The sequence below is a fragment of the Cadophora gregata genome (genome assembly GCF_030347475.1).
Source record: "Cadophora gregata isolate MNR1 chromosome Unknown scaffold_13, whole genome shotgun sequence".
Taxonomy (NCBI): domain Eukaryota; kingdom Fungi; phylum Ascomycota; class Leotiomycetes; order Helotiales; family Ploettnerulaceae; genus Cadophora; species Cadophora gregata.
This window is the reverse complement of record NW_026695936.1, coordinates 723,148-1,245,994: the sequence shown is the minus strand read 5'-3', so window position 1 is coordinate 1,245,994 and position 522,847 is coordinate 723,148. Positions and strand designations below refer to the sequence as shown.

The 522,847-nt window shown below is 46.0% G+C and overlaps 162 protein-coding genes across 172 annotated transcripts; 73 read left to right on the top strand and 89 right to left on the bottom strand.

The window, feature by feature from the left end:
* The first annotated feature begins 13,665 nt into the window (after positions 1–13,665).
* Positions 13,666–17,987, top strand: ONS95_003883 (uncharacterized protein). The gene is made up of 3 exons (XM_058497214.1): positions 13,666–14,647; positions 14,871–15,941; positions 15,989–17,987. Exons 2-3 carry the CDS (start codon positions 15,012–15,014, stop codon positions 17,159–17,161), a joined length of 2,103 nt encoding a protein of 700 aa, XP_058353157.1. The 5' UTR covers positions 13,666–14,647; positions 14,871–15,011; the 3' UTR covers positions 17,162–17,987.
* An 824-nt stretch (positions 17,988–18,811) lies between these two features.
* Positions 18,812–21,820, bottom strand: SOG2 (RAM signaling network component; the record flags this gene model as incomplete). Its single annotated transcript, XM_058497213.1, has 4 exons — positions 18,812–19,309; positions 19,363–21,228; positions 21,276–21,387; positions 21,450–21,820. The coding sequence occupies 4 exons, from the start codon at positions 21,818–21,820 to the stop codon at positions 18,812–18,814; spliced, it is 2,847 nt and encodes a 948-aa protein (XP_058353156.1).
* A 1,270-nt stretch (positions 21,821–23,090) lies between these two features.
* Positions 23,091–25,167, bottom strand: ACH1 (acetyl-CoA hydrolase; the record flags this gene model as incomplete). The annotated part of the gene is made up of 4 exons (XM_058497212.1): positions 23,091–24,143; positions 24,201–24,338; positions 24,666–24,906; positions 25,013–25,167. The coding sequence occupies 4 exons, from the start codon at positions 25,165–25,167 to the stop codon at positions 23,091–23,093; spliced, it is 1,587 nt and encodes a 528-aa protein (XP_058353155.1).
* Positions 25,168–25,859: 692 nt separating this feature from the next.
* On the bottom strand, positions 25,860–26,733 carry ONS95_003880 (uncharacterized protein; the record flags this gene model as incomplete). The annotated part of the gene is made up of 2 exons (XM_058497211.1): positions 25,860–26,384; positions 26,437–26,733. The coding sequence occupies 2 exons, from the start codon at positions 26,731–26,733 to the stop codon at positions 25,860–25,862; spliced, it is 822 nt and encodes a 273-aa protein (XP_058353154.1).
* Positions 26,734–26,946: 213 nt separating this feature from the next.
* On the top strand, positions 26,947–30,132 carry ONS95_003879 (uncharacterized protein). The gene is made up of 3 exons (XM_058497210.1): positions 26,947–27,200; positions 27,256–28,109; positions 28,160–30,132. The coding sequence occupies exons 1-3, from the start codon at positions 27,065–27,067 to the stop codon at positions 29,066–29,068; spliced, it is 1,899 nt and encodes a 632-aa protein (XP_058353153.1). The 5' UTR covers positions 26,947–27,064; the 3' UTR covers positions 29,069–30,132.
* Positions 30,133–30,304: 172 nt separating this feature from the next.
* ONS95_003878 (uncharacterized protein) lies at positions 30,305–33,070 on the top strand. Of its 2 annotated transcripts, XM_058497208.1 has the most exons (11): positions 30,305–30,507; positions 30,578–30,774; positions 30,845–30,960; positions 31,013–31,336; positions 31,386–31,510; positions 31,565–31,704; positions 31,757–31,817; positions 31,887–32,029; positions 32,147–32,263; positions 32,317–32,536; positions 32,637–33,070. In XM_058497208.1, exons 1-10 carry the CDS (start codon positions 30,330–30,332, stop codon positions 32,365–32,367), a joined length of 1,452 nt encoding a protein of 483 aa, XP_058353151.1. In that variant the 5' UTR covers positions 30,305–30,329; the 3' UTR covers positions 32,368–32,536; positions 32,637–33,070. The 2 variants fall into 2 exon arrangements, with proteins under 2 accessions (XP_058353151.1, XP_058353152.1); XM_058497209.1 differs by having other exon boundaries at positions 31,887–33,070.
* Positions 33,071–36,120: 3,050 nt separating this feature from the next.
* On the top strand, positions 36,121–37,843 carry ONS95_003877 (uncharacterized protein; the record flags this gene model as incomplete). Its single annotated transcript, XM_058497207.1, has 2 exons — positions 36,121–36,487; positions 36,561–37,843. The coding sequence occupies 2 exons, from the start codon at positions 36,121–36,123 to the stop codon at positions 37,841–37,843; spliced, it is 1,650 nt and encodes a 549-aa protein (XP_058353150.1).
* Positions 37,844–40,300: 2,457 nt separating this feature from the next.
* On the bottom strand, positions 40,301–42,166 carry ONS95_003876 (uncharacterized protein; the record flags this gene model as incomplete). Its single annotated transcript, XM_058497206.1, has 1 exon — positions 40,301–42,166. The coding sequence occupies one exon, from the start codon at positions 42,164–42,166 to the stop codon at positions 40,301–40,303; it is 1,866 nt and encodes a 621-aa protein (XP_058353149.1).
* Positions 42,167–42,496: 330 nt separating this feature from the next.
* Positions 42,497–43,259, top strand: RSM25 (mitochondrial ribosomal small subunit component; the record flags this gene model as incomplete). Its single annotated transcript, XM_058497205.1, has 2 exons — positions 42,497–42,867; positions 42,920–43,259. 2 exons carry the CDS (start codon positions 42,497–42,499, stop codon positions 43,257–43,259), a joined length of 711 nt encoding a protein of 236 aa, XP_058353148.1.
* A 300-nt stretch (positions 43,260–43,559) lies between these two features.
* ALG14 (UDP-N-acetylglucosamine transferase subunit) lies at positions 43,560–44,405 on the bottom strand (the record flags this gene model as incomplete). The annotated part of the gene is made up of 2 exons (XM_058497204.1): positions 43,560–44,297; positions 44,346–44,405. 2 exons carry the CDS (start codon positions 44,403–44,405, stop codon positions 43,560–43,562), a joined length of 798 nt encoding a protein of 265 aa, XP_058353147.1.
* A 744-nt stretch (positions 44,406–45,149) lies between these two features.
* ONS95_003873 (uncharacterized protein) lies at positions 45,150–46,289 on the bottom strand (the record flags this gene model as incomplete). The annotated part of the gene is made up of 2 exons (XM_058497203.1): positions 45,150–45,703; positions 45,752–46,289. 2 exons carry the CDS (start codon positions 46,287–46,289, stop codon positions 45,150–45,152), a joined length of 1,092 nt encoding a protein of 363 aa, XP_058353146.1.
* A 255-nt stretch (positions 46,290–46,544) lies between these two features.
* ONS95_003872 (uncharacterized protein) lies at positions 46,545–47,546 on the top strand. The gene is made up of 2 exons (XM_058497202.1): positions 46,545–46,881; positions 46,989–47,546. The coding sequence occupies exons 1-2, from the start codon at positions 46,812–46,814 to the stop codon at positions 47,339–47,341; spliced, it is 423 nt and encodes a 140-aa protein (XP_058353145.1). The 5' UTR covers positions 46,545–46,811; the 3' UTR covers positions 47,342–47,546.
* Positions 47,547–48,635: 1,089 nt separating this feature from the next.
* On the bottom strand, positions 48,636–49,920 carry ONS95_003871 (uncharacterized protein; the record flags this gene model as incomplete). The annotated part of the gene is made up of 5 exons (XM_058497201.1): positions 48,636–48,871; positions 49,007–49,064; positions 49,114–49,303; positions 49,357–49,516; positions 49,659–49,920. 5 exons carry the CDS (start codon positions 49,918–49,920, stop codon positions 48,636–48,638), a joined length of 906 nt encoding a protein of 301 aa, XP_058353144.1.
* An 834-nt stretch (positions 49,921–50,754) lies between these two features.
* On the bottom strand, positions 50,755–55,087 carry ONS95_003870 (uncharacterized protein). The gene is made up of 10 exons (XM_058497200.1): positions 54,917–55,087; positions 54,603–54,854; positions 54,127–54,539; positions 53,851–54,064; positions 53,062–53,796; positions 52,807–53,012; positions 52,666–52,758; positions 52,376–52,614; positions 52,200–52,326; positions 50,755–52,147 (listed from the first exon to the last, which is right to left on the bottom strand). Exons 1-10 carry the CDS (start codon positions 54,983–54,985, stop codon positions 51,226–51,228), a joined length of 3,270 nt encoding a protein of 1,089 aa, XP_058353143.1. The 5' UTR covers positions 54,986–55,087; the 3' UTR covers positions 50,755–51,225.
* ONS95_003869 (uncharacterized protein) lies at positions 55,024–57,744 on the top strand. Its single transcript, XM_058497199.1, has 3 exons — positions 55,024–55,764; positions 55,819–56,637; positions 56,685–57,744. Exons 1-3 carry the CDS (start codon positions 55,636–55,638, stop codon positions 57,480–57,482), a joined length of 1,746 nt encoding a protein of 581 aa, XP_058353142.1. The 5' UTR covers positions 55,024–55,635; the 3' UTR covers positions 57,483–57,744.
* Positions 57,745–59,895: 2,151 nt separating this feature from the next.
* On the top strand, positions 59,896–62,682 carry ONS95_003868 (uncharacterized protein). Its single transcript, XM_058497198.1, has 5 exons — positions 59,896–60,169; positions 60,261–60,473; positions 60,580–60,750; positions 61,088–61,413; positions 61,534–62,682. The coding sequence occupies exons 1-5, from the start codon at positions 60,007–60,009 to the stop codon at positions 61,741–61,743; spliced, it is 1,083 nt and encodes a 360-aa protein (XP_058353141.1). The 5' UTR covers positions 59,896–60,006; the 3' UTR covers positions 61,744–62,682.
* Positions 62,683–63,854: 1,172 nt separating this feature from the next.
* On the bottom strand, positions 63,855–66,253 carry ONS95_003867 (uncharacterized protein; the record flags this gene model as incomplete). The annotated part of the gene is made up of 3 exons (XM_058497197.1): positions 63,855–64,386; positions 64,436–65,584; positions 65,766–66,253. The coding sequence occupies 3 exons, from the start codon at positions 66,251–66,253 to the stop codon at positions 63,855–63,857; spliced, it is 2,169 nt and encodes a 722-aa protein (XP_058353140.1).
* An 8,307-nt stretch (positions 66,254–74,560) lies between these two features.
* Positions 74,561–76,257, top strand: YVH1 (tyrosine protein phosphatase yvh1; the record flags this gene model as incomplete). Its single annotated transcript, XM_058497196.1, has 4 exons — positions 74,561–74,607; positions 74,794–75,033; positions 75,324–75,665; positions 75,813–76,257. The coding sequence occupies 4 exons, from the start codon at positions 74,561–74,563 to the stop codon at positions 76,255–76,257; spliced, it is 1,074 nt and encodes a 357-aa protein (XP_058353139.1).
* A 1,898-nt stretch (positions 76,258–78,155) lies between these two features.
* On the bottom strand, positions 78,156–78,805 carry ONS95_003865 (uncharacterized protein; the record flags this gene model as incomplete). The annotated part of the gene is made up of 3 exons (XM_058497195.1): positions 78,156–78,335; positions 78,389–78,640; positions 78,692–78,805. 3 exons carry the CDS (start codon positions 78,803–78,805, stop codon positions 78,156–78,158), a joined length of 546 nt encoding a protein of 181 aa, XP_058353138.1.
* Positions 78,806–81,913: 3,108 nt separating this feature from the next.
* ONS95_003864 (uncharacterized protein) lies at positions 81,914–82,765 on the top strand (the record flags this gene model as incomplete). Its single annotated transcript, XM_058497194.1, has 1 exon — positions 81,914–82,765. The coding sequence occupies one exon, from the start codon at positions 81,914–81,916 to the stop codon at positions 82,757–82,759; it is 846 nt and encodes a 281-aa protein (XP_058353137.1). The 3' UTR covers positions 82,760–82,765.
* Positions 82,766–82,810: 45 nt separating this feature from the next.
* Positions 82,811–83,548, top strand: ONS95_003863 (uncharacterized protein; the record flags this gene model as incomplete). Its single annotated transcript, XM_058497193.1, has 2 exons — positions 82,811–82,978; positions 83,030–83,548. 2 exons carry the CDS (start codon positions 82,811–82,813, stop codon positions 83,546–83,548), a joined length of 687 nt encoding a protein of 228 aa, XP_058353136.1.
* A 367-nt stretch (positions 83,549–83,915) lies between these two features.
* On the bottom strand, positions 83,916–85,485 carry MVD1 (diphosphomevalonate decarboxylase). Its single transcript, XM_058497192.1, has 2 exons — positions 85,335–85,485; positions 83,916–85,279 (listed from the first exon to the last, which is right to left on the bottom strand). The coding sequence occupies exons 1-2, from the start codon at positions 85,394–85,396 to the stop codon at positions 84,166–84,168; spliced, it is 1,176 nt and encodes a 391-aa protein (XP_058353135.1). The 5' UTR covers positions 85,397–85,485; the 3' UTR covers positions 83,916–84,165.
* A 173-nt stretch (positions 85,486–85,658) lies between these two features.
* CYT2 (Cytochrome c1 heme lyase) lies at positions 85,659–86,518 on the top strand (the record flags this gene model as incomplete). The annotated part of the gene is made up of 2 exons (XM_058497191.1): positions 85,659–86,182; positions 86,239–86,518. The coding sequence occupies 2 exons, from the start codon at positions 85,659–85,661 to the stop codon at positions 86,516–86,518; spliced, it is 804 nt and encodes a 267-aa protein (XP_058353134.1).
* A 242-nt stretch (positions 86,519–86,760) lies between these two features.
* Positions 86,761–88,447, bottom strand: ONS95_003860 (uncharacterized protein; the record flags this gene model as incomplete). The annotated part of the gene is made up of 6 exons (XM_058497190.1): positions 86,761–87,540; positions 87,598–87,935; positions 87,986–88,049; positions 88,099–88,111; positions 88,162–88,253; positions 88,325–88,447. 6 exons carry the CDS (start codon positions 88,445–88,447, stop codon positions 86,761–86,763), a joined length of 1,410 nt encoding a protein of 469 aa, XP_058353133.1.
* A 751-nt stretch (positions 88,448–89,198) lies between these two features.
* Positions 89,199–89,676, bottom strand: ONS95_003859 (uncharacterized protein; the record flags this gene model as incomplete). The annotated part of the gene is made up of 2 exons (XM_058497189.1): positions 89,199–89,518; positions 89,583–89,676. The coding sequence occupies 2 exons, from the start codon at positions 89,674–89,676 to the stop codon at positions 89,199–89,201; spliced, it is 414 nt and encodes a 137-aa protein (XP_058353132.1).
* A 1,091-nt stretch (positions 89,677–90,767) lies between these two features.
* Positions 90,768–91,418, bottom strand: ONS95_003858 (uncharacterized protein; the record flags this gene model as incomplete). Its single annotated transcript, XM_058497188.1, has 2 exons — positions 90,768–90,991; positions 91,118–91,418. 2 exons carry the CDS (start codon positions 91,416–91,418, stop codon positions 90,768–90,770), a joined length of 525 nt encoding a protein of 174 aa, XP_058353131.1.
* A 1,692-nt stretch (positions 91,419–93,110) lies between these two features.
* ONS95_003857 (uncharacterized protein) lies at positions 93,111–94,285 on the top strand (the record flags this gene model as incomplete). Its single annotated transcript, XM_058497187.1, has 4 exons — positions 93,111–93,378; positions 93,510–93,636; positions 93,733–93,912; positions 93,958–94,285. The coding sequence occupies 4 exons, from the start codon at positions 93,111–93,113 to the stop codon at positions 94,283–94,285; spliced, it is 903 nt and encodes a 300-aa protein (XP_058353130.1).
* Positions 94,286–94,580: 295 nt separating this feature from the next.
* On the bottom strand, positions 94,581–94,872 carry ONS95_003856 (uncharacterized protein; the record flags this gene model as incomplete). Its single annotated transcript, XM_058497186.1, has 2 exons — positions 94,581–94,627; positions 94,677–94,872. The coding sequence occupies 2 exons, from the start codon at positions 94,870–94,872 to the stop codon at positions 94,581–94,583; spliced, it is 243 nt and encodes an 80-aa protein (XP_058353129.1).
* Positions 94,873–95,190: 318 nt separating this feature from the next.
* Positions 95,191–98,473, top strand: MTR4 (ATP-dependent RNA helicase mtr4; the record flags this gene model as incomplete). Its single annotated transcript, XM_058497185.1, has 2 exons — positions 95,191–98,240; positions 98,293–98,473. 2 exons carry the CDS (start codon positions 95,191–95,193, stop codon positions 98,471–98,473), a joined length of 3,231 nt encoding a protein of 1,076 aa, XP_058353128.1.
* Positions 98,474–101,142: 2,669 nt separating this feature from the next.
* Positions 101,143–104,624, top strand: ONS95_003854 (uncharacterized protein; the record flags this gene model as incomplete). The annotated part of the gene is made up of 3 exons (XM_058497184.1): positions 101,143–101,806; positions 101,928–104,222; positions 104,272–104,624. The coding sequence occupies 3 exons, from the start codon at positions 101,143–101,145 to the stop codon at positions 104,622–104,624; spliced, it is 3,312 nt and encodes a 1,103-aa protein (XP_058353127.1).
* Positions 104,625–106,085: 1,461 nt separating this feature from the next.
* On the top strand, positions 106,086–106,586 carry ONS95_003853 (uncharacterized protein; the record flags this gene model as incomplete). Its single annotated transcript, XM_058497183.1, has 3 exons — positions 106,086–106,153; positions 106,215–106,272; positions 106,326–106,586. The coding sequence occupies 3 exons, from the start codon at positions 106,086–106,088 to the stop codon at positions 106,584–106,586; spliced, it is 387 nt and encodes a 128-aa protein (XP_058353126.1).
* A 701-nt stretch (positions 106,587–107,287) lies between these two features.
* Positions 107,288–108,555, top strand: ONS95_003852 (uncharacterized protein; the record flags this gene model as incomplete). Its single annotated transcript, XM_058497182.1, has 3 exons — positions 107,288–107,868; positions 107,919–108,147; positions 108,256–108,555. 3 exons carry the CDS (start codon positions 107,288–107,290, stop codon positions 108,553–108,555), a joined length of 1,110 nt encoding a protein of 369 aa, XP_058353125.1.
* An 854-nt stretch (positions 108,556–109,409) lies between these two features.
* Positions 109,410–110,003, top strand: ONS95_003851 (uncharacterized protein; the record flags this gene model as incomplete). The annotated part of the gene is made up of 1 exon (XM_058497181.1): positions 109,410–110,003. One exon carries the CDS (start codon positions 109,410–109,412, stop codon positions 110,001–110,003), a length of 594 nt encoding a protein of 197 aa, XP_058353124.1.
* A 987-nt stretch (positions 110,004–110,990) lies between these two features.
* On the bottom strand, positions 110,991–112,990 carry ONS95_003850 (uncharacterized protein). Its single transcript, XM_058497180.1, has 2 exons — positions 112,841–112,990; positions 110,991–112,791 (listed from the first exon to the last, which is right to left on the bottom strand). The coding sequence occupies exons 1-2, from the start codon at positions 112,912–112,914 to the stop codon at positions 111,825–111,827; spliced, it is 1,041 nt and encodes a 346-aa protein (XP_058353123.1). The 5' UTR covers positions 112,915–112,990; the 3' UTR covers positions 110,991–111,824.
* A 121-nt stretch (positions 112,991–113,111) lies between these two features.
* ONS95_003849 (uncharacterized protein) lies at positions 113,112–113,839 on the top strand (the record flags this gene model as incomplete). The annotated part of the gene is made up of 3 exons (XM_058497179.1): positions 113,112–113,261; positions 113,344–113,470; positions 113,521–113,839. The coding sequence occupies exons 1-3, from the start codon at positions 113,159–113,161 to the stop codon at positions 113,837–113,839; spliced, it is 549 nt and encodes a 182-aa protein (XP_058353122.1). The 5' UTR covers positions 113,112–113,158.
* A 143-nt stretch (positions 113,840–113,982) lies between these two features.
* On the bottom strand, positions 113,983–116,072 carry ONS95_003848 (uncharacterized protein; the record flags this gene model as incomplete). The annotated part of the gene is made up of 8 exons (XM_058497178.1): positions 113,983–114,006; positions 114,053–114,626; positions 114,676–114,884; positions 114,930–115,094; positions 115,145–115,197; positions 115,258–115,279; positions 115,557–115,807; positions 115,865–116,072. 8 exons carry the CDS (start codon positions 116,070–116,072, stop codon positions 113,983–113,985), a joined length of 1,506 nt encoding a protein of 501 aa, XP_058353121.1.
* A 104-nt stretch (positions 116,073–116,176) lies between these two features.
* ILV6 (acetolactate synthase, regulatory subunit) lies at positions 116,177–117,709 on the top strand. The gene is made up of 2 exons (XM_058497177.1): positions 116,177–117,250; positions 117,313–117,709. Exons 1-2 carry the CDS (start codon positions 116,463–116,465, stop codon positions 117,491–117,493), a joined length of 969 nt encoding a protein of 322 aa, XP_058353120.1. The 5' UTR covers positions 116,177–116,462; the 3' UTR covers positions 117,494–117,709.
* Positions 117,710–117,863: 154 nt separating this feature from the next.
* On the bottom strand, positions 117,864–120,706 carry ONS95_003846 (uncharacterized protein; the record flags this gene model as incomplete). Its single annotated transcript, XM_058497176.1, has 3 exons — positions 117,864–118,687; positions 118,750–119,709; positions 119,908–120,706. The coding sequence occupies 3 exons, from the start codon at positions 120,704–120,706 to the stop codon at positions 117,864–117,866; spliced, it is 2,583 nt and encodes an 860-aa protein (XP_058353119.1).
* Positions 120,707–121,150: 444 nt separating this feature from the next.
* On the top strand, positions 121,151–122,800 carry ARG3 (ornithine carbamoyltransferase). Its single transcript, XM_058497175.1, has 3 exons — positions 121,151–121,277; positions 121,414–122,486; positions 122,539–122,800. The coding sequence occupies exons 2-3, from the start codon at positions 121,418–121,420 to the stop codon at positions 122,580–122,582; spliced, it is 1,113 nt and encodes a 370-aa protein (XP_058353118.1). The 5' UTR covers positions 121,151–121,277; positions 121,414–121,417; the 3' UTR covers positions 122,583–122,800.
* Positions 122,801–124,375, bottom strand: ONS95_003844 (uncharacterized protein). The gene is made up of 3 exons (XM_058497174.1): positions 123,695–124,375; positions 123,349–123,643; positions 122,801–123,280 (listed from the first exon to the last, which is right to left on the bottom strand). Exons 1-3 carry the CDS (start codon positions 124,223–124,225, stop codon positions 123,084–123,086), a joined length of 1,023 nt encoding a protein of 340 aa, XP_058353117.1. The 5' UTR covers positions 124,226–124,375; the 3' UTR covers positions 122,801–123,083.
* A 1,456-nt stretch (positions 124,376–125,831) lies between these two features.
* ONS95_003843 (uncharacterized protein) lies at positions 125,832–127,775 on the top strand. The gene is made up of 3 exons (XM_058497173.1): positions 125,832–126,041; positions 126,115–126,260; positions 126,331–127,775. Exons 1-3 carry the CDS (start codon positions 125,996–125,998, stop codon positions 127,681–127,683), a joined length of 1,545 nt encoding a protein of 514 aa, XP_058353116.1. The 5' UTR covers positions 125,832–125,995; the 3' UTR covers positions 127,684–127,775.
* A 3,506-nt stretch (positions 127,776–131,281) lies between these two features.
* On the bottom strand, positions 131,282–134,241 carry ONS95_003841 (uncharacterized protein). Its single transcript, XM_058497171.1, has 5 exons — positions 133,903–134,241; positions 133,386–133,847; positions 132,663–133,336; positions 132,526–132,615; positions 131,282–132,475 (listed from the first exon to the last, which is right to left on the bottom strand). The coding sequence occupies exons 1-5, from the start codon at positions 134,072–134,074 to the stop codon at positions 132,380–132,382; spliced, it is 1,494 nt and encodes a 497-aa protein (XP_058353114.1). The 5' UTR covers positions 134,075–134,241; the 3' UTR covers positions 131,282–132,379.
* ONS95_003842 (uncharacterized protein) lies at positions 131,460–132,183 on the top strand (the record flags this gene model as incomplete). Its single annotated transcript, XM_058497172.1, has 3 exons — positions 131,460–131,488; positions 131,581–131,829; positions 131,976–132,183. The coding sequence occupies 3 exons, from the start codon at positions 131,460–131,462 to the stop codon at positions 132,181–132,183; spliced, it is 486 nt and encodes a 161-aa protein (XP_058353115.1).
* Positions 134,242–134,451: 210 nt separating the features above from the next.
* ONS95_003840 (uncharacterized protein) lies at positions 134,452–136,097 on the top strand (the record flags this gene model as incomplete). Its single annotated transcript, XM_058497170.1, has 2 exons — positions 134,452–135,894; positions 135,993–136,097. The coding sequence occupies 2 exons, from the start codon at positions 134,452–134,454 to the stop codon at positions 136,095–136,097; spliced, it is 1,548 nt and encodes a 515-aa protein (XP_058353113.1).
* Positions 136,098–137,740: 1,643 nt separating this feature from the next.
* ONS95_003839 (uncharacterized protein) lies at positions 137,741–139,152 on the bottom strand (the record flags this gene model as incomplete). The annotated part of the gene is made up of 3 exons (XM_058497169.1): positions 137,741–138,032; positions 138,084–138,951; positions 139,101–139,152. 3 exons carry the CDS (start codon positions 139,150–139,152, stop codon positions 137,741–137,743), a joined length of 1,212 nt encoding a protein of 403 aa, XP_058353112.1.
* Positions 139,153–142,056: 2,904 nt separating this feature from the next.
* ONS95_003838 (uncharacterized protein) lies at positions 142,057–143,097 on the bottom strand (the record flags this gene model as incomplete). The annotated part of the gene is made up of 1 exon (XM_058497168.1): positions 142,057–143,097. One exon carries the CDS (start codon positions 143,095–143,097, stop codon positions 142,057–142,059), a length of 1,041 nt encoding a protein of 346 aa, XP_058353111.1.
* A 262-nt stretch (positions 143,098–143,359) lies between these two features.
* Positions 143,360–144,140, top strand: GET1 (GET complex subunit get1; the record flags this gene model as incomplete). The annotated part of the gene is made up of 3 exons (XM_058497167.1): positions 143,360–143,446; positions 143,505–143,691; positions 143,776–144,140. 3 exons carry the CDS (start codon positions 143,360–143,362, stop codon positions 144,138–144,140), a joined length of 639 nt encoding a protein of 212 aa, XP_058353110.1.
* A 563-nt stretch (positions 144,141–144,703) lies between these two features.
* On the top strand, positions 144,704–146,739 carry ONS95_003836 (uncharacterized protein). The gene is made up of 2 exons (XM_058497166.1): positions 144,704–144,827; positions 144,875–146,739. Exons 1-2 carry the CDS (start codon positions 144,808–144,810, stop codon positions 145,926–145,928), a joined length of 1,074 nt encoding a protein of 357 aa, XP_058353109.1. The 5' UTR covers positions 144,704–144,807; the 3' UTR covers positions 145,929–146,739.
* A 421-nt stretch (positions 146,740–147,160) lies between these two features.
* ONS95_003835 (uncharacterized protein) lies at positions 147,161–148,008 on the bottom strand (the record flags this gene model as incomplete). The annotated part of the gene is made up of 2 exons (XM_058497165.1): positions 147,161–147,430; positions 147,481–148,008. The coding sequence occupies 2 exons, from the start codon at positions 148,006–148,008 to the stop codon at positions 147,161–147,163; spliced, it is 798 nt and encodes a 265-aa protein (XP_058353108.1).
* A 702-nt stretch (positions 148,009–148,710) lies between these two features.
* On the bottom strand, positions 148,711–149,196 carry ONS95_003834 (uncharacterized protein; the record flags this gene model as incomplete). Its single annotated transcript, XM_058497164.1, has 1 exon — positions 148,711–149,196. The coding sequence occupies one exon, from the start codon at positions 149,194–149,196 to the stop codon at positions 148,711–148,713; it is 486 nt and encodes a 161-aa protein (XP_058353107.1).
* Positions 149,197–149,776: 580 nt separating this feature from the next.
* ONS95_003833 (uncharacterized protein) lies at positions 149,777–151,303 on the bottom strand (the record flags this gene model as incomplete). The annotated part of the gene is made up of 1 exon (XM_058497163.1): positions 149,777–151,303. The coding sequence occupies one exon, from the start codon at positions 151,301–151,303 to the stop codon at positions 149,777–149,779; it is 1,527 nt and encodes a 508-aa protein (XP_058353106.1).
* Positions 151,304–152,791: 1,488 nt separating this feature from the next.
* ONS95_003832 (uncharacterized protein) lies at positions 152,792–153,013 on the top strand (the record flags this gene model as incomplete). The annotated part of the gene is made up of 1 exon (XM_058497162.1): positions 152,792–153,013. One exon carries the CDS (start codon positions 152,792–152,794, stop codon positions 153,011–153,013), a length of 222 nt encoding a protein of 73 aa, XP_058353105.1.
* Positions 153,014–154,809: 1,796 nt separating this feature from the next.
* On the top strand, positions 154,810–156,863 carry ONS95_003831 (uncharacterized protein; the record flags this gene model as incomplete). The annotated part of the gene is made up of 3 exons (XM_058497161.1): positions 154,810–155,283; positions 155,334–155,415; positions 155,464–156,863. 3 exons carry the CDS (start codon positions 154,810–154,812, stop codon positions 156,861–156,863), a joined length of 1,956 nt encoding a protein of 651 aa, XP_058353104.1.
* Positions 156,864–158,762: 1,899 nt separating this feature from the next.
* ONS95_003830 (uncharacterized protein) lies at positions 158,763–161,269 on the top strand (the record flags this gene model as incomplete). Its single annotated transcript, XM_058497160.1, has 5 exons — positions 158,763–158,934; positions 159,011–159,740; positions 159,794–160,402; positions 160,452–160,833; positions 160,889–161,269. 5 exons carry the CDS (start codon positions 158,763–158,765, stop codon positions 161,267–161,269), a joined length of 2,274 nt encoding a protein of 757 aa, XP_058353103.1.
* Positions 161,270–162,902: 1,633 nt separating this feature from the next.
* ONS95_003829 (uncharacterized protein) lies at positions 162,903–164,487 on the top strand (the record flags this gene model as incomplete). The annotated part of the gene is made up of 3 exons (XM_058497159.1): positions 162,903–163,248; positions 163,343–163,658; positions 163,770–164,487. 3 exons carry the CDS (start codon positions 162,903–162,905, stop codon positions 164,485–164,487), a joined length of 1,380 nt encoding a protein of 459 aa, XP_058353102.1.
* Positions 164,488–165,251: 764 nt separating this feature from the next.
* On the top strand, positions 165,252–166,127 carry ONS95_003828 (uncharacterized protein; the record flags this gene model as incomplete). Its single annotated transcript, XM_058497158.1, has 4 exons — positions 165,252–165,449; positions 165,562–165,666; positions 165,723–165,905; positions 165,963–166,127. 4 exons carry the CDS (start codon positions 165,252–165,254, stop codon positions 166,125–166,127), a joined length of 651 nt encoding a protein of 216 aa, XP_058353101.1.
* Positions 166,128–168,455: 2,328 nt separating this feature from the next.
* ONS95_003827 (uncharacterized protein) lies at positions 168,456–171,746 on the top strand. Its single transcript, XM_058497157.1, has 6 exons — positions 168,456–169,438; positions 169,582–169,811; positions 169,866–169,962; positions 170,032–170,133; positions 170,213–170,513; positions 170,568–171,746. The coding sequence occupies exons 2-6, from the start codon at positions 169,606–169,608 to the stop codon at positions 171,572–171,574; spliced, it is 1,713 nt and encodes a 570-aa protein (XP_058353100.1). The 5' UTR covers positions 168,456–169,438; positions 169,582–169,605; the 3' UTR covers positions 171,575–171,746.
* A 2,930-nt stretch (positions 171,747–174,676) lies between these two features.
* ONS95_003826 (uncharacterized protein) lies at positions 174,677–175,063 on the top strand (the record flags this gene model as incomplete). The annotated part of the gene is made up of 2 exons (XM_058497156.1): positions 174,677–174,803; positions 174,861–175,063. The coding sequence occupies 2 exons, from the start codon at positions 174,677–174,679 to the stop codon at positions 175,061–175,063; spliced, it is 330 nt and encodes a 109-aa protein (XP_058353099.1).
* A 238-nt stretch (positions 175,064–175,301) lies between these two features.
* IML2_2 (Mitochondrial outer membrane protein iml2) lies at positions 175,302–177,897 on the bottom strand. Its single transcript, XM_058497155.1, has 6 exons — positions 177,663–177,897; positions 177,507–177,601; positions 177,388–177,454; positions 176,365–177,334; positions 175,660–176,319; positions 175,302–175,594 (listed from the first exon to the last, which is right to left on the bottom strand). Exons 1-6 carry the CDS (start codon positions 177,856–177,858, stop codon positions 175,525–175,527), a joined length of 2,058 nt encoding a protein of 685 aa, XP_058353098.1. The 5' UTR covers positions 177,859–177,897; the 3' UTR covers positions 175,302–175,524.
* A 257-nt stretch (positions 177,898–178,154) lies between these two features.
* On the bottom strand, positions 178,155–180,877 carry MAP2 (Methionine aminopeptidase 2). Of its 2 annotated transcripts, XM_058497153.1 has the most exons (5): positions 180,518–180,877; positions 179,462–180,468; positions 179,251–179,412; positions 179,116–179,202; positions 178,155–179,063 (listed from the first exon to the last, which is right to left on the bottom strand). In XM_058497153.1, the coding sequence occupies exons 1-5, from the start codon at positions 180,555–180,557 to the stop codon at positions 179,007–179,009; spliced, it is 1,353 nt and encodes a 450-aa protein (XP_058353096.1). In that variant the 5' UTR covers positions 180,558–180,877; the 3' UTR covers positions 178,155–179,006. The 2 variants fall into 2 exon arrangements, with proteins under 2 accessions (XP_058353096.1, XP_058353097.1); XM_058497154.1 differs by having other exon boundaries at positions 179,116–179,412.
* A 26-nt stretch (positions 180,878–180,903) lies between these two features.
* On the top strand, positions 180,904–181,910 carry ONS95_003823 (uncharacterized protein; the record flags this gene model as incomplete). The annotated part of the gene is made up of 2 exons (XM_058497152.1): positions 180,904–181,139; positions 181,289–181,910. The coding sequence occupies exons 1-2, from the start codon at positions 180,985–180,987 to the stop codon at positions 181,908–181,910; spliced, it is 777 nt and encodes a 258-aa protein (XP_058353095.1). The 5' UTR covers positions 180,904–180,984.
* Positions 181,911–182,129: 219 nt separating this feature from the next.
* POR1 (Mitochondrial porin) lies at positions 182,130–183,285 on the bottom strand (the record flags this gene model as incomplete). Its single annotated transcript, XM_058497151.1, has 4 exons — positions 182,130–182,279; positions 182,334–182,987; positions 183,043–183,165; positions 183,241–183,285. 4 exons carry the CDS (start codon positions 183,283–183,285, stop codon positions 182,130–182,132), a joined length of 972 nt encoding a protein of 323 aa, XP_058353094.1.
* A 512-nt stretch (positions 183,286–183,797) lies between these two features.
* On the bottom strand, positions 183,798–185,823 carry ASN1 (asparagine synthetase; the record flags this gene model as incomplete). Its single annotated transcript, XM_058497150.1, has 6 exons — positions 183,798–183,840; positions 183,893–183,997; positions 184,045–184,328; positions 184,382–185,386; positions 185,441–185,625; positions 185,694–185,823. The coding sequence occupies 6 exons, from the start codon at positions 185,821–185,823 to the stop codon at positions 183,798–183,800; spliced, it is 1,752 nt and encodes a 583-aa protein (XP_058353093.1).
* Positions 185,824–186,899: 1,076 nt separating this feature from the next.
* UBC9 (E2 SUMO-conjugating protein ubc9) lies at positions 186,900–187,489 on the bottom strand (the record flags this gene model as incomplete). The annotated part of the gene is made up of 3 exons (XM_058497149.1): positions 186,900–187,153; positions 187,209–187,232; positions 187,294–187,489. The coding sequence occupies 3 exons, from the start codon at positions 187,487–187,489 to the stop codon at positions 186,900–186,902; spliced, it is 474 nt and encodes a 157-aa protein (XP_058353092.1).
* Positions 187,490–187,862: 373 nt separating this feature from the next.
* On the top strand, positions 187,863–189,322 carry PEX19 (Peroxisome chaperone and import receptor). The gene is made up of 3 exons (XM_058497148.1): positions 187,863–188,353; positions 188,409–189,163; positions 189,215–189,322. The coding sequence occupies exons 1-3, from the start codon at positions 188,161–188,163 to the stop codon at positions 189,311–189,313; spliced, it is 1,047 nt and encodes a 348-aa protein (XP_058353091.1). The 5' UTR covers positions 187,863–188,160; the 3' UTR covers positions 189,314–189,322.
* Positions 189,323–189,504: 182 nt separating this feature from the next.
* ONS95_003818 (uncharacterized protein) lies at positions 189,505–190,316 on the bottom strand (the record flags this gene model as incomplete). The annotated part of the gene is made up of 2 exons (XM_058497147.1): positions 189,505–189,815; positions 189,872–190,316. The coding sequence occupies 2 exons, from the start codon at positions 190,314–190,316 to the stop codon at positions 189,505–189,507; spliced, it is 756 nt and encodes a 251-aa protein (XP_058353090.1).
* Positions 190,317–190,948: 632 nt separating this feature from the next.
* ONS95_003817 (uncharacterized protein) lies at positions 190,949–192,532 on the bottom strand (the record flags this gene model as incomplete). Its single annotated transcript, XM_058497146.1, has 6 exons — positions 190,949–191,101; positions 191,149–191,334; positions 191,379–191,592; positions 191,641–191,807; positions 191,878–192,263; positions 192,316–192,532. The coding sequence occupies 6 exons, from the start codon at positions 192,530–192,532 to the stop codon at positions 190,949–190,951; spliced, it is 1,323 nt and encodes a 440-aa protein (XP_058353089.1).
* Positions 192,533–193,078: 546 nt separating this feature from the next.
* ALTA12 (60S acidic ribosomal protein P1) lies at positions 193,079–193,867 on the top strand. Its single transcript, XM_058497145.1, has 5 exons — positions 193,079–193,136; positions 193,206–193,283; positions 193,362–193,439; positions 193,504–193,642; positions 193,701–193,867. Exons 2-5 carry the CDS (start codon positions 193,215–193,217, stop codon positions 193,745–193,747), a joined length of 333 nt encoding a protein of 110 aa, XP_058353088.1. The 5' UTR covers positions 193,079–193,136; positions 193,206–193,214; the 3' UTR covers positions 193,748–193,867.
* Positions 193,868–195,260: 1,393 nt separating this feature from the next.
* On the bottom strand, positions 195,261–195,813 carry ONS95_003815 (uncharacterized protein; the record flags this gene model as incomplete). The annotated part of the gene is made up of 4 exons (XM_058497144.1): positions 195,261–195,302; positions 195,353–195,501; positions 195,589–195,644; positions 195,725–195,813. The coding sequence occupies 4 exons, from the start codon at positions 195,811–195,813 to the stop codon at positions 195,261–195,263; spliced, it is 336 nt and encodes a 111-aa protein (XP_058353087.1).
* Positions 195,814–196,127: 314 nt separating this feature from the next.
* Positions 196,128–198,302, top strand: ONS95_003814 (uncharacterized protein). Its single transcript, XM_058497143.1, has 2 exons — positions 196,128–196,441; positions 196,492–198,302. Exon 2 carries the CDS (start codon positions 196,682–196,684, stop codon positions 197,954–197,956), a length of 1,275 nt encoding a protein of 424 aa, XP_058353086.1. The 5' UTR covers positions 196,128–196,441; positions 196,492–196,681; the 3' UTR covers positions 197,957–198,302.
* A 999-nt stretch (positions 198,303–199,301) lies between these two features.
* Positions 199,302–200,390, bottom strand: ONS95_003813 (uncharacterized protein; the record flags this gene model as incomplete). Its single annotated transcript, XM_058497142.1, has 4 exons — positions 199,302–199,333; positions 199,391–199,735; positions 199,791–200,028; positions 200,079–200,390. The coding sequence occupies 4 exons, from the start codon at positions 200,388–200,390 to the stop codon at positions 199,302–199,304; spliced, it is 927 nt and encodes a 308-aa protein (XP_058353085.1).
* Positions 200,391–201,667: 1,277 nt separating this feature from the next.
* ONS95_003812 (uncharacterized protein) lies at positions 201,668–202,394 on the bottom strand (the record flags this gene model as incomplete). The annotated part of the gene is made up of 5 exons (XM_058497141.1): positions 201,668–201,786; positions 201,857–201,920; positions 202,005–202,131; positions 202,182–202,258; positions 202,305–202,394. The coding sequence occupies 5 exons, from the start codon at positions 202,392–202,394 to the stop codon at positions 201,668–201,670; spliced, it is 477 nt and encodes a 158-aa protein (XP_058353084.1).
* Positions 202,395–204,241: 1,847 nt separating this feature from the next.
* On the top strand, positions 204,242–206,734 carry ONS95_003811 (uncharacterized protein). The gene is made up of 3 exons (XM_058497140.1): positions 204,242–204,324; positions 204,372–204,461; positions 204,516–206,734. Exons 1-3 carry the CDS (start codon positions 204,291–204,293, stop codon positions 205,961–205,963), a joined length of 1,572 nt encoding a protein of 523 aa, XP_058353083.1. The 5' UTR covers positions 204,242–204,290; the 3' UTR covers positions 205,964–206,734.
* A 31-nt stretch (positions 206,735–206,765) lies between these two features.
* Positions 206,766–208,989, bottom strand: ONS95_003810 (uncharacterized protein). Its single transcript, XM_058497139.1, has 3 exons — positions 208,014–208,989; positions 207,804–207,966; positions 206,766–207,753 (listed from the first exon to the last, which is right to left on the bottom strand). The coding sequence occupies exons 1-3, from the start codon at positions 208,857–208,859 to the stop codon at positions 207,152–207,154; spliced, it is 1,611 nt and encodes a 536-aa protein (XP_058353082.1). The 5' UTR covers positions 208,860–208,989; the 3' UTR covers positions 206,766–207,151.
* A 475-nt stretch (positions 208,990–209,464) lies between these two features.
* On the bottom strand, positions 209,465–211,275 carry ONS95_003809 (uncharacterized protein; the record flags this gene model as incomplete). The annotated part of the gene is made up of 4 exons (XM_058497138.1): positions 209,465–209,733; positions 209,806–209,883; positions 209,939–211,046; positions 211,099–211,275. The coding sequence occupies 4 exons, from the start codon at positions 211,273–211,275 to the stop codon at positions 209,465–209,467; spliced, it is 1,632 nt and encodes a 543-aa protein (XP_058353081.1).
* Positions 211,276–215,493: 4,218 nt separating this feature from the next.
* On the bottom strand, positions 215,494–216,691 carry MAG1 (3-methyladenine DNA glycosylase; the record flags this gene model as incomplete). The annotated part of the gene is made up of 3 exons (XM_058497137.1): positions 215,494–215,557; positions 215,605–216,080; positions 216,128–216,691. The coding sequence occupies 3 exons, from the start codon at positions 216,689–216,691 to the stop codon at positions 215,494–215,496; spliced, it is 1,104 nt and encodes a 367-aa protein (XP_058353080.1).
* A 1,027-nt stretch (positions 216,692–217,718) lies between these two features.
* Positions 217,719–218,175, bottom strand: ONS95_003807 (uncharacterized protein; the record flags this gene model as incomplete). Its single annotated transcript, XM_058497136.1, has 2 exons — positions 217,719–217,814; positions 218,070–218,175. Coding segments are annotated over 2 exons (202 nt in total), but the record flags the coding sequence as incomplete, so codon positions are not given.
* Positions 218,176–220,985: 2,810 nt separating this feature from the next.
* QCR7 (Cytochrome b-c1 complex subunit 7) lies at positions 220,986–222,016 on the bottom strand. Its single transcript, XM_058497135.1, has 4 exons — positions 221,822–222,016; positions 221,606–221,714; positions 221,490–221,543; positions 220,986–221,431 (listed from the first exon to the last, which is right to left on the bottom strand). Exons 1-4 carry the CDS (start codon positions 221,935–221,937, stop codon positions 221,339–221,341), a joined length of 372 nt encoding a protein of 123 aa, XP_058353078.1. The 5' UTR covers positions 221,938–222,016; the 3' UTR covers positions 220,986–221,338.
* A 949-nt stretch (positions 222,017–222,965) lies between these two features.
* Positions 222,966–224,228, top strand: ONS95_003805 (uncharacterized protein; the record flags this gene model as incomplete). Its single annotated transcript, XM_058497134.1, has 2 exons — positions 222,966–223,434; positions 223,486–224,228. 2 exons carry the CDS (start codon positions 222,966–222,968, stop codon positions 224,226–224,228), a joined length of 1,212 nt encoding a protein of 403 aa, XP_058353077.1.
* Positions 224,229–224,821: 593 nt separating this feature from the next.
* On the bottom strand, positions 224,822–225,254 carry ONS95_003804 (uncharacterized protein; the record flags this gene model as incomplete). Its single annotated transcript, XM_058497133.1, has 2 exons — positions 224,822–225,127; positions 225,225–225,254. 2 exons carry the CDS (start codon positions 225,252–225,254, stop codon positions 224,822–224,824), a joined length of 336 nt encoding a protein of 111 aa, XP_058353076.1.
* A 437-nt stretch (positions 225,255–225,691) lies between these two features.
* On the top strand, positions 225,692–227,624 carry ONS95_003803 (uncharacterized protein; the record flags this gene model as incomplete). The annotated part of the gene is made up of 3 exons (XM_058497132.1): positions 225,692–226,059; positions 226,129–226,279; positions 226,335–227,624. 3 exons carry the CDS (start codon positions 225,692–225,694, stop codon positions 227,622–227,624), a joined length of 1,809 nt encoding a protein of 602 aa, XP_058353075.1.
* Positions 227,625–229,431: 1,807 nt separating this feature from the next.
* ONS95_003802 (uncharacterized protein) lies at positions 229,432–230,155 on the bottom strand (the record flags this gene model as incomplete). The annotated part of the gene is made up of 3 exons (XM_058497131.1): positions 229,432–229,489; positions 229,545–229,634; positions 229,686–230,155. The coding sequence occupies 3 exons, from the start codon at positions 230,153–230,155 to the stop codon at positions 229,432–229,434; spliced, it is 618 nt and encodes a 205-aa protein (XP_058353074.1).
* Positions 230,156–232,204: 2,049 nt separating this feature from the next.
* Positions 232,205–233,187, bottom strand: RHO1 (GTP-binding protein Rho1; the record flags this gene model as incomplete). The annotated part of the gene is made up of 6 exons (XM_058497130.1): positions 232,205–232,354; positions 232,445–232,579; positions 232,652–232,849; positions 232,975–233,002; positions 233,052–233,076; positions 233,145–233,187. The coding sequence occupies 6 exons, from the start codon at positions 233,185–233,187 to the stop codon at positions 232,205–232,207; spliced, it is 579 nt and encodes a 192-aa protein (XP_058353073.1).
* Positions 233,188–234,837: 1,650 nt separating this feature from the next.
* ONS95_003800 (uncharacterized protein) lies at positions 234,838–236,021 on the top strand (the record flags this gene model as incomplete). Its single annotated transcript, XM_058497129.1, has 2 exons — positions 234,838–235,278; positions 235,356–236,021. 2 exons carry the CDS (start codon positions 234,838–234,840, stop codon positions 236,019–236,021), a joined length of 1,107 nt encoding a protein of 368 aa, XP_058353072.1.
* Positions 236,022–236,182: 161 nt separating this feature from the next.
* ONS95_003799 (uncharacterized protein) lies at positions 236,183–240,322 on the bottom strand (the record flags this gene model as incomplete). Its single annotated transcript, XM_058497128.1, has 5 exons — positions 236,183–237,875; positions 237,923–238,265; positions 238,316–239,104; positions 239,156–240,096; positions 240,144–240,322. 5 exons carry the CDS (start codon positions 240,320–240,322, stop codon positions 236,183–236,185), a joined length of 3,945 nt encoding a protein of 1,314 aa, XP_058353071.1.
* A 74-nt stretch (positions 240,323–240,396) lies between these two features.
* ONS95_003798 (uncharacterized protein) lies at positions 240,397–243,346 on the top strand. The gene is made up of 2 exons (XM_058497127.1): positions 240,397–241,793; positions 242,011–243,346. The coding sequence occupies exon 1, from the start codon at positions 240,602–240,604 to the stop codon at positions 241,742–241,744; it is 1,143 nt and encodes a 380-aa protein (XP_058353069.1). The 5' UTR covers positions 240,397–240,601; the 3' UTR covers positions 241,745–241,793; positions 242,011–243,346.
* ONS95_003797 (uncharacterized protein) lies at positions 242,013–242,396 on the bottom strand (the record flags this gene model as incomplete). The annotated part of the gene is made up of 1 exon (XM_058497126.1): positions 242,013–242,396. One exon carries the CDS (start codon positions 242,394–242,396, stop codon positions 242,013–242,015), a length of 384 nt encoding a protein of 127 aa, XP_058353070.1.
* On the top strand, positions 243,347–245,804 carry ONS95_003796 (uncharacterized protein). 2 transcript variants are annotated; one of them, XM_058497124.1, is made up of 5 exons: positions 243,347–244,274; positions 244,331–244,603; positions 244,666–245,048; positions 245,106–245,218; positions 245,336–245,804. In XM_058497124.1, exons 1-5 carry the CDS (start codon positions 244,079–244,081, stop codon positions 245,394–245,396), a joined length of 1,026 nt encoding a protein of 341 aa, XP_058353067.1. In that variant the 5' UTR covers positions 243,347–244,078; the 3' UTR covers positions 245,397–245,804. The 2 variants fall into 2 exon arrangements, with proteins under 2 accessions (XP_058353067.1, XP_058353068.1); XM_058497125.1 differs by having other exon boundaries at positions 245,106–245,442; positions 245,533–245,804.
* ONS95_003795 (uncharacterized protein) lies at positions 245,805–246,662 on the bottom strand. 2 transcript variants are annotated; one of them, XM_058497123.1, is made up of 2 exons: positions 245,934–246,662; positions 245,805–245,886 (listed from the first exon to the last, which is right to left on the bottom strand). In XM_058497123.1, the coding sequence occupies exons 1-2, from the start codon at positions 246,416–246,418 to the stop codon at positions 245,862–245,864; spliced, it is 510 nt and encodes a 169-aa protein (XP_058353066.1). In that variant the 5' UTR covers positions 246,419–246,662; the 3' UTR covers positions 245,805–245,861. The 2 variants fall into 2 exon arrangements, with proteins under 2 accessions (XP_058353066.1, XP_058353065.1); XM_058497122.1 differs by having other exon boundaries at positions 245,805–246,427; positions 246,523–246,662.
* Positions 246,663–247,186: 524 nt separating this feature from the next.
* Positions 247,187–248,063, bottom strand: ONS95_003794 (uncharacterized protein; the record flags this gene model as incomplete). Its single annotated transcript, XM_058497121.1, has 2 exons — positions 247,187–247,674; positions 247,766–248,063. The coding sequence occupies 2 exons, from the start codon at positions 248,061–248,063 to the stop codon at positions 247,187–247,189; spliced, it is 786 nt and encodes a 261-aa protein (XP_058353064.1).
* A 1,616-nt stretch (positions 248,064–249,679) lies between these two features.
* ONS95_003793 (uncharacterized protein) lies at positions 249,680–250,230 on the bottom strand (the record flags this gene model as incomplete). The annotated part of the gene is made up of 2 exons (XM_058497120.1): positions 249,680–249,944; positions 250,007–250,230. The coding sequence occupies 2 exons, from the start codon at positions 250,228–250,230 to the stop codon at positions 249,680–249,682; spliced, it is 489 nt and encodes a 162-aa protein (XP_058353063.1).
* A 1,993-nt stretch (positions 250,231–252,223) lies between these two features.
* On the top strand, positions 252,224–253,502 carry ONS95_003792 (uncharacterized protein; the record flags this gene model as incomplete). The annotated part of the gene is made up of 2 exons (XM_058497119.1): positions 252,224–252,761; positions 252,832–253,502. The coding sequence occupies 2 exons, from the start codon at positions 252,224–252,226 to the stop codon at positions 253,500–253,502; spliced, it is 1,209 nt and encodes a 402-aa protein (XP_058353062.1).
* A 980-nt stretch (positions 253,503–254,482) lies between these two features.
* Positions 254,483–255,107, bottom strand: ONS95_003791 (uncharacterized protein; the record flags this gene model as incomplete). Its single annotated transcript, XM_058497118.1, has 3 exons — positions 254,483–254,539; positions 254,631–254,816; positions 254,943–255,107. 3 exons carry the CDS (start codon positions 255,105–255,107, stop codon positions 254,483–254,485), a joined length of 408 nt encoding a protein of 135 aa, XP_058353061.1.
* Positions 255,108–255,453: 346 nt separating this feature from the next.
* Positions 255,454–256,344, top strand: ONS95_003790 (uncharacterized protein; the record flags this gene model as incomplete). Its single annotated transcript, XM_058497117.1, has 3 exons — positions 255,454–255,493; positions 255,571–255,636; positions 255,725–256,344. The coding sequence occupies 3 exons, from the start codon at positions 255,454–255,456 to the stop codon at positions 256,342–256,344; spliced, it is 726 nt and encodes a 241-aa protein (XP_058353060.1).
* A 485-nt stretch (positions 256,345–256,829) lies between these two features.
* On the bottom strand, positions 256,830–258,074 carry FOL3 (folylpolyglutamate synthase; the record flags this gene model as incomplete). Its single annotated transcript, XM_058497116.1, has 1 exon — positions 256,830–258,074. The coding sequence occupies one exon, from the start codon at positions 258,072–258,074 to the stop codon at positions 256,830–256,832; it is 1,245 nt and encodes a 414-aa protein (XP_058353059.1).
* Positions 258,075–258,885: 811 nt separating this feature from the next.
* ONS95_003788 (uncharacterized protein) lies at positions 258,886–260,301 on the top strand (the record flags this gene model as incomplete). Its single annotated transcript, XM_058497115.1, has 3 exons — positions 258,886–258,896; positions 258,949–259,570; positions 259,690–260,301. The coding sequence occupies 3 exons, from the start codon at positions 258,886–258,888 to the stop codon at positions 260,299–260,301; spliced, it is 1,245 nt and encodes a 414-aa protein (XP_058353058.1).
* Positions 260,302–261,399: 1,098 nt separating this feature from the next.
* ONS95_003787 (uncharacterized protein) lies at positions 261,400–266,232 on the top strand (the record flags this gene model as incomplete). Its single annotated transcript, XM_058497114.1, has 13 exons — positions 261,400–261,558; positions 261,611–261,745; positions 261,797–261,826; positions 261,882–261,946; positions 261,998–262,436; positions 262,483–262,864; positions 262,935–263,431; positions 263,483–263,980; positions 264,026–264,169; positions 264,217–264,495; positions 264,550–264,754; positions 264,806–265,262; positions 265,326–266,232. The coding sequence occupies 13 exons, from the start codon at positions 261,400–261,402 to the stop codon at positions 266,230–266,232; spliced, it is 4,197 nt and encodes a 1,398-aa protein (XP_058353057.1).
* A 638-nt stretch (positions 266,233–266,870) lies between these two features.
* On the bottom strand, positions 266,871–268,423 carry ONS95_003786 (uncharacterized protein; the record flags this gene model as incomplete). Its single annotated transcript, XM_058497113.1, has 1 exon — positions 266,871–268,423. Exon 1 carries the CDS (start codon positions 268,401–268,403, stop codon positions 266,871–266,873), a length of 1,533 nt encoding a protein of 510 aa, XP_058353056.1. The 5' UTR covers positions 268,404–268,423.
* Positions 268,424–269,526: 1,103 nt separating this feature from the next.
* ONS95_003785 (uncharacterized protein) lies at positions 269,527–270,114 on the bottom strand (the record flags this gene model as incomplete). Its single annotated transcript, XM_058497112.1, has 2 exons — positions 269,527–269,991; positions 270,046–270,114. 2 exons carry the CDS (start codon positions 270,112–270,114, stop codon positions 269,527–269,529), a joined length of 534 nt encoding a protein of 177 aa, XP_058353055.1.
* Positions 270,115–271,056: 942 nt separating this feature from the next.
* Positions 271,057–271,584, bottom strand: ONS95_003784 (uncharacterized protein; the record flags this gene model as incomplete). Its single annotated transcript, XM_058497111.1, has 1 exon — positions 271,057–271,584. The coding sequence occupies one exon, from the start codon at positions 271,582–271,584 to the stop codon at positions 271,057–271,059; it is 528 nt and encodes a 175-aa protein (XP_058353054.1).
* Positions 271,585–272,196: 612 nt separating this feature from the next.
* On the top strand, positions 272,197–274,848 carry RAR1 (putative methionine--tRNA ligase, cytoplasmic protein rar1). The gene is made up of 2 exons (XM_058497110.1): positions 272,197–274,463; positions 274,587–274,848. Exons 1-2 carry the CDS (start codon positions 272,670–272,672, stop codon positions 274,794–274,796), a joined length of 2,004 nt encoding a protein of 667 aa, XP_058353053.1. The 5' UTR covers positions 272,197–272,669; the 3' UTR covers positions 274,797–274,848.
* ONS95_003782 (uncharacterized protein) lies at positions 274,849–276,156 on the bottom strand. The gene is made up of 3 exons (XM_058497109.1): positions 275,933–276,156; positions 275,740–275,883; positions 274,849–275,620 (listed from the first exon to the last, which is right to left on the bottom strand). Exons 1-3 carry the CDS (start codon positions 276,039–276,041, stop codon positions 274,965–274,967), a joined length of 909 nt encoding a protein of 302 aa, XP_058353052.1. The 5' UTR covers positions 276,042–276,156; the 3' UTR covers positions 274,849–274,964.
* Positions 276,157–276,295: 139 nt separating this feature from the next.
* ARD1 (N-terminal acetyltransferase A complex catalytic subunit ard1) lies at positions 276,296–277,502 on the top strand. The gene is made up of 3 exons (XM_058497108.1): positions 276,296–276,417; positions 276,485–276,723; positions 276,792–277,502. Exons 1-3 carry the CDS (start codon positions 276,344–276,346, stop codon positions 277,163–277,165), a joined length of 687 nt encoding a protein of 228 aa, XP_058353051.1. The 5' UTR covers positions 276,296–276,343; the 3' UTR covers positions 277,166–277,502.
* Positions 277,503–279,189: 1,687 nt separating this feature from the next.
* ONS95_003780 (uncharacterized protein) lies at positions 279,190–280,287 on the bottom strand. Of its 2 annotated transcripts, XM_058497107.1 has the most exons (5): positions 280,180–280,287; positions 280,023–280,075; positions 279,628–279,932; positions 279,490–279,556; positions 279,190–279,428 (listed from the first exon to the last, which is right to left on the bottom strand). In XM_058497107.1, the coding sequence occupies exons 2-5, from the start codon at positions 280,057–280,059 to the stop codon at positions 279,361–279,363; spliced, it is 477 nt and encodes a 158-aa protein (XP_058353050.1). In that variant the 5' UTR covers positions 280,060–280,075; positions 280,180–280,287; the 3' UTR covers positions 279,190–279,360. The 2 variants fall into 2 exon arrangements, with proteins under 2 accessions (XP_058353050.1, XP_058353049.1); XM_058497106.1 differs by lacking the exon at positions 280,023–280,075 and having other exon boundaries at positions 279,190–279,556.
* A 654-nt stretch (positions 280,288–280,941) lies between these two features.
* Positions 280,942–282,847, top strand: ONS95_003779 (uncharacterized protein). Its single transcript, XM_058497105.1, has 8 exons — positions 280,942–281,054; positions 281,185–281,269; positions 281,327–281,468; positions 281,522–281,672; positions 281,719–281,872; positions 281,917–281,981; positions 282,029–282,530; positions 282,583–282,847. The coding sequence occupies exons 3-8, from the start codon at positions 281,380–281,382 to the stop codon at positions 282,735–282,737; spliced, it is 1,116 nt and encodes a 371-aa protein (XP_058353048.1). The 5' UTR covers positions 280,942–281,054; positions 281,185–281,269; positions 281,327–281,379; the 3' UTR covers positions 282,738–282,847.
* Positions 282,848–283,071: 224 nt separating this feature from the next.
* Positions 283,072–284,117, bottom strand: ONS95_003778 (uncharacterized protein; the record flags this gene model as incomplete). The annotated part of the gene is made up of 2 exons (XM_058497104.1): positions 283,072–283,252; positions 283,312–284,117. 2 exons carry the CDS (start codon positions 284,115–284,117, stop codon positions 283,072–283,074), a joined length of 987 nt encoding a protein of 328 aa, XP_058353047.1.
* Positions 284,118–284,500: 383 nt separating this feature from the next.
* ONS95_003777 (uncharacterized protein) lies at positions 284,501–286,225 on the top strand. The gene is made up of 2 exons (XM_058497103.1): positions 284,501–285,260; positions 285,343–286,225. Exons 1-2 carry the CDS (start codon positions 284,737–284,739, stop codon positions 285,599–285,601), a joined length of 783 nt encoding a protein of 260 aa, XP_058353046.1. The 5' UTR covers positions 284,501–284,736; the 3' UTR covers positions 285,602–286,225.
* ONS95_003775 (uncharacterized protein) lies at positions 286,226–289,862 on the top strand. Its single transcript, XM_058497101.1, has 2 exons — positions 286,226–287,852; positions 287,917–289,862. The coding sequence occupies exons 1-2, from the start codon at positions 287,705–287,707 to the stop codon at positions 289,248–289,250; spliced, it is 1,482 nt and encodes a 493-aa protein (XP_058353044.1). The 5' UTR covers positions 286,226–287,704; the 3' UTR covers positions 289,251–289,862.
* On the bottom strand, positions 286,323–286,912 carry ONS95_003776 (uncharacterized protein; the record flags this gene model as incomplete). The annotated part of the gene is made up of 3 exons (XM_058497102.1): positions 286,323–286,478; positions 286,620–286,735; positions 286,795–286,912. 3 exons carry the CDS (start codon positions 286,910–286,912, stop codon positions 286,323–286,325), a joined length of 390 nt encoding a protein of 129 aa, XP_058353045.1.
* Positions 289,863–290,059: 197 nt separating the features above from the next.
* On the top strand, positions 290,060–292,720 carry ONS95_003774 (uncharacterized protein; the record flags this gene model as incomplete). The annotated part of the gene is made up of 1 exon (XM_058497100.1): positions 290,060–292,720. The coding sequence occupies one exon, from the start codon at positions 290,060–290,062 to the stop codon at positions 292,718–292,720; it is 2,661 nt and encodes an 886-aa protein (XP_058353043.1).
* A 358-nt stretch (positions 292,721–293,078) lies between these two features.
* On the bottom strand, positions 293,079–294,120 carry MAD2 (Mitotic spindle checkpoint component mad2; the record flags this gene model as incomplete). Its single annotated transcript, XM_058497099.1, has 7 exons — positions 293,079–293,364; positions 293,428–293,501; positions 293,599–293,773; positions 293,824–293,862; positions 293,914–293,939; positions 293,993–294,018; positions 294,066–294,120. The coding sequence occupies 7 exons, from the start codon at positions 294,118–294,120 to the stop codon at positions 293,079–293,081; spliced, it is 681 nt and encodes a 226-aa protein (XP_058353042.1).
* Positions 294,121–294,302: 182 nt separating this feature from the next.
* On the bottom strand, positions 294,303–297,996 carry ONS95_003771 (uncharacterized protein). Its single transcript, XM_058497097.1, has 2 exons — positions 297,857–297,996; positions 294,303–297,763 (listed from the first exon to the last, which is right to left on the bottom strand). Exon 2 carries the CDS (start codon positions 297,632–297,634, stop codon positions 296,774–296,776), a length of 861 nt encoding a protein of 286 aa, XP_058353040.1. The 5' UTR covers positions 297,635–297,763; positions 297,857–297,996; the 3' UTR covers positions 294,303–296,773.
* Positions 294,364–296,337, top strand: GUF1 (Translation factor guf1 mitochondrial; the record flags this gene model as incomplete). The annotated part of the gene is made up of 1 exon (XM_058497098.1): positions 294,364–296,337. The coding sequence occupies one exon, from the start codon at positions 294,364–294,366 to the stop codon at positions 296,335–296,337; it is 1,974 nt and encodes a 657-aa protein (XP_058353041.1).
* A 768-nt stretch (positions 297,997–298,764) lies between the features above and the next one.
* Positions 298,765–307,985, bottom strand: ONS95_003770 (uncharacterized protein; the record flags this gene model as incomplete). The annotated part of the gene is made up of 35 exons (XM_058497096.1): positions 298,765–300,084; positions 300,130–300,213; positions 300,272–300,409; positions 300,462–300,539; positions 300,631–300,729; positions 300,790–300,888; positions 300,942–301,133; positions 301,221–301,388; positions 301,472–301,516; positions 301,611–302,720; positions 302,772–302,885; positions 302,941–303,066; positions 303,228–303,335; positions 303,388–303,738; positions 303,919–303,990; positions 304,073–304,117; positions 304,217–304,261; positions 304,407–304,529; positions 304,586–304,750; positions 304,812–304,871; positions 305,007–305,063; positions 305,153–305,209; positions 305,259–305,300; positions 305,364–305,417; positions 305,481–305,531; positions 305,590–305,640; positions 305,695–305,745; positions 305,814–305,855; positions 305,903–305,944; positions 306,016–306,063; positions 306,144–306,194; positions 306,283–306,330; positions 306,389–306,430; positions 306,478–307,571; positions 307,730–307,985. 35 exons carry the CDS (start codon positions 307,983–307,985, stop codon positions 298,765–298,767), a joined length of 6,528 nt encoding a protein of 2,175 aa, XP_058353039.1.
* A 1,930-nt stretch (positions 307,986–309,915) lies between these two features.
* SNF7 (ESCRT-III subunit protein snf7) lies at positions 309,916–311,081 on the bottom strand. The gene is made up of 3 exons (XM_058497095.1): positions 310,579–311,081; positions 310,258–310,462; positions 309,916–310,198 (listed from the first exon to the last, which is right to left on the bottom strand). The coding sequence occupies exons 1-3, from the start codon at positions 310,760–310,762 to the stop codon at positions 309,940–309,942; spliced, it is 648 nt and encodes a 215-aa protein (XP_058353038.1). The 5' UTR covers positions 310,763–311,081; the 3' UTR covers positions 309,916–309,939.
* Positions 311,082–311,537: 456 nt separating this feature from the next.
* On the top strand, positions 311,538–311,951 carry ONS95_003768 (uncharacterized protein; the record flags this gene model as incomplete). The annotated part of the gene is made up of 1 exon (XM_058497094.1): positions 311,538–311,951. The coding sequence occupies one exon, from the start codon at positions 311,538–311,540 to the stop codon at positions 311,949–311,951; it is 414 nt and encodes a 137-aa protein (XP_058353037.1).
* A 152-nt stretch (positions 311,952–312,103) lies between these two features.
* On the bottom strand, positions 312,104–312,807 carry ONS95_003767 (uncharacterized protein; the record flags this gene model as incomplete). The annotated part of the gene is made up of 3 exons (XM_058497093.1): positions 312,104–312,409; positions 312,538–312,641; positions 312,693–312,807. The coding sequence occupies 3 exons, from the start codon at positions 312,805–312,807 to the stop codon at positions 312,104–312,106; spliced, it is 525 nt and encodes a 174-aa protein (XP_058353036.1).
* A 974-nt stretch (positions 312,808–313,781) lies between these two features.
* Positions 313,782–314,692, bottom strand: ONS95_003766 (uncharacterized protein; the record flags this gene model as incomplete). The annotated part of the gene is made up of 2 exons (XM_058497092.1): positions 313,782–314,217; positions 314,625–314,692. 2 exons carry the CDS (start codon positions 314,690–314,692, stop codon positions 313,782–313,784), a joined length of 504 nt encoding a protein of 167 aa, XP_058353035.1.
* A 2,844-nt stretch (positions 314,693–317,536) lies between these two features.
* On the bottom strand, positions 317,537–322,135 carry ONS95_003765 (uncharacterized protein). The gene has a single exon (XM_058497091.1). It carries the CDS (start codon positions 322,032–322,034, stop codon positions 317,874–317,876), a length of 4,161 nt encoding a protein of 1,386 aa, XP_058353034.1. The 5' UTR covers positions 322,035–322,135; the 3' UTR covers positions 317,537–317,873.
* A 1,846-nt stretch (positions 322,136–323,981) lies between these two features.
* Positions 323,982–329,002, bottom strand: ONS95_003764 (uncharacterized protein; the record flags this gene model as incomplete). Its single annotated transcript, XM_058497090.1, has 9 exons — positions 323,982–324,325; positions 324,378–324,453; positions 324,502–324,750; positions 324,794–325,389; positions 325,460–325,601; positions 325,656–326,770; positions 326,819–327,389; positions 327,464–328,214; positions 328,264–329,002. 9 exons carry the CDS (start codon positions 329,000–329,002, stop codon positions 324,113–324,115), a joined length of 4,452 nt encoding a protein of 1,483 aa, XP_058353033.1. The 3' UTR covers positions 323,982–324,112.
* Positions 329,003–329,084: 82 nt separating this feature from the next.
* Positions 329,085–337,612, top strand: GCN1 (translational activator of GCN4). Its single transcript, XM_058497089.1, has 5 exons — positions 329,085–329,361; positions 329,423–331,512; positions 331,573–335,019; positions 335,126–336,946; positions 336,996–337,612. The coding sequence occupies exons 1-5, from the start codon at positions 329,226–329,228 to the stop codon at positions 337,542–337,544; spliced, it is 8,043 nt and encodes a 2,680-aa protein (XP_058353032.1). The 5' UTR covers positions 329,085–329,225; the 3' UTR covers positions 337,545–337,612.
* An 80-nt stretch (positions 337,613–337,692) lies between these two features.
* ONS95_003762 (uncharacterized protein) lies at positions 337,693–339,053 on the top strand (the record flags this gene model as incomplete). Its single annotated transcript, XM_058497088.1, has 5 exons — positions 337,693–337,700; positions 338,156–338,227; positions 338,357–338,626; positions 338,687–338,837; positions 338,892–339,053. 5 exons carry the CDS (start codon positions 337,693–337,695, stop codon positions 339,051–339,053), a joined length of 663 nt encoding a protein of 220 aa, XP_058353031.1.
* A 940-nt stretch (positions 339,054–339,993) lies between these two features.
* SHM1 (glycine hydroxymethyltransferase shm1) lies at positions 339,994–342,162 on the top strand. The gene is made up of 3 exons (XM_058497087.1): positions 339,994–340,035; positions 340,088–340,660; positions 340,707–342,162. The coding sequence occupies exon 3, from the start codon at positions 340,733–340,735 to the stop codon at positions 341,852–341,854; it is 1,122 nt and encodes a 373-aa protein (XP_058353030.1). The 5' UTR covers positions 339,994–340,035; positions 340,088–340,660; positions 340,707–340,732; the 3' UTR covers positions 341,855–342,162.
* A 1,339-nt stretch (positions 342,163–343,501) lies between these two features.
* Positions 343,502–346,028, top strand: ONS95_003760 (uncharacterized protein). 2 transcript variants are annotated; one of them, XM_058497085.1, is made up of 5 exons: positions 343,502–343,926; positions 344,030–344,333; positions 344,397–344,757; positions 344,816–345,282; positions 345,335–346,028. In XM_058497085.1, the coding sequence occupies exons 1-5, from the start codon at positions 343,637–343,639 to the stop codon at positions 345,404–345,406; spliced, it is 1,494 nt and encodes a 497-aa protein (XP_058353028.1). In that variant the 5' UTR covers positions 343,502–343,636; the 3' UTR covers positions 345,407–346,028. The 2 variants fall into 2 exon arrangements, with proteins under 2 accessions (XP_058353028.1, XP_058353029.1); XM_058497086.1 differs by having other exon boundaries at positions 344,816–345,720.
* A 174-nt stretch (positions 346,029–346,202) lies between these two features.
* ONS95_003759 (uncharacterized protein) lies at positions 346,203–349,250 on the bottom strand. Its single transcript, XM_058497084.1, has one exon. The coding sequence runs from the start codon at positions 348,097–348,099 to the stop codon at positions 346,861–346,863; it is 1,239 nt and encodes a 412-aa protein (XP_058353027.1). The 5' UTR covers positions 348,100–349,250; the 3' UTR covers positions 346,203–346,860.
* Positions 349,251–349,420: 170 nt separating this feature from the next.
* Positions 349,421–351,584, bottom strand: ONS95_003757 (uncharacterized protein). Its single transcript, XM_058497082.1, has 2 exons — positions 350,986–351,584; positions 349,421–350,909 (listed from the first exon to the last, which is right to left on the bottom strand). Exons 1-2 carry the CDS (start codon positions 351,478–351,480, stop codon positions 350,556–350,558), a joined length of 849 nt encoding a protein of 282 aa, XP_058353025.1. The 5' UTR covers positions 351,481–351,584; the 3' UTR covers positions 349,421–350,555.
* ONS95_003758 (uncharacterized protein) lies at positions 349,616–350,518 on the top strand (the record flags this gene model as incomplete). Its single annotated transcript, XM_058497083.1, has 1 exon — positions 349,616–350,518. One exon carries the CDS (start codon positions 349,616–349,618, stop codon positions 350,516–350,518), a length of 903 nt encoding a protein of 300 aa, XP_058353026.1.
* A 426-nt stretch (positions 351,585–352,010) lies between the features above and the next one.
* ONS95_003756 (uncharacterized protein) lies at positions 352,011–353,202 on the top strand. Its single transcript, XM_058497081.1, has 3 exons — positions 352,011–352,156; positions 352,211–352,355; positions 352,423–353,202. The coding sequence occupies exons 1-3, from the start codon at positions 352,127–352,129 to the stop codon at positions 353,034–353,036; spliced, it is 789 nt and encodes a 262-aa protein (XP_058353024.1). The 5' UTR covers positions 352,011–352,126; the 3' UTR covers positions 353,037–353,202.
* Positions 353,203–354,047: 845 nt separating this feature from the next.
* ONS95_003755 (uncharacterized protein) lies at positions 354,048–355,580 on the bottom strand. The gene is made up of 6 exons (XM_058497080.1): positions 355,265–355,580; positions 355,062–355,196; positions 354,893–355,014; positions 354,709–354,815; positions 354,603–354,654; positions 354,048–354,506 (listed from the first exon to the last, which is right to left on the bottom strand). The coding sequence occupies exons 1-6, from the start codon at positions 355,569–355,571 to the stop codon at positions 354,204–354,206; spliced, it is 1,026 nt and encodes a 341-aa protein (XP_058353023.1). The 5' UTR covers positions 355,572–355,580; the 3' UTR covers positions 354,048–354,203.
* Positions 355,581–357,048: 1,468 nt separating this feature from the next.
* ONS95_003754 (uncharacterized protein) lies at positions 357,049–358,049 on the top strand. The gene is made up of 2 exons (XM_058497079.1): positions 357,049–357,204; positions 357,289–358,049. Exons 1-2 carry the CDS (start codon positions 357,137–357,139, stop codon positions 357,785–357,787), a joined length of 567 nt encoding a protein of 188 aa, XP_058353022.1. The 5' UTR covers positions 357,049–357,136; the 3' UTR covers positions 357,788–358,049.
* A 3,724-nt stretch (positions 358,050–361,773) lies between these two features.
* Positions 361,774–362,394, bottom strand: ONS95_003753 (uncharacterized protein; the record flags this gene model as incomplete). The annotated part of the gene is made up of 3 exons (XM_058497078.1): positions 361,774–361,987; positions 362,059–362,123; positions 362,230–362,394. 3 exons carry the CDS (start codon positions 362,392–362,394, stop codon positions 361,774–361,776), a joined length of 444 nt encoding a protein of 147 aa, XP_058353021.1.
* Positions 362,395–368,002: 5,608 nt separating this feature from the next.
* On the top strand, positions 368,003–370,708 carry ONS95_003752 (uncharacterized protein). Of its 2 annotated transcripts, XM_058497076.1 has the most exons (5): positions 368,003–368,198; positions 368,247–368,273; positions 368,333–368,712; positions 368,804–370,072; positions 370,122–370,708. In XM_058497076.1, exons 1-5 carry the CDS (start codon positions 368,065–368,067, stop codon positions 370,565–370,567), a joined length of 2,256 nt encoding a protein of 751 aa, XP_058353019.1. In that variant the 5' UTR covers positions 368,003–368,064; the 3' UTR covers positions 370,568–370,708. The 2 variants fall into 2 exon arrangements, with proteins under 2 accessions (XP_058353019.1, XP_058353020.1); XM_058497077.1 differs by having other exon boundaries at positions 368,003–368,273; positions 368,804–370,708.
* A 3,646-nt stretch (positions 370,709–374,354) lies between these two features.
* On the top strand, positions 374,355–375,576 carry ONS95_003751 (uncharacterized protein; the record flags this gene model as incomplete). Its single annotated transcript, XM_058497075.1, has 4 exons — positions 374,355–374,376; positions 374,430–374,797; positions 374,860–375,344; positions 375,441–375,576. The coding sequence occupies 4 exons, from the start codon at positions 374,355–374,357 to the stop codon at positions 375,574–375,576; spliced, it is 1,011 nt and encodes a 336-aa protein (XP_058353018.1).
* Positions 375,577–376,002: 426 nt separating this feature from the next.
* On the bottom strand, positions 376,003–378,288 carry ONS95_003750 (uncharacterized protein; the record flags this gene model as incomplete). Its single annotated transcript, XM_058497074.1, has 1 exon — positions 376,003–378,288. The coding sequence occupies one exon, from the start codon at positions 378,286–378,288 to the stop codon at positions 376,003–376,005; it is 2,286 nt and encodes a 761-aa protein (XP_058353017.1).
* Positions 378,289–379,073: 785 nt separating this feature from the next.
* Positions 379,074–380,096, bottom strand: ONS95_003749 (uncharacterized protein; the record flags this gene model as incomplete). The annotated part of the gene is made up of 3 exons (XM_058497073.1): positions 379,074–379,224; positions 379,368–379,713; positions 379,766–380,096. 3 exons carry the CDS (start codon positions 380,094–380,096, stop codon positions 379,074–379,076), a joined length of 828 nt encoding a protein of 275 aa, XP_058353016.1.
* A 10,524-nt stretch (positions 380,097–390,620) lies between these two features.
* Positions 390,621–392,691, top strand: ONS95_003748 (uncharacterized protein; the record flags this gene model as incomplete). Its single annotated transcript, XM_058497072.1, has 3 exons — positions 390,621–391,077; positions 391,127–391,259; positions 391,308–392,691. 3 exons carry the CDS (start codon positions 390,621–390,623, stop codon positions 392,689–392,691), a joined length of 1,974 nt encoding a protein of 657 aa, XP_058353015.1.
* ONS95_003747 (uncharacterized protein) lies at positions 391,794–396,880 on the bottom strand. The gene is made up of 2 exons (XM_058497071.1): positions 395,924–396,880; positions 391,794–395,032 (listed from the first exon to the last, which is right to left on the bottom strand). The coding sequence occupies exons 1-2, from the start codon at positions 396,048–396,050 to the stop codon at positions 394,440–394,442; spliced, it is 720 nt and encodes a 239-aa protein (XP_058353014.1). The 5' UTR covers positions 396,051–396,880; the 3' UTR covers positions 391,794–394,439.
* ONS95_003746 (uncharacterized protein) lies at positions 396,881–398,102 on the bottom strand. The gene has a single exon (XM_058497070.1). It carries the CDS (start codon positions 397,724–397,726, stop codon positions 396,917–396,919), a length of 810 nt encoding a protein of 269 aa, XP_058353013.1. The 5' UTR covers positions 397,727–398,102; the 3' UTR covers positions 396,881–396,916.
* Positions 398,103–398,260: 158 nt separating this feature from the next.
* Positions 398,261–400,624, top strand: RFA1 (Replication factor A protein 1). Its single transcript, XM_058497069.1, has 5 exons — positions 398,261–398,387; positions 398,435–398,598; positions 398,649–398,739; positions 398,787–400,226; positions 400,277–400,624. The coding sequence occupies exons 1-5, from the start codon at positions 398,344–398,346 to the stop codon at positions 400,368–400,370; spliced, it is 1,833 nt and encodes a 610-aa protein (XP_058353012.1). The 5' UTR covers positions 398,261–398,343; the 3' UTR covers positions 400,371–400,624.
* Positions 400,625–400,679: 55 nt separating this feature from the next.
* ONS95_003744 (uncharacterized protein) lies at positions 400,680–402,947 on the bottom strand. The gene is made up of 3 exons (XM_058497068.1): positions 402,528–402,947; positions 402,253–402,474; positions 400,680–402,201 (listed from the first exon to the last, which is right to left on the bottom strand). Exons 1-3 carry the CDS (start codon positions 402,696–402,698, stop codon positions 401,119–401,121), a joined length of 1,476 nt encoding a protein of 491 aa, XP_058353011.1. The 5' UTR covers positions 402,699–402,947; the 3' UTR covers positions 400,680–401,118.
* Positions 402,948–403,114: 167 nt separating this feature from the next.
* Positions 403,115–404,636, top strand: ONS95_003743 (uncharacterized protein). The gene is made up of 3 exons (XM_058497067.1): positions 403,115–403,455; positions 403,514–403,675; positions 403,724–404,636. The coding sequence occupies exons 1-3, from the start codon at positions 403,155–403,157 to the stop codon at positions 404,608–404,610; spliced, it is 1,350 nt and encodes a 449-aa protein (XP_058353010.1). The 5' UTR covers positions 403,115–403,154; the 3' UTR covers positions 404,611–404,636.
* A 731-nt stretch (positions 404,637–405,367) lies between these two features.
* ONS95_003742 (uncharacterized protein) lies at positions 405,368–411,150 on the bottom strand. 2 transcript variants are annotated; one of them, XM_058497066.1, is made up of 4 exons: positions 410,689–411,150; positions 410,522–410,584; positions 407,009–410,427; positions 405,368–406,960 (listed from the first exon to the last, which is right to left on the bottom strand). In XM_058497066.1, exons 3-4 carry the CDS (start codon positions 409,302–409,304, stop codon positions 405,942–405,944), a joined length of 3,315 nt encoding a protein of 1,104 aa, XP_058353009.1. In that variant the 5' UTR covers positions 409,305–410,427; positions 410,522–410,584; positions 410,689–411,150; the 3' UTR covers positions 405,368–405,941. The 2 variants fall into 2 exon arrangements, with proteins under 2 accessions (XP_058353009.1, XP_058353008.1); XM_058497065.1 differs by having other exon boundaries at positions 407,009–409,881; positions 409,934–411,150.
* A 2,201-nt stretch (positions 411,151–413,351) lies between these two features.
* ONS95_003741 (uncharacterized protein) lies at positions 413,352–415,647 on the bottom strand (the record flags this gene model as incomplete). The annotated part of the gene is made up of 2 exons (XM_058497064.1): positions 413,352–415,461; positions 415,579–415,647. The coding sequence occupies 2 exons, from the start codon at positions 415,645–415,647 to the stop codon at positions 414,715–414,717; spliced, it is 816 nt and encodes a 271-aa protein (XP_058353007.1). The 3' UTR covers positions 413,352–414,714.
* A 381-nt stretch (positions 415,648–416,028) lies between these two features.
* On the top strand, positions 416,029–417,733 carry ONS95_003740 (uncharacterized protein; the record flags this gene model as incomplete). Its single annotated transcript, XM_058497063.1, has 5 exons — positions 416,029–416,281; positions 416,360–416,827; positions 416,888–417,051; positions 417,260–417,469; positions 417,533–417,733. 5 exons carry the CDS (start codon positions 416,029–416,031, stop codon positions 417,731–417,733), a joined length of 1,296 nt encoding a protein of 431 aa, XP_058353006.1.
* Positions 417,734–423,318: 5,585 nt separating this feature from the next.
* On the bottom strand, positions 423,319–423,858 carry RAS2 (Ras GTPase ras2; the record flags this gene model as incomplete). The annotated part of the gene is made up of 1 exon (XM_058497062.1): positions 423,319–423,858. One exon carries the CDS (start codon positions 423,856–423,858, stop codon positions 423,319–423,321), a length of 540 nt encoding a protein of 179 aa, XP_058353005.1.
* A 4,381-nt stretch (positions 423,859–428,239) lies between these two features.
* Positions 428,240–432,251, top strand: CHS2_1 (Chitin synthase, class 2). 2 transcript variants are annotated; one of them, XM_058497060.1, is made up of 3 exons: positions 428,240–428,924; positions 428,978–430,605; positions 430,655–432,251. In XM_058497060.1, the coding sequence occupies exons 1-3, from the start codon at positions 428,853–428,855 to the stop codon at positions 431,619–431,621; spliced, it is 2,667 nt and encodes an 888-aa protein (XP_058353003.1). In that variant the 5' UTR covers positions 428,240–428,852; the 3' UTR covers positions 431,622–432,251. The 2 variants fall into 2 exon arrangements, with proteins under 2 accessions (XP_058353003.1, XP_058353004.1); XM_058497061.1 differs by having other exon boundaries at positions 428,240–430,605; positions 430,655–431,585; positions 431,643–432,251.
* Positions 432,252–433,118: 867 nt separating this feature from the next.
* TIF34 (translation initiation factor eIF3 subunit) lies at positions 433,119–434,381 on the bottom strand (the record flags this gene model as incomplete). Its single annotated transcript, XM_058497059.1, has 5 exons — positions 433,119–433,261; positions 433,328–433,670; positions 433,721–434,201; positions 434,260–434,282; positions 434,355–434,381. The coding sequence occupies 5 exons, from the start codon at positions 434,379–434,381 to the stop codon at positions 433,119–433,121; spliced, it is 1,017 nt and encodes a 338-aa protein (XP_058353002.1).
* Positions 434,382–435,393: 1,012 nt separating this feature from the next.
* On the top strand, positions 435,394–438,412 carry ADE3 (tetrahydrofolate synthase; the record flags this gene model as incomplete). Its single annotated transcript, XM_058497058.1, has 5 exons — positions 435,394–435,517; positions 435,566–435,586; positions 435,638–435,675; positions 435,729–438,256; positions 438,304–438,412. The coding sequence occupies 5 exons, from the start codon at positions 435,394–435,396 to the stop codon at positions 438,410–438,412; spliced, it is 2,820 nt and encodes a 939-aa protein (XP_058353001.1).
* A 362-nt stretch (positions 438,413–438,774) lies between these two features.
* GRE2_2 (methylglyoxal reductase (NADPH-dependent) gre2) lies at positions 438,775–441,578 on the bottom strand (the record flags this gene model as incomplete). Its single annotated transcript, XM_058497057.1, has 2 exons — positions 439,686–441,578; positions 438,775–439,545 (listed from the first exon to the last, which is right to left on the bottom strand). Exons 1-2 carry the CDS (start codon positions 440,145–440,147, stop codon positions 438,775–438,777), a joined length of 1,233 nt encoding a protein of 410 aa, XP_058353000.1. The 5' UTR covers positions 440,148–441,578.
* Positions 441,579–442,217: 639 nt separating this feature from the next.
* Positions 442,218–444,050, top strand: ONS95_003734 (uncharacterized protein; the record flags this gene model as incomplete). The annotated part of the gene is made up of 2 exons (XM_058497056.1): positions 442,218–442,456; positions 442,521–444,050. 2 exons carry the CDS (start codon positions 442,218–442,220, stop codon positions 443,911–443,913), a joined length of 1,632 nt encoding a protein of 543 aa, XP_058352999.1. The 3' UTR covers positions 443,914–444,050.
* Positions 444,041–445,596, bottom strand: ONS95_003733 (uncharacterized protein; the record flags this gene model as incomplete). Its single annotated transcript, XM_058497055.1, has 2 exons — positions 444,041–445,149; positions 445,257–445,596. The coding sequence occupies 2 exons, from the start codon at positions 445,594–445,596 to the stop codon at positions 444,284–444,286; spliced, it is 1,206 nt and encodes a 401-aa protein (XP_058352998.1). The 3' UTR covers positions 444,041–444,283.
* A 399-nt stretch (positions 445,597–445,995) lies between these two features.
* On the bottom strand, positions 445,996–447,397 carry ILV5 (Bifunctional acetohydroxyacid reductoisomerase; the record flags this gene model as incomplete). The annotated part of the gene is made up of 5 exons (XM_058497054.1): positions 445,996–446,023; positions 446,072–446,739; positions 446,788–447,066; positions 447,119–447,150; positions 447,202–447,397. 5 exons carry the CDS (start codon positions 447,395–447,397, stop codon positions 445,996–445,998), a joined length of 1,203 nt encoding a protein of 400 aa, XP_058352997.1.
* A 548-nt stretch (positions 447,398–447,945) lies between these two features.
* Positions 447,946–448,703, bottom strand: UBC12 (NEDD8-conjugating protein ubc12; the record flags this gene model as incomplete). Its single annotated transcript, XM_058497053.1, has 4 exons — positions 447,946–448,101; positions 448,161–448,450; positions 448,507–448,597; positions 448,683–448,703. The coding sequence occupies 4 exons, from the start codon at positions 448,701–448,703 to the stop codon at positions 447,946–447,948; spliced, it is 558 nt and encodes a 185-aa protein (XP_058352996.1).
* A 1,087-nt stretch (positions 448,704–449,790) lies between these two features.
* Positions 449,791–450,432, bottom strand: ONS95_003730 (uncharacterized protein; the record flags this gene model as incomplete). Its single annotated transcript, XM_058497052.1, has 2 exons — positions 449,791–449,921; positions 449,973–450,432. 2 exons carry the CDS (start codon positions 450,430–450,432, stop codon positions 449,791–449,793), a joined length of 591 nt encoding a protein of 196 aa, XP_058352995.1.
* A 34,185-nt stretch (positions 450,433–484,617) lies between these two features.
* Positions 484,618–484,841, bottom strand: ONS95_003729 (uncharacterized protein; the record flags this gene model as incomplete). The annotated part of the gene is made up of 2 exons (XM_058497051.1): positions 484,618–484,752; positions 484,802–484,841. Coding segments are annotated over 2 exons (175 nt in total), but the record flags the coding sequence as incomplete, so codon positions are not given.
* Positions 484,842–484,905: 64 nt separating this feature from the next.
* On the bottom strand, positions 484,906–486,388 carry ONS95_003728 (uncharacterized protein). The gene is made up of 2 exons (XM_058497050.1): positions 485,751–486,388; positions 484,906–485,696 (listed from the first exon to the last, which is right to left on the bottom strand). The coding sequence occupies exons 1-2, from the start codon at positions 486,334–486,336 to the stop codon at positions 485,215–485,217; spliced, it is 1,068 nt and encodes a 355-aa protein (XP_058352993.1). The 5' UTR covers positions 486,337–486,388; the 3' UTR covers positions 484,906–485,214.
* A 258-nt stretch (positions 486,389–486,646) lies between these two features.
* ONS95_003727 (uncharacterized protein) lies at positions 486,647–487,895 on the bottom strand. 2 transcript variants are annotated; one of them, XM_058497049.1, is made up of 3 exons: positions 487,655–487,895; positions 487,552–487,606; positions 486,647–487,503 (listed from the first exon to the last, which is right to left on the bottom strand). In XM_058497049.1, exons 1-3 carry the CDS (start codon positions 487,675–487,677, stop codon positions 486,751–486,753), a joined length of 831 nt encoding a protein of 276 aa, XP_058352992.1. In that variant the 5' UTR covers positions 487,678–487,895; the 3' UTR covers positions 486,647–486,750. The 2 variants fall into 2 exon arrangements, with proteins under 2 accessions (XP_058352992.1, XP_058352991.1); XM_058497048.1 differs by having other exon boundaries at positions 487,552–487,895.
* Positions 487,896–488,537: 642 nt separating this feature from the next.
* On the top strand, positions 488,538–490,487 carry RFT1 (Oligosaccharide translocation protein rft1). The gene is made up of 3 exons (XM_058497047.1): positions 488,538–489,374; positions 489,422–490,273; positions 490,374–490,487. Exons 1-3 carry the CDS (start codon positions 488,587–488,589, stop codon positions 490,441–490,443), a joined length of 1,710 nt encoding a protein of 569 aa, XP_058352990.1. The 5' UTR covers positions 488,538–488,586; the 3' UTR covers positions 490,444–490,487.
* On the bottom strand, positions 490,485–492,473 carry DBP3 (RNA-dependent ATPase; the record flags this gene model as incomplete). The annotated part of the gene is made up of 3 exons (XM_058497046.1): positions 490,485–490,638; positions 490,688–490,782; positions 490,839–492,473. 3 exons carry the CDS (start codon positions 492,471–492,473, stop codon positions 490,485–490,487), a joined length of 1,884 nt encoding a protein of 627 aa, XP_058352989.1.
* A 479-nt stretch (positions 492,474–492,952) lies between these two features.
* ISU1 (iron-binding protein) lies at positions 492,953–493,604 on the bottom strand (the record flags this gene model as incomplete). Its single annotated transcript, XM_058497045.1, has 2 exons — positions 492,953–493,122; positions 493,175–493,604. The coding sequence occupies 2 exons, from the start codon at positions 493,602–493,604 to the stop codon at positions 492,953–492,955; spliced, it is 600 nt and encodes a 199-aa protein (XP_058352988.1).
* Positions 493,605–493,965: 361 nt separating this feature from the next.
* On the top strand, positions 493,966–496,950 carry ONS95_003723 (uncharacterized protein; the record flags this gene model as incomplete). The annotated part of the gene is made up of 3 exons (XM_058497044.1): positions 493,966–494,517; positions 494,620–496,730; positions 496,806–496,950. Exons 2-3 carry the CDS (start codon positions 494,782–494,784, stop codon positions 496,948–496,950), a joined length of 2,094 nt encoding a protein of 697 aa, XP_058352987.1. The 5' UTR covers positions 493,966–494,517; positions 494,620–494,781.
* Positions 496,951–497,362: 412 nt separating this feature from the next.
* On the bottom strand, positions 497,363–498,855 carry DUG1 (Cys-Gly metallodipeptidase; the record flags this gene model as incomplete). The annotated part of the gene is made up of 2 exons (XM_058497043.1): positions 497,363–497,546; positions 497,606–498,855. The coding sequence occupies 2 exons, from the start codon at positions 498,853–498,855 to the stop codon at positions 497,363–497,365; spliced, it is 1,434 nt and encodes a 477-aa protein (XP_058352986.1).
* Positions 498,856–522,847: the final 23,992 nt, after the last annotated feature.

The window sequence follows — 522,847 nt, the reverse complement described above, 5'->3', positions numbered from 1 at the left end:
ATAAACCGGGGGTTATTCAGGAGGTAGTATATATTCTAACCCTTAGATACTCTTTATAATACACACTTTTAAATACCTTTAAACTAAACCTTGGATTTTAATATATATTAATATATACTTATTATTTATTTACTAGTATAATACTAATACTAATTAGTACTTATCTTATACTATAGAACAGATAAGTTAAATATAATAGAGTTAACTCTTAAGATATAATACTAAATTAATATCAGTGGACTCTTATTAAAACTAAGTAGAGTAAGCCTTATAGAGTAACTAGAGAACTCTTATTAAAATTAAGTAAAGTAAGTTTTATATTACTAAAGAATAATAGCTACTCTCTGATAGTTATTAAGATATTTCCGGGGTTATTTAGTTAGATATTTCTAGGATATAAAAGATATATCTGAAACACTTATAAATCGCTTTTAATATAATAGTAACTCTAATAGACTAAGTTATAGAATAACCTGAAGTAGAAGTTAGAAGTAGTAGAACCTTAACATAAGATAAATATTACGGACCCCTTAGCGCTATAGTTCAGTTAGCACCTATATAATAATAAAACTATCAGTAGTACTATAGGGGTATTAGTACTAATAAGGGAGTAGTACTATCGATAAGGTAGTACTAGCTAGGGAATAATACAGGACAGCGAGTAGTACTACTATATACTCACGCCTCAGTAGTAATAGTTACCTAAATTATAGTAGATAATAGGTCACGTGATAGATCCCTAGATCCCTAGATCCTTTTATAGGAAAACGGATCTAAGGATCTAAGGATCTAGTATCCTAAGGGATCTAAGGCGAACAAAGGTTCTATATAAGACTAGTACGTCTACTATTAGATAGGAGCTTTATACTCAACTTTAAATAGTATTCTAATACTTAGTAACTATTTTCTATCTACGTGATATACCTATCTCTTAATTATTAGAGATCAACTACAGCCTTTTGTATTTACAGCGAGTAAATACCGGACTGTTACACTTTAAGCACTTTCTCGTCAGAGGTACTAACTTACGAAGATAATATATCCTCTATTAAAGGATTATCGAACAACTACTCGGCTCTTACTAAGGTCTTCGACCTAAAGAGTATACCTAAGATCGCCGCCCCGGATCTCTATAATAGAGACCGATCTAAGCTTAGAGTATACCTTACGCAGGTTAAGCTCTATATAGGCTTTAATAGTCACTAGTTCGCTATAGAGACTAATAAAGTCCTTTAGGCTTTATCTTTCCTCCGGGGATCTACTTTTAACTAGATCGAGACCTTCCTCTTAGACTATATTCAGAACCGGACTAAGGATAGAAGAGTCTCTATAGTAATAACTAAGGAATCCTAGAAGATCTTTATAACCTTTAAGAGTTTCGAGTATAGAATTAACCGCGTCTTCAGCGATATCGATTAGAACTATACTACTAAACAGAATATCTAGAACTTAAAGCAGGTTAGGTTAGTAACCACGTATACTACTACCTTCTAGTAATTCACGAATCAGATTAGCTAGAATAATAACGCCCTTCAGGTATAGTATTATAAAAGGTTAAAAGATAGAGTGAAAGATAAGATAGTAAGATTAGACGCGCCTACTAACTTATAAGAACTTATTAAAATAGCTATTAAGATTAATAACTGAAATTATAAGAGGGCACTCGAGAAGAAAGGCTAATACTACTCCGGAACGTATATATACTAAGAAAGAGAAGGTAATAATAAGAAACTATTCTACTCTCGGGAAATAGAACTCGATATAACGTTCCGGAAGCTAAGTTATTAAGGAAAGCTATATAGCGGCGGGCTATCTAAGAAAGTTATAAGCGAGCGACGAGAAAAGAAGCTATACTTTGAGTGTAGCCTCCTTAGTTATATAGCTAGCTCTTATTAATAAAAGAAATCGTAGATAGATAAGAAATATACTAACGTAATAGGACGTGGCTCTTATAATAAACTAACACGATAACTTGCCGCGATATATTAATATATAACTATAGATAAGCTCAAGGAGAATTATATCTACACCTAGTTAGGCGATTCTAATAATAGCGAGCAAGATTCCGCGAGCGTTATAGATTAGCTTAAGTAAACTATTATTAGCACGCCCCCTAAGGACTATATATATTAAGATAATAACAGCTCTAAGCTAGACGATAACATAGAGCTAATACTAAGTGATAGCGAGAAGGAGGCCTAGGAACCTGAGTAGGCTCTAGAACTAGGGCTACTTTAACCTGAACTCTTAGGACTAAGAGTAGGTGAAACTTAGGAAGTTACCTAAAGAGAAGAGAGCCTATATTAGGTTAGCTATAATACTCGCTACTAGACTAATATAGCTACCGGGGTTACTTATTAAGAACTAGGCCTTATTAGCTTAGGGGGTCTACTGTGGGAGGTAAGGTACGAAGTAGTCTACCGGGACTATAAGCGTATTAGATGGAGGATAGCCGGTAGCTAGGAAGGACCGACGACTTTTATATAGCACTTGCTACTCTAGAATACTGTTATTCTTAACACTAGCGCGCTACTAGAGGTAGGCGAGGAATAGGAAATTATAGCTAAGAACCGATATAATAGGACATAGGTCTATATTAATAATAACAGCTGGTACTATTATAAGATATATAACCTAGTAATATACACTAAACTCGGAATAGGGCTTATATATAAGGTTAGTCTAAGCTATAGTAATCGAAGGGTATAGGAAAGTATCCTTGACTATAGCATATATTAGGAATATTTCTATATGTAGCAACTTGCTGCTATTAGAGATAAATATCTTATATTAGAGGTTAAAATCAAGAGAGTTAAGCTTTAGGCGATAGTAGACTCTAGAGTATAAGGGAACTTTATATCTCCTACTGTTATACTTAAGTACTACCTATTAACTGAAGTAAAGGATAAGGGATACTACTTAGTACTAGCGGATAGTAAGGTCGCCTCTAATAGATTAATCGAGGTCTAAACTGCTCTAGTTTATATAGGTATCGCCGGACACTCTGAAATAATCTAATTCGATGTTATTAGGATTAGAAGGTATAATATTATCCTAGGGTTACTATAAATAGAAAAGTATAATCTTATTATTAATTAGTAGATAGGAAAACTTGAGTTTAGTTGTTACTAAGACTACTATTATCTACTAAGAACAGAAGCAGTAAGTATTCGAGAGGTTAGCGCTACCTCTAAGGAAGAGTTCGGATACTAAGATAAGGGTCTACTAATAAAGGATATACTATTAGTATATAAGAAGTTTATAGCACTATTTAAGGAGGAACGAGGTATCGAGGCCTTATTAAAACACTAGGACTATGATTATCGGATCGAGTTAAAACTAGGTACTAAACTGATATTCTAACTACTTAGGGAGTATTTAGCGACAGACTTAATAATAATTAAGTAATATATCGATGAAAACCTAGCGAAAGGATTTATCTAAGAGTCTAAATCTCTATAGAGGAGTAACGTCTTATTCGTAGAAAAGAAAGATAGTAGACGATAAATATATATTAACTACTATCGATTGAATAACGCTATAAAGAAGGATTATTATACACTACTATTAGCTAAGGAGCTATAAGATAGACTCGTTAAAGCTAAGATTTTCACTTAGCTTAACCTCTGAGGAGTGTATAACCTTGTTAAGATAGCTAAGGGAGAAGAAGAAAAGATAGTATTTCACACTCGTTTCGGTTACTACGAGTATATAGTTATACCTTTCAGCTTAACTAACACACTAGCTATATTTTAGCGTCTAATTAATAATATTTTACGGCCTTACTTAGATATAACGTGTATATACTATTTGGATAATATACTAGTCTACTCTAAATTAGAGGAGTAATATATAAAGGATATTATAGCTATTCTCTAGAGGCTAGAGGACGCTTATCTGTTACTTAAACTAGAGAAGTATAACTTCTATATAGACGAGATTATCTTTCTAAGCTATATAGTTACTACTGTAGGATTAGCTATAGATCCTAAAAAGATTAAAGTAATTATTAAGTAGATAAGGCCTATGAATATCAAGGAAGTATAATTATTCCTCGGGTTTACTAACTTCTATAGGCGATTTATTAAGGACTACTTGAAAATCGCTAGGCTACTTACAGAATTAACTTATAAGGATAAGGAATTCTATTGATCCGATAGCGCACGAAAAGCGTTTAAGGTACTTAAAGCGGCTTTTATCATAGAACTAGTACTTACTTCCTTTACCTTTAATAAAGAAATACATATAGAGATAGATTCTTCGGATTACGCTATTAGAGCTATACTTAGCTAGCTAGGCGAGGATAGAAGATAGTAACTAGTTGCTTACTATTCGCGGAAACTATTACTAGTAGAACTTAATTATAATATATATAACAAAGAGTTACTAGTAATTATAGACGTAGTACACGAGTAGAAGGTCTACCTTAAGGGCGCTGCCTATAAAGTATAGATCCTAACGGACTATAAGAATCTTATTTACTTTACGACTACTAAAGAATTGAACTAACACTAGGTTCAATAGTATAAAATACTCTTTACTATAAAACTTCGAATTTCTTATATTAAGGGAACGGAAAACGCTAGGGCCGACGCCCTAAGTAGGAAACCGGAATATCTTATAAATAAAACTTATAAATCTTATATTATACTACAGAAGGATAGTGATTCGCTAATAGTTAATCACTGATAGCTGGCCTTAACAGGCTAGGTCGCTGAGAAAATCTGGAAAAGCTATACTAATAACCTAGTTATAGCTAAACAGAAGAAGTAGCTAGGCGAAGGATTCTCCTTTACTATAGGTAGCACGCTCTTATACTAAAGACGAATTTATATACCTACTAGGGATAGGATTAAATTCGTTACGCACTAGTATAAGCTACCTGCTTATAGATACTAGGGGATAGCTAAGACGCTATCTAAGCTATCCAGGGAATACTATTTCCTAGGAATAAGGAAGGTAGTTAAAGACGTAGTAGCGTTATACGACACATATATCCGGAATAAGGTATCACACTATACTCTGTATAAGCTTATAAAGTCACTAATAACACTACCTCGCTTATAGAAATTAATCGCTTTAGATTTCGTAGTTAAGCTACTACTCTCGAAAGACCTAGTTATAGGAATTGTATATGACTCGATCTATATAATAATAGATAGGTTTATAAAGTATATATATATAGTATTAGTACTTAGAACACAGGACGCGCCTATAATAGCGCAGGTATTCCTTAGAATAATCTTCGTAAGCTACAGAATACTAGATAAGATTATCTTAGATAGAGATAAGCTCTTTACCTTGAAGTTCTAGAAAACTCTTATTACGCTCTTAGGAATAAAGCAGAAAATATCAACTATATTCTATCCTTAGACTAATATATAAATAGAACGAATTAACTAGATAATAGAGACTTATCTTTAGTGTTATATAAACTATAAGTAGGACGACTAGGTATAACTACTTCTACTTGCCTAGTTTATATATAATAGCGCGGATCAAGAGACTATTAGAGTATCGCTGTTCTACGCGAATTATAGGTATAATCCTATAGTATACAACCTACTAATAGCCGGTTAGGGTACCGCGTAAGAAGCTATACTACAGGCAGGTGAGCTTAAATAGCTCTATAAAGAATTGTCAGCTGATATTCTCTTTATCGCGTAGAGATCTACGATCTACTATAATAGAAAGCGTAGTATAGGACTAACGCTTAAGAAGAGGGATAAAGTCTACTTACTTAGAAAGAATATCGTAACTAAAAGACTAAGTTATAAATTAGATTATAAAAAGCTAGGACTATTTAGGATTACTAAAGTCAAGGGACTAGTTAATTATTAACTAGCTCTACTAAAGATAATAAATATCCACCCGGTATTTCATATATCTCTCCTTGAACTAGCACCGCTAGGAGTACTGCCTGCTCCTATTACTGAAATACGACCGATTAATCTGAACGCTGAATATAAAGTAGAAACTATTCTCGACTATTAGTATTTCTATAGTAAACTAAAATATTTAATTAAATAGAAAGGGTACTTATAATTAGAAAACACTTAAGAACCTAAATCTAACTTCTACTACCTTAGGCTTCTACAGGAATTCTATTAAAGAAATTCAAGTTTACCTAGAAGGAAGGGGACCTAAGGTTAAGGACCGAGCCCTTAAAGAAGGACACTAGGTAGGCGTTAGGTTTAAAAGCAGGGAACTAAGAAGTAGGATTATCCTTAACAGGCTTAGAGGGAGGCGTTAGAGAATAAGTAGAGATCACGGTTTTTCCTATCGTGAACTAATATATAAGTCGTTTAGGAGTAAACCTCTTAATATACCCTAAGGTATTATAATCGTAACGCTTTAAGTGAATATACTCGGAGTATTATTTCGAAATAGATAAATCTAAGAAGTAAGTACGGGAAAAGCTATAGCAGAAGGAATAAGGCTTTATAAGTTACGTAGTACGCTCGATATAGAGCGCGAGCTAGATACTCTGTTTTTTCTTTATCTAGGCGATACTCGATTTCTTTATAACACTAGATATAATAGATAAGGAAGATAGTTATTAGCAACTATCGACGTTTCTTAAGGTTATACTTAAGCGTAGGGACTACATTAGGCTAAGAGGGGGATAGTATTATAGACCCCTTAGCGCTATAGTTTAGTTAGCACTTATATGATAATAAAACTATCAGTGGTACTATAGGGGCATTAGTACTAATAAGAGAGCGGTATTATCGATAGAGTAGTACTAGCTAGGGAATAATACAGGATAGCGAGTAGTACTACTATATACTTACGCCTTAGTAGTAATAGTTACCTAGATTATAGTAGATAATAGGTCACGTGATAGATCCCTAGATCCCTGGATCCTCTTATAGGAAAACAGATCTAAGGATCTAAGGATCTAGTATCCTAAGGGATCTAAGGCGAACGAAAGTTCTATATAAGACTAGTATATCTACTATTAGATAAGAGCTTCGTACTTAACTTCAAATAGTATTCTAATACTTAGTAACTATCTTCCGTCTATATAATACACTTACCTCTCGATTATCAGAGATTAACTACAGCTTTCTGTATTTACAGCGAGTAAATACCGGACCGTTACAATTAGTTATAAATATCTCGTAAGTTAGATAGAATTCTAGAATAAGTCTATATACTTTAATACTCGTAAGTATAAATTACTAATATCTTATCGTCTTATTATACTTATAATATAAGAATATCACTAGTTCTAAAATATTACTACTATTCTTATATTATATAAGAAGATATAATAAAGTCAGCTTTATACTATAGTAGTATATATAAAGTTACTTAAGTAAGCAGATACTAAAGTATTTTATATAATACTCTCACTTAGTATAGCTTTATAATAAGTTAATTTACTTTAACTTACTTAGAAATACTAATTACTAATATCTATTAACTAAATACTACTTTATAATAAGCTAACTTACTTTAACTTACTTTTACTTACTAATCGCTAATATATTATTAGCTTATTATAATATAACTAAGGAACCTTACTAGCTTTAATTTTTCGATATTTTCGTTCTAATATATATTCTTACTACTATAGCTATATTATACTCTTATCTTATAGCTAATTAGATAATTATTCTAATCCTTAGAAATACTTAGATTAAATAGATAAGTAGAGCTAATACCTTTAAAGCTTTTATAAAAGAAATAAGACTAGTATAGTTATAAAAGCTATCTCTAGCGTACTAATCTAACTCTTATAGAAAGGATTAAGACTATATATAATATACTACTCTTAAAGCTATATACTATTATAGATACTACTTATAATAAGCTTTTACTATATAATAAAGTTATATCTTTATATTTAAAACGAATATTAAAGTACTTTTCCCTAGACTAAGACTATACCTCTTAAGAAGAGTAAGTATCTACGCTAAGAAAACTGATATTTAATTAAGGAGATATTATCTTAATCGCTTATACTAGCTTTAATAAGAGTATTACCTTCTAAGCTTATTATATACTTACTTATCGCGTTTACTTTTAGCTTATACTATTAAATCGACTTAAAGAGGAATATTTATATAACGTTTAGTAACTTAGAGTTATAAAACCTTACTTTCTTATAAATAAGATAAAATACTATAATAAAGTACTTTTATAATATATTCGGAATAGAGAACACGATTATATCCTACTTTCTCTAAAGTAAGTAGTCTCTAAGGACTTCTATAAGATATTAAAAAGCTTAAGCTTTAATAGTAAAGTAAGTCTTATTACTATTAATAAGCTACACTTTATAAAGTAATAGAAAGATTTCCGAGTAGAATTTACTATATTAAGAGAGCTTAGATCTATACTCTTATAATCGATTATATAGTTCAAGTATATAGCTATATTACCTATAGATTAGATATTATATATTCTTCTTATAGCCGGCTTCCGATAAGTTACTAATACTTTATTAGTGTTTATAACTATAGTAATTCGAATCTTAATTAACTAGAAGGATCTTTCCTTATCTTTCTATCTTATTCTATAAAAGAAGCTTATAGTTTTTAATCGATTATATTACTTAATCGATTAGTCTACTAATAATAGTAACTAATTAAAAACCCCAGAAGAAATACTTAAAACTATCATATTTATTAATAGTATTAAGGATTATAAAGCTTTAACGCGCTAGCTTTAATATTATATTACGCTTAAGACTAAAATATAGCTATTATTACGATATATTAGTAACTCTTCTACTTTAAGTATTACTTAAGTAGTTTAAACGTTCTATTTATAAGTATCTTTATCTAATAAGATATCTTACTATAAGTCTTTTTAAAAGAAGAGATCTATATATTAAATTATAATAGCTATAACTTTAATAGGAACTAGAATAAATATCTTAGATATTTAATAAGTAGTATTATAAAAACTACTTATTAACTCCGGCTTAAATAAGCTATAGTAGTATATAGGATAAGGCGGTTAAGAGAATAGTTATACTAGTAAGATATATATCTTTATACTATACTAAGTTATAGATAGTAAAAGTCGATATCCACTTAAATAAGTACTTATAACCTCTATATTAACCCCTAGTAGTAATAGTAAGAAACTAGTATATTATAAGCTACGTTATATATTACTTAGGTATTATATAGCGATTTATACTTAGTCATGACTATATAATAGTATAATAGTTAATAAAGTACTAGATAATATATACCTAAGTAATATAAAGTCTATCTATAGTACTATAAGTACTATAAGTAATATAATAGAATAGGGACCTACTAATAAAGTAAGTGAGAATAAGATAAGTTCCGAATATAAATAAATAGTTAAACTTTAGATAAAATTAAAGATAAACTAGTAAGATAACTTAGTACTAATATATTATAAAGTATATAATATATTATATCACTAGAAAGTACTATTAAGTTAACTAAGAGAGAACTTACTCTTAAAAGAATAAAGAAATAAACCTATACTAAAGATATACTATATTAGTTATAATCTAAGCCTAGCTCCTTATTTATTAGATCCGCTGCTAGAAAGTCACTTATTATTAACTTTACTTAAGAAAAACTCCTATACTTAGTTTATATACTAAGTACTAATAGAATAAGCTAGTAATTATATAATAGCGTTTAATTTATCTTTCCTAAATAGCTGATTTTATTTCTTAGTAGATATATTTATACTAAACCTAATAAGGATTATACTAGTATTAGTATATAATAGCTATAAGCCTAATCCTATATAAACTAATAAACTTATTATAAAAGAACTAGGAATACTAAGTCTTATTACTTAGCGATTAGGAATATAATATACTATAGAAGGTAAATCTACTTAATAAGCTATTAACTCTTTATATTACTATTAAGAAGCGACTTACTATAAAGAAGGCCTCTAAGCTAGGAGCTTAGGGTATATAAAAGACTCCTAAGTTACTAGGTCCCTAAAGTATACCTACTAAAACTCCCTAGCTACCTCCTAGAGAGCTAACGCTAGTACCTCTAGTAGTACTACAGATACCTATATATATAATACTATTATCTCAGCTACTCTAAGTACTACTATAAACACCTACTTATATAGTACTACTATTTACACTACTAATAAAGCTATCGCTATATAAATAGTCTATTAAGTTAAGTGTTTATTATAACTTAAGTAGAATAGACTAGATACTAAAAGCCTACTAGAACTACCTTTCTACTTTATTACTAGCTTATCCTACTATTCTATTATTACTTAATAGTCCTATTATCTAAGTCCTTCTTTAGTCTTAGTAGTTAAATTAAGAATCTCTTATAGAATAATAAGCACTAGATAATATTATAATACTAACTCCTAAATTATTAGAAGAAATATATTAAAATAAGTATATAATTAAAAGAACTAAGGAATAACTTAGCTTATTAAAGAGATAATAGAAGAAATAATTATAAAGATTATCTAACTAATTAAATACTAAGTTTTAAAAGTATAATAAATAGATTCTATATAGCCTTTAAGGTAGTAGTAAGTAAATAGAAGTAAGTAGACTAATTAGAAGAGATAACTAAAGAGAGAATAAAGGAGACGAGATTTATTTAAGAGTATTTATTCTTAACTCTAAGTAAATAAAAGTAAGTAAGCTAATTAAGAGAGATATAAGTTAGAGGAAGAGAAGGAAGAGGAGGAAAGTAAATAAGTAGTATATTACTTAATATTAAATTTCTTAATAAAACTATAAGTAATTCTCTTTAAACTAAGTTCTAGTTGTTTTAATTACTTATCTAATAATAATATAGTATTTTACTTCTATAAAGTAAGTTAGATTATTAAATAATAAAGAGCTTTCCGGTTAAAAATAAGCGAAATATATATTTTATATCACTTACTTATATATACTTCTACTAACTTAATACTAATTAGTAAAAATCAAGTACTTAGAAGTTCTTTATATCTATTTTATCCTTAGGAAGTAATATACTTAGTAATATATTATATTATTACTAGATAATAAGAGTCTTTCTAACTAAGTTTTATTATAGCCGCGTAAACACTAGTAATACCTTAGCCTTAGTAAGTATACTTCTTCCTAAAGGAATAAGTAGAATATAATATAAATAGTTTTATATAATAAAGAAATATAATATATAAGTCTAGTAATAATTACGAAAGTATTCTAATTAGTATTTATTAAAATATCGCGAAGTAACTAAAAATTAAGAGTTAAATTAGCTGCGCGACTATATAAACTAGTACTATTTTCCTTTAAACGCTCTATAGCTTATAACTATAGATATATAAACCTCTTTCTTAATTAAGTCCTAGCTTAGCGCTAACTAATAAGTAACCTAATAGAAATAGCCTATATAATAAGTAAAAGTAAATAAACTAATAGAAAGATATCTGTACGTTTATAAGTTACGAGCAGAGAAGTAAGCTGATTTACTGAGATAATGCTGCCAGGGTTATCTTGTCCAAATGCAGATAACCACGTTGTATCACGTGGCTATCCCGAAGCTTAACGGTATCAGCGAATCTCGTCAGCCTCACTTTCCCGTGGGTGAGACGACATGTGTTGGGACCAGCTTTGTAACTTGTCTTACATGATGCTCACAAACAGAGTAATCAAAGGCTTGAGCTGCCAATTTTCCGAAGAAAGCCAGGCGCAATTTTGTATGCATTTCAAGAGCCAATAGCTTCAGGATTTGGCAGCGCCATCTGGGACTAGTATCCGATTTTGGTTCCATGCCCGATACAGAGGTTCTTAAGATCCTTGGGGGCAGTAATAAACCGGGCGACAAGCGCCTCAGATGAGGCCGGTCATTTAGTAGGATAGGACTCTTGGAGAATCCAACCAGTAATTCGCAATCGTGGGATGTGAGTATAGTTCCAGAAGTGAGAAGAGGGAGGACAGAAGTACTCAGCTTTGTCGGGTGCAATCGAGGTTTGTTTGACCTGCCAAAACGTCAAAACGGTGTACGAAGTTACCTTGCAGCCATTGTATTCGATAGACGGGATGGATGGTAAATTGAGGTTTCTCATGGCGTCACGAGGCGCTTGAACCCCACGGATCTGAGCAACACGATACTGTATGGTATCTGACCCCCAAAGTTAAAAGTCGCCGAGCTTATCCTGACGGAGCGGGTGTAATAATCTCAAACAGAAAACACTTTGGAAGTACGCCCGGCCAGCCTGGTGCTGGTGTCCGGAAGGTGTGGTCGAGTCTCGTGAAGCTGCATCCGCAAGGGATCGTGCAGAAATCAGCGTGAAGATGCATTTTCTGTTCTGCAGATGTAAGCCAAAGCAGCACAGTCTTCTGTCTCGGAGACTGGTTCGATCAACGTGGAAGATCGCTGCTGTGAGGCGTGAGAATGAATGACTTGAAGCCCACGAAAAGCGTGGAATGACTGCGGAAGACGAGGATATAATTTATATGTTTAGCCAAGGCGAGAAATATGAGGCTGCACCGTTGATAGGCACAGCTCGCCACTTCAGCTTGGGCCTGGACGCCTACAAACATTTCAGCCGGAAGTGTAATTTAGAGTGCAAGGATAAGGTAGGGGGAATGGAATACGTATGCAGCTGTGTCACTTGCTCGGTAGCGATGGGGCTTTCCCATGCTTCTTACTTCGTTAATTCGCCTGGCTTTTGGAGGTCTGGAGTTCGGTCTTCACAGCTGGGATGGACACTCCCGTCAACTTGGCGTAGCCACCCGTCGGCGACGTCGTGTGGTGTGTGGTGCACCAGTCGACTCGCTACAAGTGCTTTAAAGCTCAAGCATCAGGGATGTACTTTGCCTTGTTGCCGTTACTCGCGGAGAGCCGTCGCAAGTTGCTTGTGACTGACTCTTCCTGTCATAGCAACTCAGGCCTCAATGATACTGTTGCAGAGGCCCTTGATGCACTGCACTGCACTGCACTGCACTGCACAGCGCTGCACAGGTCTCCGTGGTCGGTCGGCCAGTCAGTCAGGATCATGATGGTAGGCTTCGTGCTGCCGGCCTTTCCGACGGCATAAATGGAGAGAATGAAGCTCATGCACTCCAGCGAGCCCAGGTATGGTATGTGCGTCGAGTGGATAGCGTTGCGAAATGGGGGGGATGCGGTGAAGCGAACGGTCTTGTGCACAGCAAGGAGCGAGCGAGTGCTGCATTCGAATTGTTGTGAAAGCGAAGGGCTCCAGGGGGGGATGGAGATAGAAAAGAAAAGAAGAAAAAGAAAGCCGAGCTGCGTGGACAGGACTTCTTCGCCTTGTCTTATGTTGTTGTGCTTGCGCGAGAAGGGGAGATGGAATAACTACCCTTCCCATCTCTGTCTCGGCACCTGCATTGCATTGCATTGCATATTGTAGCATAGCGGGCGGCAGGCGGTGGTGGGCAGATATTTCTTTTGGAAGAATCCGTGACCGATGCCCTGACTGGCGACGGCTTTGTTGACTTTTGCATTGCTGACCTGCTTGCCCTGCTTACAAAACCAGTCCAAAAGGTAGGGGAGGCGAAAAGAACTGAATGGCCCACGATGACTGCGTCTGGATGGCACCAGAGGCAAGACCACGTAAACCTACCTGTATTGCCTTTCCATTTCTACTGTACTGCAGCCTGGGGCGGCGAGGGCGAAAGAACGATGGCGGTGGCTACAGTAGATTTATCTTGGAAAAGTAAATTAGTATTAGTATTAGTATTAGTATTAGTATTAGTATTATCTAGGTAATTTACAGTACCATACGAGTGCTCTCCTCTAACTTACTTATCCGCGCCATCCCGCCGCAATGGCTACCAAAAAAGATTTCGGTCATTTTATTCTCGCCCTGCCAGTATCTGCGTCGGCACCTTCATTAGATCTCGCATTCCCCCCTTACATACCTGACTGACATCTTACATCCTTATCCTTTGTTTACTGCCTTGCCTGTGTATTTGTGGCAGCCTTTATTACAGTTTGATGCCCACCAATACCTTACTTGTTTGTACCTTGCTTCACTATATTTATTCATTTATCTATCTATCTATCTATCTATCTATCTATTTACGACTGTTCTTCCTCTGTACTTTTCCGCTCAATAGCCAGCCCGAGTCAGACGAGAACGAGAACAGCCAGCAGCACCGACAGTCCCAGCTCCCGACCCGACCTTCCACGTCGCATGTTGCTCAATCTTGCGGTCTAGAGGGATCATACTGGTCATATCAGATCCATCCATACCTTACGAGCCGGCACATTGGGTGGTCAAGGCTTGCTCGCGCACTCGCCTTCGTCTTCGCCTTCGCCCTCACCTCCCCCCCCTTGTTCCTTCCGCTCCATTCCTCCCTGTCTCACTCTCCCCGTTCCGGTCAGAACATTCGCTCTTACTCGCTCAACTCGTCCAGCCAGCCCTCCTTTGTACATACCAGCCGGCCATTTCCAATCCATACATTTTCCTCTTCTCTTTCTTCTCTTCGTTCACTTCTATTTTCGTCAACTTCCATTGTCCGCCACTCTCACCGAGTCACCTCTTTGGGCGGCCCTTTGTCACTTTCCTTCCTGGCCATTCATTGATTGCACCCGACATCGTAGGCGACGAAACAACTCGCCCTTCCACTCTTTTCTGTACTCGCTGCAGTCAATTGGTTGTAGAACGTAGACAATTATCGGGTTTTGGATAGGGTATCTATCGCGAGACACAATAGGTACGTCGGCTGCCGACTTGCAGAAACACAAACAATCCAGCTTGCTCTCACCACTGGCAACTATCCGTACTGCCTCGAGACATATCTACTCGTAGCTCGAAGGATGCTGTGGTACGGCCGGTGGCTAGCCGCATCTTGAACCCCACGAGGACCATTGAATCCTCTCACAGCCTAGGCTTCTCTTGTTTGCTGGAAAATGTGTACTGATATCAATGGCCTACAGATTCACTCATTTCGCGGAGTTTACGAACTCGAGCAAGATCCGCTTTTGGATACGATCCTAGAACGTACCCACACATATCCCTCGACACAAAATTTGACACAGGGAAAGGTTCCGCAGCTGGACTGGGAGGATATAATAATAATGGCATCAGATGCACACAAGAGGGGCAGGACGAACAGCATCGCAGCGGCGAACGACCATCCAAGTGCTTCATCCAACAACGATGGATCGATGACCTCTCAGCAACCGCAGGATTCGAGGTCCCAAGGCGCCCTCGAGATACATGTCGTTGACGAGAGCTATGACATTACACAAGGGATCAAGTCGGGAGGCAGCCCATCGCCGAGGAATCAGCCCAGTTACGAGCCGAGTCCAGCAGAGAAGAACTCAAGACTGAGCGACCAAAACTATGCTCCTAGCCAAGCAGACAGAAACTCAAGATCAGGTTCCACGAAAATCGCCTCGAAAGCAATGGAGAGGCAGACAAGAGTTGTAACACGCCCCCAGCCGATCTCGATAGAACCGCCAGTCACGAAGGCGACATTGAGTGAGTTAGACGTGACCAAGATCGTAAACAACCCAAAACTGCGTCACGATATCAACTTCGATCCTGAACTCCACTTCCGCCCGAATCTGGATGGTGACAAGGGAAGGAGGAAGACGGAAAAGGCCAACTACTTTTGGGATACGATGCGAGTGCAACTGCAAGCCTTCCTCACAAATCAAGAGCGCTTCGAAAGAGAACTCGGAGACTCAGAATGGTGTTTACCTGCAACCTTGAATGCCATTCGAGGAATCTTGGAGACTCTGGTGCCGCAGCGAGACAAAGCTTCTGTAGAAGAGACTTTCAATGTTGAGCTACTCATGCAGCAATTCCGAATGGGGGTCGCTGATTTGGTCAAGCTTGCGTTGTGGCTATCTCAATTGCTCAAATGCCACTGTGCTCCTATGAGGGACAACTGGGTTGATGACATGGTCACCCAACTTAGTCAGGGAAACCAAACGGGCGATGTTAATCTGTTGGTAGCCGGCATGAAGAACTTACTCGGTGTACTAGAGGCTATGAAACTGGTAAGAAACTTCCCCTGGGTTTAGTATCTCTTAATTGATTTCTTCAGGATGTGGCGAACCATCAGATCCGGTGTCTCAGACCCCTTTTGATCGATGATACGGTTCACTTCGAGCAGAAATTCTTCATGAAAAAAATAGCTTTGGGTAGAGTTGATATTGGTGGTGCCCATTCATGGTTTCGGCGAGCGAGCAGCTTGCCAGAAGCAGTATCGAGCAGCACTTCGATGAATTCACAGACCTGGGATTTCATGAAGGCAATGGTTAATCTCACACTGCCGTCCAAAGCCGAGCTGTTTCCACACACATTTCTGTTTGACGAGGAGCGGTTGATCAAGTTACGCACGGATATGCTTGATATGGTCAACCTCGAGATCTGTTTGCAACTTTACCGCAATCTGGAGGCTCAAAACAGGTCATATCGTGACGATACGCCAACGACATCTGTATCAACACCATGTGATCGAGCCGACTCTCCAGGTGACGATCTAACGTACTCGCAGCCCACAATTCCATCTCTCCATCACTTCGATATGTCTCGATCCAGTCGTCAAGACCACTGTCACTCCCTTCGTCATCCTCTCGGAAGGCAGTCGTGGGTCCCAGATATCGATGGAAGTCGTACCGGCTCATCTGCCTGCAGTCCACGGTCATCACCCTCGTCGACAGCTTCCACTCCTGACACCCTTCCACCTACCCCACTTTATCTTACGCCTGTAACATCAGATTCTGCGTCAACATCCCAACTCCGAAGTTCTCTTCTCGCGATTCTGGCCTCATCGACATCATCTAATAAGTGGGAAGCCCTCTCGCCTGATCTCGCCCTTCAGATTCTACGCCACACCTCTACATCCCTTATTCGCCTTCCACAGTTCGAAACTCGTCTAGCTTTCCACGTCTCCAATCCTCGGTCCAAGCTGTATCAGGATGCGGAAGAAAAGGTTCTGAGAAGCCTTCACACCGATTTGCAGAAGCTTGTTGAAACCTATACGCCTCTTTCAAGTCTCCAAATTTTCGAGGCTGCTACAGCCCCAAGAGTCATTCCCACCAGTGCAGCCGCACCAAGCAATGGCTTTAAAGAAGACATTGCTGAGATGGCCACCCGGATGGCACACATCGGAATCTTGCATTGGAGGGTCTGGGCACCGTTAGCCTACCTTGTTGATCCCGATGCAGAGGAGGAGCAAGCTGCCAATTCTGACCGAGCCAAGAGCGTGCCTTGAAAGCAGCTTACTCAATCTTGTTCAAGAGCGAAAGAGACCTGCGACAGATATTTATTTGAGAGAAGCCAAGCCGAGGACGGTGAAAGCAGCAAATCAACCCACCAACATACTTCATGGAAGTTTTAGGTGCCGCCCTTTCAAACATCATTGATAGGAGACAATCAGGGATGGAATACTTGCAATATGGCCCTAGCCAAGGAGAGAGTGAGAGAACGAGCGTCGAACTGTGAATATGAGAATGGGTGGTGAAACGGAGTATCGGTAAACGGATACCCCACAGCTTTTGACTGGGAATTTCTTTTTTCAACTTCCTCAATTTGCTACTGGTCTCATAATTTCCCCTTTCTGATACCCATACACCGTGCGAACAGTATTGAGCGCGGGAACATGCCCTACTTGTAATACAACACTCTGCTTTTTTCTGCACGGCAATTCATCATTTGGCTCGGTGTGTTTGGGTTCCAAAAACTTGCATGGATATTGATGGATTGGTGTTTTTTGAAAATGGCACGCGCGTGGAGTTTATTTCCCAATTCATCCCTCGATATTGATTGCTTGCAGGGCCTTTAGGTCTGCAATGGAATGGAGCATTCGTCTTGATTTTCATTTGTAATAGCGGGCGGGACTTTCTACTTATTTTAGATGCGAGGTGGTCTCTATGTATTTTACCTTCCGCTCTGGTGTCCCAGGACAATTAGATTTCCGGTGGTGAAGCTCTTTCATCGGCGACGAGTGGGAGGAGCTTTGATATGCTATGCTATGCAAGGTATTTATTCAGCTGAGAAAGAATGAATAACAAACAAATAGTCAGCGATTAAATTTAAAACTGTCTCGCAGTACTTGATGTGAGGACTTCGTGGCTATTGTTGTTTTCGACAGCTCCCGCCCATTGCTCTGAAGATAACTACCCCCCTACCCCCCTTGAGAATCAAGAGGGGAGTCCACAACGTGCAAGAAGGGTGCCGATTTGACTGTCTGGGCTCTCAGACATCCAACGCGTACCTGTTGACCTGGCTTGCTGGCCTTCAGCAGCACAATCAGAAAAGAATTGATAGATGTACAACTAACTTTTCAAGTCCGAAAGGCAAATTCTCCATTGAGGCACGAAAGGAAAGGTAATATCACTTGCAGTTCAATAGACCGAACTCATTTCCACATCTACTCATACAATATTCGTACTTGTTTATCTCCTGCACTTTTGATATCGTATCATAACATCATACATAGGTAGGTACTTTTTCCAGCTCGGCAGCCCAATGGCGAACCTGTCGCCGTCGCTTGCTTTCTCCTTCTCAATCTTGCTCGCAGACAGCTCAACTATAGCAGTTTACAAGTATCCGTTCGATTGATCATCATCTCTATCCCTCTTCCTCTTGGCCCCTTCCTCCTCTTCGCTTCGCTTCGATCCATATCCGAATTCGATCGTCCCTAAGAAGATAACGCCAATGCAATGCCATGGTGATCCACACCCCAAAACTCCGATTTCGTTCCCTTACAAGCATTGATAACATCGCTCGTTTGATTATCGCTAATGACAGTGAAGTATGGTACATACAGACAGGAAAAATCAGATGAAGCAAACATGATGGTGGGTAGTAAAAGATTCAAGCAGCAGGATAGAAAGAAAAAAAAGGATACATGACGTGTTGATTAGAACGCTACTTTGTTATTACCATTAAACCTTGATCCAAATGAGTTCATAGGGCTGAGTATCGACGCAGGTGTCATGGTCCCATCGTTGGAGCCGAACGCTGAGGTCATTGTACCTGTTCGCGATGATGAGACGGAGCTTCCGTTCATAGACAGTAAAGTGTCGGCACGATCGAAAACGTTGCCGTTGAATATACCATTGTACGAAGCGCTTTGGGGTGTCGATGGCACCGTCGCTTGTACAGCAGGGCCAAGTGCTGCACTTTGAGGGGTCATTGGCAGGGGTACTTGAGACGCTGGCGATTGGGTAGAGTAATTGCCATTGGACATGCCGTTGACTTGGGGCGTGGCTAAGAACGCCCAGGGTGATGTCTGAATAAGCTGACTGGTTTCCTTGATTGCCTTTTGAAGTGGCCGAAGAAGAATGATGACATCTGTAGGTAATGCGGCTGAGAGACTTTTGGCCTCCTTCACTTTCATGACGAGGTCTGTGTACGTCTACAAACAGTCAGCTTTCTATCAGGTACACCCAATTCAGAAGATTTTCTTACCTGGATAAACGTATTGCACAGCTCCCAGAACGTATTCTGAGTACGAATTCCCGGATCCTTGAGTCTGATGAGAGATAGTCGGGATTTGAGAGCCTCGGCAGTCTGCAGAGCAGTATTGCATTTCAGGATCAATGCTTGCCAGAACTGTCTTGGCTGGTCTGCTTTGTTTTGTTGAACACCAGCCTCCATTGCCATCACAAAATGACCATTGACGTGGGGTAATGCTCTGATGGTCATCTCTGAGGCATCCTGCAGCCGCAGGAATATTTTCTCGAATATCCTGTCCTCTTCAGTGAAGTCGCCACCAATTCTGCTGCTGGACGTCGTTGACGAAGCAAATGACTCTCCAGAGCGAGGCGTGGCACTAGTCATGGTGGCAGATCTTCCAGTCCCATTAAGGAATGGAGGCGGAGGACCATTCGTGGCAACTCGGAGGTTCGAGTGTTGAACAACAGTTGCACTTCTTATACGTGAGCTTGTCCCTGGCCGTGCCCGTGTTGGAGTAACCGATTTATCTCGTGGCTGGAATCTCATTGTCTCTGTACCTTCTTCCACTTCCGTTACTCTTGAGAGCTGGGACTGGCTCTTCAGAAAATCAACGCCCGCGTTTCGAATCTCTGCAGTACTCCCATAAACAAGCAGGAGAAGTGTGCGAATATAACGAGGATCTCCGTTCTCAAGCAACGTTTCCACGTTTCTTTGAAGGAGACTGCAAACGTGCATGTAAGCACTTACACAAGTCACGCATGCCCGGTGTACATTTTCATTCGATCGTGGAGGTGCGTCTTCGTCTTCTTCGGAATAGGTGATGTAATCCTGAATGTGCCGGTCCAATTCTTCCACGTGTGTTGTTGCATTGTAAAAAACTCTTTCCAAACTTGTGCGCTTGTTTGTGCCGTCCCGGGTAACACCAAGAAGACTTTGAATTAGCGGATGTACTTGGAAAAGTGCATACAAAATCCCTTTCGCGGCTTCGACAACAGGATCAGGTGAAAGCGACTCTCGCTTGCGCTCTGGCAGGCTAGAGAGGCGTCGAACATACGTTGCCCGCTGAATCGAAGAGTCTGCAGGACTTGCTGGACTCCTGGAATTGGCAGCTCCATTCGTGCCATTAGGTCCCTGCATTGCAGATCCATGACTGAGGCCTCTATAATGGCTGTAGCGATTCGTTTTCGTCTCGTCGACAGTATCCAGTTCAGCCGCTTTCTTGGAAACTATACCCATCCTTCTTGAGCGGTCTGACGAACGGTCTCTGGTTGCTTGCAATAAGCTTTCACTGTTACTTCGAAGTCGCTCATTGGCATTCCCAATAGTAAGAGGCATCACGCCTGGTCTGCGAAGCGCCGTATTCTGTTGCGACAGTCCTCTATAGTGTGAACGAGATGGGATGGGTGGTGGTCGCGGTAAGGCTGGCGACCGCAGATCAGGTACGTCCGTTCCGTTGACCTTGATAGGAAATCTACCACTCATAACACGCTTCATCGGCCGAGGGGTCTCTGTTCCTTCACTGGATTCCTCCCCACCAGATTCTGTCTCCGACCGGTCCGATATAGCCTTCTGCCTCAGAAATCTCTTGATTTGTGATGTGACGGCAATGTCATCCATTTCACTTTCCTGGAAACCGCCATTTGGAGGTGTTGTAGCTTGTGGTTGCAACACTTCCTTAGGTGGAAAACGCACGGGATTTCCATCAAGTTTGAGAACTTGAAGTGATGCCATCTCCGCAAGGCAGAGGGGCAAGGCCTCGATTCGATTCTTTTGAACAGACAGGACTTTCAACGAAGTCAACTTTGCTAATTCGGGTGGCAGGATCTTGAGTTTATTGCGGCCAAGATCAAGAATCTCAAGAGAAGTCAATTGGCATATCTGATCTCTTGTTAGTCCTGCTCATGCTATCCCTCACGCGAACCTACAGATTGTGGGAATTCTCGGATGACATTGTTGCGAACATTCAAGTATCGAAGTGAGGTACATTCCGAAAACCTCGAGGGAAACGTGGAGATCATATTGTGCGACAATGCAAGTCTAACACATACAGACGTCAGCGGGTGGCATGGATGAGTTACGTTGGACAAGATAGACCATACCGTTCGAGCTCGTTCTTGATAATATCAACAACCTCCTCAGGGAATCTCTGGATCTGCTTGTGACTCAAATCGATTGTAACCCCTGGCTTCAATTCATTACTGACGCCACTGGCCTCTGCAGCCTTCGTACGGTTCTCCTCGATGGCATTCTTCATTGCCTCTTGGGCGAGTGCCACCACCTGCCCCGCAGATATCGGGATCTGCGAGGAGAGAGAGGAGCTTGATGCCTCATGTCGTACGGTATTATTCGGAATTCTTCGAACGGTGTTGCTCAAGGTAATAGGGACGGCGGGCCGGGGGACTCCATTATCTACCATCGGCCTGCCTGTTGACTGTGTCGCTGCGCCCAACGGTCCAGATGGCCGGTCCATCACGATGCCTTCGCTTTCAAATGGCCCTAATGTTGATTGTAGTCGTGCTTGCGAGTCGGGGCAGGTACTGTTTCAACTCTTCTGCCGCGAAAAGCAAGACAAAACAGCGTGAAGCGCAAACGCTGGCGAATATTAGTCGAGTCGAGTGGGAGGCTGGCGGGTAGCGGTCAGGAGGAACTGGGAGCATCTCTGGGAGTAAGGTTTCGCACCATGGCCGGTCGTCTTGTCTATCCGATGTGGTCGAGGTGTAATTCGGATTCTGGTCTGGTCTGGTCTGGTCTGGTCTGGTCTGGTCTGGAGTACAGTAAGTGATGGAGTGATGTGGGACTGCGAGGGATTGACGAGAGGTTAGGCAGGGTGAGGGGAGGTGAGGTGAGGTGGTCGCGACATCATCCCTGGGAGAAGCCCAAGCCCAAGCAAACCCAAAGCCCACACACAGCCAAACAGCGTGGTGGTCCACGGTCGCTTCTGCTCTGAGGCGGGCGAGGCGGGCACGCTTTAGCCGTTTGCTAGCCAGCTAGCCAGGCCCCTGAGGCCCCGGCAGCCCGCAAAAGATGCAGGTACCTCGGGACCCAATCAACGCGCCGAACACATCACCACCCAGCTGCCAGGGACCAACCGGTCACTGTCTTTGGTGGTCAGCAACCCCGCCGAGCTTTGCTTGTGTTTCTTAGCTGGTCACGAGCTCGAGATACGAGTAGAGTACATCAGACAGAAAGGGGGTTCAAGCATTTACTTACACGATCCTATATTCATTTGGACTCGTTTGTGCCGGCGCCGGGCGAGCTGTTCTCCATTCCTCGTCAGAGTAACATTCAGGAGGGGAAAGCTTGCTAGCGAGTCATATCTAGGGGTACCTAGTAAGGAGACCGAGACGGCAACCTAAGCCTACTGTAGTTGGAATTCGTCAAGAGGGTTTGACTTGGATTTCCATGTGGAAATACGGCTTGGATAGACGGAGACGCTATCTTATCTTGAACTTTCTAAGCAAGAGTCAGTAGATAAGTTGTTAAGCCAATTTATTTTGGAGCAGCCCGATGTCGTAAGAAGGTTTGGCGATATTCCTAGGTGTCAGGTACATCTGCACAGGAAAAGTGCCCCCAGTAGGAGATAGACGAGGAATGGAAGGTGTAAAAGGGCATTGAACATTTGATATCCTATAACAGTTATAGTCTTGAATAACTATATAAATTTCCCTGCTCCACCCAAGCACGATTTATACACTACCCGTCCCATCGCTAGCTATGCACAAATCGAACGTCGCTGTATCTCAACCCCAAGTCTTGAGTTTCTTCATACTACCTTCCTGGTCTAGAGCCTTGTGCATATCAAAGCTATTCCACAAAAGATGAGGCTCATGTCCCCATCCTCTTCGCAAACATTCAAACTCTGCCTTCTTGAAGTAGTCCTCCAAGATGGGTTTGTAGTCAGGATGAGCACATTTCTCAATAATGACCTTGGCCCGCTCCTTCGGACTCAATCCTCGTACATCAGCAAGTCCTTGCTCTGTGACGACCACGTCAAGATCGTGCTCCGTCTGATCCACATGTGTGCACATAGGCACGATACAACTCAATCCGTGAGGATCGGTCTTTGAAGGTCGCGTTGAAGGCGTGTGCATGATACTATACTTGGCTGAGCGCAAGAAGTCTGCTGATCCACCAAGTCCGTTCAGCATGCGAGATCCCATAACGCAAGTGCTGTTTGCGTGGGCGTAGATGTCAACCTCGACGGGGGTGTTCATGCCAATAACACCTAGTCGTCGAATGATTTCGGGGGAATTCGAGACTTGCTGGGATCGCAAGAGGAGCTTGTTGTGATACTGGTCCCAGTTGTCGTAGAAGCGCTTGAAGCCATCAGGCGAGAAGCGGATAGAAGTTGCTGTTGCGAAATCCAATTTCCCGCTGTCGAACAAGTCAAGGAAAGTATCTTGCAACACCTCCGTCCATACTTTCAGATTCTCAAATTTGGATTCAGCGAGTCCACCAATAACTGCATTTGCAATGTTTCCAATTCCGGATTGAAGAGGGAGAAGATTGGGTGGGAGACGGCCCTGCGCAACTTCATGCTCAAGAAATTCGATCAAGTGTCTTGCAATTGCTGCTGACGATGCGTCGGCTGGACTGTTGGGTAATGTCTGATCTTGATAGTCCGACTCGATGATTGCAACAACCTTTTCTGTATCAATAGGTATGGCAGTTGTGCCGATGCGATCTTCTGGAGCCATGATTAAGTACGGTTTTCGGTGTGGTGGGATTTGAGACATGGTGATATCGTGAAGTCCTTCCATGGATGGAATCGCGGTGTTTACCTCGATGATGATCTTGAAATTTGTTAGCACACCAAACAGGACGGAAAGAGAATCCAAAGGTGAACTGACCTTGTCCGCCATTTGAATAAGTTCTGGAGATGCACCGACAGAGGCGCCTGGTACAATGCCACCATCCTCGAGAATTGCTGACGCTTCAACAACAACAACATCCAGCTTGTTGTTTGGCTTATCCTTGGTATAAAATCCCTTTTCATAACGATTAGTATGCCTTCCAAATTTGTGCTTCTTGCGGTAAGGGTCAAGATCCCCAATGTTCCGAGGCATTTGAATGTCTCAGGTGATTCAATACCTGGACAGTCGGTCCACAGAATATTCAGAGGGGGAAATAATTGGACCTTTGAGGACAAATTGTAGGAGTAAACACGTCGAAATATTTCCAGCCAAAAAGAAAATCCTCCACAAAACCTGGCGTCTCCATTGCGCTGCCAATATATGCAACTCTTGCTATGTTTACTTCTCCCGCCAAGTCCAATTAAGTACCTGACACCCAAAATATAAGAATGTAGCACTTACATAGACCAAGTCACTCGGGAACATTGACAAATGCTTGTCAAAGAACTTTATATCTCCGTTGTTGATTCCCTTTGCGATAGCCTTTCCAACCTGATGTGGTGCTCGCCTCTCGATCATGTTCAATTCCGCCCATCGATTCTCGGTCTCGGCTCCAGAACTCGCACCTACAAAGAGGGAGTATTTCAACTTCCCCTGCAAGTTGTTCTTTTCGACGTGGTCTGCGAGCATCGTCGGGATCTTCCTGCAGAAGGGTTAGCCATGTCCAAATGACACTTGCCGAATCTACCGGCTGGAGGGTAGTAGATAGAAAAGCTGCTGAAGATAGAACAGTGGCCTTAGTTACTTACTTAGGATACCCAACACCGGTGAAGCCGGACCACCCAATATATGCGCCATCAGGAAAATGCTTTATCAAATCTTCAGGATGGGCAAGCTTCTTGAGCATAGAAGGCCTTTTGACACGAGACTTCAGCGCAGCTGAAGCTGTTAGTAGACCGGACATGTTGAAAAATGGTGTTCAATTGATCAAGTTAAATGATGAGAAGTAAGGACGAAGCCATGAAACTACAGGAAACGCCAGAAACCAAAAAGTCGTATAATGGTGGAGCATAGCTTTGTTATGTACTTGCATCTCGGCGGGGCCAACTGACATCACAAAACAGTGTTTCGGCCCAGGGGTGTCCATTCTCCGTAATCGCAGATTCTCGGCTATTGACTGGCTGCCGATGAGTTAAGCTGCATCAAGTGGCTGTGATTATCTGATGGGACTGCATCACTAAGATATTTCCTCTTAGTCCATGGCTTGCAGAAGTTGAGGATGTCTGGGAGAGTTTGTAAAGATCTCGCCCCAGCTCGCCTCGGAGCAAAACAATCACCGTCGGCTATTTTAATATACCCGCTACTCAAGTGACAAGCTCCATGCGATGAGTGCTTGTGACTTCTAGGATGAGGTCTCGACAATGAAGAGTCTCAGTAAAGGGTCAAGTGCAACCAAAAACGGAAATAATCCATTCCCTAAGCTCTTATGTTCGGCTGAAAAGTCCACTAAATCGAATCTGGGCCGATTACCCCTCCTCCGCTTGAGTAGTACAATGCTCTTAATGAGTGTAGAACCAGGTATTGAAATGCTCATCATCAAACTCCAAACTCCAGAACAGAATACTGTATATCCCCCAATCAGTGCCCAATACCACGCTATCCTAATGTTGCTGCCAGAATAACAACGGTTAGAATGACAGCCAAAATCAACAGCAAGCAGCATGCTTTCGATCGAGCATTTCTCTGATATCTTGCCGCACTTCTCAACTCCAGATCTGCACCTCGTGTATCCGTTCGTGTGTTCTCTACATTCTCGTGAATGTTATCAAGAAGCTCGCCTTGCTCATTGACGATATGTGCGACATCTCTGAACAACTCATTTAGCTCCGTGACACCCTGCTCAATGACCCGGATCTCCGCCTCTCGCTCCACAATCAATGAGTCCTGGAAGTCGACTTCGTCCTGAGACGCGAGTCTCAATTCTTGCTGAGATTGTTGCTGTTGTTGTCCAAATTGCCCACTTCCTTCAGCACCAGGTGATTGCTGGTCTTCTAATGCGGTCCGCGCCGCTGTTGCCGACGATCGCTGCTTCTCGAGCGCTTGTCGTTGTACTGCTTGGAATTCCGAAAGGTTGTTCTGGAACTCGCGGGCAAGCTTTTGTTGGGTGTATTTTTGAGATGGCTGATGCGAATTTAGAAATACTCTGCTGTTTCTGATGACATGGACTACTTACGCTGACATCCTCCCATGACTGTATAGTCTTCACCCCCTCTCCAACCTCTTTGAATGTATCCTTCGACTCCTCCAAGAGATCATGTACTCTCTCCCTAACTCGCTCTGTATCTCTCTTTGTGCCCAGCAAAGCGACCTCATTGGAAAGCCTTGAAATATTACCAGTCAAAGTAAACAGCTTCGTCATGAGGTCTTGCGACAGCCTCTGGAACTCGGGGTCGTCTGAGTATTGCGGGTCATCTTGCCTGCGCATAGTCGTAGGTTGCGACTCCAGAGAAGATAATTGATCGAACGACATCGTAAGGCGTGTAGTTTGCGAACGCGGAGGTCGATGACGAGGTAGGAGTTTATGTACAGGTTGATCTTCGTTGCCTGTTGATAAGACACGGCTGGTGATAACCTGGTGACGCCTGCGCCTGCTAGCCTTGATTTGGAGGCTTGGCCTTGGCGAGGCTCGCGTTTACAGGTAGCTGTGTTTTTGGAAAACCGAATTCATGTCATGTCAACATACAACCAACAGCTCCTTCGCGACCCACGATGATCTGATAGGACCAATGTTATAGGCCGAGTCAAAGTGTTGCTCACTTCCTTAATGGTAGAAACAAGACATACATCCAACAATTCACAAAATGCCGCCCACAGCGCGAATTCGTCCCTACAAGGACTTTTTGACCCCAGCCTTGCACAAATGGTTTTCGATGGCTTCAGCGATACTATTCGCGCTTTGCTACGTTGAATCTTTCCTCATAGGGGAAAAGAACTCTTGTTAGTCCTTGCTGTTCACACGCTTACAAACATTCCTCTGACTAAATGCTTGTAGTCTTCTGGACGTGGTTCCCGATAGGACGAGCAGGCATACGGGCCCTTCTTCTCTTCATCCCAGGGTTTATGATATTCATTCCTCGCATCGGACAATTACATGTTGGTCTGCGAACATCATACTCCCCATGGGATACCTTCCAGAAGTACGCTACAACATTTGCGGTCCCTCAAACAGTGGGATGGTACCTCGCCTCTGCGTGGTTTTTCAGCGAGGTCTATGTTTGGTCGGCATCAAAGGATCAGGATCTGAATAGGATCAAGCTGATACCCAGGACTGATCGTACAATGCTCAACGAGAAGCCGATCTACATCACCAGCTTCCTGCTATTTCTCGCCGTGGTCCAAGCAGGCTTCCACCTCTTCTACGACTATGACCGTATTGATATGCCTTCTATAAAAACAAAGCCAATAGGAGCCACAAAGGATTCAAATGAAGTTTTCATTCCGCCTGCTTTGAAATTCCAGGAGAAGCTTCCATCCATTGCTATGAGCGCTCTGAAACGCGCCTTTGTTGCCGCTATAGCTTTTCCTGCCATTTATATACTTGATCTGGGACTTCTACCATCGATTCGGCGCATGGCATGGGGCTTCACGAGACAATGGGCAACAATATTCTGGACTCTTTCCAAGTCGACCTCCGTTCCTAGTGTAAAGCCTTTCCATTGGAGTGTGTTGAAGAACTCCATGACCTCAGGCTTTTTCCTGATCATGATGTGGGAAGTTGCAAATGCTGCATTTTCCGCATATGTGGCACAAGAGCCTCTCAAGAACACGCGGCCAATCACATATGAATCTCGAGATCCGAACGGTACCCTGTTAACTGGGCTGAGAGGCAAGAAGCTACAAACTAGAGTGGGTTTTTCAGTGTCGTACTCCTGGATACCTAGCTGACAGTGTATCAGGCCTTTGCGTTCTGGGAGCTTGTTTACATAGGAGAGCGCTTCCAAGGACGTCGTAAAGACATATACAAAGATATTGATAGAGCAGGCGGGTCCACATGGTCGCAAATATTGACAGTATGCCTGGAAGTTATTGGCGGTGTTCAGACGCGAATAGCAGACTATGAGCGACCGCCGAGTACAGCAGCGCCAGATCCTACGCAGAATCCAGAACCTCCGATTACAGGCCTTCCCCGCATGGCGCAGCCTATCAAGCAAGGTGATATCTTCACCAAGCCGAGGCCAAAGAAGCGCGGCATGGGCGAAACAGTTGGTCAGATCGCAAAGAACCATGGGCAGTCACCCGTTAGTCCAATATCACCACGGGCAAAGAAGATGTTGGAAAAGGCAGAGCAGATGGTCGTTCCCAAGGAGCAACAAGACCAAAGCTTCACCGCGCTCTTGAAGGAGTGGGCGCTCAATCTCTTGAAGTATCCAGTCGGCTGGCCATTTCGACAAGATTACAGGAGGAGAATTTCGGCAATCGTGCTGGGTCAGCCATATGGCGATGTCGGTGTTATTGTAGATGCCATTGATGCTCTTACCAGGTTCTCTGTGTGCAGTCTCACGGAGGACGAATATGGTCATGTGCAGAGGGATGTGAAGACCATTATCCAGACGCTGACGACCGCGGTAGTTAAATTGGAGGCTTTGAAGGCCAACTTGGGGTTTCACTGGACGGATGTTGAGAGGAAACAGGAGTGTCCTGAGGTCGATATCGTGCTTAAAGCCTTGAAGAGTGGATTGAACGAGTTGGTGAATGCGTTTGGCGATTATAGTGAGGATCTGAGTTTGAGCCAGAGTGAGATGACGGCGGCTAGGGTTGCAGCTACGCCAGCTCCTAGAAATCTTGAGATGACACAGGCACAGTAGACATGTATGCATAATAAGAAGGAAAAGTTTATATAAAGTTTTTATATCAATGGGACAATTATCCAGCGTTGTCATTGGTATTCAATCTCATTATGAATAGTGAAATATGCTACCCAGTGTAAACATCTGATCGCTCTGACTCGAGGTCCAGGCATGTAAGCCAAGCAAAAAGGATGTTTGATCATTATCAAAGTCCTGAAGTGTGATTTCAGTACCTGACAGAGGTGGTTCTGTAGAATCTTAGGAGCTTGTATGCCCCTGGGGGTTCCAGAACTCGCTGGGATGAGGAAAAAAAACCGCTCTAATGATGAAGACATTTCTGGCACGTCAAAGTTTCAGGCGTGCTTCAAAGCCAAAACAGAGGCACGAAGCTAGACTGCAGAAACTCAGAGTACCAGAAGATGACCTTAAAGAGTATAATCGTCAGTATTGGTGACTGTTGTTGATATTTCGTGGCTTGGAGAAATATGACTGCTGTCAAATATATACATGAAGCATAGGGTGATGCATGCACTTGTGATTCCAATATGTCGGTGGAAGGTATGAAGATCCTGCACAAGAGCAGCTGGGCAGAGTGCTTCCTAGGTCTCAAAATGTTATCACGACAAATTTCAGTGGACGTAAATGGAGAGGAGGTGAGATGATGAGCACCAGTCAGACTACGAAAAGGATGCGAGCCGAATGCCACAAAGTTCCAGCGAGCTGAGAGAGAAATAGACTCATTTGCTGGTTATTTGAAGCCAGTGACAGACAGGTGAATCATGACGGGATGTCACAGAGAATAGTCCCAATATAGACGACCGTGCAATGGCTGTTGGACGGTGTCAAATGCGCAGACGCACTTACAGTGGCTTTGTACTGTGCTGAATCAAACGGCGCCAGACTGGCCACTCATCATCAAGCTTGATGGTATTGTAGGCAATAGCTAAAGGCTTGCAAATGAGGCTTTGGACATCAATTACTTGCCCGGGCCAATCTTAGGAGAATGGGAAGACAGGTTCTAGCACTTGCTAATCGACAAAGGGCCGGATCGTTTGGTGCAGGAAGAAGACACTAGAAGCCATAACAGTATACAATCGTAAGGACCTTCAGTTTCGTGGTTCTTGGAAGGTGAAGTGCTCCGAGGAGGACGCCTTGGATGTCAGGTGAAAGAAACCTGAAGCACGATAACGTGACTTGGCGTTGAAAGGCAAGCACCTGGGCACGTCCCACGCGTTGGACCTTATTTAGGCGACAATCCTGTCTCAACTTTCTCCTACTAATGTCAACAATCCCCAGGAAGAACTCCTATTTCGTCCTGGATACCTTTCTGAAACAAACTCTTCGGAGATATCTTGTCACTATGGCGAGCCCTCCGAGAGCCCCCAAGAGAAAGGTCGACCAAAGCGCCCCCATCTCCCCTCCTCCACTGCGACGGAAGCTCCAGTCTAACACAACACGTGCGTTCCTCAAAAGCTCTGGACCTAGGTGTCATCCATACATACGGCTGAACTGACCGCAATCTTACAGAAACTGCCGTTGCATCATTCTTCACCCCGTCATCCCAAAAGCCACTCGAGAAGATCATATGGCAAGAGCGAGCCCCGAGTGACGATGCACCAGAGAGTCTCATTGTTGGGATTTATGCACAAGCCAAGGACTCTGTAGAAGGCCAAAAGCCTACTGGTGGAGATGTCAAGCGTCGTAAAATTGCAGCGTTCGACTTCGTGAGTCTGACTACTGTCCTTCAAGGGACATGGATGCGGCTCCATTTCTGACGTGTCATGCACTACATAGGACTCAACTCTCATTCAAACTTCATCAGGCAAGAAGTTTGCTACCGATGCCAAGGACTGGAAGTGGTGGCATACTTCTGTCCCAGCCACTCTTCGGAAATTGTACTTGGAAGATGGGTATGTCAAAAGATCATCGCATCTTCCAGGCCGGTCACTAACTATTACACAGTTTCAGAGTTGTGGTAGTCAGCAACCAAGCTGGCATCTCTCTGAAGCCCGATACTAAAGGTCCGAGAACTACTGTGTCCAAACTTGCTACCTTCAAAAACAAAGTCTTGGCCGTTTTCGGCCAGCTGAACATTCCGATAAGCATATATGCAGCTACTGGAAAAGATATCTATCGGAAGCCAAGGACGGGAATGTGGACAGAACTCCTTAACGACTACGATATCGAGTTGGATAGCCTCGACCTTGACAGCTCCATTTTCGTTGGTGATGCTGCAGGCCGTGAAGCGTTGAACGGCCAGCCGAAAGACTTCTCGTGTTCTGATCGGTTAGTCTTCTCCGATGCAACGCGTAGACAAAGTACTAACGCGAAGCAGAAACTTTGCCCATAATGTTGGGATTAGATTCTACACCCCGGAGGAATACTTCCTTGGAGAAGCAACACGCCCATTCACACGGACATTCGACCCCAATGAATATTTGAGATTATCTGCAGGTGAAGGTATACGAAACTTCCATTCCATATTCCACGAATAGCAGACTCATATCCCTCTAGTCCTCGAACCCTACACCAAGAAGAATCCTTGCGATATAGTATTATTCTGTGGCAGCCCAGCGGCAGGAAAGTCGACATTCTACTGGAAGAATCTAGAGCCTCTGGGATACAAGAGAGTCAACCAAGATATTCTTAAATCTGTATGTAACAGAGCATGCACGCGTTCATGAAAATCATCTGATATCTGAGAAGCGAGAAAAGTGTCTCAAGGTCGCCGGAGAGTACCTTAAGGATGGCAAGGCTGTAGCGATTGGTATGTAGCCGCTGCCAGCCCGAGTACCACATTCTGATGTGTGCACTGACTAATAACTGTGATGTATAGACAACACCAATGCAGATCCCGACGTGCGAAAGAAATGGATAGAATTGGCTGCGAAGCATTCTGTCCCAATTCGCTGCGTGTTGTTCACAGCAGGATCTGAGATTTGTGAGCACAACGATGCTGTGCGAGCACTCAACAGCACGGTATGCATATGCCACCCCTATTTCCCAACCAATGGAATTGTCGAGGCTGAACTGTTGTGTTGGCCAATTCTCAAATTAGAATTTAGCACTTGAACCTACTACTAATTGCCAGAGCAGATGAACCCTGAAAAGCGGGCGATTCTTCCCGGTATGGCTTTCAAGAGCTTTGCGATGAGGTATAAACGTCCAGAGTTGAGCGAAGGCTTCCAAGATATCACAGAGGTACCATTCAAGGTATGTTTACTTTAGGCCATTAAATCAGGACAGACAAATGCTGATCCATGCAGTTTCTCGGGAACGAGGTTGAACAACAGACTTGGACTCGACACTGGACTTGACAACCTAGGTATCGTTTGCCTGTCGTTGGACGGAAATGAATGATGCGCATGAAGTTACCATGTGCTCTGCATGCTTGTCAGATAGCTGAATCCGATACGGCCAATCTCAATGGCTCGCAGTGTTACATCCGCAGAAATCCTGTGCAAGGACAGGAATTGACAATTGACGGTATGCTCCCTATCTTTGCCAAGTGGACCCTACTACGAGGTTGTTACAATTCCAGCATTCTCTCGATAGTGCGGCGGCTGAATATGGCGGTTATGAAAAGTTCTGCACTCGTCGAGTAGCATCAAGGTCTCGGCAAATTCAATCCATACACCAACACATTTGATGACATGCATATCGCAAGGAAAACTCGGCAGGAGTTCCCTCGGAGACTTATTAAAGTAAATGCTGCAATGTGCCAATCCTGTGACTAACCAGGGAGCTTGTCAAGGGATCCAAATGCAGCCAGTGAGGAGTATTCTTCGAGATACACATCTGATGATCACATTCTCGCAAGTCCCGAAGGGGATTTACACGTTGTGAGGATTCACAACGTCACTATGAGTCTCGACAATCGTAAAGTAGCTAAGTTAGCTAGTGGAGCTTTCAGCAAAGGTCCATTGATCAATCATCGACATGAGAAGCGCAAGCGAAGGGTAGCAGTCGTAGCAGGTCGAGTAAGAGTTTTCATCTCGCGTTATTTGTTATTGATCGGCATGACTTTTCAAAGCAATAGAGTCATAGATCTGCACATTGACAGATGGGGGATCCACGACCGAGTCGTGATTTAGTGGGTAGGTACTTTTCCAGTCCATCGGTGGGCCCAAGTTTCTACAGGCTGTTCTGGACTTCCCGATCAGCATGTGGGCCGACCGCCAAACTCACGTTGGTGCAGCGCCATGAGAACTCCGGTTCCCCACACGGTTGTACTGTATCGAGGTCGCAGTCACGCTATCGACATGCTCGGACTGACGCTCTGTCAGCCTTTTCGGACAACAGACTTTCGCAGAAACGCTGGTGGGTGTTTGGCTTTTCGTAAACCTTCAAGCTCCTGAGCAGCGCAGCGCAGGGCTGGTCTTTGATTTGAAAGTGTGGAGCGAGGAAATGTCCAGTGCAGCAATGAGGAGAGAATGGAGGGGACCGCCCAACGCAAACTGTGCTTTCTACGAAGTTTGCCATGCCCAAGTAGTACGGTCGGTACTGAACAGTTACAATTCAGGCCATCACGTCATTCCGGATTCGGCATTTTCTAGGTTCTGCAGCACTATCCAATCCAATAATTGCATGTGGGATGTTTCTGTCTGTCTGTCATTTGTCTCTCCGAAGCGTCGCTCACAGGGCAACGGGTGGGGTCAACCTGTATTCCAATTCTGTTCCCTGTTCCCTGTTCCTCAATCCTCAGGCACCTCAGGCTGCGAGGCCCCTTCCTCGCCTTCCAACCTCCATCCAATGAATGGAAGCCGCTCCTGGCAGGTCAGGATGGCCCGGACAAACCTTGCTCCATAGCATAGGCGCAGGCACAGGCACAGGCACAGGCACAGGCACAGGCACAGGCACAGGCACAGGCACCGTCCAATCACGACCTGCCGTCGGAACGTTCAGATGCAGCTTCCGCCGGCCTTGGACCACGGCGAAAAAGGTGTAAAAAGGTGTGCTCGAGGAGGTAGCAGCCTTTCAGGGTTTTCACCACACCCTCTCTCTCTCTCTCTCTCTCTCTCTCTCTCTCAACCCTCAACCCTCCACCCTCCCCGAGGTTCGATGAAGTCATCCCTCGTGCGCTTCATCGCCGTCGCAATCTTGCCCCGTGGCTTCCTCTTGCCGTAGGTACAGTAGTGAACAGTAAGTAATACAGGACTGTAGTGGACATCGTGAGATGTGATCATATTTGGCCAAGGAAAGCCGCGGGAGGCTTTTTCTGTGCGTGTGAAACAGCCAGCGCCTGGTGGCACCAACGCAATTGGGTCGCGAACAGATCGTCGGAACTCTCTCAGCCTCTCAGGCAGGCTCGAGGCAGGTGCAGGTACCCGGCGAATGTCTCAGACAATGCCTGTGCCTGTGCCTGTGCCTGTGCCTGTGCCTGTGCCTGTGCCTGTGCCTGTGCCTGTGCCTGTGCCTGTAACTTTCACGGCTCTTCGTCCTGCAGTGTGCTCATCTCCCTCTCGCTGAGTCGCTGCTCCTCCCCAGCCTTCAGGCTTTGATCGCTCGGGTCTTGACTTTCTTGAATTTCTTCACAGCATCAAGTAGTCATGTGCTCCACTGCCAGCTCCACAGGAAGGTCCACAGCCTGAGGACTGGAACCCCGTCGAAGAATCTACGGCAAATTCCTTCTTTCGGCGCCTCTCCTACTCGGGACTGAAGTCCTTGTTTCTCTCGCTTTTGAGCCCGCCTTTGCTCCGACGCTGGCTGGCTCGGCAGGGCAATGAGGGCATGCAGCACGCGTGGCAGGCTTGTGAAGGGCTCGCTAAGCAGGCCACAACTCTGCCAGCCGTACTCTGTGGTGGCATCATCACACAGCATGAGAGGGAAGCGTGAGGCGCTAGGGCGACGGAATTCAGCCATAAACGGCGCGGATATCGACCAGGGAGCTTATCGACCCGTCGTTTCGTGGTGCAGGGGCCTGTTGGACCTTGGAAGGTCGTCAGCGAAGAAGGAGCCCTTGCTCCCCGAGGCCCTGGCCCTGGCCCTGGCCCTGGCCTTGCTCCCCAGCGCTGGGATTTCTGGAGCTTCTTTCACTGCAGGCTCTTCCTGGGCCATGATCAGAGCAGCACATGGGGGCAAGCGATCTACCCCCGTACGGAGTGAACAGACTCTGCTTTGCAAGAAGGGGACAGAATACTCTGGAGCTGAAGTCGTGATATCTTCCTGGACAGATATGTGCACAACAATTTAGTTCGTGACCTTGCTCAAAGCAGCGTTGGGGGGCGGAAAAGCTCTTTGGCTCCAGCCTCCAGGGACCACTGAACCCAACGATTTGCTTCTTTAGCTCGCTCTCGCCAGCTACAGGGATTCGCGCTGGTCGAGCAGGGGCAAAGTGCCAAGGACATGGATAGAGATGGGAAGGCCAGAGAGGCACCACTGCACCAGAGGCGAGGAGAGAACTCTCGGAGTCTAACCAGCCTAGGTCGACTAGGGGAAGTTCTCCCGTGCTTGGGCTCCCCAATCGATGGACTAAGCTGGGGCAAAGGGGACGGGAGGTGTTCTTGCGGTACCGTGCCGTAGCCCAACGGTTACGGTCGAGGATGGATCACAACAGAGCAGCAGTCGAGTGCTGCACGCACAAAATCAGTGCTCATCCCCCAACCCACTTCCATCTGCCCTTGGCTCCCAGTTCTCTCTTCGCTGTCCCTCTCTTTCTCTCACACTCTCCCTTCCTGTCACGTCGCATCAAGTCGTTCACAGCTTCATTCGCCTTTCGTCCAACGCTGTAGTGGAAACTTGACAATCTGGTGCTGTAAGTGGTGTGGTGCTCCAGCGCAGGCCCTGCCCACCTTGTTTTTACGCGAAGCAAAGTCTGATTGGAGAAAAAAAAGTCCTCGCAGCAGCACATCGACAACGACGCCCATCCAACTTCCTCCTACGTGGACAATTCGAAATCGAGCAACCAATTCCAGCAGGCCGTGACCACGTATACTGCGAACGCTCGCACCAGCACCTGACTCAAATACAAGATACCGGATATTCCACGATGCCTGCACTCGCGTTATAAGGATGCGACTAACCACACCTTTCTTCCAACACCGAAGTCACCAAATCAAAACACAATAATCATGAGCCCCAAGCTTAAGCCACTCCTGCTCCCGCAGCTGGTAGAGGAGCGAAGGAAGAGAGAAAGCATGTCGGACGCAGAAATTGACCTTGCATCTTCATCATTCTACACGCAGAACTCTTCCGCATCCGACATTCCATCTCCAGTAACACCAACATTCTCGACCCGGGGCCATATGCGATACCCCAGCTCCGCCTCCTCAGTTGAGTCTACATTTCACAGCTCGACAACCGACAGCCCGTCCTCACCTACCTTCATTGGGACAAAAGCCAGTAAGCGATCATTACCAGACGTCCAAGAGGAACCTCAGGAGAAAGAAGAGGATTTCGACATGTTCGATGATGAGGATGATCTCTACGATTGTTTGTGTAAGTTGAAACATTGCGGGGTGTCAACAAACATTGTTTTGGTCCGAGAGCTAATGCTTGTCAATAATTTCAGGCGATAATTATCAATGCACCCATCATTCAGGGAACATGGCACAAAGCTCCGTACAATTGTCCGCAAAGGCGGAGTTTGATTATGACCTAGCAGATGGCTTCTTCAGTGACGGAGACTATTCCACAAGTCCGCGAAACAAGAAGCGAAGAGCTGGAGAGTCGCCGCTTACTGGTCTTGCAACAAGATTTGGGACGAGATTTCCCTCCTTTTCACGAAAGTGGAGAATGAGAAAGGGATCAAGCGCCGCTTCAATCAACTCAGAAGCCCAGAGAGATAATGTTGCCTCACGTGGCCCTTCGAGTCGCTCTTCATCAATCTCCAATTCAGCACGACAGGCGATTGACAAGTTATTTGAGGCTCAAATGCCTCCGACCCCAACAAAGAGTGTTCATGACGGACGAGACGAGACCCCAATGTCAATGGCCGCTCCAATTGATATCGAGAAAGCCAATAGAGAGAGTGGAGATCACGAGGAGGGCTTCGCTTCCACGCCACTTCTTCCTCCCTTGATGATGGATGCATCGGCCAACACGAAGCAGATATCGATGCAATCACCACTGCAATCGCCGTCTGTTGCTGATGCCCATGATCCGTTGTCCGGATCCGTCACACCAATTGATGCGATAGCCACCCCACAGTTACCAGGAATACCTTCACCACCACTGAGCACCAAACCATCCGTATCTTCATTCCACCGGAGCACTGTGAGCCGCCCAGGCCATCTCGTACCATCATCTGAAATCCCACCTATTGTCATCGCCGATCCCAACGACGAGTGGGCCAACAAACTCGGCCATGCAAACTTTACCATCTACCCTGAACCCTACATCCCCGAGAGCTTTGACCTCGAAGCTTGTCGACAACTTCGCGCAAACTGGGATCTTGCCCGTTGCAACTACACGAAACATCTCGTCCGAACTGGCGAACACTATGGCGTTACCTCCAAAACGTACAAGCTCACAGAACAGAAGTGGACTGCCATCGACGCGACATGGAGAAACAACAACGAGACCACCATCACCAATACTGTCGAGAGCGGCAGTGATGCCTTTGCAACACTGAAGCACACCACTCTTGGTGACGGAAGCAGCAAAAATATCATGACCAAGATCCCATCACTTAACGACCCTCGAAGCGAAGGCAAATTCCCTCAACTGGGCGACGAAGATATTGTCGGACCCATGGTGCAAGTCGCCGCACAGCTGCAACGCAGCCCTTCTAAGAAAGCGAAGCTCTTCAAATTCTTCGCCGAGAAATTTCCTGTCGGATTAGGGCGTGCCTAGATTGGCGAATTACTTCCGCCTTGCCTCACGGCTACTATTTTCATTTTCGTCTTGGATGCGGAAAAAAAAAGCTTTTGTTGCTGTTGTTCTTGACGACAACTTAACAACAAAACAACCCCTTCACGAATCTTACGGCCATTCTGCTTTTTCTTGCGACAAAGAATTGGACTTCGGAAGAAAGAATTATACCCCTACGCTCCTTAGCACGCCATTCTCGATACACTCCTTGACTTCCTTTTTTCTTGTGGATCCTCGGTTCGTCACGTCAGCGTTACGAATACATACACGTCTGTTTCTCCATTGGAGAGCAGATCGCCTTATTGTCTATTTGATAAATTTTATTTTGTATTGTCTTTTGCTTTTGCTTTTGGTGTTTTGGAATGGAACGGACCGGAATCGCCTGGTGCCTGGCCTAGATTGGCTGGGTTTGGCTCTTAGAAAGGATACTGGGAAAAGATACAGGACCGGCGCTTCAGGGCTTTTGGAGCGAAAGAGAGAAGTGGGAGAGGCAGCGTCAAGGAGGAGAGGAGATGTGTACATATTATTGGTCGGAGGCGGAGAAGGAGATGTGGAAGTCTGGGGAGGTCGAACTGTGAATATGGCGGCTGGTACCTGAGATGCCAATATGGGTCGTAAGGGAGAGCGCAGTCTAGCGTATGAAGTGACGGCAGTGTAAATATGGTGCGTCACTGGATCAGAGTTGACACAGAAGCAGAAGAGAGGCAGAAATATCAAGAATAAATCATTAAAACTCATACATTAGATTCATATGTTGATCTGTCCACCAGTCTTGACTTCGGCCATCGTGGCCCACCTCATCAAGCTTTGAAGAGCCCCAGTACAGCAATGTGCCAACCAACATCACATGATCCCCCTTTCTTCCTCGCTTCCCCTCCAGACTTGTTGCCCTGCACAACTCTCGTTCCCACACCAGCGCTCCTACCTTTCTCCAACCAAAACTCTCATCCATTTCTCCGTCATCCTCCCCAAGTACCTATCTATATGCATCAACAAGCCTGATATCGTTCCCCAACCGCCAACCCCCGACCCCAATACTACCTCGCGAAAATAAGCTTCTCACCAAAGAAAGTCACGACCTGCCCCGTAAACTCCTGTCCTCGCGTCACATGCAAGTTGACCCCAGATGATTTCTCGAAGTTATTTTGAGATCGGACGGAGCTTCCTCAATGTGTTTCTTGGGTGGTAACCCTAGGGGATTGAAGGGGAGATCGAGGGGTTGCGTCTTGGAGAAGCGAGCATTTCAGCGGTTAAGGTTAAGCGACCTACATTCCAAACAAACCCGAATGGCTCCAGTTCCAGATACCATCAGCGATGATTGACTGATGGATAATATCACAGTCCCAGCTAAGCCGACTTATCAAAAAGCGTGACTCTCCTGGGGATCAAAGCCAAAAGGCAGGATATATTAATTGCATCCACCTGAACGCAGGGATTTGGTCATTATGTCCTGGATTTATTCTTAGTTCCATATCAATTCACTCTGGTTGAGGAGAGGAAGTCCATTTTGCATGGTGGTACTGATCGTGACAACAATGAAAGAGCTCTGTTCGCGAGAGCGAGATCAATGAGGTCATAGGTCCCATTTCTGGGGCTCATAAGCTCCTCTGTCCATCCAGAACAGACATCGGGCGTCAGGAGCGTCAGGAGAAGAGTTAACACTGAAGTATAAACAATGTACCAACCCTCCCCCAACCTAAGGGCATCGTCAAGGCCAGAGTTCAAGGCATCAGCATTGGTTCTTGCCTGGACACCTTGGTTGGGAATACCATTTGCGTAGATGACAGTCCTGTTTCCGAGCTTGCCAGGATGCGGCGAGACCGGTATAGAAGGTATCTTGCCTGACATCAGACTTGACTGTGGAGAGACTACTTAATGAGGTCGACTTGTACCGCAGGAGTGAGGGCGAAACAGGAGAAGTCTTGTTCTGGCCAAGAAATATGTGTAGACTGAGCAAGTGTCAGGTACCCTAACAAGAACTTGCCATATCGCAGCAAGGTGTACTAATGATATTTAGGCATAATATCGAAGCTGGAGGATAAAGACTCGTCCATCGTTGTGTTCACTCCCAATGTCTGGTCTCAAACCAGAGACGATCGACGGTGCAAGTGAGGCGACCTTATTCTCGGTCTGGAAACATTTCAATGACAATGAGCTCAAATATGAGAGGAGTCTGTCGCTATAGACGAAAGAGAAAACAGGGTCTTTGAAGCTATTGCACCTTAAAACACGGTTGGACACGATGAAGAATAATCTATGGTGCTCACATCTAATCAGCTCATTTCATAAGTTTTTATTTGCTGAGAAGAGGCAACTGGTATCTTAAGCTACTTCGACAGTGAGACACTTGCCGGTCTATATATCCATACTGTACATTTTAATATACAGCTCATCCACATCTATTCCAACATCCTACTATACAGCAGTTCATACATGATTCTACCCCAAGAACATGTCGCGACGCCTGGCAACAAAGTCTGGGCCATCCAGAATCGATCTCAAATTCCCTAACACAAAGTCGAGCTCTTCTTCGGTAGGATCTGTCCACCTTTCTCTGATCTCCTCCCAAGCAGTCATAGTCCTTGCTTTTCCCGCGCATTTCCCAAACGCCCGTAGAGCCCATGAGATCAGCCATTTGGACAGGTACACGTCTTCGACTTCGTCATCAATGGACTTGAGCAAGGATTTCCAGACAGATTCTAGACGTGCCGCATCCCATTCCGAGTAACGTACACCCCCATGTGTAGAAAAGCCTCTGAAGAGTGCCATGAAAAGCGCCCCATGCAAATCTACTTCGAACATTTTCATTTCGTCAAGGAACCGGGCAGTCATTTGGAGGTCGCCAGCTTTGACAGCGGAATAGTTGAGCAGGATTTGATAGGTGTGTAAATCGGGGGCAACGACGGACTTGCTTTGGAACTTCTCTCGCATGTCCCGGTTGTTCCTAGATAGTTTGCCCAATAGCCTCAACGACAAATTGACCGTTCGTCGCTTTTTCCAATCTTTTTGTGGTAATCTGGGATGCTTTTGCCCGAAGTGCATCTTCTTCATGCGCTCATATATGTTTTCTGCTGCTGCTGGTTCCGATGATCGAATGAGAGCTGATATCATGGCGTTCAAAACTACAGTATCCACGATCTCGCCAGCCTCTACGAGGGCGTTATATGCTGCCCGAGCATCATCTCCATTTTGCTTTAGTCCGTGGAAGAAAATCAGGCTCACGTGGTGGAACCGATCCATGGGGAGGCCGCGGTTTCCCATTTCTTTGTAGATCATCTCAGCTAGGACGAACTTTCCAGCCTTGCACGCTGCATCGAAGAGAACGTTGAAAGTAGCTTCGTTTCCTTTGACGCCTGAGACGTGCTCAACCTCTCTCCACATCTGCAGCGCGGCTTCGACCTCGGTTTCTGTGATCCTGTTCACGTAACTGGCGACAAAAGAAATAGCACTGGTCCATTCCGAGATGAGCAACGGGATAGCGCATCGCTTCATGTCATCGACCACAGATAGATACCTAAGCATAGAGTGCTCATCTTTCTTCTGTACGACTGACAAGTGGTGTAGCATGGCATGCCGTGTTTTGGATGGGAGATACGCAGCACGGGGAGCGGGTAAAGCTCTATACATTCGGAATATCTCCTGGGGATCTTTCTCGTCGACTTCTTTGAGATATTGGTTGAGCTTATCAAGCTTGATGCTTGTCTCCGCATCTGCGGGCCAGGTATAATGCGGAGGAGGCCATTCGTCTTCTGGCTTGTCAGAAACTGTAATATTTGGACCATCGCTGGGTGGATAGCGAGGCGGCGGCTCGAGAACTGGGAGCTGATCCGTATTTTGTGTGTCGCCATACTGATCTATCAATTCCAAAAGCTCTTCTTTGGTTCGGTTTGGTTCTGGAGGTAGCTCTTCAACTGCAACTTTCCCGCTATTAACATCGTCCTCCTCCGGAGCTTCCTCGACACCGTCCTGGGTGTGCCGATGCCTTTGGAATAATACGACATGCAACTCCCGCTTCCTAGAGGGTATCCTTGGTCGATTGGCTGTGAAAAATGTAGTTCGTTGTAGGGGTTTTCGAGGGTTTTTGTGGCAGCTGCCTGCGTCTGCAAGGGAATTGATGAACCATGCTTCCACTCCATTTGATGCGGTGGCAACAGAAGTTCGAAGTTGACGCTGGGTATCTCGAGCCTGAAAATGTGTATACCTCGAAATTTCGATGGGATACAAGAAGGACAGGATTTGTCGCGGAGCTAGCTTGGACAGAATCGGCCTGCTCGTTGTAGGGGAGGAGCTGCAAAAGAGGGACATGAGCGTCCTGACATATTGAATTTATGGTCACCGTCCCTGCACAGGCATTTAAGGTGATTAGAACCGCAAATTCTTGTTCGGTAGGTGTTGGTTGTTAATGGGGGCGACTGGAGGGTCGTTGATGGAATTTGAGAGTCGCGACGGGGAATACTACAATATATTTTTTTGGCGGAACATGCCGGGGTTCTATTGTAAGTCTCAAATACAGTCCTCGTGGTCCGACAATCACCAACCTCAACCCTCACCCAGACATCGTATGTACATCGAATGCCTGCAAGGATCGCTTTCGAATACTGACATTCGGTATAGTTCTTTCACAGGTCTGGTACAATGAGGGGACTCAACTTAAAGCCCTCACGGGTCTACCAAACAGCATCGCAACTGCTTGAGACGGGGAGCATATCTCAAGCACCACCATGGTTCAAAACCATTGGATCAATTCCTCCATCAGAGATCCTCACCCGAACTCAGCCTGTACAGCACCGAGAAACAACCCGCAAGTCCAAGACTCGTAAACCCAGCAAGATGTTCAGACCCCAACCGATCGTGTACGAGGAGGACAAGTTACGGCTAGATTTCTATGGCGATCATCCATGGGAGCTGGCAAGGCCACGAATTGTGTTGGAGAATGATGGAAAGGATGGTCAGAAGTGCGATTGGAGCCAGATACAACAGCCAGGGAGACAGCTGAACGGAGAGAGGTAGGTCGCGATTGACATTCATCGCAATATTCAAGATCTAACAGCATGGAAGTGTGATTCAACGACAGCTCTGGCTTATCAACAACAAAGGGATGAGCAGTAACCAAGCATACGACGTAGCTCGCAAGGAATTCTATGCCCTGCGGCACGAGCAGGAGGTTGAGCGGAAGATACAGCACGAGGAAGCCTTGTGGACCGGAGCGTACTTCGGCAAGGGGGCCATCGAGATCGGTATGGAACTCGAGGATAAGGCATACGAGTCCTGGAAAGCTTGGGCTTTGAAGGAAGTTCAGGCTATGGCTATACAGAGAGACTCGGCATACACTGGAGTTGAGGCAGAAGAAGAGAGCGCTCCGGTTCCGGATGAGGAAGAGCCGGCGGCTCTGACATGATGGATGTTCGATAGATGATGTCTGGGTGATAGAGTGTACAATATCGGCCTGTCCCTGTATATGCAGACTTGTATATGGGGCAAATCGTTCCCTGCTTCGCTAATTTGGGTGATCTGGAAGTCTGATTCTCAGAAATCGATGCCACGATGTTCGTGGACTCGCTGTCTTTTCTGACGACAGTGATTCGGACGAGCTTCTCGGATTCGCGGGCATTGCGTCGGTATTTGAAGACACTTAGGCAATAGAGGAATATCAACGGTTTGTACATGTTTCTTGACAGCTCTGTGTACTGCAGAGAAGCTACTCCACCAGAAATCCCACCCAATCCACCTTCCTTTTCTTCCCATCTCCCTCCCCATTAATCCTCCTCGCCAACGCTTCCCACTGCACCAGAAATCTGTCACAAATACCCATCCTCAGCAGAACCTTTCCACTCAAACTCAGCGTCTTAACTCTCGCCCAACTTTCCACATAAATAGTCTTCATCTTCCCCACTGGTGCCACAGCCACAAACTTTAAAAACATAGCTGCTAATAGCACCATCACTGCCGTAGCTGGTCCATTCGTGATAATCACATCCGGGAACTCAAATGGCGTAGCTTTAGATGTCCGCGCTGTCTCGATCAGTGCGCGCAGACAGCCGATGAAGCACCATAAGGACGAGAATGGCGTGGTGTATAATGCTTGATGGATTTTCCTTGCTCGTGGTACAGTCTTCACATCCCAAGTTCCGGTATTTAGGCTTGTCTCTCCTGCTTTCGTAGGTTCATGGTCCTGCTCATGGTTTTGCTCTCCAAGCTTTTGCTTGGCTTGGATGGTCCGCTCGATTTCCAGTGCTTTTCCAGTTGAGAAACTGTCTCCTGACGATACAATGTAGGTTCGATGTGTGTATCTTCTGGGGTCTATGTCTCTCAGCAGGGACATCATCTCCGCTGTGTGTCCGCCGGAGCCTAAGACCACAACCATGTGCGAAACAGATGGCTTGGTGGGGTTCGAGCGCCGTCGAGAGGTTGAGGGAAGGATGTATAGAAGTCTAAGCTGTGTAGGATTAGCAACTACAGCCTGGGACTGGAACATGATTCTTACAAAGGCTGTAGGGACCAAAATGAGGAGCGCTGCTACTAGCAAGCGCAAGGCTGAGAGCATCGCGACAGGCACTTGATACTTTGTATTGCGCCGTAGGGCCTTTTGGCATGATAAGAAGTTGGCACAAATGAATCAAAGCTCATTGGTACTATGGCAGCGCTCTGAGTTCCGAGACATTGTGATGTGGTAGAGATGTTCGAAGACCTGGAGCTCTTTCGAATTGAAAACTGTCAAGTCTCGGAACTGTCGCTGATAAGAATACCCGATAAGAGCTACAAAGTACTCAATCTGGAGAGGAACTTTATGTAGACTATTTGAAATTAGGTTCTATCTAACAACTAGAAACGTGCTATCCTGTCATTTTTATTAAAATTGTATTCCTATTGGGTCTTCCGGTAGGGGTTGTAGTGGTGGAAAAGTCGCGAGGCTGTGACTTGATAAGGCTGAAACTCGGGAACTTGTCTAACATTAATGATCTTAGTGTGACATTACCAACATCCCATTGAAATCTTCACTTGTTCTATGGAATACATTTAGAAAGTCATGTTGGCCATGTATAAAGCGCTACCTTGATCACAAGCATGAGATGAATGCATTCTCTAAATGAGATTAATGCATTATCTAAATGACGCTACGGAACGACGACCCAGGAAAGCCCATTCATTAATCAATCAAGGACTCGCCTCCCTTCCCATAATGCTTGCTTGAAATGCCCAACGCCATGCTACGTTTTGAATTATAGTTGTCCAAACTTAATACAGAGAAAGAGACGACAGGTAAGAAATGAGTTGGATCGGGATCTATTTAATAACTCCTCGACACTCCCATACTATCCAGCCGCCTACAGCTCTTCATCTCCATCTTCCGCGCCCTAGCCATCATCTCGCCATCCTGGTAGAACCAGCCTTGCGCTTGGTTTACCATGTCCTGTCGAGCGGCTTCTTCTCGCTGGCATTGCAAGTTCAGTTCTTGTACGAAGTGGATTTCTGCTGACTGGTCGAGTTTGGAGAATTGAGATGGTGTGTAACCTTCTACTTCTGTGGGATTTAAGAAATAGTCAACTTTCCATTTCCGTGTATGACGATGCATGGTATGTGGTGGAACAGCGCTGTCGAATCGCATCGATGGGCCTGGAGCTGTTGTTCCAGAGAAAAGTGATGAGAGTAGTGGTAGTACCAGGATGAACAGTAACGGCAGAAGACCCATAAGCGTCTGTTGGAGCGAAGCTGGTGGTGGTTCTGGCGCATTGGGATCTCTCGGTCTTCTTCTCGGTCTTGCTCCTCCAAACTGATGAACCCTGATTCCAGGTCCTCCTCCCATATTGAATACGAAGCCTGGCCCATTGTCGAATCCTCCACCTAGAAAATATCAGTACTATGTCATGACAATCCATTTGTGAAACTTACCACCAAATGGACCGAATCCTCCTCCAAGTCCACCACCACCAAAGAATCTACTGAACATCTCCTCGGGACTTATCTCCTCTTCCCACATGGACCCTCCACCGCCACCACCGCCCCTAGGCGTACCTCTCGAGAAACCAGAAAATGGACTTTGCTGGGGCGCACCCCCTCCAAATCTACTATCCGGATCCCCACCATGCCTATCAAACTTCGCCCTCTTCTCCTTGTCCCCTAAGATCCCAAAAGCCCTACTAACCATCTTAAAGCACTCGTCCGCATGTTCATGGCCATTCTTATCCGGATGTGTCAGCAAACTGATCTTTCTGTACGCCTTCTTGATATCGGTGTCCGTACACGTCGTCTTAACAGCCTCGAGGTTTAAGATGTCGTAAAAGGCCAGTGGGTTGCATTTCCGTATCCGCAAGATCTCGCGCCTATGCTCTTCCTTCACTTCTTTGTCTTGGTTTCCCTGCTTGTGTTCGCGCGATCGCGCAGAGCCATTGGGATTCGCATCAGCGCCGGAGGCAGTTGCTGCGGGCATTGCGCAGCGATGTAATGGTAAGTTCCCAGGACTGGAGAGCTGAGTGAGAAACTGGATGGACGACTTCGGGGGGTACGATGGATTGTTTGTCGTCGTTGGAGGGGATATTTTTTGGGTTATGGCCAGATGCACAGGACTTGGCTGTCCCCATTTGTTGCTTGGTCTTGGGCTGATCGATAAGTACGGTCACATGTTACTTACCCTAGCGAACACAAAAGCAGCCATAAAAACTTTCTAATCTTTAATTGAAAGCATGTTGTACCGAATGAAATCAAAATTTCTCGTGGAGTTATCTTCAAAATGTGCATCCACTTTTGGTTGAGCTTCCGGTTTTCATACATTCCTCTTTTACCTGATCTTCAAGTGCTTCCTGGAGCAAGTCGCAGCGCCGCTTTTCGGACTACCTAGCTCTGAGCCTAACGAGGCTCAATGACGATGTTTAGTTTACTTTCTCCAGCTTGACATTTCTCCCAAGTTCAACAGTCAGAAACCAAACCAATTCAATACACAAAATAGCCCACCATGTCGTCCGAAGTCCCAGACAAAGAAGAGGTCAAAAAGGCTTCTATATCCTACGCAATGGATTGGGGCAGTAAGTCCAGCCTTCTCAGCCTTCTCACTTCCACGCTTTCACTAGCAGCTTCAATTCCCTTTCATTATCTTTCCTCCTCCTCGACCTACTTGACTAACCCCTCGTAGAATCTCCCCTTCCTCCAACTCTCCTTGCGACCCTAATCACCGCCCTCCACGCGCGCCCCTTTCAACCTCTCCCAATGCTCTTCCCGCCCGTTCTCCTCTTCAGCGCCTACCTCAACCTCTCATCCTACCAAGTCGACTCCGCAGGCCTGACAGCCGCCTGGTCCGGTCTGTACCTCCTGCTCGCGAGACGTCGAAAGGTCGCAGGATCGAGCTTTAGCTCGAGGATTGGAAACAAGTTTGGCGCGAGAGGGTTGACGAGGGGTTCGGCGATGATGCTGGCGGGTGCAAATGTGTTGGGGTGTGGTGTTACGTATGTCTTTGGGAGGAGGAGTGCGGAGGGAAGAGCGCCGTAGGTGGAATGTTGAGTTCTGGAAGTATAACTGTTATGCTGGGTCTGCCGTATTGGATCATGCGTAGGGCAGGCAAGGAAGAGTTTTGTATGCTTTGTGTGAAATATCAGACCACATGGTCACGAAAAGAGGAAGGGATGGGGCAAATAAATTTATGGAGAAATGGTTGTATTTGTTAAATGTTGGATGTAAGGATGTGATCACGAGGGATCTTGTAGAAAGCATCGGGCAGGGCAAAGTCAAGGACTGTATTCTTCTTATTTGTACAGAATTATGTTTCTTATTGCTTTATTGCATGACTATACATCCATTATTTCGATATTATGTTAGATTCCCTCCCGAGGATGTCGCTGTAATTTCTTTCCTACCTCTCATGCCAGGACATCAAGATATCCAATTTCATTGAAATATTGAGTCTCCATGCACGGTTAAAAAATGCCCTTACCTGATGAAATACCCACCTTGATCTTCAGCGCTTCGTGACTTTTCCGAAGCTGAATCATGCTATATTAAACAAGTCCAACCAGATGCAAGGACTTGCATCCTTGACTTCAGCCCAGATGCTGAAGTGATGGCAAAATCTTGTGCTCGACTCTGTTTCATTTCTCTTGCCTGTCTATTCGCAAATTCTGCTGGTAGGAGTCTGGCAGCACTGTAAGTATGCTTAGTAGAAGAATTAGCTCCTGTTTGTTGCAAATATATCTTGCTGCATAGTGCATGTTCAGAAATTCTGCAAGTCTTTCATTGAATGTCTTGGAAGTACTGAGTCTGTCCAAAAACAGCTTTGAACAGGCTGACACAGGTCATGTGAATATTCGTCAATGGCCTGAGAAGTGAAAGATGGTGCTGTACTGTGACGAGCGGATAAGGTGCTCCATCCAAGCCAGTGAAGTGTGGCAGCAAGAGTTCTGTATTAGCCACATCATCACCCACACTGTTGGCACACGTTCAAGACGCATGCATACACACGAGCCAAAGCTCAGAAAGCAAGATGTCTTTTTGTACACGAGCGCACTCCCTTCCTGATCCGAAGAGAATTGCCCAAAGTAGTGACAAAAGAAACGAAAAGTTGTCAAGTCTATGCCGCCCGCGGATTCTCTCCACCAACTCCGTGCGTCTTGCAGGACATCCGTTGACCGCCGACGGCTTTCTAATCCCAATGACCTTGGTTCTGTTGGTAACGCCATTAACCTATAGCAAGCGAGCAAGTAAAATTTGTGAAACACCATCACACCATGCTTATGACCTTTCCCAATATGTGTAAGAACTCCGATCCTTTTGCGCGTCAAATCAAAAGTTAGGCGGCCAAGCTCCAACTACTAGCCCAAGACAGACTTCCGATCCAAATTATTAGTACAGTGGCTGCCAGAACGAAGAATCTTAAAAATTTCCGATCTCGGTCGGTGATGCTGCTTGTTGTGGCTGGTCTCGTGAAGAGGTTTTCCAGACTCGAGACTTTATAGCTGGTGATGTAGTTGACATCGCACTCTCGGACCTTGGGCTCCGCATAACCACGATATTCTTCGAGTATGGCTGTTATCATATCAGCTCTGTTCCGGTAGAAGTGTAGTTTTGAGCTTTTGATGCATGAAACTTGCGCTGGAGTCAAGTTCCGGGTATCCAAAGCAAACCTCTTGACGCGGAAATGGGAAAGCAAGCCGCACATACCTTCGACATCCCAGCGAGCAACATGACGAATAACGCCAACAGCACAACCAGTTCGATGCTTGATGCCAATCAGCTTTTGTCTGCACTGTCAACGATGTTGATAATACCTTTCCGTGGTTACAGTGGATGAGAATTGGATGGTTAGCCTCATCGAGGACAACCTCCATGATCGATTGCATAAGCTCCTGGGTGATGTCGACTTTCTTGGTGCCAGGCATATCAATGACCTTGTGTTGGATTTGATTGTTCTTGAGGAAACCCTTGAACTCAGAGGTTAAGTCCTTCTTGACTAGAGAGCTGTCACGAGCATCAGCACGCAGTCCGGCAGGGTTTGCTGGACCTTTACTGACATGACTGTCTTCAAATTCAGGGACTGTAAGTACTGAAAATCTTCCACCATGGGCCAACTGCTCCGGTATATCTTGCCGGTCACAACAACGCCAAAATTGAGCGGGCGGCCGTCTTCCTTTGCCTTGGTGGAGACTTTGGCTGCTTGGAGACTCTCGGTGACTACTTGGATATCAGCAAGGCTGTACGCAGAGTTGATTGTGAGGCTTGGAGTAGGCATAGCCCTAACGGGTTGCTGCAGGTCCAGGCCTGGGCAGACAGATAGGGGAATACCATGCCAGACCACGAGAGAGTCAAAACTTACTATGTAGATCGATATCTTCGGAGTTGATTGGGAATATGTCGAGACTCCGTCCTACGTTGACCATTGTCTGTTGTGTACTCTCACCTCCTGCAATTGGGCTCTTTGACTTGAACTGGTGTGCCGCCTTCTCGATATTGTCCACGCTGCTCTCCCTCGAGCTGGCCGACATTGTAATACTGCTTCTGTCGACGAACTCCTGCTCCTCTACAAAGGTCCTGGTTGATCTTCTCGACATCTCGCTTTTGATCTCAGTCAAACTCATCGTATTCTTGCGCAGACACCCTCCACTTATTGTGATCGATCGGACGTAGCTGTCGTCTTCGAAGCTGGAATTGCGACTGGGGCAGTCCCCTTCCAATGCAGACACCCGCCTGGACAGAATCTCTTAAAGGAGACCGCGGGCAACGCGTTGCATATTGAATTGGATTGAAGGCATGATGGATTGTCTTCTGTCCGCAGGAGGCTGATGGTGTCGAAGGTTGGATGTTGAAGGTCAGAGGTTGTAGAGTGAAAGAGAGAGTGTGAGAGAGCAGGCAGGCAATTATTGAGGATAGGTTTTCCGGAAATCGCCCTTGGTGTGCGATCTCATGGCATGGCTAATTGTCTCTCGGTCCCAGATTTTGAGAAGTGAGGTTGCGGACGTTGGCTCGAAGTCTAAGAGAAGCGGATAGTCACAAGCGTGCAGCCTAGAGCCTCACACCCACACCATACTGACTTGCAGATGCACAATTGCTGGGAGATGGGGAATTTTGCGGATCAAGTCTTGCAGAGGATGAAGGGGAAAGGATTGATTGATTGACAGTGTCAAGTCAATGGGGCTGTTTGGGAGATAGCAAGGATGACTAGGTCTCCACGGTGACAAAGGGACGAACGAGGCTGACGCTGACATCCAAAAGTGGCGATAGAAGCAGGTGGTTTTCGCGAAATTGCCGGGCTTAGCGGAGTGCACGAGTGCAGCTCGAGTGCAGCTGGAGTGCAGCTGCAATTGGTGACGGGACACTGGGGCAGCCTTGCCAGGAGGGTCTCGGGTCACCAGTGTCACTACATCACCATGCATGCAGACCGGTACCTACTTGCTGTATGCAGCAATTATGCAGGTGATTATGCATTCCAGGGTCTGGGTCTCAACAGCAAAAAGAAATGTCATTTGTTTTATTTGTTATTCAAAGCTCTATCCAGGTTATCTTTACACCCGGAGCACTTTGCCACATTTAATCAAAGACTACTTGATCTCCGCAACTTGTGACTCTATATGTGTGGTGTGATTAACAAAGACATCAACCTATTCATGACCCCGAAACTTTGCCTTCCTGGGGATGAGTAGGTCATCGTTCGCAAGTGGACAAGCTGGTCATATCGCAAGCACTGAGGACCTACGCCAAGAAATTCAATTCGCTCAGTTGTCATAATTGCTGCTGTTGGTGGGCATCTGTCCCACCGAGGTGCCCTTTTTGGATGAAGTCATGTCAACCCTCCATTCCAACCACAGCTATGCATAATTGTTTCGAAAGAACGCCGCAACGCACCAACTCCAACATGATGTAACACCCCGAGCACCCATCGTCTATTATTCTGTAGTTTCCATTGCCGTAGTCTCCGGTACTGTGGCTTGGGATGCTTGAAGTCTTGCTGCTCTGGCCGCCTCTCTTGTCTCCGCTCTCCATGCCTCGATTCTGGCCTGCAGCTCAGGCTGGGGAATCACATCCTCGATCCTAAGTGGTGCACGACTGTACGGGTCGTTTGGATCACTGAGAAGGTGACTGCGAATCGTACTGCGGTCCAGGATGGTCCTGCTGACAGGCAACATGACAGGATCCGTCATCAACGTTGCCATCAGTGGATCCATGAACTCTTCAGGAGGCTCGCCCATGTCCTCGTCTTCCTGCTCATCGTTTAATCTTGCAATTCTGAAGCGTTCTTTGAGCTTCTCGAAAGCAGCAATGTCCTCGCCGGATCTGAGGCTGTATCGAGTGATGATGCGTATTGCCGCGTCGAAATTTTCTGGCTTGTAAGAGCGACCATCACGGGCAACCGCCACGATGAAAGCCTCTGAGACTGAAAGATTAAGATAGATGTCGAAAAATTCACCCAAGAGAGTCTTGGGTTGAAAAGCGTACTTCTTAGGTTCATCAACTTTCAAGTTTGCTGACTTTGGTCCAACCAGAGTATCAAGAGTGTAATTAAGCATAGCAGCCACACGATCCACAATTTCTGGCATCGTGAAAGAAGCGCTCAACGTTTTGGTGAACAGTTTCATCATGGACACTGTTTCGTTGGTCAATTGCATGTAAGATTGTGCTTGGCTTTCTGCAGATGCAAGCTCCTCTTCTTTGGTACTTCGCTCCTCAGCGGTCAAACTAGAGTGAGGATTTCTCAGCTCTTGTTGAAGGTCATGGATCTTTGGGAATTTCGTAAGAGCTTCATCCAGGACGTAGGTGACATCATTCAAAAGCAGATTAACGAATCGAAGGAAGAAATCGATATTTGTTCTGGAGATGATTAGAAATAGTCAATTTGAAGTCCGTTTCCGCATTGGCTTACCTGCTTTCCTGAGTTAATCGCTGTTTGTAGACATCATTCGTCCATATGCATTTGATGACTTGGAAGATCTCATAGCGGATATTGAACTTGTCATAGAACTGAGTATGTGCTCCTGTAGACTCAACCTCTGTGGATAACGTCAGTGAAAGATTAATGATGATGTTATTGTTTCTTACCGATGTAGAATTTCATCAAAGCATGGAGCAAATGATCGTTGGCGAATTTTAGGCCAATCAACGAATCTCCCAGGACGCCTTTGGTTCGGTGATAGACGGGCCAGGTACCGTTGAAGAGAAGAGAGACGAGTTTTGCCTTGAGGTATGGGTTCTTGATATAGTCGGAATTGGTCAGGAAAGTGATACAAAGAGCAATGAGCTCATCTCCCACTGCTGAGATCATAACATCGGGGATGTATCTGCAACGAATTAATGAAAAGCTCAATAGCTTAAGAATCGCGAAAACTCACCTGAAGACGAAGTTGAAATTTCCAACAATATCTTCAAGGACGTATTCGGGCAAATACTTAAAAGCATCCGGCTGCTCATCTGGTAAAGGCAATCTTCAATCCATTAGCAATATTCGCTAAGGAGCGATGAGTAAAGCTTACTGAATAGTCTTGTCTGGCGTGTAACTAGAAGACGTTGCAACTCTTAAAAGCCAAACAGTGACAACTCTCATGAACATCAGAGACTTCGCTTGCATGACCTTGTCAAAAAGAACACCTTCAATGGCAAACTTGAGAGACATTGACTTGTCCAGAACGTCATTGAATCTTCTTAGTTGTTCCTCAAATCGGGCCATATTCATTGGTGACTAAACACGTTAGGTTGCTTTCAGACTCCAAATCTTTCACTAAACTCACATTGGCAAATTTTGGTCGCTCTGCTTCCAATTCCGCCACCTTCCCTGTCAAATACTTGATGTCCTTGTCAAGAGACTTGAGCATGCTGTTTGTAGCCTCACTGCCGTAATGGTGTGCAGCAAGAGTTAGGAAGAAGACCTCGGATATGAAATTAGACGTGCCAGAAACCTCAACATCGTAGTACTCATCGGAGGCAGTTTGGTCGGCATTCAGCTTGGTCTCTTCTTTGATATCAACTCGTGGTTTTCGTCTTAGGTACTCAACATCAATTCGGTCAACCTTTGAGAACATGGTATCCATGAAAGGTTCACACAACCCATCGAGAACCACTGTAACATTCATCAAGAAACCGTCTGTAGACAGTTGGGCAGCATCTGGTCGGATAGCTCGGCGTTTATGATTTGAGTTTACGATATACGCAAACCATTGTAATGTCTGGTTCTTTGCTTCAGGGCTAGCACGCACGAGCTGATTGACGATATCAAGCAGATCTCTCTGGTGAGCTTGTAGAGTCAATCTCAACGCATCTTGTGAGTTATGGATATGTCTCTTATCCATGGTCTTTGGTCCGGCAAAGTATTCCTTCGTCACTTCAGGCTGGAGAGGGGAGATCCGGAAGAAGGGACCTAAGATAGTGTGCTTTTCAATACCAGGTGCTGAGGTCGCCATCTGGAACGAGGGGTCCATCGCAATAGCAGTGGCAATCGGCTTAAACTGGCAAAGCCCTTTAAGTGCCTGTAACGACCCGGTTAATTTCCAATCGAGGCTGCAAGAGTTGAGAAGGCTTACATTGACATGTGGCTTGTAGTTGTCGTTCATAGTCATATTTGAGAGCTGCAGACTGATGCCCGAGACTGCCTTTGTGATCATTGGCTTGACGGTTTCATCCTCTTCAAATCTGCTAACTAACTCAGTTAAGAAATCGGGGCAGATACCCATGTCTTCTCCGCCCTCGAATAGTAAATATGGTGTAAGAGAGTCAGTCGCAGGATTTGGGTTACGGCTAAATAGTGCTGTTAGTTTAACAAAAGTTCTGAACTGTATACCATTTTCGGCACCACTGACCCATATAATTCTGGCATTTCTACAGCAAAGATGCAGTAGCTCATGCACAATCTCTTTGCCTCCTTTAATATTGCATCTTTGGCACCCGCATATCCCCTAAGACCCTTGGACGCTTTCACTACTCTCTTCCAGCAAGGAAGTAGGTAATCCAATATCGATTTATTGTTCGGTAATGTCGAACCAGCCTCGAGAAGCGCAGAATCAAGTCGATCTTTCGTCAAAAGGACCGGAACCTCCTCATCTAGCAACTCCTGCCTCAAACTCGGCAAGTAGATGAGCTTATGAGATCCTTCAGTTCGGTGCTCTGGGTCCAATGTAATCCGGAAAATGTTGCTCAAACTTCTATTCTCCCACTGCTCGATAGGCTCGTCGGTCGCTGGGATGGTCGTGGTTCGAGGTGGGGGAGGACTTGTCTGCGAGTCGATTTCAGCCCGCTTTCTCTTTAGAGTTGAAGCAGCCGTATCAGGAGTTCTTACTGTGGATGAAGCGGAAGTCATGTTCGCGGCACGGGCTTGTGCGCCCAATTTCGTGAATGGATTGGGATTATCAGCCGGTTTTGGGGAAGGCACTGCTTTCGCTATCTGAATCTTTTTCGAGACTTGAGTGGACTCAGTCGAAGGAGCGTTTTCCGGTGCAGGAGAAGATGATGACGAGACTCCCATTTTCTCTCCTTCGGCTTTAGGAGTCGGGGCTGGACCTGAAAGCTTCTCCATGCGTCGCTTTCGGATCTGTAATCAACAAAGTTAGCCACTTCGAAGGTCTCCACCCCATCTAAACAACCTTGCCTTACCTGGTCCATCTTCTCCTTATCTGGGGCCTCTGGCACATTCGTAGCAGGAGGTTGGGGATCGTTCTCCATGGTGGGCAAATGTGCAACAATGTTGTGATGCGAAATGGTTAGGGCAATGCGGGTTTATTGTTGGACGGCAGAGTGAAGGTAGGTAGAGTCGTCTGTCGTCCACGACAATGGTAGCCTTACGGGCTGCGGCGTGTTGTGTTGTGACGTTCAAGCGAAGGCGGTGGAAGCGATAAGCTAATCGCCGCGCCGCTGAAGCGACAGGGATTCAGAGGCAGGCAGGCAGGCTGGCAGGCTGGCAGGCTGGACTGGCTGAAGGAGAATTAAAAAGTTGACTGCTTTAAATTAAAGGCAAGCAAGCTTGAGCCCAGGTAAAAGCTTCTCGCTTTTCCAAAAGGCGGTCCAGGTAAAGAGCTGAAGCTGTTACATGCCATTATTAATCAACACGGTCATTTCATTGCAGATCTGCTCTGCATATATCATTCTGCTCTGCCTAAGGTACAACCAGCACGCGAGTGAGGCTGGCTCGAGAAATTCACTCCACTGGCTTGGCTGACTTTCATTGGTGAGGCTGAACTCGACTTGACCTGACCTGACTGGAACCAGCAACAATCCCGTGTCGTTGTCTTTGTTTTGCTCGCATTCATTGTTTCCTCCCGGTTATCCCTCTTGCACTTTTTGTTGGACTTTGTATTGCGGAGCATCATGACCCAATGGCTCCTGTCCGCGGCCGTCGCAAGCAACTCATCTGCTTCTATTGCAACACTCGGTCCGGCATCAGGTACAATGGCAACAGACAATGGGAATGTGCATACTGCGACGCCCAGAACTATCTCGACGAGGTAAGTGCCGTCGTGCATACACGAGTTACGCAGCATACTAAATATCTTCTTCAGAATGGAGATATCACCGATCCACCGGTAGCTACAGAGCTGGCAGCCCCAGCGAATCTGCAATACTCAACGCGCCCAGTTTCCCCCGAGCACCTAGAGCACGATATATTTTGCGCGACATGTCTGAAGAATCAGCACATTGTGGCCACGGCTATTGCTGAATATCCATTCGACACAGATACACGCCGCCCCGGCTACTTGCAAGATGAGCAGGAATTCAATAAATACAAAGCAGGGCTCGAACATCGATTCCCTCAAGTCTGTCGAGATTGCGAGCCTAAAGTCCTTTCGCAGATGCGCCAGGCCGGCAAGACTGCCAAAACAGACCATTTGCGCCGGATGATGGAAAAGTCGAGAGAAGCCAGATCAGCGCCGGCCAAGAGCGCATCGTGGTTTGGAATCGTTTTGTTCTTGACTCGGTTACTCTGGTATATTAGCCTTGGCGGGCAATTGCTCTGGGACACCGCTCACCTCGTGGAATGGGGTCTGATCGAGGACAAGCTGGATGCTCAGCTGTCGTCGTCAGTAGCGCCCATACTACCACTTGTTATGGCATTTGTCAACATCTGCAGCACCAAATCTTGGGCTCGCAATAGTTTGATCTGTGGCTTCGCATCAGCGTGGTGGAATCCGGAGTTCGACCCGGTAACAAAAAATTTCAGGAAGCGTCTCAAGGGTTTCGACATTTGGTATACTCGTCAAACAATAGCGATCGTTCTACGATCGCTCCTCTATTATATCATAGTGAAGAATAAGCTTGGTGGTCAAAGTGCACCACCAACAATATTAGCACACGTCTGCTCTTTGTTTGCAGTTGGATCCGTACGTCAAAGAATACAGTTTCAAAGAGCCATTGCTAACCTTTGCAGTTTTACACAACGGCAAGGAACGCCTTCAAAGTCGACCGGGCACCTCTGTGGAAGAAAACGCCCGAGAAACTGGCCAGCACCGAACCAAGTCAGATTTCAGGTTCTCCGAATTCTCCCAGGGGTATAGAATCTCTGGGAGAACTCCTAGATGAAATTTCACGAGATGCTCGTCCAACGATTTCCGAATCACCCGAGCCAGAGCCCATGACTGGTTCATCTCAACGCTTCAACCTACCTCCAGAATCCCAAGCACGTAACCCAGCGCGCTTTCAAAAATCCAACCCTCAGCAACATAACCCGCAAGTAAGAATACCATACGAAAATGATGAGATGGAATGGTTACCAACCGTACCTCAAACCTCATCCTTCCGCGTTTTCACACCTCCATCACAGCCACAAACGGCTCAAAAATTCAATGAATCGCCTGTCGGCGACAAAGCGTCACCATTTTGGTACAAAGTCCCACCAGCTCCTATTACGCCAGCTCATCGACTTCGCAACCCACCAAACAAGCCAACATTCGTATCCCAACAAGTGAAAGAAAATTTCTTCACTACCAAATCATCAACGAGCTTCAGCATCCATCCAGAGAGAAGCCGTATAGACATGAAGCAGCAGTCGCTTTTTGTTCCTGAAAAGCCGAGCCCAGAAGGAGATTTGCTCTCAGGCATGATGGGTTCGATATCCATAAGTGAGGGAGATGCCCCAAGGAGTAAGGAAGTTTCGCACAGAATTGGCATGGCTTCGTTAGGAGTCGCGGCTGTGGGTCTAGCATCCTGGTGTTTGTACCAGTTTTGAGTTTTCGAAGATCAGGGTACATATTGATTGCATTGTATTGGATGGATACATAATCTGTTGATAGATAATGAATGACGTCTTGACCATGAACTTGTGTTGCGAGGAGTAAAGGGAACTTTGACAGACTTGACAGCCTCTAGACGTAACTGAAATATAATAATAGCCGTGAAGCGAACAGCTTCTGTACACTGTTGACCTACAGAGCTTTCACTAATTTGCTCATTTGCTTTCGCTGCAAGAGTCTGTGCAAGTATCATACCCACCCAGTTGTTCTTATTAAGTAGTCAGGAACCCAATTGGATTTGACTCCATTGGATACAGCACCGTCTTGAGTTCGGTTGCGAGGCAACATTTGAAAGTGTGTACAAAACATCGATGTCATGTGGACACCTAGGTAGGGTGGCATCACAGGTATCGAGGATATTTAGGATGCACTTCGCTTACCTGATACCCATTCCTGGCATCCTGGGCTTACTTGAATGTCCGATGGTGAGTTGAATCAAGGTTGCAATTCTGGCTCGTCTCTTGACTCAGATATGGAGACAACATATCGTTCCAGACTCGATTCGAGTCTTCCACAAATGGAGGAAAGCGAGGCATGTAAGTTCCGTTTCCCACCGAAGAGCCGGCTACCTGGATACACATATTTCTTGCTCTCCTCTCTACTCCCGGTATCTTTGTTGTCTTTCTGTCTAGGAAGAGCGCTGTAACATGACAGTGCACACAAAGGGGTATGCGGCTCCGGGAAACCCAATTTTAGCTGAGAGGTTGTTGGTGGGTGCTTGTCGTCGATGCTCTTCGTGCCTTCCCATTTTAAATTCGTTGTTAAAACATGCTGGTAATAAACGGCACAAGGTTCAATAATCTTCTCAACAATGCGAGAAGTTATGAGGTTACATTGGGTCCGTGGCGCTCTTCAAAGTAGAGCATCTGTGTAGTAGTATTCGTATAGACACTTTAGATCTTTGTGCAATTCACTTTGGGATTGTATTTTGGTACATGTTGTTTACTCGTCGTCCGGGAAGAATGAATGGACAGCTTTATGGACGAATGACTTTATTCTGGAGATATTTAAGCAGGAGTAGATGCTGGTGATCATTGTCAAGATGCCCACAATACTTGAACGAATTATGGCGCTACTCATTGCTGTAGTTACAGCTTTCCCAAAGAAAATCATAGCTTTAAGAAGCTTTATGTTTAGTCAACTTGGTTGATATTCCCTATACCATAGAATCCCATTTAAGTCATCGAGAAGCAGCACGCAACCGCGTTGTTGAGACAGATATTGCCCTCATATTATCGAGGAAGCTGAGTGAAAGAGACATATGCAATAAGCAGGATACAATCAACGGGTGTTTCGAGAACGCGACTGCCAGTCTTCTAACCCCCCGACACGAGGATGAAGGTGCCCCATACAGGCGCGCAATGTCGTCCTTTCTGCAACAATACCTGGGTAGGATGACGAGAAATTGTTTGTGTAACCAAGTAAGCAGATATATCAACATGAACAGCAGCAGGCAGCCGCTCTATGGTCGAGCGGTCTGGGCAAACTGTGTTCATGGTCCGTGGAGATCTCACGGATCATAGTGTGGATCGATGGCGAGTTTGGCAATTCGACAAATAGCAACAAAATCAACAAACGACTTAAAAAGCAAAACCCTTAGAAAAGCAGGGTTTTTCTTTCCCCCTTGTGGGTTTCTTTTGCTTCTCTTACTTACTATTTTGTTTCATATCTCTCTTAAAAAATATTTCAGTACTACGAGTAAGCCCCTAGCGATGAAAGTCAGGGATGAGTAGGCAAAGAGCGTAGAGATCTTGATAAAACACTTAGCCGATCGAGATAGCCTGGAATCACATCAAATGAACATGCTAGCAACCTTCCTACATTCCAGTTCGTGTTACATAGAGTGGAAGGCTTTCGCGCAGCACTTGGTGATAGTGTGGGCTGGAAGTCATCTACATAGACACGAATACTGATACCAGATACAATCTAAACATCCGGTTGGCATCTACCTGTATGTACCTGGATTTTGCAGAAGGCAATTGCATATGGGGGCTTCTCGTTGGAGAACGGATGAATCAGAGCCCGGGCTGAATTTTGGATTGAGGGGTAGTGATCACCTGAACACCAGCTAGTAAATGTTGTAGCTTGAGCATCATTGAATCAGACTGGTTGTCTTTCAAAGTAGATGTTCGAATTTAGACATGTATCCTAATTACCTCATGACAACGAAAGAAAACAAACATTGTTGTCTCGCTTAAGTTGAAACGATATGAAAAGGGGTTCGGTTAAATCTCGCCCGAAAACCGAAGTGGAAGGTGGGGTGGAGACATAGCGAGCGGTAAAAGCAGCACATGCAGAAGACCTGAGGATTTCAAAACCCAGACAAAAGTGGATTCAACTTGACGACTTTTGTCACAGCTTGCACAACTGGAGAACATCACCACAACATTTCAAGCCGCTTCTGCTCTCCTGCATAGCTTACTCCGCCTCTCAGCCTCCAAATCTCGCACATCATTCGCAATGCAGGGGCCATTACAAGTCGAGCAGATTTCCACAGTCACTGCTGACGAGGAATCAGAGATCCCTCGCTATGATCCATCAATCTACTCAACGCCGTTCTCACAATTACCCAACCCAAAGCGGGTATGGCTTGGGTCGCCTTCCTCCCCACTAGAAGGTCTAGGTACATTCACCATGTTTCTCCACTCTCGATATGCGTATTGACTGGTGAACTCCTTCAAATTATATTTTGTAGATACACTGACTTGAATCAGGTCGTCTCTCACTCCTTACTCCAGAAGTTGTGTCCGCAGCGGCAGCTTCTGAGATCAAGACTGGGACACGAGTCGGATTGGGCTGGGACATGACCAAGCTCGAGCACTCTCAATTCGGGAGACAGAAGTGTGGGCATACCATTATTCCACTTACATTTCCCGGCGGAGCTGGGTTTGGTGCTGGTTTTGATGATGTGTACTCCATGAATCCTCGTACGTATTGTCTTTCCACCTTTCAAGCAGAGTATTAGTCTGTTCCACCACAGTAGTATTTTGTACGAGACATCAGCTGTAATATAAACTTCTGACAGTATAACAGAACAAAGTAGCCAGTGGGACGGTTTCCGACACTATTCCCAACCGAGAGAGCCAAAAGGTTCCTCGAACTCCCCAGATAGAGTCTTCTACGGCGGAACTACCAAAGAGGAGATCATGGATACGAGCAACCATCGAATTGGCATTCAACATTGGGCAAGTGAGGGAATCGCTGGTGAGTGTTCAGATTTGTGTAAATCTAAGATTTTGTAGCATTATTTTTTTTTTGGAAATGTTTGTCGGGCTTGCTCCAGGAAAAAGTCCGCCGGAATGTTTCTTGCAAGGATGCGGACATACGTCTACCATTGCGGACTATATGCACATATCCATCTAGAAATTGGACAATTATGAAGTCCCTGGGACCGGGATGGTTCTTCCGTTCCTGTAGACAAGCTTCAGATATACGTCTTCAGATCTACGTAGATCCAAGCTGCTCTGGATCTACTTCAAGCCTGGCGTAGCCCTACAATCAGCCGCAAGCCTAAGTCGAGTACATCAACTGACTATTATAGGCCGCGGGATCCTTCTAGACTATCAACTTTGGGCAGCTTCACAGAGTCCCCGGATAACCTACTCTAACTTTTCCACTCACGCCATCACCTTCACCAACATTGTCGCCATGTGCAAATATTTCAACGTAACACCGCAGAAAGGTGACGTGCTCTTCATCCGCATGGGTGTCATACCCGAATGGGATAACTACACAACGACCCAAAAGCAAGATTATGCTGCACTAAAAGAGCCCGAACACGCAGGTGTAGAAGCCTGTATCGAGGTTCTGGAGTGGCTTTGGGACAGCGGTATCTCAGCTGTGGCTGGGGATGCTATCTCATGGGAGGTACGTTGAACAGACTAGCTCTACACTTTTATCGTCGACGCAGCTGTGCCGCGTTTTGGCGTACGGAACGATTGACATGCCGGAACTATTGATGCTGACAGCAACATCCTACCGGGACAGGTCTTCCCAACTCCTGGCGCCATCTCAATGCACGAATATCTTCTAGCTGGATGGGGTATGCCTATCGGTAAGCACATTTCTCATCTCCGCTTTATTCCCTCCCAGTCTCCCGTTACTCCGCTTCGCTTCCTTCAAAATCTTGTCAACAGTGAGATTGGCGTGCGAGATCGAATCTTTGTATGGAAGGAGCAACGTGGAGAGGAGATATGACTAACTCCTTCTTCTTCTTCTAAAGGCGAGATTTTCGATCTCGAAGCCCTGTCAAAGACATGCCAAGAGCTAAATCGCTATTCCTTCTTCATCACATCAATGCCACTCAACATGCCAGGCGGGGTGAGCAGCCCACCAAACGCTATGGCCATCTTCTAGATAGCATAAGAAGACAACTCTAAACATTTTCAAATATCCGACCTATCAGAACCAATAGATGTTGTATTTGGTAAAATACTTTACCTCCTAGTCATGTTAAAGCTGAATAGCAGTTGGAGTTTCCAATACGATACAGAACCTACATAACGTTTGAGACACGGGACCGGGACCGGGACCGGGACCGGGAAGCGCGGAGTCGGCTCCCACGGTCAGACCAAGGCGTAATCGTAAACTAGTGTGGAGAACCGCATGCAGCGGCAGGTTCGCCATTAGAGTTCAGCCTTGCATGCGAGCATGCAACCAGGTGAGGGGATAGGGGACCAAGCCATTCCGTAATAGGAAAACCTCTGCGAGTTTACCGTAGGGCTGTCGAGGCTGTCAGTCAGAAGTCATCCAGCCGCCAAGAGAAGGGTAAGCTAGCGACATGTAAGTCGTCCGAAGCGGCAACAAAGAGACTTTCTCCTTCCAAGTCATACCCTTCCCGCATAAACTCTATTAGAGCAAAAAGATCCTTCTGGATTTCTGGGTCCACCTGCAGATCTGGTCTTGGCCGGTATTCAGGTCGCTTGACCCCGCGTCGGGTTCTTTTGGGGAACTTGGAAGATGCAGGCGATGCAGGCAGATATTGCCGGTGCATAAACCACGAGGTGGTGGACAAGAGCCCAAGATAGCTGCGCATCTGCTTGCTGTAACCAGCATAGCGAGGGAAGATCTGTCGCCGAAGATCGCGTTCCATCCTTGGTTTGGAGAGCGCCGGCTTGTTAGCGTAGCCTTGTCGTCAAAAGCTGCCTCGGGGGGAGAATGCCGTCCCAACCTTGGATCTTGGACGCACCCTGGTGAAAACAAAACCGGAATTTTTGAAATTCTTAAAAGCAGTGCAAACATGGACATACTGTATGGTCTTGCGAGTCCGCAGATACCTACCCTTGGCAGACCCAAGAGGAGAACACTAGGCGAAGCGAGACTGCTCGCAACTCCAAACAACCGACATACCAAGATCATGATAGGTATCTACGTAAATGAACATGAGAGAATAATATACCTCCGGATGAAGGCAAACTCTTATCCGTGCTATTGCACTAGCGCTCACAAGCCCAAATCGAAGTTCGGATGTATCGTTCCTTGCTTTCGTTTCCTAAGTGCCAAGAGCAACTATCCACTAACTGATTATGCCACTCTTCCAAGACTGACAGAGTTAACACATGACAGAGTATACAGACACGGATCAATAAGTAACTGGACGAGTGATCACTAATATCTTGCCCCTCGCAAAGCGCAGAGGCCAACATCACCGATGGGTCGTAGAAGAGGAAATTTTGTGATTTTGTTTGGGGTCTGCGTGATTGCATCACGTTGGTATCGTATCTCTTTTCATTATTTTTTAGATAAACAGGCAGATTTCTGATCAGTTTGGTCAGTGAGTGCCAGAGGTGCAAGCAAGCCAGCGGCCAGCAGCCAGCAGAAAGTGATACGAGCGAAAACAAACGCAGTAGCCCAGTTGCTGCGTGATGTAAGCTTGTAATTCCTTCCTGAAATCCGCACTCTGACTCCGTATGTCGCACCATCTCAGTCCCATCCCAACCCGTGCCCTTAAACCCCTTCCCTGCTAACAAAAAACGGTGTTTTTTGTCGTGATAAATCATGAACCATGCGCCTATGCAGTCCTGCGATGCAGCCTTTCCTCCATTTCCGTGAAGGTATATAGAATGTGTGGAAATAACGAGAAAATGCGATATGCGATATGCCCAATGCAAGTGTATGTCGTAACATAATATGACAAATGATGCAAGCGATGCATGAGAGCCGTGAACCGGGTATCTTGTGTATGGCCGTTGAAAGACGTCCTCTCTTCTCTTTTGATGGTCCTTGTTTTCGTTCTTTTTTTCCTCTTAAATATTTCCAAATCCATCGAATCCGAAGCATGTGGTGTATGACCTTCTTCACGATTCTTCTCAAATGATTTCATCCTCCTCGCTAATTCTACCTACTCTTGGCCCGGCAGGGCTCACTCGTTCGGGACCTCGGATCGGCTCCGGAAGTGGCTCGTCTTTCATACATGCATTCTCTAGCATATTGGTCCATTTACCGCTAGTGCCTGCGTGACTGTGCTTCAGATGCTGCCTGAAATGATCTGCTCTGAAGAACTTTTTGGCGTGGTTGCACTCGCCGAACTTGTGCATTTCCTGAAGATGGCCGATCCGAATTTCCCAATCCTGGTCATTTGCAATAGCAATCGGTTGTCCTGATATCGAGGGAGACGAGATTCCTGACCGTGGAAAATCTTCTCCACAATAGCCGCATGTGTCAGCTTCGTTAGGCCGATTTGGAGAATTATGGAACGCTGCGGCGTAGCCTGATAACGCTGCACAGGACCAGGAATGGCGCCTAAGATGAAGGGAGTTTTGATGTCGCTCAGCCTCATTTTTATTCTTGAAGCGGTTCCGACAGTATGCACATTCGTACTGCTTTTCTTGCTCGTGTGCACTAAATGCGAGGTCAGCATGTGAAGAAATCTCGGGATGGGATATAATACGTCAGCTCTTCCTGTGAATCAAATTTCTTTGGTTTCTTTGGGCAACATTCGCACATGTAAACACCATGCAGTTTGGGAGGGCTGTCGTGCTTAGAAGTTCCAAGGCTTTCGGATAGTTTCCGAGAGGTCATCAGAGGGCGGGACTCGGACAGGGCCCGATTATGATTTGTTCTTGACAAGGAGCCGCGCGGACTCAGGTTCAATGACAACGAGGTTACATATGGTGAGTCTGACATGTCTGACCCAGCATTTGAAATACCACCAGGAGAAATTCCTCCAGGAGAGAGTCGTCCATAAGAGCTCATGCTCGTGATACTACTTGCAGTCACCGAAAGTGTTGAAGCATACGAGTTATTCCTTGGCGCTGAGGCTGTTGATGACACTGAACCAGAATTCGAGTGGAAACGAGGGCTGGGAGAAGCTCGTGATGCAGACTCTCTCCGTCTGTATAGATCGCTCGCGCTACCGACAGTGTGCAGAGAGTGACCATCGTCACCTGGTGGAGAGGAAGCACGTCTTTTCTGACCAACGGTTGCGCCAGGGGAGTATCCTTCATGGCGGTTAGAGTAGTCGTCAATATGTAGTCGTCTAAAACCAGTATCCTCCATAGGAAAATCATCATGTTCCGGAGTGATCCTCTGATCATAACTCTCCCTAGACCTACTAGTCACTGAAGAGGCGTCATCATTGATATTCATGATAGGAATGCTTCCTGAACACCTTATGTACGGGACGGGAGACCTGTCCGAATCCGCATCGTTTGGCGATCTGTGATCATACGGGCTCTGCATGCTGAATCTTGGGTATGGATTGCCGGGCGAGATGGCAGATGATAGGGGCGTGTCGGCCCATCTACTCAGCGGGCTTTCGACAAGCCCCGGTCTTCCTGGAAGGATCGGAAGTGACAATGGTTTCAATTGAGTAGGATATCTGTGCTCATGCACGCGAGATGTTGGGGATACGTCGTTGACAGACGAGCTGAAGCTGGGTTTTGGGTGTCCTTTGGGAGGTGTTGTGTTGTCAGATCCCCTCCTAGCATCGAGCTTCTGTATTTGGGTTCTATCAAATGCTTGAGCATTACTCTGGTATTTATCGTGGACAGAACTTTGAAAACTCTGAAAGCTTGGTAAGGATTCTTGGTTTCTGGATCTAGAAGAGGATTGTTAATACGGCTATGTCTACTGGGCGCTGGGTAGCCGACAATAGGGTACTCGTTCTGGGCGAGAATTTTCGCGAGACTTCTCAACCTAACCCTAACGGCAATGAAGAAAGGAGTATACACTGCTGGTAGGAATAATCGGATCGTGTTGAAGGAAATCGCAAAACTGACTTATTCGACCACACGCTCGCTCCCAAACTCTCATATCCTTCATCTCTTTGATATTGGCCCTCCCTTGAATCTGATTTTAAAGTCGAGATAGAACTTCCACGGCGTTGGAAATCCGATTGTTCGTCGAGCATCCTGCTTCTACCCATGTCACTACCGGTTCCGCCATGTAAGCTGGAGCCTTGTGGAATAGATGCCGTCGCCTTGCCCCAATCTCTACTGTCGGTATGCGAATTGCCCCATTGCCATGCAATATCAGGCCCATTGTGTCCACCATCTGCAATGTCCGCCAAATGTCGTGGTGGGGGAAGCGGTGGGGGGACGAATTCTCGAGTGTTCGGTATTGACATTGGAATCGAAGACGGTCTTGGAGATGACGCTGAATTGTACGAGCTGGACCTGTTCGACTTTCGATACATCTCAGATGGGTCGTGTATTTGAATCTGAGGGAGGCTTCCCATAGGCCTGGCTCCTCGATGGGGTATCTCCATGTTGAAAGGGATCGCGTTGCTTGCCACTTGCTGAAAAGAATGCACAGTTGTTACCGTAAGCACTCTAGTCCACGAATTCCTACGAAGTTTGCGTCCTCGGGTGGCGGTGGTCTTTCGGGAGATCCGATATGGACGAGGAAATGAAGGCGAACATAGATATCGATTCCAACAAGAAATGTACAGCAAAGAAAGTGAGAATACCGCCGGATAAGTCGAAGAAAGCTATGTCATCGGAGAATTATAAGAAAGAGAAAGACTCGCGAGATCGACCTGTTTTAGGAGATGGAGTCAGATCGGCTTGGAGGGTAGGGCACAATAGTGTGGTCGCGGTCGTTGCTGGAGGAGGGGGAGGAAAGGATGTAGTGTAGCGTATGTTGATTTGGCTCCAGGTGAAGCAAAGCAGGCTGAAAGAGTCTAGTTGACAACTAGTGGGCCATGGGGCCTTCGGACTTTACAAATGTCTTGGAAGGCTGATGGTTGGTGAGACTAGTCGTGTAGTAAAATGGTCCAGCTGGGTAGGGATTTGGAGGCGGCGACTTGCTAATAGCGCTGGTGTGGTGTTGGCCAGGACGGACGACTCAGTGCAATGCTGTGCTGTGCTGAGGGGGAAGAGAAAGGGAGCAGGCTCAGGGAGAGAGCTGGTTTGGAAAGTGGCGTCGAAGATGAAAGCAGATCTGGTACATGAAATCTACTTGAAATAGTACCTGTGGAGCTCGGAGGCATACAGTGGACTGGAACTGGTAGAGTTTCGGCGGAAGGCGGTAGCCAGATGTTGGTTGGCCGTAGGAGGAGGAGGAAGAAAGAAGGATTGGGGAAAGCCCTTGAGGTTTGCGGCTAGGGCTAGCTGACGAGCAGAGGAGAAGAGGTGGCGGCGACAGGACAAGGACAAGGACAAGGACAAGACAGTGACAGTGACAGTGAGCGTCAGCGAGGACAACCCAGCCAGGGCCAGGTCAAACAATGGATCAGAGAATATGTCATGTCATGGGCTGGGTGTCTGAAGGGCCTCGCTGCACGTCTCAGAGAGAGCCCTGTCTGCCGGGACTGGTTCCAAGGCACTACGTATGTCTGTCCATATGTTCGGAGTAGGTAGACAAGGTGGACAAGGAAGACAGGAAATTTAGGTGCCAGAGTCGGTAGGGGACTGATCTCCGGCGGCACATAGGCAGATTAATTGGGCCGTGGATAGGTAGGTACCTTATGAAATTACAACGTCTAGCTGTGTTTTAGCTGGTAGGTCGTTGCACAGCCTTCCGAGTGCCCACTTATTAGACGTTGTGTTTTGATTTATTTGCCCAGCCAAGCCTAGTTGCTCCACCTAGTCCCTACCCACTGTTCATTCCACTCGAACCACACTTAAACCTTGTCTCGTCTCCCTTCCCTTTCCCCTCCATCCTATCGCATCCCTACTTCCATTCCCTGCTCCAGAGATCTCTATCCGCAGAGGCCCGCACCCTTCCTGCCCCTGCCCGACCCATGCCTCGTCGTCTTATTGTTGCCAAGGCTGTAAGGCGAGGAGGTGGGGATCGTCGAAGTCCTTTCAGGTGCGGTGTGAGAAGGACGAGACGAACGAGAGGGAAGAACTCATGAGGAAAGGAGAATAGGCCAGGACAGTTCTTATACTCACTGTCTGTCGCCATGCGCCAAACAGGTCTGGCTCAATGATCACTGCTTGCATATGATGACCGTTGACTTGAGTGGCCGGAGGGCAGGTGATACTTCACGATCCCTCTCCATGCACGCGGATTAGACGGTATTGCATCTTTGGCATGTATAGAATTCGATGTCTGCCACCGCGTAATGCATTCACAGTGATGTTTCCTTTAGTAGGTTTCATCTCATTCGTCCCTCGAATCAGCTTCCCCTTCTTTACTTATATCCAAGCCTTCATGTACGTAGTGCATAGTAATTCTGCGCTTTCGAAGTCCAGAACACACACTTGTTCGCTACGGCGCTCATAAGAGGTCACGAGAATACGAACCCGGCTGTAAGACCCAAGCTTGACACAGAAGCCACAAACTACCTAGGTAGGTTGTCTATTCACAGATCACGACATCATGAATTGGGCGTTTAGGAGTCTGGCCGCTGGTAGATACGTGTTGAAATTCGGCGGCTTCCATCAACAATGGACTCGGCTTCATTCTTGTCCTTCCCCACGCTCTGTCGAGCGGGCCTCACCTTGGGACGGCACTCTGCTCCGTCAGGGGTCTGCCGAGGTGACCAATTATCAAGGCGTTGCTAGCATTCTCATCCAGGCTCTCGCGGGGTTTGAAAGGGGTGGCGGTCAGGGTGTTTGTCATTTACAGGGAACGTCATGCAGGGATTAGCGGGCTCAGTCCCAGTCATTCAATGGTGTTGACCTCAGCCCTACAGTAGCTCCAAGCCAGTTTCTCGTGCCCATCACAAGGCAAGACAAAGCAGCCCCGAAAGGTTGTGAGATCACACAATACCCAGCTCCTCTTCCTCCCAATCCCACTCTGGCCTTTCTGAGGCTCATCCTCGCCTCACCACTACTGTATGTGATTTCTGTACCGGACTTGGCTTTTTTGTGAAAAGAAAAAAACCATGTTTTCATTTCATTGTTTGAGCTTCATTCATTCTTAGTAAGTGCAACAGGACCTGGGATTGCTTGATGAGTGCTGTTACAAGGCAGCTGAGCTGGGACACCGCAGCGCCAAACTGTCCACTCTCTGTGCTCGCCGCTTCCTTGGATACCAGGGCAAAATCTAAAGCAGGCTGCTTTCCCATTGCTTGGATTATGATAAAGTAGTCTCCAGTGGCCGGAAAAAGGAAAGTGAAAAACAAACAGCCGGTCCAATATTTAGAGATCCAGAAAAAGGATAATTTAGCTTATATTGTTAGGTGTGCCTCGAAGTCTCTTATTCTCCAATTGGCTATATTACGATGAACCAATTGACATCTCCGCTACAAATTGCGTCCCGCAGACCATAGACATTTCTCCCAACGAGCCTGGCAGTGATACAGCAGCCAGCGACTCGCCATGTCTCAAGACTGGATCTTCTGCTGCGCCACCACCCAAGGCCTTACATAAATTGAGAAGCTGGAACAACGAGGTCGAGTTGCGAATCAATGGCAAATTTCATCTCCTCCTATCTGTGCCAAGTTGATTCGAACGTTGCGCTCAAAACACCATCAACTCCACTTTGTCTGAGATGATGTGCACGTCCAGGTTCGATGCTACCCCCCAAATTGTGCGGAGATTTCCGGCAGCTTTATTTACGTCAATTGAGTTTATTTTTTTCTCTTCCCCTGGCCATATTGCCAATCTTCCATTCTCAATCCAGTAGTGGACGATGCTGATAGAGAAGAAGTGCCTCTCTGCTGCATGAGGCACAGTCGAGAAGGCCTAAAGTCTACTCGGAGCTTGCCGTGTCTAAACTCCTCATGTCCATAGGGCTACTTGAGAATTGACTCGGCACCCAAAGATCCCGAAGTTTTATTGGACATGGGGACATGGAAGCTACTCTATGTTGCTTCTAGACGTTTGCTATGGCATTGAGCATCAATCGTTCGCTACGGTATATATTTCGGCATATGTTTAGTATTTCAAATTCCCGACGACTTTTCGGACACTGCTACACTAAACATGCATGTCCAGTAGTGTGGATTATCATGGCTTGCAAGTAATCGAGCTGCCTCGGTACTGATCGAACGACTCCCCAACGTCACTTACTCGGGAAGCAACGTCAGCAAATTCTTCACCCCACCAGTAGCCTGAACAAGAAGCTCGATTACTGAAGATTTTACTCGCGCGGCTATGGTTGCGCCGATCCAGGAACTATCTATTGAGATCGAGGCGCCACGAGGCAAGCACTTGACAAGGCACTAGACGGCTTTCTGGAAAGATCAGTTAGTTCGCAGTGGATTCGGTGGCGTGCCCTAACGTTAGGACTGCCGAGAAAGATCGTCACCATCGGATAGAAGGCGAACGCATGGCGATGGCACTGAGGAATTGCGCTAATGACTCGAGGCTACCAAGGTTTGAACTCGATTCCTGACCCCTCGACATCAACGTCCAAAGGATCCCAGCAAGCAAACACGCATCGTGAGGTTCCCTGCCCCCCCCCTCGGTAAGAGGAAAACTCTTGATCAAATGCATGTGCAACGGTGACGGTCGTGGCTCTGAGGTCCCTAGCCAATCATTTTACGGAAGATGGCTGTTGTGGCTGGAGACATTGGTGGCTGGACTTTAACAGTATAATTCTCAGGATCAAGACCGAGCGAGAAAGTAGCGATTGCGTGCATCACTCGTGGGAGATCCTCAATGACTCGAGGTAGAAGCTTCGCTAAGTTACTTCTAAAGCTGTAAGCAAGTTACCTCCCTCCCACTTGTTTGGATGCTCATCACCGTTGATCCAGTAATGGCCTGCCACCGCGATTTAGCTTGCCGTGCCGTAGATGAGATCTGGGTGTAAACGGGAACAGGGGGGCTGGGCTGGTTGCGCAGGGCAGGGCTACACCTCAATAATAATATGCGGTATCTTAGCGCGAGGGACGGCTTCTGGTTGAGCGTGCGGGAAGGAAGTGTCCGCGATGCACACGGACTCTGAGCTCCTCGACGAATCGAGATAAACGTTAAAGGTTAGGTTATGTTAGGCTGGCGAGGTTGGGCCTGAGCCTGAGCCCTAGCCCTGAGCCTTGCCTTGCCTTGCCTTGCCCTCGCCTGCCCTGCCCTGCCCTGCCCTGCCCTTGATGAGTGATCGTCGCTCCTCAGCCCTGAGCGAACACGACAACCCCACCCCACAAATCCACCCTCCACCCAACCTCGGGACCCGGCTAGCGAGCCCTGGACTCCTGGACTCCTGGACTCCTGGAGGCATGGGAAAACCGGGCTTGAGCGGGCTCTTCGCTACTTACTGTCTTCAGCCTTCTTTCTGCCTCGCCTCACTGCGGAAATTAGCTTCTGCCACAAGGGGGAGGGGGAAGGGGGAAGGGGGAATGCAGAGCAGCCATCATGGGCGAACGAGTCGACTTGCTTTATTGATGCCGTATTGTTCGCCATCCCGAGACCTTTTCGGACATTGAGCCCTGATTCAGCCAGCTACAGTAGCAGTGAAAAACAAGCAGATGCACATTACTATTGTTAATACGCACGATTCGTGCCATCCCCTTGAATCTCTTGCCCTACCCGACAACCGCACCAGAAGGGATGCTGTCGGGGGCGTTGCAGCCACCGTGTGAACCGGTCCTCCTTACAAAGCAGTATGTAAGCTGCGCACCAGATACCAGATACTCCTTCAACAATGAAGTGCGCGTCCACCTTGTTGCACGAGGGCCTGGTTCGATCGCCCCCGGCAGAGCCTAAAGTGTATCCTGGTGCCTTGTGCATCGTGCAGCTCAGCTCAATGTACCCCTCCTCAGCTCTTGAGGGGTACAATACTTACGCTGCGTATTCAGCGCAAGATACGTACCTGAGGCGCGAGACAACCGCCATAGACCCCAAAGCCAATCCAATCGCATGATCTTATCAACTGTTACCAGTCTACCGGATACGAGGACTGTCCTTACAGTACTGTCCAAAAGTGTGATCATGCAGATGGGCCAGACAAGCCAGAACTTCAGCTGCCCCCTATTTTGGATTAGGCGAGGACGTGTGGACGACGACGGGACTTGCCTCTGGACCAACACTACTCTCAGAAGCCGACTCGTCTACTCGTCTACTCGCACCTAATCGAACACCAATCCTCAGCCTCCAGCCCAGCCAGGCCGATGCAATGCAAGCGACATGCAGCGATTGCGGGCCGAAGGCATGTATGGTTCGCATCCGAAAGAGCGTCGGGGAGGGTTCTGATTGACTGGAACCTGGTGAACCACTGTGTGCTTCACGGATAGTGGCTGTGATGGACAAGAAGGACCAATGCAAGGCCGAATGCTTCTTTTCGCGGTGCAGCAGGATCTTATTTTGGTCTGCTCATCCCTTGTATGCCGCCTGCGACTAAAAGCTATCTGTCATTCGAACGGCACAACGTAAATTAACTGCAGACGAGAATAGAGTCGGTGAAATGTCTCAAGATTTGACTGCCGCGCGCAAATGCGTGTATTGTAAGGCCCCAAATCTCACCACTCCCAGATTAGTCACTATGTCACGAGCCTGTCCAAAACAAGACGTTCTACCTACCCATATTGCGCATTAGCTAGGGTGCTGCCGGTAGTTCTTGCAAACAGTCCATGATCAAGCTACCAACTGCCAAGAGCCAAGGAGGTGAGAGACACTAGAAAATTTCCTGATTTTACACTTTGTGGCATTTTTAGGGCCCAGTCTCCGCCTCAGGACGCGTCTTCTAAATGATTGCAACTATCGAACCCGTACCAATTGACCAACCAATCTTTTCGCCATCCACTGACAACCAAAAGCCTGTGTCGAGGACTAGTTCGCAAAAAAAAAACACCTTGCAAGATCTGCACCTTCATGGTTGGAAACCAGGATTTCGGCAGGCGTATCGCTGGTCGCTGATAATGTCGAATCAGAGCTATCCGGAGGTAATAACGAGACGAAATTACATCCATAAGCGGACATACTGGCGGACAGATGACATTCGCAATCCTCTCTATTGGGGAGATGTCAATGGGTTAGTCACAAGTGTTTCTGCCGATATCTCGCAGCCTCGGCGGAGAGAATGTTTCTTCACCGTAGAAGGGGCAAACCGCCATGGCGGTTCATACAGCGAATCATCAATCTGCTTAGCCGAGTAAATGACCCGATCACGGTGACAGTCCTTAGTCTTGAGAAGACGTTAGGCCATGGCAAGGCTGACCTCTTAATCGGCTTAGCATCTCCGAGCCGTGTCCTGTTTCACTCCCGGTAGAGGAAAGCCGGCAAAAGGACCTTACCGACTTAGTCAAGCCTGGCCACAGACCAAACCAAACCAAAGACGGCTTGGAATTTCCACTTACCGGCTCTTTGGGAGTCCGTAATTCAGGTCGGCGATTACATGCTGACAAGCAGACTTATGATCACCTCATACCTGGAAAATAATATGTAAACATGCCAAAGGGCCAAGTGATCTCAAGATCCAAAATCTTCTGACCACTTCTTTCAGCCTTGCTGCTGTGTGACCGCGCGAAACGGAATCCGAGTGAATCAGATGCAAACACTAAAAGCAGGTTCAAGGCACTCTGAAAGTTGCATGAGTGCATATGACGGAAGTGAGGCTTTCAGCTGAGAAAGCCACCTGCTCTGCCAATGTTCGGCCGCGTGTGACACAAACTCTCGCTTCCTTGAATGATGAATTGTCGCCACTGGTAAATGCAATAATGGATTGAGAATGTCGGGCTCCTTGACTCGAGTTCTGGTGTAACCTCGTAAAGTGTACCCTTTTTGCTCTCCCGATTGAGCCCGAGAGGAGGGCGTCTTATTTCTCCACAACCGAATACCCTTCAGACGTAACGAAATTATACTTCCAGGCTTCGAGACACTAGTAAACTCTGCGTCAGCCTTGTAAGACATGAATAATGGCTGTTTATCGGGCTATGTAACTTCCCAAGCCAACAACAAGTATCTTCGGTGTATCTTTTCTGCAAAGATCCACTTTCATAATGTATGTGGCCGACCAGCCGTGCAACATGCATGAAAACTACAAAGAACTCCAAGAAAGAAAGACAGGACATGCTCATCGTCCCGTTCCCCACGGTCCACGGATGATTCGGAAATTTCCCATCCATTAATTCACCGACGGTGACGACTCGGATATCAGGAACTGGGTTCAATGGCTAGGACATAGGGACCGAAAGCGGGCCAGGGACGGAGAACAAGGTTGCTTTGGGGAGGTGGATAGAAAGCGTGGAGCAACAGGCATTATTGACACAATGCGGCAGTCAGAGCCCACGGCAGATCACCATGGTTCCATCTTCGCCATCGATCGTGTTTCATGAGATTTGATGCTGCCTCCCCGAAACAACGAGCCGAAGTAATAATTGATAGGTGCCTCAGGCACACATATTCACTAGTCCCTCGGGAAGCAAGCCCTAAATCATCGCCAGTTCAGTCGACAAGGATTTCAAAATCAAAGGCGGGATAAACAAAAGTGCACAAAGGACGTCTGAGATACCATTACGAAAAGTTACAGCTAGTGGCCTTTCATCACCCAATTGTGATAACCCCTTTCGACGACCCCTTTTTCGTAAGCACCAACAGACCGAGGCTGTTTGACCATTGATCAGAAAACTGTGGGTAAGGAGTCAAGGACAAAGGGACGCAACGAGGGCTTTGGCCACCAGGAGCAGTAGCATCAAATTGATACTTCCAAGAAGGCAGGCAAAGTGGATTACATTCCGCCTCCGTCAAACATGGCGCTCTCACGAGTTCCAGGGGACGAGAACCTGTACGTTGGTGGGTAAGTACAGTTTCCAAATTCTGTTTGCCACTTCGCCCTCCTTTTAAACACAAATATTTACTACACGTGACGGGTCCATTCATTTCCTGTTCTGGGCACTATTGCAGGTTCCCAATGCAGCGTACGATCTCCAGCCTTCCGAATCACTATTGAAGACAAGGGCAACATCGCTAATGGAGCTTGCAGCATCTTCACCTTGCGCCGAAAGGCCGCTCTCGAAACCACAGGAATTACTCACATAGTCTCGGTTCTGAAATACGACTTCAAGGACTTCGAGGACTGGGAGAAGTACAAGCATCTGAGTATTGAGGTTGATGATGTCGACGATGAGAATCTGCTTGTAGAATTTGAGAGGACGGGGAAATTCATCGAGGAGGGCTTGAAGAGCGAAAAGGATGGCAAGAAAGGAGCTGTGTTGGTTCATTGGTGAGTGCATTTTGCTTCGGATTATCGGAATTCATTCTCCCTCAAAGTGTTGGATGTGGGAATTGGTCAAGATGACAATTCAGGTTCGGATATATGGAGTACCAAGGAGGGTTCCCAAATTTGCGTAGAATCGGAAGGGGAGAGCCTACGATGATAAATATCATAATTTGATCATTTGCGTGTTGACTCTTGTCATAATTAGCGGAGGAGTAAGATTCTGGGGCAGAGCTGCCTGCCCAAAACATGCCCATTGTTTTCATGCAAGTTGATCTCGCTAACCCTTTTCCCAGCGCGATGGGCAAATCTCGCTCTGTCACGGTCACAATCGCGTATCTCCTTCGCAAATATCCACACCACACAGTCAAGTCTGCTCTTGAATTGATCCGAGAATCTAGACCTATTGCGGAACCCAACGATGGCTTCATGGCCCAGCTCCAGCTCTACAAGGAGATGGGCTGTCCACGTGATATCGAAGCGCACCCAAAATATCAGAGATGGCTCTACGATCAAGAGGTTGGATTGGCTCTTGCAGCTGGCATGGCACCAGAACGAGTTCGCTTTAGAGACGAAGAAGAACTCGTCGAGAGCGAAATTGGGGGGAGAGAGCTTGAGCTACGTTGTAGGAAATGTCGGTATGTATATTCATTCCGCTTTTTGCTGCACGACTACGAGCCTGGCCCAGCACAGTGAAGGCCAGGACGAGGACTATTCAGTGCAAGCAAAACCACATAGTCTTGTTCCGTTCGGCTTTTTTGGGTTGGCTAATGATATCCTTTCAGACGAACACTAGCTACAACTCAATACCTTGTCAACCATCTCCCCACGCCGGGCAAAGCCCAAGCATTGCCAACAGATGGGCCGATATCCTCACTCAACCCGTCTCTACCACCTGCCCCGCTTCACAGTGCGTGTACTCACCACTTCCTGCATCCTGTATCCTGGATGCGGCCTGCCCTTGAGCAGGGTTTGCTCAGCGGCCGCTTGGAGTGTCCGAATCCGAAATGCGGAGGTCAACTCGGGCGCTACGCTTGGCAGGGTATGAGATGTAGCTGCGGGGTATGGGTATGTCCAGCGTTCAGTCTGCAAAAGGGGCGCGTCGACGAAGTCACCAAAAAGAATGACCATGGAACCAGTAAGTCTGGGAATATGGGAGATAAGGCCAAGATAGGGACTGGGCATGGCATTAGGCTACCGCCGGGAATGAAGGGGAAGGAGAATCTATAGGAACTGGAGGGGATGAAAGGCCCAGATTCAAGTGTTGAAGGCTTCACACAAAGTGCATGAACTCTAAGCAGCCTGATTCGTGGCTTCACGGCCTAGCATGGGGTTTCATTGGACTCGTGCAAGTCAGGTAAGCACGTTTCGACCGGAATGCGCCGCAGTCGCCCGATATGGAGCGTATTTGAAGCATTCGATGTCGTCGAAGACGCTCCCAGAGTAGAACACGATAGCTATCAATTCATAGGTGCTCATGCATGGATAAGTACGACCAGCGCACTCGCAGTATGCATCTGCATCAGTCGGAAGCGGCACGGTGAGGCGCACACGAGGAATCACGGTGCGATTTCCTGATTTGATGATCAATCACTCCTCGTGATGGCTTCCATGTCACTCCCGTAAGAACCCTTGGATGATTCGTGGATTGTGAGGAAACGAGGGATCCATACAGCGCAACGTTAACTTGCATGATATAAAACACGGAAAGACCAGACTGCTGGAATTCCAGTCAGCCAAACACGCCGTAAACACGCCGTACATCATGTATGTCCGAGGTGCGATCAGAGTTCTTCCTGCGGGTGGTGTTCGAGTAGCACCGAGACATTATGACTAGATATCTATAGTTGAACCGGACAGTGATGCCAACTCGGATAGTGCTCACTCTCCGAGCCTATAGACTTCATGCTATGCTGACGCAGCAGGATGACAAGAGAAACAGTTGAGATGTGGATTTGATGATTTTAGCAAGAAACAGAAGGAGTCTGTGTTGTGCTTCGATCTTCACTCGCACGCTGCCATTATTGCACACATAATGTACAGAAAAGAAGCATCAGGGTCAATCCAGACGATTGTCAGATTCCCCGTTCGCGACAATACAACTCCACCAAGCATGGATATGTCCTCAAGTCGCTCTACTTGCTAAGCTGCCGTTACCGCTGTATCTGGAAATATCAAGCGAACTTGCTGACAAGTGGGGTTCATTACTGGTTTTCCACTACCCAAGGTCCCGTAAACTTCAGAGAGGGGTACAAAGACTCGAATTGATTCAAGGAAATGTGGCTGATGTCAAGGATGGTAAAGGCTGAAGAGTAAGCACTAGCAGGAAGAGGTGGAGGTGCTCCAAACCGCAAGCGATCTCAACACCCCACCGCTGCCTGCAAGGCTGGAAATACTCACGGGACCCTACCTGTTACTTGAGCTTTAAATCGTTTACTCAACAGAGCTCGTTTAGGTTCTCGTTACTTGAATCCAAGCTGAAAGATCTGGACGAGGCAGCTTGGCACAGATATAGCGTTGCACCATCCACGATGTCGGCCGCCCTCTGAACAACGCGATCCAGCCTGGTGACTGCCGTGTAGGCGATCGATCATCCTTTATTTTTTACCAGGATAAAATACAAGGGTTTATAGACAGAACCTTGCCAAAGCCAATACATCCTTGTCGAATTCTATGCACATGGCAGGACGGACTGGACGGGTCGATCGTCTCAGGGATGTATCTCATCGGCCCTCCTGCTTGTCAATGATATGGAACAATTGCCAGAGTAGTGACGTGTATCAAAGAGTCAGACTACTAGTTGGAGCTCAGACTGAGGAGGTAGGTATTTTTCGTGTTGCGCCAACGAAGTTGATACCAGAAACTTGAACCATTGCGAGTTTGTCGAGCTGACTGTACTGGATCTCACTGAAGATGTTGACCATACTGGTCCGAGCACTAAAGAAGTCGGCATGCCCGATAGAACCAAGGAGTTGGTTTGCTTGGCAACCTATCGAAGCATAAGACCCTCCTTGATAGCCAGCCAGATGTGACTGAGAATAATTATAATCACGTGACTGGTGTCACCACGCCAATACCTAGGGGACAGCGAATCCTTGAATGTTGCATGACATGGCTGCAGAGTCCATTTAAGGAAAGCCTTTCGGGACTTGGGGAAAAAGATTCGGGTTCTGGAGACGTTCCCTGTTGCGCTTCGCAATCTCTGCATTTCTCTTCTTCTCGATTCGCTGCTGGTAAAAAGTTTTCTGCAGAGCAAAGACTCTGTGTTCTTCCTCAGCCGGGCTAGGTGTGGCCTCATCAGATCTCTTCTGCAGATTGCCTCATTAGTAGTCTACCTGACAACAAGAGTGGGCCTTGGCACCTTTTCGTCCGCACTCTTTTCCGTGGCCTTTTTATCGCTGTCCTTATCCTTGTCCTTTTCTTTATCCTTCTCCTTTTCTTTTGCTGATTCCTTCTCCTTCTTCTTTTTCTGCTTCTCATCAAATTCCTGTTTTAACCGTTCAATCTCCGCGTCCATTTCTTTCTTCTTCTTGGCGGCTATTGCGGCCTCGTCAATGATAGGGTTACAGAACCCCTTATCCTTAAGATGACCTGGACAAACGTAGAAGAAATCCTATGCAGAGGTGAGTAACAAACAGAGACATGTCGATTGATGATGACAAACCTTGTTCTCTGAGGCTACAAGAACGCTAGTGCTGGGTTTATAACATATCTCGCATGCTTTCGAGGCGGTATCGGCAACTTTCCGGTGTGTGTATACATTAGCAAACGACGCCATTCTTGGAAACTGTTAAAGACAGGTATGTCCTTCTGATATCGTATGGTGTGCGTTATCTGTCGGTGGACAGGAATTGCAAGATATCCCGGAAGAAGAGTGTTGATGGATGTCGTTGATGAGAGTCATGTGAACAGCCCGTGAGACTGGGGTTACCGCCTTAGCCTGTGTGGATCCCTACAACCAACGGTAAGCGTTGCCAAGTTTAGACGACGCTTCGATGTCAACACCACAAGATCACTCCAGCAATCCGAATCAGCTTCATGGCATTACTACTATAGGCCTTGATCTCCTGAATTGTGAGGCGAGTGGCTTCCATCTAAATCGTCTGGGACAGTCAAATTACAATGAAATGGTAAAAGCTCTATTTCATAACAGTGTTCCGTTCGTTTCTGCACCGTTGACTGATCAGTCATCGACATATTGCATCCCTTATAGAGCTACAAGGTCATCCAAATATGTACATGCTACTGTCCATACGTGAGTGACTTGGTAGCAGTGTCGCTTGACTCATTCCAATTTCCCCCGCAAAAATTGGGACAACAGTAGGCCGGAGAATTTCGATAAGACCTAGTTCTAGCAGCTAGGAAACAGCCTAACTGTACAATCAGTTTGTAAGTATGTATCTAAAGAGTATACAGCATTTCTCTCGAGATGAAACAATATACTTGCCATAGGTGGCGACAGCTATTCGGAGACTTCCCCCAGGTTTGAGCTGAACAAGCATTCGAAGAGAAGGCTCCAACAATTTTTCCACGCTTGTAGAAAGCTACCGAATGGTCTCTGAAAAGAAATTGTCAGTATGCCGAAGCTCTTGCTGGTGTCTACAACTCAGAAATGGATGCTTATATTACGAACAACATCGAGTCTGCAAGCGATCATTGAGATGAAGAAGATATCCTTCTGCGACTTTGAATTGATGAATTCTTCGACGAAGTCAAGTCGGTACTTAGCAAAAATGTGTTCCTCTCAAGCTTACCATATGGAGAGAAAATGGACATGCTTCTACAAAAATTTTGAGACATCGATACCAATAATGAAGAGATGGCGCATAAGGGAGCTATTACGCAGTTGAACACCGTAAAGGTTTGTAAGTTCGCCTAGAACTTAATGGAGATATCTTTCAACCTCATCGACCGCGTCAAAACGGGGTAGAGATCCACCTGAGTCTGGCTTTATATTTTTTCGGTCAAGACCATCGTTCGAAGACGAGGTGCAGCTTTCAAGGAAGAAAATCGGTCCCACGTGCTCTAGACAAAGGACAAAAAGCTCGAGGAGGATGAGGATATTCTGATTCAATTGTGGGAGGCGATAGGAGCTCCTTAGGACAGGTTAAGTAAGGAGGTAAATAGGCTCGAGCTGGACTGGAAGAGTTGAAGAAATGCCTCGAACATGCAGTGGTCAAAGCAAACAATTATTTGATAAATTTTGAAGAATAGGTTAGACAGGCGTTACAGAAAGATATGGTGTTTTAGTTAGAGCTTGAAGTTTATGTGGGAAGTAAGACAGAACCCCGAAGGACAAAGTCACGAAGCCAAACGATGCTCTGTTACATCCAAAGGTTGAATATACTTCACTGAAGGAGTAGAGTACTTCAGCTCCAGCTGTCTCGGATTTCCAGCATTTGGAGTCTCTAGTCTCAGCCGTCACTGAGGATTTTGAGAAGAAGCTACTAATCCGAGAGCTGCAAACACGAGATACAACAACCGGCGAGATATCTGGATGCTCTCATAATAAAGACTAAGTACAAAAAGACGATCTCTACTCTTGAAGGCAGATTAACAGAAATGGAAAAAATACAAGGCGGGTAAATTAACGAGTGTGGGTCCCTACTGCTATCCTTATGTCTTATTCATGGAAAAACTAACAGGATTTCATTTAGAGGCTCAGCTAGCAGAGGAGCGCGAAAGATCGAAAGGGCTCGAACAAAGACTGACACCGTTTATTTGTGGGGGTTGCCAACGCACAGTTTGAACGTTTTACGTTTCGTTGGACGACATCGCACCAGTATAGCCAGAATTTTACAATACATTCTTCTCCATTATTCAGCACCTATGGTGATCAGATATTCATGAAGTCTTGTTGCTGCTTTGCATAAACAACAGGAATAGACGTCTCACCGCTTTCTTATGCTTTACTGGAGGTTAGCATTCATGGGTAGGGTACGATTGTCTGCGTGACATGTTACGATGACTTCGGCAGACACAGGTATTGATAGAACACTAATACCGGTTACCATATGAATATAATCCAGGGAGCGTGCTAGGTGTGACTTGTGGACTTAACGCTGGCATGGTTATTGGAAGTATTGTACCCGGTTCGAGACAATGAATTTTTGGAGAAACAAACAGGCATTAGAGTCTAAAAATGTCTCATGCCTGTGGATACTCGGATAGCTCTGAAAATTGAAAGAAGATATACTATTTTCGTTCACGAAGCCTTCTGTCGACTATTAGCAAATCGTAACTGTACCCGTACATCCTAGTGGGGAAGTACTGGTCGACCATGAAGAATCCTTACGATAGAGCATTGTGGAACAATTGGAAAATGGTGTGTCGTCTCAAAGAAATCGTGAAGATTGGCAGAATTGGAAAGATCGAGAAGCGTGCGGTTGGGAATCCTGGGGAAATATTTTTACATCCCCGAGGAACATGCAGATGAGCGTGGAACGAGTCTTGCGGCAATTACGGGTGAAACCATGTCAACGTAATATAAGGCAATGTTTGACCTGCTCCATACCTTCAGTGTTTGCCTTAGATTGAGATTTGGCGTTTATTGTTTGTTGACTCGCCTAATGCGGCCCCACATAACCCAACCTTCACTCAGGTCCAAGTCCAGAAACCGTCTTCATCTTTGACATGGTTCGCGTTCGCATCACAAAATCGATATTGCAACTTGCCACAGTCGTGTACCACCACGTCTGAAACCCCGATCTTGGCATCGCCAGAGAGACCGTTGGCACCGATCCTTTGGAGTCCAGGTTGTTCAAGATCAGACTACACTCACCTTCAATTCGCACCTGGTGGATAGAATACGTGCGGCAAAAGTTTCACGGCACAAGAAGTCTTGAACCTGTGCGCTTTTGGCGGAGCACTTTCGAGTCCCAAACCAATGCTGCGTCGAAACTCGTCTAAATATGATCAGGCATTGTCAATTTCTGCAGAACAGGCAGCCCAGAACCTCCCTAATCACGTCAAGAGAACGTCTCATTGTGGAACCTGCGAAGAGAAGCCTAGCCATCAACCCGATTCGAGATCGGTGTCGATGGATGATGAGTCGCGCACGAAACTCTACCTAGAGATGATGAGAGAAAGTCTTCTCGACTTTGTTTCTAGGACCCAAAAGGTAGGCCCCATTGAGATCCCACTAGAACATGTAGTGCCTCTCTTTGGTGTTTGCAAGTCAGTCTTTGAGCACACAACCGCTACTCGAGTCGACGCCACGAAAGATTCAGCACATCCTCAGGTCACGGCGCTCAAGAAGCTCGCCGCCATGATGGTCAACAGCCAGCCGGGCCCAGTCATATTGGACTCGGAGGAGGTCTGTTGTGTATCAAAGCTATCCTCATACCTTGAAAATCCTCTGTCACATCTCTCACAACGGGATCCTTCACTTGATACACCACAATTTGTTGCAGTACAGTCTGCCCCAGCAGCAAAAGTCAAAGCCCCGAAGACCAAAAGCATATGCAACACTACATCATCAACTGTATCTGAGAGTATCCACAAGGATAAACTTGTGGACCTTGAAGAGGAGGCAGCCATGAATTCAAGTGAGAATGAAATTATGGATCGCATCACAACCATCTACAAGACATCGTTTCCTGAAACATTTACCAACATTTCGGACGATCTTGACACCGCGAAAGGCAGAGCATTGAAGGGATACGTTGATATTATAGATGATGGTCTCAACACCATGAGGAAAGCGGAGAACACAACCCTGGAACAATTATAGTCGACGCGCAAGAAAGTCCAAAATTTTGAAGCTAAGATTCACGACATTGAAATGAAAGCAGCAGAAGACCTCCGATCCGAACGTGGCTCCTACGCAACACTCAAGAGGAATCTGAGTAGGAGGATCGATGACCTGGAGAGAGACTTAGAAACCACAAAAAAGACTCTCCAGAAGACTGAGGCGAAGATTACCAAGCGAGCCGAGCAGCACTCAACTTATGTCCAAAAATTGTAGAGCCAACTTAAGACCTCTGAATCAAGATATCAACAGGAAATCAAGAACCATGGTTTCACTAAGCCGGATTATGAGTCGACGCTCGAAGAATTGGAGAGTCTCAAGGCTACGGGAAAAAGGACGTCTGATGACCACGATGCTAAATTGCTAGCACAGGGGCAGGAACTAGCCAAGTTGAGGTCTAGTCGAACCAACCCTAAGATTGAGAAGGACAATATTGAGCGAGCCGTTCATAATGCTATGCGCGTAAGGCAGGCTGAAATTGACGATATCAAGGCAGAGTCGAGACAAAAGCAAGCCGAGATCGACAGACTAGAAATTGAGCTTACTGATATGCAAGATGCACTGCAACGACAAGAGTTCGAGCTGGAGGAGAAGCAGATCGAGTTGAATGATGTGTTGGAGCAGCTCGCGGACGACAAGCCTGTACTTGAGCAAAAGAACGAGATCATCAGTACCCTGGCAAGCAATCTTGTAAATACTCGGGGGGCTCTCGATAGACAAAACAGGTGGGACGAACCTTGCCCGGCGTACCATCGTTTGAGAGGCAGATAGCTACTCTAGAGGAGGAGTTGAAGGCAGAACGAGCGAAAACGTCTGCTCTCAAGGAACAAGTTAAACGCATGGGCAAAGCGCTCATCGACATTGGCCGGGCAGCTGTACAGGCAAGCGAGTATCCTATATCTGGCTCTTTCTAGAGCTAGGCCTGCAGTTTTGTGTGCCACTACAGAAGTTGTGGCGAGGTCGTGTGTCAGAATAATATACGTGTGTAGAATTATGGCAAGACATTCGCATAACGTCAACACAGTCAAATAATATTGAGGCAGGACAAGCCGATACTGAATCAGCTATTCATGGCCCCCTGAAGACTGTGAGGGAATAGATTAAGATGCAGATTCTCGGATTGCTTTGAATCAAATTTCGTCAATGTTATTTCTCATTGCTGGTGATTAAACTTCTCAATCGAATTTCAGGTACACTGCCAGGCAAAAGGGAAAAAAAAAACAAATAGAACAGAGAGTCATGAGAGTATTAGCAGATGGGAGTTCATGGCAATGATAGCGAGTAAAATATGACAAATATCAATCCGCAAAGCAAATTCTAAAGCTTTTACGGCTATCTTCGCTCGCAGGATATCATTTCTATTGACAGCAGGTAATTTTCGGGACTTTTCACTTCTGTACTGGCGCACCGGTAGCATCGATCAGAGACTCCTCAGTCCTAATTGGACCCTCACCAACAGAAGTCAAGATGACCCTGCTCACACCATCCTTCAACACCTGTACAGCTCTAGCATCGAGATTGCTTGGATTTTGTGGCTCAATGTCCCGTGTTTTCCAACCATCCAAACCTCCTAAGGCACCGTTCAAGACTCCAGCAACCGCATCCACGTTCTCCTCTTCGTAATAGATAACGGCGTTTGGCCCAGCATCGAAAGTATACGCCGCAATGATCTTTCCAGCATTCTTGTTGATATCCTCCACCACTCTGATAGCCGCTCGACTGACATCATTGAGGTAGAAGATTGGCGGGAAGGTATCCAGACATGTAGCATGGAAACTGTTACTCTCCCTCATCGTGACCTCACCAAAGCTCTGGAAGTCTTTCTCTTTGATTGCCTTCTCCATTAACAGCATGCTTTCTGGTACCACAACCTCCGCTCTGCGTTTGAAGAGTTTCGATGTAGCGACGGTAATCTGCATGCCGGATGTACTACTGACTCCCTTCTTCTCGGCTGAGACCACGAGGATCAAAGCGCGCATCGTGGGCCAATGTGATGCTGGCGCTACCTGGACAGCAAGACTGTCTGATCCGTCATCCTTCTCTCCCATCTGCCACGCTACATATCCGCCAAATAGTGAACGACATGCACTTCCGCTTCCTTGTCTTGCAATTCTGGATAGTTCTGTAGGTGATGCAGGTAACTCATAAAGATTTGCAATTGCTCGCACGAGAGCAGCGAAGCCGGCAGCAGAGGATGCTAGACCTGCAGCGGTAGGGAAATTGTTCTCGGAGACAATACGGAGGGGAAGAGTGGCGATCTTAGCGAGAGAAGAATCGGAAGCTTCGAGGGCTGTGCGGAGGGAGCGCAATTCGCGGAAACATGCTTGTGTTCGTGCACCTGAGACGTCTTGAGTGGAGGAGTTGAGGATGAGGCTGTCTTCTGGGCCGAAAGTAGCAGAGCATGCTGCTGTGGTATGTGTGCGGAGATCAGCTTGAGAAAGTGTTACCGACACAGAGGAGTTGGTCGGGAGGTTAAGTTTTGCATCGCGTTTTCCCCAATACCTGAGTGTTTTGTTAGTGGTGTTGTCAAAAGGAGGGGTTGATGGAGGGGTTTTACTTGACAACAGCGATATTGACTGGGGCAGTTGTGCTGGCTTGATAGATTTTTTGGTCTGCCATTCTGGATTTAAAATTTCTGTCAAGAGCATGAATAAGTGTTGGGACTGATCGAACTCTTGAGAAGTTCTCAAGAGAAGTGAAGCTTGTGGTACTGTATTCGTTTGGCACCAAAGGAGATGGAAATTGGAGGCGGTCTGCACTAACCAATCGGCGATTTGCTTTCCAATGGCCGACATCCAGGGACCAGCCCGGCTCGGATTATATTTTGGTGTGAAAGCATCATCGAGCTGCAGCTTCATTTCCGCAACAGTGACTGTACAAAATGTCAAAAGAAACAGAAACCCAGCCAGAAACATGTCCCGTTGATCCAGCTACCCGTGCGGCATGGCTGAAAAACAATCCCGGAGGCAGACCAGTGGTCTTCCCCGGAATAACTCAAGAAGCCAGTCAAACCAGTGCAGGAAATAGCTGCGACTCCAAAACAATCGACCAAAAACCTCCTCCAAAACGTAGCTTCTTCTCGCGCTTCACGACCCCCGTAGCGCTTCCAGGCGATGCTCCTAAAACCCTCGGACTGGAACGCGAAGTCTCGACCATTCCAAGAGCTTCTCCAGTAAACAATGACGAAGGCGCAAAGCCGGCGAACAGCGAAAAGGAGAGCGGGGTTAGTGAGAGTGGGAACTGGATATATCCTTCTGAGAAGATGTTCTTTGATGCTATGAAGAGGAAAGGTTATGCAAGTGAGGCGAATGACATGAAGACGATTGTGCCGATTCATAATGCGGTTAATGAGAGGGCATGGAAGGAGATCAAGGAATGGGAGAGGCCGTATGGGAGTGAGCAGAAGTATGTTGCAATCTAGATTCTCCTGCGAGATTTTCGGAATTGACTAGTCGGATTAGATGCGGTGGACCAAGACTTCATTCCTTCTTGGGACTTTCCCAGACTTTGAGCCCAAAGGCTCGAGTCAACACCTGGTTGGGATACACAGCTCCATTCGACAGACACGACTGGGTTGTTGACAGGTGTGGCAAAAGAGTGGATTATATTATCGACTTCTATGCTGGGAGGAATGACGGGACGGCGAATGGCAAGCTTAATTTCTTCCTGGATGTAAGGCCCAAGTTGAATACTTGGGAAGGCTGGAAAATGAGAGCATCAAAGATAATAGGCTTGGCTTAATGTATTGTAGATTGGCATTGGCATTGGCATTGGTGCTTATGTGGCGGATTCTGATGGAATCTTCGCTTCGTCGGAATAGTGTATCATAGAGGAGGGAGTGTACGTTTTGTTGTATAGTACAAAGGTCGAAGTGCCGTAATCAACGGACATCAAGCAAATATGATGCACTAGACTGGTAAGAGACAGGACATTTCATGGAGCGTCTCGAACTCATATACTATGTTGATACACTACTAACACCGTTACTGTATCCTCAGATTCTCCGGTCTCCTAATCCTCACTCCGGACATAGTCTCCATGGCACCTGTGTTTAAATCCCAGCCAAGCTCTCCCAGCTTTTTCAAGATATCTCTGTGAATCCTCCTAATGTAAGTGGCAGTATCGTTCAATGCCTCCAGGAGCGGTTTCCCAGCTGGTTTCCCATTCTTCGCAAACCATAACGCAAACATCCATGCAGACAGTATATCACATGTTTCCGCGCCATCTTCCAACACCACCAAGAAGGTTTTCTGAGGCTCGTCATACCAGATGACATAGTTCTCATATTTGAATACCTCAAAGAGCTGAGTGAGGGAAGAGTTCATATCTGTAACTTGGCTGAAGCACTTGATAATCGAACCCAAGTCAACACCAAGCTTGCAATGGCCTAGTACCTCCCGGTTCCACCTCAGAATGCCATCTCGTTCGAAAACACTTTCCTGTAACATAACAGTCTCAGGTACTGGCCAATTAATCTCCTCCAGCATTGGGTACCAAGACTCGCTGGTTTTCAAATTTGCTGGCCCTTGATACTCTGCTGTGGATATCTGCTCTAGGACAATAGAGAAAATGAGATTTGCCCGCTGGCGGTTGATCGTTCGCATACAGACTGCTCTTACTGCGAGGTAATTTGTACCGAGATGAATGGAAAGGAGGAAGATGAGTGCGCTCCAGGTTGCCAATTTAGACGTTATGTGTGAGACGACAATGCTACCAACAAGCATTCCCAGGAGTGATATGACGGTTTCTTGACTAGAGTCTTTCTATTTCCACATCAGCAAACTCCAGAAAGCCTGCAGAAGGAGTCTCTACTAACTTACAGCATTCAACTCTCCCAAATTCCCCTGGGTAGCAAAATGGGCACTGAGCGAAGCCTTCGAACTCCCTGCCGCAACACCACACAACGATCTAAGGACACTAGATAGACTCAAAAGAGCAACTCTAGAAGCTTTTGGAAAAGCTGGCGATAAACAGTCTAGAATCATAGCAGCGTCGTTGAAGATATCTGCCGCAAGTCGATACATCTTGCATTCTGGCTCAAGTGAAGTACCGAGTCTGTGTGCGAAGAGGATAGTGGCTATTCGGCCCATGCTCTCCTGTAGGACAGAGAGGAGGAGAGCGGCAGTAGGTGAGGCGTGAGAGTCTCCGACACCAATTCCTGTTAATATCTTAAGTACGATTTATGAACTTAGGAGTGCGCCATTGTACCTTCGAGAACAGCTCTGGAAGACAGCATTCCAGCAATAGAGCTTGAGAATGCCTGTAATGAGTCCTAGCATGAACTTAGCTCAACCTATCTTCATCCAAACGCTGGAGCTCACATAAAATTGATACCTGTAACAAAATAGGTTAGTATCGTTCATCAATTGAATATTAAAACGTACTCAAGATAATCACCTGTCACACTATGAGGATACCCTGCTGGCAAGAACGCATGGAGCACACTCTTAGCATAGCTGTTCACATTCTTAGGAATCTACGACTCTATTAGCTTCAGAGATCATCCAAAATTCTTGATGAGCCAGACGGATCTCGGAGACCACGTACCACAACATCAATCCGCTCTCCCTTCCCGCTTGGTTGGCTCTTGATATACGTAGCAACTATGTTATTCGCCTGGTCTATCTCTTGAATCTCGAGCAGCGACTGGGATATATGTTTCTGACTCATTTTGGAAGAATTGCGGTGTGTTTTTACGACATCGATTTAGTATTGTGAGTTGGGAGTTGTGAAACTCACATTGCGTTTGCGTTGAATCCATACGAGGCTGAGCTCGGGTATTTGCAGATGGCTTCAAGTCGTGTCCAAGTAGCCCAGCGGAAGCGAGATGTTGATTTGACAACCTTATAGTGGCACAAATCATGTATACTGGAGTGCCGAATGGCAATACAGGCTTGCCAGTCGCCAGGTATTCTGTCTGTAAGATTTTGCCTGACATACAAAAGTAGATGAGCGATCACAGACTGTGCAAAGCGCAAAATTCATCGCAAAAGCGAAACGCAACATTCCAGTCACGGGCGTATACGTCTATGCTACTCCGAAGAGAGCCCACATATGGTGGTGTGAAGGTATTGGAGATTGGATTTTATAGCTTATGTACAGGCCACTGATCTTGCGACAGATAAGTGGCCGATTGACCCCTAGAAAATGAGCCTCCAAAAAAGTCGTCCGATATGTCCACACTCCAAGCGACTGAGCGTTCCTTTTCCCATCACTGCTGCCAATGTCCCTTTCGCACCTGGTCTTTCTTCCAAGCCATTGGGGGATAGTCACATCCCAATATCATGTCTCGCATGCTCATCATCACCTCGTTTCCTCATCCGTGACATGAATTGCATTTTTCTTCGCAGTGCGTAGGGTATGATTGCTTTGCCTTCTCAACAAATCTACCCAATATTCCTCCTTAGCTCGTCATATCAGCTCAGCAGACTAATGTAGCCCCACCAGTCTCAATGGCATCGATTTCGGAGAGGTCAATGGGCTGTCTTCGGAAGCGTGCTGGCAACTCGCTGCGGTCGAAGAACTCGCCCTTTGCAGGAGCTACGGAGCCCAAAGATTGTCCAGAGAGAGACCCGATAGTTCCATCTGCGGCCTTGGAGCGGCCAAGAGGACCATGTTGTTGGGCTTGTTGTCTGTAGGAGGAGAAAGATGCCGAAGAAGACTTTTGGGAGGATGCGAAGTCTGCTGGAAGTTCGTGGGTAGGAGAGGCTGGATGAGCGTGAGGGGTATGGTCGATAGAAGCTGGTGCGTTGTCAGTTCAACAATTTGAAGATTTGAGACCATTAGAGCCTTCGACATAACATACAAGGAATCGAACGCTTTCCCAAGAACTTGATCAAAGGAGTGCGCTCAGCATGTGCAGCTGCCGAGGCCTGCCGGAGACACTTGGTCGCGAACATCTTCAAAGCGAAACTTGCGTCGAACGGTTCTAAGATAGAGCTGACAACTGTTTTCCGGGATCCTGCGGGCAAAGCTGTCCTTCTATTGCGTCGAGATGGTCTTATTGATATTGAGGTTCGGCGTGTTTTTCGAGCGGGACGGAGGCTGGAGCTTTATCTTGTGAACGCGAATGAGCTCCTCCGCCAGTTCTCAACTAGTGCTCGTGCCTCGCTAAAAGGTAAAGGGGAGGCCTGCAGGAATGGGATGGGGAAACAAATTTGACGTGGCACAGCGCAACCAGATTCGTTAGAAGGGGGTTTTTTTTCTTGTTGAAATTGTACTGGCTAGGTATTTCAGGAGATGGGAAAACTTCAGATTTGACCCAGGAAAGGCTGCATGAAGAGATAGAAGCGAGCGGAGGGAAATTCACAATATCGATTAGTGTTTCTTGCTGATAAGCGGCCGTTGCCGTCAGCGAATACGGAGCTCTCCAAAACGCCATCCCTACAACGCGGCCCATGGTGCAGTGCAGTAGTGGGGGAAAGCTTCCTTGCATTCATGGCGTGATAGAAAATTTACATGGGTTTTTCTAGCATCGTTCTGGGAAGTCATCTGGAGCCGCTCCAATAATTGGTTGCTATCTTGCAATGCTGCTGCTGGCAAAGTTTCTCCTCACATGCGGTGACCCATTTTTGCCTTCGTCTCCCACTTAGAAACGGGCGTCTTTCCGAGCTCCACAGGCGTTCGCGGCGAAAAAGGATGTTGTGGAGAGCTGGACGTTGGAGTTGTTGTCGTCTGACTCTGATTTCTCCAGGACACCAACAACTCATCCTTCATTGTCAGCCTTGATACTGACTGTCAGTTGCGGTGGGTCTAGAGACATGCTGAAGCTCGGCGTCTCGGCGTCCAGAGTGGGATGAATTTGAAAAGAAGACTTGGGGTAATATCTGTTGGCATTTGAAATTCTATGCCAACTTATAGACTTCCTAATGAAGAACCCTTCCCCGCATTCAAGTACACCTTCCTACTCACACCTTTCAGACCTCCCAGAATAATAGATACCAGCCCATAACCATCATCTCTCGTTGTTCCACACGCTCAGTCATCCGCTTCAAGAAGCGAAGTCCGCAATTGCGGCATTAAAGTAGCCGTCAATCTTGGCCTTCTGAGCAGTCCCTGTAGCCTTTGTATCACTGGACGAAATGGCAATAAGGGCATCAGAGAAGGTGTCAGTCTTTGTCTTCAAAGTGGCCAGGCTGTTCTGGACAGTGGTTGTAAGTCCATCTGCCGCAAAGCGAGCCTTCTTAGCCCGAATTGCTGTGAGAGAAGCCTCGACTGTCGGCAGATTCGAAGTCAGCACTTTCTTGGTAGATTGATAATGAGGTATTAAGAAAAAATAAATGCAAGTCTGAAAAGTACCAGGCACAACACCAACAGCAATTGATTCAAGAGAAAACTCACCACTAGGAGTCAGTCTGTCAACAGCTGCAACGATGGATTGAGAGTCGGCTGAACTCAGCTGAGGAGTAGCGCGGGCATCCGTGGTTCCTTTGTCAATGGCGGTTCCCAGGTTGCTTTGTGCCGTGAGGATGGGAATTGCTGCCAGAAGACCTCCATTGTAGTTGTTGGCGGCCGTTGTGAGTGTTTGGACGTTCGAATTGATGGCCGAAATATCATTGAGAATCGTAGCAGTGTCTCGCTTTCCAATAGTGAGTGCCGTCACGGCTGTGGCAAGGAAGAGAAAGTTCTTGATGGCGACCATTTCGACTATCTGAGTAGAGTAGTTGAATGACTGAGTTCTATGAAGATGTGTGCGATATATGAGAAACTGAATGTATTGGACATATTGGGGAACGAGAAGTTTTTATATGTGGATGAAGCCTCGGAACAGATCAAGGTCACAAGCACTGGTCGTGCTCTTCTCCCAAGGGAACAAGCATTGACAACATTTCCCCTCTTTCCAAGACGATGGACTCAAACAAATGTAGTATACTGCTCCGATGATTCACCGCCAAAGAGGGGGATCATCAATATCGACAGTCAGATAAACAAGCCAGAACACGGAAATGTTACCCAGGTAGTCAATGTATCCGACAAGTTAAACTCCTTAAAGCTTACACGATGAGGAGGCCTTGTTCGACAGCAGGACCCTGCTTCGAACCCCGCGTTATAATTTGGACGGTAGCATTTTTGGGATTTCCCGGACCAGAGTATACAACAAGTGTTTCTCCGCAAGCCTGTTGACAATAACATAGTGTCTGACTAAACACTAAGGCTACCGTTACTGCCAAGTATTGATGTGCAGATTAAGAACACGGCAGATCTCATTCAAGAGTAAGATCAAATGCAGGAAATACCGATGAAGTACAGCGAGTCTGGGGAAGTTGAAGTGTGGGGAAATTGGCCAAGAAGACGTTAGAAGTGAGGATATTTCAACCTCGGACATTAGCTGCAGCCAAATAGAAGACGCTATTCTGAACATGTGCTAACCAAGGATTCTCCACGTCGCGTGGATAAATACCAGAACGTGGAAAGTAAAACCGAGTAGTACGGTGTAAAGATGCAAGATGGCTGTATGACTGCCGAGGTTGACATGTGGATGTAACCCATGGGAATGACCCATGGCGTTACAATTAGGAACCAGAATACACTTCAAGTGTGACCGTGAAATTTACATAATGTAATAATGTTAGAAAGTAAGAGCTTCCAACAGATTCGCTGTGTGCTGGAGTAGAAATTGTGCTGTGTCAGTACTCGTACCCTCGATAGTGAGACTATAATTTTCTGATTTGTATGCCTACTCTTTTGATCCGAGTAATAAGGTACTCGACAGACGCAAGTGCTTGACCGGTATGAGAAGCTCCGGAGTGGGAAATACCACAGGTCAGTTTGAGCCGGATCAATGCTGCAAGCCTGTGTTGGTTTATCGCAAGGAGAGGGTGTAATGTCGATGTCGTTGATGTCGTTTAACTCGGGTGGAGTTGAGGTGAGGCTTGGCGTCCGATCTGTGCCACTGCCCAATCCCTTCATTGGCTGCAGCTCACACCACCTCAACGTGCCATACTCTTGGAGATTAAGCACAACCAACAGAACATCCTAGCAAAGCTTAGTCAATATCAATCGACAATGAAGCTCTGAGAGATTTCTCATAAATTATAGTATTCACTGTCTTGGAATGATCTGGGGTTGGGTTGTGGTTACAGCCAGGAGGAGTCCCAGTCCTTTACACTTGCTTTGCATCATGTAAGTCAAAGCATATCCAAGATTGATCATATTGAAACTCAACTGCGTACAACATAGCTCTTCTACTTCAAGTCTGCTCTCACAGGGAAGCTAGTAAATTGATCCAATTCTGCGGCTCAGTACAGTTCAAGAGAACTTTTAAGAATATCTCCGTACCTTTCTCTCACTTACGATTCAGGGCAAGCCCTTACGAAAGCGAGACTCTATCAAGATGGAGAAAGTAGATAAATCGAAAAAGGACAAGCAAGGAGCTTCAACAAGGACAGATTTGCCAAATGCTCACGAGCTTTTCCTCACAGCCATCATCCCAAATGAAGAATTCGAAACAACGCTGCGAATTCTCCAAGGCTACTGTGCAATAAGCCCAACCCAAGTTCTGACTCGAAAACTAACTTGGGAGGGCCCTCGTACACGTACGCCAACAGGAATCGACTCAAAATTCATCAAGAATCAGCCTCAGGCAAAGGTACCACATTGGAGTGAGTATGCATTGGGAGGCATTTGTTTCCTTCGAGAAGCCGAGGTCATGATGTCCTACATCCTGGATACTTTCCCCATCTTACTTGTCATGTTCTTCCGAACCCAGAGCTAATTTCTCCTGGCTCTGTAGCTGGTCTATCGGTACAACTCTCGCGGCAGTCGTATATAATGCATCTACTGTATGAAGTCGACCGTCAGTCATTCGGAAGGGCTGAGAGTGATCAGATGTCTGCCTTCCATGCTTCTCCAGCACCATTGTAAGTGGATTTGACAAATCTCTTTCCAACAAGTCAAGCAGAGTTACAAATTTGAGTATCTATAGGGGTCTAACACAATTACTGACATCGAAATAGACTACTGGATCAGCGCATTGGTGTTCTACGATGGAATGACCTCCCAGATCCTACTGAGACTCCAAAATTACCAGGCGGAAGACTCCTTGACCCTAACGCAGTAAAGCCTGTCAACACGCGACTGATGTTCAGTATTGAAAACCAGGGCCTTTGCTCATTTATGAAGATGATCAATCATAGGTTTGTTTAACTCGTCGAATTGCGCTCCAATATTGACACAGACAGATTTGTTCGAGAGGGGATCCAGGAAAGCAACAGATTTGTCCATGGCGATGTAGTCTTTGACTTAACGCGCTATCTGCAATTCCCAGTCGGCGAGAACGATAACCCGTCTACCATCAGAACCGAGTTACCAGACTTCGGTACTCTTACACCATTCGACTCTGAGAACAAGTGGATCTTGACGGCGTCTACTATTGTCACGAGGGGTGACAATCCACAACAGGTGAAGAAGGGAACAGATCAGTTGGTGGCAATCAAGGATGATTTTGAGGGCTGTTTTGATTTCAAGGTACTCGACAGGCATATATTTGACACTAGAGTCAAGTTCTGAGGACTATTTTCCATAAACGATGCTGGCGTTTGGCTGGTAACGGGAATCGGAGTAGCTAGATATCAGATCGACTTTGAATTCTATCCTCATTCCACAGTCACGGCTATGGTTGGAGAATATAAGCGCGATCAACTGAATGTTTTCAGCAAAGGTTAAGGCATATCACATCTCAGCATTCGGTTCGATCACAGAACAGCGGGATGTCCCCTCAAGAATGGATTTCCACATATCCCTTTCGACCCATGATATCTCTATAACCATACATTCTGTTTCCATGTACACATTCCAATCCCTTCTACTGGTTCTTGTATGTCTGCCAGACTGCAAGTCCGAAAGGAGTACCTGTCATATGATTAGCCCCTTCCCCTCCTGCCTTATCTTGGACACCTACCGAACCCGACTGCCATGAAGGACCAGTATCTAAGAGCAAACCACTTCGTCAATGGATTGAATGGGATGTTGGATCGTGGGCCCTCTGGGTAATGGTATGGTGAGGAGAGCTGAACACGGGTGGTTGAGAAAGCTCGCCGAGAGGCGACCATCGAGACCGTGGAGGAAGTTGCGCGGACTGCTGCTCGGGAAAGCATCTAGTTGATGGTCATCAGTATCTTCTATGCCAATTGAGACTGCAGCGGTGTCACCTTGAAGGATTGAGTGGTTGAGTTGTTTGTCTATGGACTTCCGAAAGTGGTTCGACCTTAAGAGATCGAGCTCGTTCGAAGAGAGCCGCTAAATTCCATTGACAGGGATCAACGCCAAGGAAAAACTTCGGCAGTAAAAATAAATGCCTACCTACAAAGGAACGCAACAGTCTTTCAAGTTGGCGGGTGCCATTTATGACACAGATCATATTTCCATGACGAAATTCTCCAATTGTCCACCGCGATACTTCGACTTCGGCCAAGATGGACGACCTCTTCGACGTATTCGATGACAATACTGCAGGCGCAGCAGTTCCAGAACGGCCGAAGAAAGCAAAGGCCAAGAAGGAGCGGGCAAAGAAGAGAACCGCGAGCGGCGAAGTGAAGAAAGTCGCAGAGGATCAAGATGAAGATGCTGAGATGGAAGATGTAGAGCCGGCGGTAGACCCTGTCGAAGAGGAAACCAATGCTCTGATTGAGAAGAAGGATACCAAGAGACGCCGCCGCGAAGAAGAAGCCGAACCAGTTGTTACAGATACATTCCAAACAGAGCAGTCAAGAGAAGTTGCTGCATCAGCAGGCTTGCAAGCCAAAGACGATGGGGCATTGGTGATCCAGCATAATATTCAGCACCAAGTTTCCTTGCCCCCGGACTACGACTATGTCCCCATTTCCCAACACAAATCGCCCGAAACCCCTGCGCGAACATGGCCCTTCGAACTGGATCCTTTCCAGAAAGTTTCTATCGCTTCCATTGAGCGCGGTGAGAGTGTATTGGTATCGGCGCATACCAGTGCGGGAAAGACGGTTGTCGCCGAATATGCCATTGCTCAGAGCTTGAAGAACAACCAGAGAGTAATTTACACGAGTCCTATCAAGGCGCTGAGCAACCAGAAATACCGAGAGTTTGCGGCAGAATTTGGAGATGTGGGACTTATGACCGGAGATGTTACTATCAACCCTACAGCGACTTGCTTGGTCATGACAACAGAGATTCTGAGATCTATGTTGTATCGAGGTTCTGAGATTATGCGAGAGGTGCAATGGGTGATCTTTGACGAAATCCATTACATGCGAGATAAGTCCAGAGGCGTCGTCTGGGAGGAAACAATCATTTTACTACCAGACAAAGTCAGATATGTCTTTCTGTCTGCCACGATTCCCAACGCCATGCAATTCGCAGAGTGGATCACCAAGACGCATCAACAGCCATGTCATATTGTTTATACCGACTTCCGACCCACACCCTTACAACACTACTTCTTCCCCGCTGGCGCTGATGGTATTCATTTGATTGTTGACGAGAAGGGCAATTTCAGAGAGGATAACTTTCAGAAGGCCATGGCAACAATCGAGGACAAGAAAGGCGCCGATCCAGCAGATATTGATGCCAAGCAAAAAGGCAGAGGAAAAAACAAGAAGACCATCAAGGGTGGCAGCAAGGACGAAACAAACGATATTTACAAGATTGTCCGTATGATAATGATGAAGCATTACAATCCTGTCATTGTCTTTAGCTTCAGCAAACGAGAGTGTGAAGCTTATGCCTTAAAGATGGCTTCGATGGCTTTCAATGACGAATCAGAAAAGGCAATGGTACAAAAGGTCTTCGAGAGCGCCATTGAATCTCTATCCGAAGAGGACAAAACACTCCCTCAGATCCAGCATATTCTGCCCCTTCTACGTCGCGGAATTGGTGTTCATCACTCTGGCCTTCTTCCAATTTTGAAGGAGACAATTGAGATCTTGTTCCAAGAGAATTTGATCAAAGTGTTATTTGCAACCGAGACATTCTCCATTGGTCTCAACATGCCTGCGAAGACAGTTGTTTTCACTAGTGTTGAGAAGTTCGACGGCTCTAGCATGCGGTACCTGACTCCGTCAGAATTTGTTCAAATGTCCGGGCGTGCAGGAAGAAGAGGACTTGATGACAGAGGTATCGTCATTATGATGATCAACGACAAGATGGAGCCAGCGACAGCAAAGGAGATCGTTAGAGGAGAACAAGATAAGCTCAACTCCGCTTTCTATCTGGGATATAACATGATCCTGAACTTGATGAGAGTCGAAGGTATTTCCCCTGAGTTTATGTTGGAGCACTGTTTCTATCAATTCCAGAATACGTCAAGTGTGTCTGGGCTAGAGAGAGAGCTTCAAGCAATGCAATTCGAGCGAGACAATCTTGAGATTCCGGACGAAGCTACTATCAAGGAATATTATGACCTGCGACAACAACTCACGTCATATACTAAGGATATGCGCAATGTTATCAACCACCCAAATTACTGCCTGCAATTCATGCAACCTGGGCGTGTTGTTCACATCAAGCACAAAGATCAAGATTTTGGCTGGGGTGCAGTCGTCAAGTTCAACCCAGTCAGAGTGCCCAAGGGCGCTGAAGAGGTGCCTCCACAAGAATCATTCATGCTCGATGTGCTGTTGTTAGTGTCCAGCGAGTCCTCAACAGGTACACAGACTCAAGGTCCTATTCCGGCAGGACTCCAACCACCTTCTGGTGAAGACAAGGGGAAAATGGAGGTTGTTCCGGTACTTCTATCCTGTATCGAGGCTATTGGCCACGTTCGCATCTTCTTGCCAAAGGACCTCAAGCCCACAGATCAACGCAACACGGTTCGGAAATCACTGGACGAAGTCAAGCGCCGCTTCCCAGATGGAATTGCAGTTTTGGACCCAATCGAGAATATGGGAATCACGGATGATTCGTTCAAGAAACTCCTACGAAAGATCGAAGTCCTTGAATCTCGTTTGCTCTCGAATCCACTTCACAACTCTCCTCGTCTCCCTGAATTATACAATCAGTACGCTGCCAAGCTAGCTATTGGTGGTAAAATCAAGGACAGAAAGAAGGCAATCACGTCAGCATTGAGTATCATGCAACTGGATGAGCTGAAATCCCGCAAGCGTGTACTGCGACGTCTTGGCTTCATCAATGATCAAGAAGTTGTTGAACTCAAGGCTCGTGTTGCGTGTGAGATTTCGTCCACTGGTGATGGTCACGAGCTTCTGCTATCCGAACTACTTTTTAATCGCTTCTTCAATGAGTTAAGCCCCGAGGTTTGCGCATCTGTACTTTCATGCTTCATTTTCGAGGAAAAGAGTAAATCTGCCGAGCCACTCAAGGAGGAACTTTCAAAACATTACAGAGAGATCCAGAGCCAGGCCAAGATCATTGCGAAAGTTAGTCAGGAAAGCAAGCTAGCTGTCAACGAGAAGGAGTACGTGGATAGCTTCAAGTGGGAACTCATGGAAGTCGTACTTTTATGGGCACAGGGAAAGTCCTTTGCAGAAATCTGGTACGGCCAACCTGAATAATGGATGACAGCCACAGGCTAACATTGTGAACAGCAAAATGACAGACGTCTATGAAGGATCACTCATTCGTTTATTCCGCCGTCTCGAAGAGCTACTCAGACAGATGGCACAAGCTGGCAAGGTCATGGGATCTGACGAGCTATCGGCAAAGTTCGAGGAAGCACTTTCGAAGATCAGAAGAGATATTGTGGCTGCTCAGAGTCTGTACTTGTAAGTTGCAGGTTATGCCCGATCCGGTCTGCCATTCTTGCAGCGATAATGGTCTGGATAAACGAAAAATATGCATGGTTTGGAGCACGGAGTTTATGTGTGGCAACCGTGGAGGGTACACACAGAGAGGTTTATTTTCAGTATTTCTGAGCGTCTGATGTGTTTGTGTGGTCTCCCAAAGATGAGATCTTTTACAAGCAGACCATAGATGTTTCTCATGGCAAGGACTCACTTGTCTCGCCTGGTTCCATTCCACGATGCTGGAGCCATCTCCGAGTCTGGGCAACCGTCTCGGGGTCCGAGTCATGGTTCTCCGTCTCTCGAGATCTGCCAATGAACTAGATGATGATATTTGACTTTCCACCCGCTCTGCCTGTGGAACCCCGTGCCTCCTAGGCCCATTTCCCGTTGCACAAGATCTCGTCGCAGGGGACGGGTATCTCGATGATGCGTGACAGAAACTCTGTTTCGAAACCTTGATCCTGGCCATGTGCATGACAGATGACGATGTGCGGTGTTTACATTCAGGTACGGAGGTACGGTTGTAGTTTTATGGGGCAGCTGAGACCTGGGTCCAAGTGGCTCGTCCCTTAGTTTGTCAACACTTGCTGCGCTCAACTACCTTACGCGTCTTACTCGTCAACTGCTGAGAGCCGGCATAAAGTTACTTGCTAGATGCTCAGCCGCCCCAAAGAAAATATGAGTGAGAGAAAGGGAGGGACGGGAAGTTAGTTCCGGTAGGGTGCTTGAGACTACGGGGGAATATCTACAGTAAAGTGGGCTGGCTCCATGGATTTCCCATGCAAACAGTCTATTCTGGTATCTAGGAGGCTCGTCTATGATTTCTCCAGCAACAGTTGCAATCTCTGATAAAAGGGATGCAAAGCCAAACACTGTCTTCTCCTCGCCTGGTAATGGGCGGCTGTGCCTGACTGACGGCAGGAGGCATCTTTGACCCCTGATCTAAGCTCAACCGTATGGCAAGTATTCTTCAACGGGCCCACGCCAACACTCGGAGCGGGTCTGATTCTCGTCTCCCTTTCGTTCGCGTCCCAGTTGTCTCGACGCGACTAGCCGTCCTAGGTGGGCGACCTCAGCACTTGGTATAATAAGAGGCCATTTGGTTCGGTTCTTGAAACAAAGCTCTTGTGCTCTTCTGGGTTGGTGCATCGGGGGTGGGGTGGTGAGCTCAACAGAGGCTGCCAGCAACGGCAGACATTATTATTGGCGTTCCATTGGCATTGGCTCTGGCTCTGGCTCTGGCTCCAGCCTATCCCGTCATTACGAGCAGGGCAGGCTCCTCAGTGGCCACAACTTGGGCTCCATTGTGGTGCCTCTCGCGGGGTGTGGAGCATAGGTACCTACCTACCTTACAGTAGGCTAAAGCCCCGAGAAGTCCAGCCCGTCTCCCATCCATACTACTACTCTAGAGTAGGTACCTAAATTCACATCGACTTTGTGACTACTACAGTATGTACCGTACCGTAGGTCCGTAGGTGCCTGATTCTGCATACTTAACTTATCACATTTCGAGTCTGCAGCGCCTGCCCGCACACCACTTCACCCCCCTCCCCCTCCCCCTCCCCCTCCCCCTCCCCCAATCCAATAATGCAGAGATATTAAACTTTACATCCTGGTGGGACTCTCCCACCATCTCTTCCTTTTTACCTTACTTACGAGCTTACCTACCTCACTTACCCTGCCTCCTCAGAGAGTGAATTGCCCCTTTTCTTCTGCCTCGTGCGACATGGGCTGCAATTATCAACCGTACTGTTGAATGCCATATATATTTGGCATTGGCATTGGCATTGGCATCGGCATTGGCACAGACTTCTGATATATTGGCAAGCAACACCTCAAGCCTTTCTGGAATATTGCTTCCCCTCGACTGCTGCATCCGTACTGAGTTCTAAAAGCAGACCATCGCTCGGATCTGCATCCCGATAAGAGCGCGCCAGAAAGTCGAAAGGTCGGCCGGCACAAGACAGGGGCACCCAAGTCTCTCTCTTCTCTGTCTCTTCTTGCGTTGCTCAACATCCAAGGAAAGGAAGAACAACTCCTGCGGCACTTTCGTATCGTACAGAATTTGTCTCTTCGAGATACCACCGCACTCTCCGGGTCTTGTTGACACTTCGGCACAAGGACTGTGTGTCCAGCAATCAATCCTTCCCCAGTCCTGTCATTCGGAGTACGGCAACGGCCTCCAGATACGTGCCATCCCATCCCATCTGGACTCTGGGCTCTGCAGACTTATCAACTTGAGACGGTCCAGCCGAACTTTGCAGTTTGTACCGGGGTTGCTGTGCGATTATTCCTAAATAGTCGGGGATCTGCCAGAACAACGGGGCCTCAGTCCAGATCCGGCATCATCTCAAAATTCCCAATTGTCCCCACCTTACAGCGCCAACGACGTGGAGCCTGAGCTCTCTTCTCCAGACGCCAGACGCCAGACGCCAAATCCTCCTCTTCTCCTCCAAATCTAGCCCATTGAAACGCAGTAGATCTAAGCTGCAGTTCCTGATCAAACGCCGTGGTCATTCGAGGTCATCGAAAATCTCTCGCCATTCCCGCGAGAGTTTTGTCACAAGCCTTTCGATGTCGACCTAAACGGTAAACCACATCTCTTTACGAACAAAGGCCGGCCAATACCCCTCCAACACTAGGTCCACGGCCATGGATCCTTCCTCTGCTCCGCTGGCAGATTATTTTTGGATCGCTGGCATCGATTCCATATCTTACACCGACCCTGTCCTGGGAGGTCCCAACCTGTGGGAGAAAGCTGCCAATGGCGCAGGGCCACCCTCACCAGGAGTCGATGCGACCATCGAGGAAGGCAGCGAAGGAGAAGCAGCTTCCTCTCCACCTCCTCGAGCTACCGCCCGCCATTCTCGCAACAATTCTTGGAACAAACTGGGCAAGGTGCCCAGCGATGTACGGAACTCAATACAGAGTCTAGAGGATATTGGGAACACGCAGAGCAACAGGAGCAGCATTACGATCAAGGCCCCGACTACGAATGGCAACGCCAATGGCAATAGGGACAGCGTGTTGGGCGATTTCGACTTTGACCGGGCGCTGGTCAAGTTTGCAAATGAGAGGGAGAATTTCCTGGACGATTTAAGCTTCAGCGCCGGCGCTCCCATACAGAAACCTCCGCCAATGACAAACCCGAGGGCAGATAGGATTAGAATTGAGGATACACTGGAGACAAATGGATCTGGCTCTGGAATGGGCAGGAGAAGCCCTCTGAGAAGTGTGGGAGGTAGCATTCGACGGAGGATCAGTTTTAGAGATATGAGCAGTATGAAGCGGCAGCCCTCGATGGTTCAGAGAACAAGTAAGTTTGTGATTAGTTCTTGCAGATGCAGAATCTTGGTATAATCGGCTATTGTCAATGTCTTTTGAACATTTCCTACCTTAGAGTTATTCCTAGACCCCTAGACTAATGTATCTTACAGCCTCTGTAAGGACCTCGAGACGCTTGAGTAACTACAATTCCGTCATCCCACCGCCCGAACCTCTCAATGCGGATCCCGAGATGCATCCTCTGAAGCGCCGCTTCGAACCAGTCTTGCTTGACCGGTATCCCCCGAAACATGCTACAGACGAACTGAAGCGGAGGGGCAGATTTCCGGATTACGTGCCAATGTTTGCATTTCCAAATGATATTAACATAGTTTCCGCGGACGAGAGACCTCGCTCAACGTGGCATGGATTTGCAATGACAGGCGACGACAACTCTAAAATTTACGGCATTACGGTCATTGTGTGGATGCCATTGAACCCAGATGCTGCCGAGAACGTTGAGAGAAGATGTGAACAGTGGAGACAGAGTCATATGACGAACGAGGAGAGAGAGCTGGCAGCTAGCTTGGGCGAGCGACTTGCTTCTGAGAGAGCAAATCTGTCACAATTACTTGCCAAACTACCCGGCGTGGCATCTGGATCTCCAGCCAGAGAATCGTTGGAGGAAGAAATCAGTGCTGTGGAAGAGAAGATCGGTCTGATGACTGACATGTTGCGACCTGTCAGACACGGCGCAGCTGCTAAGATTGATGGGCTCACAGATGGCGAGACTGGACTTTGGACACCGCGAGCATATGGAATTTTGGGTCGAGATGCTAGCTTGACCAGCTTTTGGAAAGAGTGGCTCAGAGCCGTCGTTGTTCCCATGACTGACGGAGGCGTCTTGAGAGTTCCACCAAGTTCTCCTAAAGTCGGAAGATGGCAGCCGTTGGAGAGATATGTGGTCAATCTATGCACAGAAGCACTAAGCCCAATATCCAGCAAGACCCAGGTTGAGCTTGCCGTCAGAGAGTTACGGTTATTTGCTCGCAAAGAGGCAGTGAATGAGCTACCCGAGTCGAGGAATACTGATCTCTACGCCTTGTTCAGATCTCTCAGCATTCCAAATATCGTGGCCCTTTTCGAATTTGCGCTGTCAGAGTCAAGAATAATATTCCTTTCGTCACACACTGCCATGTTGCATCTTGCAAGCAAAGCATTGGCCAGTTTGCTGTATCCGCTTAAATGGGCAAGCATATTCATCCCAGTCTTGCCGGCCAGACTGCTGTCTGCCTTAGAAGCACCATGTCCTTACATAGTTGGGATCGAAAGACGATATGAAATCATCGAGCTGCCCGAGGAGGATTATGTTTTGGTCGATCTGGATCAGGACATCATTGAGGCGTCTGGCCCACCTACCACTTTACCTCGGCAACAACGCCGCAAATTGGTGTCACTTCTCCAGCTTGCTGCTCCTCATCATAATCGTTGTGGTGTACCGACCGGGCCTCCACCGTATGCCATCGAGACCTACCCGTACGATGCATTCTCTTCTGAGAACGATGCAATTTACACCCAAAATGCACCTCTAAGCTCTCTTGGAAAGTTTGTTAGTCAAAACTCAGCAACGTTCGGGGACCCAGATCCAGCAACTTCGAAGAGAGCATCCGTCTTCAATGCTTTCTTGCAGTCAAAGAACGACCACAGTCGAGTTGAGAGGCCTACGACAAGTCGATCGAGTAAAACAAGTCCTCCTAATTCAGTCTCACCACTATCTGGTCACTTCCCTGTGCCCACAACCCCTGTTTCCAGAAATGACTCTGCATTCGCCCTGACAGCTACGTTGAGAGAGAAGAGATCAGGTCACTTTGATGGAACCTCTAGACGCAGCTCATCCTTTGGTGTCGACCGTCAACCAACTCTTCGTCGACCGAGCATTCCGTTCAGCAACGGCCACTCTTCAAGTCTTTCGACTTCTGCTTTGTCGATCGATGCTAAGTCAACATACGGATATGCGCCATCAACATATGCCGCCTCCACACTTGCAGCATCTACGATCATGCCAAACATGCTCATGCAGCCGGTACGAAACACCGACACCACGGTGTGGGTTGAGGGACACTATTTTGTATGGCAACGGAATGATACAGCATCGGTTTGTTCGATATGTGATGACAAGCCCGAGGGTGATGGAATTTACAAGTGCAACAGTTGCAGCACAGTCTCTCATGGTCGGTGCTTGGGTCACGTCTCACTAGTCTGCCCATCCGCATTCCATCCTGACAGGGTTCGCGCCTCGTTTGTGAGATGCTTCTCGAGTCTGTTCTATACCTACAGAAAGTATTTGAATAGGCCAACCAAAGATCAAAAAAGCAGCGGCCAGCTCTACGGTTTTGATATGGACGGGTTCATGAAGAGTTTGCCACACGAGCAGCAGGAATACACAGCTATGTTGAAGCAGACGCAAGGTAAGACTCTCACGGCACCAAACCTAGGCATCGCTAACAAGTTCAATAGCATTTAACGAGTTCATCCACGAACGTGAGACAACGCCTCCAAGCTCGCCCAGTATCCAACTCTTCGACAGCATCATTCTCGCCAAGAAATCACGCGGTCGGACTTCGTTCTTCTCGAAAGGGTCCAAGTCTACTTCATTCCTTGAAGATACCTCGGAGCACCTTTGGAGAAGCGCGGCAGTGCCTACACCCAGCGCGAAGTTTCCTGGTGATTACAGAAGCGTGGTGTCACGAATCCCAGCACAGCTGGATGTAGCACTTATGCGAGAGCCGAGAGTCATTCAAGGCGTGCCGAGGATGGATATGCCTGGCAAGCGGGTGGGTCGGAAAGCCGTTCCCAGTCTTCTACGGTAGTTGAGAAGACAAATCGGCAAAGTGAGATGAGAGCCAGTTGAGATATCGACGGCGAATAGAATACGAGGCAACAAAATGTACGATATACCGACTGAGTAATTCAAAAGCATGCAAATCAGGTGTCATAAGGAAAAGGAGTACATAGGAGATTGCTTGCTTGAATGGTTTTCCTTTACATGGGGTTTGGTTTGGGGCTCGAGCGGGCATCATAGATCTCGGGCATATCCATATCCATATCAGGAGGGAGCGGAGGAGTAGGAGTCGTAGTCGTATTGACTGGGTTTGTTCTGATTTTTTGGTTGCGACTTGCTGTTCTGGCTTCACTGTCTCTAGTTGCGATTTGGATCAAGTTAGATGAATCACAGCATGTGCATGGGATGAAGTGACAGGGCATGGCCAATAGAAAGCGATGAAAGACGGAAGAATGATCAGCACCTGAGCCTGCACATGGAGAATTTGGAGTACTGTAATTTGACGAATGTGATGTGAAAGACTGAGTGGACAGGGGAGATAGACTTGTAGAATACTGAATGCAATGTTCTTCTGAATCATTTCATCTTTACGAGCTCATTTCAAAACTATCTTACAGATGGAACTTGAACGCTAATGATTGGAAGCTATTAATTCAAGCTTGGCCCTGTTGACTAAGAAAGTGCATCCAAGAATCTTGTTATTGAGAGGTCCTGAGCTGCTGGGGAGCGGGCAAATGATGAGCTCTGTCTACATTATTCAGCCTTGGTGGATCGCAAAGTCTAGACTCTGTTCTCATAGTAATACACCATCGGTGTAGGTTGAGAGATAAAATTTTCACCTCAAATAAAGATCGTGGGTCTCTCCTTGGGCAGGTAGCCGTAATTGTGATCCCGCAGTCTACGTCGGTCCTCTTCATGCTTTCTCGGGAAGTTGTCACTGTGAAGAAAGCAATGATTGGTCTGTGGGAAGTATTACATTTCTTTTCATTCTTGTTAGCTTCTGGGATTCGCGGCTGGTGAGAGCCCGAGAAGAGATTGCTTGAAGGATTCAACGGTATGCCACTTGAGACCTGGAGTGATTGCTGAAATGGGATTGAGACTGGCCTGTTATAGTAGATCTCTAGCTTCTATCAGTCCATCCACATACATAACTGACAGAATGCCACGAAGTGCTGGGATCAGGAGGAGAGAGTGTGTGGGTGTAAGTGGCTGCCGACAGACCATGAATTTTGATCAACCTCTGAAAGATATGTATTCAGGAGTCGGTATCAAGTACAGCCAGGTATATTTACAGCATGGATCAAAGCACAGATTGTGTGGTGATGTAGTTCTTCAGCTTGAAAAAATGGCACCACAGGATACTTGTACGGACAACGAGAGTGAATCGAAAGCAGATTTGTTGTCAAAACTGTCCCAGATGGAGAACACTTATGTAGTCTCGGAAAGGAGAGAAAATTGCTTATGCTTGCCGCTCTGAAGCAAGTCCACGATGGAGAGCAAGATAGCTACTCATTACACAGAGACTTCAAACACCAGCATTGCCAATCTCTTCACACGGTAAGTTCAGCTCCATTGCCTCTGCCATGATCTCTTAATATCTATACTCATGATATAGTAGCTCAAAGGCCACAAATGCACCTTTAATTCACCTTCCATATCAAAACCACAACAAGACAGTAAGCATTTCCTCAACCAAGACTTCACCTAATACCAGCTAACGCGCAGCCAGATGGACATCAGCACCGCCACCAAAGTTGCCGAAATTCTGGCCGCGTATCACCTGGCACTGTTGGAGATCGACCGGGAGTTGAAAGCCAAGGCAGCGGCGTTAGAGAAGGTGGAGGAGCTCCGGGTCCTCAAGAAGAAGGTCACGAAGGCGATGGTAGTGGTCGCGGGGAGAATCAGGGCGCTGAACGCGTTATTGGTGGAAGATGAGGAAGAGGTCCCTTTTGAGGGCAATGTGTTATTCGTGGTTGAATCGGAGAAGTAAAGGCGAAACAATGACATGGCGAACAGCTTTGTACAAGGAAACGACGTCAGAATCGTGATTTAAACTTCTCAATTCTGCTTCTTGATACTGAAAGTACGAAGAAAACATAATAATATGGCTTAGGGACACCCAAATACAACCAGGTGAATGTATCTTCAAGGTTTCGCGTTGTCACAAAACCAGATCTCGCTTATTCGAAGGCATCAAAATACTCGAAGCGAGGAAGTGGGTTGAACCAGGGAATTTGATTCAAAGAATTTTTGCTGAATGTCTGCTGTTATGAATATATTTTTTCATCTATGGAAAACTATGTGCAGTGGTTCTTGCATACCTAGTCTTTCGTGCCTTCATTGATGCTAACGGGGTTTGTGCTAAAGGGGTTTGTGCAGGAGCGATATGGCCCACTATCGTGACTTCCTTGCCCAGCGACTGCAGAAGCTATTCAAGAACGCGGCGTCGCCCTCTGCTTCTTCTGAAGAGTTCGCTACTCATTCTCTCTCATATCCAATCGTCTACGGAGATATTCGAGTCACATCACACATCGTCTACTTCAGGCTACAACCTATCCATTGCGTGGGTAATACCGTGGACTTATACATTAAGCTTCCAAGTAATTCGTTACATGCTTGCAGGTTCGACACATCTTTCTCACACAAAATATTTTTCACGAATTATAAGCGGAATAGCCATTAGCTCCCAAGATGAAGATTCAGCCACCACCAGAACGCGAGGAAGCTGATTTCACTAAAGATGAACTGGCTGCTCCCACCATTGAAATTACATTCGCTCCACCATCCATCATGGATAACCCTCTTCCCGCGACAGCTGTAAAACTGAGTAAGAGGCTTCTGCAAGAGCAATTGAAATCCGAAGAAGAATGCTCTACGACAACCCCAGCTCAACAGTCTCTCTCCCCAGACTTCCCTGAGATGCCAAGCGACCCTACACCAGACACGATTCTCGAATGGCTTAGTTCACCTCAACATGGATCATCTTGCTCCTCTCCACGACCAAAAGCGTGGCTCCACTCTGCACAGCAATCACAGTTGAACCGTCGCCAACCCAAAGACGACAATCATTGTACACGTCTGCAACATAACAGTTTCCTCTGCGGCAGTGATGCTCAGGCCACAGTGGATCATATCGAACACAGTACGGAGAATCTTGTGGCTGTACCAGAATCTAGGCTGCAGATTTTGGAGGCAAAGATGCGAAGAGCAGAACTTTTGATCCAGATTTCTGATTTGGAGAAGGAGATTCTGAAAACAAGCTTGTGCGAGAAGTGAGTACAATCTGGGGAACTTGCGGAATGACATAGCTAATAACGGGTAGGGATTTCATTACAGAAGAACAAAAGGTCCTCCACGACGACACTGAACTCAAAGAACTGCAGAAGACAACTGATGAGGGCCTTGAATTACTCAAGAGGATCCAATACGAAAACCCCATATGCAAGGATGATCCAAGTGTTTTTCAGGAAGCTTACCATCATTGGGTTGGTCTGCGACAACGCGTGGTGGCATATCTTACCAATCGATCCACAGCTCAACACGAAAATGAGGTCAGTATAGTCTGGTTACAGATATCTCTATGTGCAATGGCTTCTGATATCAGCTGCTTGATATTATCAGACATGATGGTGTACTTGCTGATAATCCCTCGTGAGCAGATCAAGTGGCAGAAGTGTAAGGACCTATATCCAAAGAGGAAAGCTCTTTTGGTAGAAATTGAAGGCGTCGACGCAACCATCTCAAGGCTTGAATGCCCTATCGCTAACGGTACAGAACTCGAAAACAACAGCTCAGAAAAAACAGAGCTAAAACAAGCAGATGTCGACCGCCAAAATTATGTAAGGAGGGATTCAGGGGTTGACATGCCGGATACAGAGACAGCCACATATTTGCCCTCATCGCCAAGCTTGGCCATACTATTCGCCAAGGAGAGCAACAAAATCAACGGTTCGTGCTAGTCTGGATGACCGAACCTAAATAGATCTGAAGGGGTTATCAGACCTAGTTATCTTTCTACAATACCCGAAGTCAATGCCAAAGTTCATGTTGAGGAAGAACAAATTCAATACAACAGCACCTGGGTGCTTAGGAAAATGGCCGAGTAGCATTAGGTATGGTGCGAATGGAAATTATTGAGGATTGAATTGTATTGTTATCAAAGTCATTCATGGACCACAAATCAAGCTGCTAAGCAGGAACCTTCTTGTAGTAAGATCAAGTGTCTCAAGCAGCGCATTAAGCTATTACTGCCCAAGCATATAAATTGCATCGAGCAGACCATCCTCCCACATTTTGTTTCTTAGTGATCGATGTTATCCTTCTACTATGTCTTTAGACACACACATTCAGATGCCTAGTAAGGTGACTATTCACTGAAATGTTCTTCAATTGAAGCTGAAGTAGATACTCTGGTGAATTACTCTTACTCAACTAGCTAGGGTCACCTTGTCTCAATAAGGTGGTATATTCTTCGATAACAGGAAAGTCTCCATGTTTAAGTGATAACCTAACACCGTGAACTCAGTCACTGTTTCGACCGACTGTTCTTCCAAAAGCCATCCTTTGCACCCATCATCCTTTTTGAAGCAACCTTACTCAACGCCTCAACGCCTCTACGCCCGTAACCACAACGTTGTTCACGGTTGTTCTTTATAAGCGCTCTTTCGAGGCTCAGACACGCTCTGTACAGCATCACGACAACCTTTCATCTAAAGACCTGCTAGATTCTCCATGACTTGACCACTATACCAGGTAGTATTCTGTCTGAACCTGCAACTCTTGAAATCAAGTCACTTTCTGAGATGAACACAGCATGAAAATGAAGAAGTTTATCTCCGAAAAGTCAACCCCCACAGTCGCCGTATCATTGCCCAGCTTGGGGGATGGTGGAGGATTCGTCAAGTTCTTGCGCGAAAAAGCTGGATCATTCAGCATGGCGTGCGAAATGCCCAAGAAGAGGTTTTGTGCCGCTGTCAAGATCGAAAGTTCCAACCGCAAGGACGGCTTTCAAGATCAAAATAACCATGAAGCCAGAGGCAAGAGCTGTCTCATAGCCATCGACGACGAGGAGGAAACTCACTCAACGAAGCGCTCTGCTCAAGATAATGGGTTGGACTCTGATACCCAAGCCAAGTCTAGAGGAGTCAAGTCATTTGAGGATGATGAGGAAAAGCTGGATAGAATGCATGAAGAGGCAAAGCTTTGGTATATACTTCAGAAGAGGGAGGAGTTGGTGTCTATGGAGAAGGAGTTTGAGACTCTGAACAAAGATATTCAGGAGTTGATTAAGAAGGAGAAGGAGGAGATTGAAGTTATGGAAGGGTTGATGAGGGAGATTGAGAGGAGAAAGGAGGGCTGTAGAAAGGATAAGGGAATGTATAAGGCGAGTGATGAGGAATTGGAGTAGATAAAGGTGCTGGTTCATTTTCTGACTTTGGGGCTCTTGGAGGTTTCATATCTACTTTACACAATGATCTGATGGAGGAAAAAATTGAACCGACAGCGTTAAGGTAAAGCCTGGCCAAGTCACAAGAAACCAATTTGCAAAATCAGTCACGAATGGAGTAGACTAGAGAATGCACAAGAATTCATGCAAGTGATCAAACAATAAGCCCTAATCAGATATTACCTCGTAATTTAGTCATTAATTCTTGTGGAATACGAATTCTCTCTGGATGGTTGTAGCATCACATCGAGTTTGTGAAGTGGTGACCAGCCAGTAGAACCCACATGACCCTCAACAAAGCATAATCCAGAGACAAATGGTTCCAAAGATCATGAAAAATTTCCAGTATGCCACCGCTGAAGCTTTCTAAAGGGACCTGTTACAAGTACGAGGGTACAAGCTGGCTCCACATCGCGAAACCCGAAACCATAGCTAGCGACCACGCACGCGGCGCTCGCCCTTGCGGAAATCACGCTACTATCTAATGCCTATGTACAACAGAATAATCAGTTTCTTACAACCGTGGGCGGCCACGACGTGGTTCAGGTCAAAGCGAGTTTTTTTAATCGCAAACGAACACTAATCATCGGCGGATCGATTCGGAAAACGTATTCAGGTACGTTTGTATACTGGAACTTCACTCGCATCCGAGAGTTGAGCTTCCAATTGAGTTTTGTAACTTTTTTTTCTATCTTGTTGATTCTCGTGTGGAATTTTTGACCATTTTTCGTAAGGAATTGGCGGTAAGTGAGGCTTCAATTCTTTTGGTATTTTTTTGGTCGGACGGTGCGGGAAGTTGTTTTTGTTGATTCTCGCTTAAATGTCTTGGCGTGACTATCAAAAGTATCGTGGTACTGTTCCAACAAGCACTTACGGCTTGGGCTTGCTGTAGGAAAATTCTACACATGGACTTACCACATTTAGTTCCTCTTCGATATATAAATCCACATTATTTGTTTCTTAATCTAATATCTTGCATATCTACTTTTTGGCGATGGTCAGGCTCCATATTGGCGGAGGCAGCAATGCGCTCGGCGCGATTACCTGTTCTCCGACACGGCTTCTGCAAGAGTGGTGGATACTGTACGATTTAACATGTACGCTGATGCTATTAAGAAGAATCAAGTAACAAAACATTTCTAGAATTACACACGTTCTCAGATACAGTTAATTAGCAGCAAGCAAATGCAGCATATATCAAACACCAGGCAAATTGCATCGCAGAGCGAGTACGAACTCCAACAGCCGATGATGTTTCGTATTCCAAAATGAAAGTCTGAGTACAACTCTGTTTGGTCGGGTAGATGGAAGTGGCACTGCTGACAATGATGAGAATAGCGGATAAGACTGGTGCGGGGAAAACTATCGAGAACCACGGGACGGAGCTGCTTGAAACGTGATCTGGGTAACATTTACTGCATCTGTGCCACTTTGAGGACGTTGGACTGATACATTTGAAGGCAGTTGTACCACGACTTGTAAGTCTCGATTGTGGCATTATGTGAGCTCCCTGTCTGCCTGGACTATGGCCAGAATGCTGTGCAAAGCGACCAATAGATTCAGGTTCAGGTTGGGGTGTGCCTGACTGGTCCCTCGGCTCTTATGTTCCAGTCCTTCTTGGAAGCCTTGCCCTTAATATCCAGCCACCTCTCGCGCGGAGCGAATGACCGAGATGCCTCGGCTTTCATGAGCAGTTGTCCAAGACATGCTGTCGTAGGTATTGAGTTTTGAGTATGAAGGCAGCCATCTTAAAACGGATGATGACGGCGATAGCTGGTAACTTCATTTCAGCCTGGCTCCCAAGGCACCGGTACTCAGAAACCCTCTGTTCCCCATCGTGCCCCTCCAACCTAAGCTCAGAATTCCAAAGATTAGCCTGCCATCCACTGGCTCCGGTCTCTCCTCACCCCCCAGCAACTCCTCCACTAAAAAGCAAACCTGTTGTACATCCCCCGGCATCAGCACTGGTCTCTCCATTTCTTCCCCAGGTCCAACAACTTCCCAATTCAAACCCTGACTTCTAAAGCCCTCTCTTGTCTCCAGTACAACCATATCCAGCGTGATAATCTCCTCGCCACAATTCTCCAACTGCGCTTCTAGCGCCCATTTCCTCCCCTCCTTTTCCCCCGTTCCAGAAGGTAAAGCACCCGTCTTGGTGCGTACCACCATGCACCCTTTGCAGACGAATTGGTATAGTTTGCGGAATGTGCGGATCCGACCACTTGTGGACGTTGTTTCTGAATACGTGACTGTGACGGCTAGGACGTGGGAGCCTTCTTCTTTCAAATCGAAATTGACGACTTTCTGGAGACTCTTTCCAGGTTCGAGATCTACACCGTTGTGGTCCTTGTCTTTCTCAGCTTTCTTCTCTGGATCTTGCTCTTCCACATTCTCTGCTGTATTATTGGATACTGTTGTTTCTGGACCAAGTATGAGTGGTATAGGGACGCCTGAACTGGGGATCTTCATCTCGGCCTCAATCCGTACGTTGGTGATGACCTTGGAGGCTGCGGCGGAGCCCGGGAGGATCTCATTGTTTGCGCAGAGCGTGCAGGAGAATGTTTCACCGACATATGCGCTGCCAAAGGCGGGTGGGAGGGTGAGGAGGGGCGAGAGGATGAATGGCTCTGGCTGAGAGGAGGGATATGCTAGGGAGGCGGAGGGGGTCGGGAAGTTGGATTGTGAGGATTTGGGCGAGGGCGAGGGCGTTGGGAGGGGGTGTTGAATTGAGAGGGAGGGGCGGGAGAGTCTGGTTCAATGTTAGAGAGGCCTTTGATGTACACGAGGGGAATGCTTACCGGAGGACTTTGAGTGAGACGGAATGGGGTTCTTTGACACCGTCAACTGTTGAGCCGCCCCGTTGGTGAGACATGTTTGGGATGTTGTCAACACATATGGTTCTCCGAAATAAACTTTTCAAGATCAGAATGTCTGCAAAAACAGTTCTAATGCCTGCGTTGTAAAGTTCGAGAATAAGTGAGTAGGAGGATCGTCGCTGTAGTCACTAGCTCTTGATTCTGCCGCCCCAAGTGTACACCGCTTTCCCAGTTAGAAAATGTTGTCGCCAAAGCAATCAAGCCATCCTACACAAATCCAATTCGTGCAAGGGTCCAAGTATGGCCAAGACAGAGGATGCAAAGAAGGGGATACAGAATTTGGATGCTGGAATACCGCTAAAGAGGTCTGAGGGGTTGGTTTTAGTGATGGATACGCCAAAAGGTGCGATATGTGACTTTGTTTTTGCATTCCATAGTGTAAAGGTCGTTATGTTGTTGATTTACTTACCATTTTGAGTTTACAGGAAGAGGGGTTTTTGCCAGCAGAGACATTCCCGGAAGAACGGTGCTTGAGGTCTCACCTGTTCTGGTACTGGATCCATTGGAAAATGAAGAGCACATTAGGAAGACGAATCTATACAATTACACGTAGTACGTATCACATGATAGCAAGGGAGGAGAGTTCTGCTAACATATTGCAGTAACTGGCCATACAATCCTCCTGTTGGAGCGAATTCCCAAGGCGCTAACTCTGCCAAATTTCCATCAACGACCCAAGCAGTTATTCTCGGGCTTGGAAGCATGTTCAATCACTCAACGCTTCACCAGAATGTCGGCTGGGACCGAGACGTTAAGAACCTCCTCGTCACGTACATCACACTTCGAGATATCAAGGCTGGAGAAGAGCTGTGCATTTCCTATGGACAACGACTAACGTTCAAGGACAAGGACGAAGAAGAACCCGAGATAAGATCTGAAGATTGGACAGACGCTTTGGCTATAATTGACCTAATTGATTGAGTGCTGCGAGCCTACCATCAGTTTTGTGGGGTACCCTGTTTCCTATTGGGTGAGATATCCTGCCATTTTCCCATCCCTACCATAGCAATGCAAGTATAGAAATCAGAGAGGAGAAAAAAAACATTAGCGTCGATACGGTCAAATTAAATTCCAGGTGGGGGAGGAACCTGTCACTCATCAGAATTTTGTTACATCTGTTGTGGGTGAACATACAGCATTATATCCACTTCCAGGAGCGCCACCAGGAGGGGGTGGTGGGGGTGCCTCAGAAGGTGGTGGTGGAGGAGCAGAGCCAGGAGCACCAGGTGGGCTTTGCTGTTGCTGAGCTGCAGCGACTTGAGCCATGTAGGCCTGATAATACTGTACATATGCGGCATATCCACCATAAGCTGCATATGGGTCCTGACCTGCTTGACCTTGAGCTGCGTAGTATTGAGCATATTGGGCTGCGTAGTCAGCTGCTGCGGTTGGACTTCCAGCACCAGGTGCAGAAGGGGTAGTTGGACTCATAGCACCACCTGAGTTTGGTGCAGGTGAGTTGTTGTAACCACCTCCATAGCCGCCGCCGTTATCACGACCGCCATAGGAATTCTCTCGTCCGCCGTAAGAGTTGGATCGATCAGGAGCACGATCTCCGTAGCCTCGCTCGCCTCCGTACCCAGTGTTACCGCCGTAGCTACGCTGCTGTTGAGGCCGGCTCTTGAACTCTTCATACTGCTCTCTAACGTTCTTCAGCAAGTCTTCACAAAGCTCCTTTGCCTTTTGGACTTCATTGGGATCGGGGCCTCTGTTCAAGTCAGTAGACATCCCAGCAAACAATTTTCCACCAAACTTACGCTACGTGCAGATACATGGGCTCATCACTCTCGGCACCAGTTCCGTGCTCCATGAAACCAGAACCACGTCCCTTGATCTGTACACGACACCGGGTCTCCTGTTGGATATGCTTGACATAAATACCACCATGACCAACAACTTGAGCACGAAGGTTGAAGCCAGGAATGGGTTCAAAGTCAATAGGAATCTTCTCCTCAGGCCATTTGCGCTGTTAAAGTCAGTAAAGTTCCCGTATGGTCCAAGTGGTACACACTCTGCCAAATTCATCTCTCTCGACTTGCTCGGGCTCTCTACGTCTGAAGCGGCGCTCATCAACTAAGTTTGGTAGCTCCTGTTGCATTAGTTCTTCAATCTTCGCCACAGCCTGCTCGAGACCTTGCTTAGATGTGCTCGTGACGTGGAGGTAAAGCGGTGGGTTCTGTGCCTCAAATTAGCAGACTCTCTGTCGATCAGTACAGGGAAGCTCACAGCGGCCGTTGCCATGCTCTTGTCCGGGTAGTAATTTCCACGCGTAGTGACATCTTAAAAAGTCAACATGAGAGCTCTATAAAACGTTAAGTTGATAGGTAGGTGTAGCGTACCGGCTCCGGTCTCTTCTTTGATCTAGATGTCACGCAGCGGGAGTCAGCAGATGCCAATGAGGGGTTTGTAGTAGTGAGTAGTAGTGCTATAGCGCTCGAAGGTAAGCTTGAAACTCCCCAAATACAAAAGTTTGCTTCTCGCAGTATTTTGAACATAGAATACTTTCTCTTTGCCTACTTGCTCGCACTGCTTGAAAAATGAAACGGGAATGAAGGATTCTGTTCGCTTGCAAACTTTGCTATATCGAGGTAGAGAAGAGCCTGATGTATCAGTGGAATATAACACAAGGAGTATTTACCATCTTTTGTGTAGAACCTTTGGTCAGTGTATAGCGGTTGCGCAGGTCATTGACCTCGATATCGCGTATGTAATCGCCGTCTGCAATGTACATCTCACCGTTGACCAGGGCCGCGCTGTTGCCTGATCCAGAAGCAGCTGGAGATGCCGACTTTGGGGTTGGAGTCAAGGTAGATTGAATCGGAGGAACATCGACATGTTGGATACCCTTCTTGGCTTGAATCTGGGCGTTGATTTTCGCAGCAGCAGCAGCTAGAACAAACATGTTAGCAGATGTCGCATAGAGATTCGAGGCTCTGGGCTCCCTACCTGCAGCAGCCGCTGGGTCCGCAGAGGGCTTCTTGGACTCGGGCGCTGGACTACCTGAAGCTCTTCCAAGAGGACTTCTGCTGCGTCTGGACTCGGGCTTCACAGCGGGAGGAGAGCGGGAGCGTCTGTCGAATCTGGAAGGTCTCTTATGCTCGGGTTCCTGATCGAAGCGCGAGCGCTTGGCCGATCTTCTCTCTGTGTCGTCCATCGTGGGTATGGTGTGAGCGACAGTGATGAATGTTGGCTGCGTAAAGAATATTGTTCTGCAAAAGCGTATAACAGGATAGGCCGGCAGGTCCAAATGAGTGAGGCTGGCAGGCTGGTTGATTTTCGTGACAGGGTTCCTCGTTTAGGTATTATAGTGTAAGCTCGGGCCAAGTGCCTGTAAAAACTGGGGTGGCTTCTTAAGCGAATTATTCACTGGAGTTCGCGGTGGGTACTTCCGTACGAGCTGCGACTTCGCTCTCGTCATCTGAACTCTCTTTGCTCGTTTGCTCAACCTGACTCACCGTATTTGAACGTCTCAATTGAGTACTACGGAGGCAGGGAGACTCAATCAGCAACAATCGCAGCCACCAGTGGCCTCGCAACCCTCAGAATGGCTTCGAGAAAAGCCCTCTTCGCACTGCCCACTCGTGCAATTCGCTCCACGAGAACCTCCTCCTCCTCCTCGCTGCTCACCCCCCTCCAACACCACCGCGCCGAGTCAACAGCTTCCTCAACCTCAGCACTCGCCTACAAAGCCCTCCACAGACGAGTCTATCCTCTCCCAACCTCCGACGCACCTCCTTCCTGGTCCGCCCAAGCAGCCGTCTCCAATATCCTTTACGAGACACCTTCACCTTCTAGCGCACCGCCTAAACGCCATATTCTCAATTGTCTCGTGCAGAATGAGCCCGGTGTTCTCTCCCGCGTATCAGGTATCCTCGCCGCGCGCGGCTTCAACATTGACTCCCTCGTCGTCTGCAACACCGAAGTCGAAGACCTGTCCCGCATGACAATCGTGCTGTCCGGTCAAGATGGCGTTGTTGAACAAGCCCGTCGCCAATTGGAAGACCTAGTACCTGTCTGGGCTGTATTGGATTACACGACTGCTCCATTGGTCCAGCGTGAATTGCTGCTGGCGAAGATCAATATTCTGGGTCCTGAGTACTTTGAGGAGTTGATGGCTCATCACAGGGAGATTACGGGTGGTGAGGAGGAGGTTGCAGAGGGAGAGGAATGGGCTCAGAGGAACTCGGAATCAAATGATTTCCACCCCAGCAAGCTGGCCCTGAGTCAGGCGTTGAGGTTAAAGCATGAGCATCTGAAATCCATTACCTACTTCACGCATCAGTTTGGTGGAAAGGTCCTGGATATCAGCACGAATAGCTGCATTGTTGAGGTGTAAGTCTTACTCTCCTCGATTTCCAGCCCATTCAAGTACAAGAATACTAACCCAAGCACAGCTCCGCAAAGCCCACTCGAATCGACTCTTTCATGAAGCTTATCTCCCCCTTCGGCATCCTCGAATCTGCCCGAACAGGTCTCATGGCCCTTCCTCGCTCCCCACTTTACGGCCCCAATGAAGCCGAACTCATCAAAGACGCCGACGAGATCGTCGATGCCAGCGTTCTCCCCCCAGGATAAAGTACTTGCCTTAGAAATGATCTGGATTCTACTCACGTGGATGGATAAGCGACACAAAATCGGTTCTGAACATGGATGGAGTTGGCGTCTATTTTCTACTATCTCTCTTTCTCTCTCTTCCTCGTTTACTGTGCCTGCGATTGTATTTGTTTCAGCAGCTGGTGAGAGAGCAAGGAATTCACACGCACGTGGAGGATAGATTGGTTCAGAGAGAAAGATCTGCTTCTATGTATTCTATACAATCAAGTTCACACCGGTGTCTCCAAAACGCCTGTTTCGTCCCCAATCCTTCCTAGCGCCTGCTTCTTTGCCAAACCCCAAAAGGCCCGTATTTACATTGACTCATAGATCCATTATCATCTTATGCCACTCAAAACCTGACACTAGCACCAATCCCAGACCCTGCATACCATACTGTTTCCTTCCATTGCCCAAGCTTAATCTGCACCGTTCCCTTCGCATCTAGTTTCAATGTCCCTCCAAGCGCATTTTTTAATGCCTCATATCCAACAGAATCAAATGACCAATCAACAGGGAGTTTAGGCGATTCGCTAGATCCAGGAGGTACCTTGAAGGGGAGATCGTAGAGAATTTGGCCCACTGGCTCTGTGTGGTTGTAGAAAGCAGTAGCATTTATGTTTTCGATGAAGATGGTGCTGTATTGAAGTGGTGAAATGAGTGTGAATGTTGCAGTGGAAGACAGTAAATGGAAAGTGGCGTCATCTATGAAATGCGGTTTGTCGCTGTCCGGGCCATTGGTTGAAAGTCTTGGAGTAGGTATCTCTATGTGGAAGTGACTGAGTGCCTCGCCGAGGTCTGGCTGGTGTGGGATGGAGTCTTTATGAGTTTGGAATGTCAAGGTTGTGTTGAATCCAGAAATGTACTGCGAGAGTAGTTCCCGCCCAATATTTGCTGCTTTCTTGCCGCCAAATCTAGTTGGGTCCCAGGTCGCTTGGACGAGAATATTGGTGTTATTACCGGGTTCAACAGTGATGTCGTTTGCTGTAGCGTCCCCAATAATGGAGCCATTGTTAAGTATGTGAATGTTGAAATAAGGTATCTGTGCGCTATATTCCGTAGGGTTTGTGAAGTTTACTCGTGCTTCAAGGTTCAGAGAAGTCCTGCTGGTGCTTAAAACCTTCAAATTACCGACCTGAGGCATGAAGCGTTTTAAATTGCCACCCCTAGAGATCGCTGTGTAAAAATCTCGTCAGCTTCGGTGCGGTCGACCTGACTTAATTAAAACGGTTTCTAACGTTTCACAGGAACGACTCCCTCTGCAGGGAGCTTCTTGATAACAAACTCCCCTAACACAGTGGAAACTTCAACATCGACGAGTGCTACCACCTTGAGCGTGATTCGACTGCCGATGAAGAGCGACATTAGAATATCTGTCAAGACATCGTCGTCGGTGACATTCAATGGTGCATGCTCGATTCGAGATTCGATCCGTAACGCAGCATCCTCTCCATCCTTTGGCTCTATTCTCTCTGATTGTGCCTTTTGCCATTTGTGCAGGTTCAGGACACCGAGCTTCTTACCCTTGTAGAACACATCGGCATTGGCTCGTACACGCGTGACATTGATTCCGAAGTTCATCTCCTTGGGCAATCCGGCGGTCACGACGATAGTGCCTGAGATCTGCGGATCTGCTTCATCGGATCCAGGCTTTGCTGAGGAATCTGGGAGGAAAAATTCCGTGTCTGTAAGAGAAAAATCCTTGATCAGGTTGTCGAAGCTATGGCCAGGGAATGGTACTGGGACCGTAACACTGGAGATGATCTTGGTGATCCATTCAGGTGTATCGGCATCCGGTGAACTTGATCCTCGTACGAAGATCGTGGTGTCGTTGCCATGAATGTATTTTCCAAGTAAAAGGTCTAGCGGTGAGTCACGGGAATGAGGGCATGCCTGTAGAAGAGTCTTTGGGATCTCTCGAACAATTCCGCCGACACCAACCTTAACATCGGAGTATGGCTCAACGTCGATGGTGCCGGTTGTAGCATCAGCAAGTTTGATGTAATTGTCATCGGCGCTGCAGCTTTCAACAAGAATATCAAACCCAAGCGGTGGAATCGTAAGCTTGATAGGGTAGGTATTTGCCAGAGCAAGTGAGACATCCGCAGCCATGCCGCGACGACCACTGGTAGAAATAGGTATTTCCCGGAAGTTCAGGCGGGTAATGTTATACTGAGGAATAGCTGGAAGATCGTTGCCTACTGGATGAATTAGCTCTATGTTCATGTACTTATATGTGCCAAAGAACACGAATGACCCTGGAGGGTCTAACAAACTTGTCAGACTACAGACAAGACCTAGAGTTACAGACTGATGCTCATTAAAACACTCATCAATTCAACCCAATGTTTTCTCTCCAAGGTACAAAGATGCAAAAGAACGGTAGAGTGATTGACCTTCAAATACCAGCGACTCCGAGATGGACTGGGTTCCCAGAGGAAAGATTCCAGACTTCAAACCAACGTTGGCTTTACCCAACACTCTGATTTCTCCCAAACGACCCTCAAGCCAATCATTTGCAACCTGTCGGATCCCCTCGATATTTCCAGGCTCTAAATCAGCGAGGAAATCGATAGCAGTGACATGCCCGTTCCGAATATCAACAACGACAGGTGGTACAGCCGCTGTGCCAATAAGGATATTGCCGTATTCGGGAAGGTAGACTTCGACTTTTGAAGACTCGCTCTCGACTTTACGAGCCACCCAAGTACCGAAGCGTCCGATGTTCCTGACATTCTTGTTCCCAACCCTCGACGCATCCATACGGAAGTTGGCCTGTACACGGGCTCTAACCCCGCTAGCCGTAAACGAGTCTATCGAGAGATTCGTAGGCTCAATGACAAGCGCTTCTTTGGCGTATTCTTGCACCACGGCAGGAGCAAAGAAGGCACCGAGTATGATGGCCACTGCTACCAAGCCCAGAGTGACGATGGCAAAGAAAGTCGGCCACCTGCGATCGCCCTTCGTTGACCTGATAGATGTCCCGCCATTCTGAATCGTGCGTAGTGATCTGGTCGCAGGCGATGGGCGTCTGCTTGATTCGTGGTTTGATTCTCCATCGTATCTTGGAGAGTTGTCTATTTGTGATAATAGAGGGGTATTCTCAAGGGGTTCCCCAGACTGGTGAGAGTGGTTGGAGGTGGGTCGTGAGGAGTCACTGGGTCGCAACAACGGTGACGAGGGATTATCAGACATGGCTGGAGGAGGCGAAACTGTGAGGCTATCCAGATGATGATATTGACGCCCAGCGCCAGTCAAGTGGGTTACAGTATTTGGTTGTATGGTCTATGGTCGTGCCAGAAGGTGGTTGTCGTGTGTTGAGGATGGAGCGCTGAGGCTGAGGATGATGCGTCGGTTCCTATCTTAGCTTGCCACTCATGCCTTGGCGCTGATTGTGAGTTGGTGGTGGGTCGAGGAACCTGGAGAGATTGATATGACGATAAGAGAGAGCGTGTGACTTGGAGGTTGTAAATTGTGTGGAATTATTATTTTACAGCATTATAGGTATAAGTACAAGTACACGGACGATATGTACCAACAGTGAAGGTGTATTTCTACCTATGCTGCCGTGTCGGTTCGTCGCTGGTTCCTGAACCAGCGAAACAGGTGAAGCAATCCGGGGTTGATCATTGGGCGGATCCACACGCTAGAACATGCCTGCATGCATGCCACCATATCTGCAGCCTGGCCTGGCTGTGGTGGGTGGTGGGTGGTGTGGAAAGATTTAAAGACTCACATGAAGTGAGCAAAATTTCAAGTATCTGCAGTAGGTGGGTTTTCCTGCTTCAACTCTCCTCTCTGACTCACGGCGCACAGAAGTATATCTTGCTTTACTTCTGTTTCTACTTGCGTCTCTTTGTTTTCGTCAATTGACGCACAATCTATCCAATTGACTCTGCAAGCAAAATGCCATCCACAGCCCACCTTCGTCCAGCTCGAGCAGCTCTCCAACAGCTCTCAAAAACCGCCTCCAAACGCAATTACTCGCTCGCCCCATCACCAGCAACACCACTCACTTCCCCCTTCGCTCCCCGTCATCTCCTCTCCATCGCAGACCTCACACCTACCGAACTCACCACCCTCGTCCGCAATGCCTCGACCTCCAAAACTGCCATCAAATCCGGGTCAACACCCTCCCATCTCCAAGGCGCCCTCTCCGGCAAGACCGTCGCAATGATGTTCAACAAACGTTCAACACGCACACGAGTTTCGACCGAAGCAGCAGTGACAACAATGGGCGGGCACCCCATGTTCCTAGGGAAAGACGATATTCAGCTCGGCGTAAACGAATCCCTTTACGATACCTCACTCGTCATCTCCAGCATGACATCCTGTATGGTCGCTCGCGTAGGCCCTCACTCCGATGTCGCAGATCTAGCAAAACACTCCTCTGTACCTGTCATCAATGCCCTGTCAGAAGACTACCACCCTCTCCAAACTATCGCCGATTTCCTCACTATCCACGAAGCGTTTCCTTCTTCTTCCAGTGCGAGAGGAGCGTCGAGTCTTGGTTTGGAAGGGCTGAAGATCGCGTGGGTAGGAGACGCAAATAACGTGCTCTTCGACCTCGCAATCGGGGCCCTGAAACTCGGCGTGAACATTTCCGTCGCCGCGCCAGAAGGCTACACAATCCCCTCGCGCATGCGGGATATCATACTCTCTTCTACCCAAGGCGTCTCTTCGCCAGGTAAGTTGTCCGAGACCAACGTGCCAGAAGAAGCTATCAAAGATGCGGATATTCTTGTGACGGATACATGGGTGTCCATGGGACAGGAAGAGGAATCGGCGAAGAGACTGAAGGCTTTTGAGGGATATCAGATTACGAATGAGTTGGCAAAGAGGGGTGGTGCGAAGGAGGGCTGGAAGTTCATGCATTGTTTGCCGAGGCATCCTGAGGAGGTGGCTGATGAGGTATTCTATAGTCCTAGGAGTTTGGTTTTCCCAGAGGCGGAGAATAGGCTCTGGGCTGCTATCTGTAAGTGCCGATATTTTAGGCGAGGACTCTGAGAGGTTGCTGACTGCTTTAGCTGCTCTGGAAGGCTTTGTTGTCAATAAGGGAAAGATTGTGTAAATCGGTACCTTGCACAATCCCGTGCTTGGGAATGGCAGCCTAGCTCTGATCATCAGTCCCGTCTGTATTCAGATGATCGAGACTGACGTTGAGACGACGGTATTTGAAGAACTTTGCGCCTAAGACCGGCCACCTGGACCCTATGTTCGATTAAAATACTAATATAAAAGTCCGGCGTTCAAAACCATGAAGAATGAAATAGAGCGTTACTTTGTTGCAAAGACTTTGTCTCGTTCATTTATAGCTCATGTCAAAAGTAAATCGCCCAACAATCTTGATGCAAGGGAAGTACTTGGGTGCTCGTGTCCATTTTGACCTCTCTTGCGTTGCTGCCATTTTAAAGCAGCCTAGTCTTACACTGGTGTCGTACCGTCAAAAGCAAATAGGTATCCCCAAGCAACGCCCCATGCCCCATTATCCATTGCCATCGTCCTCATCATGGAAAGTTCATACGCTAATATCATATCGTACACCCTCACCCCTCCACATCCCCTCTCCTAACTAATAGTAGCCATCGCCGAACTGACGTCGAACCCAAACCTGATGATACGTACTCATATCACGTTGACCACTCAAACCAAGTTCACCAGCAACATTGACATAGCCTTCCTCGTTGACCTGTCCGCTCTTGCTGATACGCTTGAGGCTATCCTCATCACCTTTCCATGGTGTCCGGCAATAGACACACTTGACCGGACCTGCAGGGTGTCAGTTTAGTATACTCCGCGACTCTGAAGGGCCAGTTTTAGAGCTCGAGAATACTTACCAGGCTTGCTTCTCGCCCATTGTTCGAAGCACTGTCGGTGGATATTGTTCCCACACGCACCCTTGCACCACAGAATCTCCTCGGACTTGTCACTCTCATCGAACTCCATGACGCAGACTGGACAGTCTCCTTCAACTGGCTTTCGAGAACCACCTGTATCGGTAGCAGTTGATGGGGCACTGTCAGATGACTGAGGCGTAACTGGAGCATTGGCAAAGATCTCAATGAGCTCAGTGCTGAGAAGTGCGAGCTGGTACGCTAAGTCCTCACGAGCTCTCAAGACGTTGACCATGACCTAGTGATACTCAGTACGAAACACAGTGGTCGTAACACGGGTTGGACTTACATATATAATATGCTTGCATTGATTTCCGTTTCCCGCATCTGGACAAGTACACCTCGGAACTTTAGAGATAGTAACCTGGTAGATATTGCCCGTAGAACCGGCAATGTCAAACTTCTCCTCGGGACACTCCCCATCCTCACCAACGCCCTTCTCCCGATCGATCAAGAACATCCGCTGCGTAGTCACGCGCTGTAAGCGTTCCAAGTACGAGACTGGAGGTTTGACCCTGAATCGCTTGACGCGCTTCTCTGCTGGCTCTCCACCCTCAGCTTTCTTCTTGCGTTGGCGCTTCGGTTTGGACGTTGATGCGAGACCGGCTTGGGCTTCATTGGCGGCGAGGGCAGAGAAGAAATCAGCTTCCTCTCCTCGTTGGTCCTTGGAAGTGGATGAGGGTGAGGAGTGAGCTTCTTTACGTTTCTTGGGCAATTGATCCTTGGAGGGAGTTTTACTGGCTAAAGAAGAAGTCATATTCGTCGAGGACATTCCAACTGTACTGGATTTGGTCGGTGACATGTACGTGCGAGACGCCATATTGCGGCCAACAATCGAGGCTGGAAAGTAAAATCAATGATCCAGTCAATTGAGTTTTCGAATGATGAACTAGTAGGCTCTGGGCTGATTACGGGCCAGGAATTCTAATCAGTGACCGGCCGTGAATTCAAGTTCGGAGGTGGCGTTGTCTGGTTGATGCTTTGTTTGAGAGAAGGAAGAAGCGAGGTTGAGTGGAGTCGCGCATGCCAAGCTTCAGCTCGACGCCAAATCATCTGATCTGACTAGTCCCAATAAGGCTCTAGCGCATGCCCTCACCAAAACCAAAATTTTCGCTGATCGTCTTCTCTTCTTCTCCAGTCTTAAGGCATTCACCTATACATCCTGTTCTGGCTCATTGTTTCACCGCCTCGCGGTATGCAATGAAGCATGGGGTTTACTCTGTATTCTCCATGTTATCTGTAGCCTCTGTCATATTCACGAATAGCCTAGAGGAAGCGCCTTTTATAATCCTGCTGATGGCTCGAGTTTTCACTCAATGTATCGGTGGGTTCGCTTAGTGCCTACAGAATCCTACCTTGATGGAGTCGATGATTTGTGACGGATTTGTTGGAAGACCGAAAGATTGACGTGAGGCACCTCTTCGTGGCTGTCACGTCCCAATGGTGTTGATGTATTTACCACCATCTCTTTTTGTCTACTCTAGACCACCCGGACCTTCGAAAATACTTCATATTACATTGTCCAAGTGTACCACATTTCATTGCAGTCCGCGCAACCATGCAGCGAGAGGAAATTCCATGTGTCGATTTGTCCAGCAGGAATCTGGGCAATGCTTATCACATTGATTTCCCACCTGGATAGACAATCTTCCAGACTCAATTCGGTGGCCCAATAACTGTGGAGACTTCAACCTCTGCCAGGGATTCAACCTCATCTGGTTTGTTCCAAAAGGCTTGCGATACATGTCTATGAATATTGAATTGTGCTCTGTGCATGGTATTGATCATATCCGCAGCGGCTGGAAACATCATCGGGCCTCTCCTAGCGGGACATTCTCAACGCCTAAGCTTCATTCTGATATTTCGCCTCCGTCAACTTTGTTTGACCCCATTATGAAAAGCTAATGGATAATATTGGAAGCATTCTCTAGTATTCCGATAGTAACCCCTTTGAAAAACAGGGGGCTCTTCACTCAAATGGAACGCAGGAGAGAAACGATGAATGAAGCAAATCAATGGAAGCAGATGAAGACATAAATGCACGATAGCTTAAAATTTTGAGAAACGTATTCATCAAGCTTAACTGTAACTACTCCTTAGTAAGGCGACAGCAACCATTTCTGAAGAGGCCAGCCTATTCTTTAAGCTCCCCGACCATTACGAGCTGCTCCGGCTGCTCGAACTCCAGGTCACTGAGTGACCCGAGGCGCTTTGGGGAGGTGGAACTGTGGAGTAAGATTTCGAACTGATGAATGGAGAATTGTTCGCGTAATAAATCCGTAACAAAGCTTGCATTCAGGAGTGGGTTTCCTTCATTGTAGATTATTGATGAGAGCTATTTATGAAGTCCTGCAGTTGAGAGCTCCACGCCAGACTCGACGTTGAAAGAGAATTGAGGTTCGTGGCCAGGACTGCACTAAGAAGAAACGTGCACCAACCTGTCCTGGGCAGGGATTCAACACGATCTGCGCTAAACCGCAAAGGAGCAATTACGCTTCAGGTCACTTTGGGCTTTGAGAGTTGCTGAGAATACGAGAACCTGCGTTGGGCTTTTCTCCCACCGTCCACAACTAACCAACTCGAATCAACTATGTCTGCTGTAGCTCCCCCGGATCCCTCACAGTCCTCCTCTTCAGGTTCGTTGTCTCATCGCTTCCGAAGCCCCTCGCCCATCTGGTCTGTTGTTACTGATACATTGATTGCATTTAGCCCCCAAGAAGAAGACCAACAAGAAGAAAAAAGCGGGAAAAGGGAAGACGACTGAAGAAACTCTCAAGGTTCCTGGAAATGGGAAGGAAGCTGGCTCGGAAAATGGGGATGTAGAGGGCGATGAGGACTCAGGGCAATCGGCTGCGGTACGGATGACACCTGTTCAATTTACGAATGTCATCAAGAAAGATGTAGAAGTTCTGACTTGATGCGCAGAATACACCTCGCGATGCAGCTTTCTCTGAGAGTACCAAACTGCAAACGAATGGTCACAATCATGATTCGACCAGCAATGGCCACGCCATCGAGCATTCGTCACAGTCGGGCAGTCAAATGGAGCACGGAACATTGGGTGGATCAGATGACAAACAATTAGAGACCTCAGATGCTAGCTTACGATTCGATGCCATGTCGCAGGAACGAGAAGCTCTTCGTCTTGAGGTGGAACAATTGCGGAAGGCGCTGGAGGATATCCAGGGGAAGCATTCTGAAGAGATAGCGACGATCAAGGGACAGCACACAGAAGAAATCTCAAGCATCGAGTCAAAGCACACGGCCGAAGTTTCTACGATTAAGGGTCGGCACGAGGAGGAGGTTTCAACTATTCGAGCCGAACTAGAGGAGACCGAGTCTGCGAAGGATCATGCTGAGACACAGTACCAATCACTCCTAGGGCGCATTAACACTATTAAGTCGAGTTTGGGAGAAAGGTTAAAAGCGGATAAGCAAGAACTCGCCGAAGCGAAGGAGCAGATCGAGGAGCTCGAATCTCAGAACGAGTCCTTGCAGAACAATGTCAAAAGTCTGGAGGGGGATATTAAACGGCTGGAGCAAGAGGCTCACGAAACCTCGAAAGAATTGTCCAGTTTGAGAAATCGGCACAACTTGTCTCAGCAGAATTGGGTCAGTGAACGAGAAGATCTGGTTCAGCAGACCAGGCAGCTGAGAGATGAGGCCGAAGCTGCCAAAGAGGCAATGGGAGATTGGGAGGTTTTTGCAATGGAGGAGAGATCCATGCGAGAAGGGTTGGCGGAGCGAATCAAAGACCTGGAAGAGCAGTTTTCGATCCAGAAAGAATCCTATGAGGAGGCTGTATCTGAACGAGACAGTCGATCGCAAACATTGGAAGGTTTACAGAGAGCCTTACAAGATGTTCAGGAGTCCCGGAAAAGGGAATTGAGAGAGATGGTAGAATCTTACGAAGAGCAGCTCCAAGCTCTCAAGAAGCTTGTCCAGGATTCTGATTCTAGGGCTACGGAAGCCGAGGCATCAAAGGGAGCGCTACAGGCCGAGGTCGACCGTCTGGAACCCTTTGAGAAAGAGATTAAGGAGAAGAATCTTCTCGTCGGTAAATTACGGCACGAAGCAATCATTTTGAATGACCACCTCACGAAGGCCTTGAGGTATCTGAAAAAGGCCAAACCGGAAGATAATATTGATAGGTATGTTCGTATGTTAAGCAAGCTCCCGCCTATGCTTACTTTCTTAGACAAATTGTCACTAACCATTTCTTGCACTTCCTTGCTCTCGACCGGTCTGATCCGAAGAAGTTTCAGATACTGCAATTGATAGCATCATTGCTCAACTGGACCGACGAGCAGAAAGAGCAAGCGGGTCTTGCGAGACCGGGTGGATCGAACAGCAGTTTACGCTTACCCATGTCACCATTCTACCGTACTCCAAGTACGCCCTCTCTCTCCTCAGAATACTTTACTGAGACTCCTACGAACAAGGAGTCGTTGGCAGACCTGTGGACAGGCTTCCTTGAGAGGAGCGCCGAAGAGGGTTCTGCTGCTGGGAGTAGGAGTGGCAGCGTGAGTAGTTCGGTCGTAAGACCAGAGACCAGAGGTGGCGAATCAGGCTCAAGAGGGTAGTCGATGTGAAAAGACGATAGATCTGTTTCCTGTATTATATACATTGCGATGGGCGTTGGGTGCAACAGGCGACTGGCTGGCTGCCTCACAATTCGAATTTCTGCAATGTTATATTTTGAATTAAGAGCATGTTTGCCAGATTGATGTATTTGTCAGAGTTCTTTAGAGTTCAACTACTATAGAGCTGTGCTGACGAGGTTAGCACAACATGCAAGCCAGTGAGAGGAGGCTCCAGTCGGAATTCGCTCTTACCGAAGACTTGCTGTCCGTTCTATGGCGATGACCTGGAGCAAACATATTCGGAGTCGCGTGAACCATTGCCACACTTCATATGCTTTACTTAATCTGTCCAAGACTACGAAGATGTTGTTCCTGCTCATGTGATTGATCCGGAAACTGGTCGTGGCCGAAGAGGAATTGTTCATTGAGGGAATGGTCCTCAAAAATGCCAAAAGAGATCGCCAAGGACAACGAAATGCACGAAATCGACACTGTCACGAATGCCATTACAAGTCTGGATGTCACATTGAAGGCACTCATCCTCAATATGGCACAAGACCCCGGTCGTCGAAGGGTTTGCTCGGTTTATGTTCCGGGGATCAAGCTCGCTGCACAATACCTTGTGAAGGCTACTATTCAGCTTTCTACAGCTTGACTTGATAGCAACTATCCCAGCACACATGATCAGGAAATTAGGTCTGAGATCTGGAACGTGACTATCTTCGTTGGCAAAGATACGGCATTTTTTCAGCTAAAGAGCAAGATCCGCAGCGTTACTCTTGATTCGCAGCCCTCTTCATCACAGAGTGGGTTTACACCACAGCAGCTCAGATTCGACATGTTGACCTTGGGTTTGATGCTCCTCGTTCACGCATAGATGTTGTTGAAAGCGATTTCATGCATGCGAACAATTTGCACTCGCCGATCAGGCTCGAGGATTCTAATCGGGCGCGTGCTTGCATTGCTCACAGCCAGCTTACTGGTTAAGAAGCTCCAGATAGCTCCAAATGATCTGTTTGCAAACTTTTTGAAGGCCATGGACAAACCACACTCAAAGTTACGTGACTGCTCACACTGCTTCGATGGCTCTTCATGGAAATGTTAAAGTGGACAGGGAGACGGGTTTTTTGTTGATACTTGTATGTCTGACTTAGATAGTCGAAGAATACGCTGTACTCCACCGTATCTAGGCGCGATGATTCCTAATTCCAAAAGATAAACAGTAAATCCTCTGGCTCCTAAAAAGAGCTGGGTGGAGAGCAATGACGTTGGGGAATTGAGAATCCTCACCTCCCTTATCATAAATTAATGAAGCTTTTGCTCACAGTGAGCAGTATCTTCTATACTGTGATAAAGGCTGACTGTTAAGTAGTTTTCGTTACAAGCAAGAGCCTAGTGATCTTCCGTCGCGATGTTTTGCTAGACTCGTAATGGTGAGATACAAGGGCCCCACTTTCGCGAAGCGAGTCAAAGAGTCAACAAACAACAAAAACAATCAGAACACGTCAAACTTGGACAGCAAGAACTTATAGAAATTGTAAAACAAGCTCCTACCGCCCCTAAGATGAGAGAAGCCACCTTCTCCGAGATGAAGGGTGTTTTTTTGTGTCGTGATCCACAGGCCGAATTTGCTGGGATTCCTCCAGCGCTGGCAGTGCTGGAGAGGTTGTTAGTTGCATTTCTGCAGCAAGTGCCCCGGTGTTGCATTGTTTCTTGCTGATATTTCACGCAGTCTCACGCGAATTTCGTGTCGATAACATTGTCGATGCTGTAATTCCGCATATTTTGTTACTTATTGGGGAAGAACTTTGCCGGACTTCCAGATCCACCTCAAGACGGGATTCCCACTGTGAACCTCAGCAAACAACCTAACACACCTCGAAATTTCCAATTTTGTGTAGGTGTTGTCGATTTGTACCTTGCGGCAGTTGAAGTATAATTTGTAGTGGCTGGTAATGGATGATGACAGGGCCAATGAGTCGAGTCATAGCCTCTAAGTACCGTCACTTGGATGCACTTCAAATAGTGGATAGATACATATCTCCTGTTCCTGTATGTTTGTCGGTCAGCCTCTGAAGAATAACTCTCCCATTATCTGTCGTGCAATTAACACTTCCGACAGAAATTTACAACACTGGTGAAACCACTGACAACATCACAAACAAACAGATCTGCAAGTAAATGCGCTGGCTGCAAACGAATCTACCATCTTGGGATCTTATTTAAATACAGACCATATCGACTTCCTCTCCGACTTTTCTAACTAAGAAAGTATCAGCAATTTATCAATCCTCACCATTCCAACTACGAGTCTCACCAGTGTCTCCAAACACCAATCCTCACAACCACATACCGACTCGTCATGTGCTGGATCCTGTACAAGATGTGTGAAAGCTTCAGGACTCGATCAGTGAGGGATACTCCAACAATGAAGATGGGTCTTCGTGGCGGGTTTACACAGAAATCGGGAGCGAATCGTCTTCAATCCTGGTTCAGCAAGCTGAAACCCCATTTTCGGAAAGCTGAAGGGCAGGGAATAGTTGGTTCGTAGCTTTCTGTCAATTCTCAAGTTGAGCAAGCGTTAAACAATGACCGGTCATCCAGTGACTGCGCAGGACGAAGTGCCTGGTATGCGAATCACCTTCAATGTGAGCAGCGAGTCGTCGTTGTGACAGGGTCGTGCGGAGATGGCAGGTCTGCTTGGTACATATCGGGGTATTTGGGAGTCTTGGTTAGATCTGGTTAGTTCTCGGACACTCCATTGGCAGCTATCATCAACGGAAAACATTGTAGGAGAGGGGCCGAGCCAATGAGGGGGGTTGAAATAATTGGCTCGTGGCAGGGACTTGGGTTGATGAGAGATGCTTAGGTCACACATTCATGCGCGTGCGCTAAAGTTTTCGATGGATTCTTACTGATTTGAATGCCTCATTGGTGATTACCGGATTTCTCACAACGTTCCGATTGACGTGACTTTGGAACCTACCTACATAGGCAGTCAACTTCAATTAAGCGAGACAGTGGGGCGGATAAACAAATGGCCTGCTTCAAGTCATAATCGAGTTTCGTTGTCTGCACTACCATACCGCTTGTTGCAAAATAGAACGAGCGATGGTGGTTGGCTGCCAGCCATGTCAGTCACAGCTTCTAAAACACGAAATTTGCCAGAAAGGATTGATACCATCACTTGAGCCACCAACCTCTAATTGAGAAATGCAGCGTCATCGGCTGGAATTTAACTTCAGGGTCATGGTACAGTTTCGAACGAGACTCTCAATTATTAGGAGAGCTATATTATTACCAACCTGAAGTACAGAGAGCCAAATGCTCAAACGTTATTTGGATAATTGGCCCGCCTAGTGAAGACATTGAGGCTTGAGCTTGAGATAAGAGCAGTCCGATCATATGAAGTACTAATGCATATTCACACGTTCATGTGATGACATATTCTCAGCTCAACTGCCGAAATCAATGACCCAGAGTTGGAAGACTCGAACTCGGTAAGACCCCGCGCAACGATGCCGTACAATTCAAGTCAACTTCGTCCCAAGACAACGATGAACTAGCGAGGCGAAAGTGCTGATGGTAACAGTTCCTCCACAGCAAATCCAAACAAAAAGCCCAAAGCAGATCGAAACTCTTCCACGCCACCCTGTACCAACAACGATTCCACTCTAAAGTCTAGATCCACATCCACGGCACCGTCATCCACAATAATTGTCGAGCGTCGTACGCCAACGCGAGTCAAGCAGCTCAATAACAAAGACTCCCCTAAGCCGAAGCGAAAGAAGCAGACCTTCCAAAGAAACATCATCCGCGTCATCTGTGTCCACGTCAAAACGTAAGAAAAGTGCGGAGACATCCAGTACTACAAACTCCCGTATCCAAGCCTTCAGTTCCCGTACCGCACATATCAAGTCAACGACCCTAGTACGAGTTCTTTATACGAATCAGTCCCAAGTCACTATTACCGTAATCTAATTCGAGGCTTCTTGAAACCTACACTAATCTGGATGATGCGAACAACAAGGTCGCCAGTCAGTGGGCAGAGGAGCAGTCAACCGGAAATATGGATCACGTCAAGGACGTGGAGGAAGATGGGAGAATTTGGTGGGCAGCTTTGGATAAAGATGCGTTGCGTCTAAAGAAAGTCGAACTTGAGCTTCGCGGCATCAGAGGCAAGAAATACTCCTAGAGATCCTAAGAGTACCATTACATCCACGCAGAATGCTCCCAAAAACTTAGTTCCAGATGTTAGGATGTGGGCAAAGGATATCAACGAGGCTCTGCTTGGTACTGACGAAGATTGTCACTATACGAAGAGCAGGGAAAAAGTGGCGCTATTGCGAAGATAACTTTCTAGATATCGTTGTTTTGGCAAGAGTCAGTGTCTAGTCATAGAGCCCTTGCTCGAACCGCTCTGTCTCATAGAATAGTGCCGAGATAGTGTTCCCATTAAAGATTCGCCCTTCCAGTGCATTAACAGCCTAACTTTGTTAGTACGTAAGCAAAGTATTAAGTGCATATAAGAACTCACCCTCAATGCAGAAAGAGGACTCGTAAACTTGACGAAGACCTTCGGAGAGGTGCCATGCCTGTCGATATAGACGCGTTCCACTCGCCCATACTATTCTCGTCAGTCAAAATCTGCAGGATCTGAATAATCCACCATACCTTATCAGCACATTCGTCCCCAATTTCCTGCATCAGGCCTCCATCTCCAGCGCCTTCAACCTCCTCGTCAAGGTTCATACCATCGACCATGCCCCTCAGAACAATCACCTCCGACATGGGACCAAACTTCCCCACTTCCTCTTCCTTCTCAGGAACATTTTTCTTCCCACCTATAATTTTGCCCCGTCCACCAGGCTCTCTAAACCCACCTCCCTCAGCATCAGACTTTTTCTTTCGCTTCTCGATCTGTACACGAAGAGGATTGACGATTCCGGATTCCTCAGCACCAAGACCTTTGCCCTTGCTCCACCCATACTTAAACATTAATCGTTCTGCAAAGCCTTTCTGACCAGGCCGTAACGATCTTGGGGCATCCTCACTCTCAGCCTCATCGTCATCTGGTTCTTCTGCAAGAGCTTTCTCTAATTCTGCTTCTGAGCTGGGTATGTCGCTTGGAGGTGGTGGAAGGTTGTAACGGACGGGAGCTCGGGATATCGCCCCCGCGGGCAACGATTCGGGAGCTGGAGGAGGAACATCTTCGGGAGGTGGTGGTGGAGGGGGTGCAGGACTGTATGTATCTGAATCCACGTTGCTGTCCGTGCTCTCTTGGGGTTTCTTCAGAGAGTCCATTGGAGGTGGTGCGAAAGAGTAGTTCGGAGGCGGAGCAAATTGATCTAGTCATTTCAGCAAGTCGGACCAGAATCGAAGAAGTCCAGAACTCACTGCTCATCTGTGGACGGTAATCTTCCTCATCACTGTCCTTCTCGCTTGACTTCCTAGCCATCCTATGAGCATACAACCGATCCTTCCACTCCCTAACCTCTCGAATCTTCTCATCACTGTGCTTATACTCCTCGTAATTGTTCGGTCGCGACGGATCATAAATATCATCCCAGTCCTGCACAGCTATATATTCTTCCCTTGGCTTGTTCTTTTTCCTTCGCTTTCCACCTCTTTGTCTCTTCTCCCCTCCATAGAAACCATTCACATCATCATCATCCAGGCCCGTCCAGTCAGCCAAGGTAGTCTTTGCTGCTGGTCGGACTGGGTTTTGGGGAGCAGATGAAGGACTAGAGACGTTGCGTGAACCTGTCGTGTCTCCTGGCACGGATTTGGGAAATGAGGGTTTTGGTTTGGGCTTTTGCGACAACTGTGGTCGTTTGGTCGGTTGGAACCGTAAGGCTGCTATATATATGTGTCAGTACTATTAAAATGAAGACTGTCAAACAGTGCCACTTACCTGAATCTATCTGTGGTTTCTTAGCTGACCCATCATCTGCTGCATCTGCTGGTTTGAAGACAACGGGCCCTTTCGAAATTGTGCCAGGGGTTGTGGATTCCGGGTCTAGCAAATTTGCATAGAGTGAAAGACCACCACTTCGAGGCGTCGGGGTCTGGCTAGGATTCGACATACTGGCCGAATGGCTGAGATGTGAAAGTTGTTTGTTTCGAAGCCGTCAACATGAACTCGAGCTCTCAGCCTCATCCATGAGGCTAGCCGGTGAAATGCAATATTAGTCAGCATGAATTTAAGCTCATCCTTGCTCCTATCTCGGCGATAAGACGCCATACAGACTTCAAACAGCAAGCCCAGGAGGAAATCAGACGTCAGTTGGTCCAGACATCTGCAAGTGCGCAAAGTCTACGTGCAGCACATGCCAATCAGAAGCTAGTTCTTCTCGTCCCAATTGCACTGCTGGAAATTCCAATCGATATAATAATTTCTGAGAAACGCTCTCCAGTCGTTTTCATAACTTAGCATCCTCGGTTCATCAACAAAGAGTTCGCTATGGCTACGACACTTTCCAATTCCTTCTCAGCGGGAGATAATGCTACCGCCATTATCATCCCTTCCAAACCCAATCCTCTCGTCATATCCTATAAGCAACTTTCTGCTGAAATCCTCTCTTTTCAAAAGAAGCTGGCCAAGTTAGGCGTCACTCCTGAAGCTGCTGTCTCGATAGCTCTCCCGAATACCTACGAGTTCATTGTTGCATTCTTAGCCAGCGCGTGGCAGAGGGGCATTGCAGCTCCCCTCAACTCGGCATACAAACAGGAGGAATTCGAGTTCTACATTGACGATTTGAAGTCCGCTGTTGCGCTTGTTCCAAAAGGCTCTTATGCCAAAGATGGACCTGCTGTTCGAGCTGCGAGGAAGTACAGTGCTGCTATTGCAGAGTGCTATTGGAATGGACAAGAAGTAGTGTTGGATGTCAAGGACGAGGGGAAGCTCAAGGGAAAGGGAAACCAGAAACTCGAGACAGCCCAGCCAGACGACATTGCCCTCGTACTCCATACCAGTGGTACCACTGGTCGTCCCAAAGCTGTGCCATTGACACACAAGAATCTCACCCGCACGATGAAAAACATCAAAGCTACCTATGAGCTCACACCTGCCGACAGAACCATGCTCGTCATGCCACTCTTCCACGTCCATGGTCTCCTGGCAGGCTTCCTCGCTCCCCTCTACAGCGGCGGCTCAGTGATCGTGCCTCTCAAGTTCTCTGCCTCCGAATTCTGGGACGACTTCATTACCCATGGTGCCAACTGGTATACCGCGGTCCCAACAATCCACCAGATCCTACTCAAGAACCCTCCTCCACAAACCAAGCCCAAGATCCGTTTCATTCGCTCATGCTCCTCTCCTCTGTCTCCAACCGTCTTCCATCAGCTAGAAGCAGCCTACAATGCCCCGGTTTTGGAAGCATACGCCATGACCGAAGCCGCCCATCAAATGACCTCCAATCCTCTCCCACCAGCAAAGCGCCAACCAGGAAGTGTAGGCATAGGCCAGGGCGTAGAAATCCGCATCATCGACCAAGCCGGCGAAGAAGTTCCTCAAGGTTCAGAAGCAGAGATCTGTATCCGCGGTGAGAACGTCACGAAAGGCTACCTCAACAACCCTGAAGCCAATAAGTCATCTTTCACAGCAGAGGGTTTCTTCCGCACTGGTGACCAGGGCAAGTTGGACAAGGATGGTTATGTCGTCATCACGGGACGGATCAAGGAGTTGATCAATAAAGGAGGCGAGAAGATCTCACCGATTGAGTTGGACAATGTGCTCGCTAGACATCCTAAGGTAGGCGAGGCGGTGAGCTTTGCCATTCCCGATGAGATGTACGGGCAGGAGGTTGCGGTGGCTATTGTGCCGAAAAATGGGGAGAAGATTAATGCGGAGGAGGTGAAGGCGTGGGTTGCTGAGAAGCTGGCTAAGTTCAAGGTCCCGAAGAAGGTATGTCTCCGTTTCCTCCTACCACTGTAACCACTCGGACAGTTCGTTCTTATTTGGAGCTCGGTTACCATTTCGAACTCTTGCTAATTTGATCCTAGGTATATTTCACAGACAACATGCCCAAAACAGCAACAGGAAAGGTGCAGCGCCGAATCGTGGCTGAGATCATGGTGAAGCAAGACACGCCCAAGGCGAAGCTGTAAAGACATCAATTGCACGGCGGCGGTCGAATATTGCTCTGCACGGTGATGATAGTGTAGTCGAGCTGTAAATGAGGAATAGAGAGGATAGATTCCGGCATAGAAAGATATGAGCCCTTTCCAGATACCAGCAGCCGGAAGGGCCATGCTAGATATAGAGTAGATATTTAGATAGATGTGTAGAAAGACAGACAGACAGACAGGTAGAGAGACAACGATGTAGAGCAGGAAGATATTTAGAGATATTTGTAACATCAACGCTTATATCAACACGTCTTCTCCATCTTCTCTCCGAACCTTGTTCTCACATTCAAGAACAGGAAGCTCCGTCTTCTTTGAATTCCATCCACTTCCAAAGCAAGACAGCGAGACAAATGGACAGACATTCGGATAACATAACAAACAATTCACCTCCTCATAGTAACTAACCTACAGAATGAGAAACATGACAAATACAGTTTAAATCTCTCCACCGCCCCCGTCAAGACAATACCTCCTCACACTCGACACCCTTCCTGTTCACGTCTACTTTTACCCTCACTCTCTACTCAACCTAAACTTGAGTCGAGTTTTCTTTCTCGTTGTCACACAAGACCTTCCTCCTCTTCACACTTTCCAGTTATGACGAGCACACAGCACGCAAGCAATCCCACTCTCACTCTCCAATTAACATCAAACATCACACAAACCACCAACTAACCAGCCGCTCCACTCCCACACTCCCCTCCCATCCTTCGCATTCCCCCTCCCGACAACTCCTCCCCTGCAAAACATGAAACAGCCCACCATCAACCTCACACACCCAATTGAAACGAATTGACTTTTTTTTTTTCATTCGTCACCATCTACAGTACTCGTACTCTATTTATTGTCAAACAAGACAGCATCAGATGGAGACTAGGGAGGGGAGGGAGGTTCGGTCCGTCCGTTGGAGAAAGATTGGAGTGCGAGGTAGTGAGGCGAGGTAGGCATGAGTGCTTGGAACGTTCTTAAATAGTTTGACAGGTTGGGATGACCATGAATGATTGTCAATTTTCAAAGAATGAGAAGTTTGGGATATGTCTTCCGAAGTATAGTATCTATTCGAGAGAAAGAGAATGGGAATGAATGCCATGTGAGAATAAATGTGGTGAGAAGGCAGAAAATAGTAATTGTATTACACGAATGACGAGAGCACACAAAAATGATATTGTCACAGGAACCCGATTTCAGAAATGAAAAAATAGTAGCAATACGATCCAGAAGCAATGTACAAGGTGTATGGAATTTGACTGTCCTAATGTCCTCCACTTTACCATCAGCGTCCGTCCAAGTAACACCAGAGATTCCAACCCACTCCTGCAACAACCACCTCACTTAATCGCCCGCCAGCAAGCATACAGCCGATCACGCGGAACGTCCAATAAAGAGGTCGTAAGCACATGAGAAGGATATAGGCCAAGCCGGAGCCAGTAGACCATATTCCCTAAACGCACGTAACCCGAACCGCAACCAGAATGATCCTAATGAAGGTCGCACAAAACGCTCAATGATTGATGACTTGCTTCGTTTTGCTGATGAGTTGTAATTATAAAAAGACAATGAGAACGTGGCAGATTAGGTCTATGGTAAGGCAAACTCAAGAAAAACGCCAACATCCCAATGCTCTACAACATCATTTGCAACAGACCACCGAAGAAGGAAATGCCGACAGCAGCCTGGCTGAAGCCGAAGTTGGTAGCATCACTCTTTGGTGTAGAAGAAGAGCTGGAGCCACCGGTAGTGGAAGAAGATCCGTCCAAGGTCTGGGTGGTAGCGGTGGCGCTCTTGCAGATGAACTTGCCCTGAATGATGCTTCCCTTTCCGCCGGATTGAGACTCGAAGCCGGAGCAGGTGATGGCTTGTTGAGATTGGATGTTGAAACCACCCTTGACATCCTCAAGCTTTGGCAGCTCGGGGCTGTGCACTTGTTAGCTTACGTTCTGATAAGTAATAAGCTGCGATACATACGTAGTGAAGTTTCCGGAGAAATCAATGGCACCTGCAACGGATGTCAAGGCTGGGAAGGCGATGGCGTGCAGAGCAGTGTTGTTGGCGATTTGGTTTGCTCCTCCGACGCTCTTCAAGGCTGGGAAAGTAATGTTGGCGAGCTTGGCATTGGCGACAATGGCCAAACTTCCAACACCAGTTGCAAAGCTTCCGATAGAGGTCAAGTTTGGTGCGGCAATGCTTTCCATGTAGTTTCCGTAGAATCCCATGGATCCGTTGACGGTTGCCAAGGAAGGAATCTTGATGCTAGAGACATTTCGGAAGGTCATATTAGCAGCCCAGATCAGGTTGGGGAAGGTGACAGCCAACTGGTTGCCATTGGCATTGATGTTAACGGCGTTGGTGATGTTTGCAATCTGGGTATCGAATTGCTTCAAGTTGTTGTTATTGTCAATCTGCAGGGTACCAACAGTGTTCAAATTGATACCGCTAAGGGTAGTCAAGAAGGTGTTGCTGATAGTGACACTGTCGGCCTTGGAGAGAGGTCCAGAGAACGACAAGGATGGGAGAGCGGGGAGGGCCTCCCAGTAGATGGTCTTAACGCTGGTCAAGGCATCGAATTGGAGGGTTGAGAGGAAGGTCAAGTTGAAAAGTCTGAACTCTCCGCCGATCGAGGTGATGGAGGAACTTGTCAAGCTGACCAGACCACCAGCGCTCTGAGAGGTCAAGTTTCCTCTGACTTGTTGTGGTCCCTCGATGGCGATCTGGCCGCTGGCGGTGCTACCAAGGACAATGCTTCCAGCGACAGTCGTGCAGCCAGAAAGCAGACTGGCATCGGCTTGGGAGTTGACGGTGACGGTGGGCTGGGAGCAGATGGTTGCAGTTTGGGCTGGAAAAAGATCGAGTCAGTACAAAGGTTCCAATTGTTCCCAAAACATTCGGTCATCGCCTCTTCTTTTTCCGCAGATATCCGTTGAGAGTGAATTGATGATCTGCGAGACCGAGAAGAGTCGAGGGGATTGGTTGTAGATGACTTACCAGCAGCGACACCGAACACGGCGAGGGCCGGGAGAAGCGTTTGGGCGAACATTTTTGATGAAATTATGCTGTTACAAGTACTTTCCAGAGGTCAGCACAGCTCAATTGCACGATGTGATGGGCCGCAGAGTCCGCGTCGATAGAATTGGAGAGGTGGGTGTTGTTGTTGGGGTGATGGCGAAGAATGGACGGATGAAAGCCGCGTGGATGGCTTTCGCGGGTGAATGTGGAGATGGAGATGTGATGTGATGCCGCAGAATTGGTTTTCTTTGATAGGACGAGTTCAGGTTTGGAGAAGGGCAGGCAGGGAAGGGACTGTTTGTCTAACCGGACACTGCTTCCTGCTGTTTTGTGATGCGGCGTTGGGCGGCGGTTTGATGGTGGACCTGGCTGGGAGGGAGGGAGGGAAGGTGACGGAAAGATAAAACACGCAACGTACCTTCTTTTGGGGTTGGGTGGCTCGTGTTTGTTGACTGAAGCAGAACCGAAGAATTCAACGGTAGCTATCTGCTCTTCTCTTTGACGATTGACACAGAACGTTGGAATTAATAGATAGGCCTTAACGAGAGTGGTGAAGAGGAAGAGAACACGGGCAGGCGAGACGTCCAAACTTGTCGAAGAAGTTTCAAGGAGAAGAAGTGGCTTGGAGATGGTGGATGAGTAGAAGACACGAGCAGAGCCAGAGACAGGGACGGAGGCCGGGCCACACTACACCACACTACACCACACCACACCACACCACACCAGCAAGGAGGGCCGATGCGCGAAAGTTAGCTCGCTCGGAGCAGTGCAGGCAGGCAGGCAGGCAGGCCAACAGCAGGGATACCGGGCCAGGGAGAAGCCAGGGTCCGGCCAGTTAAGGGGAAAGGTGGGGTGGGCCGCTGTGCGGCGGGTAGCAGCTATTGGCCCGGTGCCTGTGGTTGCTAGCGAAGGTCAAGCCGGCTAGGCCCAAAGCACTTTCTGGCCAGGATTTCCAAGATTCTCTCCAGCGCAAAAACTGGAGACGCCGAGATGAGATGAGCTCGACTCCTATCAGCAATTTATCAGTGGGTGAGACACCGACACGACACGACACTCGATATTTGCTGTTGAATTGCATCGTCACGATCACCATATCGTCATGTGCATAACCTGCAATCAATCCCGTTGTCAACTTTCTGACTCTGCTTTGCTTCCTGTCATTTCTGCAGATGCAATTGCAGCGGCCGCAGGAGGTTGGGCCAGCCATCTTCAACTACTGGAACGGACTGATGGTGTCTGTCCCAACCACCATCAAGTCAAGTCAAGAGTAGAGTCTTTGAATTTGGCGCAGACGACTGCAGTGGCTCGGTTGAACAAAGCCAGACGCGAGCTCCTGCACGAACTCCTGCTGGGGGGTCAAGACTGCTGTACGCTGCGTAAGATAATGAAACCAGCCTATCTACTGTACTCCGTATAGTACGGGTAAAAAAGCCTGTTGCGAGCATGCGAGGCGAGTTACTATTTGCCCGTTCTGGCTGTATATCTTGGCTGCCGCGACATTTCGAGCTACACACGCCACAAGCCAGCTGGGAAAAAGCTCCAGAGACGTGAATAATTGCCCCAATCGCGCTTCAGTGCTGTGTCCCTGCAACACCTTCACAAGCCCGGGTTCGATGCCCTCGAGACTCGAAGAAGAGGAAAATGCAAGCTGAGATAGGCCCCCTTGACAGCTTGATATCAAGCTAAGGGCAACGTACGATACAACCCCAGGCGTGAATACGAATATTTTGCCTCCTGATATCTCCAGCCAAAATAGCTGCAATGCACGCGCAATTCTTGCTGGCAGGCTCTTGGTCCAAGTCCCAACTTAGGTAGCATAAGGACAAGCGCCATCTACATGGCGTAGAAGCCGTGGAACGAGTGGAAGCCCATCCCAGCACTAACTGCTCTCCCGCGAATCTAGGGTCTTCTATTGGTAAACTCCAACCTCTGTTCTTTTAACTTTTCAACACTTCCAGGCTGGATTGACACCAGGAAATCTTCAACCTGCTTCCAGCCACAAAGAACTCTTGTGTCGCCACATCTCAAGCGGCTCGTGGATCTTCGATACGGCAAGCACATGCCGAATAGAAATCCCACTCACAAAAATGCCACCCCACCATTAGGACGCACCATCAGATTCACGTCTACAGCGCGTCTGGAAATAGATCCTATTTGCAGACCGCGTACCTCCGTACGGACTCCTCCACATATTTTGCCTCCCCACCATCCATGAATCCAGAAAGAGCTTGTTTCTCCTCGATTCCCGAAATACTTCTTTGTCCCCACGCCGAATTTCCGAAGCGAAACAACAAAACAAAGTTCTTGAGAACCATGGCATTACCTCGGTTGGGTGAGATACCTGGGACTGTATCAATATCACGTCTCGAGCTGCCTTCTCCTACAAATGTTGTATTGTCCCCAGATTCATGATACAAATCCAGTACTATGTGTATGGACCGCAAACTCCTTATCAGCATTCATCCAGTACGGCCTCAATGTCTTCAATACTGTCGATGACGATACCTGAGGTCTGTGACACCTCCATCCAAGGATATTTTTATCCCCCTGTCTCTCGCTTCTGCAGTGGACATTGCTCAATCTCAAATCCTGGCCCTGGTAAAGCCACTATTTACCAACAATATTCCGGCCAGGGGTAAAAGATCTCTAATAAATGCTTGGGATCAAGAAGTGGTCTGGATCGCGAGATCTTGATAACCTGCGTACATGTGCCCGGAAAAATTTGGAAATACCATCATGCACCAGTGCCCGTGGCAAATTGTTCTTTGACTTTGCATTGCGTTCATTGTCTTCTGAGCTGGCAAATGACGTGGAATGCCAATACGTTCGCTGATATTGATGTGCATGGACTCCGGAGATTCTCAACTTGAAATTTCGTTAAGTGACATTCTCAGCGGCAAAGGCAATTTGCGTTCCTTTTTGATTATCGTCCGCGTTATCTCTCAACACTTTGTCGGTTTTCTTGGTACCACTTTTTCGCTGCTTCGAGAACAGGTTGACGCTGTGGACGAGCGGCGGAAATGGCTTCGATGGCTTGGAAGAAGCTAATTCTGGTCGACTCGGAACACATTCTTGAAGCAACGACTGTCCGAAGAAATACCCAGACAGACTCATGAGTCCAATTGAACGAGACAGCGAGCCTGAGGATATCTGCACAGACTGTCGAACATAATTCAGTACTCGCGGAGGTGCTGGAAGGCCTAGTGTTGAAGAGACAGAACAGCAAGAACGAGAACCCAGAGGTGTCACTAGGATTCTTGAGGCACCAATTCTTGACAATAGAAGTCATTGTTGAATGACCAGACCAGGAAATTGGACCGTCTGATATACGAGTCGTTGGGCTGTCGAAGACTTGAGCTAGCCAACGCATATGAGACCACGCATAATAATTCCGAGGATGTCTTTCGGCAGCGACCAATACGACAGTTTTGAGGTCTTGCAGAATATCATGCTCCATGTCTAAATCCTTGAATTTCTCGAGGATCCAACGACGATGGCTCCAGAGCGTTGGTGATTTGGTATGGCGATGAAGTCGTGAAGTCAAGTACCCATCCACAAACCGGAGCTCGTTCCTCAGAAGGTGCTCATGCTCACTTCTAGATCCATTCTCATAGTTTATGATGAGCCTCTTCCGTGTATTTGCCGCTGTGAGATGTTCCGGATCCATTAAAAGCATAACAGCAGTAGCATCACGAAGCTCCTTGTCCTTCTCCTCGTGACAGTCTCTCAAGGACTTGAAAGACCTCTGTCGAGCCACAATAAATGCCTGCACTAATTTGATTTTCGTGACGGCAATATTGTTTCCTTCGACCAGAACATTGCATCCAGCTGGTAGTGTGTGGCTTTTGGGTAGAAACTCTATTTCTAGTAATTCCGAGGATTTGGTGGATAGGGCTGAAGCTATGTCATTGTAGACAGCTTGGAGATTGGCTTTTTGTAATGATGCAGCTGTTTCTGGATCCAGAGCTCTTGACATTGTGCGATATGGGATTCTTATGAAAGCAAACTCAAGTTGCTGCGTGAGTTTTGAATCTGGACATTTCGTTGCATCGAAGCTCGGAGCCTTGTGGGCTAGCCTCGCGTGCCGGGCAACTTTGAACACGATTTGGATGAGGCTTCAGAATCACCTTCCGCTCAGAACATCTGAGAATCGCCTTCACGTAAAGCAACGTACAATTCCACCCTCCCCGACAGGCCTTTTATAGGGCTAATATTACGTCTACAGTATATCCCTCAAAATGCCTTCTCTCCTCCTCCTAGTCTTCATCCTCCAACTGGCGATCCATCTGGTGAACACGTTCGGCGCCGCAACCATAAACCGCCTGGTAAGAGCCTACATCACCAGCATAGTACAATACTCGTAATAGTCTAATATTCTAACAGCTATGGAACCTCTTCAACCTCTTCCCGACCCCGACATCCAAGTCCACAGCCGAGCAGAAAAATCTCAAGGCGCAATACTTCAAGATCAAGCAGGAGATGAACGCAACCAGCAGCCAAGACGAATTCGCGAAATGGGCAAAGCTACGCAGACAGCATGATAAAGTCGTCGAACAGCTAGAGAAGAGCAGTTTGTCTCCCTAACTACCTGTTGCCCCTTTCACCAAGCAAGTAACCTTTAGAGCCTCCCAAGACTGACGCACAATACAAACAGAATCCTCCACCGACACAACCAAATCCCAATTCGACAGCGCCGTCTCCACCCTCCGCTGGCTCGGCACGAACGGTCTACGCATGTTTCTCCAATTCTGGTACTCAAAACAAGCCATGTTCTGGATCCCCAAGGGTTGGGTCCCATACTACGCCGAATGGCTTCTGTCGTTCCCGCGCGCGCCGTTGGGAAGTGTCAGTATTCAGGCGTGGGCTTTGGCATGTGGAGCAGTAATTCTGCTGGTTAGTGATGCGATTGTTGCGCTCGTGGCTTTGGTACAGGGTGATGGTGTTAAGGTGCCTAAGGAGGCTATGAAGGTTCCGGGTGAGAAGGCTGGCGCTGCGAGAGGGGAGAAGAAGGAGTTGTAGGTTCGAGGAGGGTCAGGGCATTATTCGATTGATACATATCACGTTCGATTTCCTACAGGAAAAGATACGGACATCGATTGCTTTGCTATGGCAGGCATGATGCAAAAGCATGGGCACAAAACTATGTGAGCGGTATTGAAGAAGGAATGTCTCTCATCAAAAAGACGCAAAAATCCCCATCGCTTGAAAGCTAGGATTCTGCAACACGAGTGAGATGACTCTTGGCAGAGTACTTGGGCTAGATCTGGGCATACTTTTTGACTTTGAGGACCATGGAGAGAGAGTCGCCCAAAGCTTCGAAAGTGCCACTGTGTGAGTGGGATGGATTTTGGTGTTCGAGGATTGAGAGCCTAAGAAATTATAAGGTAGCTCATTGAATAGCTATATACAAACCATTTTGATAAATGCTCGTTCCTTGCACGCGAAATGTGAGTTCAAAGTTTTCAAGTTTTGTGCTTGAGAAAGCTACCTACAGAAATTTGAAAGAGCTTTTTGATGCTCGGATGGAGCTAAGATATGGAAGCTAGCCGAATTGGATGGCGGTGGAGTGCCAAGCCAGGTACTGCCATCTCACGATAGACTCAGATCCTTGAGAGTTGCGACTGTGTCTTGTTGACTTTCACTTTTGTGACTTTCAACGCTGCATAGTTGCTTCCACCTATTCATTATGGCGGTATCCTGGGGGACGTAAGTGATAACTAGTCCAAATCTCGCCATCTGCTAATTCTCCACAGCATCAAGTCTCTCCTCCTCTTCTTCGGCCCAATCCTTCTCCCCAAAGGCATAGCATACTACCGCTCCATACGCGCCGCCCCCTCCATCCACGGTATATCGATTCGACCAGTTCCCCCGCACGTCTTTCGCGCCCTCACAATCCTCTTCGTCACATCGGGCATCTTCCTCCTCAAGACCATCCCCATCTTCAATCCCGAGAACATCTTCACCCTCACGCAATCCCGAATCCAAACCCCCACCGATGTCCTCTTCACACGACTATCCGCCCTGCGCCCATCAGGCCTTACAGAAACAGACAATCTCTTGCGAAGTCGATTAAACAGCCTCGACTCCCGCCTCCTCTTCTTTCAATTCGGACCCTCCGTCCTTGCAGAATGCACATTCTGCAACTCCGACGACCCAAACTCCTACCTCTACTACTCCATGCCCAGTGTCCTCGCGCCGCACATATTCAACCTCTTCGTCCTCGCTCTCGTTACCTCCGGCCTCTTCATCGGTAAAGAAGGCGCCATATGGCGCACCACCGCCACCATAGGCGCAGCCTGTCTAGCTTTGTTCGAAATATACCTCGTGTCTTCGTACAAGCCCCAAGTTAATGCGCGCGCTACTCGCGCGGAAGACCTCGATTTTTTCTTCTGGAAAATGCGAATGTATCGCGGTGTAGGTCTTGCTGCTCTCGATGCGCTGCTTGGCTGGATGTTGTATCTGTCCAGCACGAACCGGGCATTCGTGACGCCGCCTACGACACCCGAACGTATTGAATTATCGACTAGGATACTGGATACTGCGAGGGCGAAGCTGAATGCTACGGGCATTCTCAGGAACACGATTTTGAGAGATGAGGAATTGAGGGGGAGGAATGCGGCGTATTGGGTAAGGGAGGGGCAGGTTATGGGAAGTGTGATGGAGGAGAGGGCTGTTGTGGAAGGGGTCAATAATGCGCTGGAGAATAGGATTGATATGGCCAGGATTTCAGCGGATGCGGAAGGGTATGTGACAGGGATTTTTGCGCCGATACAGGGAGTTGGTGGGATGGATGGTAGTGGAATATGAGGAGTAGGAGATGGAGAGACGCTTTATGGATACATGACTAGATCAATAGACATCTTTTTCTTTTCAGTTCTTGGTCTGGACATATGTGCATAGCGAGGCGTATAAACTCAAATTGTTTCGGTCTATCTGGATCTTCCTTTAGCTCTACCGAACGAGAGTTTTGAGTCCAGATGTTAAGTGCTGGGAAGCCTTACTGAGAGAAAAGTTGACGCTAAATCTCGAATTCCACCTACGATCCAAACGAGAATCGCCCACATAATGACTACAATTTCGGCTGTGTCAGTATTGAAGAACAAAAGAGACTCTGCAGGCCCAAAGCAAGAGCCATAGAAGGAATATCAGCCAGCACTTCACCACCCTTGGACTGTAGTAGAGCTTATGGTGCAGTTGCTTTTTCCCTATCTTCATCTCGATACGTAACTCATTAACGCTTTAACTTTGCTTTCAGTGTTTCGTATCCGAAAGGCACATTCCAAATCTATCTCATCCACACATGCTTGTACTTTGCCTAAATCTCTACCTCCTATATCTGCCCCAATACGCAACTTCCCTTCGCAAAAAGGCAAAAGATAGCGCCGCCAATAACGAACCGAAGCGAATGAAACATATATCTTCAACCGTTTCTAAAAGGGTTTCTAAGGCGGCATTTCTGACCAAAAGAAAGAGGTGTCATTTGAGTTTTGCTTATTTTTTGCGGCGGTTTTGGTTTCGCTCCTACGGGACTTGAGATCAACTTTTTGCCGATGTCTTTCTTTTCCTCTCCTCTTCAATTCTAATGATAGTGGTGCTTCATGACAGCCAAGTGTTACTCTTGACATGGGTTTTCCAAAGAGAAATGAGTACTTTTCAGCAACATGGTGACTTCTTTTCTTGTTTACTCCTTACTTTCACGCTTACTGTGTGCATCACCCTCACTTTGTGTCGAAGCATGACAGGGAAATCGCTGGGATGAACTAGGGCTATCATCGCTTTTAGTCCTCGCATAATTTGAGCACCAAATTACGTGATTCGTTTTGGAGAGACTCGTATGCCAAACCACACGAAGGGGTTGAAAGTATACATGTTTTTTTCTTTTTGATTGTGACCCGGGGCTCAGTAATACAATCACAACATCTTTCTCGTCATGAACCGCTCCATCCATCAATCATTCTAGCATTCCAAGAAGAGAGAGCCCATACTTCTCCACCAGAACCCTATATCTATCCGCAATCCACGCAAGTGCCCAATCCAACTCAACGCTTCTGATCCCATCCCGCAGCTCTCCTCCTAGCAGGTCCGGAAGTACTCCACAACACCGTCATCTCCTCCTCATTTGGCCAGGGAGCAAGCGAATGAGCCATGCTCCTGTATAATGGAGCTCTGGTAACCCATACCATACCCTTTGGATTGGTCTTATGTCTGTAGTATTGCAGACAACCATGTTCGGATATGTATGGTTGGACTTTGCCTCGATTCTCTCCACTACCCCTTTGTGCTTCGTCTTCGTTGAAAAGCTCGATGACCTAGATATATCTTGAGTATGTAGTCTGGAATTCATATATGAGCATCATACCTTGTTGTTTGCATCAACAATGTTCATAAAAACACCCTGGGCTTTGCAATGTGGGAACAAGCTATCATATTGCAACACCACAAATATCTCGGTCATATCCGAAGGAATGGCTCCATTAGATGTGCTCTCTGACTGGCTAGTCACTGTGACTGCTTCCTCAGCATCCGTACTCTTCTTGGTATCCTGGAAATTCGTTACAACGGTCTCATTGCCACTTGTATTCTTCCGACTGGCTTTTGCTCTTGTCGCTTGGCTCCTGGCCCTGCTGGCTTTTGTAGGCTTCCAAAAGTGAGGTGATTCGATTCGTTTCGGAGTCAGGGGATCAGTCTTGGATCTTGTTGGTTTTGGCATGGAGGACTCTCCATCCGTGTCCGATGCACCGTCTACGCTTCTGATAGTATGAATGGGTTCAACGACTTTAGATTCCGATATTTGGCATGGATTCTGACTTGGCCGGAAGGTTATGGCAGGGTCTTCGTTGGACAGCAAGACTTTGATGGATGTTACTTCAGGTCGAGGAAACTCCATTATTTGAAAGTATTTCGAACAGTGTAATGCTTGACCGTCGACATATAATAGTATGGATGGTGTGGGCTGAAGCGAATGGACTGGCTTGGAGGGAATTTGTGAGGTATTATGACTTTTGAATCTTAGCTTTGTCTTTAATTGTTCCGTGGTTGAATAACTTACCTTATCTGACTGTCCGGTCCTAACTATACTAATTATGGGATGTTTGTGCTGTTGATATGGGCAAAGTTTGGAGAGAAATTGGAAGTAAACAACTGTCGCTTGAAGGAGGAGCGCTTAGAGACCATCCCATGTTGGAAGGCGCCAGGTCCGACAGTGTGGAAAGCGACACAGAGTAAAATTTCGAGAGAATGGTGGAGGTGGAGATCCCAAGAATGAACGGAATTTAGGGCATAGTTAAATGCTGTGAAGACTGATATTGGTAGACACCCACGTCTCAATCACAATGAATATACGGCATCGATGAATTCTATGACTTATAATTCGTGCTTAGATTACTAGAAGCAAGTACAAAACCCAAGTTTCTCTTTACGAGACACCCTTTGAACGACTCAGAATCCCTTCATAGCGAATATTGTTTATACTTTGCTTCGTTGGGTCAGCGCGGTCCGAAATCTGCTGCCAATTATAGAAGGATACTCCTACCACACCACGACCACTGATCTCATTTCAGTCTTCGTGCTACCTTAACTCGATCATATCCTACTCGTCCAACTCGTTTTCCTCATCCTCTGCTGGACTCTCACCAGATTCTACATCAGAGTCTTTGTTGAAATCGCGCCATTTACGTTCGGGCTCGGACCCCTCGTCTTTAACCTCTATTCTCGCAATCCCCAACTCAATGCTCTCGCCTTCTCCAGCATCCTGGCAGCTCCAAAAGACACGGCCATCGGGTTCAGCGCCAAATGAGCAATCTAGTACTCCACCATAGCCATTCGCAATCCCCTTCAGTGCATTGTTGGCGTCCTTGATGGAGGCGTAAATGCCATGGATATCTGAAGTCGCATCGCTATACTGCGGAGATGAGTCTATCATCACCACGTAAACATATAGAGGAGTGGCTGTCGACACATTTGAGGCAGAGGTGTCTTTCGAGTCCTCCTCTCGATCTTGCCGTTTCGGCTCAGGTGCTATTGCGTTGTTATCTGCAGCACTGCTTGTTCGTTTATGGGAAATTGTGGAAGCCATTACTGGTTCTTGAGATTCTGATGGAGAAATACCACAGTCTTGTGTGACTGGAAGTTGGAAGAGGTCACTCACTTTGCAGTGATGTTGAACGCCTGCGAGGATATCCAACCCCTGACTGGGGTCAGTTGTCGATCACGAGATTGCGTTTGTCCAGGTACTTACCTACATTAGGTAGGTAACTTTCCACCTGCGTCACTTTCCACTGGCGTCAATTAGTCGAAACATCGCTTGAAAAGGGCTATTCCATTGACAGAGATTATAAACTTTCTTTTACTTTATGCTCAGGACTTTAGCAATTTGTTCTGCATTTTGAGGGGGTGTTCTTACAACATCGATGCTATCGACTTTCTTTCAATTCTCAAACTAGTATAGTCGTCACTCAGTTATCGTGACTCTCCCCTTGATACTTTGCCTTAGTATGTTTCCTTCTGAATTCGCTCTAGTCAAGGCCCATTCTGATAACCGGCAATGGCTTTTATTTTATCACATTGCAACCTGCTCCAACTCCTCAAATGACCGGCTCTTGCCAGTCCCGCGTGCATTGGAACCCGCCAGTACATTTCAGAGAAACACTCCCTCTTTAATCTATTCCGCTATCTAGGAGCACTCTTTTCAGACGAGCCCTCGCTGCTTCCGGATCCCAGTGGATTAATTTCCGCACCTTCATCTCCTCTACCTTGCGCTGTACAAACGGCTCCATTGCTTTCCTAGCTCCTTCGCTTAGAAGATCCAGTCTTGTCTTCCAAAGTTCATTCTGCTCAACGTGATCTACCCTTCGTCCAAAAAATCTCTCATCCAAAAACTTCCAGTAGATGGTATCCAGTGCCCAGCTCTTCCTTGCTGCATAATTCAACCAAAATCGCCCAGTTTCCCAGCTCTCCCTCATGTATGACGACAGAGGTATGTCCGTAAACTTGGAGTCACGGTTTTGATAAGCTTCTCTATTTTCAGCCTCTTTCATGGCGGACAGCCATATCTCAAGTGAAGACTTATACCTCTCCACCCAGTCGTCAATACCGGCATCCCACATCTCCGGAGTGTCAAGTAACAACCACCAGGGAGGATCAAGCACAAACTGTGTGGGTGCAGCATATGTAAACTCCCAGTCAATTACCGAGACAACCTCGTTGCCCTCGTTGATAAGTATATTTCCTGGACGGAAGTCATCACCATAGAGCCTAAACGAGTGTGTGTTCGAGGGGCTTGGCAAGAGAGTGGAAGTTTTGGCTCGTGATAAGGCAGACCAGTTATCCTCCCGGAAGCCGAATAGAGAAAGGCGGCCTTTTTCTGCCAATTGATGGAAAAGGTGTCGTGCAACGTACTTGTTACGACAATCATCTGCTGATTTGACTAAGTCGTTTTGCTGGAATATCAACTGTGCTAGATGGCCCTGCGCTAGATTCAAGTAGTACTCGTCAGACGAACCGAAAGTTTTGTCCTCTGGATAGAAGATAGCGGAAGGAATGTTGGCAAGTTGGAGCATATCGCTCATATTCTGTGTAATGGGTCGTCCACGAACGACGAAAGAACCATCGTCTGCTTCAACCAAGGATCCGATTCGTTTAAATTTGTGGTGTGAGAGTTCCAACACAATACTCGCTACCTTAAGGTAGAGATCTTGGAGTTTCGTGTGCGAAATTTTGGGATCCAAGGCATGAGTAACTGAACGATCAAGTCCGGGTGTAGTTAGGGCATGTGACAAAGTTGATTTATTCTCAACTCGCTCTATGATGAGGAATGGTCCGACATCAGAGGAAGCACTGTAGAAAAATACCCGCGGAGTGGGTATGTGAGTTTTTTGCAGTATGTACTTCATAGTTGCTGCCTCTCGAAGAGTTTTCTCCTCTGGAAACTGGGCTTGACTGATAGAGGGTCGTCGGACTAGAACATCGGGTGAGAAATCTTCGACGTGTATTCGATATAGGTTGTTGAATCCGCCAATGATCATTGGCGAAATCCAGGTTGCTGGCTGTCCAAACTTCTCCGTTACCAATAATTCGAGACGACGGCACAAGGACTTCTTGCTCAGCGCTTTCTTAGCCTCTTCCCATTCTTCGTCGTTTTTATCCCAAGCGAGCTCGTCGAAATCTTGCCTGGCGCAGTCCATCGTATGTAGCGTCTCAGAAACTGTGAGAGACTATGCTGTAGCCAAATTTGTGCTGTAGAACTCCGTGTAGTCCAAAATGGTGAAGTCGGCCAAGACTGTAAGAATGAAAGCTTTTTGCCAAAGTTGCAGAGAGACAAAGCTGAGGACAAGGACTAGAAGTATGGGCCCAAAGGCTGGCTGGCTCGTTGGTCACCAGGATAATTTCCCTTCTGCGACGATGGGATGGACACGAAGTTCAATTGAGATGATCTGAGCCTCTCTCCGTTCCTGATGTTGGTTCAGAATAAACTGGCGGCGGTGGGGTGACTCTAATCTTGAAGTCCTGCATTGAGATTTATCCTGATTGGCCGCGGTACTGGACGAGAATTAATACCCTGTCTCGCCTGTCTGTTGTCTGCAATTCACCTTCTCCGCCTCCAATAACGAAGGCTGCTAAGCGCTCCAACGCGCCTTTTACGATCGCGACTGTACCTATTTCCATCATTATTTGCGCTGGTGTTTCAGACGTTGGCTGGCGGGGCGGGCCTGCAGAACTGGAGACGCTGCTGTGACCAGGGCTTCCCCAACGACTCAATGAGAAGTGCGAAACCGATGATACAATTGAACGTCATAGAATTTCCAGTTTTTATGTATATTCCACAAGGGTGACTGATCCTGATTTATATACTATTATTGGGCTGACGAAATAAATGTTTGCCATAACCTAAATATCCTCTGCTACCTGTATCATTCTATTGTGTCATGTACGCTCCCGGGCTTTATCCCCTCAACTACCGTATCAAACACACTTTTTACAGGCAGTGCACGGCCTGTATCCAGACCCCGGAATTAAGCGAAGAACGCTGAAATTTGAATACCGCGTTGCCTTCAAGGCAGCCTTAGCGCCGCGCTTCAGCGCTGTGCTCCGGAAAGTGTGTTTTCGGCGTTTAAGGCGAGCCAGAGTCCTGTCGCCAGTTTGTTGGTTGATATAATTCACTAGAGTCTCAATACCGAGACGCTCATTTCTCCCTGATTAACTAAACGACTGGCCACAGCGCAATCATGTCCTGGCCTGGAGGCCGAAGCCAGTTTCATGGTCCTATGACATGTACCATGGCGGATCTTCAGCCAACGTATATTTCTGGAATGACGGCGGTTAGGTCTCAGCATAGCCTCAGAACATCATTCGACTACTGGACGTTGCCCTATAAAGTCATTCCAAATGCCACGTTCTATTCCATTCAGATCATCTACTATCTTATTTTCACCGAATATCCAAATCGCCTAAGAAAACAAACGGGGAAATCATACAGCGGATTACTTGCCTTCATCATCCCAGACGCAGACTACCACATTATCTATCATATATCGTCCATTGTTATTCACATTCCAGGAAGGATATCAGACCTCTGCAGGAGGTGATACACCGGTTCACCAGAGTACGAGCATCTATCTCACATCTTATATGACTTGTAACTAACGCCATCAACATGTAGCATCCTTTTCAAAATGACTACAGAGAATAGAGAGAGCAATAATAGTCTGGAAGACGAAATTGCAGCTGAAGATAGGATGGTCGATGCAGGTGTGGCTAGCCAAAATAAACGCCGCAAGAACAAAGAGGAGAGGGAGGAGAGGGAGAGGCAGGAAGAGGAAGACCGGAAAGCAGCGGCAATCCAACAGTCCTTGGATGCTGCTGTTTCTAGCAAGCAGAGACGGAAGAAGCGTTGAGTGAAGTCTGTTGCTATTGATGTGTTTGGTTGCTGTTGAGCTGGACTCGACATACAGAGATGCAATATGAATGGCGAGCGATTTTAGGCAGAGGGAAAAAGTGTATGGATAGAAGATTGTGTGTCCCTCTTTGTACTGGATCTTTATTGCTTGATACTTGAGAATACACGGCGGCTTTCCTTCAAGTTCATTGGGACTTCGATTGCCAAAGTAATAGAATCAATCCTCTTTGGCTCTGAACATGGCAAAATCTCTGGTTATTTCCCCTTTGGCTTGTTCTATTTAGACTGTGAATTCTAGTATTCTCTGTCAATGAACGCAAATTTGAAATGCTGGGCTGGTAAGATATGCTAATTTTGTTGCGTTCAATGCATTGAGACATAATGTCAACCCCCATTCTGAGCTCTCGCGGTGAAAATAGGGAGCTGTTTTGTCGCCGAGCTCAATCCCTACCATAAGGAGAAAAGCTCAGAATAGCACGCCACGAAATGCTTACCTAGACAAATGTCAGGCTGTCCAGAGTATCACTGCAGATCGTTACTCCATATACTCCCTATATCACGCCTCATGCTGTAGAAATGATCAGCGACATGACATTAGGTATCGCAATGCCGGTAAATCTTCAACGCCTTCAAGAAAGACTCGGGCAGAAATGTAGCAGGCAGCGAAGTAAAGAAAAAATTTCGTAAGTACGGATTGTTTTCACCTCCAAGAGCCCGGTCGATGTATTGGACAAGTCATGAAAACATAATAGAGCTGCGGCATGGGTTGGAGACCTTTCTCATGAGCGCACAAGGTAATTAAATGTAGTTTTGTTGGATTGAAATGAAAGGACGCATGCGGACTCCTTACGTATCTCCCCAGGCAATTTGCAACAATTGAACATGATACGATGAAAGATTGAGTTTGGAATTATTCCGAAGATACAAACACTTCCGTCGATCTGCAAGGCCTAGGACGGAGTAATTGTTTACAAACAAAATTGGACTCGGTTGGCTTTGGCGAGAGGCTAGTGACCATCGAAGTCGCGCTCGTAGTCTCAATCACCCAGCCCAGTCAGCGGCTTGACACTTTTATATCCAGTTCTTACACGCCCAAGGAAATAGTCCATCGATACATCATTGAAGCCAGCCTTGACTTATGCAACGCTGTGCAAATAAAAATCTTCCGTTTGTTTCATTAGAATCTGCGCGAAGAAACCAGCTGCCCCTGAATCTCGCCTAATGCAGCGCCGGGGTCCTCCAACGTTTCAACTTGATAACTACCACCCGCAATCCTTAAACTTCCGTCTCCACGATTCCCCAACAGGACCTTCTCATTTCAAGATCTATACCCTGCAGCTCGCATCTAGACGCTTCGAAACATCCAATTTCAGCGATCTCAAGGGGCTATCCCACCGGAATTCAGAAATCACCCTGCATCATTGCTGACTGGGTTGATTTCAACGTAGAGAGTCCTCCGTGACTGGGCAGATTCCATCGAGTCTGCTGTCTCGACCCGGAAATTCCACACGGCCAAGACATGATCTCCCTCATCCATAGGGCAACTCCACCGAGAAGCTCCACAAAGTTTAGGAACGAAATTGATGCTTACTTACATCATTCCAACATGTCGTAGATTGAACGCGGCCACGGTCAGTGACGATATTTCATAAGTCTCTTTCTCCCTGGCCGCGTTGAGATTCCTTCTCTCTCTTCATCCTACCTTTCAGAACTTACTTTCGTTCTCTTCCCTCCAGAAAACATTTTCGGAGCACGTGTGCTCAGTCAGTCCTTACTTTCAACGATATAAGCACAATGCGTTTTTCACTTCTTTCTTCATTCTTTCTGGCTGGTGCCTCAACTGTCCTTGCTGAGCCAAGCATTTCTTCCTTCCCCAACTCGCTGACGCTCTCGACTTCGTTCGATCCTATCATCGCAGCATACTGGACCGGCCTTCCTCACCATCGTCGAACACCGTTCGCTGTCTCTCCTGACGGAAAGTCCGCTTTCCTTGCGTACTTGGACTCGACAAAGAAGAATGTCGTCGTGCAGCAGGTTGATACGACAGCTTTCACCGCTGTTGGTACTGCCGTGACAATTCCAGGCTATGAGGCTGCTGGGTTGGTGGCTCACGATGATGGATTTGCCCTGATGGCAACGATCGATGCGTCTGGAATGACTGATCTCCCAACTAACAACATGCCAATCGTGGCTCTCATCCGGTATAAGAATGGAGCGGAAGCCTGGAGAACACCACTTAACGGACCAGGTGTTCATAAGTCAGAAGGAGTCAGTGATTCTAAGTATGTATAAGTGAAGAAGGAGACTAACTGGACTAGTTGACTGCTACTCCAGACGCGAACGGCGATCTTGTCTACTCTGCAACCGCCAAACTTTACAGCGCCTACTTCGTTGTCACAGGTAATAGTCCTTGTCCAGTCCTACCTTCTCTACTAACACTCCGCCCAGCTTACACTGGTAGCGCGTCTGGTCATTTCGGAGATTCTATCCAGTATGTCAACGATGCTGGTGCCCTTCAAACAATCCCCTCGTCAAGCACATTTGGCTGTTCCCACAACACTGGTATCGGAATCGAGGCTGCCGACGCACCACCTTTTGCTACCATCTGCGCCGAAGACCAGGGATCGATCTGGTTGAACACCGATACCCAGTACATGGCCGGCGTCAAAATTGCGAATGAGAACACCACCAACGGAGTAAGCGGTGAGCCTATGGGAGGCATGTCTGGCTCCTACTCCAACTTGGCCCTCTTCCCTTCAAGTACCAACTATGTCTTCGCCTGGCAATCGCGCGGAGCAGTAGATTTGACGACGAACGCCTGGCTCGGAGCTCCATACACCCAGTGTAGCCCACGTTGGTTAAACCACAACGTCGCCATCTCAACCATGTCAAGCAAGAACAAGCTCACAGGTGCTGAAGCTTCCTCAACGGTCGGTGCGGCTGATGGAGACTCTCAGGTAAACTGGATCACCAAATCAGAGACTGACGACCACCAAAATGTTCACGTGGCTGCCATTTCATCTTCCCTCGCCCTCGTTACCTGGGAAACTCTCACCAGCCCAAAATGTGAACCAGTCCCCCTCAGCTGCAGCGGCACCTACGCTGGAACCTCATTCCAAGTCATCGATAAGACTGGCGCCAAAGTCGGCGCAGCTGTCACTAACACCAAGGTCTTCGTCAGTGGAGACATCGCCAATGTCGGTACGGACAAGGTTTGCTGGCCGTATGTCGATATGACTTGGGATTTGAGCAAGCCAAAGAGTTCCGGAACTCCTGTCACCAAGATGAGCTTCGCATGTGCGAGCATGGGAGGTGGAAGCACCACTGTCTCGAGCTCATCCGCAGCTGTTGTTGCCAGCTCGAGCGCTGCACCGGTTGTAAGTGCAACCAAGGAAGCAGTTATCCCCTCTTCAACCGCCGCCGATACCACCGCAATCGCAACACCAAACTCGAGTCTTGTTCCAGTCGAGCCAACTGCAGAGCCCACTGTCTCAGTGCCAGCTACCTCATCAGCTGATGGTGCTGTCAACACTCCTGCACCTGCAAGCTCTAGCACCGAGTCCGTTGACTTCATCACGGCCACTTTCCCATCTGAGGGACCTACAACTGCCTTCCCAACCAACGTCTTCCCAACAGGTTTCCCAACAGCCTTGTTCCCTACCGATGGCGAGACTGCCCTTCCAACGGCTCTCCCCACTGGATATCCCACAGGGGGATACCCCTCTGGATCATGGTCCAAGTCCAGGAGCAAGCATGGCCACCACCACACGACTTTCTCCACCAAAACGAGGACCGCACCAACAGTTACTCCTTCAGCTGCAGCGGAAGATGATGCCTGTGAGGCATGATGAGTGAATGGCAAACTCGTCTCAGCGAGAAGGAGAGTTGAGGAGCTTGAAGGTTTGAAGATCGAGTGCGGGTTGATGTACACTCTATTCTATTCCTGTACATATATTTTCTGCATATCCTTGCAATTGCGAGCTGGTATCATTTTATGGCTGCTTGCCTAGATATCAATGTATGCCTGTCATGTGATGACATCTTAACGTTCATCTTGACCGCTGGATGTTGACTTGACATCCCCCTTTCCGTCTGTGCTGCAATGTCTTTTGACTTCGTCGCCCAGAAAATGGGGTACCCTCAAAAGAATCATTGCGAGCGGCTTACCCGTACAACAAATTGCACTATCTGCGCTCTTCTCTTCTTTCAATCGGGGCTTGGTCGGAGGTGTGGTACTCATTCGCACGCAGGCAATGGTAAGCTGTCCATTGCCGTCACTGTGGTATATTGAACCCTTCGCTAAGTAGTCGTTTAGTTGTTATTTCTCATATTGCTTGTGTGTAAGTAATGACCGGCTGAATGCCGTTTCTTCCAGTTGTATCTCTTGCAAGCCTTAACGTCCTATCAAAGGACTTATGGACGAGCCTCGGTACAGTCTCCCGCTTCTACACAAAAATCACGTCAACTCAATAGTGCCGTGAGACTCACATTGGTTGGTTGGAGATTTGGATGCTTTCCAGTTTTCTCCAACCCCCGCACTCTCGCAACCAGCATGACTTTAGTTGCATTTGCTGTTTCCTCGAAATGAATCAACAGACAAACAGCCTGCCTGTCTGATACATAGCACTGCCTTTCCCTTTCTCCTTGCTGCTGATCTCTTCCCTTTTTAACGTCCTGGCTGCAGCAAGTCTTCCAAATTCGGTAAGTGCTGACCAATGCGAAGCGAAGCTCGCCTTGTCAGTTGCTTGTGCCGTTTGACAGACTCTTTCAGCCGAAGCTTGCAAACCCAGATAACCATAAAGTAACTAACATCTTACCACCTACAATCACCTCCTACCGCTAACGAGAGGAGAGCAAATCCAATTATGCAAGACTATTGGGTCTGTTGGGCACTCATATTTCAAATCATCGCGATAGCAAGGAGAAAACTGGATCTGTGCCGAGGGAAAACATGCCACCATATCAACGGGTCATGACTCTGTCCGCCCTTATTGGGCGCAGAAACACGACGAGACTGTCTCAAGCCCTCAGCATCCGAGATTCCGTGAAGCGAGGCTCAGCATCTTGGGTGGGGTTTGGACCCGGAGAATAGGGCGAGTAGGGCGAGTAGGGCTCGCTAGGGACTCGAGTAGGCCGTATTGAGCCCGGCGGGGCTTTCACAGCGGGGAGCCCATTGGCCAATTCTTCCCAAGCGGGGAAACTCTGGAAGTCCCTGGCACTGGAAGATCCGGCATGACGAGTTTTCCATCTTCCCATGGGGACATCAGGGAACAGACTGCTCGCTAAGGATTGCCTACACTTAACAATTGGAGACTCAATTATTAACAATGGCGACGCCTATCTTTGCCTGACCCACCTTGCTTTTAATCAACCCTCTCCTCTCTCCCCTCCCCTCCCCTCCCCTCCCCAGCACAACTATCACAGCCCTCCTCGTGGCATTTGCTTCTTTATTTATCCCTTGACCTCCTCTGCGTCATCGCGGCATACTCCTGGCGAGTGGAAGCTTCCATTAGCAGAAGCACCCTTAGCGAGACCTGCCCTTTTCACGCCTCTCAAAGTCAACACACCACAGCAGTTGCAGAGACCGCTCTTGTCTGAACCCCACTGTGCATTGTGCACATTGTTTGATTCGCTTGATCTCTGCCCTTGCTGGAATTGCGTCGGTCTGATGTGTCCTGATACGCTCTATCCTCTCCTACAGGAAGACTATAGTGCTATCCAGCCTCTCTAATAGGACAAGACAAGCAATGGCAACTCCAGCTTCTGTTGCTGCCGTACCAGAATCATCAGATCACTCTTCCAACCACAAGCCAGATTCCAAACGCAAGCGTATCAGGAAGGCATGTGATGATTGCCGAGGGAGGAAGATCAAGTGCGATGGAGAACAGCCCTGTGAGGCTTGCATCAACTACAATCAAGGTATGTGGGCATGTCAGGCTTCCAGTGCAGAGCCTCCACATTTGCTTCCTGCTTCTGTTTTGCTAACCTTGACTAGAATGTACATACAGTACGGACAAAAAGGCCCGGTATGGTGGCCCACTATACGTTGAAGAACTAGAGAAGAAAATAGAGCGGCTTCAATATGCTTTGGTGCAGTTCGTACCTGGCATCAACATCAAACGGGTGCTGGGCTCAGACCATGCCTCTCATGTTTTGCCCACTTTCATTGAGCCGCCAATTGCAAAGCGCCCGACAGAAAGACTCTTAAGAGCCCACTCGAAGGACAAAGAGCTTCTGGACACCATGATTCAAGCAACAGGTCGGCTCGACATTGACGGTATGGGACGTTGTGACTACCATGGAGACTTCTCTGGCCTGGCGTTCCTTGATAGGATCAGTGAGCGTTGCTGTCAGTTGCTCAACCGAGATACGGAAAAAGAGATATCTTCAGCACTATTTCCACCCAGAGGCTACTCGCCTTCCAATGTGGAGCCAGAAACGCCGTTGGAGTCATCAAGGAATGTAGCCTTACCACCCAAGACAGTAGCGACATACTTAACAACCATCGCCATTGGAGACGCATGCTGCCTGTTGAGGTTCATTCACAAACCATCTTTTGACAAGAGACTTGATCGAATTTACGAAATAAGCCCCGATCAGTATACTTCAGAAGACAAAGATTTCATGTCTCTTCTTTATGTAACCCTCGCTCTCGGTGAGCTATATGCTGGAAAGCCAAGTGAGGACGATCAGCCAGCTTCCAGCGAGGTCGATAAAGCCAAAGGGTAAGTGCTTTCGACGTAACCAGTCCTCCTCAAATCTTGCTAAATATTTTCAGGGCCAAATATTTCCGAGCGGGGCAAGTATTGATTGATGCCATGGATTGTCATGATATTACGTCTCTGCAGACCATTCTCTGCATGGTAATCTATTTCCAGTCCTTGGGTTTGATGCACTGTTGTTACTCGTATATATCCGTTGCAATTGCATCTGCTTTCCGTATGGGTCTACATCGGTCACTCGTGCTGAGGTTCTTCGATCCCATCGAGCAGGAGGTCCGAAAGAGGGCGTTCTGGGTGCTGCAAACGATGGACACATATGTCGCAACAATGCTAGGCCTACCAAAAAACATCAGAGCCGAGGACTTTGATCAAGATTTGCCAATAGACATTGACGATGAATTCATTACAGCCGATGGCATTATTCCTATGCCGGACGGCCACACGTCGATCATGGCAGTTGCTAACGCCCATACCAAGCTACTGCTGATCATGGCGAATGTCGTAGCACGTATCTATCCTAATCAAAAGCAGCTCAGTAGAGAGTGCTCCTCCTATCAAGTTGACTATACACGCGTGGTAAACGTTGAAGCCGAATTAGAAGACTGGTTCCGGAACGTGGCGGAACCCCCAACCGTGGCTGCTCCCACGTCACCGAAGGCATTAGGGTGGGTTGTACAATGACTTGTTCTAGAACACGGGCTAACACAAATTCAGGCTGCAGCTCCTCTTGCGCTTGGCTTACGCTCACGTCCAGATGGTCTTGTACCGGCCATTCATACAGCATCTTGTACGGGCTAAGCCAGATGAGGCCCCAGAAATGAGATCTTATGCATGCGCATCGGCGTGTGTCACCGCTTCCATGCAAGTGGTATGGATCGTAGAGCAGATGGACACCCATGGGTTGCTCATTGGAGCATATTGGTTCACTGTCTACATCACGTTCTTCGCAGTCATGTCCCTCTGTATGTTTATACTGGGTAATGCAAGCGACCCGACAGCAAGCGAGGCAATGGCGGCTGCTGTAATGGGCCGGGAGATACTTATCAGGCTATCATCTGAAAGTGCTTCCGCTGCCAGATGCGTCGTGTCTCTTGGGGTAAGATCATCTCAACTCACCTATTTCTTGTCGTAACGATGCTAACCATCAGAAGAATATATTTGACAAGATCTCCTCGGCACATCTTCCAATTCCAGCTACGATAAACGGTAGCCAAGCCATGGACTACTCGATGGGGCCTCCTCCGCATCCAATGGCTCCCCCACACCCGCAAATCGGCAGTGAAGTAGGGCTTGGGATGGGTATGGGTCTGGGGAACCAAATCCCTACATTTGATCAGTCGATCCAATCGCCTCTAACGCTCATGACTGATGTGCCTCTCTCGGCATCTGGTTCCACGATGCCATTGGCAGCCCATGATGGAGGGTTTGGAGGGCAAACTAACTCCTTCCCCGTGTTTCCCCCAGCGTGGCTGGACCAAGCTTGGGCTATTCAGACTCCAAATTCTGACCACATGTCAGGGACTCCCTTTTAGATTTGTTAGCTGGCGTTTGGATTGGGTGCGAAAAGTGTCGTTGCTTGCGGTCCCGGCTTTGACGCATCATCTACCTGTCGCAATTATAGTCGTTTGGCTTTCAGGTTAAAGAGAAGACTTGTAGACCTCTACTCCTGGGCGAGATTTTGTGTGGGGTGTGCTGTATGTCTTGTCTAACTTTCATGGCACGGTGTCCTATTATGGACCAGCTGTGCGAAGTGCTTCTGTCTTTATTTGTGGGCGAAGATAACCGCTGCTGTAGCGGTCATGATCTATTTTACCGAGCTTTGGAAGAGCAAAATCGGAATGAATGAAGAGAACCACAAGCAGGAAACAGTGAGGGAATTCCATCATCTTTATGTCTCCCCAGGAAATTGCTGTCGTGTGTAACTGGGCACGGTGCCGAGAATTCTCACGGTCTAGACCCGAACACTGCATCAACTATATTGGGGCACCAATCAGCATCGCAAAACACATCCGACAGTCCGTGGAGCCTCTTTTCCAGCCTTATATCTCTGCCAAAGGGGCAACCATGCACCTGGAATATGATGTTCCATACTTGGCTTTCGTGCACGGCACTCTTCATCCGAGACAGTGTGACTCTCGCTCTCAACAGAAGAAACCATTGCTCAGCACGCGATATTATTCCAGAAATGTCTCCCGGAGAAACATTAGTGTCATGCGCGGGGTAGCTGGCATCACGACCAAAATAAATGCTAAAAAGCGTTGCATGAATAATGATACCAGATACCATCTGACAAGTTTGACTACTCTGTATCATGTCTTTACAATTCAAAGTCTCCCATGCCTAATACTCTCACGAAATCTAAGAATCTGGAACTATTTATACCACTGACCTCTTTCGACTTCCTCGAATAGCAGATAAAAGGAAATAGCTCGAACAGAGTCCTGTAATACGGCAACTAAATGCAGTACCGCATGGTTCTCACTCGATCCATGGCAATTCTCCTTGATGTTACACCATTCCATGACAGAAAGTGGAATTTTCACCAGGGCAGGAGAAAACGACGTTGAATCCGACCAAACAGATTGTTTTCCTCAAGTGGAGCTTTCAGGTTTCTCGCTTGCTTGTCCAATTACAGGCCTAGAGAGCCTCCTTTCTGCACTTGCATCCGAAGGGTGCCGACTAAGATGCTTAGCGGCATCTGTTATGCATATCCAGATCAGTTGAATTCGGCAAGACGGATGAGACAGCAAAATAAAGAATGAGACAAGGCTCTGAACCCTACATCATAGTTGCTACACCATGGCTTCCTCCTTTTCAGAAAATGGCGAGGAAAATCCCACCAGTAAGAGTCTGTGCCTGGCAACTGCAATTGCGGTGTCTGGACCACCACTCGTATCTGCTCCACAAGTGGGAATACCTCATATCTCCACATCCCCACATCTCCCTTCTTCCAAACCACACTTCTTCTTCACCTTCCTTTGCTTGAAGATGTATTTCTTCCATCACACGACACTCACGTCACTGCCTTGACAGCTTCACCTTTGAGACCTGCATCTGTCGTGACCAAAACCGCACATGCACCGCAGGAGCCACTAGATACAAAAAAGTACTCTCACGTTGGCTATGAACCACATACTCTTCATTCTTTCAACCAACTGACCGACCATGTGGGAACCATCCCTTCCCTCCGACCCTTTCTCCAACAAGCACAGACTCTCATCCTCAGATGACCCAGAATCCCAACACGAACAACAGCCTCGCGGCGTACGTTTCAAAGAGTCAGCACTCAATTCTGAGCTTGAAATCCGATCTTACGAAGAGAGTCACGAGAACGCCTCTCCACCCAATGAAGAAGAGACGAAAGATAGCAGCGATGAGTCTGGGGTGGTGATGGAGAAGGAGAGGTTGAGCGCTACGGATGTGACGTGGAAGGATCGCTTGCAGAAGTTCACGTGGAATTGGTTTACCATGGTTATGGCTACGGGAGGAATAGCGAACGCCATCAACTCGAGTAAGTCATGATCCTAGATTCAAAGCTGATGCGTTGCCACTACGCTACCCACCTTGATATACATACTTAGATCTAACGCGGCATGCTCATTCAGTACCTTTCAAATTCAAAGGCCTCAACACCATCGGCAACATGTTTCTCATCCTGACCATTGTACTCTTCATCACCTGCTGTATTCTCATCACCATCCGATTCTACTCGCGACCGGGCTCATTCAAGCAATCCTTCCTCGAGCCCTCGGAATCACTGTTCATTCCAGCAAGCGTAGTCAGCTGTGGAGTGATGCTCATGGCTTTCGCCAAATACGGTGTACCGAGTAGCGGGAAGTGGTTGCAGACTGGTCTGGAAGTCCTATTTTGGGTGTATGCTGCGATGGCATTCCTTTCAAGTTGTGCTATATATGTGATTCTGTAAGTGTATCGACCAATCCACGTTTACGTAGTTTAAGCGAGGATCCCTAGTTTTCCGAATGTCGGATCAAGCATTTGTTTACACAACACTAACACTCGGTCCTCAACCAGATGGTCAACCCAGCACTTCTCCCTTTGCGACATGACACCTATTTGGGTGTTTCCCGTCTACCCTCTCCTAATCCTCGCCCCAATGGCCGCAGCTCTCATCAACTCCGTCCCCACCCCCGATGACACCCTTCGCATCTCATCCAAAACCATAATCGCAGGCGCCACTACCCTCCAAGGCTGCGGCTTCCTCGTCTCGGCGCTCATCTACAGCGCGTTCCTCTACCGTCTCATGACCAACGGCCTGCCCTCCCGCCGCCAGCTACCTAGCATGTTCGTGTCCGTGGGTCCAGCTGGCTTCACTGCCACTGGCGTGATACAGCTCGGTTCCCTGGCTTCTAAAGCTATCCCTGTGACGAAAGTAGGAGATGCAGCGACTGTGTCTGTAATCATGCGTGTGCTGGCGTATGCTGTCGGGCTGGTGATATGGGGGTTCGCAATCTGGTTCTTCACGCTGAGTGTGTTCGGACAGTGGCGTCTGCTGAGGGATCGTGGACATGGAATTAAATTCCATGTGACGTTCTTCGCGTACGTATTCCCGAATTCGGCACTGGTGAGTGCGACGCATATGGTGGGTCATGCGTTTGAGAATAATGTGGTGGAAATTTTGGGAACGGTCTTGGGCGTGTCGTTGATTGGGGTGTGGATTGTGGTGTTTTCGAAGACGATTTGGGCGATTTGGAACAGGAAATTGTTGTGGCCAACTGACAAGGAGTCGTGAGGCTGTCTCTCGCGAATCGGAAAGGAACTTCGTTCGAAGCTGTGCTTACGAGGTTCGAATACGTATGTGTTCTGAGATCTGACGAGAAATTCGTGCCATGAGAACGTGACAGAAGAAAGCAGGTGGTAAAGGTCAGGTGAAGCATCCGCCGAATGCGTCCGTCATGTAAACATATGTATGCAAGAAAAGATGAATCTGTGAGCATGCAAGAGTGGAGGAGGACTCTGAGGCTGAAAGGAGACTTTTGGCTGTCGCTGAAGAGGTATTCCAGTAACATGACCCACTAAAAGCCACGAAGTAAACTGAATCGAAACAGGCTTGTTACATGCAATTGCAGATTTTCGTGATTCACAGCCGCGGAATCGGTGTAGAGCTGCAAAGACATCTCTGAATGAGGCACTGCTCTCAAACCTCGACTTCAAAACAAAATTTCCTTGTTCTGTGACCCAAGTAATGAAGATTGGCCAAAAATTGAGGTGGATGCTTAGAGAAGTGCGTGATTGTTGACAAATCATAGCGCTCCTGTCCTGAATTCATGCCACTCAAGTCCAGACCTGAAAGCAGAGTCACAGACCCGTGAATCACGACTGTTACTCAAGTCGAGGATCTGATGAATATAACAACAATCGCTTCCAGGATTCCCGAAGGAGTTTCGTTCTTCTAATAATACCATAACAACACGTAACTCAACTCCACTCATTCCCGCCAGAACAATTCCACCTGGCTTTCTAACGATCTCAAGCTTTTTCAAACGATCACCCACAATGAAGAGCTTCATCAACATACCCAGATATGCCCTCGTTACAATCGCAGTCCTCGCCACAAATTTGGTCCTCGCTCTGCCTACTTCTGAGACCGGCTCTAGTCAGAGCCCGGATCTTCCCGACGGGTATACACTCGATCAACTGCACATTACTGGAGAGGTCAACGGCGTCGCTGTCAACTATACTGGTTCTGTCCAGGTCAGTATAGCTGCCCTTAGGTCCTCGTAGAGCCCTTGATTTGAACAACCGAGATGTCTCTCAAATATTGTAATATCCGAAAGTTAGCAATACAGTATTGACTGAGTTGTAGGAAGTCTTTGCGCAACTCGATGCGGAAGACAATAGCTTCAAGCTTTCCGATTTAGCTGGCATCCAGAGACGGACCATTACTGACGACCTCGAGCAATTAGATAAGGTGTGTGGTACCGACCCTGCTTTCGTGGCTTGTTTAGAGGCTGACCGACTAACTAGAGATACCCAACCGATCTACACTGTCTCCCTGTATCTGGCCAGAACTGGCACGGTGCGGACTCAAGAGCTATTTCTGATGGTATCAACTTCCTCAGGGAAGGCTGGCAAACATGTAATGTTGGACCTCGTAAATGCGTGCGAGCTAGTTGTTCATGGAACGCGGCTATTTATGTTTGCAACAATGTAAGTCCAGTAATTCAAAATTAGAAGAAACTTGGACATAAATTGACATTTTCTCAGCAAGATAAAGAGATCCGCCCAACGTGCGATCTCATCGCTGCATTCGCGCAAGTAATGTTGGATAAGTGTCTTATTCGTCGCGGGATTTTTCAGCACAATCTTGTTGGAGGACAATACTGGGATAATGAGAACTGGAATGTAAACATATACAGTGATCGATGTTAAAGACTGGATTATGTGGAGTGGTTATTGAGGCACTCACCATTTACGCGTGAAGTCTGATTCATGGTGTTTGGCAGTTGCGATGGTACTACAGCTAGCGAGTAAATACAAACTTTGGGCTTCCGTTGTGACATTGCAGTAGGATTCCAAAGAGATACTAACCCTCTAACGGAAGGCTGCGTTGGAAGATGGGCCAGACCAACAAGAAGCCGGGGAGATATTTATACCAAGACACTTCTCACCTGACATCTAATCACGTGATATACAGAGAAAAGAATAACTGTATCGCGAGGCTGAACACTTGGAGAAACAGGTGAGACTGAGAGTGAAAAGATGCAAAAAGGTTCAGCGAATGGATGCACAATGCACCGTTTCTCTTTTTGCCGCTGCCCATTAGCGATAAAGAACGCTGCAAGCACTTTTGAAAGCGCGACGGACGGCATTAACAGCAGCAATGAAATTGAGATACAGGTCCTATAACGAGCATAACAAATGAGTTAAGTGCAGATGCAATTATACTGCAAAATCGACCCAGGTGATATGATTGAACGAGGATCGTCAGTAAACGGTGAAGAGCAGCAACCGCATATCGGAAAGGCGTCATCAGCACACACGATAGTGAGCATAAGATACCGAGCTGCTAGGACTGAAGAATACTGCACTGATCGTCCTCACACCCCGAATCGAACGATTCCTATTCGTTGACCTGAGAATTGCTTTGAATCTTCGTAGGCATGCCTCCACTGCGCAGTTTTGCTCCCAAGAACGGGTTGGATTGGCGAGATCTTGGAATCTTGACTTTAAAGCTTCGCAGCGGTCGCAGGCTCGGCTCGATGGGTATTTCCCTAATGACGACGACACTCAAATTTGATGAAAGTGAAATATCCAAACTCACAGGAAATCCTTTCTAATTATCAGCCGTGCTGACAGGGGCAGCTATGAGGCCGTCAATCACTTTCTCTCGTTCGATGCTTGACTAGTCACTAGTAATGAATCAGCAGCTTGAGAGGAACTTGCCACCTGATGTGAAATGGACTAGATAACCTTTAAAATGAAGGACTGGCCTCGCTATAGGGGCGTTTTAGTAGTATTTAGCTGCTCTGGCAGTGTTCTCGTTGCAGGTGTCGGATAAACATGTTGACCTTCAGCTTGAAGCTCCACCGTGCAAAAGCTGGGATTCAAACAGGTATGAATGTGGCCGCACACACAGTGGTCCAAGTCGACCTCCTTTCTTTGGCAGGTCCAAACAAGAGGAATCGCTTTGTCGGCAAACGCATCTATAGGAGTCTGTCGGTTGTGCGAATCTTGAAATTTTGGATGCAACACGGAACATGCGCCCAGGACTTTCTCAGTTTATCCGGGGCTGGAACATCATCGAACTATCGAGGTTGCCAGCGTGCATACGGACATCGTCGTCAGTAACGGCACGCAATTCGAGGAACGAGAATTAACCGCAGACAATGGATGAGGAAGGTCAAGTAGAAACGACTGTGCCGCCTGGGCGGTCTTTCTGACTGCGAGGCTGCGACTTTGTGGCAGATTTGGCGACAGGTGCGAGAGTGATGGGTGCCACACCCGAGATCTGATTTGGAACGATACTTGCTGGGAAGGGAATTGTACGATACATCCCACGCGTCCCGATGAATTGAAGCAGACCTTGGGGAGCGAGTAATGCGCTTTATCAACGTTATCATCCAATTCCAATAGAGATTGGAAGTCATCGGCATATGTCCGGGACCCGAGAATTATTCGAAATGGGCATCGACTCTGCAACAATAATGCAATGTCGTGCTTGTTAAGGACTGACGAGTGGAGAAAATGGAGAAAACAAAAAGTCAATTTGGCTACCAAGACTTGAGATCTTGGGCCCAAGATGTCGCGGGTTTTGTCTTGAAGATAAGGAACTTTCAAGCCAGGCCAGGCTAGGCTGTTGGTGATGGGAAAGCAATTGTCAACTGTGGGTTGGCCGGGGTCGCCGTGCCAGGAGGGGTGCGAGACACGGAGGAGAGGGAGGAAACGCATGCAGTGAGGATTCGGCATACGGTCACCTGACAGATATAAACATACCAAGCCTGTTACAGTTAGCGGCCGCCCGTTTTCACCGCGCTCAGCCGGCACAAGCCACCTCGGGCTGGGAAACGGCCTGGTCGAGCTGGTGTGCAGGCTTGACCTGACTTGATTTTATTTGACTTGACTTGACGTGACGTGACTTGACTTGACGTGACTTGACTTGACGTGACTTGACTTGACCTGACGTGACTTGACTTGACGTGACTTGACTTGACGTGACTTGACTTGACTTGACTCTCCCTTGTTATCAAATGCCCGGCACTCGCCAAGCACGCCAGAAAATCCACATCTCACGAACAAGCTGGGGCAAAGACATGGGCATCGCATCAAGAACATGGGCGCCGACTTCGACAATCTTGACCCCTGCGGCTGGCCTCGCCGCGTGCGCTGATAGGACGCAAAAGGCTCAAATAGGCTTTCTTACGTTTTTCCAATTCTTCTAGCGCCTTGGTACGGCCTTGGGAGACGAGCTCTATGGCGGGGACATGCCATCTTGCGGTCAGCGGGGGCTTTAGCTCTATTGGCACTTGATAAGAGCCTGGGCGCCGAGACATTTGCTCGTGGAGATGTCATTTGGGGCTGCTCGACGATAGCCATCGCAGAATCCTGAATGAGAAGGTGCTAAGACTTTGCACGGGCAGGAGGGGGCATGCCGTGAGGGGGGGAGCCTCTCGAGAGGTAAAGCAGAAAGAAAAGTGCGACAGAGGAGAAAGGAGCTGGCGGGAAAGGAATGCAGTTGTTGAGATGAGAGTGAGTTGCGACTGAGTAGGAGACAAAGTTAAAGCGGGCAAGTCTCTGCAGATGTAAACACAAAATATGATGGAGTTCGGTAAAGACATGACAGAAAGATATTGTCTGCCTAGACCAGTCCCAACTCAGTAAATTCGCCAGTGCCACAGTGCCAGTGCTACTACTCTGGAGTAATTCTACCTACCAGACTCGATCCTCCCGTACAGTTAGCTGCATGGAGCTACACTGCACTCCTGGTAGACCCATTCCCAATTGCCCGTACCGCATTCCGTACCAGGCCACAGGACAAGGCTGACCGCGCTCAAGGGTCCCTACCCTGACTCTCCGGCCTTACTCTACTTAAAGATCAGCTCTCCCCCCGCCATCTTTCTATCTTCTCCCCTCAACCCCTTGCACGTATCACCAAGTCGATTTGGACGTGTTGTTCGCGCGTTCTCTCAAGTCGAAGTTCAGACGTTCAACGCCAACGGATCAATCCGTTCCTACGTCACTAGGTACTTATCCCCTTCACTCGTCCAGACTTCACTTTCTCCTACCTGGTCACACAAGGGCAAACTCAGTCTTCCAATTCGTGTCTTCTAATCGATATAATTTCCCTCAGTTTTGAGACAGAAACGTGGTTCTAACAATATCTCAGTTCGTTCTAGTCGCAGCCGCCACGATGTCGGGAAACGTCAACACATATTCCTCGGAGGGCTCTCCTGAGCGAAAGTACGAAGAGAAGGCCTATGATCCCAATGTCGCAGGAACAGTGGGCGACGATGAGCCGATCGATAACAACCACCATCTTCACCGTAATCTGAGCTCTCGCCAGATTACTATGATTGCAATCGGAGGTGCTATCGGTACTGGTCTCATTATCGGCACGTGAGTGGCACAAGATGCTCCTTCTTGCACAACTGATATTGACAAATACTGCAGTGGAAAGGCTCTCAAACAATCCGGTCCAGCTCCTCTCTTCATCGGCTACACTCTCGTCGGATTTCTCTGCTTCCTGGTCATGGCTGCGCTTGGAGAGGTATGCAGCGTCCCACACATATCCGATGAGGTGCATTGGCTGAGGACCCTGCTAATACGGTTAAAATAGATGGCCGCATGGCTCCCACTCCCATCTGGTTTCACTGGATATGCCACTCGCTTCGTCGACCCTGCTCTTGGATTCTGTTTAGGATGGAACTACTGGTTCAAGGTTCGTAAAAAAACTTCCTCACGCTCAGCTACAAAACTTCAGAAAGAACTTTCAGGAGCGATAGCTAACTTCTGCCTAGTACATCATTGTCACACCAAACAATCTGACTGCTGCATCGCTCGTCCTCCAGTATTGGGTTCCGCGTGACAAGGTCAACCCAGGAGCATTTATCGCCATCTTCTTGGTAGCAATCGTCATCATCAATTACTTCGGTGTCCGCTTCTTCGGAGAGTTTGAATTCTGGCTATCTTCGATCAAGGTCGTTGTTATCCTAGGCTTGATCCTCCTCAGTTTGATCCTTGCCTGTGGCGGAGGTCCACATGATGCCACTGGCTTTCAGTACTGGAAAAATCCCGGAGCTTTCAACACATATGTTTTGGGTAAGCGATTTCCTGATCACTCGCATGGGCTCAAATATTAATCAATAATTCTAGACGGTGCCGCTGGTAGATTTCTCGCTACATGGGCCACTTTTACCACTGCAGTCTTCGCGTATCTTGGAACCGAACTTGTTGGTGTCACTGTTGGAGAAGCATCCAACCCACGCAAAGTCATTCCTCGTGCTATCAAGTTGACATTCTACCGAATTCTCTTGTTCTACGTTGTGCTTGTCTTCCTCCTCGGCATGCTTGTCCCATACAACTCTAAGGAACTTAAGGATGCAATCGCGAAGGGAGGAAACACGGCTACCGCCTCTCCATTCGTCGTCGCCATTAAGCTCGCCGGTATCAAAACCCTGCCAGGTATCCTCAATGCCTGCATCATGCTCTTCGTCTTCTCTGCCGCAAACTCCGATCTCTACATCGCCTCCCGAACCCTCTTCGGACTCGCTCACGAAGGCAAGGCCCCCAAGTTCTTCACTCGCACCGACAGCCGTGGTGTCCCGATCTATGCCTTGGGACTTTCCGTTGCCTTCTGCCTCTTGGCTTTCCTCGGTGTCAATACCGATTCCTACAAAGTCTTCGGCTACTTCGTCAATCTAGTTACCATGTTCGGTCTTCTTACCTGGATCTCGATTCTCATCGCCCACATCTGTTTCGTCAATGCTCGCAAGGCCCAAGGTATTCCAGACACCGCACTCGCATATGTTGCACCTCTCGGCAAATGGGGCTCAGTCGGTGCTCTTGCATTCTCGATCCTGATCGCCTTCTTTAAGGGTTTCGGACTCTTCTGCTGGCGCAGACTCGGTGAGAAGAAGTTCGACACCGATACTTTCGTCACAACCTACCTTGGTATCCCTCTCTACTTCATCATGTTTTTCGGGTACAAGTTCTGGCACAAGACCAAGATCATCAAGTCCGAGGACGTGGATCTTTACAGTGGAAAGGCCAGGATCGATCGTGAGGAACAGGAGTTCCTTGCTGCAGAGATGGAGAAGAAGGGTGGACCCGAGACCAAAGCAGAGAAGATCTATCGCTATACTCTTGGATGGGCATTCTAGATCTTGGATTGGATTGGATGGGACAAGACATGCTCATGTGCTACGCTGTCGTTACATCAATTAAACACTGCTTTTGGAAAATCATAATCTACGAGATAATACATTGAGATGTGAAGATATGAATAGACAAAGCTGCTCTGCATAATCACTATATCCCTAATCCTGAAATGACTTGAGTCTTGTATTGTGACGTGTGTCTTCCCTCATCTCAGGAACCCAACCTGTAACGCTCACTCTTCCTTCAACCGCTTTCTACCCACAGCTTCACTCAGCCTCCCACTCCAACGACTCCCCAGATCGCCCCATCCCCACATCTCAACCCCATCCTAAAATCTCCTCACATAACAGCAGGAGGAAAAAACACGTCAAATCATGTGCACGCTCACAAAAGAAAATCTCTTCGCATTATTATCAAACAGAAAACGCAATTGCGAAACTATTACCCCATAACCTTGGCACCTCCCATCCTCACAAAGTAGCTATTACCCCATCGCCTCAGTATCTTCTCCACAATCTACTAACGAAATAAAGTCACGATCCCCGACCCATTATTATTCTTCAAGCATACGTCGTCCAACTTGAAATTAGACTAAAAGCAGCCACAAGCGACGGCCAGGTTTTCGCTTTCTTAACTACGGCACGGCACAGGACTTAGCTCAGAGGCGCAGAGCTTGAAGGAATTAAGTTACGGAGACATGTCAGTGGCTTGATGGGACGGCTTGATGGCTTTGATGGCTTAACCGAGTTTTCCTTTGGGCCTTTTCAAGACCGGCACAAGGCGGGGGCTAAATTAGTGAGTGGCTTCAGGTGGTGGCTTGACTCGGCACCGACCATTGAGGTGGAAAATGAACATTATTTCCTGGGGTGTGGGGGAGAACTCAATAGGTATAGTTGATGCATGGCTTGTTTAAATTTTTCTTTCACGATGCACTTAACTTTGCATGGTACGATAATGCGAGTGCGGGTATCAGGCCTGGAGATGTCTGGCTGGGGTTTAGTGAAGGAGGATGTACGTAATAATCAGGCTCTGTCTGTGTTTATTGTTCCGGCTGGTTTTCGTGTGGGTTATTGCCATTTTCTTGTTGTTATGGTATGAAAATGGGAGGTGGAGAAAGGAGGTAGCTATTATGTATTTTGCTTCTTGGCTGGTATGTATGGGTGGAGATGCTGGGGTTTGGGGTCTGGGGTGTGGAGAGAGGAGATCTGGGAAGTGGTCTTTTTTGTGGCCCGAAGGAATATTTGTGGAGATGCGGAGAACAGAAGAGAATCGCGTAAAGCAAGAAGAGAAATGTCGGTGAGAAGTTTAAAGTCGAATGCTGGACTCTGGGGAAGTTGGGTTTCCCAAAACTGGTCCGAAACACCAAACTGCGGAAACAGCTCGCCAAAAGCTTTGCTTTATTGACATCAACCCTCAAGAGGGGCGCAAGCAGTTTCACACTACTGAACTGCGATTCTCAAGCACAGCAGCATCTAAAATCACCTGCCATGAACACAGCTTTGATCTCTTCTATTCCTTCCATTCATTCCATATCAGAAGCATCTCTACACATCTATGACCTTTCCTGATATTCCCCGTTCGCTAAGCGAATGTTGACCAATGCTTGTGAGGGGAGTCTCGAGAAAGACAGACGTGGTACACCTCGCTGTTAATCCCTTCTTTCTACAGAAATTCTCCTCCGTATGACAGTACCAATCGAAGTCCCGCAGTCACTAAATGCTCACAATGTTCATAACTTCCATCCCTAGCGAGCCTTTGGTCGATGCCATCATTTACTACGTCGAGTCCACTGAATAAACTACAGAATTTCATTCTTGCCGATAATCTTGCCGACCATTAAGGATCTTATAGAACCTTCCTGGATTGCCTCAGTAAAGTTCGGTGGAGGTGAGATTCTATCAAACTTATACAAACCCTGTTCTACAGATCTAGGTTAGGGCGCTATATACAGTATTGTCAGGACCGATGGCAGCCTCCAGATATCAATTCATATCAGCTAGAATTCTTCTGAGCTGGCACGCAGTGGTCCTCTCAGTCCGTATTATCTGCCCCTCACCTTCACAGTCAGGAAAAGAAAATCCTGCCATGGAATTTTCGATTGTGTGTCCAAATTCTCCTACAAAGAGGCCCGCAGTCATTGTTTTGGACCGCGCCTGTGAGAATATAGACGATGAATCAGTATCGTGACAGAAATTGCAAAATTTTAACGAATAAGTGCGTACTTGTGTAGTGCAGCCGGTCTGGGATACTACTCTCAAACTGAAGTCATATCTCCCCATACAGATGATTGAATAGAGCATCTACCAGTGGAATGGATATTCTTCGTCTTCCATTGCAAGAATCTTATTCCAAAAAATATTGAGCGACTTTCGATTGAGGTTTGTGGGATCGAATTCAAAATGGAGGCTCAGGGTCAGTATGAACTTCCACAAGAAAGCGGAGTTAAAAAAAAAGCCCAGCTGAGATGGTCCTTGGATCTTGTAATTGTTTTGGAGCGTTGACATGATAAGTTTCCTACCATTTCTCTCTCTTAGATTTCGTATTAAAGTAGTAATCTGAGCTTTCCTTACTCCTCTCCCAAACTCCCTGCGATTCTTCCTGTGCTCTCAAGTCAAAGGGCATAAGACGTCTCATACTGAAGCATTGTTCAGAAACTCGCAGAAACACCAAATTGGAGCCCTTTATCCATTCCAAATAGTGAAAGCTAATTGTGGATGTTAATGCCACCCACATTCCAGACTTGCTCTGATGAATTTGGCACGGCTCGCTTATTCCTTGGCAGAAAGTAAACACACAGCACCACTGCTGTTGGGTACCCACATCTCCGCGCCAGGCTCGCAGTCTACAAGTAGTAATTAACCCACGCTGCATATATTCAGAAATCACGTCATCTCCCTTCAGCGTCCTGAACATCACCAACTTCACTACACAGCACTTTCTCACGTAGCTTGACGTGAGCTTACAATGATGGTCAGCCAGAAGAACCTAGTGAAGCTCCAGTCATCACATTCAGAACCGCACGAGCAGCAAAATCCCCCTCGTCTTGATTCATGATGGAGGTAGTACAACATTCGCATATCACTGCCTCGGATCGCTTCAGCGCGATGTCTACGGGATTCACAATCCGAAGTACGAATTTGGTGAAGAATGGGGTAGGGAGGCATGAGAGAGATGGCATCATGATTGAGCTGCGGGAAGATGCTGGTATTGAAAGACCAATAACTATCGGTGGTAAAATTGTCCTTCCTACCTTATTACTACGCAAAAGAAGAAACTGAGTCCTTTCAGTCTGGTGGCTGGACGGTCTTCCATCTATTGAAATCATACATCTGCTCTCGCAATCTACATCGAGCCAAAATTTCAGTATCAAGGAATTGCTACTGATCGATGCTATCTTCCATATTCCATGGAAATCGTTCACTGAAGTTTCCAAGCCCGAGCTAGGAGCCATCCCAAAGCTCGTTCGACTTGCATTGGATGTTAGGGGATAACCAGTCAAAGCCTAGCTTAGAAGTAATCAGTGGCCCTCCTGAGGAAGGTCCGAGTAGGTAAGCAATAGACAGACTCTCCCACACTGCGACTTGGTTACTCTAACGTCATCTACACAAGCGAGCCAGCTTTCACTTAAGTGCTGGGCGTCTCGTTCATCCTCACAGCAAACATTTAAAAGATGCCAAACGAGTAATCGAACAAATATCTATCAAAAATCATGGATGATACAAGATGATTCAAGATATGACGAAGGATATGTTTTTGTGTAAAAAGACTGCTATTGTAGTGAGGCAGATATGCTTTTGCTGGTGATGTTGAGAGCGCTGTAGTTTCCCCTCAACAACACGCTGTTTTAGCGAGTGATGCCATATGCTTCAGGGCATACATCCCTGGCAGATCCCTTGCTACAGGCGCCCCGCAGCGATTGGCATTGTTCAAAGCCCCCTAAATGCTCTGATAATCAAGATCTACTGTCGGTCGAAACATGATTTTTCAATGTCTCTCTAGCAGTCTTGATTTTCACGGACACCCTAATCAAACATAATGTGGTTAGCTTGAGGAGAACCAAACACTGCTCTTCAAGATTCATACTTACCTGGCATCAAGATCGTAGCTCTCCCATGCTGACACGTCATTCAACCACTTCGCACATTCTTTCAGTCTTTCAGTTGACGAAGATCCGTTTTCCCGACCTTCAATCCAACAGATGACAGCCATCTCGTAATGCGCACATGGACAAGTCCAGTCGTCTTTGAGAGGCCCCTTGAAGGCTGCTTTACTGTGACATAAGATCTCATCCTGCAGCAGAGTTCTGGCTGTCAGCAAGTCTCCCATGGTGGTGTAGATATTCGCTCGCAAAAGTGTCTGAATTGCGCGTTCATCGAGAGATTCATCTTCCCAATGAGACATCATGCTCGACCACTCAAGCGCTGAGAGCGAATCTTCCAGTTGTGGTTGTCTCATCCTCCTGTGACCGCCGTAGAAATAGGTTATCTCCTGGATGGGGCTCACACCAACTGCATCTATGAGGTCGATCGACAGCGCAGTGGCTTTGTGTTCCCATTTCTCAATTTTGCGGCGAACGAAGACATCGAATGGAAGCCTTTTGGCCATCAGACGTTGTGTTCCGGCTGCTTCCTTGGACAGATGCAGAAATTCTCTGGCCTTGGTTCTGTTCGTTTCTTTCGCTTTTGGTTCCTTCTCGTTGCAGCGACGATACATTTCTACATGGGCGCAGCCGGCGATGTAGTAATACCTTGAAAGTCAGCATCCGAAGCATCTAATACACTCTGTAACTTACAAAGTATGAGACCAGTTGTTCAAGTCAACACTTAGTATGAAATCACTCGCACACAGTGCATAATCGTGAAGAAACATCGCAGTGAACCCCCTGTCCAGTATCGTCAAAGCCTCAACTTGTTTGAGTGGTCTCTCCACCTGCCGGCTCAGCAAATTGATAGCCTGGGCGAGATTGCGGTTGGCAACCTGCACTCGAGCCTCTTCCAACATCCAGAACTGACTGTGAGGGTATCTCCTGGTCATCAAGACGAGCAAATTCTCGCACCTCTCCTTGGGATATGCTCTGTCGTCCAGAATATCGCAGACTGCTCGAATCGCATTGTAGTAGCTTAAAAGCATCAAGCCAGCCATAGCACCATGTAAGTTGGCGTACTTTGTGGCTTGCCATAATAGGTGAAGACCCTTCTCTTTGTCTCCTCTGAATCCTATAATCCGCAGCGGGAGACTGAAAGCCGGAGGGACTAGCGAGAGCATTAATAGTAGAACACCAAAACACAGGTTTGTGCCCGATTGGATGTATATGTCGCTATTATTGGTGAAAACTTCATCACTAGAAACAAAGCCTGTGCTCGCCAGAGTCATTTTCTTTTCCGAATTGATTTCTGGAACTTGTGTGCCTGTTTCTGGTTCAGAATCTGAAAACCCCCCCGGCATGGCGTATGTGTGTTGAGCATGCACATCCGTCGGAGATACATTCGAAGTTGATCTCCGCTGCCTGAACAAATTGTCTGCATGTACGATGGTCTGCATTGTCATATATGCCTTTCTCAATTTATAGAACCCTTTTATGGCCTCAGGAACTTTCGCGCTCAGGGTCGCGAGTATGGCAATCATGAGTTGGCATTGCGCGTGACAGAGAGCAAATGCAGACCCTGGAGGGTACATCGAGTCGTCAGATGACTGTTGGTTCTTCTTGATGAAATGAAATGCATTTTGAGAGGACTTTTCGGCTTCGTGAAGTACGTCAGATGCTGAAACGGAACGGTTAGCCTATATCCACCAGTGTTCTTTGTAACTCCTGTGCCTCTTTGTGTTACTTTCTCATCTGAACCCAAGGCAACTCGAAGCAAGATTGCTAGACTTAGACCAAGCTAGGGACCCGTGTTAGATTTTGGGCATAATGTAAATATTCAATACACTAACTTTGTGAAAACTCGAGTCTCCGGTGGCCAGTTTGGTTTCCGCCTCGCCAATATCGTCACGTAGCACCTCATCGAGAGAAAGCAAGACATGTCCAACTATAATGAGGTATAAATTAATTCGAATAGGAAGACATAAACAGCTGTAAAGTTTACATACTTTGTTCAGAGACCGTATTGGGGTTGATGTCATTTTTGTTGATCGCAGTTGAGTCTCCCTTCACAATCTTCAGTGCGTATGAAAACATGACGATCTGTCCGACTCGCAATAAACGGGAGAGAATTTCGTAAGGAAGTAGAAACTCCCGAGACCTTTCAGCGGCGCAAAAAGCTGTGCAGGACAGGGATTCTGTCATACATGGGCTTGTCCAACATACTGGGTGTCAGAGGCCGGCCCTGTCATCCGCCCTCGCTTAGGGTCATCGGGCCCTGCGATGGTCAGCGATTTTGGCTGAGGCTTGCCGGCCCTGAGAGGTTAGATGCAGTTCATTATTTTTGTGGATAAGATAAGGAAGTGGCCTAAGGACGGGATGATATGTATAGCTGTGGCTGAGAGTTCTTAGGTGGGGGAAGAAAGTAAACAAAGAAATGACTCGGTAAAGCGAGGATAAACAGCCGTTGAGGACTAACAAGCAATGCTAATGGTGTAGGACATAGAAGACGAAAATATCTATAGTTGGTGAAGCTCGATAATGTGTAACTGATGGTACATGCTTGATTGGTAGGTTCAATATTAGGTCGGGTGTGCCGAGATGCCTACATGTGAGTAGAATGTCTGGATTTAGAATCACAGTTCCTTCTGCAAGATGCCCACGGAAACCAGCAGGCCTTATCTGTGGCATGGAGATGTCCTAGGAGAGCGTGAATGTTAAAGTAGAGGCTGATAGCTATAAGATCCGGTAACTCATAACGGATGAGGTAGGTACGATACAGATGTTATTGCTAGCGAGGAAAGTCTGCAGGTTGTTTCCCCCTCCTTCAGAACCTGCCTACAGCTCGATTCCATTTCACCGCGCCTGCTTCTGCTTTTCCAATGAGCTGTAGTCGCTCCTGGTGATGCAGGTAAAGTTGCAATTGTGCTCATGGTCAAGGTCTGGCTCGCCGAACAAGTCCACGAGGAAAGGTCGTAGAGCAGAAGCACCGAAATGAGAACTAGTGCGAGTATAAGCCCCCCCTCGGAATCAAGACCTCGCGACACTGTTGTTTACTTTCTTGTATTATCATTTTGTCTTTATCCCAACCTTGTCGCCATCAGGTCTTGTCGACTCGGTTCCAAGAGCACATCACACATTCAATTGCAAGATCATCGGATACTGCAATTGGTGCTCAAATTCAACTTCTCGTTCGGAAATCTAGAAGCTATCCATCCATTGATGCACCCGCACATAGATAACCGTTTGTGGTCATGAAAACTCCAATTTGTCACTTTTCAAGCAATCATCAATTCGTCCATCATTCTTAAACTCCCCGTAGATGTCTGTCAATGCTTTTAGTAGTAATACTTTTAGTAGTCGTCGCCTCGACTGATGACTTCCTTTACGTTGGGTCGGAGTACGATGGTCTGCAAATATTGTCAGCAGATATCAGAAAAGACTCCCCAAGGACCATCTTACATGTTCAAACTGCGCCGTGTACGAGCCCTTCTTATCAACAAGAGGTGGGTATGCCTCCACGATACCAGCAGTGACCAAGCTATTCAGCTACAGGATATTAGCATATTACCACTTACCCGAAAAAAGAGCATTTACTCCAAGCAGATACTTCTCCTGACCAAGACGGTCTAGATACCGCCTACAGAAAGGTAGAGTTCCGAAGTTCTTGTTGATGACATTCAACAGCTTGCTCGCAGACTGTACACGTAATGCTACGTTTGGAGCATCTGCTCGTTTGGCATAATGGGAAGTTTCCAGCTACGCAGCGTTAGTCCTCAAATTGACAGATTTCACACACGGCACTTACATCATCTCTAACATAACCATTTCCAGTACTACCAAATGTTTCAATAGCAAACACCTCACCTTCCTCCATCTTCGTCTGATCAGAGCTCTTCACAATCGGCACGCTCTTTCCACCATGGATCTGCCATTGCCGGATATCATGTCCGTTCAAGTTCCGGATACACTTAACAGGGAAAGTCTCGCCATTGATCTCGACCTCGTAGCTCTCCATGGTCTCTTGAATCATACCTCCGATTTCGCCCAGCCGAGCATCGATTCCAGCCTCTCTGATACCGGTGTTGGTTGCTTGTTTCACAGCCTCCAGGAGGTTGTCATACATCGGGTCGAATGACATGGTGAACGCACTGTCCACAATTCGGCCATTGATGTGAACTCCAAAATCAACCTTCATGACATTGTCTTTGCTGAGAACCGTTTTGTTTCCAGCATTGGGGCTGTAATGCGCCGCAATATGGTCCAAGTTGACACCAGTTGGGAAGGCAATACCGCCCTTGATATTGTCTCCCTCTTCTAGGCCAGGATGTCCAGTCAAGGCTCTTACACCATCCTCAATACCCTCAGCAATTTCTGTCAGAGTCTGTCCTGGCTTGATATTCTTCGCTGCCCACTGGCGCACTTGACGATGAATCTCAGCACCCTGTCTATATTCCTGCAAAAAGTCATTGTTCATGCGATCCAGGTGTCTCTTTTCCTCATTGGTTGTCCGGTATAGATTCTCATCTCTGTATTCAACCTCCTCTCCGACCGGGTACTCTCCACTGGGGAACAGATTCGAGAGTAGGACTCGCGGAGGATCCGATTGCTTCGTTGGGAGGCCACCGGCGCCACCAGCCTTCTTTGGCTTCCTCTTCCTTTTGCGCTTCTTCTTTGCCCCTCCCTCTGCTCCGCCTTCCCCAACCGCGCCCCTCTCGTCTTCATCGTCGTCCGAATCCTCCGCTTCGGGGACTTTACCGTTACCGTTGGTTTTTGTGGCGGTCGTTGAGTCTTTGACGGCTTCCGGATCCTTTACTGTGTGGCCATCAGTACAGTCCATGTTGGACAATTCGGGGCGTCCTACGCTTCAAGCTGGCAAGAGCATCAGCAGTTTGCGCGGCCATGGTGTCTTGCAGAGCCAAGCCCAGTTGATTTTCCCTCTGAATGATCCCTGATATGTGTATACAAATCTCCCTGTAGCGTTCTCAATCCCTCAGATACTCAAAGGGAGTGGGAAAAGATTTCGTGCTACCAAATGAAATCTCGAAGTCCAATAGCGGGGTTCTAGGCATTAAACACTGTGGGACACAAAAGGCAATCTTTAGCGGATCGATCAACAGGCTTCCCAAAAATTTGAGGGTGGCACTAGCCATTCTAGTGCCCGCAAATTAGCCCTTCCTAGCCTAGAGCAGATCCGAATATCATGCCGTCACTTGTCTCGTCCCAGCTTCAAGATCAACAGCAGCTCAACACTTCTTCTTTTCCTTTTTCTCTATTCTGCAACCACAGATTTCTCCACGTTTGGTCAGGAAAGTTCATTCGTGATGAGGAATGCCACTCCGCTCGTTTTCCTTCCCGTGCGCCACGCGCTTTGTACAAACTTCACGATCCTTTCATTCGACTGCTGTGAGGAGGAGCGGTAGTCAGCAAAATCACTATGAGACTTTACAGGTGTCGCCAGGAGCTACACCAGCTGAGGTAAAGAAGTACGTTTGATCTTTTCTATGTCTTATTTGGCAATCTACTATACTGCGCCTCTCAGTATTGAAGCTGGCAGCTCAATTGGAATCACATTACGTGCATACGCTCCGCTGTCGGCATAATAACAAAACATCTCATCTAACACAAATTAAAGATCTTTTTACGCCCTCTCCAAAACCCACCACCCAGATCGGAACCCCAATGATCCTGAAGCCTCCTCTCGCTTTGTCGCCATCTCTGACGCCTACGCCACCCTCGGCACGCCAGCAAAGAGACAAGAATACGATCGCTCACTCAATCTGCACTCACCCGACAGCAATTCACACCACCGACCCCATGGCTCTTACCACTCCTCAGGCCCAGCAGGTGGGCGCCCCGCCAGCGGCCTAAGCAGACGCCGTACGCAATTCCAGGGCCCGCCACCAAGTTTCTACCGCTCAGGAGGATGGGGGGCACAGAGCGCAAAGCGCAAGGCAGCACAGGATTCGCATGCCGAGTCGCCGGCCGGGGCAGCGGGCATGGGACATGGCCAGAAGCCTTGGGGGCATGATGAGACGCATGACGTGCCGCATTTTGATCGCGACGGCCATTATCGCACGCAGGAGAACCATAGTCGGAGGTGGCAGAGGAGGAGGGGGATGGAGGATGGGCAGGTTCCGGCGGGGGAGATGCCGAGGAGCATGTTGGCAAACTTCTTTTTCGTGGGGGGAATCATCAGTCTGGGGGTGTTGGTGCCCAGTCTGCTGTTTGAGAATATGAGAAAGAAAGAGAAATGAGGGAATGAAAGCTCGGATTTCATACTGCCGGCAAACTTTGTGGCAAAGGAGGATATCACATAGAAGAAATAGAAGTGGTTGGATATCTCAGATCATTTGTACACGTACAAGCCGTCCGTCTCGCGCAAATTATGCAATGCAAACTCCGCTGAAACAACTGTCTTGTCTCCGTCTATCGTACTGTGTGGCCCAATCCCTAAGTTATCTTTTATGCATAATCTATGCGTCGAAGACGAAGGAGGTACCAATCTTGTGGGTGGCTTGGTCGAGCTTTTGGGTATCAAAGGAGGCTCCGAGACCGAGGGTCACACCAGGGCGGAGGAGGACGTTGTAGGCGACAGCGGCGATACCACGGTCGTTGATCTTGACCTATTTTATATATTTAGCAATGCCCAATTGCGCTTGTAAATTGGGTGTGCTTACCTTGGCGAATGAGACAGGATCCAATCGGTACTTGCTGGCAACCTCAAGACCGACTTGGTTTCCGCTCTTGGAGTCCCAGGTGGCCTTAGCACCGGCCTCAACTTGGGAGTTGACCTTGTGGTAGTAGGCAGCAGAGAAGACACTCAAGTTGTTGGCAGCAGTTACGGAAGCGGTGTATTGAGGAGCAACGTATCCGACAGCAGCAGAGTAGCTGGTGATGGCAGCCTTCTGGACATCGTAACCAGCAGAAGCACCAGCCAAGAAGCCGTCCTGACCGATCACAGCATCGACATTGGCGGTTGGGCCCTTGAGAAGGTCGAAGAATGCGCGGCCGTGGAAGTTTGCTTGCTTGAAGTGCAAGTTGAACTTTGCGCCCTTGTTCTGGGTGGCAGGGAGGAAAGAGCCTAAGAGCTCAGCCTTGAGACCCTTGGCGATCACGTCGTTGAGCTCAATCTTGGTGTCAAGAGCATTGACAGTGTTCCATGTCTGGGTGAGCGTTAAGCCTGTGCGACGATAGAAAAACATTAGCGTTTGTCCTCTTGGACACATGTCTACCAGAAAACCGATGGGATTGAATCGGTGGGGGTATCCGGAATAGACCACAAATCGCTTGAAAAATATACCGGATGGCTTGTCTGCGTACTTGGCCTCAAGCTGTAGTACCAGTCAGTGTGGTCCTCCATCATCTGCTTCAAGGGGCTTCTCGTACGAGCCCGCTGTTCGATCCCTCGTGTGTGGACTTTCCAGTCACTTTGAAGCCGACATTCGATGGAGTGGAGCTCTTCAGCTCAAAGGTAGTGGCGGTAAGGTGATAGAAGTCCTTGGAGAGCAACTGCAGATGGTCAATTTGTGTTTTCGGTATCAAATTCGAGATGGAGCTTTCTGGAGCTCCCGGAGGTACACTTACGTCGTTTGACGACTTGGCAATATCGGAGAAAGCTGGAACAGACATTTTGATGGTAGTGAGAGAGATTGATGGATTGGGGGAAGTGCGATTGATGTTGGAGGAATGGAGTTGGAGATGTTAGCGGTTGGGAGAAGAACTTTGAAGTTGTTGACGGCGGAAATTATGCGCGCACGATTCCACCCGATGATGAGACAAAACGTGGGGTGCTGATTGGGCCGAACTTTCAATGGGCCTGCGATGGAGCACCTGACGAAAAGGGGGCTTGGAAACACGACTTTCTCGATATGCAAAGGTCGACTTGTCATGGATCATCGATTGGAACATTCATGCGTCCAGCACGTTGGCAGTCAGACTTCTATTCCAGATACCGTTACTCTATCTACTACAAACAACTCGTATCAATCTACCTAGTTTCATGCAACTGCAACGCCATCCAGATTGAAAGAAGGAACCCGAGAATGATGCCAGAGGTACCTGGAACTCCCAAAATGATCAACGGCGCAAGGAATTTGACAGATATTATCAGGTTCTGAAGACCAAGGTCCAGCAAGAGATGCTTACTTTGTGGTCTCGTACTTCTGGTTGTGGATGGCAATTGCTCTGGTTCATTTATTAGCATCGATCTTTCAGGAGGGTCACATATTCTCCTTACCTTCCACTAGGATCAGTCTGATCTGACCATGTAGGAGTCCATCGCATGACAGTATCTGCGCAGTATGGCGGGAAATGCTCATCGAACATCGTTCGGTACCAGTAACTAATCTTTGTCAGCGATCATAAACAAGGTATATACTCGGTACGTACGCTTCCTTAGTATCTGGGATATCACTGCCCCATTCTGGCTTTGGGTTCTTCATCATCTCATCAGTAATCGTGGCCTCGGCGGTATCCTTCAGAGCATCAATCCACCCGTAACCAACACCATCACTGAATTGCTCCTTTTGCCTCCACAGAATGTTTTCTGGTAGGTATGGTTGAGCTCCAGGCTCATCAGTTGTATCGAAGGCCTTGCGAATGATGTATTTCTCGATCCTGTCCTTCGTGATCAACTTCTCCTCAGGGTCGATGTTCATAGCAACTTCCAAAAACTATTTGTATGTCAGTACATATCCACCAGAACGACATTTGCTGGATATCTAACCTCCTTATCCAAGAAAGGAACACGAGCCTCAAGACCCCATGCCATAGTTGACTTGTTGGCTCTCAAACAATCAGACAAATGCAAGTTCTTGACTCTGCGAACGCACTCCTGGTGGAAAGCACTCTTGTCAGGCGCGGCATGGAAGTACAAGTATCCACCAAAGATCTCGTCACTTCCCTCACCACTCATCACCATCTTTACACCCATTGCCTTGATCTTTCTCGAGAGCAAGAACATAGGAGTAGAAGCACGGATAGTTGTCACGTCGAAAGTTTCCAAGTGATAGATAACATCTGTGAGGGCGTTCAAGCCCTCCTCGATAGTGAAAGTCATATCATGGTGCTTGGTTCCGAGAAATTTGGCGACCTCCTTCGCTGCCTTGCTATCTGGGGCGTTAGGAAGACCAATTGAGAAAGAGTTGAGTTGTGGCAGGTATGTGACGGTAGAGAGCTTGTCATGATCGTCAATACCAACCAGACCTTCACCCTTGTCCTCGTCTCCTATAGTCTCGCCGTTTCCGTTGGCAGTCTCCATCTGTTTCAGAGCAATGGCCTTCAATCGAAGAGTTTCCCGCTGTGCAATAGAAGCAACCAAACTCGAATCGAGACCTCCCGACAGCAGGACACCATAAGGAACTTCAGCCATCAACCGCTTTCGGACAGCCTTCTCAAACGTCTCGCGAAGCAGCTTCAGGTCGAGTGGTGTAGAAGGAACCTTGGCACCATCCCACCACGAAGGCTGGAAATACCTGGTCGTTTTGTCGGTTTTCGAGTCATAGATGTGTCCTGGAGGGAACGAGATGATCTTGTCGCAAACGGTATGTAGACACTTCAGCTCGGAAGCGAAGAAAACTGCGCCTGGCATCTTGCTCGACCATCCCTGATACAGACTTGTAACTCCAATGGGATCACGCGCAGCGATTGTGCGGTTTTGTGCCTTATCGTAGAGGACGAAAGAGAACATGCCGTCGAGATGCTTGGGCGCATCGAGACCAAACTCCATATACTGGCAGTATATCAGCATATAATCTAACATCTAGAAGTGTGTATGTTCACGTACCAAGGGTATTATGACCTCGCAATCGGAGTGAGTCTTGAAGTGGTATGGGGTCGTCAAGGTTTTCCGAATGACTCTGTGGTTGTAGATCTCACCATTGACAGCGAGGGCAATGGTCTCGTCCTGGTTGGTAAGAGGTTGCGCTCCACTGTCAACACCCACAACACTTAGACGCTCATGAGCAAGGACTGGAAAGTCAGTCAGTCAAGTACTCTGTGACGGCCAAAACAGCCACTCTGTCTTCGAATTGACTCACTGGTGTTGTTGGCCACAAAACTGCCCGACCAATCTGGACCGCGATGGCGGCATTGCTTTACCATCTTCAATGCCGTCGGCTTGAATGCCTTCGCATCGGGAACATGGTGGCAGCCCACGATTCCACACATTTTGGTGGAGTGTTGATGAGGCGGTGGGGGAGACTGGGGTCACAATCCAATTCAGTAGCAATTGATTGACTGTTGGAAGATCGAAAGCAATGTAAGGTTGAAGAAGACCAGAGTGAGTATGATTATATGCGGAGAAATTGTATTGGTCACAGTTGTATAAGTAGTCTGTCCCGAATCCCGATACAAGCAATGGGATTATGACTCCCCTCCCTCGAAATTTATTGATAGTGGTGGGGTGAAATTTAACGCCGATGTTCGGCAGCCTGTCGCATGGTTTGACGTCTGATAAGGCAATGGCAAGGGCATGGTGGGCAGGGCAGGGCAGGGCAGGGGCAATTCATGGTGGGACAATGGAGCCCACTGCAGGGCGAATGCGGGCGGGCACAGGTCATCCACTCCCGAGGCTTGGCTAGCAAACTCAGTGTCATCCCAACCACGAATACTTTCACTGGCAGACGAGGCAAGGTCAGATGGGTGCCCCAACTTTCTGGAAGGCTTTGCTTTCTGCGTTTCTATTTGCCCCCTTTGCGGCACCTCACGAAATGGGGGTCTAGGGAGCAAACAACCAGGTGCGGGTTGTGAACTGTAAGCGACGGCTCAAGGTCAAAACACTCCGTTGCAGCGACGTGGGATGGAGGGGAAAGAAACAGGAGTCAGTCACACAACCAGCACATCAACACATGGCCTGGCTTTAGCTCCAACAGATAGCGACGAAACAACGATAACAATGACAAACCACAATCTCGTAATCCCATATTCATTGTCATAGCTCATCTAATCCCATATCGCAAACCGTCTGGGGAGAAAATCCATGCCGTAAAAAGAAGCCGGTGCCTTATTGTGGTGTCGCGTGTGTAACTCTGCAATCGACTGCAGCTCTTTCCAGCAGCAAGCAGCCTAAAGCCTCAATATCTCAAGTCTGAAAGTCGAACCCCTTGCAAACACCGCCCAACGCCATGCTCGCAATCCCGCCCGCGTTTCATTGTTCCACCCGTACGATGCACTCACTTCAATTCCGCGAAGAGACGGACCAGTTCTTCTGCCCCATGAGACGTTCATTTCCGCACTTTGTTTCTTCAAGGCGCGGGGTGGTCCCTCACAATCTTCTTGATCTTAGCATCATAGCCTGCGCGGTCTTTCTTGAATAAATTATAGGCGTCGGCTTGAGCTGGTGACTCGGGGTTGGGGTCGTTCAGAAGGTCCTGGACACCGAGCAAGATCTGCTTGATGGTAATAGCCGGCTTCCAGCCTTCCTCTTCGTTCAGGATGGATAAGCAAACTGTGCCGGATGGGTAGACGTTGGGGTGGAAGAGGGGAGGAACGAATTTGCCTAAGTTTTGTTAGTACCGTGAATTTAGAAGGTAAGGTGGTGGGGTCAAGTATACACTTTGGAGGCTTCGTTGGATATTCTGTCTTGTATATTAGTCTTCTCTTCTTTTTCTGAGTACACAACGCAGGGAAGAAGCTTACCATCAGGGAAGGTCACACTGAGCTTGAACAAACCACCTTCCCACATCGTCTTCTCCTTGCCGGGTATACCACACTCCCAAACCTTTAGATCAAGAACACCGGCGGCGTTGCGCTGAGGCTTCGCATAGAAACCAAAGGGGTGATCTCTTCTCCATTGCTTTCTCTCCTCTTGGAGTCTGTTCTGGCACAGCGCCATGGTTGAAGGTTCTGCAGTTGTTGTGTGATTTTCGAGGTTGTCGTTTTCGCGGAAACAAGATGAGGCTGAGATATCTTTTTGTCTGTCCGAGTAGCAGATAGTGAATCCGAACTCAAACTCGTGAAAGTTTAGTTGAGACTTCGGATGTGAAGGTTTTAATCTTGATTCAACACAAAAGTTTGTGGAAGTTGGAGACCGAAGTATCTGGATCGGTCGTCGAGTGGATGAGGCTGAGAAAGAGAGAAGGTGCCTTCCTCCTTCGTGGCGGTTCTAGATTTTACTCTGTAATCGCCAAAGATGCGCCTGATTGGAGAAGCGAGGGTCCCTGAGTTTGGAACGTACCTACCTAAGTTTGGGGGGTTGGCGGGTGCGGGCATGAGCCAGGGTGCTTGTTGAATGCCTCGGTCTCAACAGTGATTCACGGCACCCCACGACTTCACCTCTCAATATTTGCTTTATAAGTCTGATCCTCTATTTTTTCCATTTTCAATTTGCCAATTTCCCATTTTCTTTCAAGAGTCTCCCACTTGAGAACAAACACAGTCCAAGTCAGCTTGCAATCCATACTAAGCGGCTCTATCCGCACAAACATCTGGCCCTGTCTCAATCACAAGCTATTCTCAAGGGTTGAACAAAGAACTGCCCGCGCGCATAGACAGCACTATAATACCATGGAGACCAAACCAGGGGATCTTGAAGGTCTCGCAGAGACCTCAAGCAAGGTTATCCAGAAAGAAGCAGGAACTGTGCCAGCCTTAGCATCGAAAGACCCCGCACCAACGACAGCAACACCTTCACAGAAAGATGTCGCATCCACAGAAGAAGTCCCAGACCCGGATGAGGATGATTTGGATGACTTAGATGGTACTGTCTTCAATCTTCTCCCTCTAGACCGATACTTGGCTGATAGTATTTGCAGACATGCTCGACGAATTTACACCTTCCAAACCCGAACCACCCCCCTCAGCAAGCAAGCCCACCAAAGCACCCACAGCCACCGACCCAATCGCAGATGGAATCTCAGATGAAGACTTCGCGCGACAACTGCAAGCCGGGATGGCAGAGCTGATGGGCGAGCTAGAGACTTCTCCAGACATGCAATCACAACTCGAGCAAATGCTCAAGGAACTCGGTGGTGTAGCAGCGCTCGACGCAACTGCCACTGCAGTAGTCTCGTCCTCATCCCCATCTACAGTTACAGCTACGAAAGAAACATCAAGCTCGTCTAAAGCAGCGCCCGCCAAAGCAGGACCAAGCGATGAATCTTTTCAAGAAACGATTAAGAAGACTATGGAGCGCATGCAGAACAGCGGAGATCAAGCTACGGCTGCCGCCGCATCAGACGGTACAGATGATATCCTCGCCCAAATGATGAAAGCCATGGAGTCTGGAGGGCTGGATGGTGAGGGCGGCGAAGAAGAGTTCTCGAAGATGCTGCTGGGTATGATGGAGCAGTTGACAAATAAGGAGATTCTGTATGAGCCAATGAAGGAGCTAGATGACAAGTTCCCAGCATGGATGAAGGAGAATGACGGAAAGGTAGATGCGGCGGATATGAAGAGGTACAAGGAGCAGCAGGTCTACGTTAGCGAGATTGTGAAGAGATTCGAGACGAAGACATATACGGATGATAATTCGAAGGATCGAGAGTATATCGTGGAGAGGATGCAAAAGGTTTGCTGCCCCCAATCTTTCATTTTTTTAACCTTAACTAACATCTTGTAGATGCAAGCAGCTGGCTCTCCACCTCCAGACTTGGTGGGCGATATGGCAGCAGCACAGGAAGCATTTGGAGCTCCTGAAGAAGGCTGTCCGACACAATGAAGAAGCCTTACTACCAAAAAGCCCTTAAAAATCTATCTGTGACCCGAATCTGAACAATGTGATACAGGTAATCCAGGACGTCACAAACACCTGACACCATTGCCTGCCCATCCGTTGGTGAACCAAAAAGTCCCCTAACGCCTACGCTCAAGATGTACAGAATATGAAACCCAAACAATAAAAAACGGAGTCTAACTCATATCCATCATGTCATCGTCTTGGACGTAATCAGGTGGCTGTTGTTGACTCGACGTCCTACTCTCTTGCTCAATCACATCCATGAACAATTGATCGTACTCGTCATCGTCGCTCCCATAAATTGATTGCTGGTCGGCAGGTGCTGAAGTTCGGTTGACTGTATCCATGTCCTCGAAGAGCACACCCAGCGGATTCGAATTTGTCGAGCCATAATTGAAGGCACTCTCCTCAGGGCCCATGCTGCCCAGCATAGCCTCCAACTCCTGCTCTTCACTCATAGCGACCTCTTCAGCCATGACCTCATCTGTGTCAAATTAGCCTCATGCTATCGCAAAATGTTTGACGCTTCACCAAACTCACCTAAACTCATCAGCCTCTCCTCTTCAACATCACCCTCCTCCTCCATGGGCACCTCAATTCCCATCGCTTCTCTCCTCTGCCTCTCCACCCTCCTCCTCTCCTCCGCCACCCAAAGACACCTCAAAATCTCCTCATCGCCGCCTCTCGCCGCCCACTTCTTGTCCTCACTCCCTTCCCTCACCCGCTTCAAGAACAATTTTCGCCTCGTCTCCCTACCCTCATCTCCACTTCCACGTCCGCTCATCAACGGATTGGGTTTCGTCGTGCGCTTGCTGTACGTGCTCTCTCTCTTACTTGGTGGGGGGGAAATCAATGAGCTTGAGTTCGCATTGGTGGTTTTGTTCTTCTGGGTATGTACGGGAGGTGTGGTGAAGATGAGGTTTGTATTGCTGAAGTTGAAGTGCGATGGAGGAGGTGACACCGAATTCTTGCTGGGAGATGACATTATTGCGTCTTGTTGCTGTTGCGCGCGTGCAGACTGGACATTTATATCGCGTGAAGAGAGAGGAGATGGAGTGGTGTTGCGCAGTGGCGAAGAGGAAAGTGGTGATGGTTTGTGTGGCGTGTAATGGTTCGATTGAACATATGTTTTTGGATGTGAAGGGAGCATACTGAACATCTTCGTGGTGGTCGGTTTGATGGATGTAGAAGGCAGAGTTGAGCTCGATAATGTTTGAGGAAGGAGGAAGGCTGGGGCCAGTGGGACGCGCTTGTGGACGCGGCGGCCCGATTTCGTGTAAAGAGGCTAGCTTCTCACAGCGGAGCTCTTGCTTTCAGCATTTCAACTGCCTTGAATCCCACAACTTTCGAATTGTTACGTTCTTTTTGAAACCTTCGACATATAAAAAGGGTTGCTTAGTTTCAGTCGCATTATCGCATTAAGTAACTGTGGCTGCAAAATTGCCTTTCTTACACCCCCAGATCCTTGTCCACACCACCCATATGGTAACATCCAGACCTCAGATAGCCAATTACCAGTTCCGCTGCTATATGTTACAGCTTGCTAATCAATAGCAACCCAGAGAGCAAGTACCATAGCGCCTCCGTTCCCCAAACGCCGTGACTGATTATCGTCGCTCAATCTTCACCTTCAGTCTCGGCTGCAACCCGAAGTTCGTAACTCAATTCAAAGCACTCTGCCAGTAAGTCGTTCACACTTCCTTGGCCTTCTGGAATATCTTTGCCGACTAGAAACTTTCCATCCACTCTCATGTTGTCAATCGAATTGAGCTTGATGGCATCAGTAATATTCAACTTCAGGATCACTGGGATGTCACCTTCATGCTGTAAGGATACAACTCTCGTGGTGAGCTGACTCCTCCCGAGTTTTTCACTTCAATAAGACATCTTCTCAGCGTCTGCAGTTGGTTGTAAACTGGTAGGAGAGCTTCAGAGACTGGCTCTGAGGAGACCATCAGGTAGTAAATGTAAGCATAACTTCGCCTGATGAGGTAGAGAAGCGTCTGACAATGTTAGCGAAGCTCCGTAAACATCCAACAAAACGTACTCTTTGCACGTAAAGTTCGGCAAATACACCATCCGCATCGACGAAATTTCCATCAATGCGGCTCTCGTCAATCTTGTCCAACTGGCGTTGATAGTCGTACAAATCAGTCTCTCGCAAAGACCAGGCTTGTGTGAGTGACAACTTCTCGAGCTTGTTCCGGATATCGATCAGAGTTTGGTACGGTTCGTTGAAGCTTTCTACCATTTTTCCTTTCCTAAAAGTTGTCAGCTGTAATCGGAGAAACAGCTCTCGCAGATATTACCGTTGCAGAACAATTTCCGACCAGAGTAAGCACTTATTCAACAATTCACAGGTCTCTTCATTTCCGATCGGTACTTCTCCACTTGCAGTGACAAATTTACCATCAACTCGCATAGCATCGATTTCCTTCAGTTGAGCTTGCAGTTTCTCGACTTCTGTTGTTGAGAACTAAATTCGGAAGTATTAGCCGACGCCACATCCGATATCCGGTAAGCATAGTAATGAAAGTTCGATGTACCTTGGTCTTTGTGTTTGCCAGGGAAATAGAGCGGAGGATAGAGATGAGCTTTTCGTGAATCGAAAGAAGGTCTCCCCCAAGCCTGTCGAGTCTGTTTTGAAGATCTGTAAGTGTCGCCTGACACAGCTCAACACGATTTGAGAGCAGGGTAATGAAATATGGCGAATATCCCCCTTCGGCATCCTTAACAATCTTCCGTAGCCTCTCCAGAGTATGCGAACAGTGGGTAAGATCCTTCTCCGAGTACAGGTCTACCTCCCTCAAGTGTGCCAGTAATCGTTTTATTGTTGAGGTCAGGGCGTAGGCTGCTGGAGCTTCGTTGTTTCGCCCAATTGTCATGAAGAAGAGGGATAGCAACTGAAAACATCCGTCCAACACCCGGTCAACTAAGCGGTCAATCATTAGCCCTGGAGCGAATGCGCCGGAGATTTTACATGCCTCTATTGTCCTCTTGGGGCTTATCTGCGCGAATCTCATTGAGAATCTTGACTTGCTCCACCACTCTATCGTAGAAGGCCAAAACGTCTGAAGACTTGACGTATGTGGATCTATCTTGCTTCAGGATGGTCAACTCATCTCGAACTTTCATCAAAGAATCGAGAATGGGCTTTTCCCTAGGATCCAGAGGGAGGGGTATCGTCGGTGTATCCGCCATCGTGCCAGACAATGAGGCCGAATTTTTGACGATGAAAATTAGAAAACTATGTCGCAAGTTGAACTGGGTCAGTCGCCAATTGTTCTATTTGAGAGGGTGGTATGTGTTGAGTCTGTAGATTGCTTCTGCACTGTGTTCGAGATATCCATATGACATCTGCCCGCATCCAGGGCGGGGGAAGGTGACAATCAGCGCCCCGCTAAGGCTTATCCATGCTCAGGAAGAGAGCATAAAGCAGCGATGAATTGAAGCTCTTCCCAAGAACCATCTTGATTGTCTCAGCTAGGATGAATGGTTTCCTCTGGGACTCTCTAAAGTAATGTCATAGATGTATATAAATCTGTACAATCTCTCTTTGTTCATTTGGTGTCTGATATAAAGGACTTATAAGCCTACAGCTATATCACGAGCTGTTCCTGGAGGGGGACACTTGACGCCGCTTTTCCTGTCAGGCCACAAGGCACAGATACTAGCGTTTCGCTAAACAACCAATGAATGGCAAACTCCAGCCCACTCTAAGCACACACTGCAAAATCAACCTCAAGAATTTCTTCAAAGTCATTCAACGACGAACAAACACATCCGACAACCCAACCCGCTGTCGGTGAGTCGCATAAGATGGGGACTATTATGCCAGAGGCGCATTTACTAATTATCATTCTCAACTTTATAGAACTTCAAAATGTCGAACGCCGAGCTCGCTGTCTCATACGCCGCGTTGGTCCTCGCCGATGACGGTGTCGATATCACTGTATGGACCCAATTCCCTCCCAAAGCTCGCAGGCTGGAAATCATTGCAAGTAGAAAGGTTATTGATACTGTTTCATAGGCCGACAAGCTACAGACCCTCATCAAGGCTGCTAAGATCGACGATGTTGAGCCAATCTGGACTTCTCTCTTCGCCAAGGTACGAATGGATTTACAATGGCTCCAGAATGTGGGATACAGGTGCTGATATTTTGGAATTACAGGCTCTTGAGGGAAAGGATGTTAAGGACCTTCTGTTGAACGTCGGATCCGGTGGTGGAGCGGCTGCTGCCCCAGCTGCTGGTGGTGCCGCAGGAGGACCTGCCGCTGCTGAGGAGACCAAGGAGGAAGAAAAGGAAGAGGGTACGATATTTCTCCCGGTCTTGGATCATCTGGACGCCCATACTGACGTGTTTTGCAGCCAAGGAGGAGTCAGACGAGGATATGGGTTTCGGTCTTTTCGACTAGAGCGGTTCTCTAATCTTTCTTGTTTCTTGAAATGCATTGCCACGGTTTTTCTCTCGGTGCAACATTTGGCTGGTCGGGTAGGCTTTCATAGATAAAGCAAGCTCTTGAGGATTCCTGAACCTTGGATGTCAATTTTGGTGGTGTGAACGTGTGAAAGTCGTTTAGCTTTGGTTTCTGCGCTGCATTGATGCAGGATTCTGGCTGGTGTGTCTTCACCAAGACGCTTCCGCCTTCTCGACTTTCGGTTATGTGGTCCGGCAGCGCTACGAATGAACAGCAAGGGCGAACGGTCGAGAGGCCTATGCGGAAACTGCATCGTCCAGTTCCTCCAATGCCGTCCATTTCCTACCAGCAATTTTTCCTCATAGCCTGACCTTGTTCCAGAAGTTAGACTTGATAAAGAGTCGTCTGCAAATCCCAATCCACAAGCGCTTTTTTGACTGCGTCCCATCAATTCGTTGGCACGGGATTTTGCTTTGCGAAGACCCTCCCTCCCGCCACACCACTCACTTCCCACTGGAATTCGGTTCAGAAGCAGCTCTTGGTGCGTTCATACTCTGAAAACATATTTTGAACGCCTCAGTATACTTGCGGCAGTGACTTGACTCTCTCGCACCAACAGACTCTTGCCTTTGACCAGCCAATGACCCATTCTAATTGAAGACATCTCGGTGGATTCTAGCCTGATGAAGGTTAAAAGCCAGTTTGATCTCTAGTTGAATCCATGCTTACCATGCTTGGTTGTTGGTTATGTACGAGACGCCAACTGGATTTAGAGCCATCCCCACAAGGCTAAGCGATCATATTCTGCTACCTCCTTTGTTCACTTCAAGAGCCTTCTCAAATTTATGCTAGCAATATATCGCAAAGTCCATATAAGACCAGTGATCCTCCACGAATCATCTCATCAACTCATCAGAAACCAATGACTTCCTTCGTTACGCTTCTATGACTACGGCAGTCGCAATGTGAACTAATCCCTTGTTTCTGCAAAGTCGTTCAGCACTTCAGCAGTAAGAATGGCTCTGCTCTCACGCTATCATCAATAGCAGAGCCTGCCCACCTCCTGTGAGCACCTTGGAGGATATTTTTCTTCAATTTGTGTTCGAGTTGGAGGGAAAGGATTATTCCTGTACTCGGAACTTTAAAATAGTAACCCAGTGCCACGGCGCTGCCTGTAGTGCCTTGAATGTTAATTAGGAAAATGACTTATAACTGTCAAAGACTCTATTCTAGGCATTTTGCAGACCAATCATGTTCTTGAAAGAACTGTTCACTGGAGGGGTTCTATTTTCTGCTGGCACTTTTGTTGCAATGGCCTGGAGTGTAAAGAGAGATCATTGGCTTTGAATGGACTCCTCAATGGAGCTTGCGTTGTCCGCTCGCATTTGCTGGCATGACTTAATGAGATTGAATTGTAATGAAACGTTGATGATCAGTTTAAAATGGCACTAACAGGGCCTTACTGATTTACCATCTGGCGTGTGGTCTAAACTGTGCCAGAATCGCCGTACTATGGATGTCTGAAAGCACACTTGAATGGGTAAATCTGAATCTACAATTATGGTCAATATTTTCTTCTTTTCACGAAACACAAGAGCATACCTTGCTGAAATCCCAAACTTCATTTTTAGCATAAGTATCCGCCTTCAACTTTTCGATGACCTCTTCCTTCGACGAAGCAAGTGCCACCATTGCGCTACCCTGAATCTTCAGTCCGTCACCCTCTTTAGGAACTTCTTCCAATAGAGCTCCTACTACCTGTCAGAAACCATCCACACATTTGTCTTCCGGCCATTAAGTCTCTAATTTATGGTTGGGAAGGGGACAAATGGACTCACCACCCATCTTCCAGAAGCCACTCTCAAGACCCTCTTTCAATCCCTCAAAATGAGCACTAAACACACAAGTCAGCCCCGTTCTCTACCAAAGGCTCATAAAGGGGCTCTCTAGAACCTTGAAAAAAGGTAAACATACGGTCTAACCTCCATGCGCTTAGCCAACTTGCCTGGTTGATCTGGCATGATGACCAGCCATTCGAACTTATCAGAAGCAGAGGAGGCCATTGTTCGGATTTGAGTTATAGAACGAAGTGGACTTCTTTTTAATGAAGTGAATTTATAGGTGCTTCTGAGATTTTGACGAAAGAGCAGACACAGTGACATATTTGGGGTGAGAATGGGGGAGCTCGGGGAGCTTTTGACAGGTGGGGTTGGGTTGTTGGTGGGGTTTCGGGTCTGGAAGGGCGCAAGGGAGAGTGATACGCACACGCCTAGCTGGTCCTCCCCGAGAGTGAAAGTCAATTTGGACGTAGTGTTGTGACGAGAGGTAATGTGGCTTTATTTGCAAAATGCACGTATCTGTCCCAAATCTCTCAAATGTGGGTGATTACCAAATTTTGAGCTGTGCCCAATTGAGAGATGGTCGTCAAGTCACCAGGACTCGGCTCGGCAGGAGTTCTTCGACGGGACCGTGAGTGAAAGCATGTCCTTTTCATGCGTATGCATGCGTTCAGAAAACTCCAAAGATGTATGCCAGAGCAATTACTGCTCATATAAGCTTGATGCAATTCCTTCACAACAGTGATCTGGCGCAAGTGGCTTGTCAATGGGAGAGGACTAGGAGATATTCTATCATGGAACCACCTTCGGTTTAGAGAGAAGTAACCCGATCCCGAGAACATTGCCTTACCAGGTAGAAGAAGCTTACATGGTTGATTGATAAGTACCTAAGTGCAAGTCCAGAATCACGGAGTGTGTCTTATTGGAGGAGACCACCGCTCCTTCCTCTGAAGACCTGTCACTAGTGCAGATATCTGTTACCAGATGTTTGCCAAAAGTGTGACAGTCTTCCGCCACTACATACATAAACTTTACCGATAAACAAACATTCAATTATCTGCTTTTAACCTGCGTCACGCATCAACTATCATCAATGTGGTCTACGAACACCAAATCCCGCAAGCGGAGCAGAAAACATGGAGAACATCCAGTCGAACCTTTGATTACCAAACGGGGCAAATACCCACAATTGACAATTCCAAGACCAACTATCCCAGAGCATCGACGGTCGCTAAGTGGGCGCCCTAAGACTACGGACATATCATGGGGTGGGTATCAGAAATTATCGAAGCGCGACAAACAACATGGCAACCAAGATCTCGAAGAACTGAACTGTATATTCCAAGTCATCAAGAAACCTACATCAGACCGAGAAAGTAGCGAGGGCTCAGAGATACTGGGCAGTTTCCTTTCGTTTCGCGAGGCTCGCAGTTTCACCCAAGATCACCTACGTACGCTCGGTGAAGAAAGTCTCGTTCTTACACAGGAGAGACCACCCAAGGAGAGGGAGGTCGATCAGACTTTGCTGCAGATCGTAGGACCTAACTGGGATATTTCGGTTGCAGCACGTCGTATCTTGGATGAGACAATTGATATTGGGAATCAGCCAGATGTAACTGAACAGTGTCTCCGGACGTTCTGTCCGGGCCAGGAAGCTTCAGCGGAAGATTCCAAGAGTAATGGGGATATCCAGACGGCACGTCCAGGCGACGTTGGGCCTGAAAGAGAATCCGCGAGCGGTAACTGCGTAACAACGGGGCCAGTAGATATGGGTAGTGAAGCAACCACATCCAAATATGTACCAGTATTATCCAAGAGAAGGAGCAAGGATAGTGGATGCGTGTATCCTAATCCTGTGGCCAAAAGACAGAAAAGATATCTCGAGTCAACTGAACCCTCGATCCGAAATACCTCAGAAGCCCTGGATGACAGTGTAGGCGAGGTTGTGGAAGTACAACAAAAGTCTATAGTTTCAGCATTAAGTTCAACAGCGGCCGAAGCCACGGACAGTACCCTCACAACCCCAGTACGGGTCTACGTTGTCAAGGAAGTGTCGTTCGAGAGCTTCAGAGCCAAGGATCAGCGTATCATTGGTCTCTTTACCACACTCACAGACGCCGTCAAGCAGGTTCAAGCCTGTTGGGAAGATTGCGCAGATCAGAGATATTCAAACGTAGAATATCTTGACGGTTATCATGAAGACGGGCGTCTGTGGTGGACTTGTAGAGACGAGGATGGAGACGGCCATGATGTCGATACCGAAATCCATTTGAAATCCCGTGATTCGATGACAGGACCTCACTCGCGAGAAATTTGCAGTAGTACAATTAGTTGTTGGGGGAACAGAGGCGATGTCTCGTGGGAGTGAGAACGCCAGTGAATGGTTACTAAGTTCTGCCCGGGGCTGACCTAGTTGTTGACTAGAATATCATTCTCAAACCGTGTAGCCGCAATGAGGATTCGTTACATGAACTGTAGGTCTCATTGAATGTTTTTACGTGGGATCTTCCAAGAACGAACTGTTTATTCTCCAAATATGTGAATCTGCTACACTGCTGGTTGTATAACAAGCATAGGTAAAATGGATAGAGACAAGCCACCATATCACTACTTGCTAGTTGCCTCGCAAGAGGAGGGTTCTGCTGAAATACAGCAGTATGCTCGGTAATATCCAGTGCTCCAATGGATAAGAGATAGTCACCTGTGAAAAACCCATACAGGTGTCCAAGTAATCCCCAAACAATTTGATTTCAATTTTCGTGTGGCAACAAGTGTGGCTTCTTGGGACTTTCAAACCATTGGCCTCTTCCCGAAGCATACACTATTGCTTTTGCCAATTCTGAAGATTGTGTGAGCCGCCGACAAATTTGGACTTGAAAGTTGTTGAACCTGCCCTTATTAAAAATTTAATCACATTCCTGAATGGATTGCCTCTTTTTCCCCGGCAGCTAGCTTCTCCTTCTGCTTTTGCAATGCCTCCAATTGGAAGTAGATCCCATTCCAGGAACAGCCCACTCAAGGGGTGGGACTACATGTAAGGCTTGGTATCATAGAAATTCTACTAAGATCTCCTACATGAGGAAATACATCGGAAGCGCACGGGTGGCTAGCATTGCCTTGCATCTCCGGTGCTCGGGTTCCCTCCAAGGAAATTTGCAGGCAATGCTTGCGGGTTTGTGCTCGGCCGTGACACCCTTGACACTTGTAGCGGGTCGGGACATGGTCCAAATACGGATGCTGGGCTGTCGTTTGGGATGAGGATCAGATGTGTCATGTGGCAGAGTTCATGCGCTTGAAGTGGATCTGGAACTGGGTAGAGACAAGAGACTGAAAATAGCAAGCTTGCTTGGGGCGAGTCAAGGCGGGAAATCACTTTGAAAGTCAAGCAAGCAAGCAAGCAGATGCGGAAAATGTTCATATACATGTAAACATTGAAGAATAAGTTTGGATATGTCTATAAGTTTGAACCACCCAAATAGAAGAACAAAGAAGGGAAAAATAGAAATCGTTGATATGAACGCCGAGCGGAATGCAATAAAGGTATATCCATTCATCGGACTATTAAAGCGCAATCCTCGCATACGAGCCTGTCATATATATCTCCACGTGAAACTCCGCGTCAAGCCTCTCAACGGCGACGCTGGAAACCGCTTCGTCACTTCTTCTACGGATCGCTCCGTGAAGACACCACCTTGGAGTGAAAATTGCTAAATCTATGCCTCGAGTGCGGACATTGGCATGGCACCTGGTTCTTTCCGTTAGCCATGAAAGGTCGAGGGAATTCTATTAAAGTTGGACTAACCTGCAATACCGCCAAATGCACCGACACCTTGAATGGCAGCGTTGGGGAAGGCAGCAGCGCCGCAGAGGCAAGAGCAAGCGCATGCACCGTTGGCCATTTGACCAGTTCCTCCGACCATAGTTGGGGCATTTGCCGCGGGTGGTGCGGCGGCAGCTGGGGGTGGAGGAGAAGCAGCTGGTGGAGCAGCAGTCGCAGCTGGTTGTCCTCCCACAATGACAGCGGGTGCTCCAGTACCCTTCTGGGCGACGGCCATCTGTTGGAACATAGCTTGGGTCTTGTTTGCCGTGGGGTTGATGGAGAAGGTCATTCCCTTTCCGCAATGGTTGGCTTGACGGCAGTAAAACCCTGGTTTAATGTTAGCTTCCTCGCGTTCGACTGTTGGTAAACTCGGAAAACTTACAGAGTGGAGTGTCAACAGTGACTTGCATAGCCACTTGAGGAGCTGGGCTGATGGTGTTGTTGGGATTGGGCATGAAACCAGTGTCCATTCCACCGGCGAGAGGATCACAAGGGGTGGTGAAAGCTGACTGTGTTGCTGTGTGGTTTTGCGAGTGGAACTCGAAGATAACCATATCTCCAATGTTGGCCTTGATTTGATCCGGTGAGAAGACAAGTCCACCTGCTCCACCAACAGTGACCTATTCGAAAATTAGTTGCTGGCTTTCCCCAAGGCGATTCGTCTTCTTACCAAATGTGTTGCCATAGGTGCTGGTGCTCCAGCAGGAGGGGGCATGGTGGTTGTGACCGTCTGGGTTTGGGCGTTGTTTCCAGCGTTGATCCAGATAATGATGACCTCGGTCACTTGTGCGTTCGAGGAACCGTGGTTGACGACCTGGTTGCCACCCTTTTGAGCACCTTCGCCCTCAGCCTTGGGTGCTTCGTGTTGTGTTCGGACGACCAGCTCTGAGTCGAGTGCCCCTCGTGCAACCAAGTCTGCTTGGAGTGATCCAGCCAACGCCAAAGGCGCGGCGCATAGTGCGGTGATAGCGGAGAATCTCATGATGAATATATTAGATGATGAATTTGTCTAGGCGTCGTAAATAGTAGAAGTATTGCAAAAGATGAAGCCGCACTGCGGAAGAGCTTGAACTATCAAAGTTGGTTTGTCGTGGCCGAAGAAGTGATCGAAAGTGACAGGATATACTATTAGCCAGATGGCGAGGGCCTGCTCGTGAGATGATAGAAAAGCTGGAAGAGGAAATAAGAACTGAGTGAAAGAGTGTGTTCACGGCAAAGTCGAATGAATAAGAGCAGGAAGAAAGCATAGAGATGCTGGGGAGGAAGGGCATTAAATCGAGCATGAAATTGGACCCAAGGACGGCTCGCAATCCTCGTGGGTGGCCGCTGCAGGAGATCCTGGCGCGAAACAGGCCGGAGCGCACCTCGTCCGGACGGACGTGGTGCCATCCAAACGGGCAGCATTGTGCTTGGGACGGATCTGATGTGTGACCCGAGACAAAATTATCTGAAGTGCTGGATGATGGGAGGGGCGAGAGGGGCCAGCGTGGGCACGGATTGCGCAGTGGGGAGGAGGCGACGGAGGCGTCGTCGAGGGGGCAGACCCTCGGACGCGGAGTGTTTTAAACTTCGTTGCAGAAGCGTCTCGGAGCCGCTGGCGACCAGGGTAACCGAGCACGCCAATGTCTCGGAACTTCAGATCAAGGTTAATAAGGTGGATTTCGACGTGATAAGGTTAGAGTGTTCCTGGAGATCAGATTTTTCTCGACTGCCATCTCATCCTCCCAAGCGTTGGCATCCAGGAGTAGGAGAGCGTGGGGCGGGTGCAGCAGCAGAAGAAGAGGAAGAAGAAGCAGAGGGCAAGAGACGTGCTATGCGCAGCCGCTAGAATCGACCAAACAGCCAAGCGAACTGGTCAACATTGGCGGCGATTCCTTTACACAGTCGGCGCGCAATAATGTTGTGGCCGTTGGTCTTGATCCAAAATGGATGTAAAATTCGCTTGTGAAAGCTGTCAAGCTATCAATCATAGATACCTCATCCGGTGTCAAGCGGAGAAGGCTCGGGAAGAGGTCAAACATCAGGCTGAACGCCTAGCGACTGTCGTCTTCGTCCTGAAACGAGGCATCTCTCGTCCCAGAGTCACGCTTTTGTTTCTTCTACACCACTGTCCAGCCTATCCCATGTCCTTTGACACCTGCCAGATACAAAGCGTCGCTCGGACCCGACATTCAGGCTTGCTTGCTTAGCTCTGCCACGATCGGATGGCTAAACTGTCACTGTCACAGAAACTCAGTCCATGCCTGAAGGATCCACCACCTATGATTCATGCTTGGCAAGCTTGTCTCCCTTTGCTGTTTGCTTCCCTTCGTGGAGTCCAGTGTAATATCCCGCGTAGTACCAAGACATAAGCAGATTCTTGAGGTCCTCATCGTGAACTGCATTAAACGACTGGAATTAGCAAATCCCACGGTCCGGAGGAGAGGCTGAGCCGGATGTTTGTCTCACCTTGACCGACTAAATGCTGGGGTAGGGCTGGCGATCTGTTTGAGTGCTCTGGTCGTTCCACAACCTAAAGACATACAAGACTTAGTACTGGGTCTTCGAAGTTTCGACATTCCATATCTTTGACTATTTCTGGTTCGAAAACCCATACCGGAACGTGGTCTTCGTGGGAAGTGATGTCAAGATCAGCTGTTTCTTCGGATGCCTCCTTCTTGGCATGATGATCTTGAGCGGGATGGTTCTTTAAACAACCTGCTTCATAATGCACGTCCTCGTCCCTGGATTAGTTAGTTATTTGTCAAGTCTGGTCCCTTCTGGCTGGACTGACAACCTCTTGCTCGAATTTCTAGCCTCCTTCAAAACTTGCTCGGCACTCTCACCTCGAGCCTTCATACTGTGGTATTTCTGCTTGCGATCAGTTCTGGCCGTGGCTTGGTTCGCATATTCTCACCTTATACTCATCAAGAGCCTCATTCCACGAATCCACTAGAGATGAATCGTCCCAAATCTGAGAGTGTGATGGGTTGCCGTTGGATGCCATGCTTGCTAGTTTGCGGAGTCATTCTATTCTTGTGTTCCAGCTGAGCGTCTGCATCTTTCTAGGAAACCACGAACGTTAGCTCCGTATTAAGCGACTATCGGTCACCAACGTCAAGTGCGGCTTTTCTGTACATTAGGCAGGTCACTGTCGTAATACAAAGATCGTTGACTTGAAAGACTTTACCATAGGGTCAACAAGCCCGCAGGCCAAAAGAAACGGCACAACGTCTGGAAGCATTCACAACATTTACGGCACGTGTCGGTTCATGAGTCATGTCCTGTTGGAAGAAGCCAAAATACTCTGCAAGACAAATGCAGTTTGACAAGAAACCTGGCTACTATCTGGAGATGATATCGTCTTCTTGAAAGTCATTTACCTCACATTGTCCATTTCTTCAGCTGTGTCTATGTCAATTCCACGGGTCTTTCTAAGCTTGTTGATCTTTAATTTTTTGGATTCCTGTACCCAGCGATATCTACACGCTCATGACACTGCCCACCGATATCATCTTTCACCTTAGAGTCCAGAATTGAATATAAGACTCTTCTTCCGCGGCCTTCAGCCTTCCTGGCGCAAAAAGCCTGTGCGAAAGAGCATTGCCCTTGATTAATGCCGGAGTCGGCATTTTGTCGTGTATGCCCCGAAGAATTGCCACAAACATGATAGCAGAATGTTGGTGTGCCGACTGGACAGATCCGAATGTGCTGATTTGGAGCAGAAGTGTCGACGCCATGAATCTTCCACCCAATGCATTCAGGAACGATATGCTGGGTTGAGTCATGAAGACTTTGCCCACAATACCATCGGCTGCAGGGAAGATGGCCACCGTCCAAAATGGTGGCGATGGCACGAACTGCGGGTTGCATGACTGGTGTTGCGAGAAGCTTTGGGCACCTAGAATCTCAGCATGAGAGAAAAGCAGGTCCATACGATCGAGTGCTTGTGCTCATCTTTCCCGTTGCCTTCATCACTGATTCAAGTGAGCTTAGTCACACCAAACGAACAGTAAATCTGATTATTGAGCCAGTTGTCTGACGTTGTTAATGGACGAACCAGCGGGTTTGGTATTGCGAGGAGCAATGACAAGCGCTTGACATTATATCTAATCCGGTATTATCTGTAGATGTTAGCGGAAAGCTGAGGAACTGGCCAATTGGGAAGCTCACCACCTTCTTTAAGAACAGTTGTGACAGAGAGGTTAGGATCATCGATGTCTAGGTTGAACTCTTTTGCTCAGACTGTCTTGTCCAATCAAGTTCAACGCTGGTGTTGGATTTGACGAGAGGGCAGATTGGGAAAGGTATGCAGTAATAAAAATGAACAAGTAAATCAGAGATGTGAGAATGATCTCATATACTCATCTGTCAACTGCGAAATCCTTGATTGAAGTACCAGTTGGCGGCGAGAACGCGAGAAAGTGATGTCAATAGAACGGAATAAATATCATGTTCTGCTTACACGACTTCACTTGGTAAAGTCGCGGCTGGAGAATAACAAGAAGCGGCGGAGTACTTCGAAGACCTACTTGATAGAGGTTCTAAAGGCCTATATGGCCTATGGTCAACACAGCAGCCTGTATTGGAAGGACAGCTTTTTGGATGTCAGCCTAGCAAACATCATAGATAGGATGTCTCCTTTTGTTGATATGACCGTAAGCATAAGTGTAAAGACACAAACAAGTCGAGCGAAATTGGGGTTTCCAATTGTTTGGCTTCAGAAATTGTGTTGAAGGGAAGGGAAGAGGCTAGAGGTTGGTAAGAATGGCGCTACAATCACAAGCTCAGTGGACTCACCGCCTTGGGCGGCAGTACCATTCCGAATTTATTTCCTCTCGAAAAAAGTTTCCACCTTGACCACTTCAACATAACCATTTGCACCATTGAACGACCCCGCACAATGGCAAAGGATATGCAATCAAAGAAGCGCAAGGGTAATTAATCATGTTCCAGAGTCTATCCCGCGCTAATCTATGAAAAGCTTCAGTTCCTGAGGTCGAGGCTGAGAAAGTGAAGAAGGTTAAGAATGCAGTCGCAACTCCCAGTGAGGCGCCAGCGAAGAAGCGCAAAGGTACATATTACTTGTCTAGTTAGAAATGAATGCAACTGCTAACAATTTCATCAGCCACCGAGGATGCTGCGCCTGAAAAAGTGAAGAAGACCAAGACCCCTAAAGACAACTCCGAGGTTAAAGCTCCAACTACCACCACGGTCGCAAAGAAGGCCGTTACTGCTAAGTCTACAAAAGCCACGGCAGTGTCCTCGAAGAAGACTGCAAGCAAAGTGAAGGTCGACAAGCCTGTGGAGCCTGAGATCGTCGCTGATGAGGAGTTGGACTCTGGTCTTGAGGATGAGGACAAAGATATGGATGGAGACTCGGACTCGGAGCCCGATGATCAGACCAAGGCCATGCTCAAAGGTTTCGAGAGCGATGGAGATGACGAGGAGGTCAACGACGGACTCCCCGAGGGCACAGAAGTTCCCATTCGCAAGCAGCTCAGCAAGAAAGAGGAGAAGAGGTTAGCGAAGATTAGAGAGTCCGATGCATCCGACAAGCCTGGCGTGATCTACCTTGGTCGCATTCCCCATGGATTCTACGAGAACGAAATGAGAGCATATTTTGGTCAATTTGGCAAGATTCTTCAGCTCCGTATGTCCCGCAACAAGAAGACCGGTGCTGGAAAGCACTACGGCTGGATCAAGTTCGAGTCTGCTGTTGTCGCAGATATCGTAGCTCGTACTATGGACAATTACTTGATGTTTGGTCACATTCTCAAGGTCAAGCTCATCCCAGATGAGCAAGTCAATGAAGATTGGTTCAAGGGAGCCAATAAGCGATTCAAGAAGGTTCCATGGAACAAGATGCAAGGCCGAAACCTTGAGCAGGGAAAGTCGGAGGAGACCTGGAACTTGAAAGTTGAGAAGGAGACGGAGAAGCGGGAAAAGAGATCTCAGAAGCTGAAGGAGATCGGTTACGAGTTCCAGGCCCCAACGCTTAAAACTGCTACTGGTGTCGCAAAGCCCAAGGCACCTGAAGATCTGACGAACGGAGAGAGCGAGACTAAGGCCATTGAGGCTGCACCTGTTATTGAAGAGACGACCAAGTCATCAAAGAAGGGCAAGAAGGCTAAGGCGATCCAAGCTGGCAATGCTGCACCCATCCCCTCAACCACCAGTAAAGAAGAGAGTCGAGCAGTTACCGTCCCACCAAAGAAGGAAGACGTTGCCGAGTCAATCGATGCCTTAATTTCTGAGGCAACTGAGAAGCCCAAGAAAGGAAAGAAGGTCAAGGTGGTCAAGGCCACTGAGGCTGTTGTTGAGGAGCCTGCCGTTCTCGCCGTCGAAGAGCCCACGGAGCCCAAATCCAAAAAGGTCAAGAAGACAAAGACAATTGAGACTGCTGAGATCACCGAAGTATCTGTCCCTGAGTCTGTTGCCAACATTCCCGAGAAGAAGCTCAAGACCAAGAAGTCAAAGACTTCTCTGGTTGAGACAACTGTCACTCCGGTCGCCGCCCCAGAAGAGACCGCCAAGAAGACGAAGAAGGCCAAGAAGGCGAAAGCGTCTGCTTGATTGTGCTTCTTTTGTCACCTCTACAATTGCGTATTGCAGCGTAGACTTTGCTTTCGAGTTTCGGGTGGCGTAACAGGAGTATCTTGCTGTTAACAACTCGGTGGAACTATCATGAATGGTATGTGCACAAGAATCACACTGTCTAAATATAAACAGAACCCTAGAAACCCCATGAAAGTGAAATATGACACTTCAGTAGTGAATCTTGAGTGAGACAGAAGAAAGTTGTGATGAGCCACGAGCATTTCTGTTGGACACTTTCTCCGAGTATTTACTTTCCACCATTGGTCTAGACTAGAAGACGGTCACAGAAAAAGATCCATATTCTACGTGTGTATGTAGAGTTAGGATTATGATTCGACGGTGAGATTTTACAGCAGCCTCAGCCGCCTAACTATTGGGTCTTAAACATTTTGTGGCATTTTCATCCTCATCCTCATCGATGGGGTATTTCACATCACGCATCTGAGGATCCTCCGAATGTTGCCCCTTTGATATTCTTGCCCACAATCAATCATATATATACTGCATGTAATCAGGGCAAATACTTACTTAGCCGACCAACGTACCTCCTACCAACATGAAAGTACTGCCGCTATCCACAAAACCAGATATTGAATTCTTACTACCTATCATGTGGGCAGACATGTTTTCACAATCGCGGACCTGAAAGAAGCTGGCTTTAAAAAGCTGTTAAAGACATACAGCGGCAAGCGACCAAAGCTCTCCCCACCTTGATTGTCAAACAAGAGACTGAATACTCCTCCAGAATACTTCAATAAAGGTGTTATGGATTAGATAGCGTGAGCCCATGTCGCTTGGTTAGCAGAGGCGAATTACATGATCATTGAACGTAGACTTCATGATAATAAAGAAGCGGATAGTCGATACAACTCCGTCCTAGGATTTTCGTCAATGTCTCGAGAGAATATCAAGGAGAATTCGAGAAGTCATCTGTCGATCTTGCAGCGGAACGGAGCTTTGGCTAAGCTGAAATCGAACAGCTATGTCCACGAATAGTGACGAACAGAGACAATCTTTGACTGGGCAGCAAAAGGGTGTTGGAAATATGTTCAAATGATGATTGTCCCCAAAGATGAAAGAACGGGAGTAGCAAACGCAAACAAACAGGTGTTAACAAGTCGTATCTTCGTATCTTACATTCTATTGTAAATATCGTCCATCTAGCTATTGGCATCGTGCTACACCTCCTTCATTCCGTATCATTTTCATAACGGCCTGAACCAGTGATATACACATCACGGCTCCACCAAACGCCACGCAAGCAACAGCTGGTGCAGTCTTCCAACTCCTCGTACTAAGTTTCAAGTAACACAATGGGGGTAGAATATAAGCGAGAGCACAAGCACTCGTAGCTCCAATCAGCTCAAACACAGCGCCCAAATCGCAGGTGATGAGACTAAGCGTCATGGCGCTGACGACGAGTGAGGTTGAGAATATGAGATGGAGGTTCATGTTGAATGGTTCGCCCGGGAACCAGTAGTTGAACATGACTTCGCGGCAAACGAAGGCCTCCAGCGGGAGTGTGGTGAGCATGTTAAGCCCAAAACAGAGGCGGGCAATGTTCACCATGATGTTGTCGGAAGGGAAGTTGTTGAGTACATTGCCTTGGGTGAGGGAGCCGAAGCTTAGGAAGCCCGCAAGAGCCATGAGTAGACATGCTACCATGGAGATGCTCGTGCTGTAGTGAGTTACACGGGCGAATCTATCTATCGTAGGGGTCTTGAGAGAGCCGTAGATGAGAAGGGAATTATGATGACAGACGAACGCTGTAGAGAAATTAGTGAAATAGAAAATGGTGAGGCGAGGGACAACAAACCGAAAGATATGACCCCGATCGCTTGAAATATCCCGCTGTTGATTGTCAATAGCGGCGTGCTGAAAGACCCTCTTGACTCCTTCGGTACCATGAATCCTTGGGTTACAACTGTAATTAGAATGATGACCATGCTGATCAACGCCAGTGTACTCGCTTTTGCCAACTATAACTGTCAGTTTCCTATTCGCTATGAACTCAATGACATCCTACCTTCGCAATGTCCCGATACAAGCTCAGAGGATAGCTGATGCCCAGTATGAAAATGACAATGACCGCCCGTCTATTCGTCAAAAGCCCCAAAACCGGTATGTCGCCCAAGCCTGGAAACACCGCCGCCAAAACGTGCGGAATTGAATCTCCCACGATTATGCCAAACGCCACCATGCCCCCAAAAGCAAATGCCCATTGTGCAACCGAAATGGCAATCAACCCTGTCCTGCCGAAGCAATGCTCTACCGTGCCTTGGAAGCTATTACTCCCACTCAACTTGCTATTGATTACAATCAATCGTATCGTCCAGTCCACCGTGATTGTGAGCCCAATAAGCAATATGATGCCTGTCAGGAGCCCAGCTTGTTTAAAGGCGTAAGGCTGTCCAATAATTCCCGCGCCTATGATCGAATTCGCCATATTCATGAATGCGGACCGCAGCCCTGATTTCGGTCGCAGACGTTCCCTCTCAGCCCATTCATGCACATCGTCGTCGCCCCAAGGACTTGCTGCGAGAGTGACCGATGGTGCTTCAATGTCGGTAAGCAGAGGGACGAAAGCTTGAGGGCGGGGATCGCGGCGTCCGGAGAGGGGGGTATCGTTGTAGGGAGGGGGCGCGCCATTGCTGTGTACATCTGTATCTAGAGCTGGAGGCAGGTCAAATCGTACACGGTTCGGAGTTCGAGGAGTTCGAGGTTCTGGAGAGCTGTCGCGGCCGGGGTGTACCACTAAGTCTTCGTCGTCGTCAGAGGAGTTGCGGGATAGGAGGCCACGGTCTTCCTCATGCGCTGGATCTGCTGTACTCTCGCCATCCTTACGGGTGGTGTTCGCTTTGGCCTTGGCCATGCTATTATCGAGGAAGCATTATTGTGGTAGGGTGACGTTGGACACAATGGAGCTGATGAGGTCCGAATTCTTGAAGATCCATGCCCTCGCTTATCTGCGGGCCGATGACACTATTTGGGTTCCAATTCAGGGGCAAGACATGTTTACTTTTTGGATCAATCTGTAGCAATGTCACAGAAAAAGGAAATGGGCATTCTTTTTGAGAAAATTCATGCGTGTTCAATTATTATGTACGTGACCGTCGCTAGAATGTACATCGTGGCGTTCAGCCATTTTTGCCAGGTGTGCAGGCCACGCCCCGGGATGCTCGCTCAAGCAAATGCTGCGCTAATAATTACGAATTTGGATAGAAGATCCAGAGGCTTCTCCTATGATATACTGTACACTGGCGGGGCCAGATATTGGTGCCTCCATAAATGTGTGACTTGCTGAATTGCCAAGTCATGTGAAACCGACGAAAGACGGAGAGCCCCAAAGAGAGCGTAGCGGAATATTCTCCTGGCGCTGGGAGAGCCTTGGGTATATGTTGGTGTCTGAAACGATGTCTGCGAAAGAGACCACCGAGTGGTGTGCGTTGGAATTGAGGGTATAGTAACCAAGAGTAATCAGGTTATTAAAGTTACGAGTATGAAGGCAAATATAGCTGGCAGAAGGGTCGAAAGCAGCTGTCTAGCATCTGATTTTGGCGTAGGGGTCGCAGACGTAGTCGACTGTGTTTGGGCAGCAGCAGGATCAGTGCCAGAAGTCTCATGACCGTTGAGTCCCGGAGAAAGTGGAGCTGCGGCACTGGAGCTCACACTGGAAGAATTTGGACTTGTAGTGGAAGCAGATTTTGGGGCAGTGGACGATTCGGTACCAGTGGCAGAAGTGGTTCCTGTAGGGGTCCCGTTAGAAGAAGTCATGGTGGCGCTTGTGCTTCCAGGTCCTGTAGGAGAAGTGGCCATACCAGTAGATGTAGCGGAGGAAAACGATGGCGTTGCCGTGGAAGATACTACAGCAGCTACCGGGTTCTTCTGTGCGAATCCTATCATGACATTAGTCAAAGTTCAAAAAAGTGTTAATGACGCCCTGTCACTTACCAAGTCTATCCTTGTCTGCATCAAAAACACTGTAAACATTCTTCAGAAAAGTGTCTCCTAACAGCCAGTTCCCAGGAGTCACGGCTTGGCCGTAGATATTGCCTGTACATACTCCATTGGCCATAGGTGAGACCCAGTCCTTGGAGTCGACATTATATGTGATAGATCCGAATGTAAACGTCAAAGCGGTTGTAGTAGTGCACGGAACAGTGTAAGTAACATTATTTGTCGTCTCGGCACCAGAAACCAAGGCGTAGAAGACTTTCGCGTCTTCGGGAGGACAGAATATGAAAGAGGTCCCCGTGTCGATGAAAGCTAACTTCCCCTTGATGTTTGCCTGTGTACTTCCCACTCCAACATTGCCTAGCGAAATAGCCCAATCGCCACCAGCATCTTTCGAGACATCGTTGTAGTTCAGACTGCCGCTGTATTTTGAGGTATTTGGTTCTCCAAAATTGATCTCACCAGTGTTGGTTCCGTCCGCGGCTCGGTTTAGGCTGACACCAAAGATGTTCGATTTCAGGCTCTTCGATTCGACTAGGGTCTCGAGGAAGATGGGATAGTCGCCTCTGGACTGTGACAGGCCAAGGATACCATCAATCGGAAAAGAGTTGAAGTCATCAGAGGTCATGTCAGCAACTCCCAAAGTCATAGGGAAGCTCATGCCAGCTAAGGAAATGGTGTCCGTCCCTAATCTTCCACCCACTTGTCCAGAACCATAAGAGATGTTAAACGTCTTGCCAATATCTTTGAATGAAGTTGACGATGTTGGATCGAATGTGTTGTGAACTTTGCAAGGTCCTGAAGTACATGACTTTCCCATCACCCAAGTTGTGGCAGCTCCGGTATCCAGAAGCATGTAGAGAAGAGTTTTACTTGATCCCAAGGTCACCTCAGTGAAGTATGAGAAATCCGTGCCGTCTTGATCGATTGGAGCACTCATCGCTTGTGTGGGAGTGGCGGCTGGCATGATATTGTAGGTATTAGTCCTTTTGGCAACACCATCCCGCTCCAGCATCTCAAAGCGCCGAGCTGGAGTACCACGCTGGTATTTTCTCGTCAACCGCTCAGCGAGGCGTTGTATTTGCATATCATGAGGCAAATCATTCTGTCAAGACATGTTAGTGGTTGCGACAAGAGATGTGTTAAGATATAAGTACCTTTGGTATCCGCTGCACGAGTTTGAGGGTTGCTGCTACCAATCCCCGATCATCCACAGCACGCTCTGCAACGCAAGTATGATCTTCAACACAAAGATAGTCGGGGAACCAAGGGAAGAAAGCTGTTGCCGTAGATGCCAGCGCAATGGCCGTAGCCAGACCTTTAATAACCAACATAGCAAATTCGTTCGGGCGTATCCAACAGATGTATGATCCAAAAGAATAGCTGTATAAATTTCTGATCGATGCCTTTCGCGGAATAACCAGTGCTGAATGATACGGGTCAAAGTAAATAGTCAACAGCTCGTCAATTTGAATTGAGTTCCGGGCAGCTCAGTGAATCGTTTTCTTCCAATATCGTACAGATAGAAGCAAGGACGGAGAAGTTGAACTTCGAGACACCGAGTACCAGACTCTTGATTGTGAGATTAATATTATGATTTAGGCAGCATGGGGGCAATAGAAGATGCAAGCCGAAGACAGTTAAGTCGTCGACAATGCGCAAGTCCTGATTTTGGCGTGTGGAGGAAAGCGGGACTGATAGCTCGAGGATCCGCGAGCCGAAGGGAAACTGGGGACTGGAACGGAACAAAGAGAAAAATACGAGAACTGTATCCGGAAAACTTTTGTCCTTTGGCCAAAGAAATGATACGCACGAGACCAATATATCTGAAGGAAGATGCGGATTAATTAGGAAGAAGGAGGAGGAAGAGGAGGTCGGAAAGTAGAGAGAGTGAGGGAGGACGAAACAGAGCAGGTGGAGAGAGAGACGAGAACGAGGTTGGAGGTCAAGAATCAAGATGGAGGAGTTTCTTGATGATCAGCTTGCGCTTGCACGCATCTGGCCGTGGTCCTATCTGCGTGCAACCTTGGAAGCCCACCAGTGCCCAGTGCCCACCACAAGCTGCAGGGGCCGCTGTTCGGCTTCAACATCCTGGAAGCGTCCCTTGCCTCCTTGCCTCCTGGCCTCCTGGCCTCTCCTGTCCTCTCCTCTCCTGTCCTCTCCTGTCCTCTCCTCTCCTCTCCTCCACTTTTCTGCCGTCGTTGCGGTTGTTGCGGTCGTTGCGGTCCTCTTTGAGCGCCATGCTGGTGATGCTATTCCTCAAATGCGCTGGCGGGAGGTGTGCCCAGGAGCAAGCAGGTCATTCTACTGTATCAGTATCGGTCCGCTTAGCGCAAAAGGGGCTGGGACGGGGACGGGGACGGGTACAGGGACGGCCAGGCGCTCGCTCTCGTTACCGTACAATTGGCCGTGGAACCTTCAATACTTGCACAACCATGCTCAACTCATGGGAGACTCCGTGGAAAGTCTGCTCTTCAGCCGCCAGGATACAGGTACCTCCACACCTTCGGTTCCCTAAAGGACAACGACAATCTGAAAGACGCACTCCAATCACCATGGGCGAGCAAGACATGGCGGTCTTCATTCGAAATTGCCCTGGTCCGTGGCCTCCTTGTAAGAACGCCACTGGGGTCCTGTCCCCTATCACGATCCACACGACGTAATTTGCAGCTTCGTCTGGGGAACCAAGAGTCTTGTCTCTGTTGCTTTGTTCTGTTCTGTTCTGTTCCAAAGATCGTGACGACGTCTGTTCCTCCATTGATTGCACTTAGCTTCCGCAGATGGCTGGCTCCCTTCCTGGCCACAACACCCAGCCATTCCCAACGGATTGTGATCAACTACAGAAAATTCGAGTTGGCGGCTGTCATGTAAAAAGTTAAACTTCCAGCCCTCCCGGAAGGTATCGTCGCGTGCAATGGGTTCAGTTCTCGTATCAACAGATTCAATAGCACAAAGTCCTTGATGCCCTCCTTGCTGCCAACCAACCGGGATATAGATTGCCTGGCGCTCTCAACCCATGCGTGGGCGCCCACGATGTTCTGGACGCCATGTCTAAGGGCAACGCCGTAATATAATAATCTGATGTCTAGAAAATATGTTTCAGAGCTCGGATTCATTTTGCCGTCTGAAGTTGCGCCAAGACGGCGTAATTGGGGTACGCACAAGTTGCGTGGTTGCATATCAGATTCCTGCATAAAGATCGTGGTTGCTTGCACCTCAAGGTTTCGCTTGCGACCTGAATCTTTTTTTTGGAAACGCCACACAATAGCTTTTTCCTTCTGTTGCCGAACGTAGATATATTCTACAGCACCGTGGATTTGCTAAATCATGCAATAGATCAATTGGCATTCCGTTGAATGACTAGTATAGTCAGTGTTTCACCACCAAAATAGTTGCCGTTGACCATATGTGATAAACTCAGACCGTTTGGAGATCTACTCACACTCCATTTCAGGGGGAAATTGTCCGATAGGTCCATCACCCATATCCTAATTGTTCAGAGCCAAGCTCATGGAAATCAACCATAAGAATGTTTGTCAAACCTTTAATCAATCGAAAGAAATGGCAACGTGCAAATCTTGCCTAATGGGCTACACTTGGTACATACTCGAGTAACGAGATGAGCACGTCATCTGGAATGTAGAAAGGAACTAAGAAACCCAATAAGATTGGCTCCTGAACAAGAAAGCAATGTGCATGATGTTCTCTCACGCCGGAGCGTAACACTATTCTCCGAGCACCGAAACTTCAATCTCTTGCTTGTACAGCATCCAACTCATAATCGAACTGAGGCCGGCCCCCATGCCACCCTCAGATACACATTCTTAAATTTCACAAACAGGTGCCCCATCATCCTTCCAAACCGCTCTCCCAACCTTACAATAATCTCAGGAAGTCGCACAACTCCATCAAACCACTCAAGATACGACACGCCATCGTCTCATGCAGTAAAACTCGGAACGCAAACTCATGCTGCCTCGCAACCAGTAGTGTAAAAATCAACAACATCATTCCAATACATGTAAACGAAATGGCTGGCTATGCAGCATGGATCCACCAAAATAGAGCTCCGGAGACGGTTTTCCATTGCGGAGGGCGAGATTAACGTTGCCCCAGAGTGGGTAACATGAGCAGAGGTTGAAACCCCCGATTTGCGTAACTATGATGTCCATGACTGTGGCCAATGTGGTAACGACATCCTTGACGAAGAATGCATTGAAGCAAGAGGTGTGTTGATGTGGACCAAATGGAATGGAATTCAACAGGGCGCTGATGATCTGATGATTTGATGATCCAGGTTACGTAGATGTTAGGGAAAGAGCCACTCGAGGGCCTTTCTCTGTATATCGCCACAGCTTCAGCGTACCTTTAACAATCAAGCTTGATACACCCAACACTCTGTCTCCCAACAGTAGATCAATATCTGGCCGACATGTCGACGTTCGAATCTGAATTGTGGCACCAGGTACGAAATCAAGATGCCAGTAAACGCGCTGTACATTACGATGAAGAGATCCGGAGTCAGGATTCCTGGATGAAGTGTCGACGCGGTAGAGCAGATGTCCTGGACCCATTGCCAGCCAGTAGACAGCTGCGTACCGTTTCCTTGATGTGTTTTCTTGTTCTGCTTCATACTCTCCTGCGTCTCAACTGGTAGCCAGTAGTATATACACCCCTTTTTGTCTCTCTCAATTCAGTACTGGGTCTACCGGTCACTTCTCCCGGTAAGTCCAGAACTATACTTGTGAACTCTTCCTGCAGTTCGCTTTTGAGCCTATTCAAGATTCGGGTGATAGCATTCTCGTTTTGCGAGACTCCAGCAACAAAAGCTAGAAAGACAGCTAGGATTAGTCCAGAAGGACAGGGCGGAGAAAGCAACGCTGTTCATCGTGATAGACACAGATAGCCGCGCCAGAGTAATGTAGCGGAGGCAAACATGGGAGCGAGAGAACCTACACTGTTATATATAGCTGCTCCTCAGAAATTATTCTAATGGAAAGGTCAGCTTTGTGGCAGCCTGGGGAAGTCGCGACCAGAGTTGGTGACATGTATGTTTCCTATTGGCGCTATCAAGAGCGACAATTCGTATAGAAACTCAAGAGGCGTTGTTATCTAGGCGGTTGAATCAGCTCTTGCCCTCACTAGAGGACTCAGACTACGCAGCCTCGTGTAAAAGGCATGCGCAAAGTGCAGGAACAAAAGTGTGCAAAGCTTTGCCGAAACTGCTCCACCATTCTGGACGCTCATTTGTACTAAGTTATAGAGCTGGAACTGAAATCGAGCTGCAGTATGTTCGAAAATTCATTGTGCGGTGATAATAGCGAAGTCTTACTCCACAGTCATTTGATCAGCACAGGAAATGAATTGCTTTTTCGTCAGAAATATTGAGCATTTTGAAATAAGATTTTTGAAATTCTACAAAGCCCAGAAGGCTGCGGGCATGAAATTCGCGAGTAATACATGTCGCCTTTATTTCAACGTACATTTTAGCACTGGGCAGACTTTCTAACACGATTCGTATTGTCGAGACAGGAAGTTCGGCCTTTGGGGCCTTAGCTGCCCAAAGAACTGATATCAACATCTTCCACTCTCCACGAGTAATACATGAGTAGACTCCTACAAATCTGGGTTAGCGTTGTTCCTCTTCTCCACAAAAAACTTACCTATATGGTCTGAACTTCTCGGCCATTTCTTCCATTTCCTTCTCCCCCATATACTTCCATTTACCAGCCTTGCTAGCCTTCAACTTGCTAACATTCCTCCCCGCCAACACAGCCATACCTCGTTGGACACCTAGATCGCCTGTCGAGAAAACATCCATTCGCTTGAGACCGAAGCAGGCAAACATCTCAACACTCCACTTTCCCAGTCCACGAACTTTGATCAACTCCTCTAGAACTTCTTCGTACGAGGCTGTGAAGAGCATAGCGGTAGTGAGCTCGCCTTTATGAAACTTTTCTGCTAGACCAAGAACATACTCGGCTTTTCGTTGGGAGAGGCCAGCCGTTCTGAGTATTTCTATCTTGCTAGAGCAAACTTGGGAAGGAGTGGGAAACTTGTGAAGAGCAACGTCTGGCTCGTTGGTGTTGAAAAGTGCAACAAATTTAGCTTTTATGCTTTTCGCTGCAGCCCCAGAGACCTACGTCGAGTGAGAATGCATTCCCGAAGGCTAATATCAAATCTTACCTGCTGGGAGATAATTCCACTGGTTAAGCTCATAAACGGATCGATTTCCTCAGCTAGACCTTCAGGAGAAAACATGTGACATGGATGCTTTTCAATCACCAGCTTCAACTTCGGCTCGACTTTAATTAGGTGCGCGACGCCTTCGTCAAGAATATTCTCGCTTGTCGTCTTGACCTTGGACGTTTTGGATGGAGATACCTGATCAACAGGCTTATTGGCAAGAACTCGGTGGGTTTCAGGCGTGACAAGCGTTGCGTTGGTGCCGTTCGGAAACGCAAGACGATTGATGGGCGGTGGTGCCATATCTCTTGAAGTCACGGGTGCAGCTAATAATCCTATTGCTGACGGGGTTGGAGTCATAGGAGGTGGAACAGGCAGTGTTGCTCGCTTTCTCTTTGGAGTTGATGGGCCCGAAGTCTGATCATCTGAAGATGGCACTGCCTCTGCTCCAGTATTCTTCCGTTTCCTTGAGGTATTAACCTTCTTCGACGGCTTTTCAGGAACAGAACTCTCCTTGACCTGAAGAGAAGCTGCACTGAGTCGCGCTGACCTTCTGGACGACATTCCGAATGCTCTTTTCGAATGAAGAGACGTCGATACAAAATTCCGTGGTGCGTTCGGGAGGGGTTGTAGCCTAACGGCTGCTGCAAGCAAGAACGCCGTTGTGCTGTAATCCGTTATTTAATGGTGCTGATGAAAGCTAGTCTGTGACAGGCTCGCACACAAATTACAATTTATGAGCTCGATATCCTTTGATGAGATTGAAGCTGAACAATAAGGAGCTTGAATTTCGGAGCAAGAATGAGGTCCCAAGAGACCGTCTTACCCAGGCAGCTCCCGTTCGCTTATCCAAATAGAGTTAGACACTTGAAGCTGCCCCTGAAGCGAATCCAAGCTTGGGAGTGCACTACTAACGGCAGGTGTGGCCGTTGATATTTGGCAAGTCCACCCAATCGTTGGATATCTCGCGGACAGTTGATTCAAATTTGTGAAATATAATAAGGACATTCAAATAGGGCTATGGGGTGATGGTTTGCCAGAAATTGGCAGATTACCGTCCACACGCAAAGGTACGCTCTCCGACAGCGAGAGCGAGGGTCAAGCTAACCTGACTTCATCAACCATCCACCACTAATGTCACCAACCACTCACAACTTGGACAGGGCGATGGCATTAATCCTCAATGTCAACTTTCAACATGCTGGCCGAGGAAGTCAGCAGTGTAGCTGTCGGCGACCATGGTTGACAGCAGTGCAGTAAGTTAAGACAAGCATTCAACACCATTCGTATTAGATAAGCTGTCTGCTCATTGTAGTAGGATTCGCTACCTTGCGGGAAGCACCATGGGACTGTATTTTTCCAAAGGGAATCGAACATCGCGCTACTCACTGGGTTTGAAGCCATGTTGAGCTGCTTTGCTGTCATGACAGCAACTGATGTGTTACACTAGGATTTGAAAGCAGTGTAGAACATAAGAGAAAAGATGCAGCACATGGGAACCTTGGAGGGAATGCATTGTGACTGGATTGCAAATTGACGAACAGGATTGTATGGAAAAGGCAGACAAAGAATTCCGTCACGTATGCTAGAACTAGACTCTGGAAAAGGCAAGAAAGAATGTAAGATGGGATACGGGGATATCGCCACAACCAGGAGTTGTAATATTGACCCACAGGCATGAACTTGGCTGCATACATCTATAAATATATCAGGGCTTTTCCGAAAATGCTCCAGTTTTTATTGCTCTTCTTGTGTACTTGCAAGAATTGGGAACGTTCAAATAGAGCTGCAAAAGAAAGGTTGCAGGTATAAAAGACTAAATTTGAGCATCTCGATGTGACGGGACGAAATGGGTGGAGAATTTGAAATTATTGCCAGGGGTAGATGAAGGCTAAAGCGCGAGACGAGAATTGCAACAAAATAGAGAATACCAACCACTTACCGATAGAGGAATGAAGTACGAAGCAAAGATACCTTCAAGAAACCAACGGTCGGACCAAAAGCTGGGGTGGAAGATAAGATTTTCAGGAAACGTGGAAAAAATCCATCTGATCTTTGATTTTTACACGTGATTTTAGCTAACCCCTTTCCGAACGTAAATGAGACGGAAGCTGGTCAATCGTAGAGATTCCCCAGGAAACACGATGAGACCAGATCTTCAAAGGAGACACAAGTTCTGGATACGAAAGCACTCACTGAGTAACACAACAACAGCGGAAAATGTTTGCGCTTCAAAGCTGCCAACAGACTAAGGGTCCAGTCTTGGTACAAAACATTATCTCGCCCACCTACAAAGCTCGCTAACCCCAACGGCGTGGGTCTTGGCTCCTCTCAAAGCGTGGCCGGCCAGTCCCTGCGTACTGTCTACTCGCGACTTCTTCACTACTCAACCACCCTTCGTCTCTCTCTTCCTCCCTTTCCGCCATTCGCCCACGACCCAGCTCCAGCTTGCACCAGCTCGCACATCTCCTCGACCACTATTTACAGCGGCGTATCCTGCTTTTCGGGTCGAATTGATTGCATACCTTCATTCGGTAGTGCTGCGACCCACGGGGGTTTAGTCGTCATGCTTCTCCCTAAAGGCGGCGTTACGTGGAAGTCTGCGAAGGCTCAACTACCTCCCACAAGAGCGATATGGGTTTTTCTCACACGAACGCGGTTTCTCTTATGTGTCGCGCTGGCGGGGATTTGTTTGTTGCTATGGAGAGGAGTGAGGACATCGGCATCGGAAATGCAAAGGTCAGAGCTCCTTTTCATTACTCCCGCGCTGCTAAGCTATGGGAAATGCTCACGATGGTTCATTACTGATTCGAATGTCGCAGGTTCTACTGTTGGGGGCCCTCGAAACCTCCAATGCAGATGACAGCGAACGAAGCTGTCGATTGGAACGCGCATTTACAAACACCCGTCATATTTAACCACCACGAACCTTTAGTGATAAACGAATCGACCATCAAACATGTTGACCTCAATCCCATCAAGTCCACCCACAAGGCGGCAGCGAACGAAGAACGAGTATTAATCTTGACTCCCCTGCGAGATGCTGCGAGCTATCTCCCTAAATATTTCGATCTCCTATCCGAACTGTCGTATCCCCATCACTTGATAGATCTTGGATTCCTGGTTGGCGACTCTAAGGACGATACTCTTGCGGTCTTGAGCGCTGAATTGGCACGGATACAGAAAACGTCAGATACATTGAGTGATCCGTTCAACAGCGTTTTAATTGTCGAAAAAGACTTTGGTATCGTCACTGCCCAGACCGTCGAGGAAAGACATGGATATGCAGCTCAAGGACCCCGAAGGAAAAACATGGCCAGAGCTCGAAACTACCTTCTGAGCGCAGCATTGAAGCCTACCCACTCCTGGGTTTATTGGCGAGATGTAGACATTGTGGACAGCCCCAAAAAGATCATCGAAGACTTCACTGCCCACAACAGGGATATTCTTGTGCCGAGTATGTGTACTGTTGTCGTGTTGGATGGCTCCGTTAACATGAGTAGATGTATGGTTTCACCGTTACCGAGATGGCAAGGATATCGAGGGACGCTGTAAGTTAAGGTTTGAATCACGCGCAGGAAAGCTGCTAATACCCCGCAGTCGACTATAACTCTTGGATCGAATCAGACAAGGCTCTCAAACTGGCCTCATCACTGGACAAGGACACCATTATTGTTGAAGGTAAGGGTTGATATTACACGATTTTCGGAACATTGCTTTGTCTGACAGTTTTTAGGTTACAAGGAGTTCGATACTGGCCGTACATACATGGCCAAAATGGGAGACTGGCGTTTGAACAAGGACGAGGAACTCAAGCTTGATGGCATTGGAGGAGTCAATATTGTTGTCAAGGCGGATGTTCACAGATCAGGTATGAAGCATCTCGGAATAGCTAGCATCACGCACTGACCCCTTTGTAGGCATTAATTTCCCAGCCTACGCATTCGAGAACCAAGCAGAAACAGAGGGATTCGCAAAGATGGCGAAAAGAGCAGGCTACGAGGTCATCGGCCTACCTAACTACGTGGTATGGCATATAGATACCGATGAGAAGCCAGGCAACGCGTAATGAAAAATGGACATTCATTCATCTCGTTATACGAAGCACAGAGAGATCAGTTTATATCAGATCCTCTCGACCATGTTTTCACGCATATATGGAACGGAGTTCGATGAGAAGAGGGAGCAAGCAAGCACGAAAGCCCGATTTTGGAATCGCCATATCGAAGCGATGTCGACAGTAAAAGGAGAGTAAGGGTGGGTGGAATGGAAAACAAGCCCAGACCGCTTCCGCCCTGGAGTGAATTCTTGTACCGATATTTGCCCCTCTGCCGTGGGATTTCCATATCACGTTGCCCTTTTTTTTTCCTTCTTATTTTTCAAGGGAAGGGAAGGAGTTATATTTTGTCGTCTGTATGGGCTTTTGAGAACATGAGATCGGGTCCTGTCCACATGAAAGACTTGCTGCCTGTGGGATGGAATGATCTGGTCTGGTATGGGCGGCGTGCAGGAAGGCGTGCCTGCAGCTCACAAGGCTGATGCTGCGGCGTGGGATGAAGTTCCCGCGGCACAAATGTAATACGGCAGAACTGTAATAGATTGATTTGATTTTTGATTTGATGCTTGTATTTTGTCTCTTTGCACATGAGAGGTGTGCTGGCTTTGGTGGTTCATGGATCGATCGGTCGATCAATTGAAGCTGCGAGGATGATATGGTGAGATGAAATAGGGACGAGCAGTTGTCGCTGAGAAGGCACTTTTGTATGGATATGGATATATGGGATTGGGTATTAATATAAGAAACCAGGTGGCTCTGCATGGAATGGAGACAATTTTCAGATGAATATCTTGACTTTGAATTTCGCTTTTATTTGAGCCTGGACATCAGCTTGACTGTTCTCGAATCCGCTTATCTTGTTTGATAGGTGAGTATTGGACGTACAATGGACCTGGTGAAAGATCCTGATTCTAGAAATCCTTGGTAGAATTTTGCTTTGGAAAGGTATTGATTATAAGGCCTGTCCGTAATGTACGGAAACATTCTGCAGAGTAGAGTACCAGAACAGTCACAACGCAGGAAACTCGGTTCATAATGCTTCTTGAATTGTTGACCACTGATATACAGGCGCTCGCGTTCCACTTCGTCCCTCTAAACCACCATTCCAATCATTGTACACATCCGCCCTTCCCTTTAACCATGCAGTTCGTCCTCTATCTCCGCTTAATCGACAAATTCTCCAGATCCGCGCGCTCCTGTGCCTCAGCCTCGATTTCCCTGATGATGGGGGACAGGTATGCAATGTCCTAGATCACAAGTATGAGTATAAATAGCTGATATGCAGGGGTGCCATGACATGCGTACCTCTTCGGGCTTGGTGTGTTGCGCCTTGGGGAGAAGATGGTGAGCGAGCGAAGCCTGGCAGAGTCAGTATAGTGCTCTGTCCGTGGTACAATCGCTTGCCCGCGTATCTAACGCACCTGGAACGCTCTTCGGAGGCGGAAAACACGGTCGTAGGCCTCCTTTTGCGGAAGACGCTTGAGGGCAAGAAGCACAGCCTCGGATTCCTCGGGGATCAAATCATCGGCTCTGTAGACACAGCATATCAGCACCTCCTCCAATTCCAAATCCATACAGCTCCTCCATCAATTGAGTCTGTCCGGTTGAGAGCGGGCGTGGCTTGTGGGTGTGCGTACCTCAAGCCGAGCTTCCTGTAGCCGGCGGCGTTGCAGTACCAATTGGACAGCGGCATCATCATCTTCTTTAGCCATGGCCGCTTCACAATGTAGGTTGCGAGAGAGGGTTGAGACATGGTGGCGGGGTGAGGTCGTTAGGTCGATGTCGTGTATTGGGTGAAGCTGGATATCGACTGTCGTTTGAGCCTCGAGAGCTTCCGCATACTTTTCGATTGCCTAGTGTAAGCCGATTTGAGAGTACTTGATTGGCCGAAGTGTTGACTGGGGGCCTTCCTCTCATGTGACTCAGATCAGATGATATCTTGGTCCGTGCACTTTGCGAATGAACGCCGAAGCTTGACCGCTGCAGGTGGACAACAGCAGCAGCAGCCAACGAGGACCCCTGATTGTTACCCCCCACTCTGTCTCGCTGCTCTCACACCTGCATCACTGCAGCCAGAGCCGGTTCCAAGATCACAGCAGAGCAGAGCAGAGCAGAGCAGAGCAACCAAGCTTGCTTTCCCGCACACACGGCATCGCATTTCCTTTCCTGCACTGCACTACCTACAATTAGATAGCGAGCTCAGTACTTCCCATCTTCCCAAACCATCGTGGAGACCCTCGACTGAACCTCATCCTCTTCATTGGTTTCCCCATTCTCCAACTGCCTCCCACTATCAACATTCTCCCTCTCATAAGCGAAATCTCACCCAAGCCCGTTGCTAAAGGGAGCTACTTCCCATACCCACTTCGATTATCACCACCGCCGCCGCCGCCCGAACTCGGTCTCTGTGCCTGCAAAACTCACACCATCCCTCCACTTTCGCCCTCTCCTCTTCAACCTCATCAACAAGTACTCAGGGTCAGTCGTCAATGGCCTTGGACAATCGCTAGCAGTGTCACTGGCGTGCTGCGTGGGATCTTCCCCGCACACCGGGACACGAGATTGGAAACTCCCCAACGCGAAAGGAAGAGGCAAATCCTACAATCCCGACAAGTCAACAGAGGCTTGTGCCTCTCTGCTTGCTTCGCCAGAAGGGAAGCTACCCCCTGCTGGCTTCCTACGGTAGCTGGATTTAGCTGGCTGGCTGGCTAGGTACTTGTCAAGCAAGCAAACCTTGCTATCTATCTTCCCGCCCTCCTTTCCGCGCAAGAAGAACATACAATGTCGCATGAACGCAGCACGCCATCATCTCCCGGATCAGAGGGCTTTGGTACAGTTCCTCCACCGCTGCCGCCATCGGCCAGTCAAACTTTTGCGAGGACGTCCTCGAGCTTTCAAAGAGAGAATGGCACCACACCTTTCGAGCAATGGGCTATGGGAAGGTCTGATGATAGTTTCAGAGCGTTGGCTGGGGCTACTGGGGGCTTCACATCAGGGATAGTGACTTGTCCGTTGGACGTGATTAAGACGAAATTACAAGCACAAGGAGGCTTCAGGCCGCAGACGAATGGAGGCCCTTCACATGTTGTTTACCGAGGCTTGATAGGGACTGGCAAAGTAATCTGGAGAGAAGAGGGGCTGAAAGGGATGTATCGAGGTTTGGGACCAATAATACTGGGGTATTTACCGACTTGGGCTGTTTACTTTACGGTTTATGGAAGATCAAAACTTTTCTTCGCCAATTACGTTGGTATGAAATGCGGCTCTTCCATCTAAGATCATATATACTGACATTCCCCAGACAATACCTACGGCGTCAACTTTTGTTCTTCCCTTGTCGCTGGAGCGTGCTCCACAATGGTTACAAACCCAATATGGGTGATAAAGACTCGATTGATGTCGCAAGTGAGCAGAAAGGCTACGTCGAATGAAGCTCGGCCGCCGTGGCATTACAGGTCCACTTTTGATGCAGCCAGGAAGATGTACCGAACCGAAGGGATTCTGTCATTCTACTCCGGGCTAACTCCTGCGCTGCTCGGGTTGACGCATGTTGCCGTTCAATTTCCGGCATATGAATATCTGAAGACCAAGTTCACTGGACAGGGGATGGGCAAGTCCGTAGAAGGTGATGATAGCGCTCACTGGCTTGGGATATTTTCAGCAAGTGTGCTCAGCAAAGTCATGGCAAGCTCGGCCACTTATCCGCACGAGGTCATCCGGACGAGGTTACAAACTCAACAAAGAACCATGCCTTCTTCAACATCTGAATATGTCGCATTTCGAGGTGGGCTTGAAGGGTCTGAATCTCACGGACCAACCGCGGTCGTTTCAAAAGTCCAGGCGGGTCGCCGATACAAAGGTCTTGTCATGACCTTCAAAACGATATTAAGAGAAGAAGGCTGGCGAGCTTTCTACGCTGGGATGGGGACCAACATGATGCGAGCGGTTCCGGCTGCAACTACCACTATGCTCACATATGAGTTCGTAATGAAGAACTTGAATCACGCCAGAGCCGAAGGGATACAAAAGTCGAGTGCATGGTGAAGATAATTATGGGACAAACAAGGAGTACGGGGATTGAACGATATCTAATAGATCTCTCCCAGACGGCTACTTGGCCGACTACATCTCGAACTTGCAGCGGGGCATTGGGTTCTTATTGCATTTTTTGGATCCTCCTTTCAGAAGTTGGCGTTATGTTGTACCGGGACTCGCTTTGCTCTGGGAACGGGCAAATGCACACATATCCTTTTTGAGTCCGGCATATTTGGGATGGGATGGATGTTTATGTTTGCCTTTGGGAGAATATACAGATGGATACCTTTTGTGGACGATACCTGATCACCGTCACCTGGCTAAGGGAGGTGTTGTAGCTATATTACTTAGGAGATGAGCTAGTCATTTATGGTTTCCAAACTCATTCATACTCTTTAACGCTCCTGTTTGTACGGATTGGCTTGATGTGATGAATGTCAATGCAGCATACCCTATACTGTTAAAAGACAATATATACACTCCTAATGGTCACTTAAGTCCAAGAACTCCATGCAATGCAATCCCAAACCCAAGCCAAACAAAATACTCAGAACCCTCGTCCTCTGCCATGCCATCATTCTTTCTACCCGCTCATCCAACCATCAGCCACCCCTCTTCCTGTCCCTGACTTTCCTCTCCTCCAAGGTCTCCTCCACAGCATTACTCGGCTCATTCCCTACCCTTCTATCTCCCTTCAGCGTTCCCACCAACTCCCCCACTACCGTCTTCCCATCCCCCGGCGCATCCAATTTCCCATGCCTCCGCAGAGTCTCGTTATGCCAGTTGATCTGGCCGCCGTCTGCTTCTCTGTGGCGCTGAGCGTTGCGCTTTGCGGCTTGGATGGATGTACGTGTGTAGACGAAGAGCAGGGTCGCCATAGTGAAGGCGGCGAGGGGCATTGTTAGGCTCTATGAATATTATTAGTACGTGTCATAATACTTAGATTTATATATATGGGAGAGGGAGGAAGGTAGATAGGTCAGAACATGGTGGAGGGGGAGCTACCTTGCCATTGATGTTCCATTTGGAAGACATGGTGATTGTATTCCCTTCGAATGTTTACTGTAAGAAAGGTATGGACTCCAATTCTGATTTCACATATCTTATAGCACGTCAGAAGAATAAGTGTAGCCCCAGGAAAGTCAATTGAAGTGAGGGGAGCGAAGGAGCTTAAAGCTCTGGACTTCCTTCAATGATATCGCAAGGTCATGCGATTGCAGGGATGATCCATGCCACATTTCACCACACGACATCATCAAGTGCGCTGAGGATGGGATCTTCAACTTTTTTTGATGCAACTCAACCCTTTTCTTTCAAACTGAACACGACGTCCGAGCCACGACTTGAATAAATCTACAACGCTATCGCAGATTAATAACAGATACGAATTCGAAATTGCAGCCATAATGCGGGATTGAATCTGACTACGACTCTGGAATCGAATTGGGTTAGCGATTCGCCCCAGTGTTGAGATGAAAGGCTTCAACCTCACGAGCCTGGCAAAGGGGGGCCATGGGAGTAGCTATAATGGACTGAGTGTTTGGACATGTAAGAGATGTCTCTCGCAGACTCAAATCAACAGTACAAGGGCTGGAAGGCAGTTTCAGAATCAGTTCAGAGGATATGCGAAGAGCGGTCCTAAGCCAGGCAGTGGAAGTAGGAACGGAAACGACAATGGATACAGCGGCCGGCCGCGGAGGAAAGTGCAAGTGTTGACTGCTGCTGCGATCAGTGGTGTTGGTGCTTCGACGCTGGCTTTTGGAGATGATGTGAAGCATGCCTTTGGGGCGGTGGAGAGGAGTGGGAGGGTGGCTAGTACGTTGGCGGTGTGTATCAATGAGTGAGTAATTCTGGCTTCGATTATGATCATGAAGAGAGAAAGCATGGGATTAGACTAACATGCGACTAGTTACCGCGTTACGCTGAATCAGAACGAGAAGATGGAGGACGAGCAGGAGAAGAATATCAGTCTGAAGGCTTGTCACCAGCGGTGTGCGGATCGGACGTTGAAAGTGCTGGAGAAGAATGGCAGTATATTTATCAAACTGGGACAGCATCTGGTGAGTTTCGGTTCATTTCTTGGACGAGAAACGAAGTGGACTGACAATTTGGTAGAGCGCAATGAACTATTTGCTTCCTCTCGAATGGACGACTACTTTCATACCCCTGCAAGACAAATGTCCTGTCTCTTCATTCGAATCGATAGAAGCCATGTTTGAGAACGACACAGGCGAGAAACTGTCGGACTACTTCTCGGAGTTTGATCATGAACCAATAGGTGCTGCATCCTTAGCTCAAGTACATCTCGCAACAGTCAAAGAAACAGGTCAGAAAGTCGCGGTTAAAGTCCAACATCCAGCGCTTGCCGAATGGGCAAATCTCGATTTGGCACTCACCAGATTTACATTTTCGACGCTGAAGAAGTGGTTTCCTGAGTACGACCTGGAATGGCTATCGTCAGAAATGGAGATCTCCTTACCACAAGAATTAGACTTCCATCTCGAGGGCCAAAACGCTATGCGGACAAAGGAGTATTTCTCCCATAAGCCTGAACTACCGCTCGTGATCCCAGAAGTCCTTTGGGGCAAGAAGCGCATCCTAGTAATGGAGAACGTTTCAGGTCACCGTCCAGATGATCTCGAGTTTCTGGACGCCAACGGCATCGATCGAGACGAGGTGTCCGCAGCCCTAGCACGCATCTTCAACGAAATGATCTTCGGCACCGATGCACCACTCCACTGTGATCCCCACGGTGGTAATATTGCAATCCGTAAAAACTCTTCCCGACGCGGTCCTTGCAACTTCGACGTCGTCCTGTACGATCACGGCCTCTATCGCGACATACCTCAAGACCTACGACGCTCATACGCAAAGCTCTGGCTAGCAGTCATCGATGCTGATGAGCCTCGCATGCGGAAGTACTCGAAGGAGGTAGCGGGTATCAACGACGAGCAATTCCCACTCTTCGCTTCCGCCATCACAGGCAGAGATTACAGAGTCCTAACGCAAGACGTCTCCATGGCAAGATCAGCTGAGGAGAAGAAGAGTATCAATGATGCTCTCGGCGAAGGCATGTTACAGCAATTGGTCCAACTTCTCGGCCAAGTCCCACGCATTATCCTACTTATTCTCAAGACAAACGATTTGACGCGGAGTCTGGATGAGAATCTACAGACTAGACAGGGACCTGTGAGGACGTTTCTTATTCTAGCGAGATATTGTTCGAGGACTGTATTTGAGGAGCAGGTCGAGCAATTGAAGGAGAGGGGGAGCTTACTGTGGCCGAGGAATCTGTTGGGCTTGCTGAGAGCTTGGGCGGGATATTTCAGAGTAGAGATGAAACTGGAGGTTTTCGAGGCGTGGTTGGCTGTTAAGCGGGGTTGGGGTGTTATTGCTGGGTCGTAGAGAGGAGAAGGTGGTTATGTATATGAGCCTGGGAAAGTGAGAGGGTGAGGATGTAGACACTGGATTCTTGGGAATGGGTTTACTTAGATGGCGTGATACCTGAATAGATAGACGCATAGAGCCATATACGGTACCAGTAACAGAAACACATTTCGAGAGATAATGCCTTGCTAATTACTTACCGTGATTTCATTGTGTCACCTTTGAATTCCTGGGACTGAGCCTACAGAGAGTTTATCCAAATATTTTTGGAAGAGCAGATTGGAAGAAGCAGTAAAAAGAGATATTTTTTGATGAACACCCAAACGATTGGCTTTAGAAAGCCAATCAAATTATCCTGTCCACGATTTTTCATTCACAAGCCGAGCCTGTATTGAGGTAGAGCTTCCCACCATCAGTGTCAGCACCAGCCCATCTAAAATCGAAAGTGAAACCCTCTTCCATCCACCATTCATTCTACGACCTCACTTGGATTCAACAAGCCCAACCGAGCCGAAATCTCACAAAGCTCAACCTCCATCATCTAACAGAATAAGAAGATTCCCACCATCAATCAAGTGGCTGGCTTGCTGGCTGCGAAGTCGTTTGACGAGGTTGTGAAGACGTAGTAGGTTTCCCAGGATTTATTCTGGGGAATTTTGGAACTTCGAAGAGGTATGAGCGGTTGTTAACATTGATTCGTCGGTATTCTCAGGTGATTGTACCTTTTTTGCTCCTTTTTAGAGAATATGGATAGTCTTATTTTCCTGTTTGTGATAATTTTGATGCTGTCGGCGTAGACAGTGAGGAAGTGTTGTAAGTGTTCATATTTTTAGTGTTTATCTTTTGCCGACGTGTTTATTTATGGCGCAGGAAAATAAGCGAGGTGATTGTTCTCTCGAGAGCTTAATAGAGAGAAAGTCATAGAGAGAAAGTCGTGCGCTGCTGATTACGTTTCTACCACTGCGAAAAAGTGATCAAGCATTGAGCAAGGTCAGTACATGGTGTAGTTCAGCTGAGATGTTGTTGAAGTGAGATCGAGAAGACGAGTGAAGAGGCATTGCTGCTATGAGGGTTCTTCATCTTTTGTATTGAAAGACTGTGAACATGACATAACGTCCGCTGGCATATAAATTTAGAGAGATTCTAAGTGTAAGTCCTTGATTACGAGCATTGTGCTGTTGTATTTTCCATCCGAATTGTCCGCCGAATACAAGTAACGAAATCGAGGATGAAAGGTAAGAAATGGAACATTTCACTCGTCCTTCGGATGAGAATATGAGACTTTTCAAACACAAGATCTAGGATCAATAGGGTGATTGAGTCCAATTGATGGCTCAAAATCGAATTCATATGCTGGGGAGGTTAGGAGGGAAGGAGCTAATAACAGTACATACAATGCACTACCGCATCAGTGCATCTAATTCTCGAACGTACATGTTCAATTCAAAGCCGTGTCGCAGATTACACAATCATTCAACGATCTACATGTCACGAATCAAACAGTACTAGGAGACTCAGAGAACCTTCCATTGAGTACGTCTACTAACAGTAACATTGCATTTTCCGTCCGATTTCGAAAGAGGGAAATGAGGACTGAAGGAAGCCGTAACCATCGATAAAGCAAGCCATGGTATCGAAGCGATTACGCACTGCTGAAAGAACAATGTTTCCCTTTCTCAGAAAAGCGTCAATATGCTAGAAGCTCCAGGTGTAAAGTGCAAGCTGGTCCAATCCAGATTCTTCCAACTGTGTTTCTCAGCCTAGAGAATCACGGCAACTCAGACATCTCTCAAAGTCATGGAAGTATGCTGCTCACTTGCATGTCTTAGTTCATCTCGTGATCAACATCAAAATCGCGAGTCTTCAATGGCTCAAGGGGTGGACTGTGCTACTTTCAGCTCTTGTGCTAAGAAAGGAAAGACAATATCTGAAACTTACAACTGAGCGTGGCTTGATGGGCTGTTCTCAAACTTGACCTTCTTGCTTTGTTGATGATTCGATTCCATCATCATCTGGTTGTTACGTATACTTGAAACTTGTCAGTTCTGTTAGGTCAAATCCAGCTAAGAATAGACTCACCCTTCTTCAGCAGTACCATGCGAAGCACCGCTTCCGCTCGCATCACCGAAGCAACTAGCAGCGTTTATATCCGCCCAAGATTTGCTCACATCATCACTGTCATCCTCCATTTTGACCTCAACCTCCTTCTCCTTCTCAATAGCTTTCTCCCTCGCCCGATCCTTCTTCTTTTTCAGGCCCAAAGAGGGACCCTTCTCAAACCCCCACGTCAATCCGTTCTCGCCGTATCCTCTGGAAGCCATGCGGGCACAGCCAACGCCAACAGTGGAACCGGCATGACGGCCCAGGCTGGCAGAATCTTTGCAGAAGCAGCGGGTGGTGTTCGTGACGTGTTGGTGGGTCTTGCTGAACTTGGGGCACGGTGCATTGTCGAGTTGACGGCGAGTGTGTTCGATGTGAGATGCGCAGACGTCGAGGTGAACGCGGACGGCGCGGCAGTTTGAGTAGGATGTGGTAGTTTGGAGACACATGTTGGTTGATGATCAGAGCTGCCAGTGGTGTGTTGTGACGATTTTAGGGGTTTCTGGTACTGCGAGATGGTGAAATTGTGGGAGGGCGTGTAGTGATCGATCATAGATTGAGGAAAGTCATTGATCAAAGTTCGAGGTGAATGAGGCGAATCAGACCCGAGTTCACCTTTTTCCAGGAAATACGACAAGCGCAGAGACAGGTTCAGTTTCTGATCGGGCAAACGGGATTGCATGAAGTCAGAAGCAAAGGCGTTCATACCATTTCAATGGTACCGACACCCACCGCTCCTTGAATGTCGATTAGAGATCGGTGACTGTCAAAACCAACAAGGCAGGTTCAAAACTTCATTAAGCTTGCGAACTCCCTTGAGTCTTAATCTAGGCAATATACTTCTCCACCAAGTCGTAGTTGGCACCTCAGATGATGGATTTTACCACTAGTCAATATCGCAACTACAGCTTGCACCTCAAAATACAGAAAACCCAGCGTTCGAGATCACCAAGATTAAAGTCCTTTATTCATGGACAGCGAGGGCCAGAACGCTGCTATACTGCTATTATCCAGAAGAAAAAAGATTAAGCTTCATCAGAAATCAAGATAGCTGTAGATTCGAGATGTAACAGAGCATATTGCCACCCCCAGCTAAGCGACTGGAGACAATATTTACCATTTTGACAGTGGCGGGCAGCCAGGTTTGACTCAAAAGCTTAGGCTGAGAATCTGCAAGGTGAGATCTCATATATTAGGCTCCTTGGGACTGCGTGATAGCAGGAAGTACAGCTCTGAAGCACCTTGCACCTGAAAGAGATGCCCGCTGGAAGTTGGGCAAGCCAGAGAGATGTGGATAACAGCCTCGCCAGGGACAAAACACGATTCCCATACCCTGTATTAGTTACATAGTAGGAAATTGACTTTGAGACTTCTTAGATGTACGACTGCCTCAAGAGGCCCACATCCATTAGGCGAATTGGAGTCTGCAACGAAAACCTTCAAAGTCATCTGATTCAAAGTGGAAAATGTGTTCGCAAAGCTGAAAGGACATTCAAGCCGGATACCTCTGATGCAATTTCTTGCTATCAACAAAGACCTGACAGACTTATTTGCAAAAGTCACTGGTACAAGATTCTTCGGAAGCAGCCAGAAACGTAGATGACTTGCTAAACCCTCCGTGCGTGGATCAACAAGTGTAGGCAGAACCATATGGATCACAAAGCAAACTCTGGAGGCTTACGAACGCAAAAGTTGATAGAACTTGCACTTCGGGTCTAGTGGATGTGTGTCTGATCAGGCATCCGCCGCCCAGACGAGCAATATATCGATCAACACAAGGACATTGCTCGTAAATATAGCCGAGAGACTAACACTCTAACAGTGTTGAGAATTAGAGCGGTTGCTCTATTTTCATATCTGGGCAGTGTGGTCTTTCGGATGTTCACTTGGGACATTGTGTACAATAACATGGACATCAGAGTCCTTGTAGCTTGGTATTCAAATATCAACACGCTCAAATCACGCAGAAGAACAGGGTCTCAAAAAGCATCTCTGATGGACTACGCCTATTGCTATTACACCGTACAAAAATGCGCATCCAGTCTCCCAGCCTGCCCTTATGACGACGAACCAAAGAAGAGACGCAGCAGCAGGACCACAGCCTTACGTTTCAGAGCCCCACTCTGAACGTAAAGAGAGAAAGGAGAAGAGCACACACAAAGATCTTGCAAGAAACGCATTCCGAGAGACAGAGAAGAAATAGCGCAGCATAGCGAAGAAAAAAGCCCCCATGCCAAGATGTATCCGAACCAAGAGACCTAGAGGCTTTCGAGGACGTGTTGTTGTTGGATGCGTATGATGAGGGTTTGATGAATTGAGTCTGCGCGGTTTATGAGGTATTCCACGAGTATCAAAAAATGATAGATCAAATGCCTGTCGGAAGAGGAGCATTGAACAGTCTTCAGCACGTTGCCACATCCTGAAGCATCCGTATCACCCGAGGAGTCGTACAGTGAAATCCGATCGCATTAGAGAAAGAGAGGTCGATATTGGTAGCTTTACAGGACAATGCACTTCTTCTCCTTCTTCTTCTTGGTCAAGAGTGCGGCACGGGTAGCGTGCTCGAAAACCTCCCGGACACCCTCATTGGTCTTTGCTGAACACTCAAGGTACTTATAGGCTTGAATCTTCTTGCGGGTCTCCTCACCCTGTATCACTGTCAGCATTGTTCCAGATATCCCCAGATCTTGCACTGTCTTTGTGGTCCAAGCTCAGGTCGGATCTGATGTTTATCTTACCTGCTCGGGGGTAACAGGCTTTTGGCTTGTCTTGTGGAGTTCTTCGATGGTCTTCTGGTCGTAACGGAGATCCTTCTTGCATCCAACGAGAATGATTGGGAGTTCTCTGCAGAAATGTACGACTTCGGAAATCCACTATTCCAGGAGCACGTGTCAGCAGGTTCTTATCTCCTTGTCGGGATTTCCCATATTTAGGGGTAACAGTACCTTCTCCTGAACGTTATCGAGGGAGTCGGGGGAGTCGACGGCGAAGCAGATGAGGATGACATGCGAATCTGGGTATGAAAGAGGTCGGAGACGGTCGTAATCTTCCTGTCCAGCCGTATCCCATAGAGCTAGCTCAACGTGCTTTCCATCAACCTCGACATCGGCAACGTAGTTCTCGAAGACGGTTGGGACATAGACCTATATTCCATCCTTATCAGCTCCGCATTCCGCATATGTAATGTCGCTATCGCCATCGGAGTTGTTGATGAGGCCGCGCATAAGGCAGGTTTCGGATAATGTTAGAAGGTCGATTCAAGGCTCACCTCTGGAAATGTACCCTTGGAGAAGACGCTGTGCCCAAGTCAGTTTCTGAGCGCCGAAATCGGGCAGCATAACTTACATCAGGAGACAAGTTTTGCCACAGGCTTTCAAGATTGTCAGAATCAAATCAAACCAAACCAGAGTTAGTAGGATTGGGGAACAGGTTACTTACCTCCGTCACCAACAATGACAAGCTTTCTGCGAATCTCCGCCATTTTGTGAGTGGGTGTTGTGGTAGTGGAGGATCGTTCGAGGCCTGCTGTATGTGTTGGTAGGGGAAGGTAGAATGAGTGGCAGTGGTAGATGAAGTAGAAGTCGTTAGTTGTTGGGAGTTGGAGTTGAAGTTGAAGACGAGGCAATGAGCAGCAGGGTGCGCTAGCGCGGGAAGTTGAGACCTGAGGTTGCGCTGGAGCGAACTGCGGTGGTGGTGCAGTACAGCGGCGCTATTGCTGAATGTCACCAGCCAGCGGTGGACAATGGGCATGGGTATGGGCATGGGCAGTCACGTCGGCGGGGTTCGGATTGCGACGGACAGCTTCTTCACTTATTTTGAAAGTCAAGAGACCAGTCAAAAGGTGCCTATTCCCGGTTCAAAGAAAAGGTGATTCTGCGACCAGCTTTTCTACTTTACTCAAGTTGTATCTGCAGTGTCTGCTTGCTTGTTTGTTTGTTGTTGTTGTTGTTGTTGTTGTTGTTGTTGTTGCTTGTCCAGGTACTACACTCAAGGTTGGCTGCAGTATCTGAGAGTGGTATTAAAGAGGAATAGCCCATAGTACCCCAGTTATGCATTTGATACTCCGTCATTCGCTGCATCCTGCTCTGAAGCTCTAGGTAAGACCTTGTGAATCATCGAAGCCGTTTCGGACATTCACACAGTATCAATGCCTAGTTCATCCGTGTGATGATGTACTTCGTACTCACGTTCGCATTGTTCCCAGTTGACGCTCTATGCCGTTGTTCTTGTTCTCACATGCTTCTCTGCTTTCAAGCCTCCCTATCCGAAGCATGCCTAGGAGCCCAGAAGCAGCCACTATCAAATCCAGCCCAAGTACTGTAGTAGTCCCTCGCCCCTCGCCCGTCGGCCCTGCAAGAACAAGAACGAGACCACCAGAAGCGCACCGCATACCCTTCGTACCAGAATCTGCCGACTACTGCAGTCTGCACCAAGAGCTTCCGCTTCCGAGCCACCAACGGTACGAGCCCCAGAGTCCTTGTACAGCTGAGGACCGCCAGACTTTACATGACTCTAGAGTCTAGACTGCATGGGGATACCACCAATCGACTCCGTGCCGAGTTGACGCAGCATCGTGAGGCGCAGCCTTGGCACGATGAAGACAACGCAAGTCCCATAAATTACTTGGTTGATATCGAGCCAACGGTATCTGAAGAGCGCTGTTGGGTTCACCATGAGTAGGCAGGACTCGTTCCCCAAGTTCCCCATGTCCCCAAGACCATATGCAGGACTCCATGCAACTATTGCACGATATGAAGCTTTATGTCAACTGCCAGGCCTCGGGACAAGTATCCTACCACCTAAATACCTACCTAGCTAGTCTTGAAGGCTTCCTCGGATGTCCAACTCCCACACAAGATTCCTATGTCGCAACTCAGCCCTACCACAATGTTTGCGAACTTAATCCTTCAGCTTCGTAGCACGATCCTCCTGAACTCTCGTAAAACCAGCAAATCCAAACATCTAGCCTATTTACCCCTGAATATGTAGTATCACGTGCCAGATATCCGGATCAACTCTGCTCCCTAGCGCGCCAAGTCCAAATATCAAGCTCTCGATTGATCAAAAAGTTACCCGGTACCACTACACCAGGAACGACAATTGACAGTGCTCTCTCACCCTCTCTGCAACCATGCAGAAGGTATTCCGGCGCACCATACTAGCAGAGAAGCAAGTGGCTCGACGAGCGACGAAGCGAACGCAGAAAAAGCTGAGGGACAAGTGGAGCAACCAGCGAGACCAGAACAATTACCACCGCAAGGATGAGATCAAGACCATAAAGGATGCGAGGCTCGCACGGAGAGAGGATTATGAACTGGGTCCTCTGGCGCCAAGGAGAGATGTGGGAACGAATAAGGATACGTATGGAACTGTGAGCTTGACGCGAATGCATGGTCGGCCTCTGCACGGAAAGGAGAGATCAGACATTTTGGACTTCTGGGGAGGCAAGTTCTTGAATATTCAGGTCGGGGACAGAGTTGTCATTTTGGAGGGACGGGATAAGGGGAAGATCGGAAAGATAAAGGATATCAATACCAAATCTGCAGATTGTACGATTGAGGGATTGAATATGGTTCGTTCACTGTTTCCACCATGAATATTCCAGAAGTCGGCACCTGATTGGACATGTATTGACTATATTGAAAATAGATGGATATCCACCTCCCGGCCTACGCACTCAGCGCCGAAGATCCAGACCAACGCCCCCTCCGCTCCATTGAGCAACCCATCTCCCTTAAATCGGTCCGTCTCGTCACCCCTCTCAAAGACGCTGAAACGGGCGTCGTCCGCGACGTAATTGTCAAAGAGGTCACCCGCAGCAACATCTGGTTCAACAAACGCGGGGGCTGTACATGGACGCGCAAAATCCCTGGCCTCAACATCGCCATTCCTTGGAACAAAACCAAGCCTAAGACCTATGATGACTATGCGGGTGATACGATGCGTCTGGATGTGGAGAGAAAGACGTTCGTGCCGAGTCTTTTGACACCGCCGATGCCAAATACTGTTATCGATGAGTTGAGGAATCGGTACTCGATTTTTAGGACGAGGCATGAGCCAGAATATATCGAGAAGAAGCAGAGGGAGGAGGAGGAGAAGCAGGAGAGGAAGAAATCCGTGAAGAAGATGCGAACGCCTCTGAATGAAGCCAATCGCAAGGCGAGGAAGGAGAGAAAGAAGTTGGGTAAGGGCAAACTTACGCCCGAAATGCTGGAGAAGATTGGGCAAGTGATTGCTAGCAAGAGAAACTTGACCTTAGAGGCCGTAGGTGTGTCCAAGGAGACGACTGAGGCGACCGAGTCAATCACAGCGTGATAGATATATGTATGATATGTAGAAGACTGTACAGCATCTTGGGCATTTGTGGGCGTTGCAAACAAAAACCTCATCCGGTTGATAGGCACTCTAGACTATCTCTTCTTGGTATGAAAATGTATTGAATAAACCAACACTTTTCATATATTGTCAACTACGCTCTAGTTCCCAAGCAGAGACAACTTCTCAAATGCTGCAATGACAGGGGGTTCTTTTCTTTTACCAGCTGCGTCGATACTCTCTTGCAGCACGGCGTCGCCTCCAATAGGGCGATACCCGTTCTCATCCGCTGCAAGCTCAGCAGGTTGCTCAGGCGTCCCAAACACCTCCGGCACACACGCCTTACACATACCAACCACCTCCGCCAGAGCAGCCTCCACAGCTCTTGCCCTTTCCCACATCGCTCTCCTCACCAGACCCGTAACCAACCGGCCCACCTCACCCCTAACACTCTCGACTCTTTCGACCAGTCTCCCCACACTAGCAACCAGATATTCTTCTTCATACACACTCCCCTTCTTGCCCCTTGCTCTCTTCCTCTCTTCTCTTCTTCGATTCTTACTTGTGGCCCTACTCACGCCTGTTCCTGCCGTCCCAATACTCTGTCCCTGGCTCCCTTTCCCCGTATACCTCGTAAACAAGCTCCTATTAGTACTCAAACGCGAACTCGCAGCCACAGATACATCATCCGGCAAATCGCCATCGCCTCCTCGCTCACCCTCGTAGAACGCCAATGGATCAGCGAGGGCCTTAGCGCGAAGTTCACGGATTCGAGGAACTTGTGCTAGAAGCTGTGCTTTGCATTCTGCGAGGAGCTCCGTGGAAGATGCGAAGGCGTCGCTGAGGCCCGGGTCAATTACTTCTTCTAAGAGCGAAGGCTGCTGTTTCTGCGCTATTAGGTGGAGAGCTTCAGAGAAGAAATACCCTTTGCAATAGGCTCGGCAGGCGTTGGGGACGGATGAGAGGTAGTCAAGCTGAATGGTGCCCGCCGCAAAATAGTCTTTGCTTTCTAGCAGAGCGTCATAAAGGGAGGTTGCAAGGTCCGTAAGACTTGACCCCGAGAGAGGTGGTGTTTGGGAGAGTGCGCAAAAAAGAGTTTCACGCCAGGAGGACGGGCCGGATGCGAGGTAGCAGGAGGTGGCTTTTTCGTAGTTGTGGAGAGATTCGTAGGCTAGTGCTGCTTCTTTGAAGGAGGATTTGGTTTCGAGGTAAGAGGCATAGAGGAGGGTGAGAGCAGCGTGTTGGCTTGGGTTGTACCGGTAAAGTGATAGAGCGGCTTGATAGAGTGCATGCTTCTGAGTATATGTCTGGAGTTCAGAGAAGACGTCCAGAGCATGAAGGTGCGTTAGAGCCTTTGCATGGCGGTTTAGATAATCGTCAATACTGAAGCGACGTCGCAAATCAGTCATTTCTTGTAGGTTCTGCATAAATGGCAGGTATTCTCGAGGGTCTTTCTGGGATTGTTGCGCCACCAGAAGCGCCAGATCCAAATTATAGAGCCCAAGGGCATTGTCATAAAGCCTGTTGACATCTGCCAAGAAGCAAATATGCTCGACAGCTTTGTCAGCCATTTGCGAATCATCTTGCATGAGTTTTGCAACAACGAGTAAGCCATCCTCAAGTGCAGGAGGTGACTTGCACACGTTTGCGGTTATGATGTTTTGAAGGTTCGTAGCTGTCTTCGTCTTGAGCACTTCAAGAAATGCATCGCAGACTCGATTAACCTTGGACTTCTTCCCAAATGTTGCCTCCATAGTAACGACGCCATTCGTACCATTGGTGATCGGAAGGCTATTTTGACTTGGTTGGACAACTTTGGTCTCTTTATACATGGTCTTGGTGACATCTTCCTCTCTATTCATCATCAGCTATGTCCAAAAGTCCCCGATCATGAAGCATACCTCAGAGACGATAAGAAGAGATCAATGTATGTAATCTTCTTGACTTGATCAATGAACTGTGGAACACATGCCAAGAACTGATCCGGTGCATGATCATACAGAATGTTCATGTCAACTCTTTGAGTTCTGCAGTGTGTAAAAGCCTTCTTATAATTCTTTTCTTCAATTAGCTTCCGAATACCAGCAACCACCATTGCCCGTGGGAATATTGTCTCGAGATTGCCTCTTGGCATTTGTAGGACGAGATTGAGAGCGGTGGGCATAGCAGTGACAAGCCGAGCTCCGCGTTCAATGCTTCTGCACCTCTCGTCGTTTTCAGGATCATCTGCTGGAACTTCGAGATCTGGCTGTGTGTTAGCAGAGTAAGTTTTGCACAGTGTTTGAAAAATTTACCATCGACTTGGGTGACGTGGACGAACTTAAGGAGGTGCGTGGTGGTTGTAAATATGAGATGTGCCGAGGTAACGAGAAAAGATGTGCAATTCTTGACCAGCAATCGCGAATTAGCATACAAATGCCCGTGAGGAGACATTCCAAATGCAATATCATCCTCGCCGGCCCAGATCTCAACCCAAGGGAGGTACGTTGGGAAGCTGCAACAAGACAGAGAATGATTTCCAAAAGCAAGACTTTGCAAGTCTCCCTTTCTTCCTTGGACGAATGGATGTGCTAGCCCATCTTTCGAGAAACTTGAAAGTGTGAATATTGCGGATGTTAGGTTTGCATTGGAATCCAGCATTTCCATTCTACCAGTTTCATCGTTGAAACCGTAACGATTGATGGAGGGTCCCGTTTCGTCTTTCTGCAGAACAAGTACTTCATTCGTACCAGCGAACGAGATTTGTTGGTATGTAGGTGTGAAAAATTCGGCCTTCTCAAATGTTACTCTTCCTGTTAGCGCAGGCGGGGGAGCGGAGGAGGTAACACTCTTCCACTCAAAGATTGAAATCCCCTTCTGATGCAATACTGCAATCAACGAGGCATCGACGTTGAATGCTACGTCAATAGTGTTCGATGGTACTACAATTTCATGTAATGCCATAGGTGGAGGAACATTGGCAGTCCGGAGAGGGGTGATGTTGACCGAAATGCCATCTATCACAGCTACGATGCCATGATCGTACGGTGGTGCGGCAGAGGAACGAGCTGTAGTGAACATATAGTCGTGCATTCCAAGACCGTCTATTTCGAATCATTAGAGACAGCCACTCCTTTGAGGGGAAATTCACTCACCGGATGACGCTGTCAGAAGTCTCAGAGACTTCTCGGGATGCCATACCAGAGGACCTACAGGAAGCAAAGTATCCGTGTGGATCACTTGTTTCAGATACCAATGGTAGTTACCCATTGTCCACAGCTCTGTATGATCTCCCATAATGACAGCTAGTACTGTTGAATCCGAATTCCAACACAGTCTGATACGTTCTTCTCGCTCGTGTAACTGTTCAGGGCTAAGTCGAAGAGAGAATTGACCGTGTCTAAGTCCATTTCGCTCGAAGAATACCACATCAACTCGCTCCTCCAGTCTTTGAATGCCAGCGATGAGATTTCCCACTGGCCTCCAGCTTAGAGCACCTTCCAAACCATCAACTGGTTCGCTGGCGCTATCCAGTACTCCTTCTCTCGAGTAAACCCGGATAACTCGTCTGCTGCTACCCTCGATAGTCGAGATAGCGAGGTACGCACCGTCTCCTCTCCAACTTATATTGGCTCTTAAATCATCATTTGAGCTCAGAACTCCTTCGTCGATTTTCTCTGGCATTGTTGGATCTCGCATTGCCTTGGCACCCTTTCCCTTGAACTGAGTTTCCTTCTTACCCCAGCCAACCGAGACATGATTCGATGCTTGAAGATCCTCCGAGGTCATAGCAACATCAGTGACTCCCTCGAAGCTCCGGCTCATGAACACCAAGGTCTCCGCCTTTGTGGTAATAGCCAGAAGCTCCTCGTCAGGTGACCATCTTGCAGCAGTGATGCCTTCATCAACAGATCCAACGATCTCAATTCGGTCTTCTCCAGCTTGAGGTTCTTCTCTGACAACCGTAATGTCGCCACCGGCCAGGACTAGACATGCCGTCAAACTGTCCCCGAAATAATGCAGGCTCAAGATTTCATCACAAATGAGATCTGGATTGGGACATGGCGCATCCCAAGAGGTGATAATTGTGTGCTCACTATGACAGAATTAATTGGATTCAAGTTCAGATAATGGATAACATACTGTAAATCGCCCTTTGCTGCCACTCTTACCAATTCGATAAGAGGGTCATTTTCGGTTGGCCCAAAAGCGCAAACAACAGAGTCATTGGCAAGGTCCCACGTCGCAGCTGTCAGAGCCTTTCCTCTGAAATGACTGGGAGGCGCCCATTGATCGAAGCGTGTACTCCTGAGATTGCGCATCTTGTTATGCTCAAGAAATCAAAGTCACGACCTCAATATCATCCTTTTCGGGGTTGGTGCATCTTCATAAAATTCCAGTGGGTCTGGTTCTGGTTTCTCTTCCGTTTTCACAAGTCAAATTTTTGGCGAGGCGAGGCCCGCATGCTTGCTGCCCAGGTCCACTTCTTCCCCGGATTATCACGCTCACTTCGGAATCACCTCACTCTTCACCATTCTTCGTCGACCCACGTCTCCCATTGCTCTTAAGTCGCACCTCTCACATACTCGGTTTGATAAATCATGGATGTGGCATACAATCAGCATTCGCCTCACTCGCGGCACCACAGTCGCTCCCATACCAGTCTTGGTCAACTGACTCTCGCTCCGTTGACTTCGCGACTCCCCCTCTCCGACCCAGACGCCCTCCCAGATTCGACTCATCTCTCCTACATCGAAGGCCGCTCGGCTCCCACCTCTCCCTCGATACTATCTAGGTCATCCTCCCGCGTATCACTGCGCAAGCCTACAAACCTAGCTCTTCCAAAATCGAAATCAAGCACCCATCTTGTTGCCGGTCGAAAACAGCCTCGGTCTGGCGCTACTACACCTGGCGGAACTCGATTGAAGAACGAACTCAACCTGAGCTCGATTTCTGCGAAGGATAGGAATGATTCAGACTGGCTGCTACGAGCTGGAGCCGCTATATCCTCATCAACGAGAGAGTCGAAGGGTCAATCGTGGCTGGTATCTAGGGCGAGCTCTACAAGTTTGACTGGACAGCGAGATGAAGATGAGGAAGAGCTAGAACGAGAGTTGGTAAAAGAGAGAGACCGGTCGAGCAGACGTGCTAGTAGGAGAGGCAGTGTTGTGGCATTCGATGCCGATGATGAGTTCTCTCCAATTACAACACGACGAAGTCTTAGTTTTGGGCCGGCAACTGGTACAGGAAGTCGACCTGCAAGCAGATTCGGTAGCAGAGGGAATAGCAGGCGGGGTAGTAAAGCCCAGCTCTTCACGCCCATAAGCGGTGAACGAGATGGGTACTTCGACCAAGGAGATTTTGCTCGCCAAGACTTCATAAGTGAGCCAGACTTTGTGGATGCTGAGGAAGAAGAGGTGTATGAGATCGAGGAAGAGGCCAGGAAAGATGAAGCCGAGGTTCGAAAACTCGCAAGATCAAGCAGTATGGGTGTCGCCGGCTGGGTTGAGAGGATGCTTGGATGGAGTCTGTTTGCGGTAGAAGAAGATGGTGAGGATGAAGAAACAACAGATGAAAAAGCCGAAGACTCTGAGATATCTTCGAGAGCTTCTAGGCGAACCTTAGATGGAATTGCCGATCCTATTGCCGGAGAAGTACCACCACCCCCTATGAGGGAGGGTGAAGTTGGAGGCTGGCAAGATGCTGCGTGGCTATTGAGTGTTGCGACGAAAGTGCTGCTTTGACAGACCAAACATCCATGACTAGACTAGAGGGTTTTCCAATCTTATAGTGGTATGAGGTCCTATTGTGCAATCCATTACTCATCTCTTTCCTTCTGAGCACCATACCGGCCGCTCCAGCGAGTGGCTTCATATCAGTCAAATCGCTCTAAACGTTACCCTTCTACGACTGTCGTACCCGTCCCATGTTGATATAACTTATCAATACCCATCATCTGATGGAGTATAAAACTTTTCATTGACAAGTTTCTATTTTGACTTCTTTCCAGGCCTAATATCCATACCGCTGGGGTGGCTTCCTGTCCCTAGACCTTCCCATAGGCTCATGATCATCGGAATTTCCTCCGTGCAAGCTCTTGAGCTCACGTTGCCCCACTCTCCTTCTTTTGAGGGTGCTCTGCCTCATTTCTTCCACTACCATATCCGGCTGCTCTGTTTCTGGCTGCACAACCTCAGTGGTCTGTTCATGTCGTTTGGGAGGTTCAGTCTGGTCGAGCTGCGGTCCTTGCCATTCTTCTTGTTCCCGCTCTTGACTCTCAATCTCCTCGTCAAAATAACAATGGCGTACATCAATCCGTGTAATGTGCCCTCTTCGGGATCCACCTCTCCGAGACGAATTCTGTCTCTGATTCCTTTTCCTCGTTCTGATGGTCATTGTTGGTGTTCTAGCTGTTGGTTCGTCAATCAATGGCAGTGCCATATCCTCTTCAAGCGGCCACAGATCACTATATATCATTAGTCTCCTCCATCACACTCACTTTTCAACAACTCACTCGAATGCAGCAAGCCAAGAATCAAGCTGGTGTTGATACGGACCCGCAGGATCAGAAAGAAAATATATCGGTCCCGGGATTCTCTCCCTTCTCTTCGCACCGTGGACAGGATGTTTGAACCACAGCCTCACAGTATTCAACCCCAGTCTCGAGGCATCCCTCCTCCGCCAACCAAGCACCAGACCAGCACCCAGACAAGGAAATGCGATACTCGCCGCCCCAACCTTAAACGCCTCTTCCAAACACCTCCGATAACAATCCACCAACTGCTGTCTTAAAAGCGGGATCGTCGACCTAGTTCTGCCGCGGTAATTGGGTACATTGGTATGGATGATGTGATCACAGTTCAACAGATCAAAACTAGGTGACACAGTAGCTTCGCCGACAGGCAGTCCATTTGGAAACCTATTGCACAACCAATGCAACATCCTTGGGCCACCCCCTTTAGTGATCAGAAGTTTATTTGCAGGAATAGTGGCAGTATTGCAAGTCATGGAAAGGTTTGTAGCATTAACCAGCGCGGCTGCTGGGAAGTTGACCAAGAAGGCTTTGCGAATCTGATATCTGCCATCGGGGCTACTGCAGATGAAAGTCGCCTGCAATTTCCATATGAGGTTCGTAAGATGGTGATTCAGGAGACGATAACTGCATGACGTCTCTTGGAGGCGCTGCCCTCGAACTTTTGGGAGTCACGGTATGGTAAATATTAGTTTCTGCCGTGTGATTTTCCGTGTCGAAAAGCATCGAGCCCTTTGATAATGTTTGCGGGAGACAAAGAATAGTAGAAGAATAATTTGCATTTGGTATTGCAACGACAGAGATAATCGTGAGTCTCCCTTTGTTCGTGAGTAACAACAGTAGTTCCATCATTCCACCTGCTTCATGCACTTGCTACAAAGAGAAGGAACGACCTTCAACGTGTACCACAACCAAAATGGCAAAGTCGGACTTTTTGGTACTGATCTTGAACCAGTGTCAATCATTCCGTGTTATAGAGGCAAAGAATTGTCTAGTCTTTGGACAACTCGGAAGCCATACGCTATCCAATGTCTGCCATGATCTGTTAAATAGCATTACCGCCCAAGTCAAACGTGCGAGGACATATTGGAAGAGGAGAAAGGAGATCAAAACTAGCTGCTCTATGAAATACTCCAATTAGTGCAGCCCCAAGACTTCATCATTACAGAGTAGACATATAAGCTCAAGAGCAGAAAAGACAGAAACCATTCATTTGTAGCTGCGGTAGTCAGAGTTCGGGAGTGGGTTTCTGGTATCTGATGAATATGGAAGGTTTCCACGACACATATCACCAAGACATGGAAGGAATGGTCCAACAAGCCACAACCCACCCCACCTTTGAACTCGATTCGGAATTGCCATCCTTGCTTGATTTACTTTACCTGTTGTTCTGATATTACCCAGGTAAACTCATCCGCAAATTCCTCTGCGGAAGCTAGTTTCTACATACTTAATGAACGAGAACACTTCAAACAATATCCATTTCACAATCCATACTTAGGTCAATCGAGAAACGTCTCCAGCCCGCCACGTGATATCGTTCATCATGGCTGCTAAATCCAATGTGCTGCTTGTAGGCAGTGGAGGGGTTGGGACTATGGCAGCGTATAATCTCGAAGCTGGAGGATTAGCAACAGTTACTGCTGTTCTGCGGTCGAATTTCAAAGCTGTGTCGGAAAATGGTTTCACAATCAACTCGGTAGATCATGGGACGGACATCAAAGGTTGGAAGCCAGCAAACAGTAAATATCCCCTCATCCCAAAGGTCTGGAGCCCAGTAACTAGAACCACGATGCAGTTCTCAATACGGTCCCTACAGTGGGGCAAAATACAAAACCCTACGACTTCATCGTGGTGACGACCAAAAATGTGGCAGATGTCGGCCCAACAGTAGCCGAGATCATAGCTCCTGCAGTGACCGAGGGACACACTACTATTGCTTTACTACAGAACGGTCTTAATATCGAGAAGCCAATCATTGCTGCCTTTCCAAAGAATCCTGTCCTTTCCGGTGTTTCGCTCATCGGAGCCACAGAGACATCTCATTCTCACATATTGCATGACGATCCCGGCAAGTGGGCCTTTCCAAGATGGATTGTTATATCTGCATGTATAGATCTAACAAGATCATAGATGAGCTCATCGTAAGCCCCTACGAGAACCCCAACATTTCCAACGAAGTCTCCATCGCCGCCGCCAAGAAATTCGCCGAAATTTACAGCGCATCAGGCAAAGTAGACTGCGAGTACAACGACAATGTAGGTTTCGTCAGGTGGCGGAAGCTAGTCTACAACGCATGTTACAATTCAGCATGTGCTGTTGTCCGTATGGACACGAGTCGAATGAGGATGTACAAGTTTCCAATTGAAGATGTAGTGAGGCCTCTAATGGTTGAAATAATTGCCATTGCGAAGGCCGCAGGTCATAATCTACCTGAGGGGATTGCGGACAAGATGATCAATGCTGATCCAGAGTTCACTTTCTTCAAGCCGAGCATGCAGCAGGACATCGAGAAGGTAATATCTGAAATGTGCTGTATAAAGCCATGTTGAGCCTTCGCTAACGGAATGTAGGGGAACTTCATCGAGTTCGAGAATATTGTGGGGGAGCCACTGAGGGAGGCAGAGCGATTAGGGGTTGCAGCACCGAACTTGAGAATGATTTATGGGTTGCTCAAGATACTGCAGTAAGGTCGAATTTCCTTGCCTTTTGACTATGCGAGATGCCTCGAGAACGCAGAGGGCTTCATCCGAATTCCTCTCTTGTATGAAAAGGATTGCTGACTTTCGTTCCTCTTGCTTAGATGGAAAAATATGGAGATAAAGGGTCTGGTGAAATTACCCGTCTCGCTGCCAGAATCATGATATTGTCACGACCGCTCAGGACTAGCATGGATATCTGCAGTTATGAGTATGTGTCCCAAAAATTTCTTATCTACTTTCCATGTGTATCTTGAGTGGGTGGTCTCCCGATTATGAAGCATAATTAAATGAGCCACAGTAGAATGTTGGGTCTTCGACTGGCAAATATGAATGATATTCCGGGAGGGTGAGGAAAGAAGGGAGTGTGAATGTTGCAAAACGTGCTCGATTGGCTGTTCTTGATTGCATAACCCTGTGGAGCTCCGCTGATAAACAATAAGCCGTTGCTGCTCGGACTGGCTGTCTCGTCTCACGGCTCACTCATACCGCAGAAAATGGACCTTATAGACCGGATATTGACTTCTTACAAGCAATAAGGCATGTGCACTGGAAATTTGCTGGCCCAGAGGTGTCCTGTGAAAATGATCCATTTCTTATATACAAAGCAAACAACACCGTTCTGCCCCTCTATTGGAATGTTCGACAAGGATATCTGCAACAAGTCAGCTACAATCATAATATCAGTAAAAAACGACTTACTCTTCAGGATAAGCATTTTCCGCCGTCAAGTTGTACTTATCTGCCCCAGCCTTAAGGCTCAACCCACTAGGCAACGGGGGTAATCCATCCTTCCCAAGCGCAGCCAATGTAGCACTCTTGCCCCCCTTCTCAAAGTACTTCGCCAGTCCACCCTCACCCTCCTCCTTAACCTGCACCAAAGCCTGAGTTCCCGCCTCACCAATCAGTTCCTTCTTCGGTGCGCTCGCATTGCCCAAGCTCAAGAGACCAACCACATCGCCCTGCGTAACGAACGACAGCTGTGGATACGAACGCCGGGAGTCGCGCTTCCAGTATGGGTTCTCGGCGATGTCGCCGGCGGGGAGGGTGACGGGGTCTTCGAAGGAGAGGGGGTCATTGGATCCAGGTGGTGGGTTGCGGAAATGTTTGAGAGGGACACCATTGGAGCGCTCGGGGGAGACGGCGAGGACGCGGCGGATACGTTCCCAAATTCCCGTGGACTGCATAGTTTGTTTCTGCGATACTGTTAGCTGGTGTTGAGATAATTTCTGGGGTGCGAAGGTCAAATGGGGCGCTCGCCGTGAGAGCAGGGCAACTGCAAAAAGCTTACTTTGTGGACAGGTATCACCCGCTGGGCAGCTTGCGCTGCCTTTGCGACTGTTGTTGAAGACATTGTGAGCTTCCCTTACGCAACGAGAGATCAATTGGCTCGTTGGGGGTGAGAAGACGCCTAGAAAGTTCAATCAACCGTCGTCGGCGTCGTTCAGGTTCAAGAGCGAAGTGGCTCAATTGCCGATATTCAGCCGACGCAATGTCTTGGCGTTGGGATGAGCGAGTGCTACTTATTCAGCTACTCTCTGCCCTCACAAAATGCTGCAGAATCTCAATTATGGTTTGTTTGGAACTCAAGTACGAGAGATAGAATGGCTGTTGAAAATCAATCCGGTATCTACCGAGTTTCAATGGAAAAAAATATCCATCATTGTCACTTCGAGAAGACACGGTATTCCAGCACTTAATTAGAGAAACGCTGCTCCGGTAGCAAATATTGCCCAGTTTTGTACAACGTTGTGCTAAGTTTCGCTGCTAAATCAACGACATGGCTGTTAAGAACAAAGCAAAAGGTACGCCTGACCCCTAAAAAGCAAAACCAGCCCGCCCCCCGTTCAGCTTCCCATTCCCCCATTCCCCCATTTCCCAATTGCCATGTGAAACTTGGACATACGTGAGTGAGGCAATTAATATATGTCCCATTCATATCCTCGATAATTCGCTCAAGCCACGATTGCCTTGCGCTCATTGCTGTCAAGTTTTGCGGCAGTAGTAGCAACTTCGTCGGCCACATCAGCTTGAGCCTTGTCATCCGTGGAGGCAGTACCATTGACACCATTAGTGGCAACCTCAGACTTTGGCTCAGAAGCAGCTGGAGCAGTGACAATAGCGGGGGCCCCATCACCACCGCCTCCCACTAGCCTCTTTACAACCTCAACCGTGGCCCCAGGACCTCCAGCTTCAGACGCCAAGACTTTCCCCGACTTATCAACCACGAATACACCTCGAGTAGTACCAGCACCTGCCTTCTTCATGCCTATAGCTCCAATGAGGGTCTGGCTGGGATCGCAGAGGAGAGCGTATGGGAGGTTTTGCTTGGTCTTGAATGTAGTATTGGACTTTGGCGAGTCCTTGGAGAGACCGAAAATCGAGAAACCCGTCGCTGTAAGGGGAGCATATTGGTCGCGGAACATGCATGCTTGAGTCGTGCCTGCGAAAATGTCAGTACTGGCAAGTATGTACAGGGTCGATTTGACTCTATTTAGATGTTGCCCGTTTCTGAAGAAGAGACATATACGCACAGCCGGGTGTTGAAGCCTTAGGATAAGTAAATAACACAACACCACCCTTGCTCTCCTCAACAAGTTGCTTTATAGTAGTCTTGATGCCGTCATTGGTCTCAATTTCGCCCCCAAAACCTTCAAGAGTGATGGTATCACCAACTGATGCACCTGTGGCACTGGCGGTCTTGGTCGCTTTTGGGCTCACTGCTTCCTTGACTTTTGCGATGACCTTTGCGACAGGACCCTTCTTTTTGGCGGGAGGAGCTGCAGCAGGTTCAGCAGCAGGTGCCTTGCGCTTTCTCAACTCAGGAGGCATTTTGCGCGCTGTTGAGGTTGCTTGCGACGAGGGAGTTGTGGTGGTGGAATTGAGTATTATGATTGGTGCAGCTGAGACGTCGTCGAGCTTAGAGTGGGGTGAGTGGGTGGATATCCAGTCGAGGCGCGTTAAGTGCTCGCAATGCGATGTGATGGAAGTTGTTGACAGCGAGAAAGGTCAGCAGACAGATCTTTGGATTTGGGAGGAGGAAGGAGGAAGAGGATGTGGAGGAGAGACGTTGGATTATAAGCTGAGCAATCTCCTCATACCCAAAGCTACGCAGGACTAGGTCAGGGGAGATAGCTGGCGCACTGCAGAGCACAGAACAGGGAGGAGTGCACTGTCATGGGCTGGCTTCCGCGCCGAATAGCGCCGCAACTTAGAATAATGTGCCTGGGCCAGACCACAGAACTTAAGCAGCCAGCCACCCCTTAGCAAATGGGAAGCCTGTGTCCCGGCACGAATGGCAGGTTTGTGCACCCATAACACCCCTGGGCGAGCAATCAAGAAGCTGGGGAACCTATGGGCTGCGAGGCAATTAATGGATGTGCGACGATGATTGGCTTGCATGATGGGCTTTTATGGCTGATCGAGTTTCGAGTTGGGCATACATGGTATGAATATGAATATGAATACGCTCTTAATTGCCCAAATGTTCTTCTTCCCGACACGAGCGGCAGATCTCCCGTACCTTGCGCAGCTACAATTCTTAATTTGACAACTCGACTGGACAAGGTCTATTCGGTTCGGATTTTCAAGTTTGCGAGCCAAACAAGCTCTCTAAAGCAAGTGGAAAATAATAGTAGGCGATTATCAGTGGAGCATTGTCCTGTGGCAAATAACAGCACCTAGTTATGTAGGACGTCCAGCGGATGCACAGATATGCCAGCGAGCTGAGATCAATTCTCGTCATTCAGCGACTATGAAAACCCACGACTTGCCTTCTGTCTCGCCGGTATGGCCTTGCGTGTAGACGAAGTCTTTGATTTTTGATATATCGAGGTCAGCTTTTGCTAAGTCGAGGTCGCCAAGGGTAGCAGTACGAGTTATGCACCAACGAAGGGTCAGAGGGGCTACTATGCGCGATCGTTGTGTAGCTACTTAACCTCCTTTCCTTTAACATTGCTGTCGCTGCACGCGTTACATATTTTACAACTAAAGGAGCCTCTTAGCCTCTAGACCCACATTTATACCAGATACCTACCTACATTTGATAAGTTGGACCCGACAAGTGATATACCATTACCTAGGTGGGTGTAGGTACTTCCATTGTAAATTCATGAGATACTCTTTCCCTTCAACCAACAAAAAGACTGCCAGTTATGAAATGCGCATGTCCTTCCCAAGTACAGACACAAAAAAAAGGCAAATAGGTCACAGTAATTGCCACATTATGAACAGGGGAGAGACAGAAGTTGCAGTTGACCAAAATTCCCTACTCCTGCGTCTCCCATATGCTTTCCCCATTTCCCATTCTGTACTGTTGCTTATAATGATCATCCCATGTCCAGTCCCCAGCCCCAGAGGAGCTCGCAGCCATAAAGCTTGTTGTGCCCGATGTCGACGATTCCCCTAAGCTTGGTTCTTAAGTATAAGTACCAGGGTCCAGGGGATAATTACCCGAGCGAGCTGCGCTCTACGTCCAAAGCGCTCTTGCTGGATTTGTTCTTTCTCGACCTTACCCGCAATCCGTCAATTTCCGCGACATCGAATTTGTCATTTCCAGTTCCCAGGCTCTTCAGATAAACGTGAACGCTTTCGCTGCTTGCCACATCTTTAGAGGGTTTGTCGCCGCCAAGTCTGCAGGTGATATGCGCTTTGTCTGGCAGTCGATTCTGCCTCGAAGCTCCGGAATTGGTGGTAAAATTATGAGGTGCGGCACTAAAGATTGGAAAGAACAATTAGTCTGGAGCTAACATTCAAGCAGAGAATGCTTAACTTACATGACTACGGCGCTGGAGCGACCAAGTTGATAGGCAGCAGTGAAAACGAAATGCTCAGTCACAGCTTTGAGCTTCCACTCTTCAACAAGCTGTACTCTGACATCACCATCTAACTTTGCTTGTGCACCGGAACTCCATCTCATCTTAATTATTTTACCATCAGTCGCTGTGATATCTCCCTCAAACTCGTTGTTGTCCAGAGAGTTCCAATAGGATTGAGCCATCTGGCTAGGTCCTGGGGATATGTGAGAGGAGAAAAATATCCGAACAAGCGATCGAGGCAGACCCGGCAGCAAGTAATGTAGAAGATGGGTGGATGGAGGGAGGGTTGACGATGATTTTGGTTACCACAGCTCGAAGGGATTCTGTCTTCTTTTATGGCCAGAGAACGACTGTCGCAAGGACGCCATCTAATCACAGCCTGTCGGTCACACCCTATTTGGAAGCTCCATGGTGAATATAGTCCGGATTCAGCGTCTAGGTCAATAGCGGTCACGCCGCAGACAATTTACCTCCACCACATCGGATACCGTCTAAAGCACTTCTTGAATGAATGACTCCCCTCCCCCTTGCCCCTGTTCAAAAGTCGTCCAAAACACCCTAGTCATCAATCGAGCCAACAATAGTATCCCACTCAACTCTGCAGAACTCATCGCGGCTGAGATCTGAGACTTTGGTCGGGTGGCTTCATGCGGCTCTTGCCTTAGTTCAGCTCATCAGAATTGTCCAATAAGTGGTGGATACTTATCACGGGATAGCGATGTGTTGACCTGAATTCTGCCATCAGTAAATAACCGGCCTCCCATCGGTACCTTGGAGGCAAAGCAGGGGCAAATGGACCGTCCTCTGACGGTTTCAGGACGTTTCTTTGTACAAGAACAGTCTCTGGTCTAGAAAACGTTCCTTAGACCGTCTTAGGGACAGTTCTTATCTCTACCTTTAAGGTAAGAGCCCCGTTGTCTCTCTTTAAAAAGGTCATAGAACTTGAATCCTCTTTACTTTACTTAGATACTTGCTACTTTTTATAGATTTAACTTTTACTTTTAGTGCTTGAAAGTATCTAAATCACCCGATTTAGGAAAAGTTACTTTATAAGGTTAACATGTAAGCTAGGGTAAAGAGTAGTTAAAGGGTAGTAAACAGATTACAAGATTTCAGCTTAAGATAAGGCATCTAGGCGTATCGTCTAGGACTGTTCCTAAACAAAGAAACTGTTCTAAGGCGGTCCGAGGAATGTTTTTAATCAAGGTGTGTTCTTGTACAAAGAATCGTCCTGAAACCGTCATAGCACGGTCCATTTGTACCTGCCTTTGCCTCTAAGGTGGGTGTCCGTCTGGTGGTACGAGCACACGCGCGGGCCATGAAATGGCTCCAGGCCAATGCGACACACGTGATTGCGCAAAGGAATTGGCGCGCGCCTGGTGCTAGAGGTACCTCATATGCAAAGGCAGGGTAAAAGAACGGTCACAGGATTATCTACAAAAAGCATTCTTTTCTATGAATGTTCCACGGATCGCCTCTGGACAGTTTCTTCCTTTAGGGACAGTTCTAGACAGTAACATATTACGACCTGGATGCCTTGCGATCAAGCCCTAACAAACCACTCCGAGCCTGAGCTATAACTTGCACGTTGGCCTAGTAGACTAAACTTTTGCCTCTGATCTCGTGGTAAAGGTACCGAGTATGCAGGTGAAATGAAGTTAATTCGAGTTTTCTGTCTCTATTGAGATAAAACGAATGAGCTTTTACCTTGACATTAGAGGTAGACCAGTTCCGAGACATTCCGAGGAACTTTTTCCTCATCAAGAACTGTTCTTGTATAGAATCATCTTCAAGCCGTCAGGGGACAGTCCATTTGCACCTGCCTGTGCCTCCAAGGTAAGGATAGGACAAGATAGGACAGTGCAGGTTGTAGTAGGCAAGGCAAGGCCGCCCTGACCCAGATTTGCGAGCTGTTCCTTTCGCGGCACTCCTCCGTACTTTAACATTCCTTAGGTATATGCAGGGAACACTCCACCCAATCTGATGTTGCAACCGCCTGCGCCGGCCTCGGCCATTCGACAGCCATTCGTCGTGATGACGGCCAAAAGCGGAATCCATACTTTACCATTCCCGGCTTGGTCTGCCTCTATATATGTGAAAGCCTTCTTTCTCCCCCCCCCCCCCCCCCCCCCCGAGCAAACATTAGCAACTCTCACCACAGACACATGAACCTCGATGGAGCCCGCTATAGACATATCATCCTCCGAGGAGGAGTGGGACAGCGACGAACTTGCGGGGTTTGATGAGATAGAGGAGAACAGCGAGCCCATCGACCAGTATGACACCAAATTATACTATCCTCTGACCATTGGGGATGTTCTTGACGAGAGATACAAAATTGTGCACAAGCTCGGCTGGGGTGGTTGTTCCACTGTGTGGATGGCCCACGACACGAGAGAAAGAAAATATGTGGCTCTCAAAATTCTGACTTCGTCTCGCACTGGACATACTCATGGAGAGTCAGATGCAATTAATGAGTGCCTGCAAGGCGAAAGGAAGTCAAATCTGGTTACGTACCACAGCATGTTTGAGCTTCCTGCCGGCAAAAACTTGCACGTACATCGCGTCCTAGTGTTGCCATTGCTGGGCCCGAATCTTGATCAAACTTGCTCGGAAATGCCAATGTCTACTCATATGCATTATCGCATGTCTGCGGCATGGCAATTGTTAGTGTGTTTGAAGGATCTCCATGAAGCAAAAATAGTGCACCGAGGTAAGCTAGAACCATTCTCTCGTCCCCCTGTGTAAATTGGTGCTAATGCACTTGAGAGATCTGAACCCAGGAGCAGCAATGTGGGGGCTGAAGTGCCTGGACGAGTACGACACGAATGAAATATACAGACGCCTCGGTCAACCAAGACACTTTGGTCTAGGCGGGCTGTGGAAGCAAGGAGACCTTGTGAAGTCAATGACGGTCCCTGAGACGTTGCGTGAGGACAATATCTGTCTCGGTGACTTTGGAATGGCCATTAAAGCTGATACGGCAGTAAATATCAAGATTCAAACGCCTGCCACATTCTGTGCTCCGGAGAGATTTCATGCCACGGACCCAAGCTTCGCTAGCGACATGTGGAGCTACATGTGCATTTTTGCATGGCTTTATCTTGGCTATCATCCTGTTCGCGGTGACGGAGGTGTTTCAGTTATATCTAGTATGGTCAGTATATTTGGCCCATTGCCTGAACGATGGCATGGTGATTTTAAGTATTATGGCGAACAAGGTGATAATGGATGGTATGACCAGAGCAAGGCGCCTGTTGAGCACGAGAGCCTGATGTCCATGGCAGCCTGCAGGCAGCCTCCCGTCAGCACAGAGGAGCAGCAGTTGGTTGTGAGAATTTTTGAGAAGGTGTTTCGCTATGAGCCCACATACCGCTGGACTGCTGTACAGTTGCTGGAGGACATTGATTTCATATGTCTTATGGGACGTTATATTCCTGGATTTGGAGGATGATGATGGGAAAGTCCCTCAGGATTCAACGTTGAAGTAACCTCGACCAATTCTTCTCAAATTCCACAACTCTCCTCTTTAGCAATCTGTATTGATTGCGAACCTCCTCCAGTCTCTCTCATCTTTTTGAACCTCAGATTCTTGGTCGAACCACCATAGAGTAGGACTTATTTTATGAGACGTTTTTTTCAATCATCACTAGCTCAAGGACTTTGCGCAGTCACGTTTCTGCCTCCGGATTCACGAGAAGTCGCAGTTTGTATCACAGGCCCTCAAAACTTATCCACACTCATGTCAACCTACGATCATGGCTATAGCCTCCAAAGCCCCTACTAAGCCTTTTCCGTCCTTAATTATGATACTAGGAACCTCCATATCACTGTGCTGTGAGTTACTACGAAGATCTTACTGACCACCCACAAACGACATGGAACATCACCTCAATCTGACTCTGAAGTCTATGTCACGTCGAGACCTTCACCTGCAGGCAGTAAGTCTGCGAAGTAGACGATACAGACCTTGAATCCCCTCCCATATGTAAAAAAAAACTTGCCTGGCTTGGTACATTACACAACACCCAGAACACTTTCTTCCGAAATTACGGGTGACTAAAGATGTGATTTGGTAAGTGTATTTGGCAACTGGTTTGGGCCGTCTGACGAATCGGGGATAGCTGGTCTTTAATCCTCTCGCGTCGTGGGCACACACTCATACGATGGATAGACTTGAGTAAATCGGTTTAACCCAACACACTCGTTGACGTTAGGAATTTTTGCAAGTTTATTTCATCTGATGTAAGTAGTAGCTCTGTCCTATGGCATGTGTCAATCTGATAAATTGCCAGCTGAAAAAGCATGTGGATGTCGACTCACCCTGCAATCAAGTTTTCATATATAAATCGTATGGTCTTTTGTAATACCATGCGGCTCTACTGGGGTATCAAATGCCGACACCCATAACACTGGGAGTGCCCGAGTTCTCTCTCAGCTAGAAGTCTTTCCTTCATCTTTCTTTCCTACCGCCAGCTTCGTCTCACACCTCTGTGAGAGAAATCAGTCCTCATATTTTCATTTCCCTTCCACAACATATGAAACAAAACGGAGATATCCATCCAAGGACTTAAGTACGTACCTCCAGATAACCTTCCAATGTCTTCCTAAACTCGGGAATGAGACCTTCGGCCTTCAACGCCCTCATAGTGGTTGTCCTTGCCTCATCATATTGTCTATAGAAATACAACTCCTCAATAGCATGAAGGATTGTTTGCGAGACTGGTTTTGAAGGATTGCTTATTGGCAGAGAGAGTGCTTTGTGGATCTATAAGTGGAATGATCAGTCATAATCAGCCCCCAAATACTTCAGCCTCGATTCAGTAAGAATAAATCTTAGTCGGAGTTCACAGTGGACAAAAGGAAGGCAGTGGGCATTTAGACAAGTACATACCTTACCCGTCTCAAGCTTCGGCCGCCATTCCTTCGCCTGCTTTTGAAAATCTTCTTCTGACTGGAAGTCCCGCGGAACTTTCTTCTCTTGCTCAGCAGCAGCCTTTTCGTCTTCGGAGTCGAACTCAATATTGAAAAGCCCTCCACTCTCATCCTCTCCGTCCATCTTGATCCACCTTCAACAGGCAGCTGACCCTCTACTGACTGTTGATTCCCAATGGTCTAACGGAACAGATTCAAAGTTGTCTTATTGAAGTTCCAATTGACAATGCAAGAAAAGCCTATCATCAACGCTCGAGGTGTTCATTGGGCAATGAATTGAGATGTTACCTAGAGGGAGAAATTTCTTATCGATAAGAATGACCCCGCCATCAAGTATTGCCCCACTTGAGCTTCACTTCCAGATTCGTCAAGCTTCACGTAGCTGCACTCTGTTAATTCCAATCCCTAAATTGAACCTCATCATTTCTATTCATCTGCCTAATCATCTCAATCTCCGATCCGAAGCAAGAATGGAAGATCAAGTAAATCATCTCGTGCAACAAACATGGGGTGTGTCACCCCTCTCCCGTCCCACATCTTCGAGGCGGAATCTTCATGAGGTCAACAATGCTAACAAGGTGAAACAGCTAAGTATCAAGCCCTAAGTCCAAATGAAAGATTTCTGATAGCAATCTCTGGCATTCCTGGATCCGGTGATTCTCTCCTTTTACCTCTCCAAAATTCTTTCTCAAAGAGCCAATCACTTTTGACTTATTTTCTAACACTTCCTACCTATCTTAGGCAAAACAACCCTCGCAACAACTGTAACCACCCGTCTCAATGCCTTATCCTCCTCTTCCACTTCCTCTCCAGTCCCAATAGCGACCTACATCCCCATGGACGGCTACCACTACCCTCTTTCCTACCTGCATTCCCTTCCCGACCCAGCCCACGCGCTCGCCCGCCGAGGCGCCCCCTTCACCTTCGACTCAAGCGCCTACCTTTCCCTCATTCAATCCCTCCGTCCCCCTCTCACAGACTCAACACCCACCATCTCCGCCCCCTCCTTCTCACACACCACCAAAGACCCCATAGCAAACGCGATACCTGTCCCAGCTACGAGTAGGATATTGATTTTCGAGGGCAACTATCTGAGTTTGGACAAGGGGCCTTGGAGAGAAGCAGCGGAGCTGATGGATGAGCATTGGTTTGTAGAGGTTGAGGAAGAGGTTGCGGGAAGGAGACTGGTAAAGAGACATGTTAAGAGTGGAGTTGCCGAGAATGAAGAAAGGGCCTGGAAGAGGGCAAGGGAGAATGATTTGCCGAATGGAAGGGAGATTGTGGAGGGGAGGAGGAAAGAAATTGATGAGATTGTTGTTAGTAAAGAGGATGAGAGTTGGAGGGCCGTTGGAGAGGAGTGAGAATTCGTCGTAAAAGAAATAGAGTGTTGTGTTGGTACGTAAACAACCTACGAAGCGTGCGAAGAAGAAGTGCAGACTTCAATTAATAAATTTCTAAGCATAATCAGGGCCATGTACGGCCAACCCAGTTTCATCACGTATGCCACCAATGAGATGTAAAGTTACCTATTTCAGTATTCTCCACAAGAGTCGAGACAATTCGCCCTTTCGGCATTCGATCCATTCCACACTATTTGGCAGGGACGTATCCCCCATCTATCATCAGCTGTTGGTCAGATTAGTCTTGAGTTTCAAGTCCGGTTCTTCATATGAATCAAAGAATGCTTGACAGGAAGACGATCTGTGTGCTGGGAGAAGATCCAAAAGAAGAGATGCCTCTGGAGTCGTATCGATGGGAAGTAGCCAACCGCGTGGCCAACCTGTCGATTGCACCTGCCAGACCGAGCGAAAGACATGAGAAAGTTGGAACCTCTCGGAATATGTATTTAATTTGACGGCCGAGTCTTCACTTCCTTCGCGTTTCGCAGAAGCCGGAGCAGATCAGAAACCAGGTAAAGACTACCAGCTACAACGACAGGGCCTGGTCCAGCGACTGTAGCAGCCCAACGCAATGCTGCTGACAAATCGTCACTAGCATCATACATTTGACCAGATTTCACCCCGAGCTCAAAAGCAGCTTCAATAATCTCATGAGCAGGCAGTGCTTGAACCCACGGCATTCCGTCAACAGGACCAAATTGGACTGCCGCAACGCAGTCTTGCTGTTTCAACAGAGGCTTCAAAATTCCCTCCAATTCCTTTCCCTGCGAAGCTGCGAGAACCCATGTCACCTTCTGTTTATCTCCTCGAAGTTTGCCGTCTACATATGAAGCAAGGACTTCGGCTGATTGGACATTGTGCGCACCATCCAGTAAAGTGGTTCCACTTCGTCCTGTGAGACTTCTAATGTCGATCGTTTGTAGACGACCAGGCCAGTTTATATTCTGTATGGCTGGCAGAAGTCGATGCAAAGGAGACTCTAGCTTGGTGTATGCCAGATGAAAGGCGGTGTATGCACAAGCAAGGTTTTGCCATTGATGAGGTTCATAGTCATCTTGGGACAAGTCGTCTAGAAACGAAGATTCAGTCGAGCTGAGAACTACATCTGTTCCGATCTCTTTTGCGTAATCCTGCACGACTTTTTGTACAGAGGGTGGATTTGTGCTGTCCATGACACAAGGAACTCCTGGCCTCATGATGCCGGCTTTCTCTCGAGCAATTTCTTCAATCGTGTTTCCGAGAAACGATTGATGATCTAAACCGATCTTCGATATGACAGTCACAGCCTTCTTCTCCATCGCATTGGTTGCGTCGAGTCGGCCGCCTAGTCCTACTTCTATCACACCCATCTCGATCTTTTCCTTCGCAAAGACCTCGAAGGCTGTAGCTGTGAGAAGCTCAAACTCTGATGCCCCAATGCTTTCTATTTGATTTCTCTTCAGTACCAAATTTTCTGCCTCTTTGAATACTGATTCCTGAACCGCTTTCTCGTTGATGGTCACGCAATCCCAGCGGTCGATCAGATGAGGCGATGTGAATCGACCACAGCGCACGCCACTTGCATGAAGCATAGCGGATAAGTAAGCACATATGGATCCTTTGCCATTTGTTCCAGCGACGTGGATAGCTTTCCATGGCTGAGGAGTATGTCTAAGCAGACTGCTTATCCGTGCTAAGCCCAGTTCTATCATCTTGATACTGGAAATGTGAAGGCTAGCGAGTGGTGACTCTTAGAGTAACGAAGGAGTCTTCAGCCAGGATCTAGAGTACTCGAGATTTCCGAGTTCGTAATTGTGTCTGCGAGTGGAGATCTGTGCAAATGAGGCTTCCCGTCTCTGATCCTGGGCTACCTCAATTTAGACTGCTGTGTTCTCTTGGTTTCTCTTTTCTCATTCCCCGAAAAAGCGTCAACGCAATGAAGATATGCTTCCTCTAGTGACAAAGATGCTTAAGTCGGACATAGTCTTGGCAGTATACAGATTCGACTTGGCCATCCAGGAGAGAGAGCTTCAGCTTTACCCAGGAGTGTGATCCAAGAGGTTCCAGAGTTGTGCAGGGTCATGAGATAATGATCATGCTGTTCCAGTCGTTAATCGAGTGGTGATATTGACTGAAGAGAGCGGTTTGTTTGGCGAGTCAGGTCTCGGTGGATGTTGTAGTTGAGCTGATCTAAGGTAGCTCGGGTAGCGAATCTTCTCAGCCTCTCAATTATTTTCATTGCCCCTGCTGCCCCCCACGCCCAAAGATTGCCCCACACAGATGACTTGCAGCAGGTGGAAGCGATCTCCAGCCACGCTAACAAACTCGCCCTGCCATTCCCCCCCTTCGCTTCACGAGCGGCGCTTTCGCCTCGCCTTCATCAACATCCAGAACACCACTACCATCACCGCCATATTCAAAACCATCGAAAACTCCATCGAAGTCCACAAAACCGCTGTCGCAAACACTCATTTATAACTACGCCCCATTTTTCCCGTCCTCGTACACCCTCAATCTGTGGAAATGGGACTGCCGTACGTCAAGCCTCCAGCCTCCATGTCGCATACGCTGCTAATCGAATCACAGTTTATTCATCACGCCGGTCGAGCCTGAGGTCTCTTCCAAGGCAGCCGAAAAGATCGCATCAGGCCCAAGGTCATCGATTCGAAGACAGCGAACACTGCGAGGACCACATGCGCGTCTGACATCTGAAGCGCGTAGGCGCAGAATATTGGGCATGATGCCCGAGGCTGAACCTGAAGAATTTGAGGTCTCCGAAGGCCAACAAGCAAATATCTCAGATCTGCCATCCTCAGTCCCCGTCGCGTCGCGAGTTTGGCGCGATGCACTCAGCTTCGAAAGACAACATCCACCGAATTCGGACATCGATGGTCCATTAATGCCACCAGTTCCCGAGTCGAGAGACTATTCCTTTGCCGAAGAACGCCAGAGAGAAATACACAGGCTGCGACAAGTCAGACAAGACCTGCGAAGAATGGCACGCAGGCATCCTGCCCCAACACCGCCATATACCGATAGCGATTTGGCATTTCTAGCCCGAACGGATTCTCCACGATTGTCTTCTTCTATGACCCCAGTCCTATCACCATCCCGCCACACTTCAACCGGAGACTCGTTCTCCCCACCACGCCGTTCCTTCGAGGACGCAGAGTTCAGTTTTACCTCCGTCAGGGGACCTTTTACGGATGTAAGTTTCATTATGAGATGTTTGCTTGTGATTGGAGGATCTTGTTGAAATCCCTACCCAAATATGCTCTTTGCATTTCCATTAGTTTTGTTCCTAAAAGATACTGATTTATCGATTAGTCAATGGGAAGATCATCTGCATCACTCTCGGAGAGAGTACGATCTTTGAACCAAACCGCAAGCAATATTGAGAGATCGCGGCGACTGATTCGTCAGGCGCGCCTGGACGGGCTTGGGGATCGAGACAGAAGCATGAGCCCCGAAGGAGGCGCTGCGTGGGATACTCTCCTTACAAGCATTACACCCGACCCACAGCCACCAAGTGTAGGGTCCTCATTTGCCTCTACATCCGCCGCTGCAGCCGCGACATCATCCTCGGCATCTGGACCGTCTTCCGGTTCAGCCTCAGCCTCTGCCAGCACTTCAATGACAAGTCCCGACCGTGTTGGGGACCATGAATGTGATATATCGGACTCGGAATCAAATACCGAGGACGAAGAGGAAGACATTTACGAACTACAAGAGTTCAATGGAAGCAGAAGAGGTGATCGCTTCTGGAGGACCTATGCTGATGTCGTCACTACGAGAGCAGACAGAGCAGGAAGACAAGATACTGATCTTGGAGGAATGCATAGAATCATCTCCCGGCTGGCCCGAAGAGACGAAATCCCGGACAATTGGTGGACCTCAGCAGGACTGAGCAGAAACCTTCGTCGGGAACCAACGAACTGAAAAGCAGACACCAAAATGGGGAATATCACTAGAAAATTTTCGTTGCGATTTGTTGCATCTCACTGTGTGTGATACCACTTGTTGTACTATAGCTTGTTTGGATTACAGTACTTTCAAAAGCTCCTAGAGCCATTTACTGGGGGACTTGAGATATTCGGACATTCACGGCGTTCATGGTTGGTTACGGTTTGGACTCACAGCAAGAGTCTCAGGCTGGAGTTTATGGGTTCAAGGGTTTTTAGTAATGGGTGGCCAAGGGTTCCGTCCTTTTGATGAAGCTTTCAAATGATTGTATTGTCATTGATGAGAAAATGTAACATGCTCTATTATGGATATATGATCCTAATCCTGCTCAGAATGATTTGCTGTGATCCGATCTCAAACCTGCATGCCAGGGGCGAAATAGAGCTGACAGGGGACCCGCATTATATGTATGGCTGACGTACAGGAAAACTGCTTCAGATGGCTAGCCTTTTGCGAGAACAATAACTTTGTTGATTGGTTACGAACAAGGCAGAGCGCATGGCCCGATGCAGGCGGCAGAAGCAGAAAAGGAGACACGTCTTTGAAGCGGCATCAAGAAGCCCAATGAAGTTGCTCATAGAAAATCGCGATCCAGAATCCTAGACTTTCAGCCTTACGCGAATCCTGGCTCGGCTTGTTTGTCGTTTTGGAACTTGCCAATTTCTCGCTGCGCTCCACAACGGAACTTGTGAACACTGCACTGCACTGCACTGCACTGCACTGCACGAGACTTCCCTTGCCAGAACATTGACACGGGAGCGCTGCGGCAGAGAATGTGGCATTCGCGCCGCCAATATAGCTCGTACCGTCTGCTCATTCCCAGTTCCCATTCTCAACTGGTTGTGAACTTGGCCGTCCATCCTCGCCAGCTTCCGCAGACCAGACCAGGATCCGCCATATACACAAGACAACCTAGGCCATAATCCTCCTTTAACCCCGCGATACCGCGATTCGAAACGAGGACCTGGTCCACAACGCGAGCATCGATGGTTGGGATGAGAGCTTCTATCTGCCAGAGCATTCGACCTCCTCGCTCCCTCCTTTGAAACCCATTCCTGGCCCTCGACATCGGCCATGGTCTCCCATCCTCCCTCTTCGTCGGACCGGCAAGCGAATGGTAGACCAGGGGCTGGCAATGGGCATGGCAAGAGTGAGAGGACACCAGGCACACCGAGAAAAGATGGCGGGGCGGGGAAAGACAAGGCGGTTCAGGACCCAGGGCTGAAAGACTATGTAGGTCAAGAGTGTGGACGTGGGACAGAACAGCTGCTTACACTGTGGACAGCGCTTGGGAGAATGCTTAGGCAAGGGAGCTTTTGGATCCGTCTACAAGGCATTCAATTGGGGAACTGGAGAAGCTGTGGCAGTCAAGCAGATCAAGCTCGGGGACCTGCCAAAGAGCGAATTGCGGATGATCGAGGTAGGAAAGCTCAATTACGTTGGAGCACACGAGTCTGACTTGTGTTTCTAGGCCGAAATCGACCTCCTAAAGAACCTACATGTAAGTGATGGCAGTTCGGGAAAACTAAACAGGGTGGCACACTGACCTGCATTAGCATGACAATATCGTCAAGTATTTAGGTTTCGTTAAGTCGTCTGACTGCCTGAACATTATATTAGAGTAAGCCTTGGCACAACGTCTGTTTTTGATCTGTCGCTGATGTGTTTCTAGGTACTGCGAAAATGGATCGTTGCATTCGATATGCAAAAGTTACGGCAAGTTTCCCGAGAATCTCGTTGGGGTCTACATGGGACAGATACTCCTAGGACTTCAATACCTTCACGACCAGGGTGTTATACATCGAGATATTAAAGGAGCCAATATACTCACAACGAAAGATGGAAAGGTCAAGCTTGCAGATTTCGGAGTTTCTACAAGTACTCTTGCTGGAGCAGACAAGGAAGCACAAGTTGTCGGAACTCCCTATTGGATGGCCCCGGAGATTATCCAATTGTCTGGCGCAACACCTGCTTCTGATATTTGGAGCTTGGGCTGCACAGTCATTGAGCTATTGGAAGGCAAGCCTCCATATCACAAGTTGGCACCTATGCCAGCCCTTTTCGCTATTGTCAACGATGATCACCCGCCATTGCCCGAAGGAGTCTCACCGGTATGTCAATCCAATATGATCCTTCTCAAGTACTGATATCGTGCAGGCCGCTCGAGATTTCCTTATGCAATGTTTTCAGAAAGATCCCAATTTGAGAGTGTCAGCAAGGAAACTCCTCAAGCATGCCTGGATCGTAGGTTCTCGAAGAACTGACGCACCCGTTGCGAAACCGCCCGCCAACTTTAGCGAAGCCGTCGAAGAGGTCAAGCAATGGAATGAAGCCTTGAAATCCCCAACAGGTGCGGGCTCATTTCGTGCATCAACGAGGTCAACCGTTGCAAGCCCTTTACCCACAAGAAGAGACCCTCCTTTACGCAATATCCATAACGATCAACAAGTTGCTGGGTTAATTACTCCTGCAAAAGGCCCACTTTCATTAGCTAAGCCAAAAACTCAAGCGGAGGCATTTCGGTCACCAGAAACCACCGGTATGTGACCTCCAAAAACTCTGTATAATTTATGAGTGCTATGAAATGTGGACATTAACAATATACCTAGCTGATGACAACTGGGATGATGACTTCGCTACTTCAATATCGCCAAGTGCGCTGCATCTACCTCAATTCAAGCCGCACGATAATTTTGGCGGCATGTTTTCTTCTGACCGCCTCAAGGCCTTTGCGTCATTTGACATGACCAATGATGAAAATGATAACTGGGACAATAATTTTGAGGGTGATCTTGTTACAATCAAGGGCCCTCGAAAGGTGGTAGAGCCGGACAGCCACGAGCTTGAAACAATTCGGCCATACCGACTGAAGCCAACTGTGGTCACCCAGGATGTCAAACCTGCAGTGGAATTGAAGCCTCCGTCGAGAAAAACATCTAGGAGCGATCCACCTCGACCTAGATCCCCAGTGAAAGCTCAAGCAGAACATAAGTTTGCTCTCCCGGCCAGACCGGCAGCGATATACAGGGAACAGTCCGTTGAAGACTACTCAGACCTGTTTGTTGATAATGATAGCGTTTTTGATCGGAGACTTAGTATCATCAAGGTAAGGACAGCGTTTCACTGAACATGAATTTTTTGCTTACAAAATCGCAAGGACGATGCTCTATCTCCAAAGCTTTTCCACCCGTCAGATCTGACAAGCCTTCCCCGTTCTGCCCAATCGCTAGTAACGAACATCAATGGAAGCATACGAAGAAAAGCAGCTCCTCGAGCTGAAGACCAAGCGATGAGGCGGACAAGGTCTTCTGTCGAAATTCAGCGATATGCAGAAGACGAAGACGATGAAGATTTCTCGGACATATTTGGCAAGGAAGGTGCCATTGTGGAGAAAGACGACAGTGATAAAGGCTCTGAAGACGGTGTTGGAGCCCTGATGCTGCATTCGAAGCTATCCAATAATTCCTGGCTTGGTGACGAGGACGACGAAGACGACCCATTTGCATCTCTAGAGCAAGGGTTCGACGAGATGGATTTGCAAGCGAACATCGCTAGAGATAAGCATGCACGACTTTGCACGCTAGTGGAAGGCTTAGTGAGCTCCTTGAAGGTCACTGAAGAGCATGATACTATTGCAGACGTATCTGAGCAATTGGTACGTTCTTAGTGCTTTATGGGAAGAGAAAGACTAACGATCTAGCTCGATGTTTTGTACGAATCAGACGATGCAAAGGCTATGATCATCAGTGCCCATGGAATGCTTCCTATTCTGGAGATTCTTGAACCTTGTACTGTAAAGAGCCGCCAAAGTATGATATTGCGACTGCTCAAGGTGGTCAATACAGTAAGGACGACTTCAATTACTCTGGAGTATATGCTAACCCGTAGTAGATCATCCTCAACGACGTTGAGATACAAGAAAATCTCTGCTTCGTCGGTGGCATTCCTATCATCACAAAATTCGCAGCAAGACAATACTCGAACGAGATCAGATTAGAAGCTGCTGCATTTGTACGGCAAATGTACCAAACATCGACTCTGACACTCCAAATGTTCGTCAGTGCCGGTGGTCTAAATGTCCTTGTTGAATTCTTGGATGAGGACTACGATGAAGCACGGGACCTAGTGCTAATTGGTGTGAACGGTATTTGGAACGTCTTCGAATTACAGGTATGTTGTCAAACTAAAGCTCTCGCCACACCTGACAGCGACTGACGAGAATAGGGCCCAACTCCCAAAAACGACTTTTGTCGTATTTTCTCGAGAAGCAAGATTCTATCACCCTTAGCCCTTGTCCTTGATCGCGTTCTCGATGAGGATGATGAGCTTTCCGAACTTGTCGAGGGTCGTATCGTGAACATTTTCTATCTCTTCTCACAGGCGGAGAATTACGTCAAGGAAGTCGTGGCAGATCGTGTCGTCCTGAAGCGTACGCAATTACTCCCCTACACCACTCTCAACACTTGCTAATAGACTTCAGGCGTGTTGAAAGACCTCCGAAGGATGACCCCTGTTCATCAGATTACTATGCTCAAGTTCATCAAGAACTTGTCCATGTTGTCCACCACACTTGATAGTTTACATTCAGCAAATGCTATTGAGCTATTGATTGATCTTCTAGGCTCGAGCATGAAGAAGGACACAGCACATTTCCGCGAGATCTCAAATCAGGTCTTGAACACAATGTACAACCTATGCCGACTGAGCAAGGTGCGGCAGGAGGATGCGGCTATCAACAACATTATCCCGTTACTGCTCAAGATCATGAAGACCAAGAGACCGCCAAAAGAATTCGCACTGCCAATCTTGTGCGATATGGCGCATTCAGGCAAGGTGGGGAGAAAATATCTGTGGCAGAACAAAGGGCTACAATTTTACGTCTCCCTTCTGGAGGATCAATACTGGCAGGTCACGGCTTTAGATGCGATATTCATCTGGTAAGTCACCTAAGTCTTTTCTGAGTACGACTTATGGTTTGCGATATGCTAACTCAGGCATAGGCTGCAAGAAGAGACCGCCAAAGTAGAAAAGTGTCTGCTCGAAGGAAACTTCACAGAAGCCATCGTCCAGTGCTTCAATGCACCAAGAGCGAGTGCATTCGACTACAACCTCCTTGAGCCTTTGCAAAAGCTCCTGCGACTTAGCTCACCGGTAGCTGCTTCGCTTGCACGAACCGATATGTTCTCTGGCATCCTTCAGAAGCTCAACCACAAGAAGGCAGTTGTACGATTAAATTTACTGCGTATCGTTCGCAGCATATGTGATCCGAGCGATGAACAAGCCGAAAATGTTCAAAGTCATGGTCTATTTGAAGCCATCCAACGATTGGCTGAAAATGACAATGCTGTCTTGGTGAGAAACATGGCAAGCGAACTGGTGAAGGCAAACTTGGACAAGGACTCCGAGAGTGGAAGTGGAGGACGACCACGGCCTGGCCAAATGAAGAGGACGTTCACACCCCCATCGCTTTACCACAGCCAATCAACACCAATCACACCAACACATGCAAGCCGTGCATCGCAGTCGTCTTTCATCGAAGGCAATGTTACTCCACGCCGCATAGCTGCACCCTCCGGCAGTAACGAGTCGATACTTTACCGGCCCGCAAGCAGAGATGGGCCAAAGATGACTCGTCGAACTAGCGCCGAGATCGCAAGCGTCGCTTCAATGACTAAGAGCAGATTACCTCGAACATCTATGCTTCGAGGATCAAGATCCTCGCTCGCAACTGTGTCTGTTGGAGGCGACTCTGGATCAGCACTGACAACTGGTAGAAGAGAGAACGCCGCACGCCTTACAAGGGACCAGTCACGTTCTGGAGCGTCGCCAGCACCGGTAGGGACAGCACCACCACTGCAATCAAAACGTAGAACACGACAACCAAGCGGAGATATCAAATGGTCATGACCGTACCAAATACAATGAATGAATTTCATGAAACGAGTCCAGACGAGAATATGGAGATACGACGTGATAGAAGGAAGGGGGTGGAGGGACTGGCATGCGAGGTGGTACACAAATGCATTGGGCGGCGTACAAAGCGGTCTTTCTGCCTGCTGGGGTTCTTTGGTCGCGTTCTGTGGGATGCATAGTTTGCCGGATGGAGAAGTCATTATTTTGATTTGTGGCGGTAGTTCTGGAGCATGGAGCAGGAAGCAATACAGTGCTGAGATTCTACGTCCATGTCGTTGAGATCTGATCTTGGAATTCTGAGTCTTTGTGATAATGTGAGCTGATTTGGCAGTTGCCATTCTTATTATTGTGCACTTTCAGTGTAGCTCCGGTGATCACGGAGCTACTATCCCCACAGGGCATTTTTGCAACCCGCAGATCGGGCATGGTGCCCTTCATGCACTGTTTACTGAAAACTCGCTTAATTAAAGGGGCACATATAGTGTCACGTGGAAAACCTCGGTCGGAATTTTTTGGGAGCTCATGACTGATAGCAAATCGCGGCCAGGGTCTACATGACCCAGCGATACAGTAACAGATGTCTAGACTAGGTAATGCGACAATTATCCCCGCAATAGTCCGCAGACGGTCCTCTATCGTTTCCACCATTTCTTTTTTTTCTTGCTACTCGATCCTGGCTTGGTCCAACTGCAGTATTGCCAATTAGGGTCCTTCCATTTCGGCTGCCCGTCACCGTCCGTAACAATTACCTCTCCCCCAATACCAGTTGGCCTCGTGAAAAGGCTTGGCCAGACAGGGCCAGCCCATTTATCATTCCAATCCTCATCAATGCCTGGAGTGTAAAACCGGCCCTTGTCCTCAACCAACAATTCATGCGTTACCATGTGCCCGCCAGCCCAGCAGCGGTATCCCTCAAGCTTACAACCATCAGGTGCAAGCTCATCTGTCCTGTAAGACCACCAGCCAAATCCTTGTGGACAGACTTCTGTTTTCATGAGATGATTCTTCGCCCATTTCTTCTGGACAGCCTGTTCTGCTGGGCTGAGAGTCTTGAAGCGCAACTGCTTCTCTGCCATGGCTTTGTCATAATCGCTGATTATGGTACTGTAGTTGGCTCGATAATTGGGGTTGTTGACACCTTCTGGTGGTATAACGAGAAGTTTAGGATTAATGCAGCCTTGTGTGAAATCAGGAGGAGGCATTGGCCACCCCGGGTCTACCTGCGTGCCTCGTGTCGGATATGCATGCTGATCTGGTGTCCATCCTTTGGGCATTGTACGACCACCATAATATTCTTGGCCTCCACTTCGTATATTTCGAGAATTTGGCACGACCTGGCCACCAGGAGCGCTTGTATCGTCCCTGAAAGCAGCACTTGGAAGCATACTTCCCCTATAGCCAGAGCTGCCACCAATACCCCGAGTCATGCCAGAATATGGAAGTCTATCACGACGTGGCTGCTGGTCGTTACGACTACTGCCGTCGCTCCTCATAGCTAGCATTGGATGAGGTGGGCCTCCGGGGTATGCGGCAGTATTACCTCTACCAACGACGCCAGGATATAATGGCCCGAACCACGTAACTTTGTGAGACCATAGCTTATTTTTGGAAATTTGGACAGCTTTTGAACCAAAAGTACTACCAGGAGATAAGTTCAGCAAGAACACGCCGTCTTGTCCCTCTGCGAGCAGCTTATGCGTGATCAGATGTGCTCCACCTTGACATCTGTATCCTTCAAATCCCTTCTGGGTCCATGGAGTCCAACGATATCCCTCGGGACAAGAGGAGAGGTGTGTTTGAAGTTTCTCATGTGCCCACCTGTCTTGTTCTTTTTGCTCAGCTAGTGGTAAAGTCGTGTACCTTCTCTGCTTCTCGGCCATTCTGATATCTTCTGGCTTAGTGTATCCTGTTTTGAGTTTTGTATCGTCTCGAAAGTCCGCGGAGGGGAGAATCGATCCGTTTTTTTGGTTGCTTGAGTCGTTGTGTAAGGTGGGTAGGACGTTATGTCCAGCATGAGCGTTACTTCTGTCAGGTAGTATCATTCTTGAGTCGTCGCTGGCAAGCAGCCCATTTTGCTCTCGAGCTAGAGATTGTCCTTGGTGCCTTCCGGGGTTTTTTGGTTGACCAGAGCCTGAATTATGATGATGGCTTCGACGTGAAGACATGAGTTCTATCGTGTTAGTGCTTGCTTTGTAAGCTCAGGTAGGATGGTGAAGAGTTGGTTTGGATTCTACCTGCCTGGAGGGTCTGAGAAGATTTATAGATTCTTCCCGAATAAGAAGTCAAAAAAGAATCACATGAAATTGTCTTCACAATCACATAATTGTAGTCACGAGTAAGGGTGCGTCTGTTTGAGTTTTCAACTGAGTCAACGGTCTTCTATATGGCTACACATACGTCCGATTCCAAATATATCAGGCCTAATTATCTTACTGTATTTAAAAGCTCCGGCTGGAAATTTTGGTCTAATCTCCTCTCAGAGCCCAATATGGCGGGCTATCTTGGAATTGCTCGGGTACAGGATGCTGTGCCGCAGCGTCTCTGATATCTGCCTGCGATTAATCAGGACCAAACCAAGTCCTGAATACCGGAGGTGTGCAGATTTGACTGGACGGCGGGGCTCTAGCATCTGTGGCTCAGCTTGTTGAGCCCTGGGATGGTTTGAGGGATATGGGAATCTTGGAGGTATTTGAAGTCCCGGTGGCCAGCTTAGGAAAGGATCTATTTGTCCTGAAACCGAAGGCGTTGACTATTATCAGAAGGTACAGATGAGATTTTCAAATCTTTCTCGGCGGTTGATTTGGGGATAACGGCGCTGGCTCGCGTGGATTCTAAATCTACACAATCACTATAGTGAGGTGACCAGCTATCAGTCTCTTCCACAATCAGTAGAATGTCGGTTTGATAAGCTGAGCTGTCAAATCATAGGAATGCATCTGTCATTCAAAGCTGACTTTCGAGCTTAACCAATTCACAGCTTTATGATAGGTCAAACTTGGGGAATAAGAGCTCTACTTTTCAAATAGAACTTTAAAACCCCTGACCAAGAAACTCAAGGTTTCATCTGAAATGATTTTGCCATGGAGTGGAGTTGATTTGTAGATCGGTCTGCAGGAACACTCCAGCATTGACTGCAGAGAACCAAGCAGTAAACCTTAAGATCCTCAGGTCGAACTCTCAAAAGTCAAGATCTGTAATGCTGGATAACCTCAAAATAAGTATACTGTCATCTGCATAGCTCAATTCAGACCCGAAGTCCAGGTGAGTGACTACCAGATCCACATCTGTTCAGTTTTCGGTTGAAGAATTATTTTCTTCCGCGTCTTCAGCTTCATGAGCGGGCTCATTTTTCTTCACACTCTTAATGACCTGCCTCATTGCTGCCAGAGTTCCCTCGAGCTCTCGAATCCTCTGGTAGTTCTCTGATGCTTCGAGTCGTGCCTCAAGCTCTTTGACTTTGGCGTCCTTATTTCTCAACTCCTCCCGCAAGCGCTCAATCTGCTCGCTCTTCTTTCCCAACATCTCAGCCTCTAATTTGGACTTCAGCTTTAGAAGCTCTCTTCTGTTGTCATCCTCGAGATCCAGTCTCGCCTCTCGTCGCGCCGTTTTCTTGTATGCATTTGTCAAGCTTTTATGGAACTTCCTGGCTTCTTCTCCAAGGAACTCGGCTTTGATCTCCTCTCGCAGCTTTTGATGCTCTTGCTGGGCGATAAGGAGACCGTAGGATGAGGGTTCGTATCTTTCATGGTCCTTCTGTGACTTTGTTAATTCATGTGTCTTGTACAGTAGGCAGTGAGGTCGACATACAGCGGTCGGTGTTCTGTCTTTGCAGGTTGAGCGTTCACCAAAATCGATGCCTTCGACTTGACGATTCATGTTGAGAGCCGGTGAGAACTTTGGCAGTCTTACTATCAAGCCGTGTTTAGAAATTTTGGACAGGAGGTATTCGGACTAGGTACACTGGAAGTGTTAGATAACCTTGTCACGCGGAGATAGATGTTGTTGTTTCAAGAAATTTCATAGACATGAATTCGCCGAGGAGGCTTAAGAAAGCTTCCGTCCCCATTCACTAGCGCGACAGAGGATGGAGACTGTTCACTTAGCAATACAAAGCCAAGGGATTGAATTACAATGTAAACGAGTGCGTCCTATTCACCTTCGGCATTTGGTAACAAGCAGGTGATCCAATTCAAACGACGAACATTCTTACCAGCCTCCCGAGAGTGGCTTGGAGGACGCCATGTCAAATGCAATTGAATTAGAGACTGCACCGAAGACACTATGTTTTCAAGAGGGCTCATTGGCCGTGACATGATTTGATGCGCAGAGATTCGGCGTGTCAGACCATCGACCAGCCATGAATTCAGCTCTATTCTCTGCCGCATCAAGTGACGGTCAGATCTCCATCTCCAGTAGCAAAAAAAATGTTGTTGAGCCATTCTGACATCTTGACTTCTACTTTACTCGAAAGTGACTTTCCCAAATTATGCATAGCATCACACCAATTGTTGGCGTTCTTGGTACGGCCACGGGAAGCTTCCGTCGAAAGCATGGAATAGAAATCCGCAGGTTGCAGAGTTTTGTCAAGGTACGTTCGCTGCTGTCTTGGGTCCTGGCAAATCTGTAAGTACTTGGCCTGAGACTATTCGTGCCGATAGAAAGAAGGGATGAAGAAGTGATGGATAAGATGAGCCCGACAAGACAGACAAATCAGCTAGGGTCATGCGGGTAAGACGGCTGCGATATTCCATACCATTCTTCACATGAGCAGAGTGACCAACTTGCATTGTCCATGGTATCCAAAACAACTCTCGCAGCTCAAGAATCTCCACCCTGTCTACTGCCTGCCACAGCTACTGCATCTCCTTGGTATCCCCCCACAATTCTTTCAATGATCTTCGCCTTGCCTTGAGCCCTTTTCAGTCGGTCATCGAAGTCAGAAACAGCTTCCTCTGTGTTCTCAGTGGACAGACTTTCGGATTCAGCGAGAGCGTGTAGTACTTTGAGATTTTTTGCAAGTCTTTGATTTAGGGGCAGGGCCTGGAGGTTGGATGGTTGAAAGGCTTGTAGATCAGGTGATTCGGTTGAAATTTGCGCTTGAGGACGCTGGGCTCGTTGGTCGGCATTGATGACATTTTCTGGTGAATGCAACATGCGATTTGCCCAGATGATTGATTTGCCGTGGAGGCGACCACTCTCAGCGTATTTTTCGAACCCTTTTTCAAGCCCAAACGTCCGACCCTCAATTCTCCCTGCCTTGACTCCATCGTCGTATCCTTGCCGAAATCCATCATCGTAGAACTTATCCTCAAGCCCGAGAACCTCGTCGAAAGTAGTGGACTGCATGGTGGATGACTGCATCGCTGAAGCGTGATTGATGATAGTTCTGAATTGCAACAGGATCGGAAATTTATCGGAGTGAAAAGTGATCACACGTGATTTAACCGAATGTATACATTCACCCTCTTCTGGGACAACCAGGATTGAGGTTTGGCTGCAAGACTGATCATACTATCAGTATTGGCATACCTAAGCAGTTTCAGTCATCCCATGATGAAATATGACACACCACCAACCTTGAGCAGGCGACCACTACTGTTAATCTTGAGACAGTCCCTCATTAAAGCTTACGACTAGTACAATGCTAAATATACCCTTTTGCTGTGACATTGTATGTGCTATGTTCATTGCAAGGTTTCACGATACAAAACAGTTACTAAAGGGCGTCTCCACTCTTGAAGGCTAATGGTGTTAATTGACTGTCTCGCGGCGGTCGGTCTCGCTCATGGTTAAGACCTTTTCAGTCTTGCCGAAGTTCCATCAAGTAATCAATCAGTTTAGAGAACCTGAGTAAGCTGCATTTTTTGTTTCGGGGACATGCTAGAAGTTCCAAAGGCATTATCAATAACATCTGGCTACCTGTATGTTTAGATAATAAATACTTTTAATCAGTTTCTACAGCACTCAATAGATTTTGTATTCTACGCGCGGCGTGATACCGACTTAAGTCTGTGTTGCCTGTCGGTACGGGACTCTGGAAAAACCCCGAGATGACACTGGCAATAGAAAAGCAGCTTTGTAACCAATAACGGCTCTAATGAAAAGCAGAAGGAGTGTCCGAGTGTTTAGAGTAATAAGTTACTGCTCATCATCTATGTAAACCTTTATTAGGCAATGAGGAATAACTCGCAAGATTCTACACAGTGCCCTGGCCACAACTTCGAAGGCCGTTATTTTTCGGAATTGGCGAAGTCCCAAATTTGTGCTTCCTGGTGTCAGCCTCGTCATCGCTTACAGTGGTGGTTCAAAACACCGCCACTTGCACTTCAGCCTCGTCTCTTGGCGCGTGAGTCAACCCCACCATCCCACCACAAAGCTTAAAACACCACGCCTACCTCTCGACTCACAGCTCCTCAAACACACCAAACAGCATGGCTACCGCGAGAATTATCTTACCCGAGGAGGGTAAAAACAACATCCTGATCACCAGCGCTTTGCCATATGTTAATAACATTCCTCATCTTGGAAATGTTATTGGTAGTGTGCTCAGCGCAGATGTCTTCTCAAGATTCAGCAAGTTGCGCGACAGACCAACTCTCTTCATCTGTGGAACAGATGAGTATGGTACAGCTACGGAGGCAAGAGCGCGAGAGACTGGACAGACTCCTAAAGAGCTCTGCGATGAATTTCACTTTAAGCACAAGGCGATTTACGACTGGTTCGAGATTGGCTTCGATTACTTTGGCAGGACGACGACGGAGCAGCAGACGGTTATCGCGCAGGACATTTTCATGAAGCTATACAAAAATGGATATCTGGAGGAGCGGACTACTCTACAGCCATACTGCGAACATCACCACTCCTTCCTTGCAGACCGTTTCGTGGAAGGCACCTGCCCGAAATGCCAGTACGATGATGCACGGGGCGACCAATGCGACAAGTGCGGCAGTCTTCTAGATGCTCTCGAACTCATCAACCCTCGATGCAAAGTCGATGGTACTACTCCTGTTCCCAAAGATACCACACACATCTTCATGCGCTTAGACAAAATCCAGGAGGATATTGCGAAGTTCTTTGCACAGTCCAGCGTTGAGGGAGGATGGTCTCCAAATGGTATCAGCATCACGAAGTCATGGCTCGACAAAGGGCTTGAGGGACGGAGTATCACACGAGATCTGAGTTGGGGTACCCCTGTACCACTTCCAGGATACGAAAAGAAGGTCCTGTATGTTTGGTTTGATGCATGCATTGGTTACCCATCGATTACCGCGAACTACACAAAGGACTGGGAGCTGTGGTGGCGTAACCCAGAACAAGTAAAGCTCTTCCAGTTCATGGGCAAAGATAATGTACCATTCCATACAGTCATTTTCCCGGGCTCTCAATTAGGTACCAAGGACAAGTGGACGAAGCTTCACAATATTTCTGTCACAGAATACCTGAACTACGAGCAAGGAAAGTTCTCAAAATCTCGAGGAATTGGTGTTTTCGGTGATGGTGCGAAGGAGACTGGAATACCACCAGCAGTGTGGAGATACTACTTGATCGCAAATCGACCGGAGACTGGAGATACACAATTCGAGTGGAAGGCATTTATCGCAGGAAACAACAGCGAGCTTCTTGCAAATGTTGGCAACTTTGTCAATCGTTTGGTCAAGTTTGTTAATGCAAAGCTTGGTGGTGTCATTCCCGAGTTCTCAGCAGAATACAAGGATGATTCCTTTGACTTCCCCGGCTTCATCGGCGAAGTCAATGCTCTCCTTGCCGAGTACGTCGCTGATATGGAAGCCGTTCACTTGCGATCTGGATTGCGGAAATTCATGGAAATTTCTGCGAAGGGTAACCTTATTCTCGCTGGTCGTCTTGATAATGCCAACTTGGCCAACAGCCCAGAACGAACACACGCCATTATTGGACTCGCCCTCAACCTTGCATACCTTCTTGCATCTCTCTCATCCCCGTTTATGCCATCAACAGGAGCCTCAATCGTTGAACAACTTAATGCTCCTCTCCTTTCTATCCCAGACAAATGGTCCCCAGGTGCTCTCCCAGGTGGTCACAAAATTGGAAAGGCTGCATATCTATTTACTAAAATTCCCGAGGAGAAGGAGGCCGAGTGGCGAGGAAAGTATGGTGGTACACAAGCCTCTCGACAGGCAGAGGAAGATGCCAAGGCAAAGAAGGCAGCTGACAAGGCAAGAGACAAGGAGCGAAAGAAAGCTAAGGTTCGTGACGGTTTGGGACGTTTCTTCTTCATCCTGCGGAGTGTTGTGTTGGAGTATTGGAGCCGATTACCAAAATTCTTCCATCTTCTCAGTCAGAAGATCACCTTGCTAATTCCCTACCAGAAGGAAGCTGCCAAGGCAGCAAGCTCAAACACAGATACTTCCAAGGAGGCTGCCCCAGCGAACGAGACAGGAGAGGGGAAAGGAACGGAAGCGACTAAGGAGACAGAAGCAGCCAAAAAGGCCGAGACAGGAAAGGACAGTGAGGTAGAGTTGCCATTGAGAGGTGTGACTGCGGAGGAGCAGGCACCCCCACCTTCTGCTGCACCATAAAATAAGTACTATAGGATTTCTGGCGTTAGAGAACTGAAGGTCAGTAACTGGTAGCTAAACAATTGCAGTAAAACTTCATTTCAACATGAAACCATTCTATACATCTCTGACATGCGATGTGCTATATATATCTTCTCTGCGCCTCTACATCCTCGAAACTGCCTTTCCTCAGATCGCCATTCTCATTCCTCCATTTGCACAAACCACTTGTCCAGTGCACCACAAACTATCCGGCGTACACAACATGCCAATTACACCAGCAATCTCACCAACATACGCAGGTCTACCACCCGCGTTCTCCGCGTCCGCAACCAGATCTTCATCATCAACCTCTGGTCTGATCGCACTCCCAGGCGTTTGTTGAATGAAGGGCCTCAAATTCTTCTTAAATCCGGGTGTAGTACCAGCCCACATATCCGTCTTTACCGGGCCAGGATTAACAGCATTGACCGTCGCCCTCTCCGCCAACTCCCTTGCCCAAGTTCTCGTCATAGCCTCCAAAGCAGCCTTCGTCCCACCATACACGCTCTGTCCAGTGAATCCCTGCGAACTCGACACTGAGCTCAGATTAACTATCCTGCCGCTTCGATCGTTTGGTAGGTATGGAAGAACGGCTTGGAGAAGTAGTAGGGGGCCGAGAACGTTGATCTTGTATTGCCAGTCAAAATCGGCAATCGTGCATTCGGGGACGGTAAGATTCTTAGAGACGCCGGCGTTGTTGATTAGAATGTCGATTTGGAATTTGCCGGTTTTGGGATGGGCGAAGTGGTTCTTTGCTGTATTTACAATGTGGGCTGGGCCGGTTGGGATGCCCATGTCTGCTTCTGGTGAGAGTTAGTGATGTGTTGAGGCGCCTGACTTGGTAGGTTGACGACGAGTGCTTCGACTTGTTTCAAGATATTAAATGCTTTGAGGGGAGATTTGAAAAGCTCAGAAGACTTACGAATTACCAGACAAGTAACTCCATATTCCTCTGTGAGCAGAGAAGAGAGGTCTGCTGTCGCTTTACTTGAGGAGTCGGAAGTGTAGTTGAGTATCAAATTGGCGCCTTTGGAAGCCAGATTATGGGCAATTGCTTCTCCGATGCCTGTATTAGATTAGAAATATTCTCAAATAAACTACACGGCGTACAGTACCTCTTGATGCTCCTGTCACAATTGCAAGCTTCCCCTCCAGAATCCGAGAACTTACCCCGCCTAAGGTCATAGATCGAGTTCTGGAGTGGGTTGGGCGTGTTTCTGTCATGTTGTAGGTTCTAAAAGTCGGCTTTCAATGGAGATAGTAGAGAAAAGAGAGTCCAGTTCAGATATTCACAGATTTGAGTACTATAGTCCAAAGAAAAGGGAGAAATAAATCTCACGAGGCACATGCAGCTTAACGACCCCGCCATGGGAAGTATCCCCACTAAAATACAGTACTGTACTAGCGCACCAATGGAATCCCAGCACTCCAAGAAATGTTCCGGGCTGCCTGGGTCGGTCTGGATGTCTTGACGTCCACAGCGCAGGGCAGCTGGAGCTCTACTTCAAGACACCACCACCGCGACCATGGATATTCGACTGCTACGGTCCTCGGACATACCGCATGTACAACATGCAAACATCACCAATTTGCCTGAGAAGTATGCCTCCCTCGTCTGGCAATTAATTTTGATTTCTGCAAGAATTGGAAGCTGACGAGCAGGCTAGCTACTTTATGAAGTACTACCTCTACCATGCCCTCTCCTGGCCACAGCTCTCCTACGTCGCCGTCGATGTCTCCCGCCCCCAGAAGTCTCCCTACGACTATCCCCGCATCGTAGGGTACGTGCTTGCAAAGATGGAGGAGGACCCCCCCGATGGAGTTCAACATGGTCACATCACCAGTTTGAGCGTCATGCGAACACATAGACGGTTGGGTATAGCTGAGAAGTTGATGAGACAATCACGTATGTTTATGGAACTCCTACTGTTCCCATACCTGGAAGATCATTGGACGTAGCTGACACATTTCCAGAACGAGCAATGGTCGAAACCTTCCAAGCCCAATACGTCTCCCTCCACGTCCGCGTCTCCAACAAGGCCGCACTCCACCTCTACCGTGATACGCTCTCGTTCCAAATGGAGAAGATAGAAGCCAAGTACTACGCCGACGGCGAGGACGCCTTCAGTATGAAGCTCGACCTCGGCACCCTGCGCGAAGAGCTGGTTGATGAGATGGACAAGGAACTCGATGAAGGCGAGCCTGTGGGTGAGATGGGTAAGGAGGGCGATTTGGTCTTGCTTGATGGGAACAAGGAGGCGCCAAAAGAGGGCAAAAAGAGAAAGGTTAGAGTCGGAAGAGGGCTTGGTGTGGGTGACTTGGTGGAAAGGGATGAGAGCCATAAGTAGGGCAGGATATGCTGGGATGGTTCAACTGATGGGATTTCATGCATATGTGGAGTTCAAAATGTTTGGGCGCATAGACCATGCTATAAAATGGTATTTCGTCGAACCTAGTTGCTTGATTGTCTTGAAGACTGCGATAACATTGACTCTTTGGTGGCTTCATTTGTTTCATGGCGGTTTTTACAACTCCATTTTCTCCCAAACAATGCTTGACCCGCAAACTACTCAAGCGAAGGGAACAACCAAACATGACCGCTTGCGTTGGGCTTTGTGGCGGCTTGTGAATGGGATTGAGCCCGGACCTTTTCTTGTTCACCCTACACTTACTGCCAAATTCTAGCAAACTATTTCCCTACTTGTGCTCTTCAAATCACAAGAAGAAAGCTCTCTCCTCAGATCACACATGTCCATGGATCCGATGAGACCAACTCTCGGTTCTCATGCTAAGCAATGGTAGCAACACTCTGCTCATTGTCATTCTCCGCGTTGCTGTACATTCTTCGTTCTTCTCTGTTCACCGGAAGCTGGGTAAACTATACGCCTCAGACCAGTTTTCAAATATGTCTCGGATCTCAGAAGAACGGATACTTGTTGAAAAACTGGATACCAAAAGCAGTACAGTCAAACACTTCTACAAATGTTTTTCTCTCACTTGCCTTTCACGGTACATTTGGCAATGTAATGAGTTCCCTCCCTGATTCCAGCACAGGACAACGCGCAAATCGCTCGGATGAGAAGTCGGCCATATCATGTCAGCAGAGCTCGATCGTACTTTAGTCTTTTTCTCATTTTATCATCAACTTAATGATTATATTGGTTGTGACAAATTTGCTCCACAGCAAGCTTCTTGAGTTCTACACCATCTGGAAGGAGAAGGATAGGGAAGTGGAGAGTGGATATAGACTGCTCGCTTAACGTCAACAAGCCCTTTCTCTTTCCCCACCAGGGATTGATATCATCAGGTTCCTTTGGTTTTCCCTGAGTCTGTCAGGTGAGTCAAGAGTATGAAAATTCTTACATCCACTGCATGCCACCCTCATCTCTTGAAGTCAATCTCAACCACCACGCCGTCTTTCCAGCTTCAAACGCGTATATAACGAACCGCCTTTCCCACCAGTCTTGCAGGAACCAAACAAGAAGACACTCCGTGACAACGATCCCAGGATCCCAGTCCGCTGCCATTCCCATCTCAAAATACCAAGAATCTACCGATAAGCCTCTGAAGAAGTTGGATGATATCCTCATCTCAATTCTACCCCACTGACTTGACTCTCATCAATACTACAGATCGCTTGGACATTTTCTTCCAATGGAGAGAGGATACCTAGCTACCAATACTTATTTCACTGCCGATTCGCTTACCTACCATCTCCCCAGTCATTGTCAACTCTTTCCTCCTCTGCTCTAACCCTCTTCAGCTATTTCAACACCTCGACCTTACACACTTCCCGCTTCCCGTCTCACTGTCCTCCGAACTACCATCACACAAGTACCAGCATACCTGACATGTAAGGTCGCATTTCTCAACGAAACAAGAACCTCCTCCTTCACACAAACACATTCTGCCGACGACATTGCCAAGGAAATGTTTGATACACAAAAGAAAGGGGGTACGAACGCATGCCTCATTTATTTAAGTATAAAACCCGTTGTATGAACAAAAGAAGGACGTGACAACTGTTAACTGTGAACTGCACGTGATAAAGGAGGATCATTCTGTACATTAAGTCAGTTTTACAAGAAGAGAGAATTAAGCTTTCAAGGTTATCTCTTAAGTTTGAATAACCAGAGGACCCCTCGCTACCTTTCTTTGAGTTGACATTTCAATGAGTGAAAAATGAACGGAGGGCAGCGTGGGACACTGCAGAAAGACCACTTGGTGCAGAAAAATCTTTGTACTCACGAATATTATTCTGTACCAGCTGCATTGCTTACCAGCTCGTGAGTACAGCGGCACTGCAACTCTTCTCTCAAATTAGGCAACATCAATGAAATACAGGGACAATCACTCAAGTAGACACCAGTTTATGCTTCAAAGATTATTCATAAACCATTGCTGTCCAAGGCAAGTGAAAAGCACACCGCTAAGCACTGCCTGATTGGAGTTGAGTTGATACACAGTCGATTATGACTACCCTTCTATCCTTCCTTCCCGTTCGCCATCCTTCCTACATCCCGAACCAACGAATATTTTGCATTTACTCAAATGGGTTGGTGCGAGTTCCCCACCAGGTTAAGAAGAGGGAGAGACCAACTGTCTCAAAAACTAAGAAGGGTTTTGTCAGCCGATAAGCTCTTTCGTCACAGGTCCATTCGAGGGAACTTACTGCGGGCGACGGCACCAACGGCAACGGTATCAAGAGGACGCTTCTCAGTGAAGATTTGTGCAATGAACTAGAAACAGTTAGCTAGGATTCAAACAATGCAAGAAATGTAGGTCATAGAATCCACCGTGAAGGACTTACCGATGGGGCAGAGCTGGCGAAGAAGATCAAAGATCCCAAGTAGGCAGCTCCCTTGTAAGAGAGAGTACCAGTAGCGTTGATCAAAGCACCAACACCATATGACTGGATGGCGCTACCAACGAGGGAAGTTCCGTAAGCAGCAGCGGCAGAGGCGGCCTCCTTTGACTTGACAAACTCCTCCTTTGAGTTGGCAGCTTGGGCGCGGTGGTAGGTGTCACCGAAGACTGGGCCGAGAACTGCGAGCGACGCAGCGTGGTTGAAGATGGTGCCGAGCGCAATGGCGGATGGCTTAACGGGTGGGAGATCTGTGTAGGGAAGGGGTTAGTCCAAGCATCAACAAGCAAACGTGACCATAGCCGGAGGAGACGGTGAAGGTTATTTGAATCGCAACAAACTCGAGACCAAGCGAGAGATCAAGCTGGGGCAGCTCATGTGAGTGCCCCCAAAGCTTTGGAGTCAATTGCAATGCCAAAGTCAATGCCCGCGGTGCAAGCACGAAAGAAAACAAACAATGTCGTCACCATTCGGAGCTCAGGACAGGGCAGTACGTACAGTGGAGAGACATGATGGGTAGAGTGTGTGGTTGATTGAAGAGGTTGATGGGAGGTTCTTCGAGTACTTGGATTGATGCCACGGTGAGATGTGTGGTGTTGATGGAAGAGGAAGAGGAAGATATGAGAGAAGGGCAGAGGTGCAGGAGACAAAGGGTTTTAAGGGAGAGAAGGGCAGCCACGGGTCTAGCTTCGTAAGGGAAGGGCAAGCTCCCAGGGTGAGGGTGAGTTCCGGCAGATGGCAGGGGTGTGTGAATTGGGTGAGGCCTCACGAGGGCGAGGGCAAGCGTGAGGGGTATGACGTGACTGTCAGGAGCTGGCAGCAAGCAGGTCGGTGATTGGGTGGCTGGGCTGGCTGGCCCTCTTCGTTGCTCTTTCCAAGGCAGAGACAAGGATCACGAGGAAGGTGGCTCGGGTGGCCGATTCATGCTTGCCTGCCCTTGTCTGGATGGGTCCAGATGGCTCGATGCTCCTGCGCCAAAATGATGGGATTTCTTCCTTCAGTTCGCCATGCGGGCGCAGGTCTCACATTCGGAGGCGGCAGAGCTCCTCCGGCTTGTAACTAGCTCGCTGAGTTGTGTTCCATGTTTACGCCGAGGTTCTTGCCTCCTTTCTTTTCAAGCGTTGATGATGACGTCGATGCCCCTATTCAGAGATCCAGGGGCTAGCTTTTCAATTTTATCTGGCGTTGGGACCGGACTTCTCTCATGTCAACGGAACTGCCAAACCAGAGCTCGATGATCCACAAGTCGTCGTCAAGGTGGCCCTGGCCCACTCCGCCCTTTGTGGGGTAACGAAATGCCAAAAAGCTCTTACATCATTGTGGCTGAAGCTCCATCTGTGGCAAGTGGGGACCAAACCTTCTTACCTACAGTAGTAAGTACTAAGCAAGTCCGCGATCGAGATTACATTTCACGTGACCAGCACTCCCCCTTTCTCCTTCGGGTTACTTCCTTCCATCTTCAGCCTCGTCCTTCACCGATCCAGCCTTCTCAAATGCCTCTAGGTTCATCGCTCCAATCCAGTCCATCTTCTTGAACCCGGCGTATCGGTAACTATCCCCACGTTTCCCCAGCCAAGGCTTCAAAATTGTTTGACACACTGGGCCAGCTCCTTGACATCCACACGGCTAACTCCTAAGTTGACAGCAACTCGATCCACTTGTACCGCTTTCTAAGAGCAAGTATGGTCTATTAGATCTATGGCCAGAGAAGCAAAATATAACAGCTTGAATCAACCCGCGCATATGCTCGGTAGTCGGAGAAATCTGTGCACGTTGAATTCATTTATGTAAGGCTAATTTTGACACATCCCGGGACCGGATGTTGACTGAGTGTATTAAGTGCATTTGCTTTCATTGCTACAGTCATCGTAGCGTTTATGATCATGATGGGGGAAGCGCCTGCTCCTTCAGAAGAATACACCAAGTACAGTACAGTCACGGGATATTTCCTCCAAGATGACGAAGCTACGGATCCTAAGGGCTTCGATTTCGTGAGTCTTCGCGCTGTCCAATTCAGTTGTAGTCTAATGCTTGCAGACAACTTCAAATTTTGGGTTAAAAGACCGTACTTATCCTGCAGATGCGGATCTAAGTACCAATAGCAAGTTGACACAGTGGCAACGTTTTGCACGTGAGGTATCAAGATTGAATCGCGATAGCAGCTCCAAAATCACCTACAAGCTTCTCTACCGTACGTCTCTCAGTACCAGCCGATGCAACTACTAACCTTTATAGTCGGTCGGCATGGTGAAGGTTACCATAATCTCGCCGAAGCATTCTACGGGACCGAAGCATGGGATGTTCGTACTCCAACTCCTCGTCCCCCGAAAGCCCTAACATCAAGCAGTGTTACTGGTCCCTGCAAGATGGAAATGAAACCAGTACCTGGGCCGACGCACTCCTCACATCCGTTGGCGAAGGCCAAGCCAAAAAGGCCAACGAATTTTGGCGTTCTCAAATCAAAGACCAGAAAATCCCAACCCCAGAATCATATTACACCAGTCCTCTCCTACGCTGCCTAGCAACTGCAAGTATCACATTCTCTGGGTTAGATCTCCCGAAAGAGCATCCATTCATTCCGACCATCAAAGAAAACTTGAGAGAAGTCATTGGTGTGCACACATGTGACAGGAGAAGTAGCAAGACTGTCATTCACAGCCACTACCCTGATTGGCCTTTCGAAGAGGGTTTCGCCGAGGAGGATCCATTATGGAGTGCTAGCTTAAGAGAGACAAACCATGCGATCGATCAGAGGACGTTGACTGCGGTTGAAGAGTTGTTCTCATCGGATAAGAGCACTTATATCAGTATTTCTGCACACTCCGGACAGATTGCTTCTATGTTGAGAGGTGAGTGACTTGCATCAACAAGCGTCGGATCTGAAAAGCTGACTCGACACAGTCCTTGAACATAGAGCCTTTGGGCTTGGGACCGGACAGGCAATTCCTGTGCTGGTGAAGGCGGAGAAACTTCCTGGGGCAGGACCGCCGAAGAAAGATGCTCCGTGGGAGACAGTTTCGACGTGCTCCAAACCTCCACCTGCTCCGACTGCATGAGATTATGATACATACGCAGCTCCCCTTTGAACATAGATTATAGATCAGAGAATTCCGAAGGTTTGGTTTCCCATTGGTCGTATTGTTTTACTTTTGGGGTTAGTCCTCAAGATTGTGACATCTGTGGTCAGCCGCTCTCAGTCTTTATTTGCTCCGCCGCGATATATGTTCCCACTCAACACAAATCATGAGGTACAGCTGTGATATTCACTCGATTGAGCCTATGGTGTTTTGCATAATAATCACCCGACCTTGCCGATCGATGTCGCCTGGTTTCTAATCATTCCTTTGCGAATCCAGCATCTTCATATTCTACAACTGCTTTCATAATACATTACTCTTGTTTGCTTTGAGCTCCAAGACTCTGTAGATATTTGACTTTCTCTAGGGATTGCTTGTATTCAGGGTGATCTTCTCCAAAGGTGTCCCGATCCAACCTCAGCCCTTGCGAAGCAGACATCAAAGCCTCGTCAAGATTCTGCAGGTCAGTGTTAATGCCAACCGCTTGCATGTACCTTGTCAACTAAATCAGCATATGTTCATATCTCACAGCAATCGTATGCTTCAGACTCACAAGCTCGACAGCTCCTTCCCAGCAATCCCTTCCCCCTCAAAGAGCTCAATGAACGCTTTCGTCGCCTCCAGCTGAGCCTCCAAATCCGTCCTATTCCCAGCCGTAGGCCGCTCAGCAAAAGCCTTCAGAGTCTCATGCATAGCAATTCGCCTCTTCTCACCATCCTTCCCTCTCATCCCACCCATATCACAAGCCGGACAAGCACACTCAAACCCATACATCTGACTCAGCTTCTGCACCCTAACATGCCGCTGCGCTCCCGTCTCCAGCAGGTAATTCAAGCTGACCTCCTCATCGGCCCTGATATCCCGCGTAGCATGGACATTGAACTTCCCCAGCAGCTCATTGAAATTCCCCTGCGCGTTCGGCAAGCACGAATGGTTGATCCTAGCCGTCCTGGGGAACAGACACATGCCTAAATGCCGGCCAATATCAAAGGCGTTGCTGCGGAAGATACTCAACGCCTCCACGTGATCTGACAACGAATCCCTCTGGTTTCGCGGCTGCGAGAAAGCTCTCTTTCCAGAGAAGGCGCCAAGGAGTGACGATGCGGTTTTTTTGGCAGTATGTACGAGGACTATAGACCATCTCATGAGATCCAGCTCTCTATTTCGAAAAGCGCTTAATGCCATGAACGAATCTCGGTCTTTAGTGCTGAGCAGCTTGACGTCTGGGTAGAGCGTGCTGGCATCGTGGTTGCGAATGGTGAGGAGTGGCCGTTCAGAGAAGATGCGTGTCCCTCTTGGAATGAGTTTCTTTGCGAAGACGCCGAGGCCTTTGACACCTGCGGAGCGGACGTCTATCATTGATGGCTATGAGATGGTGTCGTGTGTGCTGTTTCCCGATCCATTTTGGAGGTATTGTGTACAAGCACGGAGATTGCGGGAGTTTCACCGGGCCCGCGAGGCGAGTATTTTCGAAATTATGAGATAATGAGATTTCCATGTTTTGCAGCGTTTGAAGTTTGTGAGAGGTTTTGAGATGCTGAGTTGTTTGTATTCTGATATATTTGTTGTGTTAGAAGTATGGTTGGCAGCTTATGAAGTAAACAAAAGGAGCAAGGAAACTCGTTTCGCCTCAGGCGAGAATAGGGGTCCAATGATCGCTTGATGTGATTGGCCAATTATCCCTCGGCAATCCCCAAGGAACGTCTGGTCAGGGATCACTCTCAAAAAACTCAACTCAATTCCAGTGAGTTACTGTAGAAAGTCAACTTAATCTTAAGCACAACGGTTGCTGATCACGTTGATGCAGCTAAGATTCGTTGAAGTCTCTGCTCAAAACGTAAGACCGGTATCGGATTCGGTGGAACCATTAATATTCGTCGATTAACCCCACTTTCGGTGACTCTTCAAATCCGGGGAAGCAATCATTTGATATCTCCATTGGTACTCCCATATTCAAACCGCTCAAAAAAAATCCACAATGGGGGCCTTCTACGAAACCATCCCCAAAAGCCTCATCACCTGGATCCTCGAACAAAAAGTCTTCTGGGCCGCCTCAGCACCCCTCTCCGCCTCAGGACATATCAACGTCTCGCCAAAAGGCGGCCAATACTTCGGGATAACCGACCCGCAAACATTCTGGTATGTGGACCTCACTGGTTCCGGCGTCGAAACACTTTCACATCTTCAGGAGCCCGGAAATGGCCGCATCACCATCCTCTTCAATGCATTCGAAGGTCCGCCTAAGATTGTAAGACTATGGGGATGGGGAGAAGTGCTAGAGTATGGGACAGAGAAGTACTTGGAGTTTGTGAAGAAGAACGAGGTTAAAACTATTGATGGGACGAGGGCTGTGGTGGTTGTTCATATCCATCAAGTCGGGAGCTCGTGTGGGTTTAGCATGCCGTATTATGATTTCAAGGATTTCAGACCGACGCTGAATGAGTTCTTTGAGAAGAGGGTAGCCGCTGAAAAGGCGGGGAAGAAGGACGATGGGATTGAGAAGTGAGTCTTTCGCTCATGTCCTCGCCCTTGCTCAATCCTTTCTTCTCCTAAAATGAAATCGCTGGTATTGACTGAGTTGTAGGTACTGGGCTTACAAGAACTCAGAGAGCATGGACGGACTTCCAGGCATGCGTCGTGGTGTTGAAACGGCAAAGAGGGAGAATGTCAAGCCGATCAAGAAGATGGTTGGGCCTTATGCGCTTGAAGCAAGACCACGATATAACTCTACGCGCTCGGCTGTCTCGCAGATTGTTATTGTGCTTTTGGCTTTCTTCATGGGTGCAGTTGCGCAGTATGGATGGTGGTACCTGAATCCACAGACGAAGATGTGTAAAGCTTGAGTCTTGCGAGCCTCGGGCTGAGTACATAAGAGGATGTGAAGGGGTACAATTTTTTTTCATTTTTTTTTTTGACTCAGGAATATATTATTGCTTAATGTCGTACTAGGGAGATAAACATGGCGTATGGAATCGACAAATACAATGGAAGAGCAGAGTATACTGGCACTATGGTGATAAACGATTGCGCAGGAATTCAGTCAGCATATCGGCATTGGGGAGTGGTCTCCATTTTGAATTTTATACTCCATAAAATCCGCCTCAATTGAATAGCAAGGCCAATACATACCAGCGAAAAAACACAGGCGAAGCTCAGAGCAGACATTTGTTGGAAAAGGTTCTCCTGTCCAAGAGGGTATACATGTATGATCATGATCGCTCTGGTATCTTTGTGTGCAAACAGTCTTTGCTTATAACCCACACAAACGGCTGTGTACAGATGGAACAGGGAACAATCGGAAAAAACGGCCGTTCTGACAAAGCTAGAGCACTACTCAGAGCACCTTCGCTTTGAGATTGAGGTGAATTACGGAGCCAACTTTAGCTTTCTTCATCCCAACGAGTAACTGTGCCTCAGAATAGGGAAGAGAGAATAGAGAGGGGAGCATTATTTGCATTGGTATTACACGCCCTCCACACCCTCAGAGAAATCTCAGCCTAAACCGTACATCATATCATCAATCATCCCCTCATGTCACCATACGTCCCCGAACCTCGAACTGAATTACTTTCCACCAAACCAGGAAGAGATGCCACTCTTGGCCTCTGCTGCCTTGGTCTCAATCTTCTTGTCTGCTGCATCAATCTTCGCACCGGCATCTTTTCGATATTGATCAAATTTGTTCTCGGCTTTGGCTAGCTCTGCCTTACTCTTCTCAACCTGTGGAGGACGATTAGTGATGTTCAGGTGATAGGTGGCTCAATGGATCAAGTAGCTGATGCCAGCGTTCAGGACGCCTTGAGCAGAGAATATTCCCAAGCTCCTTGAAGAGCTTTAGAAGCGAAGTGGCAAAGTACTTACTGCAGAGTCAAGTTTTGCGCCGGCCTCACTTGCCCACTTCTCACCCTCCTTCTGAGCTTCCTTGGTACGTCCTGGGATCTCCGACTTGATCTTTGCAGACGCACGAGACAGATCAGCTGGAACGGAGTCAGTTCAAGGAACTGGAAAGCACAGTACGAGATCGATAGGTACATGCCTTCGACTTGCTTCTCTGCAACCTTTGGGTTTCCACCAGCATTGTACAGGTAATAGCCAACACCACCAGCGGCGGCAAGACCGAGGTAGAGAGGCACTCTAGACTTTGGTTGGGCCATTGTTGATTATTGTGGGAGATGATTTAACGTTTATTGGGAGTGTCGAGAGTTCAGGATGTTGGATTGTGGTGTGAAGGAGAAAGTCGAGACGAAGATGCAGTTGGAGGGCGGAAGAAGAGGAGACAGGGCAACCACCGGCATTGATGTGACGGAGCAGGTGCGTTGCTGATTGGCTGGCGTGGTCGAGGAAGCTCTTCCATGCAGCTTCCCCACACCACAACAGGAAATGCACACCACGTCATAGGGAAGTCACGTCAAAGTTCCCGTGAGGAAGCTACGAGTGGCCCGGATCAACTGATGGCCCGTGGCTTTCAGCTGAAAATCGAATTGGAAATTATTGGGACCTCATGTTTGCCCACTGTGGCTGGTGAGACCCTCTTTCGTGCCTTTCGTGCCATCCTGGGCCCTGGATCCAATTCAAAGTTGGCAGATCATTTTGGTAGCTCGCCCCACGCGTCATCGACTCGCTACTCGTACGTGCGCCTGGGTCAACCTTGAGGCTTTTGGAGATTCTCCCGAGGAAGCCAGATAGCTAAACTAATCGCAAAACAGGAAACCGCTAAAGTAAGTTCATCAGCTAGGAGCGTCTAGCATTAGGCGCCTAGGTGATCGAAACGAAGGGACAACATTGTTACTGTCACTCAATTCGTTAACCGTCACCTGTTTGCATGATTCTACCTACCTAGTTGTGGATCCAGACCGATTTCCCTTTGTTACTGCGCGACAGGAACACAGCATCAACAGCTTCCAGAGCTGGAAGTCCCCTACAGAATGCTGTGATATTGGAAGGCAATGTCGATCCTACACTCTTCGACACGTCGACCCTCGCCCCTGAAGGATACCGACTACGATCATGAAATCAATCTTATCGATCATACGCGGCCAGAAAGCCCAGAGGTAACACGAAGTCGCTCTGCTGGCAGGAGGCCACTTTCTCCAGGTAAGTACCCAAAATGCAGTCCGCAGAGTATACACAGTGAGAATGGTAGACTCATCAATTTTAGGCGTTACTTCAGACTCCTCCTCCCGACGGCATAGCGACGTGCCACTTCGAAAACATACGACTCCACTGCATTTACGGGAGGAACTCACGAAGAGGAAATACTCCAAATACCAGGACCGTCGATTGGGTCAGGGAGAGGGCTCAGATCATGGGGAAGCTGAAAATGATGCCACTGACGAAATAGGCAGTGTGCAGGTAGATGGAGGGGAAGGAGAATCAGAGGAACGTGGCCGGACGAGGGACAATGTTGCAGCAAAAAAATCAAAACAAAGTACCGATTCTGCGATTGACATTCTGTACGAGAACCAACGAGGGGGTTTCTTATGCGGGATGCCCCTCTTCTCGTCCCGTGCCCTGGGGAATCTAGACCCATCACCTTGGACCAACAGTGCTCAAAAGACCAGCGCCACGAATATTACGAATGCACAGGTTCCAGACCCATCATGGGAATGGGCCTGGCCGGAATGGCATATCAATCTCACCGACGAGGTTGATGAGGACGGGTGGGAATACTCCTTCATGTTCTCCAAGAAGTTCTCGTGGCATTCAAAATCATGGTACAGCTCATTTGTTCGTCGGAGAGCCTGGACACGAAAGCGTGTTAGAAAGAGTGCTGGGTATCGAGTCAATGAGGGACACATGCTTAACTCAGACTACTTCACCATTCATCCTGCAGAATTGCGTGGTTCAAGTCGTGGATCAACAACAGACAGCCAGACAAAGCGGTATAGCACCATTTCTATATCGAAACGAGAAATGGAGGAAGGTGTTTCTGTGGAAGAGATCCAGGACATCGGAACATTGCTGAAAGCTCTTCGACTCGCCCGAATTGATCGGGAAAAGACAGAAGCTGTTGAAAGCTTCATCGAGCATGGGGGTGAAGATCTGTACTACTTGCGAGATCATATGCACGAAATCATGGGCATGTTTATATTCCAAGCCTCGCGCAGATTACTTTTGAGCCACCTGCTCCAGATCTTCAACAAAGCATCCGAGGAGAACGAAGCCACTGAAAAGGATCAGGTGGACCCAGCTAAGACGAGACGTCTGGAAAACCTGGAAGCAGCGGTGAAGCACGCTGATGAGGAAGTGAGGAAGCTAGAATTCTGGAGTGATGTCAAAGACATGGCAGAGAAGGGAGAAACTAAGGGCGCAGTGGATGAGAGTCAAGGCTGGGACCAAGGGTGGTCCGGGCTCGACAACAGTGCTCCAAAGGATGTAATATCAGACCAGAAACTCCCTGGGGCTGACAACTGTCACGAAGGCGAAGGGAACGGAACGGCTATTTTAAATGGACAGGTAAATGGAAAAGGAAAAGGCAAGGCAAAGGAATAGGTAGACTTGTGGAGCATGGCGTTTAGGTATGGAAGCCGGAGCATAGCATAAGGTAGCCGAATCTTATTTAAACATCAGAAGCGTTATCTGGGAGGGGAAATGTGATGCTTAAGAGCATGCACTAAATGACAACGACCTTTATCTAAAAGAAAACATACCAAGCGACGACAAAACGAGAGGCTCCTTACAGATGGAGAGAAGTAAAAAAGAAAAGAAAAAAGATAAATAGCAAACCACAGACTGATTGCGATGAGGCGGAAGCTGTTGAAATCCGATCGAGAGGCATCAGTCTGTTAGAAACTCTTAACCTGTAATAGTTCTATAGAGCCACGACCGTGACGTTGAACGTGGATGCTTTACTTGAAGTCTGAAATATTCCTAATAGATTATTACATGCAGCTCTAAATCGGCCTGTCTTAGCTGGAACGGAGGACTTTGAGATGGTTGTTCACCTTTGAGTCCAGTTCATCTAAAGTTGTTTTCAAACGCTTCCCTGCCATAGCTGGTTATCTGCCAGGTTGAAAGAATCGTGTGACTTTAGAGTATTAAAATAATAGATTCCATCATTTGACAGGGAAACTATTCTAAAGAAGTGGTTTTGATTCATTTTATTACCAAAATTAGGGCCGGAGAGCAGGCATATCATACGTCCACAGATCATCCACAAAGTCACGGGCGATGAGAGGAGCCAATCAAGTCCACCGGGTCATCCTCGGCTTCAGACGACGAGTTCCCAAAATATTTTGATGGTTTGCGAGGCTCAACACCAACTGAGCCGACACACGCAGAGAATGCCGACATCATAGCGAATGTCCCTGGGAAGTCGTATTGCAAACCGGGGCAGGGTCGCATTTTCTGCAAGTCTTGTCTCGCCTCCCAGGGAACCTCTATTCTTTCTATACCCGTCGTGGATCAGGAACTCTTCGACTGCGTCCCCATTATCTCAAGATGTCCCCCGTAATGAGCCCGTAGCTCAGCAGAAGCCAATATCGATCCCGAAACATGCTGCTACTCTGAGCGAAGACCAAGCTGTACTGGATAAGCGCTTCAACAGACGAAAAGCTGTATCGTCAGGCGACCAGCAGACCCTCGAAATTAAACGCGTCCCCCCAAAGAGCCGCCCCCCCAATATCTCAACGGAGGACGGAATAGCTTCTTTACAAAGCGAGCAGAGTATTGCGAAGGATGATACGCCTATGTCGAGAACAGAGAAGACGGCTCGAAAAGTGCTCTCACTGAAAGCGATCAACGACGATTCGAAGCTGTCGGCTAGCTCCTCAAGGAAAGCATACCAGACGGACAAGCAAACACAGTTACAAGCTTGGGCTCCGGACTGGCGTGCTGTGCTATCAACTCTGGTCCAGCATACACCGGAACATGGAAAATGGCTCTCAAATGCTTTGGAATTTTCGCTCTCCTCTGAGGATGCACGAAAGCTTCTCCATGGAATTGATGACTACTTTCTAGAAATTGGGGACAAGTATGGTTGTCAGATCAAATTGGGAGCTCGCGAAGATGTCAAAGTGGGAATTACGAGTTTCTCAATCTCTGGGCCTGCGAGTGCTATTAGCAAGTGTGCAGCTGAGTTCTTGAGCATCGCACCTAATACTGCCATCGCACCTTTCAAGGACAATTCCTCTATTGAGGAGGCTCCTGAAGCTCTTAAGGATGGTGAAAGATCGAAAATATATGATAGTGGAGTGCGCATCCGCAATGTCCTAGCAGATCATAATCGTCTACAATATCACCCGTCTGCTCAGGTACGACCAGAAGATATTAAAGAGCCCTCGATATGGACCCAGCAGTCATTCCTCGACTACGTTCGAAGCGTCACAAATTCTCGTATGTGGAGTCATATCAATAGATACGGATTTCGATCGCCGAATCACCATGACACAGTGAAGGCCACCATCCTCCGCGATCTCTTCAAAGATCCAAACGTTAGACCGGCAATTACAAGAGTAGCGTGTCACGAGGTGATGCAGTTTTGGATAACCGGAAACCACATAGAAGATGCCCGGATTCTCTTCGTCCACATGGAAATACTGAAACTTCGAATGGTCCCAGAAACTTTCAACATCCTGCTAGCCGGAGCCGCCAAAGCCGAAGATATACATGCCTTCCACTTCATCCTCAATCTGATGCTGAATCGAGGGATTACTCCAAATGGAAGGACGTGGATCCGTTTCATGAGTGCATTTTCAGATGTACGAATCAAACTCCACATCTTGACAGCTATGCAGAAGAAAGGTCTCCTCAACCACCCCCAAACAATGATAGAAGCAACTACCCAACTTGCCTATCCCGAAATCGAATCGTCACTTGACCAGAACCAAACACAACAGGATTTCATCGCCCACATGGACTCCCGATATGGCAACAAGTGGGTCAATAATAGCAATGCCAATCGAATAATCCATTCTCTCGGAGCCCATGGCCTGATATCTCGCTGCTGGGAATTTCTCCACTTCATGGACTCGCGGCATGTTGTACCCGAGATCTACGCTGTCCATACTATTCTCCACCACTGCAAACAAGCTACCAATCTGGCTGGTGCAGTTGAACTCCTACGCAGCCTTCCGCGGAGTATGAAATTTGAACCAGGCGAAGAAACGTTCCGCATCATGTTTGAATTAGCGTGGCGGATGCGGTCGTACAATGTTGCGAGGGTGGTGTGGCGATATGCCTGCTTGTATGGTGCTACATCCTTCCGGATGAGGCAGCGTGTTTTCCATAGCATGAAGAATGCGAGTGATATTGAGGAGCCCAAGACGAGCCGACATCGATGGGAAAAGTTTGCCGGGCCAGTGATTGTTGGCATCAATCATGTTAGAGAGCATCCTTCGCAACACCTCGAACGAATGATCCTGGAGCTCGAATTGAAAAGGCTGGAACAAAAGGCACTACAGGGCCGTCTGGACACGGGAGATGGATCTGAAGATTTGCATACATCTCAACATACTGCAGTTCTAGTAGAGAACCAGTCAGGCGGCACCACACCGATCACCAAATCGGTCGGGGGCCATCCCACAGAGTCCAGTCACAAAAAGAATGACCAGTCCGACGAACCTTTAACTGAGTCTCCTGACCTGTCCCCTGAAGGATCAAAATACACACCCATCCAACTCGAGGCATACCGCTCTTCCCCCTCATTCCAACGGCATATCCAACAACGCCAACTCCCCAAGATCCTTGCACCATGGGGTCCCTCGCAAGTCGGCCACCGCGTACCGCGCTACAAAATCTCTATCCTGCGAGAGATCATCGAAGCCGAATATGAAATGTTCAAGCACTGGCAGCCTGTGAAGCCGTTTGATGAGATGCTGACTGAGGCATTGGAGCTCGATCGTGCCTGGCAGGCGGAGGAGGGGTATGGGATGAAGCCGTTGGAGTGGTTTTTGGATGGGCGGGCGCTGAAGGTGGAAATCAGAACGAAAAGCAGGCTGTTTAAGAAATTAGAGTGGATATAGTTGGGAAGGGGGGATTGTAGGATAGTGCATATGTGTTGTGGAAATAGCTGTGTACACAAACAGTTGCCGATAATGGTGTAGGATACGTGTAGATATATCTGGTTTATAGCTCATGGTGAGCGTCAAATGTACCAATCTTCAGAACATTTCTTCAGCAATTAGGCTGAATACCAGCAAAGACCATCCATCGTTCCGTCCCTTAATAAAGACGCCGTACCTCCTGAACGAACCAAAATATCGACACAGTCATCAAACAGTACAGAACAGACATAGAAAGAAAGTATGTCTGGCAAAATCGCCCCAGACCCTGATCTCAAGTCGACCCATATCATAACACTTCTCGCTCCAAGACGTCCACTTAATCACCAACCCTATAACTAACCAACGTATCCACCTTATGGTTACTCGTACTAAAGCTCCTTAACTGGACCTTCTCCCCATTGCGAATCTCCTTCGCATCACTATCACCCCACTCCATCGGCACCTCGCTATCCGCATCCGCATACACCAGTACATTGAACGTACATTCGCCGTCGAGCTGTGGAAGGAAGGTCACGGATGCGGTGATCTGTCGAAAAATTGACTGGATCTCGGATTGGATCTCCGCTTCTGTCTTTTCTGGGGGAGGCGTGGGAGAGGATGTGCTGGGAATGTTGAGTTAGAAACTTGACTGAATATTATGGGAGAGGAGAAGGATCTATACGTACTCCGGTGCGGAGTTCTCCTTGTCGACTGCTTTTTTGGAGGATTTCTTCGAGGAGGATTTGTTGAATATTTGAACCTGTACCTCACTCATCAGCCCCTCCTTCTCGAACCTCGTATAATTATTCAACTCGCAAATTCCATCGCAGAGAGAAACTCCAAAGGTAGAAACGTACATCGAACTGCCACCGCTCAACATGTTCTCCAGTGTCTTTACTCGTTATCACAACCACCAGTTTCGAGATCTTGCCCCCCACCATCCATTTATCTAGCTGGCCCATGATCTTCTTGATATACGCTTTCACTTGGTCGTCGGAAGAGACCAGCATTGTAAGGCCATATTTCTTGACTCTGCGGTGATGTTAGGGTGTTGCTTGGGGTGGGAGAGGGGTATAACGAACGGGTTGAAGTCGTCGGCGGGGTAGACACCTCTTTGGAAGCTGTTGAGTTGTTAGTATCTGTAATTTGGCTGCGAAGGTGGCACAACTAACAGAATTGTGTTTATCGAGTATTGGAACTGCCTGCAATCAGTATTTCCATCTGGTACAACTGCTCGAATCTGCCACTTACGAACTCTGCGACGAGTCTCGATGATCCTGACTCAGTTAGGAAATGCTTCAAATCGTCGAGAATTCAGGCGTACCTTTCAAGGAAAGTTTGTGCGTCTTCGCCTTATCTTTTTCTTTTTCACCCGACATTTTGCTTGTGCTCGTGTATGATTGAATTGTTCTTTGCGGTAACGACTGCGATTTCGAAGTTCCCGTCATGGTGAACTATCAATAAATCTAGGGCGTTGCTGCAGCGACCCCCGGCTCGGCAAGCGCCACATCCCCTGCAGGAAGCTCCATAGTATGTCAGTCTCACTAAAAATAATTCTGAAGCTTCAACCATACTCAGTAGAACAGGAACACCACGACTTCAAACCTCGTACCAACAGGCCAATGCAGCGATGTCCATTGCAACTCCTCCGGCTCCCTAGCTCGCTGCGAACACACTATGCCTCCCAATTCCTCACGCAGACTACCCAGCGCGGCTTCAGCACCTCCATCGCGCGATATGCTCAACCGTCCAAACCGACGTCCGACCTCGAGCGCCGTATCCAAGCCATCCCCATATCGCGATTCCGCAATTTTTGTATCGTGGCTCACGTCGACCATGGGAAGAGCACGCTCAGTGACCGATTGCTGGAGCTGACGGGTACCATAGAGCCTGGTGGCAACAAGCAAATTCTGGATAAGCTGGATGTCGAGCGCGAGAGGGGCATTACGGTCAAGGCACAGACTTGTAGCATGTTATACAATCATGAGGGCGAGGATTACTTGCTGCATTTAGTGGACACGCCCGGACATGTGGACTTTAGAGCTGAGGTCTCAAGATCGTATGCTAGCTGTGGAGGAGCGCTATTGCTGGTCGATGCAAGTCAGGGTGTGCAGGCCCAGACGGTGGCCAATTTCTACTTGGCTTTCTCACAAGGACTGGTTCTGGTACCGGTTATCAATAAGGTGGATTTACCGTCTGCGGACTCGCCGAGAGCATTGGAGCAGATGGAGACAGCATTTGAGCTGAAACCTGAGAATGCAGTCCTGGTGTCTGCGAAGACGGGATTGAATGTTGGAGATATCCTGCCGAATGTGATTAGGCAGGTACCTTGTCCGGTTGGGGATCATAAGAAGCCTCTGAGACTGTTGCTGGTAGACTCGTGGTACGACAATTATAAGGGGGTAATTTTGCTTGTGCGGATCTTTGATGGGCAGATTAAGGCCGGTGACCAGGTAGTGTCTTTTGCTACTGGGCTGAAGTATTTTGTTGGTGAGGTGGGGATCATGTATCCTGACCAGACACCGCAGAATGTGATACGTGCTGGTCAAGTGGGATACATATACTTCAACCCCGGTATGAAGAAGAGTCAGGAGGCTTTGAGTGGAGATACGTTCACGACTGTAGGCTCAGAACATCTCGTTGAGCCATACCCGGGATTCGAGGAACCGAAGTCTATGGTGTTCGTCTCGGCTTTCCCTGTTGATCAGAGTGACCATGGGCATCTGGAGGACTCTATCAATCAGATTGTCTTGAATGACAGGAGTGTTACTCTGCAAAAAGAGTCCTCCGAAGCTTTGGGTGCCGGCTGGAGGCTGGGATTTCTGGGTACGCTTCACTGTTCTGTCTTTGAAGACCGTCTACGACAGGAACATGGAGCCAGTATCATTATCACGCCGCCTACTGTACCCTTCAAGGTCATCTGGACTGATGGACGGGAAGAGATCATACAGTCACCAACAAACTTCCCGGACACAGATTCAATGAGCCAGAAGATAGCAGAACTACAGGAACCCTATGTCTCGGCTACAATCACTCTCCCCGAAGAGTACTTGGGTAAAGTGATCGAGCTTTGCGAGGCCAACCGTGGCGAGCAGAAAGAGTTGAATTTCTTTACTGCTACCCAAGTCATTTTGAAATATGACTTGCCCCTCTCACAGCTAGTGGATGATTTCTTCGGCAAGCTGAAGGGCGGCACAAAAGGTTATGCAAGTCTCGACTACGAAGACGCAGGATTTAGACGCAGCAACATCGTCAAAATGCAACTCCTAGTCAACAAGGAACCCGTCGATGCGGTAGCCCGAGTAGTCCATAGCACACAAGTTGAGAGACTGGGACGACTCTGGGTGAAAAAGTTCAAGGAGCACGTTGACAGACAGATGTTTGAGGTCATCATACAAGCCACATCCGGACGTAGGATCGTGGCCAGAGAAACAATTAAGCCGTTCCGGAAAGATGTCTTGCAGAAGCTCCATGCCGCGGATATTGGCCGCAAAAGGAAGTTGCTTGATAAACAAAAGGAAGGCAGGAAGAAGCTGAAAGCTGTTGGAAATATTACGATCGATCATAAGGCTTTCCAGAAATTCTTGGCTAAGTAGTGTAGGATATATGTACAAAATTATGTGGAATATACCCTTGTCATCTTCAGCTATTTGCGAGTCGCCGTTGTGCACATAAACCTACTCTGGCCTGCTCAGCTACTTGCCAATGATCTGACCTCTACCATTTCTTCTACTTGACCTGAATACCTCAGAACCCCAACCTCTGGGGGGTGGCTGGAGAAGCAGTCAGATGTGTCGTATGATGAGATCCAGACTATTCTCTTTTGAACTACTCTGGGGTTTCGAAATGCAGACAGTGGGGAGCTTGACTTGAAAATTATAGAGCGGAAGATGAAAAGGTTCTCTGAGAATTCTCGTGTGGATGCACACTTCGGGAATGAGGAGCATTTCGAGGATAACGTCTCAAGATCATTGCACATTCTCAGGTCTTCAACACAAAGTTTATCTTCATTGTATGGGGCTTTCAATCCATTCAAGAAATCCACACCTCGAAATGGAAGCCTCCATTCTGTAGCCCACAACAGTCTGCCAGCTCCACGTCTTTCCCTTCTCGTGTTGCCATCTTCTGCATTGCACCATGCAGCTTCAGGATGGCCAGCTCAAAATCTTGCGAGAATTCAGGCTGCCCGGTAACTGTCAGATGTCGAAGCCTTGTCAGGCTCCCAATGGATGATTGAGATAAGACGGTTTCACCGCCCGTACCAAAATCATTGAAATGGTATACGAAGAACGAGTGATCATGGTGGCATCGTGGAGCCCAAGGTCGTGCTCCGCCCTCGAATTGGGCGCGTAACTGGAATTCTTCTCGGAGAATTAGATAACGCGGCACTGGGAAAACGAGCTGGCCAGGGTATGTGGGGACGAGATTCAGCGTCAGGCTGGACAACGGTACTTGTGCCGCGATGATCATGTCAAATATTGGTTCCAACAATTGCGTCTCATAAGCTTTGAGGGTGACTTCCAAAATTGACAGACGGTTTAAGAGGGACCGACTTGTCGTGAGGATCAGGGAGCAAAGCTCGGGTCGTGGGAAAGTAATCCGTGGGATTTGGAACAGATAGTTGATCGTCTCTGCAAGAACTTGGTGGCTGGCAAACATGAATCCACGAGATGCATGGTCGAATGGAATCATGTACTTTTCAGGCTTTCCTTCGGCAGATTGAAAACGTTTATTGGAGAACAGGTGTGCATAAATCTCGAGGCGAATTTCGAGCGGCAGGCGAAAGAATCCTGAAATTTGACAAGTGTTCGAGGCCATATCTGACATTGGAATTTGATCCTTCGACTTGTGGGAGAGGCGACTTCTTCGAAAGATTGGAATGATGCTGTCCATCTTTAGGGAAATGTGACTGCCTAGAATTCGAAGTTCTCCTCAAGCTGCTGATGTTCTAGCAAGCTTAGAATCATGTGGCCATGGTCTAAGTGATATAGATCTTGATTCGAGGGCCGGATATGCAAGAGTCTAGTTACGAGGCAGTCAAAGTCAGATTAAGCCGATGGTCCTGTACAAAGAAAACGTCCCCTACACGAAGCCTGAGGAGTACGCGAGACTGACCAAATTAGGCAGGTGGGGTGGTTGCAGTCACATGCTGCAGAAAGAACATTGATCAAGAAGTGGAAGACTAATTACCTAGTACAAGTGCCTACAGTAGAATTCAAACCAAATTCTCGAATAAGTTCAGCAAGTCTAAAAACATATATGATACAATATCGTCAGTGGTTAGCGGAGAATTTGTTAGCTCCATTGTTGGCAGCGGGGCTCGCTTAACCACCGCCACCATAACAACAATAACGACTGCTGGCATTAACGTTCCTCCAATGATGTTGATACCAGTTCTGAGTCCACAAGCTGTGGTAAATGATCAGAAGATGAACATCAGATCGTACTCTGGCGGGGATAAAAAGCAATCCTTGGCAGGTCTGAAGTGCTTTTCTCTCGCGAAGAATGAGATTCAAAGTAACCAATCAAGCAATCGGCCACAGGTTACTCGACGCAATCCGACGCAAAATGCGACACGAGATGCGACCTCATGCCATTCACGGTCACTAATTCAAGTTACAACGTATGTCCATTGCTAACTTGCAAAGTATGATATATTACTTCTAGTGCCACGTATGTTGCGGGACTGTAAGATCTGGGCAGTAGCAAAGTACTGTCCGAAATCTCGAATCACACATTGACCTTGCCCGGAATTCAGATTCACACAGATATCAGATCAGAGGAGCATATGAGATAATACCAATGCTTGAGAGCAGCTAGAACCGGGGACAGCGACTATTTCTCGTATGAATTACACCCAAAATCATTGTATATACTCTACGAAATACATATCGGACATTACACATATCTCATAACACATTGATCATTCGACCAAACTGTTCCATCCTCAGTACCCAAACATAAACCTATATTGTCTAGATTCCAAAACCCATACCCCGTGTATGCCCCACTTAATCATATCATCAGTTGAATACCTTCTTCATCGACGAGAAGAGCGATGTAAGCGCGCCTTTGGGCTTCTCCCTCTCTCGCTCTTTCTCTTTCTCACGCCTGTGGCGATGGCGGTGCACTCTTTCCTTACTTCGAACACCCTCACCATCTCGCGGTTTCTCCACATCCTTACCTTTATCAGCACTACCTTCCGAGGCTTTGACACCACTAGCCTCAGAGGTCTTCTCCAATGCTTCCATCTCAGCCCTCCTCAGTCTGCGCTCTTCACGCCTAAGTCTCCGCTCTTCGTCTTCTTTCTCTTGAAGTTTTCTAGCGTCCTCAGCAACTTGTGCTCGAGCAATGGCCATAGCTTTCTCGGACTCTCTCCTAGATTTCCGAGCCTTCCTCTCTTCTTCTGCCCTGTCATTTTCCTCCTTCTCTCTACGGTGCGATCTTGTGTGATGACTAGTTGTCTCTCGTCGAGAGAGTTTTGGCCGTTCATGATCCATGGAGAACCGAGGTCGGTCAATGATTGGTGCCTTGACCTTCTCTACCACTTCTTTGACATGTGACTTATCAGTAGCAACGAAGGGGCTCTTGACAATGCTTACGCCCTTCAGGCCCATGAGATTTGGCTTTTTGTCACCATCTGCAGCAGATCTACCACTGCTATATCTTCGGGACGATGACATGCGTCTGGGGATAGCTGGTGTTGGATCTTGCTCTTCAATCACGGCGTTCTCGGAAGGACCAGACTTCAACAACTTCGCCTCTGCTTCTCTGAGCTTGGCACGCTTCTCCTCTTTTCGTTTGTCATGGGCGGCTTGCTCCTCAGGAGTTCGATCTTTGCGATGCCGATGAGAACCAGTACTTCCAGTACTCACCCCACTGTCATGACGGGTTGGCTTTGCAGATCTCGGGGATGTCTTGGGAGAAGATGAGGACTTCGGCGCAGGTTCGGTCTCGCGGCGCTTGTGATGTGGTCGTTCCTCACGAGGTACATCTTTGCTAGAGCTACTGTAGTGACCTGATCGCGAATGTCTTGAGGATCGATGTCTACGTTTGTCTTTGTCGGATTTTGGAGAGGACGGCGTCTCCCCGGGCCCTGGCTCCTCTTCAACTCCAGGGAGTTGTTCAGGTTCTTCAACAATGGCTTTGTCGGTTACCGGTTTTTCGTCAGAAAGTACCTCAGCTGCTATGGCTCCGACAGCTATGGCGGCTGCTGCGTCCGCCGCAATAGGCAAGGCATCGTCCAGGGTGGGACTGTCTTTGCCTCCGTCGCCTCCTTCATCGACGACTTCTTTGCTGGCTTCGTCCTGAGGTGGGGATGGATTGTCATTCTCGGGCTCGGCCTGTGATTGTTAGTGAACAATATTTAAGTGGTAAAAGTGGCATACGACTTTGACCTCCTCAATCATTGTCTCTTGTTCAAGTTCTTTCGTTTCACCAGCAGCTGCCTCCTGTTCAACAGCGGATTCATCCTAAGAACAGTTAGTCATCGACGGCTCTCATAAGACCAGAGGTTCTTGGTGTGCATACTAGCTTCGGCACTTCTTCCACAATTTCAGGGGTACTATCAGCCACTTGTGCTGCTTCCTCCTTGGTCTCATCCACATACCCAGAGGTATCAGTAGGCTCTGACTCGGGTTCGGGGACTTTGGACTCTTCCGGCGGTGCCTATGAAAAGGTTATGGAACATAATCAGATCTCTGGAAAGGAGGTGATTTACATCTTGAGCAGGTTCGGGGCTTTCCAAGACAGATTCAGGCTCCTTGGTTTCTTCTAAGGAAGGCTCAGACTGCGGTTCCTATACAAAAGTCAGCTTGAAGTTCTGTTCTCAAACAATGACATGTTTCCTCCATCCAGGCACGGTAGTGAGTGGTGAGGATTAGCCGCACCTCTTTCTCTACTTCATCGACTTCTGGGGAACTGTCCACGACAGCTTTAAGCTCTTCCACGTTATCTCCAAGTAATTCAGCAACGGGCTCTTGTTCCTCCTATGTGAAATTAGTAGTTGACGTAGACTTTGAATATCAATAAGTCATCTTGTAACGTACCTCTTTTGCCACTTCGGCGACATCAGGGGAACTTTCCACCGCAGCTTCGGTCTCCTTGGACTCTTCTTCCGCTGGTATAACAGTAGGTGTTTGTTCCTCCTTAAAAGTGTTAGTTTACGCTCTAAATTGTCTTATCGAAGGCCTTTATATACCTCTTTCATTTCCTCAACGACTTCTGGAACACTTTCAACCGTCTCATCGGTGTCCTTTGTATCTTCAGCAACAGGGAGCTGGCTTTCAGATTCGCCTTCGACCTCTTTGGTATCACTCAGTCCATCGACTGCTTCGGACGGCGGGGGTCCACTCAGGGCACTGTCATCAGGAGTTGCAGCTTCTGGTTCGGCCTGAATGTCAGGTTAGTGGTGCTCAGATAGCAATTGTTCAAGTGAATTGACTTCATGAGTTCGAAATTGAGGGTCACAAAAACATACCTGTTGAGTCTCTTCAGTAGTGGTCTCAGCCTGGCGAACAAAGCTAGTTGGATTCAACACCTTGTGGCATCCCAGGGTGACATCATATTCGCCATAGGGACGATGAGATTTCAAATGCCTTACCACTTTGACCTTTTCAGCAGCTGTTTCAGTAATCTCGGGTTGGAGCTGAATCAAGATATGTTAGCTCAGCTCTATTGTGGCGCAACAAGGCTGCCATGAAGACTTCACCAATGCTATGAGTGTCTTACCTCTTTTGTCTCATCGATAGTCGGCTCACTTGCGTCCAATTCGGGCTGTAAGGGATGTTAGCAAGACTCGTGGTATCGTGGAAGGTAGTATGTCGTATAATTATTCTCAAAGGAACACAGGTAGGTGAATTTGGCTTACCTCCTTGCTTTTTTCAACAACAGTCGTCTCTTTTACATCCTCCATAGCAGCTGAATTGGAAGCATCTTCGGGCTTGCGATCATCCTCTTTCAGGTCATCGGCAACAGTCTCGATGGGAGATGGGGCGACTTTGGTCTCCTCAGCTGATAGCGCAGAGGGCTCGGGAGGACCTTCTTCTTTGGTCTCCTCTGCGATAGTTTCGGAAGGCTCAGAAGGAGTCTCTTCATTTGAACCATCTGCTAAGGTCTCCGAAGACTCGAGAGCCATATCTTCTTTCGATTCGCTCCCTCCGGATACCTCTTCACATGGGTCAGGGGCATCGATAGAAGTCTCCGAAATAACAGGCGTTTCTTGGACATCTTTGGACTCTCCTTCGTGGGTTGCAGTGGCATCACTTGAATCTTCAATTGAAGAAGTCGTCGGCTCGCCAGTCGCCGCTGGCTCATCTTTGGTGTCATCAACAGTTGTCAAAGATTCGTCGGAGGCAGTACTTTCGTCCTTCACTTCGTCGAGCACTACACCCGGCGCTTGCTCCTCACTTTCGGGTTTTTTGGCGGAACTATCAACTAAGGTGGTTTCACTGTCTGCCACAACGGCGTCCGGCGTCGAATCCACGACTGTCTCAGCTTCAGGTGTACTTGCAGGCTCGGCTACTGGCCCACTAGAATCTCCCGACTGCGCGTCTTTCTCTTCGACCTTATTTTCAGAGACAGGATCATCCACAGGCTTGCTTTCGGTCGAGACATCACTGCTTTCCACCTCGGCAGACTTCGGCGACTCAACAACTTCCTTTTCAGCGGCGTTTTCGATTGCTAGTTCCTCTATCTCTTGACTGGACCCAGACGCCTCAGCCTCAGTTGAGGACTTAGCTTCTGATTCGTCTTCGAGGGAGGCGGCGGCTTGACCTGGCTGATCAGTCGAAGCAACTTCGGTTTCTTTGGGATCTTCGTGGCTATTGGTCGAGTCCAAAACTTGATTTTCGGCAGCCAGGTCGAATGGAGCGCTTTCTCGGTCTTCTTTAGTTTCATCAGAGATCGGTAAAGCATCGCCATCATCTGTGGGCTGCTCGGAATCGGCTGGGCTGGCGTCTTCTTCTTCGACCTCCTCAGCCTACGTTAAGTTAGCTTGGGCACCCATCTTAAGAATCGGTCCACAACTTACTGTGCCCTCAGGTCCAGCTGGTAGTGATTCTGGGGTAGACTGAGCTTCGACCTCTTGTATCTCATCGGCGGAAGAGCTTGGTGGCGCCTGTTCTTCATCACCGTTTTCCGTGGCCTATGGGTACGTTAGGATCGTTAGTCACCAGGAAATCGAGTCCCATATATCTTACCTGGACCTCTGGACTAGGAATATCAGGTGTCACTTCTTTGTCATCAGAATTTGGATCCCCGACCTCTGCGACCAAAGGTGTTTCGTCACTTGGCGCTTCGGGCGCTTCGGGCTGAGCATCCTCAGTCTATGTGATGTCAGTTGACAATTTCTTTTATACTTAGGCGACTTCTGAAGAGTATCCCGAGAGCTGTGAGCCAGAATAAAAACAGCCCAAACAGAGAATGGGATGGGACCGGTCTAAAATATACTACTTCAACGGGCCTAGAAGGAAATTCTGGTACATACCACCTCAACTGGAGTTGAATCCACATTTTCTGTGGAAGTTGAACTTGATTCACTGGCCTTCAGCTCATCAGAGGCTGTCGTTTGCTCTTCTGGCTTTGACTCCTCAACCTACACACGTCAGCTGCCAAACTTACCAAATTTATGCAGAACATGAGCGTACAGTAGGTTCCAGGGAGACATCACTGTCTCGTGTGGTTGTAGTCTCCTCAACAATAGGCGCTGACTCCTCTTGAACAGTAGGCTCAGAGACTTCTGGCTCACTAGGCTGTGGCAAAGTCGACACATCCACCTCCTCTTTGTCATCATTTGACGGAGAAGAGTTGGCCCTATCAACAACAGATGCTGTCAAGTCATCCACCTCTTTTACACCCTCACTAGGCTCCGCATTTGGCTCCGAGTGTTTAGGCGACTCGTCTAACGTATCTGCCGAGGATTCATCATTTTTACTATCGGCTTCGGTAGCAACAGTCTCGGCATCTGCCAAAGCTGGCTCTTCTGTCGCTTCTTCAACCTACACGAGAGTCAGTTCCGAGGTGTAGCGAGAAGGGCATTAATGCAATGATCGGAAACATCGAGACTTTTGGGTGATAAACAATATTTTATGGCGGTGGATTAGAGTGACCATCGTAAGTATTGTATTCTAAGTCCACTACCTACTCAGGTGTGGAAAGTGGACCAAGAATTTACTTACTAGTGGAGCTGGGCTGTCTTCAGTCGAAGGCTCTGGCGTTGACTGAGATTCAGGTTCAGACGTCTCCTCAACCTGGCAAAGTCAGTCCAAAGCTTCGAGCAATGTTGCACACCAAGGTAACGAATTTCAAATATACGTCAGAGAAAAGCCTTACCGATGGCGACGACTCTTCTTCCGAAGGCTTTGAGGTCTCGTCGGTCTAGTAATTGGACAAGTTAGTAACATAATTGGCGACATGACCAGGAGGCGCATGACAGGAGACTTGAACTCGAGAGATTTGAACGAGAGACAAGCTTACAATTTCTTCACTTGGCTCTGGCTCGCTGACGGGTCCATCCTCAACCTTCTCAACATTAGTCTCGCTGCTCTGGAAGGCATTCAAATGAGGGCAGGTCCGACAAAGGTCATTCGAGGAGACCTAGCCATGTCGAATTGTCGAGCACAACACCACAATGTCATGTAGAAGAAGAGAGTAGATATTCACTCACAGCGATGGGACCTTCTTCGGCAACTGGTTCAAGTACCTCGACCGCCTGTCTTAATGTCAGTAAATTTTCGTGCCAAAGTACTTGCGAACGACTCGTATTTTCGATCTTCGAGCACAAGGGAAGCTTACAGGCTTAGCAACTGCTTCCTCTTCGGTAGGACTAGGCGCTGGCTCACTCACGCCATCGGGGCTATCAGCTGTCTGTTGTATGTTAGCTGTGAAATTTACTACTTCACAGACAATGATGGCGTTTCCACAAAATTGGCCCCAGCTACTCACAGGTTCTGACTCTGTGGTTGGAGAAGTGGCCTCATCGGAAGCCAGTTGTGAAGAATCTTCTTCCTCCTGAAAGATTTTAGCTCAATATATATGGGTTTACATTTTGTGTAGTTGGAATGTGACTTACCAGTGGTTTCAGCTCCGCCACAGGAACTTCATCGGCAGCAGGATTAGGGTTATCACCATCCTATGACATGTTACTCCCGGTTCATTGTCGGAGGTCATGGTATGACACCGGGATCAGCTCCATATCGGAGCATAGAGCAACTGGCCTCGGGCACAAGTTGCGGAAAGAGGTGGAAACAAATGGAGAGTGACTTACTGCTGCACTAGAATCGGCTTCCGAGGCCTCCTCTATGGCAGCTGGTGTGTCTTCAACCTAAATTGATATTGATCAGTATAAATCACGTCCACGATGATTGATAATAATGAAGTTTACAAGCGGCATGCTGTCTTAGGAACACTCACCACTGGCACTGAACTAGGCTCTTCAGTTATTGGATCGGACACGGGCACTGTCTCTTCCTGTACGGAGATTAGCATCTTCGACGAAATTTTGCTCGAATACACTTACAGTCGACGTGGCATTATCCTCTACGGCCGGCGACTCCTCAGTCTTGACTAGGTCAGCAAAAGCTCTGAGTAGCGTCGCGAAAGAAACATTGGATATGGAACTTACAACTGACACGGCGGCGGCAGTTTCTTCTGTTACAGGAGCTGGTACATCCACGTCCTGGACAGAAGTCAAAATCTTGGTCATAAGCCACGAACCGACCTTGATCCAAACCAGACTTACCTCGGGAACCGAGCTGGACTCCTCAGTGGTAGGGGCAGTCGACTCTTCGGCCTAGACTTTATTAGAGATCAAATTATCATCGAAATCCATATACTCGCTGGACACGTACCACAGCTGCAGGCACCGGTTCCTCTTCTACCTGGGATGGCGTATCATCAACCTATAAACAGTCAACAACAAAACTTGCTTGACGCGATACTCGATCAAGGCATACCACGGGCGCAGGAGCAGTTTCTTCATCAGCATTGGCGGGTGTATCGTCAACCTAGAGACAGCCAGTGTTAGACTATCAGGCGAAAGGACGCCTAGGAAAGGATATCGATCATGACTTACCACTGGTACAATCTCTTCAGTTGTCGTTGTTGTCTCCTCAACCTGTCCAAGTCAGAACACAGAATTTCCTCCGTCAAATTTGAACTTACGGCGGCACTTTCTCCAACAGCTGGAGCTGGCGGCTCTTCGACCTAAGCAAGGTCAGCAAAGTCCGTGTCTTGAGTCTCAGGTAGATTATGGTGTATACCAAGTCAAGACTTACCACTGGTGACAGCGTCTCTTCAACGGCTGGAGCGGGAGTCTCATCTACCTGTGAAACCATCAGCACTAAATTCTAATCTTGAGATTGAATTTTTTTCAAAAACATCCTTGTGAGGCAAGAAAGCTTACCACAGGCTCCGAAATCTTCTCTTCCTCGATATCAGTAGAAGCGGCCTCAACCTAGAAGAGTATTAGCCATCGAAGTTCCGCGATATCTCGCGAGCTGTAGAAGTGAAGTGACAGCAGAAACTTGAAAAACATCACATACTACTGGCTCAGCGACAGTCTCCTCAACTGGAGCCGGGATATCATCAATCTGGTGTCTGGTAAGCATACGTGAATGTCATTTTTTGCGTTTCGAGACTTCAACTTACCACTGGCTCTGGGCTTGCCTCTACAGGAGCCGGTGTCTCGTCCTTCCTGATATTAGATTTATGAAACATGTTGAGCAAGAGGGGCTCACCACTGGCGCTTCACTAGCGGGCTCATCCGAACTTGGTAATGGATCCGATGGTTTGGATTCAACTACGGCCTCTTTCGTCTCGACTTCAGAGCCCTCCAAAGCTGGGGCTGCATCTGGACTCTGCTCAAGCTCTGGTAATGGGCTGGAGTCCGAAGAAGGCGGGCTATCAACGGGACTGGGTTCGCCCTCACCGGGGCTGTTCGGAGGCGACTCATCTGATGGTGGAAGTGTCATATCACTGGCGACGGCTGCCGCTACACCGACCACAGCTAAACCAGCCAAAGCTTTGCCTGCTTTCTCTTTTCCTTTGCCACCTTTCTTGTCCTTCTTCCCCTTGCCGCCCTTCTCTTGCTTTGATTCCTTGACTTCCTTTACTTCCTTCTCGGCAATAGGTTCGGGCTCCCAGGAATGGTCTGCTTTTTTGCCCTTCTTTCCTTTCTTGCCAGATTTCGGTGTCTCTTCTTCAACCTCGATTGGCTTCTCAGGTTCGGGCTCCTTGTCGGCTTGTTTGGACTTTTTGTCCTGCTTCTTGTCTTTCTTAGACTCCTTTCCTTTCTTTCCAGATTTGGGCAAGTTCTCATCAACTTTCTCGACCTCAACGAACTTTTCAGGCTCGGCTTCCTTTTCGAGCTGTTTGGCCTTCTTGTCCTGTTTCTTATCCTTCTTGGTTTCCTTTTTCGATTGTTTGTTATTCTTCCCTTTAGGTTTGAATTCAGGAGCAGGTGGAGCTGTATCGTCAGCGAAACGAACGCTGCTAGGGCTGGTCGGTCGTGATGCATCCGTCGAGCCGGAAACCTCCTTAGGCTCTAAGCTCTGTTCCTGAGCATCATAATCCTGGGTAGGAGGATCAGGGGCAGCTGGCGGCACATTGGAAACGTTTTCAGATCCGTTCTCAATGATCTCCACTGTGACAGGCTGGGTTATGCTGGTTTCCCCAGCAATCGGGGTCCCGCCACCTTCGTCATGTTTTGATTCTCCCCCACCATCCATAGTGCTCTGCCCCTCGCTGTCTCCTTCAAGCCCAGCTGTCATTTCGTGACCAGGATTGTCGTTGTTGTAATCATCTTCTTCTATTGATTCCTCGTCCGAGTCGTCTGAGCAACCACAAATTAGCTTTTTGGTTTCCCATGTGCAACTTCGTTTGAGATTGTTGATCCTTGCTCAATGCTGCAATGCATGTGGATATAAATATTTCCCGAGCACATGGATCACCTAGATCACAATCAAGAGGGACAATCGACTGATAACTCACTTTCCACTTGATATGCAAAAGGGCTACCTTCTTGGCACTTCGCGAGCAACGCAAGGTCTTTCTCTGTGCCAGTAAAGACTTGAGGTTCTCCGTACCTTGCCTGCTGCACTTCAAATCTTTGAGGTGCTTGGAGTTCGTACTTCTGAGTTTGAAGCTCGAATTTTTGGGTTTGTACTTCGTACTGTTCCGTCTGAATCGAAGACGGGTCATGAACTTGCGTCCTGTAAGGACATACTGTGATGGAAGGCTCTTCCATGCTCGAGAGCACACCTCGTTTAGAGACGATCGAGAAGCTTCACTCGGAACGTATTGGGAGTCCCTCTTATTCTCCTTTCGCCATGTCAAAACAATTCTCGGCAATATGCGGGTACCCAATATCGGAGATTTTAAGGTCGAGTTATCGCTGCGCACACAGCGTCGGCCCAAACAAAGTTAAGTGGAAGGTTGGGTTGCAATGAGAAAAAATACGAGAGGAGAGAAGTGATTATCATAAATGAGAAAGACAATGAAGGATCTATCTGATAGAATAGTAGGAATCGAGGAACAGAGAAAGCTTTGCCATTGGCACTTAACACGAACAGTGAGAGAGAGGACTCGACATAATCCGACCCACGTTCGATCGCGGGACACCCCACGAGAGAATTAATCGACAGGCCAAATGATCAATATCGTGCTCGATGTCCATTGGAGCAGAGAAAAGACTGGCGCCACGTCGCATGCTCTTGCACTGATCGGACGCTGCAGCAGTCGACGATATCGCAACACATCCAATGCGGCCCAACGGGCAACGGGGCCAACACACATCACATCAATTGGGTTATCCGGACAGGAAGGCAAAGTTCTCGACTTGCTGGAATTGGCTGCCAGCATGCAAGCCCAGGCTGGCCTGCGGGAGCGGGAGGCAAGGACTGCCCTTTGACGGCCAGGAACCGGCGAGCCAGTAGGAGGCATATCGAAGAATATCCACCCAACAACTGCCTAGCACGATGCAGAGCCATGGTTGTCATGTCCTGTCCCTCCCTCGCAGCGGGTTGCGTGGGTGCACCGTGCAACGTGTTCGCCTTGTATGCCTCGCCGATAGAAGCCAGTGATGCCCGATCGCTCTATGTCATTCGCTGGATGGAGCATTGGAGGCAGAGCGTGGGTTGCATCGACAGAAGCATTCTTCTAATGTTAAGCATCAGTGTGGGGATTTTTTTGGGGACATGGAATGAATCGCAGTCACGGTGCTGTGTTGTCCCGCGACTTTTTCTTTACAGTATGGCATGGCATGCCATGCCAGCATGCTTCAGGGGGTCATTTAGCGAGGTCCTGACGACGCCAAAAAAAAAAACACACCTCCTTTGAGCCGAACTTCTGGCGAGCTTCTGTTACAGCTCTTGGAATCGGTTTTGGATTATGTAATAGTATATTACGATGTGTTATCTAAAGAGGAACAGCGGCAAGGGTACTGTGTGTCTGAAAGTGAGCGGAGGGTTTGTCGCGCTGGCTGCTACTCAGGCCCAGTCAATGTCCTACTGTACATCTTGCTAAATAAACGCAGGAAAGCGACCCGAGTCAGATCAGATCATGGATTCCAACATAACGAGGAAGCCCTCCCTCTCCTCTTCGGTCCGAGTCCGGCCAACGAGTCCAGCCAACGATCTCCCCCAGAGCAACGAAGTCTCTCATTCATCGTTTAAGCTGTCAGAATGCCAACCATAACTTGTTTCAGCAATGGTGGACCATAGCCAGATTCCAATAGAAACTAACTAATCAAAGGCACTGATGTCAGCCTCAACTTAAAAGATCTACTTACCCTCTTTGCCTCGCTCCACCTACATTAGGTCCCGGGTCATGCATCTGGCGGTGTGCCTCACGTGGCACAAACGTCTGGCTGGACACATGTACATAATCAGATGACAATGAGGTTGCTTGTGAATCTTGTCGGTGTAATAAGGTATTCTCGTATTGAAAGATGTACAGCAGCAAATCCAAAACGCCGGCTCCCAAGGTGGGTCAATAATCTGAAAGAACGCAGTTGTGGAATCCCAACGCAATAACCCCAACCCCTCAGCAACATGCAGGTTCCAGATATAACGCAGATGTCGTGCGTTGTGTGAACGAAAAGCGGTGACTGCAGTCTCGTCACAATTACATAGCCATCTCAGCTTGTAGCTTCCGAAGTTCTTCCTCTTCGTCTTCCTCCTCTGCGTGTGCTTTACCTTTGACTAAAAGTGATGTGAGCGAGCGATCCAAAGTATAGGATAGGGTAGCTTACGTTCTCCATTCGCGGCTGCTGGTAATCTATGGACCTCATCCGACACAGGCACAGTTCCAGTCTTCAGCATCTTATTATCAAGTTGCTCTTGCTCCAGCTCAGCAAGCTCGTCGTCCAACTCCGCCTCGTCGATCGGTTCGCCTATGGGAGCGCTGGTGATAGCTTGAGCGATCTCCTCGCCCAAGGCATGCTGCTCTCTCAATTTCTCCCTAGAATCAGAAGGTCAGCATTTTGGTTCCAATTCCCGAGGATTGCCGTTGTAACATACATTGTCTCGTCAACCTTATCGATGTTAAGCTTGCCATGAATTTGTTGCATAGCCTCTCCTGCACGTTCCATAGCAGCAAGAGTCTCCCTATTAATATTCGCCGCCTCGATCGAGTATATTTGCTGCTCCAGTGTCGCTACCTGGGCAGTCGTTTGTTCGAGAGTATGCTCATGTTGCTTCTTTCGTCGAAGCGCAGCCTTTGCAGCTACATGAAAGTATTAGTAGAAGCTCAATACAAGTTCTTTTGATCTTTGGACCAGCTTCGGCTCTATCTTCGCAATCTTCCAGATGGGCCATGCCGCGGCGGGGGCGACTACGTACCGTTCTTGTTCGTGCTCACGTTCTTCCGGGCAATAGCATCCTGTTCATCCATTTGATTCTGCAGATGCCTCTCCCGCTTCTGTAGCATCTCCAGCTGTGATCTTAAACCGAGGATGGCATTCTTTGGCGTATCCTTTCTCTTCTGGGCACTCTGCCCGCCAAACCAACCCCACACTCCAGACATCTTGTATTAGGTAGTTTTGCTGCCCTTAAAATCGGTATCAACGGACCGCCCAGTCCCAAGATACGCTTTTGACTTCTTCTGCTGATACTCGAATGCGGGCAGGGGCTAGGACAGCCCTCTCTGATCCAAATTCGCTATCGGAAGGTTGGAGGTAGTGGGGCAGTCTGGTTAGACAAAGAGGCTTCGCAGAGCGTCGCTGAGAGTAAGAGCACAAGGTTTCGTATCTGAAGTGTCCACGGTTTGGCAAATGATCGAGTTGTTTCGTGACGCGGACCCTAGGTACGATATTTTGTCTTGTTCTCGTTGCCTGTATCATGAGTGACCAGAGATTCGGCGATGACGAGCTAGTCCGCCTATCGCTGATTAAGGCCTAGCGCTAATTATTGGCACGTGGTCGGCAAATCGTGACTTCACTCCCTTTGGGTTGTTACATGCCTACCTCACCTAGCTCTCTCTGAAGAGTTTAGAATAGCTTCACTTTGTCAGAGCGGCCTTGATATGAAAGTATTCTGCTCTATCAAGAAATGGCTGGGGTTCATAATGGGCCAATCGCCACAAAATTGAGCCTACTTTCTGACCTCGGAAGATATTCTCTTGGTTCGAAAGTTCGTTTCTTAGGATGGTAAGCCTTCGTTTATTTCTTAACCCTCTGTCAATTTGGGAGTTTCAAGTTGGCAGTAATGAGATTATGCCTTGATATCGCTCCCCGTATGGAAAATTTGTGGTAGAGCCCAGGCCGTCATTCCCCCAACTCTACGTGGCCAAATCCTACACCATGTATTCATTTTATGCAAGGTCTCAATACCCCAAGATCTTGTATGAATTGGGTTATTTTGAATTGGCTGGGCTCACATTATACAGTGTCACAAATTACTCGACAAAAACAGCAACACTGACGCTGGAACACAACCACCCACTAGGAAATACAATCAAAGCCCAAGTAGATGTCAATCTTCTTGTTACTACATTGAAATCAAACGAGACTCAAATAGGAGAATGGGTCAATGTAATGGGCTACATCACAGGTGGTCAGAAACATAAAGTCGGCGGCGAACAGAATGTGGAGATTGGTGTCCAGGCACTGGTATTGTGGTCTGCTGGACCAATAAACCTTGCGGGGTACGAAAAGAGTCTCGATGAGAAAGCGGTCGATGAGCAGACAGCCCGGAAAGAGCCTAAAGATTGCTAGATTGACATGATATGGAGGAAACTCAATAAATCACATCACAGAAGGAGTTCGACGTCGCATCCCATTCATCTTCTACTCCGACCTTTCCATCACAAGACACCAATCCACCCTACGATCCTCCACACCTTGGACTCTATGCGGCTTCTTGAGCTCTAAGAGCCGCTACCGCAGCTCCCGGCCTTCTCATCTTTCACCAGAGATAGTGGCTCGCTACAATTGACACCACGAACCGATCCTGCTCCTTTCCACCATATCTGGTAACCGATATATGGACCTTGCTTCACCATCTCTTTTGTCTGACAAGCTACAAACTTGTTCTGCCCTTCAAAAGTCCACCTGCCGTCCTTATCGAAACCAAAACCAATCGCGCTAGCACCCTCTGGCACATCATGGCCGTGTGCAGTGGTGAAATAGACAGGAGTAGTTTTGTCTGGGAAGATATATGGGTTCTGCCATCCCTAGGGTACCAAAAAGTCAGCAGCTATTGACTTCAAGTTACCCCAAAACAACCTAGAATCTCGGTTTATGCCAAAATCCAGAGATTTTCAGAGAAAGGGATGGCTTGGCGTTATGATTCAATACTTACAGTGGGCGCTTGATGCCATGATGTGAATGACATCTGGCTTCCCACAATGGGACAGAAAGGCTCTGAATACTGCGCATACTTGGTGAACCCGATCCAAAGAGTTTCTGGGGCAGTCAGTACATGACACTGTCATTTTAGGACAAGTAAATACTGACCATTCGCAAAAGAGACCTCGGACTCTAGTATGTTCAGCAGCGGGGGATATGGCCACACATGGAACTGATATATGTCGAAAACCTGGTCTGTAGCGGTCACTTTCATGGAAGCCATGAGGCCAAAGATCGAAAGAAACATCATCATGTTATTTCGACTCGAATTCCAAATGATTTGTTCTGCAGCAGCCAGCTTCGACTAAAGACTGTCAACTGTATATACTCAGGAAGAGTATCGCTGCATGCCACACCGAATGATTGTCATTGGCAATCACAAGGCCTATCACGTCTGACAAGAAGCAACCTCCCTCCCGTGAGCCGTATCGGTGAGTTTACTGTGCAGCATCATTTGTGACCAACAAATAGTGCTTGAGGTTAGTCTGGAAAAGTAAAACAATACTCCATTTATCGAATCGATAACGTCTGCACCTTCCTAGGTAATTTTCAATTCTGACTTCCTGTTGCTCACTCCCATAAGATCCTGAGTGACAATGCTAATCATTGCTTTTGGTTATGGCCGGCATGTGAACTTTTGGGTCCAATTCTCCGCGTTGTGACCTCGCACGAAGCGCGTATTCAACACTACCACAAGACTGATAAACCTTTCGATTTCTGTATCCCGATCTATAAAGTGGAAGCACAAGGCTCTCGAGAGTGGCGTTTGGGCAGTCCTATATCCGATTCTATTTTTGCCACAGCCTTGCATCATCAGGCTTCTGCCTCACCGGCTTGATGCATCGTGATTTTGCCTTGCCTGAGAATTGAGCCTCTATCAACGACAGCGTTAGATTGCAAAGGCAAATTTCAAGCCGCAAAGCAACGTTAGAGATCTGTTGCCCTTACTCAGCGAGAGGGTTCATTGGGGTGCCTTAAGATGAGCCCTTATTTTGCCCTTTGTGTGAATACTTCTGTATACGGCACGGCAATAAAAGAACAATAACGGCTTCACATGATAAGATAAAGTGGAAAGATGACTGTATACTTGGATTTACAGAACGATTTCAACATTGCTATCTGTCGCAAACCAATTACTAGGAGTAGGATTTCGAAGCTCACACCACGTATGATTCTTACAAGCAATGAACTTGCTGCCTACGTCGTCCTCATTGTCCTCTCCTTCCTCATAGTAGCTGCTACTCCATCTCTGTTGCAAGAATCAACAGTCATGTACAGATTTAAACCACACAGAAGATCAGACTCAGCATTGAACTCCATTGTATCATTTCCACGAACCGAACGTTCTTCCTTCGCCTCTGATTCACCTTCTGTTGTCGCGTCGATCATAGCTATCATAGCTTCGCTCGTCTGACCGTCTTCGTCCTGACCCGGACCCCGAACCTTCTCCTCTGTCTCGTTCACCCGAGTGTCGACGACTCCTAGTGGAGTCGGTGTTTCTCGAGCCTCGTGATACCACGACGGGCTTATGAAGTGGTCGCTTGAGCTGTTTGTCTGATTCTTTCTTCGTTCGAGCTGCTGCTTGTTTATCCCAGACTTCCTTGGACTTGCGACAGATATCATCAATTTGCTCCTAGGTCCAGTCAGTACCCTTGTTTAGGAAACAGTATCGTGGGACTCCATGCATACATCGGTCAAGCATTCACCAGGGGTAGTGATGAGGAATCCGTCTTCACCCTATGGACTGTGTCAGAACGACCGAAGCAAAAGAAGATATTGTGTGTGGTACATCTTGAGTATATGCTCGTACGGTCGACTCAGGGCCCAGATAATATTGAATCTCCGCTGTGATTACTTTCTTGTTGATGTCCACATGAGGTATCCAATATCTATTCTTCTCTGAGGAAGACATGCTTCACATAAAGATAATGGGTAAGAGAAAGCTAACTCTACAAGATCATGGGACGTGTAGTAGTGTACTTCACAAGTCGGAAACATGAAGAGTAACAAGATCTTTGATGCTGGTTTTCTAAGATATACCGATGAGATCGCTTCGAATCTTTATACAGATGACAGCCCCAACCATCAGCGGCAACAGGTAATCTCATCGTTAGACATGGAGGCAAGCCATGCGCACCTGTAAGCACCGAAGGCTAGGCTCCAAGCGCCCACATGCTTCCTAAAATGAGATTCGGCTTGATCCACGTATGCAAAACTGCTGCTCCCTGCATACGTGTGGTTGGGGCATCATGGAAACAATATTCAGCTCCGACAGCCCTGGTGAGGCGAACAACCGAGCGCCTGTGATTCGCCCAGGGATCGTAAGGTCAACACCAATAACCATTGATATCCACGTTCTTGAAGGTCAGTATCGCGACCTGCAGCCGCATTCCAGTGAACAGTGCTCTATAAGAGCGGTGAAACGCTGTCACTGCAGAACTGCAGACGCAGCATGCACTTGGAAAGAAGTGTTGAATCAACAACCCTTTAGAATTCGGGCACAATTGTTGATGCATTTTGAAAGTAATTATCTCCACTGGCTCGAGAACCTTGGATTTTGAAAAGTTGCGAAACAGTTTGGGTCCTTTTCTGGACCTAGACTGGCGATCTCCCCTTTCTATTTCGCCTTGTCCGTGCGGAGCTTCTCAGTGGACGGATGCAGTTTTGTTCGTGCGCAGAGTGTGATACTTATATTTCACAATTCCCAGTCTGAAAACAAGTTTAGTTCTTAGGATCGACATATAACCAGACCTCTTCCCATGTTCCTAGCAGATCTTCGCAAAATGATACAAAAGAGTACCATCAAGCGCGGATACAAGAACCCTCTTCCCAGCCGACCCAGCGGGGTAGTCCTACTGCCTTCATATTTGACTGCCATCCAAGTTTGGTTCGCCTTGACATTCTATCTGCCGAATATTTTCGCAATAGCCAGGACTCAAGTTAGATGCACAAACTCGCCACGGTCAGATCACAGTGGCCATGAATGATTTGTGACACGCGATCGACGCCGACTATGGGAGAGGGATTATTCGAAGGGCAATCAGCTTTTGTAGTAGGCCTCACTTTCTATCTGCTGTCAAAAGACACCACCACCAGATTACGGAAAGATCCACCCCGTGAGGAGACTTGGCTCTCCAGCCCTGGTGACACATTGGACATCAAACAAGCTTTAAGTGCCCTTCCAGTTCTATAGCGACCAGGTAGCTCACATTACCAGGGCTTCCTTCATATCTGAGTAAGCTTCTATGGACTTCAGTGTCGCAGTATAATCCGAAGAGGGTGTACCTTTTTTTGGTTCAGAACGAAGGTTCTCTGGATGCACAGAGCGGAAACTTAGGGCAAATCCCCTCACTGCACAAGGAAAGGAACTCGAACGGTTGAGTTCAAACCTATATGTAATTGCTAACAATCGACGTAGGATCCCTTATCTATTTCCTCTCGGCCCAAAGGGCAAATATCCGTTACCAGCTGCACATGAGGGGGTTCAGCAAATTCTCAGAGCACATGGTCCAACATGACGGTGGCGCAAGGCTGCAAGCGCCTCCACCCACGTTTCTCGGGACAAACAAAATGACGAGACAAATTGGCAATAAAACTAACATGCCGAAAGACCAGCCCATATTGTAAGCATGGCATCTTCGTTGCTATGCAGTCGGGCGTTTGTTTTGTCTCGGTTCCGCCAGCCATCATCCTCTCATCTACCCAAACAACAGATCATTGCCATTGTTCAGAAACGCCTTCCGTAAAGCTCCGGGAAGAATGAATCTTAAGTGCCACATATGGTATATGTATCTCAAAGGCAGGGCGACGGCCAATAAAACTCGAGTCACTCTCTGTGTCATCGGCGATTATTGAGATGACTCCAAACCGACGCCGGCATGGACGTCCTGAAAGTGCACAGACATAACGAAAACATGATGGTAGGTGACGCCCAGCTTGAAATTGTAAAGTTTACTGGCAACAGATGCCCTGTAGCAGGCGCCCGATTGAGGCGGCGAAGCGATATCCTTCTCATATCCTGAAACTGAGGATGTCTAGGCTCCCAAGCTTTTCGCGAGAACTGCTTACTTCAAAGTCGTACACTACTTAGTCTTGTGATCTCCATTTCCTTCGAATCTGCATGTAATAAGCTGAGTTTGACGAGCGATAGGTGTTTATGGAAGGTGGACCACTAAATACAGCCCGGCAGAGTGGCACGAGAAATATTACGCATTGGCCCACTCCATGGTCCATTCATGCATCTCGAACTCGTAGCATATCAAAGCTCCCATTATCCACATCATGACTCGGCAGCAACGGCTGGAGGTATCTTCTTGGGCTGACTGGGGGCAGTAGATTGAGAAGAATGGCCTAGATTCTGCGTTCGAGGCACTTTCGTGTCAGCTAAGTATTCCACTTGACTGAGGGGGCCGAAATGAGGTGGCAGGGCGTCCTTCGTGCCATTAAAGTTAGCATCCGAACGATTCTACATCAGTAAGCCAGGGCTGATCCACAAATTATGCAGAGTCGTAGACATGAAAGGCATCCTCAATGCATTTACAGGCTATGATGCTTCAGCTGCCCCAGCTCATCGACCTTTCACCGCCGAAGCAACAAGAAAGGCAGCAGAAAGAGCACTCGTCTCTCCATCTAACAGTACACGTCGAGGTAGAGGAAAGGCAAAGAGACAAGGCAAGCAAGCGAGCGGCACGACGAAAACAAGAGTCCAATCCGCTTTTGACGCGAGTCCCAGCACCCCACACCAGCAGAATTCAGGAACAGCGAGTGGGAAGAAACTTCCGATACCAGCAGAAACGCATACTTGTCATACTGCACGAACCCGGTTCCGGACCGCGCCGCCGTTCGATACAACGAACGTCTGCAGGCACACTTGCGCACGACGGTCCGGATGTAGAGACTTGGCATCATGGAAGCGATACGTGGTGGACTACGAGGAGAGGGGAACGAATCCCTTGTTTTGAGAACATGTATTCCTAGCGACCGAGACTGGCTAGTAAACTACTCTGTGCTTATCCATAATTACAGATTGGCGTCAGCAAGGTCCTATCAGATACCAGATGTGCCCCGCCTGCCGAAGTCCCTGAGAGCATTGCACCATGGGATATGTAACGCCATTGTTAAACAAATGCAAGCATTGTAGTCGATAATGCCATCCTAACCCATCCTATCTCTATTTTGACGCCAACCAAAAAGCCTCCCTGAAATGCATACATTCCGGTGCCTATCCGTACCCAACCAAAACTCCATATTCATGATTTCGTGACTTCATTCCTCAAAACATGTCCCAACCTATGATCTTGTTTCTGCGGTCTGTGAGCTAGGTGGTGAAGGCTCAGGTACTTGCTCAGTCTTCACCTGCACCGGCTCGTCTATAGCCTCCTTCTTCGATTCGTCAAGCTCGCCGATTTCACTGGGAGGCATCAGCGTGCTGGCCGCATTCGAGGAGGGCCCGTTGGATAGTGGTCCAGGAGATAAAGTCTCATTCGCGAGGTTTGCGGGAGGGACTGGCGAGCCCAAAGAAGCTCGCTGCCGCATTGATGCATTGGAACTAGTCGAGTTGAATCTTCCCAGATTGTTTATTGGCGGTCTGGGCACATGAGGGCCACTCGGACGGTTCTGATTCTGTGTGAAAGCTGGCCTCGTGACCGTAGCGCTTGGCCTTCTGGGCACAGTTGAATTAGCAGGCGGTTGAGGTTGAGCTGCGTCTTCTTGTGTTCCGGTGTGATTCGCTAGTTGGAATGAAGAATTCCGGGCTTGAATTGTGGGCGGAGGTGATCTCTGGTCGCTCTGTGTGCTTGACGCACCAGCGTGTGGAAGAAGTCCAATCTTCTTGAGCATGTCCCGCAAGACCTCCACAATCTGAGCCTCGTCACGAGACCCCGGGGTATCGTCGCTTGTGTGTCCAAGAACCTTACTGACGGCACGATCTACTGCTTCCCTACCGTTAGGTTTTCGAAGCATTTGTGTAGTTAGGACCGTTCTGAACGACTCAACGGCTGACAGGTATTTCTCATTATGCACAGGTTGGGGAGTGCTTGAGCTTGTTTGCTGTACATCCTGAGGCTGTGTCTGGGGTGGTGCCGGCTGCTGCGCTGGCTGCTGAGGCTGCGAGTGGAACGATTGCGAGCTTGGCTGTGCTTGTCTATGCTGAACTTGCGGTTGCTGCGACTGATGCGAGGTAAAGGATTGAGAGAAGTGCTGTGACGGGGGATAGTGAGGATAGCGAGGTTGCTGTGAATGCTCATATCCAACTTGAGGTGCGAGCATACTAGGCGAGCTTGCTCCTTGAGTATGTTGGTTCGTCACAGGTTGAACATTCGGAGGGCCTGTCTGTGTCTGGCCAGCCGAGGGTGCTGATTGACCTGGAGGAGTGGGTGGTTTCGTCGATTGTCCTTGTTGATTCGCTTCGCCCTCAGATTGGCCAAGTTCAGTTGTTGATCGAGTCCCTTGATTTGTCTGTATACTTGATTGGCCTGTTTGTGTCTCCGTTTGACTCATTTGGGCGTTTTGTTGACTTGTCGGAGGACCAGGCTGGCTAGCGGAAGAACCAGTCTGATTTGTGGGTGCACTTGGTTGAGTTGTTGAAGGTGCAGTCGAAGCAGCCGGTTTGGGACCGTAAGGAGAACTGTAAGAGGTGGGCGCTTGAGGCGCCAATGCAGAAGGAATAGTCAGTATAGGCTGATTGCTCCTCGGAGGCGGAAATCCTGGCTGGTAGGGCCCATTCATGTGTGGTTGATGACCCATGTTAGCCATGTAAGGTTGCGGCTGACCTGGTGGCCCATAATTGGTAGGCATTGGATGTTGCATGTGATACCCTTGGCCCGGCATCATCATTCCGTGAGGAAGATAACCCTGCATTGAATATCCATGAGGTACACCTGGATATATTTGCACATTTCCAGGAGGGTATTGAGGCGGTGGAGACGCTTTCTTCTTCTTCTCCTTCTCGAAGGTAGCGCCCTCTTTGATGGCCCATTTCCATCCCTTACCATCACGCTCGACCTTTTCAAAACCCTCATTCTGTCCCAAATTATGGCGGACACTGCTCTGCCACCCAACTGTAGATACCTTCAATACGAAATACGGATACTTTCGCTGAATGGCCCGATAGATCTGTGGTAATGACATTTGCTTGTGCTTTGACTCCGACAGTGCCTCATAGATGAGTTGGACGTAGTTGCATGATGGCTTGGCCATTTGTTCTTCCGTGAGCTCCGCTTCATTGTAAGTTGGTGTTGGTGATCTGGGAGATCTAGGAGGCTTCTGCTCCTTGGAGTCTTTTTCACCATCACCACCCTCACCATCAGCTTTTGTTTCCCCATCTTTGGGTTCCTTGGGCTTTCGCTTGGTGTACTTCCGTTTCTCCCTTGGCTCAGGTGGTGTGTCTGGTCTAGGATGCTTCCTCGGACGACCAACTTTTCTCTTCTCACCACCTTCAGGAGCAGTCTTATTGACAGGGTCTGCGTTTGGTTGGCTACCAGGCTCCGTCTTGATCCCCTTCTTAGCTGTTTTGCCCTCTTTATTTTCTTTGTTCTCCTTGCCATCTTTGCCACCTTTCCCACCTTTGACTTCTTTGGCGACTTTCTCGTCCTTCTTGACGGTCTTCTTGGATTCTTTCTGAAGGGCCTCCTTTGCCAGTCGCGCAGCTTTTTCTTCTCTTTGCTGCCGCTTGGATATTCCATCCTTTGGTGGGCGACCTACTCCGCGTTTCTTAGGTTCTGGAGTCCTCGGCTGAGGAATAGGTCTATGTTCGGACATCAGATCATCGAAGTCATCTTCGTTCTCGTTTTCTTGATCATCAAACATGTCCTCTTCGTCCAACCTTTCTTCCTCTGACTCTGACTCTTGTTCTTCGGCGAACAGTCGCGGTTGGGCGATGGCTATATCGTCATCCTCATCACTGGCTCGACTCTCCTGATCACCCTGGTCTCCATAATCATCAGAGTCACTTTCATCTCCCAGGTCCAGAGTCTGGCGTCGCAGATTTCGAAAATCTAAACTCATCTCCTTACCAGCCACGACATATCTCAGCCGGGCATCATCCTCATATTGGCGGAGATCGTCCGCGGGGTCAGCATCCTCTTCACCAGAGGTTTCTTCCTCTTCGGCTCCTGTTTTACCAATTGGGATGTGTTCTGGGAGTCTGAACAGAAGTTCCACTGCGCCGATTTGTAGATGACAGCCATTCGTGAGTTGGAAGGTTTCGCCTTGGTGCTTGAGTTCATCCTCTACAAAACAACCATTCCGTCCCATGACCCGCCCCTCCCAAAGATTCTGGTCAAAATTGAACGCGATCAATAGATGCTGTCTTGAAATAGCTTTCCAATCTTGAGCACTCGCTGGGTAAGGAGGATGGATGTATAGCGTCACCATCTTATGAGGCGACGGCTGGTGTTCCTCGATATTAACTTTCGCAGGTAGCTCGTTGTCTAAGTATTGATTTTGAGGGGGATCCACAGGTGGAGCCAAGGAAGGTCTTCTAGATTGATGCTGTGATGAAGAGCCTGAAGATTTCGACTTCTTCACGCGCTTGTTTGGCCCATTGGAACTTCGAGCTTTCCGCTTTCGCTTTCGACCGTGCTCTTCCTCAAACTCACCCTCGTCAAATCCTCGGACGAAACCTCCCCTTTCACTATAAGCTGCTGACTTTGGCTTGGTTGCTGAAATCTGCATTGGACCTGTCCCCGCTGCCGCTGACCTCCTCGCTTGAACCTTTTGCAGTCGCAAGTCTCTACCAATCATGAGTTGATATGAGTTCAGGTAGAACTTTCCGTCGTCGAAATCGATTCTTGCAAAACCTTGGACCTTTTGTTCTGCCTCGGCTTGTTGACCATATTGAGAATTGAAATAGATAGGTTCTTGGAGGCTACTCCCAAACATCATTGTGGCCGGAAGGGGGGCCATCGCGCCAAACATATCTGGCATACCGATCTGCCCATCATGAGGTATGCTGGCATGCGCTGCCGAATGTAGGTCTTGTGAAGGCTCCGGCATTTGAGGCAATCCTATGAGATTTGGGAGGAAGGCCCGGGCCTCCACCATTTGCGCCATGACATCTGGATTCGATTTCATGGCCGTAATATTGGCAAAGGTGGCAGCGAAGTCAGATTCTGACTCTGGAATTGCTGGTGTCGGGGCTGGCTTGAAGTCCGGTGCAGCAGTTTCCACTTGCGCTCTCCGCTCCTCGTTCCCCTCTGCCATTGTCTCTGTCTCTGCCTTTCCCTCCACAGGATTCGCAATGGCCGGGCCGTCCATCCCTCCCATCTGTATATCCTCTAGCAGTGGCATGTTTTCCCCTGCAGGCGAGCCTTGTTGCGCATTGCCAGTAGCATCGTCGGATCGCGCGACAGCGGTGAGTTCGTCGTCGATGTTGGAGTTGCTGTCCCGCGGATCATCCAGAATCGCAGTTGCGACCGGTTCGTCCTGGGGGGTAGCGTTTGAAGTCATCATTGTCGTCCGTTGCGAAGGCGACAACTCATTCAAACCCTGTTGCGTTACCTGTACCTGAAGACCAACTTCACCAGGCCAGTGGTCGTCGCTGTCAACTAAACGGGGATCGATCTTGATCGAGTATGTGCTTTCTCGATCGCCGAAGAACTCATGGATTTCGCCGAGGGTTTCTGTCACGTGACTGACTGCACCCTGCAGGTGGTGGTGGTGGTGGTGCTGCTGATTGCCAATGACCCTTGCGGTCCATAGCATTTGGGGGTCTTCACTTGGTGGATCCATGTCCGTTGTCCAGCGTGCAGTTGCAGCCTGCAAATGGAATGGAATCGGAAAGCAGTGAGGGGCGTTTCTTCACTCGACTGAAGTGATTCGTGATTCGGGCTGCAATAGATCTTTATTTGTGTTTGTGGGCAGAGTTTAGGACACAATTTCCCCCACAAAGTCTTACTCAAGTCCGTCTTTAGAGGATATGTCATTCTTGAAGAATTCTAAAGCCTAGGTAGCAGTCTGGGGCTTCAGTCACCCATGGATCATGACCTCCACCATGAGGATTTTGGGGGGGACCGACGGAACAAAAACGAGACCGGTTAACAGGCTAGCTACATCGACATTACAGTACTTGATTATCTTCGTCCAGCAAACTCGTTTTTCTCAGCGGTTTCTGTTTGTTTGGAAAAGTCGAACAGAAGCATGTCTGCACACTGTATACCTAGGTACTCTGCCAGATGGTGTCCCTTTGCACGCTTTGTCTTGGCAATATTCAATTTGAGTCTTCAGGACACTCAGAACTTCTGTCTGGCAAGTGCACTACTATCTATCTCTTTAGTGTTGCCGGTAGCATCGACTGTTGCCAATTGGCGCTCCAGAAACTCCAACTTACGTCACCCTTCTGACGCTCGTTTGAAGGCAGTGCAGTACAGATCGGAAGAATTACATACGCACTCGGCTTACCACTTCTGCGTCTTGGTGTCCATTGTTGTTACACTCGCTTGCTTCGCTTGCGCTCATCTCATATTTCATGCGGGCTAGAATGGGCGGCGTCCCTCTTCCGTACGTGGGTCTGCACAGTGCATTCGCTGTGGAACAGATTATGACCACCATGTCATATTGCATTGATGGGATAGTCGATTGTTTTCTTCATTGCAGTCGAACCTATCGTACATCTAACCTCAAATGCTGTAAGACACTCTACATACACGATATTTGATCTGCATTCAGGTTGGATGTTGGCCGGCATCACTAGTCCGCAGACGCTGTGCAAGTGAATGTGGAAAGAATCAGGTAAACCAATCTAGCATTTCGTCATCATCGCATGGCCGGCTCGAAGAATCTTACTAAACTAGATCCAAGTCTTTAGAACACAGGTCTAGACTACTGGGAAGGTCTTGAACTCCATAGATGTTGGAAAGATTCTGGAAGGCAGAGGAGTTTGTCCTTCTCCGCTAGTTTGTCGAAGGGTGAGGAATGTCGATATCAAAAGCTCAATTTATATTACAGCGGAGCTGCCAACATAGTTAAAAGGTATAACTGCTATACTAAAGGTATTGATACATATCTAGTGATGACGACAGTTCAAGAAGTCAAGTGTGCCATCTTAAACTGTATGTGTGGCAACACTTGACTAGAACAGATCGAAGCTGGTCAGTGCAAATCAACCTTTGTCATCCATCCAAACTCTCCAATTCCTTGGATATTGTTTCCCTATATTCAGTCCTTTCCCAACCTGTCCATTCTGAAAGTGAAAAGTGCGAGTTTCGCCTCGCCCACTACCTGCCTAGGTACCTACCTTCCTTAGTTACGTACATCTGAAAAACAAGTAAAAGAAGGGGCAATTCGCACTTCAGTGTGATTTCTTTCGACACGTCGAGCTATGAGGTGTATAGCGGTAGGGTTTTGGACCTGGTGGTGACATTCAAAAGCAACCTCAGAGTACCACAGAAGGCAACATCACGCTTGTATTTTACTATTGGGAACGCATGAGTCCCTTCATGATAGTGCGAAAGATAATCGCTTTTCCGTGTTTGTGAATCTCCCAAGTTTAAACGCCAGTTCTATGCAGTCTTAACTTGTTACAGTGCCACTCATTTATCCTTGAACTCCTGCGAAAATATCTTCTGCCAGACATCCAGCCATTTCTGCTGCTGTCCCGTGAGTTGCTTCCCAGGGCTCTTAAATGATCTTGTCAATATTTCTCGTAACTTGGATCTCAGTGTCTTGATTACAAGCATTGTCTTCCAGTCCGACACCGCGAATCGTGCTCGGTTTCCATCGAGGATGAAGACTCCGGCATACATCTGAATATAGTTAGTTGCAACCCCCCTAGAAAAAATCAATGCCAAGACTTACATCACACCGAACGTCTCCACAGAGAAGAGCAATAGCAAACTCTTCTACTCCAGTAGTCTCGTGGGCGTTGTAGAACCTAAACCAGGTCAACCAAGTATCAGAGTGAGATCCAGGACAGTCTTACTGCTTGTTTTGCATAATATGATAGTATGACAACCATTTTAATTCATGGTGCCCCTTATTGACTGAGGATGGATGAAGACTGATAGATTGATTGTTTGCAACATTTCGGAAACCTCTTCCATCGCGGATGAGAAGCTTTGGATAGAAACTCCACGCGATGACTGAACTAGTCACAATGTCGTTATCGCTGTTTACATTCGCTCGCTGGGGAATATCAAAGAATTGACGACGTCTACTGGAGTAACGAGTTCTAAACTGTCAGCAAGATGTAGAGTTGAGGAGGTTTTACTTACTTGTTCAACGCTGTTCGCTCATCTCCCGTCAATGGCAGAAAGCCTGAATCGACCAGACATACCACAAGTTGTCCCTTGAGATCTTCAATGTTCAACAGTGTTTGCTGACTGAGGAAATTTTTTCTGCAGAACTGGTAATCCGAATTACCAGTCACGCAAACTCGTTTCCAAGCCAAATATGCATTGTAGACGGTGAGAAGATCCGAATCGCCCCTCCGAAATGCAAGTCGAACAGTGTCTGCTTGAGCTCGTGCACCAAATGGTGCCGAAAATGGAGATTTGGATGACAAGATTGCTGCGATGGTAATAGAAGCGTCCAAGCATTTGAAAATGCTTCCAAGAAGCACTAGCTTCCCAAGAAAGACATCTAGTGGCAATCGTGCAAGCTGGATACCGAGAGGGGTAAGATCTTCGCCTGGTGTCAAGGCTCTAACATCTATAAGGGCATCCACTGCACGGCGAATGTTTTTGGACGACGGCGCATCTAGAGCTTGACTCAATGTCTCCTCGATACCACCAAGCTTGCATATTTTGACGCGAATAGCAAGATCTTGAAGGGAAAGGCGGAGAAGCTCGGGGGTTTGCTGATCCGACATCTTCAGAAATGATAGTTAGCATGCTGCTGCACCACATAGTATCATGCTCTGTGTTGAGATGTTCACTTACCAATTCATCGTGCCGGTGTTTAGTAAAAAGGTGAAAGCACAAGCCCTCTTGTACTCTTCCAGCTCGACCTCTGCGTTGCTTCGCATTGGCCTTGCTAATGAAAGTCTCCAGAAGTCTTGAAAGTTGTTTTCTTTCATCGAATCTGTCAAAAATCGAATAAGTAAGGTAAAACTGAGCTATGAAAGGGGAGGAATACCTCATCTCTCGGTGTTTGCCGGTGTCAACGACACACGTAACATCGGGTATTGTGATACCAGTCTCGGCAATATTGGTAGCAAGAACAATCTTTCTTGTACCAGGTGGAGGCACGAGGAAAGCAGCCTCCTGGTCTTCACTGGCGATCGTGGAGTGAAGTGGGTAAACATACCAGTTTGCAGAAAAAACCGGATGCCCAGCCAACATATCATTAAGCTGGCGAATTTCACCAATTCCAGGTAGAAATACTAAGATCGCTTTGCTAAACATTTGCAGGTGATCGTCAACAGCAATTTTTGCAAGAAGCTGTGCAACTAATTCAAAATCGATCTGATACTCATCCAACTGGGCAATCGTGTTCTTGGTCCTGCCACTGTAGCCCCGAAGAGCTTTGGTATTCTCGATCTTATTTGCCTCAGTAAGGCCAACTTCGGCAGGCTCTATCTCGTCGTCATCGAGATCCTTGAACTTTTCCTGATAAGTACTATCCAACGTATAACCTGTCAACTCTACAGCATCTTCGAGGTATTTGACTGTAACGGGAAATGTGCGACCGGGAACAGTGAGCACTGGAGCTCCATCCAAGTACTTGGAGAAGCGTTCCGCATCGACTGTTGCAGACATCAAAACGACCTTCAGTTCTCTTCTACGAGCCATTAATTTTCTCAAGACAATCAACAGAAAATCACTGTCGATCGTCCGCTCGTGAACTTCATCGAGAACAATATGTGTGATATCCTTGAGATCGTTAGATCCTTCAAGCATCCTCATCACGATACCTGTTGTCGCATAAACCAGTCGGGTTTCCTTTGAAGTGTTTGACTCGAGACGGATCGCATAGCCAACAAGAGACCGTGAAGTACCAAGGTCATTCTTACGCTCCCCGAGCTCTTCGCTGACACGTCGAGCTAGTGAGATAGCTGAAATACGTCGTGGCTCCGTACAATAGATCTTACACGGTTTGCCTTGAGAAAGCTGATGTTCCAGGATGAATGACGGTACCTGAGTACTCTTACCACATCCGGTCTCTCCGCAGACGATGACAACTTGATGTCGATCAATTGCTTCGAGGACTTCGTTCTTGAAGCCCCACATTGGAAGCTGCATACGAGAATTCTAGTTTCGTGTGAGCAGGAGTGAAGGATTAGGATAAGACTGACTAACCAGCATCATTTGGTAGCTTGGCGTGTTGGATTTGTCGTACCAGATTCGCTGATACGCTTGAGGTTCAAGTAATCCTTTGTTAGCTTTGTCAGGGCCTGACTCGTCACTATTGTCCGGGGCTCGAGCATTGTTTCGATTTCTGAAAGCGCCCTGTATGAGAACGCCGTCCTCTAGTTCCTGGTCTCTCTTCTCGCGGACCATGTCTCGAAAAATACGAATACTGGAACGGTCTGCTTCGTCGGCTTTCTCCTTCTTTGCCTCGGCAAATTCTGTCCATAGATCTCTCCATGCAGGCGGCAAACGAAGAAAGACCTTGTCCTCTTTTGCTGACGAGCTAAATAATAGGAACAACGCTATGGTAGCGATGTAAGCCTCGGATTGTTTAGAATCAGGGGCCGATATGGAGACCATGGTGAAGGTATGAGACTTTGGTGAAGAGGTAGAGTCAATCTGCACTGGCGGCGTTATCAATTGAATATCTTGCGATTTGGACCAAATGATCCGCAGCGAATGTCGGATCGAAAAGCTTGAATCGGAGATGACAGTAAAGTTCAGTTTCACAGATGAATCTCTGCGTAATTGTCAATATTTTGGATCAAACATAACATCGTGTTCACATCACAGATGAAATTTGAGTAAACGTACCGAGCACGGCAAGCTTCCTCGAGAACTCGGGTAGGATTGATCCCAGACCACTTCCCAAAATCTCGAATCGTAATCTTGACGCCATTCAGGCCAGTTACAACAGTGCAACTTTTGCCAGTCAGGGGGTCAATCTCATTGACCGGTAAGCTCGCAAACAAGTCTGCCAGTGCGCCGTCATCGTCGCTCCCATTCTCTTCGAGCAGTTCAGCGCCGATTCTGGCAGCCTCCTTGCTAACTTCGTCATCAGAATCAACAAGGGTCTGGGATCCTTGGGAATTCGAGTCGCTATTGTCTTGGGTGACCTCCGCAGCCTTTCGCTGAGCTGCGGCATCTTTCTCCAGCTGAATACGCTTGATTTCCCACTGCTGATCTGCAATGTACTGGTCAAATAGAACATCATCTTGTATTCTCTTAACCTTTCGAGTCCATCTTGCCGATTCTGAGTCTGTGCTAGCAGCCACGGTCTTCTTGTTCACAGCAGAACCTCGAATATTTCCTCGTGGATGGTCCTTCTTAGTCATGGACTGCTGTGCATGGAATAACTTTGTCTTGCACTCCAGATAAACGGGCAAAAGATCATCAGGATCGATATCACTGTCATAATCAAGGGCCACGAGCTTCTTAGCAGGTGAGCGTTGCCGCTCCAGCCCGGAAAGGTGGTTATTTACTGCACCAGTCCCCATATGTCTTGTATCAGACTCTGTACGAGGGGTGGTAGCGCCAGAAGGTAATGGACTCTCGATTGGTGTGTCTGATAAAGTCTGAGCATGATGAGTAGAGCAAAATGGACGAACACTCACCTGTTTGTGACTTCGACAACATCCCGGCTTTGCGGTAAAGATTATCATAGTCTGGCAGATCATCCCTCGTACATTCCCTAGCCAGCCATTCCAAGGCTTCTTCCATGCCCCAAATTGCGTCTTTATTCCCCACTGCTATCTTGTCCGAAATATCCAAAACATGCCTGGTGGCTCGAAGAACCCTTTCATCTGTGAATCCTGCCCCCCCAAGGGCTTGCTGCAGAGTCCAAAGACGGATCGTCAACTCCTCCTCAGAGGCTTGTTTGATATTGCCAGTAGATTCGTTTGACTGCCCCGTAAAACGTCCTTCGCCACTGACCAAATCCAAGATCTCTTCCATCAATTCCGGAGGTAACCATTTCCTCGTGTTGAGGCTTTCGGCCTGACTTCTCAAGACACGGCGATCTGTCTCCAGTCTCGTCTTTTGACGGAGGGCATCTCTCTTTGATTTCTGGGCATGTCTCTCAACCAGTATCTGTAATTCCGAGTCTTCTAATTGCTTCTCAAACTCTTCTGCAGTTAATATCTTGCTCGATGCTGTCGTGCGACCCGATTTTGTATCTGCGGATGCGCTTTGCTCTATTTCTTCCGAGTTGAGATTGCCGTGCTGCGCGGATGACTCTGTTGAAGGAACTCCTGGTTCAGGGACTTCGATCTTTGGCTTGGAGGCAATAGATGTAGTTGCAAATCCTCTGGCCGGGTTTGCCGCTGGCTTCTTTTTCTTCTTTCCCCCAGCCATAGGAAAGGATTTGTTGAGGTTACTAGTTGCTCCTTCGTGAAGCTTGACTATCAGATGCGGGGTGTTTTGGATCGCACCCTCCAGACTTTTTATTTACGAAGGTTACAGTATCTGCGTCGCTAATCAATCCAACCTCCAACCCGAATAAATTTAGGCCACCCAACTACACCGAACCCAACTCGAACTCAACTCCAGGTCATGACAAGTATTTTGAGTCTACGAGATGACTGAGGTGGAGGTCAACGGTACGGGCAAGGTGGATTTGGATCTCAGTGCTACAAAAGTAGCATTGTCTTCCTCCTCCACCAAGATTCGTTTGGGCAACCTACACGCCCTCGAAGAAAGGCTTTCGAACAATGGTACCCCTCCGAAATAGCTCTACATCTTCAAGATCGTATGCTGACAAAATTCTTCTACCAGAAATAAGCCACGGGCTTTTCCCGCCTCTTCTACGACTTCTTTTCGTCACATATCCATACTACCACGATCGAACTTCACGGCGAGCTGTACAACGATGCATACGGGCCATATTCAGTTCCGGGTGCGCCCCAGAGGCTTTGGAAGAGTTTGTAAGGACCATTGATGCGGAAACTGCAAAGCAAGGGCTCGCCCCAGGGAATGCCTTTGTCCTGGTAGAATGGTGTAGCATACTGCTGCAAGAAATCGCTGGCACGACATACTGGGAGAAATGGGGCCAAATTACTATTCAGAGCAACGCCCGCGTCCTCGAACTCTGTCTCGGTGAATCGACCAGGTCCAACATGAGGCAGGCGGCGCTTGTCATTACTAGACGTGGGCTGCGAAAAGCGTTCTCCGCTGGCGACGCTATGGAAAAATTGATTGGGGATGCAGTCTGCATGCTCTCTTCGAAAGGGCCCCAGCCATCCACGAAGAATGCCGTTATGTTAGGAGTTATTGCTGGAGTTTGTGCAAGGAAATCAGAGGCCAAGAAGATCCTTTCGAGCAACGCATCTGAATACTATGCCTTCTACATTCGAGAAATCATTGGATCACGAACCCCAGTACCAGACCACATATCCAAGGCATTGGGGGACTTTTTCATTGCCTTCACTACGTCGGAAGACGTTGAGAAAGTAATTGTCCCTGCACTTGAGAAGGCTCTTCTCCGAGCTCCAGAAATCGTGCTCAATGATTTAGTTACTCCACTCTTCCATTCTTTCGGGGAAAGCATCGACCTTTCGAGTGTTCTTCGAAACAATCTCTTAAAGCCGTTATTAGCAAATACCAAGTCTACAAATGCTGTTGTGCGACATGGCGCTTTCTCGGCCTTCAAGGCTGCCGTCCATAAGAGCCACGACTCAGACTTGATTATTCAGATTGCCCAAGAGATACTTGTTCCATTAAAAAGTGGGAAAGTGCCGTCTGCGGAGCAGAGAGCATACTATGCGGATATGCTCACAGTGCTACCTCCTTCAAAGGCTGCAGTGACTCATGTGACACCTGCAATGGCCATTATTGCTGGGAAAGAAGCCAACGAAGCAGCCCTTCAATCGGAGACTTTAACGGTTCTTCATTATGTCACCTGGGGTCTTTTCAACGATCTAGAGATCGACAAACAGGTCATTGATGCTTTCGTCAAAGGGCTCTCTGATAAAAAAGTGCCTGTCAAAAAGCTATGGGCTGTACGGCTGGGAGAGCTATTCTTGGCCATTGAGAGCGAGGAGCTTTTGAAGTCCAAAGCTTCTAAGCTTGCAGAGTCTACTATTACAGCACTGATGGAGATATGGCAAGAGGTCATTGCAAATCCTCTGGCGGCTGCACAGTCAGGCCTGGTAACTTGTGCCTATATCCTTACGGCAATCGCTCAACCCAAGCTTGCCTTATGCCCAACGGCGAAAGTCGAAGCGGCACTCAAGAAGGCTCAAGTTGATCATCAAGCCCTCAAAATGGAACCAAAACCCTCGTTCTTACTGAATCAGCGCATCTACGGCAAACTCTCCAGCACAGATGATTTCAAATGGTTCATTCGTGCTTTATCCTCTACATCACAAGAGCTTGCTACCATGGACGCAGTCTCAACAGTCTCCACTGCTTGGTCTCAAGCCATTATCTTCTGTATCTGCTCATCTAGCGTCACGCCGGAACTTCGAAACTTTTGTTCGAGAACACTCTCGCAACTCTACGCTCGTGAACCAGCACACATTTCAGCAATTATGATTGCCGGTCTTTGGCGTTGGCACCACTGTGTTGAGTCTGGTGATAAGGATAGTGCAGCTATTATATCAAAATCAGAGAACCAAAACCTCCACATTATCGTCAAGTCAATTTGTCTCTCTACAGAGGAAATGGCTAAGCTGGGCGGCGAAGTTGATCTTGTAGTTCGGAGACAGCAGATGATTTCATTACTTGTCTTGTCAAGACCAGAATTGATCCCACGAGTCAACTGGATCGAATTATGTCTACGAGTTCAAGTAGACCCAGGAGAGCTGGCGAGAACCTCCGAAGACGCCTTAATGCAGCAAATTATTGACTCAACCAGCTTCAACGAAGTAGTACATATCTTTCTATATGTCGTTTGGACAATATTGGCTGACCCTTCTTTCTCTCAGGAAACATCACAGACGTCCGAAAGTGTCAAGAAAGCAGCTTTTAATGCTGCCGCTGAACTTGCTTTCGTAGCACCAGATACAATGATATCTCGTATCGTAAAGCTAATCGAAAACGATCTCAATCCTTCACAGCTTGTCACTGTCGGTCCAACAGAGGCGGCTATTTTCCGCACCGAGGAAGGTACTGCATTTGTAGATGTGCTTGCTTCGAAGTCTCAGGGTTATGTGCCCAACAAGAACACCAAGGATTACGATACCCTAAAGTGGGAGGAAGAATTACGTGCCCAATTGGCCCAGAAAAAGGGCCAGCAGAAGAAGCTTACATCTGAAGAGAGTGCCAAAGTCAAAGCCCAATTGAAGAAGGAAGCCAGCATTCGTCTCGACATACGATACCTTGAAGCAAGACTTCTACGTGGAATCGGAATCATCAAGAGTCTTGCAACCGGGCCTCCAACAGAAGCAAGCCTCTGGATGGGACCCGCCGTGAAAGCTTTGGTGGATGTGATTAATGCCGGGGCGGGCTTGATAACTGCCAATGCCGCTCCCGAAGCATACGTTCTGTGTGCAGAGATTTTGCCTAGTCGTATTGGTGTCCTCCGACCATTCATCGGCATTGCAACATTGAGAGCTCTCGATGTTCCGCACCTAGCTCAAGAGCTGGTACAAGAACCACTAGGCGCTCTCATTACTCGAGTTCTCTATCGACTTCGATTTTCTGGAGAACAGCGACCCTTTGACACTGTTTCTTTGACATACATCCTCCCTCTCGTGTTCTTGGTGCTCCGGAAAGGTGGGTTTGGTGATTCTGACGATGCTGAAGCACAGCTTGTCTTAGCTTTGGAGTTCCTCACCTTTCACACTGATGCGTGCTCTGACATTCTTGTACCACGCCAGGAAGTATTGTCAATACTGATATTTTCCATGCAAACCTACAACCAGCACTACAAGATCGTCAAGGATTGCTTGGCAGACCTTTGTCGTTGCCTCGCTCCAAATATCACCAACCAAGAGATCGCAATTCTTGCCAGAGGTGCTATTGTTCCACAAATTTCCGTCCGAACCGCCGTTTTGCAGTCTATCAGCGCCGACATTGACATGAGCGAACTTGATTTCTCGGAAGAAATATGGTTGGCTTGCCATGATGATGTCAGTGAGAATGTAGAAATCGGAAAAGAGATATGGGAGGAGAGTGACTTCAAGATTGCAGCCAACACGCCGTCCACAATGTTAACATATCTTGAAAGTCCCGATAAGCAACTTAGAAGGGCAGCTGCGCGGTCATTAGCTTCGGCTGTGAAGGTACAGCCGTCCACATTTCATGATACGTTATCACGCCTAGAGTCCACCTACCAAGAACTGGCCAAGCCACGTGTTCCTCAGCTTGACGAGTACGGCATGCCTAAAAAGATGGATCTCTCGGACCCATGGGAGGCCAGGAACGGTATTGCTCTAGCTTTCAAGGAGCTTGCTGCCGTCTTTGAAGAAAGCATGCTCGATGAGTTCCTCCGTTTCCTCATTGAACAAGGTCCTCTGGGTGACAGAGATCCCAACGTCCGAGAGCAGATGGTAGAAGCTGCAACTGCCATCATTGCCATTCATGGCAAAGACAAAGTGGAAGATCTGATGAAAACATTTGAGCAAACACTTGAGGCGCCTGACAAAGGTTCCGAATTTGCAGACCGAGTCAACGAAGCTGTCATTATCATGTACGGTGCTCTCGCTCGTCATCTGAAGTCAGGGGATTCTCGTGTGCCAAAGGTTGTCCAGAGACTTCTTGATACTTTGAGTACACCTTCCGAGGCTGTTCAATATGCAGTTGCGGAATGCTTACCACCCCTCGTAAGAGCATCACGCGAGAACACCCCCGAATATGTCCATTATGTTCTTGAGCGCCTCTTCAACTCGAAGAAGTATGCCGGACGACGTGGTGCGGCCTATGGTCTTGCTGGAATTGTCCACGGCAAAGGAATATCAGCTCTCAGGGAATATCGCGTCATGTCAACATTGAAGAGCGGGATCGAAAACAAGAAGGATATCAACCATCGCGAGGGTGCTCTACTCGCATATGAGCTTCTGTCGACGATTCTGGGCCGTATCTTTGAGCCATATGTTATTCAAATAGTGCCTCAGCTGCTTTCCAGCTTTGGGGACGCCAGTGCTGATGTACGTGATGGCTGCTTGGCCGCTGCAAAAGCTTGCTTTGCGAGCCTGAGCTCCTATGGTGTCAAACGAATCCTACCTACACTGCTAGATGGTCTCGATGACCAGCAATGGCGAAGTAAGAAAGGTGCCTGTGATCTTCTTGGTGCCATGGCCTACCTCGATCCCCAACAACTCGCGCAAAGTCTTCCCGAAATCATTCCACCTTTGACCGGTGTACTCAACGACAGTCACAAGGAAGTCCGACTTGCTGCCAATCGAAGTTTGAAACGCTTCGGCGAGGTTATAAATAACCCAGAAATCAAGGGTCTCGTCGACGTCCTTCTCAAGGCGTTGAGTGACCCTACCAAGTACACGGATGGTGCTCTAGATGCTCTGATCAAGGTCTCTTTCATCCATTATTTGGATGCCCCATCTCTTGCGCTCGTGGCTCGTATCCTGGAGCGAGGCTTAGGAGACCGTTCAGCAACCAAGCGTAAATCTGCACAGGTTATTGGTAGTCTGGCACATCTTACCGAGCGGAAAGATCTGGTAGCTCATCTGCCAATCTTGGTTGCAGGACTCAAAATTGCGGTGGTTGATCCTGTCCCAACAACTCGTGCAACTGCTTCTAAGGCCTTGGGCTCTCTGATCGAGAAGTTGGGCGAGGACGCCCTTCCAGATCTTATCCCTGGTCTGATGCAAACCCTCAAATCAGACACTGGTGCTGGTGACCGCCTTGGTTCTGCTCAAGCTCTCAGTGAAGTCCTTGCAGGTCTTGGAACAAGTCGTTTGGAGGAAACCCTTCCTACCATTCTTCAAAATGTTGCCTCTGCCAAGCCTTCTGTTCGGGAAGGCTTCATGTCGCTGTTCATATTCTTGCCCGTCTGCTTCGGCAACAGCTTCGCAAACTACCTCAGCAGGATCATTCCCCCTATTCTATCTGGTCTTGCAGATGACGTGGAATCAATTCGTGACACGTCTCTTCGTGCAGGTCGCTTACTTGTCAAGAACTTTGCTACCAAATCCATTGATCTTCTGCTGCCAGAACTTGAGCGTGGCCTTGCTGATGACAGCTACAGAATTCGTCTCAGTTCCGTTGAGTTGGTCGGTGATCTTCTCTTCAACCTCACTGGGATCAGTTCTACAACAGAAGCAGATGAAATTGAGGAGGGTGCACAAGAGGCGGGAGTTTCGCTTTTGGAGGTGCTCGGCGAAGAGAAAAGAAACAAGGTTTTGTCTTCGCTATACATTTGTCGCTGCGATACGTCCGGCTTGGTTCGAACTGCAGCTGTAAATGTTTGGAAGGTCAGCATATTCCCCCCTTGTTTTGTTAATAGTTCCGAATCGGGATCGTGTCTTAGGATCGTAATCCTGATACTTTGGAATCAATTGGAGCTAACAAGCAGAACAGGCACTTGTTGCCAGTCCTAGAACGCTGAAGGAACTCATCCCGACACTATCTCAACTTATAATTCGAAGACTGGGCAGCTCCAATATGGAGCAGAAAGTTATTGCAGGAAACGCGCTTGGAGAGTTGATTCGTAAGGCTGGAGATGGTATACTTTCAACTCTGCTACCAACCCTTGAAGAGGGCCTCCAGACATCAACCGATACAGATGCCAAGCAGGGTATCTGTATTGCGTTGCGGGAATTAATATCTTCTGCATCCCCAGACGCATTGGAAGACCACGAAAAGACACTAATATCTGTTGTTCGAATTGCTCTGATCGATTCCGACGAAGATGTCAGAGAGGCTGCAGCGGAAGCCTTCGACTCTTTACAACAGATTCTCGGGAAAAGAGCCGTGGACCAGGTACTGCCTTATCTCTTGAGTCTCTTGCGAACTGAAGACGAAGCCGACAACGCGTTGTCTGCTCTTCTGACACTTCTCACCGAGACTACTCGATCCAACATTATTCTCCCCAATTTGATACCCACTCTTACCACATCTCCGATCTCGTCCTTTAACGCCAAAGCTCTTGCCTCCCTCTCAACGGTTGCTGGATCCACAATGACACGACGACTGCCGAGTATTTTGAATTCACTTATGGATAATATCATGGCATGCAAGGATGATGAACTCCGAGCTGATCTCGACGCCTCTTTTGACACCGTCGTTCTGTCTATCGACGAGTTCGATGGCTTGAATACCGCTATGAGCGTACTGCTCGCACTGGTCAAGCACGATGACCATCGTAGAAGAGCTGCAACTGATTATCACCTTGCGAAGTTCTTCGCTTCAGCTACTGTCGACTATTCTCGCTACAACCAAGACATTATTCGGGCATTACTCGTCTCCTTCGACGACAGTGACAAAGAGGTTGTCAAGGCTGCTTGGACTGCGCTATCCGAGTTCACGAAACATCTCAAGAAAGAGGAAATGGAAGCGCTTGTTTTTTCAACCCGACAAGTCCTGCAACATGTAGGTGTTGCAGGCGCCAATCTTCCAGGCTTCGCCCTACCGAAGGGCATCAACGCAATCCTACCTATATTCTTGCAAGGCTTGATGAACGGCACCCCGGAACAGAGAACCCAATCCGCTTTGGCTATTTCTGATATCGTTGATCGAACAAGCGGCGATTCTCTGAAGCCTTTCGTTACCCAGATCACTGGGCCGTTGATCAGGGTTGTGTCTGAACGTTCCGTTGATGTCAAAGCTGCAATTTTGTTAACACTGAACAACCTTCTCGAGAAGATTCCGACCTTTCTCAAGCCTTTCTTGCCCCAACTACAGCGGACTTTTGCCAAATCTTTGGCTGACACATCTAGCGAAGTTCTGAGAACGCGGGCAGCGAAAGCTTTAGGTACTCTGATTACGTTGACCCCTCGTATTGATCCTTTGATCGCGGAGTTGGTCACCGGTTCAAAAACATCAGATGCAGGTGTTCGCAATGCTATGCTAAAGGCACTGTATGAAGTGATTAGCAAGGCAGGAGCCAACATGAGCGAAGCATCAAGAGGAGCAGTTCTCAGCCTAATCGATACGGACTCCGATGACAACGATGTGTCTATGGCCATCACCAATGCGAAATTGCTTGCTGCCCTCATCAAGAACGTGCCGGTAGAGGGCGCAGCTAGCCTTGTCAAGAATCGTGTTTTACCAAACAACTTCAGCCAATCATCCGTACTAGCATTGAATGCTGTCCTGCTGGAAGCCTCAACATCCCTCACGGAGACTGCCTTTGCAGGTGACTTGCCATCGGCCATCTGCCAAGGCATGACAAGTAAGAATGTAAGCATTCAATCATCCTCACGGGACTTCTCTTAACTGACTCTTCCAGAACTTCATCTCGGACAATTGTGTCTTAGCTGCAGGAAAGTATTTACTTCTGGACAGCCGTAGCGACGACTACGAAGTCATCAAGCCACTCTTCGAAGCACTCGCCAGTCTTATTCAGCCTGGTAACTCTGTTGACACGCGTCGCTTGGCACTAGTAGTTATTCGCACAACATGCCGCCATCACATGGATACTATTCGACCACATCTACCATTACTGGCACTTCCAGTTTTCGCTAGTGTTCGAGATCCCGTGATTCCCGTCAAGCTAGCGGCTGAGGCCGCTTTCATGGCTCTTTTCAATGTCGTGGAGCTCGAGAGCAAGGTCTTTGACAAATACATTTCCACGCAAGACCTACCCGCCAATCAAAAGAGAAGCATGCAAGATTATTTCAAGCGTGTCGCCTTGAGGCTTGGTAATACTGCACGAGAGAGAAAGGAAGCTGAAGGAGGACAGGGTGGATTGGGACTTTCTAATGATGAAATAGATGATGAGCGAGAGATTTGGAGTGTGGGCAAAGTGGATCTTGGAGAGGGTGCATTTGATGAGTGAAATGAGTTACGAGAAAAGCATGTATCTGGTTAGAAAAAGGGCTGGTGCATTGCATGCGTCGAGGTTGGTAGAAAATGCATTTGGCACGTCAGTGTCTCCCTAACCGCTCCCACCTAACAGTGAGCACTGTACCATAAGTGAACGAAAGATGAACTTGTAAGCAATCTCTTGATTCATTCAAGATCTCCTCTTGTCTAGCAATTAAGAATAAATTGATCCCATTCACCCTAAATCTGGAGCATGCTTTCTCTACCTAGCTCCATGCAAGCCAGGGCAATGAAGACACTTCGTCACGTGTGAGAGTGCAACCGTGGGAACCTGAGGCACCTAACAACTGAAATTGATGGCAATTGGATCTGTCCTGCACGATCTGAGCGGAATTATTTCGTGGAACATTACAGACCTGCCCATTGTATTGAATACTATTTGAAGAACTAACACATTTTCTTTAGTCTCTTGTCTGCAGCGAGCTTTCAGAGTAATTCATAGCTGGTCCGGATTTCAGGGTTAGGCGAGGAAGAAGCCCTGCCCGTTCACAAAGAATTTCGCGAATTAGTCAGCTAGAGTCGCCAGACGAGACGCTAGCGCGAGATCCATCTCCTCATTTCAAGGTGCACCAGAGAATCGCCCATCGACAACCACGACGACCATCCCACCGACGACACCAACGACACCGTCAAGATGTAAGCCATTCCACTCTCTACAGCACCTTCGCCATCTGAGGACTTTCGGGGTCCTCTGCCGACTCTCTACACTGCGCACGATGCGTCATAGACTCTCGAACAGATGCTGACCTCAATTGTCTCGAATAGGGTCAACCTCACCACCCAAAAGCGCCTGGCGGCCTCCGTCGTAGGCTGCGGAAAGCGCAAGATCTGGCTCGATCCTAATGAGACCAGCGAGATCTCCAACGCCAACTCTCGTCAAACCATCCGCAAGCTCGTTGCAGATGGCCTCATCATCCAAAAGCCCGTCACTATGCACTCGAGATCCCGCGCCCGTGAGCTCACAGCCGCCCGAAGAATTGGTAGACACCGTGGTTTCGGAAAGCGTAAGGGTACTGCGGATGCCCGTATGCCTAGGTATGCTACACTACTACACGTGGATGGAATTGAGGGGCAAATCTGATATTTTCTTCACAGCCAAGTCGTCTGGATGCGCCGTCTTCGTGTCCTCCGCCGTCTCCTCGTCAAGTACCGTGCCAGCGGTAAGATCGATAAGCACCTTTACCACGAGCTCTACCACTTGAGCAAGGGTAACACATTCAAGCACAAGAGAGCGTTGGTTGAGCACGTAAGTTAATATACTACGGGAGGGGCCAGGGTCACAATCTAACGTTTTCAACAGATTCACCGAGCCAAGGCTGAGAAGGCGCGTGAGAGAATCCTCAAGGAGGAGATGGATGGCAAGCGTGCGAAGGTTAAGGCTGCCCGTGAGCGAAAGCAGGAGAGAGTTGCGGCCAAGCAACGTGCACAGTTCGGAGATGACGAGGAGACTGAGACCAAGTAAAGGGAATTGCTTTTGTGACGGTAGCAAACGGAGTGTATCGGGCAGGGGCTTTCTTCAAGGCCGGTTGCTTTTACTAGTCTTTCTTGCATCTGCACGGAATGGAATCATGAACTTGGAACAACACGGCATTGGTACTAAGAACAGGCTCTGTGAAGTCACGGTGAACGTCACTTATGTCGAAAACATGTCTTAATCTAAAGAAACAGAAACGGAATAGTTATATGGCTGAACCCCCAAATTGATCAGACACAACCAAAATCAGTTGGGAATTATGAACCACCATCTGATTTCCCATCTCGATGTCAGACCGAAGATGCTGGAGAACAATTGCCAGGTCCAACTCCAAAGCTGCAGAAGACTGCAAAAAGGAAAGTAAATAAGAGGTAAGACTATTAGAATGTTGGTAGATAGTTCTGGGTGGGCCAGAGCTCGGGATAAGTTATGTTCGGAGATACATCCGTAAAAAGTGACGATAACGATATACCACCACCAGAACTGGTCCTCAATACACAAGTCACAAACACGCGTAAGAACATAAGTATCAATGAAATACAATAACAGTATGAAAACATGTAATCAACTGATGAAGGTGCAAGATCAATGAACGGCCAAAGGCCACAAATGAAGGTGGAGTCTAGAAACGATAGTTCAGAAGATAATTAAATCAACAGAAAGACGGATCAGATATTTTCACATTGTCCCTCGAAGAGTGGTGATTGTGAGCCCAAGACATATCAACGTCGCCCGCCCTAAGGCCAGAGCTGTACCTGACGTAGAGGCATTCATCACTTCCGCTTTAGTTGTGAGGAGAGAAGAAAGAGAAATTAGATTGAGAGGGCGCGGGCTGGATTATGTATGGGGAGGGCGCGCCACAGATCGTTAGCGTGCTTTCATGGCGGGGAAGGTGAAGGACGACTTGATATTCGGTACCTGCCCATTCTCCTTCCTATGACTCTTGACTCTGTGTTCGCACAAGAAAGAGGTATGCTTCAATTGATTCTCAACTGTTGGTTGCTCAGTACTGACTACATCAGATCATCATGTCTCTCTTCAGGGGAGCTTCGAGGTCTTTGCTTAGAGCTTCTGCTCGTAGAGTGGCGCCCATATGTGCAGGTGCATCGCGGCGAGCTGCATCTTCCATGACGGCAGAGTCCCAGCAGAAGGTGCGAAGGACGTCCTCCTGTCATGTTCTGAATGCTGATTGGAAGTCAAACAGTTACTCTCTGCGAATCTCGAACAGGCAGATCCTGCTGTATACGAAATCCTCCAGAATGTACGAATGCCCACGATTACCAGACCTTGTATCAAGTGTTGACGTACATGACAGGAGAAAAGAAGGCAGAAGCACTTCATCAACCTGATTCCTTCCGAAAACTTTACGTCGCAGGCTGTCCTCGATGCTCTAGGAAGTGTTATGCAAAGTAGGTCTTGGTACGAAGTGAGGTGATGCTCCTCTGACCGCACTGCAGACAAGTACTCCGAGGGATACCCAGGAGCACGATACTATGGCGGGAACGAATTTATTGACCAAGCAGAGCGCCTCTGTCAATCCCGTGCTCTGCAGACGTTTGGAGTCAAGGATTCGGACTGGGGTGTCAATGTCCAGCGTATGTTTACCATCTTCCGGCTTTGAACTTCGACTAAATTAAGTAGCACTGTCTGGATCTCCTGCCAATCTTATGGCCTACTCTGCACTTCTCAATACACACGATCGGATAATGGGACTGGATTTACCACATGGTGGACATCTATCCCACGGTTACCAAACACCCACCAAGAAGATCTCGGCCATCTCTAAATACTTTGAGACTTTCCCATATCGTCTGGACGAGTCAACCGGCCTTATTGACTACGCCAAGTTGGAAGAAATGGCCATGCTTTACAGACCCAAGCTTATTATTGCCGGAACATCTGCCTACAGTAGACTCATTGAGTACGATCGAATGCGAGCGATTGCCGACAAAGTTGGCGCATATCTCTTGGCTGATATGGCACATATCTCAGGTCTGGTAGCAGCTAAGGTCATCCCTTCTCCATTCGAATACGCAGATGTCGTAACTACGACTACACACAAATCCCTGCGTGGTCCAAGAGGTGCTATGATCTTCTTTAGGAAGGGAGTAAGACGGACCAACCCTAAGACCAAGGAGCAAGAGATGTGGAACTTAGAAGACCCTATCAATGCTTCAGTATTCCCTGGACACCAAGGCGGTCCACATAACCACACTATCACAGCTTTGGCAGTTGCCCTCAAGCAAGCCCAAAGTCCCGAGTTCAGAGCTTACCAAGAAGCTGTTCTCCTTAACGCCCAGGCATTTGCTAAACGTCTCGGTGACTCCAAAGATAAAGGCGGTCTGGGCTACACCATCGTCTCTGGTGGGACAGACAACCATCTCGTCCTCATCGATCTCAAGCCCCAAGGTGTCGATGGAGCTCGCGTAGAACGCGTCCTTGAACTCGTGGGTGTCGCATCGAACAAGAACACTGTACCGGGCGACAAATCCGCTCTCAAGCCCGGCGGACTTCGCATGGGCACACCAGCCATGACAACACGAGGCTTTCAGCCAGACGATTTTGTCAGAGTAGCTGATGTAGTGAACAGAGCCGTGACTATCACGCAGCGATTATCGAAGACTGCCAAGGAGGCCGCGGAGGCGAAGGAGAGAAAGAACCCTGGTAGTGTGAAGGCATTCTTAGAGTATCTAGGGGAGGGCGAAAATGAGCGTGAGATAGTCCAGCTCAGAAGTGAGGTGGAGGAGTGGGTGGGTACGTTTAGTTTACCATGGGAGTCGAGCACATAGGCTTGGGAAGTAGTAATGAATGTCATAGTTTATGGCACAAAATCATTCTCTTCACCAGGTTTCTACATTATGTAAATTGGGTCAGGTGGCTAAGTACTTTACATGTTTGGATATCAATCCAGCAACAAAGAGTTACCGCACCTTGTAAATCAAAACTTTCTACTAAGCTAAGTAATAGGCATGACTCTGCTGTTACTCTTGATCTTATGCTCGAGACAATGTTAGCAGGAAAAAGTGATAAGAAGAAGGGGGAAATTGCCCCTATTGCGAAAACAAAAAAGAATTTGAGCCGTCAAACTCGTGTGTAGGAAGAGGGGAGATGTACTTACCCTTTTTGGTGTATGTCGCTTTGTCTTTTCAAATTTTTATGTCTTTCGATTCTGATTTGGAAAGGATGCTTGCGGCTGTGCTGTTGAAGTAGCTACTGAGTGTTGACAAGCCAAAACGGCTGAATGGGCGTGATGAAAGCCCGGGCGGGATTGCGCTGTAGAAGCTGACCATTTTTTGCAGATGCAATGTTTGGATCATGACTAACGTAAGCGAATCTGAGTTGAAATGAGAAATTGTCATTCCTCGTTGTACTTAACACTTGTTTGGTGTTGGGTTTTCCCAAAAGCCAGGGGCGATTGGCGGGTTTTGAAGTTGGTGTGTAATTTGACGATATGCTATTAGGTTGTTAGTTTCAGGTCTTGGAAGCTAGTTAGCAGTGAATTAGACGGCTCTGTTGTGAAGTAAATCGCTTGTTTGGTTATATATTGTGGTTTGTTGTGGTTCTGTTCTTCGGTCTGGATTTGCCGAACTCTGAGCGGGGGCCTTGACGAAAGCCCCAATGAAACGTGAATATCGAAGATACAGTACTACTCCTACTAAGGACAGGAAACAATTTTAATATACTTCAATTTCCATGCAGGTTGGGTTATGTCACGACGAAGATGGGGATTCTTTTCGCTGCATGTCATCGCTCATCTTTCAGCTTCTGTAGATGATGACTCTAGTCTCTCCTTATCATGTATGTCTAGGTGTTTGATCGTTCTTTCCAGATGTAAGGCCACCGTCGCTCGCATATCTGTAGTTTAAAAAGAGTCAAGCCTTGACGTCTTCCCATCTTCGCTTATCTTAGTACACATATTAGGAAGTAAATAGAAGGAGCTTGGCAACTGTTCAAAGACGATCGATGCTTTTCATTGATCGCCCCAAGGCGTTTCCATAGAATTCCAATCTTTATAAGTGAGTTCAGTCGGCTGTATTACCGCTGAGCACATTGCTTTATAGATAAGATGTGAATTCCATCCCAGTTTTACAACAGTACTGGGCCATTAAAAGTGTACCAACACAGGTAGATATATTCATACACTGCTTTATATTCAGTTCTAGAACAGATACGGACGACGATTAAAATTTAAGTCCATGTTCTTGAATAGGAACTTGACCTCGACCAAAGCTACATCGAGTTGGTCGAAGGCTCTCTTGTCAACGCCGAGCGCCGATTGGGGTTGCTTTTTAACCCGATTTTTGTGAAGAATAATCCGAATGCGATCCGAACCCCGATACTGGTGCCTGTTGAGCTAATGTTCTGCATGTCAGCATCATGAGTGGGGTGTTCGTAATCCGACTCCAGTAATGTCATGAACGTAGTACCACCAAAGTACTGGCTTCAGTCATCCTCCTTCCTCATTGGGTGGCCAGTGGAGGAGCCTAACCGAGCACCCTGACGACCTCAAAAGCTTGGTCTTCACTTATAAAAGCCTCAGCCCTCAACATCTTATCGGTAACACAAGCAATATGAAGTTTTCATCTCTTCTTCAGGCGTGTATCGCCTCAGGTCTTGCATTGGCAGAGTCTCAAGTTCCAGTTGTTGAGCCGTCTTCCTTCTCCGGCGACTTTACGGTCTATCAAAGTCAGGTGTCTCCCAGCCACTCCATACGCGTGAAGCGACAGAACTCGACGCTTTGCAACACTCCTGTTGATCAGTATACTGGATGGCTTGATGTTGGTCATAAACATTTGTTCTTCTGGTATTTTAAGAGTGAGAGCGCGAGCTCGAAAGCCGACGATGAACCGCTGGGCCTTTGGTATGTACATCACAATACTTTTTTCCAAGTTTGAAAGTTATCTTGATCAATTGAATGGAGCGACTATCAGTAATGTTTTTGTACATTGCTGAGACATTGATAGGTTGACGGGTGGCCCAGGAGGCTCATCTATGCTGGGTATGCTCCAAGAGCTTGGACCATGCCTTATCAATGAGCATGGAAATGGGACTACTTACAATCCTTTTGGGTGGAACAAGGAAACTGCGTTCATATTCGTGGATCAACCAGCAGGTGTTGGATTTTCGTATGTTGACGAAGGCGAATCCATACCGGGAGATTCCTTCACCAGTGCTGCAGACATGCATCTGTTCTTGCAGATGTTCGTGAGCCAAGTCTTTCCCGAGCACAAGAATGGCCCCCTTGTTATCACTGGAGAGAGTTATGCTGTAAGTCAAGTCCGCAATGTAACCGAGAATGTTAAAAAGTTACACAGCTGATATAATTTTAAGGGACATTACCTCCCAGCTCTTGGAGCCCAAATCGTTTCACAGAATTTGTTACATCCAAAGCAACCGCAAGTCCTTCTTAAGTCAGTGGCAATTGGCAATGGCTATGTTTCACCACTTGATACTGCCTATGGATACTGGGAGACTCTATGTACTACCAATCCAGGTGTCAAGAAACCAGTGTTCAACGAGACCCGTTGTGAAATCATGGCCACCAACTTGCCTCGCTGCATGTCAGTTTCAAAGACTTGCTATGATCGTCCAGACGCTGCAATCTGTGCCGCTGCTGCCGAAGTTTGCTGGGATGGTGTAATAAAGTATTATGACGGAGAATCTGGCGCTGGTGGCAGGAACAGATTTGACAGTAAGTGTTTTTTAATCTTATTATTTGCAACCTGTGACTTTCATGCTAATTCTTTCAGTCACTCTCCCATGTGAGATCGATGAAGTCTGCTACCCTAATACTCTTTGGATTCAAGACTACCTGAATCTTCCCTCATCCTTCGCTGCTCTCGGCGTGCCGAAGGAAATCAAGAAATTCGGTGTCATTTCGCCCGCAGTCTCTGATGCTTTTGAGTTGACAGACGACCTTTCTATAACATTGGTTCCCGAAGTGCAGTATCTCCTTGCAAACCAGATCGATATGCTTATATACCAAGGTAATCTGGATCTGGCTTGCAACACTGCAGGTGCAAAGAGATGGACCGCAAACATGGCATGGAAAGGACAGGCCGAGTTTAATTCTTTGGATTTAAAGCCTTGGAAGAGCACTAAGGGAGGGAAGGAGGTTGATGCTGGAGCTTGGAAGGAAGTCAACATCAAGATGGTTGAGGGTGATGAGAAGAAGACGAGATTCGCTCTTGTAACGATTGATGGGTCTGGGCATATGGTATGTTGGTTGATCGAGATATTGTGTCTGATGGTTGCTAATGGATGATTAGGTCCCTCAAGACCAGCCCGAGGTGGCTTTAGATATGCTCAGCAGGTGGTTGAATGGGAAATCGTTTGCCTGAGAAAGTCGAGCCGTTATCCCTTGAAAGTAAGTGTTCTTGTGGCACGCAGCGGTGGAACATGAAAAATGGGTTTGTTACAACAGGTGTTGAATCAGGATACATGTAAATGGAAATATACTCGCAATACGTTTTATCAGATGCTTGTATATGCGTGGACTGTTAAAACGTAGCCACTATTGTGCTTTTCGGCATATATGGAAGAGGGATGAAGCAGATAAGTGAAGGTATTGACCAAGAGATTCCAAGAAATTAATCAATCAATGTTGCCGCATGAACTTGTCGAAAGGCACGGTGTGCATCGGCATTTATCTCTGAGACCACAACTAATGAGGATGGCCTACCAAATGTACCACTCCCGAAGAACCATACGCATCGCAAAACCAAATTCATAGCCATCACTACATCAGAACTTGCAGGCGGGTCTGTAGTACGAGAGCGAGGAATGTATCAGTCCGCAGCTTGTGATTGGAGCTTCGCCAGCAAAAGTGACTGGAATGAAATTGAGAGCTGCATGACTTCAAATGCACTGGACCTGTATGCTTGGGGAGCCTGCTGTCCTCTCAATGGCTGGATGGAGCTGTGTGTTCTGTTGCTATGTTGCGCTAGTACGCCTAGGTAAGGACATGGTCATGCATCTGATCGAACAGCATAACTTTCAAACCTGAAGAAGAAGAAGGTGGAGAACAGACGTTTGAGACAAGGGACAAACTAAAGCAGCACTTGCAGTACTTCCATTCTCCGACAGTAGAGTCGACGGTATGAGACATGGCACGACTTCGCCAGGAAGAAGTTTACTTGGAGATGTGTGTACTGTGACTGTTGCTATACATGGGAAGGTATGCTTTTGAAAATCTTTCATTCGTTGTTCTATTATCATCTCCCACATCTTTCCATGATAAGGGATCTCTCTGACGCGATTACTTCACATGGTATCCCTCTTATGGTTAAGGCAGTCTTGCAACTTTTCTATATTTGAAGTGCATATTAGTTTTCTGACCAGACAATAGGGCGATTCATCCACATCGCCGAACACTACGAGAAACAAGTCGGCCGTCTTCCTCCATGGTCAACATCACTTGTTGTCAATGATCTCCTCCGGCAGCAAAATCCGGATGATTTCATGATCTATGAGATCTAGAGGGAGGTTATGGGTGCCTCGACAATCAATGACCGGCTGCTAGTGTGGTCAGAGAGCGCCGCCATATCCTTGAAGCGCAAGCTTGGTTCAATGAGGCAAGTGTCTGAGAGGTTGCCACAGAAGCTCAACTGATGGCACTCTTCTCGATTACCAATGTAGGGCAAGTCGCTTGGCCATCAGATGATTCAAGCGTTGCGATGCTCAGCAATCCAATGGTTCGAACGTCGGAATCGAGCCGTGGCAAGAGCAATCCCTCGCCCCTCTTTTAGGGTGCTTCTCCAGAATATCTATGGGAGGGTATATCAAATCTCCGGCTTCACTTCAACTGCGCATCCATTGTAATGCGCCATTTTGGTCCGAACCTCCTCATGGAGAAGACAACTCCAAACGCGCTGAACCAGCAAATAACACCAAGTCCAGTAAACAACCAGCCGTTGCCAATTGCTTTGATCAGTGGCTCACCGACGACACCTCCAACGCAACTGAAGATGTTTCTGACAAAGTTGTTAACAGCGACACCGCTACTACTGCGCTTTGGAAGAAACTCTGTAAGCATGGTCGTTGCTACGCCGAAGATAATCATGCTGCCGACGCCGAAGAAGAAATTTGCGATCATCGGGACAATCCAGATGATACCTTTCTCAGCAGTCCAACCGTACCACACCATGGCGCCAGGGAACATGACCGCTGCGATCCAGGCATTTTCTCTCATGCGGTCCTCTGGCCGGAAGTCTAGTCTTCCAGCAGCATCATATCGACCAGCAGCTCGTGCCTCTCGGTGCATGATATAATCGGTCCAACGGCCACCAATCAATGACGCTAGGATGTAACCAAGAGAATTGGGAATATAAAGCAGGCCGATGATGATAACCTTGAAGTCGTACGGAGACTCCGAGAACGTTTGCTGAATGGAGATGTTGAGAATATAGAGCGAGCCGAAAGTAACACTTGCGAGATATACCGTAAGAGCCACGGCTGGGAAGCGGAGATATGCTAACACGCTCAATGGGTCGATAATACAGCGCTTGAAGACCTTTGCTGCTCTCTTTGTTTTGAGGTGGACGGATTGTCGAGTTGATATTCGAGTCAACTCCGGTCTATTTCCAGATTTCTCGTCTGGAGGGGTTAGAGGTTGTCGCTTGGCCAGTGTCTCAGGGAGACAGAATGTTAATAGCACCACTAATATTCCACCATAGATGACTTGGAACCACTGAGTAGCTCTCCATCCCCAAGCCTGAGACACAGCCCCTCCAATGATAGGCGCCAGTAAAGGACCCAGGAGGGGACCAAGGTAGAAGATTCCCATAGCTCGACCCCGTTCTCTGACTTCCCAGATGTCGGCAATAGTCCCAGCACCAACGGCCTGCACTGAAGCCGCAGCACCGCCTCCAAGGACTCGCATGACAATCAACATTCCCATTGAAGTTGAGATTGCGGAGATGATATTCCACAATGTAAAGAGTACAAACGAGGTTAGGTAGATGGATCTCCGGCCGAGCGTCTCTGAGAATGAAGACCACCAGAGTGGGAATATGGACATAGATAGCATGTACATAGCCACTGATAAATTGGTGATTGTTGGCGTGGTGTTAAGATCTATCGCTAATTCTGGGAGTGCAGCTAAAACCCTTGTCAGATCTTTACTTTAACTCTAACTCTATCGCGAACTTTAAATCATATAGTTGAGATCATGATGTGAGACTTAGACTTACGCAGTAAAATCGCACTTCCCATCGGCGCAGCAGCTGCAGCTATAGCGACCTGGAACGTGATGAACCATTTCGTACTCCTTTTGTACTCGTATGGTCTCTCCACTTCGGGGATAACAGTCAATCTCGCTAAGAGCCCTCGTCTCTTCGCTCGCGGCACGATGGTTACGGCTCGTGATCTCACGGATGAGGATTTGGATTTTGTTTTTGAGAGAGGTGGGTCGCCTGATTTCTGGGTCACTTCGTCTTGGACGGGGATAGGTGATATACTGCCGATAGAGGAACGGGTGTGTGAATGCATGGTCGATGAATCTGTGTCTATGTCTCTGTCCTGCTCCTTGTCCTGGTCTTTGTCCTGGTCATTATCCTGAAGAGTGGAGAGGCCTGGATGTGAGAGTGGGCTATTGGTGACGAGACCTGGTGGCGAGGATGAAGAGTCTGCCTTTTCAGGATCATGAGGTGCCATGCTGTTTACTTCTCGATAGACTTGACTTGAGCGATTGAGGGCCTATGTGGGCGATGTCGGGGAGGAAGTGGAAGTCATATAGAACAGACCGCCAGACTCTGATACAGTAGTGGGGCTTGGTGCTCAGATTATACTCAAATATTAGGAGACATACGGCGAAATCCAGATAGAGGGAAAGCAGAGCAAGCAGAGTAAGAATGACGACAATGAGTGAGAGAGAGAAGGACGCTGAGAATAAGAAACTAAGGCGTCAGATCACCACTGCCAGACTACTTCTGGTAATCGTAACGATGTAATCTTGCAATCAAGCAACAGACTAAAAGGAACTGGGTAAAGAAAAGATGGTCCCCGGACTCCGAGAGTACACTACTGTAAGTACGGAGTAAAGTAAAGAGACGGCCAACGATGAATGAATCGTGGCGATAACCCTCGCCCTCGCCCTCGCCCTTCCCCCATTCTTCCAACAGGCGGACATCCGTTGCTCGAAAGGAATTTCCATTACTGTTCCGGGAATAATTGTCGTTGCCGTCCCTCGGTCCTGGTTGGTCATGATCGGTAAATCGGCACGGGTCGTGATAGGATGGTTTGGCCGTCTGTTGTGATTGGTGGAAGAGGCGAGTGATTTCGAGATCGATTTTGGAAGCGGGGTGGGAGCAGCCGAGATGGCTGTTTGCTTGACAAGCAAACATGCATTCGGAAAATACTCTCAGGGGTCCAGTTCGCAACTCCTCAAGTCCAACTTCCTAGCAAGTAGGTCGTAGCACACACTCTTTACTTCGCACAGAGACACATACCATTCATCAGTGTAAGACACTTTCGAATACTCCTTTCAGAGGGAAGAGCGCCCAGACCAGACCCCCCTTAATACCCCGGCCCCACCACGACTGTCGCCCACGATGGAGTCCTTCGAGGACATGCAAAGTCGGCACCGCAAAGAGCAAAAAGATCTGCAAGGTCGAATCACGAACAAGAAGAAAAACGCTACAAAGAAGACACGGAAAGGCGTGAACAGCGAATGCGACGAGCTGGAGCGCCAGCTTAAGGATAAGCAGGCGCAAGAAATCGCAGCTTTGAACGGTGAGCCCGCGGACATTCAAGATGTGCCAGATCTTGAGGAAGACATTGTCGAAGAACCTGCTACAAATGGTATGAACGGCATCACCGAATCGTTGGATAAATCGGCCATTTCGGAACCTGAGCCTTCGGAGGATGGACAGCCTCGAAAACGAAACAGACAAAAGGAGCGGTTGGCTCGTCGCGCGGCAGAACATGAAGCTGCGATCGAGCAGGCGAAGAAAGAAGCTGCAAATCAACCGGATCAGAAGGCTGTGGAGCGGAAGAAGATGCTGGATCAGTTCACTGCGAATGGCTTGGTGGAGAAGAGTATTAGACCAGATGGACATTGTCTGTTCTCTGCCGTGGCGGATCAGCTTTCACAAGTTGGGATTCCATTGGGTCCAGAAAGTGAGGATATCAAGGAGGGAGAGAGGTATAAGGTTGTGAGAAAGGCGGCTGCAAGGTATATTGAGGGACATCCAGACGATTTTGTGGCGTGGTTGGATGAGCCGCTGGACCAGTACGTTGAGAAAATTAGGGATACGGCGGAATGGGGAGGGCATCTGGAATTACTGGCTCTGGCTAAGACGTATATAGTGGAGATATGTGTCTTACAGGATGGAGTTGCGCAGACAATTGAGCCCGGAGATGGGAAGAAGGATCCAGAAAGGATTTGGCTGGCATACTATCGACATGGATTTGGGCTGGGAGAACATTACAACTCTTTACGCAAGGCACCTTGAGCACAATTTACTCGAACGGCATATGAAGGATTGATTACTAGCTTGGATGTGCCCATACGGAAACCCAATCTGTTACTTTACCTTCTGCATTATACCCAATCTGATGCGTCCTCTCCGGCTGGAAATGCGCAATCCTCACTAGACCACTCTTATTCGACTCCCCAAGTTTCGACTCTAAGAGTTCTCCATCCTCAGCATATGGCAGTTCCTCTCCCGGTCTCATCAGATGAGCAAGATATACTTTCGGAGGCAACGCCCAAGGAGGTCCTCCAGTAGACGGCGGCTTGTATGTTGGGAACTCCACACAAACGAGGCGTCCTTCCGGAGCCAGAAGATCAACGAAGCGTTTCGACCACGCTGGCCTCATGACGGGAGGTAATGCAGATAGAAACTACATCTCTCAGCATAGGATCAACACAGTCAATCGATTGTCGCTTAATAAAGAATATCAGGGATAAAGTAAATACCGTATAATCATAAATCAAATCAAATTTCTCCCCTCCTAGAACCCCACCATCGCCCTCCTCAAAGAAATCCCCTGTAATCCAATGCACCTCCCCTCTTTCCACTCCCTCTCTCGCCGCATACACACCCTTCCCACTCATCTCCGCCTCTACTTTCCTGGCTTCCTCCAAGGCTTTACTAGAGATCTCCAGTCCGTACGCATCATACCCAAATGCACTTAGTAACAACACATCGTAGCCTTTCCCACAACCTGGAACTAGAGCCTTCTTCCTTCCGTTGCTACTAGTGGTGGGCTGAGAGGAATGAGGAGGAGGAATGAGGTCTTGACGCTGGGTTAACAGGTCGGAGAGGGCCGGATTCGGAAAGCCTTTGTCCCATGGGAGAAAACCTTCTGTCCAGAGCTCATCCCATTTTGTTCCATGTTCAGTGCTGCCGTTGGCGGAGCTGAAGTGGGAGAGGAGGCGGGCACGGGCATCGGTTGGTTGGTCTGCTGGCATTTTGTTTGGGGGGTGACGGGGAAAGAGTGTGAGGTTTGAGGTGTAAATTAGGGAAGAAAAGGTATGGTGTTGAAGCTTTGGGGCAAATGGGTGGGACAGTGGGGCAATGAGGGGTACATTTTAGCAGGTATCTTATATGGTGCTATCTAGTTCTAACGCAATTGACAATCGAGGAAGTCCATACATGGCTCACATACTTGTAACTACCTCTTGCCTCTCTCCTGGTATATTATTAGACAAAACCTTCCAGAAGTTTTGCTTAATCTTTGGTAGGTGGAGAAGATGGGAGCATGAACGTTCCCTAAACTGCTTGATATTTCCTTTACTTCGTACTTCGTACAACTAGTATTGGACTCTTTACTGTGAAGTTCCGAATGAGTAGTAGAATGTGGAAATTAATCGGTTATTACTTTTCAATAAATCCCCAACCCGGAGCGTATCTTGTCGAGTTCAAGTTGTTCGTTCCCCAGCAAAAAATAAGTAATCCAGAGTACTTATCGAACCTCGGCATCTGATAAGCCTGGGCCGAGCGCAAACTACCCCAGATATCAACATCACTCGAAGATCCTTCCTCCTCCTCAATACCACTCGCTCAGTCCTTTTGAATTCCCAGTCAATCCGATTCTACTTCCTTCAGATAATTAGCATGGATTCATCCACTCTTTTCGACGTTAAGGTAAGTCTTCCCCATCCACTATTGTCCAGAGCTGATACTAACAATCACCTGCAGGGCAAAGTCGTCCTAATCACAGGCGGTGCCAAAGGTATAGGTCGCATGATCTCAGAAGGATTTGTTGCAAATGGAGCGAAAGTATACATCTCATCCAGAGACGCAAAGGCCTGCGAGCAGGCATGCAAAGAGTTAAATGCCATGGGTTCGTCTGATGCACCCCTCCTTACCGAAACCCAATTCCACGAAGCATACTAACTCGAAACCAATAGGCAAAGGCAGCGCCGATTACATCCAAGCCGATCTCTACAAAGTTGAAGACTGCAAGAAGATAGCTGAGGAGCTGGGCAAACGCGAGACAAAATTAAACGTTCTGGTCAACAATTCTGGATCAAACTGGGGAGCTCCGTACGACGAATTCCCTGAGTCTGCATGGACTCGAGTCCTAACCCTCAACCTCACCCGCGTCTTCACACTCACTCAAGCCCTCACCCCTCTCCTCGAAGCCGGGGCCTCAGAACTTTCTCCATCCCGAATAATCAACATCGGCTCAGTGGACGGTCTCCGCGTCCCATCCCTCGAAACATTCTCGTACTCCGCCTCGAAAGCTGGTCTCCACCAACTCTCCCGCGTGTTGGCCAACCATCTCGGAAAGCGGAATATTACGTCTAATACGCTCGCTTCTGGACCGTTCCAAAGTAAGATGATGAAGCAGACGCTGGAGACGTTTGGGGAGACAATTAAAAGTGGGATTCCGTTGGGGAGAATTGGTGAGAAGGAGGATGTGGCGGGCGCGTGTCTGTTCTTGAGTAGTAGGGCTGGGGCATTTGTTAATGGAGCGACGATTGCACTTGATGGAGGCAGTTTGGTGGGGAGCAAATTGTAGAGGTGGAGGGATGTTGTAAGTGTATGATATAAAAAGAGTTTTCGAGCAGTGTCGAAAATTGGGCCGGTTGAAAAAAGGGACTAGGGAATTCTTTGGATTGAATGGCGCTCAGTTACGTAGAATACGATGGTCAATTTCACAAGAACGATTGAATATCTTGCTGAAACACTTCTAGCGCGATTCCCGGACTGTTACTGTATCATTGATGCACGCTGATACATCCATAAGGACATATTCATTGGTAAACCTCGTAGAAGTCCTCTCCTCACCAAATTCACCAATATCATCTTCGATAAGCATATCCAAGCCCCGATCTGTTCCGATACATAAGCATTTCCTTCACCAACCAAGAATCTCCAGAAACTCCAGTCAAGATCATTGCAAACACAAGTGTCCCGCCACGGAAGGAGGTTCGAATGTCCATCATAGTCGATGAGCATGCTGCTGTTATAACAATGTTGCTTCTATGAAATATTTGGGTTCACCCTTGGACACAAACACAATAATCATGTGCCAAAATTACAGGTCGATGCTTCGTTTCTATTGTCAACGTTTCGCGCATTGTCAGGTGCAGGCAGATCTACCATCACAAAGAGTGCGATCTCTCGTGGAATCCAATTTACACTGTTGTCAATAATCCGTAACCAAATTTGAAGGCGGATGTTGTGCTTTTGTATAAGAACCCCTCACCATCTTGCAAGCTGCTTCAGTCTTGGGTGACGTCGTCGCTGAATGGAAGGCAAGAAGAAATGACGATCGAAAACACATTGTCCAGATTTGATATTTCTGTCTCACAAATCAAGTTGGAAAATTTCATGAATACATTTGTAAGTAGGACTGTTCGTCGACCGCTTGCTAAGCCTTGCACTATGACAGGGAACATTAATCTTGGCTCTGTTGACATTTCGCTTAAACTCATACCGCCGCTGAGAGGGTTTGGCGTTTCGGAAACTTGTAGCATTACTGGTTACAGATCACTGGATTTCGGCATAAATGAACCAATCATTTTATCTACAGTCAACATTGAAATCCTGTCTGACAACTGAGCGCTGTTAAAGCGAATTCATGACCTTCATAAATCAGAAGCTCCTCATCTCTTAGGAAAACTTTCGCCTTTACCCATTCCTCACCACTGAACAGTTATTCATCAACCTCTATATACACAGCTTACGTACCACCATGTTTGTTCTTTATGCGAGACAGCTCCTGTAAGTCCTCCAGACCCTCATAAAGTTGCGGGCCATCCATATTGCCATCATAGACGCTGTAATTCTTCCTCTTAGGGATGACGTCGGCCTTGAGCGAGACTTCAGGGAATAATGGATTGACCAGCATCTTTTTCTCCCCAAGTAGGGAGAAGTGGCGCTTGTGTGCTTCGGACTGCAATTTTTCCCAGTTGACGCACACGTGCTCGCTGTGGCCGACGTGGCGTGGGAACGGTCTCTTGTTCCGTCCTTCGCTTTCGGGCCACTGGATGGAAGAGCGTCAGAGAGTTATTTTGGAGAACTTGGAAAATGAATATGTGAAAGGCATTTGTGTAAAGGGTATGAAACATTGTTTACTTACGTAGAAGTAGTACATGGACATGTCTCCTTGGCACATTATTGCTTGCCGAATACTGTCCAGTGATCAGCCTCTGGTCTCGGCTTACTTGTTGATTAAAATAGCTTACATGTCAAAACAGTGGTCGACGTGCACATTGATCTGATTGGGCCCAGGCGGCCGGCTGTCAAGATCATCGATGTAGACGTTCGGAAACATGGCGCGGCGAAGTGAGTACTGTGATATCATCAATCTTCCATGCTAAAGAGTTTGGAAAATATCGCAGGGAGAGGGGAAGTATTTCTGAGACTAACCAGGCAGTGTAAATTATGGAAGACGACAGGCAAGCCATACACATCTCCAGAACCGTCCGCTAGCTCCACGGATTCAAATCCGGCGGCTTTGGCCTCGTCTGGATGGACTCGCATGTGCATGTCTGCTATCGTCAACGCTTGCTTCGGAAGCTGCTCCAAGAACACTTACTCTCAATCAACGAGTTCCAGGCATCATCCAGCTCCGGTCTGGGATGTCCTTTATATTTCAGGTTCTCAGGCTCTGTGGTGTAGAACTCATCATCCAGAATTCTCAGTTGGTACTCAACAGCACTACTGGTTATCTCTATTAAAGAATTCAATCATTTATCCACTATAGAATCATTCGTACGTGTATCGGGCTCTTTTACTTACTGTGACTTGGCAATTTAGGAAGAATCTTCGATCCCTGGTGTTCTCCTATCTTGAAGAGTACAGGAAGAAGAGCCCAGGGCAGCAATATGAATAAAGTGATCAAGGATTTGTAAGTCGTATTGAACGTTCGAGGAAATCGACCGTGCAGCTTCGTGCTGTCTGCATATTCATCTGAAACCTTTTCTAAGTCGTCGTCGTTGAGGAGAGTGGAGAGACTAGAATGATCTTTCTCCAAAGAAGAATATAAAGCATTGTTTGGATTCGCCATCATGAAATGATGTTCTTCTAGAAACATTGAGGACATCATGGAAAGACATTCTAGGAATATTTTTTTCTATCACTGGCACAATGGTGGTTGATCCTGAGCGCACTTGATGTGGGGGATGCCGTCTCGGCATCCGTCAGCTCCCACTCACCTGCCACATTTGGAACATGCAGACTGTATCATAAACAAAGTTTGAGTGTATTCATTGTACAGTATGTCTATATTCTGCAAAAATAGCAAGTCTATCTTATCGAACCTTAATTCCTCGCTGATTGGTTGACGTCAACCTCCTGTTTCGTTAAGACTACCTAAGAGAGTTCAAACGTGAGGTTGTCCAAAAAGCTTAAGTCGTCCAATAACGGCAAATCTTTGATAAAATCCCTACCTAAATCCCACTTACCCCTCAATGGTATCAGTACTATGGTAAGATAAGGCGATTGAGAAAGCTTAGAAATGTTTGATCTTAGCATCACAGCTTGACAAGATAACGACCTCTACTCTAGCTGAATATCCGGGCCCACTTACCCCACAGTGATCTTTGAACTTTACAACAGTACGAAAACATTTTGATTAGGTTTCGGGGAACTGCGTACCACCCGGCTGATAGTCGTCACCTAACACTTCCCTGTGGTCTCGCGATGAGAAGCTCGTTGAAATGGCACATGCTTCACAAATGATGATTGAATGAGCATCAGGATTCAATATATATCTGTTTGCAACGTCTCTGGGTTTGAGTTGCTTGGAAACACCGAAAGAATATCGGACATGTTTAGATAGTGACTGGGAATATTTGACGAAGGCTTCGTTGTGTTGATGATGCCATCAGAAAGCAGTTCATATTTTTGAGGCCATACTTTCTTCACCGGAAGCATAATATCCTCATAAGGCAACTCTACATTGAGTTGGTACTGTTCACCCCATTTATCCATTTCATTTTCTTTCGCAATATAGCGTCATTGCCTTGTATATCGTATCATCAGTGTAGTATTCGGCGTCGGAGTTTCGGCTATTGCCCAATCCTCCCTCTCCTCAACAACGAAGTGGTTCAGAATACGCAATAGGCAGCTCATCACTTGAAGATCCAAGACATATAACCGCCTGAGAAACGCTTCTCTTGTAGCGTCGTCATGTCATCTGGCCAGTAGCGGAAGTACCTCATATCAAGGAGGTGCATTTCCACCACAAAGTTCCGCGAAATGGTATATCGCCGCGGCCAAAGCAAGAACGAGGTAGCGCTTTCCTCTAGAAGGCAGGTCAAAGAAGATATGCTTCATGTCGGCAGAGCGATCTTGAAAGTACAGGTTTCGGGGAACTTTTAGTAACTCGCAGCGGCAGATGATGACGGAGGCAGAACTAACACTTTGCCATTCCGCAAGGTGTTGTACCCGATAGCATGAGCGAGAGGAGGGAGGTGGGTTCAACCAGGGTTTACAAGGTGGTGAAACAGCTGTTGATTGCAAAACATAAAAGGCTCACAGATGTCGCCCAGTGCGCGCTCTTCTTTTCTGTATCACGATCGTATCTGTCATTTAAGAACATACAAGCCACTTTACAAGCTGGTCCAAACATCTCCTCTGACTCAAAGTAGCCATTGATAAAAAGTTACAATGAAGTACTCTCTCATCTTCGCCGTCTTGGTTGGAGCTGTCGCAGCTGTTCCCATCGCTGGACTGGAGTAAGTCATCTCTAATCATATCGCGACTGAGCCCCTCCAATCTTCATTTCCTGAACACGAGAATAATTTTCTGACTGTCGCTAGGGAGACTCGAAACATAGCGGTACATGAGAAACAAGCCCGTGGCGACGAGGCTATTGATGTGAGCGGCTACAACTGGAAGGAGAAGAAAGCCCGTGCTGAGGACGTTGATTTGGCTGCGAATGCATGGAAGGAAAGAAAGGCTCGTGGCGACGAGGCTATTGACGTGAGCGGATACAACTGGAAGGAGAAGAAAGCCCGTGCTGAGGACGTTGATTTGGCTGCGAATGCATGGAAGGAAAGAAAGGCTCGTGGCGACGAGGCTATTGACGTGAGCGGCTACAACTGGAAGGAGAAGAAAGCCCGTGCTGAGGACGTTGATTTGGCTGCGAATGCATGGAAGGAAAGAAAGGCTCGTGGCGACGAGGCTATTGACGTGAGCGGATACAACTGGAAGGAGAAGAAAGCCCGTGCTGAGGACGTTGATTTGGCTGCGAATGCATGGAAGGAAAGAAAGGCTCGTGGCGACGAGGCTATTGACGTGAGCGGATACAACTGGTAGTAGATGGCCCATAGCAAAGACCGTCGTCCAAGTCGAGAAGTGGTCACGCCAGCACATTGTACGTTGCTTTGTATCTTTTTGCTTTCAATGCCAAGAAATATAACCCTTGCGTGTAGGTTGAAGTATTCCAGTTGACTTAATAGACATAAATCAAAACCGTGGTATATATTGCGGTCCTGGAGGAAATTTACTTGGGAAACGTGACGCGCTGGGGAAGGCATTCTAGGTCTCCGGGATAGAGACTCGACTTCAAATAGCAAGCCAAATGATATCTGTTTTTGGAGGTCTAGGCTATCAATAACTTGCTTCATGAGTGTCGAAGTCTCGGCTATTTTAGAACACTATGCAATCTCAAGTCCTGTCCAATGTGTCGAGCTGAGATTTTAACTCAGGTAAACAAAGCTCCTCGCTTAATCCTCCATCTCTTCTCCTTCACTTTCATCCCCATGGTTGCTTGCTGATGTGTATATGTTCTATTGGTAGCTCTAGTACTTTATCATCATATCTGTTTATCACATATTTCCCGACACTCGTAGGACCTTTGTTTAAGTGACCTCACTCTTGGTGCAAAACAGTGACCATTGTGAGGATTCACTGTTTACACTTCAAGGGTGACAGAATACAGAAACACGTGGTCATAATTGACAGTGGAGTGAGCAGATTCTAAGGCCATTCGGTGTCATGAAGCTTACAGTTATCGAGTCCCATTGGTCTAAGCGCAAGTAGCAAACATGAGGAAATTTTTTGAAGTTCTTCGTCGTTCGTACCATGAAAAGTTGCATGTATTCACCAAACGACTGGCAAACTAAAAGATGGCTGAAAATTCCGAACCGAAACGAATCATTTAAGCAACACGACGAGCGGGTAATTCCAACAATGACTTCTTCGAAATGGTGAGAGCCATGGCCGTATGGTTTGAAGCATTGCCAGCAAAGAAAGTAAGAGCTTCAGCTTGACAAATTTTATTCCAATACACACAACCCAGAAGGGGAGAGATATGCACTGGGACGTTCTTGAGTCTTTCTTTGATAAGAAGAGACTGGTATGCAAGAAGCTGCTCATTACTGCTGTCACTCGACTTGCCACTATCGTTTCTCTTCAACAACACCCAGAGGAGCGCCAGACACAAATAGGTAAACGCAGTAGAGCTACCTCCGGGTATCTCAGTAAGTAGTAAAAGGGGGTTAAGTTTCCACGAGGAGACCAGAAAGTAGCAGCTTCGTGCAAAGACTCGTCTCTTCGTGACTTTCCATGTAGTCATCTGAATGTTGAGTTTCTCGTCACCTCACGGTGTGCGACGCAATTTATAGAACTTAGGAAATGCCCAATTCTAAATAGAGGTGAATCGCAACATTGCGACCTTGACTCATGGCTAAAAGCGACGGTATAGAGGGGAAAGAGATGATCTGATGCTACCTAGGTAAGGTAGGTAGGTAGGTAAATGGATGTTGAGATATGTATTAGCTCACGTGCTCATCACGAGACCTACAAGTACTCATACTTCTTCCTGTTCAACACAGCATTAGTTTATGCACGCCATGCACAATTCAGAGGCTCACACTCCCATTAACATAACAACCTTCAACACACCAAAAAGGCATCCATACCATACACTGCGTATCTCTCACCTCCAAACACCTTCCACTCTTTTCCACATCACCAACCAATCTTCCAACCTAGGTACCTACCCAATCACACCATACCACTCACCACTCACTCGCTTCCTCCTTCCCCATCCTCTCCCAAATCCCGCTCCAGTCCAAGACCAAGACCAAGACCAAGACCAAGTCCGCTCCGCTCTTATCTTCGGCCCAACCTCTTCCATCCGGCGACCTCTCACAACACCACTCACGCCATCAACACCAGTTCAACCAGCCAACCAATTATTGCACTGCTCGAATAAATAAATAAAATACTGGGCTGGGCAGGGCGGCGCAACCAGGTCCAGGCACCCCTGCATTAGCTTCCGCTTTCTGCAGTGCAAGCGATCGGTGATTAGTCGGGCGTTGCTGGGGCGGGACAGCTAATATTACCTATAATTTTAATTTTTGGGGGGTTGGGAGGTTCCCCTGATTCTTCCGGTGGGTGGGAGCGGAGCTCACTGAGCTTTCAGGGCTCTTCTGAGGTCTCCTACTCCGTAAGATTCATGCAGAGCAGAGCTGAGCTGATGATAGAGTCTGCAGAGATGATGAAGATAATGATAGATCTGTTATTTATTTACAGTACGCACGTATAGTTACTTGTTTGCATTTAGGTATTGTATTGATTGCACCTCAGACATGCTAAGATCAGCATGGATATTTCTATTTCTATCTTCCATCTGAAGTGGCTGTAGTGAAAGGCAAGCAAGGCCCGAGTCACGTCCATCGCGGATGCACTGCGCTGCACTGTGATGGAGCTGTAAGTTACGCGATCGTACCTGAATCCTCACTCAGACAGACCTCAGATTCGATTTCTTTTTCCAGATCTCATCACAATATTGCTATTACAAGACAGCTTTTCCTTTCTGTCAGTCAGCCTCAAAAATACATATTCCAAGTGATATGACAGTAATTAATAGACACTTCAATAATAGAAACACCCTCACATCTTCCTCCCGCATGCAAGTAAGATCACTTTCTGTTCCCCCAAGCATCATGCTTGACGCATGCACGCACGAACGATAATGTTGTTGTTTATTATCTGCTGTTTAGCCGTAGCACCCAATCAAGCGCTCACTCACTCAAGCTGCGACGAACCTCTCCCACGAGACTCACGAACTCCCGAACCAGAACCAGACCTGAAGGAAGATAGGCAGTCACATGTACTCACTCACTCTCTCACTCCCTCACAGAATCAATCAATCAATCAATCAATCGGAACCAGAAGCGAAGAAACGAAACGAAACGAAACGTGGCGCTCCCGTCGCTGGATTCTCGGGAGAGTGAATGAAGCAAGGGAGTTTATGCTTCCGTCTAGACACATTAACCAGAGTCATGTTCGAGAATTGAAGCAGAAGAAAAGACAAGACAAGCTTCTAGTGTGTCTGAGATTGAGGATGTCTTGTATGATGATGATTTGTTTTGATTGGCGGTATGAGACGTCACATCTGCGCATCGTGAGATTTGCGACTTGTCGTTAGGTTGTCGAGGAGTGGAAATCACTTGCTTGGTTTTGGCTATCGTCTACCGGAATTGAGGTGATCTGTTGCCGTAAGAATCACTTGTGGGAAAAACACACAGTTTTGAGACATGAAAGTAGAAGTGAAGGGTGCTGGGCCAAAAAGTTGGTCTCCAGACAGTGCCGCCGTTTTCATATTTTTGTCTATTGTACACAACAACAGGCGCGAGCACTGTGGGAATCATTCCTCATTCGCAACAATTGGGACCCTGGAAGATCGTATTTGAAGTTTCTGAATCTGATTGTATTGAAAGAGACCAATAAACACTCCCAGCGTAACAGTCATTAAGGTATAAGCATCTGACAAGAAGTCTATAATAAAGTATCCCACAGAATCGAATGAGCAGGTGACATACAACAGCGAAAAGGAAACAAAATCAAAGAGCCCCAAGTGAGACGCGCAGTTTTCCAGGTGGAGCAAGTTTGTTCAGTTGTATTTACCAAGCTTTGATAGCCGAATCTCCTACTCTCTTGCGACAGCAACAGAAATGGCTTCAGACAGCATTGAAAAAAGAGTAATAGACAAGAACCAGAAAAACCCAAATCGCTTCTAGACACCTGAAAGACCACACACTATGGGGTATGATGATGGATCCTCGTGTTGATGAACAACACTCTCAACCACATAAGCAATTACAAGAAAGATGCCAACCTGCATTAGACGAAGGACTCCACCGAGCAATGCAAGAACACCATGATGCCCAAAGACCACGCTCATCCGTAAATCGACCACCATCCAGGCGCTGTTTCCTCCGTCATGAAATTACCAATTATCGGCAAGAGAATTCGTACGTTCGTGACTTTGAATCGGCGAAAGGATCAACCGCTTACAAAAGGAAAGCGGCGAGGCCGACGAGACCGGCGAGGGAGGCTCCGGAGAGAGCCATGGTCTTGCCAGCACCGTTGGCGGTGATTGGGGATGGGGCTGGGGTGGCAGTTGGGGCAACAGTTGGTGCGGCAGTTCCAGCTGGGTAGGTGGTTGGGACTGGGGCAACGGTGGTGGCGTTGGCAGTTGGGTAAACTGGGGTGTAGGTTGGGGCACTATTCAGATCGTTAGCTAGAGTTTCAAAACTGTGTTTGGAAACAGTATGGGGTACCAGGAGTTGCAGTACACAGCGCTGGAGGTGGTCACTGGCTTGACGACGGTGTAGGTGCCAGGGATGGTGACGGTCTCAGACTAGATAAGATGTTAGCTCTTGTTGCATTTTGATATTCGGGGTAGGACCGCGTCGTAAGATCGGAATCGATTGCCAGACGCGTTCCAATTCCCAAGTGATGCTAACCTCCTTGGCAGTGTAGGTGACGTGGCCGTAGGTCAAGGTGGTGGCAACTGGGCAGTAGGTGACATAGTCGGTGACGACCTCAGTGGTGTACGAGACAGTCTCGTTCTTGTAGGCGGCAGAGGCAGTTGCTGCAAGAGCAAGGACGGCGACAGCGGTGTATTGCATTTTGACGGTTTGGTTGGTATTAAGTTACTTTAAAAGTAATTAGGTGGGAGAGTTGGAGTTGAGGTTTGAGGTTGAGGAGTTCGTGCGTAGGTTGAACGAATGTAAGTGACTAAAAGTCAGGTATGTTGTTTGATGTACGAACGAGAGTGTGGGTGAAGAAGAAAAGTAGAAGTTGAGATGGGTGGCAGAAGTGCTTTATACGGGGAGGACGAGAGAAGAGAGATGGCGAGTGGGCCAGCGGTGCAGGCGAGGCAGGCTCACAGGGCAGGACAGGGGGTCGGGTCCTGAAGGTTAGGAAGGTTAGCTTGGCCTCCGTTGTTTAGTGTACGCTAAAGTAGACGCTAGGGCATTGCTGGGGTGACGGCGTCAGGGGCAGGTGGGGATTGGTGGATTCCTCAGGGGAAACTGCCAGAGATATGCCTGAAGCAGCTTAGCCGTTGGGTATATTTATTGTTTACTTGATTTTATCCACTCGCCAGTGCCAGCCACCCCGGCCTCTCAGAAATTACTCACAGGGGAGTCGTGCTCAGTCACCTTCTCACACTGCTGGGATCTCGTCTTCCCCAACCATTCAGCACGCTCGCACCACTGGAGCCTTCCTCTCCAGCCTGGAATTGCACCTTCGTGCCGCTGATATGCCAATTCCAGGTGAGGCATTCAGTGTGGAAATCAGATTCAAAAGCCCGCTTCGTGAAGATTGTTGTCCCCTATTGTGGGGGCATCAGCGGGCTTGTCACTCGACTTGAAAAGGTCTGGAAGACAAGAATGGGTTCGTGAGGTTAGCTCATCCATAGAGAGTCATAGCTGGACGGCCATCTTAGCTGTTGAGCTGTGTGGTGTGAGTATCACTGCCGTGGTGGTGTGGGCAGCGGTTTGCTTGAAGCAAGTGCGCTGAAGGGATGCACAATAATATATACGCAATTGTGCAGACGGTCCGTCTGAAAATATGCAGCGATGCAACCTCACTTTCTGCAGCTATTCCAGCAATCTAGGTAGCTTGATATGCACAGCTCCTGCACCACACTCTCCTCCTCTCTTCGCGTCAAAGATACACAATATGCCGTGACCCATTTCCCCGTACAACTATTCCCAATAGCCTCTAATCAGCACAAACTTTTCATCCGATCTCGCACAACTTGGTTTTGTTTGGCTCGCTTGTCATCTACTGTAGCTGGACCCTTGCCTTGGCTTGGACGAGCAAAAACTAAAAACAACCTCTGGGGGCGGATCTCGTCACCACGCTTTTGCCCTGAACCCAAATCTTTATTTCAGCCTTTAACCGGACTAAATTCGGCATCCAGATTCGAGAGCCCCATTACTTTATTATTGCCAAAAATCAATTTCGGCTGGGAAATCAGCTCTTTCTCGGTTGAAGCACCGACGACCCGGTTGATGACAAGCGACTACTGGCAGCCATAGATGTTGCAATGATGCCCTTTCTCACTGGCTGCTTCTTAATTACCCACGCCAATATGAAATCTCCTATGCAATTGGCTCTCGTTTGGAACGGAGTTTTAATATGAGGCTGCAACCACCAGCAACAGCTCCTAACAGGGCGCTGGAGATTGTCGTCCCACGCTCGACGAATCAAGGTTCTCCATTTACTAAATCTCTCAGGGCAAAGGCTTCAGACGAGATCGTTTCCAGGAACGCTTGTCCCCGGCGGCTGCATGACCACCTCGTCACTGATGCAATTCCTGAGTCTTGGATGCACAAGAACAATATAAAGTAATACCGGAAGAGGGAATCGCATCGAACGACTTCAAGTTGGACATTGTTTAAGGTGTCCAAGGTTGTGCAGGCCCTCAGATATCTGTATCATGTTTGAGTTTCAAGACTCGGAATGGCACCCCGAAGCCGTTATTCATCTGTGCAACCCGTCACTTCAAACTTGGTGGCTTGCCATCAGAAAATTGAAAACCCGTTCCCGTTCAATGCTGGTTATCATCTCATGTGTATCCCAGAGATGGCAAGACGGCACGCATCGTTGCACCAGATGGAACCTTATCTCGCAGCTTGGAGGGTTTGCACCACCAACGTTATCAAGATTCCATATGAAGCAGCTCGTGCTCCCTCGAACCATCATGCCCTACCTAGCCAGGGCTGTTCCCACCTGTTTGACCCCTCATCGCCGCGCTCCGTTCTCAAAGCTTTGATAACGAAATTCCAGGCGGCCAAGACTCATGTCCAGACTTCCATTCCGTACCCACTTCCCACTTCCCACTCTTTGTTCAACACAGACTCTGAACCCCAAGACATTCAAGACAAGCTCACGGGCATCAGTCATGGATACAACCCCTTTCTCACACGGCATCTCCACTGATCTCCGAAGAGAACGTTCTCCCATCTCCGGGCCGTACAGCACACACAAACAATCAAGTCCAGGAATCGGTCCACCACCGCCCACCATAAATAGCAAGAAATAATCAGTTGATATCAAAGACAGCTAAACAAAAATGGGGAATGAAATCCACTGGCGCCAGACAAGTTGCCTGTTTGGGCCTCACACTTTGAAGCGGTGGATCCCATCAAATCTCCCGTCCGTCGAGGCGAAATTTGACTGTTGGAACTTGGCAAGCAGGCGTCGGGTCGTGGCGATTCAGGTCAATTTGGTCAAGCGCCAACCTCACAGGCTAAGGTCCCATCAAAAATTTGTCGGGCTTGTCCGCCGCCTTGATTGACCCACGGCCCTACCTTATGCCCGATATTCATGCCGGATGTCTGCCTGTGCTGCCGTGAGCACTACTCGTACGGACACTCAACCAGAGGTCAACAATACAAATTCTATTATTATCTTTCGATAGATCAGACTGCTCAGTTCAACGGCCGATAATTACTTTCCTCGTGTTAAAGCAAACTCATCTGCTCCTCAATATTCTCCATCACGCTGTTTCTCCTGCACTCTCCCTCTCCCCTTTCCTCCACAACATGCAAGTATCCATCCGATCATATTCGCTGCTTTGGCCCAGCGCCAAAGCGAAAAAAGAAAAGACAAAAATCTAGATTCCAAGATCATCACCTCGCTTATCATCCGATCAATTCTCTCGTTCCTGCGCAAGCGCATGCAGCACTCCAAAAGCTCAAAGCACCACTGCCAACCAAAAAACTCTACGACGCAAGTGGCGGCCCGGCTGCACGCTCCAAAAGCTGTCGGCCTGCAGGCGGCGCAGGTACGCGCAATTTTGATGGAGCTGATGCTGCACTTGGCTGGTGTTGGCGACCACATGCAAAATAATCACCTGCTAAATTTTGGTGGCGAGTTTCTCGATTATTGCACCTCAGCTTACAGCTGGTCCTGGGATTTGGCTGTCTCTCGTTTTGCACGCTGTTGCGCTCTGGATGTCCGAATCTTGGCTACCGGTTCAGCGATGCTCATTGGGTGTGATCGCTACGCGAAGGCTCTGGCCTGCAGCAACAATAACAAGAGGTTTGAAGAGGTTTGGAGCTTCTACATCCTATTTCTTATTCTCTGCGATATCTTCTCCATTTCTTCATCGAAGAAATCCTTTCAGTCATAAATATTCACTGCTGCCTTTTCTGTTCTGCATACTTTCCCCCCTCAAATTTTGTCTTGGACCTGACCATCTGCTTTATACTCATCTATGAAGCCTTTTCTCCAAGAATCACTTTCGACAGAGCTTCGCGGAGACTTTGGCTCGGTATGTTCTCAACTAATTAACGCTGGGAACGGTATCGACTTGTAGCTTTTCCGCGTCTTTACGGGAATCAAGTTGGCTCGGCCACGACCACCAAAGACAGTTGAGATGTTAACTGCGGAAAGCGTATTTCAATCAGAATCTGGTCTGGGTTTTCTTTTGGATATATATTTCTCCTCCTCTTCTGCGCTCGATTACTCAGAGCGAATTTTGATGGATAATCAGGCCGTCGAGCTCTTACTTGGTGTCTCGGTCTCCGAGAAACAGCCAAGAGACAGGCCGTGAGCTTGGGATTCGACGGCACATGAAGCAGATATGTTGGATTGATTATCACCCTGGATTCAGCTTTGATACTGGAACGAAAATATCACGAGAATATAAACGAAAATGTAAGCATCTACTTGATCTTTACCCCCTTCATCAAGTTCTTTGGCTATACCTTATTGTTTTATTCTGGTCTTTGCTGCAGATTGTGTCTTTAATTACCAACTTGACCCAAGTCTGCGATGTTGTTTACAGTGCACTGAGACGCTCTCTTCTTGAAGACACCACAAGTCCATCTCGTTTGGTAAGGAACGTGTAGTTCTCATCCCACCTGCCCGGTAATCACCACGTCTCTTGACTATCGAGCCGAAATGAGCATGGATTGACTTCAATCAGGGATCATTGTGTAATGTCAGTCTGAGACTCAAGCGTCGAGATGAAGCAGGTACAGTGTGCGATGTCAAGCAGACTGAGTCAATTCATACTGGATCGGGATTAGAATAGATGAACTACATAGCAACGGCATTTAAATATAAGTACTATTCCAACACTGTTCAAAGGGCTTTCGCTTTTGTACAATCAGCAAATGGATTGGCAGCATCCTACAGCTCTAGTCCACCTTTTTGCCAGACAGGAAAAGTGACTATGTCTTCGGTCGCCACACTTCGATGACGACTTCTAGAGCTGTCGCTACTCATCCACCTATCACCAGCGAAACCTACAACTCGTCTCGGAAGCGTTGTTCTTGACAATGAGGTCAATATGCTCACTTCCTCTCATCTTTAACGCCCTTCGACGATCTTCCTGCCTGCCATGGAACTGGCGTTCAGGCAGTTGGTCAAATAGTTGCAGTGGGAGCATGGAAAAGGTGTGCCCAATCTTAATAACGGCATTGTCGGCCTTGAGTATGAGGACCTCACTTTGTAATATGGGGCACGGTTGTTTGCCAATGTTGCGAAGTTCGTCGATCTCCACGCAGAACCCGAAGACCTCCGTTCGGTACTCGCTTTGCACAGTCTCTATACTCGATGTGCAGTATTTACGCAGGAATGAAGCTCCTGGTACTGGCGTAGAATAGCATGCCTTGGGCTGTTTCGCTCTGCAACGCTGAAGCCAACTCGTTTGATTTTGTAGTCTCTGTTCCATGTCGATAAGATGGTTTCTACAGCATTTGCAAGCTTACAGGAGACAAGCATCCAGCTTGTGCTTCATGTCTTTCCATCTATTGCTTACTAGACATCAAAGAATTTGACAGCACACCTCCTCGACGTCGAGAGTACTCCACCAGTGGCTCTCTCATAAATAAGTATGCAGGACCCTTTCGCAAAGTCGGCAGAATATTGTGGATCGCGCCTTAACATACTTACAAAGGTATCTAACTTGTAATCATATTGGTTTGGTAGCAGTGACGTCTCGTTATACGGTTGCTAATCAATTTGGCCAAGAGTATACTGTAGCCAACAGAAGAACAGGTGAATTGGGTTAAAAGAATACTTCTAAATTATGACTTATAAACCCTCGGAATAATGAGCATTGATTGTTATATTGGGATTGTTCGCCTGCTTACGAGTAGTTCTGATATCTTGGCGCCCGGGCAAATGGGCCCGAGCCGAACAAGCGGAGTGCGGGGTGTGGAGAGCTGTTGACACCAAACCTCAAGCAGCAAGAGTAGTATTGATGCACTGCATCCTCAAACCCGGAACATAGCCATGGTAATTGGTGCTTATGCATCACCTTTAGTTCATGACAAATGAGCCTTCTACCACTCCGATTTCCTATCTCAATTCCTTTTCTTTCACAGCCAAGTTTACCTTCACCTTGGTTACTCGTACACAAGCACCTGCTTACACTTCCTCGACCGAGCCGGAGCTGGTTCAAGCTTGAGCAAGTGCCACAGAGCTACCACCGAGGCGTTACTAACACATCTACAAGCTCCAGGAACTACTCAACTACAGCAAAGTAAGTCCTACTCCCTTCCCTTCCATGGCCCAGCAGATACTTACCCCGCGCCAACCCAGAATGCCTTCCCATCCCCAAGACGAAGTCCAGCACCATTCCCTCACCGACCCCGAATCCTTCTGGGCCGAACAAGCGTCTCACCTCACCTGGCACAAGAAGCCCAGCTCCACGCTCGTCAAGACCTCCAAGTCGCTCAAATCTGGTACCAAACACGATCATTGGGAATGGTTCCCAGACGGTGAGATCTCGACCTGCTACAATTGCGTAGACAGACATGTGGAGGCAGGCAATGGTGACCAGACGGCAATCATCTGGGATAGTCCAGTAACGAAGTCGAAGAAGAAGATAACATATAAGGAGTTGCTGGAGGAGGTGGAGACTTTTGCGGGGGTATTGAAGGAGGAGGGGCTTAAGAGAGGTGATGTCGTTTTACTTTATAGTAAGTCACCAATTACTGAAGTAGATAGTGCACATCTGGCAATTGGCTTGGAAATAATGATGGTATTGAAGCTATGCTAATATATCTATAGTGCCCATGATTCCAGCTGCACTCATTGGCATACTCGCTACGATACGAATTGGAGCTATCCATGCAGTTGTCTTCGGAGGATTCGCCGCAGCATCTCTAGCCCAACGAATTGAAGCTTCCAAACCAGCAGCTATTCTCACAGCTTCTTGCGGAATCGACGGCGCCAAGCCTCCCTTGTCATACAAATCTTTCATCAGAGAAGCAATTGAGCAGTCAGCACATAAGCCCAATAAGACCATCATCTGGCAACGAGACCAGCTGAGATGGGACCCAGTAGACAAGAACAATGGTGAGAGAAACTGGCAGCGATTGGTGAAGAGCGGGAGAGGCAGAGGTGTCAAGGCTGGTTGCGTTCCTGTCAAATCCAGTGATGGCCTCTACATCATCTATACTTCTGGAACCACCGGACTTCCTAAAGGTGTTCTCAGAGATGCAGGCGGTCATGCAGTTGGTCTTCATCTGTCAATCAGCTATCTTTTTGGTATTCATGGCCCTGGAGACGTTATGTTCTGCGCATCAGATATTGGCTGGGTTGTCGGTCATGCTTACATTTTGTATGCACCTCTCCTGACTGGAGCTACGACTATCCTTTATGAAGGCAAGCCAGTCGGTACTCCCGACGCTGGTGCTTTCTGGCGAATCATCGAAGAGTACAAAGTCAATTCTCTCTTCACAGCACCAACAGCACTTAGAGCCATCCGAAGAGATGATCCGGAGAACAAGAAGTTTAAGGAAGTCGGCAAGCGAGGTGGGTTCAAGACTTTGAATGCCCTCTTCCTCGCAGGAGAAAGATCGGAACCGAGTATCATCACCATGTACCAGGGCCTGCTCCAGGAGTATGCAGACGGAGCACCTGTGGTTGATCATTGGTGGTCGTCTGAGTCTGGATCCCCAATGTCAGGTATCGCACTTGTTCCACACGCTGGGAAGGATCGCAAGACCAAGAAGAGAGATGTGGCACCACTTGCTATCAAACCAGGAAGTGCAGGTAAAGCCATGCCAGGCTGGGACGTTCGTGTCGTTGATGATGAGGGGAAAGAGGCTAAGAAAGGAACGATGGGCAATATCGTCCTTGGTATGCCACTTGCTCCCACAGGCTTCAGAACGCTCTGGCAAGACGAGGAGAGATTCTACAAAGGCTATTTGAAACGATTTGATGGCAAATGGGTTGATACGGGTGACGCTGGGATGATCGATGAGGATGGATATATCCACGTTATGTCTCGATCTGACGACATTATCAACGTGGCTGCTCATCGATTCAGCACTGGTATATTCATCTTCTCTGCATGACCCTGCATATACTTACGAAATCACAGGCTCCATCGAACAAGCCATCTCCTCCCACCAAACCATCGCCGAATGCTGTGTAGTCGGCATCCCGGACGCCTTGAAAGGCCATCTCCCATTCGCCTTCGTTACACTCTCCACCGCCGACCACCCACCCTCCGCCGTCCCCTCTGACCAACTTTTCGGCGAAGTCCAAAAGCTAGTCCGCACTCAAATCGGCGCCATTGCTTCTCTCGGTGGTATGATCCAAGGCAAAGGCATGATTCCTAAGACACGTTCTGGGAAGACGCTTCGAAGAGTTTTGAGAGAATTGGTGGAGAATGCGGTACATGGGGATTTCGATAAGGAGGTTCAGGTGCCTGCTACCGTGGAGGATGCTAGTGTTGTGGAGGTAGCAAGGGCAAAGATTAGGGAGTACTTTGAGAAGAAGGGTGGTGATTTGCATAAGGCGACAGAGGCTCGGGCCAAGTTGTAGAATGGTAGAGGACAGGCTTGGAGGGGAGTTTGGAGGTTTGCGGGGCTTGGGCATGGAGTACGGAGTGTACAATTGGGTGGATTAATGTCTTAAGTAATACCGAATCCTATGATCATTCCATTAAATGAAGTTCTTTTATCTAAGACGCATGAAGCTGGGGTTTTCTTGGTTCACTAGGACTATATAATCTGCCTGCTGTTACCAGGAGAAGTGCAAGAATTACCAAGGGACAAAAGCCCGGACACATGACTGGAAATTCATGGCTAGCCTCGAAGCTGTGGTATGTTCATATCTCCTTACGGTATTACGAGTAAGATCTAGTGTGTCGATGGTATTATAGATTCGTTCTTCATGTTGGCGAGCCAGACGGCCTCTTCCCTTGCTCGCCTATTGCTTTGATAACCCCAGCAAGTGACAGATACAAGCCAAGTGACAACAAGATCTACTAATAATATAGCAGTAGGAAAAAGTTTTAGTTTGCTAGTTAATATTCTCCTTCTACTGAACAAGCCTGCCAATTTCATCCCTTAAGTTGAGAAGTCTTCAATCCTCGCCTGATGTATCGAGCGCTTCCAGAAATGACAAAACCTTGGCAGTTCCTTGGACGCATACTTGTTCTGAAGTCAACTTCGTATGGATTTTATATCCTTCTCAAGCTAACTCTGGCAAAATGTCTGATTTTCAGCTCACCCTTTTTCAAATTTACTTCGGGAAATCATGGCTAAGTGAATCCAAATTGACCCATGACGCTCCAGAGACCGTTTCATGTGGGGTACGCTGATGTGTATAAACACTGAGTTGTATCTTTGAAAGTCAACTCGATTTGCAGCACAAAAGGATACGCGCATCATGAGATCATACGTGTGACAGGGAGCGAGGATGATGAAAGTAAACTACAAGTCTGAGTACGAGATGGAGGCTCGTTTATTTCAAGGCATGGGCTGTCAAACTTATGTATCTAGAATCGTACCTCACCACTCACCGACCCTGGATTTGGTACCGAACAGTCAACAGCGAGATTTGGATTGACAACAGTAAAGGTCACTGTTTGGGTAAGAGCTTGTATTTAATTCGCCTTGAGGGCCCGTTAATGCACTTACTGATATTGTGATGACCGCTCGGAGAAGCAATGATTTCCATTCTGGAAGCGAGAGAAGTGAGCGACCTCGCTCCACTCAATGTTGGAGATGTCTGTACGCCTTTCAACGTTGCAAATCTAGCTTTCTGGACACATGTATGAATATATATTGACTCCCTGCGCCTGTTGACAGCTAAACTTCAAGGGTTAAGCAGTCGTATGATGGCAGGATCAGACTATAAAAAGCTGTGGGTTGCGAGGTATGGAATGGAAATCTTGAACAAGGAGATACTAAAGACGCAGAGACGAGTGGGTAATCCCCGTTCGCGCTTCCTCATTCCTTAGCCTAGAATTTCGCTCTTGGAGTTCGTTCATTGAGTGCAATTCGGAAGTTGCTTTCCACTGAGGAGGACTTGAATCCCCATCGACTCCTCTGTAACTGGCGAATGGAAGACAATCTGTCTGGCAGCAAAGATGTACCTGACAGTCAATTGCCGCAATTGATCCAACCACTATTCCACGTAAGAGTTCGAGAGACTCGGCCCTCGTTGTTGATGGAATGGTATAGCACTGCAGGGAAGACTTTCAGAAACACCAAGTGGAGACACCTGAATGTCCTGCAGTCAACCTTAGATAAACTCGATGAAGCTTCAGGTAGCATGTCAGATATTTCCTGATGGCCAGACCTTCACCTTTTATATGTACCGTCGAGGAGAATATGTAAATGAGTTCTCAAGCGAGAAACAGTTCGGCCGGGACAGACAATCAGGAAAGACAAGGGTCTGTACTACTACAAAAGATGATATGATGAGTATCGGTTCGGAAACAATGAACGGATCAAGAGAGGACTTCCTGGCCCCGGAGTGTCGAGTTTTCAGGGGGAAGGGAGGGATTATTTACCATGCTTTGTATCAGTTACAAAAAGCGTATTTTGTGACATGGTGCAGTAGACTTGTAATAGATCACATATAAATGTTATCTATCGTGCTGATTGACAACGAAAAGCAACATGACAACAAGCAATTCTTCATTCTGATCACTAATTACTTGTTCACATCATCAGAAGCGAACATTCCCTACTGCCGAACTTTAATCTTTAATCTCAGGAGCCTCAACTGAATAGATCCGGCACTTCTCAAACTCTAGACTCGAATTGTGCATATAAAACCAGATGGTTGAATATCAAGAGCTGAGCAGTCGTCCATTATATATGGCGAAATTTTTGAGCGATGGCGTGAGATGGACTTGAGCGAGCTTAGTGAATGGTAAGAAAATAGCCCACTTTCCCACAATGCTAGACCACTAACACTAAAATGTGAATTGACTTCTTCTTCAAGTTACGATTTTGCTCGTCATAGAGGATATCAGAGGTAATTCAATACAATGTTCAAAATACATTCACCAACACTGAGGCGCGCTTCCCCATTTAAGAGATGTTGTTAAAAGGATAGCAAAGGACAGGAGACTTTGAACAGAGGACTGGCTTGTGCGGGGATCCAAGCATGATGAGAAGTTGCTAAGCTCCAAATCAAAAGCTTGATTATGTCTGAATAGGAAGCATGCATAGGCAATTCTCCAAGTAAAATCGAGTCTCTGTCGTCAAGTTCTATACTACTGCCACCCCCCTGTTTTCGAACCCTTCCTTCTACATGTCTGCTACAAGACTGAATCTGAACTGACGTTGTTTTACCTTTCCTGCCTGAAGTAGACGTCCAGCATGTTGAATCCGAGACGAACTTGAACGGAATTGCAATCAACGCCTTATTTTATGGTCAAAAGAAAGACAGCAATTGCAGTCATAGTCTGTTCTTTTTATAGATTCCAACCCCAGATTATGTCATTGTGTGAATGGCAATTGAAAAAGTCTAAGTATACTTGGGAATGTTCACTTCATCCCTCGCAACATAGACTTGTGTGAATGGGCTGGTGACGCTGTGAGCGCTCACAGCGCTTTGAGTACTTGAGCGCCAGTAGCGTTGACTTTTACCTCCGACAACAGTGCCATTTGCTTTCTACAACTTCTCCAAAAAGTAGTTGATCAATAATGCACCTATTTGAATGCCTCATGTCCATTCAAAAGCATCAGGGAGCACTTCCCAGCACAATCCCGATGATAAGGTACATTTTTGGTTTACAAGAGAGAGAACGTCAAGACCAGGAAAGAGAGAAACAGTCCCAATATTGACAAATGAAAAAGAATTTGGACACAGTCAATGTGTTTCAATATCAGCACTTGAGAACACTGTGTATCCTGAATTAATTTGAAAAGGGAGCTGTGAAGATGCTGGCAACAGAAAATCCAGGCGCAAGCAAAGTTTTCAACATGAGATGCAGCAGAAAAAGAAATTACCCAGAGTCACGGCACTGTGGATTCGCCTATTGCTTGTTTGAAGATGAAAGTCAGTCCCTTGCACTGAAGTCTGAAGTTGGAAGATTGTTCATGGCACCCGAGTTTGTAAGCAAAGCCGAGCTACCCCGCTGTCGTCATCCGAACCCCTCCACCTTCGAGTATTTACTTCACTTCTCTTTTTGACCGAACCTCTAACGCTTTGTACAAAGCTGGATACTATTCAGATTGAGGCCTTCCTTTGATTAAACATCGAATGCTCAAAATTTTCTTCCCGGAACACCAAGAGTTAAGCAATTATAGTTCAACGTACCCCGCATTGAAGCTCCGAATATCATTATCACCACCATCAACTTGCGAAAATGGCCACAATGCGTGCAGTCGGTGAGTATATCTTATCTCTTACCATGTGAGCTTTGATCTCATACAAATTATAGACATTAAGAACAAAACCGGCCCCGCCACATCTCTCTTCATCAACGACCAAATCCCCAAACCTACCATCTCTGCTGGCTATGCTGTAGTGAAAATCAAAGCATTCGGGCTCAACCGAATGGATCTCTTACAAAGAGAAGGTCACTATCCCTTACCACCTCAAGCAGGGCCAATCCTTGGCGTCGAGTTCAGCGGTACAATTGAGGATCTTGGAGAAGGCGACGGAGGGAAGGAGGGGTTTAAAAAGGGTGATGCGGTGTTTGGTCTAGCCTATGGTGGAGCTTATGCCGAGTTTATCAAGGTGGACATTAGGATGTTGTTGAAGAAGCCCGATCATCTAAGCTGGGAGGAGGCCGCTGGTGTGCCGGAGGTAAATCCACTCCAGCAGTTGGAACTTCTTAAAGGATTTTCCGAATACTAATCTGTATGCAGACTTGGATCACAGCCACCCAAGCTATGTACCTCATCGGAGAATTCACAAAAGGGAAAAGCATCCTCTGGCACGCAGGCGCCTCGTCCGTCTCCATCGCCGGAATTCAGCTCTCCAAACTCGCCGGCGCATCCGTCATCTATGCCACAGCTTCTTCACAGGAGAAACTTGACTTCTGTAAGTCCATCGGCGCCACGGCCGGCTTCAACTACAAGACTCAAGACTGGGCGAAGGAGATCCTGGCTGCTACGGACGGCAAGGGCGTCGATATCGTGATTGATTATGTTGGACAGAGCTATTTCCAGGGGAACTTGGACGTGGCTGCTAAGGATGGACGAATTGTGAATCTGGGACTGATGAGTGGTGGGAAGTTACCGGCGGGTGTGGATATCAGTGCGTTTGTGAGGAAGAGGTTGCGATTTGAGGGGAGCAGTCTGAGGAGTCGGGATGGGGAGTATCAGGGGAAATTGAGGGATAAATTGGAGGAGTATGTATTGAATTCCACCCCCTTCGTCCTTTTTATGCGGTGTTAATGGAGGGACGTTGCAAAGAGACATAAAGCTTTGCTGACATTTGGACATAGATATCTCCCTCAATTCGAGGATGGTACACTCAAGATCTTCGTCGAAAAGGTCTTTCCATGGGAACAGGTTGTCGAAGCGCATCAATTGATGGAGAAGAATGCCACGAAGGGAAAAATTATCTGTACCATATCTTGATTGATGGCCAATATTTAAGAGCAGTGGAAAGCTGAGATTGTAAACATACATTTTCCTGCAACTCCTTGATGTTTTCGCTTGGCAGGGCAGTGTTGAGGCGATACGGACTCAAAAATAATCAAATGTGATGTGCCTGATTCATTGTTTTGAGCAATCTGAGAACACAGTCGATAGGAGAGGATATTGCCGGTTGAAACAATGTGGGAAGCTCACAAAAATCAGACAACCAGAGACCGCAGTCCACGTTGATTCATTGGACTATCAGGACTATCCACATATACAAAGCGTCCACACAGGCCTCTGCCAATGGCGCCCCCAGAATCGAACCAATTCGACGCAGAACACCAGTCCCAACATTAATACGAGCACTCATGATTCGTAAAAACAAAAGAAACTCCCAGTATCACCTCGTTCACCACAAACCTCTCACTCCCCTCTCCCCTTGTAGCTCCCCATCTTCTCGATGGAGCTCATTATACCGCTGCGATATCCCATTCCACTGCCTGGACGGTTACCACCCTGGCCACTGCCGCTTCTCTCACGACTGCTCCCAGCTGGAGCAGGTGCACCAAAGCCACCTCGACCGATGCGGCTCTCTCCTGGCTTAGCAATACCAGTTGGTGCTCGAAGGCCTGAAGCTCTGGAAATGCTTCCGCGGAGGTTTTCGACACTGGAGTGTTTCTGGCTTGGAGTCGGCGGAGCTGGTGCGGACTCTGGGAGGTTTGCTGGGGCTGAGTCCATGTTGGCGAGCATGTCGTCGAACGCTGCTACAAGAGGTATCATCTCGTCAACAGCTTGGACAAGCTTGCTCTTCTCAACTCGTTCTTCGTCTAAGAGCTTACGGAGGTCGTTATTGTCATGCTTCACACTTTTTATCTCTTGCGCGAGACCCTCAAGCTCGGCCTCAAGTTCTTTCGTCTTTGCATCTCGAGCTGCTGCTTTCTCGAGATCTTGTGTGACTTCTAGAGAGCTCTTGGGTTCGACTCTTGTCATAGTTGTGTCGCGTCCGAGTTTCAGCTCCTCGTTCTCCTTGCTGAGGTCCTCAACTTGGTTCTCGAGCTCCATGATCTTCTTGTCCCAGCGACGCTCGTAACTCTTCTTCAGTGCTGAAACCTTCGTCTCGTGTTTCTCCTTGTACAAGGTATGTAGTTCTCTGGATACCTTTTCAACAGCAATTTCAACAGCTCGCCCTCCACAACCGCATTCCCCGGACTTGGAGCTACTGTGTCCTGGACTGGATGGCGTCTTTCCTGCTTTCATGGCAGCCATTTTGCTCTCGGCCTCTTGTGCCATGATCTCAGCGGCCTCCCTCCTCCTCTCACTCTCCTCCAACCGTCCCTCTAGCTCATCACGCTCCCGCTCCCCATGTACAATTTCCTCCTTTACATTTCTCAGAACAGCTTCCATCTCCCTACCCCGCTTCTCCCAGTCTTCCTTGTCAGCTGCCAGTTGTTCCTTGAGATTCCTCTCCTCGCGAACCTGTTCCATGCATTCTCCAACACGTTTCTCGGCATCCCCAACAGCAGTTTTCAGAGACTGGACCTCGGCCTCCTTCCCGCTTAGAGAAGCTTTTAAACTGCTGATTTCCGACAAAAAGTTCGACTTGAGACTTTCGAGTTCTCGTGGTGTTATTGAAGGCAGGCTTCTTGGTGTAGGCGCGGGAGGAATATCGAAGTCTAGAAGATTCGACATGGTGTGTCTGTTCACGGAGGGGGTTGATGCCCAAGAGAGGTCTGGCATCGTGCTGCTCTTTAATGGAGATTGTCTTGCCTGTCTTGTCGGAGATTGACCTTGTGCGCGTCCTGCGAATCCATTGAATTGTTCAGTGAAGTCAAGAATCAGATTCGTTGTGTTTCCCTCATCTTTACTCCTTCCATAACTGTGACCTCTAGGTGTGGGAGATGGAGATCGATCACGCGTTGCTGGTCGCCGAAGAGTCGCTGGAGTGTTCATCTGAGGTCGTCTTGGAGTAGGTCCTAATTCAGCGAATTTCGTGGGACTATGTCCTATCTTTGCAAACATAGTCATATCTGGGACAGCGGAAAATTCGCTGAATGTGCTGACCATCGTGTCGTCCATGCTGACTTCTTCATTATGTCCCTGGCCTCCGCCGACAGTCGTCAACATTGTATTGTCCGAAGGTTGGTCATCGTCGCTATCCCCGTCTTCCAGTATCTCAATTGCTTTCGTAAGACCCTCGTTGTCTCTCAAAACATCCTCAATGTTGAGGCTCTGCTCCATAACTGTAGTATGTTTCTCGGGCGAGGCCATTTTGACGGGCGAAGGTGCGACTTTGATTGGCGATGAAGGTTTAACGGGGAATCTTTTCTCTGGCGATGAGAGCTTTCGCGGACTTCTTGTGGGCGATTGGTCTTTGCGGGGAGACCGCGATGTTGACGTAGGTGATGTGCGACTCTTTAGCATCTTTAAAGGGGAGGTATGTTCCCGGCCAATTGGACTTTTTGCTGAGAGTCGAGAGGTTTTGATAGGTGAGAGATTTTCGCGCTCTTCCAACGAGTCTGATGACACATTCGGAACAAAGGGTGACGAGGGTGGACTATCGCTTCTTGTGGACTCCATCGTGACCTCGTACTCCTGAAGATTCTGATTCCTCCTAGGACTCGCAGAATTGAGCGCGTTATCTCTGGCATCGGTCAACGGCGATGCCATGCCAATAGTAGATGATACCTGGTTCCAAATTCCGTTGATCATTATTCGCGGAAGCGTTGATGTTGGGGATCGAAGGTGAATCTGCGTTGGTATTGGAGAAAATGCCGATGTTGATTTTGGTGTTGATGTTCGGGATCCCGCGTCGCCTCACAAGTTCACTAGCCAACCAAGCAAATTACTAAGGACAACCCTGGACAAGGATTTAAGGAGAGCAAACTTGTAGCTAGCAATCAGCATGGAGGTCATCTACTACGCTTGGTAACAATTTTCAAGAACCAGTTCATGGCCTTTTATAAAATTATTATGTCTCTGTAAATGTGAGTGCTCTGGTTTTTCAGTGTTGTTGCGTCTGTCAGTCGACTCCCGTGGTGTTCAATATTGGTAGTGACAAAAGCTTGTAGACCATCACAACTTCATCTTATGCTTAAGCCGCATGCAATGCACCTATCCTATGCTGCCTTCCATACCCATTTGATGCTTCGATGCTCCCATGCTCCCATGCTCCCATGCTCCCATGCTCCCATGCTCCCATGCTCCCATGCTTCCATGCTTCCATGCCTCCATACATCCATACATCCATACATCCATGCTTCCATGCTTCCCATGCTCCCATGCTCCCAAGCAAAACCGCACGCGCCGTTGACCTGAATCCCTACCTATCCAAACCAACATAATAGTGCATCAATCATACACGTGCATATGAGACACCTAGTGGTCTATCAGAAGAGAAAGACTAAATCCAGCCGTTTGTTTTACAGTAGCAACTCCGCACACATGCAGCATTCACAGCATTCAGCTCAGAGGCTAAACGCTGCTTTGCGTTTGTCTCAAAAACCAGAGCCGAAATCTCCTGTAGATCCCGTGCTATTGGTTTTCTTGAACATTCCGTAGACACTCTTCTGTCCTTTGGGAGCAATTTTGAGATTCGAAAATGGCGATTCGGAAAGTCGTTTGCCAGCTTTGAGACTCTCGAGGACCCTGCAATCGTGTTAGCTTGAGCGTACAGTGTAAGACACGCGTATTCTAGATGTATACATGACTTCCTTCCTTTATAGGCAGTCGTAGTCCTAATTGCGGAACGACTGTAAAAACAGTGGGTTCTAAAAAAAAAGATAACATACCATTCAACTCCGACATATTTGACTCCACAGCCTCCGACTCTACGGATCTCCTTCTCCATCTTAGTTCCAGACAAACCACCACCAGCTCCTACCCCCGAGGTACCAGAAGGCTTTCCCAAGATGACATGCGTGACCTGCCGTCTCCCAAGATGAAGCGACATTTTGGCTCCATTCTCGGCAAGAACATGCTTGAGCTTATGATCTGATATCAAAGGATACGTGCTTCCGTTGACATAGATCACAAGACCGTCGAAGACCCCTTTTTTGCGGTTCAGCTCTTCCTCTTCCTTTAGGTCATCCTCTTGTTTCCTCTGTGCCATTAACTTCTCTTCATTCGTTAACATTGCTGTTCCACACCTTAGTATTACATTTGCCTAATTGCGATTGGAGTATCGTACCCGTTCCTTTCTCGCAGAGATATTTTCCAGTAACCATATCTGCCACGCTGCATCTTGCCCGCTCTCTAACTTCCTTCGTTATCAAAGCCTTAGCCTTGTCATCCCAATGCTCAGAGCCTGCGCCGACCTGATCAGAGACTCGTTTCCCTCCACTATCGCCGCTCTTGAACTGGTGTGAAAGCTTCATATTCCTAGATTGTCTCCATCCTGTTGAGTGTCCTAGAGTGTTCTCTGCCCTTTGATGTCCTGTCGACGATGAGTTCCATGCACCGAAGAATGCGGAATACTTTGGCTGTGCGGCAGGCGGTATTGTGGACTTCGGCGGCGGCATGTTGAATGGCGGTATGTTGCGCCACAACTGAAGCTATATTCAAGAATTATCTGCCATGACCTATCGAGCTGAAGCGGATTAGATGCGATACGGTTGTTCCATTGTAGGTCGTTGCAAATGCTGTTCGACGCGACGGGTGGGGCAAAAAAGACGTTGGCGGGGCAAAGCGACCACGTCGGCACGAGACTTCGCGCGATCAACCTGTTTCGATTTCATCTGTACAACACCACTCACTTCACTTCTTCACTCTGGCCCCCCATGCATTACATTTGCCTGAGGTCTGTGGAGGTTGCATATGCATCCCTCGATTCAGAGGATCAACAAGAGCAGAGCACAGACATACTGTACATCCCCATCCCTTCCCAGTTGCCATTCCAAATCAAATATCTCCATGACAGGATCCTTGGATCTGCTTCCTGACAGCCCAGCCCCGCCCCCAGCCCCCAGCCTCCATTGTCCAAACACCATCCGATGTACGTACCCTTTTGCTCAGCTCACAGCGGCAGAAATATTCCTTCTCGGGACCGCGTCATGTTTCCGTTCTCTTCAAGCAATGAAGTATTTATGAAGGTACGGAAGTACAAGGGGCTGGACTTCTAATTTCCATGGTGGGTAGGCAATGCACGCAGCCGCATTTGCAGGCACCGGCTTTCTGCACCATCGTTGTCAGATCTGCCTTGATCGAGGCAGAAGCAACGCAAGTATGTCGTGCGTGAGAGCTGCTGCATTGCTCAAGCAGCCAGGACAGCCTTTTCTGCATGTCCCGCGCATCTCTCGTTATCTTACATTCATCTTCACCCACCCACACAACCATACAAGACTCCTCCTCCACCTGCGTTTACGAAGCAAGCAAACATTTCAATGTGCTCATCGACTTATCCGAGGAGAAGCCTAGCCTCTCCACCAGGTTCGAGGATGTTGTACATGATAGTTGAGAGATTGCCACTCATGCAAGTGCAATATAAAACCGAGTTGGTTCTGTATCTTTTGGGACACGAGTGTTGCACGGTTTCGTTTATGGTTCAGTCGCAAAGTTAGACAACGTCCATGTGACGGTACGAGAACATCGACAGGCTCAAAATGCCTCCGAAGAAACGGGTAAAGCCGTTCCTTTCATGGCTTCCTGGTTTTCCACGCCGCAAACCCACCTAACTAGGACCAGGTGGGGTCAGAATTTAATTCCTGTAAATACGTGACAAGGCCTATAGCCGTCAACAGCTAGAGCTCCTACTGTGATTTGCAAACTTGGAATGGACTATGGTGTCAAGAGCTATTGCTGTATTTGCACTTTGCTTTGAAGAAACAATATTACAGCCTAGAAAGATGGCTCATTTTTCATTCTGGATTTGTTCCATGCATGCCACAAAGACAAGGAGGGCGAGAACTATCCATCCAGCCCGTGTTTAAAACCGGTGGATGTTCCGGCCATCCTAGGTAGGTATCTTCCATTGGCTGTTGCACCATCCACGAGCGGGATTGCTCAAGCCGACAACGCGAGCCACCATGAAGAGTTACGAATGAGATCCATGACTCGGCCATTATCTCGTCATTATCTGACCATCATCTCATTATCTCACAAGACACGTCCGTTCCGTGCTCCGTCCAAATTCCAGACCAGTAAGTACTCTGTACCTGCCGTCTGTGGATTCGATGGAAGAGCGGTGTGCACCACTCAGGAAGCCACAATCCACCAACAAACTCGCTTAAAGCTCGTTGAATTCCGAATTCCTCCCTATCGACGACGCCTGGAAACTCAGATCACAGGATGGCTTAGCACCCAGCGATAATTGCTCTTTAGCTCTAATCGCGGCTTCTGTTTCAATTGCGGTTGTTCAGGCCCAAAGACTCGGTCAGGGCAACTACGTTATACTTGCTGTTGCACAATGAAATCTACTGGTTGCCTACTCCGTATAAATTATCCTCCCATAATACGGCGGTACACCTATCATCTCGAGAATGTCGTGCGTTGCGTGTTCTGCTTACGGCTCTCAAGATCTTGATTGAACCAGCGCCACAAGCCATGGGAGTCTCAGCCAAGAGCTGCCATCCTTGTTTGATGTAGACGGACCGTTACCGCGCTTGCATGTTGAGGAGGTAGGTCGCTCGCTCGCTACGTAGAGTACTGTAGTGTCTGCTTTGGGTCTCTTCTCCTCTGTTCTCAATCTCTTGACTGATCCGCCCTATGAGAATTTCTTCCTCTGGCAAGCAGGCCCTGCATCAACTGGCGATGCAGTCTGGTCCTGGTCTCCACCCACCGGATATCAGGGCTATACTCCCGCTTGCTATGGTTCGCTCGGCAGCTTCAAACCCCACCACGCTGCACCACTACTACGACAAGGCTGCGCTGCGAGCGCTGCGAGCATTCGAGCATTTTCGTTCCCTCCCCTCTTTGGTGGTGGGGTTTGGTTTGGCGGGGCCGCTGTACTGCGTTAAAATATACCTTGGCGCGGACAGCCTAAAGCTCAACCCTACGGAGACGCCAGAACGAGGGCCGATGGAGGGGAACGAGGACAAGGTGGCTCGACGTCGACGTGGTCCATGGTGATTGGGGTAACCTTACAACAACCACGGGATTACACTGATCGGCGTGCTCATTGAACGGCTTCGTTAAAGCGTAAGGTGGCTGACCAAGATGATCTGCCCGACATCTCAAAACCTCAGACCTCTTCTTCGATTTGCCATCGAGGTCTGAGGACGTTGCTTGGTGATGCTCGCTTGCTCGTTGAGTTTGATGCTAATAATGAGGGCCGGAGTGAAAGCTTCCATTTGTGTATCCAGCGCCTGAGGCACCTATTGCTGAACCCGTGAAACAGGCTAAGGCTCCCCTGCTGACGCCCATCATCCTCTTGAGCCTTTTGGTAGCAATGATTGGCTATGTTCGAGCTGTGCGTAGCCGCTCTGCATATGCATGCAAGTCTGCTGGCGCACAGCAAGGCCAGATGTCTCTGAAGGAGCTGCAGGGACCGCTGCCGGGAGTGGAAGAAAACAAGAGAAGAAAAGAATCGGAAGGCAGGGGTATCAAGAGCGGTGAGGTTGTTCGAATACGTGGGTCACGTACTGCCAATGATTCCTCAACAGGAGGAGTAAGACAAGCGTGAATCATGGCTGACATGTCTTGATCGAGAAGGAGAACCAGAAAGTGGTGTGCTCTCTAATTTTGAAGACGGATCAGAAGTCGAGAGCTTCCGAGCACAGGTTTCGACAAGTCTTCAAGCTCTTCTTGGGTTTTGGCTTTGGAACCATGTATTCGCGGGGAGCCGCATGGACGCAGTGACATGCTTGAAAGATCTCCACTGCTCCGCGCAGATCACGAGATTCACGAGATCGCAGCATCGACTTCTAACGCCACGAACAATAATGTGAGGAGCAGTTCGCTCTCTGGTCGCTACGAGGATGTTCTGGACTATAAGGCAGACTTCCCTTATCTGGAAGGCTGTTTGGGAAATCCTTCATGTCCCATGTCCTAGAAACAAGCTAACTTACGGCTTGCAAAAGTCTACTCAGAGTTTACGTCCTCGGAGGTAACTTACTTGATGACGCACCCTTTCACGGACTATTGGAGGTCAGATGAGACAAGAGGCTCATCAAATAAAACGCCTGGAAGCCAATCATATGGTAAAAGCTACACAGTCATTCCACTTCAGTTTGATTGTTGTGCTTCTGAAGCCTCTAACAGCATCTTATGCGATGTGCGAGACTTTTCTACTGTATTTCTATGGCCAGCCCCCTTGCGTCGTGGCGAGGCGGTAGGCGTTGTCGAGGATCAATCTTGCATTCGAGACAAGGGATAAGAGTGTCACATATCGAGATGCTTCCGAGGCAGAAGAAGAACTTGTGTAACAGTTTGACCGAAGAAGAAGTCCTTTGAAAGATTTCAGTTCTTGAAGCAATCAGACAGTCTGAATCAATACGAATAAAGGGAGGGCGTTTATTGTTTGAGACGGTTCCATTGCTAAAAGATGGCTGGCTTTGCGCCAGCCAGTCTTCTTTGACCACGAATCTGAAGAGCTCGAAGACGTCAATCTGTGGTTGTCACGAGCTCTTGACATCGCATACTCGAGAGCAGCTGTCGAGTCCACGTCTTGCACTCATAATAACACAATTGCAATTGTCTCGGAAAACGCGATATCTACTGTATGTTATCCTAGCAAGAGCTAACCTTTAGGCTTCGTCAAATCTTTCTTGTTGTGGAGTAGGTTCGAGGACGAGCATGGAGGTATCAAGTATTGATCATTGCCAGAAGTTGCCGATCTAACGAGGAGCTCTCATCCCAGTCTCATGCCTTAACCCCAGCCAGTACATCTCGGTACATGACCTCAAAGTAGCAAACAACTGCGGGCCAGGAGGGGTTATGTGTGGTTCCCATGAGGCCACTTCGGCTTGAAGATTGGAAACGGCTTTCTGTGGTTCTTTACGTGGTGCGCCATCGTTCAAAAACTCTACCAGTATTCTCTCTGCCCGCCACCTGCTGCTGCTGTCATGTCACGGTAAGAGTCCGTGAGCATCAGCATGAGCGCCTATGCGTCGTTGTGTGCGCGAGTCTGATCTGTCCCCAGTAGTGCAAACGGTTGCGTTCGAACCCCATGGTTTGGGAGCGGAGCCTGCAGCAGGTGCCAGCTGCCTGCAAGAGCCAAAAGCCTACTTCGTGAAGCCTAATGCCTGTCCTGTCTTGCGCTTTAGCGGCTAATGCTTGTAGCTCTGGGGTGCGGATAAGCCTGTTCCACCGCTATCTTGAAAGTTGACACCCCCGTGTCTAGGTCTTGCCAGGGATGAGGAGCAGTCGCAAGACCTACCCCTCCCAGTTGATACGCACGCCTTCCCTCGTGCTCCTCTCATCGGCTAGGCCAACACCTTCAACATCCCTCCAGACTCGGCTCAGATGGAGTTGAGATCCCGAGCAGCTCCCTGGCCGTTTTCGAGGGCTCCGCTCTGGGAATTGCAAATATGAACCCTTGGAAGCATGTGGACGACTCGATATCATCGAAGGCATGCGGTCATTCCGCAGCGTGGCTTTGCGACAACATGAAAGAGCAGCTAGATATATGGAGTAGAGATCTAGCTGTTCAAGGACCTATCATTCGGCAGCAATCTAGATATATTGTGCATATTACGGAGCCGTCCTCCATATTCCCCTGTTTATTACATACATATATAAATTACATACACATGCTGCCAGCACGCTTAACCGATCAAGCAAGTGCTGCATCATTTACTGCGCATCATCTATGCTTTCTGCTTCCTTGCCTTTCTTGTTTATGAAAATATGCAAAACAGGCTTCGTTTTGGGCCACAAATGTGCATGTCTATCTGCACTCCGGATTGTTCATTTGCCAGCTAGAAAAGCTTCATCCAGCCAGGCCGTATTATTACCATCCTACAGCACGGCTGTTCTAGTTCTACACAGCCAGGTGGCAAAAGTCAGCCGGAGAATTTTCTGCCTTACAGTATTGTCCGCCGGGCTCTGTGCGTTCCCTTCAGGCTTGATCGTTGCAAATACTAGCTGCCGCCGCCCTGCGCTGCTACTGCAAACTGCACTGCGACTGTAATGCACGCGGGATCTTCCTGCTTTGCGTCTGCTGTTTACCATCCCTTCCTGATCGCCAATGATTCAAGAGACTTGAAGGACTCACAGACCGCAGAACGGACTGTACCTGCTGCTATTTACATGTGGTTCTGCACCTGAAAGGTCTGATCCCTTGGAGAAATCGAGAAGTGTATCTTAATCTAGCATCAACAGAGCATGTTCCTGCACACGGGACGGGGAATCTTCCTGGGCGGAGCATGGCACTCTAGGTCGGATCCAAGCAAAGCCTTTCAGCACCACCAGGTACTGGTGGCGAGACAACTGCATATCCAGACGGCAACTCGCATGGCCGTAGTGAACCATCACTTGAGCCCCAAGAAACATTCTGTAGTGGAAGATATTACATCACCGTTTCATGACTACTAATCGGACAAGCAAAGGTACACAGAAGCACGAGAATATGGACGTTTTGATGGATAATAGTAGTGTACCAACCAAGCTGCTTCAGGATCAGATCCGCGATGGCCAGAACCCGTTTCTTAAATGCGGCTTGTGACATCCAAACGAAAACCGGTCGAGCATGGAAGTTTACACGAAGGCTTGCGTTCATGTAATGCTGGTTTGGCGCCGAAGCCAAAAGCACCGACTGCTTAATCCTCCTAAACGCGGGCGGTTCAGGATCGAATCAAGACCGGACGACGTGCATGTGTAAATTTACATAACAGACACCGCGGTTCAAGGACTTGCACAGCAGCAAGGCATGATGAAGATAGCCAGTCTCAGCACCGTGGTAGTGCGGGGGGTTTCCTGGTGTCAGAGATGCCCACGATCTCGGTGGCTTATGGCTTGCACTTTCATGAGCAAATCCGAGTGGGCAGGTGGTTGGGAACTAGATGATTAAGAGTTTGCTAGGTGTCTAGTCTCTTTGAAATTCTCCTCTTAAAGTGTTAGAGGGAGCTACCCAGGCCGAGATCCGGACAGACAATTTTCATGCTGATATCCACTGCTGAATCATGTCATTTTCACTTCGTCGCCGAGACTGATTTACCGCTCTTTTTCTTATTTATCTGAAAGACGATGTTGAAATGGGAGGAAGTCGGATTGAGGCGATTGATCCGCTCGGCTCTAGACCCAGGTTTGGCAACAACCCCACTTTGAGAGAAAGGTCTCACTTTCAACCTTCCTTCGGGAGAAACAAAGACAGCGTGAAGGGCAGGCCATGTGCAAGCAGATGACAGGCCTTTCCAGCATCTGATCAGTGCTCAACAAAGGCCCCGTCAGTCGTCAGCCACCCATTATTCAGGCCGTTATTCAGCATTGTCTTCCCGAGCCCCAGGGATCTCCTCACGCTGTTTGAGTCTGTTCCATCCTGCCCTGCCAGCCTGCCACTGTACTGTCAGTGCCAGCCCCCTCGGAGCAAGCAGATCAGATCGGATCAGATCATCGCAGCTCCTGCTAGATTCAGTGCGTGCACTTACTGATAAGTGAGTGCGGGAGTAGATCCAAGGAAAAAGACGACATTATTTCACCGAGTACGGGACAGTAGGTAATAATGTAGGGTAGAGACAGTGTCGGCCATTTCGCGAGGCCTCCCAAGACCGACCTTCTGGAGATATTTATTTATCCAGGCCATCCTCGCCAACCGATGGCTCAACATCCCTTCCATATCAAGTCAACAGCTGTTGCCCCCATGGCCATTCTCGGCCATGGCCGTTCACAGGACCCATGTCCTGCCCAAGGCTCAATCGCAATCGGCGGCGCAGAATTGAACCCGCCACTCAGCGTGCACCCTGGAGCCTCGCTTAAGCAGCAGGGGCGGGAAGAGGCTGGTCAGTGTGGTCAATCAAAACGCCGGCGGACAGCGAAGGGAGGGAGAGGGAGAGCGGGTCTGATCTTTAAGCGAGTGCAGGGGCAAGGACAAGGAAAGGGAAGGGAAGGGACAGGGGGTAGGGACAGGGAGAGGACGGGCTACTTGTAAATTACACAGCTAAGTGCGGTATCTTGACGTTTAAATCCGCAGGCCAGCTAAAAAGCTCTAGCGCTAGGCTAGAAAAGCCTACTCCGTGGCTGCTCAACAACATGCTCTCCACTACTGTAGTGTTCGCTCTTCTTTACGTACCCGGCGCGGCGCTGTGTCAGTCAGCAGAATAAGAGACACCCCAGCTCCAGGTCCAGGTCCGTTTAGGTTTGGACGTTTACTTCCATTTCTACCTAGTCAGTGCAAACTTCACGTGCTGGCATGTACGCAATCGAAGAAGAAGGAGAAGAAGAGAGAAACGAGAGAGACAAGACTAGGTAGACATATAAGCGACAGTAAGAGCGAATAGCGAGAGGCAGTGAAGGCTGGCAGATAGATAGATAGATTAATAGACAGACGGACGGACAAGGCGTCCGCAAGCTTCTGATTTCCCCCTCGCTCTCACTCTCACTCTCATCTCCTCGTCTCCGTATCTCTCCCCTCCCGCTGCCTAGGCCAGGCCGGGCCAGCCAAAAAGATGTCTCGCTCGCTCGCTTGTTTCCCACCCCTCAATTGTTTTGTGCCTCAACGCTTAACCCCTGTCTTCTGGCCTCTGGCCCCAGCCTCCCTCCCCCTCCTCCTTCGAAGGAAGTCCTCACAACGATAGGTGACGGCTTGCACTGACTCTGACTGGCTCAGTGCTGAAGTCCGTCTCCACTCTCTTCCCTGACTGGCCCAGGCTCCCCGCCCGCCCTCCTGATCCCAGTCTATCCGCTTCATCCACCAGTCAATCCTGGTCCCAGTCCCCAGTCCCAGTCCCAGTCCCAGTCCCAGTCCCAGTCGCCTCCACCCCACTCCACTCCACTCTCGTCTTTCTGCCCGCCAGCACCAGCGCAGAGCAGGACAGAGCAGAGCAGAGCAGAGCAGAGCAGAGCAGAGCAGAGCAGAGCAGAGCAGAGCAGAGCAGAGCAGAGCAGAGCAGAGCAGAGCAGAGCAGAGCAGAGCAGAGCAGAGCAGAGCAGAGCAGAGCAGAACACAACGGCCAGCAGGTCACTCACTCACTACTCTACTCGTCTCGTCTCTTCTTGCGGTGCCTATCTCGATTGCTTCTTACCTAGCCAGCCTCCACCCTCCTACCCTGGCCCTACGACTCTATCCTCCCGTGCCTATCTTACCATACCCTACCCTACCCTACCCAGCTAGACCGGCCCTCCAGCCCTCCAGCCCTCCAGCCCACCAGACAAGGTGTAAATTTACACCACCACCACGACCACAACAAACCCACGCCCGCTAGCTAGCTACTACTGTCCTCCTCTCTGAGTCCTGCCATCCTCTTCTCCCACCCATACACCCCAGCAAACTCGCCTACCGCTTCTGGTGTCTTGGTACAGCATCTATTCACACCCCCGCCCTACCTCCAATCGACCGCGACTCCACTCCTGCCCTGCCCTGCCCTGCCCTGCCCTGCCCTGCCCTGCCCTGCCCTGCACTGCACTGCACCGCACCGCACCGCACTGGCTGCTGCAACTGCTGTCTCTGCTCTTATCCTGACCGTTTTCTTTCCTGGCTTGACCTGGACCGCGAACTTCCTCCTCTCACCCTCCTCCTCCTTCTCTATCTCTCTACTTCTCTACCTCTTACGAAGAGCACTTACCTTCGTTCCTAACCACCCAACCTCCTCCTCTCCTCTCCCCCCCTCTCGCGCCAGATTGGAGATCCACATCCTCCCTTCCTATCTCCTGCTTTCCCGACCTCTCTGTTTTTCCTAGGTTGGAGGTCTCGGAATCGCAAAAAGGTATGTGCTCTGTGCTCTGGAACTCCCACTTGCAGCGGTCCCCTCTTTGTTTCTCCCAGGTCCCTTTCTTCCCATTGTATCCTCAGCTTTTCCTGCAGCCAGCGCTGACTGTTGTACCTGCATTAGAGGTGGTCAAAGTCTTCAATTCCTCGCCGTACATACAGCAACTCTCTCACCTTACGCAACCAACAACCACAAAACGCTCCACCTGTTCCGGCCTGCATATCCCCAACCTGCAGTAACGACCATCACGAGCTTGACGAAACGACCCTTCCACGAAACTTTTGCACTCTCGAATATTCAGAAGCACGGATCAATCAGATCAGACGTTCGAAGCGACAATCAGCACAAGCATACCTGCAGCTTCGCGTAACACTCAACCAATTCATCCCATCCTGTCGTGGAGCTACAGTCGCATCTGCAATTGGATTGTCAGACTTTGTTTACCAAGTCTCTCTTAACGACCGTCTACGAGCCAAACGTCCTAGTATCCGAGTCTTTGCTGCAATTTTCACGAAGTCAAGTTATTCTGCCGTCTATGCATCATTGTTCATCACGATAAAATAAACGACCCCCTCCCCAATCACCATCATCTGCACTCGTTGTAAAGCATTCTTGCCAACTACTCAGTCTCTTTTTTGTCTTGAGAAAAGAAACGACTTGACGGATTTTTATGACCAGACATCATTCTCTCATACGCAGCGAATTTGCATCATTGGTCACTGTTCCACCAATTCCCTGCTCCCAGCCAGCATACTCCACGCGATTGACGTCGGAGGCTTCCAAAAGCCTCTGTTGCATTCGTAACGGCTCCTTTTTGAGTCTGTCAGTCACCTGTCCTCTAAGGACTTGAATCTTCAAACCGAAAAGCTGGATCTCCCGTCGATCTCACAAGTGCAAACCCGGGGACCTTCAGACGTGCCATACTACAATCATCACGCCGCGCAGCGACCGCTGTATGCGAATGATAGGTTGCCCTCTTTGCCTTTGCCACAGCCGCAACAGGCATACTCGTCCGGTACATCGTCACCCCGGGTTGGTTCACTTGGATCTCTTGGGTCTTCATCGATCTTAAACGGCAGTTCTCACTCCTCATACACCACCGCTTCTTCTTCAAACGGGCCTAAAACCCCATCTCCAACAATTCCCAGCAATACTGGGCTTCCAGTCTCCCTCTCACAGACTTCGTACAGCAGTACTCCACCTTCTGGACCAGCGTACTCATACAACCAGGACTCGTACCCAAACATGAACCACGCCCCTCAGGAGATGTATTATCCTTCACATATGTCAGCTGGTCAACCGCCACCACCACAGACTGTCACGTCAGGCAACATGGGCCACTATCCCCAACAGCACCAGCAGCCACCGCTGTTGCAGCCAGGCCCAGCACAGTATTCTCCTGCGCCAGGACCCTACAACCAATATGGTGGCTACCAAAATGGGCTGACATCGCCCCAATCAGCTGGCCATCAAGTTCCAGGCTCAATGAGCCAGCAGGGTAATGTGTTGCCATTGCCAGCAATGTCCGCGGCACAACCTATGCCAGGCCCTGGTTATGGAGGTACCCAGCCAGGTTTTGATACCACTGGGCAAGTGGCTCCTCCCGGAATGAAGCCAAGAGTCACCGCTACGTTATGGGAAGATGAAGGCAGCCTCTGCTTTCAAGTTGAGGCAAAAGGAGTGTGCGTTGCCAGACGCGAGGGTATGTTGTAGCATTTGAAGTTGACCAATAGCAAGCTAACAAACGGCAGACAACCACATGATCAATGGCACAAAACTGTTGAACGTGGCTGGAATGACGCGAGGCCGCAGAGATGGCATTTTGAAGAGTGAAAAGATGAGACATGTGGTCAAAATTGGCCCAATGCATTTGAAAGGCGTTTGGTGAGCACTGGAGGAAGTGAAACATTTAGCCGAGCTAACGGTAAACAGGATTCCATTCGAGCGCGCACTTGACTTTGCAAACAAGGAGAAAATTACGGAGTTATTGTACCCTCTATTTGTCCATAACATTGGCGCTCTTCTGTATCATCCCACAAACCAGACCCGTACAAACGCGGTAATGGCAGCCGCAGAGAGACGAAAGCAGGAGCAGAACCAGATGAGAAACACCCAAGCTCCTGGTCTCCCATCTCTTCACCAACACCACCACCACTCAATGAATAACTCAATTGGTGGTCCTTTGCCAGGTCCCCAGCACTCAATTGCACCTCATCCGAGTGTGGGACGGCCAGGGATCGACCGGGCACACACTTTCCCAACTCCGCCAACAAGCGCATCTAGTGTGATGGGGAACATGGGTAGCTCGGATGGAAACTTCAATTGGGGAGCTCCAGGGTCGATGGGGAGTGTTCAAGGTACAAATCCCCTGTCTATTGACACGGGTTTAAGTAACGCACGCTCAATGCCTACTACTCCAGCGACGACCCCACCTGGAACCACAATCCAGAGCATGCAACAATACCAGCAGAGCTCGCAACAGCCATACGATACTTCGAGGCAGATGTACTCCGCGCCTCCACCTCAGCAAAACTCGTACCCTCAATCTGCGCCTGATCAGCAAAACATCCGCTACTCGCAGCCAAGTTCGTACATCAAGAACGAAATGGGTCCCCCAACTGCAAGAGCTCCAGGATCTGAAGCAGAGCATCATGATCCCAAAGATAGCCAAAACGGTATGATCCACCACAATCAACCTCAAGGTCAGGTTGGTCACAGCCAGGCTGAAGATGAAGCAGACCATGAGCACGAGTCAGAGTACACCCATGGCAACCCTACAAATTATGATTCGAACCGAGGATCATACAGCTACTCCAACGGACCAGCAGTTGGAGCCTTGCCTGGAGAACATGCACACCTCTCCCCCGAAATGACTGGGTCCCCCAACCACCCAGCATCTGGACGAGCAACGCCAAGAACGGCGTCTGCTCCTCAGCCATACTACACCCAACAACAAGGGTACAACACACCTCCACGAGCCCAGCCACCTTCCAGTAATCTGTATAATGTAATGAGCAGTGAGCGTGGAACCGCAAATGGCAGTACTGGAGGTGATGTTTATGCGCCTCAATCGGACATGAGCAATTCGATACCGAACGGCTATGCAGCCCAACAACCTGTCATGAACGGTGTTCCTGCGAGCAACAAGCGCGGAAGGGATGACGAAGATGACAGACCTTCCAGTAGAGGACCAGGTGGAGACATTGACTTGAAGAGGAGAAAGACGATCCGTGAAGGATCCGTCTCAGGACCCCCAAGCTACGATGCCGCCCCTTTGAACAGAGCTCGATCGACTATCACCCAGAGACGGCGATAACCCCCCACGTTTCTTGTCAGATTTCTGCACATTCTTGACTGGTCGGGAACCAAGGCCACATGGGCTCCCGAGTCACTTTTTGCCCACAAAAGCCTTGTGGCTCCAGCCTTCGAACATAAAAGCCCTCCAAACACCACATTCATTGCCAAAGATCAAAATTGTTTTCCTTTCCTTTTCACGATTGTTCTTGTACTGGCTGAAACTACCAAACTCGGCATATTGTTCTACTTCACACGACGAGATTTACGACTTTGATTGATGTCTATTCCGAAGAAAACCATGGGGAGCCTTGAGATGGATGGCTGACACGGCTCGTCCTATCTTTCTGGGCTCCTCTTCCTCTTCACACGGCCTGATGAAACCCTTTTACGCAGTCTGCAAGGAAATGAACCGGGAACGATCCACACGAGACGATTTCCAACCCATATACTACATTGCAAGCGTTGTCTTTTTGTTCGGCGGCGTGACGTGGCGTGCCTGGGACTCTAGGCGTGGGAATTAACGGAGGAGTACAGAGGGCGAGATGGCTAAAACGTCTGTTATGATCCCCAGACGCGTTTGAGGGAAACCGAGCTGGCGCTGTCTTGATGATTCAGACGCCCAAACTCGGATGCTTTCCCCGACCAGTGCATTTTCGTCTCCCTCGACTTGTCATTTGTTTCCTTGAGTCGATTACACTTTATGATGACCCTTATGACTCTCCTGGCTGTTTGTTATTTTCTTCTGTTGGCTACAGCTCTACTACTTTTGTCTCCTTTCTTCTCTACCGAATCTAACCGAAACAAACGACCTCGACTTCGACCAGCTAGCTAGTTGATCGACCACTGGCTTCTTTATGTACTGAACGACTTTATGAGAGAAATAAAAGCTGTCTGTGTTGTTCAATCATGACGAAATATCTGTTCCATCTATCACTTATTTTTATCTGCCTTGTGTGTGATCCATTTTTTTAGATACTCCTGTGATATTGTATTCCACGTGAAAGTTCGCAACCTGACATCGGCAAGTGCCAGTCCAGCATGTGCAAGAGAAAGGAGTGTAGCATTTGGCGTTGCCGATTGCTGAGTATTCCGTTACGCATGCAAGTTCTATAGTAGCTCTCAGTTGGCTCACGACCTGTTTGCAGTCTAGACACCATCACACAGCAGACTAAATCATGTACCCAAACAAGTTACCTCATTAGTCTAGCTACCCGAGCCAACGAGAACGCACTCCTCATGCTCCCCAGATGCAGCTATGCAACCCAAGGTATGCAGTCTAAGGAGGACACTCTTGGGACCTGCACTCCTGCCGGCGCTGCGCACTTGTATTGAAGGCTTGCATACATACTGCATGAGTAGGCCGCCGAGAGGAAAATGCGGGAATAAAATTCTCCGAAAATTTTGGACTGACTTTGGAAGTTGGGGCGAAGTCTATGTTTGATACTTGATTTGAACTTGAGCTGGGGAGAGATGGAGTATTTCTTGACTTCTGGGCGCACTCATGTGACAAGTAGTGGATTTCGATTGCGCGATATCTCCCTATACGAATGTAACCAGCTAGTATTGTTGTCGGTCAAGTCACGAGAGATATCAGAGTCGGAACAGACAAAAGCATGACTTGTCTGCTTGACGACGGATAGTTGGACGAAAATAAAGATCAGTGCATTTCATACATTCGTGCTCGCTGCTTGTTGTTTGCTATTTGCTTCTGCTGCTGTCATCTGCCTCCCCCCATCGCATCCCGAACCTCTACCCGAAATCAATCAATCAATCAACCCTATAAACCAGAAACCCTACCGTCCCCCCTCGCCCATCCAACTCCAACACCCCCTCCATCACCCTCTCCTCCTCCACCTTCCTCACAGCCTCCTCAATACAGCTCCTCCGCTCCTGCTCGCCCTCTCCATTCACCGCGCCTCTCTTCCGCACTTCTTGCGCGCTCTCAGGTAGCGAGCGGAGTTCCTTGTAGGAGGCGTCTTGCTCGCCGGTGCTGAATACGAGACCGAGCACGAGGCCTTCGAGGGAGGCGTCGTCGGTGAAGTCGCGGAGGTGGAGCGTTTGTACGGAGTTGTGGAGGATGAATTCTTGTTGGTCGATGTCTTGCTGAGTTGAGGCTTGGGTTTGGGTTTGGGATTCTGGTGAGGATGGAGGTGATAACGATGCGGACTCAGGGATGATGTGTGTGGATAGGAGGGTTCGGAGGAGTGGCCATGCGGAGTCGGGGATTGAGAAGGCGGATTGGGTTGTTCGGAGGGGGACGTGAGGTGTGAATGCGCAGGTTTGCTGGGAGTCTTGGGCGGTTGAGGAGAGGGTTGCTGGGGGTGTTGACGTTGATGATTTTGTGGAGAATGGGAGGTGAGCTGTGAGGATGGGTATGTTAGTATATGTTTTCCTGAGTACGTATATGAGGGTTGAGGAAATGCTGGGCATAGATGAGGGGGAATGATAGGACACAAAGAGAGGCCAAGAGTTGCGAGAGCAACGATTGAGGGTTGAGAAGGACATCGACAGATCTCACGCATATCTGACATACGACATCTAGCCATGAAGATTGTGGAGCCAACAAAGATGACAAGAGACATCAAGAAGTACCAAGAAGCTGATCCCTCCACATCCACTGGGAATTCTCCACATGCCTACATCTCACGTACCCTACACAATAAACGTCTCTCCCAGTCAAGAAAAGAGAGGATTCGATAAACAGACTTCAATGGAATCGATTATGCAAAGCAGAAAGCAAGACTTACGCAAGAAAGAGAGCTTCCCAATCGCCCTAGCCTCCACACCCGTCGCCGCCATCAACATTCCACCTCCCAAGATTAAAAGATTAGAAATGAACATGATTCCAGATCTCAAAGGCAACCTTATCTCTCCAGGAGATTTTTCTCGGATGAAGGTAAAAATATAAGAGACCACACTTCACCTAAGAAGTAGGTATAAACACAAAAAAGGGTCAATAAAAGAACCGTAAAATGAAGAATCGAAAAGTCCAGTCCAAAAGAAACCAGTTCTTCCCAATTCCCAGAATCGGCAACGTCCTGCGCTTGATCTACTCAAAGCTGAGAATTGAACGGCGCGATGAGGTGGTGAGGGCGGAGGAAAGAGGCGAAAAGAAGAGAGGGGGGAATGCGCATGCTTATCAGGAAAGGCTAGGTTCCAAGACGGACTTCCTCCACGACGGCGAACAGCGAAACGGGCTCACAGGGAGAGGGAGAGAGAGAGATAGGGAAGAAAATATGGAGCGAACGCACTATTTCCTCTTCGGTGAGGCGTGATGACGATCGTTCTAAGTATGGATTTCAGTGGTGGGAGGGCAGGCTTAGCCGTGCGCGCCCGTGGTGTTGATGCTCGAAGAGTGTCATGGCGGTTTCGCCTCATCTGATCTTTAAAGTCTGGGTAGGAGGAAGCCCCTGACTCTCGCTTGGATTTTCTGTATGCTCACTCATTATCTACCTGCTTTCAACAGGTCCCTGTGAATAGAGCTCATGAGGGGAGCTTGTAAATGAGATTCTGATGCTGCATGGTGAGAACTTTGTAAACCAGAGGGAGGCTGAAGCACACGCAAAGTGCGTGGGGGACATGTGGAAAGAAACGAAACGTCGAAGCGAAAGGGGGTGTTTTGGCTCGGCGAGCTATTTAGCGTCCGTAAGCGAGGTGCAAGTGGGTCTTCGTCGTGATCTGCGACAACGAGCTCGGAATTTCGGAGGTTTCATGTGTTTTGGGAGGCTGTTTTCGTGTAGACTTGTCATGGAAGTCGTGGAATTTTCATGCTCCTTGCATGTTCTGGCTGTCTTCCTGACTTCTGAGTGGGCGGTTGTTTTGCGAAGGGGGTTTTGCGAGAGGTTCGTTGTTTGATTTCAAGGACAAGGAAGGAGGACGCGAGATTTGGGGAAGTGATTGGCCTTCTAGTACTGTAGATATGCCCAGTGGATGTTGTTCTCGGCACCGGTACATGGCTGAGCCCTGGCTAGGGTGAGAAACCGAGGAAGGAGAAAGAATGTGACAAGAAAGTCGTTGGCTTGTCGGCAGACTAAGAGGAGGGGAAGTGCACTACCTGCTCTGAGAGTCCAAAAGCTCACGACTTCCCAAATAACCCGAATCTGAAGCATCCGTATCCTTGACAGACGACGTCAAAACCAGAAGAGGAAAAGAGAGACTGAAAGTCGCAGCTTTTCAATGAGAGGAATTCAAAAATAGTCAATTCGTTGTACCTGATATCATACCGAACGCCAAGTGCATACCCTTCAATGAGAATCCAGCCAAGCTAGCATCTGATCAAAAGCCTCGGCTTGCGCTACCTTAATCTTTGCATCCTCGTACTCTCCTACGACGCCGAATCCATGTGGTACGCCGGAGTACGTCTTGAACTCGCACTCAATGTTGTTCTCCTTCAAGTGCTTCTCGCCATGTTCCTTAATCTCTTCCGCGAACAGTTGGTCATTCTCAACGCAGATAAATGCCAATGGTGATTTAGTGCCCTCAAAATCTTCCCTGGTAACCAATGTTGCGTGTGCAATTGCGCCGGCTTTGATATATGGACCTTTCTTGACAACACCCGCTTCTTCGTCCTTGACTTGCTGCCCCCATAAGACAGTGTCTGGTTTCTCGCCTGCCAGGAGCAATGTCATCCGACCTCCGAAGCAGTAACCGACTGAGTATATTCCTCCGCCATTGGCAACAGCATCCGCGAATTCGTCCTTGGCGGCATCCATAACCTTGTGAAGAATTGGGAGGACCTTTTCTGGTGTTTGTCGTGCCAGCCACATGTCGATCAAGAATGACTTCGCCGTCTCAGCCGCACGCATCTTGATCTGCTCAATGATAGATGGGTCCTTCTCCTCCTCGTATGTAGCTGAGCCTGGTAGAGGATCATCCGAAAACATATCGGGAAGAACGACCAGGTATCCCTCTTTTGCAAATCTGTCCGCTTGGATCTGGTTGTTTTCCGAGTGGAGACCCGTCGCACCGGTAAGAAAAAGTAGGAGCTTTGACGGTGCATGAGGGTAGTCGGCCGGCTTCGAGACGTAAACATCTATGCCTCCAAGTTGTGTCATTTCCCCGCTTGGTCCAACTCCAAAAGCTGCTTCAAGTCAGCACATGCTGTCTTGTTCGGCGCATTTTGTGCAAGTAAGCTGTAGAAGTACTGACGAGTTGGCCTATCCTTTACACAGTGCTGTAACGTGTTAGCATTGCGCCGTGCTCCAGAGGAGTGACCTTACTTCTCCTAGACCTCCCATTGAAGCGCCAGTTTGCGCGGGTGTGTCTCCTGGGACGATGCTTTCAGGTACTGCTGGAACTTCTGCGGCATCACTTTCGGGTGCCTTCGTAGCAACTTCTGGTTCGGCCATGATTGCGGATTGCGTTTAGTTAGTGATGTTTGCTATCAAAGTTGTAAATGCTGAGAGCTTCTAAGGACAGCTAAGGTATATCTGCCTTCGCAGCTGCGAGTGGGGTTGATGAGGACACAAAAGCGGCAATCAAGCCAGCTCCTCATCACAGCCTGATGCCGTGCCGCTTTTGCAGTCTAGTCATCACCGCCACTATTAGCGAGCCACTTTACACGCCACTGCCATCCTTCCCTTCGACGCGTTCTGAAAAAGCGCGTCCAAGTCAACAGAACATTTCAAATCTGCCACAACACCTACAGACAGACAACACCGAAGCACTCAAAATGACAGACGCAGCCCGAGCTCAGATTTCACGAGGAGCCTTGAAGTAGGATAATGTATTCCGACAACATGAACTCTGCTAATCTTTCCCAGTGCTATTTTCAACGACCCCGCCGCCCTCGAAAGACAATATCCTGTCCCAGTCTGCCAGTGCGTGCAGATCAAGACTCTTCAATCTAGTGGAGATGGCGCACCAGATAGATATCGTCTAGTTCTGAGCGATATGGACAACTTTGTTCAGAGCATGCTTGCAACCCGTAGGTTACGCTGACAAATTAATCTGTCAAACCTGCTAACTCCGTTCCAGAGGCAAATCATGTTGTGCACGAAGGAAAATTGAAAAAGGGATGCATCGTGAGACTCAAGCAATACCAAGCAAATGCTGTCAAGGGCAAAAGGTTCGTGAGAATGTGTATAATCTCAAGACTTGTGCTTACTAGCCTAGAATTCTAATCATCCTGGATCTTGAAGTTATAGAGAGCTTGGGCGAACTCGAAAAGATTGGAGAACCAGTCGCTCTCACAGTGAAGGACGAGGCAGATATCAAGCCTACGAACACGACTATTGCTGGCAACGGCTTTTATGGTAACCAGACCAAGCCTGCTCCGGTTGTCCAAGAAAGAGCCCTGCCATCGCGTTCTGGACCTACGAGCTCTTCATCCCATGCGAATATATACCCTATCGAAGGCCTATCACCCTATGCTCATAAATGGACCATTAAAGCTCGAGTAACGCAGAAGTCGGACATCAAGACATGGAAGAAGGCAAGCAGTGAAGGAAAGCTCTTTAGTGTCAATCTTCTGGATGAGAGTGGCGAAATCAAGGCAACCGGCTTCAATGAGCAGTGTGACATGCTCTACGACACATTCCAGGAAGGCTCGGTTTATTACATCTCAAACCCTTGCCGAGTGCAACTCGCAAAGAAACAGTTCTCGAATCTTGCCAATGACTACGAACTTACCTTCGAGAGAGATACCGTGGTGGAGAAGGCCGAGGACCAGGACAATGTACCTCAAATCAGATATAACTTCACCACTATCTCAGCTTTACAGGATATTGAGAAGGACTCAACAATCGATATCATTGGTGTTTTGAAGGAAGTTGCCGACGTCAATCAGATCGTATCGAAGACAACTCAACAACCTTTCGACAAGCGCGAACTTACGCTGGTTGATGACACAGGTTATTCAGTCAGGCTAACGATCTGGGGCAAATCAGCAGTCTCCTTCGATGCTAATCCCGAGTCAATCATCGCTTTCAAGGGTACCAAAGTCTCAGATTTCGGTGGTCGCAGTCTGAGCTTACTCTCTTCTGGCACAATGGCTATTGATCCTGATATTCCAGAAGCCCACAAGCTAAAGGGATGGTATGATTCCCAGGGTCGGATGGACAGCTTTGCTACGCACAATAGCATGTCCGGTGCTGGAGCTGCCGGTGGTCGTGGTGATCCGTTGAAGACCATTGCTGCAGTCAAGGAGGAGAATCTGGGAATGTCTGAGAACGCCGACTATTTCTCGGTTAGAGGCACAATTGTCTACATCAAACAAGATAACTTTGCATACCCAGCATGCTTGAACGATGGCTGCAACAAGAAGGTCGTCGACATGGGAGATGGCACGTGGAATTGTGAGAAGTGCAATGCTAGTCACCCAAGACCAGAGTACCGTTATATCATGTCACTGAATGTCAGTGATCACACGGGTCAGCTGTGGTTGAGTTGCTTTGATGATGTTGGACGCCAGGTCATGGGTATGAGCGGAGATCAACTCATGGAGTTGAAAGAAAACGACACTGCTGCTATGGAAAAGGCTTTCGAGAATGCAAATTGCAAGACTTTGACCTTCAAATGCAGAGCCAAGATGGACAGTTTCCAGGATCAACAGAGGTTTGTTTTCCACCTTCCAATTGTCAGAACTATACTAATCCATATCACAGAGTGCGCTACCAAGTTATGAATGGCACTCCTATCAACTTCGCCGTTGAGGCCAACAAGCTTGCAGCCCTTATCAAAACTTATAGCCTCGACTAAAATGTGTGGTGCTGCCGGTTATCATATTTGGGGCTCTCGGTCCCGCGGTCAAGGGAATGTTAAAGGAGTCAGAATAGAGCATATTGCATGCATGATCAAGTCTACTTCATTGTAGATTATGGAAGGATGACGAAACGGCTAATGTGGGTGATTCTTGAGACGTGGTGGTCGGATTCTGATTATCCTGGCGTTTTTGGTTGCACTGGTAGTAGCTATCCTGTGAATGAGCAAATGAAAGTACTTTTTCCATGAGATTTGAAGTTGTGCATGAATGCTGCCACTGGCCAAGATGTTAATTACGGAATAGGTGTTTTTTGGAACGAGTACTGCACAAAGTTCAAGTAGTGCAATGTGTGAAATGTGTCAGAGTCGTTCATCGATAGTTTATTCTGGTATCTGATCCACCTCCCTCTCACCAAGTTCATCCCAAATAGACATTTTTCGCTTATTGCTATCGACCAAACAATGGCCATGCCATCTCTCATGATATTATATGTCGTTCGACGCTATCCTCCATTGAATGCAGCTAGCCAGCCTCATGCAATACGCCCGCCACTTGCTCGGACAAACAAGGAACCAAAAGTTCCGGCTTAGCACACAGCAACACCCTCGCTCTGTCATCCTTCATTCTTCATTATGCATTTCCTCGTCAAGATCAATATGTCATCCTCCAGGTCCAGTCAGACGGAAGATGACCAGATAAAAGTCCACCAACTTTTCGTTCCACGTGTGCCGTAACTGAAGTAGCTCAGTACATCGCCATGATATCCTCGTCCTCGGTAATCTCATTCCACTCTTGCATAGGTCCCTCCTCGCCAGTCGATTTGTTCTTCTTCTGCTTCACAACAAACTTGATGTATTGGGTGTCATGGGTGAGCATACGGTCGGTTTGCTTAATCTCGTTAGTCAAGGCTTGAATGCGTGCTGTTGAGGCTGCCAATTCTCTCTGCATCTGCGGCTCCGACAAAGCAGTTCCGGAGGGAGAGAAAGTGAGGATTGGAGGACCAGTTGGAGGACGGCTGAGCGTGGCATGTAAATCACCGCGTTGGATCATGGACTGAACAAGAGTTTCGCCTGCTTGAGGTGTTGTCAACTTGTATCCAGTCTCGGCGCTCGTAGTCAAGCTGACAACTTCGGGGATCGAGATCTTGCTGTAGATGTTGGCCAACTGACGGATCTGAAACTGCTGATAAGCAGCCAGAACTTGAAGAACCAGGCTTGTGTTGCTATCATTTCTCCACCATGTTACGCCAGCATCTGCTTCAGACTTCAGTCTTGATGCGGAACCATTCTCGAATATCTGGGCGAGGGTCTCGTAAGGCTTCGCTAGGGTATGATAGTTCTTTGACGGGCCGCTACTGGTTGACTTCGGTAGAGGCAGTAATCTTCCCTCTAACAACAGGCCAACAAGAATCCATTTCTTGTAAGCATCTATCATTATCTTACTGGGAGACATATCCTTGGTCGGATACGTGACAGCGCTCTCCAAGCAGTGAAATGCATTTTCCCAGTCCCTTAACCCAATGTGTACCATTCCGCTGTACAAGAAGTATTCGAGGACATCTTGGTATTTAAGCTTCGTGTTGAGTTTACTTGCAGGTGTGATGAAAGCGGCAGGACTGAGAGTCATGTCGCACGGATATTTTGGTCTGGGTAGTGCCGAATAGCCCGGAACGTATAGTATAAACTTCTTCAGGACCGGCGCAGCATCTTGGTAGTTTCGTGTCTCTAGTGCGAGTTTGGCTAGGATGATATGATTTGCAGTGAGCATACTTCCAGAGGGATCCAGGCGTAGGATTGCATTTCTGATTGGAGCGACTGCGAGATATCCCTAAACACTTTCAGCGGCTTGTAACCTCATAATCAACTAAAGTAAACATACCTGTCGAGAATTGCGTGCAAACTCCTCCACACCTTGTATAATGTAGCTGAATTCCTCGCCAATATATCTGATCTGCCTCGCATCAAACACATCCAGGAATTCAATCATCTTTCCCCACAGTGTATCCATATTCACGCCCTTGCCAGTGTTCTTGACGACTGCTTCGAGGTTGGCAACCAAACAGAAAGCGTAAGGAATCGTGTTGAGAGCCGGATTGATGACCTTTCAATACACGTTAGATTTTTTCCGAGTTCAGTATAGCCAATAAGTCCTACCTCTAACATATTCTCACCACCAGATGTTTGTTGTAGCATCTTTTGCCCGGAAATGTTCTTCACGGTCTCGATCTGGTCCTTGATGCCATCATCGTATTGTTGGTCGGAGAGAGGAATATGAGGAGGCGGATGAGGAGGAAACGAGAGGAGTTTCGATAGCAGGTCATCCATTGTAGCTGTCTTTTGAGAGATTGAGATTGCAGGTAGCTTGCTTGTGCGCGTTTGCAGAGCTCGAAAACGGTACGTCGGTGGGGTGAAGCTCTATCCAAGCTCCAGTGACGATAGATCTGGAGAACTTTGTTCTTTGGAAACAACTGGTAATGCTGGAGGAAACAGGCAGACAGTCAAAGCTATTCAGACAGCTGTGCCTCGAGTATTGCTCTCTGACTGTCGATAAGAAACTCAGGACTTGTGTCGTTGTAGCTTGGTTTTGATTTCGACAAGGCTGCCACTCGAATTCACGATAGGCAGAGGTTCCCCAGACCGGAGATAAGTCGGCCCGAGAGCTCGCTTGCTTAGCGTCTTTGATGTGGCGACCTCAACTCTTTGTAGTGGCACCCAATATATTTTTGAGTCATGCTTCGGGAGTAGGTATTCAATCCTACAAGAAGGTACTCATATTCAATCATGTCTCTCACCAACGCTCTCCCAGAAGATGCTGCAAAAGGAGCAAAGGCGGCATCACATATCCTGGCAACCTTGCCAACCTCTTCCCGGAACGATGCTTTGACAGCAATCCATGCGGCTCTCTCTGCATCCAAAGAGGAAATTCTAGCTGCTAATGCTAAGGATTTAGAATTGGCTCATAAAGCTGCTGAAAATGGAGAACTGAGTCTCAGTATTGTATCACGATTAGACTTGGGAAAGAAAGGAAAATGGGAGGATATGCTGAAGGGCATATTAGATGTTCGGGAGCTTGAGGATCCTGGTACGTCGTGCTGCTCTGTGTTGACTTCCACAAACTTCGCTAACATAGAAAATCATAGTTGGAAAAGTCACCTTGCGGACAAGACTTGATGATGGCCTTGATTTAGAGAGGGTTTCTTGCCCAATTGGTGTGCTTCTAATTATATTTGAAGCTCGCCCTGAAGTTATCGCCAATATTGCTTCGCTTGCTATCAAGTCAGGCAATGCGGCAATTCTCAAAGGTAAGTAATTCTCATAAATATGAAAGGATTCCTAGTCACGACTTGTAGGCGGAAAGGAATCAACGGAGTCATTCATTGCTATCTCGAAAGTCATTTCGAAGGCATTAGAATCCACAAAAGTACCAAATACCGCCATCCAACTTGTCACCACTCGAGATGTTATTCCTCAACTCCTTGCGCAAGATAGGTATATCGACCTGGTCATTCCTAGAGGCTCGAATGAGCTCGTCCGCTACATCAAATCCAACACCAAGATCCCAGTTCTCGGTCACGCCGATGGTATTTGCTCGATCTATCTGGAACATACAGTCGATCCAGCACTAGCAACTAAAGTTATCGTCGACTCAAAAACCTCATATCCTGCCGCTTGCAACAGTGTTGAAACGCTTCTGGTTGAGGATTCCGCCTTGGGAACGGTACTTCCAACTGTTGCTGAAGCTTTACTAGCGAAGGGCGTCTCGCTTCGGTGCGATGCAGCAAGCAAGAAAGCACTCACCGCTAAGCTCTCGTCACACTCCTCGGTCATTCTGCGGGATGCCGAGGAGGCTGACTTCGATACTGAGCACCTCTCTCTCGTGTTGGCTATTAAGGCAGTCCCAAACATCTCCGATGCCATCTCGCATATCAATTTCCATGGCTCTCACCACACCGACGCAATTCTCACCTCCTCTGCACCTCTGGCCGAGCAGTTTATGGCAAGTATAGACTCTGCAGGAGTGTTTTGGAACACATCAACCCGTATGGCAGATGGCATGCGTTTTGGTTTCGGGACAGAAGTGGGCATCAGCACCAACAAGATCCACGCGAGAGGTCCAGTCGGCTTGGAAGGTCTAATGATCTATAAGTACAAGATCCGAGGTGGTGGTCAGGTATCGCTGGAGTATGGGGAGGGAGCAGGGCAGAAGAGTTTCAAGCATGAAAAAATAGCCTTTTAATTTGAAAATAGCGAGTTTGATGATATTATCAATGAACCTCCTCATTCTCACGTGAGCTTCCAGTTATTATAGTCAGGGATGCGACTATCGAAACCGCCACATCTGGTAAGTGTCTCTCGACGTATCTCGTTTTGTTACGTTCCATTTTGGAACTGCTTACAGTCTTTTGTTCTGCGGGTCTTAATGTGATTGAGCTGTGCTGCAACCAGACGCCAAGTTCCCCTATCAGATAACATCACCGCTCAATCTTGTCCAGTGCCTCCTCCGAGAGGCCGCCAATAGTCAATATGCTCATCAATATGGCTGAGGGTGTTGCGCTTTTCATTTTATCTGTGACTTTGCTCGCGCCGAGGGCATTGCGCCGGTGAATCAGATGTGTTCTGGATTGTGTTCGCAAAGGTATGACCCTAACCCAACTCTTCCTGTTCATAATGTTTCAGTCAGACTTCGAAAGTGACGGGCGACGTACGTACTACGGTGATGCAAATCACTTTTCTGGCAAGTGAGGGAATGGCATTGTGAAGATCAAAATCTACAAATCCACTCTCGTTGGGCATATTGGCGGTGTTAATGGCTTTTAGAAGTATTTCAGCGAGTGAGACTTGATGTTGACTTTGTAGGTCCTGACCTGCCGAGACACCTGAAGAGAGGGCATGCTGTACCTGAACGAGGTCGAAGTCAACAAGTCACAGCTAGCAAACCAGGCCAAGAACACAATGAGCGATACCCGCAAGTAGAAGAAGTATATACTTTTCTGATCCATCTCCACTTTTCCAAATGTCCTACATACAAATGTACACTCACCCACAAAAACAAATAATCCACCAAACCGCGAAGATAGGGGTATCCGCACATCGAGTCCAAGAATTAGAATCCATCCACATCATCCCAAACCCCGCAAAGATCCAAGCAAACTCAAAACCCCCCTCAGCCCCTCGAGAAAGCGACAAAAGGGATCTTGAGCTAGCGAGTGACAACAGTTCCTTTGTACAGAAAAATAGCCCTAGGCGAGAGGTAGGTGGCCACCCTGCCTCGCCTGTACACAAATATACACATTAACTCCGTGCCCGCCTGCCCCTCCCGGGGCCCTAATCCCAAAATCAAAAACGAACGAGTAGAAGAAAAGCAAAGCCAAGCAAGCTAAGCTGCAAAATCAAAAAAGGACGAAACTGCAGGCGTGAGCCATTTTCGTGTGAACGCCGTGAACCCGTACCCCATTCCCATATCGACCTCTGCCTATCTACCTTGCTGTACATTACCAAGAATGTACATTCTGTTCGCTTCTTCTTCACGATTTTCTTCCATTCTCAATTCTCTCACGGGAATCGCGCTTAGAAGCCCCGGAAGGGATCATGGCCGAACCCACCATCAAAGTGACCGTAATCTTCTTCCCCAGCCGTCTTGCTTCCTCCATACCAATCATCACTTGGTCGGCCTTTGTTGGAGTAATAGCTGTCTCTGTTTCTGCTGCGTCTCCTACGCTCCTTGCTGCGACGCCTCTGCTGCCCGACCATATCCATCTCGTCTTGCTCGTCAGGGAAGTCGTCAAAGCGGCTCATTGCCATAGGGCTGATGAAGGCTTCCATTCGCATGGTTCCAACTGCATCGAAGAAATTGTTGACGACAGTGCCAGGCCGATTGCTGGCGTCTGATGTGCGAATCGAAGAGCGGCCGCTGACACTCATCCCTGTGTACCCGCCAGCCACTGAACTCGAAGGTTGGGATTGGTAGATATCTGATGAGCCGGTTGTGCCGACACTCATTCCAGCCGTACTGGATGTTGGAGCATGCCCGCTACTGGACGGCCCTGAGAACCCTCGAAATGAGAGGGGTGGCGGAACTCGCCCACCAGTGTTACTGCGCTTTCTACCATGAGTTGGTAGTGATGGTACAGAATATTGACCCCTTTCTGAGAAGCGAGGTACAATAGGGGGATCGGCTGAGTTATCTTGCAGAGGATCCGATCTCGAGTACATCGACTCTGCTTCGTTATGTGATGAATGAACACTAGTAGGCCCTTGGCGAGCTACCACTGTCTTCCCTTTAGCAACACGAATCGAGTCTCGTATGCCATGCTTTCGGAGACGGTTAGAATTTCGAGGCAACTCGAAGTCTGGCAGCGATGGTTGAGGCAGTGGGAGCGGTGCTTGAACAATTTCAGGAACTGCTTGAGATGAGTGGGCTAAGAAGGAGAGGGCCGTCAGCCAGATGTAATGGCGTTCAGGTGATGTGGCCGTGAACTTCAGGGCACGAGCTGGAGTTAGAATCAATATAGATCGATTAAACAATGCAGGTGATCCCTTCGGAGGAGGGTTGTCATCCTTGACGTCCAGAACAGATTGAATTGTCACTGTTGAGGTCAGTTGATATGCAAAGTTGGAAAGGAGGTTAGACTTACGCTTCCGACCAGTCTTGCCCATCAAGGCCGATCCTGAAGTTGGCTGCTTGCTGCTCCACATCACAGCTCTCTCGTAAGGCGCAAGCCAAACCCAGCGCTTATGTCGGACACCATTAGCGTTGTCGCCCTCCATACCATTCGACTCTGCAACGCCAAACGACTTGCGCCGCCTGACGTACTTGAACATCCATTCTCCTACCATCGTCTGGGCAATTGCATCAACAACACTAGTAGCATTGTTTGTAGTTCCAACAGAGCCAGTAGTATTATTGGTGTTTGTAGTGTGTGCCGTAGTCGTAGATGGCTGCTGTCTCTGATGTGAACGGTGGCGGCTACTCCCTGTATCTCGCATGTATCGAGGGGTAGTAACATCGTTGTTTGGCATAGGGGGTAGTTGAGGGCTCTCAGGCGCTTCTGTAGAGGCTGACATGGGCGGCGGTGATCTACTACCATGACGTCTGTAGCTCCCACGTCCCCCGCGAGGAAGCGCAGCAGCAGATCTGACCTTCCTGATGCTGTTCGAACGATAAGGCCCGCCTCTGTTCGAGCCAGATCCTCGTCCCCAAGTCGGGCTACGATTTCCGTCACTTGGAGCACTAGCGCTGATAGGAGGTCGTCTGGAACTAGCTCTGGTCGGGATAGGGAAAGGAGGCTCCTTGACAGCTTCCGGAAGACTTGGGCTTCTAGCACGTCCTTGATGAGCAGCCACACCACTTTGTATAAGGGCAGCTCGACGCATTGTCGACGGCTTGTTGTTGGTGACCAGAGTCAGTGGCTTGTCAAGCTGACGAACAGAAGCCTTTGTGGATCTTGACGGCAGCTCCTGTACCTCTGGGAACGATTCGCCATGCAAGTCGTTTGCTGCTTGCCTAGAATTTCTTCCATACACAGGCCGGGCCAATTCTGCAAGTTCACCATGTTCAGGAACCGAGGTTGGTGGTGATGAAACACGTTTGCTCTGTCTGTGCCCTCCAGGCTGTGGCTTAGGGGCAGACAATGCCGTTCTGTAATCATTGTCGCTCATGTCGGCATCCGCAAAGTCCTCTGCATCTTCAGAACTCACATTATCGAATCCAGCAAACAAACTGCTGATCCTGTGTGGGCGTCGAATAGAGCTTCTATCTTTCGATAACGGTCCGTCATCATTGTTCCCAGGGTAGGCATCTCTGGTCTCACTTGGCAGCTCTGGAGGTGAAGAGGGAATCTCCTGTTCTATGCTTGTACGACTCTTCACACGGCGAGGGTTTCTGGGAGGTAAGTTCCCTGGTACGGGAGAAAATCGTTTGGTCTGTTCCTCAGTTGGCTCCGGCGAGGGGGGTTTGGAAGAAATTGCAGACGGTTGAAGGTGCGGCGGGAGCAAGTTGATGCGTTGTGCAACTCGAATTTCCTCGGTCTGAACAGAGATGGACCTTGTCGGGATGGGTATCTGCATAGCAACTTGGCAACCGGCATCTCTGAAATGCTGGGGAAGTAGGGGCTCATGAGGTGTAGCAGGGGCGGAGTTTGGAGGATGTAACTGTATGGATGGGATGGGTATAGGTGGTGGCGGCGGGGCTCGCCTGGGAGACGGCAGTGGTGTTTGTATTTCGGGAACGTCTGTTTGCGTAGAAATTGAAGTCATTTCATGCATCCGGTCCTCTATTGGTGGCGGGGGTGGGGTTCTGGTAGGTGATATAGGTGTTCTTGGAGGACTCAAAGGATCTTCCAGAGTTTGCGAAGCTGCAGATACCATCGAAGAAGTTGGAGGTTCGATGACCAGCGGAGGACTCACATGCACTCGCTTTCTTCGCTGGTTGGCCTCAATTTCCCACTCTCGAGGAACTGGAGTTTCCGTTTGTCGTTCAACCTTTGTAGCTGCGATATCGACTGCGAGTGGCTCAACGACCGAGGTGAGCTCGGCTGCAGGAAGTTTGGGCGATGGAGGAGGTGAGTATTGAATACCAGTGTCGGTATATTCCACTTTCACAGGTACTGTCTCATCGTCTTCCATGATACCACCCTCCAGCCTCTCGAGGACTGCTTGCTGAGCAAGAGCCCTGCCTCTTGCAACACTGCCAGGTCGCATGAGGCTCTCCATACTCTGGTTTCGGCGGTGATTTCTGGACATCATACTCTCACGGCTCTGATTCCTCTTGTGTCTGACAGATATGATACTTTCACGGCCATCGTGATCCGTCTCATCTTCGTCTTCATCTAGGTCAAGCTCATCCGCTAAGCTGACGCCATTTAATTTGCTTCCTCCGTACCCATTAGGTCCATTCAACATCGAGAAACGGATACTGTTGGTCATACTCATCGTCCGTACACTCGCTGCATCGCTTCCATGGCCGTGAACAGGATCTCTCGATGTCTCTTCAGCCTCGCTCTCATTTTGAAGATGGCCATTTGTCTGAGCTTGGTATGTGGTAACTTCATCCAAAACCGTCTTCAAGCGTGTTTCGGCGACATGAACTTTGCGCTCCAGCTTCCTCCTCTCCTCTTCCCAGTTGTCCTTGTCTCTTGCCCATAGTTCATGGACACGATCCGAATCTTCCTCCTGACTCCGGACCTTTTTCTGCAGAGTCTCAACTCTTCGCTTGCTTTCGGCATTAGCATCTACGGCTTCGTCGCGCTCTCTGGCAAGTTCCGAAAGCGCGGAAGAGGTTCCACCTTCTAAGAGAGCCAATTGGCGCTTCAACGATCGATTCTCTTTCGAAGTAGCGACCAACGTCGCATCCAGTTCCTCGTGATCTCCTCTAGAATTATGTAGGTCCGTCTCCAAGTGCTCAATCGTCCTAATCTTTTCCTCTTGATCTCTTCGAAGTGCGAGGATTTCGGAGACTAAATTTGCATGTAGTGTTGGAGTAAATCGTCTTGGATCGAGAATCGAAATACTATTGGAAGCGTCAGTTTTGCATGAATTCTCGGAATAAAGCAATTAACTACCTCTCATCATTGGTTACATCTTTGGACCCTCGGCGATTTTTCTCGCCCGTTGGCAACGGCGGAGGAGACGAGGATGGGCCTGGAGAGATCGACTTTTGGCGCGACGAACGGCGCGACCCTCTCGACGGGGTTCTATAGGGAGTGTCTGTTGGTGTGGGGAGTGAAGCTTGAGCAGCAGCAGCATACTCATCTTCGGTCTCCCAGGCTGTCATGTTGGATTTGGGCAGAACTCTAAGTCTAGAACAAGACACCAACACCCATCAGACGAAATCTGTCAGATTCTCGACATCAATGAGGAAAGTACCCGCAATTGTATCAATGACTGTTTCGACGGAAAGCGGGTTGAAGGTTCGAGGACACCCTTGGAAAGGATTCAATTTCACGGCAGGTGAATCCTAGAAACTCGTGCTCTTGGACCTGTTTTGGAAATGCGTTGATTACCGGATCGGCGCCGAGTCGAATCGGGGAATTTCATTCAACAATGGCTTAAAACGCTTTGATATATGTCAGTGAAATAACATCGGCTGCGGCAGGGATCCCGATCAGTGCACGCGGGGTCTGGCCAGCATGAAGAAGCAACGAACGTACGATGGTATGTACATCTGTCACTGCAAAACGATGCAGCAGAACAATCAAACTGATTATACAAGACTAAGTAAACATCAGTTGTACTCACGACCAAGCAACTTTTGGAAGGAACAACGACCGCAGGCAAAGCGGTGGGAATGATGAGCTATGACCACAGCGATGCGTACCTTTTGGAAACTCAAGGTCTATGGCATAAAATACGATTCGGTCGAGTTTCGAAGCACAGGGCTTTTAGGGATCTTCTGAATATTTCATAACAACGCCTTGGGTCGAAATCCTGGTCAAGCTTTGCGAGGAATTATTGCTTCATCCGTGTCTAATGTTCATATCGAGTCCGACTTTTAGCTACTGCGCTGCAGAGTGGGTGTATTCGAAAGGCAGAGAATGTCCTGTGAGCTGTAACTGAGACAGCAGACGGCGAAATGCGATGATTGGCGCGAGAAATCGCGGTGACGAAGATTCGGGATATCGTTTTCTCGTAAAATACTGTACACGCCAGAACAATCAGCCATTGTGTTCATCTTAAAACCCCAGTTCGGCGACGAGCCATTGCGGCAAATCAATGGCTTGACGAGGGAGTTCGTATGACTGAACATCCCATGTATAGAGCTGAGTATGAAGGGGCATACCGTCGTCTATCGGATTTCGCGTCGAGAAAAGGAAAATGGCTATGACGGATGCTTTCCTTTCGTCTTACCGTTACTTCGACATGTGGCTGATCTGATCGCCGGGAACTCGAGTACGGACGAAGCCTGTCGTTCTCTTTCGTGACACTGATTGAACAACAAAACGCAAAAACTGGACACGCTGAGGAAGAAGAGACGCGCACAAGCAGGATCAGAAAGGACGAGAAAAGACCAAAGCAGAGGAAAGAGTGAAGCCCGAAGATCAAATTCGGGAAACGCATCAAGCAGCTGCAGCTAGCTTTGGTCTACGGCGTCGTAGTGCCCAATTTGCGTTTCCACCGTTGTCGAATCTTCACGCCGTACTGACCCCGGCTCAACGCCAGAGCTGTGTCTGGTTAGAGCTTCAGGGGTCTTCAGCGGGGGCCCATCAGCTACGGGGGGAATTAAGGTGGGCGGCTTTGATTAGATGTTGGCATTGGCACGTTCTGCGCCATCGAAGCAGCATTTCCTGAGTACGAGTACTACTGTAGTACTAGTAGTAGTCTGTCTCCCCGGCTGGCGTCAAGGACTTTCAGGGAGCTCGAGCTCAGGGGCAAGGGCAAGGGCGCGAGGTGAGCAGTGAGAGCACGCTAGGGGGAATACCCTACAGTACAGTAGCGACCATGCCTGACGCTAGCATCAGTCTTCGGGTCACCTTGAGGACGAGGACGAGGACGAGGACGAGGACGTCCGCTTATGCACTCTGGCTCTCTTTTCGTCCAGGCCACCCATGGCCATGCACCTGCTGCACCTGCACCTGCAGACGCAATGCAGTGTGCACTGATTATTCCAGAGGTGTCACACACGGGAGACACCTTGAACGAACGTGAGAAGGGACGGAAAAGAGACTCCTACAGAGGTACTTCGATGGAGCAGCGGGGGAGGGAATGGAGAAGCAAGAGCCACTCATCAACACGTCTTGGTGACGGCCCAAACTGTGACCTGAGCTATTCAATTGGTGCTGATGGCAGGAAACTTGAAGGAGAGCGAGACGATGTTACGCCCGGGGTTGTCAGTTACTCAATAAGTGCTGATGAGATGATCCTGTTACATTCTGGCCTCTCTTGTCCAAGGCTCCGGATCAAAGCCGTGGAGTCGTCCTTGTGAATGCGGCCTGAAGGAGCAGCACCCCAAGCAGACATCGCTGATCTTCTCCACCAGTCAATCGGCCTCAAATTTGTGATTTACCTGACCTGTAACAGCTCAGCCTGTGTATTTCTCAGCGCAGGGAATGCGATTGGGGTCCAGGCTTAAAGGCCTTCACTGCCGGGGACATTTGAAGGCCGCCAACCAAACTTTACCCACGGGAAAAATCCCGTGTTTTTCTTCACGATCCATGAAACTGAAATGATTTGGTGAGAGACCAGATATTATTCAAACTTTTGTCAAATCAGAACAACCCGCGATGGCGGGAAGCCATATTGTCATTCACTGGTGGGGGTGTCTGGGTGTGTTGCTTCGAAGCGGTTAGCAGGTCCGCCTAGCATCTGAAGTGGGTGTTTGACGATGAACGATGGAGCTACTAGCATGTCCTCCGGGCTCCAATGGGCCGATCCGGCAGCGGGTTCCACCTCACTCAGCCAGAACCCGGAATCCTTCAGGTGAAGCCGAATGGTTGGGAAAGGTGACCAACGACTACTGCAAAGTATAAAGTTTTGCAGAATTATGCAGCTTGGAGATCAGATCGCGAGGTCTAAGACATCAAAAATGATAACTGCCGAAGAAGGCTTCACCTCGGCTATGGGGCGCTCATGCTACCGTGGTGGCACCCAGCACCATATGGCAGACACAGAAGTGCAGAGAAGAGAGGATCAAGTGAGCAAATCTGTATTCAGAGCAGACTGCATGCTGAGAGACAGATCTGCAGTGCTCGGAACCAGACTTACCCAGAGAAAACCCTGGAGTTGCGTGACAAGGCAAGTGTTGAAGTAACCAGGAAAAACTTCCACTGGGCATGGCTTGAACTGGACCACCTGCCGACCTGATCTCTGGCCAGCCCAGTCGACAAGGATGGGGACTAATTATTGTGCCTTTCATAATGCTTATGATATGCGTGTGATGAATGCAGGATTGTGATGGTGTTGCATAGCCTTATTTCCAAGCTCGCAAGCTCGACAGCTTGCGCTTTTTCACTCCAAGCTAGAAATCTTTGCTTCACAGTACAAGTCTGTTCTGGTTTTGCATCGTTGTATTACGTCTCGGCTCCGAGTGCTAGCAAGTCAACAAAGACTAATAATTGCTTCTGGCTCAAGCACGACCTGTACTGTAAATGACTTTGAGACTGAGCTAAGCTGGCAGTCTGCACTGCTGATCTCCAAGCAGTGGCATATTGACGGCACGTGGAAGCGGTGTTTCTTGCGGTACGAGCCAGGAACCACCCTCTCTCGAAATCCAATCGCATTGGGTTGAGAGCATGGCTGATCCAGCCTCATGGAACGCATAATACACAAATTTTACGCGACTCTCTCCTTCAGAAGATAAACGGCCAAGCGCTTTTCTATTTTACGCGATTCTCAACGAGCCGCTCCTCGTTTCGTCAACTTCCCGACGACGCCACAATACCATGAAGCTCAAGCCACCTCCGGCAACAGCTCCAGCTTCAAAGGACTCGGATAGATAACGACATGCAAATAACGGTCTTCCATTTTTACCTCGGGAGACTCAACCTGGTGGAAGTGCTTACCAAAGGAAACGTAAGATTTGGTCTCTCACATGCGTTTGGTAGCATCTGATCAATAAATTTTTGAAAAGAAATCAAGCATCGGAAGCTCTGAACTGTCCACGATCTCACCACAGACGGCCTCGCGATCCCTGCGGTTCAATACCACCTTCCCCCACCGCAGAATAATCTCGCAGCACACCCCGAGATGAGCAAGGCCGTTTTAGTTAACGTCTCCGCGATTTTGCGTTTCAGAAGCCTCCACCAACAACAAAATGGTGTTCTCGAACCCTGGCCGAATTTTAAAATCGAGTCCGCACATCTTCTACCGTAACCGGGTGTTGGGATTGCTAGCCGAGCCCCCTATCTTTATCCATAATCCCAATCCATCTCAGCCTCGGAAGCCTTCCGATTCAGATAACTCCGTTTCTCGTCCACAGTCTCGAGGACTTCTGAGGAAGAGGTCTCTGAGGCTGTGAGCATCGGACCAGCCGTTCCACCCGGAAGCGCCAACACGCGGGACAGATGGTGAAGATGAAATCAAAGGATATTTTTACAGCTAAAGTAATCTGATCGACATCCAACTTTCAGCCGCGCGTACCTTTGCGAGGATCGAAAACTCAAAAACCATATTTAAGTTAAGGATGGGATGAGCCTAATTACCGATGAGAGACATCTGATTCAGAATCAGGCGGGTGAATGTCGGAGCTTCATCATGAACTGTAAATGGTTTTCAAGTCCTTTTATGCAAGGCTTAGTTATGCTCGGCTGCTCTATCAGTCATGCATCCAGCATCCTCATACAAGACGAGACAACGTCAAAGGCATATCATCGTCTCATAAGATCCTCGGATCAAAAACTTTAAATATTCAGCTGATGCCAAATCGCCTCGCAACCTCGAGAAACCCATCTTCATCCTCCTTAATCCAAACATCCACCCAAGTCTTCGCATCCTCATACTCCTTCGAGCCAGGCGTCCAAGCCTCCTCCTGTCTCCTCTCCACGTAAATCGTCTTCATGCCACACCCCCTCGCAGCCCTCAAATCAGTCAAGTGAGCAGCCACCATAGCAACCTCCTCAGTCTTCAACCCCATCTTCTCAGCTGCTCCGTTATAAACACTGGGATGCGGCTTATAAGCCTTGAAATCCCCGGAAGACTGAAGCAACTTGAAGCCCAAGTTCCCATGCTCCTGCAAGTCTTTAAGCAAAGTTTGATTCCCATTCGACAGAGTTGATGTTACGAATTTCTTGCCGAGGGCATGAATTCCAGCGGATGAGTCCTTCCACGGATCAAGGAAATGCCAGATGAGACTCAAATCCCTGACCTCGTCATCACTGTACAACCCCGCAATGTCCCATTTCTTGAGCAGGTCGATGAGAGATAGATAGTGATGCGTATCTATGTCCCGCCATTGGCTCTTCCCAGGGACGAAGTTCACGACGAAGTGATAATAGGATTTCCTCCATTCTTCGGCGAATCGAGCCCAGTCATCGTTGGTGAGTTGCGAGAGTCTGGTGCGGGCTTCTGGGGCGAGAGATGCTGAAGAGGGTGAGAATGAGGTTTTGGATGCGGCACTTTGGATCAATTTGTTGGTTACGGTGTCACGCCAGTTGACCTGTTTGATGATATGAGTTCATATTCTTGCTCTTGTTCGAGTACGGATGTGGCAGTTCAAACGTCAAGAGGGGATATTGAAGTGGGGTAGCCAGTCACAGTAAGCAGCATTACTCACCACCGTACCGAAAACATCAAAGGTTAATGCCTTTGGAGGGAACTTAAAGATATCTGAGTTTGAAGACATTATTGTGAGAAGTATCACAGACCAAATGTTGGAAAGCAAGTTGTTATATAGCAGCTTTACTAGTACTCAAGAGATGTCTTGTATCTCGACTTTTTGACTTGACTTGACCAACCGAGGCTGCACGCCGTCATCCCAGCACACCCCACGAACCCCCGTCTCGGGGATAAAGTAAGCATTTTGACACTGCCTTGGCGGAGATCACCCTGCGTCATATCAACACTTTCCCTTCCCTTTCACAATCAAAACTCCTTCTCTTCTCCCCAATAATATGCACTTAATAGTCCCAAAATCCTCTCTGAGGTCCCCTTAGCACAGCTTCTACCAGCCAAAGGTTCCACGCGTCACTGAGATTTCTGAGCGAACTTCAATTGCATACACACCATGGAAGCTTCACGCTTTGACAAAAAGCACGGCCATGATGCCTATGGACCCTTCAGCTTCTTGAACCCTACAACACGCCACTATAGACTTCCTTCTCAGAAATTAATTGACCAGAAAATTCAAGAGAATCTGCGTAATAAAGAGAGTGGCAATGGAGAGGGAGACAGAACCGAGGATCCTGCAAAGAATCGGGGGGACGAGATACGAGCTGGCGATGTAGAGCGTCTGTTCAGAACGAGGGACAATCGGAAAGGTAGGAATCACATCCAAGTTCAAGCCCGAGGGTATACAAATTTGGATGAAAAGAGATATATTAACAGTATAAATACAGGCCGGCATCAAATCTCCATCTCACCAGCCCTCCACCAAGACGTGCAATACCTCACTCCCCCACCAAGCAACACCTTCCGCGCAACCCTCCACGGTATCCTCCTCATGTTCACCTCCTTCCCATACTGGGACGTCTCCTACCTAGTCGCCATCATCTTCACACTTGGCTCTCTCGACTGGTGTGTCAACGCCTTCTTCGTCTGGCTCCCTTTACAGCTCCCCTCTTCGGAGTTTCCTGGCGAGATCGCAAATGCAGGTGGCATAAGTGCCTTTGTAGGCGCCACTATATTCGAGATTGGGAGTGTGCTGTTGATGATTGAGGCGGTGAATGAGAATCGTTCGGATTGTTTTGGCTGGGCGATTGAGGAGGTGTTGGAGGAGCGGGGACTTAGGAGGTTGAAGCCCGATGGGTGTGTACATCATCATAGGAATAAGGGAAATCTAGTTGGTAAGGGGAAGACTGTGGATGGTTTGTCTTGTTTTTTTGCTAGCAAGGTTCTAGATTGGTCACTAATTTCGTATTGCATAGGCAAACCTCCACTGAACGTCGAGATGGCTTCGAAAGATAAGCTAGATTTTAAGTCTGCGCGAACTTGGACTTGGTGGCCTACTTGGTATGAGTTAAGGATTCATTACTTTAAGGAAGTTGGCTTTTTAGCCTGCTTGTCGCAGATGATCGGGGCGACTATTTTCGTAAGTTGGAAGCGTTTCCTTGCCCCGTGTCGAAAACATCACATGCAGTTTCTCATGATGCGGAACGAGAAGAAATTGAGACGGTGTGCCTCGCGGGTGTTTCTCACCCAATAGTTTAATTGGTACTCATAGGGTGGTAAGCCAGGGGTCATGAAGGAAGTCCAGCATCTTTGTTTACAACTTATGGACTTGTCACTGATTTACGAAGTGGATATCTGGGTTTACAGCTCTTCCTCCAATTTATAGCCGCCTCACCTCAACAGCAGCTCAGAATGGAGCCTATTGGCTTCCCCAAGTGCTTGGAGGCTCCGGCTTTATCATTTCGGGCTTCTTGTTCATGGTAGAAACACAGAAGAAATGGTATATTCCTGCTCCGAAGGTGCTGGGGTGGCATATTGGAGTATGGAATCTTGTAGGAGTATGTCATTTTCATTTCTCCCTTCTCTCTTTACCAGATTGTAGATTGACAACTGCTCAAAAGGGTATTGGCTTCACTCTATGCGGAGCTCTCGGCTTCGCTGCCTCCAACAGTGGCTGCGTGTACCAAGGCTCACTGGCTACTTTCTGGGGCTCGTGGTGTTTTCTGGTCGGGAGCGTCATTCAGTGGTATGAGAGCTTGGACAAACATCCTGTAAGTGTTGGAGGAGGGAATGAGACAGTCTCGGATACCCAGGCCGTATAGTCCGAGGTTGTGGTTGCTTCGAAATTGTTTTAATTGGTATTTTGATATTCAGCAAGAGCGAGGAGTTTCTGGCTGTCACCCATAGGTGCAATTACATTTAGGGATGGGAAAAAGGGAAATGATTCCGATATCGAGGAACGACCAGTAATGTGTGGATAGCAGCATTACTTTCTAGATGAGTTCACTGTTGCAAGTTGCAATTGTATTTACATCATGCACTTGTTGGCTGATTCTAGGCTTTCACATGCCGTCTCCGGGAGTCGAGCATGCAGAGCATTCGGTAAAGACAATCTGTAAACATGTTTCAGGTCATGTTCACGTCCGCAGAATGCATCGGGTTCCAAATATACTATCTGCGATCCTACCTTGAACAGCACTTCGGACAGAATTCATCCACAGAACCAACCCACTGGATTGCAAGTCCACTCAATCACCTGCACCCCGCCAATATCACTTTCCCCTCCCTACCGCCGGGACACAACATCCTCTACATTCCAGCGTAGCACGCGCCTATCTCGCTACCTAAATAGGTGACACCAAGGTCGTAAGGCAGTTGGCTGACAATTTCCATCTCCCGGGCCGTTCCATATCAGCCTCCTCGGCTGAGTTCCCGATGGCTGCCTACATGCCCAACCAATCTATTTCAAACCCAACGCTCTTTTCCCCAGACGAAGGAAATCTGGTAAGCACTGCACTGTATCACAACAAAATATATAGTAATATAGCAGTGTATAGTGCGTACATATGCACGTCAATACCCGACGTCACATCACATTATATCACATCGAGATCGAGATTTCCTATCCATGCTCGTAAGCTGGAAGAAAGCACATGGCATGGATGGCGAGGCGAGACAGGAAGGAATCACAATCGGTCGTTCCTCGGCCGTGAAATCCTGATTCTGATCCTGATCCTCACCGATCCTGGAATCTGTAATTGTCTCTGTGAATTGTCCTGTGTTATGTCTGTCAATGATTGGGTGATTGGTAAAGAAGTTGAGAGGCGTGTTTCACTGGAACGGTGGTACTTGAGAACTTACGTATGCCCGTATGTACAGTACGTCTCGGGTGATATGTGCGGTTACACAGCAAAGAGAGTGATGTACAACTGACTCTATCAAAAAATCGGTCCCGTCTCGACTACTCATTGGGATCAGCAACTCAAAGCAAAAGGAAAAGAGCCATGAAATAGCAATATAAAAACAAAGCAAAGGCAAATGAGCCCGAAAGACAACGCAATCAAAACAAACCATCACGTGCCTGTCTAGCTCTGCAGCCAGATCCTAAACCTTTTTCTCGCCCTCCACCACTCTCCACAAGGGTGCAACCCCCATCCAATACCGTAGTCAGCCTCAGCCCACACCACTCGCCGCTTTTCGCAGGGCACCACCGGAGTCTCTACCTGCGAGCGTCCCTACCTATCTGCACAAACTACACGCTTGCAATGCAAGGTAGCTAGCTAGCTGCATTGTGCTTGCATTCTGCAGCCCAACAGACAGGCGTCAAGCTGAAGCGAGAGCGCTGTTATTTGCTGGAATAGGCGAGCGTGGGAGGGAGGAGGGGAGGGGAGGAATGTCCAGGCCGGGGTTTTGGCTTTTGCTGGTTCGCCTTTTCTTTGACGCCGTACTCCGTCAGAGGCGGAGGAACCTGACGGGAAGAAGAGAGAAGAGTGGTGCGATTCTGGAATGCAGTTCGTATCTGTATGTTTGAAGGCGTCGAAGGCGTTCTTGGTTTCGAATTATGGTTTTTCGCTTCTCGGATAGCTTGCTTTGCAGTGTGGTTTCTCTATTTGTGATGGGGGTAGTACGGTCCTTGAGCAAGTGTTTGCGAGATTGGGTGACGTCTCGTTCGTTGTGCTTTGTCGCATCATTACATGTGCAGCCGCATTAGTCTTGGTATTTTTTGGTCTTAGGACAGTTTTTGGGGATCAGTCGGTGCTTTTGAATTGCAACAGAAAGCAGGGTTCCGGGAAGTACCTCAGGTACCCCGCACCAAACTCTGCTGCAGTTAACCTTGGTACCTGTGAAGTCATCATCACCTTGCCCCGAATTGTCAAGTTCGGATATTCCGAGGTAATTTCCCAAGTCTTGATATTGCCCTTTTGTGCTTCCTCTTTGCAGATGTGACTTCCAAAGTTACCTTATACAACAGCACGTAAGTCATCAATGGCAAGGCTATTCCCTAGCGAGGTCCCATCCACACATAGCTCTACCCATAATTAACACAAATCTGGTAAAAGCAAAAGCCAGCAGCCTCATCTATATCTGCACTTCGGCTCTTTTACCCATCTGCTGGGACCACCTACCTACCCTACTTCTTCAGTTCAAGTCCAACTGCATATATAGTCACCAGCTCGGACTACTTCTTTGGCTACTATATACATCAATCACATGTATAAAACATGTGTAGAGCCGAATGGGAGAGATCGTCATTCATTGACCCTTCCTTTCCGATGTAATACAATGCTTATTATATGTCTCAAGAGAATTAGAGACTTTGGGACCTGCCTAGTATGGTAAGCGAGGTCGAAGCAAACTTTCAAGCTCCTCTCTCTGTAACATTGTTGTAAGCCAGAGCACGCTTTTCACAAAGGGGAACTGACTATTATTAACTTTACCAAACTTTTGGCATCCTCTCTAACGGCCGGCTCGACGTTCCTGATTACCAATGCGGTACGTACCAAGGTACACGACGGATGTTCCCACCATCCGTGCTCTTCAAGTCTCCTCAACTTTCCCGTCTGCTTCACTGCGGCACGGAAATCAAACTTTTCTTGCTTCCGTAACGTCCTGAGCAAGTCGCCGGCACATCGGGATCGGTGGTTCGTCTTCTGTCCATACAATGCCGCATTGTACTGTCGCTCTGCCGCTTCTGGACACCATGGATGTGACCTGCGTGTATCTTTTATGCCAGTCTCTACACCGAGGTCATCACTGCAAAAATTGCGTCACGGTTCACTTACCATGCAGGCAAGCCTCTAAAAGCTAACAAGAAATGAACGATCGTCGAGGCTCACTTACTTCCAAGTTCCAACGGACGTTGCTCCGTCAAAAGAAGCAATTCATCCCAAATGCAGTATCTTAGAATCAGATAGGATAAGATGGGAGAGAACGGGACGGCAACATTTGCTCCTGATAGTGAGACGTCTCACCGAGGAAATCGGACCCTTGATCTGCAAAGCTCAGCTGGGAATATCTCAATTATTCAAGCCAAGAAGAGTCCAGGTTCCATCTTCATTGGAGATGAGAAGCGAATCATTGCCTTTCTTGTACCCTACAAAGGACGCAATGTATGTCTCATCTTTTGGGAAGATCCGAGCCGTGTTACGTTCCCTGCCAGAACACGAGTGATAAAGGCAGAGGCGTCTGTTCTTCAGCAGGAACTCGACATGTTACTTGTATTCGTTTGGCACTTCTCTCAACCGCGCTGGCGCCCTCGCCATCCAGTGAAGTTGAGTAGTCAGGATGATAGCCGCTTGGAGTTCAGCTGGCACAGCACGGTGGTCAGTGTCACGCAGTGTTTCTTTCTCCTACGTTGGAAAGAATGGATCGGTGACTGCATTCCCAAGATTGATAAGATATGAGGTGAGGGATCTTATAGAAGATACAAGACAAGACTGATGCTTAGCATGACCGAAGGGCAAGAAATCCATTGAGCTGGAATTGCAATTCTCTCTCGTCTTGGTTTAGAAGGAAGGAGAGAATCAGGGGCACAGCAAAACAAGTATAGATCGGCGATTTCAAGTTCTGCTAGATCGAAGTTGACTTTCTTGAGAAATTCTTTTGATAAGCAAAGGCTACCTCAGAAGGCTGGAAGGCTAGGAAAGGTACAGATGTATACACCTTAGGCAGGTGGTATTATGGAAATTGCCCCACCTGTCTCCACCAAGCTCAATCAATACCAAAGCAATGGGAATGAAACGGAATCCACCAGTCGTACAGCTAATCTAACTCAACCATCCCTTTGGAATTCCTCTCGTATAAGCCGCCTTCTCATTGTGTTATCTATCTCACATCTCACATTCGGCGCCTTTTCACAGCTTCCATCCTTCCAGATTCCAAGCACTAGAGCGGGTACCTGACCCTGCGGTGTGTTGTACTGTGCCTCTTCGTTCTCAATACAGTAATCAGATTAGAAGATCCAAGAGAAATCCCGGGTACAGAGAAGGGTACTGCGCCATGAAGCTGCTCAGAGGGACAGGTACCTGACGGTCTCCCACGCCCAGATGTTACATCACATCCTTCCATCCGACCTTCTCTCAGGACTCAATATTATCCCAGCTGGTGCTCCGTGTACAAGCCCATCCAAACCATCCAGATCGTTCTCCTCACGGCTTCAAACCCCTCTCCAAGCCCATGTTAAGTGTGCTAGACCTACCAGTCTAGTGTTTCGGGACTGCTCAACCCATGTTAAAGGTCATGACCTGCCATTATGCCACGCTGATCCCACATGGCAGTCATACACTACCAGATAGGGCTATGAAGGGGTAGCTCGCCCATTGCCCGCACTTCCTTTTGCTGCAAAATCGTCATCCTGCTTGGGTGCGAACTGCCCTCTCGCTAGATCGGGAAGGTCAGATTCAAGTTTCAGGAATGAGTCTGCGCAACGCTGGGTGTCAACTGATGCAGCTAATATCCTTTTGTGCAGGGCAGGCGTGCAGGCGACTGGCACTGACCACATCGCCCCCCCCCCCCCCCTGTGCTCACTTTTCCCTTGGTGGGGTAGGCAGGCGCTGAGAAGATAGGGACGGACATCAGGGGAAGAGGTTGGGGAAGTGTATGTTGAATTTGCTTGATAAGAGATGTCTTAGGGAGAGATTTTGCGTGTCATTGACTTCTGTTGAACGATAATTGAAAGCCAATTGAGGAGTGTCAAGTGCTTAAACGGGTACAAGACGGAAACTAGAAGAATCAAGCATGCCAAACGTTCTTGAATGTGCTCAATTGCTTTCCATCAGACCTTGCAGATGGAGTACCTAAGTAATGCCATGAAATCCAAAGTCTACTGGCATGCCCGCAGTCCATTCCTGCTCTCAATTCCAGCGGGTTCCCAACCCTGCTCATTGTGGGACTGGGCTCCAGAAGTTGAGCGGAGAAATGCTTCGGATTGAAAAACACACGAACAGTGAAACATATTTTGCTTGCAATATTCCATAGATGATCTGTGATACCTATTCCCGAAATAACATAAGTGCGTACGCCATAGAACACCCAAACCCCTCCCATGATCCATCCATCCCACTCCTTTCTTTCGACGATATGGTCACACCGGAATAACACCGTTTTGACGTTACCCCTATTCCCTTTCTTGTCGAGATGGAATTCGATGTGTAGTTCGTCGCAGTCATTGGTCGTCTTGTTCCCATTCCAAGTTCATGAATACGCCGTATGCCCCTCTCTCTGTGTCTTTTTGGTACTCCATTCGCCGACCCAGATATATGTCCGAACAACGTTGTAGTGGACGGGAGAATATTTCGTGGTAGAAGGAAGGTCATAGGCAGGTAGACCTGTTCTGCCAAAGGAGGATCGCGAGCGTCGTACATGCCTCGAACTACCAAGCCTTGGTACAAGAACAGGCTAGGGTTTTTCAGAGGATGGTGCATTTCGTCCTTCTCTTGTCTGGACGATAGATTCGATTGTTGTCCCGGATAGGTCCATCTCCACCGGTCGCGGCTCGTTGCCCTCTTCCTGAGCCTTGCATAGCCTTGATATTGTTCTGCATTCTTTGGCGGCGCAGTTGTCGTACCACATCGTAAAATGCCTTTTCCACATTGATACAATTCTTCGCCGACGCCTCGACAAATTCGCATCCCAGCTCCCGTGCTAATGCGTGACCCTCCTGTGTAGAGACTTCCCGTTCTGTAACCCTGTCACTCTTGTTTCCAACAAGCATTATAGGTACTGGTGCCGAAGGTGCCACAGAAGATATCGGTGATCCGGGGTACGAAGGCGAAGATGCTGATGATTCCTTCACCCGTTGAATTTGATTGTGAAATCGTTGAATTCTTGTGAAGGATGACCTTGACGATATGCTGTATACCAGGACAAAACCTTCCCCGTCGCGAATCCATTGGTCTCTTAATGCTGTGTATTCCTCCTGCCCCGCGGTATCGAGTACTTCCAGCATGCATGATTGTCCATCTATCACCACTTGCTTTCGATATGAGTCCTCAATGGTCGGATCATACTAGAGAGAGTAAGCATGGATATTTGAGGCCGAGGCAACTGCTCCAGGGACATGTTCCGAGCAGCGGAAAATTCTTACGGTCTCGACGAAATGTTGTAGCGTCAATTGTATAGTCAAAGCAGTCTTCCCAACGCCTCCATCCCCTAGCACCACCAACTTGTACAGCACCATCTTGCCCGCCATGATGTGGGTATTTGCTGTGCGGTCTTCTGAGCGTCGGACTGAGATTAAGAGACGTAAATAGGGTCGCAGAGTCCGGTAGAAGGAGAAATAAAATCGAGGAGATCACAAGCAAGCAGCACGAATCGGTGGAGCCCTTGATCTGCGGTGGAGAAGTCGTTCTGGACCTTAGGTTTTGGTGTTGGAAGCAAAGCTCGGGCTTCCGTTCGATAGGGTGCGATAGGGAAAGAACGTGCCGCTTTTTTGGCTCTGGGGTCGGTCTGGGAGTGGGAGAGAGGGAGGGAGGTAGGTAGTGGATTGGACCTCGGCGAGAATGTAAGTAGATCTCTTGAAGATCTGGACAGGATTGAAGCAGCAGGAGCTCGAAATTTTCTCGTAGTTGGAGATGGATGTCGCAAGAATCAGAGCTTCGACTTTGGGCGGCAATTGTCGGAGGAGGGCTGTCGCTGTGGGTAGATAGTAGGGTCGATGCTAAGATGCTAAGATGGGGGTCTGGTAGGTAAAGTCCACCAGCAAGCAGGCAGGCAGGCAGGGTGGCTCGCGCGGAAGAAGATGCAGCTGGGGCCGTTGACTAGGTCTAGATGCCAACGCCCAAAGCGGAGGGGCAGATCCCTGGGATTTGAAGCTGACAGGCCCAGCAAGAGAGGGACGGGGACGTGGACGGGACCACAGGGAAGGGAAGAGCAGGAGGCAGGAAAGGACTGAGAGTATGGGTATGGGTATGGGTATGGGTATGGTACAGTCAAATGCCTCTGAAGGTAATCAACGATCAACGATCAAAGGTAGGTAGGTAGGTAGGTAGGTAGGTAGCTGGTGCTGGCGATGGATGGAGCTGAGGCCTTCGAGCTGAATGCGAATGCGGCACGATAGAGTTAAGTACACAAGGAGGCACAGAAATCCTGCTGTACGAACAGTAAGTACTTTTTTTGCTTGCTGATTGCTTGCTTGCTTGCCTTCTCTGCTCGCAACCTAGCCACGCACGGCAACAAAAACGTGGTGTTGCTTCCAAAATGTGCAGACCTTGTCAAAGGGCCCTCTTGCACTGCTTCCGTGGCGTGGAAGCTAGGCTATTGGCTGACAGTGGCTGTAAAAGCAGCATCCACTTGTCCAAAGAGAGCGAGCCCAGCAGCCAAGACGAGGCAAAAGGCAAGGAAGCTGCTGCTGCAAGTGCAAGCCCACAAGTTCGTTGAAAAATACAGCCGTGGGGTATTTCTTATTCGTGGCATGAAACGAAAGCCCTCGGTCTGCGTTGGGACATGTTTTCGAGCAGTCAAGTTGACGTGATCCCACGAGTGATCGATCTACCAGGGGGGCCTAAAACCGATCAGTGCCCTGTTGTTCTGGTCCGAGAACGATCACGTGTCGACGATGGGGACGACGACGGGAGACTTGATGGAATGCGATGTTGGTTTGGGATGTGTTTGTTGGTACGACGTTGGTGGCAAGTGAGAGCTGCGAAAAGAAAAGGAAGTCATGTCTAGGGATATATAGAAACAGATCGGAAACAAGAGTTCGCCAAAAAGAAATCAATCTTGCCGTGATGGTTGGCTGCGGCCACGGCCTTTCACAAACTTCGCATGCTTTTCAGCCAATAGGCATCGAGAATCGGATAATTTCCAAGGAAAAGAAGGGTTTTTGGTCCCCGATGTTGGCACGTCGAGGACTTTATCCTCCCTATCAGGCAAGTTGTGTTGATTTGGTCGGAATAATGGACCGTGACAATGAGTTTTACTAGTGTCGTGTGTTGTGCCGTGGAGATTGTAGACGATGTGGGATTTCCCCCATGATGATATTCAGGCAATGAGGCGTGACTTAGAGAGGAGTTGATTGGAGAGATGGGGATTGTTGGTGGTTGAATCAGATATCTGGAGCAAGTCTTTACCCTGCTTTGTCAATTTTGCTCTCTATGCAACCGGGTGTGGAGTGTCATCAAAATGTTTGGGTACTTTAGGGTAGCGTTCCAGTTTGTCTGCCGTGCAGCTCGGGAAGTTGGAGAAAATTCGATACCATAATTGCAAATAGCTGGGAACATTTGCTGCCAAAAATGCAAGTAATTAGGACGATGTTGAAATGAGGATCAAGAACCGGAGTTCTGGGAAGGGCTAGAACCGTGGAGCAAGGCGGCGGCAGATATGCTTAGATTCGGTCAATGACGAAAAAGGAAAGAGGTATCGTGACATGTTCCCCACCAGATACCGACTGATTGCTCCCCTACATGGCTGATGCTGCCCTGGAAAACAGAGAGAAGGAATAAAAATTGGCAAAAACGCGCGATTGGCGAGTTCAAGACAAAATATAGAACTCTGATCGACATGGCTGCAGAGCGAGGGAGAGCATATTTTAGGCTCCCGTTGTTCCATTTCGGGAAGACTTACAAATGGTTCGCAGCGTCCATGAACCAGTATGAAGAGAGCAATGTTTCTCATACTTCTGTAATAATAAGGGCCATGCTCGAAAGGGCATACAGCCATGTTGCAAATGCCCACCCAAGCGGAAATGCTCATTCCATTCTGTGACTTGGTGGGAAAAATCCACTTGCTCTTCGCGCCACCAACTTATCGCAGTATCCTCATGATCTAGTTCAAAAATCTCTCACTAAAAATTGTGTGGGGCCGGCTTGGTGGTATCATATCGTGCACATAGTACACGGAAGACGAGTTCAAAGAATGGGATGCTGATACTTGCCATAGGACAAGTGGTAACGACTCTACACCACCCAATTTCCTTGAGACGCCCAATCAAGCCATTGAGCAAAACTTGAATGCGCCAGTGCGACGGAGATTGTGAATACCTTTACGAAAGATGACCTGTTTCCCGCTTCATAAGGCAAAGCACCATCCACATTTCCCCATCGTCCCTTGGGATATGAGAATGTTCTTGGCGTGATGAAAGGGCTGACAAAGACGAGAAGAGACTAGTTCTGCACCTGGACTTCCTTCGTGAACGATTTTTGCAATCAGGGTTCATACACCGTACTTCAAGAATCATCAGATCATGAGCACAGCAAAAGCTCTCAGCTGGGGAACGAGTCAGCTAAATTGAGCCCGCCGCAACCTGGTCAATTTTCAGATGAGACAGATGACTGTTGCAAACTGAATCGACTTTTAGTGAGATCTCCAGACTAAGGTTTTCAAGGTATGAAAAGAGACTTCCCTGCGGATCGCGTAAAGATTGACTTTCTCCTCTCCGATCATAACTGCGATTGTTAACAAAGTTAGATTCATGTTGTCGGCCAATGAAGTGTAATTAAAACCTGGGACTCAGAACGAACCCTCCTAGCAATGCACAGATATCGTCTGCGTTTGATGTTTTCCAATCATAGAACACCTTGAGTATTCGGCGACAGGAACACCATTTTGGAAGACTGGACACTAGCCTAGGTCATTTGGTTCCATGTCTTTGACATGGCCTTGGCAAACTACCACCTCTTCTTGGTCTGGAGAGAGGAGAACGGCCTTTACATTCACGATAGAGTCCAATAGTCCAAATATTCCTCTACGCAACGACCACGGAGAACTCATGTTGGCAATCGATGGCCACGTGACAGCATCTGCCCCTTTTCTCGCTCGAATTTGAGTCTTGGCTCGTTGCATGACTGACGTTGTGGCTGCCGAAGATTTCCTATTGATTATCGTCCACCATCGGCAATACGAGAACACAACAAATTTGCAACAAGTCATCATTGAATGATCTTGCATAATAATGGCTGCACCTGTAACGCTCCATTTTTTGCACATGAAGCTTTCAACAAAGTTGAAAAGTTTGCCCCACAAATTCGTCACTCCCGTATCCCAAGCCAGTAAAGCTCGACTTCGGCAAGGCGATGGCAATATATTTATAGATCTGACCACCCCCTAACCCCAGCAACCAGATGCAGCCGCCTCTCCGGGGCGTTCTGGGCTGCGGCTACCGGCTTGGCTGTAAACAAAAAGTGCCTGAGTAAGTCGAGATCGAGCACTGATTCCTCTCAATAGGAACTGTAAGTCAGAGGAACCTTATGAAGTATTGAAAGAAAGAAAGTTTAGAGTTGTATTCGATGGTCGAGGGGATCTTGAGCTGGGAGAAATCTTGTTCTGGTACAGGCAGAACCCTTGTTTCAATTACAGCCCCTGAAACACACCCTAAGTTAAGCTTGTCGGGCGGGACACTTCAGACCTGTCAAAGGGTTGGAGGCAAAAAAGGACTGCAGACGCGCCGTCCAAATACACTTCGCTCGCACCGCATTTGCAGCGAATAGAATTGACTGGTGAGTGGTTCAACGAAGCTGCACGGCATCGCATCTCTGCATCTCTGCATCCGTGTCTCCTGTAGCTGTGGCTCGTTGAGGCGCAGTTGGCCGTGAGAGTGAAGTCCTTTGTTCGGTTGGCGACCTTCAAATACCTGTCTGTACCTTGAACTCCTCTCCACTACCAAGCGATTGGAACTAAATCTGCCTCTCCGCGCCACGACCTCCACCTCCTTCGCTCCCCTTTTGTTCAGCAGTGCAGATCATTTGTGCCGAGAATCTCACGACGTCCTTCTCCTTTTCATTCTTTCAAAATCATCTGTCGTCCATCTCAATCATCCAGATCCATCTTCTCCTGCTTCATTCATTCATTCTTGCAGGGTTGCTTTGTTGTGACGTCGTTTGTTGATGCACAGCGATTCATAACACTCCTCATATTGAATCCACCACAAGTACCATCTTCTACGTCCCAACATCCCCCTTTCACACCGAACACTCGTTATCGGAGAACAGATAACACGCCAGCACCATGGCATACCCGGGCGGCGGTAATGGAGGGTACCAAGGAGAGCAGTTGCAAGATCTCCCCCCTGTGGGCAGTGTGAGTTGGTTGAAAGAACCGAGTTTCCACAGTGTCTAACAAAACATTCCCAGTACCACAGACCACCTCAAGACGACGAAGATGGAGCCCAGCCTCTTCTTCACTCACAACCAGCCGGTGGTCCCTTTGCGAGCCCCTACGATAGCCAGTCGAATACTCTGCGAACTGGAACACCGCCTGTCAGACCAGTCTCTGCATACAGTCTGACTGAATCGTACGCCGACCCTGCAGCAGGTCCGCCTCGCGCCCCATACTCGAATAGCGAATATGGAGGAAGCACAACTACATACGGGCACACGCTCGAGGACAACGCATATCCCAGATCCGAGTCCCCATACTCCAGAGCCGACACAAATTCCACGGAGGCTTGGAGACAGCGACAAGCTCCAGTTCCCGGTGGACCAGGTGGAGGCTTAAAGCGATATGCAACGAGAAAAGTCAAGCTTGTAGGAGGCACTGTTTTGAGTGTTGACCATCCAGTGCCGTCCGCCATCAAGAATGCTGTGCAGCTGAAGTACAGGCAGGAAGCCGATGCTGCGAGTAGCGAAGAGTTCAATACTATGCGATACACAGCTGCTACCTGTGACCCCGATGAGTTTACCCTCAAAAATGGCTACAATCTTAGACCAGCGATGTACAACCGCCACACCGAGTTGCTCATTGCAGTCACGTACTATAACGAAGACAAGCAATTGACAGCCCGTACACTGCACGGTGTCATGCAGAATATTCGCGATATTGTCAACCTCAAGAAGTCCGATTTCTGGAACGTTGGTGGCCCAGCGTGGCAGAAGATTGTGGTCTGCCTTGTTTTCGACGGTATCGACCCCTGCGACAAGGATACTCTGGATATCCTGGCAACGATCGGTGTCTACCAGGATGGTGTCATGAAGAAGGATGTCGATGGAAAGGAGACAGTTGCCCACATTTTTGAGTACACCACGCAATTGTCGGTCACTGCAAACCAACAGCTTATTCGACCTTCCGATGATAGCACCAGCACCCTTCCTCCTGTGCAGATGATGTTCTGTTTGAAGCAAAAGAACACCAAGAAGATCAACTCTCACAGATGGCTTTTCAACGCTTTTGGTCGCCTTCTCAACCCTGAAGTCTGTATTCTTCTAGATGCTGGAACCAAGCCTGGACCCAAATCTCTTCTTTCTCTCTGGGAAGGTTTCTACAATGACAAAGATTTGGGAGGAGCATGCGGTGAAATCCATGCTATGTTGGGTAAAGGCGGTCGGAAGTTATTGAACCCTTTGGTTGCAGCGCAAAATTTCGAGTACAAGATCTCCAACATTTTGGACAAACCTTTGGAGAGTTCCTTCGGATATGTCAGTGTGTTGCCAGGTGCTTTCTCAGCATACCGTTTCCGAGCTATTATGGGACGACCTCTAGAGCAATACTTCCATGGTGACCACACGCTTTCCAAAAAGTATGGTAAGAAGGGTATTGAGGGAATGAACATCTTCAAGAAGAACATGTTCTTGGCCGAGGACAGAATTTTGTGCTTCGAGCTGGTTGCTAAAGCTGGATCGAAATGGCATTTGACGTACATCAAAGCCGCCAAGGGAGAAACCGATGTTCCTGAAGGAGCTGCTGAGTTCATTGGACAGCGTCGAAGATGGCTTAACGGCTCCTTCGCTGCTAGTATGTATTCGATTATGCATTTCGGCAGAATGTAAGTTGCGCCACGATCTTGAAACATGGTCAAAGACTAACTTTCACAGGTACAAGAGTGGTCACAACCTTGTCCGCATGTTCTTCCTCCATATCCAACTGATCTACAATATGTTCACCGTTTTCTTGTCTTGGTTCATGTTGGCATCTTTCTGGCTCACTACGACTGTTATTATGGACCTTGTGGGAAATCCAACGCCAGCCTCTGACACAGCTGCTGAACATCACGGCTGGCCATTTGGCGACACGGCAACACCCATTATCAACACTATTCTGAAATACCTTTACCTGGCTTTCCTCCTTGTCCAGTTCATTCTGGCACTTGGTAACAGACCAAAGGGTTCCAAAGTCACTTACATGCTATCTTTCATCGTTTTCGGTGTCATCAACGCATACTTGATCGTTCTGTCAATGTATCTGGCTATCCGCGGTATCTCTGGCTCATCATTTGACACCGACAGCGTGGATGATTTCTTCAAGAGTTTCTTTGGAGACAGTGATGGTGGCGGTGGTATCATCATCATCGCCCTGCTGGCTACCTTCGGTCTTTACTTCGTCGCCTCGTTCATGTACCTGGATCCTTGGCACATGTTTACCTCTTTCGGCCAGTACTTACTCCTCATGTCTTCCTACATCAATGTTCTCATGGTCTACGCCTTCAGCAACTGGCATGATGTTTCTTGGGGTACCAAGGGTTCCGACAAGGCCGATGCTCTCCCATCTGCGACCACCAAGAAGGAAGACGGAAAGGGAGCAGTTGTGGAGGAAATCGACAGACCACAAGAGGACATCGACAGCCAATTCGAGGCCACCGTCAAGCGCGCTCTGAAGCCCTTCATTGCCGTGGAAGAGGTCGAAGAGAAGACCCTCGAGGACTCCTACAAGTCTTTCAGAACGAAGCTTTTGATCTGCTGGATCTTCTCAAATGCTCTGTTGGCTGTCGTCATTACCAGTGATAGCGTCAACAAGTTCGGTTTCGGAGTACGTAAGCCCAGTTTCTCCCCATTGCAAATTTAATTGTACTAACATACCTCACAGAGCCACGACGCAGCCGACCGCACCCAGAAGTTCTTCACTATCCTCCTGTATGCCACTGCCGTTCTGGCATGCGTCCGGTTCATCGGATGCATGTGGTTCTTAGGTCGCTCGGGTATCATGTGCTGCTTCACCAGACGCTAGATAGATCGATATGTTTGGTATTAGCACCTAACGAAAGGACTGAAGGGATGGAAGGAAGGAAAGCGCTTCTTGTAATACCATCTTCAGCATGTATGTCCAATATTGGCTGCCTGGCGTTTTTTCCCCCGTTGTTTTTAGTCTATTCCTAGAGAGATGTAAACGTGTGGAAAGTGTGGAAGGACCATATGGTGTGAGAGATGAGATGAGATGAGATGCGGAGATACCTAAAAATTCATTTGGCTTTTCTAGGCTTTCATTTTCATCCGCCTTCTCTTGTATTGTTGCCTCTTCTGTGGGTCAGTCTTTGCTGAATGAGTGGCTGATGGACGAAAGGGCTGTATTTATGTCTCTATATGCTTTTTGCATTGTTTTTTCAGCTGAGTTGTGTTGCCTATCTGGTTGGCGCCAGCTGGGCTAAAATTGAATACCCTTCGTTATTACTTAAGTTCTGCAAGACTATGTTGTCTATCCTGTGTAATCTCCGTGATCTGTGTGAGGTCTCAGACGCTGTCTGTGATGTGAGAAGATTGATTGAAGTAGATATGAAAATGAAGAAGAGGAGGATGGGAATAATTATGAGGATATAGATAGGATGTGGATAGCCGAGGGGAGAAAGGAAGTGATTCCTTGTACACATATTCCATTTGGGGTTCTTCCCTGACTTTCATTTCTTTCTCACTTACTTCCTGTTTTGGGATCCGAGACAACAGGTAAGAAGTTGCCTCCTAGTTGGACGGGAATTGTACGTGAGAGGGACATGTGTGGATGTGATCTTGCAGAAGAAGAAGGAGCAGGGAGTTTTGTGCAGGGAATAGAGGAGATGGGCCGAGGATTTTAAGATTTGTGAATCTTTGGCAGGAGAATTGGAGAGTCAGAGAGAAACCATTTTGTGCTGAAGGTGCTGTATTATCGCGAGGATACTATCTAGGTATTTTGTCTATTCCCAGGGCAGCAGCAAGAAGTCCGGGGCTGGGTTCAAGGCAGCTCGGGCTATTGTTAATCAAAGTCCAAGAGACGTGTTGCTTGCATAGTGGATAGAGCTTTACATCAGGTACCCAGCGCTTAGCCTCTCGATGTTCACACTCCGGCCCTCGTCCTGTTGAAGTGACCATATGGATTATGATGATTTCCATTCGTGCAGAACCAAATTCTATCTCTCTCCAGCACCACCATGATTTGAAGACAAGAGAGTCGTTTAATTCTACTACAAACAAGCCCTTTTGGTGCCCTGGCCCCGTTACAAGGATGGATCCCTAAAACGCCTGAAAATGCACAACCCACCCGGTTTCCGACGCAAGCAAGTAAGCCAATACCGAACCAACGAATGCACACCCCTTACAACTGTCCAGCTGCCCGAGCTTGCCTCTCAACTTCGTATGTGAAGTCGAAGTAGGCCTTGTCGAACTGGTGTACGCGGACGTAGCCGTCTTCACCGCCGCTTGCGTAGCCCTTTCCGGTAGGGTCGGCTGCAACGGTGTCTACGGTGGTTTGTTAGTATACTAAGAAGGGTAACAAGTGTCATCTTTGGGATCAGGGGAGCTTACTCAAAGGTCCGAAATGGCCGCGGACTCTGCCGATCTCCTCCTCGAAAACCTTGTGGTAGAAACGCGCTTCGAATTTACCCTGTCTGGTGTTGGTGGTGGTAACATCCATAGCGGCCTGTCCTCCTCCAAGGATAACGAAATCCTTGTTGGGTGTGATTGAGGCACTGTTGAGAGGGGTGTCGGCTACGTAGGTCTTCATAACTTGGAGGTCGGCGGCATTGATGAGCTTTGCAGTCTTGTCTTTTGAGGCGGTGATGAAGTATGTGCGGTCTGGTGACCATTGGAGGTCGGTTACTTGCAAATCGATTTCGTGGACTTGAATGTTGTCAAGTTGCTCTCCGGACTAGAGAGTGTTAACCTTGTCTTGCCATCCTGATACGTGCATGTGTTTACCTTAGCATCATATTGCGAGACTGATCCATCCTCGTGTCCCGCAATAATGTACTTCGAGAGGTAGCTCCATCCTGCAACGGTAGCCTTACTCTCCTCACAAGTAATTACCATAGCCTTCTCATCAGACTGCTCAGCCTCAATGTCGACCTTAATATCCAGAACAACGATCGTGCCCAAGAAACCCATGCGCTTTTCCGTAACAGCCAATAGTTGTGTGCCGTCCTCGTTGAACTCAACTCTCTTAACAGCGGTGTCAAAGTTCCAGACCTTCAGACACTTTCCCGATCGGATGTCCCATAACCGGACTGTGTTGTCGGCAGCACCACTTGCGATGACCGTGCTGGTTGGGTCAACATCAACAGTCCAGAGTGCTCCCTGGTGGCCGTGATATGTTCCGAGGCGCTCGCCGTTGTGTGCGAACCAGGCGCAGATGTGCTGATCCTTCGCAGTCGAAAAGATGATGTCACCATCTCTATTGTATCTGTATAACGCATCAATATCAAGTCCATGCGCCGTGTCTTCGAGGTTGTTTTGCCTACTTGATCTGGGTAAGAGCCCGCTCCTGTAGTGGGGTAACAAGTCAGAAGAGGTCGCAGTACAATTTTTTTTCCCGGATTTGGACGGCGACACTTACATGTCCTTGAAGCAAGGTTGGTCTCATTTTGGCGGCTCAGTATGTTCAGGATTCCTTGCACTGAAGATAGAAGACTGCGGGGGAGGAGAGCGCTCTTTTAAAAAGTTCGCGATGCCACTTGCCTCGCCTGGCGCTCACACTTGTCGCCAAAGCGAACCGTGGGAAAATGTGTGGTTGACTCAGCCAATCAGATGCCCCGCCTGCGCTAAGCAGAAAATTGGAAGAAATGGACCACCAGGACCATCAGAATCCTGGAGGACGAAATTCATCCTGGAGCCGGTCCACGCGTAACGGGATAAGGACTGGGCACTTAGATCTTGACTCATTTGTCTTTCTGTTACTCACTTTTCTTTGTATTCTACTTACACTACTTCTCAGTTCGGCCTGGGGTCCTGGTCCTGTCCGCTCCTTCAAGTGCGCAGTCATTCTTTTCGACCAGGTGCAGTTGCTCATTTTTCAGAGTCATCGCTGTGCGGTCCCAGTCCCAGGAAAATCAAAATCCTATCCCGGCATGTTCAGGCGAGCCCATGCCCATGCCCATGCCTATGCCTCTCTGCAGTCGCAGTGGCACAGCTTTGGGAGTGGTATCAGTAGCTGTAGCAGTGGATGTGGATGTGATAGTGCGGTGTTGTGCGCCTTCCAGTTACAGACGAGATCCTATTATTTCTCGTCCACTTGCACCACGCCCACGCCCACGCCCACGCCCACGCCCACGTCCACGCCCAAATCCGAACTCTACTCTTCGCTCTCTCTGCCATTAGCAAACAAAGATCGAGCCAATTCGCACTCACAAACACACGCATCAGTTCTATCACCTCGGCGCCCGTTAGTCCGGACTTGTGCAGTGCGTTCGTTCTCCAATTGCAGTCCTTCAGCCTCGTCTCCAGCCAGGAACACGTTAAAATCGCGGGGTCAAAATCCTCGTGTCTGTCGATCGCTTGGGTTTCTCACCCCCACCTCCGCTGCAACTTCTTCTTCTTCTTCTTTATCAACTCCTCACACCTCACAATCTCGGGCATTCTCCAGCGCTCTACCTGCGATGACGGCTTCCAAGATTGATGGCACTGCCATTGCCAAAAAGATCCGTGAGAGGCTCCATGCAGAAATCGAGAGCACCCAGAAGGTCAACCCGAGGTACAAGCCTTCGCTCAAGATCATCCAAGGTATGTCTGGCACACAAACGTCTGCAGGGTAATGCTAATCATCTTTAGTTGGGGATCGCTCTGACTCAAGTATGTCATGTCACTAAAACTCATTTTGGTATTGTGGACTAACCCGTGTAGCTACTTATGTTCGCATGAAGTTGAAGGCTGCCGAGGAGGTAAACATTTCCCTTCACATGCCATATATAATCTCCCACTAATTCAACATCAGGCTAGCATTGATTGTGAACTCATCCAATACCCCGAAACTGTTTCAGAGGCCGAATTACTCGAGGACATCACCCGTTTGAATTATGATACCACCGTCCACGGAATTCTGGTGCAGCTACCTGTCCCAAAACACATCTCTGAATACGCGGTCACGTCAGCTGTTGCAGACGAGAAGGATGTTGATGGATTCGGCGCAAACAATATTGGCGAGCTTGCCAAACGGGGAGGACGACCATTGTTCACCCCATGCACTCCCAAAGGTGTCATGGTCTTGCTTCAGGAAAGTGGGATTGATCTGAAGGGAAAGAATGCCGTTGTTCTAGGACGCAGTGACATTGTTGGAAGCCCTGTCAGCTATCTTCTCAAGAACGCTGACGCAACTGTCACGGTCTGCCACTCGAAAACAGCAGGTCTTGAGGATCACATCAAGAAGGCAGATGTTCTTGTAGCAGCAATTGGCAAGGCAAACTTTGTCAAGGGCGAATGGTTGAAGCCAGGAGCAGTGGTTATTGATGTTGGAACCAACTTTATCCCAGATGAGACGAAGAAGTCTGGCCAGAGACTCGTTGGTGACGTGGATTTCGCATCTGCTTCCGAAGTCGCCTCTTTCATCACTCCTGTCCCAGGTGGAGTTGGCCCAATGACTGTTGCCATGTTACTACAGAATGTTGTGGACTCGGCTGCGCACTATTCCGAGAAGCAAAGGAGCAGATCCATCCTGCCTTTGCCTCTCAAGCTTCAGACTCCGGTGCCTTCAGATATTGCTATCTCTAGAGCACAACGCCCAAAACAGATCACCCGTATTGCCAAGGAAACTGGTATCGCTGGCCATGAACTTGAGCCATACGGTGCATATAAGGGAAAGGTGGACCTGAGTCTTCTCAAGCGACTGGAGCATCGTCGTAATGGCAAATATGTTGTCGTTACTGGTATCACTCCCACCCCACTTGGTGAGGGCAAATCCACTACAACTATGGGTATTGCTCAAGCTCTTGGTGCTCACTTGAATCGCATTGCTTTCGCAAACGTTCGCCAACCCAGTCAAGGACCAACTTTTGGCATTAAGGGAGGAGCTGCTGGAGGCGGGTACAGTCAGGTTATTCCCATGGATGAATTCAATCTTCATCTCACTGGCGATATTCACGCCATAACTGCTGCAAATAACCTTTTGGCTGCTGCGATTGAAACTAGAATATTCCATGAGAACACACAAAGCGATGGAGCTCTTTACAAGCGTCTTGTCCCAGCAAAGAAGGGCAAGCGTGAGTTCCAACCCATCATGTTCCGCCGTCTCAAGAAGCTTGGTATCACCAAGACCGACCCAAATGAGCTTACGGAGGATGAAATCCATCGATTTGCCAGATTGGATATCGATCCATCCACAATCACGTGGAGACGTGTGTTGGATGTCAATGACCGTCACTTGAGGGGAATCACTGTTGGTACTGCTGCCACCGAGAAGGGACAGACTCGGCAGACGGGATTTGATATTTCCGTTGCCAGTGAATGTATGGCTATTCTCGCCTTGAGCAGTGATCTAAATGACATGAGAGAACGTCTCGGTAGGATGGTCATTGGTTCTTCCAAAGCTGGTGACCCCGTCACCTGCGATGATATTGGTGCTGGTGGTGCTCTTACTGCTTTGATGAAGGATGCTATCAAGCCCAATATTATGCAGACATTGGAAGGTACCCCGGTGTTCGTCCACGCTGGACCATTCGCAAACATCAGTATTGGAGCCAGTTCAGTTCTAGCCGACAAGCTTGCACTGAAGCTTGCTGGTACCGAGCCGGATGAGAACCACAATGAGAAGGCCGGTTTCGTCATCACTGAAGCTGGGTTTGATTTTACCATGGGAGGTGAGAGGTTCTTCAACATCAAGTGCCGATCATCCGGTCTGGTGCCTGACGTTGTTGTCATTGTCGCCACGGTCCGAGCTCTGAAGGTGCATGGAGGTGGTCCTCCTATTGCCCCTGGAGCTGCGCTCGACAAGGTCTACCGTGAAGAGAATATTGAGATTCTCCGCGCAGGATGTGTCAACCTCAAGAAGCATATATCGAACGCTAAGACATACGGTGTTCCTGTGGTTGTTGCCATCAACAAGTTTGAGACTGACACCGATGCCGAAATCGAAGTCATCCGCCAGGAATCGATTGCCGCCGGTGCTGAAGATGCCATCCCAGCTAACCACTGGGCCGAGGGTGGAAAGGGTGCCGTTGACATCGCCAACGGTGTTATTGCTGCCAGTGAGAAGGAGAACAACTTCAAGCTTCTGTACAGCCTGGACGGCGATGTTCAGACACGTATTGAGGCGATTGGCAAGCAGATGTATGGAGCAGATAAGGTTGAGTTCAGTGAGGTTGCCCAGAAGAAAGTTGATACCTACACCAAGCAAGGTTTTGGCAACTTGCCAATCTGTATTGCTAAGACGCAATACTCTTTGTCCCATGACCCTAATCTTAAGGGTGCGCCAACTGGCTTCACTGTCCCAATCAGAGACGTGAGGCTGGCGGCCGGAGCAGGATATCTGTAGGTTGACATCTAACCAGTCACGAATAAGTACTAACATCAAGTAGGTATGCCCTAGCTGCCGATATCCAGACCATCCCAGGTCTTCCAACAGCTCCCGGATACCTCAACGTTGATGTGGACACGGAGACCGGCGAGATCGACGGGCTATTCTAGACGATGAGGAATAGCTCTAGTTTCCCTAGTCATCTATAGAACTTCCTGGGTTTGGCGTTGATCATATTGCGGCTCTTAACAGCATTGGCGAAGGGGAAGTACCGGGGAGCACATTCAACGTGCAGGCATTGCATCTTTCAACAGCGGCGTTTATGAGAAATTTGGCCTAAAAGTCTACACATCTCTATGAAGATATCGAGCCTTGATTAACTCAGGGATAGAATGAACGATTGACGAACCACTCAAAGATACCACTTTTTTAAGAGTGGGAGAAAGGCAGTGTGCAGAACAAACACGACAAACACGAATCGCTTCAATGGAGGTACAAATAATTAATACATACAGCCTTCTGAGCCCAACGATTAGGCACCAACCCGCTTCTCAATCTCAATAAACTCCCTCACCATATCCCCAATCGACTCCTCCAACCCCCTAAACTCCAATCCCAACTCTCTCCTCACCTTCCCATTATCAATACCATAAACATCAGGGAACGCACTACCCTCCTCCCCTTCAGGAACCAACTCTCTCTTCTCCGGAAATCCCTTCCTAATAACATCGCACACCTGCTGATACGTATACCCGCCACTCGCAATCAGATACCTCTGTCCAGCTGCCTTCTCACTCTCATAAGCGAGGACATGCGCCTCTCCAAGATCACGGACATCTACGAATGCATAGAATGAAGTTTCTGGCACTGACTTTGTAGACCCGTTCATCAGTCTGTAGATATCTGCTGATGAGGTATTCAGATTCGAAAGGCTGGACACGGTGTGTGCTGCGGGACCGTACACCATCGGTGGACACACGGACGTGATTTCGAAATTGGGCTTCTTCTCCTTCACGAAATCAAAAGCTGCGCGCTCGGCGAATGTCTTGGATGCGCAGTAGGCTACTGGGCCGGGGGTCTTTTGATCAGCGGCTTCGGTGTAGCTGATGGGGTTCCAGTCGGATTCGGTGTAAGTGTAGCCTGGGCGGGTACCGAGGCTGAGGTCGAGGATGGCGGCGAAAGAGGAGGTGATGAGGACGCGCTTGATGTGCGGATTGTGGGCTTGGATGGAGGTTAGGAGGGAGAGGGTGCCGTTTATGGCGGGGTCGAGGAGGTCGGTTTTGTTGGAGGTGACGGTCATTTGCTGGGTTGGATGTCAGTAAGTGGTTTGTTTTGTTGACTTGACGTGTCATGGATTTCGGTTACGATAGCGAGGTAGCAAAGAGGCGAGAAGGAGAGGGGTTGAGACTGATAGAGGATGGCGAAGCAAAAGTAAGTACTTACGAAAGGAGAAGCGGTATGTATCACACCGTCTACACCCTTTACAGCTTCATCGTGAGCACCCGGAGTCGCCACATCTTCCACGATGGCGAAAGATAGCTGATCGATGTATTTCTTGTGTGACTGCTTGATTTTTTCTGCAGAGGATTGACTGCGAACTGTGGTACGGACATGGTACCCTCGTGAAAGGAAAGAGTTGAGGACGTGAGCTGCGACATAGCCAGAACCACCTGTGATGAGTACGGTTTTGCCGGTGCCGGTTTTAGGGCCTTGTTGTGTGTGAGAGGATGGCATTATGGATAATGTTATGAGGTTGCAGAGTTGATGCAAGATTATATTTCTTGAAAAGATAAAAACGATACAAAAGTTATGTAGGAATTGCTTGAATGAGTAGCTAGATGTAATACTGATATGAGGTAATGCTGTGTTCTGAACGAGCAGCTTTGGAGGAGACTTCTCCGACATATATACTTTTAAGAGTCGATACAGTGGAACCCAAGAAAATTCCACTCCACTCGAACCTTATAACGCCGTCATAGTTCAATCCACTGCAGTATCTTCCCCAAACTTTCTTCCACGACCCCTCGCCATGCTTCGCTCGAAATCGGACACGGACATCATGGATCCCAGCTATCGCCGACAAGTCAAAATCAGAAGAACAGAACAAAATGCAGGAAGATATGCGGCCGTTCCCGAGTAGTAGCTGGGTCCATGTCCAAATTGACAAGCCCAGCACGCAAGGTAAGGAAATCCAGCTTACAAAGCCAAAATATCGAACGCAAACAGCAAATAGCACGCTTGTGCGACCCGTCGTCATGCCACCCCAGTATGAATGTTATGGCCGATGCGAATGGGATTCGGAGAAGAATAGAACAGGTTTTCGGCGATCATGGGTTTTGGCATGGCGTGGGTGCGGGTTTGGTGGAGTGCTGGTGCTGATTCAGCAGTGTGCTTTGGCGAGCGAAGCGAGCTGGTCCGATGGCGTGCAGATGGACCAGCATGGATGGGGATGAAATCGCGATCGGGGTGATTCTTGTCCCAGAAATGAAGTATAGAGACAATCAATTGGATCAAAATGATAATCTAAAGTCTGTATCGTGTAGACTTTCTCAGCTCATCCATTCTCGTACGATAGTACGGTCCAAGCCCGTGCTCATCCGGAGATCCGAGAGTAAGATATAGTTGGCAATAATTGTGATCTGATGGAATTTATCAACCATAGAAGTTGACTAAGGTTACAGAAAAAGGGGCAGCGAAGTTTGGTCTCTGTTACTATCTTGAGGGGCCACTTAGTCGCCACGCAGAAGCTAAGCGAGTACCATGTAAACAATCGCAGGCATCGTCCCATCTCTACTCGAAACTCTTGATCAATTTCTGGCCCAAGATATTCAGACAATTGCATTGAATACGTGCTAAAATTAATGAATCTATGGCTTATTTGAAACGTGAAGACGAGGCGTACAGTACGTCTAGTGTGGCTTACGTCCGGCTTTCAGCCGATCGGTAGAGTATTGACGAAAACCCGTCCAAGCACTGGACGATAATGGAGCCGACTGTTGAGTTAGATATGTCCTTTTCATTGTGGAATTAACCGGACTCTGTTGGCCATTCTCAGAACTATGGTCTGGTCGAACCAGTGCCAAAGGCTCTCCAGTCCACGTCCGACAATGTGGTGGCGGTGGCGGTGGTCTGTGGTAATTGAAGAGAGAACTTCTGGGAGACCGTAAGACGTTATATAGAGTATTTGAACTCGGAGAAGTAGGAATGTTATGAGCTAGTGAAATAAGCGAAGAAGTGAATGGGAATAGCATCATGGTGTTTGTGATTGAAAGTGTGGGTGACGAGCGATTAGTGGCTGTGGAGCCGAACTTGACCATATGAAAGGAAAGATGACGGTAGCTTCACTTATTAAAACTGAAAATATGAAAATATCATTCACTTCTGCATTCCATCCCCAAAATTCCGCCGCTCTTCAGGGTTGCAGCCAGCTCAATGGCTTGTATCATAACCCTGTAAATGCCACCGAAGATGGAAGGCACCCTCTACAGCCCGAACATGACAATAATTCCAGGAATGCGGACTTCTGTCAAGTTGGGGCTCCCATTTTCTTTTGCTTCAGCCTTGCCAACATTCAAATTCTTTGTGGACCCTGGAACAATACCAACGCGCGACACAAATGGAGCTCCAACACTACAAGCCGTTCCAGGCCCTTGGCAGTGTTGGTTTGAACGGAGCGGGAACGCAAATGTGTAAGAAGCACTCGAATTATGTGATTCTACTTGAGTACAAGGGTGTATGTGATGGCTCATGACTGGGATAGTTGTTACACTGCAAACAATGGTAAGGTACGGGACGAAAGGACAACAAAATCTCACCTACAACATTCCTCGTGTTTCTCAAGCCTCTGACTGGAGCAAATAATCGAAAACAGGCTCAATCGCTTGTACCAGAGGATATATGGTCGTGCCATTTATATCACTTACTCTCTAAGTCATCGTATTCACACTAATTTCGATCACCCACTGATCCTTCAATATGTTGGCTCAAAGTCTCAACACCAGTCTGGCACAATTTTACTTCTCCCTAAAAGCACTCGACGTGAAGTCACTGGCAATTGGTATTCTAGTACTCTGGATTTCGTGGCGTATGTGGGCCTTCACTGTCATACCCAAGCTACGGCCTCATAACCCTCTGGTACTGCCATATGCACTTCCCGTCATTGGTCATACTCTGTCGTGGCTTTGGAATCGTGTGCAACTCTTAGAAGACGGCAAGTGAGTCAACATATCCTTTATTTGCCTCCAAATCGAGAAAGATGTATATTTATGACCACATTAGCAAGTACTTCCCTGGGCATTTTCCGTTCGCGCTGCTCATCAGCGGAAAGAAAGTCATCGTAATCAGATCTCCTAACGACATTAAAACCATATGGAACGACCCAAAATCTTTCACCTTCGACGAGTACATGATAGGCATCGTCAAAGGACTTGGGATCTCACCTTCGCATTATAGCCTAGCATTTGAAGAGAATCCCGCCAAGCTATGGAAGGGCAGTGATAGCGATGCTCCGCACTTTGTCAAGGAGAATCCTGCCAAACGGCGATTGGTCAGTCTACAGGAAAACTGGATGAAGGAAGCCTTGCAGCCTGGACCGAAAATGGAAGCTGCTTCTGAGCTCTTTAGAGAGAATATTAAGGGGCTTGTGCCTATATTTCTCGCCCATCCACGAGTCGCTGCCACAGGATCCAAGAACTTGGGCGAATTGATCAGCCTCTTCAAAAGGGGAAGATACGTGCTCGCAGGCGCAGGAACGAAGGCTTTCTTAGGCCCGAAGATTTTTGATATCGATCCGGATTTCGTACAGCACTATCTCGACTGGGAAGATCTCAGCTGGAAAATACCTTATGGTCACCCGAAGATCTTGTCGAAAGACATGTTGGAGGCTGAGGAAGTCTTGGTACAAGTCTTGATGAAGTACTTCGCTTTCGATCCGATACACCGTCCAAACCTCAATTGGCTTTTCGATACTATGCAATCCAATCAACGGAAGATAGGTTTAACAGCTCACGATGCTGGAGCAGCTGCTATTGTTATGCTGTGGGGTATCCACCTCAACCCGCCACGGCTACTGTTCTGGGCACTGGCGCATATCCTCTGCTCGCCAGTATTAACTCAAAAGATACGTGAGGAAACAAACCTGGCTTTTGATCCAACCACAAAAAGTTTCTCCATTAGCCACCTCATGAACAACTGTCCGGCTCTCACAGCGACGTGGCACGAAGCCCTCAGGCTTTACACGAGCTCCTCGGTCGTCCGCACTTGCGAGTCACCTGCTGTAATTGGAGACAAGACAATCAACATAGGTGACCGTTTGATAGGTCCATTTTCATTCGTACACCTCTCGCCACTCATTTGGGGTGACGATGCGCAGGATTTTGATGAACAGCGATGGCTGAAGGAGGGTTTCAAAACCCCTAAGGGATTCTATCCATTTGGTGGTGGGCATATGCACTGTCCCGGGCGATTTATTGCCAAGCAAGTTGTAGTTCTCTTCATTGCGACGGTGTTGAGAGACTATAGCATTGAACCTGTCAGTGAGAAGTTCGAGTCGGGATCAGAAGCAGAAATGCGGTGGAAGGTACCTGAGGAACCTAAGGAGCATGCTGGTGCTGCAGGGATATCGAATCCGAATGATGATTTTCTCGTAAGGGTCACCAGGAGATATACTTAAGGTGAATGCCCCTGATTTGGACGGATGAAGATCATTCTTGGGGAAAGGTTACGTGTACTTGTCCGGATAGACAACGAGGCTGGATGAAAAGTGTTGCTAAGCGAAAGGCATGTCAACAAACAGATGCGGTCTATTTCCTACATGAACATTGCTCATTTACTGTGAATTTAGTCCACAATTACTGTGCACTGTATTATTAAGGTATAGTTCACTGTGCGCTTAGCTAGTGTCTGCTCAAGAGTTGGTTATCGTCCACACACGCATCATGTTGCCTTGAAAGCCAAGATGTGACTCTTGAGTCATCCAATCTCAAACCGGTAAACTTTTGAGAACGTATCAAGTTGACTTCGATATTAGTCTAGCAATGAATTCACCCAGCGACATTCTCTACAGTCTTCTTCCCATCCATGCCAACCACTCCACCCTGCCTCTCCGCCTCAGTCTCACTGACAGCATACAGCTTCGATAGAAACTCCACACTGGTATTCCCCCCACTAAACACAACCCCCAAATCCCACCCCTCCGCACCCCCTTCTTTCTCAACCAACCTCCTGAAGTCCTCATTATACAACGCAACTGCCAGCCCAACCACCGCACTCGGTTCCACAAAGACCTTCATTCTCTCAAGCACCAGCCTCAGTGCCCTCTTAATCTGCTCCTCCGTCACACTAAATATCTGCCTGACCAGTTTGCGATCATGGATGACTGTCCAGGGGTATGCTCCTACCGGCGTGCGAAGTCCGTCGGCGATGGTGAGGGTCTTGACAGTCTCGATGCGCTTCCCTTGCTCCAAGCCACGTTTACAGTCGTCGCCGCCTTGGAATCCGGGTTCGGCGCCAAAGACGAATATGCCTGTTCCTTCGCAACTGAGTGCTGTGCCGGATAGCATGCCACCACCTCCGCAAGGGGCAATAATTGCATTGAGACCTTTTCCTGATTTGCCTGCCTCTGCAGCAATGATCTTTTCGGCTTGCTCTTGTAGCTCTATACCCAGTGTTCCTTGGCCGAGCATGATATCCGGGTGGTCGTATGGAGGGACCAAGCGTGCCCCTGTGTCTTTCACTACCTCTGCAACTACTGCTTCACGCTCTGTGCTTGTGCTCCCGCTGAATATCACTTTTGCGCCGTAGCCTTTTGTAGCTGCTATTTTGGAGGGAGTAGAAATTGTAGGCATTACAATGTGAGCCGGGATGCCCATGGTTCGGGCGGCGAGTGCGAGAGCTTGGGCATGGTTTCCTGTGGAGGGTCTATTAGTCAATTGGTCTTCTGTTTAAGTATGTCTGAGCAGTCATTGTCGCACACTCGAGTGACTAATACAGCAGACGGACTGAAAGAAATCCTACCAGAACTATGTGTAACAACACCCTTCTCCCTACCGCCGCCTTGCTCCCAGCCCTCCTCAGCCATCAACCTCTTCAAGGCATGGAACGCACCCCGCACCTTGAAGGCGCCGACCTTTTGCAGGTTCTCACATTTGAAGTAGAAGCGCAGCTTCGAGTTCGCTGGCGTCTGACCTGCCCATGGCGTATCTGCTAGAGCGGCAGCGGATTGAGGTGTTGATGCGAGGTCATTGAGTGTTGTGTTTGTGAGGACTGGTGTATAGTGGATGTGCTCTCGAATGAGACCATGGGCGGCGATGACGGAGGGCCGTGTTAGTGGTGGGGATTTGGTGGGGTCAGCCATCTTATTAGTATTAGAACTGGTGTAAAGGAAGTGACTTTTAAGGTAGGACTTGAGAAGTAAAATATGTGAAGTATGTAGTGTTGAGTGTAAGTGAGACAGTATACTAAGAAGCAGATAAATCTAGAAGCTTCATGTCAGTATCCACTTAGTCCCTTGGGACTCGGGGAAATGTGTCCCGGTTACGGATAGAAAATGAGCAAGCATACACGGCCAACAAGAAATTGGTGTCATCGCAATTGAAGAGCAGTTAGAACAATGCTTGCAAGTAGGTATAATAAACTTTTCGCAATTCCAGAGACCATAAATCTCCGTAGCAGGAGAGTATTGTACAGTTCGCCAGAGTTCCACGCCCATGTCAGAAAAAAAATACCAGCCCCATGTGTCGCGCAAATATCAACTTTACTTCTGGTTTTCGGGGCGGAGGGAGCTATATGAGTTAGCTTTGGATAAACGCAATGACAATGTTGATTCTTACCGAACGGCCTTTCCTGCTCTCCAGATCTCCAAATCACGGATCTCCTTCATCTCTGCCTCATACTTCTCACGGTAATCGGGTTGGGAGTTGAAAGTAAGGGATCGCTCGGTCTCCTTTCCGGTCTTCACAGAGTCATACAGATCATTGAAGACTGGCTTCAAAGCATCCTTGAACTTTCCGCTCCAGTCAATGGCACCACGACGGGCGGTGGTAGAGCAGGCCTCGTACATCCAGTCCATGCCGTTTGCGCCAATCAATGGGTACAAAGATTGAGTAGCCTCCTCGACGGTCTCGTTGAAAGCCTCGCTGGGGCTGTGGCCTTGCTCACGGAGAACCTCGTATTGTGCAAGGAACATACCGTGGATACCGCCCATCAAGCAACCACGCTCACCGTACAAGTCGGAGTAGACCTCCTTCTCGAAGGTGGTCTCGTAGAGGTAACCACTGCCAACACCGACACCGAGAGCAATTGCCTTCTCCTTGGCCTTGCCGGTAACATCTTGGAAGACGGCGATGGAGGAGTTGATACCACGTCCCTCGCGGAAGAGAGTTCGGACGGTACGGCCGGATCCCTTGGGAGCAACGAGGATGACATCGACATCAGTTGGAACATCGACCTTGGTTTGGTCCTTGAACACTGGGGAGAAACCGTGAGAGAAGTAGAGGGTCTGATTGAGTCAGCTTGGGCCAATTAAACTTTGTTCGACGCAGCGCACCTTTCCCTTGGTGATCTGGGGCTTGATTGCTGGCCAGGTCTCGCTTTGGGCAGCATCAGAAAGCAAGTTCATGATGATGGTACCCTTGGAGATAGCCTCGTCGACCTCGAAGAGAGTCTTTCCAGGAACCCAGCCATCTTGTTGAGCATCCTTCCACGATTGTCCGTTCTTTCGTACACCGACCACGACGTTAAGACCTTGATCACGCATGTTCAAGGACTGCGCGTGGCCCTGGGAGCCGTATCCGATAATTGCCATTGTGTCGTTCTTGAAGAACTCCTACTCAGAAATCAGTATATAGTTCGAATGTGCGGTGTGAGGTGAAACAAACTTGGAGTTTGGCAGGAGGCCAGTCAGCTCTCTCTGGAGAAATTGTCAGCGTCTGAATCTAAAGGCAAACTGGACAATGCATACCGTAGACATCCTCCTTAACACCGGCAAAATCAATGGTCTTTACACCTCTGACCTGCTGAGCAGACGCAACAGCTGCGCGGGCAGCAGTAGGTCTGGCAGAGGCATTGAGGGCAGAAACGAAGGTGCGACGGGCTGGAGCACTTAATTGCTTTGCCAATGGGGAGCGAAGAGCTCTGGAGAATGTGCGGGAGGCCATTTTGTATGATTGAGTGGAGTTGTGGTGAAGAGAGAGAAGAAGGTGCAGGTTGTTTGTGTTTTGAGGAATGACTCTTTAGCAAAATTTCGAGCTCTTCCGACAACGGAACCAAGCCGAGTGGAGAGCAAGTCTGGGCTTGGCCTGTGCCAGCTGTGCAGATTGTGGAGAGCCCAGGCGATTACGAGGAGATCCATAACGAGGGGTATTTATATGGGTAGGGATATTATATGGAGATGAAAATCTTCAGAGGCAGCTAATTATGGATTTATGTAAATGTGTATGTTGCAAGGACAGCTTGGAGCGTCGATTCGGTTTATAGAGCGTGAATTCATACATATAAAATGAAATCGCCTTCAAAAAGAGCCCTCTGATTCAGAATGGCTGTATACTATCTACGCTTCAGAAACGCACGAGACAACCTGTATTTACTCCCAGGCCTCCAAATATGAACGCCTCAATATGCCCAAAGAATGCTCGCTCATCAAGACGTGCAGTGTCTAGATGTAGATGAATGCCTGTGTCCTCCATGGCCCGCCCTGATACCGTCCCTACACCTTCAAGACTCTGTCGAAGGACTGGTTCTTGACAGCTCCGCCTCCCATAGCCGATCGAACGTTGCGCTTGAATCCTTCTCTGTTGGACCGTAAGTCCTCTGCGGCTTCTTTGTTCAAGGGGTCCGAGGCGTTGGGCTCTAGGAAGAGGAACTGTAGACCCATTTAGCAAGTATACCTTCAATACGCCCTTAGGGCTGGGAGTCACATACCTGAAGACCAACGACCACGGATTGCAGATTCAGAACCGGCTTCCAGTCCTCTCGCAAAATATTCAGGCAGACATTCCCCTCCAGGTCAATGTTGGGGTGATAAATCTTCTGTGTGCATTTAACCTTCGGCGCCTCATGGGGAAAGCCCTGGCTGATTGCAAATGTGAAATGAAATCTGCCACCTTTGTACATGCCCTCGTCCGGTTCAATAGTGAGTGTGAAGTTAAGGGTATCGTCGGGGTCTGGGAAATCGGTCTTCATGGTGCTAGGTAAGGAGAGTTCGGATAGATCTAGGCACACGATCAGTATGAGGTGCATCGATATAGATTTCTTGGATGGGCAATACCTTTCTGCACTCGAAGTTGCGCAGCTGTTACCTTCTTCCTCTTGTTACCTGCAGCAGCATCTGCGTTCGCATCTTGCTGCTGCTTCTGCTTCTGTATAGTTATCAGCGCAAGATCAACAGTTTCTGGATGGCACAAGCGGGTGAGGCACTTGCGCAGAGAATGTCAAACCACTTACCATAGACCAGATCTTCAACATCTTGAAGACTTACGTTGCCTGCGACGTCTGGAAGTGTTCTGTTGTGGGAGATGGAGGGGCGTTCAAGACAAGAAGGCGCGCCGAGGCTTGTTGGTTGAATCGAGTTTGTTCGTTGCGACGCGATGCGATGGATGAATCAGACAACCACGTCACAGCCACACGTTGGAAAAATAAAGAACACAACAAAGGTGCGCCTTGTTGGCCTTTTGCAAAGGATTTGTCAGATATCCAGTGGCAATAAGGTGAATCTATGAATCATTGACCAAGGCTTCCTCTATTTTCAGGTCTGTACAGTAAAAAGGTTGATGAGGTTAATTATTTTACTAGGATAGCAGCAACCTGGTAATGTTTACTTAAAACCTGAAGCTTTCTTTTAGATGAGCCAGAATGTGCTGGACGTCAGTTTGACTTGCCTCTGTTTGCCACTTAGCGAGAGCTCTGCCACTCATTAGCTTAGGCTTCCTGAACGAAAAATAGGAACCTCACCCTGGCACCATTTCCTATGAAGCGTTTGCGTACATGAAAATCAACAACTCGCTCAGAATTCTGAAACCATGTCCTTTACTCTTGCAACTGTCTCAAAGCTAGAAACATTCAGCTCAGTGTTCAGCACATCACTAAATGCCTCCCCCTTTCCCACTGAACTTTCCTCCAACACCATATAGCATTACAACTTCGAAAGCACTTCACTTTCAAGCCACCTCTCTTTTCGATGTGACCAGTCATGCTTGGTATATAATCACGCATCCATATCTCTGCAGCTTAGCCACACAGGCAGTCAGGTGTACATTTACCCCTCCTGGACGTCGTCCTTCTGCAAATGCTCACACAACTCTTTCTTTTTTTTATTCCATCAAATTGGTCTCGATATATTCATTCTCTATCCCAAGGAATTAATCTATGATCGAGAGTAGGTTGGTGTGTTAACATTAATATCGAACTGTTATTGTGGCAGAGACTGTAGACTGTTTGCCGAGATTTCAGATGAGATACACCATTGGAAACGGTCTGCTGCTGTTCATTCAAAGGTGAAGTCCCCCATACAAAACACCATCACTAGGCTGCTGAGTATCTAAGTTTCAAGCCTTTAAATCCAAGAAGTCTCTGCCAAAGCTGCATGCAAAGCATCTTGATCTTCGTCACAGATAGTCGCTGTCGTCAACCATGTCTCTCCGTCAATGAAGCCAATCAGGTTGTCCAGAGGAAGTGTGAAGCTGCCTGTAGATACAATCAGCTTTACTTCAAGATCTGAGAGAGTGAAGGACATACCATTGCATGCGAGTAGGTCTTTATATGAAGAATAGTAATATTCAGTGTCCAGACACGCATCCGTCCAGAAGTCTCCTTCACTTTCCTCGAGAAGTAATTCATCGGTTTTATCGAACTCTGCGCCTTGGTGAGTTGTTTTGTTATATTCTGACTTAGATGCGATGACAATGCTATCCCCATCGTGAGGTTCCGCCTCCATCAGCTCCATATCCTTATCCTGACATGGCATGGTCGTCACACCATACGAGGCGTGTCCTTCAGATATCTGATGAACAGTTACGTAGATAGACGGACTCATCTCGACTTTGACATGTCTACTAGGATTTTCATCGGATCCTTTCTCAGACATAAGAACCTGCTCTATCTCGTGGGACAGTTCTTCCACTGTAAACGAAAGCTGTGTCGAATGAGGTGGAAGGTTGGAGGCTGGAGTAAGCGATCTGCCATCTTCCGACGCCATAGCTAAAGAAAATGTCAAGGAGCACGATCCAGACTTTGCCTTGAAGTAAACCGAGAGTACTGAAGAATGTCCAGCTATGAGAACCCTTTACTCTCCAGGACTCGAGGGGGCTTGAATGTAGAGGTTTCTCGGTCTTTCTTACTTGATTTGTTTGGGACTGATGCTTGAACGACAACTGCAGGAACGTGTGATGCAACCTTTGATACACTTCCAGAGAGAAGAGATAACGAGGGAGGAAATGTTGCAAAGAGATGCAGCGAAATAGACGGGTTGTGGCGGATTATGTAGCCATACTCTCGGCGGCTCATTTTGACCGGTCTGCAAAGATCTCACGATCCTGATTCTGCCCTTCTGCACCAGGTTTCATCGTGGGCAGTATGGAGGAGGCTGAGGTCAACACTGTGTCCTCTACAGTCCACTGGGAGCTTTCACCATCCGGCCCGATGACAAGACTATCGTCAGAGCAAGAGAACATATCATAAATTTGACAGTCGAAGGCAGACGATTGGATAGCTAGTGCTCTTGCAGCGAACTTGAGTCGCTTCCACGCGTCTAGGACAGCAAAGTGCACTTTGGAGCTTCCTAGTCGTCGGCTATTGTTCAATCGGGAGAGCTCGGAATGTAATGTTATTACCAGGGTAGTAAATGCCCTTTGGTAACAAAAGTGCATATAAAAGTGCACTTTATAGACGCAGTGCGCCTTGGACAAGGCAAACACACAGATTGGTAGCGGGATTCTTGTTGGCTACGCACTGGTAATAGACTGCCGAATCGTGGGAAGAATCAGGTTTCTGCATTCTTCTCGAGACGAATAGCCGGTGAGAGGATGGCGGTGCTATCTTGACCGAATGGCGAAGGGAGTTCTGTGTGTTGATTCCTAAGGATGTATCAGTTTGAAGCGGGGGTTTAGGTTGATGTAAGAAGGGATGTCGGTGGCTGCAAAACGGACCAATGACAGGACCTTGTCCATCCTACCCCAGCAACCCATCTGGTGGTAAGGCTGAGTTGGGGAGAACGTCCCTAAAGATATGGCGCTCTCTAGTGCCTCCTTTTACCCAATTCCATCAGCATAAGACATGATCTAAACCGGCATTTTCCGAATCATTTCGGTGTCTCCAGAATTATTACTAACTGCCTAGTTCTGTTTTATTCTGTTCAAATTATAAGCCATTCTTCAGTTTAGCGTGATTCTTCGGTAAATAACGCCGACTCACCGACTTTTACTATAGACTGTTACGGACCCCTTGGCGCTACGGTTCAGTTAGCACCTATATGATAATAAAACTATCAGTAGTACTATAGGGGCATTAGTACTAACGAGGGAACAGGATTATCGATAGGGTAGTACTAGCTAGGGAATAATACAGGATAAGCGAGTAGTACTATAGTACACTTATACTTCAGTAGTAATAGTTACTAAGATCATAGTAGATAATAGGTCACGTAATAGATCCCTAGATCCTTAGATCCCTTTATAGGAAAATAGATCTAAGGATCTAAGGATCTAGTATCTTAAGGGATCTAAGGCGAACGAAAGTTCTATATAAGACTAGTACGTCTACTATTAGATAAGAGCTTCGTGCTTAACTTTAAATAGTATTCTAATACTTAGTAACTATTTTCTTATCTATATAATATACTTACCTCTTAATTATTAGAGATTAACTATAGCTTTCTGTATTTATAGCGAGTAAATACCGGACTATTATACTTTAAGTACCTTCTTATTAGAGGTACTAACTTACGAAGATAATATATCCTTTATTAAAGGATTATTAAATAACTACTTAGCTCCTACTAAAGTCTTTAACCTAAAGAATATACTTAAGATCGCTACTCTAGATCTTTATAATAGAGACTAATCTAAGCTTAAAGTATACCTCACGTAGGTTAAGCTCTATATAGGCTTTAATAGTTACTAGTTTACTATAGAAACTAATAAAGTCCTTTAAGCTTTATCCTTTCTCCGGGGATTTACTTTTAACTAGATTAAGACCTTTCTCTCGGATTATATTTAGAACTAAACTAAGGATAAGAGAGTCTTTATAGTAATAACTAAGGAATCCTAGAAGATCTTTATAACCTTTAAAGGTTTTAAGTATAAGATTAACTATGTTTTTAGTAATATTAATTAGAACTATACTACTAAACAGAATATCTAGAACTTAAAGTAAGTCAAGTTAGCGACTATATATACTACTACTTTCTAGTAATTCGCGAATTAGACTAGCTAGAATAATAACGCCCTTCGGGTATAGTACTATAAAGGGTTAAAAGATAGAGTAAAAGATAAAATAGTAAGATTAGATATATCTACTAACTTATAAGAACTTATTAAGATAGCTATTAAGATCGATAACTAAAATTATAAGAGGGCACTTAAGAAAAAAGACTAATACTACTCTGGAATATATATATACTAAGGAAGAGGGGGTAATAATAAGAAACTATTCTACTTTTAGGAAATAGAACTTAATATGATATTCCGGAAGATAAGTTATTAAGGAAAGCTATATAATAGCGGGCTATCTAAGAAAGTTATAGATAAATAATATAAGAAGAAGTTATACTTTAAATATAGCTTCCCTAGTTATATAGCTAGCTCTTATTATTAAAAGAAGTCTTAGATAGGTAAGAAGTATACTAATGTAATAAGATAAGGCTCTTATAATAAACTAATATGATAACTCACTGCGATATATTAATATATAACTATAAACGAGCTCGAGGAGAATTATATCTATACTTAGTTAGGCGATTCTGATAATAATAAGCGAGATTCCGCGAGTGTTATAGATTAGCTTAAGTAAACTATTATTAGTATACCCCCTAAGGACTATATATATCGAGATAATAATAGCTCTAGGCTAGATAATAATATAGAGCTAATACTAAGTAATAGCGAGGAAGAGGCCTAGGAACCTGAGTAAACTCTAGAACTAGGGCTACCTTAACTTAAACTCTTAGGACTAAGAGTAAGTGAAATTTAGGAAGTTACCTAAAGGGAAGAAAGCTTATATTAGGTCAGCTATAATACTTACTATTAGACTAATATAGCTACCGGGGTTACTTATTAAGAGCCGGGCCTTATTAGCTTAGAGAGTCTACTATAGGAGGTAAAGTATAAAGTAATCTACCGGGACTATAAGTGTATTAGATAGAGGATAGCTAGTAGCTAGGAGGGACTAATAACCTTTATATAGTACTTACTACTCTAGAATACTATTATTCTTAGTACTAGCGTGCTACCAGAGGTAAGTAAGAAATAGGAAATTATAGCTAAGAACTGATATAATAGGATATAAGTCTATATTAATAATAATAGCTAGTACTATTACGAGATATATAACTTAGTAATATACACTAAACTCGGAATAGAGCTTATATATAAGGTTAGCTTAAGCTATAGTAATCGAAGGGTATAGGAAAGTGTCCTTAACTATAATATATATTAGGAATATTTCTATATATAATAACTTACCGCTATTAGAGATAAATACCTTACGTTAGAGGTTAAAATTAAAGGAGTTAAGCTTTAAGTAATAGTAGACTCTAGGGTATAAGGGAACTTTATATCTCCTACTATTATACTTAAGCACTACTTATTAACTAAAGTAAAAGATAAGGGATACTATCTAGTACTAGCGGATAGTAAAGTTACCTCTAATAAACTAATTAAGATCTAGATTACTCTAGTTTATATAAGTATCACTAGGCACTCTAAAATAATCTAGTTCGATATTATTAGGATTAGAAGGTATAATATTATCCTAAGGTTACTATAGATAGAAAAGTATAACTTTATTATTAATTAGTAGATAAGAAAGTTTAAGTTTAATTATTACTAAGACTACTATTATCTACTAGGAATAGAAGTAGTAAGTATTCGAGAAGTTAGCGCTACCTTTAAGAAAGAGCTTAGATACTAAAATAAGGGTCTACTAATAAAGGATATACTATTAGTATATAAGAAGTTTATAGCACTATTTAAAGAGAAATAAGGTATTAAGGCCTTACTAAAACACTAGGACTACGATTATTAGATTAAGTTAGAACTAGGTACTAAACTAATATTCTAACTACTTAAGGAATATTCGGTAATAAACTTAATAATAATTAAGTAATATATTAATAAAAACCTAGCGAAGGGATTTATCTAAGAGTCTAAATCTCTATAAGGGAGTAACGTCTTATTTATAAAGAAGAAAGATAAAGGATAACAAATATATATTAACTACTATCGATTAAATAATACTATAAAGAAGGATTATTATATACTACTATTAGCTAAAGAGCTATAAGACAGACTTATTAGAGCTAAGATTTTCACTTAGCTTAACTTATAAGAAGCGTATAACTTTATTAGAATAGCTAAGAGTAAAGAAGAAAAAATAGTATTTCACACTTGTTTTAGTTACTATAAGTATATAGTTATACCCTTTAGCTTAACTAATATACTAGCTATATTTCAGTGTTTAATTAATAACATTTTATAGCCTTACTTAGATATAATATATATATACTATTTAGATAATATACTAGTCTACTTTAAATCAGAGAAGTAATATATAAAGGATATTATAGCTATTCTCTAAAGGCTAGAGAATACTTACTTATTACTTAAATTAGAAAAGTATAATTTCTATATAAATAAGGTTATCTTCCTAGGCTATATAATTACTACTATAAGATTAGTTATAGATCCTAAAAAGATTAAAGTAATTATTAAGTAAATAGGGCTTATAAATATTAAGGAAGTATAGTTATTCCTCGGGTTTACTAATTTCTATAAGTGATTTATTAAAAACTACTTGAAAATCGCTAGGTTACTTACGGAGTTAACTTATAAGGATAAGGAATTCCATTAGTCTAATAGCGTATAAAAAGCGTTTAAGGCACTTAAAGCGGCTTTTATTACGGAACTAGTACTTACTTTCTTTACCCTTAATAAAGAAATACATATAAAGATAGATTCTTTAGACTACGCTATTAGAGTTATACTTAGCTAGCTAGGCGAGGACGGAAGATAGTAACTAGTCGCTTATTATTCGCGGAAACTATTACTAGTAGAATTTAACTATAATATATATAATAAAGAGTTACTAGTAATTATAGATATAGTACGTGAATAGAAGGTCTACCTTAAGGGCGCCGCTTATAAAATATAGATCCTAATAGACTATAAGAATCTTATTTACTTTATAACTACTAAGGAACTAAACTAATAGTAGGTTTATTAGTATGAAATACTCTCTACTATTAAGCTTCGAATTTCTTATATTAAAGGAACGGAAAATACTTGAGCTAACGCTCTAAGCTAGAAACTAGAGTACCTTACTAATAAAACTTATAAATCCTATATTATACTACAGAAAGATAGCGATTTATTAGTTATTAATAGCTAATAGCTAGCTATAATAAGATAGCTAGTTATAGAGAAAATCTAGAAAGGCTACACTAATAACCCAGTTATAGCTAAATAGTAATACTAACTAAGCGAAAGGTTCTTTTTCTCCTTAGAAGGAACTCTCTTATTCTAGGGACGAATCTATATACTTATAAAGGATAGGATTAAATTTATCACGCACTAGTATAAGCTACTTACTTATAGATACTAGGAGGTAGCTAAGATACTATCTAAGCTATCTAAGGAATACTACTTCCTAAGTATAAGGAAGGTAGTTAAAGACATGGTAATATTATATGATATATATATCCGGAATAAGGCTATATATTATACTCTATATGGACTTATAAAGTTACTAATAATACTACCTCGCCTATAGAAATTAATCACTTTAGATTTCGTAGTTAAACTACTACTCTTAAAAGATCTAATTATAGGAATTATATATAATTCGATCTATATAATAATAGATAAGTTCACGAAGTATGTGTATATAGTACTAGTACTTAGGACATAGGACGCGCTTATAATAGCGCAGGTATTTCTTAGGATAGTCTTTATAAGCTATAGAATACTAGATAAGATTATCTTAGATAGAGATAAGCTTTTCACCTCGAAGTTCTAGAAAACTCTTATTATACTCTTAAAGATAAAATAGAAAATATTAACTATATTCTACTTATAGACTAATATATAAATAGAACGAATTAACTAGATAATAGAGACTTATCTTTGATATTATATAAACTATAAACAGGACGACTAAGTATAGTTACTCCTACTTACTTAGTTTATATATAATAGCGCGGATTAAGAGATTATTAGAGTATTATTATTCTACGTAAATTATAGGTATAATCCTATAGTATATAATCTACTAATAACTAGTTAAGGGATTATATAGGAAGCTATACTACAGGCAGATAGGCTTAAGTAGCTTTATAAAGAATTATTAGCTAATATTCTCTTTATTACGTAGAGATCTATAATCTACTATAATAGAAAGTGTAGTATAAGATTAACGCTTAAGGAGGGAGATAAAGTCTACTTACTTAGAAAGAATATCGTAACTAAATAACTAAGTTATAAATTAGATTATAAGAAGCTAAAACTATTCAGGATTACTAAAGTTAAGGGACTAGTTAATTATTAACTAGCTCTACTAAAGATAATAAATATCTACTTAGTATTCTATATATCTTTTCTTAAACTAGTACTACTAGAAGTACTACCGGCTCCTATTACTAAAATATAACCGATTAATCTAAACACTAAATATAAGGTAAAGACTATCCTTAACTATTAGTATTTCTATAGTAAACTAAAATATCTAATTAAATAGAAAGGGTACTTATAATTAGAAAACACTTAGGAACTTAAATCTAACTTCTATTACCTTAAGCTTCTATAAGGATTCTATTAAAGAAATCCAGGTTTACTTAAAAGGAAGAGAACTTAAAATTAAGGACCGGGCCCTTAAAGAAAGATACTAAGTAAGTATTAAGTTTAAAGGCAAGGAACTAAGAAGTAGGATTATTCTTAATAAGCTTAAAGGGAGGTATTAGAGAGCGAGTAGAAGTTACGGTTTTTCTTATCTTAAACTAATATATAAGTTATTTAGAAGTAAACTTCTTAATATATCCTAAGGTATTATAATCGTAACACTTTAAGTAAATATACTTAGAGTATTATTTCAAAATAGATAAATCTAAGAAGTAAGTATAGAAAAGGCTATAATAGAAAGAATAAGGCTTTATAAGTTATATAGCACGCTTAATATAAAGCGCGAGCTAGATACTCTATTTTTTCTTTATTCAAGTAACACTTGATTTCTTTATAATACTAGATATAATAGATAAAGAAGATAGTTGTTAGTAACTATTAATGTTTCTTAAGGTTATACTTAAGCGTAGGGACTATACTAAGCTAAGAGGGGGATAGTATTATAAACCCCTTAGCGCTATAGTTCAGTTAGCACTTATATAATAATAAAACTATTAGTAGTACTATAGGGGTATTAGTACTAATAAGGGAGTAGTACTATTAATAAGGTAGTACTAGCTAGGGAATAATACAAGGTAATCGAGTAGTACTATTATATATTTACGCTTTAGTAATAATAGTTACTTAGATTATAGTAAACAATAAGTTATATAATAAATCCCTAGATCCTTAGATCCTTTTATAAGAAAACAGATCTAAGGATCTAAGGATCTAGTATCCTAAGGGATCTAAGGCGAATAAAGGTTCTATATAAGACTAGTATATCTACTATTAAATAAGAGCTTTATGCTTAACTTCAAATAGTATTCTAATACTTAGTAACTATCTTCTTATTTATATAATATACTTACCTCTCGATTATTAGAGATTAACTGCAGCCTTCTATATTTATAGCAAGTAAATACCGGACTATTATATATATACTATATATATCCTAGTATTATAATTATTATCGATTATTAGTAGTTTATTAATCCGCTCTATAAACGGGATCTTAATATAGATAAGTTTTAGTACTAATTCAGATATTTTCTAGGTTTATTATTCTTAATATTAGGTATCTTATAGTAATTTTTCTTTTCTTTATTTAACACTAGAGCTATCTATAGTAAATAGTCGAATAGAAGTAGAATAAAACATCTATGTTCTACTATTCTTTATATTAATCTTATAATCCTTATTATTTATTCCTAAGAAATTATAAGGTCCTTTCTATTTCTTAGATTTCTCCCTTTAGATAAGTACCTTATTATTAATCTAAAGATTATAAATATAGGTAGTTCCGGGGCTATTTCAGGTAACTAATGTATTATTAACCTTATATATAATATAGAGCTTATATATAGCTTCTATAGCTTTCTTAATAGTTGCTACTTATTATTCGACTAACGGATTAAGAGGATCTAATTCTATTATCTTAGGGTATACGCTAAAGACTAGTAATATAGGGATTAAGCTATTAGGTCCAGCTATATTATTTATAGCTTTAATAGCTATTTATAAACGTTCCTTAGTGTTAAGATCTTCGTGTTCTTCTATAATAATTTTATAGGTATAGCGGAGTAAATAGTAATATCTCTTTACTTTACTAATAGAATAGTATACTTCTACTAGAATAAGTTTAGGGATAGTTCTAATCGACTTAAGTAAGCTTTGAAATTCCTTAGAGTTAAAGTTTATTCTATAGTTATAGACTAAGAAGTTAAGTAGTCCTAAATATATATCGATCTATATAGCCTTAAATATATTAAATATAGATTAGGTAGATACTAAACCGGACTCTTTTTAGAGCTATCTCGCTGCCCTAAATCCTATTACTTTATTAACTATATAGAGAGTATACTAATTACTAAATATTACGATATTAATATAGATTATATAGTTAAAGTTAATATTATTATAAAGTCTAAATTAAAACTAATACGGAGCGTCTATATACTTCTAGTAATACTTATATATCTCTTTCACCTATTATATAATATCGGAATCTAATATATAACCTACTTAGTCTAAAAGATATTATAAATATTATACTAATAGGTAACTAAATCACTTATAGAGTCTACAAATCTCTGTTTCCGTTAGGTGATAAGCTAATATATCTCTATCCGAATACTCTAATAATTAGTAATATTAATCTAGAAGAAGCTATATATACCTACTTTTCCGGATAATTAAGTACTTAATATCCCCTTGAACTAGGGTATTAGTAAGGTTATTATAGTAGATCCCTAGCTTATCGAGCTATTAAAGATATATTAAGAATAGTATATTAGTATCTACGATTATAAACTCTAACTATCTGATAAGTATATTAATTATAATAGTTCCTAATACTACTCTTGTACTAGCTCTGAATTAGATCTAATAATATCTTACTTCTCTTTTATTAAATATGACTTTCCGGGTTTATTATAAAGCTCGTAACTAATTAAAACTACCTGTATTTCTCTTTAATACTCTAGTATTAATTAAAAGACCTTAAAAAACTATCTTAGACTACTAAGTAATAAAGGCTTTTATTATTATCTTAAGCTTAGGTTACTTGATTATACTTTAGAGGATATAAATTACCTTACGCTCCTTAAGGTACTAGAGAACTTACCTTACGTTATACTCTATTTCTAATATATAGAATATAGTAATAAAGTATACTATTCTATCTTTATCCTCTATATCTACTTCAGTATTATTAGAATAGTTATTATTATCTTCTATAGAAGTATTAGAATTATCCTTTTTATAATCTTTACCGGGTCCTCTGAACTAGTCCTAATTAGGCTCCGAATCTAACTCCTCCTTTTCGAGGTATATTATATATACCTTATAGGACTTTTCTATAAGCTTAATACTCTTAGCTTTCTATTCTGTAAAATACCTTACTTTTAAAGCTACTTACTCTTAGTTAGAGTAATAGCTACTATAATAGTCTATCTTCTTATAAATAATATATCTTATGTAACTTAAGAATACCTTAAATTTATCTCTATATTTATTCCTTAGAGAGAACTTTATCCTTTAGTCTAAGTAGTAGGTATTACTATCTATAATATATATTCGGGACTAATTTATATCTTTCCCGGAGTATCTCTTAGATCTAGATCTGGAATCTTATATTATTTCTATATTTATAGCTACGCGAAAGCTATTTATTAATATAGGGAATATCGGAGGTAGCTTAAATAAAGCTATTTTAAATAAGGGATTTCCTAAAACTCCCTGTACTAGCTTATTATATAGTATTTCGTTATTCTATATACTATTATCCTTAAGACCTAATTAGTATGATAGCATAACGAAGGTTTATTAGTAGCTATAATATAAAGTAGAAAAGATAGTAAGAGGAAGAGGTTCCTAAGGAGCCTCGAGAATAAGTAAAAAGGATACGGCTACTAGCTAACTAAGCTAGTCCTAGGTTCGCTATATAACTCTAGCCTCGTAGCCTTATAACATTAGCCTTACCTATATAACTCGCCTATCGTGATTAGTCTATTATATTACCCTTCCCTCTAAGGAAAGCTTATCCCTAAGCTATGAAAAAATTTCCTACGATTTACCTTAGATATAGTAGTATTATTTATAAGTCTATCGTATATATTATTATCCTCTACCTCTTAAGCGGTTAGCTATTCAGGAAGTAGCTTAAGCGGTCCTAGTTCTATAGAATAGGCCTAATGAAAATCCCGAAGTTTATATAGATTATAACGGTATAACGAAAGTTTATTAGTAGTTATAATATAAAGTAGAAAAGATAGCGAGAGGAAGAGGTTCCTAAGGAGCCTTGAGAATAAGTAGGGAGGATACAGCTGCTAGCGAACTAGGCTAGTCCTAGGTTCGCTATATAACTCTAGCCTCGCAGCCTTATGACGTCAGCCTTACTCAAGGTTCATTAGTAGCTATAATATAAAGTAGAAAAGATAGTGAGAGGAAGAGGTTCCTAAGGAGCCTCGAGAATAAGTAAGGAGGATATAGCTGCTAGTGAACTAGGCTAGTCCTAGGTTCGCTATATAACTCTAGCCTCGTAGCCTTATGATATTAGCCTTACTTATATAACTCGCCTATTATAATTAGTCTATTATATTACTCTCTTCTCCGAGGAAAGCTTATCTCTAAGCTATGAAAAAATTTCTTACGATTTACCTTAGATATAGTAGTATTATCTATAAGTCTGTTATATATATTATTATCCTCTGCCTCTTAAGTAGTTAGCTATTTAGAGAGTAGCTTAAGTAGTCTTAGTTCTGTAGGGTAGGCCTGATAAAAATCCCGAAGTTTATATAAATAAGTTATAAAGTCCCTGGTAAGGTAGAATCTAGGGTTAGGATTAAGTCCCTTCTATTTAGCTTAGTACTATAGAGTCCTATCCTATTTAAGTGTTACGGACCCTTGGCGCTACGATTTAGTTAGTACCTATATACTAATAATACTATTAGTAGTACTATAGGGGTATTAGTACTAACGAGGGAGTAGTGCTATTAATAGGGTAGTATTAACTAGGGAATAATATAGGATAACGAGTAGTACTACTATATACTTACGCTTTAGTAGTAATAGTTACTTAGATTATAGTAGATAATAAGTTATATGATAGATCCCTAAATCCTTAGATCCTTTTATAAGAGAATAGATCTAAGGATCTAAGAATCTAGTATCTTAAGGGATCTAAGAAGAATAAAAGTCTTATATAAGATTAGTATATCTGCTATTAGATAAGAGCTTCGTGCTTAACTTCAAATAGTATTCTAATACTTAATAACTATCTTCCTATCTATATAATATACTTATCTCTTAATTATCAGAGATTAACTATAGCCTTCTGTATTTACAGCGAGTAAATACCGGACCGTTATATTAAGGCGAACTTTTAAGATATCCTGGACCTTCTATTCTTATTTAATATTAACCTAGATAAGTTCTTATTTCTATAGTATTTATCTAAGTAATAGGTTATTATTATACTACTAAAGCTTATTTATAGAGAATATAGGATAGACCTTAATCGAAGCTAAGAGATCTAATTAGAATAAGTAGCTTTCTTTTCTAAGGACCTTAAATAAGCTTACCTATTAATTATTTAGCTTCTTCTTTAAGTAGTATATCTTCTAGTTTCTTATTATTACTTATATAGAATCGCTTACTTCCTAATTAACTTCCTAGCGTAACTTATTCATATTATACTACTTCTTTTTCTATTAGTTATAGAGGAACTTTTAAGCTTTTCTCTAGACTTATTTATAATAATAGGTAAACACTTATATATTAGCGACGTTTAGCTTCTTAGTAACTATTTATTTGACCTCTAGCTAGGGCTTATCTTAATCCTAACTAGTCTTTAGCTTATACCTGTATTTTAACTAGTATAGGGATATTCCTAGAGACTCGTATAAAAGGGTTAGCTAGGCGTAGTCTATTATTAGTAGGAGTTCAGATTAGTTATCTTAGTAGTAGTTAATAAAAGGCTGGAGATACTAGTCCAGGTATTAATTTATAATCTTTATCTAACTATCTGTCTAAGTATAGTAAGTAATAGAGAGCTTAACCTTAATACTAAGGATATAGTAGAACTTATTCTAGAAGAAGGAGATAAACTATAGGCTTTTATCTAATACTATTATTTCCGAGGGCCTATTAAACTTCTAGTAGTTAGAGATAAATAGTTATACTAAGTCGCGAGCTATATAAGTAAAGAAATAAGAGATTAATATTACTTCTTTAGAGAAATAGTCTATTATAATAAGTATAGAATTATATCTAAACTTATCTTTTAGTATACTCTTAAAGTCTATAGTTAAGTGTTACTATAAGCGGTTAGGGATTAGTAAGAGGTAGAGGTACTTTAGTATCTTATCTTAATAATAGTTTATATAATTATAAGCTAAGTAGTTTAATATGAACCTAGCTATATCCTTAAGTATACTAGGCTAGTAGTACTTAGTGCGAAGTAAGCTAAATATCTTAGACTTCCTAGGATAGGCTATAGAGATTTAGTTATAAATATACTAAATAAGTTATATATATAAACTATCTATATCCGAGACTTATAGTTGACTTTTAAATAGGAGCAGGCTATCTTCCTAGAGAGTGTACTATAAATTAGGTTCCCTTAATTCTTCCTGTTGAACTATTAGAGCTTCGTATATTCGATTAATATAGATAAGTTCTATAATTAGATTAGTTTTATTATCTAGCTTAAACTTAACTAGGACTAAGTAGTATATATTTAGAAGCTTCTCTAGTTCCTTTAGAATATATAAGTCTAGCTAGCTCAGGTAAATTAGGGTCTAAGTACGTAATTTATCCTTTATCTTAATTTATCTATTAATATCTTATTCCTTTTACGATAGTATATCTACTATAGTATTCTAGTTTCCTAGGCGGTATATAATAGTGAAATAGAAGTCCGCTAGGATCTCCGACTAATAAGCTTATTATCTTATAAGCTTCTTAGTAGTTATAAAGTATTCTAACACTTTATAATCTAAGAATACTTAGAAATATTAGTATTCTATTTATAACACTAGTTCCGCTCTTTAGTAGGTAAGAGAACGTATAATAGTAAGTATTTCCTTATTATAAATATTATAGTTAAGTTTAGTAGGGTTTATTATCTTTAATAGGAATATAACTAAGTACTAACTATCGCTGTACTTCTGCGATAGTACTCCTAAGATTACTTTATCTAAGATATTAGTCTTAATCCGTGTTTTATATAATGTATTATAATACTTAAGGCAGGTAAAGGATAGAATAGCCTCTTTTAAAGCTTAGAATATAATTAGCTAGGCAGGCGTTATCTCGAATAGGACTAAAGCCTTAGTAAGTTCCACTAGTAGTTTAGTAACCTTACTATAATTAGGGATAAATTTCTAGTAGAAGTTATAGAACCCTAGGAATAACTAGGTACCTCAGACTATTATAAGAGGTTCCTAATTATTTATATATACTATTACCTCTAGGTTAATCTTAATTCCTTTAGTAGTAATATAAAAGCTAAGGAACTTAATCTTCTTAATATAGAATTCACTTTTCCGAATATTAGTAAGGAGCTTATATTATTACAAGTGTTATAAGACTTTCTTAATATATACCTTATATTCTAGGGGGTCGTTTAAGTAGATAATAATATTATCTAAGTATATAGTACAGAAATTATCTAAGTAGTTAAAGAGTATATTATTTATATACTACTAAAATATAACTAAGCTATTTATTAGACTAAATAGTATTACCTTACACTTATAGCTCCTATATTAAGTACAGAAAGTAATATATTCTTTAGATATAAAGTCTATTCGGATCCGGTGAAATACGCTCTAGATATTAATCTTAGTAAAGATCTTAGCTTATCCTAACTAAGTAAATACCTTATTAATAAGAGGTAAGAGATACTTATTCTTTCAGGTAATCTTATTTAATCTTCAGTAGTTAATATAAAATTATAAGCCTTTATTAAGCTTCTTTATAAAGAGAGTCGGATAAGTAAATAAAGCGTAGCTTAAGATAATAAAGCTTTTATCTAGATTCTCCTCTAAGTATTTCTTTATTACCTAGAGCTCTACTTTACTCTACTAGTATAAAGGACTATACTTATAGTTAATATCCTTTTCTAGTTCGATCTTATAGTCTAAGCCCGGGATAAGGTCTAGTAGAGAGTCGGTAGTTATTTTTAAGAAGGCGCTAGTGAACTCTTTATACTAGTAAGGGAGTTTCTTATCTAAGATATCCTTATATAATTCCTTAGGTTCAGAGGAACTTTATAACTTAGCTTTCTAAGTTACTTACTTAATTATATTATTAATTTCATTTAGTATTACTATAAAGAATTTCGATCTAGGGAGCTATAGGATATAATAGAATACTACAGCATTAATCTTAGTGATATCTATCTTTAGAAGGGTCTTCCCTTTCTTAGTAAGGTACTAATAAGAGGATACTATATCCTTTGGAACTATAGAAGGAGATTTATATAAAGTAAGGTTATATAGTTCCTTTTCTATCTATTTAATCGAGTCTTATACTTAGCTATTATAAGTTAAGATAAGAGGCTCTTAGATAGTCCTCTAATTTTCCTAGTATTATTAGTCTTATTCCTTTTCTAACTAATAGTATTTCTTCTAGTTCTCTTATTTTATTATATAATATCTTTAAGAAGAAAGAAATAAGTATCGAGATTTAGCAGATAGTACGTTTATAAGAGCGGATTCTCTTATATCCTTTACTATCTAGACTACTATTTAGTAGGGAAGAGATCTTAGAGTATCCTCTGTATCTATAGCTACTTAGCGTTAGAATATATCTTATTAGTTAGTTACCTATATCTATAATAAGTCTAATAGTTATAAGGTATCCCGGGAGAAGGGAATTAAATAAGAGAGGATTATAAGAATATCCTTATTATATAGCTAGATAAGATAATAGTCCTTTATATTTAGCTAAATATTAAAGTAAGCTATCTAAGTCTATCTTAAAATAATCTTATAATTCCTAAGATCTAAGAGAATAAATAAGATCTCCTTCTAAACGCGTTAGTTAATTAGAATATTTAGAAGGATCACGTGAGAAGTAATATTATTAATTTATCTATTATAGCTTTTCACTTATATAGGGTTAGGTAGAGAAGTGAGTTTTATACTAAATTTCCTTATAAAGTCTTTAGTAAGGCGAGTATTAATAAAAGTGAAACCGCCTGCTTTAAAGTTAGAAAGTATAAGTAATATAATTCTAATACTATTATAAAATAGTATATAAAAGATAGTAAAACTTTTACTACTTATTAACTAATATATCTTAATCTCCTTAAGATTAAGTATCTACCTTAAGAAGAAGTCTTCTCTTAAGGTTCTGAGTTTTCTAAGTCTAAAGGAATTTCCTTCGAGTTATTAATCTCCTTATTAGAGAAGAGACTAGTATTAAAGTACTTCTCTAGTACTTTAACTTCTGTAACTATTATTATATAAGGCTTTAAGTAATTCTTAGTAATATAGCTTATCTTCTTATAATTATAGTATATAACTACTTTAGAAGAAAGAAGGATCGCCTTTAGAGTAGCTATTACTAAAGTCAGAGTAGTAAAGATAGAAATACTATTAGAGAGTAGAAAGGTAACTAAGCCTCTTTTTAGGAAAGTAGAGATTAAGAGGCGAATTACTAGTGCGAGAGCTCGAGTAGTTATTATAATCTACTAACGTTATTCCTAAGTTTAGTATATCTCTTTATCTAAGAAATCTACTATAAAGTTAAAGTCTTAGAAACTTCTATTAGGAGTGAACTTATAAACTACTTGATTCTTAAGAGCTAAGTATAAGGAGTTATAAAAGTAAGTAATAATGCTCCTAGTGAATAAGATATAAGTATTCTAAATAAGCTTTAAGAACTTCAGGTAGTACTTAGTAAATAACTTACTAGCTACTATTTAGAGCTTATTTAAGGCTATTTTAGCGTCTTATTACTTAAAAGTATTACTATAGATACTACTAAAGTAGCTAAGTATTTCCTTAGTATTTATAAAAGAGTCTATAGTACTAACTTCGAAGTAAGAGAGTAAATAACTCTAAGTATTACTCTTAGTATAGTTATATACTATAGCTCGTTAGGCCTTCTTACTTAAGTAGTAGTTAGTATTAATATCTAGCTTACTTATTATAGAAGCGGACTAAGTATACTATTTTAAGTTATTAGAAGTACTAGAGAACTTTTTAATATATAGTTTAAGTAAGAGTCTTTTATAGTATCTTTAGTAAGTAAGAGTAAGCTCTACTAGTACCTAAAGGGTATTATCTTAGTTATCTCCGGATAATCTACTATTATTAGAGTTATTACTATCTCCTAGGTTAAGAGCTTACTATTAGGAGCTTAATAACTTAGATTTCTTAGACTTAGAAGTTAAGTTCTTAAGTATCTCTAGTATCTTATAAAAGCTTTTATCTTACTTCTCTTAGTACTTAGCTAGTCTTTAAAGTTCCTTAAAGCTCTTTATAACTCTAACTATTAGTATAAGAGTAATATATTCCTCTTAAGAGTAGTTTTATTAGTCCTAGGAATTATTCTCCTTAGGAGATATAGTATTACTACAGGAGATTAGAAGAATAATATTGTTTTTCTCTCTACTATTATATTTATAAGAGGTAATATATAAGAGAGAAGAGGTCGAAAGCAGATTTCTTTCCCTTAGTATTAGTAAAATAGTAGGTTTAATAGCAGGAGAAACGCTATATCGTATTCTATTGCTTTTCTAGAAAGGATTAAGACTACTTATAAGGAAGTATAAGTATAAAAGTAAAAAGTAAAAAGTAATACCTAAGTTATAAATATAACTTAGTTATACTTAGAAAGTACTTAAGGAAATAATAAAGTACGAGAAGTAAAGTAGAAAAGGAAGGGCTAAAGATATAACTTAACTACGCTTAAAAGGTACTTAAGGAATTTAGTAAAAGTAGATATTAGGACTTTTATAAGTAAGGTTAGTCTTTTCTAATATAATAGTATAATAAAGGTTTATTAGTAGCTATAATATAAAGTAGAAAAGATAGCGAGAGGAAGAGGTTCCTAAGGAGCCTTAAGAATAAGTAGGGAGGATATAGCTACTAGCGAACTAGGCTAGTCCTAGGTTCACTATATAACTCTAGCCTTATAGCCTTATAACGTTAGCCTTACCTACGTGACTCGCCTATCGTAATTAGTCTATCATAATTAGATACTTTATAGCTCTCTTATAAAGCTTTCTAACTACGTTAGAGCTGATTTACTTTTCTAAAGTAGCTTATTCTAAAATATAGAAAAAGTTATACTAAACTATCAACTTAAGTATCAATTAGCTCTTTCCTCTATCTTATAATTATTATAAGTAGCCTATACTAGCTTATCGAATAAGTACCCTTTATTCTAGAGGTACTAGTAGTAATATAATAAAGCTCTATCCTGAAGTATAAATAGAAATACCTTATACTATAGTATAAACTCTACTAATACCTATTAATAAAAGTTAGTAAAGATATAAAGCTTCTTATTAAGATAATCTCTAGCTCCGCTATATTAGAGCTTCTTAGTATATATCTTATTAAGACTTACTAGTGATTTTACCTGTTCCGAAGAGATTAGTTCTATAATATACTAACTTAGACGAATAAGCTCTAAATATAGTCTATTTTAGCTAGGTACTTAAAAAGGAGGTAATATTCTATCTTTTAGGTATATTATAGGAGCTGGAGTAAGATCTAGTAAACTATTATCCCTTAGTCTCTATACTAGAAGCTAATTAATATACTATCTCTCTAATCTTATTAGAAATAACTCTTCTCTCTTAATATTAATAAGGAAAGAGGCTTTATAGAGATCTTCGCTTTTTATAAAGGGTTTAATATATAAAGGTCCTTAAGAGTCCAGATACTAAAATAAAAACTTATCCCCTTAGAGAATCGCTTATTTATATCCTCCCTTAGCTATCTTAATACCTTATCTCTATATTCTTAGGGGCTATAATCTTTATAGATAAAGATAATATATTAGGCGAGTTCTAATAAAGTGTTTATTACACTTAGTTCTCTTCTTAATTATAAGTCCGAATCTTATTTGAAAAAGAGCTAAATAGTAAATCTAGTAGTAGTTCAGTTTCCCGCTTATCTAGCTAAGTGTTCTCTTACGCCTAAACTATTACTATAAGAGCCTAAGAAATTTATAATCCCTTTTAACGCTAAATATAGACCTAATTCTTTAAGAGATAGTCTTAGAGCTCTTATTATTACTTACCTATTATCTTCTTAAAATTATCTGCTATCTAATCCGGAAAATATTCCTAAAAGTCCTAGAATAATATCTCTCTCTTAATACCTTTTCTCGTAAAATAGTCTATAAATCCTCGAATTCGACTATTAATATTAGCTATTATAAGACTAGCTAAAAGTGCTCTAGGAGCTAGCGTTCTGTCTTATATTAAGATTCCGCTACTTCTAACTTCTACTTTAAGTTATTTTATAACTTAGTCTATTAAAGTTACTATTATACTAGAGGCGATTTGTAGGTGTTTTAGATATATCTTTTATATCCTAGAAATATCTAACTAAATAGCTCCGGAAATATCTTAATAATTATCAGAGAATAGTTATTATTTTTTAGTAGTATAGAACTTACTTTACTTAATTTTAATAAGAGTTCTCTAGTTGCTTTACAAAGCTTACTTTACTTAGTTTTAATAAGAGCTCGCTAATATTAATTTAGTATTATATCTTAAGAGTTAACTCTATTATATTTAACCTATCTGTTCTATAGTATAAGGTAACTACTGATTAGTATTAGTATCGTACTAGTAAATAAATAACAAGTGTATATTAATATACGTTAAAATCCAAGGTTCAGTTTAAAGGTATATAAAAGTATATATTATAAAGAGTGTCTATAAGTCAGAATATATACCACCTTCCGAATAACCCCTAGTTTATATCTTAAAGGGGTCTATCTCCTAACCGGGATTACCTGCACCCCCTGATTTCCCCTTATACCTCTATAGTAAAGGTCTACGGACTAATAGTAATAGAAGATAACTATAAGTATATAGAGACTATTTATAGAGGTCTATAGGTTGTAGGAGACGTATATCTTTAACCGCGTGATCTTAATATTATTTTTAACCCTTATCTTATATACTTTGAATTATCCTTCTACCTATTTTATAACTATAATATAAGACCGAGGTAGCTAGTATAAGATATCAGAGTTAAGATATTTAAGGAGTTCACGGAATTCTACTTTTTTAATAAGTCGTAGAGGTTAAGAGTAAATAGAGATAAATCTGCAGAAAGTTAGTATTTAAAACAAGTAAGAATAGCTATTAATATAACGGTCCGGTATTTACTTACTATAAATACAGAAGGCTATAGTTGATCTCTAATAATTAAGAGGTAGGTATATTACGTAGATAGGAAAATAGTTACTAAGTATTAGAATACTATTTAAAGTTAAGCACGAAGCTCTTATCTAATAGTAAACGTACTAGTCTTATATAGAACCTTCGTTCGCCTTAGATCCCTTAGGATACTAGATCCTTAGATCCTTAAATCTATTTTCTTATAAAAGGATCTAGGGATCTAGGGATTTATTATATAACTTATTATTTACTATAATCTAAGTAACTATTACTACTAAAGTATAAGTATATAGTAGTACTACTCGATTACCTTGTATTATTCCCTAGCTAGTACTACCTTATTAATAGTACTACTCCCTTATTAGTACTAATACCCCTATAGTACTACTAATAGTTTTATTATTATATAAGTGCTAACTAAACTGCAGCACTAAGGGGTTCGTAATACTATCCCCCTCTTAGCTTAGTATAGTCCCTACGCTTAAGTATAACCTTAAGAAACGTTAATAGTTACTAATAATTATCTTCCTTATTTATTATATCTAGTATTATAAAGAAATCGAGTATTACTTAAATAAAGAAAAAATAGAGTATCTAGCTCGCGCTTTATATTAAGCGTGCTACATAACTCGTAAAGCCTTATTCTTTCTACTATAACTTTTCTTATACTTATTTCTTAGATTTATCTATTTTAAAATAATACTTTAAGTATATTCACTTAAAGTATTATAATTATAATACCTTAAAATATATTAAGAGGTTCACTCTTAAATAACTTATATATTAGTTTAAGATAAGAAAGACTATAACTCCTACTTACTCTTTAACGCTTCCCTCTAAGCTTATTAAGGATAATCCTACTTCTTAGTTCCTTACTTTTAAACCTAACGCCTACTTAGTGTTCTTCTTTAAAGGCTTAGCTCTTAACTTTAAGTCTCTTTTCTTTTAAGTAAACCTGGATTTCTTTAATAGAATCCTTATAGAAGCTTAAAGTAGCGGAAGTTAGATTTAAGTTCTTAAGTGTTTTCCAATTATAAGTACCCTTTTTATTTAATTAGATATTTTAGTTTATTATAGAAATACTAATAATTAAGAATAGCTTCTACCTTATATTTAGTATTTAGATTAATTAGTTATATTTTAGTAATAAGAGCAGGCGATACTCCTAGTAGTACTAGTTTAAGAAGAGATATATAAAATACTAAGTAGATATTTATTATTTTTAGTAGAGCTAGTTAATAATTAACTAGTCCTTTAACTTTAGTAATCCTAAATAGTCCTAGCTTTTTATAATCTAATTTATAACTTAGTTATTTAATTATAATATTCTTTCTAAGTAAGTAGACTTTATCCTTTTTCTTAAGTATTAGTCCTATACTACGCTTTCTATTATAGTAGATCGTAGATCTTTACGTGATAAAGAGAATATCAGCTGATAATTCTTTATAGAGCTATTTAAGCTTACTTACCTATAGTATAGCTTCTTATATAGTACCTTAACTAGCTATTAGTAGGTTATATACTATAGGATTATACCTATAATTCGCGTAGAATAGTAATACTCTAATAATCTCTTAATCCGCGCTATTATATATAAACTAGGTAAGTAGGAGTAGTTATATCTAGTTATTTTACTTATAGTTTATATAACACTAAAGATAAGTCTCTATTATCTAGTTAATTTGTTCTATTTATATATTAGTCTAAGGATAGAATATAGTTAATATTTTCTACTTTATTCTTAAGAGTATAATAAGAGTTTTCTAGAACTTTAAGGTAAAAAGCTTATCTTTATCTAAGATAATCTTATTTAGTATTCTATAGCTTATAAAGATTATTCTAAGGAATACTTATACTATTATAAGCATGTTTTATATTCTAAGTACTAGTACTATATACGCGTACTTTATAAACCTATTTATTATTATATAAATCGAGTTATATATAATTCTTATAACTAGGTGTTTTAAAAGTAGTAGCTTAACTATAAAATCTAAAGCGATTAATTTCTATAGGCGAGGTAGTATTATTAGTAACTTTATAAGTCTATATAGAGTATAGTATATAGCCTTGTTCCGGATATATATAATAGTCCGGTATTTACTTACTATAAATATAAAAGGCTATAGTTAATCTCTAATAATTAAGAGGTAGGTATATTATATAGATAGAAAGATAGTTACTAAGTATTAGAATACTATTTAAAGTTAAGTATAAAGCTCTTATCTAATAGTAGATATACTAGTCTTATATAGAACTTTTATTCTCCTTAGATCCCTTAAGATACTAGATCCTTAGATCCTTAGATCTATTTTCTTATAAAGGGATCTAAGGATCTAAGGATTTATTACGTGACCTATTATCTACTATAATCTAAGTAACTATTACTACTAAGTGTAAGTATATAGTAGTACTACTCGCTATCCTATATTATTCCCTAGTTAGTATTACTCTATTAATAGCACTACTCCTTTGTTAGTACTAATGCCCTTATAGTACTACTAATAGTACTATTAGTATATAGGTGCTAACTGAACTATAGCGCTAAGGGGTTTATAATATTATCCCTCTCTTAGCTTAGCGTAGTTCTTACGCTTAAGTATAACCTTAAGGAATATTAATAGTTACTAATAATTATCTTCTTTATTTATTATATCTAGTGTTATAAAGAAATCGAGTGTTACTTAGATAAAGAAAAAATAGAGTATCTAGCTCGCGCTCTATATTAAGCGTACTATATAACTTATAAAGCCTTATTCTTTCTACTATAGCTTTTCTTATACTTACTTCTTAGATTTATTTATTTTAAAATAATACTCTAAGTATATTTACTTAAAGTATTATAATTATAATACCTTAGGGTATATTAAGAAGTTTACTCTTAAATAACTTATATACTAGTTTAAGATAAGAAAAACTATAACTCCTACTTACTTTCTAACGCTTCTCTCTAAGCTTATTAAAGATAATCCTACTTCTTAGTTCCTTACCTTTAAACTTAACGCTTACTTAGTATCCTTTTTTAAGGGCCTAGTCCCTAACCTTAGGTCCCTTTCTTTCTAAGTAAACCTGGATTTCTTTAATAGAATTCTTATAGAAGCTTAAGGTAGTAGAGGTTAGATTTAAGTTCCTAAGTGTTTTCTAATTATAAGTACTTTTTCTATTTAATTAAATATTTTATTTTACTATAGAAATACTAATAGTTAAGAATAATCTCTACTTTATATTTAGTATTCAGATTAATTAGTTATATTTCAGTAATAGGAGCCGGCGATACTCTTAGTAGTACTAGTTTAAGGAGAGATATATAGAATACTAGGTAGATATTTATTATCTTTAGTAGAGCTAGTTAATAATTAACTAGTCTTTTAACTTTAGTAATCCTAAATAGTCCTAGCTTTTTATAATCTAATTTATAACTTAGTCGTTTAGTTACGATATTCTTTCTAAGTAAGTAGACTTTATCTCTCTCTTTAAGCGTTAGTCCTATACTATACTTTCTATTATAGTAGATTATAGATCTTTATACGATAAAGAGAATATTAGCTAATAATTCTTTATAGAGCTATTTAAGCTTATCTGCTTATAGTATAGCTTCTTATATAGTACTTTAACCGGCTATTAATAGGTTATATGCCGTGGGATTATACTTATAATTCGTGTAAAATAGTGATACTCTAATAGTCTCTTAATCCGCGCTATTATATATAAACTAGGTAAGTAGGAGTAGTTATACTTAGTTATCTTACTTATAGTTTATATAATACTAAAGATAAGTCTTTATTATCTAGTTAATTTATTCTATTTATATATCGATCTAAGAATAGAATATAGTTAATATTTTCTATTTTATTCCTAAGAGTATAATAAGAGTTTTCTAGAACTTTAAAGTAAAGAGCTTATCTCTATCTAAGATAATCTTATCTAGTATTCTATAGCTTATAAAGATTATTCTAAAGAATACTTACACTATTATAGGCGCGTCCTATATTCTAAATACTAGTACTATATATATATACTTTATAAACTTATCCGTTATCATATAGATCAAGTCATATATAATTCCTATAATTAGGTCTTTTAAAAGTAGTAGTTCGATTATAAAATCTAAAGCGATTAATTTCTATAGGTAAGGTAGTATTATTAGTGACTTTATAAGCTTATACGGAGTATAGTATAATACCTTATTCCGGATATATATATTATATAATACTACTACGTCTTTAATTACCTTCCTTATCCCGGGGAAGTAGTATTTCCTAGATAGCTTAGATAGTATCTTTACTAATCCTTAATATCTATAAGCAGGTAGCTTATAGAAGTCCTTAATAAATTCGGCCTAATCCTAAGTAGGTATATATATTTATCCTTAGAATAAGAGAGTTTCTCTTAAGAAGAAGGAGAATCCTTCGCTTAGTTAGTATCACTATTTAGTTATAACTAGGTTATTAGTATAGCTTTTCTAGACTTTCTCTATAACTAACTATCTTATCGCGGCTAGCTATTAGTTATTAATAACTAATAAATCGCTATCCTTCTATAGTATAATATAAGATTTATAAGTTTTATTTACAAGGTACTCTAGTTTCCGGCTTAGAGTATCAGCTCGAGTATTTTCTATTCCCTTAATATAAGAAATTCGAAGCTTAATAATAGAGAGTGTTTTATACTAATAAACCTGCTATTAGTTTAGTTCCTTAGTAGTTATAAAGTAAATAAGATTCTTATAGTCTATTAGGATCTGTACTTTATAGGCGGCGCTTTTAAAGTAGACTTTTTATTCGCGTACTATATCTATAATTACTAGTAACTCTTTATTATATATATTATAGTTAAGTTCTGCTAGTAATAGCTTCCGTGAATAGTAAGCGACTAGTTATTATCTTCTATCCTCGCCTAGTTAGCTAAGTATAGCTCTAATAGCGTAGTTCAAAGAATCTATCTCTATATATATTTCTTTATTAGGGGTAAAGGAAGTAAGTACTAGTTTCACGATAAAAGCTACTTTAAGTGCTTTAAACGCTTTTTATACGCTATTAGACTAGTGGAATTCCTTATCCTTATAAGTTAACTCTATAAGTAGCCTAGTGATCTTCGAGTAGTCTTTAATAAATTACCTATAGAAGTTAGTAAACCCGAGGAATAATTATACTTCTTTAATATTTATAAGCCTTATCTACTTAATAATTACTTTAATCTTTTTAGGGTTTATAGCTAATCTTATAGTAGTAACTATATAGCTTAGAAAGATAACTTTATTCACGTGGAAGTTATATTTCTCTAGTTTAAGTAATAGGTAAGTATCTTCTAATCTCTAGAAGATAGCTATAATATCTTTTATATATTACTTCTCTGATTTAGAGTAGATTAGTATATTATTTAAATAGTATATATACGTTACGTCTAAGTAAGGCTATAAAATATTATTAATTAGACGCTGAAATATAGCTAGTGCGTTAGTTAAGCTGAAGGGTATAACTATGTACTTATAATAACTAAAACGAGTGTGAAATACTATTTTCTTTTCTTTACTTTTAGCTATCCTAATAAGGTTATATACTTCTCTTAAGTTAAGCTAAGTGAAAATCTTAGCTCTAATAAGTCTGTCCTGTAGCTCTTTAGCTAATAGTAGTATATAATAATCCTTCTTTATAGTATTATTTAATTAATAGTAGTTAATATATATTTATTATTTACTATCTTTCTTTTCTGCGAATAAGATATTACTCTCTTATAGAGATTTAGACTCTTAGATAAATCCTTTTATTAGGTTTTTATTAATATATTACTTGATTATTATTAAGTCTGTTACTAAGTATTCTCTAAGTAGTTAGAATATCAGCTTAGTACTTAGTTCTAACTTAATCTGATAATTATAGTCCTAGTGTTTTAATAAGGCTTTAATACCTTATTTCTCCTTAAATAGTACTATAAACTTCTTATATACTAATAGTATATCCTTTATTAGTAGACCTTTATCTTAGTATCTAAGCTCTTCCTTAGAGGTAGCGCTAACCTCTTAAATACTTACTACTTCTATTCCTAGTAGATAATAGTAGTTTTAGTAATAACTAAACTTAAGTTTTCCTATTTACTAATTAATAATAAGGTTATATTTTTCTATTTATAGTAATCCTAGGATAATATTATACTTTCTAATCCTAGTGATATTAAATTAGATTATTTCGAAGTATCTAGTGATATTTATATAGACTAGAGTAATCTAGACCCTAATTAGTCTATTAGAGGCGACTTTACTATTTACTAGTACTAGATAGTATCTCTTATCCTTTACTTTAGTTAATAAGTAGTGCTTAAGTATAATAGTAGGAGATATAAAGTTCCTTTATACTCTAGAGTCTACTATTACTTAAAGCTTAACTCCTTTAATTTTAACTTCTAATATAAGATATTTATCTCTAATAGCGGTAAGTTATTATATATAGAAATATTCCTAATATACGCTATAGTCGAGGATACTTTCTTATACCCTTCGATTACTATAGCTTAGGCTAACCTTATATACGAGCCCTATTCCGAGTTCAGTATATATTATTAGGTTATATATCTCGTAATAGTATTAGCTATTATTATTAATATGGACCTATATCCTATAATATCGGCTTTCCGCTATAATCTCTTACTCCTCGCCTACTTCTAGTAACGCGCTAGCGTTAAAGATAGCGGTATTCTAAAGTAGTAAGTACTATATAAAGGTCGTTAGTCTTTCCTAGCTTCTAGCTATCTTTTATCCGATTTACTTATAGTCTTAGTAGATTACTTTGTACTTTATTTCTTATAGTAGACTCCCTAAGCTAATAAGACCTAGCTCTTAATAAGTAACTCTAGTAGCTATATTAGTCTAGTAGTAAGTGTTATAGCTAACCTGATATAAGCTTTCTTCCCTTTAAGTAACTTCCTAAATTTTACTTACTTTTAGTCCTAAGAGTTTAGGTTAAGGTAGCCTTAGTTCCGGAGTCTACTTTAGCTCCTAGGCTTCTTTCTCATTATTACTTAGTATTAGCTCTATATTATCGTCTAGTCTAGAGTTATTATTATCTCAATATATATAATCCTTAGGGGGCGTGCTAATAATAGTCTACTTAAGCTGATCTATAATACTCGCGGTATCTCGCTTACTATTATTAGAATTACTTAACTAGGTATAGATATAATTCTCCTTGAGCTCGTTTATAGTTATATATTAATATATCGCGGCGAGTTATTATATTAGTTTATTATAAGAGCTATATCCTATTATATTAGTATGTTTCTTATTTATCTATAACTTCTTTTATTAATAAGAGCTGGCTATATAATTAAGGAGGCTACACTTAAAGTATAGCTTCTTTTCTTATTACTCGCTTATAACTTTCTTAGATAGCCCGCTATTACGCGGCTTTCCTTAATAACTTAGCTTCCGGAATATTATATTAAGTTCTATTTCCTGAGGGTAGAATAATTTCTTATTATTACCTCTTTTTCCTTAGTATATATATATTCCGGAGTAGTATTAGCTTTTTTTCTTAAGTACTCTCTTATAATTTCAGTTGTTAATCTTAATAGCTATTTCGATAAGTTCTTATAAGTTAGTAAGCGCGTCTGATCTTACTATCTTATCTTTTACTTTATCTTTTAACCTTTTATAGTATTATATCTAAAAGGCGTTATTATTCTAGCTAATCTAATTCGCGAATTACTAGAAGGCGGTAGTATATATAGTCGCTAACTTAACCTGCTTTAGGTTCTAGATATTCTATTTAGTAGTATAGTTCTAATTAATATTACCGAAGATATAGTTAATCTTATACTTAAAACTTTTAAAAGTTATAAAGATCTTCTAAGATTCCTTAGTTATTATTATAAAGACTCTCTTATCCTTAGTTTAGTTCTAAATATAATCTAAGAGGAAGGTCTTAATCTAGTTAAAAGTAAATCCCCGGAGAAAAGATAAAGCTTAAAGGATTTTATTAGTCTTTATAGTAAATTAGTAACTATTAAAGCTTATATAAAGCTTAACTTACGTGAGGTATACTCTAAGCTTAGATCAGTCTCTATTATAAAGATCCGGGGCAGCGATCTTAGGTATATTCTTTAAGTTAAAGATCTTAGCAGGAGCTAAGTAGTTATTTAACGATCCTTTAATAGAGGATATATTATCTTTATAAGTTAGTACCTCTAATAAGAAGGTACTTAAAGTATAATAGTCCGGTATTTACTCGCTATAAATATAGAAAGCTATAGTTAATCTCTAATAATTAAGAGGTAGGTATATTATATAAATAAGAAGATAGTTACTAAGTATTAGAATACTATTTGAAGTTAAGTATAAAGCTCTTATCTAATAGTAGATATATTAATCTTATATAAAACTTTTGTTCTCCTTAGATCCCTTAAGATACTAGATCCTTAGATCCTTAGATCTATTCCCTTATAAAGGGATCTAGGGATCTAGGGATTTATTATATAACTTATTATCTACTATAATCTAAGTAACTATTACTACTAAGTGTAAGTATATAGCGGTACTACTCGCTATCTTATATTATTCCCTAGTTAGTACTACCTTATTAATAGTACTGCTCCTTTGTTAGTACTAATGCCCTTATAGTACTACTGATGGTACTATTAGTATATGGGTGCCAACTGAACTATAGCGCTAAGGGGTTTATAATAATATATATATTATATAATATTACTATATCTTTAACTACTTTCCTTATACTTAGGAAGTAGTATTCCCTAGATAACTTAGATAGTATCTTAGCTACTCCCTAGTATTTATAAGCAGGTAGCTTATACTAGTATATAACGAATTTTATCTTATTCCTAGTAGGTATATAGATTTATCCTTAGAATAAGAGAGTTTCTTCTAAGGAGAAAGAGAACTTTTTACTTAGTTAGTATTACTATTTAATTATAACTAGGTTATTAGTATAGCTTTTCTAGATTTTCTCTATAACTAACTATCTTATTATAGCTAGCTATTAGCTATTAATAACTAATAAATCGCTATCCTTCTATAGTATAGTATAGGATTTATAAGTTTTATTTATAAGGTACTCTAGTTTCCGGCTTAGAGCGTTAGCTCAAGTATTTTCTATTCTCTTAATATAAGAAATTTAAAGCTTAATAGTAAAGAGTATTTCGTACTAACGAACTTACTATTAGTTTAGTTCCTTAGTAGTTATAAAGTAAATAAGATTCTTATAGTCTATTAGGATCTGTATCTTATAAGCAGCGCCTTTAAGGTAGACCTTTTATTTATATACTATATCTATAATTACTAGTAACTCTTTATTATATATATTATAGTTAAGTTCTATTAGTAATAGTTTCCGTGAATAGTAAGCGATTAGTTATTATCTTCTATCTTCGCCTAGCTAGCTAAGTATAGCTCTAATAGCGTAGTCTAAAGAATCTATCTCTATATATATTTCTTTATTAAGGGTAAAGGAAATAAGTACTAGTTCCGTGATAAAAGCTACTTTAAGTACCTTAAACGCCTTTTATATGCTATTAGACTAGTAGAATTCCTTATTCTTATAAGTTAACTCTGTAAGTAGCCTAGTAATCTTTAAGTAGTCTTTAATAAATCGCTTATAGAAGTTAGTAAACCCGAGGAATAATTATACTTTTTTAATATTTATAAGCCTTATTTACTTAATAATTACTTTAATCTTTTTAGGATCTATAGCTAATCCTATAGTAATAATTATATAGCTTAGAAAAATAACTTTATCTATATGAAAGTTACACTTCTTTAGTTTAAGTAATAAGTAGGCGTCCTCTAGTCTCTAGAGAATAGCTATAATATCCTTTATATATTACTCCTCTGATTTAGAGTAGACTAGTATATTATCTAAATAGCATATATATATTATATCTAAGTAAGGCTATAAAATATTATTAATTAGATACTGAAATATAGCTAGTATATTAGTTAAGCTAAAGGGTATAACTATATACTCGTAATAACTAAAATAAGTATGAAATACTATCTTTTCTTCTTCTCCCTTAGCTATCCTAATAAGGTTATATACTTCTTATAAGTTAAGCTAAGTGAAAATCTTAGCTCTAATGAGTCTATCTTATAGCTCCTTAGCTAATAGTAATATATAATAATCCTTCTTTATAGTATTATTTAATTAATAGTAGTTGATATATATTTGTTATCCTTTATTTTTCTTCTTTATAAATAAGATATTACTCCCTTATAGAGATTTAGACTCTTAGATAAATCCCTTTACTAAGTTTTCATTAATATATTACTTAATTATTATTAAGTCTATTACGGAATATTCCCTAAGTAGTTAGAATATTAGTTTAGTACCTAGTTCTAACTTAATCTAATAATTATAGTCCTAGTGTTTTAGTAAGGCTTTAATACCTTATTCCTCCTTAAATAGTACTATAAACTTCTTATATACTAATAGTATATCCTTTATTAGTAGACCCTTATCTTAGTATCCGAGCTTTTCCTTAGAAGTAGTGCTAACCTCTTAAATACTTACTACTTCTATTCCCGGTAAATAATAGTAGTCTTAGTAATAACTAAACTTAAGTTTTTTTATCTACTAATTAATAATAGAATTATACTTTTCTATCTATAGTAACCCTAGGATAATATTATACTTTCTAATCCTAATAATATCGAATTAGATTATTTCAGAGTATCCGGCGATACTTATATAGACTAGAGTAATCTAGACCTCGATTAGTTTATTAGAAGCGACTTTACTATTCGCTAGTACTAGATAATATCCCTTATCCTTTACTTTAGTTAATAAGTAGTACTTAAGTATAATAGTAAGAGATATAAAGTTCCCTTATACCTTAGAGTCTACTATTACCTAAAGCTTAATCCCTTTAATTTTTACTTCTAATATAAGATACTTATCTCTAATAGCGGCAAGTTACTATATATAGAAATATTTCTAATATATACTATAGTCAAGGATATTCTCCTATACCCTTCGATTACTATAGCTTAAGCTAACTTTATATATAAATCCTATTCCGAGTTTAGTATAAGTTACTAAGTTATATATCTTATAATAATACCGGCTATTATTATTAATATGAACCTATATCCTATTATATTAATTCTTAGCTATAATTTCCTATTCCTCGCTTACCTCTAGTAGCGCGCTAGTGTTAAGAATAATAGTATTCTAGAGTAGTAAGTGCTATATAAAAGTCGTTAATCTTTCTTAGCTACTAACTATTCTCTATCTGATATATTTATAGTCCCGGTAGACTACTTCATACCTTACCTCTTACGGTAGACCCCTTAAGCTAATAAGGCCTAGTTCTTAATAAGTAACCCTAGTAGCTATATTAGTTTAGTAGTGAATATTATAGCTAACCTGATATAAGCTCTCTTCTCTTTAAGTAACTTCTTAAGTTTTACTTACTCTTAGTCCTAAGAGTTCAGGTTAAGGTAGCTCTAGTTCTAAAGTCTAATCAGGTTCCTAAGCTTCCTTCTTACTATTACTTAGTATTAGCTCTATATTATTATCTAGCCTAGAGTTATTATTATCTTAATATATATAATCCTTAGGGGGCGTGCTAATAATAGTTTACTTAAGCTAATTTATAACACTCACGGAATCTTACTTACTATTATTAGAATCGCCTAACTAAGTATAAATATAATTCTCCTTAAGCTTATCTATAGTTATATATCGATATATCGCAGCGAGTTATTATATTAGTTTATTATAAGAGCTATATCTTATTATATTAGTATATTTCTTATCTATTTATAACTTCTTTTATTAATAAGAGCTAGCTATATAACTAGGGAGGCTATACTTAAAGTATAGCTTCTTTTCTTATTACTCGCTTATAACTTTCTTAGATAGCTCGCTATTACGCGGCTTTCCTTAATAACTTAGCTTCCGGAATATTATATTAAGTTCTATTTCCCGAGGGTAGAATAATTTCTTATTATTACCTCTTTTTCCTTAGTATATATATATTCCGGAGTAGTATTAGCTTTTTTTCTTAAGTGCTCTCTTATAATTTCAGTTGTTAATCTTAATAGCTATCTTAATAAGTTCTTATAAATTAGTAGGCGCGTCTAATCTTACTATCTTATCTTTCACTTTATCCTTTAACCTCTTATAGTACTATACCCGAAGGGCGTTATTATTCTAGCTAGTCTAATTTATAAATTACTAGAAAGTAGTAGTATATATAGTTGCTAACTTAACCTACTTTAGGTTCTAGATATTCTGTTTAGTAATATAGTTCTAATTAATATTACTAAAGATATAGTTAATCTTATACTTAAAACCTTTGAAGATTATAAAGATCTTCTAAGATTCCTTAGTTATTACTATAGAGACTCTCCTATCCTTAGTTTAGTTCTAAATATAATCTAAGAGAAAAGTCTTAATCTAGTTAAAAGTAGATCCTTAGAGAAAGGATAAAGCCTAAAGGACTTTATTAGTCTTTATAGTAAACTAGTAACTGTTAAAGCCTGTATAAAGCTTAACTTACGTGAGATATACTCTAAGCTTAGATCAGTCTCTATTATAAAGATCCGAGGTAGTGATCTTAAGTATATTCTTTAAGTCGAAGACCTTAGTAAGAGCTAAGTAGTTATTCGATGATCCTTTAATAAAGGATATATTATCTTTATAAGTTAGTACCTCTAATAAGAAGGTACTTAAAGTATAATAGTCCGGTATTTACTCGCTATAAATATAGAAAGCTATAGTTAATCTCTAATAATCGAGAGGTAAGTATATTATATAGATAGGAAGATAGTTACTAAGTATTAGAATACTATTTAAAGTTAAGTATAAAGCTCTTATCTAATAGTAGATATACTAGTCTTATATAGAACTTTTATTCGCCTTAAATCCCTTAAGATACTAGATCCTTAGATCCTTAGATCTATTTTCTTATAAGAGGATCTAAGGATCTAAGGATCTATTATATAACCTATTATTTACTATAATCTAAGTAACTATTACTACTAAAGCATAAGTATATAGTAGTACTACTCGATTGCTTTATATTATTCCCTAGCTAGTACTACCCTATCGATAGTACTACTCTCTCGTTAGTACTAATACCCCTATAGTACTACTAATAGTTTTATTATTATATAGGTGCTAACTAAACCGTAGCGCTAAGGGGTTCATAACAATTAAACCTTATGTAAAGTAGCTCTAGCTAGTTAGGGTTAATACTCTATCTATTTGTAGTCCCTATATTCCTCCGCTTAAATTAAAGCTCCTCCCCTATTTCTAGCTATTATTTAAAGCTAGAGCTAAGAGGTATTTAACGTGTAGAGTCACTGAAAGTAATAGCTATGCCTCGGGGATCACTTTTCTTTAAGCTATAAGTAATTAAATAGAGCTCCGCAGACCTAGTTCCACTGCTTATTAGGTAAGATTAACTACAGTAGGCACAGCGCTATTACTCTTTACCTATAATCTCCGAGTCTTTATAATACTTCTCCTCAATATCTTTACTTAGTATATACTGAAATATCCACGCTTATCGTTTCCTAAGCTTTAAAGGTGGTTCTAGAGCTGTAGGAGCCTCTGATATAGTACGACGTGTTATAGGGTCTAAATTAATAGGAACTAAAGGTATAGTATCGTTTTCAGCTAGCAGACAGCTGAATAGTAGCTAAACTTAATAGCCACGTTATCTTTGTGGTATTAAAGTGTTATTTAACGTGTTAGAGGTATTAGAGGTGTTATTTACATAACAACGAGCTATTAAGGGAGCCATTTTTAATAAGGTAAAATTAAGATATTATTATAAAACACTAGTAAGAATTAAGACAACTTCAAGTAGGAATTACAATATAACTACGCAGCTAAAAATTATAAATAAGACAGTAAATAAAAGCTTTCTATTATAGCTTTTAATTAAACTTAATTTAATATAATTATAATAAGAATTACTTAAGCTATATACTCTAGAGTCTCTACTTGAACTTGATTTCTTTTAGGTTTTAAGTACTTACGCTAGCTGCGGCCTATAGTAGGGGACCTAGCTAAAACAGGTAAAACGTACCCGTTTAGCAAGAAATCTGACTAACTAACGGCTGTTCTTAGTCGCTAGAACGAACGCTAGTCCGTTTGAGGTAGGCGGCAACGAACAGCAGTTAATTCCCGTTTTGCCAAGAACAGCAAAACTATTGACTACATTGTAAATCCAACGAGACACCTCAGCAAGAATAAGAGTTAGTATACGTTCAATTTGCCACTCTTCCGCTGACCAGCTATCCGATATTATGTTAATTGCATACCGCTTGGAACTTAACCTCATGATCAGAGCTTTGGGAGCTTTGTTCTTTCATTTTGGTTCTGTTCATGTAGCCTCCACAATACCCTTGTCAAGATGTGGGATCCAGCTCAAAATCACTGTAACGACTTGTGAAATTAGATCATGACTTTGCATTCTGCCCAGTATTCAATCTCATTCTTGAGACTTTGAGCGACGTCCGCAGGCGGGAGATGTACTCCGCTTGCTTGATCCAGTTGGCTATCTTCAAGAGCAGTACATCGTCCCTTTGATCTGACTGTCGGTCAGTGGAGGAGGTTTGCACTGGCACTTCAGTATATGCATACCTTCCGAGCTATAGATAAGATCAAAGTCAACTGTTGTTCGCTGTTCATGCTGTCAGCATTTGAGCAGTACGTATAATTTTTCACATACGAATACTAGGATTGCATGTTTGTCGATTTTGTCTCGATTTCATGGCACAAATAGCCTTGACACAGCGTCAATGGTTGTTTGCTAATACAGCTTGCAAATGCCCTCAAATATACGAACATTACAAAGCCTTTCCAGCGAAATACACATCAGCAAACAACAAAGATTGTCTCCCTGCCTTCAAAGCCCAAGCGATCAACCTCACATTCAGCAGCTTCTAGAATCAATGCCAATATTCTCGGTCGAGAAACAAGGATCTATCTACAATAGATTATTGTGGCTTATCATCCGACATTCAACTCTTATTGCCTTCAACACCAGCCTTCACTCACTTCCCAGTTGCAGAATATTTCTCCTGCTCAGCTAATCTCATTCTCTGATGTTCTCTCTCTTCCAAACCGGTGTTGATATTGAAGTGAGCCGAATGGATTTCATCAAAGAATTCTTGAGCTGTGACACCCTTTAGAGGCTTCAAAAACGGTCCAGTGATCTCAGTCGTCAGGTCGTCAGTATTTATTGGTACCGGTAGATGAGCTCGCATAACAAAGACGATCGAATGCCTCCAATTGTTGCCGGGGTCCGAAGACGCTTTGGAGTTTGGGATAGAATTCGGGTATGACTTTACTCGATGACCACCAGCACAGTATCGAGCATTCGACAACCGCTCGAGCTGACGACCAACAAGAAGGCTTCCTTTTGGCGACTCATAACTCTGCTCAATTGGAAACCAGAAATTTACTCGCTTGTCCATGACTTCTAGGCCAGGTTTATCACCGATGACAAAGCTCAAAAGACCAAGATCCGCGTGAGCTGTAATTCCAGGTCAGCCACGGGTAATGATGGGAATTGACTCGGTGTTCTTACGTTCTGCCACGACCTTACTCTGCATTCCTTCGAATCCTTCGTACCTGAAAAGACGCAGCATTGTTGCCGTTTCTTGTTCTCCAAGCTTCGCGCAGGGCTCAGAGTAAACTGTCAAAGCCTCAGCCGGTAAATCCAAACTCTCCGCTACCCTTCCCAGAGTCTCATTCAGAAGGGCACCAGCCTCTTCCCAGTATTTTGAAACGGCTTCTTTCAGCACATCAGGGGTATTTTGGATTGTCCGAAGCGTAATGAATTCTTTCTCTCCTTCCACACGACTCCAACCTTCTTCACTTCCATGCTGAGTTTTAAAAGTCTGTTTGTACTCATCTGGCAGATCGAAGAAATCCTGGCTTGCTCGGAAAAGTTCTTGATAGCTGCTATGTAGAGCATCTGTTGGTTTTTTATCTAGCCCAACTGCTGTCCATCCTTGCTCTGAGAGAGCGGCTTGATGATCGGGATTCACTCTAGGTAACACTACAGGCTTGAGCGGTGATAAGCCGTTGGTTGGATCCTGTCTAGTTGAATTCCTAGGTCTCCGACTGAGCTTTAAAGAGAAGGATTTTACAGAAGATATGATGGCCATCATGAGCACTGACTGATGTAAGTATTCTGGAAAATGCTGGGATCGAAGGTGGCTGAACGTTGACTTATGGTGATAGCGGGCTCGCTTAAGTTGACGTAAAGTGACGGTTGAAATACTCGCTAAAAGGGGGCTTAGAGACAAAGCCTCAACTACGGACTGTGAGGCTGACACTTCAGTGACTGTGGCTGAAGAGAATGTCGTAGGCAGATATTCAGGTCAAATATCTACCCAGATTACATGCTCGATTATAGCCGCGAATTACAAGGGCTTCAACTATTGTCAGTCGATGAATCAAACTTTGGGATCGAAGCTGGTCACTTGATCAAAGCCATGCATTCTATCTATGTCTACTCTCTATCAGAATTGAGGTACCTTTATGCTCACAAAAGGGCAATTGGATCTAGTCATTCCAACAAACTAGACCCGAATTCCGTAGTTCTCGTACGGAAACTTCTCCAAGCTCGCCAGTCGAACGCCCCATCCATCCCCAATCTCACCCAACTGCCACTCATCGCCAATTGGAACCAGTCCAATCCTGCCAGCAAGAACATGATCTTCTCTCCCCTTAAACTCAGACGCGAGCTCAGGATGCGGAACCCACACAACCCTCATCTTCGCTCTCCGTCCAGCTTCAACTCCAGGCACTGCATCCTCAAACACTAGGCACTCGTCCGGTGTGATGGGATTTTCACCTTCTGGAAGACTCTCATTGATAGTCTGCAGCGCCATCAGGAAGATATCCGGTGCCGGCTTTCCTCTCCCTTCTTTCACCCGTGGATCACCTGCTAGGACTCGTCGATTGTCGGGAAAGAGTTTATAAATTTCACTAGTTTCGGTGCTCTGGGCTTTCAGGTCGAAGTTCTCCTTAGTTGTACTTGATGCCATAGCAAAGTGAACCTTCTGGCCATTCGTGTTGTACGCTTTCTCCAGGTGCGACAGGAGATCTTTGACGCCAGGTAGCGGCTTGCATTGGGGGAATCGTGTGCGCTGAATCTCTTTTTGCTCCTTGGTGAATTGCTCTCGAGATATAGGAAGCTGGGCCCATTCGAAAAATGGACCACCCGTAGATGAGCCTGGAACGCCCATGAATTGTGCCTTTACACTCCAGGGCAAGTTTGGACGGCCATATCTCGCCAAGAGCTCATTTGAACAAGCCAAGTATATGTCTTCCTGTTCACAATAAGCAATTTTTCTGTGCGACCATGAAAAGGACCATACCGTATTTATTAGCAATCCATCCATGTCAAAGATGCAAGCCCTGACAGGAGGGAAACTATGGAATGCGGTCAGAATGGTAATTGAGCGGTGTGCGGAGAGTTACACTGGTGGTTCTGTAGAACCCATATTCAAGGTATGCTATGATGTGTGGTGATACTGCTGTGTGGTGTTGTGCTGTGAATTATAATTTAAACAATGTCTAGTGCCAAATCTAAGGCGTTAGGTCTTCGAAATTATGTCAAAAGAGTTGGAGGTTGTTGTGGATAAAATCGATCGCCAAGACCGTTCAATTCGAGTCGGGAAATCCACTAACAATCACACGTGCAACAGGACACAGATCCGATGGATCTTCGTGAATCAAAGTTTATTTTTCCAAAGATCCGAGGATCGGACTCAGAAAGCTGTTGAACGGAATATTTTAGTAATACACACGTGATATACGCCTCCACTTCATCATTGGCAGACTTCGCATGTTTTACTGTCGCAGAAGAAGTAAAAAGCGCTCGTCTTCCACGTAGCTTAAATCACAATGACAGCAAAGTGCCAAGAACCTTTTTTGAGACTTGTAATGGGAAGAGGAATAGTCATGCATTTGCCTAGGGAATTCTAGTCCGCAAAATGTCGCACCAGTAAATAACCAAGAGAAGAACGTTCCAATGGGCAGACAAAGATCATTAACTTGGATTCGACTCCAAGGCTAAATAGGAAGCATTCAGGGTCTGGAACCCGTTTGATATTAGAAGACACAGAGGGTTTTTCTAGCACGCTTCTCGTCGCACAGAGGCGATGATTACCCCTGAATATGTCACCTTATCCTCGAAAGGAGGTGTTGCTTTCAGCTTGTTAGTAGTATTTCCGTCTGGCAAGCATTAAGCTACAACAGGGCGTGATTATTGGGGACGTTGTTGATGTTTGCGGAAAAAGAGTCGCAAGCGAACTGAGAAGCCACCTTCCACTCCAAAAAAGCGGGACATCAAACACCTTCAGGCGACCCCAATCAGGATTTCCTTCACTGCCAACCATCAACCGCCACAGATGTCTTCCAAATCTGTAAATCCTACAGCCAGGACCCAAGAGAAACCAAAAGCTCAAGCTTCACCTTCATCGGCCGTCGGCGCCGTTCTTCTCATTGGACAGCAATTCGGCTCTCGTGGCCTCACTTTCATCGTCAACCAAGTTCTCCTCCGCTACCTTTCTCCCGAACTCCTCGGCGTCTCCACACAACTCGAAGTCTACTCAATTACCGTCCTCTTCTTCGCACGCGAAAGTCTCCGTGTAGCTATCCAGCGGCAACCAGATACCGCAGACGAACCTTCAGAGAAGAAGGATGAAAAGGAAATACCTAGAGGTCACGTGGATGCAAGGACGGCTGCTGGGAGGACGCAGGCTATCGTGAACTTGTCTTATGTTTCTGTTTTACTTGGTGTCGCATTTGCATTTGGGGTTGGATGGCTTTATATCTCTACGCTGTCTGCTGGTGATCCTATTGTTCTGCAAACACCATACTTCAGAGATGCGTTGAAGATATATGGCTTGGCAGCCATTTTAGAGCTGCTGGCTGAGCCTTGCTATGTTGTCGTCCAGCAAAAGTCAAGGTTCGGCATTCGTGCTTCAGCGGAACTAGCAGCTACCTTTTTAAGGTGTCTAGTCACCTGTGGCTCCGCGATATGGGCTTCTTGGAGTGGACGAGATATCGGAGTACTACCTTTCGCATTGGGGCAGGGCATGTACGCTGTCTCCTTGTCACTCGTGTATTACTTGAACGTCTGGAACATCGCTTCAAGTGGAGGGTTCTCTCTTTCTGCGAAGAGGATATATTCAAGGTAGGTTCTACCCCATTTTCTCCACTCGGTTACTGACATTTACCAAGCGATACCACAGCTTTCGTCCTCTCCTACCTCTCCTGGCCCCTCCTGAAACTCGGCGGCAGTTTCTTCACCCAATCCATCCTCAAGCACATACTAACCCAAGGTGACACGTTCCTAATCGCCTCGCTCGCGTCCCCACGCACTCAAGGAATCTATGCCCTAGCAAATAACTATGGTGGTCTCATCGCCCGACTTATCCTCCAACCCATCGAGGAAATCAGCCGCAACACGTTCGGCAAACTACTCTCCTCAGTCGACGGGAAGCCTGCTAAAGAACGTGTTATGGAAGTACGAAAAACGCTGCTCATGCTCCTGCGTGCATACCTCATGTTCTCAGTATGTGTGGTGGCTATTGGACCAACCGTCGCTCCACTACTCCTGAAGATCGTTGCTGGATCGCAATGGACTTCTTCTGGTGCTGGGAATGTATTGGCGACATATTGCTATTACATCCCACTTCTCGCCATCAACGGTCTGACGGAAGCTTTCGTATCATCCGTAGCCACTAAATCCGAAATCCATAAACAGACTGTATGGATGTTAGCATTCTCTGCTGGGTTTGCAGGCGCTACATTTGTATTCTTGCGAGTTTTGCAGATGGGAGCTGAAGGGTTGGTGTGGGCAAATGCGCTGAATATGCTCTTCCGTATTGTCTGGAGTACAGCTTTCATACAAGCTTACCTCAAGCGTTACAACACCAGTCTTGAGCCCGGCCAAGTCCTTCCAAAACCACTCACGATCGCTGCAGGTGCTGGGACGTTTGCCGTCCTCGCACAACTAGAATCCAAGTTCACCGGCGGTCTGATAGACATTATAAAAAGTGGAGCAGTCGCTGCACCATTCGTCATTATACTGTAAGTAGTCTTTCATTACGCATCTCTACATGTATAGCATAGCGTAAAAATTTCTTTTGCCTTGAAAATGACTTTTGCTAACCCACACTAAACCAAACAGCGCCATTTCCGAACGAGAATATCTTCAAGAATACTACCGAGTATTTCGCGGCCAGGGAAAAATGAGATGAAAATATTGAAATTCCGATCTAGATTTAGAGCACAATTTAGTCTAGTCGAATGTAATCTTCTTGGCCTTCTTGGTCATGTCTACATCTTTTGCGAATGCGCCGTATGCTTCGTGCTCCTTTCGCTTAACTGTTGTGCCGAACTTGAGGAGGTCGTCTGGCACCTCTTGGTTGGCTGCTTTCAGAACATTAATTAATCTAAAAAATGGTAAGTGTTGATTCATTGTAAGGTCATTTGTAGTCTTACGATCCAGAAAGAGCTTTGTCGTGCTCAGTGAAGAGGGTGATGGCGAGACCGTCCATGCCAGCACGGCCAGTTCGACCAATGCGATGAACATAATCCTAGACACTCAGTCAGCCCTATGAACGTAAAATTCTCTCAGAAAAAGATAACGTGCCTCTACGGTCAATGGGAATGTTACGTTGATGACAAGCTGTACAGCTGGAATATCCAATCCTCGTGCAGCTACATCGGTGGCGACTAAGATGGGTGTGGTGCCTTTCTTGAAAGCATCCAGACTCCTCGTGCGCTGCTCCTGGCTGAGATCACCATGAATACCAGCAACTCTGAAACCCTTCCCTTTGATAAACATCTCAAGTCTCGTCGCCTCCTTCTTGTAAAGCGCAAAGACAAGAATGCGATCATCTTTTTGCGAACCGCTTTGATATTGCTTGAGAAGTTGCAGTAAGCGATATTCCTTCTGTCTTCCATCCACCACCTCAACTTTCTGCACAATACGAGTATTTGCGCGGAGATCTCCAGTTGGGCTGTCTCCAATAGCGATCTTGACTGGACTGGTCATGAACGTGGCTGCGAGCGTGCGGACAGATTCGGGCCATGTAGCTGTGAACATGAGAGTTTGGCGCTTGCCGAGAGCTGGTGTGGTATTGATGATCTTGCGGATCTCCTCTTCAAATCCCTTGTCTAGCATACGGTCTGCTTCATCAAGCACAACGTATTTCGCCTTGCTAAGATCCGCACATCCTTCGTTAATGAGATCGTTCAGGCGACCTGGTGTAGCGACGACGATATCGGCAGTCTTCAATGCTTGACGCTGTTGATCCTTGGGAACACCACCATACACACAAACTGCTTTCAGGCCTGAGACCTTAGTAAGCTCCATGATCTGATCATAGCTCTGCATTGCCAATTCTCGGGTAGGAGAAACAATGACTGCTCTGGGCCCTTTATTTCTCTGGCTTGCAGGAAGAGACAGTATTCCGCGTACGCAGGGAACTGCGAACGCCATTGTCTTTCCTGAACCTGTCTCTGCCACTCCAATGACATCCCGGCCAGAAAGTAAGAATGGCCATGCTGCGGCTTGTATGGGTGTTGGCGCCTTGAAGTTCTTGAAGGGGGCTCTTTGCGCGGGGTCGGTGATAGGGAGGAAATCGAAGTTGGTCAATGGTCTGAGTTTTGCGAAGGATGGTAGAGGATCAGTGATTGCGATGAAGTTATCGGTGAGGAATTTGTCGACTTCGGATTGGGGTAGGGCTGATAGGCCTGGAGCCTCTGTATATCCATTGTCTGAGGTGATGTTGGTACTTGAGGGTGTCGAGGTTTTGGTCTTTATTTCGGGTTCTGAGACTGGCGTCATGATCTCTGGGGTATCTTCTGTTGAAGACTTTTTCGCCTTCTTCAGCGCCTTTAACCTGGCTTTCTCTGCCTTCTTCGCGGCCTTCTCATCGACGACTTCCTCCTCGACTACCGCTTCCTCGACCGCCTCTTCCTCCTTAGTATCCTCAGAATCCGCAGGTGTCTCCAATTTTGCAGCCTTTGCCAGCTTCTTGAGTTTCTTTAAGCGCTTCTTCTCTTTCTTAGCAGCTTTCTCTGCATCGATATCGACCTCTGCAGAGCTTGTGTCATTGGTGCTGGGCTCTTCTGTCGCAAGCTTTTTGCTTTCCTTCCGGCTTTTCTTGGATGCTGGTGCACTTTCTTGCACTGGTCCTCCATTTGGTAAACCCGCATCTTCCAAAGTTCGTTTTCCCATCTTTGCTGTGAAATTTTCGCGATTGTTCTGGTAAATGTTCATAGAAATCGAACAGATAGGCAATCGTACCACCAAAATTTCCGATAGAAAAAAAAGTCTCGATAAGACTGCCGAGGATTTGTTAGCGCCACCCCGCTAAATTTCAGTGACCAATTTCTTCATTATGGACTTAAACTTGTAGGCAAGGTATCAATACCAATCCGGGGATAATATTATCTTGAGATGTAATGCTTGTTTATTTGGTTCATTCTTCGCTGGGTATTACTTTCTCCCTATTCAGAAAGGAAGATTTTGTACAAGTTGTGAAGTCCAATTCCCCTAAGACATCGCTGAGCATTTGATCCAGCATATCCCAACCCCATTGTTTTTTAGAGAAAGCTTTGCTCATCCTCATCAAGTCCTTGTGTGCTTGAAATGTGGCAAGCACCTTGCATCCTCGCTGTGAAATTGCCACAGTCATTCTTGACACTGAATAACACTGCCCAAACCCCAACGCCTTTCAATTACAAAATCCCACAAGCTTACGCGGTAGCAGTCTGAGATGCTGCAGGCTCCATCACTGTCTCAACATCAATCTTGGGCATACTGGAGCCAGTGCCTCCCAAGTCTGTTGAGCGAGCATTCGGGTTCTTCGAGTAGTAGTTTGTAATGGCGGATTTGATGGCATCTTCAGCAAGCATGGAACAATGTACTGTTTTCAATTAGGTGACGCTCAGTACTGGCATGGATGGTTGTAAACTTACGTTTGACAGGGGGTAAGCAGAGCTCCTTTGCGATCTCCGTATTCCGTACCCGACCAGCTTCCTCCAGAGTCATCCCTCGTACCAGCTCAGTCAAGTATGATGAGGAGGCAATCGCCGAACCACAACCGAAAGTCTTGAACTTAACATCCGAGATGGTGTTGTTGGTTGGGTCGACTCTGATCTGAAGCTTCATCACATCTCCGCACGCCGGTGCGCCAACGAGACCAGTTCCCACATCGGTGTCCGCCTTGGGCATGCTTCCAACATTACGTGGGCGAGAATAGTGATCGAGAACCTTCTCGTGATACTGTCGTCGGCCTGCGACCGCGATGGGAGATGTGACTCGAGGAGCTGTGAGTCGGGTGGCGGGTCTGGCCGATAGCGCTCTGCCCGTCGACCGAGCAGATGTCGTCAAGACTCTTCGAAACATGTTTGCGATTAGAACTTTTCGTCTGGAGATGAAGTGACAGGTTTGATGGAATTGAAGTGTTGATCTGGGGTATCAAGGTGGCGGGTTTGCTGTAGGATAGGAGGGTGTCGTTGATGAGAAAAGTTGAGGATCTTCGGGAGGACGTCCCTGTGCACGAAGTGGAGAAGCTCTTTATTGTATGACGGTTGAGTTCGCTAGGTAATCAGATGGATCTCGGGCCCGTGGTTGGCGGAATCGGAGATAGTGCGGCGAATTCTTCGAAGCGTGTACACGTGAGACCGCGGATTCGAATTACTAGGTATAAGTAACCTGGGTACGGTACTGGTGCGTAATGAAAGACAATCTCCTCCTCGGTGCTTTCCAGAGCGTGAGGTTCTGAAGATGAATTGTGATGGATTTATCTACTTGATTGAATAGTCATATTCTCTCGCCAATCTTTGATGACGCATGGCCGTCTGTGACCTTTGAAGGGAACCTATTTTCCTTTGCCTCTGAAGATTGCTGCAAGGGCCCATCCCTGTCGCTTTGCCTTGCCTGCCCCGCCTTCGAGCTTCCCAGGTCCCTCTCCAGGGCTCTCTGCAAAACTCACTTTCGAGCTTGTCAACACCAAAGTTAAACTGTGAACAGCAAAACCAGAAATGTCCTGCACCCACGTCAGTGCAGCAGGTAAGCCTCCTTGTCATGTTACCTCTTCGCAGAGTCTCTTGCTCCGTTGAGCAGATCCAGATCTACCATTAAGCTTGCTGTGATTCTTTCCACGGCCACCCCGCCATAGTTCTTGGTCAAGCCATCTGTTTGCAGAATTACAAGCCTCCCTAAGAGATAAATACTGACATTCTCCTCAGAGCTGCGCCCACCTGGTGTGAGCCAGTCGGTATATCGGGAAGACTGTACACAGTGCTTTGACTCGATTGTAAGCATTCCGTTGCCACTGCCATATTCCCTTCTTAGGCTGCCTCCTACCAACGCTGCCCTGGTGACCACAAGTAACTATCTGTCTGACATCAAGATACAGGACGATACGACTGGCCTTGATGTGTGCCTGTACTGCTTTAACGGAGGCTGCACCGGAGACAGAAAGCATGCCGCCCTCCACCACGTCCTCAAGTCGCATCCCTTAGTCCTCAACATCAAGCGAACTCGAAAAGTGATAGTCCGAGATGAACCCCCACAGAAGATGTCCAAGCTGTCGATTGCTGCTGAGACTGAGGCGGATAAATACGACTTCGAAACCACAGTCAAGTGCTACGCTTGCAATATCGATAATGTAGACAAGTCGGAAGGGAAGCTTGCGGCAGTCATTGCGGGAATTCTCAAGGCAAATACATTCTCCCGACACGAGGAGGTTAAGGCTTGGGAGTTGGAGATGACTTCTTGCGAGCATATTCTTACGCTTCAGCAACATCCTTCAAAGAAGATCCAGTCACAAGATCTCGGTCACTGCTCCCTGTGCGATTTGAAGGAGAACCTTTGGCTTTGTCTAGAATGCGGAAATCTCGGTTGTGGCCGTGCTCAGTTCGGAGGAATGCAAGGACATTCTCATGGTTTAGAGCACAGCACCTCTTCTGGACATGGAGTGGCTGTCAAGCTGGGATCCATTACCCCCGAGGGAACTGCGGACGTCTACTGCTATACTTGTGATGAGGAACGAGTTGACAACGATCTTGGCTCTCATCTCGCTCACTGGGGAATCATTCTTGCTGAGCGTGAGAAGACCGAGAAAAGCTTGACGGAGATGCAAGTGGATGAGAATCTGCGGTATGAGTTCTCCATGACTGATGAGGCCGGCAATGAGCTTCAAAAGCTGTTCGGCGAGGACCTCACTGGCTTGAAGAATTTGGGTAACAGTTGTTATCTTGCTAGCAGTCTCCAATGCTTGTTCGCTCTGCCTCAGTTCCAGTCGAGATATTACCTCCCATCGGCAGACTTGCCCATCGTTGACGATCCTGCCCAGGATCTAGAGACTCAACTTAGAAAGATTGGCGACGGTTTACTTTCTGGTCGTTATTCTCACCCAGATCCAGATGTTCGCACTGAAGACGATAAACTGGCCTATCAGAAAGGATTGGCTCCTGCAATGCTCAAGGTCCTCATCGGAAAAGGTCATCCAGAATTCTCTACGATGAGACAGCAAGATGCTTTCGAGCTACTGCTTCATCTCTTTAAGTTTATCACACGCTCTCAACACAGGGCACCCCTTCAAGATCCAACTGAAGCATTCCGCTTTGTGATGGAACAACGCCTACAGTGCTTGGGTTGTAAGAAGGTTCGCTACCGAACTGACGAGCAAGACAACATTTCTGTCCCAGTACCCGTCAGAAAAATCGAGGCTGCGACTAGTGGAGATTCTACCGAGGAGAAGAACGATGAGTATGAACCGGTAACTCTCAAGGAGTGTCTGGACATCTTTACGTCCGAGGAGATGGTCGAGCTCACTTGCTCATCTTGCGGCAGCAAGGACGGATTCTCAAAGCGATCTCTCTTCAAGACATTCCCGGATGTCCTTGCCATCAATGCTCGAAGATTCGCTCTTGTCAACTGGGTTCCAACCAAGCTCAACCTACCAGTCATCGTTGGGGACGAACCATTCAGCTTGGACGACTACAAGTCCCTAGGCGTCCAGGATTCCGAAGAACTTCTACCAGAAGATGCTAGTGAAAGCAAACAGCCATCATTCGTACCAAACGAGGACGCCGTTCAAGCTCTCGAAGGCATGGGATTTCCTCGCAACCGGTGTGTCAAGGCTCTCCATGCGACAGGAAACACCGATGCAAATACTGCCATGGAATGGCTTTTCGGCCACATGGAAGACCCTGACATCGATGCTCCTTTAGTTCTTGCCGACAGTGGTAGCGCTCCAGCCGCTGCTGATCCAGAGAAGATTGAGATGCTCAGCGCAATGGGCTTCGGTCCACCACAGGCACGCAAGGCATTGAAGGAGACTGGAGGTGACATGGAGCGCGCCGTTGAATGGTTATTCAGTCACCCAGATGACCAAGGCGAATTTGAGGACGCTGCTCCTGCAGCTGAAGCCGCTCCTAAGAAAGAAGCCGGAAGCAGCCATTTGCCAGCTAGCTTCCAACTCCACTCTATCATCTGTCACAAGGGCTCTAGTGTTCATTCTGGGTAAGTTCAGCTCCTATTCTTTTTCATATCACCTTCAATATTCTCAAAGGCATACAAAATTAACAGACGGTATAGTCACTACGTAGCTTTCGTCCGCAAACTCCTTGCCGGAGAGAGCACTCCCCAATGGGTCCTCTTCAACGATGAGAAGGTTGTTAAGGCAACCGATGTGGAGGAGATGAAGAAATTCGCTTACGTGTACTTCTTCCAACGACAGTAAGGACTGTCGTATCTGATCCGGTATGGTCATGGTGGTAGATTTGCAGGCGTTGATGACGATCATGATGATGATAAACAAAAGTAGAGCGAGAGTAAGTGCGCAGTCTTCATGCACCTACTCAGTGTGTAACGCGTACCATAGATAGATGGCGGACATGGAACTATGTCGATGACTGGAAATGATAAATTATGACTGGATGCATGTCTTGATCGAATGTGACAATGAGAACATCAATGGTATAAAGCGAAATCCACCAGACAATGAGGTTCTTAAATTGACTATCTGCCCGCCGTATCATCAAGCAAGGTAGAAGCGGGTATTTTCATTCAATTATGGTGCGGCTACGTGCTAGCTAAGCAAACCATACAGCATGACCAACCACATTTGGAACGTCAACTTGATTTCCAATTCCTTAGTTGATCATTTCCTCCTCGGCAACATAGTGGAGATAGGCACCCAGAAGCTTGATACCTTCGATGTAGTTTCGCTTGTCAAGCTTCTCGTTGATGGAGTGAGCGGCGTCTGTTGAGCTACCCATTGGCAGCAGCAGGACGTTCTTGCCAGTGGCTTGCTCGAAAGTAAGTGTTACGGGGATACTAATCGAATGTCAGTATTACAGTTTCAGTCTACTCTAAACATAGGTGGGTTGGCTTACCTTCCACCCTCTCTGGTCAAATCGGGCTTGACACCCCAGACTCTCTCAACTGCCTTTCCGGCCGCACTGAAGTTCCAGTGCTTGGGGCTAGCCACCCACCATTTTCCTGCGTGTTGCAAGGTAGTGTTGATTGTGTTCTTGCTGCCCAACTTCTTAAATTGCTCATCGACGTACTTGAAGACCAGACGGTCGACATCCTCTGGCTCCATGTTTGGAACTGTTCGAATAGAGAATTTTCCAATAACCTTGGCTGGGATGACGGTCTTGGCACCTGGTTGTGAGAATGCTCCCTCAATGCCGTGAACGGAGAGAGATGGGTATCTCCAACGGGCCATGAGAGTCTTCTCCTTATCTGGGTGGATTGATGTTTGGCTACCAAGAGATTCGTACAGGTTATCCATGGTAAATGCAATGTTTCCATATAGTGACTGCTCTTCCTCGGTGAGAGGGGCAACGAGCTCAGCCAGACCCGGAATCTGGATCTTGCCGTTGGTATCAACAAGACTTCCAAGCACTCGTACCAAATCTGTCATTGGCTCTTGAGCAGTTCCACCAAATACACCACTGTGGAGATCTTGTCCTGGTCCCGAGATCTCAACCGAGTAGTAACTGCAGCCACGGAGACCGTATGTCAAACAAGGCTTCTCCGTTCCCAACCAGTAGTTATCTGATATGCAAACCGCATCAGCGTCAGCAAAGTACTTCTTTGCCTCTGCGTTGATGAAGTCGTCCAAGCCCTCGGAGCCGTATTCCTCCATACCCTCAAAGCACATCAACAGGTTGACTGGGAAGTCCACACCGGCCTTCTGATGAGCCTCAATAGCATTCAACCATCCCAAAACTGGTCCCTTATCATCTGTGCTACCTCTACCATACATGCGTCCCTTGTCATCCACGGTGAGCTCGAACGGCTCTGTCGCCCATCCGTCTTCCTTTCCAGCAGGCTGGACATCGTAGTGACCATATACCAAAATAGTTCTCTTCTTCTTGTCATTTCCATATCGGGCGATAACAACAGGTGGTAGCTCCAAATGTTCCTTTCCTGGCTGTGGGCCGAGTGGTCGTTGCTCTACCTCAGCACCAAGAGCTTTGAGCTCGTCTGCGAGGAATTGTCCCATTCGAACGACATCTGGACGGCGCTCTTCATCTGCGGAGACAGAAGGGATGGCGACGGCCTTTCGGAGACGCTCAATGAAGTGGTCGGAGAGGTCATCGACCTGCTTGAAGAAGCCGTCTAATTGAGGAGCCATTTTCTGGGCTTGATGTGATCTGATGGTGTCTGTAAGGTAGCTCCGAGCTTTTGCTTGGTTCTGTAAAGAACGGAAAGGCTTCGCGGATTTCGTATGTTGGAGGGGTATTTGGGACTGTGTCACACAGCTTCTGAATGCAAATTTGTTGGTGGAAACCTTCAAGGAAGATCTGAAGACAAACATGAGCTCGGAGTTGGCGGGGTAGTCAGGCTGTTTGACCAACGCCCTGCCCTCCTTCTCTTTTGGGCCCCGTTTCTAAGCGGAAGGAACGCCCGCACGGTCCACTGTTTCCCCTCCTATTGCAACATCTCAGTCTCACGAACGAATCAACATGAACATTTTACAATTTTTTTCAGGGTTCATTTATCAAACTCATGAGGCTACGCCAGTATTCCTGCGACACTATGGAATCAACGTCGCCTGCATCGCTGGATCTCTGCTGCTTCTTCAACTCCGAGCTCCGATGCTCTCTGATTTAAACGCCGGATATCTCTATTGGGAAGGTGGGGGAGTCCACTAACGAGAAAAGATATATCTAGTCGCTGTGCCTGGCGTGTCGAATGCTTGAAGTTGTGAGTAGCTACTGGTGAGCAGAAACGCTTGGTTGAAAACCATGCTTGCGCAGAGCTTGATGTCTTACCATAATGGACAAGGCCGACAAGCGTCCCTTGATTACCAAAACAAAGATAGATACCCTACAGTTAAAATCTTCTTCCGTTAAAGATTTCTGTCTTTTCCTAGTTCTGTTTATGCTTTCAAGTCCGTTCTTCTTAGCATGCTTACTGTATTACCAAAATCCGCCTCGACAATGCCGTCGCTAGGCTGCATAGTAGAAGTGCTAATTAGTCCTTGCGCGAATTCCGGTATAGGTTGGGATTCTCCGAAATAGTTCATAAATGGTATTTTGATGAGGCTGGGGAAACAGAGTATGTTGCTTGGAAGGTCTACCGCGTTTCATTCCAGCTGGAGCCAAGAAGCACGATCGAAGGTGGTGATTATATGGTTGTGACACTTGGGACTTGGAGTTGTCGATCGTCGCTTCATTCAAGTACGAAAACCACCGAGAAGCGCCGATAGGTGTGATGAATGTTGCTGCATTCCAGTTAATTTCCAGCCTTCCTCGCCTTCTTAGAACTCAAGACACCTCGCGTGTAGTTCAGGCTAACTTGACTCTATTCTATATTCTTTTGTTTACTTGCTGTCTTCTTATGCTCTACTTGGAAAGATCTGTATGTCCGGCCGAGTGTATGGAGTTCGGAACAAGACCGGCATCTAAGATAGAATTATTACTGCCCAAGGCTTGTTTCAAGTGCTGAGTAATTGTCTATTATATATGAGCAAGAAAAGCAGTTTGAGGGTGCATAATGTCGCACTCAGTTCAAGAACAAGCATGAGTTAGAGCAGAGTGTAGCTGTGAATAGAAAGGAGTTCAACGGAGTTATCCGTGACACTACCCCATGCAAGACCACTTTTAGTCGTCGGCTCTTCTACCGCAGGACTGCCGTGTAACTCTCACTCATGTTATGGCAGTTTGTGCCAGATCCTGTCTCATTTGTTGTCACTCGCTTATAGCTATTCTTCAGTTTAGCGTGATTCTTCGGTAAATAACGCCGACTCACTGACTTTTGCTATAGACCCCACTAAAAGATAATGACCTAGAATTGTAACCTTCATAACTCTATCAAATCTCTATCGATTTGCCTCTAAATTAGGTTATTTTGAAGCTCTTAAACTCCCCTCTCTGTTTCTACTTGATATTCTTGAATATGCCTCTAAAGAAAGCTCGAAATAGTTAAGGGAAACCTTCTAAAAAGAAGGCTCTATACACTCTACTTCCCCTACTACCGGTAGCACTTAAAATAACCTTTAAACTTAGTACGAGTTAAGCTAGTAGTTCTTCTGTCGGTTCTACTGTTAGTACTTCAGCTTTTATACCTAATTTAAGTATAGGAGTAGTTGTGCTAGCTGTAGGATTAGTAGAGCTTCTATCGCTACCCCCCCCTCTACTTTCTGAGCTTTTATCGATTCCGTAAGCTCTCCCCCTGCTAGAACCTCTTATTATACGGTCTCCTATACCTCTGTAGATTGAAATATAGGCTGTAAACTTTAAGATTCGGTGGTACCTTAATAGTAAGCGAATAGGTAGTGTGATAAAGAAGGTAACGAACGAGCTAGGCGTTAGAGTTACTTATAAATCTATTAAGGAAGCTGTAGAGACGTTAGCAGATACTATGATTAAGTTAAGAGGTATTATAATAGTCCGGTATTTACTCGCTGTAAATATAGAAGGCTACGGTTAATCTCTGATAATTAAGAGGTAGGTATATTATATAGATAGGAAGATAGTTACTAAGTATTAGAATACTATTTAAAGTTAAGTATAAAGCTCTTATCTAATAGTAGACGTGCTAGTCTTATATAGAACTTTTATTTACCTTAGATCCCTTAGGATACTAAATCCTTAGATCCTTAGATCTGTTTTCTTATAAGGGGATCCAGGGATCTAGGGATCTATCACGTGACTTATTATCTACTATAATCTAGGTAACTATTACTACTGAAGTGTAAGTATATAGTAGTACTACTTAATTGACTTGTATTATTCCCTAGCTAGTACTACCCTATCGATAGTACTACTCCCTTGTTAGTACTAATACCCTTATAGTACTACTAATAGTTTTATTATTATATAGGTACTAACTGAACTGTAGCGCTAAGGGGTTTATAATACTATCCCTCTCTTAGCTTAGCGTAGTCCTTACGCTTAAGTATAACCTTAAGAAATATTAATAGTTACTAACAACTATCTTCCTTATCTATTATATCTAGTATTATAAAGAAATCGAGTATTACTTAGATAAAGAAAAAACAGAGTATCTAGCTCGCGCTTTATATTAAGTATACTACGTAACTTATAAAGCCTTACTTCTTCTACTATAGCTTTTCCTATACTTACTTCTTAGATTTATCTATTTCGAAATAATACTCTAAGTGTATTCGCTTAAAGCGTTACGATTATAATACCTTAGGGTATATTAAGAGGTTTACTCTTAAATAACTTATATATTAGTTTAAGATAGGAAAAACCGTGACTCTTACTTACTCTCTAATACCTCCCTCTAAGCTTATTAAAGATAATCCTACTTCTTAGTTCCTTACTTTTAAACCTAATACTTACTTAGTATCCTTCTTTAAAGGCCTAGCCCTTAACCTTAGGTCCCCTTCTTTCTAAGTAAACCTAGATTTCTTTAATAGAATCCTTATAAAAGCTTAAGGTAGCGGAGGTTAAATTTAGGTTTCTAAGTGTTTTCTGATTATAAGTACCTTTTCTATTTAATTAAATATTTTAGTTTACTATAGAAATACTAATAGTCGAGAATAACCTTTATCTTATATTTAGCGTTCGGATTAATCAGTTATATTTTAGTAATAAGAGCTAGTAGTGCTCTTAGTAGTACTAATTCGAGGAGAGATATATAGAATACCGGGTAGATATTTATTATCTTTAGTAAAGCTAGTTAATAATTAACTAGTCCCTTGACTTTAGTAATCCTAAATAGTTCTAGCTTCTTATAATCTAATTTATAACTTAGTTATTTAGTTATAATATTCTTTCTAAGTAAGTAGACTTTATCTCCCTCCTTAAGCGTTAGTTCTATACTACGCTTTCTATTATAGTAAATTATAGATCTTTATATAATAAAGAGAATATTAGCTAATAATTCTTTATAAAACTACTTAAGCTTATCTGCTTATAGTATAGCTTCCTACGTAGTCCCCTAACCGGTTATTAGTAGATTATATACCATAGGATTATACTTATAATTTACATAGAATAGTAATACTCTAATAGTCTCTTAATCCGCGCTATTATATATAAACTAAGTAAGTAGGAATAACTGCACTTAGTTATTCTATTTATAGTTTATATAATACTAAAGATAAGTCTCTATTATCTAGTTAATTTATTCTATTTATATATTAGTCTATAAGTAGAATACAGTTAATATTTTCTGTTTTATCCTTAAGAGCGTAATAAGAGTTTTCTAGAACTTTAAAATAAAGAGCTTATCTTTATCTAAGATAATCTTATCTAGTATTCTATAGCTTATAAAGATTATCCTAAGAAATACCTGCGCTATTATAGGCGCGTCCTATATCTTAAGTATTAGTACTATATATATATACTTTATAAACCTATTTGTTATTATATAGATTGAATCGTATATGATTTCTATAATTAGATCTTTTAAGAGTAGTAGCTCGATTATAAAATCTAAAGCGATTAATTTTTATAGGTAAGGTAGTGTTATTAGTGACTTTATAAGTCTATATAGAGTATAGTATATAGCCTTATTCCGGATATATATATCGTATAATATTACTATATCTTTAACTACTTTCCTTATACCTAGGAAGTAGTATTCCTTAGATAGCTTAGATAGTATCTTAGCTACCCTCTAGTATCTATAAGCGGGTAACTTATATTAGTACGTAATAAATTTTATTCTATCTTTAGTAAGTATATAGATTCGTCCCTAGAATAAGAGAGTTCCTTCTAGAGAGAAGAAGAACTTTTCACTTAGTTAGTATTACTATTTAGCTATAACTAGGTTATTAATATAGCTTTTCTAGATTTTCTCTGCGACTAGCTATTCTATTATAGCTAGCTATCAGCTATTAATAACTAATAAATCGCTATCTTTCTATAGTATAGTATAAGATTTATAGGTTTTATTTATAAGGTACTTTAGTTTCTAGCTTAAAGCGTTAGCTTAAGTATTTTCTGTTCCCTTAATATAAGAAATTCGAAGCTTAATAGTAGAGAGTATTTTATACTAATAAACCTGCTATTAGTTTAGTTCCTTAGTAGTTATAAAGTAAATAAGATTCTTATAGTCTATTAGGATCTATACCTTATAAGTAGCGCTTTTAAAGTAGACCTTCTATTTATATACTATATCTATAATTACTAGTAACTTCTTATTATATATATTATAATTAAGTTCTACTAGTAATAGTTTCCGTGAATAGTAAGTAACTAGTTACTATCTTCTATCCTTGCCTAGCTAGCTAAGTATAACTTTAATAGCGTAGTCCGAAGAGTCTATCTCTATATATATTTCTTTATTAGGAGTAAAGGAAGTAAGTACTAGTTTCGCGATAAAAGCTACTTTAAGTACTTTAAACGCTTTTCGTATACTATCGGACTAGTAGAATTCCTTATCTTTATAAGTTAACTCTATAAGTAGCCCGGCGATTTTCAAGTAGTCTTTAATAAATCGCCTATAGAAGTTAGTAAACTTAAGGAATAATTATACTTCTTTAATATTCGTGGGCCCTATCTACTTAATAATTACTTTAATCTTTTTAGGATCTATAGCTAATCTTATAGTAGTAACTATATAGCTTAGAAAGATAACCTTATTTATATAGAAGTTATACTTTTCTAGTTTAAGTAATAGGTAAGTATCTTCTAGCCTCTAGAGGATAGCTATAATATCTTTTATATATTACTCTTCTAATTTAGAGTAGACTAGTATATTATCTAAATAGTATATATATATTATATCTAAGTAAAGCTGTAAAATATTATTAATTAGATACTAAAATATAGCTAGTACGTTAGTTAAGCTAAAGGGTATAACTATATACTTATAGTAACTAAAATAAGTATAAAATACTATTTTTTCTTCTTTACTCTTAACTATCCTAATAAGGTTATATACTCTTTATAAGTTAAGTTAAGTGAAAATCTTAGCTCTAATAAGTCTATCCTATAGCTCCTTAGCTAATAGTAGTATATAGTGATCCTTCTTTATAGTATCGTTTAATCGATAGTAGTTAATATATATTTATTATCTACTATCTTTCTTTTCTACGAATAAGATATTACTCCCCTATAGAGATTTAGACTCTCGGATAAATCCCTTCACTAGGTTTTTATTAATATATTACTTAATTATTATTAAGTTTATCACGGAATATTCCCTAAGTAGTTAGAATATTAGTTTAGTACCTAGTTCTAACTTAATCTAATAATCGTAGTCCTAGTGTTTTAGTAAGGCCTTAATACTTTATTCTTTTTTAAATAGTGCTATAAACTTCTTATATACTAATAGTATATCCTTTATTAGTAGACCCTTATCTTAGTATCTGAGCTCTTCCTTAGAAGTAGCGCTAACTTCTTAAATACTTACTACTTCTATTCCCGGTAGATAATAGTAGTCTTAGTAATAATTAAACTTAAGTTTTCCTATCTATTAATTAATAATAGGATTATACTTTTTTATCTATAGTAACCTTAAGATAATATTATACTTTCTAATCCTAATAATATCGAATTAGATTATTTTAGAGTATCCGGCGATACTTATATAGATTAAAGCGGTCTAGACCTTAATTAGTCTATTAGAGGCGACTTTACTATCCGCTAGTACTAGATAGTATCCCTTATTCTTTACTTCAGTTAATAGGTAGTACTTAAGTATAATAATAAGAGATATAAAGTTCCCTTATACCTTAAAGTCTACTATTACCTAAAGCTTAACCCTTTTAATTTTTACTTCTAATATAAGATACTTATCTCTAATAGTAGTAAGTTACTATATATAAAAATATTCCTAATATATATTATAGTTAAGGATATTCTCTTATACTCTTCGATTACTATAGCTTAGGCTAACTTTATATATAAATCCTATTCCGAGTTCAGTATAAGTTACTAGGTTATATATCTTGTAATAGTACTAGCTATTATTATTAATATAGACCTATATCCTATTATATTAGTTCTTAGCTATAATTTCCTATTCCTCGCCTACCTCTAGTAACGCGCTAGTATTAAGAATAATAGTATTCTAAAGTAATAAGTACTATATAAAGGTCGTCGGTCTTTCTTAGCTACCAGCTATTCTCTATCTGATACGCTTATAGTCCTAGTAGACTACTTCGTACCTTACCCCTTATAATAGACCCCCTAAGCTAATAAGGCCTAGTTCTTAATAAGTAACCCTAGTAGCTATATTAGTCTAGTAGTAAGTATTATAGCTAACCTAATATAAGCTCTCTTCTTTTTAAGTAACTTCCTAAGTTTCACTTACTCTTAGTCCTAAGAGTTTAAGTTAAAGTAGTCCTAGTTCTAGAGTTTAATTAGGTTCCTAAGCTTTCTTCTTACTATTACTTAGTATTAGCTTTATATTATCATCTAGCCTAGAGCTATTATTATTTTAATATATATAGTTCTTAGGGGGCGTGCTAATAATAGTTTACTCGAGCTAATTTATAATACTCGCGGAATCTTACTTACTATTATTAGAATCGCTTAACTAAGTATAGATATAATTCTTCTTAAGCTTATTTATAGTTATATATTAATATATCGCAGTAAGTTATCGTATTAGTTCGTTATAAGAGCCTTATCCTATTATATTAGTATACTTCTTACTTATCTAAGACTTCTTTTAATAATAAGAGCTAGCTATATAATTAAGGAGGCTATATTCGAAGTATAACTTCTTCTTATATTATTTATTTATAACTTTCTTAGATAGCCCGCTATTATATAGCTTTCCTTAATAACTTAGCTTCCGGAATATTATATTAAGTTCTATTTCCTAAGAGTAGAATAGTTTCTTATTATTACTCTTTCTTCTTTAGTATATATATATTCTGAAGCGGTATTAGCTTTTTTTCTTAAGTGCCCTCTTATAATTTTAGTTATTAATCTTAATAGCTATCTTAATAAGTTCTTATAGGTTAGTAAGCGTGTCTAATCTTACTATCTTATCTTTTACTTTATCTTTTAACTTTTTATAGTATTATACTTAAAGGGCGTTATTATTCTAGCTAGTCTAATTCGCGAATTACTAGAAAGTAGTAGTATACGTAATTACTAACTTAACTTACTTTAGGTTCTAGATATTCTATTTAGTAGTATAGTTCTAATTAATATTACTAAAGACGTAGTTAATCTTATATTTAAAACTTTTAAAGGTTATAAAGATCTTCTAGGATTCCTTAGTTATTACTATAAAGACTCTCCTATCCTTAGTTTAGTTCTAAATATAGTCTAAGAGAAAAGTCTTAATCTAGTTAAAAGTAGATCCCTAAAGAAAAGATAAAGCTTAAAGGACTTTATTAGTCTCTATAATGAACTAGTAACTATTAAAGCTTATATAGAGCTTAACTTATATAAAGTATACTCTAAGCTTAGATCGGTTTTTATTATAGAGATCTAAGGCAGCGATCTTAAGTATATTCTTTAGGTTAAAGACCTTAGTAGAAGCTAAGTAGTCGTTCGATGATCCTTTAATAGAGGATATATTATTTTCATGAGTTAATACCTCTAATAAGAAGGTACTTAAAGTATAATAGTCCGGTATTTACTTACTATAAATATAGAAAGCTATAGTTAATTTCTAATAATTAAGAGGTAGGTATATTATATAAATAGGAAGATAGTTACTAAGTATTAGAATACTATTTAAAGTTAAGTATAAAGCTCTTATCTAATAATAGATATACTAATTTTATATAGAACCTTTATTCGCCTTAGATCTCTTAGGATACTAGATCCTTAGATCCTTAGATCTATTTTCCTATAAGGGGATCTAGGGATCTAAGGATCTATCACGTGACCTATTATTTACTATAATCTAGGTAACTATTACTACTAAAGCGTGAGTATATAATAGTACTACTTAATTAACTTATATTATTCCTTAGCTAGTATTACCCTATTGATAGTACTGCTCCCTTATTAGTACTAATGCCCCTATAGTACTACTAATAGTTTTATTATTATATAGGTGCTAACTGAACTATAGCGCTAAGGGGTCCGTAATAATATAATACTAAGGTGTTCTTAATAGAGAAAGAGATAAGAGATTAAGAGCTTTCTATCTAGCTACGATTAGAGAGTAAGATTATAACCCCGGGACTACTATTCCAAAGATCTTATTAAGTAGAATATAAAGCCCTTATTAAAAGAGGTGTTTTTATTCCTATTTATAAAGATAACCCTAGAGTAAAAGGCTAATATATCTTTAAGTCTAGAATAGTAGATAAAATTAAGAGTAAAGAGATAGTAAGCTTATACGAGAAATCTAAGCTTATTATTTAATACTTTAATAATAAGAGTAAATAAGAGATTTTAACTTAATTACTAACGATCTAACAGATTAGTTAAAGACTTATTATATACTTAGCCGTAGTACTCAGCTATCCGGAATATATCTAGAATAACCCCGAATCGAAGCTAGTAATATAAGATATTACTTAAGCTTATACCTAAGCGGTAATAAAGCTTCTTCATAAGATATTTATATAACTACTAGAAGAGATTACTAATAAGTTTCCACTTAGAACGATATTTATAGTAGTACTTCTGTTATATAATATACCTAAGTCTAGAAACTACTAGTTTAATATATATTATAAGTATTATATAAGGAGCCTTTAAATAGAGATATTAACCTATAACCTATGCCTCTTAGTAAGTACTAAAGGAACTAATAAGTTTAGAATCGTAGGAATATAAACAGATAATACTCTTATTCTAGAAGATAAGATATTCCTAATAAGGGAATAAGAAGTAATTAATTAAGCTAGATTTATAACTAAGCTAATATAAGTCCTAAACTGATCTGAATCGCTAACGTTTAATAGGTGTACTATCTATATAGAAAAGAGTAGCTTCTATATATCTTAGAAGAGTTAAGGTATAAGGCTTAAGTAAGTTTATATTACTAAGGGAGATTATAAGAAAGCTTATATAGATATTAGTCCGCAGACCTTTACTATAGAGGTATAAGGGGAAATCAGGGGGTGCAGGTAATCCTAGTTAAGGGATAGACCTCTTTCGGATATAAACTAGGGGTTATTTAGAAAGTAGTATATATTCTAACTTATAGATACTCTTTATAATATATACTTTTAAATACCTTTAAACTAAACCTTAGATTTTTATATATATTAATATATACTTATTATTTATTTACTAGTATAATACTAATACTAATTAGTAGTTACCTTATACTATAGAACAGATAAGTTAAATATAATAGAGTTAACTCTTAGGATATAATACTAAATTAATATCAGTAGGCTCTTATTAAAACTAAGTAAAGTAAGCCTCGTAGAGCAACTAGAGAACTCTTATTAAAATTAAGTAGAGTAAGTTCTATATTACTAAAGAATAATAGCTACTCTCTAATAGTTATTAAGATATTTCCAGAGCTATTTAGTTAGATATTTCTAGGATATAAAAGACACTTCTGAAATACCTATAAATCGCCTCTAGTATAATAGCAACTCTAATAGACTAAGTTATAGAATAACCTAAAGTGGAAGTTAGAAGCAGTAGAACCTTAATAGAAAATAGAACACTAGCTCCTAGAGCACTTTTAGCTAGTCTTATAGAAGCTAATATTAATAATCTAGTTTAAGGATTCATGAACTATTCTATAAGGAAAAGTATTAGAAGAGAGATATTATTCTAGGACTTTTAGGAATACTTTCTAGATTAGATAGTAGATAATTTTAAGAAGATAATAAGTAAGTAATAATAAGAGCTCCGAGACTATCTCTTAAGGAATCAGGTTTACGTTTAATATTAAAAGGGATTATAGATTTCCTAGGCTTTTATAGTAGTAGTTTAAGCGTAAGAGAATACTTAGCTAGATAGATAAGAAACTAACCTATTACTAGACCTACTATTTAGCCCTTTTTTAAATAAGATTCAGACTTATAATTAAGAAGGGAACTAAGTGTAATAAATACTTTATTAGAACTCGCTTAATATATTATCTCTATCTATAAAGATTATAGCCCCTAAGAATATAGAGATAAGATATTAAGATAGCTAAGGGAGGATATAAATAAGTGATCCCTTAAAAGGACAGGTTTTAGTTTAGTATCCGGACTCCTAAGGACCTTTATATATTAAACTCTCTATAGAAAGTGAAGATCTCTATAGAGCCTCTCCCCTTATTAATATTAAGAGAGAGGAGTTATTTCTAACGAGACTAGAGAGATAGTATACTAATCGGCCTCTAGTATAAAGACTAAGGGATAATAGTTTACTAGATCTTACCCTAGCTCCTATGATATACTTAAGAGATAAAATATTACTCCTTTTTTAAGTACCTAGCTAAAACAAACTACGTTTAGAGCTTATTTATCTAAGTTAGTATATTATAGAACTAATCTCTTTGGAATAAGTAAAATCACTAGTAAGCCTTAGTAAGATATATACTAAAGAGCTCTAATATAATAGAGCTAGAGATTATCTTAATAAGAAGCTTTATATCTTTACTAACCTTTATTAATAAGTATTAATAAAGTTCACGCTATAGTATAAGGTATTTCTATCTATACTCCGGGATAGAGCCTTATTATACTACTACTAGTACCTCTAGAATAAGAGGTACTTATTTGATAAGCTAGTACAAGCTACTTATAATAATTATAAGATAAAAGAGAGAGCTAATTAGTACTTAAGTTAATAGTTTAATATAACCTTTTCCACGTTTTAGAATAAACTACTTTAGAAAAGTAAATCAGCTCTAATATAGTTAAAAAGCTTTATAAGAGAGCTATAAAGTATCTAATTAGGTCTTAAGGGTAATAGTATACGGAATAATAAAACGTTATATAATAAGCTAGTACAGGGAGTTTCAGAAAATCCCTTATTTAAAATAGCTTTATTTAAGCTACCTTTAATATTCCTTATATTAATAAATAGCTTTTACGCGGCTATAAGCGTAGAAATAATATAAGGTTCCGGATCTAGATCTAGGAGATACTCTAGGAATAATCCGAATTAGTCCTAAATATATATTATAGATAGTAACGCTTACTACTTAGACTAAAGGATAAAGTTCTCTCTAGGGAATAAACGTAAAGATAGATTTAAAGTATTCCTAAGCTACATGAGATATATTATCTGTAAGAAGATAAATTATTATAGCAGCTATTACTCTAACTAAGAGTAAGTAGCTTTAAAGGTAAGATATTTTACAGAATAGAAAGCTAAGAGTATTAAGCTTATAGAAAAATCTTATTAAGTATATATAATATACCTTGAAAAGGAAGAGTTAGATTTAGAGCCTAATTAGGACTAGTTTAAGGGACTTAGTAAAAACTATAAAAAGAATAATTCCGATACTTCTATAGAAGATAATAACAACTATTCTAATAATACTAAAGCAGATATAAAGGATAGAGATAAAATAGTATACTTTATTACTATATTCTATACGTTAGAAATAAAGTACAATAGAAAGTAAGTTCTCTAGTACCTTAAGGAGTGTAAGGTAATTTATATCCTCTAAAGTATAATTAAGTAACTTAAGCTTAAGATAATAATAGAAGCTTTTATTACTTAATAGTCTAAGACTGTTTTTCAAGGTCTTTTAATTAATACTAGAGCGTTAAAAAGAAATATAAGCGGTCTTAATTAGTTATAAGCTTTATAATAGACCCGGAAAGTTATATTTAATAAAAGAGAAGCAGGATATTATCAGATCTAATTTAGAGCTAGTACAAGGGTAGTATTAGGAACTATTATAATCGACACACTTATCAGATAGTTAGAATTTACAATTATAGATACTAATATACTATTCTTAATATACTTTCATATTACGGACCCTTGGCGCTATAGTTCAGTTAGCACCTATATACTAATAATACTATTAGTAGTACTATAGGAGTATTAGTACTAATAAGGGAGCAGTACTATCGATAGAGTAGTATTAACTAGGGAATAATATAAGATAATAAGTAGTACTACTATATACTTACGCTTTAGTAGTAATAGTTACTTAGATTATAGTAGATAATAGGTCACGTAATAGATCCCTAGATCTCTAGATCCCCTTATAAGAGAACAGATCTAAGGATCTAAGGATCTAGTATCTTAAAGGATCTAAGAAGAATAAAAGTCTTATATAAGACTAGTATATCTGCTATTAGATAAGAGCTTTATACTTAACTTTAAATAGTATTCTAATACTTAGTAACTATCTTCCTATCTATATAATACACTTACCTCTCGATTATCAGAGATTAACTGCAGCTTTCTATATTTATAGCGAGTAAATACCGGACTATTACACTTTAAGTACCTTCTTATTAGAGGTACTAACTTATGAAAATAATATATCCTCTATTAAAGGATTATTAAATAATAACCCGGCTCCTATTAAAGTCTTCGACCTAAAGAATATACCTAAGATTATTACCCCGGACTTTTATAACAGAGACTAATCTAAGCTTAGGGTATACCTTACGTAAGTTAAGCTTTATACGAGCTTTAATAGTTATTAGTTTACTACAGATACTAATAAAGTCCTTTAAGCTTTGTTCTTTCTCTGAGGATCTACTTTTAATTAGATTAAAACCTTTCTTTTAGATTATATATAAAACTGAACTAAAGATAGAAGAGTTTCTATAGTAATAACTAAGGAATCCTAGAGGATCTTGATAACCTTTAAGGGTTTCGAGTATAAGATTAACTATATTTTTAGCGATATTAATTAAAACTATATCGCTAAGTGAAATATTCAGAACTTAAAGTAGGTTAGGTTAATAACTATATATACTACTGCTTTCTAGTAGTTCATGAACTAGACTAACTAGAATAATAATACCCTTCGGGTATAGTACTATAAGGGGTTAAAAGACGAAGTAAAAGATAAGATAATAAGATCGGACGTGTCTATTAGTTTATAAGAACTTATTAAAATAGCTATTAAGATTAATAACTGAAATTATAAGAGGGCGCTTGAGAAGAAAAGCTAATACTACTCCGGAATATATATATACTAAGGAAGAGAGAGTAATAATAAGAAACTATTCTACTCTTATAAAATAGAACTTAATACGACGTTCCGGAAGCTAAGCTATTAAGGAAAGCCGCGTAATAGTAGGCTATCTAAGAAAGTTATAGATAAATAGCGTGAGAAGAAGCTATACTTTAAATATAGCTTCCCTAGTTATATAGCCGGCTCTTATTATTAAAAGAAGTTATAAATAAGTAAGAAGCACGCTAACGTAATAGAACGTGGCTCTTATAATAAACTAATATGATAACTTACTATAATATATTAATATATAACTACAGATAAGCTTAAAGAAAATCATATCTATACTTAGTTAAGTAACTCTAATAATAGTAAGCGGGATTCTGTGAGTATTATAGGACTACTTAAGGAGGACGTTATTAGTACACCTCCTAAGGATTATATATATTAAGATAATAATAGCTCTAGGCCGGATAATAATATAAGGCTAATACTAAGTAATAGCGAGGAAGAAGCTTAGGAGTTAAAGTAGACTCTGGAACTAGGGCTACCTTAACTTGAACTCTTAGGACTAAGAGTAAGTAAAATTTAGGAAGTTACCTAAAGGGAAGAAAGCTTATATTAGGTCAGCTATAATACTCGCTACTAGACTAATATAGCTACCGGGGTTACTTATTAAGAGCTAAGTCTTATTAGCTTAGGGGGTCCACTGTAGGGAGTAAAGTATAAAGTAGTCTACCGGGACTATAAGTAGATTAGATAGAAGATAGCCGGAAGCTAGGAAGGACTAACGACCTTTATATAGTACTTACTACTCTAGAATACCGCTATTCTTAACGCTAGCGCGCTACTAGAAGTAAGCGAGGAGTAGGAGATTATAGCGGAAAACTAATATTATAAGATATAAGTATATATTAATAATAATAGCTAATACTACTACGAGATATATAACCTAGTAACGTATACTAAACTCAGGATAAGGCTTATATATAAGGTTAGCCTAAGCTATAATAATCGAAGGGTATAAGAGAGTGTCCTTAACTATAGTGTATATTAGGAGTACTTCTATATATAGCAACTTACCGCTATTAGGGATAAGTATCTTATATTAGAAGTTAAAATTAAGGGAGTTAAGCTTTAAGTAATAGTAGACTCTAGAGTATAAGAGAACTTTATATCTCCTACTATTATACTTAAATACTACTTATTAACTGAAGTAAAAGATAGGAGATACTACCTAGTACTAGCGGATAGTAAGGTTGCCTTTAATAGACTAATTAAGGTCTAGACTACTCTAGTTTATATAAGTATCACCGGGTACTCTAAAGTAATCTAGTTCGATATTATTAAGATTAGGAAGTATAATATTATCCTAGAGTTACTATAGATAGAAAAGTATAATCCTATTATTAATTAGTAGATAAGAAAACTTAAGTTTAGTTATTACTAAGACTACTATTATCTACTAGGAATAGAAGTAATAAGTATTTAAGAGGTTAGTACTACTTCTAAGGAAGAGCTTAGATACTAAGATAAGGGTTTACTAATAAAGGATATACTATTAGTATATAAGAAGTTTATAGCACTATTTAAGGAGGAACGAGGTATTAAGGCCTTACTAAAACACTAGGACTACGATTATCAGATTAAGTTAAAACTAGGTACTAAACTAATATTCTAACTACTTAGGGAATATTCAGTGATAGACTTAATAATAATTAAGTAATATATTAATAAAAACCTAGCGAAGGGATTTATCTAAGAGTCTAAATCCCTATAGGGGAGTAATATCTTATTCATAGAGAAAAAGAACGGAGGATAATAAATATATATTGACTACTATTAATTAAATAATACTATAAAGAAGGATTATTATATACTACTACTAGCTAAGGAGCTACGGGATAGACTTATTAGAGCTAAGATTTTCACTTAGCTTAACTTATAAGAAGCGTATAACCTTGTTAGAATAGCTAAGGGAGAAGAAGAAAAAATAGTATTTCGTACTTATTTCAGTTACTATAAGTATATAGTTATACCCTTCGGCTTAACTAATATACTAGCTATATTTCAGTGTTTAATTAATAACGTTTTATAGCCTTACTTAGATATAATATATATATGCTATTTAGATAATATACTAGTCTACTTTAAATCAGAGGAGTAATATATAAAGGATATTATAGCTATTCTCTAGAGACTAGAGGACGCCTACTTGTTACTTAAACTAAAGAAGTATAACTTTCATATAGATAAGGTTATTTTTCTAAGCTATATAGTTACTACTGTAGGATTAGCTATAGATCCTAAAAAGATCAAAGTAATTATTAAGTAAGTAAGACTTATAAATATTAAAGAAGTATAATTATTCCTTGGGTTTACTAACTTCTATAGGTGATTTATTAAGGACTACTTGAAGATCGCTAAGCTACTCACGGAGTTAACTTATAAAGATAAGGAATTCCACTAGTCTAATAGCGCGCGTAAGGTATTTAAGGTACTTAAGGTAGCTTTTATCGCAGAACTAGTACTTATTTCCTTTACCCCTAATAAAGAAATATATATAGAGACAGATTCTTCGGATTATACTATTAGAGCTGTACTTAGCTAAGCGAGGACGGAAGATAGTAACTAGTCGCTTACTATTCGCGGAAACTATTACTAGCGGAACTTAACTATAATATATATAATAAGGAGTTACTAGTAATTATAGATGCTATCTGCGAATAAAAAGTTTACTTTAAAAGCGCTACTTATAAGGTATAGATCCTAATAGACTATAAGAATCTTATTTATTTTATAACTACTAAGGAACTGAACTAATAGCAGGTTCATTAGTATAAAATACTCTTTACTATTAAGCTTCGAATTTCTTATATTAAAGAAACGGAAAATACTCGAGCTAACGCTTTAAGCTAGAAACTAGAGTATCTTATAAATAAAACCTATAAATTCTATATTATACTATAGAAGGATAGCGATTCGTTAGTTATTAATAACTAATAGCTAGCTATAATAGGATAGTTAGTCGCAGAGAAAATCTGGAATAGCTATACTAACGACCTAGTTATAGCTAAATAGTAACACTAATTAAGCGAAGGGTTCTTCTTTTCCCTAGAAGGAACTCTCTTATTCTAGGGATAAGTATATATACCTACTCGGGATTAAGCTGAATTCGTTAAAAACTTCTATAGGCTACTTGCCTATAAATATCAGGGATTAGTAAAGATATTATCTAGGCTATCTAAGGAATACTACTTCCCTAGGATAAGGAAAGTAGTTAAAGATGTAGTAGTGTTATATAATATATATATCCGGAATAAGGCGTTATACTATACTCTATATAAGTGTCGTGCACCTGACGCACCTGAGGCACTCCCTAAGGCGCTCTAGCCAACCAGAGGCTGCTTATATAACTAGAACTCCTAGAGCTTCCTCTTATAGGGGAGCTCTAGAATACCTTAATAAATTAAGACTTTCATACTATATAAAGCTCCTCCCTATAGTACATGATAGTTAAGAGCTATATTCGCTTGTTTAAGCTACTATACGAGTATACTACGTAGTATAAGTAGAGTTGCAGGTAGTGTCGAGAGATACTCACACTACTACTTAAAGAACTCCTTTAAATACCTCCCTGAACTTCCCGAAATACTCTCGACGCTATCAGTTCTATAGAAAGCCTCTCTAATATATCGACGTACCTTTAAGACGAGTCAATTGAACACGAGAGCGATACTCTTGATTAGAGAAAGTAGTAGCCCTAGTGGTGGACGACCTTCCGGTACTATACTGAACTCAAAGGAATCTGGAGATTTATTAACCCTGATGCCGACGACGTTGGAAATATCGTCGAGTAACGACCGAATCTCCTGAGTATTAACGATTTTATACGAGAGGAGACGAATAGTCGCCTTAGTAAGTAGATAGTGTTATTGATATAAGCTGACCTAGATTTACTAGCGAAATAGAACGCCGCTATTGCTAAGGAAAGAGAGAGTATAATAGAACCGCCGGCGTCTATAAGTAAGCCCTTAGAAGCTAAGTTTAAAGATATCAAGGTACTCTAGGAAGCTTGAATAAGGGAGTACTCGAATAAGCTAGCTGAATGGATAGCGCTTAATAACTGTATTTAGAACCTCTTTAACTAGGTAAATAGTACTATCAGCTAGTCTATTCTAACTGACGTAATTAATAATAACACGGCCGAGGGCGCCGTAGGATTATAAGCACTAGTTAGGTCTATTAAGCGTGATATAGCACCTTCAGACGCGGTAGTGCTGACCTCTGTTATTTCGGACTATACTAACACACTTAGCCTACTAACACGTTAAGATAAGAAGTCGCGAATTGAACCTCGCATATAGTATAAGCTATAGCAAAAGAACTTCTGTCTTACGAGAGCGTATAATATTCCTGATATATAAGAAGTACGTAGTATGCGAGCTTTCCTAAACGTAGTGTCAGTTTAGTTAGAGACTTAGGCTGCTTAAGCACTCGCCGATATTACAAGAGACAACACTCTGGGATATTAGTATAGTATAACGCTGGAGGAGTACGGTCTAGCGTTTACGGCGAATATGGAGAAGCACTACTGGAACGGAGGTAAGGGAGCTAATAGTTTCTACGCTACGCCGATACTAGGTAGTCGTTCTAATACAGGAGGCTCGCAAGACTATTCCGGAAGCTCTCGGAATCGCTCCTGTTCAAATCAAGGAGATAGGAAGACTGACTGCCCCTATGGAATCAGATACCAGCACCCTCTAATTAAGTGCTAGAAGCTCCGTTTCGCCTATAACAGCTTTTAAGCTAATAGCATAAGATTCCGTCTAAATAACAAGTAAATTAAGAGGATTCGTGAGACTATCTAGGCACCTGAGTACGCAGAACTACGCCGAGAGATCTCTAAGGAAAGCTGGACTACTATCTCTATAGCTCAGATTACTAGGAAGAAGCCTAGTAAGGACTAAGAACCGTTGTCTTAGTAAGCTAAAGGGAAGTACCCCGGAAACGTTAACGCAGCTACTATTAATTTAAAGCTCTTAGACCTTGAAGAGACGCTCGGAATCTACATCGCGGACTTTATCGACGTTCCTCACGTACTCTTAGAGAGTACCTTAGTTAATAACTGCGGCGCCTAGCACTTAGTTAATCACGAGAATAAGCTAGTTCCAGGTTCCTTCAAGAGATCAACTAATAACAACTACATGGAAGCTAGAACATAACGAATTCTAGTAGTCAGCAGAGAGAAACGAGTATTTAAGAACTCCTTAGCTGGGCCGAACAGTCTAAATACTTAAGACTTATCACTTAATAACGTCGCTATAGTCCGTGATTTCCATGTTAATATTATCTTAAAGGCGTTACTAAAAGACGCCGGGCTATAGTACTTAGGGAAAGATACTACTTTGCGGTACGGGGAGGTTCAGACGAGCGTAGTTATTAGACAGCTAGTTCGAAAGTTCAACCTGACTTTCTTTAAATATAAGCCTTTCAGATACTCTTATCGCTCCTATAACCTAGTGACCTTGACACGTACGCTTATTATGATATACCTGACTCTGAGTTGTAGCTTGAATAAGTAAGGTTTCTAATTATTAAGTCAACTACTTAAGGAGCGTTCTGCAACTTCGTAACTATAGTACTTACGTACTAGCTATTTGGGAGAGAGTGCTCTACAGGCGTTACTTAAAGCAGGGAGAGGCGTATAATTTAACGGAGTATTAAGAATCTAGTGTAAAGACTGTGCTATTATATACGCTGGAAACGTCACGTTAAGACGGGAGTTAGAGAATAAGGCAGCTAGGCCGTTCTACCGAATCCTCTGGGACTTATTCGACTTTAACGTAAGTTATAATAGCACTCGCTAGCTACTTGTTATTAAAGACGAGTACAGTAGGAAGCTCTTTGGCTATATATTACTAAGCAAGTTAGCTAGCTATGTCATGCTAGTCTTAGAGAACTTCAAGCGTTGGACTAAGTGTTAATATAGACTATTAGTCTATATTATTCAGCACGACAACAATACCTTAGTTATAGCTATTCGAGGCACGTTAAGGTACGAGGAATAGACTACGAGAGAAGGGATAAAGGTAGAGAATCCCCTGCTATATACTAAAGAACCTGTAGGCGGCGCAGAGCGCGTAGGACAGGAGATTATCACTAAATCTATTAAGATACGTGTTTAGGCGAACCTGCCGGAGAAGCTTTACCTAGAGGTATGTTATACGGTAATCTACTTTTATAATATAAGTCCTCTCGCACGCCGAGGGATAAGGAGTCTAAATTAAGTACTCTAGGAATAGTTTCGGAACTATTTTCGGTAGTATGATCCACTAATAGTGAAGAAGCTCTCAACCGACTTGAGACCTAACTAGAGTGGAGTGTATATATATAGGGCGCGTGTATATCTAGTTACAACTAACAGAGAGGCCAGAAGGAATTATAGAGGCTTTAAAGTCAGCCTTAGGGCGCATGTTAGATACTTAGTTAGTTATATTGCTTCTAACTTATATAGGATCTAGGTGCTCTAGCTACGCTGTATAGTGATCACACGTAACATCTAGTTTAATGAGACGACGTTCTATTCCCCTAAGAAAGAGAGGAAGGTCAGCTAACTTACCTCTACTCTAAGGGAGCTTATTAAGGACCTGGAAGAGAACGTTATCGCTCTAGACGTGGAGTACAGTATTAGTAATATTACTGACGCAGTTACAGCGGAATATACGGCTGAACTAAACAAAGCTGCATTTAAGGCTAACGTCAGTGTTAAGACTACTATACTAGTCGCTAAGGAGGTACTAGAACTAATAGATATTACTCCGACAGAGCTTCCACGAAGCTCGGGGGTAGTACTAGAGGTATAAGAGCTGATGGAGGTCGACTCGCTAGAGCTCCCTTAGACCTCTGAATTACCCCCCTACGAGAGTCAGACCTCGGGAGTGGAGAGTAACGATATAGTCCTTTATAACGATAACTTCGCCGATAGTAGTAGAGATCTAACTCCTTACGAGAGGTTAAGTCGAGGCGCCCCGAGAGATACTAAAGCTGCGGAGACTAATTATCTCTTACCCTAGTACCGGAGGGACGCTATAAGTAGTAATAATACCGGTCTAGGTATTAAGGAGGCGCGCTAACGAATATACTCTTAAGTCGTATTACTTAGCCGATAGCTATAAGACCTTAAGTAATAGGTCACTAAGCTTCTAGAAGCTCCTCCTAAAGCGATAGAGATTAAGTTTCTACAGGTAGCTAGAAATAGCTGCTAATAGCGGCGAGTAATAGAGCGTGATCGAATCCAGGTAACTTAGGAAGCTTAGAGAGAACGTGAAAAGCTTACCGCACGCGGCTATTACTCTATAGTAGTAGCTCTAAGATAAGACAGCTACTTACGCCTTTAAGAGTTTACTACGACTTTCTATAGTAAGACTCCGACGCGAGCTGATAGCTATAACACTATCACACTTCACGTAGTAGTTTCAAGCGCCGTGTTAAATGTCCGAGTAGAGGCAGGAGCTTCTAACTCACAAAACTAACATTAAGAGAAGCTCCTGAAGCTACTTAAGAACTAGAGGGAGCTGAAGAGTCACTTATACAGCGAGCAGTTTAAGACTGACGCGGAAAGGGAGATATTAAACTTGGAAGCTCGAGACTATTAGAGACTGATTCCTAGGGAAGACGTAGCTACTTCACCGATTCCCTTGAAGTAGGTATTTACTTACAAGGTAGATTCTATAGGACAGCTCAAGCGTTATAAGTCTCGGATTGTAGTGCGAGGTAATATGTAAGACGACTCTACGATATTCTTAACCTACGCAGCTATACTCGCAGCGAGGTTATTCCGAGTCGTGATAGCACTAGCGGCTTAATTCGATTTGGAAATAAAGTAGTTTAACGTAATTAACGCCTTTGTTAATATAAAGAGAGACAAGAGGAGCGCTTTAGTCTCGTGTTTCCCTCCGGAAGGCTAGAAAAGACTAGGAATAGTAGTGGAAATTAACTGAGCGCTCTACAGCTTAAGAGACTCACCTGCACTTTAGTACAGCGACTTTATAAAGACACTTAGTAAGCTAGACCTATCTCTACTCGCGGAGGAACTATGTATCTTTATAAACTAGCATAGGATTATCTTTATAGCGTTCTACGTTAATGATATTCAGGTCTTATATCATATTAGACACGCTGAAGAGGGCTAGATAATTATAGACAGACTACACGAGGCGTACGAGCTGATAGTCCTAGGAGATATAGAATAGTTCTTAGGAGTACGAGTAGTATAGAATAGGGAAAAGAAGATAGTGTCTCTCTTACACGATATCTATATCGAGAAGATAGCTCAGAAGTTTAATATAGTAGACGGGAAGTGCCTTAGCACGCCTCTCCCGTACTACGAGCTAGTTAAGAACCTTGGTATAGCAACTTTTAAGCAAATTAAGGAATATTAAGAGAAAGTTAGGTCAGTGCTATATATAGCTATTATACTCCGGCTAGATATCGCCTTTATAGCCTCTCAACTATTATACTTCCTTACTAACCTAAGCGCGCTATACTTGGAGGCGGTTAATTAGACTATACGATATCTGTTCGGCTTAAGATTCCTAGCTATTATCTATAGTTAGAAGGATAGAGAGATACACTTTCTTATTGCCTTAGACGTGTCTTTTGCAGATAACGCTGAATCGCGTCGTTTCTCCCAAGGATTCCTGATTATGCTATTTAAAGGAGCTATTATTTAGAAAGCCTTCTGATAAGATACTATCACTACTTCGACGACTAAGGCAGAGCTTCTTAGTGTAGAACAGACTACTAAGGAGGTAATAGCGCTTCAAAGGTTCTTTAAAGAGCTAAGGCTTAATATGGGAGCTCCGTGGAATATATTCTATGATAATAAACAGACGATTCGGCTAATAGTTAAAGAGAACTAGTGAATCTCGATGAAGCTTCGGCACGTTAATATACAGAATATATAGCTACAACAGGAGTATAAAAAGGGGAGTTTTCAGGTGACGTATCTCTTAATAAACGATATACTAGCTGACGGCTTAACTAAAAACCTACTAAGGCAGAAGTTTAAAGTGTTCGTTGCTCTTTTAAACTTTTAAGACTCTCGAGCTGATATCGAGAAGCTCGCTTAAGCTATATAATCTATATAGACACTTTCTTTTGTTATATTTCTTTTACTTTATATTTGCAGTTCTTAAACGCTATTAGAGAGGAGAGAAGAGGTAGAATTATAGGACCCGATCCTAAGCTACTACTTCGGGGTTACAAAGCCACGCTAAAATAACACGAAGAGTAAGGGACTCGATCCTAAGCTACGACTTCTAGGTTGTAAAGCCGCACTAACACGCTAGCCTAAACTATAATAATAAAGGGGTAACGTTCTCAAGCTGCTACTTAAAGGTTATAAAGCTTATACCGCTCACTAAGGAGGGAGGAGAAGGTTAATTAACTGCCGGGTAGCGCCGGCTATAACGTTAACCTCTGCTAAGGCAGAGGCACATAAGGCTAAACGCGCCGTAGGGGCGATAACAGCAGCTCCTGCAGAGCCGGAGCCTATTCCTATAGCGCTAAAAACAGGGCAGGGGGGGGGAGGGAACAGCGGTCTCTCTACGGAGAGCAGAGGCAGGGGTAGGGGTAGCGGCTGATATTAACAGTTAGATGACGTCTGAAATCTGTAAGACTACTATTACGACTTACGGATAGCAGCACGGATCTTATTCTTATCCTTATTCTCGTTCTTCTCGGCCTCCAAGGCCTTCTAAATAGCGGCCCGGCGGACCGTGAGAGCTTATATATATCACAGAGTTAGTCTCGCTTAGCACTTTAATATTAACACCTTAACACTTCGTCGTTCTAACACTATAATATAAGGAAACACTTACGTGTGTGCTCTCTAGGAGGGCCCGGGCTACTAAGTAGCCGGCGAAGAGTTCAGCGGCACGAGCGGAGGCGGCGACACAACCCGATTTGTTGTTTTTATAATAATAAAAACAGCGCGAAGCTATCTCTTTATCGCGACAGGGGTCGCCCGGCGCACCCCGCAAACCACCGCGAATATAGTAGCTGTAAGGCACGGCACGGACAGCCCCTGCCATAGCGAGGCGGCGGGCAGGAGTTAGTGCTAGTACTAGTAGTAGTGATAGTAATAGTAGTAGTAGTGGAGTAGCGGCGGCTACGGGCCT

Bases quoted from the DNA above. Each gene is read 5' to 3' on its own strand.
- ONS95_003883 (XM_058497214.1), top strand. From the start codon at position 15,012: ATGGCATCAGATGCACACAAGAGGGGCAGGACGAACAGCATCGCAGCG. The intron at 15,942-15,988 runs GTAAGAAACTTC...TGATTTCTTCAG, and splicing joins TACTAGAGGCTATGAAACTG to GATGTGGCGAACCATCAGAT.
- ONS95_003879 (XM_058497210.1), top strand. From the start codon at position 27,065: ATGCCGCCCACAGCGCGAATTCGTCCCTACAAGGACTTTTTGACCCCA. The intron at 27,201-27,255 runs GTTAGTCCTTGC...AAATGCTTGTAG, and splicing joins CATAGGGGAAAAGAACTCTT to TCTTCTGGACGTGGTTCCCG. The intron at 28,110-28,159 runs GTGGGTTTTTCA...ACAGTGTATCAG, and splicing joins GCAAGAAGCTACAAACTAGA to GCCTTTGCGTTCTGGGAGCT.
- ONS95_003878 (XM_058497208.1), top strand. From the start codon at position 30,330: ATGTCAACAATCCCCAGGAAGAACTCCTATTTCGTCCTGGATACCTTT. The intron at 30,508-30,577 runs GTGCGTTCCTCA...GCAATCTTACAG, and splicing joins GCTCCAGTCTAACACAACAC to AAACTGCCGTTGCATCATTC. The intron at 31,511-31,564 runs GTATACGAAACT...ATATCCCTCTAG, and splicing joins GAGATTATCTGCAGGTGAAG to TCCTCGAACCCTACACCAAG.
- ONS95_003872 (XM_058497202.1), top strand. From the start codon at position 46,812: ATGTCGTCCGAAGTCCCAGACAAAGAAGAGGTCAAAAAGGCTTCTATA. The intron at 46,882-46,988 runs GTAAGTCCAGCC...AACCCCTCGTAG, and splicing joins CTACGCAATGGATTGGGGCA to AATCTCCCCTTCCTCCAACT.
- ONS95_003870 (XM_058497200.1), bottom strand. From the start codon at position 54,985: ATGGAGAACGATCCCCAACCTCCTGCTACGAATGTGCCAGAGGCCCCA. The intron at 54,855-54,916 runs GTAAGGCAAGGT...TGTTGATTACAG, and splicing joins ATAAGGAGAAGATGGACCAG to ATCCGAAAGCGACGCATGGA. The intron at 52,615-52,665 runs GTGAGTTTTCGC...AATTCGTTGCAG, and splicing joins AATTTCAACTTCGTCTTCAG to ATACATCCCCGATGTTATGA.
- ONS95_003869 (XM_058497199.1), top strand. From the start codon at position 55,636: ATGGCTCCTGTCCGCGGCCGTCGCAAGCAACTCATCTGCTTCTATTGC. The intron at 55,765-55,818 runs GTAAGTGCCGTC...TATCTTCTTCAG, and splicing joins CCCAGAACTATCTCGACGAG to AATGGAGATATCACCGATCC. The intron at 56,638-56,684 runs GTACGTCAAAGA...TAACCTTTGCAG, and splicing joins CTTTGTTTGCAGTTGGATCC to TTTTACACAACGGCAAGGAA.
- ONS95_003868 (XM_058497198.1), top strand. From the start codon at position 60,007: ATGCAGGGGCCATTACAAGTCGAGCAGATTTCCACAGTCACTGCTGAC. The intron at 60,474-60,579 runs GTACGTATTGTC...ACAGTATAACAG, and splicing joins TGTGTACTCCATGAATCCTC to AACAAAGTAGCCAGTGGGAC. The intron at 60,751-61,087 runs GTGAGTGTTCAG...TGACTATTATAG, and splicing joins GGCAAGTGAGGGAATCGCTG to GCCGCGGGATCCTTCTAGAC.
- MVD1 (XM_058497192.1), bottom strand. From the start codon at position 85,396: ATGGCAGACCAAAAAATCTATCAAGCCAGCACAACTGCCCCAGTCAAT. The intron at 85,280-85,334 runs GTAAAACCCCTC...CAAAACACTCAG, and splicing joins GTCAATATCGCTGTTGTCAA to GTATTGGGGAAAACGCGATG.
- ONS95_003850 (XM_058497180.1), bottom strand. From the start codon at position 112,914: ATGTCTCACCAACGGGGCGGCTCAACAGTTGACGGTGTCAAAGAACCC. The intron at 112,792-112,840 runs GTAAGCATTCCC...ACATTGAACCAG, and splicing joins GTCTCACTCAAAGTCCTCCG to ACTCTCCCGCCCCTCCCTCT.
- ILV6 (XM_058497177.1), top strand. From the start codon at position 116,463: ATGGCTTCGAGAAAAGCCCTCTTCGCACTGCCCACTCGTGCAATTCGC. The intron at 117,251-117,312 runs GTAAGTCTTACT...ACCCAAGCACAG, and splicing joins AATAGCTGCATTGTTGAGGT to CTCCGCAAAGCCCACTCGAA.
- ARG3 (XM_058497175.1), top strand. From the start codon at position 121,418: ATGCCATCCACAGCCCACCTTCGTCCAGCTCGAGCAGCTCTCCAACAG. The intron at 122,487-122,538 runs GTAAGTGCCGAT...TGACTGCTTTAG, and splicing joins TAGGCTCTGGGCTGCTATCT to CTGCTCTGGAAGGCTTTGTT.
- ONS95_003844 (XM_058497174.1), bottom strand. From the start codon at position 124,225: ATGGCGTCTCGCACGTACATGTCACCGACCAAATCCAGTACAGTTGGA. The intron at 123,644-123,694 runs GTAAGTCCAACC...GAGTATCACTAG, and splicing joins AATGCAAGCATATTATATAT to GTCATGGTCAACGTCTTGAG. The intron at 123,281-123,348 runs GTAAGTATTCTC...GACACCCTGCAG, and splicing joins ATGGGCGAGAAGCAAGCCTG to GTCCGGTCAAGTGTGTCTAT.
- ONS95_003843 (XM_058497173.1), top strand. From the start codon at position 125,996: ATGTCTGCTGTAGCTCCCCCGGATCCCTCACAGTCCTCCTCTTCAG. The intron at 126,042-126,114 runs GTTCGTTGTCTC...GATTGCATTTAG, and splicing joins CTCACAGTCCTCCTCTTCAG to CCCCCAAGAAGAAGACCAAC. The intron at 126,261-126,330 runs GTACGGATGACA...CTTGATGCGCAG, and splicing joins ACTCAGGGCAATCGGCTGCG to AATACACCTCGCGATGCAGC.
- ONS95_003841 (XM_058497171.1), bottom strand. From the start codon at position 134,074: ATGTCGAATCCTAGCCAGACCCCGACGCCTCGAAGTGGTGGTCTTTCA. The intron at 133,848-133,902 runs GTAAGTGGCACT...ACATATATATAG, and splicing joins GAAACCACAGATAGATTCAG to CAGCCTTACGGTTCCAACCG. The intron at 133,337-133,385 runs GTGAGTTCTGGA...TGAAATGACTAG, and splicing joins TTACCGTCCACAGATGAGCA to ATCAATTTGCTCCGCCTCCG.
- ONS95_003836 (XM_058497166.1), top strand. From the start codon at position 144,808: ATGGCGGTATCCTGGGGGAC. The intron at 144,828-144,874 runs GTAAGTGATAAC...AATTCTCCACAG, and splicing joins ATGGCGGTATCCTGGGGGAC to CATCAAGTCTCTCCTCCTCT.
- ONS95_003827 (XM_058497157.1), top strand. From the start codon at position 169,606: ATGTCGGGAAACGTCAACACATATTCCTCGGAGGGCTCTCCTGAGCGA. The intron at 169,812-169,865 runs GTGAGTGGCACA...CAAATACTGCAG, and splicing joins ACTGGTCTCATTATCGGCAC to TGGAAAGGCTCTCAAACAAT. The intron at 170,134-170,212 runs GTTCGTAAAAAA...ACTTCTGCCTAG, and splicing joins GATGGAACTACTGGTTCAAG to TACATCATTGTCACACCAAA.
- IML2_2 (XM_058497155.1), bottom strand. From the start codon at position 177,858: ATGACAGAATCCCTGTCCTGCACAGCTTTTTGCGCCGCTGAAAGGTCT. The intron at 177,602-177,662 runs GTATGTAAACTT...ACCTCATTATAG, and splicing joins CAATACGGTCTCTGAACAAA to TTGGACATGTCTTGCTTTCT. The intron at 175,595-175,659 runs GTAAGTATGAAT...ATGTTTGATTAG, and splicing joins AGCTACGATCTTGATGCCAG to GGTGTCCGTGAAAATCAAGA.
- MAP2 (XM_058497153.1), bottom strand. From the start codon at position 180,557: ATGGCCGCGCAAACTGCTGATGCTCTTGCCAGCTTGAAGC. The intron at 180,469-180,517 runs GTAGGACGCCCC...ATGGCCACACAG, and splicing joins TGCTCTTGCCAGCTTGAAGC to TAAAGGATCCGGAAGCCGTC. The intron at 179,203-179,250 runs GTAAATGCTCTT...AATATCCTGTAG, and splicing joins AGGAGAAGTATCTGCTTGGA to CTGAATAGCTTGGTCACTGC.
- PEX19 (XM_058497148.1), top strand. From the start codon at position 188,161: ATGGAGACCAAACCAGGGGATCTTGAAGGTCTCGCAGAGACCTCAAGC. The intron at 188,354-188,408 runs GTACTGTCTTCA...TAGTATTTGCAG, and splicing joins TGATTTGGATGACTTAGATG to ACATGCTCGACGAATTTACA. The intron at 189,164-189,214 runs GTTTGCTGCCCC...AACATCTTGTAG, and splicing joins TCGTGGAGAGGATGCAAAAG to ATGCAAGCAGCTGGCTCTCC.
- ALTA12 (XM_058497145.1), top strand. From the start codon at position 193,215: ATGTCGAACGCCGAGCTCGCTGTCTCATACGCCGCGTTGGTCCTCGCC. The intron at 193,284-193,361 runs GTATGGACCCAA...ACTGTTTCATAG, and splicing joins ATGACGGTGTCGATATCACT to GCCGACAAGCTACAGACCCT. The intron at 193,440-193,503 runs GTACGAATGGAT...TTGGAATTACAG, and splicing joins GGACTTCTCTCTTCGCCAAG to GCTCTTGAGGGAAAGGATGT.
- ONS95_003814 (XM_058497143.1), top strand. From the start codon at position 196,682: ATGTGGTCTACGAACACCAAATCCCGCAAGCGGAGCAGAAAACATGGA.
- ONS95_003811 (XM_058497140.1), top strand. From the start codon at position 204,291: ATGGCAAAGGATATGCAATCAAAGAAGCGCAAGG. The intron at 204,325-204,371 runs GTAATTAATCAT...ATCTATGAAAAG, and splicing joins GCAATCAAAGAAGCGCAAGG to CTTCAGTTCCTGAGGTCGAG. The intron at 204,462-204,515 runs GTACATATTACT...CAATTTCATCAG, and splicing joins GCCAGCGAAGAAGCGCAAAG to CCACCGAGGATGCTGCGCCT.
- ONS95_003810 (XM_058497139.1), bottom strand. From the start codon at position 208,859: ATGGCCAAGGCCAAAGCGAACACCACCCGTAAGGATGGCGAGAGTACA. The intron at 207,967-208,013 runs GTAGGATGTCAT...TGACAGTTATAG, and splicing joins TGTATCGGGACATTGCGAAG to TTGGCAAAAGCGAGTACACT. The intron at 207,754-207,803 runs GTTTGTTGTCCC...ATTTCTCTACAG, and splicing joins GATCGGGGTCATATCTTTCG to CGTTCGTCTGTCATCATAAT.
- QCR7 (XM_058497135.1), bottom strand. From the start codon at position 221,937: ATGTCTCAACCCTCTCTCGCAACCTACATTGTGAAGCGGCCATGGCTA. The intron at 221,715-221,821 runs GTACGCACACCC...CTGTGTCTACAG, and splicing joins TACAGGAAGCTCGGCTTGAG to AGCCGATGATTTGATCCCCG. The intron at 221,432-221,489 runs GTACGCATGTCA...CTTGTGATCTAG, and splicing joins AACACACCAAGCCCGAAGAG to GACATTGCATACCTGTCCCC.
- ONS95_003798 (XM_058497127.1), top strand. From the start codon at position 240,602: ATGGATGTGGCATACAATCAGCATTCGCCTCACTCGCGGCACCACAGT.
- ONS95_003796 (XM_058497124.1), top strand. From the start codon at position 244,079: ATGGCTGCTAAATCCAATGTGCTGCTTGTAGGCAGTGGAGGGGTTGGG. The intron at 244,604-244,665 runs GCAAGTGGGCCT...ACAAGATCATAG, and splicing joins CATATTGCATGACGATCCCG to ATGAGCTCATCGTAAGCCCC. The intron at 245,049-245,105 runs GTAATATCTGAA...AACGGAATGTAG, and splicing joins TGCAGCAGGACATCGAGAAG to GGGAACTTCATCGAGTTCGA.
- ONS95_003795 (XM_058497122.1), bottom strand. From the start codon at position 246,585: ATGTCTTCAACAACAGTCGCAAAGGCAGCGCAAGCTGCCCAGCGGGTG. The intron at 246,428-246,522 runs GTAAGCTTTTTG...ACAGTATCGCAG, and splicing joins GGGTGATACCTGTCCACAAA to AAACAAACTATGCAGTCCAC.
- RAR1 (XM_058497110.1), top strand. From the start codon at position 272,670: ATGGCTACCGCGAGAATTATCTTACCCGAGGAGGGTAAAAACAACATC. The intron at 274,464-274,586 runs GTTCGTGACGGT...ATTCCCTACCAG, and splicing joins AGGAGCGAAAGAAAGCTAAG to AAGGAAGCTGCCAAGGCAGC.
- ONS95_003782 (XM_058497109.1), bottom strand. From the start codon at position 276,041: ATGACAGAAACACGCCCAACCCACTCCAGAACTCGATCTATGACCTTA. The intron at 275,884-275,932 runs GTACTGTACGCC...AATCTAATACAG, and splicing joins TGTGACAGGAGCATCAAGAG to GCATCGGAGAAGCAATTGCC. The intron at 275,621-275,739 runs GTAAGTCTTCTG...AACTCTCACCAG, and splicing joins AGTTACTTGTCTGGTAATTC to AAGCAGACATGGGCATCCCA.
- ARD1 (XM_058497108.1), top strand. From the start codon at position 276,344: ATGGATATTCGACTGCTACGGTCCTCGGACATACCGCATGTACAACAT. The intron at 276,418-276,484 runs GTATGCCTCCCT...CGAGCAGGCTAG, and splicing joins ATCACCAATTTGCCTGAGAA to CTACTTTATGAAGTACTACC. The intron at 276,724-276,791 runs GTATGTTTATGG...ACACATTTCCAG, and splicing joins GAAGTTGATGAGACAATCAC to AACGAGCAATGGTCGAAACC.
- ONS95_003780 (XM_058497107.1), bottom strand. From the start codon at position 280,059: ATGAGCTGCCCCAGCTTGATCTCTCGCTTGGTCTCGA. The intron at 279,933-280,022 runs GTTTGTTGCGAT...TTCCCTACACAG, and splicing joins GATCTCTCGCTTGGTCTCGA to ATCTCCCACCCGTTAAGCCA. The intron at 279,557-279,627 runs GTAAGTCCTTCA...AACTGTTTCTAG, and splicing joins TCGCCAGCTCTGCCCCATCG to TTCATTGCACAAATCTTCAC.
- ONS95_003779 (XM_058497105.1), top strand. From the start codon at position 281,380: ATGGCCAGAGAAGCAAAATATAACAGCTTGAATCAACCCGCGCATATG. The intron at 281,982-282,028 runs GTTCGTACTCCA...AACATCAAGCAG, and splicing joins ACGGGACCGAAGCATGGGAT to TGTTACTGGTCCCTGCAAGA. The intron at 282,531-282,582 runs GTGAGTGACTTG...GACTCGACACAG, and splicing joins GATTGCTTCTATGTTGAGAG to TCCTTGAACATAGAGCCTTT.
- ONS95_003777 (XM_058497103.1), top strand. From the start codon at position 284,737: ATGGGGGCCTTCTACGAAACCATCCCCAAAAGCCTCATCACCTGGATC. The intron at 285,261-285,342 runs GTGAGTCTTTCG...ACTGAGTTGTAG, and splicing joins AAGGACGATGGGATTGAGAA to GTACTGGGCTTACAAGAACT.
- ONS95_003775 (XM_058497101.1), top strand. From the start codon at position 287,705: ATGTCGATCCTACACTCTTCGACACGTCGACCCTCGCCCCTGAAGGAT. The intron at 287,853-287,916 runs GTAAGTACCCAA...CATCAATTTTAG, and splicing joins CAGGAGGCCACTTTCTCCAG to GCGTTACTTCAGACTCCTCC.
- ONS95_003771 (XM_058497097.1), bottom strand. From the start codon at position 297,634: ATGGACAGCATCATTCCAATCTTTCGAAGAAGTCGCCTCTCCCACAAG.
- SNF7 (XM_058497095.1), bottom strand. From the start codon at position 310,762: ATGTCTGGAGTGTGGGGTTGGTTTGGCGGGCAGAGTGCCCAGAAGAGA. The intron at 310,463-310,578 runs GTACGTAGTCGC...ACTTTCATGTAG, and splicing joins CGTGAGCACGAACAAGAACG to CTGCAAAGGCTGCGCTTCGA. The intron at 310,199-310,257 runs GTATGTTACAAC...TTCTGATTCTAG, and splicing joins GATAAGGTTGACGAGACAAT to GGAGAAATTGAGAGAGCAGC.
- ONS95_003765 (XM_058497091.1), bottom strand. From the start codon at position 322,034: ATGATGACTTCAAACGCTACCCCCCAGGACGAACCGGTCGCAACTGCG.
- GCN1 (XM_058497089.1), top strand. From the start codon at position 329,226: ATGACTGAGGTGGAGGTCAACGGTACGGGCAAGGTGGATTTGGATCTC. The intron at 329,362-329,422 runs GTACCCCTCCGA...TTCTTCTACCAG, and splicing joins AGAAAGGCTTTCGAACAATG to AAATAAGCCACGGGCTTTTC. The intron at 331,513-331,572 runs GTAGTACATATC...TCTTTCTCTCAG, and splicing joins ACTCAACCAGCTTCAACGAA to GAAACATCACAGACGTCCGA.
- SHM1 (XM_058497087.1), top strand. From the start codon at position 340,733: ATGGCCTACTCTGCACTTCTCAATACACACGATCGGATAATGGGACTG.
- ONS95_003760 (XM_058497085.1), top strand. From the start codon at position 343,637: ATGAAGTTTTCATCTCTTCTTCAGGCGTGTATCGCCTCAGGTCTTGCA. The intron at 344,758-344,815 runs GTAAGTGTTTTT...TAATTCTTTCAG, and splicing joins TGGCAGGAACAGATTTGACA to TCACTCTCCCATGTGAGATC. The intron at 345,283-345,334 runs GTATGTTGGTTG...ATGGATGATTAG, and splicing joins TTGATGGGTCTGGGCATATG to GTCCCTCAAGACCAGCCCGA.
- ONS95_003759 (XM_058497084.1), bottom strand. From the start codon at position 348,099: ATGTACATGCTATCTATGTCCATATTCCCACTCTGGTGGTCTTCATTC.
- ONS95_003757 (XM_058497082.1), bottom strand. From the start codon at position 351,480: ATGCCAGCAGACCAACCAACCGATGCCCGTGCCCGCCTCCTCTCCCAC. The intron at 350,910-350,985 runs GTATTTACTTTA...TGAGAGATGTAG, and splicing joins ATTTGATTTATGATTATACG to TTTCTATCTGCATTACCTCC.
- ONS95_003756 (XM_058497081.1), top strand. From the start codon at position 352,127: ATGGATTCATCCACTCTTTTCGACGTTAAG. The intron at 352,157-352,210 runs GTAAGTCTTCCC...AATCACCTGCAG, and splicing joins CCACTCTTTTCGACGTTAAG to GGCAAAGTCGTCCTAATCAC. The intron at 352,356-352,422 runs GTTCGTCTGATG...CGAAACCAATAG, and splicing joins CAAAGAGTTAAATGCCATGG to GCAAAGGCAGCGCCGATTAC.
- ONS95_003755 (XM_058497080.1), bottom strand. From the start codon at position 355,571: ATGATGTCCTCAATGTTTCTAGAAGAACATCATTTCATGATGGCGAAT. The intron at 355,197-355,264 runs GTAAGTAAAAGA...ATTCTTTAATAG, and splicing joins TCCTAAATTGCCAAGTCACA to AGATAACCAGTAGTGCTGTT. The intron at 354,507-354,602 runs GTAAGTAAACAA...TCTTCCATCCAG, and splicing joins TGTCCATGTACTACTTCTAC to TGGCCCGAAAGCGAAGGACG.
- ONS95_003754 (XM_058497079.1), top strand. From the start codon at position 357,137: ATGAAGTACTCTCTCATCTTCGCCGTCTTGGTTGGAGCTGTCGCAGCT. The intron at 357,205-357,288 runs GTAAGTCATCTC...GACTGTCGCTAG, and splicing joins GTTCCCATCGCTGGACTGGA to GGAGACTCGAAACATAGCGG.
- ONS95_003752 (XM_058497076.1), top strand. From the start codon at position 368,065: ATGAGCCTTCTACCACTCCGATTTCCTATCTCAATTCCTTTTCTTTCA. The intron at 368,274-368,332 runs GTAAGTCCTACT...GCGCCAACCCAG, and splicing joins AACTACTCAACTACAGCAAA to AATGCCTTCCCATCCCCAAG. The intron at 368,713-368,803 runs GTAAGTCACCAA...ATATATCTATAG, and splicing joins TGATGTCGTTTTACTTTATA to TGCCCATGATTCCAGCTGCA.
- ONS95_003747 (XM_058497071.1), bottom strand. From the start codon at position 396,050: ATGAGGCGAAACCGCCATGACACTCTTCGAGCATCAACACCACGGGCG. The intron at 395,033-395,923 runs GTGCGTTCGCTC...CCATCCTCACAG, and splicing joins GCCTCACCGAAGAGGAAATA to CTCACCTCCCATTCTCCACA.
- ONS95_003746 (XM_058497070.1), bottom strand. From the start codon at position 397,726: ATGACACAACTTGGAGGCATAGATGTTTACGTCTCGAAGCCGGCCGAC.
- RFA1 (XM_058497069.1), top strand. From the start codon at position 398,344: ATGACAGACGCAGCCCGAGCTCAGATTTCACGAGGAGCCTTGAA. The intron at 398,388-398,434 runs GTAGGATAATGT...AATCTTTCCCAG, and splicing joins ATTTCACGAGGAGCCTTGAA to TGCTATTTTCAACGACCCCG. The intron at 398,599-398,648 runs GTAGGTTACGCT...ACTCCGTTCCAG, and splicing joins TCAGAGCATGCTTGCAACCC to AGGCAAATCATGTTGTGCAC.
- ONS95_003744 (XM_058497068.1), bottom strand. From the start codon at position 402,698: ATGGATGACCTGCTATCGAAACTCCTCTCGTTTCCTCCTCATCCGCCT. The intron at 402,475-402,527 runs GTAGGACTTATT...GTGTATTGAAAG, and splicing joins GTGGTGAGAATATGTTAGAG to GTCATCAATCCGGCTCTCAA. The intron at 402,202-402,252 runs GTATGTTTACTT...GAAAGTGTTTAG, and splicing joins TTGCACGCAATTCTCGACAG to GGATATCTCGCAGTCGCTCC.
- ONS95_003743 (XM_058497067.1), top strand. From the start codon at position 403,155: ATGTCTCTCACCAACGCTCTCCCAGAAGATGCTGCAAAAGGAGCAAAG. The intron at 403,456-403,513 runs GTACGTCGTGCT...AGAAAATCATAG, and splicing joins TCGGGAGCTTGAGGATCCTG to TTGGAAAAGTCACCTTGCGG. The intron at 403,676-403,723 runs GTAAGTAATTCT...CACGACTTGTAG, and splicing joins CAATGCGGCAATTCTCAAAG to GCGGAAAGGAATCAACGGAG.
- ONS95_003742 (XM_058497065.1), bottom strand. From the start codon at position 410,145: ATGACAGCCTGGGAGACCGAAGATGAGTATGCTGCTGCTGCTCAAGCT. The intron at 409,882-409,933 runs GTAGTTAATTGC...CGCTTCCAATAG, and splicing joins GATGTAACCAATGATGAGAG to TATTTCGATTCTCGATCCAA. The intron at 406,961-407,008 runs GTAAGTCTAACC...TGACCTCAACAG, and splicing joins GGGCAAGACTGGTCGGAAGC to TGACAATTCAATCTGTTCTG.
- CHS2_1 (XM_058497060.1), top strand. From the start codon at position 428,853: ATGGCATACCCGGGCGGCGGTAATGGAGGGTACCAAGGAGAGCAGTTG. The intron at 428,925-428,977 runs GTGAGTTGGTTG...AAACATTCCCAG, and splicing joins ATCTCCCCCCTGTGGGCAGT to TACCACAGACCACCTCAAGA. The intron at 430,606-430,654 runs GTAAGTTGCGCC...TAACTTTCACAG, and splicing joins ATTATGCATTTCGGCAGAAT to GTACAAGAGTGGTCACAACC.
- ONS95_003728 (XM_058497050.1), bottom strand. From the start codon at position 486,336: ATGATGGCCATCATATCTTCTGTAAAATCCTTCTCTTTAAAGCTCAGT. The intron at 485,697-485,750 runs GTAAGAACACCG...CTGGAATTACAG, and splicing joins GAGTAAGGTCGTGGCAGAAC to CTCACGCGGATCTTGGTCTT.
- ONS95_003727 (XM_058497049.1), bottom strand. From the start codon at position 487,677: ATGGGTTCTACAGAACCACCAGT. The intron at 487,607-487,654 runs GTAACTCTCCGC...CGCATTCCATAG, and splicing joins GGTTCTACAGAACCACCAGT to TTTCCCTCCTGTCAGGGCTT. The intron at 487,504-487,551 runs GTATGGTCCTTT...TATTGTGAACAG, and splicing joins ATGGATTGCTAATAAATACG to GAAGACATATACTTGGCTTG.
- RFT1 (XM_058497047.1), top strand. From the start codon at position 488,587: ATGTCTTCCAAATCTGTAAATCCTACAGCCAGGACCCAAGAGAAACCA. The intron at 489,375-489,421 runs GTAGGTTCTACC...ACATTTACCAAG, and splicing joins GCGAAGAGGATATATTCAAG to CGATACCACAGCTTTCGTCC. The intron at 490,274-490,373 runs GTAAGTAGTCTT...TAAACCAAACAG, and splicing joins GCACCATTCGTCATTATACT to CGCCATTTCCGAACGAGAAT.